Source organism: Hyperoodon ampullatus (assembly GCF_949752795.1).
Source record: "Hyperoodon ampullatus genome assembly, chromosome: 9".
Classification (NCBI taxonomy): Eukaryota; Metazoa; Chordata; class Mammalia; order Artiodactyla; family Ziphiidae; genus Hyperoodon; species Hyperoodon ampullatus.
Window position 1 is genome coordinate 85,729,764 of NC_136922.1, and position 576,716 is coordinate 86,306,479.

Sequence of the window (576,716 nt, forward strand, 5' to 3'; positions counted from 1 at the left end):
AAACTGTAGCCACAGACTGGGAGCTGGAATGAATCTTCTTGTTAAGAGCAGAGCTCCCTGGGAGAGCTTCTGTAACAAGGGGCTGGGAGAGGCAGGGTAAGGGAATAATGGGTCGTGGCTCAAAGGCCATAGACTCTCATCATTCTTCCTAAAATGTGGGTTTCTTGTATATTTCTGTTTGCTCTATGCTCTTGGAACCATTTCAAGTGATTTTTAAATGATAGCGGGTGTTTTGTCTTACAGTTTTTACCAGTTAAGTTGTGTTTTGCTGGGGAGAGGATCCACCTAACTCCTTGCCCTGCCATTCTGAAAGTTCCACCCTCTATGTGTTATATTTAGAACAGTGCCCACCAGGGTAAGTGCTCGACAAATGATAACTGTTATATTTTGTTTCTCGCCATTTATCTTCAAGATTCAGTGTTTTCCATTCTCAGTGAAGCCTTCCTTAGGGTGCAAAGCCTGTGACAGCAAGCCAGCCTCTGAATCCAGTAGCATTTATTATGTTCGGCTTTGCCCAGTTACTTACCTTCTGTGTATGGGTGCTGCCTCCTTGGCTGGGGCATGAGATGCTCTTCTGCTTTTTTATATTCCCAACACATCTGAGGCTCAGTAAATATTGTTAAATGATATGAAACACAGAGTACTATAAATAATAGAGGAACAGTTTGTACCTGACAACTACATAAATAATCCGATTGACACATCCACTCAATAGGCTATTTTTTAAAATAACACTTTTATCATAATTCTCATACCATACAATTCACCCATTTAAAGTGTCCAAGTCAATGGTTTTTAGTATATTCACAGTTTCACAACCATCAGTGCAGTTTTAGAACAGTTTCATCTCCCCCATTAGCAGTCATTCCCCATTTCCCTTCAATCTCCCATCCCTAGGCAAATCTACTGTCTCCATTGATTTGCCTATTCTAGACATTTCATAGAAATGGAATCACACAATATGTGATCCTTTGTGTCTTGCTTCTTTCACTTGAATACTTGAATAAAGTATTCAAGATTCATCCAATTTGTAGTGTTTCAGTACTTCATTTCTTTTTATTGCTGAATAATATTTCACTGTATGGATATATCATATTTTGTTTATCCATTCATCAGCTGATGGACGTTTGAGCTGTTTCTATCTTTTAGCTATTATGAATAGTGCTGCTAAACATTCATGTGCAAATGTTTGTGTGGACATGTTCTCATTTCTCTTGGGTATATACTGAGGAGTGGAATTGCCGGGTCATATGGTAACCCCATGTTCAACCTTTTGGGGAACTGCCACACTATTTTCCAAAGCAACTTGTACCATTTTACATTCCCACCAGCAGTATATGAGGGTTCCAATTTCTCGACATCCTCACTAACACTTGTTATTATTTGTTTTTGTGATACAGCCAACCTAGTGAGTGTGAAGTAGTATCTTGTTGTGGTTTTGATTTGCATTTCTCTGTTGAGCATCCTTTCGTGTGCTTATTGGCCATTTGTATGCCTCCTTTGCAGAAATGCCTATTCAAATCTTTTGCCCATTTTTAACTTGGGTTTTTCTGTCTTTTTATTATTCAATTGTGAGATTTTAAAATATATTCTAAGGTACTAGTCCCTCATCAGGTCTGGAATTTGCAAAAAATTTCTCTCCCATTCTGTGGATTATCTTTTCACTTTCTTGATGATGTCCTTTGAAGCACAAAAGTTTTAAATTTTGATAATGTACAATTTATCTATTTTTTCTTTTTGTTGCTTGTTGCTATTGTTTATCCTTAAAAATTATGGACATGAACTTAATTAATATTTTTTTGGATATGTCTACTCAGGCAAGGGAAACAAAAGCAAAAATAAATAAACAGAATGCATCAAACTAAAAAGTTTTGCCCTGTGAAGGAAACTATTGACAAAACGAAAAGGCCACCTACTGAATGGGAGAAGATATTTGCAAACAATATACCCAGTAAGGGGTTAATATCCAAAATATACAAAGAACTCATACAACTCCACATCAAAAACATACACCACCTGATTAAAAAATCGGCAGAGGATGTGAATGGACATTTTTCCAAAGAAGACTTACAGATGGCCAACAGGCATGTGAAAAGACACTCAGAATCACTAATTAGGGAATGATTAGTGCAAATCAAAACCACGAGACATCACCTTACACCTGTCAGAACTGCTATTATCAAAAGGACAACAAATAACAAGGCAAGGATGTGGAGAAAAAGAAACACTTGTGTACTGTTGGTGGGAATGTAAATTGGTGCAACCACTACAGAAAACAGTATGGAGATTCCTCAAAAAATAAAAAATAGAGCTACCATATGATCCACCAATTGCACTTCTGAGTACAAAAAAAGATATATGCACCCGTGTTCATTGCAGCATTATTTACAATAGCCAAGATATGAAAGCAACCTAAGTGCCCATCCATACATGAATGGATAAAGAAGATGTGTATATGTGAGTGTGTATATACACATATATATACATACATACATACATATACACATTGGAATATTACTCAGCCATTAAAAATAATGAAATTTTGCCATTTGCGACAACACGGATGGACCTAGAGGGTATTAATAAGTGAAATAAGTCAGAGAAAGATGAATGAACAAACATAATAAATGAGAAACAGGGTTATAGAAACAGAGAACAAAACGTAGTTGCCAGAGGGGAGGGAGGTGGGGGGAGAAAATAAATAGGTGAGGAAGATTAAGAGATACAAATATCAGGTGCAAAATAAATGAGTTATGGGCATGAAATATACAGTGTGGAGAATATAGTCAATAACTATGTAATATCTTTGGATGGTGACATTGTAACTAGACTTATCATGGTCATCTTTTTGAAATGTATAGAAATATGGAACCACTATGTTGTGTAACAGTAACTAACATTGTGTCGTAGGTTAATTATACTTCAAAGACAAACAAACAAGCAAATAAACAAATTCATAGAAAAGAGATCAGATCTGTAGTTACCAGAGGTGGGGAGTGGAAGGGGAGGGGGGAATTGGATGAAGGCAGTCAAAAGGTACAAACTCTCAGTTATAAAATAAATAAGTACTAGGGATGTAATGTATGATATGATAATATAATTAACACTGCTGTTAATGTTAATTATGTTATATATGAAAATTGTTAAGAGTGTAAATCCTAAGAGTTCTCATCACAAGGAAAAAAATATATTTTTTCTTATCTTTTTAATTTTATATTTATATGAGATGATGGATGCTCACTAAACCTATTGTGATAATCATTTCATCATGAATGCAAGTCAAATTATTCTGTTGTACACCTTAAACTTATACAGTGCTGTATGTCAATTATATCTCAATAAAACTGGAAGAAAAGTTATGGTCATGAAGACTGTACAGAGAAAGAAAAATGCTTATGATGAATTGCTAATTTGTTGACACATGACATCTACCCAATTCAAATAAATTTTAGCAGACAGGAAATTTATTGGTCATGAACTTTGAGAAAGGTCAAACAATTAAATCATAGGAAGGCCAGGGTTATGGATCAACCTCAGAAAGAGCTACATCCAGAATTCCTAATAGCACCCGGGCTCTCTCTACAGTTCAGCCAATTCACATTTTAACAGCCATCCCCATAATAACTGAATAGATAATTAAAAGGGAGACATTATTTCCCTTATGGGAGGAAAGAGATTCCTGGCTAAAAATAATTCTTTAAAACATCATAAGCTGCTGAGTGTGTGGGGGAGAGAGCGGCGGGCGGGCGCCAGAGGGAGGGAGGGAGGGAGCGAGCGAGCGAGCGAGCGAGCGAGCGAGCGAACAAGCAAGCTACACGGGCCGCCCCTGCCGCCCCCGCTGCTGCTGCCGCTGCCGCCGCCGCCGCCGCCGCCCTAGCGGCCTGCTCCCCTCCCCTCCCTCCGGTCGCCCTGCCGCGGGGAGGGGCTCGCGTCGCCGTCTCCAGCCGCTCCCGATGAAGCAGCTGCCGACGCAGGGAAGCACGTCTCGTTCTACACCTGACAGAGATTCTAGAACTAGTTCATCCTAATCTGTCACAATCCCATTATTATGACTCTGATGGTCGTTACCATAGGCACTCCCCTTATAGAGAGAGGGCACGCTATTCTCGGCCATATACAGATAACAGGGCAAGAGAAAGTTCTGATTCACTAGATGAGTATGAGAAGACATATTCAAGGCGCACATCATCTCATTCTTACTTAGAGACTAAGTAAGAGAGTCCTCTTACTTAGAGATGGAGAAGAGAAGAAAGTATTCTTCAAAATTAGAAAGAGAATCCAAAAGGACTTCAGAAAATGGAGCAATGAAAAGATGTTCTCCTCCCACTAATCAACTGGGATTCCGACGGGGGCCATCATATTCCAAGCATGGTAACACTGCTTCCCGTTATAAATCTGCCCCTTCAAAATCTGCACCTAAGTCTGATCAATTTAAAAATTCTTTCTGTTGTACAGAATTGAATGAGGAAATCAAACAGTCTCATTCTTTCAGTTTACAGACTCCTTGTTCAAAAGGTAGTGAATTAAGAATGATTAGTAAAGTTCCTGAAAGAGAGAAGATTGGGTCTCCATCTCCAACAAATCGATTAAATGATTCACCTACTTTTAAAAAGCTAGATGAATCACATGTTTTTAAGTCTGAATTTATAGGACATGATAGCCATGATAGTATTAAGGAATTAGACTCTTTATGTAAAGTGAAGAATGATCAATTAAGAAGTTATTGTCCCACAGAATTTAATATAAACGGATCTCCTGGGGCAGGATCTGATTTGGCAACATTTTGCACTTCTAAACGTGACAGTTTTTTTTTTTTTTTTACATCTTTATTGGAGTATAATTGCTTAACAGTGGTGTGTTAGTTTCTGCTTTGTAACAAAATGAATCAGTTATACACACACATATGTTCCCATATCCCCTCCCTCTTGCGTCTCCCTCCCACCCTCCCTATCCCACCCTTCTAGGTGGTCACAAAGCACTGAGCTGATCTCCCTGTGCTATGCGGCTGCTTCCCACTAGCTATCTACCTTACATTTGGTAGTGTATATATGTCCATGCCTCTCTTTCGCTTTGTCACAGCTTATCCTTCCCCCTCCCCATATCCTCAAGTCCATTCTCTAGTAGGTCTGTGTCTTTATTACTGTCTTACCCCTAGGTTCTTCATGACATTTTTTTCCTCTTAAATTCCATATATTTGTGTTAGCATACGGTATTTCTCTTTCTCTTTCTGACTTACTTCACTCTGGATGACAGACCCTAGGTCTATCCACCTCATTACAAATAGCTCAATTTCATTTCTTTTTATGGCTGAGTAATATTCCATTGCATGTATGTGCCACATCTTCTTTATCCATTCATCCGATGATGGACATTTAGGTTGCTTCCATCTCCGGGCTATTGTAAATAGGGCTGCTATGAACATTTTGGTACATGACTCTTTTTGAATTATGGTTTTCTCAGGGTATATGCCCAGTAGTGGGATTGCTGGGTCATATGGTAGTTCTATTTTTAGTTTTTTAAGGAACCTCCATACTGTTCTCCATAGTGCCTGTACCAATTCACATTCCCACCAGCAGTGCAAGAGTGTTCCCTTTTTCCCACACCCTCTCCAGCATTTATTGTTTCTAGATTTTTTGATGATGGCCATTCTGACTGGTGAGATGATATCTCATTGTAGTCTTGATTTGCATTTCTCTAATGATTAAAGATGTTGAGCATTCTTTCATGTGTTTGTTGGAAGTCTGTATATCTTCTGTGGAGAAATGTCTATTTAGGTCTTCTGCCCATTTTTGGATTGGGTTGTTTTTTTGTTATTGAGCTGCATGAGCTGCTTATAAATTTTGGAGATTAATCCTTTGTCAGTTGCTTCATTTGCAAATATTTTCTCCCATTCTGTGGGTTGTCTTTTCGTCTTGTTTATGGTTTCCTTTGCTGTGCAAAAGCTTTTAAGTTTCATTAGGTCCCATGTGTTTATTTTTGTCTTTATTTCCATTTCTCTAGGAGGTGGGTCCAAAAGGATCTTGCTGTGGTTTATGTCATAGAGTGTTCTGCCTATGTTTTCCTCTAAGAGTTTGATAGTTTCTGGCCTTACATTTAGGTCTTTAATCCATTTTGAGCTTATTTTTGTGTATGGTGTTAGGGAGTGATCTAAGCTCATACTTTTACATGTCCCTGACTGCCGTAGTCCAGCTCCAGCGAGTCCAGGGATAACCGAGGGATGGATAGCGTCGGCGAACGAAATAATTCTATTACACTTCTTAAAGTATCAGCATTGCATGTTTCTCTTTCTGAAGTCTTTATTCTTCATTCTTCTTCTATTGTTTACAATCACAGGTTTATATATTGTAGTTGATTACATTACCAGGTACGTGGCCAAACAATCTTAGCACAATCAAACCTCAAAATGTTCTATAAAGATTTTAAAAAAAAAAATCCCCTAGTTTCTAGATGTCCTATTAAAATATTTCCCCAAGTTTCCATTAATCACAGGTTGTTTCTTAGTAACCAAGCCAAGCAGTTATATGATTATTTCAATTGTAAAAGCTGGAGCTACTTGCTCCTATTTCTCTTCTTGCATGGGCAACCTTTTACAATGGTTCCATGAAAATATTTACAATGTACCTGCATGCTCTTTCTCGTTGTTTCCTTCAACTGAGACAGTGTTTTCTCCCTATCCTGGCAACCAATTCTGCTCTAGTCATTTGCTTTTCTATAATTCATCTTCCTTTATAATAGAACCATAAATTTCCTATGTCATCAGGAACTCCGGCCCATGGCCATAACTCCATACTAGAGGGTGTTTTTCATAAAAACATCCCCTTAGTTCCAGGCTCTTAATTCTTTACCCATTTCCCCGGGGCTTTAGTGGGTACTTCCCATTCTGTGGTAGTTTCAGGAGGGGGAGTCCTAGAGGAATTTTTCTTTCACGTGGAGCAACATCCCACCAAAATTGCCCCTGTATGTAAATTTATTATCATAAAACATAACAACGGAGCTGTAGTCCACCTTCCTGGCACGGCGCTGCCTTGCAGTTTCGCCTTCCGTTGCTCATGACTTTGTCATGGTGCAATGGCTCCAAGATGGCTTCTGACATCTCCCACTTTTTTATTTTTTAAAAGTGCAGTATGGGGCTTCCCTGGTGGCGCAGTGGTTGAGAGACCGCCTGCCGATGCAGGGAACACGGGTTCGTGCCCCGGTCTGGGATGATCCCACATGCTGCGGAGTAGCTGGGCCCGTGAGCCATGGCCACTGAGCCTGCGCATCCGGAGCCTGTGCTTCGCAACGGGAGAGGCCACAACAGTGAGAGGCCCACGTACCGCACCAAAAAAAAAAAAAAAAAAAAAAAGTGCAGTATGTAGCTCCACGGAAAGTTGTTTGATGCTTTTAATAATTATTCTGATGATGACAGGAAGTAAAAATATCAGAATTAGTACAACTACTGCAATGATTCCTCCATTAATGAGCATTGAGAATAAGGTTTTATGTGACACAAATCACTTAATACTTTCAAAAAAATTCTGAGCAAACTGTGCCGGAGATAAATCTAAGTTTGTATTTCCTATGTCATGAATCTCTTGATGTAATTTAGTAAGGTCTAAACTAACATCTGTTTGGTTCCAAACTCCCATAATATGAGTCTGAATTTGTTTCCAAGGATATAATGATTCATTCACTTTTAAGGGAGTAACACAAATCCATCTATATTTTTTATGACACCTCAAAGCTAATCTTACTTTGAGCGCTGTTAATTCCTGCCCTATTGTAAAATTGCTTCTTCTAAGGCATCCATCCACCTTTGCTTCTAACTTTCTGTCTATAAGTTCCTGAGTAGCCAGAGCTAAAGATACATTTTTTGAAAGATCATTTACATGTTAAGCTGTATGTACTTGTTAAGCTAAGGAACTTATTGAAAGAGAAAATGATGCTATTACAGCTATAAATGTAGATATTCCTAGAATTAAAGCTGCAACAAATCTCTTTGAACATAATAAAACTTCAGTTTCATGCAAAACTTGTAAGCCATAATCATCATACCAGGCAGAGGATAATTTTACAGGCAACATAATGTATGGTGGTCGTTTAAGAATCATTAAAACTTGTACATTCATAGAGGGATTTATACAACTTGTCAAAATACAATCATAGCAATGTGTCCAAAAAGTAGAATCAGAAGTATTATGATAAATATTTAGATCCACATATTTTGGGGCTACCAGGGATACATAAGGTGCTGACACACAAGCCTGCATAGAATAAATGCCCATATTTTTAGGTCTATGAAGAATAACTGGTGATGGTGCAGCAACAGCTTTCCAAAGCTGGGTCTGTGCATAATACATATTATCTTAAGCCATAGTTAGGATAGGAGGCACCCATCCTCCAGTGTGCCATCTATTAACACGCATAGAAGCAGGAATGAATGAATTATTCCAATCATAATGTGCATGATGTTGTAAATAAGATCTATAATCCTTAGATGGATCAGGATTACTCCAGTCATGCACATTTTTTGTGGTATCCTGTATGGGAATATCTATTCTTGAAGAATATATACAATAATTCCATGTAGGAAATCCTGTATTGGCATCTACAGCATCCCAGTTACTATCCAATTGGTCTTCCAGAGATTGTAATATAGATGATTGTATTCCTGTACGAATACCATAAGGAGGATTACAAGGAGGAAATTTTAAAGGATGAGAGGAAGGTTGATTATAAGTTGGATCTTCTCCGGGTGCTAGATAAATCAAAGACCAAAGAAGTCTCTTATTAGATTGACTCGAAGGAGAAGCAGTAAGCTGTCCTTTAAGAAAAACCGGTATACATCCATTCTTACGAGAGGCTACAGAATTATTAATTGATGGAAATATAAAACATACAGGATGGAACCCTGATTTTCCATGAAAAGTAAAATTATTATTTGTTTTAAATTTATTATATGGATAGGAGCTTATGGCTCCTCCCATTAACCTGGGCATAGTAGTAGATACTGGTATATCCTCATTATCACAGGCTACAGTTTATAAAATTGGTGGATCAGGGAGATAAGTCCAATAAGAATTACCCAAAGCATTTCCCCTAGTTACCTGGCAGGCCAATATAGCAAGCATAGCAACAAAAAGATTTCCAGGTGTTAAGGTAGCTCCCTGGTCTTTTACCACTTTCTCGGCGTCGTCAGCAAGTCATTTAATCTGACCCCAAGTTGGTGGATTCGAAGTTCTCGTAGAGACGGCTTGTCTCTTGCGAGGTCTCGGGCGCGGACGCGGCAGACAAAGAATTGGTCTCTCTCCGATGGTGAGGTTTTGTATCTGCTGCAGCAGCAGTTCTTTAGCTGATGGTGATTCATCAGCTGACGTCTCCGGCTGTGGTGGCTTGTGCCTGATTGGAAAGTGGTAAGGCGGGGGCGGAGGGCCCGACATGTCTGATGAGACGGTCAGGCACCCACAACGGCGAGTCGGCGCCCTGTGGAAATACACAAGCATACCCTCTGCCACTGGTTAGTAAAATATCAGGTCCTTTCCATTGACCAGTGAGCAGATCCTTCCATTTCACCCTAGGTTTAGGTTTATTAATATCGGGATTCCAATGCCTCATCATGGCAGTATTACCTTGTGAATCAGTATTCAAATTATTTAATACAAATAGTGCGTGTTGAAGAATGTGATGTGGAGAACTGTACTTGAATTCCCCTTGCTGTAATTTTGTAATTTGAACTTTTAAAGTATGATGGGCTCTTTCCACTATTGCTTGACCCTGAGGATTACAGGGGATTCCCGTAGAATGGGAAATATTAAATTTTTCACAAAAGTCTTTAAAAGCCTTTGAAACACAGGCAGGAGCATTATCCGTTTTTAGAGCTTTTGGAATGCCTAGAAAGGCAAAACAGAAAAATAAGTGTTACATAACATCCTTAAAAGCTTCTCTGGTTCTTGCTGAGGCAAGAATTACATGAGAATAAGTATCCACTGAAACACGTACATAAGACAGCTTTCCAAAAGTTGGCACATGAGTTACATCCATTTGCCATAACACATTAGGTAATAATCCTCTAGGGTTGACCCCCATGGGCAAACTGGATGAATAAGTTGGACAATGTGGACAATTTTTAACTATAGATCTGGCTATCTCCCGAGGCAGTTGAAATTGATATCGCAGAGCTGCGGAATTTTGATGATGCAAATTATGCGAAGCTAGTGCCTCCTCAATACAAGGGAAAGCTACAATTCGTGTCAAAAGGTCAGCTTCGCGATTACCTTCACATATGCTTCCAGGCAAGTTAGAATGTGACCTTACATGACCGACATAATAAGGTAAAGAACGTGCCCAAACTTGTTTTTGTAAACAATTTAAAAGATCAAAAATTGTAGTTTTATGCTCTGGCAAGACTGCGGTTTCTATATGAGGAAATAGCTTAACCACATACTGTGAGTCTGAATATAAATTGAAAGTCTGGTTCTGCAGCTCAGCGAAAGCATGTATTATTGCAATTAATTCTGCTTTTTGAGCAGAAGTTTCCTGAGTTTGAATTACCTTTGGAACATTATTAATAAGTAAAGCAGCTTTTCCATTAGATGATCCATCTGTAAAAACTAAAGCTGCATCTTCTATTGGCTGATCAACATAGCATTTAGGAAATATAACTGGATGTGTAGCAAAAAATTGTAATAGCGGATGTTTTGGCAAATGAAACAGAATTTGTCCAGTATAAGAACTAAGAGCTATTTGCCAGTCTTCATCATTCTGTAATAAAATTTGTAGTTGATATTTATTATAAGGGATAATTATATTAGTTACATCTTTTCCAAACAATTCCTTACTTCTTTTTCTTCCTTTAGCTATTAAAGTTGCTGTTAACATAGGATAGGAACTATTTTCTTTGAAGTAGCTGGTAAATGGATCCATTCCAAAGGACCTTCCTGCCAAAGTATACCCGTAGGTGTGACTGGAATGGGCAAGATTAGCAAACACCATTCTTTTGTGTAATCTATTCTTTGTAAGAAGCAGTTGTTTAAAGCAGATTCAATAGACTGTAAAGCCTTTTCTGCTTCAGGAGTCATATTTCTAGATGAGGTTGGATCTGAACTTCCTTGTAATATGTTAAATAAAGGCTTCAATTCTGCTGTAGTTATTTTTAAATAAGGTCTAATCCAATTAATATCTCCCAATAGTTTTTGATAGTCATTTAATGTTCGTAAATTATCTTTCCGAAGTTGTAATGGTTGATGTGTCACAGTTTGTGTATGTATTATTCTCCCTAAATAAGTCATAGGTGGTTCAGTTTGAATCTTTTCTGGAGCTATTTGGAGTCCATTTTTTTGTAATGCCTCTGTTAAATGCTGTAAGACTTCTTGTAAATATCCTCTACCTGAATGCGCCAACAATATATCATCCATATAGTGTATCATATATACTTCCGGATTATTAATTCTTATTTCTGTTATAGCCTTATCCACAAATTTTTGACATAAGGTTGGACTATTTTTCATTCCCTGAGGTAATACCTTCCATTGATATCTTTGATAAGGTTGTTTAAAGTTAGTAGAGGGTACACTAAAAGCAAATCTTTTTCTATCTTGAGGGTCCAAAGGAATAGTAAAAAAGCAATCTTGTAAATCTATAATAATTATATTATAATTTATTGGAACAGCAACAGGAGAGGGCAATCCAGGCTGTAAAGCTCCCATATCTTCCATAGTATTATTAATTGCCCTTAGATCTTGTAAGAGTCTCCATTTTCCTGATCTTTTCTTTATTACAAAAATTGGTGTATTCCATGGACTGTTAGAACTTTCAATATGTCCTGCTTCTAATTGCTGTTGTACCAATTGTCTTGCTGCTGACAATTTTTCCATAGTTAATGGCCATTGTTCTACCCATACAGGAAGATCTGATTTCCAAGAAATGGGGTCAGCAGCTCGAGCAATGGCCATATTTATAAATTTGGATAACCCAAACCTTGCCTAAATTTATGTTGTTCAGTTAGTATGGGCAACATATCACCTTGTTGTTCCTTACCTAATCCCTTATTGGGATCATATCTCATATTTAACATTTGAGAAGTAACCTTTTCATCTGGGCTATATAATAGCATTCTCATTTGTGCCAATATATCTCTTCCCCAAAGGGTAAATGGCAAAGAAGGTATTATATAAGGATAAAATGTACCTGATTGACCTTCCTCATTGGTCCAATGCAATATTTGCGAACTTTTTGCTACAGATGGAGCTTTCCCCAAACCTGTAAGCTCATTATGAGTACTTTTAGTTGGCCAGGCTGGAGGCCAATCCTTACCAGCCACACAGGACACATCTGCTCCAGTATCCAATAATCCTATAATCTCTTTTCCATTAACCCTTAGTGCTTTTGTAGGTCTAGACTGGGTAATTTCCTGTACCCAAAAAGCCATATCACTAGATCCAAAACCTCCTTCATTTCTAGGTTTATCAATTACAGATTGTCCCGTCTGATAGTATGGGAACAAAAGCAATTGAGCTATTCTTTGACCTTTAAATATTTGTCGCGTTTTTGTAGGGGGAGCCACCATAATTTGTAGTTCTCCTGTATAGTCAGAATCTGTAACACCTGGCAAAACTGTTAATCCTGCAAGAGATGATGAACTTCTTCCCAATATGAGACCCAATACACCTTCTGGCAATGGCCCTTTGATTCCAGTAGGAATTTTTATTGGAGGAGCATCAGGAGTTAGTATTGTTGAGGTGGTGGAACACAAGTCCAATCCTGCACTGCCTGGGGTTGCTCTGAAGAGTTCTGAGATGGAACGAAAGGAAGGAAGGGGTTCAGATGTTGGGATGTATTTATTTGTGTTGCCCCTATCATTTTTGGGGCCTGAGGCAGGCCCCCCTGGAAGTTTCCCGAATTCCCTGTGTCAGAATTAGGTGGTCAAAGTTGTCCATTCTTATGAAATTTAGATCTACATTCTTTTGCCCAATGATAACCCTTCTGACACCGTGGACATAAAGTCTTTGGAAGATTGACTTTTGAATTTATAGGTGAAGGAACCGATAGTGGAGGCATGTTAGGTGCTTCTTGTTGGTTATCTGCATTCTTATAAGGACATGCTCTACTAAAATGACCTGGCTTACCACAGGCATAACAATAATTTCCGGGAGTACCCCCAGCCATAATGACAGGAGCTCCTTTTTTCTTTATTATATTTTGTACATATTGTGGATACATTTCCCCTTTTAATGCAGCTGCTATAGCAATGCCCTGTATAAAGGCAGGTCCTACGTCTGCACATTGTTTAATAAAATCAGTTATATTTCCAGTTTTCCTAATAGGTCTCAATAATGCTTGACAGGTACTGTTTGCATTTTCAAATGCCAATTGCTTAACAAGCATATCAGCTGCCTCTTGATTGGTAATTACTCTCTGTACTGCCTGTGTTAATCCTGACACAAAGTCTTCATATGCTTCATCAGCCCTTTGCTTAATTTCCCCCAAGGTAGTTGCTTTCCCAGCCACCAAAGGAAGAGATTTCCAGGCATTAACAGCACAACTAGTGACCTGCATCAAGACTTCCTTATCTAGGTACATTTGACTTTGTGCAGTATCATAATCTCCCTCACCTATTAACATATCCAACAAGATATCAGCTTTCCTTTGTCTTTCATTAATTGCAGTTTGTTTTTTAGCTAAGTCTTCATATTCTGTTTTCCACAACAGATATTGCCCACCTGAGAGACAGACTCGAGCCACTTGGACACAATCATATGGTGTCATCCATCTGTTAGCAAAGTGAGTGTATAGGGAGCTAGTGGTCCATAATCAGCACGTGCAGCCTTTAATTCTTTGAGAATCTTATAAGGCAGAAGTTCCCATATCACCCCATCATCAAAGGCTCCTTCAAAACCTACAGGGAAACAAGCAGCAAATTATGGATCATCAGAGACCTGCATTCTTCTGGAATGCATCTTTGGCTTAATATTAAATGTATTTTTAATCATTTTGTTAGTTGGAGGAGGTGGAGGTGGTCTCAAAGGCATCTCTTGTTTATAATCTGGTAATGCAGGATAACTAATTTTTGGCAAAGGTGTTTTTGTCTCAGAATTAATAACAGGAAAATCCCAAGGATTTGGCTCTCTATGATAAGCAGCAGCAGCCTCCTCCAGGTCTTTTCGGTCCCGAGGGGACAACGCATCATCATCATCATCATCTATTATACATTTTTCAAATGTAGCTGCCAATACTTTCTTGGGAGGTGGTTTTGGAGGTATTAAGGGAGTACTTTCATCTGGAGTTCCCATATAAGGTATTCTCTGTCTGTCTTGTACTGGATCTAAGGTATCTCTAATGAGATACCATAGAGCAAAAGTATCTACAGGAACTTATTCAGGACCATGAAGTGAATAATATGTTTTTAATTGATCCCCTACCTTAGCCCATGTATCCAAATTAACTGTACCTTCCTCTGGGAACCATGGACATTGTTCTTGAATAAAGTTAAAAAAGTTAGCTAATTGACTAGTAGTTACCTTAATACCTCCTCCAGATAACATATGTTTAATAATATCAATAAATAATTTTCTCTCTTTAGATTCCTTATGACCCATAGTTAACTTACCTTTTATATAACTTATTAGATTATCCACCCTTCACTTACCTTGCCTATACTCGGCAAGGGGGTCTGCAGCACCCTAGGTGGAAGCCTAGCTATCCCGAACTCACTCTATTTACACTCACCCTTCAGGTCCCTGTTCGGGCGCCACTTGCCGTAGTCCAGCTCCAGCGAGTCCAGGGATAACCGAGGGATGGATAGCGTCGGCGAACGAAATAATTCTATTACACTTCTTAAAGTATCAGCATTGCATGTTTCTCCTTCTCAAGTCTTTATTCTTCATTCTTCTTCTATTGTTTACAATCACAGGTTTATATATTGTAGTTGATTAAATTACCAGGTACGTGGCCAATCTTCGCACAATCAAACCTCAAAATGTTCTATAAAGATTTTTTACAAAAAATATCCCCTAGTTTCTAGATGTCCTATTAAAATATTTCCCCAAGTTCCCATTAATCACAGGTTGTTTCTTAGTAACCAAGCCAAGCAGTTATATGATTATTTCAATTGTAAAAGCTGGAGCTACTTGCTCCTATTTCTCTTCTTGCATGGGCAACCTTTTACAATGGTTCCATGAAAATATTTACAATGTACCTGCATGCTCTTTCTCGTTGTTTCCTTCAACTGAGACAGTGTTTTCTCCCTATCCTGGCAACCAATTCTGCTCTAGTCATTTGCTTTTCTATAATTCATCTTCCTTTATAATAGAACCATAAATTTCCTATGTCATCAGGAACTCCGGCCCATGGCCATAACTCCATACTAGAGGGTGTTTTTCATAAAAACATCCCCTTAGTTCCAGGCTCTTAATTCTTTACCCATTTCCCCGGGGCTTTAGTGGGTACTTCCCATTCTGTGGTAGTTTCAGGAGGGGGAGTCCTAGAGGAATTTTTCTTTCACGTGGAGCAACATCCCACCAAAATTGCCCCGTATGTAAATTTATTATCATAAAACATAACAACGGAGCTGTAGTCCACCTTCCTGGCACGGCGCTGCCTTGCAGTTTCGCCTTCCGTTGCTCATGACTTTGTCATGGTGCAATGGCTCCAGGATGGCTTTCAATACCTGACCAGTTTTCCCAGCACCACTTATTGAAGAGGCTGTCCTTTCTCCACTGTATATTCCTGCCTCCTTTATCAAAGATAAGGTTACCATATGTGCGTGGGTTTATCTCTGGGCTTTCTATCCTGTTCCATTGATCTATCTTTCTGTTTTTGTGCCACTACCATACTGTCTTGATTACTGTAGCTTTGTAGTATAGTCTGAAGTCAGGGCGACTGATTCCTCAAGCTCCATTTTTCGTTCTCAAGATTGCTTTGGCTATTCGGGGTCTTTTGTGTTTCCATACAAATTGTGAAATTTTTTGTTCCTGTTCTGTGAAAAATGCCAGTGGTAGTTTGATAGGGATTGCATTGAATCTGTAGATTGCTTTGGGTAGTAGAGTCAATTTCACAATGTTGATTCTTCCAATCCAAGAACAGGGTATATCTCTCCATCTATTTGTATCATCTTTAATTTCTTTCATCAGTGTCTTATAATTTTCTGCATACAGGTCTTTTGTCTCCTTAGGTAGGTTTATTCCTAGATATTTTATTCTTTTTGTTGCAATGGTAAGTGGGAGTGTTTTCTTGATTTCACTTTCAGATTTTTCATCATTAGTATATAGGAATGCCAGAGATTTCTGTGCATGAATTTTCTATCCTGCTACTTTACCAAATTCATTGATTAGCTCTAGTAGTTTTCTGGTAGCATCTTTAGGATTATCTATGTATAGTATCACGTCATCTGCAAACAGTGAGAGCTTTACTTCTTCTTTGCCGATTTGGATTCCTTTTATTTCCTTTTCTTCTCTGATTGCTGTGGTTAAAACTTCCAAAACTATGTTGAATAAGAGTGGTGAGAGTGGGCAACCTTGTCTTGTTCCTGATCTTAGTGGAAATGCTTTCAGTTTTTCACCATTGAGGACGATGTTGGCTGTGGGTCTGTCATATATGGCCCTTATTTTCTTGAGGAAAGTTCCCTCTACGCCTACTTTCTGCAGGGTTTTTATCATAAATGGGTGTTGAATTTTGTCGAAAGCTTTCTCTGCATCTATTGAGATGATCATATGGTTTTTCTCCTTCAATTTGTTAATATGAGGTTAATATCACGTTGACTGATTTGCATATATTGAAGAATCCTTGCATTCCTGGAATAAACCCCACTTGATCATGGTGTATGATCCTTTTAATGTGCTGTTGGATTCTGTTTGCTAGTATTTTGTTGAGGATTTTTGCATCGATGTTCATCAGTGATATTGGCCTGTAGTTTTCTTTCTTTGTGTCATCCTTGTCTGGTTTTGGTATCAAGGAGATGGTGGCCTCGTAGAATGAGTTTGGGAGTGTTCCTCCCTCTGCTATATTTTGGAAGAGTTTGAGAAGGATAGGTGTTAGCTCTTCTCTGAATGTTTGATAGAATTTGCCTGTGAAGCCATCTGGTCCTGGGTTTTCATTGTTGGAAGGTTTTTTGATCACAGTTTCAATTTCAGTGCTTGTGATTGGTCTCTTCATATTTTCTATTTCTTCCTGATTCAGTCTTGGCAGTTTGTGCATTTCTAAGAATTTGTCCATTTCTTCCAGGTTGTCCATTTTATTGGCATAGAGTTGCTTGTAGTAATCTCTCATGATCTTTTGTATTTCTGCAGTGTCAGTTGTTACTTCTCCTTTTTCATTTCTAATTCTATTGATTTGAGTCTTCTCCCTTTTTTTCTTGATGAGTCTGGCTAATGGTTTATCAATTTTGTTTATCTTCTCAAAGAACCAGCTTTTAGTTTTATTGATCTTTGCTATCGTTTCCTTCATTTCTTTTTCATTTATTTCTGATCTGATTTTTATGATTTCTTTCCTTCTGCTAACTTTGGGGTGTTTTTGTTCTTCTTTCTCTAATTGCTTTAGGTGCAAGGTTAGGTTGTTTATTCGAGATGTTTCCTGTTTCTTAAGGTGGCATTGTATTGCTATAAACTTCCCTCTTAGAACTGCTTTTGCTGCATCCCATAGGTTTTGGGTCGTCGTGTCTCCATTGTCATTTGTTTCTAGGTATTTTTTGATTTCCTCTTTGATTTCTTCAGTGATCACTTCGTTATTAAGTAGTGTATTGTTTAGCCTCCATGTGTTTGTATTTTATACAGATCTCTTCCTGTAATTGATATCTAGTCTCATAGCATTGTGGTCGGAAAAGATACTTGATACAATTTCAATTTTCTTAAATTTACCAAGGCTTGATTTGTGACCCAAGATACGATCTATCCTGGAGAATGTACCATGAGCACTTGAGAAAAATGTGTATTCTGTTGTTTTTGGATGGAATGTCCTATAAATATCAATTAAGTCCATCTTGTTTAATGTATCATTTAAAGCTTGTGTTTCCTTATTTATTTTCATTTTGGATGATCTGTCCACTGGTGAAAGTGGGGTGTTAAAGTCCCCTACTATGAATGTGTTACTGTCAATTTCCCCTTTTATGGCTGTTAGTATTTGCCTTATGTATTGAGGTGCTCCTATGTTGAGTGCATACATATTTGCAATTGTTATATCTTCTTCTTGGATCGATCCCTTGATCATTATGTAGTGTCCTTCTTTGTCTCTTTTAGTAGTCTTTATTTTAAAGTTTATTTTGTCTGATATGAGAATTGCTACTCCAGCTTTCTTTTGGTTTCCATTTGCATGGAATATCTTTTTCCATCCCCTTACTTTCAATCTGTATGTGTCTCTAGGTCTGAAGTGGGTCTCTTGTAGACAGCATATATATGGGTCTTGTTTTTGTATCCATTCAGCCAATCTGTGTCTTTTGGTGGGAGCATTTAGTCAATTTACATTTAAGGCAATTATCGATATGTATGTTCCTATTCCCATTTTCTTAATTGTTTTGGGTTCGTTATTGTAGGTCTTTTCCTTCTGTTGTGTTTCTTGCCTAGAGAAGTTCCTTTAGCATTTGTTGTAAAGTTGGTTTGGTGGTGCTGAACTCTCTCAGCTTTTGCTTGTCTGTAAACGTTTTAATTTCTCCATCAAATCTGAGTGAGATCCTTGCTGGGTAGAGTAATCTTGGTTGCAGGTTTTTCTCCTTCATCACTTTAAATATGTCCTGCCACTCCCTTCTGGCTTGCAGAGTTTCTGATGAAAGATCAACTGTTAACCTGATGGGGATTCCCTTGTGTGTTATTTGTTGTTTTTCCCTTGCTGCTTTTAATATGTTTTCTTTGTATTTAATTTTTGACAGCTGGATTAATATGTGTCTTGGCGTATTTCTCCTTGGATTTATCCTGTATGGGACTCTCTGTGCCTCCTGGACTTGACTGACTATTTCCTTTGCCATATTAGGGACGTTTTCAACTATAATCTCTTCAAATATTTTCTCAGTCCTTTCTTTTTCTCTTCTTCTTCTGGAAACCCTATAATTCGAATGTTGGTGCATTTAATGTTGTCCCAGAGGGCTCTGAGACTATCCTCAGTTCCTTTCATTCTTTTTTCTTTCTTCTGCTCTGCAGTAGTTATTTCCACTATTTTATCTTCCACGTCACTTATCCGTTCTTCTGCCTCAGTTATACGGCTATTGATCCCATCTAGAGTATTTTTAATTTCATTTATTGTGTTTCTAATCATTGCTTGATTCACCTTTAGTTCTTCTAGGTCCTTGTTAACTGTTTCTTGCATTTTGTCTATTCTATTTCCAAGATTTTGGATATCTTTACTATCATTATTCTGAATTCTTTTTCAGCCTGTCCTCAAACTGAGAAGTTCTTCTTTCATAAAGCAACAGAGAAGAATTCAGAAATTTCTTTTACACAGCTCAACCAAAAACAGACAGATAATCACCTGTCTGAAATTGCTCATCCTCAGAGTGATGGGGTTGATAGTACAAGTCATACAGACAGAAAATCTGACCCTCTAGGTCATCCAAATTCTGAGGAAGCAGTGAAAGCCAAAATAATTTCTAGGCAGCAAGAAGAGCTGCCAGTTTATTCTTCTGATGATTGTGAAGATGTTTCAAGTAAGTCTCGGCAACAGACCAGTTTCCCTCTCAGGCCAGAGAGGAGACTGGGAAAAACAGAGTCAAATTTTTCTTCTTGTGAGATCTCCCGAGTGGATGGTTTCCCTTCATCAGAAGAGCTCAGAAATCTAGGGTGGGACTTCTCTCAACAAGAAAAGCCTACTACCACATATCAGCAACCTGACAGCAGCTATGGAGCCTGTGGTGGACACAAGTATCAGCAAAGTGCCGAACAGTACAGTGGGACACCTAATTACTGGCAAGGCAATGGCTACTGGGATCCAAGATCAGCAGGCAGACCGCCTGAAACTGGGGTTGTGTATGATCGAATTCAAGGGCAGGTACCAGATTGCTTAACACATGACCGTGAAGAGGAGGAGAATTGGGATCAACGTGGAGGATCTCACATTTCAAGTCAGTCCGATAAATTTTTTCTGTCCCTTCAGAAGGACAAGGCGTCAGTGCAAGCACCTGTAATAAGCAGCAATTCCATTAAGGACTCTTTAGCTGTGAATGAGAAGAAAGATCTTTCGAAAAACTTAGAAAAAAATGATATGAAAGATAGAGGGCCTCTTAAAAACAGGAGACAGGAATTGGAGAGTGATTCTGAAAGTGATGGTGAGCTTCAGGACACAAAGAAAGTTAGAGTGGAGGTAGAGCAGGGAGAGACAGCAGTGCCTCTAGGCTCAGCATTGGTTGGGCCTTCGTGTGTCATGGAGGACTTCAGGGACCCACAGCGGTGGAAGGAACGTGCCAAACAAGGGAAGATGCCTTGTTACTTTGATCTGATTGAAGAAAATGTTTATTTAACAGAAAGAAAGAAGAATAAATCCCATCGGGATTTTAAGCGAATGCAATGTGAGTGTACACCTCTTTCTAAAGATGAAAGAGCTCAAGGTGAAATAGCATGTGGGGAAGATTGTCTTAATCGTCTCCTCATGATTGAATGTTCTTCTCGGTGTCCAAATGGGGATTATTGTTCCAATAGACGGTTTCAAAGAAAACAGCATGCAGATGTGGAAGTCATACTCACAGAAAAGAAAGGCTGGGGCTTGAGAGCTGCTAAAGACCTTCCTTCGAACACCTTTGTCCTGGAATATTGTGGAGAGGTACTTGATCATAAAGAGTTTAAAGCCCGGGTAAAGGAGTATGCACGAAACAAAAACACCCACCACTATTTCATGGCCCTGAAGAATGATGAGATAATAGATGCCACTCAGAAAGGAAACTGCTCCCGGTTCATGAATCACAGCTGTGAACCAAACTGTGAGGCTCAAAAATGGATTGTGAACGGACAACTGAGAGTTGGGTTTTTTACCACCAAACTGGTTCCTTCAGGCTCAGAGCTAACATTTGGCTATCAGAAAGAAGTGCAGAAATGTTTCTGTGGGTCGGCTAATTGCCGGGGTTACCTGGGAGGAGAGAACAGAGTCAGCATCAGAGCAGCAGGAGGGAAAATGAAGAAAGAACGATCTCGGAAGAAGGATTCGGTGGATGGAGAGCTAGAAGCTCTGATGAAGAATGGTGAGGGTCTCTTTGATAAAAGCCAGGTGCTCAGCTTATCCTGGCTAATGGTTACAATTGAAACTTTGGAACAGAAACTTACCTGTCTCAAGCTCATACAGAACACACATTCACAGTCTTGCCTGAAGTCCTTTCTGGAACATCATGGGCTGTCTTTGCTGTGGATCTGGATGGCAGAACTAGGTGATGGCCGGGAAAGTAACCAGAAGCTTCAGGAAGAGATTATAAAGACTTTGGAACATTTACCCATTCCTACTAAAAATATGTTGGTGGAAAGCAAAGTACTTCCTATTATTCAACGTTGGTCTCAAACCAAGACTGCTGTCCCTCAGCTGAGTGAAGGAGATGGGTATTCTAGCGAGAATACATCACGTGCTCACATACCACTCAACACACCTGATCCTTCCGCCAAGCTGAGCATAGAAGCTGACACAGACACTCCCAAGAAGCTAATGTTTCACAGACTTAAAATTATAAGTGAAAATAGCATGGACAGTGCGATCTCTGAGGCTACCAGCAAGCTAGAAGGCAACGATGGCAAAGAGGACACTGACCAGTTAGAAAACGTCCCTGTAGAAGAAGAGGAAGAGTTACAGTCACAACAGCTACTCATACAACAGCTGCCTGAATCTAAAGTTGATAGTGAAATTGCTGTGGAGGCCATTAAGCTACCCACATCTGAACCAGAGGCTGACACTGAAATAGAGCCTAAAGAGAGCAATGGCACAAAACTAGACGAACCTATTGCTGAGCAAACACCATCCCAAGATGAAGAGGAGGGTGTATCTGATATGGAGAGTAAGAGGAGCCAGGAACAGCCAGATAAAACAGTAGATATAAGTGATTTGGCCACCAAGCTCCTGGACAGTTGGAAAGACCTAAAGGAGGTATATCGAATTCCAAAGAAAAGTCAAACTGAAAAGGAGAGCACAATAACTGAACGAGGAAGGGATGCTGTTGGCTTCAGAGATCAAACAGTTGCCCCAAAGACTCCTAACAGGTCAAGAGAGACAGACCCAGACAAACAAACTCAAAATAAAGAGAAAAGGCAACGAAGGGGCTCCCTCTCACCACCTTCTTCTCCCTATGAGCGGGCAACAAAAAGGCCAGGTGACAGATATGATACACCAACTTCCAAAAAGAAAGTACGAATTAAAGATCGCAATAAACTTTCTACAGAGGAGCGTCAAAAGTTGTTTGAGCAGGAGGTAGCTCAGCGGGAGGCTCAACAACAACAGCAGCAGATGCAGAACCTGGGAATGACGTCTCCACTGCCCTATGACTCTCTTGGCTACAATGCCCCTCATCACCCCTTTGCTGGCTACCCACCAGGTTATCCCATGCAGGCCTATGTGGATCCCAGCAATCCTAATGCTGGAAAGGTGCTCCTCCCCACACCCAGCATGGATCCTGTGTGTTCTCCTGCTCCTTATGATCATTCTCAGCCCTTGGTGGGACATTCTACAGAATCCCTTGCTGTCCCTCCACCTGTGCCAGTGGTGCCACATGTGGCAGCCCCTGTGGAAGCTTCCAGTTCACAGTATGTGGCCCAAAGTGATGGTGTGGTACACCAAGACTCCAGAGTCACCGTCTTGCCAGTGCCAGCCCCAGGCCCAGTCCAGGGACAGAATTATGGGGTTTGGGATTCCGTGAGTGTACAGCAGCAGTACTCTCCTGCACAGTCTCAAGTAACCATAGATTATCAAGGACAGGCTTGTCCAACTGTCTATGGTGTGACATCACCCTATTCACAGACAGCTCCACCAATTGTACAGAGTTATGCCCAGCCAAGTCTTCAGTACATCCAGGGACAACAGCTTTTCACAAGTCACCCACAAGGAGTGGTGGTACAGCCAGCCACAGCCATGACTACAGTAGCTGTACCAGGGCAGCCTCAGCCCTTACAGCCACCTGCAATGGTTGTGACAAATAATCTCCTGGATTTACCATCCCCACCTCCTCCCAAACCAAAAACCATTGTTTTACCTCCCAACTGGAAGACAGCCCGAGACCCAGAAGGGAAGATTTACTACTACCATGTGATCACAAGGCAGATTCAGTGGGATCCTCCTACTTGGGAAAGCCCAGGAGATGATGCCAGCCTTGAGCATGAAGCTGAGATGGGCCTGGGAACCCCAGCATATGATGAAGATCCCATGAAGACCTCAAAAAAGCCTAACACAGCAGAAGCACACACCTCCAGTGAGCTGGCTAAGAAAAGCAAAGAAGTATTCAGAAAAGAGATGTCCCAGTTCATCGTCCAGTGCCTGAACCCTTACTGGAAACCTGACGGCAAAGTGGGAAGAATGACCACAACTGAAGATTTCAAACACCTAGCTCGCAAGCTGACTCACGGCGTTATGAATAAGGAGCTCAAGTACTGTAAGAGCCCCGAGGACCTGGAGTGCAATGAGAATGTGAAATGCAAAACCAAGGAGTACATTAAGAAGTACATGCAGAAGTTTGGGGCTGTTTACAGACCCAAACAGGTCACTGAATTAGAGTGACCTTCAGGGCCAGGGTGGGAGGGCGGGCAAGCTGGTAGGAGAGACTCTGGGGAGAAGAAATCCCGTGGGCCGTCTCTCCCCACCCCACTGTCAGGGCTCTGCTACTGATGACACATCACCCTGGGGAATTCAAACCTGCAGATTTCCAGATTTCAACTGAAAGCCACAAAAATGAGCTCCATCTACAACAAGCAGTCCCTGGTTGTGAGCTGTTGGGAGAGGCCATCTCATGCAAAGGTTTAGGCCCTTGAGACCTTCCCTTCTGTGACCCTGGCCAGGCCGGACCCCATTCTCAAGCCTGGGTCTCCTCCTTGGCGGTGCTGTCAGCGCACAGACTCATGCACATCCCCACCCACGACCCCTTAGCCTGACGATCTGTATTATATTTTAATGTATATGTGAATATATTGAAAATAATTTGTAAAAAAAACAAAAAACATCATAAGCTATTCAAATTCCAGGAGAAATACTCAAACACTCTTATCTTCAAGACAATGTTGGAAGATGGTAGTGCCCATATGCATTACTCTATCTTGATCTCAATGAAAGGAATCAGTAAGACCAAATGACTACAGCACTGCACGCTGGGGTCTCCTGAGTTTCTGATGAAATCCCAGTATTTCTGGGACAAGCATTTTCAAACAATCCTGTGTCATAATGGCCTCTATCAAATAAACTTTAGCTCAAATCTGTAGCTGTTGCTCACACATAATATGATACTGAGAAATTTGGCCAAAACTTTTCCTCAACAATTGTAAAGAATCCCTATCCAAATTAAAAACCCTCAGCCACCTATGCATGTGAATATTAACCTCAAGAACGGCCCTGAAAAAAGATAAATCTGGATCCATAAGGTCAGCTTGGGTTTGGAGTGACTGAAGCATGCATTCCTTGATAATCAATTCACTGTGGGCCTTACTAATTATATTAGGCAGCCCTGCTTTAGAAGTAGAAAATGCCAAGCTTGAAACCATTTCATTTGAAGCAAATGGGTAGCCCATGTGAAGGCTTCCTGAAAGCCAAAATATAGGAAATGGATTTCCTTTAATCACCGGTCTCGATTCCTGCCTATCTGAGCAAGTTTTATAACAATTTGTATAAACCTGAAGAATGAGAGTACTATCAGACATACTAAGCATACACTAACACAATGCTGAAGATTCAAGCTTCTTAATTGTATAGAAATATGAGATGTCTGGCTTAAGGTTTAATAAAAAATGCATTATAGTGTTAGAAAACTCTGAGTGCTTATGTAAAAACATGTATCTTTTTAAGACTAGTTCTAAGTGTATTCTTCTGCTTTAGGGCCATCTGTATAAATAGTATTAACTATGGCTGAGACAGAAAATACAAGTAAACAGTTAAGACGGAGAAAAACTGAAGAGTGCAGTGGGCTTGAAAAAAAAAAGTAAAAAATATAATGTAAACTCTGTTAACAGAAAATTTCTTACCAAAAGAAAAAAAAATACAAATTTCATAATATTTTCATTTTGGGAAGTCTAACCAGAAAGAAGAAAATTAAATCGGTACTTTCAAAAGGGTCCTGCGTGCCAAACACTACAAAATTATCCCCGTTAGCAGTACTGTGAACTTCCAGTAAAGAGAAATAAAGCTTCTCTCTGGAACTTCACCTACATAACAGTACAACACTCTCTGGTAATATTTCAGTACCAGGGTACAAGCTAGGGAAACACAGGAGAGGTAATCTGAGCAAGCGCAACTTTCTAAGAATTAAATGTTTTTAAGTTCAACAGAGCTTATGGGACTTCTCTGGCGGTCCACTGGTTAAGACTCCGCGCTTCCACTGTAGGAGGCACAGATTCGATCCAGGTCGGGGACTAAGATCCCGCATGCCACATAGCTCGGCCAAAACAAAACAAAACAAAACAACAAAAACAAGAGCTTAAAATTCTGTAAGATCTAGAAAATAGTATGTCAGTTCCTCAAAAAAAACATAGAATTACCATATGATCCAGCAAGTCCCCTTCTGGTGATCTACTCAAAAGAACTGAAAGCAGGGACTCCAACAGATATTTGTACACCTGGGCTCATAACAGTATTCACAATAGCCAAAACGTGGAAGCTACCCAAGTGTGTATCAACAGATGAATAGGTAAACAAAATGTGGTACACACAATATTATTCAGCCTTAAAAAGGGATGACATTCTGACACATTCTACAACATGGATGAACCCTGAGGACATTATGTTCGGTGAAAAAAGCCAGTCACAAAAGGACAAATACTGTATGATTCTACTTATATGAGGTACCTAGAGTAGTCAAGTTCATGGAGACAAAAAGCAGAATGGTGGTTGCCAGGGGCTGTAGGGAGAGAGAAATGGGGAGTTAGTTAACTGTGTTTAATGGGTACAGATTTTCATTTTTACGAGACGAAAAAAGTTCTGGAGATGCATGATGATGATGGTTGCACAACAATGGGAATGTACTTAAAGCCACTGAACTACACACTTAAAAATGGTTCAAGTGGTAAATTGTATGCTATGTGTATTTCACCATAATTTTTAAAAAGGAATGAAATTCTGACATAGTCTACAACATGATGAACCTTGAAGATATTATGCTAAGTGAAATAAGCCAGACACAAAAAGGACAAATATTGTATCATTCTACTCATAAGGTAATTGGAGTAGTCAAATTCCTAGAGGAAAAAAAAAGTAGAATGGTGGTTACCAGGGGCTGAAGAGAGGAGGGGATGGAGAATTATTCTTTAATAGGTACAGAGTTTTAGTTTGGGAAGACAAAAAAGTTCTAGAGATGGGGGGTGGTGATGATTGCACAACATGAATGTACTTAATGCCACTGAACTGCACGCCTAAAAATGGTTAAAATGGCAACTTAGAAAATGTAGCAGTATCCAGATCATTTTATATCCTGTTTCAAACCATTGACTCTGGTCCAAGGCCTGGGAACATGAGAAATAAACTAATCCAAATACAAATGAGTGCCACCAGATAACAGACTATCATGCCAACAGAATTACCGTCACAAATTCTCATTCATAAGCTCCAATACAACAAGGACATGAAATGACTATATTTGCACTGTCCAAGACTTGGAATGTGGCAGTGCAACTAAGGAATGGATCTTAACTTCATTTTAATTAACTTCAATTTAAACAGCCACAATAGCCATGTGGGTAATGGCAATCATATTAGACAATATAGCCAGAGTGGTATACTATTCAGTTGAAAGGCCTTTGGTTTTTATCATTTACTTACACACTCCCATTTTCCAGCAATGCAAAGTATACAGTATTCCTATGTTCACTGAACTCACTGGCCCCAAAGAAGTTGTACACGAACATTTTCTATTTTCTAGAAGGCTTGCCTTTCAAAAACATGTTTATGGGGTTTTTTGTTGTTGTTGTTTTTTGCGGTACACGGGCCTCACACTGCTGTGGCCTCTCCCGTTGCGGAGCACAGGCTCCGGACGCGCAGGCTCAGCAGCCACGGCTCACGGGCCCAGCCGCTCCGCGGCATGTGGGATCTTCCCGGACCGGGGCACTAACCCGTGTCCCCTGCATCGGCAGGCGGACTCTCAACCACTGCGCCACCAGGGAGGCCCACATGTTTATGTCTTAAGAGTCACTTGACTGGAGGATGAGAGCAGAAACATTAAAAGATGTCTAGATTTTCAGGTAAATCAAATCAATGACTGCATTACTAGAGCAAAAACAAAGACTCTAGGTTTTAGAACTAGGCTAAAGAATCAAGAAACTCCAAAGAGAAAAATTACTAGGAAAGAAGTCTGAAGCTGATACTCCATGACCCACGACCTTCCCGAGATATTTAGAATAAGAAAATTCTCAAGGATATGTCATAAACCAAACACTACAATGCCATCGATTCCAGCTGATTTATACTTTTTTTTTTCTTTTCATCTTTCCTTTTCAGTGTACAGACTGAACTACGAAACTTTTGAGATAACCTCTAACCCACAGATGGTCTCTGTGAAAGTAGTCCCCTTCTTATAATTTAAATTACAAACTTAGAACAAATGAGTAGCACAATTAATTAGCCCTATAAAGAGGTGGTCTTCCCTTCCATTGGTTTCTGCATTGTCTACTAATTTTGGTTACTATAGGTGGACAAAGAAAACTACTGAGTATTCAGAGTAGTCCACTGTTAAACAGGCGTCCTTTAAGATCTGTCTCAAAATAATTTTTTCTTTTAAAACACTTGGAAGACATCAGAGATATCTGCCTATCCCATAAAACAAAACCATGGCTGTAGGCTGTTTCCAAGAATTTTGGTGGAAAAAAAGTTTAATGAACGTAGATTCTTCAGAAAATGGCTGTTTTATACAAATACCAGAGAAAGAGAAAAGATGCTAACTCATAGCATGGGCTGAACCATGTCCAAATTATCCCGTTATACCAAATCTATTGTCACCAGGATCATTATAACTATACTAAATGACTCTAAGATTAATAAGTATGGGGAAGAGGGAAGTAAGGATAATAGTTTTTCAAAACGTATATTATTCAAAGTGGTTTTGAAACAAACCAGGCAAATTCTGTTCCTTACCAATTTCATTTTTTTGTTAATTTTCTTAGGGACTGTACAGTTTTGGATGCTACTTTATTTTTTATTTATTTATTTTTTTTTTGCGGTACGTGGGCCTCTCACTGCTTTGGCCTCTCCCGTTGTGCAGCACAGGCTCTGGATGCGCAGGCTCATGGGCCATGGCTCAGGAGCCCAGCCGCTCTGCGGCATGTGGGATCTTCCCGGACTGGGGCACGAACCCGTGTCCCCTGCATCGGCAGGCGGACTCTCAACCACTGCGTCACCAGGGAAACCCCCTGGATGCTACTTTATATGGCATAATTTTAGTTACTACATTTTCTGTTTTCAACTAAAGTAGATTTTTTTTTTTCCCCAGCCACGGTGTGCGGCTTGTGGGATCTTAATTTCCCAACCAGGGACTGAACCCGGGGCCCTCTGCAGTGAAAGCACAGAGTCCTAACCACTGGACCACCAGGGAATTCTTTACCAATTTCAAATTGAAAATTAAAACACTATGCTACTACACTGCATGTCTGGTGACTACTCTAAAACAGATTTTTGGTTTAAAATGTCACTTAGTGACCACTTCAAGAAAGGCTTATTGTGTCAAAAAGTTCCTCTCCTTTTCTGTACTCAAGTTGTTCAAAGCATAAAAGGAGGGTAATAAAAACTTATCTCATAAAGACTGCTTTTTAAAAAAGATTGGAAAGACTGAAAATAGAGCATCATAGGAGGCTGAATAATATTGTTTATTTTCAATCATCCATGGATATGTTAGAGAGAAGCAGCAAAAATAACTGAAATTCATAGAAAAAGACAAATCTGAGTCATCCAACTGCCCCTTTGGAGGTGCTACAAGCAGCTATGCATTCAGGAACATTTTTAAGAAACTGTGCGTCTACAGACTGCCAACAAACACACGAAAGAATGCTCAACATCACTAATCATTAGAGAAATGCAAATCAAAACTACAATGAGGTATCACCTCACACCAGTCAGAATGGCCATCATCAAAAAATCTACAAACAATAAATGCTGGAGACGGTGTGGAGAAAAGGGAACCCTCTTGCACTGTTGGTGGGAATGTAAACTGATACAGCCACTATGGAGAACAGTATGGAGGTTCCTTAAAAAACTAAAAATAGAACTACCATAAGACCCAGCAATCCCAATACTGGGCATATACCCTGAGAAAACCATAATTCAAAAAGACTCATGTACCACAATGTTCATTGCAGCTCTATTTACAATAGCCAGGACGTGGAAGCAACCTAAGTGTCCGTCGACATATGAATGGATAAAGAAGATGTGGCACATATATACAATGGAATATTACTCAGCCATAAAAAGAAATGAAACTGAGTTCTTTGTAGTGAGGTGGATGGACCCAGAGTCAGTCATACAGAGTGAAGTAAGTCAGAAAGAGAAAAACAAATACCGTATGCTAACACATATATATGGAATCTGAAAAAAAAAATGTTCTGAAGAACCTAGGGCCAGGACAGGAATAAAGATGCAGACGTAGAGAATGGACTTGAGGACACGGGGAGGGGGAAGGGTAAGCTGGGATGAAGTGAAAGAGTGGCATGGACTCATATATACTACCAAATGTAAAATAGATAGCTAGTGGGAAGCAGCCGCATAGCACAGGGAGATCAGCTCGGTGCTTTGTGTCCACCTAGAGGGGTGGGATAGGGAGGGTGGGAGGGAGACGCAAGAGGGAGGAGATATGGGGATATATCTATATGGATAGCTGATTCACTTTGTTATAAAGTAGAAACTAACACACCCTTGTAAAGCAATTATACTCCAATAAGATGTTCAAAAAAAAAGAGAAATTCTCAGACATCTTCATCATTTCTTAATAATCATGGTTTATTCCTTCAACTGTGGGTATCAGATTATATAAACATCTGAAAGGATCCTACCGTCTATTGGGGGAGACAAAACAAATTTTCAAAAAGGTTAAAAAAATGATAAATGCAATTAAAGTGCTTTCAGTGTTGGGGCAGGGGCAGAAATGACTTTCAGCGGAAGAGAATCTGTTAAGACTTTAAGGAGAAAGAATTTAAGCTAGGCTTTGAAAAGATGGGCTAGTTTCTTCATTTGAAGACAGGATTGGGAAAAAGTAATAGTAAAAGTCCAAAGGTAAGAAAAAAATTAAAAAATCATAAAACCAGACAAAGGCTGCATCCCCTCCCCACAAAAAACCATTTGCTTATTCTGGGAGATACTACAGCTGTGTGAATGCTGATGGGAAGGATCCAGTAAAGAGGGAGTTTTAGGATACCAGTGAGACACAGGATAACCAAAAGATCAAGGTTCCTGAGAATTCAGATAATAAGATGCAGAGCACTGAAATCGGACAGGAGAAGCAGCTGGATACACACGCTCAAGTTCTACCACATCAGAGGTGAAGGGTAGGAAAGGGAGGAGAGCGACAGCCCCTGGAAAAAGACAAGACCTAACAAAGAAACAGGGCCAGTCAATGGAATACGGTTTTGATGAAATTCAAGAACTAAGACTTCTGTTTAACACAATTTAACTGATTGAAACATCTGTTTGCCCTCAAGTTCCCTCCAAAATCAGAGTAAAAAGATTTTTTTCCCCCAAGGATGAGGGAACCCACAAGGACAGAAAATGGAAACACGAATGATATAAACAAAACTGTGAAAAGGAGAAAGCTGCTGGGTGAGTGTTAACTCTCGGAGAAGGTCTGAGAAAGCTGAAATTTGTCTGGCAGCAGGGAGGGGGAAGGGATAAGAGTGGGGGAAGCCAAGAGGCAAACTAATTCATTTGCAAAATCCCAGTAAGGCTCAAGAATTAGAAGTACTGAGATACACCTGAAGACAGATGCACAGATAGAACAAAAAACAAAGGAATGGCTTCAAAATCTGTGTAAGCGGTTTAGTTTCCTAGATTTTCTCCCTGACTCTGAGGGGCCAGGCTACTATACTATCCTCCTACCATCACAGAAAACTCAAGGTTTACTTTGCAGAGACTGAAGTAAAGGGACTCTGGACTCTTGGACAACAGACTCACCTAAGGACAGGAGTATCATACTGAAAACAGATTATATAAACTAAAGTCTACATACTTAGCGTTTAGATTCCTCCTCCAGTTCATTCTCCTACCTGCCACTGGCAGCCTAGTTCATAACCTCCAGGCAGAAGACTACAGAACTCTCAGGGTAAAAGTGGTCCAAGAAAAAAGACCAACAATGAGAGAGAAGAGATGAAGGTTCCCCTCTCAATTATCTGTCAAATGAGCGAGTAATTCAAGAAAAGATCGTGGGAGCCAGGATTCAGCACATCCAATACAAGAAAGAAAAAGGAATTCCCTAGGACAGTGAGATCCCAGGATAATAATTATGCAAGAGACCTGGAGAACAACCAGGCCAGATTGGAGCAGGGAGACAGAGGGCTCTCAGGAGAGGTTTCCTTCCACCAAAAAAGGAAACAGATTACCAGTGTGAACGTACTAAGAGGATATTTACACCTACTAACAGAGAGTTTGCGATGAATTACTGTAGATATAGAGAAAAGAAGGCAAACGTGAAAAAAAGAAAAAGGTAATGATTACCACCAAAAAAAAGGTTGCACAAAAAAGAAATTATCAGGGTATACACACTTCATGATTCACAATGTGTAATGATTTAACCAGAAATGTGGTATACCTATGTTAACCAAAAATGTGGCATACCATAGGTATACCTATGAGTGATGGGGTGTGAGGAAGCGGAGGAAGCCTAAATCCTCATTTTTCATAGGAGAAACTATGAAACTGCTCTTTTTTCTTCCTAAATCTTGTCAAACTATTCCCATTTTATAACTTTAGAAAGTTTTTAAAGTTTGGCTTAAATCTTTATAAAATTTTAACAATAATAACTTTTATTACTAAATTAACAATAAATTAATGTTTTTCCTTTTGATAAAATTAAAATTATGTAAGATTTCAAAAAAGTAAAAACTATTACATGACGTTACTTGAGATTCCTGAGCCAGCAAACTAGAAGAATTTCACTTGGTTGTGTCATCAGAGCTCAGTGCGTGAGTTAGTGATTTAGGGGGGGTTGGTGACTTTTTAGCAATGACAAGATCCAAGATGTGACTGTGTGACCAGGTGGCTTAGAAAAAAGTAAAGGAATTAAGAAGCCAAAGTGTTAGCTGAATTGTCCATCCAGATGCTGAAGTTGCCTAAAAATGATGATGTGTGACTGTGCTATTTTCCAGGTCCACTTTTCCACTCTGCTCTACCATGTTTTCTGCCCCAGTATGCTGACCTCTATGGAACAGATCAACAGGTTCCTGAGTCCCCTAGCTTAGGGTTAGGTTTGCCCATTGGGAAATCCCAGGTGGAAGTTAGGAGAATAAGGTGTAGGTATTTATTCTTCCAGCTTCCTCCCTGCAGAATCACCTCATGCTGGCTATGTCCCTTCAACTGAAAACTACAATTCCTCTCAAGGCAGCCAACTCCATACTTCTCCTGAGAGTCCAAGAAGTAACCACTCTCTCTCTTACCTCTTCTGGCTTAGGGCTGTTAACAGTTTGGCTACAGGGTACTACACTATCTTTTGTGGTACCCCATTATATCCACATCTTTATAAACAGTACCTTTATAAAACAAACACTCCTCAAATTAGTCTATTTCAAGTGTGCCATCTGTTCCTGTTGGGACCTGACTGTAAATAGTGATGATGATGATGGTGATGATGTAAGGCTGTAACAGAGACTAGTGGAAACTAACTGACTAATATTTAAATAACAATTATTAACATATTTTGAGTTCTAGGTTCCAAGAACTTTGTTAAGCTCTTTGTAGGTATTAACTCGTTTAAACATCACAAATATCCTGTGCCAAGCAAAGATTTTTTTTGTCTGGTTCATTTCCATATACCAACACCTAGCAGTTGCTGGTACCTGGTAAGCACTAAAATACTGATTTAAAATACATACAGCAGGGGGCTTCCCTGGTGGCGCAGTGGATGAGAGTCCGCCTGCCGATGCAGGGGACACGGGTTCGTGCCTCGGTCCGGGAAAATCCCACATGCTGCGGAGTGGCTGGGCCCGTGAGCCATGGCCGCTGAACCTGCGCGTCTGGAGCCTGTGCTCCGCAACGGGAGAGGCCACAACAGTGAGAGGCCCGCGTACCGCAATAAATAAATAAATAAATCAAATCAAATCAAATAAAATACATACAGCAATAAGCAGGTTTAGTAGGGAAGGCTGACTTTCGGTATGGTGTAGCATTTCTCCTTTCTCATTTTTACTTTGCAAACTTTAAGATCAGGGACGTGTGGCTCCCCAGATCACAAAAACTAACTAAACACTAAGATAGACCACATATGAATGATTTTCTTGTGTAGCCAACACTGAGTCTTATTCCCTTCTCTTCCCATGAGGTCACCCAGGACTTGGGTTCACGATTTTTTTTTTTAAGTGTAATATTCAAAGTTGCAATTTTAAAAATACTTATTATGCACTCACAGCCTAGGAGCTGATTCAAAAGGGCAGAGCATCTTTAAGTACTAGTTATGAGTTTAAAAGAAGAAATGGAAGGGGAGGGAGAAAATTTTAAAACATACTTAGGCGTATAAAATGCAGAAATAAGAAAGGGAGAGTCAGCAATATCACCAAGTACACATAATCACACTGAATTAAAGCACTGCAAGGGCAAGTAGGAAAATTAGAGGAGGAAGCATAATACACGAGATTCAAAGAACGCAGAAATACAATAAGTATAATAGGCTGCAATTAACCCCCTCATTGGATGCTGACACAATTATCTGTAATAATCAAGGCAGCTACGATACCCGTATCTTATAAAGAAGCTAAAAATCAGGGGAAACAGAAGGTTAGAAAACCAATATGCAGCAAAATGAGAACTGCAAAGATTTTCTGAAACGAGGTTTGATTTTTTTTCTTTACGTTATGTTGCACTCCAAAACACGGGGAAAACTCACGTGTATAAGGATCTAGAAACCTGAGAAGTTTCGAGAATAATGTACTCAAACTAGAGTGAAAAGCAGCAAGAAACAGTGAGATGTAAGGCTATGAGTGGGAAGGAAGTGCCGGAGTAACACCTGGACACCGAAGAGAGATGGATAAAACATCCTTAAGTGGAAGACAGAGAAAGACTGGGATTGGATTTGGTTGAAGAAAGACAAAACGGAAAAGCAAGGCCTAAGAAACAAACAGTAGCAAGGGTGAAACTTAAGAGGACCAGATCGAAGCCACGAGCGAGAAGTACAGGACCTACAAGCCAGATTCTACGGGGTGGGAAAAGGGCCACTTCGCGACCGGCCAGCTGCAACTAGTTTCCGAAAAGCCGCGTAGATGTAGCTTCGCAGCCCCACCCCGCGGCAGCAGCTCCTCCCCAAGGAGGACCTCAGGAGGCCAACGGCCGGGCGCCGGCTCCAGCCGAGGTCCCACCCAGCCCTTGCCCCGCGGCGCAGAATGGCCTCTCTCGGCCCCTCACCGAACGCTGCAGCTCCCCAAGCCAAAACGAAGCGCGCTCCTTTCCGCTGGGATCTGGGTCGTGGTACAGCGCCTGCACTGCCTGGTACACGAGCTGCAATGTCGCCTTTGCCCCTTCCATGGTGGTAGCGGTGGTGGCGGCAGCGATGGCTCTGGTGTTTTCTCCCGAGGCTTCTCCGGCTGCTCCGCCTTCGCGCTTCCTCACTTTGTCGGCCACGGCCGCTCCCTGACTGGCGCCATCTCCTCTTTGGCCGTTACCAGGGCAGAGGGGTTCTCCGTTGAAGTTACCCCCTCGGAAACAGAGGTTAGATCGTATTCAAGTTCCTGGTTGTTTTTCCGATCTTACCACTAGACTCTAGACTTCTGAGTCTACACGCCGGTGCTCGCCTCTTGACCCGCTGACTTGCCCTCAGAAAGCTGTCCCAGCCCGACACAGACCACGCAGCATACCTCAGCAGCCTTTACCCGGACCGGAAGCGGCAGCACCAAAACCTTTGGCACACTTCCGCCTGGTGCGGCGTCAACTGCCTCCTTCCCCGCATGCCTCCTCTTGTCTCGCCGCCCCCTCCCGGAAGTGAGAAGGAAAGAAGTGGTTCTCTACTTCCTTGCGTCGGACTGAAGCTCTAGGACCCTCGTGGCTCCCACACCTGTGCAGCTCTCCTCTCCTTGGCAATGGATCCGAGGTCTTTCCTCCTCCTTCCGACTTCTCCATTCCTCTACATAGAGTCCTTTTGGACCCCCGTGGACAAGGCGCATCAATTCAACCATCTGTGGAGTGTCCACTGTACTGCAAATTCAAAGATGATTTAAGACAAGATTTGTATGCAGACCCTAATGGAGGAGACAGACACGTAATCAAATAACTATTGTACAAACCTGAAAAATGTGCCACTGAAATAAATACAAAATGCATAGAATTCCCTTTCCACTAAATTCTGACACCCGAAAAGGTATTTCATTCTATTGCCCAGGATGCTCTGACTCCAGAGTATTTACGCAAACACACTGAATTGTGTTTTTGTGTATGCCTTTCTTCCCGAATCAAACATCGATGGTATAACAATTCACAATTCACAAAAGAAAATATAAATCTTGGAATCTGTACTATGGAGAAAATTTCCAAACGTTGCTGCTTCTCTTTGCACTAATAAGTAACTACTACTGGGACTTCCCTAGTGGCACAGTGGTTAAGAATCTGCCTGCCAATGCAGGGGACACGGGTTCCATCCCTGGTCCGGGAAGATCCCATGTGCTGCCGAGCAACTAAGCCCATGTGCCACAACTACTGAGCCTGCAAGCCACAACTACTGAAGCCCACACGCCTAGAGCCTGTGCTCTGCAACAAGAGAAGCCACCACAATGAGAAGCCCGTGCAATGCAACGAAGAGTAGCTCCCGCTCACCGCAACTACAGAAAGCCCATGTGCAGCAACAAAGACCCAATGCAGCCAAAAATTAATTAATTAATTGACTGCCACCGTTTGATGAATGCTTACAATGTGTAAAGCACTGTAGTTATGAGGTCTTATTTAATCCTTTTAACAATTATATAAAGTAAATCCCCATTTTAACAAATAAGAAATAGGTAATTAATCTGCCCAAGGTTACACATTTCTTAAATGAAAATCAGGATTTGAATCCAAATGTTTTGCTCCAAAGGCTGTTAAGTTGTACAGTCCCTATCATCCTGTATATTGGTTTGTTTCTGAATTGTTATTGTCAAAAGATTTTAACTACCAATATCACAATGAAAACACTGTTACTGTACACAGTTGATATAATTTCTGACAAAAGGAAAGAAACTTGATATTTTGGTTGCCTAATTCATCCATTCATTAAAAATTTAGTAAGACCACCTTGGTCTCTGCCCTCATGGAGTTTACAGACCAAATGCAAAGAAAGACAACTCAGTACAGTTGAAAAGGTCTATGAATATCCACAAGCAAAAGAATGATATTGGACCTACCTTGCACCATATACCAAAAATAAAAAAGAACCTAAATGTAAGAGCTAAAACTATGAAACTCTTAAAAGAAAACTCTTAAAAGAGTGTATCTTCATGACCTTGGATTAGACAATGGTTTCTTAGATATGGCACCAAAAGCACAATTAACAAAAGGGAAAATAGATAGTCCGATTTATCTATTTTAGTTCATCAGTTTAGTTAATCAAAACTAAAAACTTTTGTGTGTCAAAGAACACTATTAAGAAAGTGAAATGACAACCCACAAAATGAGAGAAAATGTTTGCAAATCAAATATCTGATAAGGGATCAGTATCCAGAACATATAAAGAACTCATAATTCAACAATGAAAAGACAAGATAGGGGTTGGTCACTTGAAAGACTACGCGTGTGATTAGAGAGTTGCAACTTTGGACCAGATTAAGTGCAATCACTTAACACTGATATAATCATCTGTGCCTAGTAATGAAACCCTGATCAAAACTCTGGACATTGAAGCTCAGTAGAGCTTTCTGGTTAATGAACAGGTTAATATGCCACATGGGTGATATACCCTGACTCCACCAAGAGAGGGCATGGGAGTTCTGTCTTCTTCCCAGACCTCCTGCTATGTATAGCCTTTTAAATAAATCTTTATTTATATGTGTAGCACTTAACTGAGTTCTGTGAGTTGTTCTAGCAGATTATCAAACCTGTGGGGGTAGTGGGAACCCCTGAATTTGTAGCCAGTTGGTCAGTAGTGCAGGTGGCCCGGGGACCCCTGAAGTAAGGCTGACGTTTGAAGTGAAGGCAGTCTTGAGGGGGACTGAGCCCTTAAGCCTGTGGAGTCTGATACTAACTCCAGGTAGTGTCAGAATTGACTTGGCCTTCACCCCACTGGTGTAGAAACAGAACAGGTAAGATGTTCACGAAGTCTGTAATTTAGTTTAACAGACATAAGCCCTGCCCTCCCAAAAATAGATGAAACAAATATGTTAACAATTATTAAATGTAGGAGACAGGTAATTGTGGTCACAATACCATTCTCTCTACTTCTCTGTTTGAAATTTTCCAAATTAAAAAAAAGTCAAAACTGGAAAAAAATTATGTCAATTTTTATTTATGACATGAAAAGATGTCAGAAAATATTATTGGAAAAAGAAACAGGTTATGACTCAGCATGTGAAAATGCTCATTGACATGAAATTATATCTATGTTTCTATATAGGTAGAGAGGTGTCTAGAAGGATTTTCAACAAAATGTTAACAAAGGTTATCGCCAGGGATGGGATTTTGAGTGGTTTCTACTTTCTTTTTTGTCTGTGTTTCTTCATAACATTAATCACCCCTTGACATATTCCATATTTGTATTATTTTTTGGCTACTCTCTCCATTAACATGTAGTCTCTAGGTCACTGTCATATCCCCAGTGCTTTGAATGGTGCCTGACATATGGCAGGGACACAATAAATATTTGTTAAATGCATTAATAAAGCTTCTAGGATTTGAATTTTTCTTTCTAATGCTTATTTTCACTTTTAAAACAACACAGGTGTTTTTATTCCAAACAGTGACACTATAAACTTGAAGTCATAGTTGTCAGGAGCCAGTGTTGACTGAATCTTAGTGGCTGTTTGCCAAAAGGCTGTACAGCACAGACCTCTCCTGGCCCAACTTCAATCCATAGGGCACATATTCTATACCATATTCCTCCAGCTGCACAACCTGAGACGGCCATAAACCCAGCACTGGACAAACCTCTTTCCTTAATTTAAACCCACATTCAGGGCTCACGTGCTGAGGATATCACCTGCCTTTGTCTGGTTCTTCAGCTCAGAACTGCCCTCAGTCGTGGCCAGCTTTTCCCCCAGTTTCACTTGCAAAGCAAATTCAAACTGGTGAGAGGGGCTGGGAGAGAAGGATGGTGAATAGAGATCATGAATTTCTATGGAATACGGAGAGCACAAATGAACTGTCCACAGTCAAAAGGAGCCTTTAAAGTTTAAAGACGGATGTCCTGAGGGACAGTTCTGATAAACAGGGATGGGAAAACAGAATAGGTTTGAATTTTTCTGAACATTAACAAAGTGAAATTCATTTCAGAAAAATAAAAAAAATACTGTACAGAGAACCCAAGGGCAATGGTAGAGCAAAAACATACACAGTTCAGTCAAGGTCCAAGCTGCCCCGATTCCTTCTCCTTGATTCCTCACAAAGTCTTCCTTCACTCGTTGAACTCTTCTCTTTGGAAGCCAGACACAGAGGAGGGGAAAAGTAGCTTTCTCCCAACAAGCTTAATTTCTATAAGTCATATTATATCCATAGGTTTTTGACTTTTAGTGCAGTTTTACTTCAGGGTATTAACCAATACATTGGAGCTGGTATGATATGGGTCAAACTGTAACCCACCCAGGCTGACAGATTACACTTCCCTCACAAATGCAGAAGACTCCATTTGGCTGTAGGGAGAAAAAAAATAACTCTCTCTTGTACGGCATGGTGGAAAGTGGGCTATCCTAAAAATTAGACCCCCTGGTGCCAGTCCCAGCACCACCACTTTATGGCCATATGACTCTAGCCAAGTAACTACCTTCATAAGCTGGAAAAAGGGGCATGATACCTGCCCATCCAACACACAAGGAGGACCAAGTAAGATCACGTGAAAGTGCTTTGGAACTGGCTCCTTGTAAACAACTGTGAAGTAATTACCGTTGTACAAAAATATGGAGTCAAACTGTCACTTCTGGTCTTATTGAGATCCTTAGAAATCTCAAGTTTTTACCCCCAAACCAACAGGCTTTTCAAATACGCGAGGAACGGTAGCTTAATGAGCTACCCAGGCTGTAAACAAGCCAAAGGCTTGGCTACTCCACCAGCCAAGCACCAGTAAACACTGTCACACCTGTCACAGTGCCTGCATCTCCCTGATTCCTGGGGTCAAAGTGTTTACCAGCTGGCTCTTGCCTCTGGAAGAATTTAGATATTTACATCCACCTTCCCTCCCACTCTACTCTTAGTAGGCACTGAGCACGCACCTGCTCTGGCTCCATGCTACTGGATCCAGGCTCCAGGACCTCCTTCCATGAACAAACCCAACACCCTCCTCATTGTCCTCCAGCCTTCTAGATCTCTCTACAGCCTCAGACAGCTCAACTTCCCTGTTCCCCCTGTGCCCCAACACTTCATTTCCCAAGACTTCAACTTCCACAGCTCAGCCCTCCCTGATGTCACTTTGATTCTCAATGGTGCCTATCAACCCAGCTGCATATTAAAATCACCTGGGCGGAGGGAGGGGGAACTTCCTTGGTGGTCCAGTGGGTAAGACTCAGTGCTTCCAATGCAGTGGGCCCGGGTTTGATCCCTGGTCGGGGAACTAGATCCCCTAAGAAGTCTGCATGCCGCAAAAAATACCCCACATGCTGAAACGAATATCCTGCACAGCCACCCCAAAAAAAGAAAAAAGAAAAAAAATCACCTGGGGTGGTGATGCCTGGGTACCTCTCTAGACCAGTTAAATCAGAAATCCTGGGGCTAGGTCTGGGGCTCCAATCTTGGTACCTTAAAGCTCCAGGTGATTCTAATGTGCAGCTAGGTTGCTGGTCATGCCTTCATTTTGTCACGGAAGGGTTTCTCAACAGGAGAGCTACTGGCATTTGGGGCAGGACGATTCTTCCTTGTGCAAGTCTGACTCAAGCATTGTGGAGTGTCGGTAGCATACCCCCGTCATGGCGACAACCAAAAATGCACCAACATCTCTAAATGCCCTCACTTGAGAATCTTACAAGCTCCTTCTCTTCCTTCTGTGCCCACCCCCAAGTGAAAGCCCCTCCCTTCCCTCCCCACCCTTCAATTCTCAGGTGACCAGTTGTTCTAGTTTGCTCAGGACCCAGGGTTTTCCCAGGACATGAGGCTTTCAGTGCTAAAACTAGGAAAGTCCCAGGCAAACGACAATGGTTAGTCATCCTAGATTTTCTTCTCTTGCCTCCCATGAGGGATACCCATTGTTTTTTCTGCTTCCCTCACCTCTTTTCTGGGAACTGGCCCTTCCCGATCCCAACCTTCCTCCATTCAAAGGTTACACTGGGAACAGCCTTGAACAGGTTGCTTACACAAACTGGGCCCCCTGAGTTCCTCCCCCAGAATTTGCAATTGGAAGTGGATGCTAGTCACAATTTGGCTAGTGCTCCAAAAGAGATTTAAATTCGGGAATGGTTGGCGGCCATTTCCTATCATGAAGACTGCTGTGAGGTGTGGGATAGGATGGGCAGTGCAGAAAATCCGTCTGTAACAACAGAAGATACATGTGCCCTGAAAGAAACACATACCGAGGTGAAGTAGAAGCTTCCTGGCTTCTACACAGTGCTCAAGTGATTCTCAAACTTGAGCCTGCATCAGCATCCCTCATGTAGAGGCGTCCTTAAAACGCTGTTTTCTGGGTCCCGCCCCCAGAGCATGTAATTCGGTAGGTCTGCATGTGGCCCAAGGATCTGCTTTTCTAAGGCACTCCCGGGTGGTGTTGATGCTGTAAATTACGGATTATGTGAGGACCCCTGCTCTGGGCCAGAGTTGCGGGGCCTCTGAGGGCCCAGCAGGTTCAGCCCCACCCTAGGGTTACATGAGCCTGTGTCTTTCTAATAAATCCCCCCCTTTTTTTCTTAAACAGCTTTATGGAGATATAATTCATATAGGGTATAATTCACCCACTTAAAGTGTCCAATTCAATGATTTTTAGGAGATTCACAAATATGTACAGCTATCACCAATTTTAGAACAATTTTCATCACCTCAAAAGAAACCCCATCTCCTTTAGCTATCACTCCTCTCCCCATGCCCTTCTCTCCCCACCCTTGCCCTAAGCAACCACTAATCTATGTTCTCTACATAACCATTTTGCTGTTGTGCACATCTCATATGAATGGAATTATATATTATGTAGCCTTTTTTGACTGGCTTCTTTCACTTGGCATGATGTTTTCAAGATTTATCTACGCTATAGTATGGATCAATACTTCATTCCTATTCAGACGCTTTGCTCATTTTAAATTGGGTTATCTTTTTTATTATTGAGTTATAACAGTGTTTTATATGTACTGGATACAAGTCTCTTATCCAATATGATTTGTAAATATTTTCTCCCATTCTGTAGGTTGTCTTTTCATTTTCTCGATCGTGGGAGCTGAATGTTTGTGCTCCCCTTGAAATTCATATGTTGAAACTCATATGTTGAAACTGTAATGCCCAATTTGATGGTATTAGGATATGGGGCCATTGGGAGGTGCTTAGGTCATGAGAGTGGAGCCCTCATGAATGGAATTATGCTCTTATAAAAGAGACCCCACAGAGCTCCGTAGCCCCTTGTGCCATGTGAGGACACAATGAGAAGTCTGCAACCCAGAGGAGGGTCATCTCCCAGCCATGCTGGCACGCTGATCTCAGATTGCCAGCCTCAAGAACAGTGAGAAACAATTTTCTGTTGTTTATAGCTGCTCAGTCTGTGGTATTTTGTTATAGCAGCTCTAATGGACTAAGACAGTGTCCTCTGAAGTACAAAATTTGTAAATGTTGATAAAGTCCAATTTATCTATTTGTTGTTTTTGCTCCTCATGCTTTTGGTGTCATTTCTAGGAATCCTTTGCCAAATCCAAGGTCATGAAGATTTACCCCATGTTCTCTTCAAAGAGTTTTATAGTTTTATATCGTATATCCTGTATGATCAGGCTACCCAAGATGGCTGTTCTCTTGCTCTCTGTACATCCCCTGCTCGACCAGTCCCTGCCTCACCTACACCCTGCTTACATGACTGACCCTCCCTCTTAATCATAGAGCCTAATCAGTAAATGCCTATGTACTTGCTCCTGGCCCCAGCTAGTGATTGTTCTAATCTTTAGATCAGAAATATCGCCACTATGTTAGTTTATCAAAGCAGCGGTGAGGGGCGCGCCCCTCGGCTGGTTGCCCTGGCAACTGATGAGCCAACCTGACATCAATTCCCCCTATAACTAGTAATCTCTGTCTTCCCCTGGTAGTGAAGATCACTGCCATGTCCCACCTGCCATCTGCTGGGCATGGTGGGGTGTCACTCCAGGACCTTGCTTCAGACATGTTAGCTCCCTGCTCCATTAAACCCCTGATGTCTCTTGTCACTGACTCCTGGCTCTTTCTTCTTCAGTCTTGAAGCTGCAAGACAGGGCTTGCAGCACTGCGGGGTGCAGCCCAACACATCCATTGTGAGTTAATTTTTGTATGTGTGTGCGAACTTCATTCTTTTGCATGTGAATATATAGTTTTTCCAGCACCATTTGTTGAAAAGACGATTCTTTCTCCATTAAGTGGTCTTGGCACTCTTGTTGAAAATCCGTTGCCCATAGATGTATGGGTTTATTTCTGGACTGTCAATTCTATTCCTTGGATCTATATGTCTGTCCTTGTGCCAGTACCACACTGTCTTGATCACCATTGCCTTATTTTATCTTATTCCTTTTTATTTTGTTATTTATTTATCTTTTGGCCGTGCTCTATGGCTTGTGGGATCTTAGCTCCCTGACCAGGCATTGCACTTGCGCCCTCAGCAGTGAAAGTACACAGTCCTAGCCACTGGACAACCAGGGAATTCCCACCATTGCCTTATTTTAAATTTTGAAATTGGGAAGTGTGACTTCTCCTACTTTCTTCTTTTTTAAGATAATTGTGGCTATTCTGGGTACCTTAAAATTCAATATAAATTTTAGAATCAGCTTGTCAATTTCTACAAAGAACTCAGCTGGGACACTATAGAGATTACACTGATTCAGTAGATCAGTTTGAGGAGTATTGCCATCTTTTTTTTTTTTTTTTTGCGGTACACGGGCTTCTCACTGTTGTGGCCTCTCCCGTTGTGGAGCACAGGCTCCGGACGTGCAGGCTCAGCGGCCATGGCTCACGGGCCCAGCCGCTCCACGGTATGTGGGATCTTCCCAGACCGGGGCACGAACCTGCGTCCCCTGCATCGGCAGGCGGACTCTCAACCACTGTGCCACCAGGGAAGCCCAGAGTATTGCCATCTTAACAATGTTGTCTTCCAATCCATGAAAATGGGATGTTCTTCCAATTAGTTAGATTTTTAATTTCTTTCAACAGTGTTTGTAGTTTTCAGAGGATAAGTTTTGCACTTCTTTTGTTAAGTTTATTCCTATTTTTATAAATAAAATTGTTTTTTAATTTTATTTTTGGATTGTTCACTGTAAGTATATAGAAATACAATTGATTTTGTATATCGATCTTGTATCCTGCAAACTTGCTAAATTCATGTATTAGTTCTAAAAGTTTTTTAGTGTATTTTTTAGGACTTTCTATATACAAGATCATATCATCTGCAGATAGAGATAGTTTTACTTCTTCCTTCCCAATTGGGATGCTTTTATTTCTTTGTCTGGCATCTATGCCAATGTAACGAATAAATGGCAAGGATCTAAAAGAGCCCATTTCTCACCTGGATGAAAGAAAGGAAAGACTCAGCACTAAATCTATGTATTAATTAGGAAAACCCAAAAGAGTTTAGTTTTGGAGGATGGAGGGAACAAAAAGTGCCCACCGAACTGAGAAGTTATCCTGAGACGGAAAAATGATGCACGTAGCTCCATATAATCAATGAATCAGTTTCTCATATGGTAACTTACTCACAGGGTGGGATTGGCCAGATAACGATCCAGAAGCATTCACAGCTGCACTCGGCACCACCAAGATGCCACTGGGACAATTTCATAATTAACCTAGGGTTAGGGGGTATACAGTTGGAAACAAGAAGTGCATTCCTAAGCCAAGATTTATGAATAGGTAACTAGTCTCTTCGGTGCTGGGAATATAGCAGTGAAGGTTTTCATCACTGTTTGGGGACGAATAGAGCATAAAGGCCACCTAGACCTAACGATCATTAAACTATATCTATTACTACAAAGCCCTTGATGACAGAGAAGAGCTTACTATACAGGTCAGCCCCAGGTAGAGCCAGTGGAAGAATAGGAGGAATTGAATGGGCCCAAGATGGCATCAGTTATATTAACAGCCACACAGTTTAGAGATGGGTACATAAACAGTACGTGATTCCTTCAAACTTTCTGTTACAATTTAATTCAAAGTTCTTCTGGGGACACAGTATTAATGCAAGTACTGAATTTACATTCCTGATCCTGATGAAAGCCTTTTTAAATCCACTTGTCCTGAAATAGTACTTTTCAAACTTTCCACTAAAGATGCCCTAAAGGGAGAGAAGAGGAAAAATATGAGGAGTAATCCTATACAGCTTATGATAACATGAAATAACTTTGAAGTGTTACGTTTTATCTTAAAAATTCATGCAGTTTTTATTTTCTATTCCAAGATAAAGTCAGTTCATTTTAACATTAAAATAATGTTTTTTTTCCAAGATAAGAAAGGAAGCCTTTACCATATGATCCAACAATTCCATTTCTGGGTATATAATTTAAAAACCCCTGAAAGCAGGAAGCCTGAAAACTTATTTGTACACTCACGTTCATAGCAGCACTATTCATAACAACCAAGGGATGGAAGCAATCCAAATGTCCATTAACAGATGATTGGGTAAACAAGATGTGGTGTACACATACAATGGAATATTATTCAGTCTTAAAGAAGAGTGAAAGCGACACATGATACAACATGGATGAATTCTGAGGACATTAAGCTAAGTGAATTAAGCCAGTCACAAAAGATAAATACTGTATGATTCCACTTATATGAGTATCTAGGGTAGTCATATTCATAAAAACAGAAAGTAGAATGGTGGTTGCCAGGAGCTGGGCAGAATGGGGAATTGTTTAATGGACACAGAGATTGGCTGCACAGCAATGTAAATATAGTTAATAGTACTGATCTGTAACTTAAAAATGGTTAAGATGGTAAATTTTATGTCGTGCATTTCTTACCACAATTAAAAAAATAATTTAGAAATTTTTTAAAGTTTTCAAAGAAGGCCTTATAATTTGGTCAGAGGAAGCCAATTAGTATCGAGATTCAGCTAGAACTAAGTACACTGCCTTGGTTTAATTTACGGAACTATTTATATGGTCACCTTTTCATTATCCTGTAGGGACCTCTCTGCTCAGAGAATCATCCTAGTCCCCAGGCCAACAATAAACAGGAACTGAGACAAAGGAATAGCTGTATGACTCTCAGTGTGTTTCTGTCATGCCATGGGAGCCTTTCTGGGTCATCACCTATTGTCTTCCAGGATTTAGAATGCATTCTAGAATATCACTCAGCATAGGTGAAGGATTAAGCTTTATTAGGTAAAGGGAAGCCTTACAAGGCTGGGTCAACAAACAAAGAGAAAACAGGGCTCCCCCAAGGAGAGGTGTGCTAGGGTCAGTGTGCTCTGCTGGATCCACAGAATAAGTCTGTGTTCTGCTCTCTGTTCTACCTGTTCTCATAGTGCTGATGAATCAAGGAGTGAGTTACCAAATTTCTGACCAAAAAAGACGACTGGTAAAAACAGATTTTGGAGTATACCCCTCCCTTCCCCAGGTTCACATAACAAATGTTCAAAGGCTTAGAGCTCATTTCAATTCCATGCGATAATCTTGCCCCGTGCTACCTTTGTGTATCCCCTTAATAACAGGTTCACCATGCCCTCAATGTCTATAGGTACCATGGAGGGAAATACACAACAAAGAAAAATCACCAATCAGAATTTCTAACAAGAGAAGGGCCAGCAGCAATAGACCCTACCACAAAGAGAAAACCATGATGAAGCTACTTCCCAAACATCCTGAAAATTCTTTCGACCCAGAAATAGCTGCCCACCAAATTTTTGGCAAATCTCCATCCTTATTCCAAGAATAAATAATAGCAAAGCCTTACCTATGCTTACCACGTGCCAGGGACTGATCTAAGCATCTTACATACATTAATTCATTTAATCATCACACCAACCCTATGAGGTGAGCACTCAATTTATGCCCATTTTATATAGGGGGAAACTAAGGCATAAAACAATTAATGAACTTGCTTAAGGTCAGGATAGAAAAACCAGGATTGGAACCCAAGCAGTCTGTCTCAGAGTCTGTGCTTTTAACCACCACGTTAAACAGAACTGAGACACTGGGCTAAATTCTGAGAGGGCCTTAAGTATATATTGTCCTGGGACCTGGGAAGCCTTAGGGAGAGAAGCACCAATAAATGTGACAGGAAATAGGGTGTGTCCAGGAATAGAGCCAGGTGGGATGGGAGATGTTGCAGAACATTGGTGAGGGTAGAAGAGCAAAATAAATCGGGGGGAGTACAGTTGGGAGGGAGTTTTTCAGGGTGAAAAAATAGTAACATGACAAACATGAAGCAACAGAGGATTGTAAAGTCCCTTGGACTCTTTTAAAATAGCTTTATTGAGGTTAATTGACATTCAATAAACTGCACATTTAAAGTGTGTAATTTGATAAGTTTTATGTATACACCCATGAAACCATCACCACAGTCAAGATAATGAAAATAGACATTACCCCCAAAAGTTTCTTTGTGCCCTTTTGTAGACCCTCCCTCCCTGCACCTCCCTCCAAACTCTCCCTCTGCTTGTCCATGATCTGTTTGCTGTAACTATAGATTATTTCACATTTTCTAGAATTTTACATAGTCTACACTATTTACACTTTTTTGTCTGGTTTCTTTCACTTGGAGTAATTTTTTTTTTTCCCGTGCTGCACAACTTGTGGGACTTTAGGCCCTCGACAGTGAAAGTACAAGAGTCCTAACAACTGGACTGCCAAGGAATTCCCTTTGTGTAATTATTTGGAGATCCATCTGTGTTGTTGGGTGTATTAATAATTTATTCCTCTGATAAGGGACTTATATCTACACTATGTAAAGAACCCTTACAACTCAACAATAAAAGACAAACAATCCAATTTTGCAAATGAGCAAAGGATCTGAATAGACATTTCTCCAAAGAAGATACACAAATGTACATGGAAAGATGCTTACCATCATTAGTCATCAGGGAAATGCAAATCAAAACGACAATGAGGGGCTTCCCTGGTGGCGCAGTGGTTGAGAGTCCACCTGCCGATGCAGGGGACACGGGTTTGTGCCCCGGTCCGGGAAGATCCCACATGCCGCGGAGCGGCTGGCCCCGTGAGCCATGGCCACTGGGCCTGTGCGTCCGGAGCCTGTGCTCCGCAACGGGAGAGGCCACAACACTGAGAGGCCCGCGTACCGCAAAAAAAAAAAAAAAACAAAAAAACGACAGTGAGATACCACTTCACACCCACTAGGATGGCTATAGTTAAAAAGTCAGATAATAGCAAGTATTGGTGAGTATGTAGAAAAATCATAACTCGCATACACTGCTTATAGGAATGTAAAATGGTACAACCACATTGGAAAACAGTCTGGCCGTTCCTCAAAAAGTTAAACAGAGATTTACCATTTGACCCAACAATTCCAATCCTACATTTATTCCCAAAAGAAATGAAAACATATGTGTGTACAACTTGTACACAAATGTTTATAGCAGCATTATTCATAACAGTCAATATGTGGAGACAACCCAAATGCCCACCATGTGATGAATGAATAAATCGAATGTGATATATTCATGCAATGGAATATTGTTTAGCCATAAAAAGAAATGAGCGACTTCCCTGGTGGTGCAGTGGTTAAGAATCCGCCTGCCAATGCAGGGGACACGGGTTCGAGCCCTGTTCCAGGAAGATCCCACATACCGCGGAGCAACTAAGCCCATGAGCCACAAGTACTGAAGCCCGCGCACCTAGAGCCCACGCTCCTCAATAAGAGAAACCACCGCAATAAGAAGCCCGCGCACCACAACGAAGAGTAGTCCCCGCTCGCCACAACTAGAGAAAGCCCAGGTGCAGAAACGAAGACCCAACACAGCCAAATAAATAAAAATTTAAAAAAAAGAAATGAGGTACTGATACACGCTACAGCATGGCTGAACCTTGACAACATTATGCTAAGTGAAAGAAGCCAGCCACACAGACACAGACAAACACATATTGCATGATTCTTTTTTTTTTTTTTTTGCGAAACGCGGGCCTCTCACTGTTGTGGCCTCTCCCGTTGCGGAGCACAGGCTCCGGAGGCACAGGCTCAGCGGCCATGGCTCACGGGCCCAGCCGCTCCGCAGCATGTGGGATCCTCCAGGACCGGGGCACGAACCCGTGTCCCCTGCATCGGCAGGCGGGCTCTCAACCACTGCGCCACCAGGGATGAAGGCTTCCCTTTTTTACTATAAAGCTTTTCCACTCCCCTGCCTGCCTTTGAATCTGCCAAATACACATGATGGTGGCTGAGTCCCTAGCTACAGCAAAGCTGTGAGTAAATAGCTTCTGTTTCTTCTCATTTGGGTGATCTTTATTTCCACAGTGCTTAACACTGTGTTTGTGGAGTTTAATGAGTGCCCAGTAAATTTCATATAGAGCAGCAGAATTGTTTTGTCAAATGAAATTTTACACAGAATCCCAACATATAAAACAGATCAAAGTGGCATTAAATAGTTTTATTTAAGCCAGTTAGTACTAGCAGTGGGACTTTTTTTTTTTTTTTTTTTTAATTTTTGGCCGCATTGGGTCTTTGTTGCTGCGCGCGGGTTTTCTCTAGTTACAGTGAGCGGGGGCTACTCTTCGTTGCGGTGCGCGGGCTTCTCGGTGGTGGCTTCTCTTGTTGCGGAGCGCGGGCTCCAGGCGCACAGTCTTCAGTAGTTGTGGCGCCCAGGCTTCAGAGCGCAGGGTCAGTAGTTGTGATGCATGGGCTTAGCTGCACGGCATGTGGGATCTTCCCAGACCAGGGATCAAACCCCTGTCCCCTACATTGGCAGGAGAATTCTGTTGAGTGCTTGCACTGCGCCACCAAGGAAGTCCCTAACACTGGGACTTTTGTGGTGATCTCAGTAATATTATATGGGAATAAAGGATACAATTGCTAACATGATTTTTTTTTCTACATCTTTATTGGAGTACAATTGCTCTACAATGGTGCATTAGCTTCTGCTGTATAACAAGGTGAATCAGCCACACGTATACACATATCCCCATATCCCCTCCCTCTTGCGTCTCCCTCCCGCCCTCCCCATCCCACCCCTCTAGGTGGTCACAAAGCAACGAGCTGATCTCCCTGTGCTATGCGGCTGCTTCCCACCAGCCATCCATTCTACATTTGGCAGTGTATATATGTGCATGCCACTCTCTCACCTTGTCCCAGCTTACCCTTCCCCCTCCCCGGGTCCTCAAGTCCACTCTCCACGTGTCTGACTTTATTCTTGTCCTGCCCCTAAGTTCTTCAGAACCACTTTTTTTTTAGACATGATATTTTTTAAAATCCTGATTCACACTATAAGAAGTCGCCAATGATAACAGGTTTTTGTTTTTGTTTTTTTCTTTTAAGCAGGTTACCTTACAATCAAATATTTGTTGAACCCCCATGGAACCTCTTCAAAACTCTAGAGCTCTCAGAAAAATGGAGCAAAGGCTACTAGTGTGAGGTCAGGGTTCAGGGTCTTAATTTAAGTTGTAGGGATGATGCAAACCAGCTGGGTAACCTTGGGCAAGTCCCTTGACCTTTGTCTGAGTTTTGTTTCTTCCTCTGCAAATTGAGGAGAGAGAACTAAATAAGAATTTCTCAAAATTTAGTGTCCACCACCACCTGCGTGTAGTGGAGGGGGCACCGGTGCGTGTGCCTGTTTTAAAAATGCAGGTTTCTGGCCCAACCAGTGGTTCTAACTCAGTAAATCTCGGGTAGGGTCCGATCTAATTTTTTTTTTTTTTTTTTTGGTACGCGGGCCTCTCACTGTTTTGGCCTCTCCCATTGCGTAGCACAGGCTCTGGACACGCAGGCTCAGCAGCCATGGCTCACGGGCCAGCTGCTCCGGGGCCTGTGGGATCTTCCCGGACTGGGGCACGAACCCGTGTCCCCTGCATTGGCAGGCGGACTCTCAACCACTGCGCCAACAGGGAAGCCCCCTATCTAATTTTTAACAAGCACCTAGCTGATTTTGATGGTGGCGATCCTTGTGCATAATTTGAGAATCACATGAGTAAATGATCATTTAGGCTCCTTTCGGCTCTGGTGTACGTAATTTAGGTGGAGTTGGAGAGAAGTCACAGGGCTGGAGCGTTGGGGAGGGTAAAATCGCTCAACAGGGAAAAGGTTGATGGGCAGTCTTTTGTATCAATATTCTGCTTTTGAAAGCCCCCACGAATCTAGTCCAGAGAGACTTGCGTTCTGCGAGGAGTTCTTGCAAAGGCTATTCTATTCTCCACTAGCCGGCATCAAAAAGCACTCCTGAACTTCCCAGTCCCATGCCCTGCGTTTGAATACACCAGAGATGACATACGACGTGCAAAATGCTTCCTTGCCCTCCAACTCCACAATTTCCCCACGACTCGCTTGGGGTAGGACGGGACAAAGGAGGATTTGCCCAGTTTGTGGTCTTGTCCTCAAAACCGGATTAAACCCAGGCCACTCCCTCAGCGCTCACGGTAAAATCCTCTTAATTCTGCAGTTGAGACCCCAGCTCAGTGTAGCAATACCGCCCTCTCGCGGCGGAGAATGGGACTCCACCTGGCGAGGTGAACAAACGCCAGGGTCGGATACAGCCCCCAAAGACTCAAAGTTCACCTGGATCCGAGGGAGGGGGAAGAGAAGGAGGAAAATAAAAATACCACCAGAGCGCTTCGCTGTCTCTTTCTAATTTACCAGTCCTTTCTGCCTCCCAAAGCCAGTCCTCCCACTTACCCTTGCCCTCTATTAATAACCTTTTTCCTAATGCTTCCCAGTGTAAAAGGTGTTTTCGTGTGATACATTCTCACTTCTTTTCACATCACCCGCCCCGCCTTCCACAATGAGAAGGAACAACTGAAAACTAACAACCTATGTAAATGCCTTTCTTGTATTTTGCATAAGGGTGGACCTGACATCCCCTTATTCTTGGATTGCAGGACCTTGAAGCTGACTTTGACCCCTGTAGGAGCCTATTAAATTTGTTCTGCTGTGTGGTCACAAATGGAAACTTCAACATGCCAGGGCTTGGTCACAAGGAGAAAAAGCAAAGCATATGGCCAAAGCAGCACAAGCCTAGGTTCACACTATTTTTTTCTTTCATCAACTCTTTAAAATTAATGAAATTAAAATAAACATACAGGAGACCTTCAAAATGGCAGAGGAGTAAGACGTGGAGATCACCTTCCTCCCCACAAATACATCAGAAATACATCTACATGTGGGACAGCTCCTACAGAACACCTACTGAACGCTGGCAGAAGACCTCAGACTTCCCAAAACGCAAGAAACTCCCCAAGTACATGGCCGTGTGGCTGACAGGGTCTTGGTGCTCCGGCTGGGTGTCAGGCTTGTGCCTCTGAGGTGGGAGAGCCGAGTTCAGGACATTGGTCCACCAGAGACCTCCCGGCTCCACGTAATGTCAATTGGCGAGAGCTCTCCCAGAGATCTCCATCTCAATGCTAAGACCCAGCTCCACTCGATGACAAGCATGCTACAGTGCCAAACAACTAACAAGACTGGAACACAACCCCACCCATTAGCAGAGAGGCTGCCTAAAATCATAAGGTCACAGACACCCCAAAACACACCACCAGACGTGGTCCTGCCCACCAGAAAGACAAGATCCAGCCTCATCCACCAGAACACAGCACTAGTCCCCTCCACCAGGAAGCCTACACAACCCACTGAACCAACCTTACCCACTGAGGGTAGACACCAAAAACAACAGGAACTATGAACCTGCAGCCTGCAAAAAGGAGGCCCCACACACAGTAAGTTAAGCAAAATGAGAAGACAGAGAAACACACAGCAGATGAATGAGCAAGGCAAAAACGCACCAGACCTAACAAATGAAGAGGAAATAGGCAGTCTACCTGAAAAAGAATTCAGAGTAATGATAGTAAAGATATCCAAAATCTTGGAAATAGAATGGAGAAAATACAAGAAACGTTCAACAAGGAACTGGAAGAGCTAAAGAGCAAACAAACAATGATGAACAACACAATAAAAGAAATTAAAAATTCTCTAGATGGAATCAATAGCAGAATAACTGAGGCAGAAGAACGGATAAGTGACCTGGAAGATGAAATAGTGGAAATAACTACCGCAGAGCAGAAGAAAGAAAAAAGAATTGAGGACAGTCTCAGAGACCTCTGGGACAACATTAAATGCACCAACATTCAAATTATAGGGGTCCCAGAAGAGGAAGAGGAAAAGAAAGGGACTGAGAAAATATTTGAAGAGATTATATTTGAAAACTTCCCTAATATGGGAAAGGAAATAGTCAATCAAGTCCAGGAAGTGCAGACTCCCATACAGGATAAATCCAAGGAGAAACACGCCAAGACGCATATTGGTCAAACTATCAAAAATTAAATACAAAGAAAAAATATTAAAAACAGCAAGGGAAAAAACAACAAATAACACACAAGGGAATCCCCATAAGGTTAACAGCTGATCTTTCAGCAGAAACTCTGCAAGCCAGAAGGGAGTGGCAGGACATATTTAAAGTGATGCAAGGGAGAAACCTACAACCAAGATTACTCTACCCAGCAAAGATGTCATTCAGATTCGACGGAGAAATTAAAACCTTTACAGACAAGCAAAAGCTAAGAGAATTCAGCACCACCAAACCAGCTTTACAACAAATGCTAAAGGAACTTCTCTATGCAGGAAACACAACAGAAGGAAAAGACCTACAATAACAAACCCAAAACAATTAGGAAAATGGTAATAGGAACATACATATCGATAATTACCTTAAATGTAAATGGATTAAATGCTCCAACCAAAAGACATAGACTGGCTTAATGGATACAAAAACAAGACCCGTATATATGCTGTCTATAAGAGACTCACTTCAGACCTAGGGACACATACAGACTGAAAGTGAAGGGATGGAAAAAGATATTCCATGCAAATGGAGATCAAAAGAAAGCTGGAGTAGCAATACTCATATCAGATAAAATAGACTTTAAAATAAAGACTGTTACAAGAGACAAGGAAGGACACTGCATAATGATCAAGGGATCAATCCAAGAAGAAGATATAACAATTAAAAATATATATGCACCCAACATAGGAGCACCTCAATACGTAAGGCAACTGCTAACAGCTATAAAAGAGGAAATCGACAGTAACCCAGTACTAGTGGGGGACTTTAGCACCTCACTTACACCAAAGGACAGATCATCCAAAAGGAAAATAAATAAGGAAACAGAAGCTTTAAATGACACAATAGACCAGATAGATTTAATTGATATTTATAGGACATTCCATCCAAAAACAGCAGATTACACTTTCTTCTCAAGTGCATATGGAACATTATCCAGGATAGATCACATCTTGGGTCACAAATCAAGCCTCAGTAAATTTCAGAAAATTGAAATCATAGCAAGCATCTTTTCTGACCACAATGCTATGAGATTAGAAATGAATTACAGGGAAATAAACGTAAAAAACACAAACACACGGAGGCTAAACAATAGGCTACTAAATAACCAAGAGATCACTGAAGAAATCAAAGAGGAAATCAAAAGATACCTAGAGACAAATGACAATGAAAACACGATGATCCAAAACATATGGGATGCAGCGAAAGAAGTCCTAAGAGGGAAGCTTATAGCTATTCAAGCCTACCTCAAGAAACAAGAAAAATCTCAAATAAACAATCTAAACTTACACCTAAAGGAACTAGAGAAAGAAGAACAAACAAAGCTGAAAGTTAGCAGAAGGAAAGAAATCATAAAGATCAGAGCAGAAAGAAATGAAATAGAAACAAAGAAAACAATAGCAAAGATCAATAAAACTAAAAGCTGGTTCTTTGAGAAGATAAACAAAATTGATAAACCATTAGCCAGACTCATCAAGAAAAAGAGGGAGAGGACTCAAATCAATAAAATTAGAAATGAAAAAGGAGAAGTTACAACAGACACCACAGAAATACAAAGCATCCTAAGAGACTACTACAAGCAACTCTATGCCAATAAAATGGACAACCTGGAAGAAATGGACAAATTCTTAGAAAGGTATAACCTTCCAAGACTGAACCAGGAAGAAATAGAAAATATGAACAGACCAATCACAAGTAATGAAATTGACACTGTGATTAAAAATCTTCCAACAAACAAAAGTTGAGGACCAGATGGCTTCACAGGTGAATTCTATCAAACATTTAGAGAAGAGCTAACACCCATCCTTCTCAAACTCTTCCAAAAATTTGCGGACGAAGCAACACTCCCAAAGTCATTCTATGAGACCACCGTCACCCTGATACCAAAACCAGACAAAGATACTACAAAAAAAGAAAATTACAGACCAATATCACTGATGAATATAGATGCAAAAATCCTCAACAAAATACTAGCAAACAGAATCCAACGACACATTAAAGGATCGTACACCATGATCAAGTGGGATTTATCCCAGGGATGCAAGGATTCTTCAATATATGCTAACCAATCAATGTGATACACCATATTAACAGATTGAAGAATAAAAACAATATGATCATCTCAATAGATGCAGAAAAAGCTTTTGACAAAATTCAACACCAATTTATGATAAAAGCTCTCCAGAAAGTGGGCATAGAGGGAACCTACCTCAACATAATAAAGGCCATATACGACAAACCCACAGCAAACATCATTCTCAATGGTGAAAAACTGAAAGCATTTCCTCTAAGATCAGGAACAAGACAAGGATGTCCACTCTCACCAGTATTATTCAACATAGTTTTGGAAGTCCTAGCCACGGCAATCAGAGAAGAAAAAGAAATGAAAGGAATACAAATTGGAAAAGAACAAGTAACACTGTCACTGTTTGCAGATGACATGATACTATACATAGAGAATCCTAAAAATGCCAGCAGAAAACCACTAGAGCTAATCAATGGATTTGATAAAGTTGCAGGATACAAAATTAATGCACAGAAATCTCTTGCATTCCTGTACATTATTGATGAAAAATCTGAAAGAGAAATTAAGGAAACACTCCCATTTACCATTGCAACTAAAAGAATAAAATACCTAGGAATACACCTACCTAAGGACACAAAAGACCTGTATGCAGAAAACTATAAGACACTGATGAAAGAAACTAAAGATGATACAAACAGATGGAGAGATATGCCATGTTCTTGGATTGGAAGAATCAACATAGTGAAAATGACTCTACTACCCAAAGCAATCTACAGATTCAATGCAATCCCTATCAAACTACCAATGGCATTTTTCACAGAACTAGAACAAAAAATCTCACAATTTGTATGGAAACAGAAAAGACCCCGAAGAGCCAAAGCAGTCTTGAGAAAGAAAAATGGAACTAGAGGAATCAGGCTCCCTGACTTCACACTACACTACAAAGCTACAGTAACCAAGACAGTATGGTACTGGCACAAAAACAGAAATATAGATCAATGGAATGGTATAGAAAGCGCAGAGATAAACCCACGCACATGTGGCCAACTTATTTTTTTTATTTAATATTTATTTTATTTATTTATTTATTTATTTTTAGCTGTGTTGGGTCTTCGTTTCTGTGCGAGGGCTTTCTCTAGTTGCGGCAAGCGGGGGCCACTCTTCATCGCGGTGCACGGGCCTCTCACTATCGCGGCCTCTCTTGTTGCGGAGCACAGGCTCCAGACGCGCAGGCTCAGTAGTTGTGGCTCACGGGCCTAGTTGCTCCGCAGCATATGGGATCTTCCCAGACCAGGGCTCGAACCCATGTCCCCTGCATCGGCAGGCAGATTCTCTACCACTGCGCCACCAGGGAAGTTCCTGGTCACCTTATTTTGGATAAAGGAGGCAAGAATATACAATGGAGAAAAGACAGCCTGTGCAATAAGTGGTGATGGGAAAACTGGACAGCTACATGTAAAAGAATGAAATTAGAGCACTTCCTAACACCATACACAAAAATAAACTCAAAGTGAAGTAAAGACCTAAATGTAAGGCCAGAAACTATCAAACTCTTAGAGGAAAACATAGGCAGAACTCTCTATGACCTAAATCACAGCAAGATCCTTTTTGACCCACCTCCTAGAGAAATGGAAATAAAAACAAAAATAAACAAATGGGACTTAATGAAACTTAAAAGCTTTGGCACAGCAAAGGAAACCATAAACAAGATGAAAAGACAACCCTCAGAAAGGGAGAAAATATATGCAAATAAAGCAACTGACAAAGGATTAATCTCAAAAATTTACAAGCTGCTGATGCAGCTCAATATCAAAAAAACAAACAAAGCAATTCAAAAATGGGCAGAGGGCTTCCCTGGTGGCACAGTGGTTGAGAGTCCGCCTGCCAAATGCAGGAGACACAGGTTCGAGCCCTGGTCCGGGAAGATCCCACATGCCATGGAGCAACTAAGCCTGTGCACTACAACTACTAGGCCTGCGCTCTAGAGCCCGTGAGCCACAACTACTGAGCCCATGTGCCACAACTACTGAAGCCCGCACGCCTACAGCCCCTGCTCCACAACAAGAGAAGCCACCGCAATGAGAAGCCTGGGCACCACAACAAAGAGTAGCTCCGCTCACCGCAACTAGAGAAAGCCCGCACGCACCAACGATGACCCAGCGCAGTCAAAAATAAATTAATTAATTAAATAAATACCCAAAAAATGGGCAGAAGACCTAAATAGACATTTCTCCAAAGAAGATATACAGACTGCCAACAAACACATGAAACAATGCTCAACATCATTAATCATTAGAGAAATGCAAATCAAAACTACAATGAGATATCGTCTCACACCAGTCAGAATCGCCATCATCAAAAAATCTACAAACAATAAATGCTGGAGAGGGTGTGGAGAAAAGAGAACCCTCTTGCACTGTTGTTGGGAATGTAAACTGATACAGCCACTACGGAGAACAGTATGGAGGCTTCTTAGAAAACTAAAAATAGAACTACCATATGACCCAGCAATCCCACTACAGGGCATATACCCTGAGAAAACCATAATTCAAAAAGAGTCATGTACCACAATGTTCATTGCAGCTCTATTTACAATAGCCAGGACATGGAAGGAGCCTGAGTGTCCGTCGACAGATGAATGGATAAAGAAGATGTGGCACATATATACAATGGAATATTACTCAGCCATAAAAAGAAATGAAATTGAGTTATTTGTAGTGAGGTGGATGGACCTAGAGTCTGTCATACAGAGTCAAGTAAGTCAGAAAGAGAAAAACAAATACCGTATGCTAACATATATATATGGAATCTAAAAAAAAAAATGTTCTGAGGAACCTAGGGGCAGGACAGGAAAAAAGACACAGACGTAGAGAATGGATTTGAGGACACAGGGAGGGGGAAGGGTAAACTGGGACAAAGTGAGAGAGTGGCATGGACATATATACACTACCAAATGTAAAACAGATAGCTAGTGGGAAGCAGCTGCATAGCACAGGGAGATCAGCTCAGTGCCTTGTGAACACCTAGGGCGGTGGGATAGGGAGGGTGGGAGGTAGACGTAAGAGGGAGGGGATATGGGGTTATATGTATATGTATAGCTGATTCACTCTGTTATAAAGCAGAAACTAACACACCATTGTAAAGCAATTATACTCCAATATGGATTTTGAAAAAAGGAAAAAGAATAAACATAGAAAAATGCACAAATCATAAATGTACAGTTCAAACAATATTCACAAGGTGAGCACACCGTTGTAACCAGCTCCCAGATCAAGAAACAGAACATTATTAACATTTCCCTAATGCTCCCGTCCAATCACATCTCACCCCCCAGTTAACCACTATTCTGACTTTATTTTTTGGCCGGGCAGCATGTTAGATCTTAGTTCCGCAACCAGGGATCAAACCCGTGCCCCCTGTAATGGAAGCGCGGAGTCTAAACCATTGGACCACCGGGGAAGTTCCATGCCGTTCTGACTTTTAACATCATAGGTTAATTTTCTCTGCTTTTGGATCTCATATAAAAGGAATCAAACAGTATGTACTCGTGTATATGACTTTTGCTGAAAGTTGTGAAATTAATCTATGTTGTTGCATATGGTTCACTCTCATTGCTTTTATATATATAAACATAGATATGTATAAGTGAACCACTTTGCTGTTCACCAGAAACGAACACAACATTGTAAATCAACTATACTTCAATTTTTGAAAAAAGAATGCTTCTATGAACATTCTTCTACATAACTTCTACATAGCTTTTGGGAAATATAAGTACACATTTCTGGGTACTTCTTCTGGCTTTATAACTAAAAGTCGAATTGCCAGTTTGTAGGGTTGTTTTCACTGAGACTGCAAACAGATTTCCAAAGTGTTGTAGGTACTAATTTACATTCCCATCAGCAATGTATGAGAGCTTCTGTTGCTTCATGTTCTTGGCAACGTTGGTATATTGTTTTGCATTTTAGTCATCCTGGTGGGTGGGTAATGGTATTGCCTTGTAGTTTTAATTTACATTTCCGTGATGACTAATGACGTTGAGCACCTTTTCATGAGCTTATCAGCCATATGGTTTGGACATCTTCTTTGTCAAGTGCCTATTCAATGCTTTTAGGCAAACAATTTAAGCCTAAATTTACTTACCCTGAGTGATAAGAGCATTGTTCAGTATTCAATTTAATTTCCAAAAAACATGTTCTATTCACGGGCTACACTGAGAGATGATCCTTATACCTGTGTGCTACTTACATGATGTCATTTGGTTAATACAAGCCCTCTGAAAAGTAGAAGGCTGAGGTTATGCTTGTTTTACAGAAGAGGAAGCAGTCTCTGGGAGATTGTGACATGCTCAAAATAAGTGGCAGGACCAAGATCCTCGATAAAGGTTTTGCTGTTTCCTGGCCTAGTGCTCACTCCACTCTAGTGGTTTAATCTCCCCACCTATTATAACAAATATTTTGTATCACCGCCCCCCTTTACTACAATGAAATTAAACCTACACATAATTTCAAAAGATAATCAGTCTGTTGCCCCCATGGTATAAAAGAGAAATAAAAGAATAATGGTTTATAGTAAAGAATTACTATAATTACAAATAAAATAAGAATCTAATAATAGTATAATTGCAAATGAAACAAATGCTCAAGTACCACTATACTAGAACATGTAATGAAATAATAGATGCTTAGAGCAGACTCACTATAAATTCAAAGAGCCACAAATAAAGACAAACACAACTGGTTGTACTGACAACTCTAATCCCATACATTGCTGTCCCTGACATGATTTTCCAGATCGGTGAACAACTTCAGACAAAATTCTGAACAAAACAAAATACCATCATCCCTTAACTTACATAGTTGTTGTATTCCTGAGAAATTCACTGTACTTTTTTTTTTTTTTTTTTTTTTTTGCAGTACGCGGGCCTCTCACTGTTGTGGCCTCTCCCGTTGCGGAGCACAGGCTCCGGACGCGCAGGCTCAGCGGCCATGGCTCACGGGCCCAGCCGCTCCGCGGCATGTGGGATCTTCCCAGACCGGGGCACGAACCTGTGTCCCCTGCATCAGCAGGTGGACTCTCAACCACTGTGCCACCAGGGAAGCCCTATTCGCTGTGTTTTTAAGCCATGTAAAAAATATTTTGTGTTTATATACAAAAGAGAGTTAGGCTTTAGACTTAGATACCTTTGGACCGCTTTTCAGCTGCGTGAGTACTGATACATTCAAAAGTTGGACAGGATGCAGGACACTTCTTCATCTTGCGGGATTGTCACGTTCATTGCAGGATAACTTAGCGGCCCTGGCCTTGCCCTCTAAATGGCAGTAGTGTCCCCCAACCATTGTGACAACCTGAAACTTCTTGGAGCAGTACTGCTCGTACTGAGGGCATTATACTACACGCTCTGTACGGCACAGCCCCGGCCTGAAATACGGAGTGTGACCAAAAAGCTGGGCTTTGGACTGGGAAAGATCCGAGTTCAGTGGTCAGCCATTCATTCTCTGTAAAACCCTGAGCAAAGCCACTTAACATCTCTGAGCCTCGAGTCTCCAGCTATGGGGCTGGTCTCTGCCCCCCACGGCAGGAGCAGCAGTTGCTATGTCTCCCTTGAGCACAGCTGTGGCAGGCTGTGTGGAGAAGGCTTCCATCCCTCACACCCCATCACTCAGCCCTCCAGTCCACCCACCACCCCGCATTGCAAGGTTGACCAGTTACTTCTGCATGTCGTTCTTTTTTTTTTTTGGCCATGCCGTGTGGCCTGCAGGACATTAGCGCAGAGTCCTAACCACTGGACCACCAAGGAATTCCTATGCATATACTGCTTTTGATCTTCCCGGTCCCTGTTGATAAATGCATTCAGCAGTAGATGCTATGGAAGATATTAGCATGTCTCTCAAAAAGAAATATCAAAATACATATCTATTGCCTAAGTAGAAAATACTCCTTAAGGCTTTAGCTAGGAAAAAATACACTGTTTGACACTTTCCCAAGTCTAATGAGTTACCTCATCCTGGTCAAAATCTTGGTAACCCCTTCCCATGGAGATCCCAACCGCAGCCCTTGCTAACACATGCCTTTTTGAAATTGGTGATAATTGGCCTACTTGAAAAATAGACATCAGATTAGTGAGGGATATCACAGTGGATTCAAAAGTATTACTAGAGGGCTTCCCTGGTGACGCAGTGGTTGAGAGTCCGCCTGCCAATTCAGGGGACAGGGGTTTGTGCCTCGGTCCGGGAATATCCCACATGCCACGGAGCGGCTGGGCCCGTGAGCCATGGCCGCTGAGCCTGCGCGTCCGGAGCCTGTGCTCCGCAACGGGAGAGGCCACCACAGTGAGAGGCCTGCGTACCGCAAAAAAAAAAAAAAAAAAAAGTATTACTAGAGCTTAAATTCAAAGGCACAAGGTACAGCATATGAACATAATATGAATGTATATGAATTACACTGGAGTATAGATTTTTAAAAAATTTAATAACATGGACTTATGCAAATATAAAATTAACATGTCAAAGACTTTATTCAACTTATTGATGAATGAAAAAAACCAATAGGATGTTAAAATTCAAATGAGAATTTAACACAGCAGACAGCATATTTTTACAGCTCTATGAACAGAAATCATTTGTATAACTATGGACAGGTAGCATTTGTATTTCTCTCAATTTTCTACAATTTAACTTCTACCTCTACAGGTTGTAGAACCAATGAAACAAACAAACAAACAAACAAAAATACAAAACCAACCCTGGTGTTAATTTTCTGCTGCTGCTGTAACTAATTACCAAAAACTTGGTAGCTTAAAACAACACAAATTATCTTACAGTTTAGTTGGAGTATCTTACAGTTGCAGGGCAGAAGTCCAAAATGGGTTTCACGTGGCTAAAATCAAGGTGTCAGCAAAGCTATGTTCTTTCTGGAGGCTCTAGGTGGGAATCCGTTTCTTTGCTTTCTCCACCTTCTAGAGGCCAACCCAACTCTTTGGCTTCTGGTCCTCTTCCTTCATCTTCAAGGCAGTAATGGTTGGTTGAGTCTTTTTCACTCTGCAGCACCCCAGGTTCTCTGATTACACTGTCACATCTTCTTCTTTGACTCTGACTCTCCTGTCTCCCTCTTTCACTTTTAAGGACCCTGGGGATTATACTAGGCCCACCTGGATAATACAGGATAGTCTCCCCATCCCGAGATCCATCAACGGTGCTAACTCCTTGGAGAATCAGATGATCCCTGAAGAGTCCACAAGAGACCACACCCTGTGGTCCACTGGAAGGATGCAGTTCACTGAAAGGACACAGTCCACTGAAAGGATGCCCAATAATCTCTTAGCACTTTTCCCAGTCTTGGAAAATTTTTCCTGATGATGCCAAGGCCCATAACAAGGGTGACTATGCAAAACACAAAATCAGGCAACCCTGGAATCATGTCTCTGAGCAGGGAAGCAGCTGCCCCTTTAATCAGGCCATGGTCACTGTTCTTGCCCAGCTGATTTAGCTTGTTTCCCTTGGCCTCTGCTAGCGTTTGAGTTTTCCAATCCTGGTTACTGATTGATCAAATTTCCTTTCCTCAGCCCTGGAACAGAGCAGAAACATTTAGTCCATAAACTGGGAAAAAGTTAGAAGGGGACAAAGAGAGAAAAGAGGCATATAGGTAGGGCACAAACAAAGCCAAACCTTAACCGCTTTATGGTTTTGTGTCGACCTGCATTGTCCTAGGGCTGGGACAGGGAGTGGGCGCAATAGAGAGTGGGGTAGAGATGTCTCTCCACACTGCCCTCCTCCTCCCACCCATTTGGCTCTCATGGAATAAGGGCGAGCCAAGAACTCCCCTGTAGTAAGTCCAAGATGTCTTCATGCTATTAACTAAATGGTCACAGTGAACAGGAAGTAGCCGGCCACTCTTGATCAATCCAACAATTTTCAAACTACTCTTTTTTTTTTTTTTTTTTTTGTGGTACACGGGCCTCTCTCTGTTGTGGCCCCTCCCGTTGTGGAGCACAGGCTCCGGACGCGCAGGCTCAGTGGCCATGGCTCACGGGCACAGCCGCTCCATGACATGTGGGATCTTCCCAGACCGGGGCACGAACCCGTGTCCCCTGCATCGGCAGGCAGACTCTCAACCACTGTGCCGCCAGGGAAGCCCCAAACTACTCTTGATCAAACTCCGGCTTAACAATGAATTTTCGCATTGCTCAGTTAGTTATTCATCTTCTCTCTCTAAAGAAAATCCTCTTAAATAAATGGCAATCAACCAAGACAGAATGAGAAGCTGCCTGATGGAGGCCAGAAGGTCACTGCATTTAAAGCCAAAGTAACTCATTCCTTCCCTGAGCAAAATCTGATTGAGACTTTGCTGAGTGCAAGGTCCCGGGTCAGGCTTTGCTGCGAGTACAGATAAGTCCTGCCTTCAAGGAGCTTCCAGTCCAGGGGGTGGAGAGGTAAGGGTGAAGTCGCATGTCCAAAAGCATAAAAAGGGAAGAAAAGGATTCCAGAGAGAGGGGACAGCAGCAGGGAAAGCACGAAGATGTGGTCACAGCGGACGCGTTCTTGGCTGGGAACTTCAGATAGAAAGAAGTTCAACCCATTCGCTCAAGCTCAGGAGGAACGGAACAATGCCATGAGAGATGAGACTGAAGAAAGGGAGGAGGATCAGATTATTGCTTGTGTACCCTCAGTCTTGGGTTGAGTCCTTCATTCACTAGATATTTATTTAGCACTTTCTATGCTCCCAACACCAAGTCAAGCACTTCTAATGGCTCTACCTTCAATAAGCCACAGTCTAGGGAGGGGAAAGAGCTATGCAAATAAATACTCTCAGTAGAGCGAGATACATGCAAAAAAGAGGTGTGCTTTAAGTGCTGAGCAAGAGACCCCCGAACTCTGCCCACAGGATTGGGAAGAGGAAGGAAGGCCACTCAGAAGATTTTGCAAAGGCTATATAATTAGTAATATACTTCCTGGGTAACAAGCAGAAGATGAAGACTCATGGAATGACTGCTCCAAGGCTCCGTGCTCATAGTCATTCTAAAGCCACAGAACTCATCTCGTCCAGTCGGATTGGGTCCTTGATGGCTCCGTTCCTATTGCGTCAAGACAGTCGAAGCCAGATTTAAATCCTGCACAAATTCACTTCTCTCCTGCTCCATTCACCTGCCTCCTGCAACATTCCTTGGACTGGTTTCTCTCTGCCCTGTAGCTCGGCAATTTAGCCCAGAATTTGGTTTCCTCCAGTTTTTGACCTTGGACTCACTGTCCGCCTGCAGCTCTTTAAATTGCTGATTCTATGAAAGGCCTTAGGGTCACATCAACTGCCTCTATCAGTTACTCAGTAACTAACTTCCAAACTCTGAGATTCGCAGTCAGGCGAGAAGGAAAAGCTTACAGGCACTCTGCATTCGCTCCGCTTGGCTAACTCGGCATTATAAAGAAAGTTTCTCCTTCCAGAGGTGAATTCCACCTTTCACAGCCAGTGGAGCCCACAGTTCTGAGCCCGTAAGCGCCATTGCCAGCCTTGCCCAGTGCTGGCCGTGTCCAGGGTGTTTTCCCCTTACCTCCCCAGCTACACCAAAGACCCTGCAGTTTCGTGGCATTCTGCTGTAGCTGCCTAATTTTTTTGACCCTCCAGGCCCCATGTTTTTTGGGTAAGGATCATCAGAAGTATTTCTGTTTTCCTGCCTTACTGGGAAACTCTGAAATGGCAGAGTGCAGCCAGAAAGACCCTGTACGGAATCCACTTTGCTGGATTCCTCATGGGACGATTTGGAATAAAAAATACCCTAGCAGGCATTGGCCGATGACCACTGCAGCTAACAAAGGAGTTAGTGAGCCTGTCTTTCATGGAATCTGCTTCCTAGCTCTGGATTTGACCTGTGTGCAAATTTCCAGGAAGGACTGAACATAATGATGCTATAAGCCAGCTTGGATGCTGAAGTAGGTGGCCTTACAGAAATGGTGGCCCTGAAGGTAAGGCCCAGAAAGGTAAGCTGGCTAACTGCCTACAGCTGCTCACCAGTCTGGCCAAGCCCAGAATCTGGCTTGGGCCTGTCCACAGCACAGAGTTCCAGGGGGATGATTTTAACTATGTGCACATAACCGTAGAGACAGATGTCATTGATACTGCAATTGGGACTTGCTGCGTGCCTCTCCCCAAATAACCTGCCAGTTCCAAACCTGTTTATACCCTCCTGCTTTTCTTCATGCCTCATTATTTATCTACAGGAAATTATCCATGGTTCAAGCTTCACAAGTTTCTAGGTATTGAGTCACCTTATCCAACAGAGCCAGTCCACTCGGTCCAGATACCAACACACCCAGACTTCTGATTTTGGTGAATGTCAATTCCATATGTGCTCTACTAGGGATGAGAGGTGCAAAAGGGGTTCGTCACACATGAGAACTCCTGACAGCTAACCGTGGAACTTGGGAAGCCACTGACATTTTTATCATCCACTTGTCATGATGATATCAGCACTTACCTGTTTTAAGATCCTAGGGTCATGCCCTGAGACCTCAGGTGGCGGCCACTCTGAGCTACCTGCTGCTTGTCAGCGCTGCCTGCAGGCTTTGTAGTCGAGTGCACGACCGCCCTCCCAGTCCCACCTCACTTCCTGATCCCTGCTCTCATCTGACCCATCCCAGACCGCTGGCCAAACACATAAGGAGTAAATAACGCCTCACGGGACAGTGACTGTCTGTGTCATCACCCTTATGCCCACTGCTGCTTATATTTATACATACTGTCCAGCACAAAGGAAAGCACTGTGTAGGCTCTATATAAACACTATGTATTTTCATTACCGTTATGCTATGTGATGATCCCTAAACAGACAGTCTTTTAATTCTGGGACCATCTTTCTTCTCTCAGCCGCACATTCCTAATGTCTTGCCATGACTTCGAACTCAGCATGATTAACATATTCCTTCCAAATCAGGTGTTTCCTTCCAACTCCTCTATTTCTGTTAACATTCTCTCGGTCTTTGGGACTAAAAACCTGAGTCCCCCCTCCAAATCCTCCCTAACAATCACATCTCATATTTTACCTGTTACCTGATATTTCAGATTCCTTTCGAATGCTTCCCTAACCCAGCAGTTGTCAACCCTGCTCATGCATTAGAATTATTAGAGGAACAGTCTTAAAATAACAGATGTGGGTCCTGCCTGGGGTCACCTCCCTCATACGGTTGTGCAGATCATTCGGTGTAGAAGGGTGGGTGGTTGGCTGAGCCAGTTCATGTTCTGCTTGCTAAGCCATTGACCCTGGCATGGAGCTGCATTTGATGAGTGGAAGAGGAGCCTTTGAACTCACTCAAAGGCACAGTATAGACCAAGAAAGCTCTGGCCATCCTCTGAAATTCTGATTCAGCAGACCTAGAGATTTATATTTTAAATAGCTCCAGTGAAATATGGAGACTTTATTCCTAAATAACTGCATCCCCTTCTCTCTCTTTTTTGTTTTATTATTGTTACATCTATGTATGTTATAAACCCAATAATACATTGTTATAATTATTACTTTTAAAGGGACTTAGAGAAGAAGAGCAAGTATATATTACAGAGTTTGTTCTACTAACCTTCTGTTCTACTATGTCTACTATATAGATATAGTAGAATATCAGAACAAACTGATATTCCTGTTTCTCTTTATTTCTTCCTATGGATTTGAGTTTCCATCTGGTGTCATTTCCTCACTCCAATATAGCTTTGCACCCACCAGCTTCCTTCACTCTGTTATTGTCAAACATGTTACATTTTTACATGTTTTGGCCCCAACAATACAATTCTATACATATTATTGTATTCCAATATTTTTTTTTCTTTTTTTGCAGCACATGGACCTCTCACTGTTGTGGCCTCTCCCATTGCGGAGCACAGGCTCCAGACGTGCAGGCTCAGCGGCCATGGCTCACGGGCCCATCCGCTCCGCGGCACGTGGGATCTTCCTGGATCGGGGCACGAACCCGTGTCCCCTGCATTGGCAGGCAGACTCTCAACCACTGCGCTACCAGGGAAGCTCCTAAAAGTGGACATTTTTGATAATAGATTGTAGCAACTATGGATGCTGATTTCCCATCCCAGAGGGTTGTAGCTACTGTTCGCTTCATCATTTGTTTATTTGTTTAATGGCTTGGCTGAACTAATTTTGCCAAGTCTATTTCCCCTGTGGTGTGCAGTCTCTGATGTCCCTGCTCAGACAGTTTCCCCTTGTTTTTATCTTTTACCCTGGCTAGCTGGGGTTGCCCAGGGTTGGCCTCAGGTACTTATCGGTCACAGGTTGTACTTAAGGCCCCTTATGGCCAGTTATATTTTAACCCTTTATCATTGGATATGTGTTTGGCTTGGAGGCTGCTGTCACATTTAGGGGGTTTACTTTTTTGCTCCATGTTTGTCCAGCACCTAGCAGCTTAGATGTTCCCTCTCTGATCACTCCTGATAGGGTGCAGCCTCAGACATGCCCACAGTCATCCCAACTGCCAGGGATGAGTGTGATTTTACCTTTAAGACTAATTTCCTAGGAGCTGCCCCTGGTCAGAGTAGCTTATTGTTCAGTCAGTGTTTGGTCAGAGGTTGTGTTTAAGCCCATTGTGTGATAAGGGGCCCTGTGTTAACAGCCAGTGTGTGGCTTGGGGAAGTTTTCAAGTCTGCCCCATCCCATGCCGTGATTGCCCCTGAGTGGGAGCAGCCAGGCACGTGTGCTCAGGCTGCTTGATCCCTAGTGTGGAAAGGGCTTCCAGGAAGGCTCTTATGGGCTTCCTCTTTCCCTGGGTCTCTATTAACTTTCTAGCCACTCTGCCATTTTGCTTGTATCATGGAGCAACCAGCTCCTCTTAATTGCTCTACATCAAGATCTCTGTTGTTTTCCACAGCACCATTAGGCAGAGTTTTCTCCAGGCTCTGTTCCAATACAGTCTCAAGCGGAGTTCTGAAGCTCTTTGTCCTCATGAGTTGCTTTTCCTCCTTGGCAGAACCTGTGTGCCACTGCATCAGAGCTGGGGGTGGGGCCCCATTTTTCCTGGAGCAACATCCTGCTCTGTGAGGGGGTGGGTTGGGGGATGGAAGCTACTCATCTTCTCTGCCTGTTCCTCCTGGTTTAGAACCCCACTGTATAAACTGGCTTGGGGGAGGGATGGAGTGATGGGGCCCCAGTATTCCAGCCTGCCATGCCTGTAATAGAGTTTCCACAACAGAAAACTAGGGGCATGGAAGTTCTGACAGTCTGCTTCTCCCAGGGTGAAACTGTAGCCACAGACTGGGAGCTGGGATGAATCTTCTTGTTAAGAGCAGAGCTCCCTGGGAGATCTTCTGTAACAAGGGGCTGGGAGAGGCAGGCTAAGGGAATAATGGGTCATGGCTCAAAGGCCATAGACTCTCATCATTCTTCCTAAAATGTGGGTTTCTTGTATAATATATTTCTGTTTGCTCTATGCTCTTGGAACCATTTCAAGTGATTTTTAAATGATAGCGTGTGTTTTGTCTTACAGTTTTTACCAGTTAAGTTGTGTTTTGCTGGGGAGAGGATCCACCTAACTCCTTGCCCTGCCATTCTGAAAGTTCCACCCTCTATGTGTTATATTTAGAACAGTGCCCACCAGGGTAAGTGCTCGACAAATGATAACTATTATATTTTGTTCCTCGCCATTTATCTTCAAGATTCAGTGTTTTCCATTCTCAGTGAAGCCTTCCTTAGGGTGCAAAGCCTGTGACAGCAAGCCTGCCTCTGAATCCAGTAGCATTTATTATGTTCGGCTTTGCCCAGTTACTTACCTTCTGTGTATGGGTGCTGCCTCCTTGGCTGGGGCATGAGATGCTCTTCTGCTTTTTTATATTCCCAACACATCTGAGGCTCAGTAAATATTTGTTAAATGATATGAAACACAGAGTACTATAAATAATAGAAGAACAGTTTGTACCTGACAACTACGTAAATAATCCCATTGACACATCCACTCAATAGGCTATTTTTTAAAATAACACTTTTATCATAATGCTCATACCATACAATTCACCCATTTAAAGTGTCCAAGTCAATGGTTTTTAGTATATTCACAGAGTTTCACAACCATCAGTGCAGTTTTAGAACAGTTTCATCACCCCCATTAGCAGTCATTCCCCATTTCCCTTCAATCTCCCATCCCTAGGCAAATCTACTGTCTCCATTGATTTGCCTATTCTAGACATTTCATACAAATGGAACCACACAATATGTGATCCTTTGTGTCTTGCTTCTTTCACTTGAATACTTGAATAACGTATTCAAGGTTCATCCAATTTGTAGTGTTTCAGTACTTCATTTCTTTTTATTGCTGAATAATATTTCACTGTATGGATATATCATATTTTGTTTATCCATTCATCAGCTGATGGACGTTTGAGTTGTTTCTATCTTTTAGCTATTATGAATAGTGCTGCTAAACATTCATGTGCAAATGTTTGTGTGGACATGTTCTCATTTCTCTTGGGTATGTACTGAGGAGTGGAATTGCCGGGTCATATGGTAACTCCATGTTCAACCTTTTGGGGAACTGCCACACTATTTTCCAAAGCAACTTGTACCATTTTACATTCCCACCAGCAGTATATGAGGGTTCCAATTTCTCGACATCCTCACTAACACTTGTTATTATTTGTTTTTGTGATACAGCCATCCTAGTGAGTGTGAAGTAGTATCTTGTTGTGGTTTTGATTTGCATTTCTCTGTTGAGCATCTTTTCGTGTGCTTATTGGCCATTTGTATGCCTCCTTTGCAGAAATGCCTATTCAAATCTTTTGCCATTTTTAACTTGGGTTTTTCTGTCTTTTTATTATTCAATTGTGAGATTTTAAAATATATTCTAAGGTACAAGTCCCTTATCACGTCTGGGATTTGCAAAAAATTCCTCTCCCACTCTGTGGATTATCTTTTCACTTTCTTGATGATGTCCTTTGAAGCACAAAAGTTTTAAATTTTGATAATGTACAATTTATGTATTTTTTCCTTTTGTTGCTTGTTGCTATTGTTTATCCTTAAAAATTATAGACATGAACTTAATTAATTTTTTTTGGATATGTCTACTCAGGCAAGGGAAACAAAAGCAAAAATAAATAAACAGAATGCATCAAACTAAAAAGTTTGGCACAGTGAAGAAAACTATCGACAAAACGAAAAGGCCACCTACAGAATGGCAGAAGATATTTGCAAACAATATACCTAGTAAAGTGTTAGTATCCAAAATATACAAAGAACTCATACAACTCCACATCAAAAAAATACACCACCTGATTAAAAAATCGGCAGAGGATGTGAATGGACATTTTTCCAAAGAAGACTTACAGATGGCCAACAGGCATGTGAAAAGACACTCAGAATCACTAATTAGGGAATGATTAGTGCAAATCAAAACCACGAGACATCACCTTACACCTGTCAGAACTGCTATTATCAAAAGGACAACAAATAACAAGGCAAGGATGTGGAGAAAAAGAAACACTTGTGTACTGTTGGTGGGAATGTAAATTGGTGCAACCACTACAGAAAACAGTATGGAGATTCCTCAAAAAATCAAAAATAGAGCTACCATATGATCCACCAATTGCACTTCTGAGTGCAAAAAAAGATATATGCACCCGTGTTCATTGCAGCATTATTTACAATAGCCAAGATATGAAAGCAACCTAAGTGCCCATCCATACATGAATGGATAAAGATGTGTATATGTGAGTGTGTATATACACATATATATATATACATACATACATACATATACACATTGGAATATTACTCAGCCATAAAAAATAATGAAATTTTGCCATTTGCGACAACACGGATGGACCTAGAGGGTATTATATTAAGTGAAATAAGTCAGAGAAAGATGAATGAACAAACATAATAAAAGAGAAACAAGGTTATAGATACGGAGAACAAAACGTAGTTGCCAGAGGGGAGGGAGGTGGGGGGAGAAAATAAATAGGTGAGGAAGATTAAGAGATACAAATATCAGGTGCAAAATAAATGAGTTATGGGCATGAAATATACAGTGTGGAGAATATAGTCAATAACTATGTAATATCTTTGGATGGTGACATTGTAACTAGACTTATCATGGTCATCTTTTTGAAATGTATAGAAATATGGAACCACTATGTTGTGTAACAGTAACTAACATTGTGTCGTAGGTCAATTATACTTCAAAGACAAACAAACAAGCAAATAAACAAACTCATAGAAAAGAGATCAGATCTGTAGTTACCAGAGGTGGGGAGTGGAAGGGGAGGGGGGAATTGGATGAAGGCAGTCAAAAGGTACAAACTCTCAGTTATAAAATAAATAAGTACTAGGGATGTAATGTATGATATGGTAATATAATTAACACTGCTGTTAATGTTAATTATAATGTTATATATGAAAATTGTTAAGAGTGTAAATCCTAAGAGTTCTCATCACAAGGAAAAAAATATATTTTTTCTTATCTCTTTAATTTTGTATTTGTATGAGATGATGGATGCTCACTAAACCTATTGTGATAATCATTTCATCATGTATGCAAGTCAAATTATTCTGTTGTACACCTTAAACTTATACAGTGCTGTATGTCAATTATATCTCAATAAAACTGGAAGAAAAGTTATGGTCATGAAGATTGTACAGAGAAAGAAAAATGCTTATGATGAATTGCTAATTTGTTGACACATGACATCTACCCAATGCAAATAAATTTTAGCAGACAGGAAATTTATTGGTCATGAACTTTGAGAAAGGTCAAACAATTAAATCATAGGAAGGCCAGGGTCATCGATCAACCTCAGAAAGAGCTACATCCAGAATTCCTAATAGCACCCGGGCTCTCTCTACAGTTCTTTTTGTCTCTTATTTTAATTATATGTCCAGAAACACCATCCCTTGGAGCTCCCAAATTTTACATGTTATAATTCTGACACCTAGGAGGGGCTGCTCACATGGTTCAGGTGTCCGTACTCCAAATAGGAGCAAATCTACTGCTTACCCCTCACCTCGCACAGCACATGCCAACCCAGCCACGCACCCTATATAAAAAGCTATTTTCTGAAAAGATATATGAGTTGACAGTGCTCACTGGGGATAACGCTGGAGGAGAGAGATTGTTACTTTTTACTTTACATTTTTTATCATGTACCTGAAGTACTTTTTTTTCAAATTTAAAACAAAACAATCCTTTTAATGTTTAGAAGGGAAAATGTGTATAGGAGAAAAGATAAGAAAGAAAATCTCTAAATGCTAGCATGGGATAGATGCATTAAGAGGATGGGGGGTCATGTAGGATTGTTTCCTTTTTTCAGTTTTTTCCCAAGTTTTTGTAAAGTGATTATATAATTTTATACCAATGATAATCTTTTAAAAAAAAAAAACAGAACCACACAGGGAACTGTATTCAATATCCTGTGATAAATCATAATGGAAGAGAATATGAAAAAGAATATATATATGTATAACTGAGTCATGTTGCTGGACAGAAGAAATGAACACAACATTGTAAATCAACTATACGTCAATAAAATAAAAGAAAAACAACAACAACAACCAAAAAACCCAGAACCATAGAAAAGCTGAAGAAACACTTCAGAGTGTTTCTTTGAAGAAACACTTCAAAGCATTTATTTGCTTTTGTAAATAAATAAATAAATAAATAATAACAAATACATAATCACCTCCCAAATTAATCATCTGAGGAAAAAATCTGGATTTCTATATTTTATTTTTGCATGAAGCAAAGCTGACCCAGAGTCACTCTGCTCTTTTGGTGCTGGCAGTCATAGACTGTTGCTGGCAAGCGTGTGAGTCAAAGAACTGAGAGAAGAATCTTTTCCACAGCCCACGTTAGCCCAAGGCTGGTTCTGGGATAATAAGCTGGGAAAGAGTGGTGAGGTTTTGGAAGCCTAGAGATGATGATAAAGCTCCTTTCGTATAAAATAAGTGGGGTTAGGAAGAAAGTCGGTTTGGCTGCTCCAGTTTTATTGCTGGGCAAGGTCTGCCTGGATCCACCCAGGTGCAAGAATCTACTTCAACCACAGACACAGCCGAGGGATGACCTTTCTCAGGTGATGATTGCACTTCACTGGTTGGTAGATTTCCTTCAGCCTCAGCCCTAGCCTTCCCTCTTTCTCCTTTCTTTTCAGTAATATCTCCTTTTACATGGACCCCATAAGTTTCTTCATCACTAATCGTTAATGAGGCTAATCACTAATCTCTACATTGTGACCTAACAAAGATCTGTGGTGCTTCTCCTCTCCAGAGGGCTCACCATGGCTTTTACTGTGTCATCCACTAAATCAACATCAGGAAGAAGAGAGGGCAAGATGAATGAACAGGAGATAACTGAAGTGACCACATTTCTAACCGGCGAGTTTAGGCATGGGCCATGCAGATCCAGGCAGGATGAATCAGGGACTGGAAGAGAACTGGCTCTTTCCCTTCTCCTTGGCTCCAAGACTCACCCCCCAGGCTGTGGAAGTGGGAAAGGACAGTGGATGGGCTGGTATTGGTTTTCCCATGGGACTCTGTGTTATTTTAGAATTCTAAACTTAAGAGACATTTTAACCTTCCTTATATTTGTTTATTTGCATTATTACTTTAGCTTAGCCACCATATTTTATACATCAGTGCAAACTCCTTCATAGTTTGCCTATGTTTGTATATTAACACCAAAACAGGCCAGCAAAACTCAGAGCATCTGATCACTTAAGGATGTCCCCGAGCTGGGTCTGACCCTTCTAACCCTTCCCCTCAAAGAATCAAGCTGACTTCCAAGTTGAGGGAACTGGCCAGCTCATGTTCACAGGGACATTCTCAACCTTGTTATGGGGAGTGGGGTGGGACAGGGGTGAGTGGCAGAGAGTACTGGCCTGGAACCAAAACTCAGAGTTGGCAAACAACTGGGATAGAAAGTTGTCCCTTTGTAATGCAGAACTGGAACCTCTGGCAACTCAGCTGGTCTCCTGGGATTAATACAAATTTGGTTTTACTTAATGGGATCATGGTCTCTTTCTCTGGTCCCGTTTTAAGTTCAGGCCATGATGTCCTGGCATTAGGGAAGCAGGAGAGTCTATAAAGGGCACAGGATTGGTGTGTGGAGGGGCACAGGGCAGAGGAATCTGAGGAGCTCTCAGAGGATGCCAAGACTCCACATCCCAGCATCAGGAAGTACAGCCCATACAGAGCCAGGGGCATCTGAGGCTGGGCCAGGATTTAAGGAGAAAGACGGAAGATCCCAGAAACAACAAAATAACATTATGAAATGCAGGGAGGCTGGCAAAGGCAATGTGGCAGATTTTGTTCTGGGTATTAAAATTGCAGGTCTGATTATGTATGGGATGACACTGCTGGCTCAGGGCAAGTCCTGACTGACCAGGCTGCCCTCCAACAGCTCTGACCTCACAGTACCCAGCCTCCTTTCGGTAATTGGAAGGACTGAAAACGCCCTTCCTCAAGGACAAAAGTATCTCCCATCATAGGTCTGATGCTGGACCCTGAAACAAGTTGTTCCTTTAATGGAATTGTTTCTGACAAATTGGATCCAATGTCCCTGTTAAAATGCAAATACATATTTGGAGCAGTGACAGGGAGTGGGTAAGTAATAAGCCTTGGCAGCTCTCAGCACTTTAGCTTGAAAATTAGTTTGGGAACAAAGAAAATTTTCCTGAGGACGAGATACAGAGTGGGATGGTTAGGGGTTTTGCTGTTGTTCGTAGCGGTGGTAGCTGTTTGTCTCGTTTTGTCTTTTTGCTGGGGGTGGGGGACAGGCTGCAGGCAGGCTTAGAGCCAAAGCCGCGCCGAGTAATGGCGGAGACACTCTGATGTACTGCAGTCCTTGCTCTCAAAGGACGCATAATTCAGGCACGGGGGAGATAAATCACGGACATCCCAGTCTCTCAAAGCCGTCATTGGAAAAGGAAGGATAAGCCAGGGTATATCAGAGAGCAGAGTCATGCCGCAGGGCCCACGGGGGTGAGGGATCCATTCACCTCCCCAATGGGCAGAGTAGTGTTTGCTGGAGCAAAGGGTTGTAAAGAGAAGGTTGAACTCAGCAAGAAAAATTCTTGGGCTGGTCTCTGTTTGCTAAGTAGGGCCTACCACCCTGGCCGGCCAAGCCCTACACAGGCCACGTCTCTAGGAAAATACCAGGGCTCCACTTCCTTTCTGTTCTAAGAATCATACTGACATCTGTGGCTCCACAGGCCACAGGGTTTCCTGATCAATCAGGAGGCCAGCACTTTGTGAGTGGTAGTCAGGTGCTCACCCTTCATTTAACCAACTAACCACCACCAACCAACCACCACCATCAGAGGCTGTTGTGAGGGAGGCCTTGGGGGTCTCTGGGGACTCAGCTCTGTCAGCTCTATGTCATACTGTGCTATGGGTCCTAGCACCTTGGATAGGGGCTTTCTTCTGCACATCCCAGAAGAGCAGCTGGCCTTGTTAAAATGTGCCAACTTGCTTATAAATTAGTCCCTTTAGGCTCTTCTATTCCTCAAGAGCTATGTATGCTCAGAGTCTTCAGGAAATATCAAGGCCAACCTCCCCAGAAAGGCTTAATACCACCATTTTACAAAGGAAGAAACTGAAGCCCAGAGAGATTAAGGGGCTTGGTTAAGTCACACAGCTCCTTAGTGGCAGATTTGGAACTAGAACCCAGGTTTCAACTCCCACTCGGTGTTCTTTCCTCTAGAATCTAGCCTCTGCCCTCTTGTTATTTTTGGCATGAGAGAAAAGGATTATATTTGCGGCTCTAGGAAAGCTTTGATCTTGGATTAAATTCTGATTTTCTCCTCTCAAGGCTCACTGAAAGCCACATACAGAATTTCTCCACTGGATTTGAGTTTTAAAAAAATGACTCTAAAGGAAAAAATAGCAAATCTGGTGTCCTAATGAGATAATGAATGCACAAGTACTTTGCAAGAGGTACAGCACTTCAGGGCTTTTCAAATATACGGCATTATCGTGCTCTTGAAAGAAATGCATAGCCCTTACTGGTGTAGGGGTGGGAGTGGGGGCCTGGTAGAGATTGTGAATCACAGACTGTGGGAAGGAGGGTTTTCTACAGAAAGCTGACTCATTTCTTGGTTGTCCCAAACTTAGAGAGCCAAGCTTCTCGGGGTTATTTCTCACCTCAGTAAGGAACTGGTGGTGGGTTCTTTCTGGCGTCTAGCACTGCAGGAAAGCTGCCCTCAGTACAGGGGTGGGTCATCTGCCTCTGGACTGCCCAGGCCAACTTTGGTTACCACAGTTAACTGTGGTTAGCTGTTGGCATAATCAGCCTTTGGAATCTACCTTTTAAGGAGCCCCGCTGTGCTTCTCTCTGCTGGAGCTGCTGAAAGAAGGTCATCAGGCAATTGGTGGAGTTAAAGAAGTCAATGGCTAAGCTATAAAGACAGGCATCCTAGATCTGGCTACATCATGGCGATTTTTTTTTTAATAGTTATTTATTTATTTATGTATTTGGATGCACCGGGTCTTACTTGTGGCACTCAGGATCTTTAGTTGTGGCATGCGGGGTCTATTCCCTGACCAGGGATTAGACACGGCCCCCCTGCCTTGGGAGCGTGGGGTCTCAACCACTTACCCACCAGGGAAGTCCCCGTCTTGAGGGATGTTGCATATGGGATGGATTCCTAAGAAAAGGTGAACATTTTTAATATCCACAGTACACAACAGGGTGGAATGCTGGGCCACTCAGTTCTTGTCTTTGTCCATTTGGCTGCTGTAACAAAATACCACAGACTGGGTAGCTTACAAACAACAGAAATTTCTTTCTCACAGGGGAAAACAAGATCAAGGCACCTAGCAGATTTGGTGTCTGGTGAGAATCTGCTTCCTGGTTCCTAGATGGCAGTTTTCTCCCTGTGTCCTCAAAGGGCTGAAGCAAGGAGCTTAGCTCTCTGGGTGGTTCCCTAGGTCGGGTGACCTAATCACCTCACAAAGATACCACCTCATAAAACCATCACAATGGTCATTATGTTTCAACATATGAATGGTGGCAGGCCACAGATATTCATTCTATAGCAACTCTTTTTCAGTTGCAAACTGACTGGAAATCCATTTCAATCTGACTTAAGCAAAACAAATTAATTTACTGACTCACCTAATTGAAAAGTCTAAGAATAGGGCTAATTTCAGGCACTATTAGATCTTGGGACTCAAACAATGTTATCTGGACTTAGTTTCACCCCATCTCTCAGCTCTGCCTCCCCTCAGTGTTACCTATAATCCGTGTGGTGGCCCTTGGTGGCAGCAGTTCACCTGGAATGCTAGGGGTTCCACCAAAAGAGAGAGGAAAGCTCTTTCAGTAATGTTCCTCTCCTCCATCAAATTCATTCTGATTGGACTAACTTGAGTCACACCCACCCCTGTGTTCATATGGGCCAGAACAGGGTCATATGCTCCAACTCCAGGGCCCAAGAGTAGATGTCCCCCTTAGACACTTAGTCTGAGAGGGAGGGGAGGGTAATTTCCCAGAGGAAATCTAGAATGCTGTAACAGTAGGGGGAATGGACACTGGGCTTGGAAAAATAATGGACAGAGATTTAGTTCTACTCACATAAGTGTCTGAAACAGTTTCTCCCCCATGTCATTGTGACCAAATTTCAAACTCCAGAGATTCTATCTGAGTGCAGTTATTCTCTGATTTCTGGATGGTTGAATGGAAGGTATACAGAATAAATGTTTTCAAAACTGTATGCCATCAGGGCATCCCCTGGCGGTCCAGTGGTTAGGACTCCACGCTCTCACTGCCAAGGGCCCTGGTTCAGTCCCTGGCTGGGGAACTAAGATCCCACAAGCCACACAGTGGAGCCAAATATATATATATTGCTTGTTTCTTTGTTTGTTTAATGTATGACATCTATGGTATGAAGTGCAGATATCGGGCTGTGTGTCCTTCCCAGGAATATTTGCATTTAATAGGCGATTCAACACCTTAATCTAAAATAAGATGAAATTATGATTGGATTAGAGAGCGGTGGGAATTTCAGGCAAGCTGCTAAGAGTGAGAAGTAGGGGAAGAGAACCTCTCAACTGACACAAAAATGAACAGTGCCCTACCCCTATATGAGAGTAAGGCTGCTCCTGATAGGAAATGTCCCTATTGCCTTGTCTGCAGTCCACAGCCTCAGTCCCCTCAGTCCCAACTCCCGAATCATTAGGCCTTGAGGGTATTGCTCCTTCTCAATACCATCTGTTCTGGTTTTCAAGGTCTCCCTCTTTCTCTGGCTCTTCCTTCCTCCAAAGGCACACACAGTCTCACCTCTTCACCTTTGCACGGAGGCTCCTTCGTGCTGCCTCACTGAGTTCTATGTTGTCTCTCCTTCTCTCTCTGTGATCTAGAAGGATGACACTGTCAGTGGAAATTGAGTACAACTGGAATTTTGCACTGAATTTTAACAGACCTCAGTGCTTTTGACTTTTTGAGTGAACACAAAAGAACCTGAAACTTCTCCATTCATTTGCTGGTTTACAGTCTGTCTGCTTCAAAAAGAGCTCCAAAATCTCCCAGGATCTTTTGCCAATTCACATGTTCATTAGGATCATCTTTTTATCATTCCTACAATACGTTAGAGTTTTTAGATTCCCCTACAACATGTTCCTGTCTTGCAAACCTTACCTCTAGCTAGTTCTATCTCCGTTACCAACGTGCCCCTAATTCTTTGAATCATTCTTTGTTGGCTACTCATTGGCTGTATTATTCTAGCAGTACAGATTCTCTGTTTCTCTGTCTCTCTCTCCTAGGGCTAGAGAGGTAATACAATTTTTGAAGCTGGCTGAATGTATAATTAGGAGTGGTGGAGACTGTGGCTAATTGGAGAGGGTAAGCCCAAGCTAAAGGCATTTAAATTTTTTTAAAAATTTAAGAAACTGTGGGACAAAGAAAACTAACCTGTTTTCCAGAGAGGCTAATGTGCAAACAACTGTTTAGACTTGTCTGGAAGTTGTTCTGTTCTGCAGGACTCTTCCTGAGCAGTGCATTTCCTTCTTACCTGGTGAAGTTAGAACATATTGTTTAAGACTCCTGCAGGAAATGGCAGTAATTGGAAACGGAGGCCGAGGAGGTGGTTGATGCAAATATTAGAATATAATTTCTTTACCATTTTTCATTAGCAATGTATCTGTAATTATGAGTGAGCTATATGAAGACTTCAGCACAACCTGGAAATATTACATATTTAATATCAGCCTCCTTTCCCTTCCTCAGAATCAGGAATCCTATATGGACTCAGTCAGTGCCAAGTCACTACTTCTTCAGAACTTTTTCTGTAAAAGGCAGTAAGGTTCAGTGGTTATGAGCACGGATCTAGAGGTAGTCTAGGTGGGTTTAAACCCAGACTCTACAGCTTCTTGGCTGTGTCTGTGTCTATAACATTGGGCAAGTTAGGCAACTTCTCTTTGCCTCAATTTCTTCATTTGTGAAATAAGGATAATAACACCTACTTCATGTCATCGTTGAAAGGATTAAATGAATTAACAATTACAAAGTTCAAGGTATTTGAAAAATCGAGAAACATAGGATAAATTTGTTTTTAAACATTATATTAGCTTTTCAAATAACATCATCACTATCTTTTCTTCAACTTTTGGACAGCCCCAGTTTAAAGCAACAGGTTCAATTTTAATCTATAAAAAGTACAATAAATACACTAAAGAGTATCTAAAAATTCTAGAAATATAGGGAAAATTATATATACAGTATATATATGTAATAGGCACGGCTGTTAGCGAGTGATCCTTAGCGGTCTCTCTCAGCCATTGGTTGGCATCCCAGCGGCCCCTCCCCTTCCCCTTCCTCTGTATAAAAGGAGCCTGAATTCAGACTGAGGGAAGATGGTATTTTTGAGGCACTAGTCTGCCATCTTCTTGGTCTGCTGGCTTTCCGATTAAAGTCGTTATTCCTTGCCCCAGCAACTCGTCTCCTGATTTACTGGCCTGTCATGTGGCGGGCAGAGCAAGCTTGGGCTCGGTAACATATACATATGAAATAAACTTTTTTTTCACATTAGCAAATGTATCCATTGCTTCAAAGTTAGAGACATTTCACTGAAAAGATGTCTTGGAATTTTAAAAAATTGAACATATTATTTGAAAAGCTAAATAACGTACATTTTAAAAATCAACTTATCCTACGTTTCCTAACTTGTCAGACACGCTGCACGTAGAACAGTGACTGGAATGTAGTAAGTTATAAATGTCATTTTCCTCTGGTTAAGTCCCATTACCTTCACAGGGAGGGTCCCCTCCTCAGGCTGAACCATTCTGGTCCTACATCCCCACTCTAGAAACTCTTAAAGTAGCATGTTTCCAAAGAGCTTGGTCTACCTACACTATTCCTTGCTGTTCCTAGAGGGAGAAGTGATATGTATAGAAAGAATATTATAGACACAGCCAAAGAGAGTAAATGAGCAAGCCATACTAGAAACCACTGATTTGATAAATAACCAGAAAGCTTAATTGTAGCAGATGCTGACCACTTTTTTTTTCAATCATTTACTGTATTTATTTTGTACATAGGAAATTCAGTCTCATGATTCAGAGCCAAAAGATGCAAAAGGATGTGCAGTGAAAATATGCCTTCTACACCTGCCCTCCAGCTTGTTTACTTCCTTGTGTGTGTGTGCAGGGGGAGCGTGGTTTTGACTCACTGCTTGTGTCTTCTTCTGGAGATAGTCTATACACACCTAGATCCACAGTCCCTCATCCCAAATCCTTAGGGACAAATGGGTTTCAGAAGCCAGAACTTCTCAGATTTTAGACTGTAATAAGTGTGTACAACACAGATTCTGTTACCTTCAGGCTCTGTCTAGGATGACCAGTCATCCCAGTTTGCCCTGGACTGTCCTGATTGTAGCACTAAGTCCCATACCCAGGGAATCCCCTCAGCCCCAGGCAAACCTGACCACGTTTTAATTTTTAACCAAGTTTTTATAAATGGCTTCTTTGCCTTTGCTGCTTCTTAGCATAAATTCAAGATTATTTTAAGGTCACTTTACTTTTCCTTTTCCCTTGGTTTTCAGATTCCACCTCTCTTTCAAACCACCAGGCAAAATGCTGTGACAAACATACCAAATTCCACATAAACAATTTTAGCACTCACTAAGAATTAACCTCAAAATAGCTATATAAGTAAAATTAGCAGGATTACCAGGGGACAGTTCAAAAGGCAATTACAGAATTCTTTCCCCTGTTCTTTAAAAATTCTAGGTATTCTCCTGATGTTGTCTAGGTCTCTGGAAAACATTAAATATCAGACTTACTTTTGTGAAAAATGTCTGTTTGTGTTATGTGTATGCATGTGCCCAAAGAAAACTCTGGAAGACAGTGGGCTTACAGATGATTTTTATTTTCTTCTTTTTTATTGTTTGTATTTTTTATAATGAATGTGTCTTAATTGTGTAGCAGTTTGAAGTATTTTTTTTCTTTTGAAAGAGGTACTAGTATGTTGTTTCCAGAATTATCTTGATTCTTTTCAAATTTATTTTCTGTAATCATTAGTAAAGCAGAGCCAAATTCTGTTTCAAATCTGAACAAGTTAGCTGAGTTTGCAGCTAGATTGTGTGCTCCTAAAATTTTGCCTAAGGTTGTATTTTTTTCATATTTGTACCCCAGCAATCAGCACGATGTTTGATGTATAATGAGTGCCCATAGCATGTTTGCTATACTGTGTCTGAGCACTCCTATAAGCATAACTTCATTCTGGATACAAGGATGCAAATTCTTTTCACAGGTCAAATAGTTTAAACCTATTATCACAGATTTTTATCCATGGTGAGTACTCACAAAAAGTACAGTATCCTATTACACATACATCTCCTTGAAAAGGTGAGTCACAATTCTCCTTTAATCAAGGTGACAGAAAATCTAAGACTAATAGTAGTATAAACTGCCAGCAGTGATCTCTACCTGAGCAATTGCTGTCACAAATACGTGGATTTCAAAATAGAATGAATGATGAATGTAGTCTATGAAACCCAATTTATATCCAACCTCTCTTTCAAAAAGAGACAAATGCCATCTGTTTTAATGTAATGTAATGTAATGAAACCAAGCCTGGAAAGTGATAACACTTGAAATGCAAAGTTCAATTATACTTCAATATTTTAATTTATTTTTTCGATATCGTTCCATTAAGATTTTGTGACAGACTCCCCTTGCTTGAGGAACTCATATGGCCTTCTTGCAACGACTGCAGGTCCTCCTAAGACCCATCCCCATTAATTCTCACTGCTTTTAGACCTATAAGATTTAAGTTACAGCATACTGGGCTTCCCCAGTGGCGCAGGGGTTAAGAATCCAACTGCCAGTGCAGGGTCATGGGTTCGATCCCTGGCCCAGGAAGATCTTACATGCCGTGGAGCAACTAAGCCCATGCACACAACTACTGAGCCTGAGCTCTAGAGCCCCTGAGCCACAACTACTGAGCCTGCGTGCCACAACTACTGAAGCCTGCGCGCCTAGAGCCAGTGCTCCGCAACAAGAGAAGCCACAGCAAAAGAAGCCCGTGCACCACAATGAAGAATATCCCCTGCTCGCCGCAACTAGAGAAAAGCCTGTGTGCAGCAACGAAGACTCAACGCAGCCAAAAATATATATATAATGAAATACATTTTTTTAAAAGTTACATTATGTCCCAGAGGATGAGGTAGAGAGAATAACCTGAAGAAGTGAGATACATACTAAAGAATTACATTATTTTACCAATTTATATCAACCAATTCCCAAACTGGAGAAAGTTCACAGACCCAGAGCCTCTTGGATGGATTTACCAATTTATATCAACCCAGGAAATACATGTAGGAATAAATCCCAAGAGTATGGGATCAGGGCGAAAGAAATATAAATTTGAACCAGGCCAAACTTATAGATATGGGCTCCCTAAGTAGAGATTCTGATTTAATATGTTAGCTCAAGATGCTGGAAATGGCTCTTGTAGTTTGTTTGGTTACTTAACGGAAATCTGGACCTAAAGATGGCCTAGGCTGAATTAATTTTTCTTAGCATACTATAGAGCAGGGCTTCTCGACCTTAGCAGTATTAACATTTTGGGCTGAGGAATTCTGTTTCGTGGAGGGCTGCCTTGTACATCGTAGGATGTGTAGGAGCAGAGCCAAGACCAGGGTGAAGTGAGGGAGGCAGCTAGTTCTGTGCCCTGGGAGCATCATTCACCTCATCTTAGTCCTGGCCCTGTTTAGCAGTATTCCTGGTCCCTATCCACTAGATACCAGTAGCTTCCTCCTAGTTGTGACAACCAAAATTGTCTCCAGACATTGCCGAATGTCTCTTGGGGGCAAAATTGCCCCCAGTTGAGAACCACAGCTGTAGAGGAAAGTTTCCAAAGGCTTAGGGAAAATTGGAAGGCTAAAGTAGATTTATCATGTAAGGTGTGCTCACCTACCCTTGACTGTGTCCTCCCGGACAATGAGAAATATATTTGTATGGAGAGGTCCAGCTTCCTTAAAGAACTCTATGGTGGGGACTTCCCTGGTGGTGCAGTGGTTAAGAATCCGCCTGCCAGCGCAGGGGACATGGGTTCGAGCCCTGGTCCGGGAAGATCCCACATGCCGCAGAGCAACTAAGCCCATGTGCCACAACTACTGAGCCTGAGCTCTAGAGCCTGTGAGCCACAACTACAGAGCCCATGTGCCACAACTACTGAAGCCCGTGCGCCTAGAGCCGGTGCTCCACAACAAGAGAAGCCACCGCAATGAGAAGCCCACGCACCTCAACGAAGAGTAGCCCCCGCTCACCGCCACTGGAGAAAGCCCTCGCACAGCAGCGAAGACCCAATGCAGCCAAAAACAAAATAAATTAAAAAAAAAAAAAGAACTCTATGGTGGCTCTTCTCTGCAGGCCAGGTTGTCACTAAACTGGGTTCCCTGAATTCGGTGGGCATGATGGGATCCCCAGGGTGGCAAGGGCCAGTTGGTAGCACCTAATTGTCGAAGATAATGTGGTTGATGTAATGGACAGCAGAACCAAAGTAATAATCAGAACAGCCTGACCCTCAGAGATCCTTGGCGTTGGCCAGTTGATCATAGTGTTCCTAGAACTGAAATTGGTGGGCAGCCTACTAGTCTACTTTATTTGTGCAAGTGGGAAAGCTTTGGATCTGGTGAACAGAATTCTGACATGAATGACCACAATAGAGAATCTTAGCCCTTCAACCAATTCCCAGACTGAAACAAGCTCATAAACCCAGAACCCCTTGCATGAAGGGGAATCCAGGTCCCTTTGAAAAAGGAACCTGTTACACAATCAAAATTTTTTTACTGTAAATTTTCTTCCTAGCCTTCTCTAATAGGAACTGCAGCCATTTTCCTGGATGACTGTATATTGGGAAAGGGGAAATACATGTCTTAGAGAAAACTGGACACTGGCTCTGACTGATACTAATTCCTGAAGACCCAAAGTGTCACTGTGGTCCAATAGTCAGAATATGGGCTTATGGTTTTCAAGCGATCAATAGAGTTTTGCCTCTGGTTTATCTCTTGGTGGGCCCGGTGAGTTCCCACAACTACCCTCTAGTTATTTTCCCAGTTCTCTAATGTAAAGTTGTCAGAGGCACCCTCAGCAACTGGCAGAATCCCCACATTGGTTTCTTAATTCATGGAGTAAGGGCTAATTATGGTAGGAAAGGCCAAGTGGAAGCTTTTAGAACTACTTCTACCTACCAATATAGTAAACAAAAGCAACACCACATCCCTAAGATTAGTGCCACTATCAAAGACTTGAGCAGTGCAATGTCTTATGTATGTATTAGTGTCCTGATATATCCCCATTCAACTTGCTTATTGGGCCTATGAAGACAAGTGAATCTTCGAGAATGGAAGTAGGTTCATGTAAACTTAATCATGTGGTGACTTTAATTGTGGCTGCTGTTCCAGCTGCGGTTTCTTTGCTGAAGCAAATCAACTGATCCCCTGCACCTGCTAGGCAGATACTGACCTGGCCAATGCTTTTTCCTCTATGCCTGTTAGTAAAAGCCATCAGAAGCGGTGTGTTGTCAGGCAACAGGACCAGTATACACCTTCACTGTCCTACCTCAGGGCTGTATCAGTTGTCCAGCACTATGTCATGATCTAGACTGCAGGGATCTTGATCACCTTTTCATTCCACAGAACATCATGCAGGTCCATTACATTAATGATATCATGTTAATTGGACACAATGAGCAGGAAGTAGCAACTACGTAGACACATTGGTAATATACATGTGTGCCAAAGGGTTGGAAATAAATCCAACAAAAATTCTGGAGCCCTCCAAAGTAAAATTTATGGGGGTCTAGTGGTTTGGAGCATTTGAGACAACACTTTCAAGATAATGAACAGGTTGTCTCACCTGGTCCCTCTTATCTCCAAGAATGTAACAATGCCTAGTGTACCTCTTTAGATTTTGGAGGCAACATATACCTCATTTGAGAGTGCTACTCTGGCCCATTTATTGAGTGACCTAAAAAAGCTGTTAGTGTTGAGTGGCACTCAGAACAAGAGAAGGCCCTGCAGTAGGTCCAGGCTGCCATGCAAGCTGCTCTGCTACTTGTCATAAGATCTAGCAACTATGATGGTGTTGGAAGTGTCTGTGGGCAGATAGAAATACTGCATGAAGCCTTTGGCAGATCCCTATAGGCAAAACACAGCATAGACCTTTAGGATTTTGGAGCAAAGCTATGCTATCCTCTGCAGATAACAACTCTCCTTTTAAGAAACAGCTCTGACTTGCTGCTGGGCCTTAGTAAAGATTGAATGTTTGGTCATGATCCATCTGATCTGTCCTGAGCTGTCCATTCAGTGCATCCTATAGTTTTCTGGTGTGTTAATAAGGATTATTTGGTTGAAAGAAAGGGTAACTTAAACTAGCTTAATAAAGGGAATTCCCTGGCAGTCCAGTGGTTAGGACTCAGTGCTTTCACTGCCGCAAACATCCAAATTAATACATACAGACATAGTCTAATAGACATTCAAACACACAATAAACACTTTTGACAGATATTTTTCTAGTTTTCTCCATATTCTTTCTCCCCTTCTTTCCTTCTTTTCTTTTTTCTTTTTTCTTTTTTGGCTGCACTGCATGGTGGCTTGCAGGATCTCAATTCCCTGACCTGGGATTGAATCTGGGCCACAGCAGTGAAAGTGCCGAGTCCTAACCACTGGACCACCAGGGAACTCCCTCCCTTTCTTTCTTAAAAATAGAGCTTTGTTTTCCCCCCACCTTGGGGAAGTAGTACATTATTTAATAATACTGTATTCCCAGACCCTTTGCAGCAAAGGTGGCAATGTCACCCAGTTCTGGCCAATAGATACTAGTAGAAATTGCTGGTAGACCATCTGTGAACATTTTGTGAAGGGGACAGGTGTGTCTGGGTTGCACCTTAACCTAAATATGTAATCAAGGAGGGCCCAACCTCCTGAAAGGGGGATAAACTGTCAAGCTTCAATAAGAATATACAATTTCCTTTATGGTCTTCAGAAAATATTCTGCTTTCTTCATTAAATTTGTTTTAACTAAAATTGCTAACACTGCCAATCATATTCCCATTTCATATATGCAGTTGTACTCAGTCATATTTCAACTGTCTAATAAATTTGAAAGGAACATAATCCAAAATAAATCCGATTTAATATTCCCTTTGTTTAGGCATTCTTGAGTTATTAATTCTTCTTAGGCTCAGAATAATCTTATCCAATTTTGTCCTTCTTATTGTACTAAAAGTTCTTACATGAAAAACATAGGTAGACAATTTTTTAAACTGCAAATCTTGAGTTCATGTATGATCACAGGTCATTTACTATGTAACAAGAGATATCTGACCAATTTTAGACCCTCTAAACCATTCTGGACCCTATCTTTTGGAATCTCGTTTCTTAAAGCACCCCAAAGTACAATCTCCTTAGTAGTCATCATGCCATCCTCAACTCATTCCTGACTCCTCATCTTTGCTTACGCTGTTTCCGCCTTTAATTTAGCCAAGCCCTACCTCCTTTATAAAGCCACTTCAATTCCTCCAACTCATTCAGCTAGCCCTCTTTCAATTCTTATTCTACTTACCATGATTACCAGCAAATTTTCTCAACCTTCCCAAAGGAGATTTTAGCATGTTAGTATCCAACCAAAACTCCTTCAATAAAGCCACGTTTTCAACAATGAATACATTCTGAGCATCCCACAAGGAACGCTCTGCTGTATGCCAGGGAGACACAGCCACTGTCCTACAGGCGTTGTGGACTAATGGCTTATTCACACCTGGGGCTCAGTAGAATTCTCAAGTGGTCTACAGAGTAAATTGTAAACAATTTCGAGGCCCCGCATGATCAGTGTCCAATTTATTTTGCTAATTCTATCCCCCATTATTCCTTTTCTTTTGGTTAAAATAAACTGGGCTACTTGCCCAGTCTGTACTAAAACTGATCTCTGGGTGATCATCTAATAGAAACAATCAGCAGCTTGGTCTTTTTCTCAGTCCTCACCTCTCTAACATCTGAAAATGGGTATCCACCCTTCACTTACCCATTCACTCTTTAACCTCGTGTAAAATGGCTTCTTCCCACAACACCCCCTTCATACTAAAACTGATTTCCAAGTGGTCACCTTGACCTGTTAATGGCCAATCTTCCAGTAACCTGGCCTTGACTCACTTTTTTGAACCCCACCCCTGGTGCTCCTATCACCCCTATACCCCACCATAGCCTAGTCTTAGAGATTTTATCTTCCCTGTGGCTTCACTTCTATCCTTTCCCATCAGTTCTGTCCATTACCCCTAAATCAGATCCTAATATCTGATTATCTAGACTATTAACAGTGATCTTCTAACAAACCTTCCTCTGTGCAGTCTCTTTCTCACTCTAACTGAAAAAAAAAAAGCAGATCTTACATTATTCCCTTTTCCAAACACTTATTTCCAAATCAATTAAACACTAACTCCCCAATCTGATATTCAAGTATTTCCAAGATTTTAACTCAGTTCAGCATGAATGGGCATCAGTCAACGTAAACTTCCACTGCTATACTCAGCATACCCTATGCTCCAGCCAAACCAGTCTGCTTATTTTTCACTAAACACACAGTGTGCTTTTGCATCTCCAGGCTCCGGTTCACCTGAGTTCACCTGGACTACCCTTCCCCTCCATCTCTGCTATTCTAAGTCTTATCCTCCCCTAATTTCACTTACCATGATATCTTTACTAACTCTCCACCAAATGTGTTATAGTTATTTGTGCAGTTATCATATTTCCTGACTGGATTGTAAATTCTGTTCAAACGAAATACTGCTTTGAGTGAGCCCTTCTAGGTGCCAACCTGTGCTAAGTGACTTGCATGCATTATCTCATTTAATCCTCACATCAATGTTGTTAGGCTAGCACCCTTCGCATTTAACATTAAAGAAAATGAGGCTCAAGGAGATTAGGTAGTTTGACCAAGTCATGCAGCTGATGAGGTTGAAATCATTGTTTTAGTCCATTCAGGCTATAACAAAAATGCCATAAACCGAGTAGCTAACAACAGAAATGCATTTCTCAACAGTTCTGAAGGCTGGGAAGTCGAAGATCAAGGCACCCACAGATTTAGTGTCTGGTGAGGACCCACTTCCTGGTTCTTAAGCAGCTGTCTTTTCATTGTGTCTTCACAGGGCAGACAGGATGAGGGAGCTCGCTGGGGTCTCTTTTATAGGGGTACTAATGCCATTCATAAAGGCTCTATTCTTATGACTTAGGCGTCTCCCAAAGGCTCCATCTCCTAATACCATCACCTTGGGGTTTAGGATTTCAACATATGAATTTGGGAAGAGAACCGATTCAAACATTGTCTACAGCATTCATGTTTGTGTTACATAGGCAGCACAGTGTCCATCACCTGCACTGCTCTCGACCTGTGTGGGTAGGATAAGCGTGTTAAAAACTCTGTCTTCATGTAGATCAAGACTTAAATAGGGAGGTGGGGACTGAAACAGTAATAAATTAGGATGGCAGGATTCTTGGTGATGTTTCCAAATTTCCACTATTGGGTTATAGTGTTTTTGAAATAAGCATTTAAAATATATAGTTGCTAAACAGGATTGCAGCTACTCAAATATTCTCAATTGTTATGTGTAGGTTAGTTTTATCTCTCTGATTTTATTGTCATCAACCCCCCCCCCCCACACACACACACACACAGCCAGGGATATGTCTATTCTTTTGCATTCCCACAGTTTCAGCGCATTGCTCAACATACAGAGTACGTACTTGTTGATTTTATGTGTGTTTGCATACGTGCACAGCAACTGGGTAGAGGACGTGGGTGCGTGATGCAGTGTGCATTCCTCCTCATCCTTTTTCCCTTGAGTAGCTGCAGCCTGGATGCTTTCCTTCTCGGGGGGAGGAGGTAGAACCGCTGACCCTTTAACAAGTTGTGCCTCAAAGAACAGGTGTCTCCCCCGCCTCTTGGAAAAGAGGGATGGTTGGACACTTAGTGACATCAGAGACCGACTAATGAGAAATCAGGCTTCGGCAGACGAGCCAATGGGAGGTCGAGGGCGGGCCCGGTTTCCTGGGAGCCCGGCGGGCCGGGCTAGTCCTCCAGCCACAGCGGAGTCTCTACCGTTCACGCTGCCCGCGGCAGCTCCCGCGACTCCTAGCGGCTCCAGTAGCGGCGTCGTTCCCCTGCCCGCGCTTCTCCCCGAGGCACGCGCGGGCACCTCCCGCCGCAGAGCAGTTCCCCCGCCGCTCGGGCTCCGGCCGTGGCACGGCTCATGCCTCCGGGCGCGGAGCGCTCAGGTGGGCCGGCCGTCGCGGGGAGATAGGCCCCCGGGGGCGGCGGCGGCTGGACCATGGCCCGGAGACCCGGGGCGCCGGCCGCCTACGGGGAGGACTTCTCCTTCGTCAGTCCGCTGGTGAAATACCTGCTCTTCTTCTTCAACATGCTCTTCTGGGTGAGGCTTGGGGGTCGTGGGGGCACCTGGGCTGCAGGGCACCCCCTGGAGGGTTGAGTGGGCTGCCCGCGCTGAGCAGAGGTCGTCCCCGGATGCCCGGTTCAAGGCGAACGTGGTGAGCGGCACTGCCGAGTTTTCTGAGAAGACCGTACTTTGGGGTAATTTATCCTAGGCAGAGACACCACAGTGGCTCCTTGTGTGCAGAGCGTGTTAGGGTGGGGGATATGCAGGGGATTCAGTGCAGACTTCTGGGTATTCTCCTCTCGGCATCGGATGAGGGTCTGTGTCAGGCCAAAAAGGTGGTTTTGAGCCTCAGGAGCGGGCTTTCCTGTTGGCCCAAGGCAGACCCACTGATACACTCATGATTAGGGGATTTTTCAGGCCTGGGGGCTGAGAGGCCCTGCTGGCAAAGAAGAAAGAGGAAGGAGGGAAACCCAAACCTTCCCTCTCCCTTACCTCCGAGAGAATGAGTTAAGGGGCTTTCATCTCTTCCTTTTGCAGGCCTCTGCTGCCCTTTCTCCCTCCAAAGGCTGAGAAAGAACAGGAAGAGCCTCCAGGTGTAGATGTCTTTCCCAGAACTGTCCCAAACTTTGCCCCACCTTTCTCAGGACCAGGTTCCGTCCCCGGGAGTTTGACAGTCTTCAACTTCTTTAAATAGACCCTATGTTGGGCTGGAAGGCCAGGGGTCCTTTCAGAATCTTCTGTTTGGGGCTGGAAAAGTAGAAAAAATATTGGACCGGGGCTGCCTAGATTCTCATCCCCACTCTGCCATTAATTGTTGACTTGACTAACCTGGGCAATATGTTCACTTCTGTAGACCTTAGTCTCCTCCTCCATAAAAATCCAGCATGATCAAGGATGCCAGAAATACTCTGCTGGAGCTGAGAATGCAGCTGGACCAGATCATGAAATGCTAGCTCAATCCTGTTTCAGGTCTAGAGAGTCCCTGAGCCTCTCTGGGTTTGAGAACATTGGGAGATCCACCCCTTTTCCCCAATTTCTCTTCCAGCACCAACTACACCAGAGCTGCTGCTCTAAGAGCCCGTTATGCTTGCCCACCTCTGCCTGAGACCTAAAGTTCAGACTTGCCGGAGGGAGGAGTCTAAAATACGTTTCCTAGGAGAGGGAGCAGACTAGGCAGCTAAGCCAGTTGCTGGAAAGGTTTCACAGGGGCCGTGGTGTGAACAGACACAAAGTACATAAGGGCTAGCCCGTTGGGAAAAATGAGAGAAATCCCAGAGGGTGGTGATGACAGCTCATTCTCAGCAATTGTACTGGGAGAAATGAAGTTTGAACTCCTAACAAATTCTCAGTTTTAGAACTGGAAAAAAAAATTGGAAGACATCTTGTCCAGTACTTGCATCTTATATATGAGAAAGCCAAAGCATAGAGATGTTGTTTTATCCTAGGTCCAACAGCTTGTTAGTGGGCTTGATCTGGTGATTTTTTTCTACTGAACCACAGTGCCTCTAGGGGAAGTCCTTGGTCCAGATGGCTGCTACTGTGGCTGGGGTGTTAGCAGTATTAGTAGTTAACTAGTCAACACAAGTTCCATGGTGTACGTTCTGTTTCAGCTGGAGGTCAGGCAAGAATGGAAGAAAATCTCACCACCACTCTGCCAGGCTGGGGGATGTCCTAAGGGGAACCCCCCACCTAAAAGCAAGTTCCTGAGAGCCCTCTTACATGCTCACTGAGTGTCCCAGGCCAATGCACGCCATCCTCAGAGCCAGCACTAGCATCCCAGGGACCTCAGGTCCTCACTCTAGCTTCCTCTATCAACCAAGGCTTTGCATGCATCTTCTTTGGAGCCTTTGGCACTTCACCCTTATCTGTGCTCCCCAGCTACAACATCTGGGTGCATCTGTTACACTTGTGTTCTCAGTAATTTTTCTGGACTTCCCCACTCTACCCCACCGGCCTTTTGCCAGATAAATGACTTTGGGAGGTCACAGCAAGGGAGAGAGTTTGGCTCCATAGACCCGTTTAACTTGGTACAAATGCTTCATTCAAGGTCAGAGGACCTGGCTAACCAAGCTGGCACCATCCCAAATTAGAGGAGAGCCCCTTCTTGGCCCTACTTTAGACTCATAAGAAGTCATTGGCACTAGAAATGGCACACTGAAGGACAAGAGGCCCAGTTTCTTTCTGGCACCCACTTACTGTGTGACCCCAAGCCAATATATCTGTCTCTCTGTCCTTAAGCTTTCTCCTCTAAAGGAGACATTTTTTTCTGCCTCTGTGAACTGTTTAAAGATGAATGCATCACTTTGGGGACTGTTTTCTTTCTTCAAGAGCTGAAGCTAGATCTAAGGATGCATCTTTTTTGTGTCCCAGTATCCTTGGGACATTGACCTTACCAGGGGGCAGTACTCTTTCGGCATTACTGAGTGCCACTTCTCCCCCAGGTCCAGAGCGGCGGAGTTCATTCCACACAAGGCCAGCTGGAGATGAAGAGCTGCTTGCCCAGACCAGGGGTCATTTGTCTTCCCATCCCCCCTTTAGGGACTGGTTAGTGTGGTTTATTTTTTGCAGGCTTCCACCATCCCAGTCAGATTCCTCTCTTCTACTCAGGAGGCACCTGAGTGCCATGGCTGGGACTGTCAGCCCACTCCTTTTCCAGACAGAGTGCGCATTCTGGCCAGGTGCTGGGGAGCTGTGTATGGATGGTGTTTGTGTCTGGTCCTGGATCACCTTGGGATGGTAGCCAGCATTGTCTGGGCTCATACTCAGTGGTGGCAGTGGCCATCCCTGCTACTTCTCTTGGAGCCCTGATCCTTGGGGCATTTGGTGTCTGACTCAGAAAGCTCCTGGCTCCTTTGGGACCAGGACCTATTCCACCTGTTCATGTTTCAAATCTCACTTCCCCTTTTGCCCAGGAGTTCTGATTTTCTCCCCAGAATTGTGCTGCTGGGTTCCTGATTGTTAGGATCCCACGGCTTGGAGAGTTGCCTCAAGATCACAAAAGTTGTATTTTAGTCTTTGAGTTAAGAAGTCGCTGACTTTCTTTACCTCCCTATATTGGACAGCTCTGTGCAGAGGGAAGAAAGTGGGCTAGTACATGCTTTATCATCTTGGGCATATGTTGGCAGGAACATTATCAGTGCTGCCTACAGCAACCATCTCCTTCCTTGCTGGTCCTTTTCCCACCCAGGGCAGCAGTTGGGGTGGCTTTTGAGTCAGGCAAAGCCCAGAAGCTCAGATCTCCTGCCCCTGTGTCTCAGCTGAGGCTTCCTTAGTGGCGATGCCTCAGGGCTCCCATGGCACCTCGTACATATTTTGATTGTCAGATCTTTCTTTACCTGTGCTGCAATTATGTGTTTCTATTTTTCTCCCCCTCTAGACTTCAGGCTCCCAAGGGTAGAGACTGCTTTATTCACTTCCGGATTCTCAGTGCTCAGCTGTGTTTGGCAGAGAGTGGGTACTTATTGAATGTTTACTGAGTGGGGAATGAGAGAGCAGAGCCTACAGGGTGGAGGCATCATGCCCTTCCTCCCTCTCTCATGGACACTAGGCTTTCAGGATGCAGCACAACGTTAAGTCCTCCAGCATTCTTGGTTGGAGTATTGTCCTGTGTTCTTTTCTGCAGTGGGCCTGGCACCCCTCCCTCAAGCCAGGTCAGAAAACATGGCAGCCATCCCCTCCAGCATCTCCCTTAAGGCCTAATTACCACACACAGCACACGTGGACCCCCTTCCAGATCTTCCCTAGGCGGATCCAGGCCTCTGGTGAGGTATCTTCTTCAACAAATTCACTTTCCTGCCTAGGACCGCTGTACTGGAGTCCCCAAAGCACTCAGGATGCCCCAAACCACCTGCAGCACTATCTGTTGTAACCTGGCTCAGAAGCCATGAGGATATGATGAGGCATCAAGCCTGGCAAAAGCCCCTCCTGAGTGACGGGGTCCCTTATGCCCCCATCCCCCCACCACAAACACACACACACACACACACGCACACACACACACAAAACTACTTAAATATGCTAGGAGGCAGAGCCTATTTCCTCCTCCATTTTCCCCCTCCTTTCCCTATAGACTAACCAGGCTGCAATAAATGAATTATAACATTATTTTTTTAATATATATATAAAATTATTTATTTATTTATTTTTAGCTGCATTGGGTCTTTGTTGCTACACACGGGCTTTCTCTAGTTGCAGCGAGTGGGGGCTACTCTTCGTTGCAGTGCGTAGGCTTCTCTTGTTGTGAGCACGGGCTCTAGGCGTGCGGACTTCAGTAGTTGTGGCACACAGGCTTAGTTGGTCCGCGGCATGTGGGATCTTCCCAGACCAGGGCTCGAACCCATGTACCCTGCATTGGCACCCGGATTCTTAACCACTGCGCCACCAGGGAAGTGCCTATCACATTATTTTTATAAAAACAACAACAACAACAACAATACCAAGAATGAAGACAAGAAGCACACTCTTTGCTGTCAAGTCACATGCCTGCCTTCTTAACTCCCCAGATAGCTCTGTTTGCCTTGTACCAAGTAGAAAACCGTAAACTTCAAGCAGCCTTTAAAAAGAATAAAAGAAAAGCATCTCTTAGAGTCTCCATAGCAGGCTGTGTGTCAGGCTGGTAACTCCAGGCCGTGAGTTTGCGTGTTTATACTACTTTGAGCACTTGTGAACTTTCCTTCCTCGTTTATACCCTTGGAAAACCAAAACCAGCCATGGCCTAAGGAAGGAGCTAAAGGCTTGGCCCAGACATTGGAGAGGAAAGAGCCCTACGGACTCCTCTACTCCAGCAGGACAATTCCATCCTATCCAGAGGGAGAAAGCCAAGAGCCAGTTTCACACAGATAGTTGCCACTTCAGAAACCCAGGAACAACGGTGGTGCCAGGATGACCACTGTAGGACCGGTGTTTGCAGATCCTGGGCAGTGAGAGAGGAGGCCCTACTTTAGGGCTAGCAGGATGTGATTTCTTTGACTTCATCCAGAAGTGAGGATAGAAAGGACTGAGAAGCTGGAGGTACAGACCCCTCCCTCCCAGTGTCCCTCTGGGAAGGGACAGTGTTTTGATTCCCATGCAGGGAATCACTCGACTCTCAGCTGTCCCGCACCGCCACCTTCAAAAGAAGAGGAAAAAGATTTATTCCAAAGAAGAGGTGAGGACTCTGAGACAGATCCACCCAGTTCATGCAGACTGGACTTTAGAATGTGGAAGGCAGACAGGCCGGGCTTTCTCTCGGTGGCTGGCGGGCCCTGGGTGGTGATGCCCTGTCTGCCCCTTTCAGGAGCCGTTCCAGGGACTTCCCTCTGGGTCCTGCAGGGCCCTCCTGATGTTGTTTTACTTCCCCCTGCCTGAGCCCCGCCCAGTCTGGTGATTACCCACTGCTCACCCAAGATAACTGCAGGCAGCTCCTTCCCACCTCACATGATGCCTGGAAGTGAATACACATGTCCTGGTAGGAGACAGAGAGGGAGGCAGCCATGTGACCGAGGTCATAGCGCCCTGGAGCCATGTGGACCTACATTCCAGTCCCTCTTTAGCCACTCTCACTCACTGAGTGCATTCGCCCAACATCAGTTCTGTAGAGTGGAGATCCTAACACCCTCTTGGGGTTGTGGTCATAGTATACATACAGTGGTTAGTCCAGTGCCTGGCCCTTAGCACTCAACAAAAGGTAGCTGTTACATTGTTGTTAGAATTGGCTCCTAGAGCCAATTCACCTTTTGGGGATGGACTTGGAGAGCTAGGATGAGTGCTCCTCCTGACGAGTGGCAACTAGGTGGGGATTGAGTCTAGGTAAGGGCCAACCCTGAGCCTGACTTCCTTCAGCCTTGAACACCCTTGCTCACATTCCTACTGTTAGCCAGAGGGAGATGACAATTAATGGCATCTTTATATTTTATAGTTTACAAAGAAGTTTCATATATATCATAGGAACAGAGACTCCACTATTGTCTTTAAGGACCTTCCCTAGGTCCACTCAGAGCTTTTCACACCACATTGGTCTTAAGGTACAGTCCAGTGGAAATGGATTCCAAGAGCTAATTTGCCTGTAATTATCGGCATTTCAGCATTAGAGCCAGGAGAAGAACTCTTGTTCAGGACCTCAACTTGGGGCCCTATAACCACTTATCTCTTAGTATTGATGGCTGTGAAGTAGTGTCCTAGGGGCTAGAATAAGGGTTTTCCTCACATCAAATCATAACTGTCTTTTCCTGATTTACAGAAAAAAAAGTCAAGATAACGGAAAGACTTTTCTCCATTTTCTGTTTTCTCCCATCTTCTCTCCAAGATAACAGCTGCTTATCTTCCACCAAGTGCAAGCAGAAGGCAAAGGGAAGAGGACAAGTAGCAACAAACATTATGGAAAACTAGGAAACTATTTAGAGTATTGCAGTATTATTTTATGAGATGCAGAGACATACGTCTAACAGCTGAATCATCTGTTAGTAAAATTGTTCCTAATTTCTATGATAGAAATTAGTATGCCATGCTTCCTCACATGACACATTGAGAAGGACACATTATCTGTGTAATATTCCTGTCAAAAATATGTTGTCTGAATCTAATTGGGGAGAAACAATCTGACATCCAAATTGAGGGACATTAAGCCAAACAACTGGCCTGGACTTACCAAAAAAAAATTCAATGTCAAAAGAAAAAATATCAGAACATGTGTTGGCAAGGGTATGGAGAAATTGGAACCCCGTACATTGCTGGTGGGAATGTGGAATGGTTCGGTTGCTGTGGAAAAAGTTTGTCAACTCCTTAAAAAATTAAACGTAGAATTACCATATGACCTGGCAGTTCCACTCCTGGGTCTATACCCAAGAGAACTGAAAACAGGTATTCAAACAAAAACTTGTACATGAATATTCATAGCAACACTATTCACAATAGCCAAAAGGTGGAAACAACCCAAATGTCCATCAGTGGATGAATGGATAAACAAATTGGGTTCTATCCATACCATGGGATATTATTAGGCCATAAAAGGTATTGAAGTACTCTTACATGCTACAACATGGATGAATCTTGAAAACATTATGCTAAGTGAAAGAAGGCAGACACAAAGAGCCACATATTATGTATTCCATTTATAGAAAATGTGCAGAATAGGCAAAACCATAGAGACAGAAAGTGGTTGCCAGGGGTTGGAGGAGTGGAGGGAATGGGAGTGACCATTTAATGGGTACAGCGTTTATATTTGGGGTGATGAAAATGTCCTGGAACCTGATAGTGGTGGTGGTTGCATAGCAATATGCATTTACTTAAGGCCACTGAACTGTACACTTTAAAATGGGTAATTTTGTGGTATATGTATTTTACCACGATTTTTTAGAAGTCAGTGTCTTGAAAAACCAAAAACGAAGAAAAGAAAAAAAGCTGTGAAACTGTTCCAGGCTAAAGGAGACTTGATCACTAAATGCATGATCCTTGACTGGACCCTGAACCAGAAAAAAGGGGGAAAAAAAAAACAGTTATAAAGGACATTATTGGGATAATTGGGGAAAGTTAAATATGACTGTAAATTAGATAGCAGTAGTAGCATATTAAAGCTTCAAAAAGAATCTGATATGTCAAGATCGTATAGAGTACACCAACAGAGCACTGTTAGTGCCTTGTCATCTGAACAGTTTTAAGATCCACTGCCATAGGTTTTGGTGTAAGCAGAAATCACCCTGATTAAAGGTTGTAAAATTGCATGCAAGTGAATCCCAGTTTAAGAAAATATGATATTAAAAAGTGTGGATTTACAAGACTAACAAATTGAGGGTGACTATTTTTTAAATAGATTTCATTTTTTAGAACAGTGTTAGTTTTGCAGAAACTTTTGAGAAGATGGTACAGCAACTTCCCATATATCCCACATCGTGTCTCTTATTATTAACATCTTACATGAGTATGATATAATTGTTACAATTAATGGCATTATCATTAAGGTCCATACTTTATTCAGATTTCCTTAGTTTTTACTTAATGCCCTTTTAGTGTTCCAGGATCCCATCCAGGATATTGAATTTCATTTAGTTGTCATGTCTCCTTAGGTTTTTGTTGGCTGTGGCAGTTTCTCAGAATTTCCTTGTTTTTGATGACTTTGATAGTTTTCGGGAGTACTGGTCAGACATTTTGTAAAATGTCCCTCTATTGGAACTCGCCTGATGTTTTCTCATGGTTATACTGGGGTTATGGGTTTGGGGAAGGAAGAGCACAGAAGGGAAGTGCCATTTTCATCACATAATCTCATATATCAATGACCTCTGTTGATGTTGCCCTTGATCACCTGGCTGAGGTAGTCAGGCTTCTCCACTGTAAAGTTAATCTTTTCCCCCCTTTTCTCTTTGGAAGGAAGTTACTATGTGCCACCCACACTTGGAAATGGGGAGTTAGGCTCCACCTTCTTGACAGTGCAGTACCTCCATAAAATATTTGGGATTCTTCTGCGTGGGGGTTTTGTCTTTTCTCCCCCATTTATTTATTTATTAAGTCATTTATATCAGTATGGACTCATGGGTATTTATTTTATATTTGGGGTAGCAATTCCATACTCTTTTATTTTGATGTCTCTTTGGCATAGCCACACGAATGTGGGGTTTTGTTTTTGTTTTTTGTTTTTGAGCATTTCCTTACCTTCTGGCACCACAAGATGCTCCAGACTTATCTATTTCCCATCCTAGTCCTAGGATCAGCCATTTCTCCAAGGAGCCCAGGGGATGGCTATTTTCTTTATAAGGTGATTACTCACCTTACATAAGGATAAAGGTACTGCTGCATGCAAATTATTTTATATAATTTGATTGACAACTCTTCAAGAACATGCCTTTGGCTGGACTCAGCTATTTTGAAAACTGTCTAGCTTTTGAAAGTTTCCAGCAAGGCTTCATTCTAGCCAGAATATGAAAAGCTATTCTAGGAAGTGAAGTGTCTTTATCTCCATTCTCATCATGAAAGGAGATCACTGGTGATATTGTAGGGTGTCCTAAGATTTTGTAGCAAAGACTAATATATTGTAGACAGTACCCGACTGAGACTGGAAATGGGGTTTAGTCCAGATATTGCCACTGCACCCATGTGCACTTGGTCAAATATCACTTCCCTCTTTTGGCCTCATCTGTAAAAAATGGTGAGTGGCTGAGTTCGTTTCTAAGCTTCTATTCAGCTCTAAAATGTTATGCTACTAACAGCAGCAGCACTAACTTTGGAATGGCAGCAGCTTTGAGGAATTCAGGGTGGGAGATGTGGGCAGGAATAGAAGTGTGAAAGGGCAGGCTTGACTGCAGGATAAAGAGGCAGATCGATGACAGAAATGCAGAATTTTAGAGTTAGCTAGTGAGTTCCAGGTAAGCAGTATCATTAATGATCATATTAAATATTAATGATAATATTAATGTCTTAATCTTGTTTTTCACATAGCCAGCACCTACTGCTCTAGATCCCTGGCTGAGTGTGCTTTAGGCTTGTGGTTCTCGAACTTGACTGCATGTTGGAATCACCTGGTATGCATTCAGAAACACTGTTGCCTGGGTTCTAATGCCAGAAATTCTGATATACTGGGTTTGGGGTGCAGCCTAGGCATCAGGAGTTTTTAAGTTCTCCTCCGTGCCCCCCATTCTAATGGCAGCCAAGGTTAAGAAGCACTGCATTAGGCTCTAGATGCTCTTTCCCCCTCCCATGTAACAGATACATTTCCTTAAGGGCAGGGACCACATCTTGCTCATCTTTGCAGTCCTCAGAGTGTCTCCTACATAACAGCTGATGAATTGGATTTGGATAGTATATTAGTTTCCTATTACTGCTGTAACAAATTGCCACAAACTTAATGGTTTAATATAAAACAAATTAGTTTTCTCATAGTTCTGGAGGTCAGAAGTCCAAAACAGGTCTCACTGGGCAAAAATCAAGATGTCAGCAGGAATAGTTCCTTCTGGAGGCTCTAGGTAAGAATCTATTTGCTTGCCTTCTCCAGCTTTTTTAGAGGCTGTTCACGTTCTTCAGCTTATGGCACATACTCCAACCTCTGCTTCTGTTGTCACACATATCTCCTCCTCTGACTCTGACCCTCTTGCCTCCCCCTTATAAGGCCCCTTGTGATTATATTGGGCCAACTGGGATAATCTCTTGCAAGGTCCTTAACTTAATCACATTGGCAAAGCCCCTCTGGCCATGTAAGGTTACATATTCACAGGTTCTGGGAATTAGGAATGGACATCTTTGGGAGGACACTGTTCTACCTACCGCAGATAGAGACAGAACAACTGCTATAATTACAAGCCCACCCATGGAATGAAGTTACCCTGTGACACACGGCATCTGTTTACTTTTCCTTTCTTGTTTTAGCTGTGTTAGGATTTAATCAGAGACCGTCTTTGTGGAAAGTTATACACCTTAGTGAAAACTTAACATGTGACAAAACAGTGAGGAGCATGGGAGCAACAGAAATAAAGAGCAGATACATATTTTTTAATGATTCAGTAAAGTGATATTCAGAACCGTAATTGGCTGTGGTGAGTTTTAAAGGGCAGACAGAGATGCCCGATCACTCTGGCAAAGGGTTTGTGCTTCCAGGCCTGTGGGGTAACCGGGGTCTCCATTGTGTGGTTTCCTTGCCTCCCACCAACTCCCCCTTGCTCCCTGAGCCTGGCTGTGCTGTGGGACAAGAAGCCAGCTGGCACCTGCAGCCCCTCACACAGCTCTTTCTGCAAGCAGATCCGTCTCTCCTGGACGAAGAGTGTGAGGGCCAGCACATCACACATCTGGCCCCGAGTCAGAGGCGGCGTCAAATGATTGGGGACCAAGGAGAAGGGGCTGTATGTACAAGCCGAGAAGAGTCCTGAAAGGCGCGGTTTTAGACAAGGGTTTCCCATTTCCTGCTGAATGCACCAGCTGGTAGAGTTTCCCAAGGAAAATGTCTCTCTACTGAGGGGCTAGTCTGACCCTATTACCTGCTATAGGTGCTCAATTCCCTTCTCCCACCAAAGCCCCAAGATGGTTTCTTCCCAGCTGGTCTCTGTCTCGCAGGACAGTGGAGTGCAGCCAGCCCTCTCCTTCACCACTGAGTTGGTCAAGTCCCTGATGCTGAGAACTCCCTCCAGCCAGAGCTTGGCCCCCGCTGTTGCCGTGGTGATAGCCAGCTGCTTCTTAGCACCAGCCTGGGAACTGGGCACAAAAGAAGGGTGACCGAAGGATGTGCACACTGGGCCACCCTGCACTCCTGGAGGCATAGAGCGGGACACAGAGAAGGCCCCTTTAGGGAGCGCTGGTGGTCTCGGATGGGTTTGTTCTCTGACGGAGAAGCCAGGAAGTTTGAAAGGTCTAAACTTCTCTGTTCCACACTGGAATCAGGGTTTAAAAAGTTTCCTTTGCAAGGTAGTTCTGCTATTTTACACCCACGCATTCATGTGCAAGCATTCTTTCACACTGGTTTGGACTTTCATTCTTGCATTTGACACCATATTGACCTCCAAGAGGGTTAGAGACCTGGGAGCATCTACTCAGGCCTGCTTCAGCTTTAAGACCTCCCCTTTGATGTAGCTGGATTCAAATTCAGAACTTCATAGTTTCTATGTGACCCTGGGCAAGTTAATCCTTAGTAATGATAGATAATATTTATTATCAGGCATCGTGTTAAATGCTTTCCATGCATTCTTTTATTTCATTTTCACAGTAATCTTATTAAATGTAGTTGTTTTAAATTACCATCTTCAGATACAGAAACTGAGGCTCAGAGAGTTGTCCAGCACAGTCCCAGGTTCAACTCACTCCGAAGCTCATGTTTTTAACTGCTATTCTGTTTTAACCTTGCATTGCCTTAATTTCCTCATCTGTAAAATGGGGATAATAGCTGCCTCACAAGATAACTGTGTTGTGAGGATTAAATGAGATAATCTTGGTATAAGCTGTTCATGGAGGTAAAGCACTGACAGATTCTCTCAATAGTATCACCAGGAAGGAAAAAGATGCTCATTTCTGGGTCCAGGAAGAGTCGTCCTCCTTCTACTCTGCTTTAAGGTTACTCACAGCTGTCAGGGCTCCCTGATTTCCAAAACCTCAGAGTGTGGCTCCTTCCCTGTCTCCACAGGTGATTTCCATGGTGATGGTTGCCGTGGGAGTCTATGCTCGGCTGATGAAGCATGCAGGTGAGCTGTAGGTCCCCATCCATCTCCCCACGACTCTTCTCTGCCTCTTTCAGCCCTGGTCTTTCAGCCCTCCTTCCCACATAAGCTATGGAGCTATAGGGGGCAGCCACCCTCTAGCCAGATCCTAGAGGCTTACTCCATCAGGCCATCCAAGCCAGTTCACCTGGATTTCCCTGAGCTCCCACGAGTCTTCTGAGATCTGCCTGCATTTTAGACTTAGGAAGTGTCTAAGGAAGAAGGTAGGCTTCTGGGTGCAAAGAGTAACCAGGGGCTGTAGCCCTTCCTTCGCTCTGTTCTGGAGTAACTCAACCTCCATTCCTACTCCTCTGCACAAAGTCTCCAGGAGACGGAATCTGCAAAGCCAATGAGCCTAATGCCATTCTAATTCTTTTCTGGAGCGAAAGTGGTCCCTCCTCTCTTAAGCCCGGGAATAAAGGCTCTTACTTTTTGTTAGTTTCTCAAATAAAATGCCACAAGCCCTTCTGGGTCCTTTGTTTTCTCCCCATGGGAGGGCAGTACTGCTTCCTGTAACCTTCCCCCAGCCACACTGGAGAATCCTCCACCAGGGGAGGAGGACAGTTTTGGGGGCACCCACCCCCTCCCTGGTACCCCCCTCAGTCGGCACCAGACTCAGACTGAGAGACAGCCCCTTCCCCCAGAAGCAGCGCTGGCCTGCCTGGCTGTGGACCCTGCCATCCTGCTGATCGTGGTGGGCGTCCTCATGTTCCTGCTCACCTTCTGCGGCTGCATCGGCTCTCTCCGGGAGAACATCTGCCTCCTGCAGACGGTGAGTGGTCAGGGGCACCCCCATAAATGCCCTGGCCTCTCTCCTCCACGTGCCTCTCATTCCTGAAACCTTTCAGTTTCCTTTGTCCCTCAATGCCCCCAAGGTCTGTGCTGTCCACTCCTCACTGTAGAGCTCAGCCCAGGTGACCCAGCACAGGGTGACCACCCCGAGGACAGTGTCCCAGAGGCAGCTGCCTTTCCTGTGTGTGGGGCACCTAGGAGAAAGTGCCCCGTGGCCCCCCAGTGCTCGCCGTGGCCCTACTGCCCAGCCTGGTAACAGACTGCCTCCTTTTTCCGCCTGCTCCCCACAGTTCTCCCTCTGTCTCACCATCGTGTTCCTGCTACAGCTGGCAGCCGGGGTCCTGGGCTTCGTCTTCTCAGACAAGGTAACACTGGGAGTCACGGGGCCTCCTCAGATGTGAACCAGAGGGAGGAAGGGAAGGTTCCTGCCCGTGCTTAGCCTGACTAATTAACCACGGTGGTCCTTCCCCTGAGAAGCATCTGTCTCTGAAAGATTATCCTTAGGGATGAATGAATGGCCTTTAAAGTTGCCATATTTAAAGAGGATTTCAAGATTGTAAGGTGTTTTCCTTTGACAGTCTGAGAGGCCAACAGGGAAGTAAATTCTATGAACCGAAAGTTAAAATAGTCTGTAAACTTTAACGGCAAATGATTGAGTAAAATTCACTTATCAAGTGGACCACAGACAACGTGAAGAGCCTTTTATTTCTTTTAAAAATTATTTATTGGGATAAACAAAAGTAAGAAAAGGGGGAAGTCAACAACACTTTGAACAGCTCTTACCATATCTGGGAGTGGTCTGCCATTCAGTGACAGCCCTTTTAATTAAGAACCAGAATATCTTTCCCAAAGGGCAAATGATTACCAGGGGCAGAGTATAGGACTATGGATAGGAAACTTTGAGAAGAGTAATGAAGCAGGAAGGAAGAGACCGTGGTAGAACCATGAATTTGAGAGCCACTGAGTTAACTCAGATTGTCCTAGTCCTTCGGGCTCAGTAAAATCCTAATATGATACAGATCTGTTTTGAGTCTAAAGAGATGCAATTCTCTTATGTCCACTAGAGGTCAGTGCCTTAGCTCAGTAAGTCCTTTTCTACTAAACCCCCCACCCCCGGACACACACATACACACACACACACACACACACACACACACACACACACACACACACACACACACACACACACACAGTAGTTTCACTGCTTTGCATCAGTCAACAAGTATTTTGTGTAATAGTATTCAGAGATAGATTAATATTGGATTATCTTGAAATGTGGCTCTGAGAAGAGGCAATAGCAGGACCAGCATTTTTCTTGCCCACAGGTACCTGAGGGCCCAGGGATGCACAGGCTTTGGAATTGGCCATCTTCCATCACTAGGACTTGGTTCTGATTTCCAGGCTGACTTAAATAAAGAAGGATGACCACTGTCTATTGCTATTTCTTCAGGGAGGAGCAGGTTAGGGCTTAGTCCTGTGTTCTGATTCCCTCCTCGTGTTTCTGGCAGGCGCGGGGGAAAGTGAGTGAGATCATCAATAACGCCATTGTGCACTACCGAGATGACTTGGACCTGCAGAACCTCATTGATTTTGGCCAGAAGAAGGTATGGGCTAAGAGGGGGGGTCGTCTAGTGGTCCGGGAAGCTGTGGACAAAAGTTAACGCCATCCCAAGAGACACCTCACCCTCATCACCTGCCGGGTAATGGATTCTGGGAAGGGGTCTGGCAAAAAAACCACACGTAGCTTTAAAAGTACTTTTAAGGGCTTCCCTGGTGGCGTGGTGGTTGGGAGTCCGCCTGCCGATGCGGGGATACGGGTTCGTGCTCCGGTCCGGGAGGATACCACATGCCGCGGAGCGGCTGGGCCCGTGAGCCATGGCCGCTAGGCCTGCGCATCCGGAGCCTGTGCTCCACAATGGGAGAAGCCACGGCAGTGAGAGGCCCGCGTACCGCAAAAAACAAACAAAAGTACTTTTAAGGGCAAAGAACAGTATATATAGTAATCTACCAATTGTGTAAAAAAAGAGAGGAAAGAATATTCATGTTTGCAAAAGGAATCTGGAAGGATATGAAGGAAACCATTATAAGTGGTTACTTATAGTGGGAGGGGGAACTGGGCAGATTTTTTAATATTACCAATTCAAAGTCAGATTTTTTAAATTGTGGTAAAATATACATAATATCAAATTTACCATTTTTAAGTGTACAGATCTGTAGCACTAAGTACATTCACATTGTTGTACAACCCTCATCACCGTCCATCTCCAAAACTTTCTCCCCACACTGAAACTCTGTACCCCATTAAACACTAACTCTCCATTTTCCCCCTCCCCCTAGCTCCTGGCAACCACCATTCTATGTTCTATCTCTATGAATTTCTGTCTCTATGAATACCGTATTTGTCCTTTTGTGACTGGCTTGTTTCACTTAGCATGTCTTCAGGATTCATCCATGTTGTGGGATGTGCCAAAACTCCTTCCTTTATAAGGCTGAATAATATTCCATCATATGTATATACCACACTTTGTTGATTCATTTATCTTTTGATGCACACTTGGGTCACTTCTACCTTTTGCCTATTGTGAATAATGCTGCTATGAGTCAGAACTTAAATTTGAAACAAAAGTGCTTTTGAGACCAGTGCTGAGTTCCCCTTCGCTTGGTGCAACACTCTTGACTTGGATCCTGTTTACTTTCATGGTGTAATTATGGGCCCACAATATTGAAGAGTCTCCTCCTGTGCTTTCTCTATATTAAGGCAAATGTTTGTAGCACTGATCCTTTATTTCAGCCAGTATTTTTGGAACATATACTTTTGCCAAGCTCTATGCTATACAGGACTGCAAAATCAGAAACTGCCCTCAAGGAGCGCATAGTTGAGTGTGTAAAACAAAATATATATACAACAAGTTATAACAAGACATATAAAATGATAGAAATTAAGAAGAGAAAACTTCTTCAGGGGAAGATCACTGAGAAGCTTGAGCTCCAGGTTCCAGGTTGTGTTTCAACACAACGTGAACTTACAAGTGCAAGCTTGCCATAGACTTTTGGTTGCTCTGAGAGTTCCCCTTGTCACCTCAGTGTGGGGATGGGGGTGGTAATTTTAACCCCTGTGGTGAGCTTTGTTGCAGTTCGGCTGCTGTGGAGGGATTTCCTACAAGGACTGGTCCCTGAACATGTACTTCAACTGTTCGGAAGACAACCCCAGCCGTGAGCGCTGCTCTGTGCCTTACTCCTGTTGCTTGCCTACCCCCAACCAGGTGAGCACACATCCCACCTCATTTCCTCCTGCAGTGATCTGAGTTACTTTCCGATTAGGGCAGCTGCTATTGGGAATCTCCATCCCCTGGTTTAGCCAGTCAATTTTGTAGGACAGCTGTCAGATGTTTTTCTTCACTCCAATCTGATGGCTCTGTTATCTTGTACTCCTGCAGCCCACTTTGGGGTTCAGAAGGCACAGGTCTCTAAGGCAAGGAGAACTGGACTCAGACGTCTCAGAGGAAGGGAAGTCTGCATTTAGCAACTTCCAACGTAGCATCCTCCACATATATTCTCTAACAATTTAGGAGTTTAGGAAGGGTGGGGAAGCCCATCAGCTAGGGCCCCTAAGAAAAAGTTATTGGAATGGGAGTCCCACTTGGCTTTTCAACTCTCTCCCCAGGCAGTGATCAACACCATGTGCGGCCAAGGTATGCAGGCCCTTGACTACTTGGAAGCTAGTAAAGTCATCTACACCAATGGCTGTATTGACAGATTGGTCAACTGGATACACAGCAACCTCTTCGTACTTGGTGGTGTGGCACTGGGCCTGGCCATCCCCCAGGTAACTTACCCTGTAAAACTGTGGTCCCACAATTCTGTAAAGACTCCTTTGTTTGGGGGAGGGCACCTGGGGCTCAGCTAGGGTGTCAGGCACTAAGGTTGCTGAAGGGTAGGAGATGTGATGGTGCCGACTGCACTGGGAAGATGGAGTCAGAGAAAACAAAGGCATCACTCATTGCTGAGGACCCAATTCCTTCTCACCTTTCCCAGCTGGTGGGAATCCTGCTGTCCATGATCCTCATGAGTCAGATCAAAGATCAGATCAAACTACAGCTCTACAACCAGCAGCACCGGGCTGACCCATGGTACTGAGAATCCATCCTGCACCTCCTCGTTAGGGCAACAGGCGAGCCTCATCAACCAACGGCAGTGGTTACAGCTCTCAGCACCAAATGGAGATTTGGGTTCCAGCCCCACAAGCGACGGCCCAGTGGCAAGAAGCAAACTCCAGATGTCAGAAGGCAGGGTACACAGGTGGCTCAAGTCTCCTCTCCCCATCCTAGCTCTCAGCATTGTTATTCTGTATTCTTTCTACCCTCCACCATTTGGGTTTCTGTTCTTGTTTTGTCTGAGCAGAGATGCTTGAGCAGCAGCAGTCGCACAGAGTTGTGGGGGCAACAGGCTTTCCACCGAAGCCCTGCAACTGACAGACCTGCTGGGGCTGCCGCTGAGCTTGCAGCACGTACTCGCATTCTGGCTGTTGCCAGTGCGCCCTGCCTGGAGTCCGGTTGGCATGATGTTGGCTCCAGAAGGGAAGGGAGTGGAGCAGGCAATGAGCGTGGGGGTCGGCTGGGGACAGTCGTATGTGCTGGGGAGGAATGGAAGACCATGTGTTTACTGACTGCCTGTGCTGCCATCCTCCCAGGTAGTCAGAGTGAGCTACATCCTGCCCAGCCCTCATTTCCATGGAAACGTGGCAGCAACTGCAAGGGGTACAACAAGCAGCCAAATTCACCCCGTCTCCCCTCCTTTAAAAAACGTCTGGAACCATGGTCTCTATCTTCTGCAGCCAGCAGAGGTGGGACTGAGCCATACGTCCCCTTGAACTGCACCCCTGTATGGCCCTCCCTCTCCAGTAAGTGGGTTTCTTTCTTTTAACCTTGGCAGTGTGCAGAGAAAGAGAGGTAACACCCCCCGCCCCCCATTCCTCTGCACCAGAGCTCAGTATTTCTACAGTGTAAGCAGGGATCTTGCTGGGGCTGGGGGAGCCAGAAATGGCAATAAAAGTTTGTTGACCTGGGCTAACCTGGACTCCATGAATTTTCCATTCTGGCAACTGGGAAGGGAGGGGTAGAAGGGCCCGGCCGGCGCTACCGTACTTCCCCGGCCCCACCACTCACCCCAGCTCCCTCTAGCAGATGCACCATTCCCCTCCCACAACCCCGCCCCCTCCAGTCTAAATTAGATAAAGAGATTCCCCATTCGCATTTGGGAACGGCATAATTTTATCCCCAAACCTGACGTTAATTTTTTTTTCCGAACTAAAATAATTTGCTACCCAAAACTTTCCGGATGGGTTAGGGAAGGATACGTCTGTAAATCACTGTGTAGCCCTCTCGCCGGGAAGGGAGGGGGGAGGAGTGAGGAGGAGGAAGGCCATCTCTTCACTCCCAGTCGAGACCCTCTAGCCCTCTCCTCCACCTTTATCTGAAAGAGCTGGGTACCGCGGCCCATCTTGCTTTAGTGAAGACCCAGAAAAAAACTTCCAGGCGTGCGCAGAGCTTCCTCGCGCGGAGAAGAGCGGGCGAGCGCGGAGAGCAGGGAGGCCCGGCTGGCGCGTCGGGGGGCGTGGCCGGGGCGGGGCCCCGTGGCGCCTTGGGTGGTCCCCACCCCCGCGGCGGCTGGGCCGAGCCTCCCCCACCCCGCCCGCGAGGAGGGGAAGGGCTGCGTGACCCCAGTCCCCGGTGAGTGTCCACCAAGTCTCCTAAACTAGCCTAGCTCTGCAGTCGGGAAGCTCAGACTAGGGCCTTGGCCTGGCCGGGGAAAGATGGGAGAAGCCCTACCGCGCTGGGCAGAGCCTAGAGTTCTCTCCCCGCCCCCAGTTTCCCCTAAACCAGCCTTCTGCTCCTGGGAGGGCGCCTTTCCAGCAGCCACCTGGGGCCCCAGCCAATGTTTAGCTCCAGCTAGTAACAGAACGGAAAGAAAAAATAAAATCTTTTTTTTTTTTTTTTAAGTAAAGGGCCTTTTATTCTGGGAGAGAAGAGTAAAAAAGCGCGCTTTCTTAGTGCCAGAGAGTGGCATTTTATGCTCCTTCATTTGGTGATGCGGACCAGCAACTCGGTGTTAGGGAGACGGGGTGATGCACCTTCCCGGTTCACCGATTTTGAGGAGCTTACCTGGTAGGGGGCTGTTTAAGGCCTTTTGGAGGAAAAGACCAGGAACGCTAGTCTGCAGAACCAGGATTCAAATCCAGATTTTTTGAACTCCCAACTACACTTAAGTCTCTACTGTCTCTCACTATCTAGCCTTCTGGGCTTGTATTGATACAAAAGGAGTCGGGAATTTCCCACCAAGTCCCAGGCCTTAAAAGGCCCTGAGCTTTAATTGTTCAGGAGCTTATAGTGCAGTTCAATGTTTTTACCTAGATTCGTTTCTCAGTGTCTTTTTAGCTTTCTTTCTCTTTGGCCTGATGCTGGGAGAGAAAATGCCCAGTTTTTTAAAGGTTTCTCATCATTATTTCACGTTTCAATTTAATTTGCTCCCTGAATTTCTATCAGTTTAAAAACCCTAGTCTCAAGCATGTGGGGTTAACACCAGTATCTTAGAACAGCTATCAAATCTAGGCCTCGAAGGTGGGTGAATGGAAGTAGATTCTTGGGGCAGTGGAAATCAGGCTGGATGAGCAGAAGTGGACAGAAAGGGCCTGAAAGAGGGTGAAAATTTGTCTGGCATGACATGGCAAGAAAGGTACCCCTACAGACTGTGGGCCTCAAACCCTACAATTTAAACAAGGACTTGAGTCCAGGAGTGCAAATTTTGCAGAATGTTCAATGAAATTCTAATTTCCTCTGTATTTGTTTTCTATTGCTGATGTAACAAATTACCATAAACTGGGTGGCTTAATTCAACACAGATTTGTTATTTTACAATTTTGGAGGTCAGAAATCTGAAATGGGTCTCACTGAGCTAAAACCAAGGTGTGAGCAGGGCTAAGTTCCTTCTGGGGGCTCTAGAGAATCCACTTTCCAGCTTCTAGAGGCCACTTGGGTTCCTTGGTGCCTGGCCCCTTTTTCCATCTTTAAAGCACATCACTCCAACCTCTGCTTCTGTGGTCACATCTCCTTTTTCTCTGACTTTGACTCTCCTATGTCCCTCCTATAGGACTCTTGTGATTAATTTGGGCCCACCTAGGTTATCCAGATTATCTGCCATTTTAAGATTCTTTTTTTTTAATTTTTAACTTTTTATTTTATATTGGAGTATTGTTGATTAACAATATTATGTTAGTTTCAGGTGTACAACAAAATTATTCAGTTATACATATGCATGTATCTGTTCTTTTTCAAATTCTTTTTAATTTAACCATATCTATAAAGTCCCTTTTACAATGTAAGGTATATACACAGAATTTCTGGGATTAGGACATAGACATTTTGGGGTGGCTCTTATTCAGCCTGTCACATCCCCTTCCCACTACATGCATGACTTAAAGGTGGGGGAGATGTAGAAATGGACTGTTGTTGGATATTGGCAAGAGTTTGATGTAGGTGTTGTCTGGCCTTCATTCTAGTAATTACCTAACATTTATTGTGTGCTTTCTGTGTGCCAGGTACATATTTATTACAAAGTTTGGTATGTGGGTCCTTTACTGTTTTCTAACTTGTTCTCATCCCAAAGACCAGATATGTTAACAGGGCCAGGGACCAATTCCAAGAAAGGGGAACAGCGCAGCTTCTTCCACCAGAAGAGTTCTTCTGGTCCATTACTCTAAAAAGGTCAAGAACATTTTGTAAACCCACTCCCCGCCCCCCAAAAAAGTTAAGAGTAACTAGATATTCCAAATTGCCATAGATAAAACACTCAGAGATGGGTAACCACACTGTAGAACTGAGGTTGGAAGTTAAGCTCTAGAGTCCTCACTACCATGCCAGGGACCTGGTCAAGCAATCAGATGAATGGAATAGCATAGAGATTCCAGAAAAGTTTTTAATCATCAGTACTCACTGACTAGTAAACAAGAAGCAACACAATGATGAGAGGAATCACTAATAAAAGTTGTTAGGACAAATGGATTACATTACGGAAGAGAAGTAACTCAGATTCATATCTCATATCATACATTGCAGTTCATTCCAGAAGGTAAAAGGATATTATAAAGCAAAATGAACAACAAAAATGAAAATCAGAATATTTTCTGTGTCCTAGCTGTCGAGAACTAGAGTGGGCAGCTTTTCAGTGCATCTGCCCAGCTCACAGGGATTCTTCCTTCTTTGGAAACTGGCCCCCTACTGCCAAGCCATAAGGGTGAGTCTTGAGAAGCCATATGTGTGCTATAAGACCTGGTTTCCTGGACAGAACTGACTGGATCAGGCTTGGGCACTGTATTAGTATCCTAGGGCTGCTATAACAAAGTATAGTTGACCCTTGAACAACGCAGGGGTTAGGGGCACCAACACCCCATGTAGTCGAAAATCCTGAGAACTTTACAGTTGGCCTTCTGTATTCACAGTTCCGCGTCTGTGGATCCAACCAACCCTGATCATGCAGTACTGTAGTACATAGTTATTGAAAAAAATCCATGTATAAGTGGACCAGTGCAGTTCAAACCCATGTTGTTCAAGAGTCAACTGTACCACAAACTGGGTAGCTTAAAACAGAACTTATTGTCTCACAGTTCTGGAAGCCAGAAGTTTGAAATCAAAGTGTTGGCAGGGCTGTGCTCCCTCTGGCCTCTAGGACAGGATTCTTCCTTGCCTCTTTCAACTGCTGGTAGCCCCAGGCATTCCTTGGCTTGTGGCAGCATAACTGCAACTTTTGCCTCCATCTTCACGTGGTGATCTTCCCGCTGTGTCCGTGTCCCAATTTCTTCTTCTTATAAAGACACCAGTCATATAGGAATAAGGGCCCACCCTACTGCTGTATGACCTCATCTTAACTAATTACATCTGCAACCACCCTATTTCCAAATAAGGCCACATTCTGAAGTACTGGAGGGTTAAGGAGTCAACATATCTTTTTTGGGGGAACACAATTCAACCCATAACAGGCATCTAACCTACACTGTGCCAAACGGAGTTCCCTCTGTGGGCCTTCGGAATTGAAAATGAGATTCTAGTCACAGCCTGGCCTGACTGGTCTGGTGGAGAAAGAAGAAAAAAGGAATCTGAGGCTCAGCTTCTTATACCTTATGGACTAAGTAGCAGAGAAAGTCTATTTACAGAAAGAGCAGAATGAAATACATTGGGGGTGGGGCAGAGAGGCAGAGAAAAGGGAGCCGAGGAAGGATACTCCTGGAAGCAGCTTTCACTGTGGTCCTACAACGTTTCTGCAGCTCCACGGCTGTCCTCCCTTGGATTCCCTGAGACACTGTGTGCTTACAGAAAAGCCTGCTTTGTTTGCTTAAGGAAGCTCAACTTGGTTTCTGTTGCTTACAAGCAAAGCTAATAGCAAAGCTATAATCACAGTAAGATGCTATATTAGTTTTCTATTGCCGCTATAACACCTCACCACAAACTTAGTGCGTAAAACAGCACACACTCATTATCATGCAGTTCTGTAGGTCAGAGTCTGATATGGGTCTCATCGGGCTAAAATCAAGATGCTGGCAGGGCTGCATTTCTTCAGGAGTTTCCAAGGGAGGATCTCTTTCCTTGCCTTTTCCAGCTTCTTGAAGTTCCCTTCTCCCATCTTCAAAGCCAGAAACAGCAGATTAAGTCCTTCTCACCACGCTCTCTCTCTTGTTTTCTGCAGCTGGGGAAGGTTCTCGGCTTTTAAGAACCCATGTGAATAGATTGGGTCCACCTCCATGATCCAGGCTAATCTCCCCACCTCAAATCCTTAACCTTAATCACATCCATCTGCAAAGTCCCTTTTACCATGTGAGGCATCGTATTCACAGGTTCTGAGGATTAGGATGTGGACTTTTTTTTTTTTTGGTCTGCATTGGGTCTTCGTTGCTGTGTGTGGGCTTTCTCTAGTTGCGGCTAGCGGGGGCTACTCTTCGTTGCGATGCGAGGGCTTCTCATTGCAGTGGCTTCTCTTGTTGCAGAGCATGGGCTCTAGGCTTGTGGGCTTCAGTAGCTGTGGCACGTGGGCTTCAGTAGTTGTGGCTCACGGGCTCCAGAGTGCAGGCTCAGTAGTTGTGGCACACCGGCTTGGTTGCTCGGCGGCATGTGGGATCTTCCCAAACCAGGGCTCGAACCCGTGTCCCCTGCATTGGCAGGTGGATTCTTAACCACTGCACCACCAGGGAAGACCCAGGATGTGGACATCTTTAGGACCCATTATTTTGCCTACCACAGATGCACAATAAAATACATTATGACCAGTTGTAACAAGATAGATGGCTGAGAGCTTAATGATCTTTCTTAGTATGGTTTCTTTTTCCTATAAAATTTCTTCATTTTATGTATTTGAACAACTCTGTCTGAAGCCTTGACCTCCTGAAGCTTTTTATGAGGAACACAGGGTCAATTCTGTCCAGATTCAAGGACCTTTATTTAGCTGCCTTCTCATAGCTGAAGCTTTAACTATCCCAGAAAGACACTAAATGAAGATATATTCCCAGAAGTCCGGATTGGAGCAGGGAAGGAATGAACAGAATGGGATCAAATGCTTATTTCCCACTAGAGAATTGCATGTATTAAAATATTATTACTGAAAAAGGCAATTGAAATTCCTCTAAATAGAGAGTCTGGGTGGATACCTTGATAAAGGTGTTTTCTGGCAGGAGGCTGTAAGGGCCAATTTGTGTTTAGACACAATAAACAAAATGTATACCTATAGGAAGGCAGGTAAACGCATGCATTCATTCAACAAAGATAATGTGCCAGGTGCCATTTTAGCAGCAGGCACACAATGGAGAACACAACAAGTTCCTGCCTTCTTAAGTCTACTGGAGAAGACAAATTTATACAAAATATGTTATATCTTATACATTACATATACTATGATGTCAGGTAGCGATATAGGCTAGGAAGAAAAAGCAGGCTCTGAGGGTAGAGACTGATGGAAGAGGTGCTCTTTTGGATGAGGCAGTTAAAAATGCTTTCAGTTTTTTTGGCCGAGCCATGTGGCTTGCAGGATCTTAGTTCCCCAACCAAGGATTGAACCCGGGCCCTTGGCAGAGAAAGTGCAGAGTCCTGGGACTTCCCTGGTGGCTCAGTGGTTAAGAATCTGCCTGCTGACCCAGCAATCCCACTACTGGGCATATACCCAGAGAAAACCATAATTCAAATAGACACATGCACACCAATGTTCATTGCAGCACTATTTACAATAGCCAGGTCATGGAAGCAACCTAAATGCCCATTGACAGATGAATGGATGAAGAAGATTTGGTACATATGTACAATGAAATATTACTCAGCCATAAAAAGGAACGAAATTGGGTCATTTGTAGAGACGTGGATGGACCTAGAGACTGTCATACAGAGTGAAGTAAGTCAGAAAGAGAAAAACAAATATCGTATATTAACGCATATATGTGGAATCTAGAAAAATGCTACAGATGAACCAGTTTGCAAGGCAGAAATAGAGACAGATGTAGAGAACAAACATATGGACACCAAGGGGGGAAAGTGGGGGGCAGGGTGGTGGAATGAATTGGGAGATTGGGATTGACATATATACACTAATATGTATAAAATAGATAACTACTAAGAACCTGCTGTGTAATAAAGAAAGAAAGAATCCTCCTGCCAATGCAGGGGACACGGGTTCCATCCCTGGTCTGGGGAAGATCCCACATTCCGCGGAGCAACTAAGCCTGTGCACCACAACTACTGAGCCTGCACGCTGCAACTACTGAAGCCCACATACTCTAGGGCCTGTGCTCCGCAACAAGAGAAGCCAGCACAATGAGAAGCCTGCTCACCACAATGAAGTGTAGCCCCTGCTCGTTGCAACTAGACAAAGCCCGTGCGCAGCAACGAATACCCAACACAGCCAAAAACGAAAAATAAAAATAAAAAATAAAAAAAGAATAAAGCTACTGAAAAAAGAATAAAGCTACTTAAAAAAAAAAAAGCTCAGAGCCCTACCACTGGACTGTCATGGAATTGCAAAAAATGCCTTCAATTTTAAAAAATGATTTTATTCTGAAATAATTATAGACTTACAAGAGGTTGCAAGGAAATGTACAGGGAAGCCACATGCATTTTCCCTAACCTCATCCAATGTTGACATCTCATGCAATTATAGTATGATATCAAAACCAAGGAATTGACATTAGTGCAATCCATAGAGCTTATTCAGATTTCACCAGTTATACATACAGGAGTATGTGTGCATAGTTCTATGTAATTTTATCATATGTGTAGCCTTGAGTAATCATCACTACAATCAAGGTACTGAACTGCATATATGAATTATATCTCAATAAAGCTGTTACCAAAAAATACTCAATTGTGCCATCATCACAAGACATGTGGTTGGTGTTACCTCTTCATAACAACACCCATCCCTCCCCACCATCACTAACCCCCAGCAGCCAGTAATTCATTTTCCATCTCTATAATTATGTTATTTCATGAATGTTACATAAGTGAAATCATGCAGTAGATATCCTTTGAGATTGGCTTTTTTCACTCAGCATAATTCCCTTGAGATCTGTCCAAGTTGTTATGTGTATCAGTAGTTCATTCCTCTTTATTGCTGACTAGTGTTCCATGGTAATGGATGTACCACAGTTTGTTTAACCATTCACCCATTAAAAGACATTTGGTTAGTTTTCCAGGTATGAGCTATTACAGATAAAACTGCTATGAACATTGATGTACAAGTTCCTGCGTGGAAACAAGTCTCCATTTCTTTTGGCTAAACGCCCAGATGTGTGATTGTTTGGGTTGTATGGTAAGTGTATGTATGGTTTTTTCAGAAACTGACAAACCGTTTTCCAGAGGGGCTGTATCATTTTATGTTCCCCAGCAATGTATGAGTGATCCAGTTTCTCCCCAGCCTTGCCAACACTTGGTGTTAATCATGTTTTTCATTTTAGCCATTTTAATAAGTGTGTCGTGATTATCTCATTGTGGTTTAATTTGCATTTCTCTAATGACTAATGATGTTGAATATCTTTCCATGTACTATTTGCCACCTCTATATTCTCTTCAGTGAGAATGTATTTTGCCCATTTTCTAATGAGATTGGTTTTTTTTTTTTTTTTTTTTTTTTGCAGTACGCGGGCCTCTCACTGTTGTGGCCTCTCCCGTTGTGGAGCACAGGCTCCGGATGCGCAGGCTCAGCGGCCATGGCTCACGGGCCCAGCCGCTCCGCGGCATATGGGATCCTCCTGGACCGGGGCACGAACCCATATCCCCTGCATCGGCAGGCGGACTCTCAACCACTGCGCCACCAGGGAGGCCCCGATTGTTTGTTTTTTTAATGCTGAGTCTTGAGAGTTCTTTATATATTCCAGATTCTAGATCTTTATCAGATATGTGATTTGCAAATATTTTCTCCCAGTCTATAATTTTTCTTTTCATTCTCTTAACAGTGTCTTCTGCAGAGCTAAACTTTTAAAAATTCTGATAAGGTCTAATTTATCTATTTTTTTTCTTATGGGTCATTCTTTTGGTATCAAATCTAAGAACTCTTTGCCTAGTCATTAAGTCCTGAAAATTTTCTCCTATGTTCTTTCCTAGAAGTTTTATAGCTTTACATTTACATGATTCATTTTGAATTAATTTTTGTATAAGCTGTAAAGTTTAGGTTGAGTTTCATATTTTTGCTTATGGATGTCTAATTTCTCCAGCACCATTTATTGAAAAGGTTATCCTTCTTCCATTGAATTTCTTTTGCTACTTTAAAAAAAATTAACTGGGCATATTTGGGGGCATATTTATGAATTCTCTATTCTTTTCCATTGATCAGTGTATCTGTCTTTCTGTCAGTACCACACTGTCTTGATTACTATAGCTTTATAGTAAGCTTTAATATCAAATTATTCCTCCCACTTTATTCTTCTTTTCCAAAAGCTATTTTGGCTATACTAGGGCCTTTCACTTTCCATATAACTTTTAGAATAAGCTTGTCTATGTCTACAGAGAAACTTGCTGAGATTTAGATAGGATTGAGGTTTAGGGGAATCAATTTAGGAAAAATTGGCATCTTTACTACGTTGAATCTTCTAATCTATGAACACAGTGTGTCTCTCCAAGGATTTAGGTTGTCTTTTCATTCCTTTAATCAGCATTGCGTAATTTTCACCATACAGGTCTTGTACATATTTTTGGTAGTTTTATACTTATGTATTTCATCTCCTTTGGAGCAATTATAAAGAATGCCTTCTTTTTTTAAAAAAAAATTTATTTATTTTTGGCTGTGTTGGGTCTTCGTTTCTGTGTGAGGGCTTTCTCTAGTTACGGGAGCCACTCTTCATCGCGGTGCGTGGGCCTCTCACTCGCGGGCTCTCGTTGCGGAGCACAGGCTCCAGACGCGCAGGCTCACGGGCCTAGTTGCTCCGCGGCATGTGGGATCTTCCCAGACCAGAGCTCGAACCCGTGTCCCCTGCATTGTCAGGCAGACTGTGCCACGAGGGAAGCCCCAGGAATGCCTTGTTGAGGAGGGTTAGTTGAACAGAGACTCGAATAAAGTGAGAACATGAGAGCAAACAAGAGTGCAAGGGTCCTAAGGCAGGCGTTTGCTTGGTGTGTGTAAGGACCAGCAAAAAGAACAGCATGTTTGAGATGGAGTGAACTAGAAAAAGAGTAGCAGCAAGTGAGATCCAGGAGGTTGCCAGGGGTCGACAGGGCCTCGGTGAAGTCATGATGAGATCTTGGAATTTACCCTGAGTGTGATGAGATGCCATTAGAGAGTTCTGAGCACAGGAATGATAAGATCTGACTTAACGTTTTAGAAGGATCACCCTGGCACCTGACTGGAGAATCGGCTGTAGAAGGGTACGGGGAAAGAGAGGGCTCTGTTAGGAAATTCTTGGAGTGGCCCAGGAGATAGATGATGGAAGCTCCAACCTGGCTGGCAGCTGTGGAGGTGATGAAGAGTAGTTGGAGTCTAGACATATTTTGAAGGTGTAGCTGACAGGATATGCTGATGGATTGGGTGTGGGATGTTAGAAAAAAAGAAGAGTCAAGGATGAGTCAAAGGTTCTTGGCCTGGGTGCAGCTGGGTAAATGGTGGTGCCATTTATTGAGAAGAGGAAAATTACATTCGTTTTTGGTTTGTTTTTCTTTCTTTTTTTTTAAATTGAAGTATAGTTGATTTACAATGTTGTGTTAATTTCTGCTGTACAGCAAAGTGATTCAGTTATACATATATACATTCTTTTTTAATATTCTTTTCCCTTATGGTTTATCATAGGATATTGAATAGTTCTCTGTGCTATACAGTAGGACCTTGTTTATCCATTCTATATACAAAAGCTTACATCTGCTAACCCCAACTTCCCACTCCATCCCACCCCTCCCCCTTGCAACTACCAGTCTGTTCTCTATGTCTGTGATTCTGAAAAACTATATTCTTTAGTGTAAAAGCAGAACTGTTACCACCCAGAGAAGACCTAAAACCTGAAATCACAGTGTACAGTCACAGACTGAAATGGGGCAAGATTACCCTTTCCCAAACCAGCCCCATTTCTACACTGTTGGCTACCAGTTGGACTTACAGGAATCACTGAAATGGCACATAGTTTGGATGTTGGAGATGAAAAAAGGAAAGTGAAACCAAAAGTTATTAAGTACTTAAGGACCAAGCTTTCCACTATTACATCATATTAATCTTCATTAGATTTCTAATAGCTAAGTAGTTGCTTACTTTTTCTTTTTAAAAGTTATGGTAAAGTATATATAACCTAATAGTTATAATTTTAACCATTTGTAAGTTTACAATTCAGTGGCATTAAATATACTTACAATGTTGTATAATCATCACCACTATCTCACCCCAAGACTTTTTCATCATCCCCAACAAAAACTGTACCCATTAAACAATAACTCCCCTTTCCTCCCTCCCCTCCAACCCCTAGTAAACAATATTCTATTTTCTGTCTCTATGAATTTGCCTTTTCTAGGTAGCTCATATAAGTGTAATCATTCAATCTTTGTCTGTTTATGTCTGGCTTATTTCTATTTTTTTTTAAATTTTATTTATTTATTTTTGGCTGCGTTGGGTCTTCGTTGCTGTGCATGGGCTTTCTCTAGTTGCAGAGAGTGGGGGCTACTCTTTGTTACAGTTCGCGGGCTTCTCTTGTTGTGGAGCGTGGACCCTAGGCGCACGGGCTTCAATAACTGTGGTACGTGGGCTCAGTAGTTTTGGCTCGCAGGCTCTAGAGCGCAGTCTCAGTAGTTGTGGCGCACGGGCTTAGTTGCTCCGCGGCATGTGGGATCTTCCCAGACCAGGGCTCGAACCTGTGTCACCTGCATTGGCAGGCGGATTCTTAACCACTGCACCACCAGGGAAGCCCTATCATAATGTTTTAATTGCTGCAGCTTTGTAGTGAGTTTTTAAATTGTGAAGTTTAAGTCCTCTAATTTTATTAATCTTTTTTTCAAGATTGTTTTGGCCATTCAGGGCCCCTTGTAATTCTATATGTATTTCAGGATCAATCCATTTTTCCATTTCTGTGAAAAAAGGCTGTTGGAATTTTCATAGGGATTATGTTAAATCTATAGATTGTTTTGGGTAGTATTAACATCTTAACATTGCTAAGTCTTCGTATCCATGAACACAGAATGTCTTTCCATTTATTTAGGTCTTCTTTAATTTCTTTCAGCAACCTTTTGTAGTTTTCAGTGTACAAGTCTTTCACCTCCTAGGTTAGATTTATTCTTAAATACTTAATTCTTTTAGATACTTTGTAAATGGAATTGCCATCTTAATTTCCTTTTCAGAACATTCATTTCTGATGTATTGAAATACAACTGATAATATCTCATTTTTATAAAGAAAGAAATAGGGACTTAGACTAAGTTGTTCAGAGGTCCTTGGCTAGTCAGGTCTCTAACTCCAAATTGATTGTACTCCTTCTCTGAGGATGTAGCTTATCTAGCTCCTTTCTCATTTTGTCCTTTCCCTCTGACTGATGCTCTTCACTGTAAAATAAGAAACACGGGAAAAGAGAAAGAACTGGAGCACTGCAATAATTATGCTCCAAATTCTGGCCAGTGTGACAACTGAACCATAAGGAAGCAACTAAGGTCTCAAGGATACCCAGGGATAGCCCACAGATACTTTCATGTTCATTCTTTTCAAGTGGAGGGCCCAGAGGCAAATAACAAAGAGTCAACATTGAATGTGTGACCTCAAAATGCCAAAATATTTGGTGAGAATGACTCAGAAATTAAGAAGCTACTTGTAGCAAATAAACTACTGTAATACATTGTCACACAGGATAGCTTCTCTTGAACCTGACAAAAGGACTGTGTTACGACATGTATACAGGGTTAAGACTCTGGAGGAACTGGGTGGGGGTGGCTCAGGCTCAGGAGAGGAGCAGTTCTCACCCTGCTACCATGAGGTTGGAGAACAGGAGTGTGTCAGACCACTCAGAGGAGTCTCTAAAAGACACTGGCGGTCTTGGTATGCCTGAAGCAGGGGATGGATTGGGCTTTCTCCAGGACCTTGAATGCCATTCAGGAGCCACCAAGAAATCCTCTCTTCCCCAGTCTCCAATGAACATTTTCCATCCTCTCCTGAACCTGCTGTCTGACAGGATCCTGAATCTCCACTTCCTGGAGAGTGAGTCTCAGGGAGTTGAGAAATTAGCACATCTTCTCCCTCCTCCTGAAGGGAAGAACATTCTGGATGGAAGACAACACTGTAGGGTCTTCTCAATCTCTAGAATAAAGGTTCTATATTACAGTGATGTGATTCTTCCACAAAAGATTCTTCTGCTTCCCAAGAAATTCCAGACAAGGGATGGTACAGCCTTCATACTTGAAGAATTGCTAACATTTTTAGGCAGAAAGGTAAGGGGCTGCCTGAGCATATGCATAGGTTTCTCCCTAATGCATGGACTACGGAGAAAATCCCACAAGGCTTCAAAGCTGCCACAGTAACAACCAGATAGAAAACAAGTGGAGAAAGTTCCTAAAGCAAAGCAACGGTGTGGTATCAGGCAACCTTCTCTGTGGCTCAAACTTTAGACATAACAGCCATTTCATTTATATCACAGAAAAAAAAATGAGGTAGGTCATAATGTTTTTAATTATTTTTCCAGTAGGAATATTACACCCTGATGACATAGACTATTCCCACTTCTTCCACAAATCACCAGCGACTTCCCTCGAAATGGTCCCTTGTCTCCAGACTCTTGCCCTTCATACCATCCTCACACTGACTGATTAATGTTCTTAAACATATCACTCCTCTGATCAAAATTTTTCACTGTTTCCTATTGCCAGTAGAAGAAACCTTAATTCCTCTGTATGTCATTTGCGGTTTCTTACCAGTCAGTTTCCCTGCTTACCCCCTACTATGTCCTGATTGCCAGGCTGGTCATGCTCTGAGCTATAGTCATAGTTTCCTCCACTTGTAATGCCAGCTGGGCTTCTCTCTACTTTTCTAACTCTTCCTACTCACTTTTCAGGGCTGGATTCAAATCCCACCTCCTCCACTGCTACCCACACTGACCTTTTCCTGCTATAAATTCCTATAGTACACTCACTGTACACCTCATTTTGGCAGCTTATTTATCGAGTGGTTAATATTGCATGCCTGACTGCACTGGATGCTTTGTGGATACGGAGAATAGAATAAGGTCCTTGCCCTAGAGGAGGAGACTTTGCTGCTTTGTCGTAGTATATTACTGTTTCTTGAGGGCAAGCCTCGGCTCCACAGTAAAAATCCAAGTTCTCAAGTTCTACAAGTATGTCATGCCTATCACAGTGCTACATACATCCCAGGATTTCAGAAAAAGACTTGCTAAATTGAATTAAATCCTCCCCCCCCACCCCGCTGTCTCTAGGGCTTATGTAACACTTGAGGATGGTAGCTGAAGTGCAATAGCTAATTTGCTCTAAAATGGCCAAACCTAACAGAACTAGTTCACTTGGGCTAGGCTGAAGGGGGAGGGCCAGCAGTAAGAAAGGAAAAGCCACCCTCGTGTGCTGCCCCATCAGCAACACGGAAAAGTTGCTCAACGCAAGTCCACTCTCCGGCTGGACCCCTGGTTACTAAGAGGCGGAAACCGCTGCAGGGTGACATCAAATTCCATGACTGAAAGCATGACAAGCAAAGGAGTGAGAAAAGGCAAAATCAGCAGAGTAGGGAAGGAGAGCAACATAAACCTCCTTGGCCAGACTGAGCAGCAAAGGGCCATCAAAGAGGGACTGGCCTCCTTTGGACATAACTAAAGACACGCCAGGCCAGCTGTTGACAACCGCAGTTCAGGGCTTCACATGTTTGTAGCAATAAAGGCTTGATGTTGGCACTTTTGGTTTCCAGACACCTGCTCCCCGAGGTAACAGCAGTGGGGGGCAGCTGCCCTGAGTGACTCTTTGAGGTAGACTCTCACACAGGTCCTGAGCTGGAAGGACTTGGACGAGTGGGAACCCCAAACCCCGGTCTTCTCCATGGGGCCCTAGGACAAGTTGAAAGATCTAACGCAAAGCAGAAAAGCCTGGCGGGTTGGGGAGCAAGGCGGGATGTAACAGAGGCTTCGGGCACCCCCTGTCTCTCCCACCGTAAACCGGAGGAGTCCTCTCCCTGCAGGCAGCCGGGCTGAACGATCCTCAGGCCAATCAAGGTGCCTGCTGAGTCTTGTGGCAACTACTGGCCACGATTTGCACCCATCTCTTGACCCGAGACAGTGGCAGGGTCACCAGAGCCCCTGGTTCGGGCCTCTCCGGGCGCCCGGGACGCTGAAGCTCGAGCTCCTCCTCTTCCCTCCCTCGGCCAGTCCCTCCCCCAGCCGTAGAAGAGGGGGGGCCGGGCTTGGCCCGGCGAGGCCCGTGCATTCCAGAGAGCCGAGCGAGCTAGAGCAACAAAGGAGCCGGGTAGTTGGCGGGGAGAGTCCCGGGGCTGCGGCACAGTGCAGCCAAGTGGGCGTCTGGGCCGCAGGCTGGCGCGAGGGTGGAGCCGGGAACCTAGTCCAGCACCCCCGGCCCGCGCCTGGCCTCCATCGCGGGGCCGGGAGGTGGTTTTAATGGTGGGAGAAGGAATGGGGCTAGAGATTGGGGGCCCAGGGGGCTCCCGCAGCTGAAGATAACTAGGATTGCCAGGGGAAGGGGTAGAGAGTTGTGCATCCCGGCCCGAGCCTCCACCGCCCAACATGGGCCCCGGGTTCCAAAGTTTGCGAAGTTGGGCGCCTAGGGCCCGCGGCGCGCAGAGCGTCCGGGGGGGCCTGGCACCGGACTCGCGGGGCGCACTGGTCGCCTGAGCTGCCCCCGAGGCCCCAAGGGTTGCGCGTGTGGCCTGGGGGCTCCGGAGAGCGGGCGGGGGCGCCAGGGCTTCTGCTGAGTTGGCGGGTTTGGCCATGGCCGCTGCCCGCCTCGCACGGGGGCCGGCGCTCCTGCTCCTGGGGCTGTTGCTGCTGCTGCTGCTGGGGGGCCCGGGCCGGGGGGCGGCCTTGAGCGGGAACGCGACCCGGCCTGGGCCGCGGAGCGCGGGCGGGAGCGCGAGAAGGAGCGCGGCCGTGACCGGCCCTCCGCCGCTGCTGAGCCACTGCGGCCGGGCCGCCCCCTGCGAGCCGCTGCGCTACAACGTGTGCCTGGGCTCGGCGCTGCCCTACGGGGCCACCTCCACTCTGCTGGCCGGGGACTCGGAATCCCAGGAGGAAGCGCACGGCAAGCTGGTGCTCTGGTCGGGTAAGCGCGTGGGAGCCGGAGCCGGGGGCTGTGGTGATGGGATGCGGGGATTCTCGGAAAGAATAGGCTCAAGCCTGAGCTTTTGAGAGGGCGGGAGCAGCGCCCGGGAGAGTTGCAAGAACAGAGTCTGAAACTTTAGGGGCAGGCTGTATGCAGGATGGGACCGTCGGTGATGAGGCGGGAGGGCGAGGAAGTTGAGGAAGCGGATCACAAAGGCCTGAGCAGGGTGGGTTAGCAAAGGAAAAGGGGGAATGAGGGGCCCAAGAGCGAGGGGGATGGTGGCTCTGAGCCACAGGAAAGGACCTTTTTTTTTTTTTTTTTTTTAAGAAAAGGAGATGCTCCACGTAGGTGCCACTATGGAAGCGGGGTCCTCGGGAATTCAAGGAGGTGTTTAGACCTTGGAGAAGAAACTGGGAAATCGAATTGGCAGGAAAAAGGGAAGATGGGGGTAGAAGATTTAGGCATTGAGGGAGAGGGTGGGGGGAAAGAACTGAGTGAAATTTGTGAAGGGTAAGAAACCCCTGGTGATGAGTATTTAAAAGGTAACCAGAAAGTTCCAGAAATATTGTTTTGGGAGACAGAAGTCCAGTGATCATGTCTTGCTTTGACAGGAGATTTCAGTTTCCTCATCTGAAAAATGGGGACCCGGTTCCTTATCTGAGGTTGTGAAGGAATGAGACTATTCTAACGATCATTTGTGGGTTCCTTGGAAGTTTGACCCTCAGGCTGGTCTGGGCTGAGGAAGGACACTTAAGTGTGGGATGTCTAGACCCCCCTGGATACTTCCATGGTGGTCTGAGGTCCCAGAACCCTCACCTCATGGTGGGATTATGACCCAGCCTGAAAAACTGCAGACTGAACCCAAGCAGGTCCTTTAGCAGTGTGGAGTGGATTAGCTCCCCACCTGTCACTCTTCTGGGCTGGGGACCTAAAGAGAAGGGGAGGGAACTGGCCTTGCCACCCCTTTCTTGTAGCTAGGGTGACTCCAAAATTGTCCTTGAAGAAACAGGACATAAAATCAAAAGGCAGGAGCAGACCTGGCAGCCCTCAGTCTTTTGATAGGCCTTGGATGCCGCACATGTCAGTTCTGCCCCAGGGACGGGTAAGGATCCTGATAGGGGAGTGTTTGTAGGCTGCCTGTCATTGTCAGGTTGGCCACTAGAGTTCTCAGAGTCTTTGCCGAATGTTGGACAAAGTCATGTCATTCCTGGCTTGGTACAGATGCCAGAGGAAGAACCTGGAGGATGGTACCCATGGTGGAGCCGCATCCTTTGTGGGTATCAGGTTCTAAAGTCAACATGTAGGCAGAAACCATGTGTAATCAACAGTAGCTTTGAAAAATCCATAAATGGCCACAACATAAGGTCTATGTGATTTTGCATACATACTCTTTTATGGTAACATGTTTGTATGAATGTGCAACATATAGTAATGTACAGTATATAAGAAGGTGCATACATAGAAAATATAATTTTAGTTTTTAAAATTACATAAATGCAAAAGAGCAGAAGAGGGAAAGGATTTTTAAAAATACACAAAAGAAAGGTATAAATAAGGTTTCTTTGAGTTTAGGAGCCAGCTGTATGGAAAATCTAAATGTCTCAGCACTAGGACTTCCCTGGTGGTGCAGTGGTTAAGAAATCCGCCTGCCAATGCACGGGACACGGGTTCGAGCCCTGGTCTGGGAAGATCCCACATGCCGCGGAGCAACTAAGCCCATGTGCCACAACTACCCACAACTACTGAGTCTGTGCTCTAGAGCCCGTGAACCACAACTGCTGAGCCCGTGTGCCACAACTACTGAAGCCCGCGCACCTAGAGCCCATACTCCGCCACAAGAGAAGACACCTCAAATGAGAAGCCTGCGCACTGCAGCAAAGAGTAGCCCCTGCTCGCCGCAACTAGAGAAACCCTGCGTGCAGCAACGAAGACCCAACGCAGCCAAAAAATGAATAAATAAATGTTCCTTTAAAAAAAAAAAAAAAGTCTCGGCACTAGAACCTCACCCAGTTCTGAGTTACTCACACTATGAGAGAATATGTGTTCATTCTCTCTCTCTCTTTTTATTTATTTATTTTGCAGGGGCCCATGGTCGAATTCTCCTAAATTAAGTGCATGTGTGATGCTGCCCTTCTGTAGTTTCCATCAAATCAGGCAGAAAGGGTATGAACCTCTCTCCAGCCCATAGTCCTGAGAGCAGCTGCTGAGCAGGCAGAAGTGGTTTTGGCAGGAAAGTTGAGGAGTCAGAACCATCCGCTGGCTGTGTAGGTTCGAACCTCACTAGCTGTGGCTCTGGTGGGGCAGGGTCCTGCAGGGGTGCCGGCACTGAACCCTGGTCCTTAGTTCATTCTGAGCTCTTCTCTGCTGCCATGTTGCCTCAGCTGAGCTGAGCTGCCTCAGCTCAGTCCCATTCCCATATGTGTTCTTTTTCTGTGTCTGGTCTTTCTGCTGGATGTTTTATATGAAGTAGGGCCAGAAGCAGGAGTTGGTGCCAGCTGGGTCAGTGGGTGGGTAGTGAACTGGAGCCGAGTGTGAGAATCACAGACAAGCCTTCTGCTGGGGGTTCTGGCTAGTGATTTGTCCTGTCCTGAGCTGGTGGTCTTGATTTGGCTTTGGACGTGGTCAGTGTCATATGGCTCTTGGAGGTGTTTTTGTGGGTGAAGATGATTTAGGTTGTCTTCATCTGTAAACTTTTGAAAGTAGAGACTTCATTACTTTTTTAAAAGTCTCAGAGTTCTGAGTACACAGCTATCCACTCATTCATTCAGTTAGGTGTCGGGTGCTTGCTATATGTCATTCTGGATCAGGTTCTGGGGCAGATAAAGGCAAAGAATACCAAAAAAAAAAAAAATAGACAAAGAATTCAGACAGGATCCGAAGTCAGATAATTAAACAGGCTTTAGCAACACCTCTGAGAGGTATTGTGACCGGGTGGGGTGCTGAATGAACACAAAGGACTCTGGGGTGCAAGGGAAGACCCCCAGAGGAACTGACATTTAACCCACAACCTGAGAAATAAGTAGGGATTACTGGGGCCAAGGAAGATTTGGGTGGGAAGGATAGGAAGAGGGTATAGCATGCACAAAGGTGTAGAGGTGAGAGGGCTTGGTACTTTTAAGGAAGTATAAAAATTTCAGTAGAGCTGGATCAAAGCATTTGAGGGATAGGATTATATGAGATAAGACCTAGAGAATTAGAAAATAAAGGGATTCATACCCCATATTAAGAAATTTGGTTGTTTTCCAGAAGATAGTATGGAGCCACTGAAGGCTTTTAAGCAAGAGAGAGATGTAATCATGTTTGCATTTTAGACCGATCTCTGAGTACTGTGTGAAGAAGCCACAGGAGGAGGGAAATCCTGGAGCCTGTTTGCTTGTTTAGCGGATGGTTGAAGTAGTCCAGCTGAGAGATGATGGCGGTCAGGACTGGAGTAACAGCTTGGAGGAAGTGGATAGATCCCGGAGTTTCAGAGGTAGAACCAATGGGACTTGCTGATGAGAGAGCAGGAGGACCCAGGTTTTAGGCTTGGATGGAAGGTGGTATCATTCCCTTTCGCTAAGCTGGAGAATGCTAGAGAAGGAGGAGGTTTAGGAAGAAAGTATGGGCCATGTGAATTAGAGGCCTTCATTGGACGTCTATATGGAGATTCCCAGCAGATCTGGAATAAGAGTTGCTGAAGAGAGGTACCCACTATGAGCTTCCTCAGCCTAGATTGCTGAGCCTTTGGAAGCATGCCATCAAGTGAGGAAGTTTGCAGCTGAGGTTGGGCCAATTTCTAGGTTTATATAGAACTCAGGTCTGTCTCTCCTATATCTTTCCACTCTCTCGACTTACGCTTCTTCAGGCACTCAGCATCTTTCCCCAGGATAGCTTGAAATGTCTCCTCTCAGGCATTCCAAGCTGCCCAGACAAACATACTATCCAGGCCATGGTCCACCTTCAGCCAAATCTGGTTGGTTTGGTAAATGGGGCAAGAAAGCAGAGAGACCTGCGGCTGGCGAGAGAAACAGGTCCCTGAGAGCCAGCACGTAGCCTCTTTGACCACTGCTGTGCTGTGTGTGCGCACAGGGGCGTACGGCCCTGTCACCCAGCCGAGGGCAGCCAGTGGGAAAGAGCTGGAGAAGCTGGGAGGAGTTTCTCATTTGCCTCCCAGACACTTAGTTGAGAGACTGAGAGGAGGTCTGTTGTTGGTGATGGTAGGTTGTTTGCAGGGGCAGATCAGGAAGAATTTCCTTAGAGCTGTTCTCAAACCTGGCTGATGATCAGAATCATTCTAGAAATATACCTTTTTAGAAAGTATAAAAATACAGAGAAATACCCACGGGCCCAAGTTTTCATTTTTGCGTCAGATTGTTAAGTTTTAAATTGTGAAATGTAGCATGTATACAGAAGGTGAATAAGACACAGAGGTACTAAATAACAAATAATTATAAAGTGACACCTGAGTCAAGTGATGGTGGGGGGCCCCCCAGGAGCTCCCTCTTTGTTTTTTCCAATCACATCCCCCTCCCTCCTCTTCTAGAAGTAACCATTGCCCTGATGTTTTTGATAATTGTTTCCTCTTTCCTCCATAGTTTTACCATCTAGTTTTGGAATCCCTAAACAGTGTATTTCAGTTTTGCATGTTTTTGAACTTTATACAAATGGAATCATGCTGTGTGTATTCTTTTATGTCATTTCTTTTGCTCTACATTATTTTGTAAAATTCATGCATGTTGTTGCAGCTTATTTTTCATTGCTGAATAGTATTCCATTGTAGAATACATTACAATTTATTTATCTATTTTGTTGTTCTTAAACATTTTTTAAAAATATTTGTTCATTTATTTAGGCTGTGCCAGGTCTTAGTTGTGGCACACAGGATCTCTTAATTGCGGCACGCAGGATCTCTTAATTGTGGCATGCATGTGGGATCTAGTTCCCTGACCAGGGCTCGAACCCAGGCCCCCTGCATTGGGAGTGTGGATTCTTACCCACTGGACCATCCGGGAAGCCCTACCACTTCTAGTTAACAATGTCCTGGAGGTGTCTACTGAGCCCATGCACCTAGAGCCCATGCTCCACAACAAGAGAAGCCACCGCAGTGAGAAGCCTGTGTACCACAATGAAGAGTAGCCCCTGCTTGCTGCAACTAGAGAAACCCCACGCGCAGCAACGAAGACCCAACGCAGCCAAAAATAAAATAATATGACCATTAAAAAAAAAAAAAAAGAAGTGGTAATAGTAGCAGCACTGGGACCTCCTTGGAGGTCCAATGGTTAAGACTTCACCTTCCAGTGCAGGGGATGTGAGTTCAATCCCTGGTTGGAGAGCTAAGATCCCACATGCCTCGTGGCCAAAAAACCAAAAACATAAAACAGAAGCAATATTGTAACAAATTCAATAAAGACTTAAAAAAAATTGTCCACATCAAAAAAAAATTTTTTTAAATAGTAGCATCTTTCATCCTTGACTTTTTCTTCATTCTAAAGAGAAAGCTTTTCTACCCTTCACCATTAAATATGATGGTTGGTGTAGGTCTCTTGTAGTTATAAATATTTTATCAGATTAAGGAAATTTTCTTCTATTCCTAATTTGCCAATTATTATTTTTATCATGGATGGACATTGAATTTTATCAACTACTTTTTCTGTATCTATTGAGATGATCATATGATTTTTTTCTTCATTTATCTGTTAACATGGTAAATTGCATTGATGAAATTTTCTCTTTTTTAAAAATTTATTTATTCATTTATTTATTTTTGGCTGTGTTGGGTCTTCGTTGCTACGCACGGGCTTTCTCTAGTTGTGAGTGGAGGCTACTCTTTACTGGGGTGTGTGGGCTTCTCATTGTGATGGCTTCACTTGTGGAGCACGGGCTCTAGGCGCATGGACTTCAGTAGTTGTGGCACGTGGGTTCAGTAGTTGTGGCTCACAGGCTCTAGAGCGCAGGCTCAGTAGTTGCGATGCACAGGCCTAGTTGCTCCGTGGCATGTGGGATCTTCCTGGAACAGGGCTCGAACCCATGTACCCTGAACTGGCAGGTGGATTCTTAACCACTGTGCCACCAAGGAGGTCCTGATGAAATTTTCTGTTGCTAAACCATTCTTGGAACAACGATTTTCAACTTGACTGATCATCAGAATCACACATAAAAAAATTCGTTTTTAAAGTTTAAATTGTGGCAAATGTTATTTTTAAAGTGTATAAATATAGAAAAATGCAGAGACTAATATAACACCTGTGTCTGTATTTTTTCTTTTTGTTTCATATTTTATTAAAGAAATAAAACAAGGGAAATCCCTGGCGGTCCAGTGGTTAAGACTTGCAGCTCCCCCCCCCCCCCAAAAAAAAGACAGAAAAAGAAAAAGAAAGAAAACAAAACAGATAAAGCTGATGTCCCCTTTCTTCTTGTTTCCAGTTTCATTCCCTTTTCTTCACTGGGGAGCTTCCTGCATCCCAGTAACTTGCATATTTATTTTTTAAGCTTAATTACTTTAATAAAATAGGTAGTATATGAACATAGTACAAAATTCGAAAGTAGCAAAAGTTAAATCCTTCCACTTCTGTTTCCAGCTACCCATTTCCCTTCCCACAGGCAACCACCAACACTGGTTTGTGTGTATTCTTTTATTGATATCTAACATATGTACAGATGTAGATGTGTCCTTATTCTTTTTTCCTCCCATAACCAGTAGCAGCTCTCCAGGCTGTTCTCCACTCAGCTGCACCCATTAAACAAGACATATTGGAGATTGTTCCATTTCATTGCAAATAGTTCAACCCTGGATAGTGTGCTATTATATTGATGTGTGATATTTTATTTAGTGGGTCTACTATTGATGGCTAAATATTAAGGACATTTCTACTCTTGTTATTACAAACAGTACTGCAATGAATAATCTTATATACGATTTTTGTGAACGTGTGAAGTGGAATTGTTAGTATAACATTTTACAGCTAATGTCAAATAGTCTCCACAAATGTTAACTAATTTTTAGTCCTACTAAAAATATACAAAAGTGCCAGTTTCCCCCCGACTCTTGCCAGTACAGCATTTTCAAATGTTTTGATCTTTATCCTTCTAAAGGTTAAAAAGTTATATGTCATCGTAGTTTTATTTCACATTTAATGAGTGAGACTGAACATCTCTTTATGTTTTTAAAGGCCATTTGTATTTTCTGTTGTTTGTCTTTTGCCCATTTTTCTATAGGATTATGAATTTCTTATTGATTTGGAAGAGCTTTATGCATGTAAGGAAAGTAATTCTTTACCTGTGATATGTATTAGAAATATATTTTCTCAGTGTGTTGCTTTTCTTATGATCATGTTTGCTTTTTACCCTACTGAATTTATCTATTTTTCTGAAGTCTTTTCTTTAAATCTTTTATTTCAAAACTTCTGAGTTTTGTGTCATACTTCAAAATGCATTCTCCACTCAAAGATTTAAAACATTTTCCACTTTTTCTTCTAGTACTCTGATTTCTTAAAATAATGTAGTTATTTTTGATTCATCTGGAATTTATTTTTATGTAAGAAATGGGGTAAGGATTCAACTTATTTTTTCCTTAGATGCCTCCTCAATTGTCTTTTAATATTTATTTAATAATCTGTTTTTTCCTCGGGTAATTTATTTTTAAAGTACAAAACAATATTTAAGGCTTCCCTGGTGGCTCAGTGGTTGAGAGTCTGCCTGCCGATGCAGGGGACACGGGTTCATGCCCCGGTCTGGGAAGATCCCACATGCCGCAGAGTGGCTGGGCCCATGATCCATGGCCGCAGAGCCTGCACATCCGGAGCCTGTGCTCCGTAACGGGAGAGGCCACAACAGTGAGAGGCCCGCGTACCACAAAAAAGAAGAAAAAAAAAAAATATTTAAAATGAGATAAAAAGAAAAACAAATTACACGTTTAAAAAACTGATAATTATCACAAATATCACAAATTCCAGAAAAATAACACAATATTGTTTATGTGTGAGTGTGTATGTGGGTTCTGGTTATTTATTGCTATATTACTGACCACTTCAAATCTTGGTGGCTTAAAACAAGAACCATTCCTTTTGCTCATGAATCTGCAGTCTGGACAGCACTCAGCAGGGATGGCTTGTTTTTGTTCCCTGATATCTGTGGCTTTCACTGGGATAACTGGAAAAGCTGGGAACTTGAAAAACCCAGCATTTCTTTCTCTTTCTTTTTTTGGCCCCAGGGCCTCTCTATGTGGTTTCTCCACCAGGCCTCTCCAGCAGGATAGCCTCGGGTTAGTTGGTCTTATTTCATGGCAAATGGGATCCAAGAACAAGTGTTCCAAGAGAGACCCAGGCAAAAGCCAAATGGCTTATTATTATTATCCAGGCTTGAGAGTCTGAGAACATCACTTCCACCACATTTTATTGGTCGAGAAAGTCACTAAGGCCAGCCCATATTCCACAGTATTTTTAAAAAATATTTATTTTTAAATTAATTTATTTTATTTTATTTTTGGCCGTGTTGGGTCTTAGTTGCAGCACGCGGGATCTCTAGTTGAGGCGATCAGGCTTAGTTGCCCCGCGGCATGTGGGATCTTAGTTCCCTGACCAGGGATCAAACCTGTGTCCTCTGCATTGGAAGGCAGATTCTTTTTTTTTTAAAATAAATTTATTTATTTGTTTGTTTATTTATTTTTGGCTGTGCTGGGTCTTCACTGCTGCACGTGGACTTTCTCTAGTTGCAGCGAGCGGGGGCTACTCTTTGTTGTGGTATGCGGGCTTCTCATTGCAGTGGCTTCTCTTGTTGTGGAGCACGGGCTCTAGGCACGTGGGCTTCAGCAGTTGTGGTACGTGGGCTCAGTAGTTGTGGCTCACAGGCTCTAGAGCGCAGGCTGAGTAGTTGTGGCGCACGGGCTTAGTTGCCCCGCGGCATGTGGGATCTTCCAGGACCAGGGGTGGAACCCGTGTCCCCTGTATTGACAGGCGGATTCTTAACCACTGTGCCACCAGGGAAGTCCCAGAAGGCGGATTCTTAACCACTGGACCATCAGGGAAGTCCCCACAGTATTTTTATTAAGCATCTGCCTGTTGCTCCTCTAAAATACATATTACTCTAGGGAGCCCCTCCACATTTAAAATATATTGCTTAATAAACATCCAGTAAAATTCATTTTTCCTTTTTGTCACAGTTCTATGAGTTTAGACAAACGCATAGAGTTCTGGATGCAGCCACTACATTCAAGATAGAGAACAGTCCCATCACCCCCAAATGTTCCCTCGTGTTGCCCCTTAGTAGGCAGAGCCCTCTCCTACCCTAGCCCCTGGCAACCACTGCTGTGTCCTCCACCCACACCCTCTCAGCCAAAATCTTTGAGACTGGGTTCTCCATCTAGAGTGATAAAGGTCCTCCAGGTGATTCTGATTTGAGTCAGGCCTGAGAACCGTTGCCCAAGGACATTGCTTCTTAAGTGACAGGAACTTGCTCTGCACCCTTGGAATAGGTTTTGTCTAGTGAGAGCTGTGAATGGTCAGAGGCCTCAGATTACTAATAGTAACAGCTAATATCTCTTGAGTGCTTAGTACATGACAGGTAAGCACATTTGATGCATTATCTCACTCTACACCACAGTTCCACAAGGTAAGTCTATTCAATATTATCTCCATTTCACAGATGAGGAAACTGAGGCTAGAGATAAAGTAATTTGTCTAAGATCACACAGCCAGGAAATGACAGAGCCACGAATTGGACCCAGGCAGGCTAATTGCAGTGGCCATGCTCCTTATCCCTCTGCTATATTACCTTCCTCCCAAAAAGAGCAGTTACCTGCTCACACCACCCCCAGCCTGGGCAGTCACCCACGCTGGCTCTCACATCCTCAGAAGCTTCTCCTAATACAACTTCTTGTTTGGGAAATAGGCGTTCCTGAAGCAGGGGTGATTCAGGAGGGGCGAAGGGGGTCGAATGCTGAGTGAGCCCAGCCACAGGGAGAGCAGGGTAGAGGCCTGGGCTGGGGTAGGGGTGCTGGGAGACCTCCACCTGTTTCTTTCTGGCTGACAACACCTTTCCTCCCCGTGCACTGGACACAGCCTCCTCTGTTTCTCTCCATCTGATTTCCTGTTTCCTCCTCTGGCTTTGGAGTACCTGGCTCCCCTGACTACCTCTTCTTAAGCTCCAACCTGTTCTCTGTCTCACCTCGGCTTGGTAAGAGGAACAAGGGTCCTGGGGTCTGGGAAAGGGGAAGCAACTCCTGGTTCTGGTGCACGGGCCCTGTGAGGGTGGGTCCCACAACACTCCTTCCCTGTGGGCTGTAGAAGGTTTTAACAATGTCCCTGAAAAAGTAAAAGGTAAATTGACCTGGGGTTCTCAGCCAGAGGTGCTAACGTTCCGTCAACGGGGCATTTGGAAATAAGAACTTTGATTGAATTGTAATATACACAGAGAAAAGTGCACAGTTTGATTTTCACAAAGTAAATCACCCATGAAACCAGAACCAGATCAAGAAATAGAACATCACCAGCGTCCCAGACGTTCCTCTTCAGGCTTCTTCCAATCCCCACCCTGGAGTGGGAGGGGTGAGGAGAATATTTTGGCTGTCACCAGGACTTAGGGGTTCTCTTGGCATTTAGTGGGCAGGGTCTAGGGATGCCAAATGTCCTGCGGTACCTGGGACACTCCTGCAGCACAAAGAACGGTCAAGCCTAAATGCCCTGCTGAGAAACGCCGTGCCTGACCATCCTGAGCAGTCATGGCCTGCAGTGTGGCAAAGAGGGATGCCTTAGGCCCGGGGAACAGTGGTGCAGCTATGTCTGTCTGTGGGTCAGAGTGATGAGGGGTCTTCACTGCAATGTGTCCACACTGTCGCTACCCCCAGGCCTCCGGAACGCCCCCCGCTGCTGGGCAGTGATCCAGCCCCTGCTGTGTGCTGTGTACATGCCAAAGTGTGAGAACAACCGGGTGGAACTGCCCAGCCGCACCCTCTGCCAGGCCACCCGTGGCCCCTGTGCCATCGTGGAGAGGGAGCGGGGCTGGCCCGACTTCCTGCGCTGCACCCCCGACCACTTCCCCGAGGGCTGCCCGGTAAGTGCTCTGTGGGGCAGGGTCTGGGCTGGGCAGGACCAGGCACAGGACAGGGCCCAGCAGGGGCAGAGGAGCTCAGCGCCTTCTCTTCTGGGAGATCCCAAGTCTACAGCCACAGGCTGGAGCCACAGGCCCAAACTGAAGCTCTCCAAGCTGAGCCAGTCTATCAGGATTATCTATTTATGAAAAGATTTTTGAGCACCCACTCTGTTAGGTGATAGGGAGTTACAGGAGTCATGAATGACCAACCCATGCTCAGGAAGTTTATTGTGTATTTAGGGAGTCAAGGCTTGCACGTGTAAAACAGCTAAGAGACACCAAGACGGGGATGTGATCTAGTTCTGGGTGATGAAGGACAGCACGTTAATAATAATAATGATGATGGTAGTAATACTAATTATTATTATTTATTACCTTCCAAATACTATTATAAACATCTTACATTTATTTATTCATTTAACCCTTAGACCACACCATGAAGTAAGTATTGCTATCCTATAGATCAGGAAACTGAGCTAACAGAGAGGTCAAATAATTTGCCCCAAGCTATGCAGTCATGAGTGGCAAGGCTAGGATTCAAATGCTGGAAGGTTGTCTGCAGCGCCTGTGCTCTTGACCTCTCTGCCATGCTACCTTCGCGCCTCTTATTAAACCAGAGGTCCCCCGAGCCTGCTGCTCCCATGTGCACTTTCTCCTCTTCTCTCATTGCCAGAATGAGGTGCAGAACATCAAGTTCAACAGTTCGGGCCAATGTGAGGCTCCCTTGGTTCGGACTGACAACCCCAAGAGCTGGTATGAGGACGTGGAGGGCTGTGGGATCCAGTGCCAGAACCCGCTCTTCACCGAGGCCGAGCACCAGGACATGCACAGCTATATCGCGGCCTTCGGGGCCGTCACGGGCCTCTGCACGCTCTTCACCCTGGTCAGCGGAAGGCAGGCCCGTGGGTGGAGGGTCAGGGCAGCGGCAGGGCCCAGGACCCTCAAGCAGCCTATAAAGTAGGAAGGGAGCCGATTGTCACTGAGAGAGGCTGGGCTCTGGGAGAGAGGGGAGGAGGACTTGGCAGGGGTCCTCGGGGAAGGGTGGCGATAAGAGGGGTCCGGGGGTTCAGATAAGGGCAGCAGGATAACCCTAACCTCACAGAATGGGCCCCACTTCTCTCTTCTAGGCCACATTTGTGGCTGACTGGCGGAATTCCAATCGTTACCCTGCTGTCATTCTCTTCTACGTCAACGCGTGTTTCTTCGTGGGCAGCATTGGCTGGCTGGCCCAGTTCATGGACGGTGCCCGCCGGGAGATCGTCTGCCGTGCTGATGGCACCATGAGGCTTGGGGAGCCCACGTAGGTGTCTTGCGGACCCAGAGGCGAGGGTGAGGGGAAGAGGCTGATGTGCGTTTTCCACAAAAGGGGCAGGTAGGGGAGGGCCTCCCTGGTGGCGCAGTGGTTGGGAGTCCGCCTGCCGACGCAGGGGATACGGGTTCGTGCCCCGGTCCGGGAGGATCCCATATGCCGCGGAGCGGCTGGGCCCGTGAGCCGTGGCCGCTGAGCCTGCGCGTCCGGAGCCTATGCTCCGCAACGGGAGAGGCCACAACAGCGAGAGGCCCGCGTACCGCAAAAAAAAAAAAAAAAAAAAAGGGGCAGGTAGGTCTTGAAACGGAGAGTTCAGCGTGGGATTCAGCTTTGCCTTGTTGCACCCAAGGTCTCCAGCATTAGAGCCTGGACTGTTTGCATCTGTTCAAAGGGGCATCTTCTGTATCCTCTTCACTTCTGACCTGAGCCTGGTCTCCGAGCCCTGACTGCTAGGGAACCTTCAGACCTTAGAAGCCAGGGGACTGGGGACAGGGTGGAGAGACTTCGTAGAGGGAGTACAGAACGACTGCCCCAAATGACGCTCCACATGTCTGTGCAGCTCCAACGAGACCCTGTCCTGTGTCATCATCTTCGTCATCGTGTACTATGCCCTGATGGCCGGTGTCGTCTGGTTTGTGGTCCTCACCTATGCCTGGCACACCTCCTTCAAAGCCCTGGGGACCACCTACCAGCCTCTCTCGGGCAAGACCTCCTACTTCCACCTCCTCACCTGGTCGCTCCCCTTTGTCCTCACCGTGGCAATCCTCGCCGTGGCCCAGGTATAGTGACTGGTAGGGGGTGGGGATCTGAGTGGGGCGCACTTGGGTGAGGGAGGCAGTGACTGACTCTGTCCCCCCACCCCTTCCTGCTCTAGGTGGATGGGGACTCTGTGAGCGGCATCTGTTTTGTGGGCTATAAGAACTACCGATACCGTGCTGGCTTCGTGCTGGCCCCAATCGGCCTGGTGCTCATTGTGGGAGGTTACTTCCTCATCCGAGGTGAGTGAAGACCGGGCCAGGACTGGTCGGGCAGCAAAATGTGCTGAGCATCTGCTCTGTGTAAGTAGGAGCCAGGAGCTGCCAGCTCTGCTGCCTTCGAGGTGGGACCTCAGCTGCCTCATGCAGGACCTTGGTGCAAAGGGGAAGGTGCCCACGGGCAGACTCAGCACCACGGCACTTGGTGCAGGCAGCACCTTTTTGCAGGTCAGAAAAATGCTCCCCTTACTCCAGCTTTGTGCCAGGGCTCATGGCTTGTTGAGTGGAGCTTGGGCTGGATTCCAGCCCCTGGTCAGCCCTGGCCAGATGCCCTTGTGTGGTGAACACCCTGAGTAACCACCCTGTCTGCGTGGGTCAACTGGGAGCCTTCAATCACGTGCGTGCACCCTGAATTTATATACATGCTCAGTCTTTGGAGCTTCATTTCTCCTTTCTGCTCATAGTACGAGTGCGCACGCACACACACACAGAGTTTTCACAACATGCGCAGATTCTCTGTTTCCTCATTTCCCTGTCTCAATCTGCCACCTCCGCAATAAGCCTCCGTATCTTAGCTCATTTTCGTTGAGTGTTCTTTGTAAACTTCAGTTTCCTCCCCCAGCACTATCAGTCTTCTGTTCAGCCCACCTCGTTTCCCTCTCTTTGGCAGTGGCTGAGCCTCTGATTCATATTTTGTATCTGTGTGATCCTGTGTGGCTAGTGTGAGCCACTAGCCACGTGTGTTGAAACTAATCCAGACTGAGATGTGTCATAAGTATAAAATACACACTGCACTTCAAAGACTCAGCACATACAGAAGTAAACTATCTCATTAACAATTTGTTATATGGATTACATGTTGAAATGATAATGTCATAAACAATGATGTATTGTTTATAAAATATATTGAAGTTAGCTTCATTTGTGTCCCTTTATTTTTTGAAGGTGGCTTCTAGGAAATTTGAGATTATGAATGTGGCTCACATTATATTTCTCTTGGACAGCACTGTCCTGGAGTCTCTTCTTAGGCCTTTTCCATCATAATAGCTTTGACCTGCTGCCTTACTTGGGGAGGCCGGACCAGGACTGAGGCATCTTTCGTCTCCACTGACTGTCTGTGCCCTGCCCGAGTCTTTCCAGACCATGGCACATCTGCCACCAGCTGTGCTCCAGTGTCTCCAGTTCCCCAAGCTTTAAATCAGCCCAGAAGTCATCAGACCTGGGACTCTAGGACCATGGGGCCCTTCCCCGCCATGCACCTATTCCTCCCAGGAGAGTGGCCTGGCCTCCACTAATGTCTGCCATCTCCCTTCTGTTCAGGAGTCATGACCCTGTTCTCCATCAAGAGCAACCACCCTGGGCTGCTGAGCGAGAAGGCAGCCAGCAAGATCAACGAGACCATGCTGCGCCTGGGTGAGTGTGCCATCCCAACGCTACACTCTCTGGGGAAGAGTCTTGCAGGCTGAAGTACATTGTGGGGCAAGTTAGCAGCCAGGAAGGCAAGATAAGGCTGTGTGTGTGTGTGTGTGTGTGTGTGTGTGTGTGTGTGTGTGTGTGTGTGTGTGTGTGTTGGTGCTGATGGTGGTGGTGGTAGCAGCTGAAAAGAGAAGGTAGCAAAAAAAAAAAAAAAGAGAGAAGGTAGCTCCTTTCTCAGTTGGAAGAATTCAAGTTCATGTCAAGACTGCTTCCTCATGTCTACTTCCCTCCTGCTGGGACCCTCCCAGAGTGGCCTTAAGCACCTCCAAAATCTTGTCTTATTTTGGAGAAAACAGTTCTTTTAAAAATTTTTTTATTGGAGTATACTTGAATTATAATGTTGTGTTAATTTCTGGTATACAGCAAAGTGATTCAGATATAGATATAGACATATTCTTTTCCATTATTGTTTAACACAGGATTTTTTTTAGGTTTTCATGTAATCTTTTTTTAAAAATTTCTTATTTAATTTATTTTTTTATTTTTGGCTGCATTGGGTCTTCGTTGTGGTGCGTGGGCTTCTTATTGCGGAGCAGGGACTCTAGGCTTCAGTAGTTGTGGCACTTGGGCTCAGTAGTTGTGACTTGCAGGCTCCAGAGCGCAGGCTCAGTACTTGTGGTACATGGGCTTAGTTGCTCTGCAGCGTGTGGGATCTTCCCAGACCAGGGATCGAACCCATGTCCCCTGCATTGGCAGGTGGATTCTCAACCACTGCGCCACCAGGGAAGCCCCTATCATAGGATATTGATTATGGTTCCCTGTGCTATACAGTAGGACCACGTTGTTTATGTATTTTATATATAGTAGTTTCTATCTGCTAATCCCAAACTCCTAATTTATCCCTCTCCCACTTTCCCCTTTGGTAACCATACGTTTGTAGAGAAAACAGCTCTTAAACTGAGCCCAGCACGAATTCACCCCAGACTCAGCTGTCTTTCAGGCCCACTGCTGCCTCCATACCTGGGATTGGTGACGCCCTGTCCCACCCCTGTCCCTCCGCAGGCATTTTTGGCTTCCTGGCCTTTGGCTTTGTGCTCATTACCTTCAGCTGCCACTTCTACGACTTCTTCAACCAGGCTGAGTGGGAGCGCAGCTTCCGGGACTACGTGCTGTGAGTGGGGGGCTGGAGGCTTGGGGGCAGCAGTGGTGGGAGCTGGAGACCCTCCTCTGCTGTCCAGCAGGGGTCTGCCAGGTCCCTGCCTCAGATGACAAGAGAAACTGCCCATCTTGCTCTGGGCGCTTAAGCTGATAGTTGTTCTGTAATTTGCAAACACGGCAGACAGCCCTCTGGGTCCCTGCCCAGCTCCACCCTTCCCTTTCACCCCCAAGGCTCTCTGGCTGGTATGTTTGTAACTGTTAAGCCATCGTGTGTTTTGGCTTCTCCAACTGACTCTTGCATTGGCCACAGAAGTTGCTTGTTATTTCTCATAGACTATTTACAGAGCTTATTGCAAATCCCTGCACAGAAGTAGTTACCTCTCTACCATAGGTTAACAACCCATTAATGTTTTCTGGTTTTGCCTGTGCTTTTTTGTGTTACAATGAGGATGAATCTGAGAAGGTAACACATCTCAGCTGCTTAAAAAGTGCAGTACCTACCGATACCAAGAATAGCAGTTAAAATGCTCATTAAAATCTGACTGCTTCAGACTCTTCCTTAAAGGCTCCAGCTTCCAGCGTGGGAAGCTTTACACCACACCGATGCCTACGTCCCTCCCCTAGAGATTTGATTTAATTGTCTGGGGTGTGGCCCAGACATCAGGAGTCCTTAAAAGCTCCCAGGTGACTCTAATGATCACCCAGGATTGCAACTCAGGGCTGTGGGCTTCCCTCTTTCTAAAGTGTTTGGATTGATTGTCTGGGCACCCACCCAGGAGACTTAGAAAGCTTCAACTGTGTACTACCCCTCACCACAGGTGCCAGGCCAATGTGACCATCGGGCTGCCCACCAAGAAACCCATCCCCGACTGTGAGATCAAGAATCGCCCTAGCCTCCTGGTGGAGAAGATCAACCTATTTGCCATGTTTGGGACTGGCATTGCCATGAGCACCTGGGTCTGGACCAAGGCCACGCTGCTCATCTGGAGGCGCACCTGGTGCAGGTGGGGTCAGCAGCAGCCTGTCCTGACCCTGCTGCCTTGTCCTCTCAGCCTCGGCGTCTGTTAGGCTTTGTCTGGTCTCACGTGTCCCAGCACAGCCCTGAGCAGGTGTGATTTCTAAGGGCCTGCCCTGAGCCGCCGAAAGCGGCCTTTTCTGCGGCTCACCACTGCCCCCTGGTGACGCCTCCTGTCCTTGGGAGGATGGGCCAAGGGCTGAGCCAGCTGCCGGTGTCTTCTAAGAGTGGAGTGATTTGAGAACGGAGCGCAGGAGCCCTGCATTCTAGGCCCCCTTTTTGGCACAGAAGGCCTCTACCCCTCAGGGTCCTTGAGGCCGTCTGGAGGCTCCTTTCCTGGATGGAACGGATCCGCTGATCTTTTGCAAGGTTTGAGGGGAAGCAGCTGCCCCTCCATGCCCCTTCCCCCACCCTTTCTGCCCTCAGGTTGACGGGGCAGAGTGACGATGAGCCTAAACGGATCAAGAAGAGCAAGATGATCGCCAAGGCCTTCTCCAAGCGGCGCGAGCTGCTGCAGAACCCAGGCCAGGAGCTCTCCTTCAGCATGCACACTGTCTCCCACGACGGGCCTGTGGGTGAGCTTCCACCCCATTCCCAGTTTCCTTCTAGGCTGGTGTGGCCTCATGGACTGTTGGGAAGGCTGTGAGGAATGGCTCCCTCCTCTGTCTCACACACTGGTTCTCCTCCAGTCCCCACCCTGCCCCCATCCCAGGCCACTCTCCCCTCTCTGTTCCTGCCCCTGGATCTTGCTTGCTGGTGCTTTGGTTCCAAAGGACTCATCTCCCTCGCCTTCAACCGTCTTCTCCAGCTGTTCTCTCCCTGGGCTACGGGAAGTCAGGTTCCATTTCTGGCCTCTCGTGAGGCCCGTCTCTTCAGACTGGGGATGGGTAGAGATTGTTGTGTTCACTAGGGCGGGCTTTCTGTGCTAAGTCGAGTGGGAGCCATGGGTTGGGGGATGGTGAATGGTGCTAAATAAGGGAGGAGCGGTCATTGTGGGGGCCTGGGCGGTCATGGTACCTTATCCTTTCCTTCCATCCCCACAGCGGGTTTGGCCTTTGACCTCAATGAGCCCTCGGCCGATGTGTCCTCTGCCTGGGCCCAGCATGTCACCAAGATGGTGGCCCGGAGAGGAGCCATACTGCCCCAGGATGTGTCTGTCACCCCTGTGGCAACTCCAGGTATGGGGTTCCAGCTTCTGTAGGAAGGTGGGCGACGTAGAGGCTGGAGGTTCCTGGGACTGGAGTGCCAGGGGCTGCCAGCAGGGGAGGGGAGGGAAAAGCCTTGGAGGATCTAAAGTGTGGGTTCCTGAGCTAAAAGAGTAGGGCCCCGAGGAGAGAAGGCATGATGTGGACAGAGTTAACGTCCCAGGCTCCCGTTCTCTCTCCCACTGTCAGTCCCCCCGGAGGAAAAAGCCAACCTGTGGCTGGTGGAGGCAGAGATCTCCCCAGAGCTGGAGAAGCGCCTGGGCCGGAGGAAGAAGCGGAGGAAGAGGAAGAAGGAGGTGTGCCCGCTGGTGTCGCCCCCTGAGCTCCACCACCCCGCCCCGGGCCCTGCCCCTGCCTCCAGTGCTGTCCCTCGACTGCCCCAGCTGCCCCGGCAGAAGTGCCTGGTGGCCGCAGGTGCCTGGGGAGCTGGGGAATCCTACCGACAGGGAGCCTGGACCCTGGTCTCCAACCCCTTCTGCCCAGAGCCCAGCGCCACAGCCCCCATGGCCTGGGCGCAGGGCCGACGGCCGGGGCTGGGGCCCATTCACTCCCGCACCAACCTGATGGACGCAGAACTTATGGACGCAGACTCGGACTTCTGAGCCTGGAGAGCAGGACCTGGGACAAGAAGGAGGAACAAATACTGTTCGGAGGCTCTTCTTCCTGCCTGAGAGTGCTTCTCCAGGGTCTCCTCTTCCTGAGAACCTGAGGGCCCAGTGCCCTCCCAGGAGAGTTCAGTATGTCTGGCTCACGGCAGCAGGACTGTGGGAAAGAGCCCTGACATCTCCACGGACAGGCCTTACCCGGGGCGGGGCCCTGGAGCTCAGGGTCCTTGTTTCTACCCCACCTGGCTGGCAGCGTCAGTCTCCAGTGGGGGTCATGGGGTATGCAGAGCTCGTGGTGGGCAGTAAAGGTGCAGGCAGGGGTGACAGTACTCAGAGTGGGCTGTGGTGACCAGCAAGGCAGGCTGCCCTTTTGGGTGCCAGGGGGTGCCCTTCCCTGGCACTCTCAGACCAAAAGTGTTGCTTGTGTCGTTAGCCCTTTGTCCATGGGAGGACAGAGCTCCTTTCCCCCTCTTCAGGGTGGTTGCGGGGCTGGGAGTGCTTACTCCCAAAGGGCCTGTAACCTTTCTTTATGAAGTGTCCAGCTGGCTCTACTGCAGGCCACTAAGCCACCCTGGGTTTTCCTGCACCCTTCTTCCCCTTCCCCATTTCAGTTCAACCAGGCCAACCTCTTCCCGTTTCCTGTTTGTTGATTAGGACCCAGCATCGCAGCATTGTCTGTCCTGCCCCCAAACCCCACCCCTTTGCTGCTGGGCTCCATCTCCAGGTGAGAGATTGGTTCAGCTATGGAGCCTGGCGTGGCCTAGAAGCAGTGAGTGACGGGGAGCCTCTGGGCCTCCAAGAGATGCATGTTATCTTTTCCTGTATCTGTCCAGTGGGGGATGGATCCTCTGACTTGAGGGGCTCCCCTGGGAAGCTACTGACACTTCAGCCAGGCAGAAAAGCTTCCTTCAACTTCCACAACTAGTGGGTGAAGAAGTTCCCACCTCCCATAACCCCCATCCGAGGACCCAGTTTCAAGAACCAGACAGCAGGAAGCCTTAGCAGCTGGCTGGGTTCCAGATCAGGGGGTAGGGATAGGGAGACAAAATATAAACAGTAAATAAAAGGTTTTTGTATAAACTCTTGATGTGCTTCTTTCCATAGGCCCCGTCTTGACCTGTTTACCTGGTGCTGATCTAATTTGTCTTCCACTTCCTCTGAAAGCTATTCTGAAAGGCCAAGAGCTTGGTGCTAATGAGTCCACAGCTGACAGATGTCAGGCTGATGTCAGCTTCATGTGCTGGCTGTCCTTCCTGGCCAGTTGGTTCTATATAAGGACAAAAGCTCTGGCCACAGCTGCCTCACTGGGCATTGATCATAAGACGAATGAGCAAGAACATGCAGCTTGTCCCTGGCGTGATGATTGGAAGCAAGTGTCCCCCTGCTGGGGAGTGGCGATGGGCATGGCTCCTCATAGCAATCCTGGGCCCCCCTCTGGGGACCTCTAGCCTCAACAAGGGATGTCTGTGGGACCCGGTGCATTTGGATCCACAGATTCCTCCTTCAGGCAGTCAAAGGAATCTGGCTTCCCTGAGAGAAGGCTGCTAGCCTCACTTCCTCCAAAAAGATGTCAGTAGAAAACTGGAAACTAGGCTCAGGATCCTGTGGAAAGGAGATCTGCGTAGGAAAGGGGATGGTACCCACAGACAACTCAGAGGGTATTGTGGAGTATTAACCATGCTTGTTTGGGGGTGTAGCTCAAGTGATGGGGACACAAGCAATTTGCCCAGAGCCAAATTCCAGGGGAAGAGGAAAGGGAACTAACACTGATCATCTTCTAGGTACTTTACATGTATATAATGGTAATAATAATACTACTAATAACGGCTAATTCTTATTCAATGCTTGCTAGCTCTCTTCTAAGCACTTCATATACCTAAGTGTATGAAGTGCATAAGGTATATACATATACCTAAGTATATACCTTAGCGCAACAGACCTAAGAGGCACTGTTAACACCCCGAAGATACTGAGGCACAGAATGGTTCAATAGTTTGCCCAAGGGACTTCCCTGGTGGCACGGCGGTTAAGAATCCGCCTGCCAATGCAGGGGACACAGGTTCCAGCCCTGATCCGGGAAGATCCCACATGCCGTGGAGCACCTAAGCCCGTGCACCACAACTACTGAGCCTGTGCTCTAGAGCCCGTGAGCCACAACTACTGAGCCCATGTGCCACAGCTACTGAAGCCCGTGCGCCTAGAGCCTCTGCTCCGCAGCAAGAGAAGCCACTGCGATGAGAAGTCTGCGCACCGCAATGCAGAGTAGCCCCTACTCGCCGCAACTAGAGAAAGCCTGCGTGCAGCAACGAAGACCCAACGCAGCCAAAAATAAATAAAATAAAAATAAGTAAATTTTTTAAACCTACAAAAAAAAAAAAAATAGTTTGCCTGAGGCCACAGAGTAAGTGATAATGCTGGGATTCCATCAGAGCCATCTGGCTCCAGAGCGACCTGGCTCTTGGCCACTGCAGTCTACTGCCTCTTGTTTAATTTAGAAGGATCAGAGGAACTAGTTTTCTGGAGCAACAAACTCAGTGAAGCAAAATGACTTGCCCACAACCTCATAGGTAGTAAGTGACAGACTCTGGGTCCAGGGCCTTCCTGACTCTGCAGTCCAGACTCTTTCCACTCTCAGTTCTGACCTTTGGTTTTTCCTCCTGTCCAGGTTTCCCCTGCTGTGTTCCCTCTGGCCACCCTGTATCCCCTTGTGCTTGCTCATCTTGCTCATTCTTGACATCACTGCTCCTCTCAACAGTAGTACAGCTAATTTTTTTCTTTTAAAATTGAAGTATAGTTGATTTACAATGTTGTGTTAGTTTCAGGTGTGCAGAGTGATTCAGTTGTATATATATATTTCTTTTTCAGATTCTTGTCCATTATAGGTTATTACAAGATATTGAATATAGTTACCTGTGCTATACAGTAGGTCCTTATTGTTTATTCTGCATATGGTAGTGTGTATCTGTTAATCCCAAACTCCTAATATATCCCTCCCCCGCCTTTCCCCTTTGGTAATCATAAGTTTGTTTGTCTGTGAGTCTATTTCTGTTTTGTAAATAAGTTCATTTGTATCATTTTTTTAGATTCCACATATAAGTGATATCTTTTGATATTTGTCTTTCTCTGTCTTACTTCACTTAGTATGATAATCTCTAGGTCCATCCATGTAGCTGCAAATGGCATTATTTCATTCTTTTTGATGGCTGAGTAATAGTCCATAGTGTGTGTGTATATATATGTACCACATCCTCTTTATCCATTCATCTGTCGATGGACATTTAGATTGCTTCCATGTCTGGCTACTGTAAATAGTGCTGCTATGAACATTGGGGTGCATGTATCTTTTTGAATTAGAATTTCATCTCTTACAGATATATGCCCAGGAGTGGGATTGCTGGATCATATGGTAATTCTATTTTTTGTTTTTTAAGGAACCTCCATACTGTTCTCCATAGTGGCTGCACCAATTTACATTCGCCCCCAACAGTATAGGAGGGTTCCCTTTTCTCCACACCCTCTCCAGCATTTGTTTATAAACATCCGGGGAGGGGCAGTGCCACGCAGCTTGCATGATCTTAGTTCCCCAACCAGGGATCCAACCCAGGCTCTGGCAGTGAAAGTCCTAACCACTGGACCGCCAAGGAATTCCCTATTTGTGGACTTTTTAATGATGGCCATTCTGACTGGGGTGAGGTGATACTTTATTGTAGTTTTTATTTTCATTTCTCTAATAATTAGCGATGTTGAGCATCTTTTCTTTTGCCTGTAGGCCATCTGTATATCTTCAGTAGTAGAGCTATTTTTAAACCTTTATCAACAGCAGTATGCAAAACAATAAAAATGATCAGTGTTGTCTAATGATCTTTTCTGAAACAAGGGGAAATGTTAACAATTTTCTTTCTTCTTTTTATCTCCATGTACATTCCCTCCATCTCTTCTTTCTTTAGTAGTATTACTTATATAAAGGATGGCGAATGGGGTATTGGGGGAGTTTATTCTGGGCTTTGAAAAGCTGAGAAATGTTACCCTTCAGTTTGACTGTGGAGGCTGATAGATTCTGTGACCACTAGAGGGCACTGTGAGCCCACCTTTTGTGAATGCAGACCGGCAGCTGTTGGAAATCCGTGACTGTGGACACTCCCACAAACCAGTTGTGCATTGCAGTATTTTTATAGGAACGCCAGATCTTGGGACTGAGCAATAGTGGCCACTTTCCTACCAAAACTCCTGAATTAGACCCCTGGAAGAAACTCCTCAGGGTCCAAGAGGAGCTTGGTTTGGGGGACTCCCTGTGGCTGTGCTGCTGCCCTGAGGTCTCCGTGCTTTCAGCCCTCCAGCAGGCTCTGCCCTCAGCTGCTCCATTGGGCCCCCCTTACACTCAAACTCTGTCATCCATCTTCCCAGCTTGTGAGGCCTGCCCCTTTTGGTACCAGATTCTTTTAAGTAGTATGTCCACTGCCCCAACCCTTCCTCTGCTTGTGTAAGTCATTTTGTAATCTAAGAAATTGAAAAGATAGAGAAGCACGAAAAACAACCTAATAATAAACACCCACATTCCCACTACTCAGAAATAACTTTTAAAAAACCATTTTATCATATTTGCTTCCAGCCTACTTTTTAAAAAGAAATATAGTATAACAGATTTAGCTATAAAGTCCCCTTTGACCAACACTCCTGTCCCATTTTTCCTCCCACTTTCCCCGTCCTCCACAGAAAAACAACTGTCTGAATTTAGTGGGTTTCCTTCCAGTCCATTTTTATATTTTCATATGTGCAAATGAAGCTATGCATCCATAAACTAAGTATTACTTTTGTCTGCTTTTATTTTTTTAATTTTTTATTGAAGTATAGTTGATTTACAATATATTAGTTTCAGGTGTACAGCACAGTGATTCAGTATTTTTATAGATTATACCCCATTAAAAGTTATTACAAAATAATGTATATAATTCCCTGTTCTGTACAATACAGTTTTGCCTGCTCTTAAAGTTTTTTTTTAATTAATTAATTTTGTTTTATTTATTTTTGGCTATGTTGTGTCTTCGTTGCTGAGTGTGGGCTTTCTCTAGTTGCAGCGAGCGGGAGCTACTCTTCTTTGCGGTGTGCAGGCTTCTCATTGTGGTGGCTTCTTTTGTTGTGGAGCATGGCTCTAGGCACACGGGCTTCAGTAGTTGTGGCACACGGGCTTAGTTGCTCCGCGGCATGTGGGATCTTCCTGGACCAGGGATTGAACCTGTGTCCCCAGCATTGACAGGCGGATTCTTAACCACTGTGCCACCCGGGAAGTCCCTGCTCTTAAAGTTTTAATTTTCATCTCAATTATGCATGATATAGTTTGAAAAGTCAAATAGTTCTACAGGTCTTGTTGATTAAAGCAGCTATCTCAGTACCCCATAATTTCCTGTTCCTGGGAGCCAACCACTTTATTTTAGATGATCCTTATGATACTTACTTCCATATGTCTGAATAACATGATAATGCCATCTCTTGAATGTTCATTTTAGGTGTTATCATTTGACCTCCCAATATAGAGAATATGGATTTAGCTCTTTTTCACTCTGCCTACAAGGAGGGAAAAAGAGATGGAGGGGGGAGGAGTCAATAGTGACAGTTTTGAAAGCTGGAAAGCAAATGAGTGGCAATTTGGCAGTCTTGAAAAAGCTAAAATAAAGTTTTAGCCAGCACTAGGGAAAACTTATATTGAAGCACCCCTAAAAGGCTCTGAATTGCAGGCAGCAGGTACTTTAGAAGGTAGAAATGAAAGCAGAAGGACTGGTTTCTGATTCCCTACCTAACTCTGAACAGTGAGATGACTACCCTTCCCAACTTTGTCTGGTTGTCAGTTCATTCTCTGGAGAAGGCAAACAGAGGGTCTGTAGTATTTGAAGACATTATCTTCTGGCTTCCAGAAGTTCATTTTAAGAAGTTCAGTATCTTTCTGACTCTTGAACTGTTGTAAAAATGTTCCTTGATCCACTCCAGACATTTGAAGGATTATCTCTTTGTCCCCAGAGTTTTGAAGTTTAATAGTGATGTATATTAATGTAGGTTTATTTTCATCTATTGGGCTGGCACCTAGTGGCCCCTTTCATTATGGAAATTCTCCTTTTTCAGTTTTGGGAAATTTTTTGAGTTATTTATTTGAATTCCCCCCTCCCACACCCCCAATTTTCCTTGTCACTTTTCTGGCACTCCTATTATTTGGGTGTTGGTCTTCTTGGACTGACCCTCTAAGTCATTTTCTTTTCTTTCTTTTTTCTTTTTTTTTTTGTGAACGGTATTTTTTTAAATTTATTTTAGTTTTAGTGCTGCGCACGGGTTTTCTCTAGTTGCAGTGAGTGGGGGCTACTCTTCGTTGTTGTGTGTGGGCTTCTCATTGTGGTGGCTTCTCTCGTTGCGGAGCACGGGCTCTAGGCATGCAGGCTTCAGTAGTTGTGGTGCATGGGCTTCAGTAGTTGTGGCTCACGGGCTGTAGAGCGCAGGCTCAGTAGTTGTGGCGCACGGGCTTAGTTGCTCCGTGGCATGTGGGATCTTCCTGGACCAGGGATCAAACCCGTGTCCCCTGCATTGGCAGGCGGATTCTTAACCATTGTGCCACCAGGGAAGCCCTTTTTTTTTTTTTTTTAATTAGAGAAAAAACATGTATTGAAGATCTGAAAAACAATTCCTAAGAGATCAGCTTTTCCAGAAAACTGTGGCTACCCAATGCATTGTACCTATCATGTTAAGATGTGCACTGGACACAAATGAAAAAACCACGACTAACACAAAATTGTAAATCCACTATACTTCAATTAAAAAAAATAAAAACCATGAAATAAGCCACCATTACTCAACAATCTGAGCAAAGATAAACTGCATCTTTCTTATTTTTAATTTCTTCCTTTTTTTTTTTTTTTTTTGGCAGTGCCGTGTGGCTTGTGGGATCTTAGTTCCCTGACCAGGGATTGAACCCAGGCCCTTGGCAGTGAGAGCGCAGAGCCCTAACCACTGGACAACCAGGGAACTCCCAATTTCTTTCTCTTTTTATTTATTGAGTTTTTAAAAATTTCTGCTAGTATGCTTTCATTTTAAAGGTCTCATGTTTGTTTTCTGAATGTTCACTTCTTGAAACAGCATGTTCTTTCACAAATAAAATATCTTAAGTCTCTGAGGATATTGATGATTTTGGGGGGGGTCTTGATTTCTTCTTGATGCATAGCCTCTGTTTCCTCCCAGTTGTTATTTTCTGCTTGCTTATGTTGATCTCTGTCTTCCATATTAAAGGTTTTCTTGTATAACTTGTGACTTTACCTACTCATACTTAAGAGTGTAGCACTAAGTAGTTCTCTGGAAACTCTGCAAACATGGGTGTGGTCTTCACCGAGGGTGATCTGGCTGGCCTATTTCCTTGGGGAACTCTCAATGTTATATCTTCAAGTTTTCTCTCTTGGACTGGTCAGATTATCTTAGAGAAGTTCTTCCAGTCTCCTACATGGAAGATACATTTCTGCCTTCCAGTGTCTGGAAGCTGAATGAGCCAGGTGAGGGAAGAGGACCTGTAGTCTAAATATTTCATAAACTAAATAGTTCATAAACTTATGCTTAATTATCCTGTTTCCATTACGGTATTTCCATCTTCAACTGTGCCTTGTGTCCCTCAGTAACAAAGATGGCAGAAGCAGCAGGTGTGTAGGATAGAGTTGAGAATGGGTGAGGAATGTGCCCTGATGTTTGGCCTCAATCAGTGGATGGTGCCTGGATAAATAAACGATGAATATCAGTTTCTTTCCAGTGCTCCAACTCCTTATGTTTTGTAACCACATCCCATTGAAGAATTAGTTCATCCCCTCAGTAATCAAGTCTAGTGGTCGTCCAGGTAGGCAGCTGCTGCCTATGAGCTTCAACACAGGCCAGGTGGCTGTACCACAGCTCCCTTGTGCATTAGGGGGAAGAAAGAAATCAGTTATAGAGCTGCTAATCTCTTCTCTGACAGCTGGAGGATGAAGCTCTAAGCTGGTTCTTTATAATAGGAAGGAAATTCTGAAAGACAGAGTGTGAAGAGAAAGCTTAAGAAGCCCTTGTGTCTGGTGGACTTGTGGGCTTTGTGGAAATGGAAGTGCTCAGATGCCTTCCAACTCACAGTGTTAGGCACAAATTTTTGAAGGCCAGGATACAAAAGATTCCATTCAGTGTAGGACAGCTCCACAAATGAACAGATTTCCAAGATAGCAGTAGCACAGGGAAGGAGATCAAGGCAGGTGATTTCTCCCTCTCCTTCTTGCCAGGGGAAAAATAGTTGATCCAAAGACTAGATGTCCAGTGGCCTTCTGGGGTTGTCAGGGCAATCACTTACTCTCTGAGCAACCATAAACTGTAAGATCCCCTTTGCCTCAGTTTCTCTGAGAACAGAGAAGAAATGACCTACCCCATAATCTGTCACCCAGAGTCAATTGTATTTTAATGTATTGCTTTTTTCAAGTATTATTTACATAGTTAAAATCTAATAGAATGTGCAATTCTGTTTCCTGTTTTTTAGCTTATTATTTTATCATAAGCATTTATTTCCCTTCATCATTAAAAAAAGTTCTTGGCCAACTTAATTTTAAAGGTTGTAACCATTCCTCTGTTGTTGGACATTAGTATCAGACAACCTTTCATAATTAAAAATAAAACTGCCATACATGTCTTTGGGTTTACACCTTTTAAAATAAATTTAAAAATTTAAAATAATACAGAAAACTACAAAGTAAAAAAAAAAAAAAACTCACCCCAAATCCCATCACTTAAAGAAATCACTATTCATATTTTAGTTAATATTCCTCTCTGCTGATACACTTACCTGAATTTCATATTATCTCCCTGAAACCGAGCAAGAGTCTGCGGTGCCCTCTCAGGTGCTCTTCCGTGTCCCCTGTTTCTTGTTTGTAGTAAAGAAAAAAAAAAGGCTTTAATCTCCTAGGTCTTCCCCAAATTCCAAAGAGCAGGCTCAAGCATTAATAGGACAATAGAGTCACAGGACATAGTTCTAGTTCCTCCTGAAGGGATATAGATAACAATCTGATAGGTATCTTTGAGTTCTACAGAAACTAAGACCCCTATCCATGTGGAGGATAGTGACTACATGCATGTGACCACAAGCATGGGTACCCTAGACTGGTTGGAACCAGAAGGTTGAGATTCTGGAGACATCATCCTGTTACTTCACCACCGACCAATCAGAATTAAGTCACACATCCTGCAGCCCTAAATTTTGTCTATCAGGGAGGTCAGGCTTTTCGAACACTAGCTGCCTGTTCTGCTTGGCACCCTGCAATAAACTTTTCTCTGCTCCAAACTTTGACATTTTGGTTTACTTGACTTCATTGTGCCACTGGCACACGAACTTGGGTTGGACATCTATTAGAATTAACAGGGCAGGAATTCCCTTGCCCTCCGGTGGTTAGGACTCCGTGCTTTCACTGCCAAGGGTTCACTCCCTGATCGGGGAACTAAGACGCCGCAAGCTGTGTGGAGGGGCAAAAAATAATAATAATAATAAAAAGAGGGAATTAATTAACAGGGCAAAAGAATTGGCCTTGTTTAAGGCAACATGTAATTTTTTTTTTTTTTTTTTTTTTGCGGTACGCGGGCCTCTCACTGTTGTGGCCTCTCCCGTTGCGGAGCGCAGGCTCCCGACGCGCAGGCTCAGTGGCCATGGCTCACAGGCCCAGCCGCTCCGCGGCACGTGGGATCTTCCCGGACCGGGGCACGAACCCGCGTCCCCTGCATCGGCAGGCGGACTCTCAACCACTGCACCACCAGGGAAGCCCAACATGTAATTTTTAAAAAATTTAATTCAATTTATTTAGGCTGCGTTGGGTCTTCGTTGCTGCGCGTGAGCTTTCACTCGTTGGGGCGAGCAAGGGCTCTAGGTGCTCAGGCTTCAGTAGTTGTGGCTCTCCGGCTGTAGAGCGCAGGCTCAGTGGTTGTGGCCCACGGGCTTAGTCGCTCCACAGCATGTGGTATCTTCCCGGACCAGGGGTCGAACCCATGTCCCTTACACTGGCAGGCGGATTCTTAACCACTGTGCCACTAGGGAAGTCCCCAACGTATAATTCTTTAGCCTTGAAATTTTGACCTAGTGATACCTAACTTCTTTTTTTGGACTGATGTTAAATTCCAAGCTCAGAATGTTCTAGAAATCACCACAGCAGGCAAGGTCCTAATGTATTCCTTCTAAAAACAGAGCCATTAAAGTTCGGAAAGCTGTTAGGGTCCCGATTTCATTGATGCAGAAAAATCAAGTCACTTTAAGCCGTAAATCGGCGCTATCCCCACGTGACACCGCTTTTCCTTTAAATGCCTGCTCACGTGATCGTAGACTTGCACACTCGGAGGCAATTTACAATGTTAGGGTAGAAAGTCATTCCTCCCCCACCTTCCCAACCCTAAGGTTTCTAGCGTTCGTTCCCCGGAAGCCGCAACTCCTCTGGAGACTTTCTCTTCCTCATGTCGTGTCACCCGTTGTCACTCCTTTCCGTTAGTCACCGGCACTAGAGCTCCATCTCTACTACAGAATCCCGCTTGCTGGAGGAAGAGGGATTGGGACTACAACTCCCAGGGGGCATCGTGCGCCCAGCCCTTGGCGGCGCGCGGTGGTGGTCGGGGGCTGAGGTCCCACTGTCTTTTCGCCTCGTGCGGCCCAGAGCAAGCGCACTACAGGTTCCGTGGCTCCACGCGCGCGAGCGAGCCAGGTCGGGGCGGGGCGGGGCGGGGCGGGGCGGGGCGGGGCGGTGGGGGAGAGGCCGGGGCTGGCTGGCGGGCGGGCAGAGGAAGGGGGTGGGAGCGGAGGCGATGGAGGGGAGGAGTGGGGGAATGGGGGAGGGATGGGGAAGGGAGGCGGGAGGCGGGGCCGAGCAGGAGCTGGAGTCTGAGTCGGCGGTTGCAGTGGAGGCGGTGATGTCGGTGCAGGTCGTGTCAGCAGCGGCTGCCGCGAAGGTGCCTGAGGTGGAGCTGAAGGACCTGAGCCCCTCCGAGGCGGAGCCGCGGCTGGGACTGAGCACGGCGGCCGTGAGTGCCATGGCCCCCCCAGCGGGCGGCGGGGACCCTGAAGCTCCAGCTCCCGCGGCGGAGCGACCCCCGGCCCCAGGTCCGGGATCGGGGCCCGCTGCGGCTCTCAGCCCCGCCGCTGGGAAAGTGCCTCAGGCGTCGGCCATGAAGCGGAGCGACCCTCATCACCAGCATCAGAGGCACCGCGACGGCGGCGAGGCCCTGGTCAGCCCCGACGGCACCGTCACCGAGGCGCCGCGCACGGTCAAGAAGGTATTGGGGCCGGGCTGCCTCTTTCGGAGAGCGAGGGTGGGAGGGGGAACCGCAGATCCTCTCGGCGCTGCGGCACCACCCTCCGGGCCCTCCCTTCTGATCGTAGGAGCAGAGAGATCCCTTTTCCCCTTAAACCCGCTCTCTCAGAGATGTTCCCACCCGGGCCCCAGTGCTGGGGAGCGAAGACTCCCGGTGGTACGGCTGTACTTAGCTGGGAATAACATGGAGGTAGCGCTCTCCCCTGCTCCTTGGAATAGTATTACCCCTCTCTGTACTCCCAACATACTCCCGTGTGTATTTTCCAGACTATCGGGGAGAAGACCCCGATGGTGTAGAAAAAGCTTACTGCTTATGAGAGTTCATCCAGCAATAAGGGTGGAAAGAGCTTTTCTATTTGGAGATCTTTTCTATAAGGAGTAGTTACCTCGCACTGAGATCCTCAGTTGTCTGGTTTCTGTACAGATGATGATTTTCTGCCTTTCTGTGGCCAAGCGCTTCCATCGAGCAGTATTGATGCCGTGCCCTTCATTCCAGATACTGCAATATCCTTACATCTTCTCTGAATGTAGAAGGGTAATGGAGAGATTCTTTTCACTGTTTTCTCTTCAGAGGTTTGTCCTCTCTGCTCAGTAGTTGGTCACCAGGATTATTAGACTGTGTATGAAGACAATGATTGTTTTATTGGTTCTTTTATTATGATCTGAAAGTGTTAGGAAGAAATGCTTCTACTTTTGGGAAAGGCGATCACTGTGGGGTTTTCCATCTCAGCTGTCAGCTTCTTTCAGATATAGTTTTGAAGAGGCCGTAGCCTCAGAACACCAAGGAGTAGGTGTGCCTAGATGTTTGATATTCCCAGTATTACACAATGGCTATCTGTGGTGTGTCTGTCCTCTCATAAAGCAAATCAGCACGGAAGAAAAAGGGCAAATATTGCAAAAACAGAGATGTGGATCGTATGAAAAGGGATTATCATTTTAATTTCCGAGGTGTAATGTGAACACAGTAATTTATGGGGTTTTTTTACTTTGTGAATGACTTTTTAAAATCTATTTATTTAATTTATTTATTTTTGGCTGTGTTGGTCTTTGTCGCTGTACGCGGGCTTTCTCTAGTTACGGCAACCGGGGGCTACTCTTCATTGCGGTGCGCGGGCTTCTCATTGCGGTGGCTTCTTTTGTTGCAGAGCACGGGCTTCAGTAGTTGTGGCTCGTGGGCTCTAGAGCGTAGGCTCAGTAGTTGTGGTGCACGGGTTTAGTTGCTCCTGGGCATGTGGGATCTTCCCGGACCAGGGCTCGAACCCATGTTCCCTGCCTTGGCAGGCGGATTCTTAACCACTGGCCACCAGGGAAGTCCCCTTGTGAATTAGTTTTAATTGCTTTATCAGAACAGCAAGGAAATGACGTGAAGTCTGCATTGATTTCACTGTGCAGGATTCAGCTGAGTTGGAACCTTGTATCCAGCCTAACTTTGGTTGTAATAGCCTCATTATTAAGGTATGAAGCAGAGAACCCTTCCATTTTAATTACCCAAATATAGGTGATAACATCAGAGGCAAGACTGAAGGAATTTGTTTAATGATGCTTTAGGACAGTGTCTTTCTCATTTGCATTATGAAACTTCTCTGGGAGGAATTATAGGAGGAAAGAGAGGCAGCACAGGCACCAGTGCTGGTACTACCTAGATTTGAGTCTGGAAATCTGAAATGTATTTGTAACTAGTTGAGGTGCTTTATAACTTTGGCCAAATCCAGTGATTAAGGGTCTTTTTGTGTAAAAATCTGTATTTTGATTAGGTCTCTTGAGGGTAAGAGCGTTTAACAAATTGCCTTTATTTATTTTTTTGGCCTTGTCATGATGCTTGCGGGATCTTAGTTCCCTGACCAGGAATTGAACCTGGGGCCACAGCAGTGAAAGCGCGAAGTCCTAACCACTGGACCGCCAGGGAACTCCCCAAGAAATTGCCTTTTTTTTTTTTTTTTAGTATTTATTTTTATTTATTTGGCTGCATTGGGTCTTAGTTGCGGCACGTGGGATCTTCGTTGCAGCATGTGCTGTCTTTTTGTGTGGCCCGTGGGCTCAAATTGCCTTTAGAACATGGGATTTACAGTCAAGCAGACCTGGGTTTGAATCCTAGTACCCCCACTAACTAGCTTTTGGGTAATTTCCAAATTCTCTAAATCTTAGTTTTCTCTTTTATAAAGTGAGGTTACTAATACGATTGAGGATTAGAAATATTTGTAGAGGGCTTAGCATTGAACTTGGCACACATAGTGAGGGCTTAAGAAATTACAGCAATTATTAAGAATTGATTTTATTTTTTTCTTCCTTCTATTGTGGCTTAAGTGCACCACTACGGCTTCCTTTAAATGGTGCATACTATTCAATATATTCTATATAAAGCAGTGAGAAAATCATAGGCCAGCATCAGTCTGTTTTTCCTAATTCTAGATGTGTTTCTTGACCATTTTCCTTGTTGCTGAACCACCTTCTTCCTGTTTTTCCAGCATCAAAATGTAGGTCTCATGATTCTAGATTTACTCAGCAGCCTCAAGGCTATGGAAGACAGGGCTGAGCTTGCCTTACAATGTTAATTGCAACCAAAAAACAACTTCTGTACTGGAAGTTAAGCAGGCAAAGCTCCGGGCGAGAATGCAGCTGTATGACACAACTACAGGCATTGCTGAGCTACTTTTGGGGGGCAGAATCTTGAACTTTCTTGACATAGAATTAGCTAAATTAAAACAAGTGCATGAGACTGACCTTCTTTCTTCAAGTTGAAAGTCACTTCCCCAAGGGACTGCAGTGTGATATTTTGATTTGTTAAGCCTTTCTTGATTTTTAATTTATTTAAATAATCATTCTGAACTTGACTCCCTTCTGCTTTTATTTTAGTGTAGGGAGGGACTGGAGGTACTTAGGATTGAGATAGCTACCTTTGGCTATGTAATTGGTAATCATTGCTTTTATTTTGTAACTGTCACATACAAGCTTGTTTATCTTAAGCATATTTCCATTGATGGTTTCCCTTACTCCATTTGTGTATCTGTCATCAGTTTTCTTAGTACTGTTACTCTGTTCAGTCACACAAGGGAAATAAGCTTTTCATAAGAGCCAGACTTTCCAAGTGCAGCATTTAATAAGAATGAACATATGGTGTGCAGGTTACTCAGTCCCATCTTATCTTTGGCATCTACCTCCATCCTGTAATTTGTGGTACTCTGGGGACCAGATCTTGTCACCGTGGCTATCGTATATTTGTATATAATGTTTTTCTTCATAAGTGAACTCAACAAACCAAAAATTTCTGTAAGAAGTGATTTGTGAAATAGGAAGATAAAGTCCGCAGTGAATGCAGTTGCAATAGTTGAGAGGATTTCTTCCCTGTGTTCTTGAAAATGGGGTAATAGGAATGTCACAGCACAGCAGGGAAAACAAGGCAGGAGAGGATTTATTTCAGAAAAGTTAAAACTTTCTGACAATAAGGCTGTGAGCCTAAGAACCACAACTAGTTTGTGCTTACGTCAGTATCAGTAATGACCATGTTCAAGCAGATTCCTTTATTTTTTTGGCAGATGAATCCACCTTGTGCTGGCTTTGTTGCTGTCAGCAGAGAATGAGTTGAGCCATGCTAGTGCTTTCTTGCCCTGAATTCTTTAAGCTCTTTATTTGGTTAATTATGGGCTACTAAAATGGAACCCTTTGGATATAGTCATGGGAATGAGGGAGGAGTATTACTCCTTTTGCCTGTTAGGAAAGTACAGCCTTGCAAAATGTTCAGTAAGGCACTTGGCAGATTGACCGTAATAACAGTTACCATTAATCGGCCCTTTATATGTTATTGGCATTTTTCTAATCCTGACAGCTACACAATGAGATATAAGTGGCATTATCTCCATTTCACAGATAAGGAAATGAGGTCCAGAGAAGGTAAAGTGCCTTGACCAAGGTTATACATCTAGAAAGGTAGGACTTAAAACCCCTGTTTTAAACCTTGGTCTGTTTCCGAAGCCTGTGTCCTTTTTATTATGCCACACTGATTCTAACTTCTTAGTTGCTGGGTTCTGGCTTTCTCCCAGAAGTCTGTCAGAATACTCAGTGAACTCTAAGTTATGTCTTTCTGGTTTAAGACTTAGGTCATCCCAAATCCAAAGTAAGGAGGGTCTGAGTCAGGGCTTTAGGAAGAGGACAGGAAGAGGACAGGAAAAAATTGTACAAATGTAGAATCTCAGAGAATTGTAAAATTATGAGAGAGGGAGAAGAGGATCTTATATGTATATAAAAAAGCATTTCAGGATCAATGATGCATTTCACATTAGTAATTTAGTGATAATTTGAATAATTTGAATATTCTTATTTTTGAAATTATAAATAAATCGGGAGTACCTGTTCAGTTTTCCTTGTTCTTTAAGACCCACCTTCTCTTATGAATCAATCTCTAGTTAAACATTTTGAAAATTAGAAGGGGAAGCATATTGTTATGTATTCCTGCTGTGTCCCAGGCATTGTATTAGAGCTTTACATATACTATTTTATTTAAGCCTTTTAAGAGCTCTCAGAAATAGGTAGTGTTATCCTTGTTTTATTGAGGAAACCGAGGGTTGGAGAGATTAAGGAATTTGTCTCAAGGTTACATGTGTGATGTGAGCTAACAGAACTCTAACCTGTTTGACTCTCATGCACAAACTCCATTGCTTTTCTTTCTTTTTTTTTGGCCCAGCGGCATGTGGGATCTTAGTTCCCTGACCAGGGATCGAACCTGCACCCCTTACATTGGAAGTGTGGAGTCTTAACCACTGGACCGCCAGGGAAGTCCCTCCATTGCTTTTCTTTCTTTTTTTAAAAAATTTAGGGCTTCCCTGGTGGCGCAGTGGTTGAGAGTCCGCCTGCCGATGCAGGGGACACGGGTTCGTGCCCCGGTCCGGGAAGATCCCACATGCCGCGGAGCGGCTGGGCCCGTGAGCCATGGCTGCTGGGCCTGCGCGTCCGGAGTCTGTGCTCCGCAACGGGAGAGGCCACAACAATGAGAGGCCCACGTACCACCAAAAAAAAAAAAAAAAAAAAAAAATTAAATATTTATTTATTTGGCTGCGCTGGGTCTTAGTTACAGCACGCAGGATCTTCACTGTGGCATGTGGGATCTTTAGTTGCGTCATGCGGGATCTAGTTCCCTGACCAGGGATCAAACCTGGGCTCCCTGAATTGAGAATGCAGAGTCTTACCCACTGGACCACCAGGGAAGTCCCTCCATTGCTTTTCAACTGAAGTATTTCTCTGTTCAAAGCTTAGCCTTTCAAATCTTACTTAATCTGTATATTTTTGTGGATGTTTCTGTTATTTCACTAACAGGTGGTTTTTTATTTATTGAGCTTATTTAATGGTCTTACCATTTATTTATGTGAACATTTATGAATTTTCTGAGAAGGCAGCCCTTATTTTGTATAATTTCTGAATTCTCTTCTTCCTGGGAAAGATTGAACATTAAGAGCTGTTTTAGGAGGTTGCTCAGAGCTGAAGTTGCAGTTGTGTATTTATTGTCCTGAGGAAGACGACTTTGGTCCTTAGTGTCCAGTTAATAGAAGAAAGGGATAGTTCATGAAAAGGGAGAGTGAGTTTCTTTATTATATCATTTCCTTGAAAGTGTTCTCCTCCCCCACAGTAAAAGAAAAAAAGAAGGAAGAGATTTGTTGGGCTCTTCATTCAGACTTCATTCTTTCTTGGTGGTCCTTGTTTAAATAATTCAGAGAGGTACAACTGAGGTGGATGGGGGAAGAGTAAATCTTGGCAGCTGCCCCGATCCACCCGCCTGCCGTCGTGTTCAGGTGGTATGCACAATTAGAGGAGCTGAAATTCCACTCCTCCAATAAGAGGTTTAGTTAGATTGATCAGGTTCCTATGGAATTTGGAGGAGCTTTTTATAGTCTGAACGACCTATGGCCCGAGATTTGGTGAGAGCTGAGCAGAGGAGAAAGCAGTGGAGTGAAATTTCTTCTGTAATGGTTCCAAGTAAAACTACTTTGATTAAATTAAATAACTTAAGCCATATGATGTGTATGATTTTCAGTTCCCTCTTCCCCATCTATATTGTGCAGCAATTCAGTTAGCCATTTTCCCTCTTGGACACTGCGTTAATAGCTGGTGATTTCCTATTCTTTTTTTTTTTAGGGGTCTTTCAATAGAAATGGATTGGTTTGGGGCACCTCCTTCTTTTTATCTCAGAACTTATATTAAGGAAGGGTATAGAGGTTCTAGAGCTGCTAGCTGAGTTTCTCTAAGTCAGGCTTTTCCTTAAAGCCTTTCTGAATACTGCAAAGCTGTCATTGAAAGTTAAACAAGCTGAGACTTAAACTGGCTTCATCTTCCCTACAGATTTATCTCCTGCAGTGCTCCAATGTGAACCCTTCTGATCATTCTAAAAGATTTGATTTGATATTGACTACCTTTTCTTGGAAACTCTTTTCTCGGCTTCAGTTATAACTTCATTTATGGCTACCATTTACTGAATACTTACTCTCTTCTAGGCATCTATCTATCTCATCTCATTTAATCCTCATAGCAACTTTATCAGATGAATATTATTATCTTTATTTTATAGATTAGAAAATATAGGCCCTGGGCTTCCCTGGTGGCTCAGTGGTTGAGAGTCCGCCTGCCGATGCAGGGGACACAGGTTCGTGCCCCAGTCTGGGAAGATCCCACATGCTGCAGAGCGGCTGGGCCCGTGAGCCATGGCCGCTGAGCCTGCGCGTCTGGAGCCTGTGCGCCGCAACGGGAGAGGCCACAACAGTGAGAAGCCCGCGTATCGGAAAAAAAAAAAAAAAAAGAAAAAAGAAAATATAGGCCCAAAGAGAGTAATTAACTTGCCCAAGGCTTTGCCAGTCTTTGATGTCTTTGGGATCAGTGAGATGAAACACTGCCCACAGCAATAGTGAGAGGCTTTGCCACACTGCCAACCCCTTACTTTTCTGATTAAACGCCCATGTGAAATTTGCTTAAGTTATTGCACCTAGGCTGCTGAGACTATTCTGCAGCCTTTTGGATCCCAGGATCTACCCTCTTCCAAGGGGAGGCCTCACATCCCTGTTTACCTCAGTCACTACCTGACGCCTAGTCAACCATTGTCTTCCTAATACTCATTCCCTTAACACTCTCCTCATCCTCTCAGCCAGTCCAATCTTCCCAAACCTTTCCACTGTGTTCTCTACAACTTGCCTCTTCATTATCAGTAAATCTTCTTGTAGCATCAGCCTCTAGCAGCAAGATCAAGTTACAGTGGCAACAGTGGCACCTGGCACCCGGTATCCTGAACTATAATGGTGCAGCCCAAGCTGCAGCATCTCCTGCTTGGCATAAGCAAACATGACATCTTTTCCAAGCCCATTCTGTGGTGGTGTTTTTAACTGTGTAGCCCTGAAAGCTACCTCATGTCCTTTCCGTAAATTCTTTTTCTGTCCAACTCAGCCAGAGTTGACTTCTGCTGTTTATGGAACTCTGAGTGACGCACTGGTTGAACCTAACCGTCTGCCTTTTTAGTTGCCTGCATCTATGGAGCTGAGAGTTGCTAAAGAAAATCAGAAAACCAGATAGATCGATGTCACTATAAATTCATAGTCGTCAACCTCATATGCTTGATCATCGCTGCCTCGTAATGTTATACATTTTCTAGTAAGGTTACTTTCACACTCACTGCAAATGATTATTTCATACTGTATCTTTTTACTTCTAATTTCACATGTGTTCTTTTTAAACTAGTGATATGCCTTATACTTGTTATAAAAACAGAAACCACCAAAAGGGAATTCCTTCATCTTTGTACCTCCCAAATCTACAAACCTACCTCCATCGGGGGTTCATCTTTTTCTCTTTCCCTCATGTTATGATAGGGGAAGATGTGTCCTTCATTTTGTCAAAGGCCAGTCCCTCCACAAGTGTTCTAATCACATTCTCCAGTCTTCTTTTTTTTTTTTTTTTTTGCGGTATGCGGGCCTCTCACTGTTGTGGCCTCTCCTGTGGCGGAGCACAGGCTCCGGACGCGCAGGCTCAGCGGCCATGGCTCACGGGCCCAGCCGCTCCGCGGCATATGGGATCCTCCCGGACCGGGGCATGAACCCGTATCCCCTGCATCGGCAGGCGGACTCTCAACCACTGCGCCACCAGGGAGGCCCTTCTTTTTTTTTTTTAAGATTTAATGTTATTTATTTTTGGCTGCGTTGGGTCTTTGTTGATGCTTGTGGGCTTTCTCTAGTTGTGGTGAGCAGGGGCTACTCTTCATTGTGGTGCGAGGGCTTCTCCTTGCGGTGGCTTCTCTTGTTGTGGAGCATGGGCTCTAGGTGTGCGGGCTAAGTAGTTGTGGTGCGTGGGCTTAGTTGCTCTGCGGCATGTGGGATCTTCCCAGACCAGGGATAGAACCCATGTCCCCTGCATTGGCAGGTGGATTCTTATCCACTGTGCCACCAGGGAAGTCCCTCCAGTCTTCTTAAAGAACTTCTTCCTTTGGTTATTTCCTCTTTCTATTAGAGCCTATGTGAGCTCTATAGAGCCCATTTTGAAAACCCTGTCCTCTAACCTCCATATCTCCTTTCTGCTACTGTCCTATCTTTCTACTCCCTTGTGCTGCTAAGTTTCGTAAAGGAGTTTTCAGTGTATGCTATATATACCTTTTGTCTTCCCACACTCTTTAACCCACTCCTACTCTAATACTCTGACCCACACGATGCCCTCTTGCTGAAGCTGGTAATGTCCATCAGATTCTCGCATGGCTATCTGTTTTTTCATCCCTCATCATATCAGACCTCTTGGCAGCATTTGACACCAATTTCTTACCAAAACACTCTCCTCTCTTGGCTTCCATTACCCTTCTCTTTACTAGTTTTCCTCTTATTTCCCCAGCTGCTCCTTCTCAGTCTTTCTCCTTGATCCTGGGTGCTCTGCTCTTTCCATTGTGTTTTCTCCCTAAATCATCCACAGCATTCCTGTGCCTTTGGGTATCATCTACTTACCAACAACTCCCCAGATTATTTCTTTAGCCAGGACCCCTCTTCTGAATGCCAATCTTGTGTGTGTACAACTCCCTACTTACAGTTGGACTTCAGAACTAATGTCGAAAATGGAATTTTTGTCTCCTGTCTAATCCTCAAAATATATTCTTCTTGTTTTCTTCATATCAGTAAAATGGTATTTACATTATTTTTTCCCTTTTTTTAAAAAAAGTTGTTTTTAATTACACAAGTAATGCTTGAATGTATTCTTGTGAAATAATTCAATCTAATGAAGGAAACTCCTTCCTTGGCCCTCAGCCAGTCTTGTTCCCCTCCCCAGAGACCTCTGCTATCAACTTATCTTTTTTAACTTTACCTTCATATTGTACATAGAGAAACTGGTAGTTTTATAATAACTTGTACATAAAGAAAAGCACATTATATGTATATATATATATATATACATACATTGTTTTGCAGGTTGCTTTTTCCACTTAACAGAATGTCTTGGAGCTTTTTACATATCATTACATATATATGTATCTCATACTTTTTGACTGCTGAGTTGATTTCCAAAGTCTATACCATTGTTGTTTATTAAACTATTCTGTTGATGCACATTTAACTTAGTTTTTATATGCTATAGTAGCTATCTGTATGCATTCTTTTTGTGTACATGTGTAAGTGTTTCTCTAGGATAGATACCTAAAGGTAGAATTTTGGAGTTGAAAGATATCCACATTTTAAACTTAATACATAATATCATGTTGCCTTCAAAAGTGTAGTACCATTTTATACATCAACTAACTATATACAAGATAACCCTTTTACTACACCTTCACCAATACTGGATATTTTTACATCTTTTATAAGAAAAAAAGACATAAAGATGTAAAGATGCCTTTTTTAAGGCATTTACTATTGTTTTTATTAGTATTTTTTCTGCTTATAGTGAGGCTGAGAATATTTTCATGAATAGATTGGAATTTATATTCTTTTTCTTGTAATTATCTGTTCGTATTTATTCATTAACAAATATTTATTGAGGGATTACTATGTGCCAAGTGCTGGGTGTTCAGCAAAATAGATGAAGATCTCTGCCCTCCTATTGACTTGCCTTTTTCATGTTGGCTCGTAGGAATTCTTTATATTTTCTGGATATTAATTCTTTCGTTGTTGTTGTTGGCCACGCCACACAGCATGCTGGATCTTAGTCCCCAACTAGGGATCGAACCCACGCCCCCTACAGTGGAAGCACGGAATCTTAACCACTGGACCCCCAGGGAAGTCCCTGGGTATTAATTCTTTGTTTATATGTTGCAAATATTTTTTCTACTCTATTTCTTGTTGACTTGTAAGTTTGTTTATATTAAAAGTTTTTATGTAGTCAGATTGGCCATTTTTTTCTTTTATGGCTTAAACATTTTGTGTCTCAGAATGGCCTTTCCTACCCCAGGTTTATAAACAAGTTCTTTTATATTTTCTTCAGCTGTTTTCATGGTTGTGTTTATTATCTTTTGGTCTTCAGTCCATCTGGAATTTATTTTTGTTTGTAATATAAGATGATAGGGACTATTTGGAATGTAAGATAGCTCCATTTGGCCCCAAATAAAATTTAATATTATGCTTGCTCAGGTTTGTTCTCTTTTTTTTTTCCTCTTTAACTTGTGCTTCTTAACAGTTTTTTAAAGGAATTTTTGCTACATTCATGTCTGTTGTTTCTGTGAGAGAGAAAAGATTATCTTTCCGGATGCTTGTTTAATAATCTCCCCCAGTACATTCTGAGCTTCTTTTGTGCAAAAACCACCTATGTGTTGTGTGCTGAACACTGCTAAGTGGTAGGGTTATTAAATCAAAATAACATTCTTGCCCTCAATAAGAGGGTAGGGAATGTGGATAGGAAAATAAATAAGTACAATCTAGTTTAGTATGAGCACCACTGGAAGCAGGAATTGTTGCAGTTTGTGGAGGTCAGCATTGAAATGGAGGTATATCACCGTAGGAAAATGAGTTGGTTGTCCACCCAGGAAGCTTCACAGTGTAGCAGAACCTTTGTGAGGTTTCCATGTTCCAGCTTTACAAATCCAGAAATTCATATTTTTAGTACACTTAGAGTTCACTCACCTCTTAGGACTGGTTAATTCAAACCAAACTCACAAGAGACTCATTTAAAACAAAATGATATCTTCTAATTTATGGTCAGAACAGAACTTTCAAGCTAATCTGAAATACATGTCTGTCAGGAGACTTTGGAAAGTCTACATGGGAAGTCTAATCATAAAGACAGTTTCTTAAGTTTGGAATCTTTTAGGTCCTTGCTACTCAAACCAGTCTATGGTCAGAAGCATTGGCATCACCTTTGATCTTGTTAGAAATGCACAGTCTCAGGCAATTGGTTCTGTACTAGTGCATACCCACCAGAACCTTAAATTTTTACTCATTGTTGAATAATGTTGGCTTAGCAGTTGGCTTATTTCATGTTTCTCTTTTATGAAATCTCAGAGTAGAGAGGCAAGAAAATCATTTTAGGGTTTTGTGGAAGGGTAGAAATTTATAATAAAACATTATAAGACTTGTAATGAAATATCTGATAGACACAGAGACAGAAGCATAGACGGGCACAGATATACAAAGACAGACATACACAGAGATTACCCCACGTACACAGAACCCCTCAAGAGCCCTCCACTCAGACACTGCCCCCCCACCCCCCGCCAGACACAGACACACACACACCCACAGAGAGCGTCTCCACAGAGTCCTGGACTTATACCCACAGAGACACCCCACCCAGACTCACATGCACCCTGAGGCCCGGTCCTATACAGAGATACACACACACACACACACACACACACACACACACAACAGGTAATGTGTAAAACTCAGATTTTCATAGGACTTGAGTAGTGTTCTCCATAGCTATTTTGAGGAGAAGGGATGAGTATACTCTCTAAGGTACTTTTATCTGAGCCAGAAAATGAAGCAAAAATAGATGGGCTGCCACCAGGTCTGCAGAACAGTGAATACTATAAAGTTTTATTTGAATTCCTATTTCTGGAACTGCTTGTTCCTGGGCATCATTTTCAGCTTGATGTACTCATCATGCTTGGATGGAAAGTTATTCTCTTTCTCTCAGGAGCTTGTATGCTAGATTGTTGGTTAAGCAGAGTTCCATGCTCAGTGCCCCTGGATGCTATCTGAGTCACATAAATCTGCCCAGAATTGGAAGATCTAGAAACACTGTACCTATGTAGAAGACTCACACTGAGTCCTCTGTGGGTGTGTGGGATTGAAGAATGTAGAGTGGAGAGGGAAAATTATGTTAAAACTAGAAAGAGATGTAATTTGGGGGTGTTTAACCTGTTGGATCATTCATGGTATAGGTTTGCATAAAGATCTGTGATGAAGCTTAAGAGTGACTCGGGAATAATTTAGTTGTAAGTTAAAGGATTTAAAAACTATATGGATGTGGGCTGGGGGTTGCACACTGTGTTGGTTGATAGATCATTGGTATCCACGTACCCAGGGATTTGGCTTGGGTAGCATCTTGGAGAGAAGTATCTTGTTAGGGAAAAAGAGACTTGACTGTATAGCATGTTTGTGCCTAAATACTTAAAAGTTTCTATCACACTGAGGGAGTAAGGCACCAGAGAGACATTAGTAGAATAGTTTTATAAATGTAGGTTCCAAAAGGAGGTAAATATTTTTCTCTTGCTCCCTGGTACATGTATATGTATTCATTTGACCAAAAGCCTGTTAAAAAAATTGTTTTTCCCAAGCATATGGAAGAGTGCAGAGAAAATTGTAGTCACTGCCCAATTTAACATATGTTAGCATTTTGCAAAATTTTCTGTAGATTTTTTTTTTAATTTATTTATTTTATTTTTGGCTGCATTGGGTCTTCGTTACTTCGCGCGGGCTTTCTCTAGTTGCGGTTAGCGGGGGCTACTCTTTGTTGCGGTGCACAGGCTTCTCATTGCGGTGACTTCTCTTGTTGAGGAGCACGGGCTCTAGGTGCACAGGCTTCAGTAGTTGTGGCTTGCAGGTTCTAGAGTGCAGGCTCAGTAGTTGTGGCACACAGGCTTAGTTGCTCCACGGCATGTGGGATCTTCCTGGACCAGGGCTTGAACCCGTGTCCCCTGCATTGGCAGGCGATTCTTAACCACTGTGCCACCAGGGAAGCCCTGTAGATGTTTTTTAAGATATAAAACATTGTAAATAAAATGGAAAACTCTTTGTACCCCTTCTCTGTTTATTTCCTTTCTTTCTTTCCTTCTCTTTCTCCCAACACAGAGGTAACTGCTCTTCAAACTTTACTGTTTATAATTCCCCTTCATGTTTTAATACTTTTGCTACATATTGTTTACCAGTATCAATTATATATCAGTAAACAATAAATAGCATTGTTTTGCATGTTTATAAACTTAATATAAGTGGTTTTATAGAGCAGATATTATTCTGCAACCTACTTTTTTCACTCAACTTGGAGTTTTAACTAGTCTGAAACGTATAGATTTTCTGTTGATTAATTTTAACTACTGTGTAGTACTTCATTGTATGAATATACCACTTTTTACCCATTTCCCTCTAATGTTTCCTTTTCTCTTTTTTCTGGAGTGAACATCCTTAATCGTGTTTCCTTATGCACAGTTCCTTTTGAGCGTTTCTATAGGATATACCCCTATAAGCAAAATTGCTTAAGGTATGTCAGCTTTACCAGATACTCCCAAATTGCTTTCTAAATTGGTTTTATTAATTCCTATTTTCTGAATCCTTACTAATATGTGCAATTGTCAGGCACTGAACTTTTGTTCAATTGAACTACCAAGGTCTGGTAGTTGTGAAATGGTATCTCTGCTGTTTTAATTTGTATTTCCTTGGATAAAGTGAGATTGAGCATCTTTTAATATGTTTGTAGTCCATTTGGATTTCCTTTTTTGGAAATTGTGGTCTGTATTCATATCCTTTCCCATTTTTCTTTTGGGATCTCATTGGCTTTTATTATTGATTTGTAAAAGTTATTTATTTATTTTAAAAATATTTATTTATTTATTTGGCTGCACCGAGTCTTAGTTGCTGCACGCGGGATCTTTGTTGTGGCATGCGAACTCTCTGTTGCGGCACGTGGGATGTAGTTCCCTGACCAGAGATCGAACCCAGGCCCCCTGCATTGGGAGCTCAGAGCCTCAGCCATTGGACCACCAGGGAAGTCCCTGTAAAAGTTCTTTAAATATATTCATTCTAATCCTTTATCAGATATATGTGTTGCAAATATCTTCCAGTCTGTGTCTTGCTTTTTTTTTAACTTATGACTTTCATATAGAAGTTAAATTTTTTAATGTAAAGTCGATCAGTTTTTTTTTCCCTCTGTGTAGTTTGTCCTTTTTGAGTCTTGTTTTAGAAACTTTTCCCTATCTTGAGGTCATATACTCTTCTATATAGTCTTCTAACATGTTTAATTTTGTTTTTTCACAATTTAGTCCTTAATCTGTCTGGAATTTATTTTTGTTTATGGTGTGAGATAGTGATCTATTTTATTTTATTTTTCCATATGGATAACCAATTGTCCCAGCCCTGTTTGTTGACTAAGTCTATCCTTTCCCCATTGATATATGTTGCCACTTTCTGTCATATGCTCTGTATCCATTCTGTTCTGGGTGGTCTCTTTGTTGATCTCTTTACCAGTACCACACTTTTTTTTAATTACTAGAACTTTATAGTAACTCTTGATGTTTGCTTGGATAAGTTCCTCCTAATGTATTCTTTAAAATTTTTAACAGCTTTATTGAGGCAAAATTTACATAGGGTAAAATTCACCCATTGTATATTCAGTTCAATGACTATTAATAAATACATCTGTAGAGTTTTTTTTTTCACTATGGCAAAAGATATGTAAAACATAAAATTTACCACTTTAATCATTTTAAATTTATATAGTTCAGCAGCATTAAGTGTATTCATATTGTTGTGAAGCTATCACCACCGCTCACTTCCAGGACTTTTTTCATCTTCCCAAACTGAAACTTCATTATGCCCATTAAAGAATAACTCCCCGTTCCCCTCTCCTGCCAGTCTGTAGCAACCACCATTCCACTTTGTCTTTATGAATTTGACTATTCTAGGTACCTTATATAAGTGGAATCATATAGTATTTGCCCTTTTGTGTCTGGCTAATTCACTTAGTGTAACGTCTTCAAGGTTCATCCACATTGAAGCTTGTGTCATAATTTTATTCTTTTTTAAGGTTGAATAATATTCCAGTGTATGTATATACCACATTTTGTTTAACCATTCATTCATTGATGAACACTGGGTTGCTTCTACCTTTTGGCTGTTGTGAATAATGCTGTTATAAACATTGGTGTACAAATACCTTTATGAGTCCTTGTATTCAATTCTTTGGGTATATACCTAGAAGTAGAATTGCTGGATCATGTCTTAATTCTATTTCTAATTTTTTGAGGAACTGCCATACTGTTTTCCATAGCAGCTACACCATTTTACACTCCTACCAGCAATGTACAAAGGTTCTAATTTTTTAACATCCTCAATATCATTTATTTATTTACTTACTTATTTAGTTATTATAATAGCTACCCTAATGGGTATGAAATGTCTTAAAAAGTTGCCATCACATTCTAGTTTAAGAGCAGTTTTGTTTCCCCCCAAAATCCCTTTTACTCATTTGCAGTCAATCCTTGCTTCCACTCTCCACCCCAGGTAATCATTCATTTGCTTTCTTTGTCCATAGATTTGCCTCTACTGGAAATTTCATGTAAATGAATCATGCAGTATATGGTCTTGTATCTAGCTTTTTCACTTAGCATAAAGTTTTTGAGGTTCAATTATATATCAGTAGTTTACCTTTTTATTGCTGAATGGCATTCCATTGTATGGCTATGCCACATTTTATTTATCATTTTACTCATTGATGGACATTTGGATTGTTTCCAAGTTTTGGCTGTTTTGAATAATGCTGCTGTGAACAATCGTGGAGAAGTCTGTGTGGACTATTTTAATTTCTCTTAGGCGGCTATCTAAGAGTAGAATTGATGGGTTATGTGTTAAGTTTAACTTTTTAAGAAAATGGTAACTTTTCCGAAGTGTTTGTATGATGTTACGTTCCCACCAACAATGTATGTGTTTTGGTTTCTCTACATCCTTTTTTTTTTTTTTAATTTTTTTGAAGTATAGTTGATTTACAATGTTGGGTTAATTTCTTCTGTACAGCAAAGTGACTCAGTTATACATATATATGTATATTCTTTTTCATATTCTTTTCCATTATGGTTTGTCACAGAATGTTGAATATAGTTCCCTGTGCTATACAGTATGACCTTGTTGTTCTACATCCTTTCTAACACTTGGCATTATCAGTCTTTTTGATTATAGCCATTTTAGTGGTCATGTAGTGCTATCTCGTTATGGTTTGAGTTTGCATTTCTCCATGGCTAGTGACATTGAGCATCTTTTCATGTCCTTCTTAACCATTTGTATATCTACTTTGATGAAATCTATTCAGATCGTTTGCCCATTTTTAAATTGGGAGAATTCTTTCTATATTCTGAATACAAGTCCTTTATCAGGTACAAGATTTGTAAATATTTTCTCCTAGTCTGTGGCTTGTCTTTTCATTTTCCTAGTGATTTGTTTTGAAGAGCTAATGTTTTTAATTTTGATGGAGTCCAATTTAATCCTTTTTTAAGAAATGTGCTTTTGGTGTTATGTCTAAGAAATCAGTAACTCAAGGTCACAAAAATATTTTGTTTTCTTCTAATGGTTTTATAGTTTTAGATTTTATATTTAGGTCTGTGATCCATTCTGGGTTGATTTTATTGTATGGGATGAGATATGGGCCTAATCATTTTTCCTTCATATGGATATACAGTTGTCCCAGATCCATTTGTTGAAAAGACTGTGCTTTTCCTGTTGAATTGTCTTGACACCATTGTTGAAAATTAGTTGTTTGTAGATATGTGGGCCTATTTCTGGACTCTATATTCTGTTCCAATGATTTGCTTATTTATCTTGATGCCAGTACTATACTTTGTTGATTACTGTAGCTTTATAGTAAGTACTGGAATTGGGTAGTATAAATACTCCTATTTTGTTCTTCTTTTTCAAAATTATTTTGGCTTTTGTAGGTCCTTTAAATTTTCATTTAAGTTTTAGGATAAGCTTGTCATTTTCTATGAAAAAGCTTGCCAGGATTTCGATAGGGATTGTGTTGAATCTATAAGTCATTTTTGGGAGAATTCTCATCGTAATGATATTGAGCCTTTCAACCCATAAACGTGAAACATCTCTCCATTTTTTTTAGCTATTCGCTAATTGCTCTTAGGAACGTTTTGTACTTTACAGTGTACAGGCTTAGCACTTCTTTTGTTAAATTTATGTATAAGTATTTTTTTAAGATGCCATTATGAGTGAAATCATTTTATTTTATTTCAGATTGTTTATTACTAGTATATAGAAATACATTGACTTCTTTTTTTACTATGGTAAAATATACACATTTATCATTTTAACCAATTTATTTTTTAATATTTATTTATTTTTGGATGCGCAGCGCTCAGCTCTTGCAATTGTAGTTCCCTGAGCAGGGACTGAACCCGGGGCCACGGCAGTGAAAGTGTCAAGTCCTAACCATTGAACCACCAGGGAATTCCCTCATTTTAACCATTTTAAAGTGTCCAATTCATTGGCATTAAGTACATTCACAATGTTCTATAACTGTCCCCACTATCTATACCCCAAACTTTATCATCCCCAAGAAAAACTCTATACCCTTAAATAACTCCCCTTTCCCTCCTCCCCCTAGCCCCTGTCTCTATGAATTTTCCTTTGGGTACTTCATATAAGTGGAGTAATGCAGTATTTATGCTTTAGTATCTAGCTTATTTCACTTGGTATAATGTTTTTCAGATCCATCCATGTTGTATCATATATCAGAATTTCATTCTTTTTTTTTAACATTGTCATTCTTTTTTTAATTTTTAATTTTATTTATTCTTTATTTTTTTGGCTGCACCACGCGGCTTACAGGATCTTAGTTCCCCGACCAGGGATTGAACCCATGCCCTCGGCAGTGAAAGCGCGGAGTCCTAACCACTGGACTGCCAGGGAATTACCTTCATTCCTTTTTAATGCTGAGCAATATTCCATTGTATCTATATACCACATTTTGTTTATCTTTCCTCTGTTGATGGGCATTAGTGCTGTTTCTCCCTTTTGGCTATTATGATTAATATTGCTATGAACATGTTTATATAAAGATCTATTTGAATCCCTGTTTTCAATTTCGTATATATCCAACTGAAATTTGGATATATACCTGCTAGTGGAATTGATATTTGTATGTCAATCTTGTATCCTGCAGCCTTGCTAAACTTGTTTATTACTCTAGTTGGTTTTTGGAGATTCTTTAAATTTTCTACATACAGGATCATGTAATCTACAAGTGACCTCTTTACTTCTTTTCCAATGTGTATGCCTTTAATTTCTTATTCTTGCCAATTGCACTTCGTAGAGCCTCTAGTAGAAATGGTGAGAGCTGACATCTTTGCCTTGTTCCCAATCTTAAAGGAAAAGTATTTAGTCTTTTACTATTAAGTATGATGTTAGCTGGTGGTTGGTAGGTTCTTGGATGTTGACTGGAAAAAAAATGTATGACCTAAAAGTTGAGAATTACATTTTATTCAAGAGACTTTATGAGGACTTCAAGCCCAGAAGACAGTCTCTCAGATAGCTCTGAGGGACTGCTCTGAAGAAGACGTAAGGGAGGAGCCAGGATACGGAGGGGTTTTTGCAACAAAGACCAGGTAGTCGGAACATCAAAAGATTACCATTAATTAAAGGAAACCAGTTACCTCAAGTTAATGAATTTAGCATTTTTCTATGTATGGGAAGATGCAAGAGTCTGAGCTCACTGAAATCATTCCTTTGATATGCACCTTAGCTATCTAGGGCCAGTATCTTGTTCTTTCCTGTCCTGAGTCCTTTCAGGGTGCACCACTGGGGGTGGCGGTAGTGGCTGAGGGCTTGGTGAGGGGGTATTGTCTCCATCCTGAGTTCCCTCAGGGCTCACTTTTGGGTGTGGGGGGGTGGCTGTTGTGGCTTGATGGCTGCAACATCTTTTGTTTACTGATTTGGCAGGCAACATTTGTCATTCACATGGGCCTGGCAGGAAGTGACCTTCCTTACTTACCTGTGAGCCTGAGAAATCTGTGTGCCAGGTACCAGCCTGGGTTTTCCAAGAGGGCTTTGTAAGCATTGGCGCCATAAAGTCAGCCTTAGTTTCATGAAGCTGTCTAATCGTATCTGATATTATGCATCTTGTGTCCTGTTACAAGGAGAACAGATTCTTATTTAACTTATTAAAATAACTATATTGCCATGAAAATAAGAACACTTAAAAGTGTTCCAAATTCGGAGGAATCAGGTAGGAGAAAATATAAATGTTAGATTTTAGTTTACCAAGGTATAATCTATTAGATTGCTGTAAGTTATAGATAGTTTAAGAGAAAAGAGAAAGGAGTTCCTTATATCTGGAAAGTAGAACATTAAAGAGCCAGCAAAATTTCAAACAAGAAGGCCATAAAAAGTCAAAATCCTTCTTTATCAGTTCGTTCAGTCCCAGGCGATTAATTTGTGTTTTGCTTGATCTTGGATTAGCAGTTTCAAACATTTTCAGAGAAGAATCTGAGTAAAACTCTCTGTGCATAACGAAAAAATTAAAATCATTGAGGTTAAAGATTTGATGAAAGTTCATTTGATAAGGAAATCTGGATATTTCTATGACCTACAATATTTTGGCATAATAATAAGACAATGAAGATATTGACAGATTTCTATGAACTTCATGCAATTTCTGGAAGAGCTATATTATTAACATTTACCCATAAAAAATATAACCTAGGTAAGCTTAAGCATCCCTTTTTATTTGACAGCATTTTCCATGCAACATAATGTATCAAATAAATGAAATTATTTTTAGTTTTTAACATTTCTTTTTACAAGGTAAAAGAACAAATCCTTTGATTTTCCAGGAACCTTCGGGGCTCTAGTTTGAGATTAAAAAGACTTCATTTAGAATTTGATTTTAGGAAGTTTGTCAAAAATCTCAAAAGGTTTGAATATTTGATTATATAGGGTCCAAGGCCAGTATGATACAATACTTAGTTATCCATTTAACCAAAGTGATAATAAAAGATTTTAAAGGCAAATATAGGAAGTAATATAGCTGTAAAAGAAAAGAAAAAATTTTAGCTCATTCAGTACTGTGAAGACTTTTTTTTGAGTAATCAAAGACCTGATAAAGATAACATGAAATACAGGACATTATCTTGATAAGATATAAAATCTTTGTTTCTTAGGCAGATTACTTAAAAGGTAAAGAAAAACCTTACAGTTTCTTAATAAGAGCAGACAGTAATCCACTAAAACTTTGTCATTCTAGTTATGCATTAGTATACTTTTGATATTAAGGCTCATCTTTTATTTTTAACTTGTAAATAAGTCCTTTCAATCTTAGCAGTTTGAGCACACATAAAATTCCTTTTCCACAAGCGTTCTACACATTTTAAAGTGTTCATTTAGTTTTTTAGTTCATTTTTCTTATTCTGGAACAACCAGTCATTCTAGTTTCAGACAAAACTCTCTTTTCCCCTAGCAAAAACACATCCTTCATACCTCATACTTTTCCTTATCAAAAACACGTCTTGGGCTTACCTGGTGGTGCAGTGGTTAAGAATCCACCTGCCAATGCAGAGGACCCGGGTTTGATCCCTGGTTGGGGAAGATCCCACATGCCATGGAGTAACTGAACCTGTATACCACAACTACTGAGCCTATACTCTAGAGCCCGTGAGTCACAACTACTGAAGCCCGTGTGCCCTGGAGCCCGTGCTCCACAGCGGGAGAAGCCACCGCAATGAGAAGCCTGAGCACCGTAGCTAAAGAAGGCCTGCGTGCAGCCCAAAAAAAAAAAAAAATTAAAAACACATCTTACTTTTCTTGCATATTTTGCATAGAGTTTTTTAAACTCATTATTTCTAGTAGTTTCATTTACGTATATTCATTATAATTTTTAACCATTAGTAACCTTTCTTTTACTGAGAAAACTAGGAAGTAGATAATGAATTGACTGTCACATACCAGCATTCTGTAGCAGATTAGCAAATTTTATTAATATACCATATCTCACATTTTTTATAGGTGTATTCTGTTTCCTCATAGTACAGTGTTTCAGTGTGATAAAGGACACGTTTACTAACAGAACCAAATATGTTTTTATCTTTCTGTAAAAATCAAGCCAGAAGTAGATTAACTTGTATTTAGCAATTAATATTTCAGCATTTTACCTTATTTGGAGCTGGTCCTAAATATTCAATGAATATCTGTCATTTAACTTAGTATATATAGCTTTAAGGTTTCAAGTTACCAAAAAGATTTTAGAAACTGTTTTTAAGTAAACATGTTATAAAACATATTTAGTGTTAAAAGGTTCCTTTATAAATTTTTATCCCACTTAGAATTATTTAATTTACTCGTTTTTATTTTATTTTTATAAATTTATTTATTTATTTTTGGCTGCCTTGGGTCTTCATTGCTGCGCGCAGGCTTTCTCTAGTTTGCGATGAGCCGGGGCTACTCATCGTTGTGTTGCGCGGGCTTCTCATTGCAGTGGCTTCTCTTGCTGCGGAGAACAGACTCTAGGCGCATGGGCTTCAGTAGTTGTGGCACTTGGTCTCAGTAGTTGTGGCTCGCGAGTTCTAGAGCTCAGGCTCAGTGGTTGTGGTGCACGGGCTTAGTTGCTCCGTGGCATATGGGATCTTCCCGGACCAGGGCTTGAACCCATGTCCCCTGCATTGGCAGGTGGATTCTTAACCACTGCGCCACCAGGGAAGTCCTATGTACTTGCTTTTAACAATTATCCTTACTTATTTTAATAATTTAAAAATTATGAATTTTTTAAACATAATTCCATGAGATGTGAAAGCTAGCCATCATTGTAAGTTATTTTTTTCTTCTTTTTTTGTGTGTGTGTTTTTTTTTTTTTTTTTTGCGGTACGCGGGCCTCTCACTGTTGTGGCCTCTTCCGTTGCGGAGCACAGGCTCTGGACGCGCAGGCTCAGCGGCCATGGCTCATGGGCCTAGCCGCTCCACGGCATGTGGGATCTTCCCAGACCGGGGCACGAACCCGTGTCCTCTGCATCGACAGGCGGACTCTCAACCACTGCGCCACCAGGGAAACTCTATTTTTTTCTTCTTGAATCAGGCAAATATCAAAAAAAAAAATCACAGAAGCAAGGGGAATTCCCTGGCAGTCCAGCGGTTAGGACTACACGCTCTCACTGCTGAGGACCTGCGTTCAATCCCTGGTCAGGGAACTAAAATCCTGCAAACCTCATGACGTGGCCATAAAATAAAACAAAACAAAACAACAACAAAAAAACAAAAGCAAGGAATCTGAAAAGTAAAACATAGCTTTTTTATTTCTGCCATGCTTGACATACATCAAGAAATTCACTTTGGGACTTCCCTGGTGGTCTAGTGGGTAAGACTCCACGCTCCCAATGCAGGGCACCCAGGTCCGATCCCTAGTCAGGGAACTAGATCCCGCATGCTGCACCTAAGGCCCGGCACAGCCAAAATAAATAAATAAATAAAATTTTAAAAATTCACTTTTATTGTACATTTTGCTTTTAGGTTGGATTTATAGTCTTATAACCCTAAACATCTAGTAGGGATAGGATTAGCTTCTTGACTAGTAAGCTTTTTCCTAGGTAGGAAAAATTGTGTATCTATCTGTATTTTAATACTGACAACTCTGAAAATATACATGTTTTTATTAAACCCCAAATTTTAAATTAGCCTTTTTTTTTTAACCAAAGATTATCTCAGATCACATTAATTTGAAAAGAGCATTTTGATTACTTTCTATATTTTTGAGAGTTTTGGAATCTCTAGGCCAGTTTGAATAGAACTCCTTTGGATTTTATAAATTGGTAATACAATCTGGAGGTAGAAAAATATGTATACATTACACACATGTAAACATATAAAAACTTACAGACAGATGTAAGCAGAGACCTTATAACTTTCATTCTAAAGCTTAGCCATGAGTTAAGTGTATAAATACACAAACACACAATTCACTCATTTATTTAAGAGTTGATTCTTATCTTTACTTTATTATTTTTTCTAATCCAAGTATATTTCTGGAAGATGAAATAAGTTAGGTTACCTGCTTAATGATTGCTAAAGCTTTTTATTTTTTAAATAAATATTTGTGGACAAGACCTTTAGGATTTTCCTTCGTCCTTGATAAATAATCTTATGCAGGCTGTGGACTAAATTTTGGGTAAGGGATTCTGTGAAAACAAGTAAATTTTCTCTATGAAGAATTTCAGGGGTATATTTGCTTCTAGTCAGAATTCTGTGGTAATCATTATTTGTTTCTCTCTCTTTTTTAAAAAGTTCAATGAATTCTTTGCAGTGGGAGTCCAAAATATATTTGCAAGGGGCTTAGCATGGCAAGGCCTATACATTTTCTAGGCCTTTGCCAACTGTTTCCTGGCTATCAGTGTTAACAAAATCTCAAGCCTGGTCTTGAGATTTATGTTAAGACCAGGATCATGTTAAGATTTATGTTAACCTTTCCTCCTAATCTTTTTTTTTTTTTGCGGTACGCGGGCCTCTCACTGTTGTGGCCTCTCCCGCTGCGGAGCACAGGCTCTGGACGCGCAGGCCCAGTGGCCATGGCTCACGGGCCCAGCTGCTCCGCGGCATGTGGGATCCTCCTGGACCGGGCCACGAACCTGTGTCCCCTGCATCGGCAGGCGGACTCTCAACCACTGCGCCACCAGGGAAGCCCCCTCCTAATCTTGTTAAGGGAATTTTTTTATCTCCCTTCAGACCAGCCAAGACATTCTCTTGTGTATTTTCTTTTTTTTTTTCCCTTCTTTTTTTTTTTTAAATCTGATCTTCCCATAGGTACCAAAAGGGCATTTGTTTAGGATGAATGCTCTTTAAAAAATCCTTTTAGATATAAAAATCCAAATTGTTAATAGTATACCTATTTCAATGTGATTTAAAGCCAATAAGCCTTTTTATATCTTAACTATGGATTTAAGAGGCATCCCCAAAGAGGGTGCAAAAGATGCAGACCCCTTCTCCCCAACCCCCCCAAGATCCAGAGTTACTCCCAAAGATAGCCTAAGAAAGTAAAGACCTGTTATATTTGCAGGTGGTATAAAGAACCTCCTTATGACAAAGGACACAAAAGACAGAGATACAGGAAAACAATGACTATTTCTGGGATCAATAACCAATGGATATGCAAAACCCAATTCACAAGAGTCACAGTCTGAAGAATTAATTCTTAGAAATGTTTTCCTCCTGCTAATCTGACAAGGAGGAGTTTACATTCTCTGAACTGCAAGAATTCTTGCCTTTCATTGGCTTTTTCAGTTGTCCCAGGTTTTTAGCTATATCCTCTGTGGTGAGTGGGGGTGTCCTGGCCGTCCCTTCATGATTGCCAAAACTGTAGGGGAGGAAAAGTTTTTATTTTTACTACCTTCCTTGGCTCTTTGGCTGTGGCTGCATAAATTGCACTGATTAAAGACAGATTAACAAGAGAAAAGCATATGAAGTTATTTAATATGTTTTTTGTTTTGTTTTTTTGGCCATGCCCTGTGGCATGTGGGATCTTAGTTCCCTGATCAGGGATCAAACCTGTGCCCAGTGCAAAGGAAGCATGGAGTCTTAACCACTGGACCACCAGGGAAGTCCCTAATATGCTTTACATGAGACGAGAGCCTTCATTAGGAAATGAAAACCCAAAGAAATGGTTGCTGACTTAAAAACCAATACATAACTTGAGAGTTGTGAGTTAAGTTTTATATGGGGTAAAATGAGGACTATAGCCCAGGAGACAGCATCTCAGCTCTGAGAAACTGCTCCAAAGAGGTAGGGGGGAAGGTCAGTATATATGTGATTTTGGTGCAGGGGCAGTACATGCAATCAAGCACACATTTTTTGCAGAAGGTTTCTGCTAGTCTCGTGAAGGTTACTGCTAGTCACGTGAAGGTTACTGCTAGTCACGAGGAGTAGACGTCACCATGAAGGATTTTCGTGTTTTTCTAGGTACGAGGAGATACAAGAATTGGGCTCATAAAATCGGCTCCTGAAAATATCTAACTATCTGAAGACCTGTTCTGCCAGTTTTTCCCAGAGCACAGAGTACCTCATTTATGCTCTCCACCCTGAACTCTTTTCAGGGGGTGTTGAAAGTCAGCAGCTGCACCAGCACATGATTTAAATCCTTGTAGAGGTAGATGGCAAGTGCCAATGGCAAGTGCCGATTTGTAGTTGACATGGTTAAACTTGAATGTTTTAATACTAGTTTTGATGAAGAATGGAAAGTCGTAGCAAAACATGATAAGACAAAAGGGTATGAGCTAAGAGTAGTAAACTAGGGGAAAGTTAGCAAGGCCTTAAATATTCAATATGCCAAGGTGCCATATTTTGAGGTAACATGTTCTGAATCCCATCAATAATGATGATAACTCACATAGCTTGATAATGATGATACCCAAAAATAATTATTTCCAGTTTGAATATACCCATTAATTAACCCAGCTAATCCTAAATTCTTTTTCTGCCACTGCCTTCTGAGTTATCATAGTGGCTTATACATTTTATGGTCTTTAGGATCTTTTGCCTATCTCAGAAATCACTGAGGGCTTCCCTGGTGGCACAGTGGTTAAGAATCTGCCTGCCAGTGCAGGGGCCATGGGTTCGAGCCCTGATCTGGGAAGTTCCCACATGCCGGGGAGCAACTAAGCCCGTGCGCCACAACTACTGAGCCTGCGCTCTAGAGCCCACGAGCCACACTACTGAGCCCACATGCCACAGCTACTAAAGCCCATGCGCCCTGGAGCCTGGAGTCCGGACTCCTCAACAAGAGAAGCCACCTCAGTGAGAAGCCCTCATACCACAACGAAGAGTAACCCCCGCTCGCCACAACTACAGAAAGCCCGCATGCAGCAACAAAGACCCAATGCAGCCCAAAATAAATAAATTTATTTAAAAAAAAAAAAGAAATCATTGATATTTTTTTTTCCTTACCGTGGGGTAGTAGCATCTTTTAATCTCTTCTGTTTGGTTAGCTGATCCACTTTTTGTTCATTAGTATTTGTCTTGCTATTGGTGGATTTTTCACAATTTAATGGTAACATATAATAGGTGTTTAATAAATGTTTGTGATTATAGAGCTGAGCCCCAGTCATGGACTGCTGATTTATAACATTTATTACCAGTTTATTTCCTGACAAACTGAATGAATTTAACCCCTGATGCAGTCACACACATGAAAGCTTCAGTATTAACTTTTCAGCTTTTGTATATAATATTCTTGGTTAGATTCTCTGTCAGATGGCAGTGACAATTAAGCCTTTGGGAAGAGCCCAAGGATTTTCAGGCTCTCTGGCTAGACAGTAACAAAAACAGTGTGTAGTATATATTGACATGATGATACTTGACAATTCTAAAGCAACACTGGTTTTATTCAAGAGCATCATGTTAAACCAGTTAAGACCCCTTTGAATTAAAACCTACTTTGTAGATCTTAGTTTTATCTACTCTTTTTCTCCAAAACTGTTCCTTAACAGAGATCATGGTAGATATGTATTTCCACTTGAAGACTGAGAGACTTAGCAGGAGGGCTGTTGGCTTAAAGGAAGCAAAGGTGATGGATATTTTGGGACTCACAGTTAGACTCCTGAAGCCTCTGTCCCAGTCTTGGGAAGAAAAGGAAGGGCACCCTAGGAAGTTTGGGTCCTTGCCAAATGTAGCAGAGTATCAAAGAATACTCTCTTTAAAGCACTTATAAATATGAATTAGTTCTTATAATAGCACTGTGGTAAGCAACTATAGTTTACTAATGGGAAGGCCGAATAAAATAAAATAAAATTAATGTTTGTTAAATGCCATTAAGCACTCTACTTAGTGCTTGTCCAAGGCTCCAGAGCAGACAGCTATAAATGCAAAAAACAAACACTGCATTTTGCCAGGGCAGAATCTCAGTTTCTATATCTGAAAATATAATTCCAGAGTTATAAGATAATAAAGAAATATTCTTGAGCAGAGATTAGAATGTGTTTCAAAACATGCTTGTTTGGGTCTTTATGTATCATGAATTTTCAAAGGGGTAAAAAGTCAAAATTAGAAAAACAGGAAACAAACTTAGTTTATAGTCGTATCTTTTCTGCTGAAATATTATGATTTAGTCAATTCAAACACAATGTAAAAAAGTGAACTTGAGTTTTTATTCTATAATACTTTAACCAAATGCTTATTTGACTAACATGTGAGTGCTTGGTTAAAGCAATACAGAATAAGAACTTAAGTTCAGCTTTTTACCTTTTGTTTGAAATATTTACCTTGTGTTTGCAACATCTAAATGAAAATGTCTTGTAGATAGCAAGAACTGAGTTCAGAGTGGAAATGGGTGGGAGTCAAGATATAGCTTTGGAAGTTGTTATAAAGGTCCTTATCATAATGGTAGCTATATTTAGAAGGATTGTAGGGAGAACAAAGATGGCTAATGAGAGAACCTTGGGTACAAAGCACTATTAAATGGACAGGAAGAAGAATAAGTATTGGCAAAATTACATTATTATCCTACAGTAACAATTTTACCTTTATATAGCTCTTTATACCTTTTAATCCAGTTAAATCCATAATTTTACTTGATACTGAGAGTTTAAAATAAACTAAGTGACTTCTTAATATAACATGTTAATTTTAGGGAAACTATTACTATTTTTTCTAAACGCTATGATTAAAAACTAGATATTGGGGCTTCCCTGGTGGTGCAGTGGTTGAGAATCTGCCTGCTAATGCAGGGGACATGGGTTCGATCCCTGGTCTGGGAGGATCCCACATGCCGCGGAGCAACTAGGCCCGTGAGCCACAATTACTGAGCCTGCGCGTCTGGAGCCTGTGCTCCGCAACAAGAGAGGCCACGATAGTGAGAGGCCCGCGCACCGCGATGAGGAGTGGCCCCCGCTTGCCACAACTAGAGAAAGCCCTCGCACAGAAACGAAGACCCAACACAGCATAAATAAATAAATAAATAAGGAACAATATTAAAAAAAAAAAAAACTAGATATTTTACATTGGATTATTTTGTACTTGATTGGTACATTGTTAATATTTTTAAAAGAAAGAGCAATTTTATTGAAACTAGAGCCCAGGTGTCTTAATTTTCCATCTGGGTCTCTTTGTTGCACCATACATACTGCTGTAAAACCGTCAGTTTTCATTAAGTTGTGGGTCACTTTTTATTTAACCTACCAAAACAATGTTATCTGCAAACTTTATTTCAAAGAAGATACAATTTTATAAATAAACCTAAAGGCAACATTATAACTACGCTTCTATTTTCTCTGAGGCTAGGTGACAGGCTGAGGAGTGGAAAAGGAAAAGGGCTCAGAAGTTTAACTAAAATGGTGACATTTTGGAATACTTTTTTTTTTGTGGAATGTGAGCAAGTGAATTAATCCGAAGTGTAGTAGGGTTTCTGAATTAATCAGAAAGTAGAGTAGAATTAAATTTTCTGGTAGCCACATTTAAAAAAGTTAAAAGAAACAAGTAAAAGTAATTTTCGGGGCTTCCCTGGTGGCGCAGTGGTTGAGAGTCCGCCTGCCAATGCAGGGGACATGGGTTCGTGCCCCGGTCCGGGAAGATCCCACATGCCGTGAAGCGGCTAGGCCCGTGAGCCATGGCCGCTGAGCCCTTGCGTCCAGAGCCTGTGCTCTGCAACGGGAGAGGCCACAACAGTGAGAGGCCCGCGTATCGCAAAAAAAAAAAAAAAAGTAATTTTCAATAATATATTGTATTTAATCCTATAAATACAAAATGTTACAATTTCAACATGTAATCCATATAAAAATTGAGGTATTTTACTTTTTTTTAGTACTAAGTCTGAAATCTGGTGTGTATTATGTATTGACAGCACATTTGAATTTGGACTAGCCACATTTCAAGTGTTCACTAGCCCCATATGGCTAATGGCTATCCATTGAATAGGGAGGTTCAAAAGTAATTAAAAGTAAGTACACTTCGGGTGGATTTCCTGGCGGTCCAGTGGTTAGGACAGTGCCTTCACTGCCCGAGGGCTTGGGTTCAATCCCTGGTCAGGAAACTAAGATCCTGTAAGCCTCGAGGCCAAAAAAAAAAAAGTAAATACATTTTGAGCTTCATCAACACTGTTATCTGTTATTTGTATGGAGGATATATTCTTTCTTTCTAGCAGTTCTTAGGGATGAGGCAATTCATTTGATAGACCTGGCTTGATGAACAGGAAGGAAGTTGATATGGATAAAAACTAAGGTGAGATCCAGTTAGAAGACAGTTCATCCTAAAGGAGGTGGCAGTGCCAAGACTAACTTTAATACTATCACCCTGTATAGACACACCACGTGGCCGAATGAAAGCTGGCTTCTTGTTACCCTTCAGCTGCTTTCTTTTTCTGAACACTTGAAAGAAATACTATTTGATTGGAAGTCAGTATGTTAAAATCAGAATGTGAGGGCTAGAAGAAACTTTAGAAGATAATGTAGGTTTTTAAAGTGATAAATAAGTTAAAAATTTTAATAGATTATGTATGTAATGGTATAAAATTCAAAAGATATAAAAAGATTATATTGCACAAATAAAGCTCTTGTCCTCTAGCCACTTGATTGCCCTTTTTAGAGGCAACCAGAATGTTTAGTTTTTTATGTGTCCTTCAAGAGTTGATTTCAGGGGCCTCCCTGGTGGCGCAGTGGTTGAGAGTCCGCCTGCCGATGCAGGGGATACGGGTTCGTGCCCCGGTCTGGGAGGATCCCATATGCCGCGGAGCGGCTGGGCCCGTGAGCCATGGCTGCTGAGCCTGTGCATCCGGAGCCTGTGCTCCGCAACGGGAGAGGCCACAACAGTGAGAGGCCCGCGTACCACAAAAAAAAAAAAAAAAAAAAAAAAAAAAAAAAGAGTTGATTTCAATATATTTTGCCTTTACAAACAAAGCTATAATGAATATATTTGTATATAGGTGTTGAACACATATGTGAATGTCTATAGAATAAATTCTTACAAGTGAAATTTCTGATTCAAAAGGTATGTATATGGTTTTTATTTTGTGAGTATTGCCAGATGCAATAGAGGTTATACAAGTTAATACTCCCAACTAGTTATGTGTGAATAAATCTTTTCTTATTGAGCCAATTTTCCAGACTGAACCTTTTAATCTATACATTTTTTAATCTATAAATTTTGTTTTACAGAAAACAAAAATTATAGAAAACAAAATTTATAAATTAAAAAAATTTTTATATTGCTGTTCTAATTGAAGAGGCGTAGGTAACCCGTTTTTGTCTTGACATGATCCTCTTGAGTCCTCAGAGTTCCAGAGAATAGATTGAAAACACTGATTGCAATCCAGCTCCCCTTATTCTATGGATGAAGAATTCCAAATAAATGGAGCTATTCCTCCAAGGCTTCCCAAAAAGGAGTAAGAAGATGGACTATAGAAAGAATCCTCAGAGAAAAATAGGAATGGCTCTGAAATGTATACAAAAGGAATTTCTTAGTGTTCTGTGTAACGGTTAAACCTCAATTAATGACTTTTTGAGAATTAAACCTTGTTAAAATAACATTTGCTGTTTGATTTTGTTTTCATAAGTTTCATGGTTAGTGGAGGCCTTGGGAGCCCAAGGCATCGTTGGAATCAATAGGGAACTTAATGGTCAGGAAGGAGTAAGGGAGGAAATCCTTACCTTCATAGTTTTGATGTGATGACAGCTGATAGCAAAGGAGCAAAGACTAGCTGAAGAGGATGAGGTTTATAGGAGAAAAAGGATCTGGAGTGCCTAGTCCAGTGCCTGGTTAGTGGCTGCTCAGTTACCCTAGTTCCTTGTTGGTGGAATGGTTAGACTGGTCTAACCATTTTGGAAGGTAGTACTTAATCAGATTATGCATTTTGCATTCCCTGTGATCCAGAAGTTCTTTTCCTAGGTATATATCTGAAAGAAATTCTCACACAGGTCCATAAGTGGTTGGTTGTTCATTACATTGTTATTTGTGCCCATGGAAAACAATCTTGTTGTCCATACTCTTTTCCCAATGTTGAGTAAATTGTGATAGATTTATACCACAGGGTACTATCTAGCAGTCTGAAGCAGTGAACTAGATGTGCATGTGACAACATGATGGATCTTTTTTTTTAATAAATTTATTTATTTATTTTTGGCTGCGTTGGGTCTTCGTTGCTACATGTGGGCTTTCTCTAGTTGCGGCAAGCGGGGGCTACTCTTTGTTGTGGTGCATGGGCTTCTCATTGCAGTGGCTTCTCTTGTTGTGGAGCACGGGCTGTAGGTGTGCGGGCTTCAGTAGTTGTGGCGTGCGGGCTTCAGTAGTTGTGGGTTGCGGGCTCTTGAGCGCAGGCTCAGTAGTTGTGGCACAAGGGCCTAGTTGCTCCGTGGCATGTGGGATCTTCCCAGACTAGGGCTCGAACCTGCATCCCCTGCACTGGCAGGTGGATTCTTAACCACTGCGCCACCAGGGAAGCCCAACATGATGGACCTTAAGAACATAGTGCTGATTAAAAACGGAAAGAGGGGCTTCCCTGGTGGCGCAGTGGTTGAGAGTCTGCCTGCTGATGCAGGGGACACGGGTTCGTGCCCCGGTTCTGGAAGATCCCACATGCCGCGGAGCGGCTGGGCCCGTGAGCCATGGCCACTGGGCCTGCGTGTCCGGAGCCTGTGCTCCGCAACGGGAGAGGCCACAACAGTGAGAGGCCCGCATATCACAAAAAAAAAAAATAAAAAAAAAATAAATAAAAAAAATAAAAACGGAAAGAAACAGACTGAGGTATGTAACAATAGCATTTATATAAATTTTAAAAAGGTACGTAAGTAAAACACATTATGCAGTTTGTAAGAAAACATCTAAACATATTAAGTACATTGCAATGATTGCCTAAGTCGAGGGGATGATGAGAATGGGGATAAAAGAATAAACAATAAAAATATGTAAATGTGGAACTTCATTTCTCCTGTGGGTGATCTTTGAAGCATCTGATGGCTGACTAGGAGGATATCTACAGACCACTATCCCTGTGTCTTTCATTGTTGCTATCTGTGGGAGTAATATTTCTCATAACAAATTATCATTGGACCATATTTGTTTTGTTAATTTAACTGTACTTAAAGTGAATATTTCGAGTTCGTGGTTCTGAAATCTTGCTCTTTTTTTTGGTCTTCACCTCTTTCTTCACTTTTTTCTTCCCTTTTTCTGTTACTATATGTTCTGTTTGGTTGTTGCTTTAATACAGAATATACTAGCCTCATTATTTATGTCTGGTTTAGGTACTACTTGTATAGCCAGCACTATATTAGAAGATAATAGTTAGTGATGAGTCATATGAGAGACTTTTCAAATGTCTTTTTAGATAATGGCCTTTATTTGATTAAAGTAAGGGGAAAAATACTGGTAATAAAGTAATCACTTTATTGATCCATTACTCTTTATTAAATTTATGTTATTTGTCTTGCTTTTCCTACAAGAATCTCTGGTTAGGGCAGGTAAAAATATTGACTCCTAGAGAGTTCCCTGAGGTAGCAGTAAGATCTTGGGTAGAATAAGTACAGGAAACAAAGAGCCCTACCCTTTTGTGGGTTATGAACTTTTGAGTAGCCTGAGTTTTGAGTTGGCCTCAATTGGGGTTTTTTGGTTAATGCGTACCATCCAGTGTACCACCCAGGCTGGAGCTCCAGATTAGCAATTGGAGAAAGAAGCTGTGATGGAATTAAGGTAACCTTGGCAACCATTATAATGTAAATGAGTCTCCTTGGGAAGGAAGTAGAAAGCCTGGGCACTTGTAAGGGCACTCCTTTAGAGATTTTACTACTAGAAATGACTAGCAGTTTGCTATTTTTTTTTTTTTTTTTTTTGCGTTATGCAGGCCTCTCACTGCTGTGGCCTCTCCCGTTGTGGAGCACAGGCTCCGGACGCGCAGGCTCAGCGGCCATGGCTCACGGGCCCAGCCGCTCCGCGGCATGTGGGATCTTCCCGGACCCGGGCATGAACCTGTGTCCCCTGCATCGGCAGGCGGACTCGCAACCACTGCGCCACCAGGGAAGCCCCAGTTTGCTATTTTAATAACCTGTTATAACTCCTCCTTGGACACCACCAAGTCTTGTGCCACTCCAGCCTTCTTTTAGTTTTTTGAGAAGTTAACACCATGTTTTAATATGTATATAAAACAAAATGGATCTCTCATGTGCTTATCTTCTTCATATATATGAACACCTCTTTTTCCTCTACTAAAGTTAAAGGTTTTCACACTGTCTTCTGGCACTAACATTGCTGCAGCTCTTCGGTGCACAAAGGAAGCCACTTAGGTTTCTAGAAAAACAGTGTGGTGTGTGCCTAGCATACCCTGTTGGCCAAGATTTGCTTATGGTAGAACTGATGGTGCCATGGCTACTCCTTAAGCAGCATGAAAGATACAAATCTTTGGTTTCAAATCTCAGTTTTTTGTTTTAGCATTTAAGCTTTAAGAAATAAAAATTTCTATATCTTTTATAGTTTTATTGCAGGCTTACTCTGTGGATTTAGAGATTGCATGACTGGAGGGAGTAATAAAAGTGAAACCAAAGTATTACCAAATCGGGGTTGAGTTGCTAAGTTAAGTACTGTACTTGTTTACTACATACCTAATGAGTCCAGTGGTTTTAACAAGGAGGTTGTGGGTAAAAAGCTTAGAGTTCTGATTCAAGTTTAATCCTTGTCATGTGGTTTGGTGCCAAGCAAATAGCTTCTGTCAGCCTCAATTTTCTCTCTGTAAAGGAAGAGTGAAAAAATGACTATAGTAGGGAAATATTTACAAGAGGAACTGAAATATAACTAGTGGTATGGTCAAGAATATCATCTAATAGAAGACAGAAGTTCTAACTTTCACGGTAATGTGCCTCAGATATCCTATGCAGCTTGCTTCAGTTAAGGCTTTTTACTTTGGTTTTTAAGTTTTTTTCCTCCAGCCTTATCCTTTTGTTGAACTGTCATTGAGATCACATCAGATACTCCTGTGTAACAACTGTCTTTGTTGGTTTAGCCATCAACAGGTGAGTTGATTTTTGCACTTCAAATATCTGAGCATTTATTATATGCAAAGTTTGGAACTGTGTGCGTGGGGAATAAGTACAAAATGTATAAAACATAATTCCTGCTATTCAAAATAGCAGTCATTCGAAGAACTTGGAAACAGTTCTTTTTTTAAAAATTAATTAATTACTTAATTTGGCTGCGTTGGGTCTTAGTTGCAGCACGCGGGATCTTCGTTGCAGCATGCGGAATCTTTTGTTGCCACACATGGGCTTCTTTCTAGTCGTGGTGCATGGGCTCAGTAGTTGTGGCGTGTGGGCTCAGTAGTTGCAATGCATGGGCTCAGGAGTTGTGGCACGCAGACTTAGGTGCCCCATGGCATGGGAGATCTTAGTTCCCCAACCAGGGATCGAACCTGCATCCCCTGCATTGGAAGGCCGATTCTTAACCACTCGACCACCAGGGAAGTCCCCCAGAACCAGTTCTGATTTACTTTTCTACCTCAGATCTCATCTCTGTGGAAATCATTCCTGATTCTCTTAGTTCTTTTCTTCATATGATTTAGTTTGCCAGCCCCATTACCCCAATCCTGGTTATCCTCTTCTGAATCTGTTATATGTGGTCAGTTATCACTTGTAAGAGGTCATATTCTAAATTATAATTCTCAGGAAGTTGGCTGACCTGTAGTGATTTTCTTCTCTGTTCAGGTCACTATACTGTTATTTTATTAACTGAATTTGTGTAAGGTTTATAAGCTGACACTTTCACACTGAAGATTCGTCTTGAGCTTACCGTCAAATAAACTCTCAACTAATTATCAACTAATGTTAAAATTGACTTCTTACTAGTAGCATACTTTTGTTTAGATAATGCATTTACATTTATCCTTGATAAATTTTATTTTGCATTTTCACCCCATTGTTTCTATCTATCTGTTCAGATATTTTTGATTTTTGATTATGACTTTCGTGGTATCATCTAATCTTCCCAGGTTTATATCACTAGGAAAATTTATAAGCTACTGTTTAAATCTCCCAGGTGTTTATAAACATTGAATAAAGTAAGGCCAAATACAGAGCCCTGAGACAACATGAGAGCCTTCCATTCAGATTGATATCAAGCCATTGATTAATAATCAACCTATTCTCAATCTGTCACCTGATGAACATAAGTAACTTTGTTTTGATTTCAGCGAGATGTATTTGACCTACTCTGTTATTTCTCTGATCTCTCAGTCTAGTCGTTTTTAAATTAGGTTAGCATGATTTTTTTCTTATCGAACACATTCTGGCTTCTGGTGCTGTCTTTACCCCTTCCCTATTTTGCCATAGGCTGACATATAATATTGCTGGGAATCCTTGTTAAACTCTTCTTTTTTTTTTCTTCCAGTTTTATTTGGATATAATTGACATACAGCACTGTATAAGTTTAAGGTGTACAGCATAATGATTTGGCTTACATACATCATGAAATGATTATCACAATAAGTTTAGTGGACATCCAGCACTCATATGGATACAAAATTAAAGAAATAGAAAAAAAATTTTTTTCCTTGTGATGAGAACTCTTAGGATTTATCTCTTGACAACTTTCTTATATAATGTTTGGCAATGTTAATTATTTTTATCAAGTTGTACATGCCTAGTACTTGTTTATCTTGTAACTGGAAGTTTGTACCTTTTTCCTGCCTTCTTCCAGTTCCCCCTCTCTCCACTCCTTTCCTCTGGTAAGTACAAATCTGATCTCGTCTATGAATTTGTTTGTTTGTATGTATTTGAAGTATAATTGACCCACAACACTATGTTATTTTTTGGTACACAACGTGGTGACTTCATATTTTTATACATTTCAAAATGATCGCCATGCCAAGTTTAGTTACCGTCTGCTCTGTCATCATCATACAAAGATATAACATAATTATGACTATATTCCCCACATTGTACATTTCATACCCGTGACTCATTTATTTTGTTACTGAAAGTTTCTATCTCTTAATCTGCCTCACCTATTTCTCTCCTTTCCCCACCCCTCCTGCCCTCTGGCAACCATCTGTTTTATGTATGTGTGACTGTTCCTGTTTAGTTATGTGTGTTTGTTTTGTTTTTTAGACTTCACATATAAGTGAAATTATACAATATTTGTCTTTCTCTGACTTATTTCACTTAGCGTAATACTTACTAGGTCCATCTATGTTGTCGCAAATGGGAAGATTTCATTCTTTTTTATGGATAAGAAATATTCCATTGTATGTATATACCACATCTTCTTTATCCATTCATCTGTTGGACACTTAGGTTGCTCCCATATCTTGGCTATTGTAAATAATGTTGCAGTGAACATAGGGGTGCATATATGTTTTTGAAATAGTGTTTTGTTTTCCTTGGATAAATACCCAGCAATGGAATTGCTGGATCATATGGTAGTTTTATTTGTAAATGTTTGAGGAGTCTCCATACTGTTTTCCATAGTGGTTGCACCAATTTACATTCCCACCAACAGTGCATGAGGGTTCTGTTTTCTCTATATCCTCACCAACACTTGTTATTTATTGTCTTTGATATTGGCCTTCTGACAGGTGTAAGATGGTATCTCATTGTGGTTTAGATTTGCATTTCCCTGCTGATTAGTGATGTTGAGCATCTTTTCATGTGCCTGTTAGCTATCTGTATGTCTTCTTTGTAAAAATGTCATTCAGGGGGCTTCCCTGGTGGCGCAGTGGTTGAGAGTCCGCCTGCCGATGCAGGGGACACGGGTTCGTGCCCCGGGCCGGGAGGATCTCATATGCCGCGGGGCGGTTGGGCCCGTGAGCCATGGCCGCTGAGCCTGGGCGTCCGGAGCCTGTGCTCCGCAACGGGAGAGGCCACAACAGTGAGAGACCCGTGTACTGCAAAAAAAAAAAAAAAAAAAAAAAAAGCATCATTGTTTCAAATCTTTTGCAGCATTTATGGTATTTATACATTCTGAGTAAGTTATATACATGATTTATTAATTCTACTCAACTGTAACCTTCAGAATGTATGTACTATATTTAATTTATAAAAAAATACAGAGATAAGCATTATAAGGTTGGTGTGGTAGCTCCCCAAAGATTAGGGACCCAGACTCTTAGGGCCCCAACTCATTTTGTTCAGTCATTCTTCGTATGCTGCTTCCATCCTTAGGGACACTTCTATGGTTCAAGATGACTGTTGGAGCACAAGGCATGCTTTCTAAATTATAACCAGAAAGAAGGAGGTAGGGCAAAAGCAAAAAAAAAAAACACCTCTTTTCCAGAAGTCCCACCCAACAACTTCCACTTACCTGTTATCTAATAAACCCAGATGAGTGGTGGAATTTAGGATGACTAGAATGAGAGAGAGGAATTTAGTAGATGGCAGTAACTAGGAAGGGAAGAGATGATACAGTTGAATGGCATGACCTTAAAGGAGCTGCTTTTTATTGATATAAGAGAGTGAAGAAGTAATGTTCTGGCAGAGTATGGCAAGTGCAGAGCTTCTGAGGGGGGTGTCTACCAGGCAATTTTAAGGAATAGCAAAGAGGCCAGTGTGGCTGGAGTAGAGAAAGAGAGGGGGAGTTGTAGAGATGAGACTAGCAGATAAGGAAGAAAGATCATATGGTCTTAATATGTCATATTAAGGATTTTAGGCTTTGGCTTTTGATCTAAGTGAGATAGGAAACCATTGGAAAGTCTTGAGCAGAGGGACATGATCTGACCTAAGTTTTAACAAGATCATTCTGGTTGCAAAGTTGAGAATAGACTAAAGGGGGTCTCGGGTAGTAGCAAGGAGACCAGTTGGGAGGTCATTGCAATAACCAAATGAGAGATGGTGATAGTTTGGACCAGATGATACCTGTGAAGATGGGAGAAGTGGTTAGATTCTGCATATATATCGAAGGTAGAGCAAACAGGAAATGTGAATGCATTTAATGAGTGTTTGAAAGAAAGTGAGGCGTTAAGAATGACTTCAAAGCCACTGGCCAGAACAACTATAAGGATGGGAGCAATAGTGAAAAGTTGTCCAAAATGAGGCTAATTGTATTGGTATGGTGAGCTCCTGTAGGTGTAGTGAGTATCTTCCTGTTTCAGTATATCCCTGTATCCTTTTCTTCCTTCTCAGTGCGCATTTAACTGGCTTTCAGTATGTTCATTCACTGTTTTGCTCAACAAACAAATGTCTGTTGAGCAATTACAAAGTGTTCCAGCCTTTATCAGTTAGGTTTCTTTGGTTGCAAATTGACTTAAGCAAAAAAGGAAAGGGGTGGGTGGGGAGAGGATATTATAAAGATAATAGGGGTAACTCTCAGAATCACAGGAAATGCTAAGGAACCATACCTTGGAAGAGCCCTGAACTAAAGTATCATCTCACAGAGATCTAGATAGCATAATGGACATAATGTTTTTGTTTGTTTGTTTGTTTGTTTTTTCGGTATGCGGGCCTCTCACCGCTGCGGCCTCTCCCACCACGGAGCACAGGCTCCGGACGCGCAGGCTCAGCAGCCATGGCTCACGGGCCCAGCCGCTCCACGGCATGTGGGATCCCCCCGGACCGGGGCACGAACCTGCGTCCCCTGAATCGGCAGGCGGACTCCCAACCACTGTGCCACCAGGGAAGCCCAGACATAATGTTTTTATCAGGGTAACTCTATCTGGACATATCACTCATACAATTGAGTATCTAATTTAAGTATGATACTGAGTTAGATGCTGGGGTAGAAATTGTTGGGGAGAGGCATCCAAAGCTGAATAAGATATAGTACATACATTCAGAGGGTTATAATAGAGTAGAATTAATAAATCACATAATAACTTCTCAAATTAGAATGTAATAAATACTATAAATGCTATAAAACGTGAAACAAAGATGATTTATATTAACAAGAATAGCATAGTTTTAATTTTAGATATAAATAGGTTTTCAAGGAAAGAGAAGCAAAAGAAAATGTTGAAGAGAAACTTTTTTTTTCTTTTTCTTTTATTTGGGGGGTGGGGTGGGGCATGCAGTGTGGCTTGCAGGATCTCAGTTCCCAACCAGGAATTGAACCCGGGCCACAGCAGTGAAAGCGCCAAGTTCTAAGCACTAGGTCACCAGGGAACTCCTGAAGAGAAACTTTTTTGTTCACTAGTATAGCATGAAAATATTATTTATGTTATGAAGACATAGTAAAATATAGTATATCCATAGAATAATATTAATATTCTATGTAATAATATTCAGCCATCAGAAACTATGTTGCACAAGTATACTTAATAAAAAAGGTAAATGACCATTATGTTTTAAGTGAAAACAAAAAATGGGTTATAAAATGACATGAACAGAAAATAATAATTTAATTTAAAATATCAATTTAGTTTAGGGCTACCCTGGTCGCACAGTGGTTAACAATCCACCTGACAATGCAGGGGACACCAGTTAGAGCCCTGGTCTGGGAAGATCCCACGTGCTGCGGAACAACTAAGCCCGGGTGCCACAACTACTGAGCCCACTCTCCTAGAGCCCCATGCTCCACAGCAAGAGAAGCCACCACAGTGAGAAGCCCACGCGCCACAACAAAGAGCAGCCCCCACTCGCCACAACTAGAGAAAGCCCACGCACAGCAACGAAGACCCAACGCAGCCAAAAATAAATAAATGAATTTATAATAAATAAATAACTAAATAACTAAATAAAATATCAATTTAGTTTAAAGGGAGGGAAGGAGAGTGGGAGGGAGACAGAGAGAGAATGTGTGTGTGTGTGCGCATGCACAAGCAAGCAAGCCCTCCGGTTTATTGAGTTCACTTCCGTCTTATTAGATTTGCACGGTAGTATGGATAATACATTGGAGGTGCGGGTGAGGCTAGTATTAAAGGCAAAGAGAACTGTCAGGCTGTTGTGGTTATCTAAGTAAGAGAGGATAAGGACCTGACCTAAGACAGGATATAGAGAAGAGGAACTGTAATAAGAGAAATAGTAAGATGATAGAAGTGATGGAATTTGGTGACATTTGTGTGTTGAGGTGGATGCTCTGTGTTATGAGAGGAAGATAAGTTTTTAGTCTTGTATGATTGGATGAATGGTAGTACCGCTTCCTATTTATTTCACAGTCCTTACAGCATGGGAGAAAAACCACTGAAAGTATCAAATTATCTATTTTAAGAAAAAATTGATGAGGGGAAATGTCTAGAGAGAGTGAAAGTGAAAATAATTTTTTTTTTGAGACTTGGGGTCTTTCTTAAGCTATTGCTTTTATTTTTTAAATTTTTATTTATTTACTTATTTGTCTGCGTTGGGTCTTCATTGCTGTGCGCGGGGGCTACTCTTTGTTGTGGTGCACAGGCTTCTCATTGCGGTGGCTTCTTTTGCAGTGGAGGACGGGCTCTAGGTGCGCAGGCTTCAGTAGCTGTGGCTTGTGGACTCAGTAGTTGTGGCTCGAGGGCTCCAGAGCTCAGGTTTAGTAGTTGTGGCGCATGGGCCCAGTAGCTCCGTGGCATATGGGATCTTCCCAGACCAGGGCTTGAACCCGTGTTCCCTGCACCGGCAGGCAGACTGACTGTCAACCACTGCATCACCAGGGAAAGCCGAGAATAATTTCCTCTGAAGACTTTTTAGACAAACTTGCTATTTCAATCTACTCCCCTTTTACTCTAAGTTCTAATTTAAATTAGTAATTTCCAAGTCTGAATTTTGGCAGTTGTGGGATGATTTTTAAATCCCTATGCTATCTTGAGGATCTTGTTTTTATCAACTAGACCCGAAAGAAGTTCATCTTGACAGAGTATTGTGGTATAACCAGGTGGGAAAAAATCTATGTATTAAAAATCTGTAACTTTGAAGGAGGCATTAGGGAGCTTTTTTTTTTTTTTTTTTTTTTTTTTTTTTTTTTTTTTGCGGTACGCGGGCCTCTCACTGTTGCAGCCTCTCCCGTTGCGGAGCACAGGCTCCAGACGCGCAGGCTCAGTGGCTATGGCTCACGGGCCCAGCTACTCCGCGCCATGTGTGATCTTCCCGGACTGGGGCACGAACCCGTGTCCCGTGCATCAGTAGGCGGACTCTCAACCACTGCGCCACCAGGGAAGCCTATCATTAGGGAGTTTTGATAGGGTTTATTCTTCTTTGGAGACAGCATTAATGCTGGGCTTCAATCTTTCATTTATTTAAATAGACAGACAAATAAAAAAGGGCTTGAATATTGCTTGGAGGACTGAATTTCTCTTTTGGTAGGATGTTCTAGCTTTTCGAAAATAGATAGACCTCTCTTTTTTAATAGCTTTATTGAGGTAAGATTTTATACCATAAAGTTCATTGATTTAAGATATACAATTCAGTGTTTTTTGTATATTTACAGAGTTGTGTGACCATCACCATAATCTACTTTTAGAACATTTTCTGTATCCCCAAAAGAAACCTTGCAGTAGTCATTCCCTCCTCCTCCCACTCCACCCCCCATGCCATCTCCAGGCAACCTCTAATCTATTTTCTGTCTCTATAGATTTGCCAATTCTGGACACTTCATATAAATGGGATCATACAATACAAGTATACTTCTTAACTTTTAAAGGTTTTCCCTTCCTAAATGATTTCTTTTTGTGTTTCCATATTTTTAGAGGTCACTTTAAAGTTTATAAAGTTTATAGCTCTGTCTTGTGAGATAAATTTGCTTGATTCTTAATTCATATTTTTATCCTATCATTTAATACAATGCTTTGTACATAGTATATATCAAATAAATAATTCATAATATTACATAGATTTCTTTATGGATATTAGAAGATATTCTTTGTTGATATTGTCCTAGTGTCTGAATTTCATTTACTGTTTCTTATTTCCGTTTTCTCCCCTGACTACTCACTTCCTAACTGAATAGTGTTTTTACTTACACTACTGATGGAAAGTTTTTTACTGGGGCCCTCTTTATTCCTGCAGACTCATGTAATTATACAGTACTTGGTAGAAGCCAAAGTTTACTGAAAAGAAGATGAAGCCCATTAGGAGACTATTAGGTATATCTTAATACTTCATTTTTCAGTTCCCTTAGACCTTTCCTCAGTGTATGATCACCTTGATTGAAGGATTATGCCTTCCAAATGTAATGTCAGTTGTGTTTAGAACTGCCTTGGAATACCTGCTTGACTGGTGTCCTCTTCGATTAACCACTAGAGCACAAAGAGATTCAGACAGGATAATAAAGTATACACATTCCTTTAGTTAGAATCTTCTTGGTGCAGATAACCTCGGATCTGTGAGCGCTCTGTCCTGTCCTGTGATAAAAGGCAGACATTTTTTTTATTCTGTTTTTGAATTTTGCTTCCTGTGGCCTTTTTGTTTTCCCTGTCATATGCTTTACATTTCATAGAACGTGAAAAGGGCACTGAAGATTCCTAGTCACATGCCAGATAGAATATAATAAACATTATTTTAAATCCAATAGCTGAGCTTGTGGGGAAAAAAAGTAAGGAAAATCCTCAGGGGAAAAAGTGAAGAGGGTATTTAAAACTAAAGTGGTAGGTACGGACTAACCTGGTGGCGCAGTGGTTAAGAATCCTCCTGCCAATGCAGAGGACACGGGTTCGAGCCCTGGTTTGGGAAGATGCCACATGCCACAGAGCAGCTAAGCCCGTGAGCCACAACTACTGAGCCTGTGCTCTAGGGCCATCAAGCCACAACTACTGAGCCCACGTGCCACAACTACTGAAGCCTGTGTGCCTAGAGCCTGTGCTCTGCAACAAGAGAAGCCACCGCAATGAGAAGCCTGCGCACTGCAACAAAGAGGAGCCCCAGCTCACCACAACTAGAGAAAGCCTGCACACAGCAACGAAGACCCAACACAGCCATAAATCAATCAATCAATAAATGAAAAAAAAAAGTGGTAGGTACATAAGCTAAAGCTATGGCTGCCCTAGGTAAATAAGAGGTTTCAGTTTTAAGAGCCATAGAGGAACAGGGGACTTTCCTGCCTCCCCCCATAAAGCTAGTTCCTCAAAACGTTGCCATATCATTGAAAAGTTGATGTAGAAAAACATCTCTCTAGTGACATAGATATCAAGGAAGTTTATCCACACTGCATGAACTCTAGGTAAAAAAGTTTTTTCTGAGAATTTGTTACCATGAACTTCTCCTATTGTAACTTGGGTTTAGAGTGTCCCTCTTTCTCTGCAGTTCAGGGAACCTAAAGCCAAGAAATTAACATATGAAGTAGTTCTGAATTAGTGACAGTCCCTTGGCATCAGGATGAAGCAAATGAAAACCTTCTCTATAGGAATATCTTCAATGTAAGCCACACAGGATCCCCACAGCTAAAGGGGTCCTAAAGACTTTTTTTGAAAAATGGAACTTTAAAAAATATAGTCATTGAAATTTAAAATTCAATGGACAATGTCAATGGTAGAATGGATAAATTGTGGTATATTCATGCAATGGAATACTGTAAAGCAATGGAAATGAATAAATTGCTGGTATGCACAAGATCATGGTTGAATAATGATAATGCTGAATGAAGGAAGCCAGATACAAAAGAGTATATACTATATGATTTCATTTATATAAAGCTAAAACCCCTAACATATGGTATTAGAAGTCATGATAGTAATCTTTGAGGAAGAGGTAAGGGATAGTGATTAGGCAGTGGGCAAAGGGGCGGTTTCTAGGGTGGTGGTAACATTACATTCCTTGACCTTGGTGGTAGTTACATGGTTGTTTCACTTTGTGATAATTTATTAAGCTTATGATTTGTATACTTGTTCAATGTAAAAGAAAGCAGGGATCAAAAATGTGATAAATATAGTAGAAAAGATAGGATAAATAAAAAACACAGTAAAAGATGGTAGAAATAAATCCAAATGCATCAGTAATCATACTAAAGTAAATGAATTACACTTACCAGTTAAGACTGTTATATCATGTTTCCAAGATGGCTGACATGTGTGCCATCCTCCCACATACCGGTGGAGTTTATTCTTCCATTCGTCTTGAATCTGGGCTGGCTTTAGTGACTTGTATGACCAATAGAATGTAGCAGAAGTGACATTCTGGGACTTTCAAGGCTAGGTCATGAGAAGTTTTGCAGCTTCCATCTAGCCTTTTTGAACATTCTTTTCTGGAATATTCTCCCATGGAACACTCAATCTGGGGACCTAGCTGTCATGTGTGAAAAGCCCAAGCCAGATGGAAAGGCCTAGCTGAACTCCCAGCCAACAGCCAGCATCAGCTGCCATCCATGTGAGTGAGTGAAGGAATCATCTTGGACATTCCAGTCCCAGCAGACATCATATGGAGAAAAACCCAGACGCCAGGCATACGGACCCAATCTAGCCATCATCAGCCATTAGAGCCACCCTACCTGAGGCCCCAGATGTGGAGCAGATACAGACCATCCCTACTGTACCTTGTCTGAATTCCTGACCCCCAGAATTATGAGCATAATAAAATAGTTGTAGTTTTATGCCAGTAAGCTTTGGGGTAGTTTGTTTATAGCAATAGATAATTGAAATAGAATTTGGTACCTGGATGTGAGGTGCTGCTGTAACCTAAAATGTGGATTGGCTTTGGGACTTGGCAGTGGGTAGAAGCTGGCGGGACCTTGAGGAGACTGTTAGTGAAGGCTTGAAACACAGAAAAGTATTACAGGAGCCTGGATAAAAGGGAACCTTTGTTATGTGGTGTTGGTGGTACAAGGTTTGCTAACACTGTCACATGTGGTAACATGGAAGATAGAAAATGTATCTAATGAATTCATTTTATCTAAAGAGTTTTCTAGGCAGAATGCTGAAAAGTGTTACCTAGCTACTTCTATCTGCCTATGATAAGGTAAAAATACAGAGATGAATGAGCTAAAAAATGAACTAGTCAGTTTTTAAGCAGAACTTAGAGGGGAAATATTTCTAACCCAGGATCTGTTATGTTAGGAAATAAAACTTTTTCTCATCCCTAGTTGCTCCAGATAGCCAATTACTTCTAAAGAAATGGCTTCAGAGCAAAGATAAAATTCAACATGCTGCCAATGAAACGTGACCTCAAAGTAAAGATCTCAAGAATGCAACTGTAAATCCCTTTGTTAAGACTTTGGAAAGATTTAAGGCAGTGCCTCATAGAACCTTTCAGCTAGATAAAAAGATGTCTAAAGATCTTAAGGGAATACCTCCTAGACCCTCTTAATTAAACAATAGGGCTTCTAAGGATTTTAAGGGTGTTTTCTTACAGTAGCTTACACAGAAATTGAAAGAGAGAAAGTGGGTATGGCTCTGTCTACTGGAGTGAACTTCCTATAAGATTCATAGGAAATCTGCAAGATTTTTAATAAATTGTGTATACTAATTGCAGCAGCTTCAGCATGGAGCAAAAGGAACAGAGACAATTAAAAGTAAAAATAGGCCTTTGGACTTGCCAACCATATACAGGCAGGAAGCAGGCTGAGAAGGCTACTCCCCTGCAAATATTAACCATCTTTTATGTAAAAGGAAGGATAACTCAGGGTGGAGCCAAGAGTTTTGAAGAATCACTCTCAGGGAGTAGGGCTGAGCTGTAACCAAGAAACTGGTGATATTTGTCTGATTAAATTACAGAATTGCTGTGGAAAAAAAACTGCTATGTGTCTCCTGTTCCTTCCCCCTTTTTTTCATATTTTGAATGAGAGTGTCTATTGTGGTTATCCTGAGTCAGTCTCACTATTGTACATTTGTATGTTGAGTGTGTGGGAGCAGATAATTTGTCTCTTTATTCAGATCAAGAGGAATTATACTCCAGTAGCTGTACCTGAGGAACTGCATCTGAGGAACCTCAATCACACCTGGACCTGAATTAGATATCAAGATTCTGGACATCAAGCTGATGCCATAATCAGATGAGACTTTTGGAGGTCTTAGGAGAGGGTGAGTGTATTTTGCATGTGGGAGGGACTTTTTGGGGCCAGAGGGTGGTTTATGGTAGCTTTGTCTCCAAAGTGGCCATTGTCAATTTCTTCCCTTCTTGCCATTCAGAGGTGGAGTCTATTTCTCTCCTCCCCTTGAATCTGGGCTGTCTTTAGTGGCTTGCTTGGCCAATTGAATGGGACTTCTGAGGCTAGGTCATAAGAAGTCCTGCAGCTTCTGCCTATGTATGCCTCTTGGAATACTTGCTCTCAGAACGCAGCCATCATGCTGTGAGAAGCCCAAGCGAAGTGGAGAGGACACATGTAGGCCCTGGTTGATAGCCCCAGTGAGCTACCAGCAAACAGCCAGCATCAGCTGTCAGCTATGTGAGTGTGAAGGAACCATGTTGGACAGTCCATCCCTAGCTACCATCATCTGGAGAGAAGAACTGAGGTCCCAGACAAATAGCTCCTCTTGAGACATCCCAACCATCTTCATCCATTCAAGTCATCCATCCCGTCTGAGGTCCCAGACATTGCGGATCAGAGACACGCTGTCTCAGCTGTGCCCTACTAGAATTTCTGGCCCACAGAATCATGAGAATAATAAATGATCATTGTTTACCACTGTTTGGGGGTAGTTTCTTTTTTATGCAGTAATAGATAATTGGAACACTGTCAGATTGAATAGAAAATAATCTAGCTCTATGCTGTTTATAAAAGACATACCTAATAAAACATAAGGAATCAGAGAGGTTGAAAGGAAAGGTATGGAAAAACATATTCCAAAAGAAAGCTGGTATAGCAGGGTAATAGTAGGCAAAATTAACTTGAAGGTAAAAATTATTATTATAGTTAAGAATCATGACAAAATATATAAATGGAATAATTAACCGGGAAACTATAATAATTCCAAATCAGTATGCATTTGATACTATGGCCTCAAAATATATATAGATAGAATACAGATAGACTACAAAGTATATAGAGAGAATACAGGAAGAAAATATATAGATACAATTATAAGAAAAAGATAAATCTACAAAGCAGGAAATTTTAATATCTTTTTCAATAATTGATGGTCTAACAGACAATAAGTTTGAGAAGAGTTGAACAAACAACTAACAAGTTTGATTTGGTGGGCCTGTACAGAGCCCCACAAGTAATACATGAGAATATACTTTCTTTTTAAGTAGTTTTTTAAAAAATTGAATGCATACTGAATTCATAAAGCAAGTTTCAACAAAACCAGTGAATGGTGTTATGCAGACTATGTTCTCTTATTCATTTCAGTTAAGATTGAAATTAAACCAAACGATGATCAAAGTAATTTTATTTATTTGGAAATTTAAAAGCATGCTCTAAGTAACTCATAGGTCAAAGAAGAAATAATAATAGAAATTAGAAATAAAACTAACTTACCAAAACTGACTCAGGAAGGAATAAAAACCTGAATAAACCTATAATCATTAAACATATTCAATTATAAATAAAAATCTGCCCAATAGAAAAGAGGCACAGATGGAATTTTTTTAAGTTTGATAAGAGTATAATTGACATACAATAAACTGCATATACTTAAAGTGTACAATTTGAAAAACTTTGACGTAGGTAATCAACCATGAAACTGTCATCACAATTAAGATAAAGAATATATCCATCACCCCTAAAGTCTTCTGCCCCTTCCCACCACCTAACCTCATCCCTAGGCAATCACTGATCTGTTTTATTTTACAGTAGACGAGTTTGCATTTTCTAGAAGTTTATATAAATGTAATCATGCAGTATATGCTCTTTTTTGAGGGTGGGGGACATTATGCTTCATTTACTAAGCATCATTATTTTGAGATTCATTCATATTGTTAGTGGTCAAAGGCTCATTCCTTTTCATTGCTTAGTAGTATTCCATTTTATGGCTAGACCACACTTTGTTTTTCACCTATTGACAGACAATTAGGTTATTTCCAGCTTGGGGCTATTATAAATAGTGCTTCTGTGAACATTTCTGTAGAAGTGTTTGTAGACATATGCTTTCATTCCCCTTTGTTAAATATCTAGGAGTGTAATAGTTGGATCATTTAAGTGTATGTTTAAGAAACTGCCAAACTGTTTTGCAAAGTGGTTTTGCCATTTTTCAATCTTACTGGCAGTATAGGAGATTTTGAATTCCTCCACATCCTTGTCAACATTTGGTATCACAAGTCTTTATTTTTAGCCATTCTAATAAGTGTATATAGCATATAGTTGAGATTTGCTTTGCTAATTCATTTGACAATCTGTTTTTCAGTTGACTTTTTTGAACCATTTATATTTAAAGTGATTTTTGATATAGTTAGATTTAAACCTACCATCTTGCTATTTGTTTTCTATTTGTCCCATCTGTTCTAGTTCCAATTTTTTCTTTCTGTCTTATCTTGGATTAATTAATTATTTTTTATCATTCTCTTTTATTCCTTTGTTGGCTACTTTTTGTTTTGTTTTGTTTTAATGGCTGCTTTAAATCTGACTTGTAGTATACATCTTCAACTTATCACAGTTTGCCTTTAAATGATGTTATACCACCTCACCTACAGTATAAAAAGTTTACAATAAACTAAAAAAAAAAGTTTACAATAGTTCTTAGACAACAGAAGAAATACTCCCCTTTCTTTCCGTTCAGCCTTTGTGCTATTTTTGTCATACATTTTCTCCTTTTATTATGAACCCCATGCCATTTCATATCAACAGTAAGCTATCTCAGAAAGAGTTTAAATAATAAGAAAAAACCTTATATAAGTATTCATGTAGTTATTCTTTCTGGTACCCTTCATTCCTTTGTGCAGATTGAGATTTTCATCTGGTATAGTCTTTCTCCTTAAAGAAATATTCTACATATTTCTACGTAGTTTTTTGAATATAGAATACATGTATAATAACTATTTTAATCCCTTGTCTGCTAATTCTAACATTTGTGTCAATTCTGTGTTGGTTTCAGCTGACTGATTTTTCTCCTTTTATGGGTCATATCTTCCTGATTCTTTACATGTCTGGTAAACTTGCTTAGATTCCAGACATTTTTCCAGAGTTTTACCTTGTTGGATACTGAGTCTTTTTCTTTTTCTTTGTTTTGTATCACAGTTAAGTTATTGATACAGTTTGACCCTTCCTGGTCTTGCGTTTAAGATTTGTTAAGTGGAGGGCTTCCCTGGTGGCGCAGTGGTTGGGAGTCTGCCTGCCGATGCAGGGGACGCGGGTTCGTGCCCCGGTCCGGGAGGATCCCACATGCCGTGGAGCGGCTGGGCCCGTGAGCCATGGCCGCTGAGCCTGCGTGTCCGTAGCCTGTGCTCCGCAACGGGAGAGGCCACAACAGTGAGAGGCCCGCGTACCACAAAAAAAAAAAAAAAAGATTTGTTAAGTGGAGCCAGAGCAGTTTTCCATCTAGGGTAATTATTTCTCCAAGACCCTTCTGAGCACTCTACCCAGTGCTCTGTAAATTATGGGGTTTTCCATTCTGGTTCGTAGGAACAGGCATTATTCCTATTCTGTTTGAGTGCCAGTTAGTGTTCCTTCTAACTCCTTTGAATGGTTCCTTACATGCATTGACTGAGCAGTACTCTGCTGAATTCTTTTTTTTTTTTTTTTTTTTTGCGGTACACGGGCCTCTCACTGTTGTGGCCTCTCCCGTTGTGGAGCACAGGCTCCGGACGCGCAGGCTCAGCGGCCATGGCTCACGGGCCCAGCCGCTCCGCGGCATGTGGGATCTTCCCGGACCAGGGCACGAACCCGTGTCTCCTGCATCGGCAGGCGGACTCTCAACCACTGCGCCACCAGGGAAGCCCCTCTGCTGAATTCTTGAGGGTATACTGAACACCTGTCTCCAGAGTGTTCTCTCTGTACAGCCCTCTCTTCTCCAGCACTCTGTCCTGCCAAGTCTCAGCTCCATCTCCTCAACTAAGATAGTCTGCTGGGCTCTATCTGGGTTCCTGCTCCCTGACCTATGCCCTGAAAACAGTCTCAAGGCAGTAAGTTGAGGTATTCATAGAACTCACCTCACTTGTTTCCTGTCTCTTGGGCATCACTGTCCTTCATTCATAGTCTAATGAGCAGTGTCTTCAAAACCGTTGTTTCATATATTTTGTCTGTTCTTTTGTTTGTTTTTTGAGGCAGGTACATAAGTCCTTTACATGTTACCCCATATTGGCTGGAAATAGAAGTCCCCTATTTTCTATACTTTTTAGTGTACTTAAAATGTTCTGTGATAAATACATAAACCAAGCAGGTATATTTGTCAAAGGTAAGGTAGCGATTAGAATTTTCCAGACTTGGGTTAAACTTCACCTTCTTCTCAAACATTTTGGGAGACTAAAGTTTTATATTTCAGGTGTTTTTTAGGTAATTCCTTTTGCTTTCACTGGTTATCTTTCACTGTAGCATTCACTGGTTATCTTTAAAACAAAAAGATTTATTTTCTGTGATTTTATGAATAGAGCAATACTTCTTGTACTACAGGCCCTGAGACCTGAATTCATATCACTATCTTGTTTCATATTAGCTTCCAAATAGCATCAGGTGGTCATTTTTTACTTTAAAACCAGTCTACTAATCTGGTCTAATTTGATCTTGTGACCTCAAGGAAGAAACCTCCCACAAATAGAATAAAGAGACATCCTGAGGCTTTAAAAAACAAAACAGAGATCCAAATATTAAAACCATTTAAATATCTTTAAACCTTTCCACAATGGAGTCATTAAAAAAAAAAAAGAAGAAGCACTGTCCTCTAGCCTAGTTAATGAATTATTTAACTTGAGTACTATTTTATTATAAATAATTTATTTTCAAGATTTCCTGCGGTAGGAAGACTGTGTTCTAGTTGAATAGTTTAAGGAAATTGATAAGGACATGAATTCTGTTGGTGGACGTAATAAAGGAAAGAAAAATAAGGAGTTGGGGTTGATTTTGAGTAGAGAGTGAATCTGAATTTAAGATGAGAGAGCTTACCAGTCTTCTCAGCGAGGAAGTAGGGTCATCTGACAAAAGTGAGGAATAGGAACATTCAACCTCTAGTTGGGATAGAAAAAGCTTGGAATATCTGTATGGAGACTTGTTCTGTAGCAGTGTGATTCTCACCTTTCTGAGGATGAGGATAGGGTTCTAGGTTATCACTTTAACTCTTGCTTTTTTTTTCCCCCTCTATGTTCAATGTACAATTGTTGATTCATTGAAAAGGAGTGGGAATGAAAAAAATTTTTTAAAGAAATTTTTTCATAGCAGGAAAGTATATCATGAAATAGAAATTTCAGGGAGTTCCCTGGTGATCCAATGGTTAGGACTCCATGTTTTCACTGCCGAGGGCCTGGGTTCATTCCCTGGTCGGGGAACTAAGATCCCACAAGCTGTGCGGCATGACCAAAAAAAAAAAGAAAGAAAAAGGAAAAGAAAATTCAAATCATTCGTTTCTGGAGTGTTTTTTTTCTTCTTCTTCTTCAAATTGGAGTAGTGCAGTTTTTATTGTATCAATTTAGAGAATTATAGCTCTAGGAAAGTGGACAAATTTCAGATTTCTTCCACAATATTTTTTTATTTTATTTTATTTATTTATTTTTTTTGCGGTACGCGGGCCTCTCACTGTTGTGGCCTCTCCCGCTGCGGAGCACAGGCTCTGGACGCGCAGGCTCAGCGGCCATGGCTCACGGGCCTAGCCGCTCCGCGGCATGTGGGATCCTCCCAGACCGGGGCACGAACCCGTATCCCCTGCATCGGCAGGCGGACTCTCAACCACTGCGCCACCAGGGAGGCCCCACAATATTTTTATAAAGGTGAAATCCAGTTAAAATGCCTTGAAGTATAAAAGATTAGAAGACATGATTTCGAGGAGTCCAGTGCTGCTCAAGGGTTAGTGAGAGGATGGGACAGCCAACTCTAGGTATTTGCATTTATACGTATGTTTGTAAGTACGTATTTATAGCCAGCATCAGCTCTTTAGGGCTACCATCTTTTCTTTCTCTCCTATCTGTGTCCTCCCTGATACATTTATGTATATAGCCTTCTTCATGCATGTATTGTATGTCTGTATGTATTTACAGCTAACATCAGCTATGTTTAAGGCTGCATTCTTTTCTTTCTTTCCCATCTGTGGTTTCCTTGAGTCATTTCTTCAAGAGCTCACCCAACTTTGTTAAACTGAATTAAACTTCAGGTTTTTGTTAGAAGAATTGAGCAGAGATCAGTGCATAGAGTTCCTAATGGAGAATCCACAAGGCAAGGAAATGAACAGCTCTCTGTGTCCTGAGATGACCAGCTTTCCTACCCTGACCAGGAAGCATTGTTTTGCCAAAGTCTTACCATGGTGTCAGGGAACTGGGATTGAGGACTCTAACTTTGGCAAGTCTTAATGAAAAGGAAAAAAGACTACAAAAGAAAGAGTTTAGGTTCTTGGACTAAGTGCTAATCTCCCTCCAAAGGGAAATGTTCTTCCTGACCTTGTAGAATCCAAGTGATTCTTAGGATTCTTCATATCTTTTTATAACTGTGAGCAGTAATCCTCTCTCTCTTTAAACCAGGACACCTCCCCCCCATAAATCTTAAATTTTAGGTATATCAAACCAACTAGTTTTAGAGCAGTGTCCTTTGTAGGGTGGAAATGAGAGAACTGAGGCTATGCAGCATAAAATGGAATGTAAGGTGATGTAGTGACAGACATAATTAGAGTTCTATGTATTCTAGTGCAGTAGTTCTCAAACTTTTAGGTCTCAGGCACCCTTTATACTTTTTTTTTTAAACATCTTTATTGGAGTATAATTGCTTTACAGTGTTGTATTAGTTTCTGCTGTATAACAAAGTGAATCAGTTATATGTATACATATATCCCCATATCCCCTCCCTCTTGCATCTCCCTCCCACCCTCCCTATCCCACCCCGCTAGGTGGTCACAAAGCACTGAGCTGATCTCCCTGTGCTATGCGGCTGCTTCCCACTAGCTATCTATTTTACATTTGGTAATATATACATGTCCAAGCAACTATCTCACTTTGTTCCAGCTTACCCTTCCCCCTCCCCGTGTCCTCAAGTCCATTCTCTACATCTGCGTCTTTATTCCTGTCCTGGCCCTAGGTTCTTCAGAACCTTTTTTTTTTTTTTTTTTTTAGATTCCATATATATGTGTTAGCATACGGTATTTGTTTTTCTCTTTCTGACTTACTTCATTCTGTATGACAGACTCTAGGTCCATCCCCCTCACTACAAATAACTCAATTTTGTTTCTTATGGCTGAGTAATATTCCATTGTGTATATGTGCCACATCTTCTTTAACCATTCATCTGTCGATGGGCACTTAGGTTGCTTCCATGTCCTGGCTATTGTAAATAGTGCTGCAATGAACATTGTGGTACATGTCTCTTTTTGAATTATGGTTTTCTCAGGGTATATGCACAGTAGTGGTGTTGCTGGGTCATATGGTACTCTTAAAATGTGAGGATCCCAAAGAGCTTTTGTGTAAGAGGGTTATATCCATCACGATCTACTATATTAGGAATTGAAGCTGAGAATTTAAATTTATTTATTTATTTAATATAGCAATAATAAATACATCATGTTACTATTTATTTAAAACTGAGAAATTAAAAAAATATTTATATATTTTATTTGAAAAATAATCAGCCCATTACATGTTAACATAAATAACATTTTCATGAAGAAGACTTCCCTGGAGGTCCAGTGGTTAAGACTCCACACTTCTACTGCAGGGGGTTAATCCCTGGTGCCATGTGGCATGGCTGGAAAAAAAAAAAAAAAAAAAAAAAGAATATATTTTCCAAAACAAGAAAACATTTAGTGGGAAAAAAGCATTGTTTTATATTTTTGCAAATCTCTTTGATATCTGACTTCATTAAAAAACAGCTTGAATTTTATATCTGCTTTTGCATTTGGTCTGGTGTATTTCCACACGTCATGTATCCTCTGGAAAACCCCGCCACTGTACACTTACAAGATGAGAGTAAAAAAGGAAAATATCATCTTAGTATTACCACAAAAATACTCTGGATCTCAGGCACCTCCTGAAAGTGCCTCACTATCTCCATGGGGTTCTGGACCACTCTTCCCAAACTGTTTATGTGTAGGATAAAAGAAGCATAGGAGTTATCACCATTGGATAAAGCAAAATTTTCCGTGTGTTTAACCAGTACTGGCTGTTTAACCTAGTATTTAAGCAGTATAACAGCCAGACTCCAGACTTGAGGTGAGTGGGATAGCCAAAACCTCCAAGCATTGAACTGGGAGTCAGTTCCAGTTCATGTGCTTTTTAAAAGTAGTTGTTGTTCAGTGTTTTTGTGTGATATTGTTAACCAGTGGGAGAAGAAAATTGAGCCGTATCCCTGGGGAAGAACCAAAGAATTTGAGAGATAAAAATGACCTTTAAAAATAATCTAGTCATAACATTTTAGACTTTTCAGAATTGAAAAGTACCTGAGAGGTCATCTAATCCAATCCTTAAGCTTTATAATAATTATAAGTAGTACTTGTGATGTACAGCCTAAGTGCTTTACATACAGTCAGCCTCTCTCTTTCTCGTGTTATTTTGATCTTTACTGTTTCTTTTTAATGTTTTTTATAGTAGACAATGTCAAATATGTATGCCGTCACCCACCTAGTACTACCCCTACGCACTCCAGCCTCCTCCCTAGATTATTGGATGCAAATTCTAGACATTTTATAATATAATCTACAAACATATCCATATACATCTCTAAAAGATAAGGGCTTTGAATAAATAACCATAATTCCATTCTTACACTTAAAAATTTAACGATAATGCTTTAATAGCATCAAAACCCAGTGAGTGTTTGCGTTTCCCCAATTGTGTCATACATACATATATTTTTTCTAGTGTGTTTGAATTGGGATGCATATAAATTTGTACAGTACAGTTGGTTGATTTATCTTTTAAGACCGTCCATCTCTTTCTTTCTCTTTTTTTCTTTCGCAATTTTTTCTTGTAAAAACTGAGTCATTTGCCGTGTAGAGTTTCCTTGAGTCTGAATTTTGCTGATAACATCTCTGTGGTGCCTTTTAGCATGTTCCTTTCCCTTCTGCATTTCCTTTAAATTGGTACTTAAATTTAGAAGTTTGCTCAGACTTCTTCAAGAGTGGTAAGTACTTCTATCAGGAGGTACTGACTCTCTTTTTGTGATGTCAGTAGCTATTAATGATCTTTGCTTAGATCCATTAAATCATTAAGAGCTCCAAAATAGTGATATTCTAATCTGTTATTCTTCATTTATTAGATGGAATACTTCTATAAAGAGAAACTCTCCCTTATCTACTATGTGATTACCCAGTGGTATAGTTCATATAAGAAAGTCAGGATGAATGCTTGATTCTTTCTTTTGATTCATCAATTTTCAGAATAATGAATTGGTTCACTAGCATTCGCCAGTGGTGACTGGTTAGGGTTTTTTGTTTTGCTTTGTTTTTGGTATCATTATGAATGCCTAGATTTAAACATTTTTTAATATGCTTCAATCCATTGCTGTTATCATTGTACGTTATTCCTTACCTAGTAATTTTACATGTTTGTTCTTCTAATGGACTAAGCTTGAAGATGAGGACATGTCTTAGTCATCTTTGTGTCCCTGGTGCCTAGCACATGGCTTTCAATAAATGTTTGTTGGGCTTCCCTGGTGGCGCAGTGGTTGAGAGTCCACCTGCCGATGCAGGGGACACGGGTTCGTGCCCCGGTCCGGGAAGATCCCACATGCCGCGGAGTGGCTGGGCCCGTGAGCCATGGCCGCTGAGCCTGTGCGTCCGGAGCCTGTGCTCCACAACGGGAGAGGCCACAACAGTGAGAGGCCCGCGTACCACACACAAAAAAATAAATTATAAATAAATAAATAAATAAATAAATAAATGTTTGTTAAATGAATGAATGAATGTTCTGAGCAGCATTTTAAACTATCAGTTCATCTTAGAGACATGACAGACAGTGTCAAGTATGGCTTCCCTGCTTGATCTGAGAAAAGATAATACAACTGTGAAAAATATTCTAATGAATGTGAAAGAAAAAGGAGTTTTTAAAAAGTAAGTGTTATTTAATTGCTATTTGTTAGAAGGCATGGAGTTGTTTACCCCATTATTTCCAGTGAGTCTTTTCATTGTATATTTGATCAAAGGAATAAATCAGAATCTTTGTTTTTACTTCTTTGCTATAAGATAAATAACATTTAAAAACATCTTCTCCCACCCGCAACCCGTTCTTTTCTCCCTTAATATAAATGCCAAAGAACATTTACATCATCATCAAGCATACATTCCCCAGAGTTTATCCATTTATTTTACAAAACCCTAAAAAAAAATTTGCAGGACAGTAATGCAAAACTAACTTTAAGTACCCACCATATGGTAGGCACTGTTCTGAGCGCTTTTACGTGGAATATATATAATTTATTAGCACAACCTTATTAAGTAGGTAGGATTATTATCATCCTCCTATTTTATAGATGAAGTAATAGAAGCACAGAGATTAAGTAACTTGCCCAAGGTTACACAACTAGTGAATGTTAGAGCCAGGATTCAAATCATGTACTCTTTCTCCAGAGCCTGTGCTGTTAAATTACCTTTAGTGACCTAACCACAGACTTTTGCAGGATGGGAGGGTGCTCATAAAAGAATTTTATGGTCATGTGGTAAATTATTCATTTAGTGTCACAAAATCTGTCTTTTTTTTTTTTTTTTTTTTTTGTGCGGTACACGGGCCTCTCACTGCTGTGGCCTCTCCCATTGCGGAGCACAGGCTCCGGACGCGCAGGCTCAGCGGCCATGGCTCACGGGCCCAGCCGCTCTACGGCATGTGGGATCTTCCTGGACCGGGGCACGAACCTGTGTCGCCTGCATCGGCAGGCGGACTCTCAACCACTGCGCCACCAGGGAAGCCCATCTGTCATGTTTTAATGATAAATAATTATGGCTAAGCCAGTTTTTTTTTAATAAAACTTTATTCCTAGAAAAGTCAATCTTAATTTTTTTCCCTAGGTCATCATTTCATAGATGGTATTAAAGCAAATAAGTATGAACAAATTCTTATTATCCTCTATTTTATTATAAAACAATTAGATTCATAGAATTTGGAAATCTTAAACATTTTTAGGAGGAACAGTACTTGTAACATTTGTTTGCCATCACTTTCCCTTTGATTAGGGCAAGTGATTTTGTTTTGTGTGGTTACTAACGTGTTCATAGCATGCTACTTGAGCCCTGAAGAGGCAGTTGTCCTAGTTTCTTCATCTCTCCTTGCTTCCATCATTACTATGCATTTATGCATGAGAAAAAGAAAATAACTCACAGGCACTATAATAATCTGTAATTGTCACAACTAAGGCTGTAACATGTATAATTGAGTCCACAGGTTGTGCAAAATTCCTGGCTGACTGGCTGTATGTCACTTATTTCTCTCCCACTCAGTAAAATTGGATGTAATATGAGAATGAAAGTGGCATTAATCGAGAAAACTTTGAACTTAATTTATTTATAAAAGTATTAAGTATTATTACAAATAAGTTATCTGGATCACAGCTTTACAACTTTTTAAAATATTTATTTATTTATTTATTTAATTTTTTGGCTGCATCTGGTCTTAGTTGTGGCACATGGGATCTTTGTTGCGGCATGCGGAATCTTTTGTTGCGGTGTGTGGGCTCTTTGTTGCAGCACATGGGCTTCTCTCTCTAGTTGTGGCATGCAGCCTCAGTAGTTGCGGTGCACAGGCTTTCTAGTTGTGGCGTGTGTGCTCCGTTGCAGCACGTGGGCTTAGATTCCCCAAGGCATGTGGGATCCTAGTTCCCCGACCAGGGATTGAACATGTGTCCCCTGCATTGGAAAGCAGATTCTTAACCACTGGAACACCAGGGAAGTCCCCACAGCTTTACAGCTTGACTTCTAGATTGAGAAACATTACCTCTTTTTTTTTTTTTTCATGGTGTATGATCCTTTTAAAGTATTGTTGAATTTGTTTTGCTAATATTTTGTTGAGGATTTTTGCATCTATGCTCATCAGTGATATTGGCCTGTAATTTTCTTTTTTTGTGATATCTTTGTTTTGTTTTGGTATCAGGGTATGCTGGTCTTGTAGAATGAGTTCAGAAGCATTCCTTCCTCTACAATTTTTGGGAATAATTTGAGAAGGATAGTGTTAACTCTTCTCTAAATGTTTGGTAGAATTTACCTGTGAAGCTGTCTGGTCCTGGACTTTTGTTTTTTGTGAGGTTTTTTTTTATTACTGATTCAGTGTCATTAGTGGTAATTAGTCTGTTCATGTTTTCTGTTTCTTCCTTGATTCAGTCTTGGGAGAGTGTACATTTCTAGAAATTTGTCCATTTCCTCTAGGTTGTCCATTTTATTGGTGTATAATTGTTCGTAGTAATCCCTTTTGTTTTTCTGTGGTGTTGGTTGTAACTTCTTTTTCATTTCTGATTTATTTGGGCTTTCTTTTTTTCCTGGTGAGTCTGACTAAAGTTTTATCAATTTGTTTATCTTTTCAAAGAACCAGCTCTTAGTTTCACTGATCTTTTCTATTGGTTTTTTTTAGTCTCTATTTCATTTATTTCTGCTCTGAGCTTTTTGATTTCTTTCCTTCTACTAACTATGGTTTTTGTTCATTGTTCTTTCTTTCTTTTTTCTTTTTTTGGCTGTGCGACTTGCAGGATCTCAGTTTCTCTGATCAGGGATTGAACCCGGGGCCATGTCAGAGAAAGCCTGGAATCCTAACCACTAGGCCACCAGGGAAATCCCTATTTTTCTTTTTCTAGTTGTTTTAGGTGAAAGGTTAAAGTTGTTTATTTGAGATTTTTCTTGTTTCCTAAGGTAGGCTTCTCTTGCTATATACTTCCCTCTTAGAACTTATTTTTCTGTGTCTTATAGATTTTGAATTGTTTTCATTTGCCTCCAGTTTTGTTTTGTTTTTTTGATTTCTTCTTTGATTTCTCCAGTGACCCACTGGTTATTTTTGTTTGTTTGTTTGTTTTTCACTTTTGGCTGCATCAGGTCTTTGTTGCTGTGCATGGGCTTTCTCTAGTTGCGGCGAGCGGGGGCTACTCTTCATTGCGGTGTGTAGGCTTCTCATTGCGGTGCCGTCTCTTGTTGCAGAGCATGGGCTCTAGACACGTGGGCTTCAGTTGTCATGGCACATGGGCTCAGTAGTTGTGGCTCGCGGGCTCTAGAGCACAGGCCCAGTAGTTGTGGCACACGGGCTTAGTTGCTCCATGGCATGTGGGATCTTCCCAGACCAGGGATCGAACTCACGTCCCCTGCATTGGCAGGCAGATTCTTATCCACTGTGCCACTAGGGAAGTCCCCCATTGGTTGTTTAGTAGCATATTGTTTAGCCTCCAAGTATCTGTGTTTTTTGCAGTTTTTTTTCTTGCAGTTGATTTCTAGTCTCATAGTGTCGTCAGAAAGATCTTGATGTGATTTCAGTCTTCTTAAATTTGCTGAGACTTGCTTTGTGGCTTAGCATGTGATCTGTCCTGTAGAATGTTCCTTGTGTACTTGAGAAAAGATTGTGTATTCAGCTGCTTTTGGATGGAATGTTCTGTGTATTTTTATTGAGTCCATCTGATCTAACATGTTGGAGAAACATTACCTTTGAAGCATATTGCTTAACCACCTTTCTTCAAATTGATACAGCAGAGACATCTAGTAGCATTCTTTTCTTTCTATCTTTGAAACTTTTGTTTGGGAAGCTCAGGTTTTTTTTGTTTTTTGTTGTTTTTTTGGCAGCTCAGTTTTAATGGTTGAGGAAAAGGAAGTTTTAGAAAAGGAAACCAAGAATAACAATGCTAAATTTATTTTAATAAGTAATATGTTACTGATTTCCTATATCTGAGAGAGAAGAAATATTTTTGCAGCACATAAAAGTTATTTGCAAATATATTTATGCCCCTTCAACTAAAATCAGTGTCTGAGTATGGCCTTGAATATGTTCTAGTAGAAACCACGAAGTGATTATGACCACAGAATAAAATTTATCTGAGGGAACCCAACACACATCCAACTTTTTTCAAACAAAAACAATAAAAACAGCAACAACAAATATGGGTTCTTATATGTGAGGGGCTTAACATGTTGAAGTCTTTGAAATATTTATTGGAGTTATTTTTTAACTATTTATTAAAATATAGTGGGCTTCCCTGGTGACGCAGTGGTTGGGACTCCGCCTGCCGATGCAGGGGACACGGGTTCGTGCCCCGTTCTGGGAAGATCCCACATGCTGCGGAGTGGCTGGGCCTGTGAGCCATGGCCGCTGGGCCTGCGCGTCCGGAGCCTGTGCTCCGCAACGGGAGAGGCCACAACAGTGAGAGGCCCGCGTATAGCACAATAAATAAATAAATAAATAAATAAATAAAATAAAATATAGTATATAGTAAATTCAGGGAAAGAGATGGCTTAGTATGAATTTATGTGTTGTATTGAGAATAAGACTCAGATGTGATTTGTTCTAAACTAAGAAATTCATTTGAGAGACTGTTAATTCACTTTTAGGGACTTATTTCATAGTCAATGTGATTATTCATTTATTGGTTGTGAAAAGTGCTTCATCCCATTTGGCTTATTTGGTCATAGTGGAGAAGGATTATTTAGATTAATGTTCATATTATTTCTTTGTGTATGGATCAACCAGTTATTTTGTAGGAAACGTAACATTAATTCAGCTCTTTATTGGGAGGCTGAATGGTGTTTTCTAGCTGCCATCCAAATATATGTTTACTTGGTAGAACAATTACTTTGTGTACCCATGATAAATGTTATTTATTTGGACACATATGCCTTTTTCTATTTTTTCTTAATTGGTTTGACTGCATCTCTAAAAGCTGCTCATTAGACTGACAGCCAAAAAACCCCATGTCTGAGGGAAGTGCCAAGAAAGTGTTAATGTTCCAATCTCCCTAATCCTCATCACTTAATTTTTAGAGGTTGCTGAAATCAGACAAGTTAGACTCTCTCATGGGCTGGTGATCTGTTTAGGACTGTTCCAGGGAAGGGAATTAACATTTGATTTCCTTTTATGTATCAGGTGCTTAACATGTGTTAACTCATTTAATTTCACTTAGAGTTTTGTGAGGTAGATGGTATGCCGATTTTACAGATAAAGAAATTAAGGCTAGTTACCAATTTACCCTAAGTCATATATCTTAAGTGGCAATACTTTGAACCCATCTCAGTCTCCAAAGACCACTTTTTCTACTACACCACACGAATCTGTACTACACTAACATGACTGAACATGCTGTCTTCTGTTAGTAAATGCTTCAATAAGTTGGGGCAGATAATAAGATTAGTAGACATACTAAAGAGATTGCAGAGATATGTAATGTGAGGAATTGCAGGACTATAGGAAAACAACATATTAGATCCAACATTTAGATTCAGCACCTAACACTGGACAAGTGATATACTGCCTTTGTTACATTTTCCCAGTGTTTAAAATGAGGATAATATCTGTTCTACATCCCCAGTGGGGTGTTGAGAGAGAGAGAATGAGAGAGAGAGAGAGAGAGAGAGAGAGTGTGTGTGTGTGTGTATGTGTAAGCTTTGAAAATTATAAAACTTTTACAAATGTAAAGTATTATGTATTATGATTATAGAGAGTTGTGTAGCTTGGTGGATTGGTGTCATTCTTTTAACTAAGGAACAATTAGTTGATCTTGGCAGTAGGCCACTGGAACTCAAAGAAATAGCATCTGTCAATCACAGTAATTTCTTGGAAGGAAGAATTGAAAAATAGCACAGCAGTTATTCTCCTTGACCTCTTTCTCTGAAAGGGAATTTTATTAGGCAAGCTGGTTTCATAATAGCGTAGAGCCTCTCCCTTCTCTCTAGGGAATTGAAGCTGAGCAGCCAGACTTTTTTTGTGAAGCTAGAACAATCTGGTTTTAAAGGATTTAACTAAATTTATTGTGATACAGGTTTTATGAGGGATGTCCACCACAGAGCAACAGCTTTAAAAATGTTACATATAAGTTGGTCTATGTCCCTAGGGTGAGAACAGTAAACTGCAACTAGTTTAAGCTCAGGGAATGGTCCTCAATAGCATATTGAAAACAAGCTTAGATTCTGAAAGCAGAAAAATAGGCAGTAGGGGGACCAATTGTGTGGACTGTAGAATTGAGTCCCCATCTAGGCATTATTTGATATTTCTCCAGACCTTTGTTAGTGAGTTGATTCATGGACTTTTCCATTATATAGAGAAGAAAATTAAAACACAACAATCAACAAATAGTAGGCACACAGTAAGTAAATGTATGAATGTTTAGTAAAAACAATTATAGAATTATGCTTATTTATTGTCTTAAGGTGAAGGCAGTGAATGGCCAGAGAAACGACAGGCATCCCTGGAAGGTTGCTCAATCCTTTATTCTCCCAGCAGTTGCTGGTATTGCTGGGGGTTTATATGAACATACATGAAGTTAAAGACATTGATTTAGGTAATTTGGCCAAAGTCAGGATGAAAATAGATTAGTCAGTTTTTCTAAAGGTTCTCTGCATTTGAACTGTTGTCTTTATTTGCTATATATATTGGATAAATATATAGGTAATTTTAGACCCTGGAATCTTAGTACCTTATGCCAGCCTCTTGGCTCTGTTGCTCCCACCTTTACCTCCAGTTACTTAAAGAAACTGATTGGAGACTTGGAAATGTGGTTAGTACAAGATTCTTATTTTGGGGGAATCTTAAGATTTCTCAAAACATATATTTGGTTGAAAGTAATCAAGGAACTAATAGGAGGAGTAGAGGAGAGGCTACATAAAGGAGCCAGTGAAGAACCACTGGACCCTTAATATACCATCAACCACAGACCTTCCTTCCAGTTAGGTACTTGATCAAAAGATCAGAAACATCCAGGGAAGAAAGGTAAAATTTTCTGGTGCTGTGTTGACTTTTATTAGATTTAAATATTTTGGCTTCCTAGGGGGATCCATGAAATTGATAGAGAGTAAATGCCTGGGGTTTATTAAAATGGAAAGGTTAAGATGCTTATACCTATATTCCACATAACCTGAAAGGTAAAATGAAAATTTCAGAACCTTATGATACTAGGTGGTTTAGAGCTGATACTAGGTACTGAGTGCCTGGGATTACAATGCTTTTGCTTAATGCCTAATAGAACCAGCTTCCTTACTCCTGTCTACTGCTAGAAAAATTGCCTTGTAACTCTGGACCAGTGGCCCAATAATTAGAACCACAATTCTGTTCCTGTGGTTTTACACAGGTGTTTATGCACAATTTGCAGTATATAATATTTTTTTTTCTTGTCTATAAAATAAGAAAAATCTTTGAGAAGGGTATTTTTTGTTAGTGAAGGTAAATAGTATTTAATAAGCTGATTTAGATCTGTTTATCAAATTACTACCTGCTGAATAGCAAGTTATTCCCAATTTATGTAAAGAAGCAGCTTGAGAGTAGTACAAAAGAGGGCCTGAGGTTTGATTTGAGAGGAAAGATGCTAACCTCGCTGAGAGTAAATGATTGGGAAATATTCCTTTTTTATTAGCGAGAGAAAAAGATTTTGGATTCTGGTCTATAAAGTAGGTTCATATTCTATAGGGAATGGAGTGTTCAACAACCAGCCTTTCTATTTCTGATCCCTTAATGAAATCTGATTTAAGAAATATGAGTTAGTCTGGTTTTAGTGCTGAACTAGGAAAAAAATCACTTTGTCCCATCTAGTTAACTAAATATTTCAAGGTTAGGATCTAAAGATAGTTTAAATTTCCACTACAACTTGAAATCAAAATTTGCTTCTCGGGCTTCCCTAGTGGCACAGTGGTTGAGAGTCCTTCTGCCGATGCAGGGGACACGGGTTCGTGCCCTGGTCGGGGAAGATCCCACATGCCGCGGCGCGGCTGGGCCCGTGAGCCATGGCCGCTGAGCCTGCGCGTCCGGAGCCTGTGCTCCACAACGGGAGAGGCCACAACAGTAAATTTGCTTCTCTAGTTTGGTGAGAAACTGTCTCCATCTACTGGCCATAATTCAGCTGACATTTCATGAGGATACGCTTTTTTGTTTTGTTTTGTTTTCCTGAAACATGGAAATATAACAGCTATGGAAGGTGCCTAGGTAGGGTTGCAGTGACAAAATACTATACCCTTATGTGGCTTTCCCTAAAACTCCTAGGGGAGATTCGGAGAGTTCTTACAAAAGGTTGCTTGGGGGATAATTGAAGAAAAGCAGGGTAAGGGCTTATAGGACCTAAACCAAAGAGATGAATTCTTTTAAGTGGCACATATGCAATAGTATGTTTGATACCTGCCATTCTACCGATTTAATTAGGACTAATTTACTTATTAAACTATTTAAGCTTTGTTAACTCTAATCGACTAAGGTCATCATTTTCCAAATTGCTGTTGGTTCAAGCTCTTATGCCCATTTGGAAATAACTCACTGTCATCACCAAAATATACAATAAAATAAGACTTTTGGGGGGGTTATGGGTCAGCAAACTTTGTAAGGTGTCAGACAGTAAGGATTTTAGGCTTCTCAGGCCACACACTCTTGTTGCAACTACTCAGCTGTGCTGTTGTAGCACAAAAGTAGCCATATACAACGTGTAAACAAATGAATGTGGCTATGTTCCAATAAAACTTTATTTCTGAAATCTAAAGTTTAAATTTCATGTAATTTCCATGTGCCATGATATATTATTTGTTTCAAGATTTTAAAAAATTATTTTAAAATGTAGAAACCATTCTTAAAGACCTATACAAAGGTAGTGCAGTGGATTGGAATCTGCCTGCCAATGCAGGGGAGACAGGTTCGATCCCTCGTCCAGGAGGATCCCACATGCCGTGGAGCAGCTGAGCCCGTGCGCCACAACTGCTGAGCCTGCGCTCTAGAACCCGTGAGCCAGAACTACTGAAACCCGCATGCCACAACTGCTGAAGCCCGCGTGCCTGGAGCCCGTGCTCCGCAGCGGGAAAGGCCACCACAGTTAGAAGCCTGTGCACCGCAACAAAGAGTAGCCCCTGCTTGCCACAACTAGAGAAAGCCCATGCGCAGCAACGAAGACCCAACACAACCAAAAATAAATTAATTAATTAATTAAAACTTAAAAATTTAGGGCTTCCCTGGTGGCGCAGTGGTTGAGAGTCTGCCTGCCGATGCAGGGGACATGGGTTCCTGCCCCAGTCCGGGAAGATCCCACATGCTGCAGAGCGGCTGGGCCCGTGAGCCATGGCCGCTGAGCCTGCGCGTCCGGAGCCTGTGCTCCGCAACGGGAGAGGCCACAACAGTGAGAGGCCCCCGTACCGCAAAAAAAAAAAAAAGACTTATACAAAGATAGGCAGTGTGCCAAATTTTTTCTGTGGGCCATAGTTTGCTGACTGCTGCTTTATATTCAGACACATTAAAAAAATCCACTAATAAGTTTTCATATCCCATGGAGGTGATAGTCTAGATGAGAATTTCCCAACTTTTAGGAATATTTTCATGCTCTTATGACTTGTCAAGAGGGTGTTGTACCTGTTCACCATTATCACCAACCATATAGTGTAGAAGTACACAACTTGGTATATATAGAAGATGACTCTTTATCCACACGTTTGGGAACTGATCTGTTCTGGCTTTATTGTATTTCTATAGTTTAGATAATTTAAATCCGAAACACCAGAATGACTTTTCTAAAGGATGTTTTAGCACATAATTGAATATATAGGAGAAGATTTCTTTTTTTTTGGCTGAGTGGCATGCGGGATCTTAGTTCCCCAACTAGGGATGGAACCTGTGCCCGCTGCAGTGGAAGCACAGGGTCTTAACCGCTGGACCACCAGGGAAGTCCCTAGGAGAAGATTCTTCATGTGAGTTTAAAAGCCAGAAACATTCAGATAATGAAATTATTCTAAAGTGATTTCAAAAAAATAAACCATTATTTTAATGAATAATAATTTACTGTGATAAGGGGCATGTGGTATTGGTGCTGAGGCACATGGGCCACATGGTATGGGCAGGCTAGTGTGGATCATTACAGACAATTTCAGTGATGTTCTATGGTCATGCAGTGGTTCTCAGTCTGCTACATTTGGGAATATAAGTATTTTAAAGCACTGAATTATAAATACTGATAATTACAAATGGTTTGTCATTTCAGTTAGTCACCTGTAAATACCTTCAGCCCCCTTGACTCTTATCCTCTATCCGTCCCCAAATTCCTGAATTACTCCTGTGGTTTGCCTTCTCTGTTCCTGTCTGTGCTATGACGTTATAGAATTGCTGCCTCTCTAAATTCGTGTCTCTAAATTCTAATCTCAGTTTTTGCTAAAAGGTAAGAGCTAACAGATTGGGATAGTATAAAAGGGTCAAGTTTCCAGAGGTGTAGTTGAGGTCAAAGAGATATAATGGAAAACACAGAGTGAGAGACTGATAAAAGGACTAGCAGTTGCCATCAGAATTAAGATACCATAGTTATTGATTTTAGGAGTATTTTTTTTCACCTTAATATCTCTGAAGTTGAGATGTCAGTTTAATTGGTAATACTTTTTTCTTATTGGTATGTGAAATAATGGTGAATCTTCCAATTGAGCATCTTAGATTCGATGAAATGTGGTATTTAAATTCTAGATTCCAAAAGTGTAGTAGTTATATGTACTGAAAGGTTTACCAGCCAAAGGGAGCAGACATTTTACTAAATTTGACTCTTTTTGGTGGTAGGTTTATTTGTTGCATTTTTTTTTTTTTTTTGTGGTACGTGGGCCTCTCACTGTTGTGGCCTCTCCCGTTGTGGAGCACAGGCTCCGGATGCGCAGGCTCAGCAGCCATGGCTCACGGGCCCAGCCGCTCCGCGGCATATGGGATCCTCCCAGACCGGGGCACGAACCCGTATCCCCTGCATCGGCAGGCGGACTCTCAACCACTGCGCCACCAGGGAGGCCCTATTTGTTGCATTTTTGAACTTTGTTTTCTCTGAGTCTCAGTTCCTTCATGTGTTAGATTAAGATGCTAGAATCGGGACTTGCCTGGTTGTGCAGTGGTTAAGAATCTGCCTGCCAATGCAGGGGACATAGGTTCGAGTCCCGGTCTGGGAAGACCCCACATGCCGGGGAGCAACTAAGCCCGTGCGCCACGACTACTAAGCCTGCGTGCCGCAACTACTGAAGCCTGCGTGCCTAGAGCCCATGCTCCGCAACAAGAGAAGCCACCACAATGAGAAGCCCTCGCACCGCAACGAAGAGTAGCCCCCGCTTGCCGCAACTAGGCAGCAACGAAGACCCAACGCAGCCAAAAATAAATAAATTAAAAAACAAAAAAGACGCTAGTATCTACCTGACAGGGTTATGGTAACCATTAAATGGGATAAAATACAGGAATCTTATAATATAGCACCTTCCACATAGTTGATGCTCAGTAAACGTTAAGCTGATAACCATCTTGATTTTTTTCCTTCTGGACATTTTCAAATTTAAAGCGCTTACATCTCACCTGGACTATTACAGCTGACACCTGACAGATTTTCTTGCCTCTGTACCCCCTCCTTCCATTCTCTTCTCTGCACTTGTGTTCAGTGATTCTTCTAGAACATTGGTCACGTACCTTCCTTTTTTATATTTCTTTAACCTCTGCTCATTGCTTACATGATTAAGTCCAAACTCCTTAGCTTGAGCTTCAAGGCACTTCAGGGTCTACTACCTTGGTTCTTTTCTAATTCCCTACCTTTATCTCCTGCCATTTTCCCCATGCCTGCCCTTTATGCTCCAGTATAACACCATGCTACTTGTTTTCCAAGCATTCCACACTATTCAACATTCTTTGCCTTTGTTTTGGAATTTCTGTATGACTGGAATGTCCTCTCCTTCCTCCAGGGCTGATAGATTCCTATTCTTTCTTAAAGTTATCACCTTTCCTGATCTTTGTAGTTTCTGTAAAATCTTCCATTATTGTGTTATTACACTGTATTATAAATATATATGTATGTGTCTTTCTTTAAAACAAGATTGCGAACTGTTTGAGGGCAAAAGTGGTATATTCGTCTTTATCCACAACACCTGCATCTAGTAGGTGCTTAGTAAAAGTTTATTGAATTAAATGAACTATGGAGAGTATACAACCTATTTTGTTTTAACTAAAATAGTTACTAGAAGGAGGATATAGGTTTGAGTGAAGATTAAACAAAGAAAGATCTTAAGTAGGAATCCAACAGGGGGGAAAATGTCAGTTATGAACATTATCGATAAGCAATTTCTAGTACTAATAGGCCAAAATATGAACAATATTCATTTGTCTGGGAAATTAGCATTAGGGCACAATTCTGCTCTTGTTTCAGAGGCTGAAGAGGAGATACAAGTGATCTGACAGGGAAAAAATAGAAAGAAACCCCAGAGGGCAAGAGAGACTTGACAGTAATGGCAGATAACAAACTTGGTTTGGGCTTGAAATGTGATCTGGCAGTCAAAGGAAAGCTAGTGCTATTCTAGGCAGTGAACAAAGAAGAATTGTGCCACAGCGTAGGGAGTTGGCAAGAGCCCACTGGGAGTATTACATTTAGCACAGTGTCAGCATAATAGAAACAGAAGGTGGTGAGTTCTGAGAGCAACTGTAGTGCTGAAAGGGATAAATAAATGAATTTATGAAGATCATTTAAAGATTTTATGCATGCAGAGTTGACTGAAATCTGGCAACTACAAGATCCAGGAGAGAGACACTCCCAAATATCTGACAGAGCAAGAGAGGAATTATTTAGCCTAGACTAGGAAACTTAGTAAGAAGGTGAAACTAAGGGCAGGCGAATTTATACCTTTCTAAAAGTAATGTCCTGATGTAGTTTTGGGGTAATGGTGTCACCCTCATCCCTCAGAACTTCTTATAGTATGAAGCGGTAAGGCCAAAATGTAAGATTTAAGAAGCTCTTTCCCTTGAAACACTGCCGTGGAATATTTTGGTCTTATGATTAAAGAGAGTTTTTGTCCTAGAAGGCAGGTTATGGAGGATTGGTTTAGCATTTATTAGACATGCCCTCTACGTCGAGCAGTATACACAATAAGGCCACATGATTCTTGAGGTTCTAAAGTAAAACCACTGATTATTATAGGCTTTATGCATTCTCAGTTTGTTTCAATAATTTAGAAACTTTGGCAAATTTCATAAGACTATCCCTTTGGAACAGAATGATGGTAGAAGTAAGCCAAAGGTAAACTTTAGAAAAAATGCAGATGAAATCCTATCTAAATGAGTGTTGCCTGTTACAAGATGGCATAACATCTATTCCTGGGGTGAGATTTGAGATTTTCCTTAGGGATGGGGACAAAGAAGCCTTGGGCTGATAACATATTTGTTGTTCAGGACATTTTAAATGTGAGAGGGTGGTGCAGTTACCTTCAGTGCTTACCAGATCTCTGAGTTATTTCTCAGTTCGAGACAGGACAAGTATGGTGATTCACTTAGAGACATCTTTGTTTCCTGAGGCAAATGTATTTGAGTGTTCAAGTGAAATAGCTAAAAGAGCCCACAGTATGCTGAGATTAAAAAAACTTGTTTCTCTTCCCTCGTGTCTGGGCTCCGTGGCTTCTAACTGCTTATCAAGAGAAACCATCCATGTTGCAGCTTTAAACATAATGTTGGGTATGAAGAATGTGGAGTCAGGACCAATTTAAACAGGTAGCTGATTCTTTCCTCAATTAAATTATCTTATATTCCCCATGTCAGTGTGGATCTTCCAAGATGCAGATGTCAAGACAGCCTTAGAGGTGCAAGATTTATTGGAGGAAGCACCTGTGAACTATAGAGGGAAGGGAGCCAGGAGAGGCAGGGAGAGCCCTCAGAACGTGATACAGGTCGAACAGCTGTGAAGGAAGGATTGGGTGGGAAGAACTTCAGACCACAGCACAATTGAGGAAATCTCAGCAGATGTGGAGTCCCCAAGCAAAAGTTACCTGCTAGGGTAATTCTGTATGGGGCAGAATGACATTCCAGCTTATTGTACTCTTAGAAACCCACCCAAGAAAAATGGAAGCATATGTACATATAAAGACTTGTATGTAATGCTTTTCTGCACCTATTGAGATGATCGTATAGTTTTTCTTTTTTCGTTTATTAATATGGTAAATTACATCAATTGATTTTCATATTGCAAACCAACCTTCCATTATGGGATAAACTCCACTTTGTTGTGATGTATTATTCTATTCATATATTGTTGGAATCGATTTTCTAAAAATTTGTTAAGAACATTTGTATCTGTGTTAGTGAGAAAAATTAGTCTCTAGGTATCTTCTCTTACTATGTCTTTGTAGAGTTTGTGTAGAAATTGTATCATTTCTTCTTTAAATATTTGGTGGAATTTACCAGTTAAGCCATCTGAGCCTGTTTTTTGTGTTTGAGGGGGAAGGTTTTTAACCACAAATTCATTTTTTCTAATAGATACAGGGCTATTCAGATTTATTCATTTCTTCTTGAGTGAGCTTTGTGTCTTTCAAGAAATTTGTTGACTCCGTTAGAAAAAGTTACTCATAATATTTTCTTGTATTCCTTTTTGTGTCTATAGAATTATAATGATGTCACCTCTCTCATTCTCAATATTGTTAATTTGGATCTTCTCTCTTTTTTTTCCCTCATCAATCTGACTAAAGGTTTATCTGCTTCATTCATCTCAAAGTACTAGCTTTTGGTTTCAAAGATTTTCTCTATTACATAGTTTCTAGTTTGTATTTTATTGATTTCTGTTCTGATCTTTATTATTCCTTTCTTCTGTTTACTTTGGGTTTTATTAGCTCTCCTTTTTCCAGTTTCTTAAGGTGGAAGCTGAGATTTTTCACTTAAGACCTTTCTTTTTTTGTAGTAGAAGTGTTTAGTGTTATATATTTCTAAGTGCTGTTTAGCTGTATCCTACAAATTTTGATACGCTATGTTTTTAGTCAGCTTAAAATATGTTCTAATTTCCTTTTTGTTTTTTTTTTTCTTTTAATTTCCAAATGTTTGGGGGATTTTCCAGATATCTTTCTGTTACTGTTTTCTAGTTCAATTTCATTGTGGTCAGAGAATGTACATTGTTGACTTGAATTCTTTTAAATTTATTTGGACTTGTCTTTTGGCCCAGAATGTTTTATCTTGTTAAATGTTCTATGTGCACTTGAAAAGAATGTATTTTCTGCTCTTCTTGGGTTGAGTGTTTGATAAATGTCAGTTAGGTCAAGTTGGTTGACAGTTTTGTTTAAGTCTTCTATAATCCTTTCTAGTTGGCTGTTCTATCAATTAAGAGAGAGGTATTGAAATCTCTGGCTAGAATTGTGGATTTATCTATTTCTCTTGGCAGTTCCATCAGCGTTTGTCTCATTTATTTTGAAGCTTAGTTATCAGATATAGAACCACTTAGGATTATGTCCTCTTGATGAACTGACCCCTTTCTGATTAAGAAATGATATCCTTTATTCCTGGTAATACTCGTTGCTCTGAAATATACTTTACTTGATATTAACATAGCCATTTCAACTTTTTTTTTTTTTTTAGTTTTTGATTGTTTGTTTGTTTGTTTTGCCAAGCCGTGCACCTTGTGGGATCTTGGTTCCCTGACCAAGGATCGAACCCGTGCCCCCTGCAGTGGAAGTGCGGAGCCCTAACCACTCAACGACCAGGGAATTCCCAGCCATTTCAACCTTTAAAAAAAGAAACCATATTTCAATTTTTAAAATATGCACACTTTTTTTAAAAAGTCACAAAACAGAGTATTTTGAAACAATCATTTGGTTAAATTTACTGAGGGAGGGGTGTTCTAGTTTCTGTATTTAATGAAAACAGGTTAAAATACATAGACTTATAAAAAGAATTTGCAACTCTGGGATTTTTTCCCCCAAGAATAATTGCCTGAAGAAGGGTGGGGGACACAGTGCATGGATGTCTTTATCGCTTAAGTTTGCTGTTTTCAGGAATTATGCACCACTAGCGTGCGAGACTGAGAGGCATCCATTTATATACTAGCTTTAAATGTTGGTAAATCATAAACAAAAGACATAATTTATGTAGGGGAAAATGCATTCAACATTTTTGCCTGAGTAAAGTGTGCAGAAAATCTGCTTAAATGGAGCATGTAATTTTTAATGACTCAGGCCTTTAATCCTCAGAAATGAATTAGGTATGATTAATAAGATGGAAGCTGGTGAATATTGAGTGTCTCATGATCAGACAATCAGATTTGAAATCACCTGAGAATGTGTATAAAGGTAGTCATTTCAGCTTTCTTTTAGTTAGTATTAGCATATATATTTTCCACTCTTTTTCTTTTACTGTGTTTGTATCTTTATGTTTATTTAAGTGTATTTCTTGTAGGCAGCACATAGGTGGGTCTTGCTTTTATCCAATCTGACAATCTCTGCCTTTTAATTAGGGTGTTTAGACCATTGACATTTGATGTGATTCTTTTGTTTTGTTTTTTTATTTTTATTTATTTTTTTGGCTGCATTGGGTCTTCGTTGCTGCACACGGGCTTTCTCTAGTTGCAGCAAGCGGGGGCTACTCTTTGTGTGGTGCACAGGCTTCTTATGGCAGTGGCTTCTCTTGTTGTGGAGCACAGGCTCTAGGCGCATGGACTTCAGTAGTTGTGGCACGTGGGCTCAGTAGTTGTGGCTCGTGGGCTCTAGAGCGCAGGCTCAGTAGTTGTGGCACGCAGGCTCAGTTGCTCCTCGGCATGTGGGGTCTTCCCGGACTAGGGATCAAACCCGTGTCCCCCGCATTAGCAGGCGGATCCTTAACCACTGCGCCACCAGGGAAGTCCCTGATATGATTGTTAATATGGTTGAGTGTAAATCTACCATGTTGCTATATGTTTTCTGTTTTTCCCATCTACCCTTTGCTCCCCTTCTCCTATTTCTTTTTTACTAATTAAATAAATATATTTTAATCATTTAGTTTTATCCCCCAATTGGCTTATTAGCTATAATTCTTTCTTTTCTTTTCTTCAGTGGTTGTTTTAGGCACATCTTTAACTTACCAGAGACTACATTTATGTGATATTATGGTACTTCATATATAGTATTAATCTTATAATAGTATACTTCTATATCTCCCCACCCATCCTTTGTATTATTGCTGTCATCCACTTTATTTTTGCATATAACTCAACAGTACCTTTTAATTTTATTTTATTTATTTGTTTGTTGTAAACTATTTTTATAGAAGCATCTTACATTCATTTTTTTAATTGAAATGTATTTGACATATGACATTATGTAGGTTTAATATATACATGTTGATTTGATACATTTATATATTGCAATATGATTACCATTCTCATATTAGCTCCTCTATCATGTCACATAATTATCTTTTATTTTTTGTGGTAGAAATAATTAAGATCTAGGCTCTTAGCAAGTGTGATGTTTATAATACAATATTATTGTTTATAATCACTGTGCTGTACGTGAGGTCTCCAGGTCTTATTTATCTACTAGTTGCAAGCTTAGACCCTTAAACAGCCTCTATCATATTCCCCCACCTCCCAGCCTCTAGTAACCACCATTTATTTACTCTCTGATTTAATGAGTTTGGCTTTTTTAGATTCCACATATAAGTTATATTGAACAGTATTTGTCTTTCTCTGTCTCACTTATCTCACTTAGCATAATGTCCTTAAGGTCCATTCATGTTGTCACAAATGGCAGGATTTCCTTCTTCATGGCTGAAAAATATTCTATTGTATATACATATATATCACATCTTCATTATCCATTCATCTGTTGATGGGCACTTAAGTTGTTTCCATATCTTGGCTGTTGTGAATAATGCTGCAGTAAATGTGGGACTGCATATATCTCTCTGATATCCTGTTTTCATTTCCTTTGGTATGTACTCAGAAGTGGGATTACTGTATCATATATAGCTCTATTTTTAATATTTTGAGGAACCTCCATCTTGTTTTCCATAGTGGCTAAACCAACTTATATTCCTACCAATAGTGTACAAGACTTTGTTGAAAGAAATTGAGGAAGACACAAACAAATGGAAAGACATCCAATGTTCATGGGTCAGAAAGAATTAATATTGTTAAAATGTCCATACTACTCTAAGCCATCTATAGATTTAACACAATCTCTATCAAAATTCCAATGGCATTTTTCACAGAAAAAAAAAATCCTAAAATTTGTATAGAACCACAAAAGACCCTGAATAGCCAAAGCAGTCATGAGAAAGAAGAACAGAGCCAGAGGCATTACTCTTCCTGATTCCAAACTATAGTACAAAGCTATAGTAATTAAAACTGAATGATACTGCTATAAAAATAGACACATAGGGCTTCCCTGGTGGCGCAGTGGTTGAGAGTCCGCCAGCCAGTGCAGGGGACACGGGTTCATGCCCCGGTCTGGGAGAATCCCACATGCCGCGGAGCGGCTGGGCCAGTGAGCCATGGCCGCTGAGCCTGTGCGTCCGGAGCCTGTGCTCCACAACGGGAGAGGCCACAACAGTGAGAGGCCTGCGTACCGCTAAAAAAAAAAAAAAAAAAAAAAAATAGACACATAGACCAATGAGGCATAATAGAGAGCCCAGAATAAACCCCCTCATGTACAGTCAAAAAATACTCAATAAGAGAGCCAAGAACACCAATGGGGAAAGGATAGTCTCTTCAACAGATGGTACTGGGAAAACTGTATAAAGACATGAAGAAAAAAGAAATTATACTCTTATCTTACACCACTCACAGAAATTAACTCAAAATGGATCAAAGACTTAAACATAAGACCTGATATCATAAAACTCCTAGAAGAAAACATAGGGAAGGAACTCCTCAACATTGATCTTGGCAATGATTTTTTGAATATGACATCAAAGCACAAACAGTGAAAGCAAAACTGGAGTGGGACTGCATCAAACTTAAAAGCTTCTAACAGCAAAAGAAACAATCAACAAGATGAAAAAGTAACTTACAGAATGGGAGAAAATATTTACAAACCATATATTGGATAAGGGGTTAATAGCCAATATATATAAAGAACTCATACAGCTCAGTAACAACAAGGAAAACCAAATAATTCATTTAAAAATGAGCAGAGGAACTAAATAGACATTTTTCCAAGGAAAACATCCAAATGGCCAACAGGTATGAAAAGATGTTCAACATCACTAATATCAGGGAACGGCAAATCAAAACCACAATGAGGGGCCTCCCTGGTGGCGCAGTGGTTGAGAGTCCGCCTGCCGATGCAGGGGATACGGGTTCGTGCCCCGGTCTGGGAGGATCCCATATGCCGCGGAGCGGCTGGGCCCGTGAGCCATGGCTGCTGAGCCTGCGCGTCCGGAGCCTGTGCTCCGCAACGGGAGAGGCCGCAACAGTGAGAGGCCCGCATACCACAAAAAAAAAAAAAAAAAAAAAAAAAAACCCACAATGAGATATCACCTCATATCTGTTAGAATGGCTGTCATCAAGAAAACAGGAGAGAAAAAGTATTGGCAAGGGTGTGCAGACTATAAACGTTTAGAGATCTAAATAATAAGAAAAAAATCTTGCATTTATCCACATAGTTACCATTTTTGGTGTTCTTCATTTTTTTGTGTAGATTTTCTTTGTGCCTGAAGGACTTCCTTTAACATTTCTTGTACTGCTGTATACCTATTTTTCTTCTATTTTGTGACATCCCTAGTTAATAGTTCATCTTGAATGTTTATCCTCATATTTTGCTTAGTTCATTTTTCTCCTTTAACTTATCTTTTTTTTTTTAATACATGGAGATGGTCTTTTGTTGTGCTTCTTATAGTGTCTCTCAAACTGATTTGAATATGGACTTTTTAAAAAATAAGATATCTGCCTGGAATACCCTTTGGAAAACCTAGGCCAGAGGATTGGGTTTCAGTGATGACCAAAGGCTCATTGTCAACCCAGTGAGAATACCTTGCAGGAATTAGTCCTGGATCTACTATTAATGTTTTTCTATTGATTTCTTAGATAATAGCATAGAGATCATGATAATCATGTATGTGGACATGTATTGAAGTATGGCAGGAATGAAGGCAATTTTGATTTGTTGAAAAGAGAATGGGGCTTTGGAATCTATAGATCTGGGTTAAAATCCTAAATTTAGCCTTTGTTAGACTGAGTAGCCTTTGGAGAGCCCTTAATCTGTCATCAGTTTCTTCATTTGTAAAATGGGTGGGATGACCCCCACTTGTATAGTTTTTTTTGTGAAGATCTAATTAAGATGTGTAAGGTATCTTACACGTCTTTACTCACTTTTATTGTTGTTCTGTATCATTTTAGACAAAAAGGAACAGAATTTGTTATAATGTTAGTAAATTGGGGAAAGGGCAAAGCAAACAGGGAAATTCAATGAGGATAGTTCTGAGTAAATACAGATATAGTATGTAGGATCAATGAGTTATAAACATTTTTTCCCTTGGATGTTCAGTCTTTCGGGGATAGGAAAGCAGTTCTTAAATAAGACTCAATATCCAGGTAAAAAACGTTTATACAAAAAAGGATGCTATAAACAATGCTGAAAATTAAGCTATAGACTGGGAGGGGATGTTTGTAATATATATGATAAAAATGAATATCCATGTTATATACAATATTTCTACACATCAATAAGAAATAGACACACCATCCAATAGAAAGATGGGCAAAAGATATAAACTAGAATTACACAGATGAGGAATTACAAATGGCTATTAAAAATATGAAAAGATGCCCATCTTCACTAGTAATTAGAGAAATACAAATTAAACTGAGAGACCATTTCTGTCTCTCAGACCATGATATTGGAAAATTTTTAAAGATTAGTAATATTCAGTCTTGGCAAGGGTATTTAGAAATGGGTACATTCATACACAGATGATAGAAGAAAATTTTCTGCACCCTCTTTGGAAGATACTTTGGTAGTAGCTATTAAAATTAGAAATACTCTGACTCACCAATTCCATTTTTTAGTATTTATCTTAGAGAAGTACCCACATAATCCACAAGGGCACTGGTACAAGAATTTTTTTACTGCAGCATTGTTTGTAATAGTGAAAAGTTGGAAACAACAGAGTAACAGAGGAATGATTAAGTGATACTTAATCATTGTATCATCAATGATACAATCATTGATGATAGTACACTCATTCAATGGAATATTACCCAGTGTTTAAAAAGAATGACGTACTGGGGCTTCCCTGGTGGCGCAGTGGTTAAGAATTCGCCTGCCAATGCAGGGGACATGGGTTCGAGCCCTGGCCCGGGAGAATCCCACGTGCCATGGAGCAACTAAGGCCGTGCGCCACAGCTAGTGAGCCCGTGCGCCTAGAGCCCGTGTTCTGCAACAAGAGAAGCCACCACAGTGAGAAGCCCGCACACCGCAACGGTAGCCCCCGCTCGATGCAACTAGAGAAAGCCCGTGCACAGCAACGAAGACCCAACGCAGCTAAAACTAAAAACAAATAAATAAATTATTTTAAAAAAGAATGATGTATCAGTAGATCTACATATTCAGTCATGGAAAGACATCCAGGATACTCTGGTAACTTAAAAAAAAAGTCAGCAGGGGCTTCCCTGGTGGCGCAGTGGTTGAGAGTCCGCCTGCCGATGCAGGGGACACGGGTTCGTGCCCCGGTCCGGGAAGATCCCACATGCCGCGGAGCGGCTGGGTCCGTGAGCCATGGCCGCTGAGCCTGCGCGTCCGGAGCCTGTGCTCCGCAACCGGAGAGGCAACAGCAGTGAGAGGCCCGCGTGCCGCAAAGGAAAAAAAAAAAAAAAAGTCAGCAAGCTGCTTTTTGTAGTATGATGATATATGACCATATTTATATCAAACAAAAATAAACTGTGAATTTATCTGTTTGTAAATTCATAGGTAAAGGTCTGGAAGGATGAACTTTAATAATCACAGTCACTGCTGGGAAAGAATGAAGGGTGAATTTCACTTTTCATTCTTTATATTTATGTATTATTTGAATTTTTAATAAACATTCATGAGTAACTTCTACAGTTTAAGCATATATAAATAAAAGTGAGATTATAAAAGTACTGAAGGAAGCCATCAGTGATTATTTTCTAACTGACATAAAACCCAGAATTCACAAGAGCAATACATTTGACTACATAAAAATTGACCTCCAAATAGGGAAAGAACTGGAGGAAGGGAAACTTTCATCTCCAATGGTTCTGAAATGATGGAATTTTCTGTCAGAATCCTGTATTTTTAATTCTAAAACATAGATTATAAAAAGATATGTGTGATATTTTAAAAATATTTTAAAATCTCTATGTGTATGGAGGAGTGAGATGACATTTTTATATATGCAGATGGGATTATAAACTGGTACAACTTCTCTGGAGGGCACTTTGGCAATAGAGAACATGTTATTCCCTTTGACTTATAATTTTACTTCTAGGAATTTAAAGAAAAAAATCACAAACATGTAAAAATTTAGATTTAGTGTTTGTTGCATTGTTATTGATATTTATAATATTATAAATTTAGAAACAACTCTATTTTGACAATAGGGGTTTTTTAATAAACTAGGATACATTTATTCCATGGAAGACTAGCTACTTTAATAAAATGTTGTAGAAATACAAAATGTATGCAACGTATGTTATGTTGTTGAGTGCTTACTATGTACTAGATTTATTCTATCTATCTCTTATCTATTATTATTTAATACTTAGAATAAGCCTGTGAGGTAAGCAGTTTGTTTCCATTTTATATATTAGGAAACTCAGGCATTGAGAGAGGTTAAATAACTTATCTAAAATCGCATAATAAGTAGGAGAGCCGGGACCCAGTTATGTTTGTCTGACTTCAAAACCCATGCTCTCACAGTATTTAATGATTTTATAGACATGAAATATTTAATAATATATTACATGAAAAATGGTTATAACATGATCTCATTTTTTGCCTATAAAAATTTACCAGAAGGATACATTCTAAAATGTCAGCAATGATAATAATTGAGTGTTGGGACTATGATTGATTTTTGTCTCTTCTTTTGTTGTTTTCCACAGTGAACATGAGTGACTTTTATAATTGAAGTTTTAAAAAAGATATTCATTTCATAGCATAGGGGTGGGGTGGATTAAAAAAAAATAATCATTCCCTTTTCCTTCCGTTTGTGAAGAGAGATATGTTTCTGAGTTTGGGTGTATCCACTCTTGATGTTGTCTGTAATTTCCTCTTGGCACTAGTTTATACAAGCTGGAAGGTTGAAATGGCAGTGTTATTCTGAGATCCTAAGATGTGAACAGATGAAAGGTCTTTAAATAATAACATTGTAACCATAGCTCAGTTTGTTCTCTAGATCTGGGACCATGGCCACTAGTAACAGGATTCAGAAACCAGAAGCACAGTACCTAGAAATTTACCAGTTAGCAATTCCCTGGGCCCATCTCTTAGCTTTTCACTAGAAAATCCTCCTTCACCTATCTTTTCTCCCAATTCTTTTTTGTTAGTTTGAGGGTCTTTTTACCTGGGTGAAAAGAATTTGAACCAATCAAAAACAAATAGCTGTCTTTTGTGCCTGACTTTGTGTGTGTTTCTGTTGCCATGTAAATCAAATAAAGCTAGCTATGAGTAAACCAGCTGCTGCCTGAGCCTCGCTCCCTAGAGGAAGGGACGGAAAGGGTGGTGAAGGTAATAGGGAAGGACTAGAAGAAAGGGTAGAAATTGAGGGAGGAGAATATTGTGTTTACATTCTTGGTCTTGATTCTTGTCTCTTTGAGATTAGAATATGTTACCTATAGCTATTTGTGTTGGCCCTTTTTTCCCAGCAGCTGAGAGATGTTGCTAATAACTTTTTCTCTGTTTGCATGTTGGAAACTGTCACTATTGGAGTTCATAGACTCTAAACTGTCTTTCAGGACTGGAAAACCTAGGAAAAGGTTTATGGCATGACATAAAGTTAAGGATTTTTGGTTATATAGGGTTACACTTTGGGGATTGGCATAAAAAAGTAGTTCCAGAGTGTCTAATTAAATGTGCACTGGAGGCACTATGCAAAGATACGTGTAGCTAGCTGGTCAATCAATAACTTACAAGCATTTACAATTACAACTGGAAGGACAAGAACAGCTGAAGCCTAAAACATTTGGCACAGAAACTAGGTAAGTACTTAGAATCAGATAGTAAGATATTAATTTAAATTGTAAATATTGAATAGGGGTAATGGAGGTAAACATAGGGTGATACATTATTGGGGGAAGAGAAAGAAAGCACATTACAGTTACTCATTTAATCCAGATATGGAGAAAAAATCATGTTTTATCTGATCTGAGGAGACTTTGGAAACCGATCAGCATCAGACCCTATTGTGCCAACCAGCACTAAAATTAAACATTCTCATCCAGATGGTCCAGTTCATTCTTAAGCTAGAAGAGAGCAAAAGTTAAATAAAAAGTGTCATTATAATGACCTTAAGTCTCTAACTGGGCAGGAAGGTTGATAATGAACTTACATGTATTGATAGCCAAAAATTTTTTTTCATGGCCTAGTCATCATTTCTTATTGTTTCCTTATGCAAATATAAGTAATACATATATTTATCCTTATCCCCCTTTCTTACACCAAGGGTCACATAATATGAACCTTCGTATGTGTACAAAAAAGCTTCCTCTTTTTTTTTTTTAACAGATATATCAAAACTCTGTTAATGGACATTTGAGTGGTTTCATATAGTTTTAAGCTGAAATTTTAGTAACTTTAAGTCCCTTTTATTAACAATCCTACTTTGGGACCAGGCTACAGAAATTAATACATAGAAATCAGTTGAATATAAATGAAAAACTACAAATCCTGCTGTAGTTCTAATCTGGGCTAGGGAAAGATATCTGTATAACTTCATAGTTTTGCTCCCTTTATGCACTCTCACCCTACTTTGTTTTTCTTTCTTTATTACCATCTGTTTTTCTGGTGCCATTTGGTTTATTTTCTGTTTTTAAATTTTCTTTTCTTGGTTCCTTCCTGACCCTATGTGATACACCAGCCTGTCTAACTGCTAGTTAGATCTTTGTTAGGAAGTTGTTAGACTTGCAGGTAACTTTTACATTTTACAGTTGCCAAAAGATAGCAGTTTTCAGTCCAGGTGAGATTGGGATTCTTGCTGTCTTACTTACTGGAAGTTCTGTAAGTCTTATTACTCAGATAATGCCCTCCTGTCATTGTTCCCCTGTTACCCAGGTACACTTAGTAGCAAATTTGCATTCTGTTGGTGATAATCTATACACACTTACCAACTGGCCCAGGAGGCTGGCACCATGCATTGCTGGAGGCTCAGCGGGAGTAGAGACAAGCAGGACTGGGAAATGCGCTTTAAATCCTTGAATTGGAAATAGGTCTGGGCTCTTTGGAGGGAAGCATAAAAAGCTGGTTGATTGATATTATTTTGGCTGCCCTTCTGCCACGAAGAAAGAGTGGAATAAAGAAAGGAAGGAGAAGATACAAAGAGGTTTTGGTTACGGACAAAAAACACTACATTGAGAATCAAGAAGCATGGATTTTGATCTGTGTACTACTACTAGTTTGATCTGTAATTTGTTCTGTGATTTCACTTCTCTGGACATAAGTTTCTACACCTATGAAATGAGTGGTTTGGAATTTTAACAAAAATATCTCTGAAATTCTAAGGCAAGGAAAAAAAAGTAGAAAAAAAAGAAGTGAAGCAGAATATCTTCAAGATTCTATATTGACTTCAAATAATATAAAGTGGAGAGCTTGTCTACAACTATGTAACATCTATTATAGTTAGTATTGTTGCGTAATAAATTACTGCCAGAATTTAGAGGTTTAAATTTTATTTATTTTATTTTTGGCTGCGTTGGGTCTTCATTGCTGCGCGCGGGCTTTCTCTAATTGCGCGGCGAGCGGGGGCTACTCTTTGTTAAGGTGTGCGGGCTTCTCACTGTGGTGGCTTCTCTTGTTGCGGAGCACGGGCTCTAGGCGCACGGGCTTCAGTAGTTGTGGCACGCGGGCTTAGTAGTTATGGCTCACGGGCTCTAGAGCACGGGCTCAGTAGTTGTGGTGCATGGGTTTAGTTGCTCCGCGGCATGTGAGATCTTCCTGTACCAGGGATCGAACCCATGTCTCCTGCATTGGCAGGCAGATTCTTAGCCACCGCGCCACCAGGGAAGTCTGAAAAGTACTTTTAATTTATTATTTCTCTACTTTTGCATGTTTGAGAATGTTGGAGGTTAATGTAGCTATGTATCCTGTGGGACTTAAGAGTTAATTAATTATAACCAACTGTTGGAACTATTCTCAAGAAAGTATTTCTTGCCACCTATTTGGGGGGCTCATAGGTAAGTATGTAGAATTCCATTTCACTGTTTCAAAACGATTGACCTACATTTTAAAAAGGGTTTATTATATATATTTAAAATATATAAATGTATAAACTTCTTGTGCTCCATTCCAGAAAATGTGTTGTGTGTGTGCCTAATACTATACATTATTATGTCTTGCATTGTATACAAGTATATATTAACATATATATCTTGACAGTGTGGGGTTTTTTTTGTTTGTTTGGTTTGGTTTTTTTGCGGTACGCGGGCCTCTCACTGTTGTGGCCTCTCCCGTTGCGGAGCACAGGCTCCGGACGCGCAGGCTCAGCGGCCATGGCTCACGGGCCCAGCCGCTCCGCGGCATGTGGGATCTTCTGGGACCGGGGCACGAACCCGCATCCCCTGCATCGGCAGGTGGACTCTCAACCACTGTGCCACCAGGGAAGCCCTTGACAGTGTATTTAAACTACATGTCTTGAAACCGTTTAGTTTACATCCTTGCTCAATCAATTATGTAAAATCCTTTCTCTTTTTCTCTGACCTCTGGTCCCCATTTCCTTTGTATAGGGAAGTACACTGTGGGAATACAAATTTCAAACATCTGTTTTGTTTTTTCTAACCAATTTTCTATTTCACTGAATGCACATTGGATTAAAATAGCTTAAGATAGCAAAACATTTTCCTTTTTACCAAAAAAATAATTTTGTTATAAAGAGAGTGAGGAGAATAAATGAAAATATTAATCACATTTGTTGGTATTCAGTATTCCTCTGAATGGTGTTTTGTTCGCCCATTTCTGTTTGTTATATCCCTGCAGTTTTTCCCCACTAGAGGGCACTAGGATATTGTTTGTTTTTAGTGGACTGTTCATAGTGAACTTGGAATTAAAACTTCCATATTTTTCTTATTTGTTCTACATTTTGTATGAATAAAATCGTTATCCTGAGGTCAGTCTATATTTGATGTACATGGACGATTATAGTACCTTCTGTGCTAGCAATTTTGACTTTGAAGACTATTTTGTGCTAAGTGCTTAAAGAAGAAAAAGAGAAGGAGGACTTGGAGAGATGGGAAAGAATTGGAATTTTTTGGACTCCAGTTATTACCTTTTCTCACTCCACAGAAGGTACTGACACTAAAGGAAAAAGGATAGGTACATGTAGGTCAGTGCAACAGAATAGCGAGTCCAGAAATAGATACACATGTAGACAATGAATTGAGTTTTGACAGAGAAGCCAGAGGAAATCAGTGGGGAAAGGATCTTTTTTTAATCAAATGGTACTTGAACAATTAGATATCCATTTGGGAGAAAAGTGACCTTTTACCTTTATTTCATTCCATATGTAACACTTAACTCAAAATGGATCATAGACTGTAGAAGAAAACAAAGGAAAAAAACCTTCATGACCTTGGGGCAAGCAAAAATTCCTTATTTCTTTCTATTTCTTTTAAAGTACACAGTTAAGTAAATAAAAAGGGTAGCCACTGAATGGGAGAAAATATTCACAATACATATACCAGACAAAGGACTGGTATCTAGAATACATAAAGAACTCTTAAAACTCAATAATAAGATACACAATTTAGTCTTTTAAATGGACAAATGATTTGAACAGACATGCCTCAATAGATGCTAAACAAATGCCAGTAAGCATGTAAGTTGCTCAACATGATGAGTCATTAGAGAAATGCAAATTAAAACCATAGTGAGATACTATATACACCACTAGAATGGCTAAAATTCAAAAGACTGACAATACCTAGTATTGATGTGGATATGGGTCTGTTGCGATGCTCATACATTACTGGTGAATAACAGTTTTCCAGTTTGTCATGAATTTAATATATACTTACCAAATGACTCAGCAGTTCTACCCCTACCTTTGTCTTTACCGAAGAAAATGAAATCCTATGTTCACACAAAGACTAGTACACTGATGTTGATAGCAGTTTAATTCATAATGGCCCCAAACTGGAAAAACACCAAATATCCATCAACAAGTAAATGGATAAACTAAAGTACATCCATGTAAAGGAATACTACTTAGCAATAAAAGAGAATGAACTACACATGGAACAATGTGGATGAATCTCAAAAATATTATGCTAAGTGAAATAACCTAGACACAAAAGAGTATATATATTTATGATTTCATTTATATAACATTCTATAAAAGGCAAATCTCTCTATAGTGACAGAAAACACATCAGTGTTTGTCTAGGGCCATCGTGGTGGTTGTGGTGAGTCAACTGCACAGGAGAAATAGACAAACAACTGAGTTAACCAAAAAATTGCAAATTATGAAGGAAAGAAGGCATAGGGAGCAAAGGCCCTAATTTGGAAAAGAAGGTTGGTTTTTAGTGGAGTATTTTTAGGCAGAGGCTAAATGATGGGAGATGGGGTTGGAAAGATAAGTAAGGGCCAGATCATGTGGAAAGAGTCAAGTCCTCAAGAACTTGAGATGGAATGGACTGTAGAGCACAGTAAAAGTGGGGAAGAAGGTGAAGCTGGGGCAAATGAGCTAGGCCTGGTGATGGGAATGTAAGTTTATATCAGATATTTTCCTCCTCTTCTTTTTTTTTGCGGTACATGGGCCTCTCACTATTGTGGCCTCTCCCTTTGCGGAGCACAAGCTCCGGACGCGCAGGCTCAGCGGCCATGGCTTACGGTCCCAGCCGCTCCACGGCATGTGGGATCTTCTGGGACCGGGGCACGAACCCGTGTCCCCTGCATCGGCAGGCAGACTCTCAACCACTGCACCACCAGGGAAGCCCCCTCCTCTTCTTTTTATTCTCTTTTATCTATATAAGATAAGGCTGTCACTTGAAAGTGAGGGTAGAAGTTTGAGGGGACAAACATGAACTATTCTTCCTGGAAGGGGACAGAGGGAGTACTTACCACTAAAGAAACTTCGTAAGATGACTGAGGTGCTATTGATGCTCATTTGAGTTTGGGGAAGGTGAATTTAAAGTGAAACCAGTCAGCTTGGTCATGTGGTTTTTCTCTTGCAAAATTTAGCAGGTTGGGGCCAAACATGAAGTAGATAGATTAGTAGGGGTCATCAGGACTGAGGTTTTTGCCTGGCAAAAATAATGAAGGGAGAGAGGGAATGAAGTTATTTATGAGTCATTTTCAAGATGGGCTAGGGAATCTAGGCTAGACAAGGAGGGAAGTGAAACTAAAAAAGGGGTTGATGAATTATGAGAAAATTATGTCATTGGACAAAGGACAGAATTTTATGAATTGGGGCTACTTCTGCAAATGAAATGGCAGGTTAAGAGAAAGTGGTCTTAGGGTGACTTTGGGGTTTCTGAAATGGAGGTCCATTTATTGGGATAGAGAATTTGGGAGGAAGAGGAACAGTTTTGGTTAAATGATGAATCCAGTTTTGGACAGGCTATGTTTGAGGAACCCATGGGGTGTATAAGTGGAGATGTCCAAAAGGCATTTGGATATACAGATCTGAGAGATTTGGGCTTTCAGTAGAGATTTAGGAGTTATTAGCACATAGAGGATAACTGAAACATGGTGATGGAAGAGATTATCAGGGGGAATTTGTGAGGTAAGAGAAGGGGAGGGTGTGTGGTTTCCTTTTTTCAGAACCAGAATGGTTGTGGTGGTGGTTGGTGTTTTGCTTTGTTTTTTCCTTCAGTATTCTGTCTCCTTTTCCAAGTGAGTCCTAGCAAATACAACATGGAATGGTGGTAATAACAGAGTTTAGGTCCTGGCTTTGCCACTTCCTACTGTACGCGTTGATCAGGTTTCTGAGTTATAATTTTCTGGTCTATTAAAAATAACTGCATCAAGAAAATAAGAAGACAAGCCACAGACTGGGAGAAACTATTTGCAAAAGGCCTATCTGATAAAGGACTGTTACTCAAAATACTCAAAGACCTCTTAGACTCAACGATAAGAAAACAAACAACCCAATTAAAAAATGGGCAAAAAACCTTAACAAAACCTCACCAAAGAAGATATACAGATAGCAAATAAGCATATAAAAAGATGTCCTGCATCATTGTCATCAGGGAAATGCAAATTAAAACAATGAGATCCCACTCTATAGCAATTAGAATGGCCAAAACCAAGAACACTGCCCACACCGGATGTCAGTAAGGATATAGAGCAACAGGAACTCTCATTCATTGCTGGTGGAAATACAAAATGGAACAGCCAGTTTGGAAGATAATTTGGCAACTTATTACAAAACTAAATGTACTCTTACCATACAATCCAGCAGTTGTCCTCCTTGGTATTTATCCAAATGAGCTGAAAACTTATGTCCACACACTGATGTTTATAGCAGCTTTACTCATAATTGCCAAAACTTGGAAGCAACCAGGATGTCCTTCAGTAAGTGAATGGATAAATTATGGTACATCTAGACAGTGGACAATTATTCAGCACTAAGAAGAAATGAGTCATCAAGCCATGAAAAGACACAGAAGAACCTTAAATGAATATTACCAAGTGAAAGAAACCAATATGAAAAGGCTACATACTGTATGATTCTAACTATATGACATTCTGTAAAAGGAAAAACTGGAGACAGTAAAAAGATCAGTGGTTGCAGGAGTGGAGGGTTGAGGAGATGAGTAGGCAGAGCATAGAAGATTTTTAGACCAGTGAAACTATTCTGTATGATAGTATAATGGTGGTAGATACATGTCATTATACATCTATCAAATCTATAGAATACACAACCCCAAGAATGAACCCTAATGTAAAGTTTGGACTTCAGGTGATAATGATGTGTCAACATAGGTTCATCCATCATAACAAACGTACCACTCTGGGACTAGATGTTGATAGTGGAGGAGGCTGTGTGTGTTAGAGGGGAGGGGATACATAAGAACTATCTATATATGCAATTTTGCTGTGAACCTAAAATTGCTCTAGAAAATAAAGTCTATTTTTTCAAAAACTAGCTGTAATAAGAAATTGCATGGAGATATGGTAAATAACTCAGGACTACTGGTCTAAACTTGAAATCACTTAGTAAATACTGTAGGATTCATTGGTCTTTATTTTCAGTTATTTGCTGCTGCTTAATGGGAAGGTTTTGCTTCCCTTCCTCAACTTTCACCACTCTGTCAAGTTTTTTTACAATGATAGTGAACAATTACACTCCTTGGAAAGATTTAATTATAGCCTAATGAGTGTATAGATATAAATGTCTGGATTTTTATATTGCTGGGGGAGAAATGATGATGGAAAACATCCAACACCAATAATTAAAAGAAATTTATTTCACTAAATAAGGAATATTTGAATCTTCTTTCAGTTGTTTTTTTTTTTTTTTTAATTTATTTTGGCTGTGTTGGGTCTTTGTTGCTGCGTGTGGGCTTTCTCTAGTTGCGGCGAGCTGGGGCTACTCTTCGTTGCGGTGCATGGGCTTCTTATTGCGGTGGCTTCTGTTGCGGAGCCTGGGCTCTAGGTGTGTGAGCTTCAGTAGTTGCAGCGCGTGAGCTCAGTAGTTGTGGCTCCGCGACACGTGGGATCTTCCTGGACCAGGGCTCAAACCCATGTCCCCTGCATTGGCGGGCAGATTCTTAACCATTGCGCCACCAGGGAAGTCCCTCAGTTGTATTTTTTACCCTGTTTACTTTTACATCCAAGTACCATTTTATACTTCAGAGCTTTTCAAATAAATACTATACATTAATCTACTTTGAGTACCAGGGCCTCCCTCCCCTATGGATTACAACACAACTTCTGAAAAGATGGAAAAGGGGTATTGAGTTATACCCATGTATACAAGTAAGCCTGAAAAACTAAGGTGAAGTAATTGGCTAGTTTCTGGCTGGTAGACACACTCCTCTCCTTCCTTACTGCATCCAGATTTTGGGGTGGGGTGAGTGGCAAAAGTCATTTTTTTCCAAAAAAGAGAATAATAACTTATACTTCCAGACATTTATCCTATAGATATTCTCACATATGTATGAAATACCATATAAAGATGAATATTCATTATAGTATTATCATGGTGATATGCAAATAGGAAAAGGTAGGAAATGATCTAAATGTCCATTGTTAGGGGACTGGTAAATAAATATTGGTACACGTATAGAATAGAATAATGTTCAGGAGTTTTTTGAATGAGGCAGCTCTATAAATACTGATATGGAACAATCTTCAAGGTAATGTTGGCGGGGGAAGGTTTATGTACGACATGCTACATTTTTTTTTTTTTTTTTGGCCGCACTGTGCAGCATGCAGGATCTTAGTTCCTGGACCAGGGATTGAACCCACAACCCCTGCAATGGAAGCAGGGCTTCCTAAATGCTGCACCGCCAAGGAATTCCTGACATGCTACTATTTGTGTAGAAAAAGAAACAAAGATACACACAGGGACTTCCCTGGTGACGCAGTGGTTAAGAATCCACCTGCCAATGCAGGGGACATAGGTTCGAGCCCTGGTCTGGGAAGATCCCACATGCCACAGAGCAGCTACGTCCGTGTGCCAGAACTGCTGAGCCTGCGCTCTAGAGCCCGCGAGCCACACTACTGAGCCTGCGTGCCACATCTACTGAAGCCCACGTGCCTAGAGCCAGTGCTCCGCAACAAGAGAAGCCACCGCAATGAGAAGCCTGCACAGCGCAAGGAAGAGTAGACCCCGCTCGCCGCAGCTAGAGATAAGCCCACGTGCAGCAACGGAGACCCAATGCAGCCAAAATAAATAAATAAATTAATTAATTAAAAATACTCACACAAACATATATGTACCTAGATTTACGTCTTAGCTCTGCCTCTTATAAGTGTAATAATCTTGAGTCAGTTACTTAACCTATTTGCTTATATGCAAAAGATGGCTCTAAGAATGTGCAAGTAGGAGAATTTCCCTCTAGAGTGGATAATCTGGTGCTGAAGGAAAGGGACAGAAAGAGAGACTTACTTTTCACAATATAATCTTTATGTCTCTTGAAGTTTGTGCCATGAACCTTTGTTACCTAGTGAAAAACAAATGAACAAATCAAAAAATAAAATCTAGATTTAAAAAAACCTATCTTTCGGACCGTCCTGAGGATTAAATGAGTCATGTATATAATCTCTTGCAGTGCTGCTTGGCATATAGTAAATGTATATACAATAAATGATAGACTTTGTTCTTCTTTTTTTCCCTCCAGTTCCATAATTACTGTTTGGAGGATTTATTGTCTTCACCTAGGCCTAAGTGAATTCAGATTGTCAATCTGAATAGATCTGTGAACTCTTTGAAATTGTATACCAAATTTTGTGTAAGCAGACACCAAACACTGTAGATTCTAGAGAGAGGGTATGTGACTTTCATCATATTTTCTAAGGAGGGTCTCATGGCCCTAAAAAAATTAAGACACGTGATCTAAGCCATTTTGCTATTTTATGTTTCCTTCCACCAGAAAATACTCTGCTGTCAGTTTTCTCTTTATAACTAGTATCTTTTTTGTTGTTGTTGCTATTAAAAACATGAAGACATAAAGCACCGTGACAGTTTGGAGACTTACAGAGTTATGTATAACTTATTATTTCTTCAAGTCCCAAATCTAATATTATTTCCTCAGTGAAGCCTTCACAGATCTCACAGGTGTTGAGCTGTGTTCCTGCAGCTCTTTGGTTGTTATTGTAATCTCTCTTGCTACTGAACTTTAGGCCTTCCGAGGTAGAGGCCATATATTTTCAATAAATATATATTGAATGCCTGTATGTATCAGATATTATGCTAGGTGAACAATACAGATAAGGTCCCTGCCCTCTTAAAGCTTAAATTCCAGAATGGGGAGGAGAAAAAAAAAGTAATTTCAGATAGTGATAACTGAAGAAAATAAAATAAGGTAGTGATTCAGAGTGATGGGGGCAGGGCCAGATAGGATGATCAGGGAAGGCCTTGAAGAGGTGACATTTGAGCTGAGACCTAAAGGATGAACTTGGATTGTGTATAAAATGTTTTATACAACTCCACGCACTTACAATCTTGATTGTGTTCTTTGTCATTTTCTTCAGGTTACCTTAGAATGGTAATTGCTAATTGAATTTAGTTTGCACACACATTCTGTATTTATTTGTGTTCAGCTATAGTTCTTCTGCTTTCCCTTTCTTTCCTTAAGAGTGAGCTCTTGAGCTGACTTTTTTGAATCTAGGAAGAACTTTATTCTTTGTCTGTCTGTGTTTTAACTTGATACCCAGGATTTTATAAACAGAGTACCACCATCCCTAGACATTACTCCTTGGGTATATGTGCTGTGTATTACTTCATTTCACTCCCTCGGTAATACGTTTGAAGCAAGTCTCATTGTAAGTACTAGGGATATGTTAGTCACCATAATAGATGATCTGGGAGTTCTAAACAGTAGTCAGTTTAGAGATTTCCCAAATATTTTGACAAAAGTAAAAATTTTTACCATAGAGAATCTAGTCCTCCCAAAGTTAGGTTGCACCTGGAAAAATGTCATGCACTCTTTTTGCCCTGTGTTGGGTAGCACAATGATGACCTTCAAATCACTCTTCTTTTGAGAGCTAATATGGTCTTGTTATCCCACAATCAGAATATCCTTGATGGTCATTTTCCTACATTGGGCTGGTAGGCTTCTGTTATCACACAGGTGACGTCCCTTCATCCCATGTTTTTAATACTTTTACACCTGGAGATCTTCACCTTTCTCTAAGCTCTTCTACCTAGCTTCTTAAGCCTGGACTTTTCCTACCATCTATCTAGCTCTTTGGTTTTCTCCCTCTCCTTCAATTCAACAACATGAGTGTGGACCCAGCTTATCCCCAAAGCCTGTGTGGCCCCGAAGCATCCAATTCTAGAGAATCTTCACCAATGCCTGAGATTTATGGGCCTGAAGAAAATTATGTGTCCTTGCAAATGTCATCTGCTGAGACCCACGACATGGAGACTGGACAGTCCTGATTCTTCCACAAGCCCCAGAGTAAAACTACTGACCACGGCTGCAGACAAGAGCAAAGAGAAGAAGGAAGAGAAGGTCCTGGTCAAGAAGCAGAAGACCAGAACCGTGTTCTCTCAGACGCAGCTGTGTGTGCTCAATGACAGATTTCAGAGGCAGAAATACCTCAGCCTCCAGCAAATGCAAGAACTTTCCAACATCCTGAACCTTAGCTACAAACAGGTTAAGACCTGGTTCCAGAACCAGAGAATGAAATGTAAGAGGTGGCAGAAAAACAACTGGCCGAGGAAGAGCAACACTGTGACTCAGGGCCCAGCAACTACAGAATACCCGGGCTTCTATTCCTCCCACCAAGAATGCCTGGCGAACTCTTCCGGAAACCTGCCCATGTGGAGTAACCAGACCTGGAATAACCCAACTTGGAGCAACCAGAGCTGGAACAGTCAGTCCTGGAGCAACCAGAGCTGGAACAGTCAGTCCTGGAGCAACCAGAGCTGAAACAGTCAGTCCTGGAGCAACCAGAGCTGGAACAGTCAGACCTGGAGGAACCAGAGCTGGAACAGTCAGACCTGGAGGAACCAGAGCTGGAACAGTCAGACCTGGTGCCCCCAAGCCTGGAATAACCAGACTTGGAACAATCAATTCAACAACTATGTTGAGGAATTCCTGCAGCCCCAGATCCAGTCCCAGCAAAATTCTCCTGTCAGTGATTTGGAGGCCACCTTGGAAACTGCTGGGGAAAGCTATAACATAATACAGCAAACTGCTAAGTATTTAAATTCCCAACAGCAAATCATGGATTTATTCCCCAATAACTCTCTGAACATACAGCCTGAAGATTTGTAACGATGGCTGTATTATTCAATCTCAATTTGAACCGTGACTGTATTACTTCCCTAGAATTTTTCTTTTACAATTACGTCTCTCTCTGCCTTGATAAGCTGCTTTTCATTGTGCCTTTTGTGTCAGTTTGGGGGTGTATGATTGGTGTCTAATCAAAGAGGTTTCAGAAGCATTGGCTTCTACGGACAACATGATAAAAGATGACTGGCGGCTATAGATAACTAGGTTATAATACTATTTTTTGGATATCTTTAGGATCTAGAACCTAACCTCAAGAATAGAGAGCAAAAGTACAAAGATGTGTGATGAAGGATTATTCATATTTTCTGGGATAGGGAGGCTTTACTTGTTAAGAACCTCAGTTGTTAAGGTGAAGGGTTAAGCTACAATGTGCTTCATTGATTTTCTCTACTCCTTTTTGCTATTTTACTACAACCCCTAATTTTTTCCACCACTCTAGTATTTGTAGAAAGATGTCTTGATTTTTCCACATCATAATACTACCAGTTGGCTGGTTCGTTTATAAGTACCAATAAATTAAAAAATTACCCATTTTGCATTTAAAAAAAAAAAAGAATATCCTTGATAATTTTGATGACTACCTTAAGAAAATGGCCCTCTGTTGCACTGGTTAGTCAGAGAGGTAGGTTTCAGTTTCTTGAATTAAAGGGCCTCATTGAATGGGTGGGTCAGAGTATATTTTCCTATAAAAAGACTAAGTTCCCTGGATTCTACACTGAACTGTGGGACAAGTAGATAAGTAGTTGAGTAGAGTTGTTGACTATCAGAATTTAGAACCAGTTTTCTCCTAAGATTACTTTGTTGCATAAATCCCTTAGCAAGGATCTCTTTATGAATGCCCATGCCTCTATGTTCTTGACAAAAAAAGAGAGAAAAAAAAAAGCAGAACAGCTCAGAATCAGGTATCAATCATTGGATCTCTGGGCTTTCAGATTGCACTGGCTGCCCTGTTTCCTGATAGGTTTGGGATTTCCACCATGAAGGTCATGTAGATTTTTTTCTTTCTCTCCTTGTCAGGTACCTATCTGAATTAGAATTAAAGGAGAGTCTTATTATTTTTAGAAGAACAGCAGGCCCCATTACTGTCTACTAATTATTTCAACAAAATTTATAACTCCTGAGTAGACTCTACCTCTAATCCTAAAGGTTTGTCTTTCTGTTTTATTCAGTTTTTCATTTGTGGTTTTTCTGGAAGAGTTTGATGCCAGAATATTGGCTCTCTGTACACCGATGCTAAAATGAGATACAGAGACAGAGTTTTGGAAGAGAAAGGAAGAGTAGCTTTATTCTTTGCCAGACAAAGAAGAAACAGTGCAGGCTAATGCCCTAAGAACTGGGTCCCTCTCCCTGGGAAATAGGGAGAGGTTTTATAGACAGGGCTCGTGGTCATGGGTAGGTGATAAGGATCAAGGCAGTAATGGGCTTGCATTCTTCTGATGGATTGGTGGTGAGGTAGGTAGGAGTCAGCATCATCAACCTTCAGGGTCCAGCTGGTCTGGGGTCTAGGTGCTTGTGGGCAGCATACCATCATTTATCGTTAATCATCAACTTCTCCCACCTGGAGGGGGTTTCAGTATCTTCAAAACAGCTCAAAAGTATCTTTGTGTGTATCCATTGATGGGGAACCAGGACCTTGCCCCAAGGCTGCACTATTGTTTCTCTTGACAGTTTGTTTCTCCATTGTCTTGCATCCCCCTCCCTTCCCTAATTAACAACTGCTTGAATCTGCCCGTTGGAAGTTGGGGAAGGTCATGGAAGCTAAATGAAGGCTATTTCCTGCGATCAAAGAAATGGGGGACACAGAAAGACTTTGTGCCCAGGAGCCCCACAGAGCCCTGCTCAGTATCAATCTCCCCTTTTCTTTGAAACTCCCCAATCTTGAGGAGAACAGGTGTTGGACAAGGAAGGAATAATCATTTTGGATAGGAATGTTAATCATAAACTCAGCAGAGGAGCTCGGTTTTAAGGGGACTCAGTTTTAATCCCCATTTCAGTTTTATCTTTCCCAAGATCTTTTAGGGAAAGAGCGATAAACATGCTAACTACTTCCTGCTGAGATGGGGCATGGTCCTGCCTAAATTTGGGGGAAGAGATAATAAATTAGAAATATTTGAGTTCCAAGTCCTGGATTGGAGTCTTACATGATTAAGATCTCAATCCCTTGTTCTACCATTTTGGTGCAGCAAAACCAGTTAGAGATAAGAGGAGTGATAACTAGAACTTTAGTAGAAAGAATAGATCTCATTTCCTTAGGAATTCAGGAGCATAAGTCTGAAGCCCAGTCTAGAACCAGCACTTCAGAGAGACTTAATCTTAGCCAGTTGTTTTCAAACCATTCCCTGTATGGGGAAAACCCATCAAGGCAATCCTGAAGACCCAGAAATAGGAAGCTGACCACATATCTAGCAGTTAGAATTATTGAAAGAATCAGCATATGAATCTATAGGTAGAAGGTATGAGAAAGAAGAAAACAGAACTTTCATTACACTTGTTGGAACAAATACTTAAAGTTTCCCAAAGGGTGAGATGTCTGCTTCTCAGGAGTACACTTACTGGCTGTAGGCAGGCTTGGCTGGTCAGTCTCTGGTAATCTTCTTACTCTGGTATGATGTACCCACGGTTATACTCCATCCAGTTTTAGAGAGGCGTGAGTAGTAAGAAGAGCTTCAGAGGATCCCTTCCATTTTTCTTCAAGCTGTTGCTCAGGTCATTGCTCTTTTTCACACTTTCAGCAGCACCTGGTCTCCTGCTTTGAAGGGATGTAAGGTAGCTTCCAGGTGAGGGGGAGACCTGTGGAACACAAACTCACACGTAGCGGTTCAGAATTGTCCAGTCTGTTGAACATACTGTTTAATTTTTACCTCCTGAGTTAGAAATGTTCTTCTTTTTACTCTTAGGAGCTAAGAGTGGTCTCCTGTGTATAATTTCATAAGGGCTCAATCCTAGCCCGCTTCTAGGGGCCACCAGTATACAGAGGAGAGCAACTGGAAAGACCTTGTCCCATTTTAGATGAGTTTTTTTCATAGCTTGGCGAGAGTTTTCTTAATAATGTCCTTAAGAAGGGTTTTTGTCACTTCTGATGCTTTTTCCATTTTGGCTGGAAAGGCCTCTATTCAACCTTGATCCAGGTGTAATCCTCTCAAGTCTTTACCCAAAATCTCTTTGAAGAATATAGGGGAATTTTTAAATCCTCGTGGAGTCTGACATAGCTCAGAAAATTCAAGTTTGCAGCAATACAGGAATGAATGCATCTGAAATCACATCCACCTAGTTTTACCATCATTACTCCATTTTGACTTTCAAATGCATTTCCCTCCTCAATGTTAAAGCAGATGTCACTGTTAATGATTTCACTGCTTTTCTAGATATGGGAAAATGCAAGAATTTGAGCTCATAAAATCTTCTCCTGAAAGAATCTAACTATCTGAAGGCCTGTTCTGTCAGTTTTTCCCAGAGCACAGAGTGCCTCGTTTATCTCCATCCTGAACTCCTTTCAGAGGGTGCTGAAAGTCAGCAGCTGTAACAGCACATGATTTAATCTTTGTAGAGGTAGATGGCAAGTGCCAGTTTCCAGTCTGCAGGGCCCCTTCATGGTCATAAATTCGACCATGGTTTTGGGGCATTTCATGACCACTTTGTCCCACAGTACTAGGAATGCTCATTCCCAGGTCTGGCAAAGATTTTGCTGATAGACCACTCAATGTGCTATTACTGGACTAGGCCTTGTGAGTAGCAAAAAGTCTCTGGACCACCTGTCTTACTAGTCTCTTGTGGTCCAGGAAAATATTCTCTCTTGTTGCTTCTTCGCATATCTAGAGTTACACTATTACAATCATTGCTCTTATATGGAACTATATATCATCATTTTCTCAGAGGCTCAGTCACACATTGGTAATGTAAGAAACAACAATTTTGTAAAACAGGTGAAATACAACTAAAATAGCTAGCAGTATTAGTAAAGTCATAAGTAAGAAGCCAAGAACTTCCATTAGGTGTGGCCCAGTATGTCCAGGTTGTCTGACTTAGTGTGTTCTGTACCAATCCTTATCTTTAAGGGAAGTTATATGTTGGCACTGTCCATAAGGCACCCAGCTTAATTTCCTAATGTTGCTAGACTGATTATCCTTAATATGATTTAATTGTTCTCAACATAGAGGAGCATTTAAATTTAAATTACCATAGTTTGGTGTTAACTACATAAATCCATCCCATAATTGTGCGAGGTTTTATTCCTTGGCTGAAATTTTGCTTGTTGCTCTGAACTTGAGTAATAGAGGAAAATTCATATTTATGGCCAGGGTCAGAGCAGGCATTATTACTTGGCCAGGTGAGGGTATTCCATCTAGTAATATCAATAGTGGCCTGAACATGACTATAACTTTTCTTTTAAAATAAATTTCCTGGGACTTCCCTGGTGGCACAGTGGTTAAGAATCTGCCTGCCAATACAGGGGACACGGGTTCGATCCCTGGTCCGGGAAGATTCCACATGCGGCGGAGCAACTAAGCCTGTGTGCCACAACTATTGAGCCTGCACTCTAGAGCCCATGAGCCACAACTACTGAGCCGGCATGCCACATCATCTACTGAAGCCTGCGTACCTAGAGCCTGTGCTCCGCAACAAGAGAAGCCCCTGCAATGAGAAGCCCGTGCACTACAACAAAGAGTAGCCCCCGCTCACCGCAACTAGAGAAAGCCCGCGCGCAGCAATGAAGACCCAACGCAGCCAAAAATAAAAATTAATTAATTAATTAATTTTTAAAAAGAAACAAAAATAAATAAACAAATTTCCTAAGAGCCAACCAATTAGAGCCTTGGAGTGGAGAAATCCATCCCAGTAACCCAGAAGTACTAGACACAGGTAATTGGCCACAAAATCAACAATTGGATTGATTTTTAAAACTAGCATAGGATCATGCCTATGACAGAAAAACATTTGATTCATATGCAGAGGTCCAAGAAGTCAAGAAAACATTATAAATGATCATACGAGTCAGGTTGAGAATCTTAGGCAAGCTGTCTACTCCTGATGTCGTCTTCTAGCCCTGGTATAAGTGTAGTTTCTCCTCTGTTTGAGCATTGTTTTAAGGTGATTTTGAGGTCAGCTGTCCTCTCTATAGGCCAGTCCAGTGCAGGGACCGAGCAGGGCCCTTTGTGAGTGGAAATTAATCCAAGAGTCAATTCCTTTCAGTTTCACTGTGCGTGAGCTAGTTAAGAGTACCTGATAAGGGTCCTTCCGTCCAGGTTTGAGATAGTCCTTTAAATTATGTCTTTTCCAGTACGCATAATCCCCTGATTGCAGGTCTTGGGGTATCTGATCTTCATCCAAAGGTAGATTACTGAGATAAGCTGCAGTAACAAACTTAGAAAGTGTCCTTTAATAATTCAATTAAAGTTTACATTAATACAACATAACAGCAAGGAACTATCTGGGAGGTGAGTCTTAGTAAATACAGACCTCCATTATCAAAACTGGGATTTAACATTCATTGAAACATCTTTTTCTCTCTAAAATTACCCTCATTTCTACCAAATATAACCAAATTAAGACTAATTTGTTTGCAAAATAAGTCTGGTCTCAAACACTTGGCCTGATTTACATCAGTGGTCCCCGGCCTTTTTGGCACCAGGGACCGGTTTCGTGGAAGACAATTTTTCCATGGACCAGGGAGGCAGGGGGAGGGTTTCAGGATAACTCAGGCGCATTACATTTATTGTGCACTTTATTTCTATTATTATTACATTATAATATATAATGAAATAATTACACAACTCACCATAATGCTAACAGGCGGAGCTTAGGTGGTAAGGCGAGCGATGGGGAGAGGCTGTAAATACAGATGGAGCTTCGCTTGCTTGCCCGCCACTCACCTCCTGCTGTGCAGCCTCGTTCCTAACAGGCCACGGACCAGTACCTGTCTGTGGCCCAGGGGTTGGGGACCCCTGCTTTACATGATCTACTTAGTGCCACTTATTTTTGTGCTTTTTCTTGGTGATTTCACTGTTTAAAATGTCCCCCAAATGTAGTGCTAAAGTGCTGTCTAGTGTTCCTAAGCACAAAAAAGGCTGTGATGTGTTTTATAGAGAAAAATGTGCATTAGATAAGCTTCATGCAGCCATGAGTTATAGTGCTGTTGGCTGTGAGTTCAGTGTTAATGAATCAACAACATATGTTAAGTAAGGTGTCTTTAAACAGAAACATATAAAGCAAGGTTATCTGTTGATCATTTGACAAAAATGTGATCAGAGACTCATAGGAGCCTAACCCTGTATTTCCCATAGGACCAATGCTTCAGTGTTGGCTAATTCAGTGTTTGTGGTGACTTTATTAGAATATAACTACTGTGAATCGTGAGAATCTACTGTATTTTATATATTCTTTACTTCAACGACATTAAAGTGTCTTACAGACATTAGCTCAGTCATCAACACAACTTTCAAAAACTGGCTGCTAGACAGTAATTTATTTGTTATATGGAGGATGGTGGGGGGCAATCCACATAGTAGGTTTTCTTTAATGTTCAGATCCTAGGACAATTTTTGCTTCTTATAAGGAATCTCTTAAATATATTATATCCTGACCCTGGATGTAAAAAGATCTGTTTCCTAATCATAATTATGCTTGATTGATTTTGCTTTGAAACTCATCAGAATATTCCCTATTTGGCTTTCATGGGAAAAAGTGAAAAGATGAAAGAATTTTGGAAAGCAATTAGAACTTTTTGTCAGTAAATTGTCAGGTAGGGAAAAATAATCATAGTGGTTATTATCACAAACATAAAAGCGGTAATGATGTAAGTTGCTGAGTGCATAGAATTTGAATGTACTATGTTGAACATGGCTCCTCATATACATATATATTATAGGAACATCTCTCTCCTTCAACTCTGGATTCAGATCTTTGTCTAGATCTTGCTAGTTCTTCCTTTATGTAATTTCTCAAATTTTTCCTTTCTTTTTCATTCATGTAATAGTAACCTGGAAATACAGACTTTAACCATCTTCAAGTTGACCTTAAAGTTGCTCTCATTTCTTTCAGCCACATTCTCCCTTGAATGTATCTTACTTTAGCATATTTTTATCACATCATTCTGCAGAGATATTACTGCCCTACTTAGAAACTTTCAGTGGCTGCTAGTTGTCTGTTTTTTTCTTTTTTAAATTTTCCAAATGTAGATTTTCAGTGGATTTATTTATTTATTTATTTTGATAAATTTATTTACTTTATTTTTCACTCTGTTGGGTCTTTGTGGCTGTACACGGGCTTTCTCTACTTGTGGCGCTTCTCATTGCGTTGGCTTCTCTTATTGAGGAGCATGGGCTCTAGGTGCACGGGCTGCAGTAGTTGTGGCTCACGGGCTCTAGAGCGCAGGCTCAGTAGTTGTGGCGACGCACCTAGTTGCTCCGCGGCATGTGGGATCTTCACGGACCAGGGCTCAAACCTGTGTCCCCTGCATTGGCAGGTGGACTCAACCACTGCACCACCAGGGAAGCCCTATTTATTTATTTTAAAATATTTATTTATTTTATTTATTTGTCTTTCTTATTTATTTTGTTTTGGCTGCAGCACACAGGATCTTTGTTGAGGCAGGCGGGATCTTTTTCATTACAGCGTGCAGTCTGCTCGGGTTTCTCTGTAGTTGCAGTGTGGCGCATGGGCTTCTCTCTAGTTGTGGCATGTGGGTTTTCTCTCTCTAGTTGTGGCGCACAGGCTCCAGGGTACATGGGCTCTGTAGTTTGTGGCACCTGGGCTCTCTCGTTGAGGCGCACGAGCTCAGTTGCCCTGCAGCGTGTGGGATCTTAGTTCCCTGACCAGGGATCGAACCCACATCCCCTGCATTGAAGGTGGATTCTTTACCACTGGACCACCAGGGAAGTCCCAAGTTGTCTGTTTTTAAATTACTATAAACCAATTGTCTCTTAATGCTTTTCAGTTCTCCTACAGCTGTTCCTCCCCATCTACCTTTTTTTTTTTTTAATTTTGGCCGTGCTGTGCAGCTTGCAGGATCTTAGTTCCCCAAACCCGGGCTATGGCAGTGAAAGCACGGAATCCAAACCACTAGACCACTAGGGAACTACCCCCCCAACACCTCCCTTAATTGATGTTATGTCATGACTCATTGTTGGGGGGCAGGAACCTCTTAGATGTGAATTCCCTCATCTTATTACCATCATCTGTAAATTTGCTACATCTATTCTTCTTTTTTCTTTCTATAACAGAGGAAGAAGTACTTGTGCCCTGGATCCCATTCTCTCTTTTCTTCTGAGACTTTTCTTCTTGATTTACCCCTAAGGTTGTTAAACTTGGCAAAAACAACAACACATTGCACAGTTAAGTTTGAAATTCAGATAACCACAAATAGGTTTTAGTATAAGCATGTCCCACGCAATATTTGGGACACGTTTATGCTGAAAAATTATTTGTTGTTTATCTGAAATTCAAATATAACTGGATGTCTTGAATTTTATCTGGCAACCCTATTTACCCCTCTCTTTACTTTATTTACACTTCTAAACGCACACACATTCATACACACACACAGACGCACACATTTTTATCCTCTCCCTCTGTTGGGTCATTCCTTTCAGAGTTCGGTCAAGCTTTAGTAAACATCTTGTGAACAAAAACACACACAGACACACACACACACAAAACTTCCTTTGACTTGTAATCCCTCTTTAGTTATTAATGTACCTCTGCTCTGCTTCACAGCCCAGTTTTTCAAAAGACTTGTCTATTCAAACCATCTCTCCTTCTTAACCTCCCAGTCATTCTTCAGTTTTCCCTAATCCTGCTTTCACCACCATTACTCCCTCAAGTCATCAAAACCTCCATGTTGCCAAGTCCTACAGACTATTTTCAGCTGTCATCTTGTTAAACTTCTCAGCAGGTATTTGAAATACCTGACCATACTTTCCTTCTTCAAAGAATCTCCTTTCTTGATTTCAGTGACACCATTCTCTTTGGATTTTTCCTCTTACTTTTCTGGTGGCTGCTTCTTAAATTTCAGTTGCTGGCTTTTCTTCTTCTATCCTGTATGGTAGATCATGGATCAGGGCTCAGACTTGAATTCTGTTTGTTTGTTTGCTTTTTTCTCCTCTCTAGGCAATTTTTATCCATTCCCATGGTTTTATATATCTGTCTATAAATGGGATTTAAATTATAGAAACGGAAGAAATCATAACTCCCAATTTTATGTTTCCAGCCTAGGCTTTGCTCTGAGCTCCAGACTCTGTATTCAAACTTAACATGGCGAAAATTAAAGTCTTGATATTCTTCCCACATCTATTTTCCCCCTATTCTTCCACATTTTAACAATGGCATCCCTATTTAACCAGTTGCTTGAGCCAGAAACCTGTTGGTTATTCTTTTTTTTTTTTTTTTTTTTTGCGGTATGTGGGCCTCTCACTGTTGTGGCCTCTCCCGTTGCGGAGCACAGGCTCCGGACACACAGGCCCAGCGGCCATGGCTCACGGGCCCAGCCGCTCCGCGGCATGTGGGATCTTCCCAGACCGGGGCACGAACCCGTTTCCCCTGCATCGGCAGGCGGACTCTCAACCACTGCGCCACCAGGGAAGCCCCTGTTGGTTATTCTTGACATCTTCCTTACCTTTCACATTGTCTGCTACCAAGTCCAGTTGAGTCAACCACCAACCTATATGTCTTAAATCCATTCACTGCTGTCATCATCATCCAGGCTACCATCATCTTTCATATGTTTTAATGACCTTCTAACTATTCTTCTCATTTCCATTCATGTTCATTTAGTTTTTCTCTTTTTACACAGCCATGGTGATCTTTTAAAAACATAAATCCCTAGTAGCCTCCTATCATTCTTAGAATACAAGTAAAACTTTTCTGTGACCTGCAAACCCTATGTCGCCAGTCAGTCCCTGCCTACCTCTCCAGTCACATCTTAACACTGTCTCTCACTGACAGTGTTCTTATACAAAATAAGGATTTGGTAAAAATGGAATCTTATTCCCAAGCACTTTTTAAAATGTTAGTCATTGTAATGTGCAGAATTTAAAAAGTTATGAAAATATTGCTAGCCAAACTGAGCATTCATGGGTAGTTAGTTGAAAATGAGATATTTAAGACCAAACAGCTAATCTCTCCCTCTCCCCCTTAAAATTTCAGAGCCTATGGCTTAAATATAATACAAATGTATTTAATTATAATTCTAGAAGTCAGAAGTCCAAAATGGGTCTCAGTGGACTAAAATCAAAATGTCAACAGGGCTATATTCCATCTAGAGGCTCTAGAGGAGAATCTACTTCCTTGCGTTTTCCAGCTTCTAGAAGCAGCCAGGATTCCTTGGCTTGTGGCCCCTTCCTCCATTCTCGAAGCCAGCATTATAGCATCTTTAAATATCTCTCTGGCTCTCATTCTTCTGCCTCCCTCTTCCAAGTATAAGGAACCTTTTGATTATATTGGGCCCACTTGGATAATTCAGGATAATCTCCCTATCTCAAGGTCAACGAATTAGCAACCTTACTTCCATCTGCAGCCTCACCCATGCTATGTATTCACAGGCTTTGGAGATTAGAATGTGGACATCTTAGGGGGGGCATTATTCTGTCTACCACACATTTCTTTTCTTTATTTCTATTTTTATAAGAGTAATACATCTTCATTCCAGAAAAATTAGAAAATGAGCAGCAATTCAGGAGCCATTTAGGCCCTGTTGATCTCTTAATGGAAATAGAGCCACTTGGTTCATGTTAAGAAGAGAGGGTCTCCAAACACTTAAGGCACTTAAAGCACCCCAAAAATCTATTAAAAGTCACAAACAAAAATATATCACCTTCCAAATAAAATCAGTGGGGAAAAGGCATAATACTGTAAGACTTTGGATAAGTAATATTTCTAGTTCTTTACTTCTTTATCCTTAAAATAAGGAACTTGAATTAGCTGATCTTTAAAATTGTTTAAACTTTATTACCATATAAAGTTGGTATCTCCATTCTATTAAAAAGTAACCAAAAGAGATGAGCAGATAACATCACAAGAAAAGATATCTGTAACTATGTGGGGTGATAGGTGTTAACTAAATTTACAATGGCAATCACTTTGCAATATATACATATATCAAAACATTATGTTGGGACTTCCCTGGTGGCTCAGTGGTTAAGAATCTGCCTGCCAATGCAGGGGACACGGGTTCGAGCCCTTGTCTGGGAACATCCCACATGCCGCGGAGCAGCTAAGCCTGGGCGCCACAACTACTGAGCCTGCGCTCTAGAGCCAGCAAGCCTCAACTACTGAGCCCGTGTGCCACAACTACTGAAGCCTGTGTGCCTGGCGTCCATGCTCTGCAACAAGAGAAGCCACCGCAATGAGAAGCCCAAGCACCGCAAGGAAGGGTAACCCCTGCTCGCCACAACTAGAGAAAGCCCCCACGCAGCAATGAAGACCCAATGTAGCCAAAAATAAATTAAATAAACAAATAAAACTTTTTAAAAGTTTTTTTAAAAACCCCCAAAACAAAATAAAATATTACGTTGTATACCTTATACTAATACAATATTGTATGTCAATTATATCTCAGTAAAACTGGTGTGGAGACTAAAAATTTAATCAGAAAAGATGAGCAGATGTTTTGTTTTGTTTTAAATCCAATTAATGCATAGCTTTACTTCAGGATTAGTCAACTACTATTGCCAAGGTCATGAAAGACTGAGGAATTATCATAGATTGGAGGAGACTAAGGAGACATGACAACTGAATGTAATGTGGGATCCTGGGTTGGGTCCTAGAACTAAAAAAGGACATTTGGAGAAACTTTTGAATTCCAAATAAAGTCTGTAATTTAGTTAATAGGATTGTTACCAACATTAATTTATTAGTTTTGATAATTACCCTCATTTACAAGTTGTTAACATTAGAGGATCTTGGGTGAAGTGTATATGGGAGCTCTCTGCACTATTTTCTTTTTTTTTTTTTTCTTTTTTTTGCAGTACGCGGGCCTCTCACTGTTGTGGCCTCTTCCGTTGCGGAGCGCAGGCTCCGGACGCACAGGCTCAGCGGCCATGGCTCACGGGCCTAGCCGCTCTGTGGCATGTGGGATCTTCCCGGACCGGGGCACGAAACCGTGCCCCCTGCATCGGCAGGAGGACTCTCAACCACTGCGCCACCAGGGAAGCCCTCTCTGCACTATTTTTACAAATTTCTTTCTAAGTCTATAATTATTTCAAAACAAAGATAAAAAAAACAGAGTGGAAGCCACAGAGTGGAAGATGTTTGCAAAAGACTCATAATCAGAATCTGTAAATGACTTAAACAGATTAATGAGGGAAAGACTGACAACCTGAAAGAAAAATAGGCAGAATACTTGAAAGGCCACTTCACATAAGAGGATATCCAAATGGCCAATAAGCATAAAAATATTCTTGGCAGTGCACAAGAGTTCCAACTTCTCCAAGTTGGAACCCTTGTGCATTGCTGATGGAATGTAAAATGGTGTGGCTTCTGTAGAAAATAGTATGGTAGATACTCAAAAAATTAAACAGGGAACTTAACCACTTGCAGTGGTTAAGAATCTGCCTTCCAATGCAGGGGATGTAGGTTCAATCCCTGGTTGGGGAACTAAGATCCCATATACCACAGGGCAACTAAGCCCACGCACCGCAACTACTGAGCTCAAGCGCTCTGGAGCCCATGCGCCACAACTAGAGAGAAGCCCAAGTGCCACAACAAAGAGCAAAGAAAGATCTTGCATGCCGCAACGAAGATCCTGTGTGCCACAATGAAGACCAGACGCAGCCAAATAAATAGATAAATAAATAAATAAATATATAAATATATATATATATATATATATATATATATAAAGCAGAAATTACTATATGATCCATCAATTGCACTTCTGGGTATATACCCAAAAGAATTGAAAGTAGGGCCTCGAACAGATATTTGTACACCTATGTTTGTAGCAGCACTATTCACAATAACCAAAAGGTGGAAACAACCCAAATGTCCATTGATGGAAGAATAATAGATAAACAAAATGTACTGTATGCATACAATGGAATATTATTGAGCCCTAAAAAGGAATGAAATTCTGATACATGCTATAATATGGATAGACCTTAAAAACATACTAAGTGAAATAAACCAGACAAAAGGACAAATATTGTATGATTCCACTTATATGAGGTACCTAGTCAAATTCAAAGAGAAAGAAAGTAAAATAGTGGTTACCAGGGGCTGGGGAGAAAGGGAATGAGGAGTTATTGTTTAATGGGTATAGAGTTTCAGTTTGGGATAATGAAAGAGTCCCAGGGATGGATGGTGGTGATGGTTGCACAACAATGCAATTATTGCCACTGAATTGTACGCTTTAAAATGGCAAATCTTATATTTTTTCACACACACGCACACACACACACAAAATGTTACAGGCCAATATTCCTGATCAACATAGATGCAAAAATCCTCAACAACCTCAACAAAATATTAGCAAGCCAAATTTAACGATACATAAAAAGGATCATATACCATGATCAGGTGGGATTTATTCCAGAGAGGCAAGGATGGTTCAGTATCTGAAAATCAATCAATGTGATTAACAAAATGAAGGCTAAATATCATGCGACCATCTAAGTAGATGCAGAAAAAGCATTTGGCAGGATTCAACATCCATTCGTGGTAAAAAAAACAAAACAAAACCTCAACGAAGTGGCTATAGAGGAAATGTACCTCTACAAAATAAAGGCCATAAAAAAATGTGCTCAGGTTGTGGTCATGATGGTAGTTGTGGTGGTGAGATGCAGATTAAAATCACAATGTGACACCATTACCTGGAATGCCTAAAATGTAAAAAGACCGACAATACTAAGCACTAGCAAGGATATGAAGCAACTGGAACATTGATATCCTGCTGGTAGGAGTATAAAATGGTACCAACACTTTGGAAAATTGCTTGACATTATCTACCTAGCCGAACATATGCATACCCTATAACCCAGCAATTCTACTCTTATGTACCTATATCCTACAGAAATATTTTCATATGGGTACCACATGACATACACAAGAACATACATAGCCACGTTATTATTTAAGGCCCCCAAACTGAAACCAACTTTCAACAGGAGAATGGCTTCAATAAATTATGAATAGTCATGCAATGGGGTACTTTCAGGCAATACAAATAAATGAACTACTGCTAAATCAACGAACTTGGATAACTCTTAGAAACATTGAGCAGGAAAAAAGCAGGCTCTTAAGAATGCATCTTTTATGGTATTTACATCAGGTTTAAATATAGGCAAAATTGATAAATAGTGATAGGAACCAGAGATTACCTTTAAGGAGGAGTGAAGGTAATGACTGAGAGGGGACATGAGGGAAGACTCTAGGGTGCTGGTGAAGTTCTATTTCCTTATCTGGGTAGTGGTTACATAGCTGTGTTGACTTTTGAAATTTTATCGAACTGTAACTTTCTGACTTATGTACTTTTTCTATAGATACATTATGCCTCAATTTAAAGTTCATTATAAAAAATAATGTAGTGAGAAGTCTACATTCCACATTTATTTAATGGCATTATGCTTCATTATTTCATCCTGCATCCTTCCTACCCTTCCCCTACTTCCCACTCTGTGATAAAATTGAGGGCCCTGAATGCAAATGCTTGTCCACTCTTACTCTAGTTGTTTTCATGTTTAAGAAGAAGCTTTCAAGTTTAAGCTTGATCTCTTTTTGAGGTCAGTTTTAGCTAGAGGTGCTATCTATGCAGCAAATTGAACTCTGACCTAAGTGGAGCTCTATTAGCTGTGTCAGGGAGATTGAGGATTCAAGTCCACATTCCACTCCCAGATTCTAGAGGACTTAGCAGGGAGTGGGAAAGGTGGCTTGGTGCCTGCTTTAGTGTACTATAGTCTCTGTATTGCTTAATTGTAACAGTGACTGGGTTAGTCAGTGGCAAGGAGGTGCATTTAGGGATACTAGGCATAATTTTGTTATGATGCAGTTTCTTTTTATGGTTTTGTCAATACTTACTCATACCTGAGTCCCTTTTCTTTCCTTTTACCCTTCAGGTGCCTGTGGTATATTTTATTCATTTGGGGCTTTACTCTGAGCTAGCTGTTCTTTGATTTAGTCATTTTTAAAAAATTCAGTACATATCCATTGGTTGTTTGCTATGTGCTTGGAATCCAGGAATGAGACATAATATCTGCCCTCAAATTTCTTGCAGTTCTGCTATGTAAACAGATAAATGTTCAATTATACTATCTGCACTGATATGTGCTATAATAGAGATCAGTCTTGGTGATTATTCAGTAAATCATAGAATTGATTCTTTTTTTTTTTTTTTTTTTTTTGGCCTCCCCATGCGGCTTGTGGGATCTTAGTTCCCCGACCAGGGATTGAACCCCGGTCCTCAGCAGTGAGAGCACAGAGTCCTAGCCCCTGGACTGCCAGGGAATTCAGGAGATACACGGAGGCTGTCATGAAGGGTCTTGTGTGTCATGCTGAGGAGTTTGGATTTTATTTCAAAGACAATGGGGAGCTATTGAGGCATTATGAACAAGGAAGTGATGTGTAAAATAATTGTGCCGATGATAATCACATATAAATAAGTTAATTTAATGAACTGAAGTAGGGTATTACAGGGATGGAGTTACCTAGGCCCTGTTAAAGTGTAGTCTCAGCAGTATTGCCATCATCTGAGAGCTGATAGAAATGTAGAATCTTGGGACCTATTCCAGACTTACTAAATCAGAATCAGAATTTTAACAAGATCTCCAAATAATTTGTAGACACATTCAAGTTTAAGAAGCACTGATTTAGATGGATAGGATGATGGTCAGGCTTTAGACAGCTGGTGTGAAGACGATAGGACAGATTGCAAGAGATAATGTGGAGAACATATTCTTCCTCCTATTTGGAATACTCTTCTCATTCCCCCTCCCCACCAAATGCACACCAGGTACCCCCTATTCACCCATTACCTTTCAACTTACCTTGGAGCTTCTCTGATGTGACACTCCCAGTACACATGATTGGTACCCTTGCCATATACTCCCATAGCAGCCTGTACTTACCTTATCATTTTTCACACTTTATTTTTAGTAATTATTGAATTGCCTCTCTCTCTCCTGCACCATGAATGCAGGGACTATCTTTCTATGCTGCCTGGCATATGATAGGCACCCAATAAATATTTGTGGTTCAATTGAATGAATTCACCATGTATAAGAAGAAAAAATGAATTTGGGTGTGTTGGGAGATGTACATGTTATATATATTAATAATAATAGTAAATGTTAAATAGCACTGATAAGTTGCAGGCACTGTTCTAAGCGCTTTATGTATGTTAATTTATTTTATCTTCTCAGCAATCCTATAAGGTAGATATTCTTAATGTCTCCATTTTAAAGATGAGAAAACTGAGGCACAAGGAGGATAAGTAATTTGTCTAAGGTTACACAGTTGGTAAGTGATGAATCAAGATTCAAACCCATCTGGTACTACTCTGCTATGTCTAGTTTTGGACAAAATAGTTCCCTGGCACTGTGCTAAGTGCTTTCTATGTATTAAATGTATTTTTTAATCTTTATAACATCAATCTGAGGAGGGTTTTATTATCCTGTTTTACAGATGAGGAAGCAAAGGCTCAAAAAAGTTATATAGGTTACCAAAAGATACACAGCTAGTAAGTAATGGAGCTAGCCTTAAACCCAAGCCTATCCAACTCTTAAAGCCTGTAGTCTTTACCAGTAATGATGATGCCTCCATGTGGAATATAAAATACCTGTGGGATGAAAGTCTTAAGATCACTGAGGAACTGAGAGATAGGATGCCTAACATTTAAGTTGGTGGGCGGGAGGCGGTAGTAGGACTTAACTTCGGTTGCTCAGGTAGCGTGGGCATTTCAAGTTTGAAGGGGCAAAGGAGATTTAAAGTCTCGCAATTTCAGCCAACCTCATAATTGACCAGATGGAACTCTGAACTCTGCTGGTTAGAAACCTTAGCCTCTACAATTAGCTGTAACTTAGGTGACTAAGGAGTAGTTATTGCTTTCTCTTATGGCCTCAGAGAAACCAGACGGATTAGAAATACCAAATGTCAGAACTGGAAGGAACCAGTTCTAACCTTCCACAGTGCCCTCTTACTCACCTCCCCCTTATTTTATAATAAGGAAACTCAAGAAGGGAGTACTTAGGTGACTTGCCAAAGTCTAATAAAACCATTAGGGACAAGCCAGGAATAGAGGACAGGGTCACATTCTTATATTCTTTGCCCTGTGCCTTATGACTCTCTAGGCTCCAGATTTATTGCCTCCTGTTTAAAACTTTTCTGCCATTGTAGTTACTTCTTCATCACATTGTAATTACTCCTTGTTCTTTTTGACTTTGGCCCCTGGAAATATTAACTTCTTGTCCTTTCCCCTCCAGCCCCAAGCATATATTCACTCCGGCAAGTCATCTGGCTTGCCCTCATTAATTTAATGATGATACTAGTATCAAATCACCACTGGTAGGAACACCACTGGCACATAGAACTTAAAGTCCATCTTCTTCTTGGAGTGAAAATGAGTTTCTTTTGAGCTATTCACATACTTGGTCAATTTTTGTAAAGCTTGAAGGCTGCAGGAGCAGGTGCAGTTTGTGTATCCTTTTGAAGTTGCAAACTCCTAAATGTTCAGGGTGATTATTATAGATAATCATACGCAGGGGTCTCACTCCTGCTCCTGCTATAGGTGTATCTTCTAAGGCACATTATGGTAAAATTAAATTAGAATGAAAACAACTTTATAACTAGTACTTACACCTATACCCTGTGCCTTGTGCAGTCCCACTCAGTTAATAGACCTTCAGTTCTCAATTGTAATAGCTACTGTTTTATTTTTGTTTCAGAGTCATTACAGAAAGGTATAATAAGGCTTCAGTTTTCAAATAAAGTCTATTTTAGTTAAAACCTATTCTAAAAAAAGTCACAACTAAAATGACATTTAGTTTAGCTAAAGTGATATATTTTACTTGTGCTTATTCTTTTATTCCCAACCCTGTCTTCTTTAAAAGTTATCTTCTTCCATGTTTTAGCAATACCATGAGGGCAGTCACCTTCCATTTATTTATTTATTTACTGAAGTATAGTTGATTTACAATGTTGTGTTAGTTTCTGGTGTACAGAAAAGTGATTCAGTTATACACATATATACATATTCTTTTTCATATTCTTTTCCATTATGGTTTATTACAGGATATTGAATATAGTTCCCTGTGCTATACAGCAGGACCTTGTTGTTTATCTATTTTATATATAGTAGTTCGTATCTGCTAATCCCAAACCCCTAATTTATCCCTCCCTCTCCCCATTTATTTAATAACAGACTATGCAGAAAACATCAACAAGAGTACCAAGAATCTAGTACTTTGCTGATCACTGACATATTTTAAGGGTGGGGCTCTACTCTAGCAGTGAAATAGTCCTTTGGCCTTGATTTGTTTCTAAAAGCTTCATTATGATGCAGATCATAATAGATTACAATTGATGCAGATCAAGCAATGGAAAGCAGATTGTATATTCTTACAGAGATAATATTATAATTAAGGGTTAAAACCCTACTAAGGACTCACCACAAATAAGTCATAGCTTTGGTCAGTAGTGTATAACTAAGCCCCTAAAGTGATAAAATAGTGTTCCAAATCCTATAAAATGGACATAAATGTATTTAATACATTGGTTATGCAAGTTGCCCCAGAGTACTATAAGGTATATGTACAGCATACAAAATTTGACAATTTCTTAAGCCCTTACCATATGCCGGACACTATAGGCAAATCAAAGCTGGCTAAGCCCCCGAAGAGCCTGAACTAATGAGGGACAGCACATATATCAGTAACTGTAATATGAGGAAAGGTGAAAATAGTGATGTGACCAAGGAACAGTATTAGAGAAAAGGGAGATTCCTTTGATTTTTAGGTTAGATTCCATGGCAGAACAATCATTTGAGCTGAACCTCGAAGAATTTGTTTTTCGTCTTTGGGGTGTTTTGTTTGTTTGTTTGTTTGTTTTTGGCCATGGTGTGTGGCATGTGGGATCTTAGTTCCCCAACCAGGGATTGAACCTGTGCCCCCTGCAGTGGAAGCACAGAGTCCTAACCACTGGACCTTCAGGGAATTCCTCGAAGTATCTGAATATGTGAAGATGATGGAAGTGAAGGCAGAATGAATGCATTTCAATCTGAGAAAATGGCATGAGCAAAGACATCGAGGTGGGAAAGGAGACGGTATAACAATGACACAAGTAAGAGCTACCGTTTATTCAGTACTCAGTGTATGCAAACTTTTACAATCCTTGCATCAATCCTGTGAGATGGCTATTATTATTTTCACTGTACAGATTAGAAAACTGGATGGTTGGAAAGGTTAATTACATGGCGGCCAGGATACGAACCCAGGTCTGTTTAACTCCAAAACCAGAGCTCTTAGATGCTCTGCTGTACAGTCTTCACATTCAGGAAGTAACAGGTAATACAGCTTACCTGGGGATACAGAATATATAGGGATAAGTAGTGGAAGATCCTATTGGAAAGGATTTATAGAGGGTTTTTAGGAGGCAATGAAAATGGACAAGGAGGGAGAGATGAGATGCTTGGTATCAGAGGACTCAAAAATAATTGGCAACTGATTGTTCTAGAAACTAGGGAAAAAGGAGAAATCAAAGATGACTGAGGTTTTTATATTTGGATGACTGAGGGAACAGTGGTACAAAAGTAAGGAGAAGAAACTATTGTTTGAAGAGTGGGGGAAAGGAAAGATGGAGCAATCATTTTGATTTTAGATATGTTGCATTTAAAGCCCAGACGAAATTCCCTGGTGGTCCAGTGGTTAGGACTCACCACTTTCACTGCCGCAGCCAGGGTTCAGTGCCTGGTTGGGGAACTCAGATCCTGCAAACCGCAGCATGGCCAAAAGAAAAAACATGTCAAATGAAATACATCATTGGAAATTTAGGCAACAAATGTTAACTTCTCATTTTATTAAGAAGTTTGCATTAAAAGGAAGACCAGGGCTTCCCTGGTGGCGCAGTGGTTGGGAGTCTGCCTGCCAATGCAGGAGACGCGCTTCGTGCCCTGGTCTGGGAAGATCCCACATGCCGCGGGGCAACTAGGCCCATCAGCCACAATTACTGAGCCTGCATGTCTGGAGCCTGTGCTCCACAACAAGAGAGGCCACGACAGTGAGAGGCCCGCGCACCGCGATGAAGAGTGGCCCCTGCTCGCCGCAACTAGAGAAAGCCCTCGCACAGAAACGAAGACCCAACACAGCCATAAATAAATAAATAAATAAATAAAATTTTTTTTTTAAAAAAGGGAAGACCAGACAGCGGACAATAACTGGAGGTTGCTGAGAGCTGAAGCTTTATCGAAATTGACAATCTGATTACAGAGGGCTTAATCAAAATTGAAACCCTGACCTCAAATCTCTCCTGCATTTCATCGACCTTCTGTACCTTGCTGTCACTCAAATTGCTTCACTCCATAGCTCCTCTATGACCACAGCTGCCTTTACTTCCACCCCTGCTGTTCTCTTTTCTTATTGCATCTGATCTCTACCTGCCCTTCGATCTCTAATCCTTTGACACCTCTGCATTCACCTGGTCCAACAGTCCCCTTCTGTTTTCAATTGCCTTTCTCTCCAGTCCGGACCTCCAGGTCAGTCAGTTGAATTCTGCCCTTTCTGGCATCTTGCAATAACACCTCTTCCCCTAGAAGTTACCTTCCTCTCCTCCATTCCATATCCAAAGGAATATTCTCTTAACCGACGAAAGCCCAAAAAGGCAATGAACCTATAATCACAATCACAATATTATGACTATCAGCTCCAGAGAAATTATCCTCTGCAATGGGAATTAACACTGTAAGGAGGCCCTGGTTTTGAAGGGGACCAGAGCAGGCATATCTTGTTGGGCTTCGTTTATGCCTGAAATCTATGGTACTCTTATTGGATAATATACTCTAGGAATTAATTAAGAAGGTAAATAGATTAGGTCACCTTTTTTCTAGTTTTGTCTTATTTCCAAATTTCTGAAGTGTATAAGGAGAAGGGAGCTGGTATGGGGACATAAGGAGGAAGCATCTTCTGAGGTCCCTTAAGGTGATAGTGTATAAGACTACTGTGTTGGCATCCTGTTTCTTTCTGAAACCAGACCTGTGAGTAGAAAACAGCATTGGATAGGGACTTCGAGGCAGCATTAGTCTTTTTTTAAAAAATTGAAGTATAGGGAATTCTCTTGTGGTCCAGTGGTTAGGACTCTCACTCTCACAGCTGGGGCCCCTGGTCGGGGAACTAAGATCCCACAAGTCATGCAGCACGACAAAAAAAAAAAAATTGAAGTTAGTTGATTTGCAATATTATATTAGTCTCAGGTGTGCAACATAGTGATTCAATATTTTTATAGATTATAATCAGTTTAAAGTTATTTTAAAATATTGGCTATATTCCCTGTGCTGTACAGTATATCCTTGTAGACTCACAGACGTAGAGATCAAACTAGTGGTTACCAGTGGAGAAAGGGAAAGTGGGGTAGGGGATTAAGAGGCACAAACTACTATGTATAAAATAGACAGCACTAGTCTTGATTGGAAACCCTGGCTCCCCCAAACCTACCTACCTATGCTGTGGTAGCTCCTGACTAGCCTCAGGGAAGCAGGTAATTTACAGTGGACGCCTATCTTTTGGTAGCTGAAGACCCTTAGACTTTCATGTACATAGCACAGGGAGCCAGCAGAGGGAGCTGTGGTCCTAGAACTTTCTTCAGAGCTTCTAAGTTCTGATTTTGCAAGAGATCTTCCCTGGCTCCATCCAAATCTCCTGTGCAATAAGAATTTAACTTGAGATATGCCTGAGTTTGGTGCCAGATCCCTGGTGTGAGCAGATGGGGAGCTTCCGCATAACTGTTTAAACTTGAAAGCCATAAGGAACTCTTGATCGCAAGGAAACGCCTGTTTACTGTGCAGATCCAAATCAAGCAACTCTCAAGAAATGGGTGTGCCTTCTTGACCTCAATCCTTATTGATCTTGGTATCAGTACCTCCAGTGACGCGTCCTCAGGGGCGGGAGAAAGTTAACAAGTGCCTTATGGGGGGGGTGGTTGGAAAAAGAGGAAGCCTGACTGTTGCTGCAGAAAGTCCCCACGGGGGAGGTGGGGATACTGTCTGGGTAGCATTAAACAGGGAGTGCCCTGTAGGAACCTTGGGTGCCTGGGTGCCTAGGTGTAGTGCCTGGGTGTAGAACCTTGCATCGGCTCTGATTTTGAATCAGAAGATTTGCAGCTGGCCAGTAGGGGATTTATCAGACAGTTGACTAATGATCTTGATTTTAATAGGAAGCCTCTGTGAAAGGGGATGCAGCTTCTGCTAGATATTGTGAACTTCTGAATCACTAGGTTTGGCTCTGCTTTTGGGCTCTCAGAAAACCCTGGCATTTCCAAACCACTTTCCCTTTTGCTTCAGGACATAGATTACCCAAGCCTGCACTATGGAGAATGGGGACGGTAATGAGGGCACCTCAGCTTTTCACATGCCTGAGTGGATGGTGAGTTCTTTGGTCACTTTGCTTTTCCTTCTGTTTCTTGATAATGAGGCAGCCATTTCTGACAGGTGATAGGGATCGCTGTGAAAAGTCCCTACCAAGACCTGTGGTTGGGAAAACAGTTATTACTCTAATTTCTGATTAATTCCTATGTCCTGGGTCACCCTTGCAGCTTTCCTTTCTTTTTTCTTAAAAAAAAAATATTTTTTTAAATTATGAGTGAGCTGGAAAGGTCTGAGAGCTGCCTGGCCAGAGTCAGCTTATTGCCTGGTTGTCTGGGCTGGGGTGAGCTTCCCCACTGCTGCTGGTGTACTGCATGGATTGTGTTATACTGTGATTGCTTTGCATTCTATTTGCAAACTAATGCTTAGTTTACTTCTCATGAGGGTAAAGAAAAAGAATAGTGAGGGGAAAAAAAACAAAAACAACTTGTAGAAATGGTGCTCTCTCTCAAGCCTGAGAAGACTTAAGACATTTATCCCCTATCTGCCCATTTTTCTCCCACCAGCCAAAACAGTTCCCCAGATATTCTTTATATGTGTGTTTCTAAAAGGCAGGAAATATATAGCTCTCTTTTTGAATTAATTAATTAATTTAAAAAAAATTTTTGGCCATGCCTCATGGCATGTGGGATCTTACTTCCCCAACCAGGGATTGAACCCGTGCCCCCTACAGTGGAAGAGTGGAGTCTTAACCACTGGACCACCAGGGAAGTCCCTATATGGCTCCCTTGGTACTATTTTTCAAAATATCTTTTTTGCCTGATATTTTTAATATAATTATGATAAGGACTTAATTTGTTGATAAGAACTAGCACATAAAACCTAATATTTTAGATCCAATTTTAACTTTTGATTTAAAAACAGCAACCATCCTTATGTTCCTGTCTGCTTTCTTCCAGGTTTAGCCTGATTTCTTATAGTCTATATACTGCTTATTTTTTTATATATATAATATATATATATATACACACACATATATAATATATATATTAAATGTATATATTTTTCCCTGTTGAAAACTGGTTAGACTGTATACAACATATTCCAAGTTCTTTTCAGTGTTTATGGAATTATGGGCTTAGGGAAATAACCATCAGTAATGAGACTGATATATAGTAGACCTAACAAAGGCCCAACTGACTAGCCCATGTTTCAACTCCCATAACAAATATTATTTTTGTTGCGGTTATTCCTCTTGTTGTTCTTAATGTTGTTCCAGAACCTTGTGCTCAGTTTTAAGACATTTGATCAAAAGAAATCCTACCCATCCACAAGCTTATTTCAAATAACGCAGTGTTTTAGAACTAATGGAAAAATTTCAGATAATAATTCTAGTTGGATTTCTAAGTTTGTTTTTGAATCTCCAGCACTCACTAATAACAAGAAGGGGAAGCAGGAATTCTGGTTTTCTTAGGTGAGGGCCCACATGAAGATATTGACCTTTGGTACTCCTATAAAGGAATATTACAGAAGAATTCCGCAGAACGCTGGTGTGTCAATTCAGTCAACGAAAGTGTCATAGTAACTCTTTTTCTCACAAATAATACATCTCGGCGCTGTCTTATCTGCTGAGCACATCCTCTCAAGAGGAGCTCCTACTGGACTTTTACCTACTCACCTTCTTTTTATTTAAGTGAACAAGATAACTGTCCTAAAGGAGTTAGTGTGACTATTGCTCAAGCGATAACCACCTAAGACTTCCCAGCTTTTAAAAAACATTCTTTAAGAAAGCACAGCTCTGCTTTGTTTTCAATATGGCACCTCTTCTACTTAGGAATTTCCTGGCCCTTCTCTCTCAAAAACCAGCAAAATACCTTTGATCAGTAGATTTTTTTAAGAACAATGAGAAAAAGTAGGGAGGGGCTGGCCTCAATAACTCAGTTTTTTCATCTGTTATCTTTCCCTTGCCAAAGATTAACCTCTTGAGGCTTTGTTTCAGATACCACATAGTTGTTAAGTTCTGACCTGGTCTGAAAGTGCTTCATTAGGCTGCCACCAGTATCCACTTAGCCACCGCAGTGAGCCACTGAGCACCCTCTAGTGTGTTGCCTATAGATTTCCAGACTTTACCTGTGAAATGTTAGAGTGCCTTTTAATCCCCAAGAGGAAACCCTGGAGCCAGTTCCCACAGTGGGTCAAAATTTCCATTTAAGATAGCTTTAACAAATAACTCATGTTCCAGTTTACATATTAATGTAATGAATTTTCCACTGAGACTATCCTTGCCCCCAAAGGAAGTATGACAAGGCTCTCAAACCTTCTTTCAGGGGGAAAATTTAGCAGAGAAGGTGCATGATAATACCTCCCTTCTTGTTAATGATCAGTAGCAAAAAGGGACTGGCATACCCCTCAGAGAATAGGACTCAAGACCACAGACAGCAGTTGACAGTACTCACATCTCTGACTCCCAGCAGGGAAATAAGCCAGGACGAAGTTTGAAGAACCCGTCTTGAGAACTGACAAGGTAGAGCTTCAAGTTAACATTCCATCACTCACTGGAAAACTTCTGCTAGAGCCGCTGCTCCCCAGCTATTTTCATGTGAAAGATTTTCTTAGCTTTGTTCAGGCAGTTTTACTGCTAAAAGGTTGGGGAACTCATCCTTTTAAAGACTGTCTTTATTAATATATTTTCACTTCCCCTGAGAAATCTTTAGTCCCTAGTGGTAGGTGAAAATACCTCCTCTTATGTGCATGGAGATCAGCAGTAACCTTTTTTTAAGTTTCTACATCTTAATATTTCCTCCTCCCACTCAAGCTCTTTGTAGTACTGGGTACTTTTCCATAGGAAATCTAATTCACTTTCTTGAGTACCCAGCCAGCTGGTTACCTGATTTTCTTTCGGCTAGAAGTAATCCCTTTTATAGATGAAGAATTTTTTCCAGCAGCTGATTTGGCTTGGAAGGGAGAGATGTCTCTAAGAATGCTTGAACCATATCTAGTTGGAAGTGAGACAAAAACATTTAAGGTATCTGGTAAATGGCCGTAGAGGTAGCTTCACTATAACTCTGGGTCAGGATTGACACTTAAAGCAAAGACCCGTTTGAGAAACTGATGAAAACTATGGACTCTCTCCCTAGGAAAATATACACATACACAACATTTTGCATTCTGTTTTAGAGCATCTAGACATCCATGGACTCTAGGTGAAGAACTTTTGACCTAAAAAAATAGAAATGTTAATATTTTGTATTTGTGTATCATTATGTTGCCTTTAAAACCTTCTCACATACATTACTGTATTTTCTCAGCACACATTTGAGATAGACAAAGTAGGTATTATTGTTCCTATTTTACAAATGAGGATTACAGATGTTAAGTACTAGAAATGTTAAGAAATGGAGATACAAAAAAGAACATCTGGGCTTCCCTGGTGGCGCAGTGGTTGGGAGTCCACCTGCCGATGCAGGGGATACGGGTTCGTGCCCCGGTCCGGGAGGATCCCACATGCCGCGGAGCGGCTGGGCCCATGAGCCATGGCCGCTGGGCCTGCGCGTCCGGAGCCTGCGCTCCGCAACGGGAGAGACCACAACAGTGAGAGGCCCGCGTACCGCAAAAAAAAAAAAAGAACCTCTGATCACCATCCTTTGTAGTACTACTTTCTGTACTTGAAAAGGAATTAATTTGTTTTTTCTTGGCATGCTCTTCTGTAGGGTAAATAGATCTTCTGTCCTCCCCATGAGTCCTATTTTTCTTAATGTGTTAACCGTCTATTCTTAGCCTTAAATTGTAGAAATCAGAATTAGACCCAGTTCTCTTTATATCCTGTGTTGTGTATAAAGAAAGGATCACCTCATTCCATTCTCTGACCTTTGAAATAACCTTTTCTTTTCTGCCTATGAATATGCCTCCATGGTCATAGCCATAGATAGGATAAAATGGTTGGTTAAGGAGAGAGTTAAGAGAGTTAGGGCGAATTGATTCATGCTTGGAGAGTGTTAGAGCAGTGGTTCTCAAACTGTGGTCCCCAGACCAGCAGCAGCAGCAGCACCTGGAAACTTGATAGAAATGCAAAATTTTGGTCCCCACCCAGATTTACTAAATCAGAAACCCTGGGGTGGGGCCTTGCAATGCATTTTTATAAGCTCACTGGGTGATTTTGATGAACCTAAAATTTGAGAACTACTTTGATAGATAAACTTGTTAAGTGGTAAGGCTTTTCCTGTCAGTCATAGTATCCTAAATTGCCTTCTGGTTGTATTTGATATAGAGCTGCAGCTCAGGCCTAGTGACTTAAGCCATTAGACCAAGGAGTTCCTTTTCACCTGAGTGAAGAAAATGAGGAACCAGCTGAGAGTGTTCTAGGGTGAATATCCTTGGTTAGGAAGAGCAGAAGTTTAGAGACTCATAAAGCAAGCAAAAAGATATTGGTCTGTCTCATTTCATGAAATTGTGAATAAGAGATCAAGATTGTCATGGATGATGGTGAACATCAATATTTGAGTTCAATTAATTTCCGCTTCAATTTTTGGTGGTGGCATTGGGCAAAGTTGCCAATTAAAGTGCTGTTAGATTTCAAATTCGTATATGATTTAGCCATTTCAGACTTGTGGTTTGATCAGAGCCCCAAAATTATCTGCGATGATGTCCTTTCTGAAACCCAATCCAATAAGAAAGTAAATTTAAGGAGCAATTTTAAATTAAATAAATTTAAGATAAATTAAGAGGAATGACATGTATACACTGATGTGTATAAAATTGATGACTAATAAAAAAAAGAGGAATCAGGTGGGGCTGGTACACCCAGGGGAGTTTTTGGTCTTCTGATCAATATCATAAGGTTTGGTGTAGTGGAAAGAGCTTGGACTCCGGCGTAAACACAGGCTCACATTCTAGTCCCACTTACTTGCTGTGAGACCTTAGGCAAATCATTTGTTCTCTCAATACAGTCATTTGTACTTTCCTAATTTGTCAAATGGGGATAATTATGCCAAATTTTTAAGATTCTTATACTGATTAACAGAAGTAACATATACACAGGCCTGTGCGTAGTAGGCTCTTAATAAATATTAGTTCTCCTCCCCTTATTCTGTTCTTCCAGGGACTTTTTCTCTCAAAATGAAGATTATCCTAAAAAAAAGAATCTACCATTTTATGTTCTTTCTTGTGCTCAACAAGTACTCATTTTTTTTAAAAAAATCATATCTGGGATTTTATAGTTAGAGAATTTTAAATGGTATAACTACAAAGAACATGAACAAATCCAAATAATTTCCAAAGCTATTATCTTAACACCATCTATACGGATGACATTGGGGGGAAATACAGAAATGATTCACAACTGAGGGCTGGTTCAGAGGGCTTGTTTTCTAATGGGGAGATCAATATGTAACAATCTATTATGAAGACCAGAGGAAATAAGGTAGAGAGAATGAATTAAAATAGATGTGGAAGGATCTTTGACCTCTGCTGGGATCTAACTAACCTAATTTGATTGCCTGATTCCTGGTCCATGCAGCGGTGATTTTCTGTGGCATTGTCAATATGACACTTTCAAGGGTCACATTCCAATAATGAACCTCTTCTCCATTTGCTGACACATCTGTCGGCATGCAAATGTTAACATCACTAACCCCCTTTCATCTTCTATTCAAATTCAAAAACAACTTACTTGTTCTCTCTAGGGTCAAACTCGCATATCTTGGAGATGAGCAATGATAGTAAATTATTGAAAATAACAAGCGGATAAACAAATAAATTGAAATGGTCTCTGGGGAAATGTGCGACGCATAATTGTCTATTAGATATATAGCCAGTAGTTTGTTCTCCTACCCTTCTCATCTGTTCCATCAGCCTTCCCAGGAGAATATGTCTCTCCAGCTCCTTTCTCCACACTGGTCACTCTTATGCATTCGCCCATAGCATCTTTCCATGATTAATAGAGTCACCTCTGTGCAAGATTTTGTTTTTTATCTTCTGTGGAATATTTGTATGAATTGTAAAGTTATCAGATTTATCATGGCATAAAAGTCTTTACAAACTAGCTCCTGTTTTTTCTTCAGCTACATGCCCTGCTACTTCTAACTTCCTGTATACATGTACTTGGTTCTTTGTCATACTGGGCTCCTGGCAGTTCCGTGTTCCTTTTGCTCTGTGAATATTGCTCTATGTACCTCGAAGGGCCACCCTACTTCACTCATCTTGAAAATTCATTCTCCTGAGTCAAGTATCAGATTAAACTCCTCTTCTAGGAAAGCTTGCCTAACATACCCTGCTGACTTTATGTCACCGTGTTGATGCTGCCACTGAATCTTGAACACATTTCTGTTATAAGTACAGGCTTGTATATCTTTCTGTACCTGTGACTGACTATTCCATGAACTATTTGAGGGCAGGAACTATATGTTTTTTTCTACATTTTTAACTCCTGACACTCTAGGAACCCAATAAGTTTCTGATGCATAAATCAAAGAATCAGGGCTTCCCTGGTGGCGCAGTGGTTGAGAGTCCGCCTGCCGATGCAGGGGACACGGGTTTGTGCCCTGGTCCGGGAAGATCCCACATGCCGTGGAGCGGCTGGGCCCGTGAGCCATGGCCGCTGAGCCTGCGCTCTGCAACGGGAGAGGCCACAACAGTGAGAGGCCCGCGTACCGCAAAAAAAAAAAAAAAAGAAAGAATCAATCAGAGTCTATGCCTCCATTAAGGGAGAAAAGCTGTACACATAAAAACAAATCTTTCATTTATTTATTCATATATATATTTAGTACCTTTCTCCCTGTGCCAAATGTTGTACTTGGCAGGAAGAATAAAAGGATGAGTAAACGTGATGCTTGACCTGGAGGAGCTCACTTTCTCATGGAGTAGCAGACATGTGATCCCTCATTTCAGTGATGCTAAGACATTACTGATCATCACATGTGCCCTTATGTTATGAACAAGCACTCATTTCATTCTAAAGGAAGAATTCAAATCACATTCCCACCCCAATCTCTGTAACATATAGTTGAATGTAGCTTTCCTATTCACTGGGTCCCTTTCAGAAACCAACAAATAAATAATGTGATTCTTTGCCCTTTCATTTGACTCTACTTGATATGCAACAAGGTCATTATGATTCTGGGGGCCCTGAGGAAATAGAAAACTCCCTATGCCAGTCACACCTTCCACAAAACACAGTTTTTGAAAAAAGCAAGCAGATCACTCGACACCTAATCAGCAACAATCTTGAGATGGGACTAGAAACCGAATGTCAAAACCTGCATAAAAAGATGAACAATTAAGATTAAAACAGTGGTCTGGAAAGTTGATTTTCTTAGTGACAGAGCTGAAACCTGTGCTCCCAGTTTGACTAACCCAAGGACACAGAGTGTAGGTTAGGGGCTGCCTGAGCACTTGGCTCCTTTTTTTTTTCTTACCATCTTTATAAATTCCCTCATTGTTTTAGTGGCTCTGTAGTTAATTTTTTTCTAATGAGACTAGGTTAACTAAAGTCATCTGACACGGAAAAGGAGGAGGTATGGTTAAAAAGGAAGCTAATTAGCAAGTTAATTATAGCAGGTAAAAAAGTGTACTGGTTATATAAATAAGCTATTGTTATGCACATGCAAGTTGGGCCTTGTCAAGGGACTTGTTAAGGTTTCGAGGTCAGAGGATCCGTGTAATTAGGTGTTTAGGGAAAAAAAAATAATAATAAAAGCAAAACAGCCACCAGAATTAGGAATGGCTGATGAGCCACTAACAGAAATGCCTTATTAAATTGGGCTCTACTGCTGGAGGGGTCGTTGGAGTGCTTCAGGGTTTCCAGGGAAGGCACCACCACCAAAACAACAAAAAGAAAAGCTAGCTGGAACCAGAGCCAACAGAATTGCTGATGAGGAAAGTTTAAAGGCCTAGCCACAAGGGCCCCTGGACTGGAGAGGTGGCAGTAGGGCTGGTGATGTCACTATGCTGAGCAACAAGAAGAAATACATTGTCAATGGCAACTCTGGGATTAAAGCCCAGGTGAGGCTAAGTTCTTATTTACCAGTCTTGCTGCCGCTATAGCCACTGTTGTAAAAGGCCAGCTGCTTTTGCCCTCCTTTCCTGCTTTCGTCCCTTCTTCTGGCGTAACGTGAGCTGCTCCTCTCCTAATTCTCTTTCCCTTCCTCGCCTTGATGCCTGTTGGAATTAGGCAATTTTCTCTCAAATGGATAAGGAGGGTTCCCTTAAAGGACTCTCTGATTTCAGATAAGGTAGGAAAGTTAGAGGTAGAATCTACCAGAGTATCCCAACCGGGGTGGGAAGATTACTGTTTTACAAGTAGGAGTGAAAAATGTAATGGCACGTAACTATTAAGGGGAGGTGGGCACCAGGGATGGGTTGTCAGTAAAAGATAAACATTTATTTCTTGGGGCAATTGTATAACTTACTCTATATAAGTGATTAGTCTCTTTTTAATATTCTTGTGTCTTAAAGAAACTTGAGTTCAGTGTCTGACAAGTAAACAAGATTTAGAACCCTATGTCTCTGAGTGCAGAAAGCCTACATAGCCTAGTCTTTAGTGCCAAAAGATAGCCTAAACTCGGGAATTCCCTGACGGACAGTGGTTAGGGCTCTGCGCTTCCACTGCAGGGGGTATGGGTTTGATCCCTGGTCCAGGAACTGAGATCCCACAAACTGCACATGCAGCCAGAAAAAAAAAAAAAGATATCCTAAACTTGACTTGGGTAGGAGGAAGTACTGTAAATGGAGGGGACTTTATAGAGAAGAGAGCTCAGTTTAAGGTAACTGGTTTGAAATGATGGCGCAGCTAGATGGCTACATGGTTTGGTATTGTTGGGGTAAATGGGTGTGTGCCCACCCACCCCATCCTACAAATCTAGAGAGGTAGAGTGACTGGCCCCCTCTAGTAGTGTGTGAGTGTGAGGGGGTGGTACATAATCTAAGGCAGGGTTTGTCTGTTACTCTTTTTTAAAAGTAGGCACTACTGACATTAGTGACTCATTGTGGCCTTTGGAAAGTCAATGACTACTGCTTTTCCTATATGGGCCTCTAAAAAAGAATAAAGACATATTATTGTCTTGAACAAGGTTGGTGAAATGGAAGCCAGGGCTTTGAGCTTGACTGCTGCTCCCCTCCCCATCTTCTCACCCACCTTCTTCCACTTCCCCACTTTTTTTTTTTTGCCCTTAAAAATTCTTTTAACTGTAGACTTGGCTTATGGTTACCATATTTACTTAATATTCAATCAAGTACAGACTCTGAAGATAGAGTAAGATTCATCCTTTTGGCACATGGCTGCCTATTATGTGTCAGGTGTTTTCACCTGAGGATATAAAGGTGAATAAGATACATGGCTCCTGCCTTTATGAAGCCTAGTCTGTACAGGATACAGGTAGATAGTTGTATTCACTGTGATAAGAGAAGTACATGAAAGTTCATGTACATCCCATGGAAGTGCCTAAAAGGGCACTTTATCTTTTTGGAATAAATTGCGACTTCAGTAAAATAATTAATTTTGCCATTTTTCATTTTGGGAAATGCTTCTAATCCAAAGAATTTTCTTATTGCTGAAAACAATTTGCAAACTTTAAAGTACTACACAGGCTATATTTGTTGTTATAGCTATGAAAATGCTATAAATTCCCCTAAAAGGCATGCTAAGCTAATTTGATTTGGCATTGGTCCCCTTGTCTGAATACTCAAATGACTCAGTAGTTACCTCTAACTGCAGGAAATGTGGCCAACAGTTGCTGCTTTCATTCTGGTATGCCGTATCTGTGTTCTGCCCATCGAGGAACCATCTTTTTATCATGAAAGGCAGAATCAGTTGTCAGATCTTTGATTTTTCCTGCCTCCGTGCCAACTGGATCCACATCTAAGAAATTATGCAAACATTCAATTAGGGAAAAAGAAATATATTTGTTGAATAATGATATGAGCTTTGATGTGAAGTGTTATAAAGTATCAGCTGAACTTTGAACAGTAGGAAAAAGATAAAATTGCAAAAAAGTCATGATCAGATATTGTCCAAAATGCAACCTCCAAGAGTATTGAGGATTATACATATTCAGTCCAGTTATCCACTCCTACGTCTGTTATAGTTAACAAATTATCAACTTTGTGGCTTTTAGTATTTTGTGATACCAAACATTAAAAATTATAAATTAGGGAATTCCCTGGTGGTCCAGTGGTTAGGACTCTGTGCTTTCACTCCTGTGGCCCGGGTTCATTCTCTGGTTGGGCAACTAAGATCCTGCAAGCTGCAGGGCGTGGCCAAAATTTTTGTAAAAATGTTTTTAAATAATAGATTAATTTTTACTATACTTATTAGTACTGAAAAGCTAATTAATGCATTTTAGAAAGCCTTTAAAAAGCTAGAGTGACTACCTACAAGAGTTATAAGAACAGTGAATTTGTAGGGGTGGGAGTTGGGGAGCCAGGTATTAATTGAATCACCTGCTATGTTTCACGGTTTGCATACATTGTTTCATATAATCCTCTCTAAAACTTTTGAAGTAAGTTCTTTCATCTTTGTTTTATTTATGAGAAGAGGAGGGTCACAAAAACATCTTGATAAACAGCATATAGCTAATAAGTGGCATAACCAGGGTTTAAATGCAGTTCCAGAAAGCTCTGTATGAATAGAAAGCTTTTTTTTTTTTTTTTCTATTATACCATACTATTTCCTGAGAATCTTAAAACCTGAAGGCAGGTCACTTTACCTTTCTGTATCTTGCAGTTTCTCATCTTAGATATATGAAGATTGGAATAGATAGTCTCAAAGATTCTTTCCAGCTTTAATTTTCAGTTAAACTATAGAAAGGATTTCTGAATATGACTCGACTTTCTAAAAATTTATTTTAACCAGTACATCCCCTTCTCCCTTTGATTGCAAGAGGTATATAGTCAGAGAGTGGTTCCAGGATTTAAATTTCATAGAAACAGAGTAGGTAAAGAATGAAAAATCATTCTCTCCAAAGAGTCTTAACATTCCAAATGTGGGTTAGTGCAATCAGATCAGCTATGAGGGAAGGTAAGATCCTATAATGCAAGCCTTGAATTGCTGTCTCAAAATGGAGGTTATTTTCCTTCGTGTAACTAGAGTTCTTTTTCTCAGCAGATCCAATTTGCTGACCAGAAGCAAGAATTCAACAAACGTCCCACCAAAATTGGACGTCGCTCTCTGTCTCGCTCCATTTCTCAGTCATCTACTGACAGCTATAGCTCAGGTGAGGACTGAACGGCTTTGGACCCACTTCTGGAGGCTACTTAAGTATGATCAACGGACCCTCCTGTCTATCCCAGGCTAATTAAGCATGATTAAACCTATGTTTTGGTATAAACATTTTGATTCTCAGTGGAAATTTGGACCAAAATTCTGGATGGAATCTTTGGATTCCTGTTGGGGATTCAGAGTGGAGCTTAATAGAGGCTTCCTCTTCCAATAAAGGCAGAAGAGGGTGATTAAGGAAACTGAGCTCTGACTTATTCAGAGGGTGAGAGTATGTTGCTCACTGATGACCTTCACTGAGCGGCGTGTATGAAAACTTGTGTTTTTTCCATTCTTTGAAAATAAAAGAGGGGTTCCCCATACATCCATCAGGGAAACCTTAATTGCCCCGAGAAACAGTGAAATCATTGTAGCTAGTTCAAGTGAGCCCTTTGCCTTCTCTTCTAAGCTGTGACATTGTATTGTCTGTTACTCCTTCCTTCCTGGCAGTGGCATTAATTCCAGTATATGGGCCCTGGGCTTGAGTTATCATTTAATGCCAGATGAATATTAACATGTGAGACTTTTGTCAGCATTGACCATTTGTTTTTTGTTTGTTTTGTTTTTTTTAACATCTTTATTGGAGTATAATTGCTTTACAATGTTGTGTTAGTTTCTGCTGTATAACAAAGTGAATCAGCTATATGCATACGTATATCTCCATATCCCCTCCCTCTTGCGTCTCCCTCCCACCCTCCCTATCCCACCCCTCTAGGTGCCCACAAAGCACCGAGCTGATCTCCCTGTGCTATGCAGCTGCTTCCCACTAGCTATTGACCATTTGTTCAACAGTGCCCAGTACATGTCTGATCTAATGTGGAGCTATTTTATTTTGCACTTATGTAGGAATGTGGTAGGAAGCTGAGTGTTTATCCTGGTTACCTCTTCACATTATAAATAGAACATTCATTCGAAAATTTTCATCTTGACCTGAAATTTTGTTTTTCACACAAATAGGAAAGTAGTATTTGTTATGTAAAGTTGAAGAAAGCTTGTTTGAGACACTGTAACTTTTAGATTGGGTAGATTGTTATTTACACTTTTTACATTTCTTGTTTTACATTTCCCCCACAATCACATAATGTAAATCCCTAGGGATTTTTGTCTAAAGATACCGAATTTTGGGGCTTCCCTGGTGGCGCAGTGGTTGAGAGTCCGCCTGCTGATGCAGGGGACATGGGTTCGTGCCCCAGTCTGGGAAGATCCCACATGCCGCGGAGCGGCTAGGCCCGTGAGCCATGGCCGCTGAGCCTGCGCGTCCGGAGCCTGTGCTCCGCAACAGGAGAGGCCACAACAGTGAGAGGCCCGCGTACCGCAAAAAAACAAAACAAAACAAAACAAAAACAGACTGTGAATGGAGATGCCTACTGCCTATAGTCTTGGACTGGGAGTTAGGAGAGACCTAGTTTCTAGGCTTTGATCAGTGTGTGATTTGTTGTGGGATCCTGGAAAACTCTGACAGCCTGAAATGCTCATAACAGAGGCAATGGGAAAGTTATATGAGGTAACACAGAAAAAGCTCCATACTCATCAAATGAAAAGCCAGGAATAACAGAATTACAGCTTTCTAAATATGAGAAGATATGCAAATGCATGTCAGTAAGAACTTGGAACCCATTTTCAGCATATGTTATATTTTAATTGACTATAGAAATTAACATTGTTAGAGCCCCAAAGACTGATCCTTGGACTTTTTCCCTTCTGTGTTTATCTCTTCCCAAGGGAACTCATTCAGTCTCATAGTTTTAAATACCATATTGGTGTTTAATTCTCAAATTTTATCTCTAGCCCAAATCTTTCCTCTGCACCCTAGCCCCAGATATTCAACTACCTGCTCAGTCCTTTCACTTGGATGTTTTATAGGCATCTCAGCTCTCCCATGTCTTAAAAACTGAATTGCTGAGTTCCAACCTTGCCCCTCTTCAGTCTATTCTCAATGCTGCAGCCAGATTCATTTTTTAAAATAAGTCAGATCGTATCACTTCTTAGCTCCAAACCCTCCAGTGGCTTCCCAGTCTCACTCTGAGTAGGAGCTAAAGTTCTCACAATGGCCTACAAGACCCTATACCATCCACCCTCACATTATATTTCTAATCACATCTCTAATTTCCCAAACTTTCCTCCTCCCCTGGCTATTTTGTTCACTCCAGCCATGCTATCCTACTAACTGTTATTTTGAAACATGCCATGCATTCTTCTGCCTTAAGGCCTTTGCACTTGCTATTTCCCCTGCCTGGAATGCTCTAGGATACCCTCACTGGGTATCTTGCCTCCTTAGGTTCTTAACCAAAGATCACCTTCTCACTGAGACCTATCCTCTTTTAAAATTGTACAGACACCCCACACCTATCAAATTTTCCTCCTTTATTTTTCTCCATAGCACTTATTATTATATAACATATAATTTATTGTTGTCTTTCTTCCCTTACTTGAATATGAGAGCAGAGATTTTTATCTCTTTGGTATTGCTCTATTCTCACCACTTAGAACTGTGTTTGACACATAAGAGGTGCTCAATAAATACATATTGGGGAAAGGTGTCCAGAGGCATTCTTATTATACGACTTTACACCCCTGTAAAGGAGTATACACCTCTGATACACCCTCTGTATGTGAAGAGTTAGAAGGTTTAAGACATCTTTCAAAAAAAGATACCTTCCTGTCCAAAGTGCTTGTTTTGCTGAAGATACTTAGAGTCTTACTTAGGCTGTGGCGTTCTCTCCCTTCCTAATGATCCTAATACTAAGTTTTGCCATGCTTTTATTTAGGAACCTCTTCTGGCCTTTTCAACCAGGTTCCTCCTGGGAATCACAGAACACAGAAAAGGATGGTTCTTCAAAGGATGGATCATAACTAGTACCCTGCTAGATGCAGAGGAGAGATGTTAATTCATATATTCAGTGGATGCTCCAAGACATTAGGGCTTAATTCTAGTGGAACCCAGACTGAAAGGGGCTACATCAATCCTTGAAATTATTTTATAAAAAACAAACTTCTAAAAACTCTTTCTCTAAGCACAAAACCCTTAAAAACAAATGAATAGAAGAGACTTTTCTTCAAAGTCAGATCATTCTCAGTGATATATTTCTGAAAAAGCTGTCTTTGCAGTGAGTTAATTGGTTAAGGATAAGGAAAGAGGACTAAAGTTCCTTAGTTCATAATTAGTTCTTCTAAAGCTTGAAGTGTTTTCAGAGTTTTCCAAATAACAAAGTTTTGTTTGTCTATATTTTGGTTGCTAACATAGCTTTTCGCATATTTCTAGAGTGTTATCAATGAAATCTGCTGCACATTGACACACAGGCCATTACTGTTATTCCATTACCAAATGAATAGATTGGGTCCAAGAGGAATTGCCTGACTTAAAATAGTCTAATAGGACTAATTCAGCCAGAAGTCTGACTGCTTCTTCTCCTAGCAATAACCCACAATATCACAGCTTCTAGGAGGTAAGGCTTAATCAGGCTTGAGCCATAGAACATATGTATGATAGTTCCATGGGGTAGATTGTGGATTAGTGATTCACCAAATTATGTTTTGATTCTGAGATACCATGAAACAAGAGAACATCCCATGATAGAGTTATTTTGTACTTTGTATTACTTTTCTACCTAGAAATTGAACCCTTTTTTTGTGATTATCTCATTTATTCATAAGATTTTTCTGGTGGGAGTTAGGGGAAAGGGAGAGCATGGGGAGAGAGAGGATCTATTATACTCCCTATTTTATGGTTGGATAAATTGAAAATTGGTCACTTAACCAATTAGAGGTGAAGCTAGAGCTAAGGTCTCAGACCTGTACTTCAGTAGGTGATTGTCTTGATTATTGGTTGTTCATTTTTAACTAAATTATGACTCTGGGCTTCAGAATGTGCTGACAATTACAAACACTTTAGAAACTGTTCAAGCATGTGTACATATATATATATATATATATATATATATATGAAGAATTTTTAATTCTATCTCAACTATTTTCATGAATATGCTACTTTAAATATAGTGAAAGAAATGAGTTATGGATTAAAAAAAATGTTATGTTAGTTCAGGAATAATCTTTCCACTGTGTTTGCAACAATAACATTCTCTTGGTCTAAGTGTGTCAGCCATTTTGCATTCACATATTAGTACAGTCTAGACAACTGATACTTTCTGATCTCACTTGATAACAGGTCTGTATAAAGGGCTCTTTGAAAACAAATCCATTTTGGCTCAAAGAAAAAGATTGGTTGAACTAACTATAACCAGTTGACTACTGTTAAGAAAAGAAAATACTGTTCCTTCCCTTTAGAAATGGCAAGTAGTATAAATAATTTTTTTTCTTTGAGTTGGAAGAAAACCAAAATTTTGAGTACTTCTCTTAAGGAGAATTTTAGGGGGTTTTGTTGTTTGGTTGGCTTTTTTCCCCTGACTCGTCCTTAAAAGCTGAAGAGGCATAGGGAGAGGAGAGCTATTCTGGGTAGAGTTAGGACTCCAGTCTCAACCTTTTTCATCACTGCCAGTCAACCACCTGCTGCTTGGGTAGATTAATAGATGACGGAGGTAGAGAAAAAAAGAAACTGCTAAATAATATTGTATGTATGTCATTCCTCTCCCATTCAAAATCCTAAAGCTAAGTAAGAACCCTTAAAGATGTTATATTTGGTATTGAATTAAAAATATGTACAAAAAAGAGTAATAATACCAGGTATCATTTACTGAGTGCTTAATTACTTTATGCCAGCATTGCACTAAGCACTTTACGTACATTATTTTATTTAATCTTCTCAACAACTTGATTCTGACAAATCATGTCTGCATATTATATAGTCTTCTTCATAGCACATATTACAACCATGTAGAAAGAAAAACTCTAAATAATTAATTCTGTAATTAGTTATTTCATGTCTGACTCACCTACTAGACTGAAAATCCCATGAAGGCAAAGACAATTGATATCCATCCTGTATCCCCAGCACTTAGACTGTGCCTGGTACATAGTAGATGCACAATAAAATTCATTGAATGAACAACTGAATGTGTGAATGACTGAATACATGAATGAATTAACAACCCTATGAAAAAGGTTCTGGTATCACCTCTACTTTATACCCAGAAGCAGAGACTGAGACTTCAACCAAAATCTCTCTGACTCCAGAACACTTAACCACTGTATTTAAATGGCCATTAGGGAGCATAAAAATCATCATGGCTCTGGAAAAGGATTTGAAATTTCAGGATACTCTGAATGTGAAGACTTTCTTCAAAAGCAACTTTTCTATAAATTTGGATCAGGATTAGGATGGCTGTTGTCTTTCTTCTCTCAGGTGATAGAAGCATGGTTCCCCTAAGCCTCCGACTCATAAGCCATTTCTGAGCATTGATTGGTGAAACAGGTGACTGCCCAGGAAACTGTTTCTGGGCTCTGTTGCCAAAGGTACTTTGAGCTCTCACTCACCCTAGGAGGGAGAACCATAGACTTTTTGTACAGATTATCTCCTTTCAAGAACAAAAGTCCCTTTGGGGATTTATTAATTCCCCCACCTCCCCTGGTGCTCATGTTCTTTCTTGTTGCCTCGTGTTAGGACTTTGCTCTAGGGCAGTTTTCCAGCTCCAAGAGAGACACTCGGGCCCCTGCTGCCCAAACATTTTGTAGCACCATGCTTGATTAACTGGGCAAGGTCAGACTTGCCTTTTACAGCCCTCCCAGAGATAGACCCTTTGCTAAGAAATCCCAGAAATGCTTTAATTCTCTGGATATAAGTAGATCAGGAGACCCTAGGAGCTCTGAGCTTTTGCAGCTTTCTCCCCTTAAAAATGATGGAAGTACTTCTTATCTCATTGAGAAATATATAATGCTTTATAGACAGTGCTTTATGTCCCCAACCTTCCTCCCCCCAAAACCTTGAGGACTGCTTAGGAAGAAACTATCCTCAGGAACTTAAACATAAATTAAAGAAGGAGATTACTTCAAATCATCCAGCAAATGATTAGCAACTACAGAATTATATGAAGACTAAAAAGACCTCAGTCAAACATGGGAATGGCAGCAGCAGTAGCTGCCTGTTAGTCACAATCAAAAGTTGTAGACCTTCCACCCTCTAGTGTATGTTGGTTGCTAAATGGATTAGTCATCAGAGCATTTAATTATACTGAAAGAGGATTTATCTGCTTCTTTGGGAATCTAAAATGCCTAATGCAGGACCCACTGAGGCCGGCAAGAAGGGAGAGCACACTGAATACTTCATTGTCAATGTCTAATTGGGTCTGCAGGCATAGTTCAGCCTCATCAGAGCCAGTCTTAAAAAAGAAAGCTCTGTTTTGTCAGACAAACACTTTTTGTGTGGTTCTTAATTACTTTTCCCATGGGTTCCTTGTTTTCTAGGTCTTATCTGTTCAGTTACTGTACTGAAACACAAATTACATCAGGTGTTTAAGCAGCAAGCAGAGAAGGGTAGCTAGGATCCCAGAAACCCATAGGTTAATCACCATGAGCATGCATTAAGAACTTGAACCTATTGCTACCGTGGTATAACCTCTCTCTTTTTTCATTTTCAAGGACTTCTGCATGTTCTGAAGATAAAGTTATCCTTAGATTCCAAGTTAATGCTACCCAGGGGGAATGTCTTTGGCAACATCTCTCAGCTTCCTCTTTCTGGCCTGTGGATAGCACTTTCCATGGGTGATGATTGAGACAGCTCCTTGGTGCCACTTAGGTGCTTACCAAATGTGTAAATTTACAAGGTGCTGGATTACTAGAAAAGCCTCAGTTCACTCCATGGTTTGGAGTTTTAGAGGAAGCCATTTTTTCCCCTAAAGGTATTTTATTCTGTCATTCCAGCTGCTTCATATACAGATAGCTCTGATGATGAGACATCTCCCAGGGACAAGCAGCAAAAGAACTCTAAGGGAAACAGTGACTTCTGTGTCAAGAACATCAAACAGGCGGAGTTTGGACGAAGAGAAATTGAAATTGCTGAACAAGGTAAAGAAAATAAACACCGTTTCCTCTCAAGCTGCCTGTGTCTTTTTGTCCATGTTAATTCCTTTTTACATCCTGGGGTCTAGTAGTTTGTGAAATTTCAGTGTGATTTTGAAGAATACTTATAACAAAAGAAATATGGGCTCAGGAAACACTGTGGGGAGGGAGTAAACTCTAGAGGGTCTAGAAGGAAGAAGGAAGAGGGGGGAGAGACTAGATAAGGGGGACTGGGATATAGGGAATTAAACATTGGACCATTTACCTCTGGAAGTCCCTTATAACAGAAAAATCAAGTTTAATGTTTTGATCCCTTGAGAAACTTAATCTAACAGAGAACCTGATTGGGGAAGGACCTTATCTTAAGAGAGTACATTTTCCTATTATTCTTTACCTCTCATCCCTCCTCTCTAAAATTGCTGCATGTGTATTGGGCCTTTTCAGAAATGCCGGCACTGATGGCTTTGAGGAAGAGAGCTCAAGGAGAGAAACCTTTGGCCGGAGCCAAAATTGTGGGTTGCACACACATCACTGCTCAGACTGCTGTGAGTCCTTTTCCTTTCTCCACATAACAATAGTTAATAACAGCCACCAGCTATTGAGGGCTGGCACCATGCCAAGCATTAATTCGGAGCTTAACAAGTGCTCATTAACCCTCATAATGGCCATGTAAAAGCACATATTCCTGTTTCCATTTTATAAATGAAGAAGCTGAAGCTCAGGGAGTTTACCTAATTTGTCCAAGGTTATACAGCTAGTAAACCACAGAATCGAGATTTAAACTTCAATGTATCTGATTCCCAAGCGTATTCTTTCTCCAGTCTTCTCCACTGCTTCCCCTTATCTTCCCTTCCAGTGTCATTTCTACACAGCACCTCTGTGTTAGGCCGCTTTCAGCTGCAAATAAGAGAAAACCTGATTCAACCTGGATTGTACATAAGGGAATTCATGACATTACATAGCTAGAAGTCCAGAGGTAAGGTGGACTTCAGATGAAGGCTCTCAGGGCTCAGTTTCATCTCTCTGTGATTTTGTGGAGCTGCCTCCTCTCTGTGCTTACTTCATCCTCAGGCTGATAGCAAGGTGGTTACAGCTCTTTAAGCCATCCCAGACTGACACGAAGAGGAAGAAGGACCATTTCTTCCTCTCTCCCAAGAGCAAGGAAACCTTTCCCAGAAGTCCTCCAGGGTACTCTGTCATGTCACTGAGCAGAACTGGATCACATGCTCATGCCCCACCAGTCCTGGCAAAGGAACTGGGGTTACCATGATTGGTTTAGATCCGTAATTTTCACCCTTGTCAGATTCACTGACCCCTTTTGATTAAAAAATATGTTTTGCAATGGCCCAGTATTTTCTTGAAATGAAATTCAGATATAGCATAGCTAGGTACATATAATTTTTTAAAAATAAATGTAAAATCTTACTGAAATATGAAGGAAGAATAAAAGGAAAGCAATTTATAATAAAATAATGTGTATTTCAATATGTAAGTGCTTGGGTACAAGTAGAGTTGAATAGTCAGATATTTGTACTTACTTATAGCATTATTTGAATGTGAGTGCTACAAATGTATATACATAGGGCTTCCCTGGTGGCGCAGTGGTTGAGAATCTGCCTGCCAATGCAGGAGACATGGGTTCGAGCCCTGGTCTGGGAAGATCCCACATGCCGCGGAGCAACTAGGCCCGTGAGACACAATTACTGGGCCTGCATGTCTGGAGCCTGTGCTCCTCAACAAGAGAGGCCGCGATAGTGAGAGGCCCGCACACCGCAATGAAAAGTGGCCCCCGCTCGCTGCAACTAGAGAAAGCCCTTGCACAGAAACGAAGACCCAACACACCCAAAAATAAATAAATAAAATTAAAAAAAAATGTATATACATAGAAATGTGTTACTGGTTCCACAGCATCAGAGAAATATTGCCAAATTATATAATTTTCTGAAATTATAAACAACTTTTTGTAAATTTCTGAATAACAACAATATCAAAAATAGGAGTTTTCTCTTGGTTTATACACTTGTTGCATTCTTGGAAAAACTATTATTGTTTTGTATTAAAACTACAACAATACCTTTGTTGATATGTAAAGTGGAATAAAGTTCTAAACTCAGGTAATTATAAATAGATTTTTCACTCATGTGAACTTTTCATTGGAACACTTGAAAATTGTACCAGATATGGCATGGTTTTTTTGTTCTAGGAGACTGTCCTACACCTTCGAAATGTCAAGATCCCTGGCCCTACCCACTAAATGCTAGTAACGCTCCCCTACCAATTACCGTGACAACCAAAAATGCCCCCACGGTTTTCCAAAGTTCCTCTGCTGAGAACCACTGACTTAGAGTCATCATCATCAAAGATGTGATACATATTAAGTTGCCAACCATAATGAGACCACTACAGGAAATCAGTGTATTAAGAAATTGTCTGGACTCTTTTATGGGATTTATAAGATCCAGGTCATTTGTATGACTAGATCTCTTCCAAAAGATTGTCTTGTAAGCACAACACTATGTGGCCACATTCCTTATTCAGAATAGCAGAGATTCCTCAAGACACAGCTACTGTTAGCATCTTCCCTGTGAGACTTTCCTGGGTTATGTGTTCTCTGAGGAAAAGGATACCTTGGTACCCCAAAATTAGTATAATAAATTGAAAAGCTATCACTTTTTGGAGCTATAGACTAATGAATCAAGGCAGAAACACTCTTGGAACCTTTTTTGGGCTTCCCCAGTCAGGGACATGAGACTTCAGTGTGGTGGCTTAAAATAGTTAGTGCTTCTGTACTGTCTCATGTTGCTAATTACATCTAGTTTCTTTTTTACCCCCTGGCTCATAAACATTACCACTCTTCAAGGTTACTTTATTTTTTTTCCTGAATGGAGTAATCAAAATTAGTTTACCAATTTTAATATTATTTTATTGTTCCCTCCCCACATTTTTCTGTTTCCTTTAAAAGAATAATTACAAAGGAATTTTGCTTTGTTTTTTTAATCTCTATCTTATTTTTCTGATTACAAAAGTAATTCATGTTCATTTTACAATATTCAAGCATTACCACAATCTATAATGTAGAAAGACAAAGTCTGCTATAATCCCATGCTCCAGAAATAGCTATCATAGTTAACAGTTTCCTGTCCATGTTTCTAATAGACTTAGATCTAAATATTTATATTTTTTAGGTGTGTTTCCATAGTTCCTTCCAACCAGATTCCTTAGCTACTCTCTCTAAACAGTAATGATTTAAAGTCGAGTTAAACCAGCTTCTGAGCTCTGTCCTTCTCCCACTTCTACCTGCCTTCACTTCTGCTTGAGCCCTAATAGCCAGCAGTCTTGACTCACAGTTCTTTAAATAGTTCTTATATATTCTTGGTCCCAGTCACTTTTCTACTTAATTTATATTGCTTTGTAGGTAAGTCTCAGTATCATTCTCTTGTTTGGCATGTTGAGGAATCCTAGTTATAGAAATTCAGAAATTCTTTAAGGTGAAAATTAAAACAGGATAGAAAAAAATTGGATTGGATATTGAAAGGTAAAGAAATTAAGATATAAGAGTAGTTCTGCTGTGGCCTTAGACGAATTATGTGAGAGAGTTAGCCTAGTGGAGTTGTTTGCACGTATTTTTTTTTTAATTAGAGCATATTTTTAATTAGAATTTTTATTTTGTATATAAATATTAGAAAATACAAATTTTTTTAAATGAAAATTATCAGTACCCAAAGCTAAGCACTGTCAGGAAATTTTAAAACAAACTTTTTCACCAAAGATTTATCCTTGTTAAAAGAGCTCTTAATCGAAGCAGTAGGGTGGTACATTACCTTCTTTTTTTTTTTTTAATATTTATTCATTTATTTATTTGGCTGCATTGGGTCTTAGTTGCGGTATGCGGGATCTTCGTTGCAGTGTGTGGGATCTTTAGTTGCAGCATGTGGGATCTTTTTAGTTGCAGCATGTGGGATCTTTTTAGTGGTGGCATGTGGGATCTAGTTCCCTGACCGGAGATTGAACCTGGGCCCCCTCCATTGGGCATGCAGTCTTAACCATTGGACAACCAGGGAAGTCCCTATACTACCTTCTTATAAAGAAGCCTATCTCCATCTTACAAACTGAAGTGAAAGCAAGTCAGGATCAAATCAGTGGATTGAATTTATTTTAATAATTAAAAAAAAATTGAAATGCACACAGATTTATAGAAAAGTTGCAAATACAGTACAGATAACTTTTTTTTCTGAACCATTGAAGAGTAAGTTGCCAACCTTATGATGCTCCCACAAATACCTTAGTGTATATTTTCTACAAACAAGAACATTCTCCTGTCCAACCAGTACAACCATTCAAAATTAGGAAATTAACATTGATTCATTATTACCATCTAATCCTCAGGTCCCATTTGAGCTTCACTAATTGTCCCAGTAATACTTTTTTATAACCAAAGGATCCAATCCATAGTTATGTGTCTCATTTAATTGTCATCTCTTTAGTCTCCTGCAGTGGTGGATAGTTCATCAGTCTTTCCTTGACTTTCATGACCTTGACACTTTGAAGATTATAGACAAATTATGCTGTAGTATGTCCTTAGTACGTAGAAAATGATGCTGTGCTTTTTTCATTTAATCCCATTAGATGGCACTTGTTTTCGATTTGTCCCATAACTGATGTTCATTTTGATCCCTTGATGGAGGTGGTTGGTGTCTGCCAGACTTTTCTAGTGTAAAAGTTATTTTTCCCCTTTTGTAATTAATAAGTATTTTGTGAGGTAGTAATACGAAACTGTGTAAATATCCCACTCTTCATCAAACTTTCCAATTATTCATTCATTTATGTATTTTTATTTGTGTGGAGTCATTGTTTCCTAATTTATTTAATGGGTTATAATCCATTACTATCATTATTTATTATGATAAAAATTGTTCCAATTTTGGCCAGGAGGAACCCCTTAAGTCTTGCTTCTGTGCCTTGTCTCTTGACATATCCCTTTCATTCTTTGAGCACTTCCTTGCTTCTGGTACAAGATGATTTAAGCTCATTTTGTACCTTCCCTGTCCTATCCCTGGAATCAGCCATTTCTCCAAGGAGCCCTGGTTCCTTTTCCTTTTAGTGGATCTGTACACTAGTGTGCTCTTTGCTATTGGGATATCATTGTTCCTGGATCCTCTTTCATTAATTTTCAAAAATAATTACCCATTAACTCTTCATATATATCTTTTGCCCTGTTCTCTCCTTCTGTAAATTAGGCCATTGATAGTATCCCATAGATCTTAGATGCTCTCTTCTGATTTTTTCCCCCACTCTTTATTCTTTCTGTATTTCAGTTTGGTGATTTCTATTGATCTATCTTCAAGTTCACTGACTCTATCCCTAGATATGCCCAGTCTGGTGATAAGCCTAATGAAAGAATTCTTAAATCTGATCCTTAAAAAAAAAAAAAAAAAATTCTGACATTTCTATTTGACTTTTTATAGTTTCCATCTCTCTGCTGAAATTCCCTACCTGTTCATGAATGTTGTCCATCTTTTTCACTACACCCCTTAGCATAAATATATTAATCATAGTTAATTGAAAGTTCCTGTCTGATCAAACATCTATCTCATCTCAGAGTCTGGTTCTCTTGAATACTTTCCTGACAATGGGTTGGGGTTTTTTTTCCACTTTTTTTGGCGTGCCTTGCAATTTTACATTGAATGGTAGTATATTATTTTCCATTATTGTCATGAATTGGGCTGGATTTCAATTCTGTTGTTCCATACCAAAGGCTACAAATTCCCCCAGGCTGGAGGGCTCTCGTACTCCTCAGTGTTTGTACTTCACCTTTGGGCTTTCAGCCGCTTCTGCACATGCTTGCCACAGGGGGGCTCTGTCTTCAAGTGCATGTCCCCGCTGCAGCACGCGACTGCTACTCCTTGTTTCCTGGAGCTAGGCTCAAGGTGAGGGCAAGTGGGGTTCTTAGATTTTCTGGTCCAGCCTCGATGTTAGGCAGGCCTCTGTGAAGGTAGGACTTTTTCGGTGTTCCTGCCACTGCTCTCTGTAGCAGCCAAATTTTGCCTTATATTGATGGTAGGTCTTGAGCAGAGATATTTTCCTGTCCCTCCTGGAGAGGTAGCAGATTTTTACTTTGTATCAATGTAGGGTCCTGGGCCCAAGAGGATTTTCTGCTACTCCCCGAGGAGCAGAGAGTTTTTGCTTCCACCCCTCCCCAGAAGCAATGGCTCTTTGCCTGGTCCCTGGTGGCAGGCATAATTCCTGCTCCTCTTGCTACAGTTTAAGGCTTTTGCTTCCTATGAGAGAAGACTGTGGAGAAGTGCCGAGGTTTCATGCTTATCTTTGAGCACAGCCAATCAGCTCCCTGCCCCCAATCTTTCTTGTGAGCCCTGGTTGGAAGCCCCTGGAAAAGAGCTTGCATGTGAGTATGAACTCTCCTTGTGCCTGGGGCTACCAGAAGTTCCAAACTGACATACTTTCCCACACTCAGCCTTTACTAATTCATTAAAATTTTAGCTAATTTTTTCTTACCGTGATGTATGGCAGCCACCTCTTCCTTCTGTGCTCTGACAAGGGTGAAACAGTGTTCCCTCTCTCCTTAAAGGGATTTGTTGCTCTTTGGAGTTCCTTGGTTGCATATGACCTCAGCTCTTTGATGTACTCAAGAAAAGTTATGGTTTTATAGATTATCCAGCTTTTTCTTGTTAAGGTGGAAGCTTCTCTTGCAGCTTTCTACATCCTAAGGAGAAGCAGAGCTATAAATTTGTGGTTTTTAAAAAGATGTTTGGCACTGAAAGCCTTGGTTTAATTAAATCTTACAGGGAGGCCCAATATGTTAAATGAGTAAAAGTATACAGCTCAGCTGGAGCCTTCCCCATGCCTACCCCCAACCCTTGCCCTCTTCTCAAAGTATTGAAGCTCTGTAAAGCACAGTTTGAAAATCAAGGGCATTAGTTATTCCTAATGTACTTTCTCATTGTCAGATATATAAACTTAATCTCCTTGACCAATTGTTTGGCCCATGCTTGCTCATCTCCTGCTTTCTCTTTAATATAGGTGCTTATGGAAACTCTGGGTGCTCTGGGGGCTCAGTGCCGATGGGCTGCCTGCAATATCTATTCCACTCTCAATGAAGTGGCTGCTGCTCTAGCAGAAAATGGTAAGATCTTTTGTGTGTTCTCTTTGTCTTTGACTAAATTTTATGGAAAGTTCCATTGTTTCAATAAATACCTGTAAGGAAAGGTGACATTTAAAGTTGTCTTGAAAGAAATATTTTTTTTTTTTTAGTTGAAGTATAGTTGATGTACAATGTTGTGTTTGTTTCAGGTATACAATAAAGTGATTCACTGTATATGTGTATCTATATCTATATCTATCTATCTATCTATCTATATCTATATATCTATCTATCTTTTTTTCAATTCTTTTCCACTATAGATTATCATAAGATATTGAATGTAGTTCCCTATGTTATACAGTAAATCCTTGTTGTTTACCTATTTTATATATGGTAGTGTGTATCTGTTAATCTCCCCCTTCCCCTTTGGTAACCATAAGTTTGTTTTCTGTGTCTGTGAGTCTTTCTGTTTCATAAATAAGTTCATTTATACTATTTTTTTAGATTCCGCATATAAGTGATATCATGTAATATTTGTCTTTCTCTGACTTACTTCACTTAATATGATAATCTCTAGGTCCATCCATGTTGCTGCAAATGGCATTATTTCATTCTTTTTTGTGGCTGAGTAATATTCCATTGTATGTATACACCACATCTTCTTTATCCATTCATCTGTTGATGGATACTTAGGTTGCTTACATGTCTTGGTGGGTCCCTATTCTTGATGAGTTTGCCCTCTTTCTGGGCTTCTCTTGTTAAATATGATCGAGGTAACTGTGTTGCTTTATAGTCACAAATATCTTCTTATGTCTAATATTCCATTATTAGTTAATGCTTTGCCTTGTCAGAGCACCAGTGAACATTATTCACTGTCTAAGGTCATGGATTAGAAAAGAAAGTGCTTCAGGCATAATTTTGTGGTGTGACTGGTTTTCAGCAGTTAATGTTTGGTGCTCCGCTTCAGCGGTAAACGGGACTTGACCTGGCAGATTAATATTTGATAACAACAGCCACTGACACTTGAAGGACAAAAGAAATAGAGAAGTTTGGACTTTGCCAGTTTCTTGCTTTCACTCTCTGATAGCCCAACACAGATCAGGATACCAAACACTTGCTTCAGAGCTATTGAGAAATTCTGGGAAAGCTCTATAGTGCATGCATACCTCTCTTTTTGCAAGCACTTTGAGCATTTTATTTGTTCTCTCATTTACAGTCATTCATTTGTAAAATTTTTATTAATGTATAAAATATGTATAGAAAGTACACATAGGGCCTCCCTGGTGGCGCAGTGGTTGAGAGTCCGCCTGCCGATGCAGGGGATACGGGTTCGTGCCCCGGTCTGGGAGGATCCCATATGCCACGGAGCGGCTGGGCCCGTGAGCCATGGCCGCTGAGCCTGCGCGTCCGGAGCCTGTGCTCCGCAACGGGAGAGACCACAACAGTGAGAGGCCCGCGTACCGCAAAAAAAAAAAAAAAAAAAAAAAAAAAAAAAAAAAAAAAAAAAAAAAAAAAGTACACATATATAAATATATAGTCCAATTAATTGTACATATACATTCATTTCTCTTTTTTTTTTTCAACAAATGCTTATTGACCTACTTTAAGGACAAATGAGAGTGTCTTTGCCCTCAGAATTTTATATTGTGGTTAAGGAGAAAAGACACATATATAAATAATGATAATACAAGGGCATATATGATAATGCCACAACAGATCATAAACCCACATTTAGTATACCAACAAGGGGCTTATAAAAGTTCAGATTCCATGTGAGGTCACTTTCAGCTGAGTTATAAGGCTTCCTTAGGAACATGATACTTAACTGGGCAATGAAGTGTAACAACATTTGAACAGAGGGAGAAGAGTGTAAGAGTTTTCCTGATGCAGAAGATGGGATGACTAAAGTATAGAAACAAGAAAGATCAAAATGTAGTTGGGAAATGATGAGAATTCCAGTTGGACTGGATGAAGAAGTACATATTTCTGGTTTCTTCATTTTTGCCTTTAGTCATACTTTTAGCATCCGTCATACTCTTGGCCCTTTTGTTTGTCCTCTTTGGTCTAACAAGAGTTAAATGACCACCAAAGACAAAGGCGAGTACAAAAGGACTGGAGACAATACTAATCAGTGAAGAAAGTCAACCCAAGAAGTATAGCAGAACGAGAGAGCTTGGAATTGGGGAAAACCAGCATCTTCTTGCCAAAATTTAGGGTCAGCCCTTTTTTCAGGCTTTAATGGTTTCTCTTTGTTCTTTTTTCTTAGGATTTCCTGTGTTTGCCTGGAAAGGAGAGTCAGAAGATGACTTCTGGTGGTGCATTGATAGATGTGTGAATGTGGAGGGCTGGCAGCCAAACATGGTGGGTTAGGTCTCTGCCAACACAATTCTGTTGGGGCCTGGAGGTATAGAGAGGGAGAGTGTGGTCTGGGAGAGGGTTTCCCAGCAGGAAGGAAGGCAAATGCTTCCTTTTCCGTCTGATGTACCTGGGCTTCCGGCGGAACTAGATGCTTATGCTTAGGGCATCCCAAGAATATTCAACCTCTTTATAGCCTCAAAGTGCTTTTCATTGTCAGTGCTGATCTCAGAAGCACTCATATTCATCAGCAACATTAAAATACTGCTCAGGGTTCACACATGACTGGTTAAAAAGTAAGATTAATGAGTTACCATCCCCTACCACTGCTTACCACTCCCCCACCCCCCACACACCCCGCCCAACAACATCAATGATTAAAGCACACACATGCACACACAGCTCCTATGGTACTTAGCTTTCTTTCTAGAATCAAGTGCTAAATTTATAGTAAACCTGAAGGGATTCCAAGTTCAAATTTCTTCTCTTTATTCATTTCTCTCCTGAAGAAAGATGAATAGGCAAAGTTTTGGGGTTTTAATTTTTGCTTAGTTTTTATTTTTGTTTCATTTTTTAAAAGATCAAGTGCTTGAAGGCTGAGAGCATATTAGATTCACAAGGGGAAGCAAAAAGCTTCACAAAGTACGTTGCACTCCTGCTTTGCAAACCTTTCTGCATATGGGTGAGAGGAGAAATTAGGGAATCAACTGAAACAAGAATCCTTGAAGCTCTAGTCCAACTATTGCTTACTGCTAAAGACTGCAGAGCAGGCTTCATCTGGGACACAGCAGAGAGAAGCAGCCTGTCTTTCTGGATTCTGATCCAGGCCACATTGCACCAAGTGTTGGTTTGAGGAAGCTGGGTTAAAACCTTTGTATCCTGAAAGGGAGGGAGGAGTCGGCTATAAGATGAGTCAGCTCATTCCAGTGGAATTTAACGGTGACAGAAGGGAGTGTGACTGACAGGTGCTAAAGAAGATATGCCAGGGTTCTACTGGAAATAAAACATTAATTTTATAGTCATGAACATAGGGAGGACAGGGGATTGTACATGGCGAGCTTTTATAGACTGTAGAGCCAGCACACACTGCTGGAAAGGTTGACGAAGAGAGTAAGACAAGGATAAGAACCACTGTGACCCCAGAAAACAGGATCCATATCTTTTGGATCCTGTCAAGATCTAGTGCTTTTACTTGCTTGCCAACTTCAGGAAGATTCCCAGGTGACAATAATTTTCTGCAGTAGGACGACAGGGTGAGAATTATGGGCTACATTCATTAAATAAATATTAGGGATAGCAACTACCTGCCTGTATTCGATACCTGTGTTAAAAGGGAAAGGTGGACGAGAATACTGAGACTAAGACACAATCTTTTTTGTCTCTGATCTTTTGTGTGGCTAGGGATCAGAGGCTGCAAGGAAAAACCCCATGAGGGATTTCATACATGTAAAAAGGGAGAGAGAAACTCAGAGGAGCCTTTCCGTTTCTTAGGGAATCTGTTCTGAAGGTTTCTACTGGGAGAAAAGGGAGCACTATCTTATGGTATGGAGCAGGTGTAAGAGTTTTAATAAGAGTCCTGCCTTGGATCCCTGCTCTAAAATAAGGTTTAGTGGAATCAGAGAAAATAGATCAACAACAAGAGCAGAAGTGGGAATTCCCTGGCGGTTCAGTGGTTAGGACTCAGTGCTCTCACTGCCAAGGGCCCGGGTTCAATCCCTGGTCAGGGAACTAAGATCCCACAAGCCGAGTGGTATGGCCAAAAAAAAACCAAACAAACAAAAAAAACAAGAGCAGAAGCAAAAAAGATCAGGTGGTAGACATGAGGTTGGATATTCCAGGGGTCCGGGATGGCATCTTTGGCACTTGTAGTAGAGTTGATAATTGATGGGACTGCAAAATGGGTGCTTGCCAGTGGAGGGCACCTTAGTCCTGTGGGTCTTTCCAGGAGGGTGGGTGTAACAACTTGGAAAGTCCTGCCAAGCGTTTCTAACAGTTAGGTGAAGGGCTGAAATGCCACAGCCTACTGCCTAATAGTATTCTAAGCTGGTCTCTCTTTAGCTTATTTATAATTCAGAAACTTTCCTCTGCTGATGAAAGCTCCAGTGGGCACAGCATTGTGTTTATCTTTAATCCCAACCTGAAATAGTGATGAGCTGTTCAGAGGCATGCTTGCACACCTACATGCTGCACGGTTCCCTAGTTATTTTTAATTTGGTTTATAGAGAGTGAGGTTGTGCTAGGCAAAACCCTACAGTGCTGCCTGATCATTTTGGATAGGAGAGTGCCTGTACTTTGGGAGAAGTAGAGGATTAACGAATACACATTTGTAAGCCATTGTTCTGGGAGGGAGACTAATTATCTGGCTTTATTTAAACTAAGCTTTAACTGATGATATTTAAAGTCCTGACTTCAGCCAATATAAATATGCTAATATCAAGTTTAGGCTTTCTGACTACCAACAGTACAGCCAAGAGCTAATGGTCTAGGTAATCGCTTAAGCTATTAGTCCATAAGAAAATCCTCATTGCGCTGCTGTATATTTTGATCCTAGTGGGTATGTCATTTGGGAAGGTCACTTGGCTGTGAGAATTACAGTTGGCCTTTCATTTCACTGTTTTTTTGTTTGTTTGTTTGTTTGTTTGTTTTTGACTGCATTGGATCTTCATTGCTGTGCACGGGCTTTCTCTAGTTGCAGCGAGTGGAGGCTACTCTTCATTGCGGTGCACGGGCTTCTCATTGCGGTGGCTTCTCTTGTTGCAGAGCACGGGCTCTAGGCATGCGGGCTTCAGTAGTTGTGGCATGTGGGCTCAGTAGTTGTGGCTCGCAGGCTCTGGAGCACAGGCTCAGTAGTTGTGGCGCACGGGCTTAGCTCTTCCCTGGCATGTGGGATCTTCCCGGACCAGGCCTCGGACCCATGTCCCCTGCACTGGCAGGCGGATTCTTAACCAGTGCGCCACCAGGGAAGTCCACTTGTTTTTTTTTCTTCAGTGTAATGACTCTTGGTCATTATACTGACTCTTAAGTTACTTTGCATAACCATTTTGGAAATTTGAAATATGACATTATTGATGCTTATTATTGCAGATCTTGGATGATGGAGGGGATCTTACTCACTGGATTTATAAGAAGTATCCCAACATGTTTAAGAAAATCAAGGGCATAGTGGAAGAGAGTGTTACTGGAGTCCACAGGTAAGATTTGACATGGGTATGCCTGGTTTTATGCAGCCTGGACATATATTCTTTTTTTTTTTTTTACAAATTTTTAATTAATTAATTAATTAATTAATTAATTTATTTATTTATTTATGGCTGCGTTAGACCTTTGTTGCTGTATGCAGGCTTTCTCTAGTTGCAGCGAGTGGGGGCTACTCTTTCATTGTAGTGCACGGGCTTCTCATTGTGGTGGCTTCTCTTGTTGTGGAACACGGGCTCTAGGCGCTCGGGCTTCAGTAGTTGTGGCACGCAGGCTCAGTAGTTGTGGCGCACAGGCTTAATTGCTCTGCAGCATGTGGGATCTTCCCGGACCAGGGCTCGAACCTGTGTCCCCTGCATTGGCAGGCAGATTCTTAATCCCTGCGCCACCAGGGAAGCCCCTGGATATATATTCTTATAATCACATACTTATAGGATACATTATGTTAAAAATTGAAACCTGATCTGAAATGACGAGATCTGAGTCTGCACACTTTTTTTTTTTTTTTTTTTTTTGCTGTACACGGGCCTCTCACTGTTGTGGCCTCTCCCGTTGCGGAGCACAGGCTCCGGACGCGCAGGCTCAGCAGCCATGGCTTACAGGCCCAGCTGCTCCGCGGCATGTGGGATCTTCCCGGACCAGGGCTCGAACCCGTGTCCCCTGCATCGGCAGGTGGACTCTCAACCACTGCGCCACCAGGGAAGCCCTGCACACTTGTTTTTTAAATTAACAACACAAATAGGAAACTTAAAATAGTGAGGGGGGAGTAGCTAGGGGAATAAGTGTGGTCCTCATGTTTTCTAGTCATTGTAATACAATGACTGCTTGTCCTCTTTGGACGAATTCATTTATTCAACAGCTATTTATTGAACTTCTACAGTGTACCAGGAACTACTCTAAGAACCATGCTAGGGATCTAGCAGTGGGGAAAACAGACAAAAGCCTGGGCCCTCATAGAGCTTATGTTCTTCCACAGAGAACAAGGATTTAGGGTTCTGTTTCTCAAATGAGCATTAATTCCCTGAGTAAAATCGTAACCATTTCTGTTTCCTGTTATTTACCCAGAAAGAACTGAAAGTATGAAAGTTTTAGGGAAGTAAATTCTGAATAAGCCACCATCACTGCTTCAATATACTGTGATCTTTTTGAATGTATAAAACTATGGATTGTCCCATATTTTCAAACTTTTAGAAAGGGATGAATTTTGAATAAAACACCTGGTTCTAATTTTTAGTTGACTCAGTTTAAATAAAACCCCTATATACAGGTATACATATTTATAGGTATATGTATTAAAGTTATAAAATTGAGACTATTGGAAAGTTAAACTATTTGAAAGTTAAAATTGTTGCATTCGAGTAGTGGGATTAAAATAGTACTTAAAATTTCTCTTTTTATAATTAAAAAGGGAAATAAAACTAATAAGCAATTAAAAATTTTACATTTTAATGCTTAAAATTTAGTGGTGGGTCAAAGATTTTCCCCATATGCCTTTTGATTAATATCTTTATTTCTAAGCTGTATACAGATTCTGGAAAGGTATTCTTTATTTCTCTGTATACACCTTATAGGGTGAAACTAGTTGTGTCTCAGGCTCTCATGCCTACTCAATTAACTTATTTGTGAAATCTGATATGAAACTGATGGTCGATTGCAATATCTCATTGTTTTATGTTCTTCTTGATTTCCTTCATCCTCAGGCTGTACCAGCTATCCAAAGCTGGGAAGCTATGTGTTCCAGCCATGAATGTCAATGACTCAGTCACCAAACAGAAATTTGACAACCTCTACTGTTGCCGTGAATCAATTCTTGATGGGTAATGTTTTGTTATCTTTGGGATGAACTTGAGTTGTTGAATTGAGGTTCTAAATTTTTTGGTTTTGGTTATTTCTAGAAATGAATTGTGTAGTACCTCTGGATCTATTGCTACATCATACTCAATATTTTGTAACCCGGATCTACCACTGCTGTCACTGTTACATCACACTCAATATTTTATGACCCAGAGATATCATTGCTATCACTGTTTCAAGCAAATCTATTTTACTTAAAAAGTCAGACCAGCCCCTATCTATTGGTGGCAGTTTGTACTTTGTCACCCTATCAGGCCTGGGAGTCAGTAACTAAAGTCATTATAAATAAGTAAATATCTTTGATGGTTTAGAAAAAGGTTCCTGGTATTTCTCTTCCAGGTTATGTTGTCAGTTCTTAAGCTCCAACTATCATACAATTCTCTGGCCATCTGGAAAGTTGTGGTGAGCACAGGGTTACTTCCCAGTGGCATTTGTAGTTTTTCAAATCTGTAAGGACTGCAAGTCTGACAAAATCTACTTAGATATAATATACCAAAAACTGTGTTCTTCCAGTGCCCAGTTCCTGTTTCTACACTTGTGTCCTGAAATTCCTTCATTCTTGCTGGGAAGACTCAGTAATTCCCTATGTGAAATTTGCCGAGCCAAATGGTTTCCATCATGTATTAGTTCATGGAAAAGTGAAGAAAGGGCCTGTGGGCCACATTACTAGTCTGAACCCCAGGCAATTTGCAACACCACAGGCACTGGAGCAAGAAGGACTTTGGTTTAACAATTGGCTCTATCATTTATTAACTCTAAGACTTCAGACTAGTTATTTAACCTCTCTGTGCCTATTTCCTCATGTGTAAAATGGTGACAGTAAGACCTATCTCATAGAGTTATTGTGAGAATTAAATGAGATAAGGTATGAATCCTGGGGATCAATGTTAGTTCCCTTGCCCTTCTTTCTAGAACCCTATATAGTAAGTTTAGGATTGAGTTAGATCTTATAAGAAGACTTTTACTTTGAAATCTTTTTTTTTGTGGGGTGGAGGGGGGTGTTCAATGCAAATTCAAACGATTTTTAATTATTACTCCTATAGATTCAGTAGTATTATCAGATAGATTGGACATTTGAGTGAATCCTCACTCTATCAGTCTGTTTACGGATTGTCCCTAGTTCTGTCCACATATAACTGTTATTGTGATGCACAGCTTTGCACCTGATAATAATGATTTGGATATATACTCATAAAAATATTTACTCATCCACAACTGTTTCTTATAGATTTTTCAGCTCCCAAATCTATGAGCCTAAAATCTGCGTATATTTAGTAAAAGATGCATGCAGGTACCTCTACTAGCTCATAAACATGGACAGAGTCCCTCCTAAGCAGTGTTTACCCTGTGGATAAGAAAGATACTTTAACATCAGAAATGTATGAAAGTGAAAGTAAGATGGAAGCAGTGGAGCTGGAGTTAAAGTTAATAAAGAAATAGGAAAACATCACCCATCTACTGGAAACCTGCTGAGTAGTAGTAAGAGCGTGTTGGCATCTTCAGATGGTGAAAAACTTTCCAACTGGGTCATGGGCAGTTGCTCCTCTCAGAGAAGTTGAGATGTGACTGGACTTATTCAGGGTGGTATGGCCGTAGACTCAGAGGAGTAGGAGAAGTTAAAGAAGAGGCAAAGTATGCTCCAGGGAAGGCTGCAAAATAGAGAGTCCATATGAGGAAGGGATTAGGGATTGAGCTTCTGTAGCTCTGAGCCGGTTGCACACTGCACCATAAGCTATGAGGGAATGGCCCCTTCAGTCCTAGAGGACACTTCTGTAATTGGTCTGCAATGCCAAAAAACAAGGCAGGTGCAGCCTTATGGAGACTGAGGAAGGAAGACTTGGTAGGAAGAAAAAGGATATCCCAGATAGGATTTTTAGATCATAAAACAGATCGTATTTCAGGAACTCTTCTAGAGAGTTCTGGGGCTAGAAGAATTAGAGAGAAGTCAGAGACTTGGCATGACTCTTTTACACCGCCAGACAGCTTACCCTCACATCCCCAAAAGTCCTTTCTTGATAGAGGTCTTTTCTATCCTTTATCCTTGAACCTTGAGGCAGATCTGGGTCCCTCAGATCACAAGGAAATCACTGCCTAACTGGAATCCATCCTGGTCTGTCAGCCTATCATTTGCAGAGTAGCTGTGTTGATGAAGTTTCCCTTCCACCACACAGTCATTTGTAGTCACAAAGAGAGAGTCATCTTCCTTTGGGAAGAGAGTCAGAAAGGCTTGTGGGTAGTCAAAGCAAAGGAGGCTCAGATATATGATTATTGATTTCCTTGCTGTGCTGAGCTAGTCAAGGACCATTCTAAGCCATGGCTTTTGAGTATGGTGGTAGCCCAGCCAGGCTTACCCTCTTCACTCAACAGAAACTGCCTCTGCACTTAATTGATATTTATTGAGTTTCATTGGAGTTCATGGAGTTATACCAGTTCCTAGTGAGTGGAATTGTCAAATCATTAAAAAGATAGGATTTCTACTTTGCCTTTGGGGCATTTATAGACTTTTCAACAGGAGAGGTTAACAGATGAGTAGAAAGACCTACAAATATTTGTCGGAACCGTCTATCTCAGAATGGCAGGTTTTAGTTGAAGTTTCTTCTGCCTAGCCAGGGCTTCCTAGAGAAGGGAGACCAAATGACCCTACAGAGAAACCAGAAACTGCTCCTACAACTTCTTCCAAGAGACCCTGAAAACAGTAAGGGCCTTTATTCTAGCTTCATAGAGAATCAGAGACAAAGAGGTAGAACATGTCTGAGAAGGACTCAGCCCAGAAAACTCACTACCTCATGTAGTCAGTGTTGGTGTGTTTCGAGGCTCTTCTCCACCTCGTTGCCCATTACCCTCCCTGGTGAATTAATGTGGGACCTATTGGCGATTTTGATACTACTAAATGTAGGACTCATTTATCTGCGTTATATTTTATGTGTCTAATTCAATAAGCTACAACGTTCACATTAAACCAGAGCTTTGTCACCTCCTAAATAAAAATTACATTTATGTTTAAAAGTTACTTTGTGGTCTATAGCTTCTTCCCTTCTGTACCACTCCCAAAACAAGGGGAACAAAAAGAAAAAAGGCCTCACATAGAGATGGAATTGATTGGATAGCATGGATAAGAAAATACATATTTTGGGCTTCCCTGGTGGCGCAGTGGTTGAGAGTCTGCCTGCCGATGCAGGGGACACGGGTTCGTGCCCCGGTCCGGGAAGATCCCACATGCCATGGAGCGGCTGGGCCCGTGAGCCATGGCCGCTGAGCCTGTGCGTCCGGAGCCTGTGCTCTGCAATGGGAGAGGCCACAACAGTGAGAGGCCCGCGTACCGAAAAAAAACAAACAAACATATTTTATTGAACTTTTCTTTCTAGTCATTAAATAGTTTCTCTAGGATAGAAACCAGACTTGCTTTCAACATTAAAAAAAAAAAAAACCCAAAACCAAAAAATAAACCCCCAAACATGAACACAAAGGGGCTCAATCTAATCTCAAGCGAGAAACAAGAGATTTTTCTGATTTAATTTTTTTTCCCCCATAGACTTAAAAGAACAACAGACATGATGTTTGGTGGGAAGCAGGTGGTGGTCTGTGGCTATGGAGAGGTAAGGTTTAACCTTTCAGTTATTAAGTGTTTAAAATGTATTTTGCTGAAATATACTAGAATTTTTCACTTGTATGGACATAAAAGTACATTCATTTACCACTTTAAGTAGGAAAAAAGTAACTTCAGAGGCCCTCTGGTTAAAGTACAATCTTTCTTTTTCCCTTTGCATTTTTGCTATTTTTTCTTTAAGTTGATTTTCTGACTGTTCCAGTGCACTGTTTGTGATGTTCTTTTAGCTTGTGTTTTGATTATAAATCATGAGTGTGGGTGTTCTTATGCACATGCATGCGCTAAGCAGGGTTTAGGAGTTTGTTTATGAACTGCATTCATTTTATTTTTTTTCTTATTTTTCCCTAAGCGTGAATCTATTCAGTGAAATTCCTTTTGGTGGTGGAAAGGAGGGTACACTTTACCAGAAGCTTTGAGAAACTGTTTTCTTTGTGACTTTCCTTATTACGTGTACTTTCTCCTCTCTTCAGGTGGGGAAGGGGTGCTGTGCTGCCTTAAAAGCTATGGGCTCAATTGTGTATGTAACTGAGATTGACCCCATCTGTGCTCTTCAAGCCTGGTAAGCATGCAAAAGGAGATTTGCTTTTTCCTCTCACCACTGTCTAACATATTATCTTCTAACTGCCTCCAAAGAATGGCCTAGTTAATGCCACATTTCCTCTTAGAGGGGCCTAGATCCTGAGAAGCTGCCCAGATCCTGAGAGGTTGCTATTAATTGTAAACACCTGTCTTTCAAATATCTAGGAGCTCGGCTCTGAGAGAGCAGAGGCTGTCAGAAGCCACAATTTGAACTCCTGTGGAAATAGTAACAGGGGACGCCTTGAACCAGAGAGCAAGTAGCCCCTTATCAGCTCCACATGCCATCCTTCTCCCTTTGAAAACAATGATCAAAAAAGAAATAGGCTGGCATCAGATCCTTTCTGAAGTGATGCAATGAAAGAGCACTTCTGTCACATTCCTCCCCAAAATGCATAACCTACTGTAATCAGGAGGAAATATCAGACAAATCTAAATGAAGGATAAACTCTACTAACTCTTACTGAAGGGTATACAGGAGTTGTTTGTACTATTCCTATAATTCTTAAGTTTGAAATGATTCCAAAATCAAAAGTTTAAAAAGAAATAATTCCTTTCCCATCTAAAAATGTGGGTAATCTTATCTACTTCAATTGTGAAAGTTCAGAAAATAATGATATAATTATTACATATGATTATACATTATATAATACGTAAAGTATAGAGGTGCTGTCACATAATAAATGCTCACTAAGTGGTAGCTATTATTAAAATTGTCTCTTGCCACCCTCAGCAGGATAAAATACCACTGTCCCTGAAAACTACTGCAAAGTCCCCATGTCTGTAGCCTGAATAACCCACCCAATCTTTACCATTAACCCTCCAGAGGAAGTCACCCAGCATAGATGAGGCATGGCATAAAGATGTTTCCATAACCATTTTCCCCTGTCCTACCACTCCCCACACACCATAGCTATCAACATACAGTTTTCTCCAACAGAGTTGTTGGCTTTGTCTGAGTCAGGGCTCCAGCACACGAAGGGAACTATCACCATTCTAGCGCTTTTTCAGGGTTCATTAGAGAAACCTGAATGTGCTTTAATATTGACTGAGGTACTGATTCAAACTATCTTATAGATGTGAACTGATCACTTATTCTGTGTTAGGTACTGTGCTCTGTGCTGAGGATGAAAGATGAGTAGATGAACGAGACAAGGTCCCTGCTTTTAGAAGCACACAGACAAATAACCTCTGTGCAGTGTAGTAAGTGCTGTGACAGAGATAAACAGCACATGCTTCTGTAGGAGCACAAAGGAGGAATATCTAACTAAAGAGCAGGGTGGTGAGGGTAGAAAGAGGTGTCAATGGAGCTGAGTCTTAAAACTTATTTAAGTGACTTCTTAGTTTGGAAGTAAGTTCCAGGTACAGGCGACATATGCAAGGTCACCTAGGAAGGAGAGAGCACAGCATGTTTATATTTAAGAAGGTGGAAGTGTTTTAATGGAGCTGGCCGATAGGATAAATTTGGGGGAGTGGTAATACCTGCGTAGAAATCATATGTCAGTATAATCATATATCAACATAACTATTTGGGTCTTATCCTGATACCAGACAATGTCACCAAAGTATTTTAAGCAAGGAAATGACATGAGCCAGATGGCATTTCAGGAAACCACTCTGCAAAATGAATTAGAGAGACATAAACCTAGAGGCGATGAGATGGGGCCAGGGGCTACTACAGCAAGAAATGATAAGACCTGAACATCAGGCCTGCACGTATAGAAAAGAGGGGATAGATTAAGAATTAAGATTTTAAGGAATTAAGGAAAAAGACTCAACCAGATTTGGTGACAATTTTAATTAGGGAGAGGCAGTAGGCTAGGACATTCTAGTTTATTTGACTCGTAGAGCTGGGTGAACAGTAATGCTGTTGATTAAGATAGAAAATATAGAAGAAAAGAAACAGGATTGGTGGTGTGGGTAAGATAATGAGTCTATTTTCAAGCACAATAAGTTTGAGGTCCTTGTGGGACATGAGGAGGAGCTATCCAGTAGATAATTTGATCTATGGCTCTGAAGCTTTGGATGTTAATGTGCAAATCAGCGATCTGTGAGGCATCATTTGTAGCCAAGGGAAAGGAATGGATAAGTGCTGAAAGAATAGAGAAAAGAGTACCCTACAGAGTACCAACATTTAAAGGTTGACTGAGATCAAGAAGGAGCAATCAGAAAAGTAAGAAAACCAAGAGAAAACGGTATCATGGACTCCAAGAGTATAGAGCCTTAAGAATGCAAATAATGTTTAATGTAGCAGAGGATATCAAGTAATATTAGAGTCTAAGAAAAAAATTGTTTTTGGCATTCAGGAGATCATTGATGATCTTGGGGAGAGCAATTTCAATGGGGTAGTAGGTTCAGGTAAAATAGCACTTTCTAGAAACTTGATTGGGGTTTCATGGTTAACCCTGCCTCCCTACTGTCAGGAATAATTAGGTCCCAGTGATAGAAAGAACCTTTTATTTCTGTCCTATATGAACTAAGGAAAGAGTTTGAATTTTTCACTAAGAATAGTCCAGCTGTATCAAAAAGTGATGTAGGTACCAAAGCAACTTGGGTAATAGCTTTTGAGGTTGTGTGGCAGAAGACTCCCCAGGTGCTTTTTTAGGTTAATTGATCGTGCTTTATTTCTACAGTATGGATGGATTTCGACTGGTGAAATTAAATGAGGTCATCCGACAAGTGGATATTGTTATTACCTGTACAGGTATGATTATGACATATAAAATGGGGTGGCACTTGGGAACACTTTCATGGAACAAGTGAAAAATGACTGGAAATGTTCTGAACAAAACCAAACTCTAAAAGCCAGAGATAGTAGTCCACAAAACCAATCTTTCACATTCTTCCTACCTCTTTAGAACTCTGACCAAAAGTATACCATTAGCTAATGTCATCCCTAGAGGAAAGTTTCTCTCTAGTCTTTTTAACTGTTCCATATCTCCATCCATCCTCAGCTACCTAGGAGATGGCTACCAGTGAGTTTTATTTGGGAAGCTAGATCTTAAATTTGTACATTTTTAAAAATTTTGCTTCCAAAAGTGATGTGTATTTCTCTCTAGTCCCTGTAATTAAAGCAAGGCTAGAGCAAAATTCTTCGTAGTTAGAGAAAGTGGAAAAGGTAGTTGTGTTAATTCCCAAAGATGTAGATTTTGAGTTTTAGAGAGGAATATGCAGATATGGCTACTTTCCTTGGACTGAGATATTTTATCTTTATGTTAGAACCATAAGCCATTGGAATATTGGGTTTATTTTATAATTCTATTTTAAAGGAGGAAAATCAGAATATTTAAGAATAAAACTATTATTTGTAGTCTCAGGGAGAGCAGGGGGCAAAGAAGAACCATAAGAAACTGTTCTTGGGGCTTCCCTGGTGGCGCAGTGGTTAAGAATCTGCCTACCAATGCAGGGGACGTGGGTTCGATCCCTGGTCTGGGAAGGTCCCACATGCCATGGAGCAACTAACCCCTTGCGCCACAACTACTGAACCTGTGCTCTAGGTCCCACGAGCCACAACTGTTGAGCCCGTGTGCCATAGCTACTGAAGCCTGTGTGCCCTAGAGCCTGTGCTCTGCAACAAAAGAAGCCACCGCAATGAGAAGCCCACACGCCACAACCAAGAGTAGCCCCTGCTCACCGCAACTAGAGAAAGCCTGCCCACAGCAATGAAGACCCAACGCAGCCAAAAATAAATAAATAAAGTTATTTTTTTTAAAAAAAGGAAAAGGAAACTGTTCTTGTTTCACATCAATCCTTCAATCTCTTTTTTTGTAAGTAGCTTTATTGAGATATAATTCACTTACCATATCCATTTTAAGTGTATAATTCAATGTTTTCTAGCAAATTCACAAGGTCATACAACCAAGACAATCTGATTTTTTTACTGAGATGTAATTTACATACAGTAAAAGTCACTCTTTTAAAGTATACAGTTCATACAGTTCTGCAGCCTGTGGAAGGAAAACCACATTCACAGAAAGACAGACAAAATGAAAAGGCAGAGGACTTTCTACCAGATGAAGAAACAAGATAAAACCCCAGAAAAACAACTGAATGAAGTTGAGATAGGCAACCTTCCAGAAAAAGAATTCAGAATAATGATAGTGAAGATGATCCAGGACCTCAGAAAAAGAATGGAGGCAAAGATCAAGAAGATGCAAGAAATGTTTAACAAAGACCTAGAAGAATTAAAGAACAAACAAACAGAGATGAACAATACAATAACTGAAATGAAAACTACACTAGAAGGAATCAATAGCAGAATAACTGAGACAGAAGAACAGATAAATGACCTGGAAGACAGAATGGTGGAATTCACTGCCGCAGAAGAGAATAAAGAAAAAAGAATGAAAAGAAATGAAGACAGCCTAAGAGACCTCTGGGACAACATTAAATGCAACAACATTCGCATTATAGGGGTCCCAGAAGGAGAAGAGACAGAGAAAGGACCCAAGAAAATATTTGAAGAGATTGTAGTCGAAAACTTCCCTAACATGGGAAAGAAAATAGCCACCCAAGTCCAGGAAGCACAGAGAGTCCCAGGCAGGATAAACCCAAGGAGAAACACACCGAGACACATAGTACTCAAATTGACAAAATTAAAGACAAAGAAAAATTATTGAAAGCAACAAGGGAAAAATGACAAATAACATACAAGGGAACTCCCATAAGGTTAACAGCTGATTTCTCAGCAGAAACTCTACAGGCCAGAAGGGAGTGGCATGATATATTTAAAGTGATGAAAGGGAAGAACCTACAACCAAGATTAGTCTACCTGGCAAGGATCTCATTCAGATTCAACAGAGAAATCAAAAGCTTTACAGACAAGGAAAAGCTAACAGAATTCAGCACCACCAAACCAGCTCTACAACAAATACTGAAGGAACTTCTCTAAGTGGGAAACACAAGATAAGAAAAGGATCTACAAAAACAAATCCATAACAATTTAGAAAACAGTAATAGGAACATACATATCAATAATTACCTTAAATGTGAATGGATTAAATGCTTCAACCAAAAGACACAGGCTTGCTGAATGGATACAAAAACAAGACCCATATACATGCTGTCGACAAGAGACCCACTTCAGACCTAGGGACACATACAGACTGAAAGTGAGGGATTGGAAAAAGATATTCCATGCAAATGGAAATCAGAAGAAAGCTGGGGGCTTCCCTGATGGTGCAGTGGTTGAGAGTCTGCCTGCCGATGCAGGGGACATGGGTTTGTGCCCCAGTGCGGAAGGATCCCACATGCCACAGAGCAGCTGGGCCCATGAGCCATGGCTGCTGAGCCTGCGCATCGGGAGCGTGTGCTCCGCAACGGGAGAGGTCACAGCGGTGAGAGGCCCAAGTACCGCAAAAAAAAAAAAAGAAAAAAAAGAAAGCTGGAGTAGCAATGCACTTATCAGATAAAATAGACTTTAAAATAAAGACTGTTACAAGAGACAAGGAAGGACACTACATAATGATCAAGGGATCAATCCAAGAAGAAGATATAACAATTATAAATATATAAGCACCCAACATAGGAGCACCTCAATACATAAGGCAACTGCTAACAGCTATAAAAGAGGAAATCGACAGTAACACAATAATAGTGGGGGACTTTAACACCTCACTTACACCAATGGACAGATCATCCAAACAGAAAATTAATAAGGAAACACAAGCTTTAAATGACACAATAGACCATCTAGATTTAATTGATATTTATAGGACATTCCATCCAAAAACAGCAGATTACACTTTCTTCTCAAGTGTGCATGGAACTTTCTCCAGAATAGATCACATCCTGGGTCAATCAAGCTTCAGTAAACTTAAGAAAATTGAAATCATATCAAGCATCTTTTCTGACCACAACACTATGAGATTAGAAATCAGTTACAGGGGGCCTCCCTGGTGGCGCAGTGGTTGAGAGTCCGCCTGCCGATGCAGGGGATGCGGGTTCGTGCCCCGATCCGGGAGGATCCCATATGCCGCGGAGCGGCTGGGCCCGTGAGCCATGGCCGCTGAGCCTGCGCGTCCGGAGCCTGTGCTCCGCAACGGGAGAGGCCACAGCAGTGAGAGGCCCGCGTACCGCAAAAAAAAAAAAAAAAAAAAAAAAGAAATCAGTTACAGGGAAAAAAATGTAAAAAAGACAAACACATGGAGGCTAAACAGTATGTTACTAAATCACCAAGAGATCACTTAAGAAATCAAAAAATACCTAGAGACAAATGACAACAAAAACACGACAATCCAAAACCTATGGGATGCAGCAAAAGCAGTTCTAAGAGGGAAATTTATAGCAATACAAGCCTACCTCAAGAAACAAGAAAAATCTCAAATAAACAATATAACCTTACACCTAAAGGAACTAGGGAAAGAATAAGAAACAAAACCTATAGTTAGTAGAAGAAATCATAAAGATCAGAGCAGAAATAAATGAAATAGAATCAAAGAAAACAATAGCAAAGGTCAATAAAACTAAAAGCTGGTTCTTTGAGAAGATAAAATTGATAAACCATTAGCCAGACTCATCAAGAAAAAGAGGGAGAGGACTCAAATCAATAAAATTAGAAATGAAAAAGGAGAAGTTACAACAGACACCACAGAAATACAAAGCATCCTAAGAGACTACTACAAGCAACTCTATGCCAATAAAATGGACAACCTGGAAGAAATGGACAAATTCTTAGAAAGGTATAACCTTCCAAGACTGAACCAGGAAGAAATAGAAAATATGAACAGACTAATCACAAGCACTGAAATTGAAACTGTGATTAAAAATCTTCCAACAAACAAAAGTCCAGTACCAGATGGCTTCACTGGTGAATTCTATCAAACATTTAGAGAAGAGCTAACACCCATCCTTCTCAAACTCTTCCAAAAAATTGCGGAGGAAGGAACACTCCCAAACTCATTCTATGAGGCCACCATCACCCTGATACCCAAAACAGACAAAGATACCACAAAAAAAGAAAATTACAGACCAATATCACTGATGAATATAGATGCAAAAATCCTCAACAAACTACTAGCAAACAGAATCCAACAACACATTAAAAAGATCATACACCATGATCAAGTGGTATTTATCCCAGGGATGCAAGGATTCTTCAATATATGTAAATCAATCAATGTGATACACCATATTAACAAATTGAAGAATAAAAACCATATGATCATCTCAATAGATGCAGGAAAAGCTTTTGACAAAATTCAACACCCATTTATGATAAAAATGCTCCAGAAGGTGGGCATAGAGGGAACCTACCTCAACATAATAAAGGCCATATACGACAAACCCACAGCAAACATCATTCTCAATGGTGAAAAACTGAAAGCATTTTCTCTAAGATCAGGAACAAGACAAGGATGTCCACTCTCACCACTATTATTCAACATAGTTTTGGAAGTCCTAGCCATGGCAATCAAGAGAAGAAAAAGAAATAAAAGGAATACAAATTGGAAAAGAAGAAGTAAAACTGTCACTGTTTGCAGATGACATGATACTATACATAGAGAATCCTAAAGATGCCACCAGAAATCTACTAGAGCTAATCAATGAATTTGGTAAAGTTGCAGGATACAAAATTAATGCACAGAAATCTCTTGCATTCCTATACACTAACAATGAAAGATCAGAAAGAGAAATTAAGGAAACAATCCCATTCACCATTGCAACAAAAAGAATAAAATACCTAGGAATAAACCTACCTAAGGAGGTAAAAGACCTGTACTCAGAAAACTGTAAGACACTCATGAAAGAAATCAAAGGTGACACAAGCAGGCGGAGAGATATACCATGTTCTTGGATTGGTAGAATCAATATTGTGTAAATGACTATACTACCCAAAGCAATCTACAAATTCAATGCAATCCCTATCAAATTACCAGTGGCATTTTTTACAGAACTAGAACAAAAAATCTTAAAATTTGTATGGAGACACAAAAGACCCCAAATAGCCAAAGCAGTCTTGAGGGAAAAAAACTGAGCTGGAGGAATCAGACTCCCTGACTTCAGACTATACTACAAAGCTACAGTAATCAAGACAATATGGTACTGGCACAAAAACAGAAATATAGATCAACCGAACAGGATAGAAAGCCCATAGATAAACCCATGCACCTATGGTCAACTAATCTGTGACAAAGGAGGCAAGGATATACAATGGAGAAAAGACAGTCTCTTCAATAAATGGTGCTGGGAAAACTAGACAGCTACATGTAAAAGATGAAATTAGAACACTCCCAACACCATACACAAAAATAAACTCAAAATGGATCAGAGACCTAAATGTAAGACTGGACACTATAAAACTCTTAGAGGAAAACATAGGAAGAACACTCTTTGACATAAGTCACAGCAAGATCTTTTTTATCCACCTCCTAGAGTAATGGAAATACAGTCAAAAATAAACAAATGGGACCTAATGAAACTTAAAAGCTTTTGCAAAGCAAAGGAAACTACAAACAAGATGAAAAGACAACCCTCAGAATGGGAGAAGGTATTTGCAAACAAATCAACAGACAAAGGATTAATCTTCAAAATATATAAACAGCTCATGCAGCTCAATATTAAAAAAACAAACAACCCAATCAAAAAATGGGCAGAAGACCTAAATAGACATTTCTCCAAAGAAGACAGGTAGCCAAGAAGCACATGAAAAGCTGCTCAACATCACTAATTATTAGAGAAATGCAAATCAAAACTACAGTGAGGTGTCACCTCACACCAGTTAGAATGGGCATCATCAGAAAATCTACAAACAACAAATGCTGGAGAGCGTGTGGAGAAAAGGGAACCCTCTTGCACTGTTGATGGGAATGTAAATTGATATAGCCACTATGGAGAACAGTATGGAGGTTCCTTAAAAAACTAAAAATAGAATTACCATATGACCCAAGAATCCCACTCCTGGGCATGCACCCAGAGAAAACTAAATTCAAAAAGGCACATGCACTCCAATGTTCATTGCAGCACTATTTACAATAGCCAGGTCATGGAAGCAACCTAAATGCCCATTGACAGACGAATGGATAAAGAAGTTGTGGTACATATACACAATGGAATATTACTCAGCCATAGAAAAGAACGAAATTGAGTCATTTGTTGAGACATGGATGGATCTAGAGACTGTCATACAGAGTGAAGTAAGTCAGAAAGAGAAAAACAAATATCGTATATTAATGCATGTATGTGGAACCTAGAAAAATGGTACAAATGAACCGGTTTGCAGGGCAGAAATTGAGACACAGATGTAGAGAACAAACGTAAGGACACCAAGGGGGGAAAAGCACGGTGGGGTGGGGATGATGGTGTGCTGAATTGGGCGATTGGGATTGACATGTATACACTGATATGTATAAAATTGATGACTAATAAGAACCTGCAGTACAAACAAACAAACAAACAAAAAAAGACACATGCACTCCAATGTTCATTGCAGCAGTATTTGCAATGGTCAGGTCATGGAAGCAACCTAAATGCCCATCGACAGACGAATGGATAAAGATGTGGTACATATATACAATGGAATATTACTCAGCCATAAAAAGGAACGAAATTGGGTCTTTTGTAGAGACGTGGATGGATCTAGGGACTCTCATATAGAGTGAAGTAAGTCAGAAAGAGAAAAACAAATATCGTATACTAACACATATATGTGGAACCTAGAAAAATGGTACAGATGAACCGGTTTGCAAGGCAGAAACAGAGACACAGATGTAGAGAACAAACGTATGGACACCAAGGGAGGAAAGTGGTGGGGGGCGGGGGGATGGTGGTGGTGTAATGAATTGGGAGATTGGGATTGACATATATACACTAATATATATAGATAACTAATAAGAACCTGCTGTATAAAAAAATAAATAAAATAAAATTCAAAAAAATTAAAAAGTGTACAGTTCAGGGACTTCCCTGGTGGTCCAGTGGTTAACATTTCACCTTCCAATGCAGGGGGGATGGGTTCGATCCCTGGTCAGGGAAGCTAAGATTCCACATGCCTTGGGGCCAAAAAACAAAAACATAAAACAGAAGCAACATTGTAACAAATTCAATAAACACTTTAAAAATGGTCCACATAAAAAAAATCTTTAAAAAATAAAGCGTACAGTTCAGTGATTTTTACTAAAGTTGTACAACATCCCATTATCGAATTCCAGAACATTTTCATCATCCCAAAAATAAACCTACCATTAGCAGTCACTCTTTATTCTACCCTTCACTTCTCCGCAGCCCTAGGCTACCATTAAATTCTCTGTCTCTATAGATTTGCCTATTCCAGATATTTCATATAAACAGAATCATACAATATATGGTCTTTTGTGACTGGCTTTTTTTTACCTAGCATAATATTTTCAGGGTTCATGTATGTTGTAGTGTGTATCAGTATTTCATTCCTTTTGATTGCTGAATAATATTCCATTTTAAGGTTATATCACATTTCAGTGATATCCATTCATCAGTTGATAGACACTTGGGTTGTTTTTACTTTTTGGCTATTATGAATAATGCTGCTATGAACATTGTGCACAAGTTTTTCTGTGAACATGTCTTCAGTTCTCTTGGGTACATACCTACAAGTGGAATTGCTGGATCATATGGTAACTACTTTTAACATTTTGAGAAAATGCCAAACTTTTCCAAAGTAACTACATTATTTTACAATCCTGCCAACAATGCGTGAGAGTTGCAGTTTCTCCACATCCTTGTCAGCACTTGTTATTGTCTGATTTTTGGATTATAGCTATCCTAGTATGTGTGAAATAGTGTGTCACTGTGGTTTTGATTTGCCTTTCCCTAATAATGTTGAGCATCTTTTCATGTGCGTGTTGGCACATCTTTTGTACATTCTCTTTTAAGAATGTGTATTCAGATCCTTTACTCATTTTTAAAATGAACTGTCTTTTTATTATTGATTTGTAAGAGTTCTTTATAAATTTTATTATTGAGTTGTAAGAGTTTTTATCAGATTTATGATTTGCAAATATTTTGTCCCATTGTGTAGGTTGTCTGTTCACTTTCTTAGTGGTATCATTTGCAGCACAAAAGTTTTTAATTTCAGTGTAGTCCAGTTTATTTTGTCTTTGGTTGCTTGTGCTTTAGGTGTTATTTAAGAAACCATTGCCTAACCCAGGTCACAAAGATTTATTCCTATGCTTTGCTAAGAGTTTTATAGTTTTAGCTCTCGTATTTAGGTCTCTGATCCATTTTAAGTTAAGTTTACATATGGTGTGAGGAAGAGGTCCAACTTCATTCCTTTTCATGTGGCTATCTCTTCTGTTTTTAAGGTAACAAGAATGTGGTAACCAGAGAGCACTTAGACCGTATGAAGAATAGCTGCATCGTTTGTAACATGGGACATTCCAACACGGAGATTGACGTGGTAAGTTCAAGTGACTCGTCATTGGGTTTTTTTTTTTTTTTTTTCCTCTCTCCTTCCCAAGAAACATAAACTAGAAGAAGAAAGAGCAGGGTCACCAGCCATCCTAAACATGACTGTACTGGTAGAGCTGTTCACAGTCTGTTCACTCACTAGCCTTATGGCTTGTGCGTATGGATTCTACAAAGCTTCTTTATCTCAACTTAATCATTTCAAATGAATGGTTTTTTTCCACCTAAGCTTGATACCTAGTTGTACTGTAAGACATTTTATCTTTATGATTAGCATTAAGAGCTGGGTAAACTCAAGACTACAAAAAGGATACAATAAATGTGAGTCAGTATGCTAGTCAGTATTTCGGAGAGATTTGATTTTGCTGTAAAGGTGAGATTAGTAGGTTGGTCCAAGGAAACAAGTCAAGGGAGGGAAATCTATGGGCTGGGATGAGAACACTGCTTAAGACTGACTGTGTCTGTCAGATATGGTGGTTTCCCTTTTCTCTCCCTCTTTTATGGGGCTAGGTCTCCCCTTAACATATTTTCCAAACTGTAGTATTCGATCTATAGATGTCACAATCAATTCAGTAGCATGTGTTCCTCAAACCTGGAAAACCTATAGCTTTGGTTCTCTAGTTTTATTATAGTCACCTAAAATTTTCTGATCCAACAGAACACGTGATCCTTTTAAGGTGCCCAAGTAATAGTTAATAGAAGTGTTATTTATTTCTTTTCAGACTTAAAGTATCTCTCAGTGTGACTTTCACTCTGGTTTTAAGTTTTTATGGCATTTTTCTGACACAACTGTATTTCTGTCTGGGTAAATGGCTCAAGCAAAGCATGCTTTCATCTCCACTGAGGGCTGCTCTGATTGAGCTTCAGCATTGCCAGGTAAGGATCAGTTGATATACTGAGAGCCTGTTGGATATCTATTTTAAATGGTTTCTCTTTTTAACTCTGTGCTCTATTCTTCTGTTATTAAAAATAGCTGGAAAAACAACCTACCAAAGCCTGTTTCTACCCTTGAGGTTTTTGAGTGGCATGGCTCCATTACTCTGTCTTACCATGATATTTTGCTTATAATGAGTAATTTATTTAGTTTGTGTTTTTGAGGGATTTTTTGTTGTTGTTGTTGTTTTGGGGGTTTTTTGTTGGTTTTTTTTGTTTGGTTTGGTTTTTTGGTTAAGTTTCACTTTTGTGCCATACTGCCCGTTTACTAAATGGTCAAAGGTATCAATATTTCTAAAACTATCTAGCCTATGATTGTCCTTTTCTGGATTGATCTGCTTGTAGAGCCCCCAGATGGAAAAAGCTTAAAGGGAAGTGGTCATGCTCTGAGCCCTGAAGTGAAATCTTCTGAGTAAGCAAACAGGGAAGGAATTTCCGTTCTAAACCCTCAAGAAGCTCTAAAATAAAGATAATTTCAAATGCAGTCATGTAATTTTTATATTTTTACTTTATCTCATTTCATCCTCTTGACCACCCCATGAGGCAGTATTCTTATTCCTGATTTTCAGTTGGGAAAATAAAAGCTTAAGTACATTGTTCAGTCATAGCCGTTGATTCAAAAATGAAATTGAAGCACAAAATTCAGGTTTTTTGACTTCTAGTTCAGTTTTTTTGTTTTTGTTTTTCTGTATGTTTTTGTTTGTTTGTTTAGTTTTTTAGTTTGGTTTTTTGTTTTGTGGTTTTTTTTTTGGCCATGCTTCACAGTTTGCAGGATCTTAGTTCCCTGACCTGACCAGGGAGTGAACCTGGGCTCAGGCTCAGGCAGTGAAAGCACCGAGTCCTAACACTGGACTACCAGGGAATTCCCTGTTTTTCTGTATGTTATACTATGATCTCCTCATGCTTTTTAGATTACCTTCAAATTGTGGTGGTAATCTCTTCTCCAAAGGCAGCCCAGATATAAGTAATCTCTCAGGATAAAGGCCAGGAGACTGTTTACCTTCAATCATAAATATTTATTGTGTGATTGCTATATGCCAGGTCCTGCTCTACATGCTTGGGATCAGTGCACAAAACAGGCAAAGATTCCTGCCCTCATGGAACTTATATTTTAGTGAGAAAAAGGACAATAAACATAATAAGTAAAATTTATAGTATGTTAGAAGGTGAAAGCACCATAGAAAAAAGAAAAAGCAGAGCATGGTAAGGGGAAATCAAGAGTGCTGGGTTGTAATTTTAGATAGAGGGATCAAGGTATAAGCCTCATTAAGAAGGTGATGGTTGGGCTTCCCTGGTGGCGCAGTGGTTGAGAGTCTGCCTGCCGATGCAGGGGACACGGGTTTGTGCCCCGGTCCAGGAAGATCCCACATGCCGCGGAGCGGCTAGGCCCGTGAGCCATGGCCGCTGAGCCTGCGCGTCCAGAGCCTGTGCTCCGCAACAGGAGAGGCCACAACAGTGAGAGGCCTGCATACCGCAAAAAAAAAAAAAAAAAAAAAGAGGGTGATGGTTGATAAGTGTCCATCATCCGATGAATGGATAAAGAAGATGTGGCACATATATACAATGGAATATTACTCAGCCATAAAAAGAAACAAAATTGAGCTATTTGTAGTGAGGTGGATGGACCTAGCATCTGTCATACAGAGTGAAGTAAGTCAGAAAGAGAAAGACAAATACCGTATGCTAACACATATATATGGAATTTAAGAAAAAAAAAATGTCATGAAGAACCTAGGGGTAAGACAGGAATAAAGACACAGACCTACTACAGAATGGACTTGAGGATATGGGGAGGGGGAAGGGTAAGCTATGACAAAGCGAGAGTGGTGTGGACATATATACACTACCAAATGTAAAATAGGTAGCTAGTGGGAAGCAGCCACATAGCACAGGACAGGGAGATCAGCTCGGTGCTTTGTGACCACCTAGAGGGGTGGGATAGGGAGGGTGGGAGGGAGGGAGACGCAAGAGGGAAGAGATATGGGAACATGTATATATGTATAACTGATTCACTTTGTTATAAAGCAGAAACTAACACACCATTGTAAAGCAATTATACTCCAATAAAGATGTTAAAAAAAAAAAAGGTGATGGTTGAGCATATCTGAAGGAATTAGCCATGTTGACTTTTAGGTGAAGGACATTTCAAGATGAGGGAACAGCCAGAGCAAATGCCCCAATGCGCGAGTTGCCTCATCTGTTTGAGAATCAACAATGAGGCCAGTATGACTGGAGCAGAAGAGCATGGGGTGGGCTTCCCTGGTGGCACAGTGGTTGAGAGTCCGCCTGCCGATGCAGGGGGCACGGGTTCGTGCCCCAATCCGGGAAGATCCCACATGCCGCGGAGCGGCTGGGCCCGTGAGCCATGGCTGCTGAGCCTGTGTGTCCGGAGCCTGTGCTCCGCAACGGGAGAGGCCACAACAGTGAGAGGCCCGCGTACCGCAAAAAAAAAAAAAAAAAAAAGAGCATGGGGCAGGGAAGAGTCGAAAATGAGGTCAGAGAGGTAATGAGCCACATCTTATAAGACCTCAGAGGCCATTGTAAGAACTCCTGATTGTGTACTGAGAGGAATATGGAGCCACTGTAGGATTTATGCCTTCTGTTTTTAAAGGATGATTTTTTATTTTAAAAGTATCACCCTGGCTGCTGCATTGAGACTAGACCTACTTTTGCAGGTATTGCTAGGTAGCCCCAGTATCTGCCACTGACACTAGCCAAGAGCCATCTTTCAACTCTCTTTGTGCTCTTCTTAGCAGAAAGTATATGACTAAACTAAGTGGTCCAGAAAGGGAGATGTTCAGAATGACTTTGGAAAAGTTTAATTATGCAACTTTCAATGGTAGTGTCACAGGGCATGCAAAGTGAAATTTAAGGAAGTAGCAAACTCAACTAAACATTGATTCCAGAATGTTCATTCACTACTTAGCAAATTTGTGTTGAGTACTCGCTCTGCTCTGTGCTAAGTACTAATTGGCTGAAGAAATAACAGTGAACAATATGCCTGCTTTCCTGGAGCTTATATTCTACTGTGGGAAACAATTACTAAATAGACAGTTATGGACTTCCCTGGTGAGACAGTGGTTAAGAATCTGCCTGCCAATGCAGGGGACATGGGTTCAACCCCTGGTCCGGGAGGATCCCACATGCCACGGAGCAACTAAGCCCGTGTGCCACAACTACTGAGCCTGCACTCTAGAGCCCGTGAGCCACAACTGCTGAAGCCCGTGCACCTAGAGCCCGTGCCCTGCAACAAGAGAAGACACCACAATGAGAAGCCCGCACACCACAATGAAGAGTAGCCCCTGCTCGCTGCAACTAGAGAAAGCCCACGTGCAGCAACGAAGACCCAACACAGCCAAAAATAAATAGACAGTTTCTTTCAGTTAGTGCCTAATACTGAAGTAAAACAGAAAGATGAGGACATTGAGGTTGCTATTTAATTAGGGTGATCAAAGAAGGTGTCTTTGAGGAGATAACATTTGAACAAAAACTTGAATGACCATTCTATTCAGAGAGAATGGTGAGTAAAGACCGTGAGGTAGAAACATGCTTGATGTGTTTGAGGAACAGAAAAGGTGCCATTGTGGCAGGAACAGAATGGGCAAGGGGATGAGGATAAGAGGCAGCAAGGAGGTAGCGGGTTATGCAGAGCTTTGTAGGCCATGGTATGGACTTTAGAGTTTATTCTGCATACAAGTGAAGCCATTGGAAGGATTTGAGTGGGTGACTGTTGAAATCTGACGTATGTTTTAAAAAATAACCTTGGCTGGGCTTCCCTGGTGGCGCAGTGGTTGAGAGTCCACCTGCCAATGCAGGACACACGGGTTCGAGCCCTGGTCTGGGAGGATCCCGCATGCCACGGAGCAGCTGGCCCCGTGAGCCTCAATTACTGAGCCTGCGCGTCTGGAGCCTGTGCTCCGCAACAAGAGAGGCCGCGATAGTGAGAGGCCCGCGCACCGCGATGAGGAGTGGCCCCCACTTACCACAACTAGAGAAAGCCCTCGCACAGAAACGAAGACCCAACACAGCCATAAAAAAAAAAAAAAAAAAAAAAAGAGCTGGTGACACGTATGTGCGCCGAGACAGCGCGAATTGGAGGAAAAAAATAAAATAAAATAAATAACCTTGGCTGTTGTATGAAGAAAACACTTCTGGAGCTTGAGTGGTGATAGGGACGATAGCAAACTCTTTCAGTATTTCCAGCAATAGAAGGAGGTAGCTTGGATTAGATGGATAAACAATGGAGGTGATAAGAAGTGATATATTGTGAAGGTAGGACCAGTGAGCTTTGCTACATGGATTGGATGCAGAGTGTGATAAAAAGAGAGGAATCACTGTAAGCTAACTCAACAAAACTGGGAAGGAAAATGACTTGGTAAATTTTTATCCAGAGTTTTTAGTGATCAAAAATGTAAGGATCTTTTTTTGTGGAGGAATTTACAGTTTACCTAACCTTGAGATGTTGACTGCTACATTTTTAGGAAGCAATTGCTCATGGAAAGAGTAGGTCATTTAGAAAGCTGTATTTTTTTTCTGAAAAATAATACCATGAATACTTAGGGGACCTGTGATAGGGATGTGCTCTTAGCTGCCTTTTGTCCAAGTCTTTCTGTCACATACTTCCTTTCTCTTGAAAAGAAACCTGCTTACCTGTATATATCACATAGACAGCCTGTGTGATTGTAAGCTTCACAGTTCAGGTAGTTAAACCATTATGTGCACATGCTTTAAAAGTTTTTGCCAGCCTGGGCTACACTGGTGGCACAGTGGTTAAGAATCCACCTGCCGGGCTTCCCTGGTGGCGCAGTGGTTGGGAGTCTGCCTGCCGATGCAGGGGACGCGGGTTCGTGCCCCGGTCCCAGAGGATCCCACATGCCGCGGAGCGGCTGGGCCCGTGAGCTGTGGCCGCTGGGCCTGCGTGTCCGGAGCCTGTGCTCCGCGGTGGGAGAGGCCACAACAGTGAGAGGCCCGCATACCGCAAAAAAAGAAAAAAAAAAAAAAGAATCCACCTGCCAATGCAGGGGACATGGGTTCGAGCCCGGGTCTGGGAAGATCCCACATGCTGCGAGCGGCTAAGCCCGTGCGCCACAACTACTGAGCCTGCACGCCTAGAGCCCGTGCTCCGCAATAAGAGAAGCCACTGCAGTGAGAAGCCCACGCACTGCAACGAAGAGTAGACCCCGCTCGCCACAACTAGAGGAAGCCTGCGTGCAGCAACAAAGACCCAACGCAGCCAAAAATAATAAATAAATAAAGTAAATAAATTTTTTTAAAAAAAGGTTTTGCCAGCCAAAGAATTACAGCCTGAGACTTGCTACTGACTCCATGCTTCGCAGGACTAGAACCACAGCTGTTCTTGGCTTTACAGTGGGACGTACACCTAGTTTGGGAAGGGAGTGGGCATAGGGGATCTTTTTCCTGGTAGATTGCTTAGTGATTGTAAATCCACAGAAAGGACGTTGGATGTCTTTAAGAGAAATTCTTGTAAAACTGTGCTAGCCATAGGAAACACTTTTCTCAAGGAGTGTAAATGCCAAATAGACTTTAATAGTTTATTGGAACTGCATGGGCAGTGCTGGGGATAACTTAACCAAGTTGCTCTTCAAACCCCATTTTAAACCCTCAGGTCTTTTGCTTGCATCATAGCCATCCCAGTGCTCTAGTAAATTGCCTCTACTAAGCACTGATCATTTTTATGATGTTCCTAAGAAGTTCCCTTTCCTTGATTCCACCACATCTTTTTTCCCAGGGAATACTTCCTAAGACAAGAGACTCTTGTTATCATTGTGTCAGCTCTTTACTTCCAGTCATCAAGATTGATTGTCCAATGGAAGATTAGGAGTATGAAACATTAAGAACTTGAAATACTTTAAAGTCCCATTACCTCAATTAAAAAATCGCTAGTGTTACCGAAGAGTATCTCTTGGCTCTACATGGTTATTGTCCTCCATGGTGATATTTCTAAAGGCTGAGGGATTTACTCTGTATATCCTTAACGTCCCAAAATGGCCTATTTGCTTAAATTCTTTTTAACTCTATTTATAGTGTTTATTTATAAAATTTCTTTTTAAAATCCTAATTTTAAAGTAGTACTTCCTCAATTTAAAATTCAAGCAATATAAATATGTATAAAGTAAAAAGCAGAAAATTTACAAAATTGAGGTTACAGCATATTATTTCTGCAACTTGATTTTTTCACTTAATAATGTATGGTTTTCATGTTAACAAATACAGATCTACTAATTTCTTTTTTTTTTTGAGAATTACATTATATTCCATTGTATGGAATTATCCTGATTTACTTAGCCATTCCCATGTTGATTTACATTTTTTGCTATTACAAATAATGTTGGATTAAACATTCGTGGGCACTTATATTTCTGAACTTGAACAAGTATTTCTATAGGATAGAGCCCTAAAAGTGAATTTGATTGGTCAAAGATTAGGTACATATAAAATTTTGTTAGCTACTGCCAAATTGCCCTCTAGAAAGGTTGAACTAATTTATGAAACTTGACACCTGAAGAGATTTTATATTTCCCATCTACCTAATAAAGAAATGGTCCAGACCATTAATAAAGTCCTGAATATACTGAATATAATTATAATTATATGTCTTTCTTTCCCACTAGATTAGTACAGAAAAGAAGATACAGTCCCTGTCAATAAACAGCTCACAGTCTAGTAGAGGAGTCCACAGTCTTATCTATAATAGTGTTCTTTGCTATAATGCCTAGAATACAGGATGTACTCCAGTAAATGATTGTCGTATAACTGAAGTGTTTCCCTTTATTTGTCTGATGACTACTATTTGGCAGAACTTCTCAATTTTACCAACTTGAGCCAATGGGTAGTCTTAGAGTACAGACTCCCTTTCTATTTTAGGCATTGCCTCTTGGAAGAAGGAAGTTGTCGCCTTAAGTCTAAACCCTGTGACTGTTATTTGTTTACTGCTGTTAATAAACTTAACATTTCTTCTCTTCTCGGAATATACAATATACAGAAATGGAAGGAGGGTGAGCCATTGGGAGCTTTACTCTACCATTAAGCATTGCTCTAAAGGCTACCTCACATTTGCACTTAGGTCACAAAGCTTCTGTAACTTTAGGGTGAACCACCATCATTGAGAAGGTGGAACCTGGGATGTCGGGACATGAGAGCAGAACCTTGGGCCCTGGCATGCTATGTGTAGGACATTCATTCTTCTCTAACTAATCTCACTCAGCTCTGACCCTCCTTTTTTCTGTGTCTCTTCAGCACTTATATATTCAGTTTGCACTGTATTAATTTGCACTTGTTTGCATGTTGCCTCATAAGTATTAAAGACTTTTGTCCCCACACATATGTATTGTTTTGTGTCCCAAACTAAAATATGAGCTTTTTGAAGGCAGAAACCATGTCTTTGGTTTCTTTTGTATTTCCCATAGCACCTTTTACTGTGCTCAGCAGAGAGTGGGCGCACAGTATATGTTGTGGAATGACATCCTGACTGATCTCTCCCTGGCTGGGCCTAAGATTAAATTCCCTGAAATGGAACAGTCCTAACCAACCCAGGACAGGTATTCTCCATCTGGCATGTTGGTTGCTTCTTTCAACTTGCTATTTGAAATGGCTCTCTTCGACATCTTTCCATCCAGAAAGTGGGACTTGGCATGGCTGATGATGTGCTTGCTGTATGTGTTCCAGGCGAGTCTTCGGACACCAGAACTGACCTGGGAGCGAGTGAGATCCCAAGTTGACCATGTAATATGGCCTGATGGCAAGAGGATAGTGTTGCTGGCAGAGGTAAGACCTGAGGCTGGAGAAGTTCACCCCTGACAGGAGAGACTGCAGTACCCATGTCTCCTCCCCCTCATGTTCTCCCATACTTTCAACTCCTCTTAAGAATAAGCTTAACTACTTTACCAGTGGATTTTACATCTAATTTTGAAAGGTCTTTTCATTCAGCAATTAAGAAACTATTTTGGTTCCCCACTTTTCACCAATTATCCTGTCTCTCTATGTCACTCTACAGGTTGAGTCAGACAATGACTTATTACTGTGGAAGGAATTAATGGATAGAACCATTACCACTTTGAGTGATGCTTATAAAGAGATAATGTCATTTGTGGGATGGTTTAATCAGGAAGCACAAAGTAGATATTTCTGACTGTAACTAAGATAATCTTAGGCAAACTCTGAGAAGGTCATGTCTTTGCTAATAGATTCCCTGTTTCTGGGTGTCCATTCCCCTAAACTGAGCCAGACGTGTAGTAGATACCCAGCTATGTATTGGTTGTGTGATTGATATTTCCCTTTCCTGGCTTCTTCTAGCTCAGCCTTACTGTTGACTTTCAGGCCACTTAGACTCCCATGTCAATGTTTGGCCACTTTTCCTTTCTTGACAGCTTCTCTTTCCTATCCTAGATTTCTGACAGCTGTAACAATGCCCCCTGTTTTTACCTTAACACTTTCTCTTCTTCAGGGAAAGATACCAAGATTACAAGGGGGACAATAATACTTTCCTTGAATTTTTATTTTCAGTCTTTTTTTTTAATTAAAGAAACTGAATATGAAAATATAAAACATATACTGTCTTCACCTAGGGGCCTTTAAATTTATTTTTGAGTCTTCTTCCTGTTCTCTTCACCTTTTCTCACCTTATCTCACCTTCTCAAATACTTTAGGGCATCTATAAAGTATGTACAGGAGTGTGTACAGGGAGGGGATCGGCAGGTTGTTAAATATAGACTAATTGCTTTAAAGTCAGCCCACTGTCTGGTGACTTATTTCTAGGTCCCATCTAGTAATTTTGGTGACAAAAGCTAGCACCATAGTTGTTTTTGGCTACAATGGTTGAGCAAAAAACGTGGTCAAGCTTCCTAGGAAATAAAGTAGGAAAGAATGGCATTGGGGGGAAGGTTCTAGTCATTCTAACTCTCTGAATCACCCACTGGAAATACATGACTGCCCTTGAATTCAGGAGAACCAGGTTGAGGAAAAAGCACAGAAACCATCACAGCTTCCTAAGTCAAAAAATATCTCCCATCACAACCTGGAGAGATTGCCCTTGGATTTGACCAGATCATTATTTAGGACAGTTTTTTGAAGGAATATCGATGCCTCAGAAGGAAGATATTCTGTTGTAGAAAGTAGAAAATTCAAGGGAAATATACCCTTCCTTGGCATAAGCCTCAGTATCATGTGACTATCTCTATTCCTTTTTACATAAACGCAGAGATCTTTTATCTTATTATCTTCATCAGATTTTCCAGAATTTCTTAACATTTCACTCAGATGTCACTCAGTTCATTTCCACTGATTGAACACCTCCTTTTTGTCCAGCATGTTAGTTGGGAGGTGTTTGGAAAATGGCTGTCGTGTTCTTCCCTCACTCCTCAAAGCCAGAGACTTCATCTAACCAACCCATTTGTGTGTTAACCTTTGCTTTCTAGGGCCGTCTGCTGAACCTAAGCTGCTCCACAGTGCCTACATTTGTGCTCTCCATCACCGCAACTACTCAGGTAAGGCCTCCAGAGTGGGGAAGCAGTGGGCTGGAGAGAGTCATTAGCCCATCAGGGTTTCACTTGATATGGGGTAGATTGCTGTGAATGGCACGTCAGCATCCATTTCTCTGCTTTTCTAGGCTCTTGCCTTGATAGAACTCTACAATGCTCCTGAGGGTCGCTATAAGCAGGATGTCTACCTGTTGCCCAAGAAAATGGGTAAGCATGAGCTCTTCTATCCCAGTCCTTACCAAGTAGTTCAGAGTCAGAGGCTAAGGGAAGTTTGGGGGCATTATATTTCTTAGGGATAGAAAAAAGATATCTTCATCTTGTAAAGTAGGAGCTAGGATTCTTAGATTTCATCCACAGTTGATTTATCACGTTTTCCAAATAGGTTGTCCTAATGAAGTAAGGACATTTTGCTGTGATTTAGTTTACCTGCCTGTGAATTTTAAGGATTTTCCCAAAGTATCTATTACACAAGAAAAAAATCTCAAAGGAAAAAAACCTCTTCCCCCCACAAGAAAGAGGAATCATCTCCTACCTTGTGACATCTGACTTACTCCAGTTCTAGGCTGCTAAGTAGCTCCTACCAAACTTTTCTCAGACCAAGAAGACTTTCATACTACACCTTCTAACTCTGACCTTGTTGCTTCAGGCCAAAGGAAAGACTCTGAATAGCTTCTGGTAAGAGTTTAGTTATGTGGCCATTTCGTATAGGAGAAACATTAAACTGTCTTAAATTTTTAAAGAACCTGCTTCAAACACCTGAACTGATACCGTATGTTTATAAACTCCCAAGCCAAAGATCAGGGAATAAATCAGCTTCTGGTTTTGTTTTGCTTCAGCATTAGATGCACAGCAACTGTGAGAAGTTGACATATTATCCCTTTAATAGACACTTTGGAAGAATATGAAAAAATAGAACAGTCCATAACTGAATGTATAATGAAGTTAGGGAGACCAAACAAATACATAGGAAATGACTCAAAATTCTGAATCAGCAATTTGTATTCAGGTAAGAGAATGTAAATAGAAACTCTTAAGAACTAAGGGTGTAGTGTCCTTCTCAGTCACTCCTTTCGGAGCTCCCCAAGTGTTAGTTTTTCTGAGTGACCTATAGTATAAAGTTTAAGGCAGAACTAAAGTTGGAGCTTCCTGTTTTTTAGTCCACCCACTGTCCCATCCTTTCTTTTAGACTCTAAGGCCTATTGCTTCTTTCATTTCTCACTTTTCTGGGGAGAAGGAAAGGTTCAAGGCTGAAACAGCTTGTAAGGAAGAAATGTTTTGACTTTGGAAAGCACTGGGCTTAAGCTCAAGCAACCATTCCTTAGAATTGAGGTCCAGTGGGCAAAAGTTAAGCATTTTTCATTCAGCTCCAAGAATTAGAAGGTGTCTTCCAACTTTTTAAGGCTGGAGAGAACAGCCAGACAAGAGGCAAGAATGCTTATACCAGGTCTTTTGTGATCTGTTCCAGATGAGTATGTGGCCAGCCTACACCTGCCCACCTTTGATGCCCACCTGACCGAGTTGACAGATGAACAGGCCAAGTATCTGGGGCTCAACAAGAATGGGCCCTTCAAGCCCAATTACTACAGGTGCCTTGGACTCCCCATAAAATATGCAAGCCTGACTAGTGATGAGCTTCCTGCACTGGAATTGGTCTTTTCATCCATCACCATATTTACATGACCTCAGGAAAATAAACCCACTCCCCCTCACTACCACCCCCAAAGGATTCTTTGAGGCCTTCTCCAGACATTGAATAGTGTTCCCTTTCCTGAATTTGCCATTTCATCTTCTTGACATGACGTTTACCCCTGTATGGAGGAAAACTGGCCTTCTTCATTGATGTGAAAAAGCACCACATTTATCTACCCTCACCATACACTGCAGAAAAGTCCCTGCCTCCCTGTTATACCTTTAGGCAGGCTCTTCATGTCCCAGCATCCCCACAAGCTGATAACATCACAGTCTCATCTTTCTTTTTTCCTGCAGGTATTAAGTTCCTGTAACTCAAGCCAGAAGAAGTTTTAAGGAATAAAACTCCAAGTCTTTTCTCCACTCCTATACAGGAAAGAACCCAGCAAGCTGCTTCTCCAATCAGCTGCCTGCCGTGCTCACCCTATATGTTAGGTTATTTATTTATTAACCTAAATAATAAATGTCGCCTTGGCCCAGAGTGTGGTTGCTGTCCTGAGGGCTGTGAGAGCTGCAGAGGACAGGCTGAGGAAGGAAAGAAATGGGGTTCCCAGTGGATCTTTTGAGTCATTCCCCATTGACTCGGAATCCTCAGCCCTGGTCATTGTTCTCTTGTCCAGGCTCAGGAGTTAGTCCATGGATTCCAGACTCCTCCTTCTCTGAGGTTTTCTGGAATAAATTTTTAGCAGCTGCCTTTCTCATCTTTGGCCCTTCTCCAGGTGAGGCCTTTTGGAAGCCACTGAATTAACATGGCCTGGGTTCCCAGCCTTGACCATCACTATCACTGCCTTCTTTATAAAATGAAAGGAAGGAAGGAGTGTTGTGGCTTTGGCAAGCTACACCAAGAACTCAGCTGTGCCTGTGCTGCCTGGGAGTCTCCTTCCTTACCCAGGACTCCTTTCTTCTCCTTGAATATTTATGTCCATTTTAACAATTTCAGATTCCAAGAGGAATGTGCCTCTATTATTTCCTCAACAGCTCTGATGTTTATCAGACATTTGTTTTGCCCTCTTTCTAACCCAACTAGCCTCTGCTCAGGAAGTGAGGGCCAGCCCCACTGGGGCCCATAATTTTACTTCCTTGTCATTTAACTGGATAGTTTCCCAGGAAGCTCCCTACAGATTGACACTGTCTCAGAAAAGGAGGCTTGTTGTGAAACACTACTTCCTGAAACTTCCTCCTGTGGCCTAAAACTCCTTCTGAAACTGAGCAGGGAAAGGCTTACTTTCCAAGGGATTTGGGAGAGCAGGGCTTCAGAAATGCGACAGATCTTTCAGACCCACAGCTCAACACCCTAAAGAAGCAGAATATATTTATTTGTCTCCTGGGAAGGGCTTTGCAGCTTAACTGGCTAAGCTATACAGAGATGACACCGTAAACTGAATCCAGATGATCAAAGCTAGTTTGACTAGTTTGAACCTCGTCAGACATTCATCCCTTTGGCCATTGCCATTGAATATGAAACTGAGATCTAATGTCTCTGCAATTTGGTCTGTGGTCTTTCTTCTCTGCTGGGATATCTTTTTATGTTCTGGCCATCTTGGGATTCTGTATTCCAGAGGTAGTTTCTTGAGTAACTCCAACATTACAAAAAAATTGTAATGTGAGCAGCCTGAAACTTTGTGTCCCACCTAAGAGTTGGATTCCTTTTAGAGACTGACCTGTTGGTCTTAAGGGGTCCATTGGGACCAGATTGGTTCTAAGAGTTAAAGTCTGGAGTGGTCCTAGGAATCTTGAATGAAATGAGTCCTTTTTCCCCCTGCCAACCCTATTTAACACTCTCAGTTTTGTTTTTCCATTTTTCCCCTATCCTGGTCTGCCTCAAAGTCTCAAGACCAAGGTGACCCCAGGAAACACCAGACCACCCACGATCACCATAACCTTCCCACCCTAATTCTGCTCTCCGATTTCTACCTTCTCCAACTTCTCCTGGTCTTCACATATACCCACAGAGCTAGTCTGGAAGTGACCTTCCCTTTGGAGGTAGGGAGGTAGATCTTAGGTAAATGGTTGTTTGCCTCACTAAATAGTACACAGTCTCAGCCCATAGAATCTAGTTCCTCAGAGGCCGTATGTCTTAGCAAGTACTGGAAAAATGCCACATGCGTGGCTATATTCTTTCATGGAGAAGATCATAAATGCTGAAAATCCCACTAGGCCATTCAGTTCTTCCTTTTGCCCACCCTGTTCTGGCTTTTGTATTAATTAATTGGATCCCCTTAACAGAAGATTCAGAAGATGAAATTTGTGTCTCATCTTATATCCAGAGAAGATTCCATTAGGCAGATATCTAGACTCTAGCTTATTATGTTCTTAAGCCAAAGTCATAACCTGCTGTTTCTCAGCAAAGCCTGGCTGCCTGTGGAGCTTACTATGTGCTGATCCTGACAGAACATACTCTGCCTTGAAAATGTGAAGAGACCCATTCCAAATGAAAAAGAGCCACACCGGGCTTCTAGGTTAGGTGGCCCATGTTGCTACCCATGGTGAGGTATTTGCCTCTGAGTTTCAGGTGACCACTCTTCATTTCTTTCTGGGGACTCTGTGTCATAACCATTAAGGAAAAGGAGGTCCAGGCCTCCTGAGTTTGAGTTCTACCTTGGTGTGGGAATTTGGTCGTTATTCTTACTCCCTGTGTAATCAGAACAAATGCATCTTCTTCCCTCGAGCTCTCACCTTAGATGCATCCTAGGTATCTGGAAGCATGGGAAAGAAGACTAATTAGCTCTTTATATGTGGCCCTGGCCTGTGGGGATCTTACCATTTTCTCTGCAGTGAATTTGTGCTAGTTTTCAAGGTTTTTTGCCTTCTTAATTGAAATACTGTTTTCTTTTTCTCATTAAAAAAAAAAGTATCTGGTCTACCTTTCCTCCGCCCTCCTACCTCCTCATCCTCCCCTCCCATATGAGCACGGCTCCCCATGGCCACATACTCCTGCAAAGCTTTTTTGCTGCTTGGCTTTTCTCTGAACAGATCTGAAATTGCTGCTCCTGTGGTTTTCTCAAAATTAACTTTGTCATGGTTTTAAAAAAGAAATCAAAATGCATTGTTGCATTAAGCTTTTTTAATAAAGGAAAATTACAGGAAAAAAATAGGCAACACCAGCAAATTATATGTGGACAAGTTCTAAACTATATATACATACATATATATGTAAAATCATCTAGTTCTCATTGTCATCTTACTGAAAGGAAATAAAACCTCTAAAGATTGCCATATCTGAGAGGCTCTTGGAAATCTTTATGTCTAAGTGATTGTATTAGATCAGCAATAATGAATATGTAATCTCAAAAGATAAATAAAATATTCTTAAAATGGATTCTTGTACTGAGAGTATTCCTTGCTTCAGTGAACTAGGAATTTAGAGATGAGAGAGGCTTCTGGGCAACAGGCTAGAGAGCCTGCTGTAGCGCAAGGATGTGAAAAGCTGAAGCACTTACCAATAGGCATGTTTAAGTGTCCTTAGCCTTGAGTCCCTTGTTCCATGGTGAGTCATTCCACTCATAAATGTCACCCTTCCCCCACTGCCCACCCCGTTATGTGTATAAAGAACCTGCTTTCGTAAAGCAACCACTCTGGGGGAGTTGAGAAGTATAGGCTTAAGGCAGAGAAACTAAAGCTTGGTTCTTGCAATCCCTCTGTGTGCTGCCATAAGCTGGAGAGCACAGAAAGGCAGCATCCTGTGGTTTGGGACCAAAAGACCCTGACTACAGGACCTGACTATGACATCCAACCAAAGAGAAGAAAGAAATGAATCTAGCAGTAGAAACTACCAGTAGAGTAGCCATTTTTGAGAAATAGCTACTAAAGATAGCCACTTTCTTTAGTTGACAACCTAAACAAGTTCTATATCCTGTATGCAAGGTGTTTTCTTCCCTATCAGAATCTCATGCCACTTTGACTTCTGTTTGTCTAAACTAAGGGCCACAGGGCTGGAATAGCCTGGGCAATTGGTAATGGTTCAAAGGTGGCCCATTCTCAAAGGAGAATGCAGCAGCTAGCATGGAGCCTGTAAGCCAGCTGACAGGATTTGCTCCACTACAGCAAGGTTTGACTCCTCTTTTGTGAAGGATGGAAACTTGAGGGCCTCGGTCTTATTTTCATATTCACAGGGTGATCCCAGGCTGCCCACTGCTGTGCAGTTTCTCAATCACGTGATATTGTAGAAAGAGCTTGGAGTCAGGCTGACTTGACCAGCTCTACCATTTACAAGTTGTGTGACTGGGCCAAATTATATAACTATTCAGAGCCTCAGTTTTCTTGCCTGTGAAATGGATAATGCTTATCTCTAGAGTAAAGATTTAATGACCTGATTTAATTTTTAAAATACTGCTTACAGACCCAGCAAACACTAGGTACTACATAAATATCGATTCCTTGTCTCAGCCTAAGACCCTACAGCCTGAATTGCCTCATTACACCCACATGTGCTCTTTTATAGGGCAAAGAGGATATTCTATCCTTTTTCTATTGTACTATTTTATCCTGGCTGCCCGATACCCTCAAAAACTAGGTATTTTAAGACTTCCTGCAATCTTATTTTTAAGCTTTTTCAATGCCAGGTGTTATCTATATAATCACATATCCAACCTCTGGATTAAAGTGGAGTGCTTATATGGGGAAAGGGGTATGTTTAGTCCTTGTATCTATACCTATTTATACCTCTAGCCCTCTGCCAGCAGCCTCAGAATATCTGAGTTTGGAGACAAGGGAAAGTGGTAGTGTAGGTTTAAAAATAATTCCACACTGGAGCCATCTCTGCAAGATGTGGACCAGTCCCTAATTAGCTCCAAGGTATATTTATGGGTACCTCTGTGGTCAGTGGTGTTGATGGCTGTCACTTCTTTGTTGACAAATAAGCTAAAAGAAATTGAGTGTGTGCCAATTACATGGCCCAGAGTTTCAAAGTTTTCAGTTAATCTGTGGTTTCTTGTTACTTCTTCCAGTAGTTGTTTCCAGATATCTTCCTCCTTATGATAAGCTCTGAAAGTCTGGGCCTCTAATGATCAGATAGATGTCTGATCTTTACTGGCTCCCATTCTACTGCAGTGTGGAAAAGATACTGGATTGAGGTCTCTCCCCATGTTGATTCTTTGCAATCTCCATAGCGCCGCTTTTTTAAACCCCATCTCCCAAAGTGAAGCCAGATGGAGCTCTAGGCTCAGCAAATGGCTTTACATAAAGGCCAGAGGGGACTTGAGAGCTGTTGTCCTCAATTCTACTCCCAACTGAAGATTACACTGCTCCCTTGGCCCTAGGGGTAGGTTGGAAAAAGAACAAAACCTCAAAAGTAGCCACTCCTGTATGTCACCATTGTTGGGGATCCTGATGATTGACTAGGCTCACAAAAGAATATGAAGTTCTGGGCTTGTCAATCCTAGAGCTCTGACTGCTTAGGAGGAGATGTACTGGTAAGAGGGAAGGTAGAAAATTAGTTATTTTATTAAGAAGCCCCAGTGGGCTGTGCTGTGGCAGGTTTACCACACTGAAGCAGTGATGAGCTAGGTGTGGGTTGTGAATTTTAAAGCAGAGCATGAATCCTTAAGAGTTTAACAAAATTATACCCTGAAAAAAATTCCAAAATCAAATAGTTTAGGCCTTGAGCCAGGGACTTTCTTAGAAACTCATATCAATTCACTTCTGTTTAAACGAGTGGGTCTCAACCACAGAAGATTTTGCCCCCCGCAACCCCACCCAGGGATATTTTGCAATATCTGGAAACATTTTTGGTTGTCACAGCTAGGGGGAGGGTACTGCTGGCATCTCGTGAAGAGAGGCCAGGGATTCTGCTAAACAGTCTACAGTGCACAAAACAGCTCCCCACGACAAGACATTTTTCAGTCGATAGTACAGAAGAAACCCTGTGTTAAATGCACAGAAATGAGCAATACCCAGATGAACAAAAGCTACTCTCGGAGAGCTTATATTCAGGTTGAGGTGGGTGGGTGGTGGGAATGGGAGAGGAAAGGGAAAATTGTGGGTGGGTACAGTAAGGAGATGTTGGAGACCAGGGAGAGAAAGGAACTCAGAAATCTCCAAGGAGTGCTCACTCTCAACTCTGCCTTGATCTGTCACCTACTAATTAGCAGAGGAAAGTGTGAGGGAGAGATATGATACAAGAAGGGGGGATAATTCCTTTGGGCCCCTTACTTTGAGGATATAGTAGAAAATATAAGGATTGTGGATCCAGGCAGACTTGGCTGACACCAGCACAGCCTGAGTGGGTTGATGAGGGTCAAAAGAAACGCTTTCTGGAGGAGGAGGTGATAACTAAATAGAATCTTTAAGGAAGAATAGAAGTTAGCCAAGAGAAGAGCAGAGTTTCCTCCAGTGAGAGACACTGAAACAAGATATTAGAATATGATACCTTGGGAACTGCAAGCAAGGAGTAACTAGTCTCTGAGAGTCCCGGTTTCCTTGTCAGTAATATTGGATTAGTGAAAACAACCTGTAGGAGAGATATATCTGGAAAGAGTCTAGTGCAATGCCTGGAACAAAGTGGCAGTTCAACAATCCCCCCCAACTTGTTTAGGGCTTCTATTACTATCCCAGACTGCACACATATTTACTGTAAGACGCTTTTTACGTAAATTCCAAAGTGGGCAAACCACACAGCCTCATTTGCCCCAGGTAACACTGAGCCCTTAGGAAGGATCTTAGAATGAAGGAAAGGACTGGGGAACAGGTGGCGATGGGGATTTGTTCTCCAATCAACTTTTACTCCCTAGCTCACACCATGAGGAAGATGCCCCCCTTCAGCAGAGAAAGGCAGATGGCCAGGAACAGCCCGGAAAGGCACCAGCAATTTCAGTGAAGTAAAAACGGCCCCCTCAACCCCCAGTCTCCCAGTCAAGCCCTCACTCCGAGTGGAATGAGTTCGCCTCTGAAATCTCAGCTTCCAGAGAGGGAGAGTCGCTCGTTTCCTGCGGTGTCCCTGGCCACCCGGCGGTGCCATCCCTCCCCTTCGACTGAAGCGGGATTTGGAAAGTACTCAGGAGCCAGGACTTGGGGGCAGAGGTCTGTGATACTGGGGAAACGAAGACTGCAGTGGAGCAGGAGGCGGAGACTAGAGCTCCCCAAAAAGGTCGCTATTTGGGAGGGGGTGAGGGCTAAGGGACACCTAGTGAGAAGCAGAGCTGACCACCTAGAGCTCAAGGCCCAGGACGTGGGAGGTGGAGCTAAGAGCCGTCCCAGGAGTGTCAGGCTACCAGCGACGCCGCGGGAGTGGGGAAAAAAAATCCCTTGAATGAGCCCCCTCCAAGTCCCGCTCAGAGAGGTCTAACAGCCAATCGCGCTACAGGGTGGGGCTTCGGAGAAAGGTCTCAACCAATAGCTGTGGAGGGGGCGGGGCCTGGCTCCCGGCGCGCGGCGGCTGTGGGGTAACCCCTGGCCGAGAGCGCAGAGCGGCAGAGGGGAGCTGCTAAGGAGAGCCGCATGGAGGACCCTGCGGCACCCGGGTCCGGGAACCCGCCTGTCAATGGCTACGGCAACAGCAACGGCAACGGCAACGGCGGCGGCAAAGGGAAGCCGGCGGCGCCTAAAAGCCGGGAAACGTTCAGAAGCCAGCGGCGGGAGTCGGAGGTGAGGAGCCCGGAGAGCTTTCAGTTGGGGCCGGGAGACGCCCGGGGCGAGAAGCGTTGGCTGAGGTGTTTCGGTCGCATCCCCCTCCGCCGCCGGGAGACCCCTGCGCGCCCCGTGCCGCCTCTCGGAGCGGGCGCCTGCGGGGCCCGCCTCAGCCTGAACTCCGGGCTCTGCAGCCCCTGACCCTCCGTCTCCTGCCGCGGGTCTGGGGCTTTCTAGCCCCCTGGCCTCCCTCTGGGGGCGCGAAGATAGAGCGTGATATCCACCGTCCCGGATACTTTCACATATTTATCTCACTTAATCGCTGTAGCCCCCCGGAGTGGTAATTCGTAAGGCCAATTTACGGAGGAGGAACAGGCGCGGAGAGGTGAAGTGAGTGGCCTGAGGGGTGGGAGGCCGGAGCCCGGCCGCAGTGAAAAGGGGCCGGCGTGGGGGCAGCCGCCCTCCCACCCCGAGGCGCCCCGAGCCGAGCAGAGCAGCCGCGTGACTTGGGCCCTTCCCCTTCCCCCCGTGTGCTGGCGAGCCCTTGAGGGAGCACTTTCCACGGACATCAGGCTCCCTCCCCGTAAGGGTTAATGATACAGGAGTCAGGCGGGGCAGTACCGGAGCGAGTGGATGGACACCCCCACGATACAGACCCACAGAGAGGAGTATGAATGTTCCCTCTTCTTAAACCCTAGCTAGGAGGATGAAAGGAGTGAATTAACATTCACTCCAACCCCCTCATCCAGCCAGCTTCCATCAACTAGCCAAGAGCAGAACCGGATCTGAGCGGGGAATCAGACCACAAAATGTCAGGTGTGGAAGGGTCTGTAGAGGTCACCGGGTTTTAGCCCTTGCTTTGACGGAAGTGGGAGACAGAAGTAGCTTGCCGAAGGTCAAACATCTGGCACAGTGGCCAGGGGTACCAGGCTTTGCGTTCAGTCAGAGCAGGTTTTGAGGTTTTGAGGTTTTGAATCCCAGCCCTACCATTTATTCTTGGTGTGACTTTTGGCAGATTGCCAGCCTCTGAGCTCCAGTTTCTTCCTCTGTAAAATGAGGTTAATACTACCTGCTTCAGAAGGTTGCGATAAAGTCAAAATGAGATAATTGAATGTGAAATGCTTAATTCAGTGCAGGCACGGTGCATGTAGTTGGTTAGCGCACAGTAGCTCTTAGTACTATATTATCATCATCATCAAGGGACAGAACTGGTAGTAGAAGCCAGATCTTAGGCATCCCAGTACACGGTTTACCATTTGAATTGTATTTCAGTTTCAAAGGGATTTCATGTATGCTTTCCATTTTGATACAGGCAAGCAGGAATCCATCCCATTTTATAAAAGAGAGAAGTGGAGGAGGTGAAAAGACTGGCCCAAAATCACACCACCTTTCAGAGGCAAGAGCTCAGCCCTCCTGCCATACTGGATCAGGGTTTTATGCACCATATCAGCTCCCTCCCTGCCTCAGTACGAATCTGGCCTTTTAGGGCACCCTGTTTCTCCTTCCCCCATAGAGACATCGTTCTTGTTCAGATGGTTTTTGGGGGGTGGGGCAGGGGGATGAGTCTTTTATTAATTCAGCAGTTGTTGAGTCCTTTCTATATGCCCAGCACTGTTTTAGGTGCTAGGGATACAGCAGTCTCTCCACAGTCGGGGTGGAGAGACAGTGTGGGAGTGAATAAAATAATTTCGGAATGATATGTTCTGTGGGTGAATTAAAACTCCTCTTGAACCGGGAGGCCCTTTCCCTACCTATCATGTCTTCCTTCAGGAAAAGGCTCTGATAGTTCTAGTCTTGCCAGTGAGTTCAGTATCCAGAGACTCAGAGCTTTCCACCTGCACCACAGTTTACCCAGTTTACCGCCTGATTGTCTGCAGCTGCACTTTTCATGTGGAAATGAAAAACTGCAGTGATCCTCACCATCTGAGCTCATTGCCTGCCCAAAGGTTGGCTGGAAACGTTAGCTTTCCTTCACCTTCCACTGCAGCAGAAGAGCTGCTCTTACCAGTACATCCGCTATCACAACACCCAGGTGCCAGACTCTCTGCTTGACTCTCAGATAGATGACTATCTGCTTTTCCTTCCCTCCCTCCTTTTGCATTCCTGTGGAAAACAGTCCTGGGGAGGATGATTTTCTTTCCTCTCTAGGGCTTCAGGAATTACTGGAAGAGAATTACTGTTGGCACAAGTCAACAGAGCCTCGTACATCACTGTGTTTATAGGGGCACCGTTGACCTACCCTCTCCCAATGGCTTAGTGTATGGATATCCTAACCTTAAAAGGAAGCTAGAGAATGATTGTTTGCTTAATAAAAAGATTCTTAACCTAACCAAAAGATTCACCTCAGACCTCTTACAGCCAGATTTCTTGCTTCAGGTGGTTCCCAAAGTCCTTGACAAAGTTTAACTGGTTTGTAGCAAAATGAGGAAAATTCAAGGCATTGAAGTGAGTTTTTCATAAAATGTAGTTCAATACGTTAAATTTAAAGGATGTATGTAATTTAAAACAATGTTTTTCAAACTGTAGGGAGTAACCTGTGAGTTGAGACCAACATTTTTTTAAGGAAATAGACTAATTGGAAGTACTGGTTTATCACATACAGTAGTGGTAAATATTCTTTTGTTAAACTTCTGTTCCAGTTTTGTGTGTGTTGGGACATGATGTAAAGTTTACTTATACTTTGACTTGCAGTCAAAAAAAGCTTCGCTGCTTTTAATGGCTCTTATTCTGATATTTTGTCTTTTGCATTTTGGGGGTATTAAATGATTTTTTTAAGTTATATATATATATTTAAGAGATTTTTTAAGTTTCTACTTAGCAAATAAAACATCAACAACCTTATGTCATTCTCCACCATCCACCTTTTTTTTTTCTTACTGGTCCCTGTAATCCAGAAGTTTGGAAATCTTTGCTATAGTGGATTTAAACATGAATCACCTTTTTGGCAGTGTAAATTCATAAAGTGGTTTTGGAAAACAACTTGTCATGTACAAAGAGCCATACAAATAGTCATAAGGTTTGATGCATTCATTCCCATTATAAAAATCTGTCAGAGAAGATCCTAAATATGAAAAAATTTATAAGTGTGGTACAGCTTCATGTATATAGTAAAGAAAAATTAAAAACAAATGTTCAACAATAGAGAATTGGTTAAGTAAGCCAATAGATATCTGTCCACTTAGCTGTTTATTTATTTATTTATTTTTAATAAATTTTTTTTTTTTTTTTGGTTGTGCTGTGCAGTTTGTAGGATCTCAGTTCCCCCACCAGGGACTGAACCCAGGCCGTGGCAGTGAAAGCCCAGAATCCTAACCACTAGGCCATCAGGGAACTCTTCACTTAGCTGTTTAAAGTGACAGTTATAATAATATGAGACAGGGACTTCCCTGGTGGTCCAGTGGCTAAGACTCCATACTCCCAATGCAGGGGTCTCTGGTCAGGGAACTAGATCCCACATGCATGCCGCAACTAAAGATTCTGCGTGCCGCAACTAATGATCCAGCAAACTGCAACAAAGATCCTGCATGTGGCAACGAAGATCCTGCGTGCCACAGCTAAGACCCAGCGCAGACTAAATAAATAAATATTAATTTTAAAAAAAGTAAACCTTTATCTTTAAAAAAATAATAATAGTATGAGAAAAATGCCTTTATAATATAATATTAAAATCATAAGTAGAGTAAGTAAAGTTCTTAGAGTAACCGTCCACATAGTGCTACCAGGTGCTGGATTGTGTGCTAAGTGCTTTTCCTCTATTATCTCATTTAGTCCTTACAATGACCCTATGAATTATCCTCGTTTTACAGATGAGAAAACTGAGTACGTCATTTTCCAACAATTCCCTGATACCAATTCAGTTCTGACACTACCCGTAGTTAGCACAGACCCCATAAGTTAAGGGCTCAGTCCTACAAGACTGCCCCCATTTCAGATGTCAGCCACAGTGGAATCCCCAGACTACCTGCACTTCTGCCTGGCCAACTACAGATTCAGGGGTTACCATGACTGTCCCCCTCAGGTTCGATAGATTGCTAGAACAACTCGCAGAACTAAGAAGAGTGCTATATTTATGACTACAATTTTATTATAAAGAATACAACTCAGGAACAAAATGAAGAGAGGCATAGGACAAGGTATGGAGGTGGAGTGGTGGAGAATTTCCATGCCCTCTCTGCGGCATTACCCTCCTAGCACATTGGTGTGCCCAAATCACATTGTTTCAGAGTTTTTTTGTTTGTTTGTTTTTGCGGTACACGGGCCTCTCACTGTTGTGGCCTCTCCCGCTGCGGAGCACAAGCTCTAGACGCGCAGGCTCAGCGGCCATGGCTCACGGGCCCAGCCGCTCCGCAGCATGTGGGATCCTCCCAGACTGGGGCATGAACCCGTATCCCCTACATCAGCAGGCGGACTCTCAACCACTGCACCACCAGGGAAGCCCCAGAGTTTTTATATGGAGTTTCATTACCTAGGCATGGTTGGTCAAACCATTGGCCACTTGATTGAACTCAGTCTCCAGCCTCCTCCCCTCCCTGGAGCCCGTTTTTTGAAACTCTCACTCTAAGTCACCTCATTAGCATAAACTCAAGTATGGTTGACAGGAGCTCCTTATGAATAACAGGCACTCCTACTACTCAGGAAATTCTGAAGGTTTTAAGAGCTCTGTGCCAGGAAGGTGGGTGATGGGGCCAAGACCAAATACATTTTTTATACCACACTGAGGCACAAAGAGGTTAAGTAACTTGTTCAAGATCGCATAGTATGTGACAAGACCTGGGATTCAAATTTTTTAAAATTCATATTTATTAATATATTGGTAGGAGAAATCTATCCCAAAATGCTTAAAGAGGTTCGGGCGTAGGATTATATTAAAAATACTTTAAAAAGGGTATTATAAATTTATACATACAACATCATAGGAAATCTTGCCTTTAATACAATTTGAAGTAGAAATGCTACCTTATTTGACAGTCCTAAAATTGTGGAATATTGGAACTGAAGGACGTCTTTTTATAGATGAGGAACTATGATCCACAGAATGAAATCATACAAAATCATACAGTGGGTTAATGACAGAGCTGAAGTCAGAATCCAGTTTACTTTTTTTTTTTTTTTTGCGGTACGTGGGCCTCTCACTGTCGTGGCCTCTCCCGCTGCGGAGCACAGGCTCCGGACGCGCAGGCTCAGTGGCCATGGCTCACGGGCCCAGCCGCTCCGCGGCATGTGGGATCTTCCCGGACCGGGGCACGAACCCGCGTCCCCTGCATCGGCAGGCGGGCTCTCAACCACTGCGCCACCAGGGAAGCCCCAGTTTACTTCTTTTGTTTTCATCCGTCTTGTTTTTCTAGAGATCAGCTAGATGTTCTTCAGGTCTGTGTTTATGTAGATCAGATATGGGCACAGATTGTAGCTTTCATATCTGTTCATGATCCTGGTCCTTTGCCCAGAGTTTCTGATTCTATATAGGAATCTTCAGCCCAGCCCCACACTGAGCCTCTAATTTTGGCTTGGAGGAGGGTACTTCTTGGATGAAAGGCCCAGATGGAACTCTCCTAGTTGCCTTCTTCCTCTAACTTTGGCCTCCAAGAGAGGTAGAAAATGAAATGAGGGTATGATCTCCTTTTGTCAGCCTTTTTCCCAAGTTACCACAAAGATTTCTCCATTACAGGGCTCTGTGGACTGCCCTACCCTGGAATTTGAGTATGGAGACACAGATGGGCACGCAGCAGAGTTGTCAGGTATGAGATAGATGGGTCTGTAAAGAGTGGAAGGTTGGCCAGGAGGAGAGGGAAGATGCCTGTGCTCTCCCCTGGCAGCTTGTCTGTTCTCAGCAAGTGGCTATAGAACACAGACTGTTCTCCACATTCCCACTTCTCTACACCTTCCAGTGGTCAGTATCTCTTTGTTTGCTTTCACATTTCTTTCTGTGAATGCTTCCTTGGCTATGTATGGTGTTCTCCATTCTTTCATTCTATCCCTGTTTTCTGCTCACCCTTCTTTATTCTCTTTTGGTGCACTCTCAAATCTGTTTTCTCTCCAGCTTCTCCCCATTTCTCCTTTCTTTCTCTTCCCATAGTCACCCATATCTTTTGGGTGCCCCTTTCTGCCACCCACTCCATTGCTTTCCCATTCCATCTCTCTCTCCTTTTCTTTTCTACCTCCATCTCACCCCCTTCCCCTAATACTTGCCCCTTATTAAAGTCTCAGCAATGCCTGAAGAAAAACTGTGTAGACAACTGGCCAGCTGAGCAAAGCTGAACATGTCATCTATATCCATCACAGTGGAGCTCTGCTTGGATGTTTCTGAGCTGGGGTTGAGTGATCCCATTCTTCTTTTTAGCTTGGCTGAACATGATCTCCTTGCATTAAGGGCCTCCATGTTACACGTGCTACAAATGCCAATTATTAATAAATGAGCTTTGGGTGGAAATTATGTGAAAGTTAAATATTCTGTCACATGAAAGTGACACTTTAAGACAGGCTTTTTCAGAGAAAATAGACAAACACTTTTAAAGAAGTTCTTGTGTTCTTGTGAATAAGCATAGGGAATAAATTTTGTGATGAGTGACAGAAATAGAGAGCTAAGTTTAATAACTAACAAAAGATTAGAATCCAGACTATGAATACACACATACACACACACATAGAGAGAGAAAGAAATGAACATCCCAATAGAGACTATAGATAAATGGTCAAAGAATATGAATAGGAATTTACAGAACAGAAAACCATGTGTTCAGTAAATATATGAAAAGATATTCAATTATGTTAGGAAATGGGGGAAAACAAATTAAAATGGTGAGATATTATTCAACAATCATCAGATGCAAAATTTAAAAGCCTGGGGTTGGTGAGGGTAAAGAGAAATGAGTACTTTTTATACATGGCTTGGCATGAGGGAACAAAGTATAAAATTGGAAAGCAGTTTGGTTATATCTAGCAAAGTCGAATTCACACATATTATGACCCAACGATTCTAGATGTACACTTTAAAGAAATTCTTGGGCCCAAGAAAACACTTACAAAGATGTTTATTGTCGCCACTGTGAAAAATTGAAAACAACTTAGTAGGGGAATGGATAAACTGCAGTATATCAATATATTAGGCTACTGTATAGTCATTAAAATAATTGATCTATATCAATATGCTTCAGTGTCAATAAATATTAAAAACATATTAAAGGGGAGAAGAAACAGTGACAAAATAATTTATACATGCATCAAAAACCTGCTTAAACACACAAGTCTAAAAGATGTTTCTAAGAAGTCTAGTTGCACACTTGATTGAGAACCGTGTCAGTTAAGTGAATGGATGTGTTCATCACACTGCTTTTCATGTAAACTATTGAAAGACATAATAAAAAATGCTTCTAAGAAAAAATAATTTATACAATATGATACTGCTTGGATAAAAACTTGAAAAACAGAACAATATCATGTGTTGTTTACAGGCACATAGATATGTACTAAAAGTATAAAAATAGGCATGTGAAGCATACATACCAATTTCATCATAGTGATTATCTCTAGAGAGGAAAATAAGACTGGGAAGGAAGAAGGGACTTTAGCTGTCTGAAGCAAATATGACAAGTGTTAACATTTGTTTAATCTGAGTAGAAGATAAAGACGGTGTCTTTTATGTACTCTGTATGTACCTGTAGTATATGAAAGTTCATGATCTAAACTTTAAAAATAAGACAAAAGCAAAGTTCAGTACCTAAGAGCCTTGCTCCCTGTTTTAACTGGGTTTGTGCTCTACTCTTAAAATATATATATATCTACACTACTCACTAATGACTGAAGAATTTAACAGACAGAGCTGGGGTTTGTTTCTGGTCACTCCAGGATTCTGGAACTCAGGACTCAAAAGCCCTGGCTCCCAGACAAGGTATTCTTTTTTTTTTTTTTTTTTTTTTTTTTTTTTGCGGTACGCGGGCCTCTCACTGTTGTGGCCTCTCCCGTTGCGGAGCACAGGCTCCGGACGTGCAGGCTCAGCGGCCATGGCCCACAGGCCCAGCCGCTCTGCGGCACGTGGGATCTTCCCGGCCCGGGGCACGAACCCGTGTCCCCTGCATCGGCAGGCGGACTCCCAACCACTGCGCCACCAGGGAAGCCCCCAGACAAGGTATTCTTGACCATTAGACAGCTGGCTGGAATATAAGTGAATTTCTCTTGCTTTGTGAATTATCTGTGACCTAGTTAAATTTCCAGCAAGGGTCTTAGTTAGGGAACAGAGTTTTGAGGAAGCACCTATTGGCTTAATGACTTCACTTCTTCATCCACTGTAAGATGAGTGTACTTGTGTAATGTTCTGGAGTGTGTGTGTGTGTGTGTGTGTGTGTGTGTAGGAAAGGGCATTTTTATTTCTCATAAGCTGTCTGCATTTTGTATTGAGAGGCTGCTGTCAGCAAAGTTAGATTTTCCTGGGCACAGGCCGCCCTTTGGCAATCAAAGCTGCTTCTGCATGGTTTGATTCTGCCTCTGCCCGGGTGGCCGTGGGCAGGAACATAAACTTCTGTACCCTTTGAGGAAACTCAGCAGGGAGAGAATGAACTGGCTCCTTGTATAGCACAAGGATCTTGCCTCTAAATTTCAGGAGTTGTGTTGCCCCCTTTTCCCCTAGAGACAGGATTAGTCCCAGTCTGGGTTGACAAGCAGAAGGGGTTGCAGCCCTAAGAACCAGGAGTGATGACATTCAGCCCTCTCTGTTCCAGCCCTCCTCCTGGCCCTCACCAAATGTTGGAGCCTGCCTTCTCTGCTGTAGCAGCCAGCTGGCAGGAGGAGGACAGGTTTGATGGTTTAATCACCCAGGGACACAAGTGGCTATTTTTAACTGCTCCGAAAAGGAGGAAGCTGACTCTGGATTGAATTGGACACAGGAATGTGTTGGAAGCTTTAGCTCTTTCATGCCACCTTCTCCACCCCAGGCCCCTTCTATAAGGATCCGCTGAATGTTTGTGACTCTGTCCTATCTTTCCTGCCACAGAATTGTATAGCTACACTGAACACCCGGAATTCACCACTAACAGGAGGTGCTTTGAAGAAGATTTCAAGACCCAAGGTGATCCCAGATCCTTATTCCTAGAGATATGCTTTTTCTCTCCATGATATTCAAGGCTGATCTAGAAAAAGCCTAAAATAAACTATGATCCTTCTTCATCCTCTCCATAGCCATATAACTTCTCTATTCCTTTTTGCATATGGGACACAGAGTTTCCTATATCTCGAGTGGAGAGGTCACGGAGTGGAAGCAAGAGAAGCCTGAACTGGTTCCCTTTCCCTGATGTCAAGGGCCCAGAGAACAGAGGAATGGGGAGGTGGGGCTGGACTGGTTCCCTGCTGCCTGGTAACCCTGTGCCCAGCCTAGTCTTCGACCTTAGTGTTCAATCCCTATTTCCAATTCTGCCTCACTCCTCATAGCATCTGGTAATAATTTCATGTGCCCACCCTATGATCCACTCAGACCTCCATTTCCTTACTTGGTCAGTGGCAATTCAGTGTTCAACTCAGAAAATGTGTGGTGAGTACCCATTTTGTGCCAGAGATGCAGGAGGCAGGGGTGAAGGTGAATTTACAGTATCTTTAAAGAAATTGTAGTCAGATAGCAGAGGGGAGATGTGTATGTCACAAAACTAGCTGAGGCCAAGAGGAAAATGGGAAGTGTCATTAGAGAAGTAAAAAGTATCATGGGGGACAGAGCTTCTGGCTGGAGCATTAGTGGAAAAGAGGTGATTTTGTATTGAACCTGTAAGGATGAATGGGAATTGGATACATAGGGAGATAGAGGGAACTCCTTGAGGAAAGGCAGAGAGATGGAATCATATAGGCTGGGGAGGGGAAGCGGAAATGGAGGGGATGTGGAGGAAGATGAGGCTCTAGAGTGGGCCAGAACATTTGGGTTTTTTACTTTTCCCAGCCCTTATTCTTTCTCAGCTAAACAAGGAAAGCTTTCAAAGAGAAGAATTTATTGGGGGGCTGAGATCAGAGGTACATATGCTATCAGGAGCCTTTCCAGGAAGGAGAGGCAACAGCTGACACTAGATCTGTATGGCCTTCTGTTCCCAGTGCAGGGTAAGGAGTGGCTGGAGTTGGAGGAAGATGCCCAGAAGGCCTATGTGATGGGACTCCTGGACCGGCTGGAGGTGGTCAGTAGGGAACGGCGACTGAAGGTGGCCCGAGCTGTTCTCTACCTGGCCCAAGGTGAGTGGCCAGCTTTGCCAACTTGAGAGGGGTGGACACTAGAGAGAGAGACGGTGTTAGCAGGACTAGGATGAGGCAAGCCACGCTGGGAAAGCAAGGTTCCTGCCTCTCGAGGACAGATCTTGTCATGTGCTAGAAGTAACCTTGTGCTTATGCGAAAGATGAGGAGATGATGGTAGGTACTGTTCTGGATCCCTTGGAATCGGCCTTTCTCTTCCCAGACATGCCAGGATTTCTTATAGGGTTCTTTTTTTCCTTAGCCTGGGCTATAATCCTATGTGGAGACTAGCAAGAGGGTCATTGTGGCCAGAGCTGACAGTGTACCACCAGCTGAGCATGGAGGTTTCTTTTACCAGCTGTGGCCTGGCTCTGACACTGAGAGGAGGCAGGGAGGGTGCCACCAATTTACACATGGACCCGCTGCATTGTTTCTCATTGGCATTTAGAAGGTCCAAGCCAACATAGCAGGAGGAGTGGATGCTGTGAGTAATTTGGAGAATCAGAACTCAATGAGATTAACTAAGGAAAGCTTCCCAGAAGAGACCTATTAGCCAGGTGTTGGAAAGAAAATTGAGCCTAGCTGGAGTGGTAAAAGAAAGCCCTGAGGTCAGAAATAAGAGGACTGTTGACAGAACCAACTAGTTGGGAGCTAAAAAAACTGTAAAAGAAAAATCATAAATGGAGAGGAAAGAGAGTGGACATCTGGTGAAGGGACGACTGCAGTAAACAAGGCAGTGCTCAAGCCTATCTCTTGGGTCTGGCACTCTGGCCAAGTTCCAGCTGCCAGTACCTTCATCTTTTTGCCTGAGGGCTTTCTGTGCAGCCAGGAAGTGCTAGGGAATTAATGTTCTCCCCTAGTCCAGCAGCATGCCTCAGTGACTGCCAGGGGTTAGTGGATGAGCAGCTTGACCACCTCACCCCTCTTGGGTGGGATGATTCTGAGTTGTTTGTTTTATGTTTTCCAGAGCTTCTCCCCACTTGGGATTGAGCTCTTGGCTGCCTTCTCTTCCCTATCTCACTTCCCCACTTCTCTACCGATGGTTCCTGGGGTCAACTCCCAAATAAACTACTTGCACTTGAATCCTTATCTCTGGATCTGCTTCTCAGGGAACTCAAACTTAAGACAGACCAGTGATGAGCACATTGCACCTAACCCTGGAGACTGCTTCTCCTCTCCCCTGCCTCATTCCAGGAAGTTCTGGGGGGCACTTGTCCTTTGTTAACCTAATTTTTGGGCAGAGTGTTGGGAGATAGTCTTCAGATCATGGGGCAGGGTGGAAAGAACTGGGATAACCCCCTCCCCCTCAACCCCTGTGGCACTGTCTGGTCCTTTAGGCACTTTTGGGGAATGTGATTCAGAAGTCGATGTACTCCACTGGTCCAGGTACAACTGCTTCCTGCTCTATCAGATGGGGACCTTCTCAGCCTTCCTGGAGCTACTCCACGTGGAAATCGAGTGAGAAGCCTTAGGGGAGGGCTGGCGACCCCCTTCCTTGAAGGGTGCCTCATCTCCTGTGCTGGTTCCCTCACTGTAGAGCCCTCTGTGGAAGCTGGGTCTACTCACACCTCCTCCAAAGCTCACTGACAGTCCCCCTCCATCCAGCCATGGTCTCTGATAGTCTGTCCTGCTCCCTAAGCTTGGGCTCATCAGCAGGCTCTGCCCCACTTACAGCTTCAATCCTGGGCTTCAGGGGCCGATCCTGTATTGCTTTTGTATCCAAATACCTTCTTAGCTCAGCCTAACTGTGGACTCCATGAAGGAAGCTGTTCTACCTGAGAACATGACCCAAGACGGACGGGACCAATTCCTGTTGCTGTGCCCAGTTCTTTCCCTCATGGTTACAGCTCTAGAGGTGGCCTTATCTGCTGCTACCACTATAGTGACCCCTCATATTGTCTCATGCCTATCACCCAGGAGTTTTAGTGGAGCGAATTCTGTTTATTATTCACCAAGTGTTGCTTAGCATCTGTTTTGTGTCCAGCACAGTACTAGACACAGCGGAGATTTTAAGAGGAGCAAATATCATAGACCCTGCCCTTGCCTATCTTCACCACAGATAAAGGTTTGTCTAGGTGGCAGGAGAATTCTATGGGCTCCTCTACCTTAGACCAATTTCTTTAACTACATAGCCAGGGAATGGCAGGTACTCATGTTTGTGCATATGATAAGTGTGCAACACGGAGTAAAGAGGCCTTACGGGTTCCTGTTTTCTCCCTCATCCCTGTGGCAGCAACAGCCAGGCCTGTAGCAGTGCTCTTCGGAAACCAGCCATCTCCATTGCTGATAGCACAGAGCTCCGGTGAGTGGGCCTGCCCATGGGATTGGAACAGGGGATCGTTAGCAATGGGTTACCTTTGCCCAAATTTCAGACGCACCCAGGCCACTAGAAGTTGCTAATTCCACTGGGTTGGGCCACCACAGAGACCATCCCTGAGGTCTCAGACTATAGGTTGGAAACTGCCTTGGGAACCTCTTGTGACCCTTCTATAACCTCAGGGTGCTGCTGAGTGTCATGTACCTAATGGTGGAAAATATCCGCCTGGAGCAAGAGACAGACTCCTACGGGTGGAGGACAGCCCGGGAGACCTTCCGCACTGAACTGAGTAAGAAGTGGCACTCGAGGTGCCTGTGGCAGAGGGGAGGCATAGCATCTGCCTAGGAGAGACAGACAGTTCTTCTTTTTTCTTCTTCTTCTTCGTCTTCTTTTTTTTTTTTTTTTTTAGAACTAACATTCCTTCTTTTAGGACAGAGATACTTTGTGGTGGGCTTGAGGGTCTGGTTTGATTGCCCCTGTGTCTATGAGCTAGGCCCAGTCATATGTCTTCTCTATATCTTGGTTTTGGTTTCCTTGGTTATAAATGGGAATAGTCATCCCTCTCCCATTCGATCACAAATCCCACATGAACAAAATGAGTTGACTTACCTTGAAAATATGAGTTGGTATTGTCATCAGTCAGGGATAAGATATGAAGGCCTTTGGGATTTTAAAATATATACTATATTTGTTGATGTGGGAAAGTGAGTTGTGATCTACAAAATGCATTGAGTTCCTCAGCCAGGAAGCATCTTTATTACCGTTGATTATCTTTATTACCGTTACTTCTAGTTTGATATCCACCCCCAAGCTTAGGGAGCTATGCCATTTTAACTCCATGACCTCCCTTATCCTGCCCTCAGGGGGTTCACTCTGGGGGCTCTCTAAACCTCCTTCTAAGGACCAAGTACTCAGATTCTTTGTGGGGAGGTGAGTGCCTTCCTCAGCTTCCAGAAACAGGGTTACAGGGACTGCGTCTCAGCTGCTTCATCCTCACTTTCTCACTTGCCTCTCTCCACAACCCCCAGGCTTCTCCATGCATAATGAGGAGCCTTTTGCCCTTCTGCTTTTCTCTATGGTCACCAAGTTCTGCAGCGGTCTGGCTCCCCACTTCCCCATAAAGAAGGTCCTGCTTCTGCTCTGGAAAGTAGTCATGGTGAGTGACTGATTCACCCCTCTCCCATCTCATCAGATCAGCAGTGCCCTCTGCCACCTCGGTTTCTTCTAGTCTGGTTCCAGGAGGCTGGAGCTAGGCAGAAGAATAGGGCAGCTGTTAGCCAGTGGAGGGGCAATAAGGCTGTCCTAGAGAAATCAGATGTTCTGTTTCAGAGTAGGTTACCTATTTCTGTTGGACTGATGGGAGATGCCACTTTTTGAGTTGGGGTGTCATTGCACCTTCCCCTGATAGAGCTAATGTTTCATGGAAAGAACACTGGCTGAGAGTTGGGAGATCTGGCCTCTGCTGATACTGAGAAACCTCGGGCAGTTCTCTGTGTCTCAGTTTCTCTAGCTGTAAAATGTGGGGTTTAGTGCCTGCTCTCCATCCGGATAAATAGAGGATTTGCTTTTAAAAAATGAAGTCCTCATAAGTGTATGGTTGCAGTTTTGTTACTAATTATTCAACCCTATCCTTCCTCTGACTGGCTGAACAACATACCCTCCAGGGCAGGCCTTGAGTGATTCTGGGGGGTTGTAGTATCTAGATCTGCTCCTTAAAAGGGGGTACATTTTCTTGTTTTTTTCAGTGGAGGCCCCCAGTAGTCCTTTTCCTTATTTCTGGTGATGTTTCCAGCCCTGGGTCAGTAAATAATGCTTTATCCTGACCCCTGAGCTCTGAGGGTTAATAACCACCTCTGAGACTGGGGATGGTGACTATATTTTTTGCCTCCTGCTGTTTTATTACTTCCTAATTAAGGAGGGGGTCTGAGGGGACTGGAGGTTGTGGCTCTTCCTCTACATCCATCCTTCCCTGACCTTGCTCCCTCTGACTTCCCTCCCTTCCTCTCTTCTCTGCCCCTTTCCCGTTTAACCCTTAGTTTACCCTCGGTGGATTTGAGCAGCTGCAGGCTCTCAAAGTACAGAAGCGGGAAGAATTGGGCCTGCCTCCACTGGCTGAGGACAGTATCCAGGTGGTGAAGAGCATGCGTGCTGCCTCCCCGCCCTCTTACACTCTCGACCTGGGGGAGTCTCAGCTGGCACCACCACCCTCCAAACTGCGAGGCCGCCGTGGTTCTCGAAGGGTATGGACTAAAGCAGACAGTAGTGTTGTGACACTAGCTGGCCAAAAATCAAGATTCTAAGCAGCTCTGGATATGGTAGGAAAGAGCAGTAAATGAACCAGCTCTCCTGCCCCTGACTGGCCCTGAGACCAACCTGAAATCTTGGAGTCTATACTTCGGCCTCTATTCCCGAGCCCTGACAGGGCCCTGGGCTGTCAGGATGTAACATTGTGATATCACATCATAGATCCCTGTCTTGCTAAGGATCATTGGCCTAGACCTCAGTGCCTGGAGTTCCCTAGCACCCTGAACAACAGTTGGGGTATAATCCTGGGCATAGGCACCTGGTTGAGGCACTTTATCATTGTCTTCACAGTAAGATTTACTCTGAGCCAGCCATGCTCTTATCTGGCCTTGGAACCAGAGGCTTACACTTACAAGATGACTGGTTAGGGTTCTATAGTCTGCATCCCTAGAAAGGTCACAATGACAAGTTGTGCTGAGAGCTGACCATGCTCCCATGAACTTACCTGCCTGATCTACTTGAGTTCACCAACTACAGGTGACAGGCTCGGACAATCACACTCAGTAATCTAGTCTACATTATCTGCAATGTGATTTTTTTTAACCTTTATTCTTTTGTTTTATAAAGTAATGCTTACTCATTATAGAAAATTTAGAACAAATATAAAAATGTGAAGAAGGGAGAAAAAAAAGTCACCCACAATCTTAACAACCAGAGGCAATCACTGTTAACTTTTTGGCCTATTTCTGTCCAACCTTTTTTTCTTTCTGTGACAAGATTTAAAATTCCAGACTTGCTTCCCTCTGCCTAGCAGCAAGCTTCTGTCCTCCTCTTCCTCAGTCAGCCAGCTGGTGTATGCTCACAGAAGGCAAACTAATTGAATGTTCACCTAAGTAGAGCATAATTAGGAAGGAAAGTGCTGGCAAAAAAAAAAGGCATCAGTGCTTTCTGGAAGCTAAGTAACTGTGACTTTGGGATTATCAGTGCTCTGTTTCCCAGCCTTTGGCGTGGCTGTGGGAGAGCTGCTTGCTTGCAATTGGGCCTGGTGGGGACAGTAGGGTTGAGATGGGAAGGGAAAGGTCTCACTAGAGATGGGTTCTTACTTCCATGTTCCCTGCAGTCTAGCAGCCTGTGGGTTGGGGTGGTCTCAGACAAGGATGCCCAGGGTGAGATCTCTGCACACCTTCCCTCTCTCCTTCCACCCACTCCCCTCCAACCCCCCAGCAACTCCTTACTAAGCAGGACAGCTTGGACATCTACAACGAAAGAGATCTCTTTAAGACTGAGGAACCAGCCACAGAGGAGGAAGAGGAGTCTGCTGGCAATGGAGAGCGTACCTTGGATGGAGAGTTAGACTTGCTAGAGCAGGACCCTCTAGTACCACCTCCACCCTCACAGGCACCCCTCTCTGCTGAGCGGGTGGCCTTTCCCAAGGGCCTACCGTGGACCCCAAAGGTCAGGTAGGTTTGATAACACCAAGCACCCTGAGCTTCGGGGTTTCAGTCACTGGAGGCCCAGGGTGGAGTGGTCTATGTATTCAAGGCTCAATAAGCTGGGCTGGGAGTCAGAACCCCTGGGTTTGAAGTTCCTTGCTGTCTTCCCCTACTGTTCCAGTTCTCCAACTGGAAGAGTAGGAGCCCAGTAAGGGTCCTTCTCTCAAGGTTTGCTTTTCTTCCCTTCTCTGGGATTTGTCTCTCCACCATCCTCTCAGACAGAAGGACATTGAACACTTCTTGGAGATGAGCAGGAACAAGTTCATCGGATTCACTCTGGGGCAGTAAGTGACTGGATGGTCAGAACTGGCTGTAGAGTGGTTTTTAGGGGGCCAGGGGAGCGGGTGGCCTAGAGTGAGAGATGTTGCCTGGTCGTGATTACACAACCCAGAGCCATGGGCAGCTCCCAGTGACTGCTTTGGGTTCTTGCCATGGAGTTTTTTCCTTCCAGTTTCCTAGAACTTTTATGTTCTCATCCAGGTGTAGGACCTTGAGCAACAAGTCATTTCTCTCTTGCACATCAATTTCCTCGTCAGAGTGTTATTTTATGGTCCCTGCAAGCCCTTCCGTAATGGGCCAGAATTCTGTGGAGAAGCGACATGGTTGGAACAGATCTTTCCCCATTCCCCCACCCTCTTGAATCCTCACTGGTTGCTACAAAACCTGAGAAACCATTGTTACTACCATTTCACTGTCAAAAGTGTTGGGCAACATGCCCTTTTAAGTAGGAGCCTGCTCCCAGACAAAGTGAGTCCCCAAAAGACTATACAGAAATCCTAATTTTCAGGGACACTTCTCTGTACCATTATTCTTTTTGTGTCCTGAAGCAACGATGGGGGACCTGGTAGCTTGCAGAGAAAGATCCAGGATACCAGGTGGTGAAAGTGGCATGGTCCACATGACTCCAGGGGGTATTGGTAATTCTCTCTACTTTTGATCCTTATGATCTGGTGTGTCTTGCATTTCACAGGGACACAGATACCTTGGTTGGATTACCCAGGCCCATCCATGAGAGTGTGAAGACCCTCAAGCAGGTGACCAGGGTGGGCTCTCAGTCTTCAGGGATAGGGAGCCATCAAGGCAAGTTGGATGACTAGGGTCCTGGGTCCTGGGTGGTGCTCTTCCACCAGACATGTTCTGAACCTGTTATTCTGTACTTCCTCCGCAGGCATTTTGGCCAAAGAGGTAAAAAATCAGGTCTCTCTGTACCTACTCAGTGTCCTACATTTAGATAGATGAACAAGTTCTCCTTTCTTCCTCTCATTCCTTTTCCCTCCTCCCACCCTTCTCTCTCTTCCCGCTTATTGCTTCCTTTCCTTTCCTTCTCCTTAGAGGCTCACTAACTTCCACAGGCCCAGGATTGAGTAGCAGTCTGCTCTGTATCCAAAGTGTGTGTGTGCACGAATAAGAGTAGTCATTCCTTGCACAGACCTTGATCCCCACCCCACCCCATCGTCATCACTCTGTACACACACGGACACACATACAGGCACATGCAGCAAAACTCTCAGGGCAGTGGTTCAGGGGCAAGGACCTATTCTTGGCTTCCCCTTGCACGTTTTTTTTGTGTGTGTGTTTTTTTAAAGGCTGCGCCATGCAGCATGCAGGATCTTAGTTCCCCAACCAGGGATTGAACCCGTGCGCCCTGTGTTGGGAGCACGGAGACTTAACCACTGGACCGCTAGGGAAGTCCCTCCCCTTGCACTTTGGTTGAAGGTAAACGCTAAGGTATTTGCTGCCCTTCAAACATGGAAATATGGAATAAACACTGTATTGAAGCACTTTGCTGCTGTTCATGATGCAAAGGTATTAAGGCTCCTGCCTTCAAAGGGTGCGTGGTGTATTTGGGCTGACAGACCCATAAACAGGACATTTCCTTGTCACTGGGGAAATGATCGCTGGTACACATGTGATCGAGGCCCTCAGCCCCTTGTTAATGTCTTATGTTTCCCAGCACAAGTACATCTCCATCGCAGACGTTCAGATCAAGAATGAGGAGGAGCTAGAGAAGTGCCCCATGTCTTTGGTGAGTCACGGGGATCCTGCACAGGAGGAAATCTGTCTGCAGTGCTGTCGCAGAACTCGCGTGCATGCTCTCCGACTCTTACTGTACGCTAGGCAAAGCAAGGTCTCTACTTTCACGATACATTAAAGTTGGAGAAAAACGATAAGTAATTAAGGAAAAAAGAAGACTTTCAGAGAATGGTAGATATGGTTAAGAAAATTTAAATAGGGTGACATATCATGTAGTAGACTATTTTAGATTGGGCAATCAGGGTATGTAGACCTCTGAGATGGTGATAATTACCTAAGATCTGAGGTATAAGAAGGAGCTGGCCGTAAGAACATCAGGGGAAAGAGCATTCGAAGCAGAGCGAACAGACTTATTAAGAAGGTGAGAGCAAGCTCAGAATGTTAGAGGTAGTGGATGAAGGCTAGTGTGGCTGGAGCACAGTGGGGAGGGGGAAGCTTGTCTGAGATGGGGTCAGAGAGGTGGCCTGGGGCCACTTTACACAGGACATTTAAGCGAACATAGGGAGCTTGAAGTTGATTCAAGTGACAAAGGGAAGCCTTTGGAGATTTTAAACCGGGGAGTGACATCTATCTTTTTATAATAAAAACCATTGGCTACTTTGTAAAGGCTGGATGAGGAAAGAGTGGAAGCAGGGAGGTTGGGAAGCTCTTAAAATAGTCAAGGTGAGAGATGATGGTGTTTTAGATGGCGGTAGGAAGTGTGGAGATAGGGAGAAGTGGATGAATTTGGTTTATATTTTGGAGGTACAGCTGACAGGAGTTGCAGTTCAATTGGCTGTGGATAGAGAGACATAAAGGGCAATAAAGAATAAGTACCGGGGCTTCCCTGGTGGCGCAGTGGTTGAGAGTCCGCCTGCCGATGCAGGAGACACGGGTTCGTGCCCCGGTCCGGGAAGATCCCACATGCCACGGAGCAACTAAGCCCGTGAGCCATGGCCGCTGAGCCTGCACGTCCGGAGCCTGTACTCCGCAACGGGACAGGCCACAACAGTGAGAGGCCAGCGTACCGCAAAAAAAAAAAAAAAAGAAAAAAAAAGAATAAGTACCATTTGTCAAGATGAGGAGTTCTGTTTTTTGTTTTTTTAATTAATTTATTTATTTTTATTTCTGGCTGTGTTGGGTCTTTGTTGCTGCGCGCAGGCTTTCTCTAGCTGCGGCGAGTGGGGGCTACTCTTCGTTGCGGTGTGTCGGCCTCTCATTGCGGCAGCTTCTCTTGTTGCAGAGCGTGGGCTCAGTAGTTGTGGCACAGGGGCTTAGCTGCTCCACGGCATGTGGGATCTTCCCAGACCAGGGCTCGAACCCGTGTCCCGTGCATTGGCAGGCAGATTCTTAACCACTGCGCCACCAGGGAAGCCCTGTTTTGGGGGGGTTTTTAATGTGTTTTTTTCCCCCTGTTTTTCTTGTTCTTTCATTTCTTTTCTTTTTTGTGGGTGGGGGCACCGTGCTGTGCGGCTTGCAGTATCTTAGTTCCCCAACCAGGGACTGAACCCCGGTCCCACAGCAGTGATAACATGGAGTCCTAACCACTGGACTGCCAGTGAATTCCTAGGAGTTCTGTCTTATCAAGGGTTCTATTTTGGTTGTACTAAGATTTGGATGTCCATTAGACACCCATGCAGAGCAGCCAAGCAATTAGGTATATGGGTCTAGAGTTCTAGAGAGAGGACTGACTTAGGGAAATAAATTTGGGAACTGTTGACTCATGGACAGTGTTAAAAGCCATCGAACTGGCTGAGATAACCTGAGGAGGGAGTAAAGATAGAGAGAGAATGGAACCCAGGACAAAGCCCTGGGGCACACCAATATGTCAAGGATGGGATGATTCAGGAAAGGAGCCAAGAAAAAGAAAAACCTTCAGTGAGGTGGGAGGAAATCCAGGAGATTGTGATGCCATAAAAGCTAAGCAAAGAAAGTCTTTCAAGGCTTCCCTGGTGGCGCAGTGGTTGAGAATCCGCCTGCCAATGCAGGGGACACGGGTTAGATCCCTGGTCCGGGAAGATCCCACGTGCTGCGGAGCAACTAAGCCCACGCGCCACAACTACTGAGCCTGCGCTCTAGAGCCCGTGAGCCACAACTACTGAAGCCCACGTGCTTAGAGCCCACGTTCTGCAACAAGAGGAGCCACCGCAATGAGAAGCCTGTGCACTGCAACGAAGAGTAGCCCCCGCTCACCGCAACTAGAGAAAGCCCGCATGCAGCAACGAAGACCCAACACAGCCAAAAATAAATAAATAAAATAAATAAATTTATTTTAAAAAAAAGTCTTTCAAGAAGAAGGGGGCGATCAGCTATGTTAAATGTTGCTAATAAATAGTGCTTGATAAGACCTGAGGTGCCCATTGACTTTGGCAACATAGAGATAACTGGTGACCTTGATAAGAGCAACCTCAAGTGAAGTGGTGGGGCTGGAACCTAGTTGGAGTGTATTGAAAAGGGAATGTAAAGAAAGGAGGTAGACTTAGTCAACATAGACAAACCACATAGAAGTTCTGTTGTGAAAAGGAAGGTAGAAATGGGATGGTAGCCGAAGGAGGATGTGGGTCAAGGGAACGTTTTATAGCTAGGAGATACTGGAGTGTGTTTATGTCCTAAAAGGTTGATCCAGGAGAAAGGAGATAATTATAGAACTGATGCATTCGATAAAGCAAAAGGGTGTGAGCACCAGCGGAGGGTAGCCTTTGATAGGAGCACGGGTGGTTCATCCTTCATGTCAAGAAGGAAGGTAGAGACTCTCTGATAGATTTGGTGTTGAGAAAATAAGGCTGTGCCTGTCTGATTGCTTCTGTTTTGTCCATGAAGTGAGAGGTAGGGTCAACAACTGCTGAGGGGCTGTGGGATGAGGGGATTGGTTTGAAGAGAGGGGAGAACGTATGAAATAGGCCTTTTAGAGAACAGCAATGCAAACATGCAGGATTGCCAGGGTTATTATCCATTTAAGCAGCAGCCGAGTTGTGTGGGATAGAAGGGGGCTGGTTACTCCTCCTTGCCTCAGGGTCTCATGGCAGTGACCCTTGTCCTGTAATAGAGCGACCTGTGGGGGAGGAAGGACTGCACTGGCCAAAGATGACAGTGGCCTGAGTAGCCTCTTGATAAAGGGCTACTCTGATAAAGGGCTTAAGTGGGGTCATCACAAGGACAGAGCTGTGCATGAGGGGCCTGGTCAGAAAGGAGGAAGGGATGTTGTAGAGGGTAGTGGAGAAGGGAAGAAAATAGTTTCCACCTAAAATTTTCCCTGCTTATACTCCTTCCTGCCTCTCCAGCCCTTTATTAACCCTCTCTATTGAGTCACCTACCTCTCCTTTCTGACTTTGGAGCAGCCCAGAGCTCTCAGATGGCCTCAGATTGACACCATAGGAAGTGCCTCTGTGTGGGGTGTCAGTTCCAGTGTCCCAGGCGTACCTGGGCCTGAGCTAAGCCCAAGTATGTCCAGCAAAGCAGTAGTCTGAGCTAACTCCTTGGTGGGAGTTCTTTTTTTTTTTTTTGGCTGCGTTTTTCGTTGCTGCCTGCGGGCTTTCTCTAGTTGTGGTGAGCGGGGGCTACTGTTCGTTGCAGTGAGCAGGGGCTACTCTTCGTTGCGGTGCACAGGCTTCTGATTGCGGTGGCTTCTCTTGTTGCAGAGCACGGGCTCTAGGCGTACAGGCTCAGTAGTTGTGGCGCACAGGCTGTAGAGCACAGGCTCAGTAGTTGTGTTGCACGGGCATAGCTGCTCCGTGGCATGTGAGATCTTCCCAGTCCAGGGCTCGAACCCGTGTCCCCTGCATTGGCAGGCGGATTCTTAACCACTGCGTTGGTGGGAGTTCTGACTCCTGACCTAGCAAGAGTGACATAGAAACAATTCTGGATTGATTCCAGATGATAGGACAACCAAAATCATAGATTCTCAGGGCTGGAAGAGCCCTCAGAGGTCATCCAGACCAGCCTACTGATCCTAGGAAGAGGAAATTAGGTCTCAGAGAGGGAAAGTAACTTACCCAAGGTCCTACAATGAATCATTAACACAACTAGGTTAGGAATCCTGATCTGACTCCCAGATCTTTTCCTGCCACCCTCCACAACCAAGGAAACATAGGTTTTGGTCAACTGGAAAATGGCCTGGGCAAACTGTATGTTTCTTGCCATAGGGAGAAGAGGTAGTACCAGAGACGCCGTGTGAAATCCTCTACCAGGGCATGCTGTATAGCCTCCCCCAGTACATGGTAAGGAGATGACTGGGCCAGAGTTGCCCTTCTCAGCTGCGAGGAATAGATAGCTGAGAGCCCTCTTAAGTTGAGCCATCTGTCATTTGTGCTTGCTTCCTGAGCCTTCACCCCTCAGGCAAGGCATTCTCTGAGCTTTCCTCAGGGCTCCTCCCAGAGGAAGAAGGACTTGGCTACATTCCCAAGTCCTTCTTTGCGACGGGTGGAGAATGAGGTGGGATCCCTGCAGGATGCATAGGGGGCCCTCCTCCTAAGTAAGTGCCTTAGTCCCCCTGAGGTCTGCCGTGGACTCTGGTGTCCTAGTTGGCCTCAGGCTATGATGGTGAGGACGCTGATGGTCTGAGGTAGAGGAAGGAAAACGGTCGGGGAGGGAGATCTTGCTTATACCTCCCACCTAATTTCTAGGCATTGCCCCTCTCACTCTGCTCCTTCAATCCTCTTTGGAAAGAGCAGTCTTGAAGCAGAACAGCCCATAAGCTCCCTTCTAGCTCCTTAGCCTCACAGGCAGGCCTGTCAGGACAGGGCACCTGTTTGCCCTTCTGGAGGCTGGGCAGATTTGGTTATTGAGGGAAGAACTTAGAGAAAGGCTTTAAAACATTTCTTTTAGGGCTGTTGAATTGTGGAAGAATAACCTTGTTGAATGGGGGGGATTTCCTCATTTTCTACTTCCCAGATTGCTCTACTTAAGATTCTACTGGCTGCAGCCCCTACCTCCAAGGCTAAGACAGACTCTATCAATATCCTGGCAGATGTCCTGCCTGAGGAGATGCCGTGAGTGCTTCAACTGGGGCAGCTGCTAAATATTAGCTACCTTGTCTGCAGGGTCTCTTTAGTCCCCACCTCACCTTGTTAACACTTACAGGGATTGTCTCCAAAGGGATGATCTCTCTGCCACCAGTAGCCCCTTTCCACTGCAGTGCTCTCTGCTGTGCTCTTTTCAGCTCAGAATTGAGAGTCTGGAGGGTAACATCAGTGCCAGTTACTGGCTGCACATGTATGTGGGTGGACATTGCCAAAGGATGAGCTTGCCAAAGGAGAGAGAAACAAAGAGATCAGAGGAGCTTTTCTCCTGACTCATAAGTGGGAACTCTGGAGGTTTCCCTAGCACAGTTCAGGTTTCTGAAGTTCTGGCTCTCTTGTGTTTATTGTATCTGACCCAAATACCTGGGTCCTTGCAGGCCTCGCTCTAAGGTCACCCTCTGCACTGACTCTTCCTTTCCCCGTTGTAGCATCACTGTTCTCCAGAGCATGAAGTTGGGCATTGATGTGAACAGGCACAAGGAGATCGTTGTAAAGAGTATCTCTGCCCTGCTCCTGCTACTCCTCAAACACTTCAAGCTGAATCATATCTACCAGGTGAGCAGCTTAGAGCACTTCTCCACATGTCTCAGGTGTCCTCCAGGTCCTGTCTCCCAAAGGAGGGACGAAAGGGCCTTTGAGGTCCAGCTAAGCATCTTTCAGCCTTTTCTTTGTCTCACGGAATCCAGATACCTGTTGCACAAGCTTGGGGTGGGAAGTGGGGAATTGTCCTAGAAAGTTGCAAATGTCTGTGTCCTTTGAACATTATCCAGCGGTTGTGCATAGGAATCCCTAGCTTCTTGGGAATATGCCCAGCCAGCTTTGAAGCAATGGACGACAGGAGTCAAGCATGCCACAAAAAGGGGAAGTGAGGGAGTGCTGAGCATACTTTTCTATATGTGAAGCACTTTTTAAAAAAAATTTATTTACTTTTTTAATTTTTGTCTGTGTTGGGCATTCGTTGCTGCTCGCAGGCTTTCTCTAGTTGTGGTGAGTGGGGGCTACTCTTCGTTGCTGTGCGTGGGCTTCTCCTGTTGTGGAGCACGGGCTCTAGGCGTGTAGGCTTCAGTAGTTGTGGCTCGCAGGCTCAATAGTTGTGGCGCAAGGGCTTAGTTGCCCTGCGGCATGTGGGATCTTCATGGACCAGAACTTAAACCTGTGTCCCCTGCAATGGCAGGCAGATTTTTAACCACTGCGCCACCAGGGAAGTCCCGTGAAGCACTTCTCTAACATTTGAGATGTAATTCTATATAAGACACACTTCTGGCTGTTAAGGGCTTTGAAGTTTTGTAAAGGATACAGATGTATAAATTAGCCAATTTTGGCATGATAAGTGCTGTTATACAGGTAAACATTGGCTGCTATGGAAACACCTAATCCAACCAGAGGTGGAGAAGATGTGACTTCTAACCTGAGTCCTAAAAAAACAGATGTTAGCCAGGGTACGTGAGTTGTCAGGGAAAGGTAGCAGGAAGCATTTCAAGCAGAAAAGCTAATTTTTGAAAGTCCAGAAGGGAGAGAGCAGAGTACCTTGGAAACTAATTAAATGTTGCTGGAGTTCTGCCTGGAGTGGAGGGAGTGGGGAGGTCTGGTGATACACGAAGCTGGAGGGGATGGCAGGGAGCAGATCATAATACATATGCTAGCACACAGTTCTGAGTACTTACAATGTGGCCAGCACTCTGTTAAGTTCATGTAAGATCTCATTTAATTCTCTCAACCCTACGAGTTGGGTCTTATTTTATTCCACTGAGGCTAAAAAAGGTTAAGAACCTGCTTCCCTATGAAAGCACTGCTTGCCATGCTAAAAAGTTTGGACTTTGTGCTCTGGATGTTGCCAGGATATAGGAGAACATGGGGGCAGTGAATGGATGTTCTCTGTGGTGAGACATGGAGAGGAGAGGGAGCCTTCTCATTCCTGCACAGGGCCTCTGCCTCATTTTCCTCCTAAGGAGTTAGAACCAAGCTTGCTGGTAGAAGAGCAGGACCTCAGAGTGCAGGGAACCCCCTGCAGGGTATGTGTCCATGGAAGGTTTGACTGTACAGCCAGGATATTTCTCCACTTTCGTACATTCAGAGACATCTTTGGGTGTGTTAGGTGCCCTGAGTACTCACACTTCTTCTGCCAATGTTTGCCGAGCAGCAGCAGCGCTGGAAGGAGTAGGAATGGATGAGAAATAGTGCTCCTAGTAGAAAGAGAACTGTGTATGTGTGCTTCTGTCTGCTTCTTTTGGTGGGCAATATGTGGATCAACAGCCAGACAGGTGGGTGGCTTGATGCATCTTGCCCTGGTCCGTGCATCCTGACAAGGCTACAGACATGTCTCAAACTGAAAAATGTTTTCCATCACTTGATAGTAGGTATGCATTGGCTTCTCCATCTGAGGCTTTGGAAAATACTCTGGGTCAGCTGCCAGGGAGAAAGTATTAAGGCAGAAGAGAGAAATGGGCAACACAACCTGACTCCCCACTGCTAACCACACACCTGAGCAAAGGGCAGCTTAGCTTGCTGCCGTGGCTATTTCTCGGTGATCAGGAAGAGCTAAGGGATTTAAAACACTACAATTTTCTGCTTTTTCAACCCAGTTTCTACAATTCCCAGCAGTCTAGGTTCTGGATCTGGAGACAAACTGTGTCTGATGTTCCTTAGTGTATCATGGGCAAAATCCAGGTGACACAACTCCATGACACTGCCCCAATAGGTCTTCCTGGATGCAAACCCCATCCAGATTCAAGAGAGCAAAATGTAACCCTATGTTCTGGTGTTCAGCCCATCAAAAAGATCTTGGACTTATTCTCAGTGCAGTATCTGTTGACTGAAGGACTCTTGTTGATTCATTCATTAAAATACTGATATTCTAAGTATGGGGGCTAATATAGTGAACCAGACTCACGCTGGAGCCCACATTCCAGTGGTTCATTTGCTTACTGTGTGCCGTATCCATCCTGACTGAGTGATGCCAGCAGTTGCTGGGCTGCACCTGTTCCTACTATATCAATCACAGTTGAAACCCTATGAGCCAGAGCTTTGGTATGGAAGACAACTCCCTCAGGGAGCCTTCCTTTCCTGTAGAGCTTAGGAACAAATCTCACAGCAATTCTTTCTGTTTATCTGGAGTGGGATTCTCTTTCTGGCTTGTTTATGTTTTGTGCTTTTGGTCAGGTGCTTGCAACATACACACACTGCAGATTGTCCCCTTCTCTGTAGGATGGGCTGGCTGAAGATGGTTCTTCCCACTTCCCAGACAGGAAGACTGATAACAGAAGTGGACAGTGGATATTCTTAGGAACGGATATTAGAATTGTACTTGCCTCTCTTTTTTTCATACAGACCTTCTATTCTCCCCCAAATAAGCATCCTTTCTGCTTTGATCTTTTAATTCAGTTTGAATATGTATCACAACATTTGGTATTTGCCAACTGCATTCCATTGATCCTGAAGTTCTTCAATCAAAATATCTTGTCCTACATCACTGCCAAAAACAGGTAAGAACTCTGGACAGGTTTATTTCAAAGGGATATTTGGGATGGTTGAGAAGTTACATCGTCTCAGAGCCGACTTTCTGTTCTCCTGGTGTTCCTGGTCCTTTCTATCTTAGAGCTGTCACTGTCAAATTTAATTTCCTTCAAGTGCTACTGGTGGGGTGTATGGTTTGGCCTCTTCACAAAGATATTTGTATTTTAATAGTTTTGAAAACTGAAAATGCCATGACTCAAGGAAATGAAACTGCAACGATGAAATTTCAGCCCTGTGGCAGAAAGATCCAGAAAATATTTTTTGTGAAGTTTCCTACTTGTCTGGTCAACCCTAATTTTAATATAAATCATAAGTTGGATCAATCACACTACTTTGTAAAGTGTTATACAAAATTTGTAACTAAAGATAAATAATAGAACCTTACTTAGATAGATCAATTTGTAGTTTAAAAAAATACAGGATTTTCACAGCCATTATTTCATTTAATCTCCTCAAAGTGCTAAGACATATCACAATAAGTTTTATTCCCATTTCACCAATTAGGAAACAAATTCAGAGAGGTTAATTGACTTACTTAAGGATAACATGCTAGTGAGACCCCTTAAGTAAGCAGCAGAGGCAGGGTTAAAGCATAAATTGCTTTCTGATCACAGTTGCTATGGATTGCTCCAGCCAAGTGGGGACTTGGGGGGTTAACAGAGTAAATCCTTGTTCCTCAGTTTGCTACTTACACAAAAACTAGAAGCATGATAATCAGTAGAGTTGACCAGAAGTGCTTTACCAGAGGCAAAGTTCGTAAAGTAGAAGAAGGCTGACCTGACACTTGAGGTGACTGGAGAGGGGCTAGGAGATACTGCCCCACCAGTCTGTCAGCATGGCCAGAAACTCCACCCTGGAGAGGCAGCCTACTTATATGTAGTTTAAAACACACAAACAGAACCTGAAGTCACGGGACCTGGATTCCTGACCTGGATCTGCCACTTGCTAGCTGTGTCATCTCAAGTGTAAGACACTTTGTTTCTCTGAGACACAGTATTTTCATCTTTAAAATGAGAATAATACCTACTCTGACTATATCATAGAGCTTTTATAAGCATTAGTTAAGATAAACATAGATGAGAGTGCTTTACTTTTCCTGTTTGGAGGAAGCCTTGGAGAATGGGTTTTTCCTAACTGCAGAGACACTTGGGCACCACCCCCCTTAAAAATGGCACTTACAGGAATACCCTGGCCAGTGGTTAGGACTCTGCATTTTCACTCCGAGGGCCCGGGTTTGATCACTGGTCGGGGAACTAAGATCCCACAAGCCGCGTGGCACGGCCAGAAAAAAAAAGACACTTAAGACATACTAGTTGGGTTACCGGGGAAAATGAAAGTGTAGGTCGGGCTGGGTAAGTGTCACAGCTTCATGAAGGTACCTGTGTGTATCAGTCAACCCTCTTAGTGATAAGGAACCAAAAAGAGCTGGACCTGGCTCACACAGAATGGGAATTTTTTAGGAGAAAATGGGCAGTATATCATCTCGAGGAACCTAGGACAGAGATGCAGCTCTGGGCCTCAGAGTTGGTCTGTAGCATAAGGAGCCCAGGAAGCTCTCCACCTCCATCTATGGCCACCAAGCCTCTGTACCTCCACTCCAGTTTTTCCTCTCTCATTGACAGATAGTTTTGTCTGCTTCCTAGGCCACTTAGTGAAATATGCCCACATGAACTAAACATATTCCTGTGCCACTTCAGAGATTGAATTGGCTCTCAATCCCTGTTCCACATTCCCAGGGTTAGAGGCCCACCCTTGGATCAATCAACTGTGACTGGGGAGTGGGGTTCAGGAACTAAATGCCCCCTGTACCATGGGCCTAGAAGCAGGGGGCAGACAATCCAATAGGTGTCCATCAGGTTCAATTTGGAGTTGGAAGAGCGGTAGTGCCAGACTACACCGTTTGCTAAGCTTGGCCTGGATACAGTGGTCCTCTCATGCGTTACCTGTAAACTTTACTGTTGCATGATCTTGAGAACTTGAGCACCTACAGCCCGTTATTGCAGTTGCCTCATGGCTCTTACAATCTAGATATCCTAGAAACTTGCAACTTTGTTTTATGCCCCCTTAGGCTAGAATTCAGTACAATGAGATTGGAACAAATCCATCTTTGATTTCCCACCCTCATTTCCTGGTTGCCAGTACCCACTTTGCCATGGGGCTTTGTCAGTGGGAGGTGGGTAGATAAGTAGATGAGCCAGCCAAGAATGTTTATCCTAATGGAGTAGTGCAGAGCCCTGGGAGAATCCAGTAGGTAGGTCCACTGCCCTCCCCTCTCCTACCTTGGTTCCCTTAGGTTACCTTTGTGGGTTTCTTGGACAAAGGTCAACATTTCATTTCTAGTCAAATAAATTGTTGCGTTTTGCTTGGATAGAAGTTTTGACTTTGAAATGTAGAGACAGGTTGAAGGAACCCCATATTCCTCTTTAGAGCCTATGCTTTGCCAACATCCTTTACCCATTTCCAACTGCTCTAGTTCGGATGGATTGGAGTTTAAAACCTTATGGAATGTTGGAACCAGAAGAGGCATTAGAGATTAGCTAGTCTAAATTCTGCATTGTACCAGTGAAGAAGGGAGAAGAAGAAAGAAAGAGAGCCATCATTTCGAGTGACCATGTCCCTGTCATCATGTGGTGCCTTATTTCCCCTGCTGACTCATGCCTGCTTCCCTGGGCTCACCGCAGAGCCTCTAGCTCCCTTGCAGTTCCCCACTGTCTGTTTTGGGGGCAGATGCTATTACCATTCTTGAGCTACTAGATTGGCCCTGCTGCAGGAAGCTGCCTCTGTCTCAAGCTTCCTCTAGGAGTGGCTTCTGTGATCATTCCCCAGAGCTCCTGAGTTTCAGGAACATCTGGTAAGAGACACAGGAGAGGTCTTCATTTCATTCTCACGTCCACAGATTGTTATTATTGGGATGAGTTTGGGCAGCATCTCTGGGAGCACAATTTTATGTACATGCATAAACACAAGCATACACTTAAATGCAGAAACACAAATGCACACAAGCTTATGTATTCCTTTAAAGAAGGGAGGAGAAAGGTGGCTATACAGAGGCTCTCCTTCTGCTTTCTCTTGCCTCTGCCAGATAGGGGCCAGCCTGAAAGAATTCTGTTGGTTCCTCTCATGGCTATGAGGAGAGGAGACTGGATCTGGAGTTGCCTGGCACCAGAACCCTCAGTTTCAGCTGAAATCACTAAGCAGTTTTGCAAATAGATGCAGCCTGCTGAAGAGAAATACCTCCTGCCCTTTCAGATATAGCCATTTGCTGCCATTGCCATTTACCTAAAGCTTGTCCTTATCTCTGCATCTTGCAGTATCTCGGTCCTGGATTACCCATGCTGTATCATCCAGGATTTGCCAGAGCTTACTACGGAGAGTCTGGTAAGCAAGTGGGGATTTGATACCCTTTGAAATTACCAGGTGGCAGAGGTTGGCATTTGCTCTTCCTTTTCTTCTCTAGCCCCCTAATGCCCTGGTTTGGGAGTCTCAGATCAGTAGAGGCATATTGGCAAGAGCACAGAGGTAGTAGGGGTTTAGAGCTGCTGACCCAGTTGAGAAAGATTTGGAAAAGCTAAGCATAGCATTTTGTAGAGAAAAGGGTCAGTGAAAAACACTAAGGAGGAGAGGAAATTTAGAAAGATAATGGGACTGAAATTGAGTGTGAACATCTGTGATAAATGGCAGGAGAATCTCTTCTGGTCTAGCCTAAATCAATTATCTGTCTTCTTTCTGCTGTGCTACAGAAAATACCCAGGGGTGTGTACTTCAGAAAATACCTTATCTAGGTCTCTCTGAGGCAAAATTCAATATGGCCACAGAAGGATGACCCAGAAAGTTCCTCATGCTGGAAACAGTTCTAGGCAAATCATAGAAGTCCCTCAGTTACTCTGAATCCCATGAAACTGACTGATGAACAGTATGTTGAAATCAAGTGTCTATCTCATCTCTACAGTTCTTTAGATATACCTCAGCCCATACCTTCACCCTGTTGCACTGTAATTGTTTATCTGTATCTTTTTCTCCATTTGACTGAAAGCTCCCTAAAGGAAGAGATAGTATCATCTTCATTTTATAGCCTCAGAGTCTAGCACCATGTTCAGTACACGGAAGGACCTTAATAAATGATCAGATGATGGCACCCGTATGTGCCCCAACCCCTTGTCCCCCAACTTTAATACCTGCAAGATGTCACATCAGAGAAGTTTATTGTGCAAAAGTAGAATGGTACCTTCTGTGGCACAAGTTTTACAGAACCATAGGATTCTTGGCTGGAGGGGACCTGAGAGCCATTTGGCCAAACCCCCTATTTCAAAGATGAGAAACCTGAGGGCCCAGTGGATGAAGTGACTCGTCAGGTCCACTCCTCATGACAGACCCTGAATTAGAGAAGGACCCATGTCCTGAGACACTAAGTCTAGCACCTTTTTAAGCACCAGGGCAGAGATTCCCTTTCTTACTTAGATGTGGTCTCAGCAGCCAAGGAAGCTGGGAGCTTCTTACCTCTGCAGAGAGAGGTGATAAGTTGTCTAACCCTGTTTATGATGTTACTCAATCTTTAAAACAACTGTATGAGGTTGGTATTAGTGTTTTATAGATGGAGAAGTTAAATAGCTGCCAAAACTTTATAGTTGAAAGTAGCAGAGCCAGGGTGGAGACATGCAGCCCTGTCATTCAGAGTTGGAATGAGGAATGCACTTTCTCACAGAAACAGTGGTACAGGGATAGCATTAAAGCTCTACTGTTAGTAGGGTACTTCAAAACATAAAGTCAACTTTTATGACCTGAATCAATTTCTTGATACAATGTGTTCTCTTTTCTCAATCCCATAAGTAGGAAGTGATGGGAACTAAACTTTCTTATCTCTTCTGATTGACCTTTTGGGATATGAACAGAATATTATTGAAATACTTGTTATGCCTCTGAGAAGACTTTATTGTTATCTAAGAGTAGGTAAAAGAATGTATCTATTCTTGGGCTTCCCTGGTGGCGCAGTGGTTGAGAGTCTGCCTGCCAATGCAGGGGACACGGGTTCGAGCCCTGGTCTGGGAAGATCCCACGTGCCACGGAGCAACTAGGCCCGTGAGCCACAACTACTGAGCCTGCGCGTCTGGAGCCTGTGCTCCGCAACAAGAGAGGCCGTGACAGTGAGAGGCCTGCGCACCATGATAAAGAGTGGACCCCGCTCACCGCAACTAGAGAAAGCCCACGCACAGAAAAGAAGACCCAGCACAGCCAAAAATAAATAAATAAATGAAATATTAAAAAAAAAAAAAAGCATGTATCTATTCTTAATGAAAAACAGATTCATGCTAGGGATTCCTGTCCTTTCTGTGAAGCAACAGTGGCGCCTGGTGGTTTCATTTGGTAACCACAGATTTTTTTATTTTTTACTTGCCACATAGATCCTCAGTATAGTGGTTTGTTTATCTAAACTGATGGCTTCTGCACTCAGAAAGGAGTAGTGTTTATATGAGTAAGATTTATGTCTTTTTCAGACTCAGTGAATTAAGTGTAAGCACAGAAAATGTACTGGCATTTTAAGTGTATAGGATTTTCTTTAACATTTCAAATTTTTTTTTCTGACTTTAAAATTGATATATACTATTGCAGAAAATTGGGGAAATACAGAAACATATGGGAAAGAAAATAAACCACTGTTAATATTTTGCTACAGTTAACCATATATATTTATATATTCACTCATATATACACACACACATATTATTTAAGAAAATAAGGACTTTACATATGTTCCAATTCACATAGTAAAATTTAAATGTTCACAATATGATTTTATTAAACATTCTTAGAACATAATTTTTAATAGTGACATATAATATTACACTACTTAATTTTTTAAATGATTGTTTTCTACTATTGTTGGGCATTTATTTCAGTGTTCTTTGTATAAATCCAAAATGAACATCCTTACACATGAATCTTTGACCTCATTTCTGATTATTTCCTTAAGACAGATTCCTAGAAGTGGAATTACTTGGCTAAGGTAGTCTTGATTCATATTTTCTCAGTTTTCTGTATTTGAACTGAGTTCAACTTCATTTGGAATTCCAACTGCACATATAATGGACATGAAATAAAGGCAAAGTTAATGGCACAGTAATTTCTACGGTCTTCTCATCTTGTCAAAATATCTAGCTCTACAATAGGCCATCTTTACTCATGTACTGAAGTGTTTCCTCACCTACCTGGTGCAGGAAGGCTTACAATTTCTAGATCTCCAAAAGTCTGTATTCAAATTCAATCCACTAAACTAGGAAAAAATTAAAATTAAATTCCAAACATAAGAGAAGGATGGTGAATGTATGATTGTGTGGAAGTTAGGTATGGTCTTCAGAAGGAGCTTGCTAGAGAAGGCAGTGGGTATGGCCTCAAGTACTGTAGGATGCTCAACATCTGGGTGGTTTAGAGCAATGGTATGAAAAATATGGTGTGCAACATGATGCTTTAGGGGTGGGATATATTAGATCTTTTATATGTATTAATATCCTTTTTTACTTTATATGTACTTTATAACATATATCATGTTATTACAACAATGCATTTATAATTTCTAACTAACCATACACTGTATTTTGGAGTCATTGAGTATCAGACCGAGAAGTTTCTTAGTCAGTATCTTGCCCAGTCTTACCCTCTACTGATATGGAAGCAGGTGGAGTGGTGAAGTGTTGTCCAAAGCAGAGAGTAAGAATTTGCATGACCTAGCCGTTTGCAAAGAAATATTTGTCATTTCCTTTCAGATCTAGGCAAGTGAAATTATTAAGTTAATTCTTAAAAGGTAGTTCACTGCAAAATTCTTCAAATTTGGGTATGATTTATATTCAGAAATACCTATAAAAATATGTTCATATCACTTAAATTTATATACCTGATCCTTTCATCTATCTTTATTAGTTTTTATAACTTCCTAATCCAGATATTTACAGATATTCCAGAAGATTTTTGTTATTGTTTTGATTTTTATTTTCTTTATGTTCAGGTATTAAGGTCTCTAGCATTCCTTTTAGGCATTATTTAACCAGTGATTTGTGACCTCCTTAAATAAAAGTCTTTGTTTTGACATTCACCATCACTATTTAAAACCAATATCACCATTAGCATTATTGTTTCTCTATCCTAGACAAAGTGTGAACATATCATAAGGTATATATCCATTTTCCATGAGGTATTTATACAGAGGAAGGACCATGGATAAATGGTTTTTTTGCATTTTATCAATTTTCCTGGTTGTCACCCTTTCTGTAATGCGGTGATTTTTTAAACTCACATGCCCAGGTCCCTCCCAGGGCACAAGTAGTTTGCTAAAGCTCCCCAAATGACTTTGAAATTTTCTTTTCTCCTTCCTCCATACCTCCTCACATCACTTTTGAGAATCATAACTTTTATGATACCTAGATCTGGGTCCTTAACCTAGCAGTAACTTAATCAGAAGATGAACAGTAAATAAAGACAAAGTGTTAGAATTCAGTAAATACTGGAAATCTAGGTTCAAGCCCTGGTAGGGGCACTTACCATGTGACCTTGGCCAGACCACCTTCCTCTTTCTGGGCCTCAGGTTTTGCTTCTATGGATAACAGAATTGGACTAGAACAGCTAAGTCTCTTCCAGTGCTCAGATTCTAACCAATCTGATTTCCTCAGTACAAAAGGAAGAAACACTCTGTTCTTCCTTTCCACAGTCATCTGAGTTAATTATCCACTTAATTGTCTTAAGCCTGTTTTTTTTAATGTATTTTCTTTTTCTTTAACATTTTAACTTTATTTATTTATTTGGCTGTGTCGGGTATTAGCTGTGGCACGCGGGATCTTTCGTTGTGGGGCGTGGGTTTTTTGTTGCGGTGCATGGGCTTCTCTCTAGCTGTGGTGTGTGGGTTTTCTCTTCTCTAGTTGTGGCGCGCAGGCTCCAGAGCACATGGGCTCTGTAGTTTGCGGCACGCAGGCTCTCTAATTGAGGCGCCAGAGCTCAGTAGTTGTGGTGCGCGGGCTTAGTTGCCCTGCAGCATCTGGGGTCTTAGTTCCCCGACCAGAGATCGAACCCGTGTCCCCTGCATTGGAAGGCGGATTCTTTACCACTGGACCACCAGGGAAGTCCAGAGCGTGGGTTTTTTTTTTTTGGCTTGGCTCACTCAGCTGAGCTATGGATGGATCTTTGAGAGCAGAATCTTGTAGGGTCTTAGAAATGCTCTGAAAGGGTAGGATGTGGTTGCTAAACTGAATCTTCAGACCAAATGTGTATGCAAACAAATATTTATTTGTGAGAGTGGAACATGGTCAGTTCTTTTTTAATTTTAGCTGGTTGAAAGTGAGTAAAGGTCTTGCTTTGGATACTGCTAAGTACCAGGAACAAGAGAATATAGCCAAGTGCTGCTGTTCACAAAATATATCCCCTTGCAGATGTTTGCATCTTACTTAATATGCTGAGTCCTGAAAAACAAAAAAAACAAAAAAAGAGGAAGGAAGAAGGTAACCTGCTTTATTTAGTTAGTTAGTTTTATAAATTTATTTATTTGTTTTTGGTTGCTTTGGGTCTTCGTTGCTGCACACGAGCTTTCTTTAGTTGCTGTGAGCAGGTGCTACTCTTCATTGTGATGTGCGGGCTTCTCATTGTGGTGGCTTCTCTTATTGTGGAGCATGGGCTCTAGGTACAAGGGCTTCAATAGTTTTGGCACGCGGGCTCTAGAGCACAGGCTCAGTAGCTGTGGCGCACGGGCTTAGTTGCTCCGCGGCATGTGAGATCTTCCCGGACCAGGGCTCGAACCCATATCCCCTGCACTGGCAGGCAGATTCTTAACCACTGCGCCACCGGGGAAGCCCAAACCTGCTTTAAATGAACATAAAAAGAAAAAACTCTCAAGACAGGCAGTTCTGAAAGGACACCCATGGACCTAAAGGCTTTCTGGGAAAAAGATTATTTGTTGGGTTGGAAGAAGGGAGAAGGCTTGAGCAGGGCTCCAGCAAAGAAGACAACAAGCCTGGACTCAGCTCTCCAGGGAGAGCCACTGACCAGCATGTGTGCTTTCAGTGCCCACTCCAGGCAGCATCTGGTGATGCAAGAAGTGGGGCTAGTTATAGACATCAGGGAAGCATTATCAGAGGGAAGGGCCCTGGGCAGGTGAGACTACCTTCAGGAGGGGGCTGGGGCAACTCTTGGGACTCTTGAGACTCAGCTCTGAGAAAAAGGCAGCCACAATCAGCATTCTCTCCCTCAAAACTTTAACTTTTAAGCCAACTGGAGAAAGTAAGCCACAGAATTATTGAATGATCAGAGATAAAAGTATTTTAAAGGTTATCTTAGTTCAGCCTCTTACAGGAAACAGGGAAATTACTTGCCTAAGGTGATACAGCCAGGGCTGACGCCATAACCTGGGTGTCCTGGTGCCTACTCCAGTGCTGCTTCTCCAAGACCATGCCACTACTCCCATATCCCACAAGGGATGCAAGTCTTTTTATGTGGCTACCGTATTAGAAGTCAGGATGAAGAAAGCTCACAGCTGAAATATACTTACTTCTCTCTTATGTTTTTGTTTCCCCTGCTTCTTTTTAAAACATAAACATTTAGAAGTCTGTCTCTTCTGTTAGCCGCACAAAAGGTAACATCTATAAAACCTGATCTGTTTTGCACTAGAGTGGAGGCTCCCATGGAAGTTTCTCTTAGAACAAAACAGATAGCGGGCTTCCCTGGTGGCGCAGTGGTTGGGGGTCCGCCTGCCGATGCAGGGGATGCGGGTTCGTGCCCCGGTCCGGGAGGATCCCGCATGCCGCGGAGCGGCTGGGCCCGTGGGCCTTGGCCGCTGGACCTGCGCTTCCAGAGCCTGTGCTCCGCAACGGGAGAGGCCGCGACAGTGAGAGGCCCGCGTACCACAAAAAAAAAAAAAAAAGAAGAAGAAAAAAAAAACAGCTTTTCTGGGACTAGTTCTAAGCACAGTATTGAACATTTACTAGAGGAAGAATAACATTATTATTATTATTTTTGGCCGTGCCGCACAGCTTGTGAAATCTTAGTTCCCTGACCAGGGATCGAACCTGGGCCCCTGCAGTGAAAGTGCCGAATCCTAAGTGCTGGACCACCAGGGAATTCGCAGGAGAACATTATTTCTAAACAATATTTCTGAAAAGTTTCCCTGCACCTTTTTGATCCTCAGTCTTATTTCTTTCTTAGGAGAGCCTAATATTCTCAAAAGTCTTGGCTGTTCATTCCACAGTTGATGTATGTCTGCCTTGCTTGCTGCAAATTAATTTGGGAGAGGAGGGGGTAATCTTCCACTCACCAGAAAGCAGTTCACTTCTACACATCTCCCGCTCCTACATTCTCTTACATTGTAGACGTGAGAAATTTCCAAGATGTTAGTTTGACCACCAAGTGTGTTAATTGATTTATATAGCTTCTGACACCAGTATATAGGCGCAAGCCCCAAAATCCAGACTCTTATTTTTGTCCCTGAAAGATGTTTCTATGAGTAGTTACCTGTTTCTGATCCGACATCCATCTGTTATCTCTGGTTGGGTGCTCACAAGTTATCAAGAAGAATTCAAGAGAAACACCTGGTTCCAATTAGCTATCTGCCGTTTTTCCTTCCATGCTAGAGAATTAAGCAGTTTACTGCAATATGGTTTGATAAGGAGGGTGGAGGTTGATTTTTTAAAGAATTAATTGTAATGAATAGCAGATCCATACAATATATAGGCTTGGCCAAAAAGTTCGTTCGGGTTTTTCTGTAACAGCTTACAAAACCCGAACGAACTTTTTGGCCAATCCAATAGTTTGAAATCTACCAGAATAACTCTTACCAATTATAAACATAGCTTACTTAAGTGCAGAGTATATGGGGGCAAAATTCTATCATCTCTTTTCTGATGTTAAAGCAGAAAACTACACAAGAAAGCTTGCTTAAATGAAGTTTCTATGTTCATTTACCATCTTTCTAGCCAGTACTTGCTCTAGGTACAGAGTCTTCCAGGATTGGCAGCTGTGTGTTTTCAGATGAAGAATATTGCATGCCTTGACGCCTCACTATGTGAAGAGCGGGATGGAAAGGAGGTAGCATTTCATATGGAAGGCCTCACCTAAATTGACCAACAGTGACTTCCATACTTCTGTGGGAAGGAATGCCTTATAGGTGTTGAGATAATGATGAGTATGCCTTATTACAGGAAGCTGGAGACAACAACCAGTTCTGCTGGAGGAACCTCTTTTCCTGCATCAACCTTCTGAGGCTGCTCAATAAACTGACCAAATGGAAGCATTCCAGAACCATGGTGAGTGGAGCTTCAGATCATGGTGTCCACCTTTTTTTTATCTTTAGTAAATATGGACTTCTCGCTTTGCGAGCTTTATAGATGGACACTGAATGCTCCATAAGACTTAGCATCTCCTAATTCTGGGTACTTATTCTATGCTAATTATTTACTGGTCCATTTCTTTTCAGGGAGCTGAATATGGACCCTCCCTCAGGGCAGCTCTGGTAGGGAAGTTAGCATTGTATTTTGGATTATAGTCACGCATCTCAGATGATACAAGTCTAAGATTATTCACTGCAGCAGTATTTGTAATCATGAAAGATTGGAAAAAACATAAATGCTCATTAATACCAACTGGTTAAATTATTTATGTACATCTTTATAATAGAATATTAATACAATCATTAAAAAGAATGCGACGGTTCTGTACTGCTGTGAAATAATTTTCAAGATATATTAAATAAAAATCAAGGACCTGCTGTATAAAAAATATTTTAAAATAAAAATAAATAAATAAAATTTAAAAAAAATCAAGGTATGGAACAAGGTGAAAGGGTATGTAGTTGCTATCATTTTTGTTAATAAAAGTAACATACACATACATAGAATTATCTCCAGAAGATACACAGGAAACTGGTAACAGTGGAAAGGGGATGTGTGGCTAACAAAATTTTTTTGCACTTTGAATATTAGAAATTTTGAATTGTGAAATATAAATGGAGTGCTTCCTCTGTTCTTAAAGACTAAGTCTAAGTGGAGCTTGGACCATAGATTTTCCAAAGCTCCCCAGGGTAGTCTGAGGTTAGCCAGGTTTGGCTTAATTTTTCTGTGAGTTGGAAATTCCAAGAAACTTTAGATCCTTATCTTTCTTCATTCCTATCCCTGTTTAAATGGGCAGATGCTGGTAGTGTTTAAATCTGCTCCAATCTTAAAGCGGGCCCTCAAGGTCAAACAGGCCATGCTGCAACTTTATGTGCTGAAGCTGCTAAAAATACAGACCAAGTACCTGGGGCGCCAGTGGAGGAAAAGCAACATGAAAACCATGTCAGCCATTTATCAGAAAGTACGCCACCGCATGAATGATGACTGGGCTTATGGGAATGGTGAGTATTCTCAGAGCTTTTGACCTCTGGGAGTTGCCCAGGATTGAAACAAAACTAAACAAGCATCTCTACTCTTTTGGTATGAATTGTTACATATTTTAGATGAGAAAATATATGATTATAGTCAGGTGCTGTTATACAAACGTTAAGGCACTGCCTCAAATTCTAGCACGTACCCTGTTCCATGTAAACTATGAAAATCCATTTTATAAAACAAGTCAATTGAGGGATAATTACCCCTTTTCAAAACATTCCTTTAAGTGACAGGTTTCTCTGAGAGATTTTTTTTTTAACATCTTTATTGGAGTATTATTACTTTACAATGGTGTGTTCATTTCTGCTGTATAACAAAGTGAATCAGCTATATGTATACATCCCCATATCCCCTCCCTCTTGCGTCTCCCTCCCACCCTCCCTATCCCACCCCTCTAGGTGGACACAAAGCACAGAACTGATCTCCCTGTGCTATGCGGTTGCTTACCACTAACTGTTTTACATTTGGTAGTGTATATATGTCCATGCCACTCTCTCACTTCGTCCCAGCTTACCCTTCCCCCTACCCATGTCCTCAGGTCCATTCTCTACGTCTGTGTATTTATTCCTGTCCTGCCCCTAGGTTCTTCAGAACCATTTTTTTTCTTTTTTTAGATTCCATATGTATGTGTTAGCATACGGTATTTGTTTTTCTCTTTCTGACTTATTTCACTCTGTATGACAGTCTCTCTGAGAGATTTTTAAAAATAAAATAACCTTTTATTATTACAAAGCAGTTAGAAAATACAAGGAAGCAAACATTTTACAATATTACCATATTTATGCCATATTTGAACCGTCCAAAGATTGCCACCAAAACCTTATTGTATGTTCATACAGATTTTTTCCTCTACATATACACATACATTTTATTTATTTATTTATTTATTTATTATTATTATTTTTGGTTGCATTGGGTCTTCATGCTGTGCATGGGCTTTCTCTAGTTGTGGTGAGGGGGGGCTACTCTTCGTTGTGGTGTGTGGGCTTCTCATTGTGCTGGCTTCTCGTTGTGGAGCATGGGCTATAGGCGTGTGGGCTTCAGTAGTTGTGGCACGTGGGCTTCAGTAGTTGTGGCACGTGGGCTCAGTAGTTGTGGCTCACAGGCTCTAGAGCACAGGCTCAATATTTGTGGCACACGGGCTTAGTTGCTCTGCGGCATGTTGGATCTTCCCAGACCAGAGCTCGAACCTGTGTCCCCTGCATTGGCAGGCAGATTCTTAACCACTGCGCCACCAGGGAAGCCCTACATTTTATTTAAATGAAAGCAAATTGTGTATGCTATTTTATAATCTTCTCATTTTTTTATTAATTTTAATTGGAGTATAGTTGCTTTACAGTATTGTGTATAATCTTCCCTTTTTAGTTAACATTATTTCTACCTTTCTATATCAGTACATTTTCATTTTATCTAAAAATCAAGTCCATGTTCAGAATTTCCCAGTTGCCCCAAAATATTCTTTAAAGCTATTCTTTTCCAAGTCATAATCCAACCCAGGACCGCAAATTTCATCTGATTGTTATATCCTTTTATTTGTTTTGAATCTAGCAGGGTTCTTTTTCCCCCCCATAACACTGACATAATTGAAGAACTAGGCCAGTTGTTCTGCAGAATATCCACCTTCTGGATTTGTCTGCTTGCTTCTTTTTTTTTGGCTGCGTTGGGTCTTTGTTGCTGTGTACGGGCTTGCTCTAGTTGTGGTTAGCGGGGGCTCCTCTTCGTTGCGGTGTGTGGGCTTCTCATTGCGGTGGCTTCTCTTGTTGCGGAGCATGGGCTCTAGGCGCGTGGGCTCAGTAGTTGTGGCATGCGGGCTCAGTAGTTGTGGCGCACGAGCTTAGTTGCTCTGCATGTGGGATCTTCCCGGGCCAGGGCTCGAACCCGGGTCCCCTGAACTGGCAGGCAGATTCTTAACCACTGCACCACCAGGGAAGCCCCACCTCATAATCTTAACATAAGCTGCATATAGATTTTTTGTGTGCTGGAGAAGGTTCCATTGAATCAGGAAAGTCTTCAGTAACTGGTTCATCTGGTTCTCCTTGTTGTGCCCCTTCCTGCCTCTTACCATTCCTTGAAAACTGTGATTTCATTCAAGTGGGAAACTCCTATTCCTAAGGAAAGTTCAATAAAGGGAACTGAGTTGCTGTTTTGGAAAATATAATACATATAACTAGTAAGAAAGTGAAGTAATGGAAAGGAAATACAATAAAAAGAAGTCTACCTCCCTCGGGGCCCTCATTTCCTTCTCAGTGGTAATCACTGTTAACCAGTTTCTAGACTCTTCCAAAGATAGTTTCTGCATATATAAGCATATGTATGTGGGCATGTGTATATTTTTTAAACCTGACTGGCAGCGTGTTATATACTTACTTTGTACATTGCTTTTTACAAAAAAGGAATTTCTGAGCAGCTGCATTGTTGGTATCCCATAGACCATGCTCTGTGCTAAGAGGAGCGGTGTCCTGAGGTGTATACATCTTTTTCTTTCTAATCTTCCCAACACAGACATCGATGCCAGGCCATGGGACTTCCAAGCAGAAGAATGCACCTTGAGGGCCAACATTGAGGCTTTTAACAGCCGCCGGTATGACAGACCCCAGGACTCTGAGTTTTCACCTGTGGATAACTGCTTGCAGAGTGTGCTGGGGCAGAGGTTGGATCTGCCTGAGGATTTCCACTACTCATATGAGCTCTGGCTGGAGAGAGAGGTTTTTTCACAGCCCATCTGTTGGGAGGAGCTGCTCCAGAATCACTGACTGAGCTCTTGTCAACAAGCATCTGATAGATGGGGGTTGGCTCCAATAAACGGTGCTCTGCCTACCCTGCCCACTCAGCCTTTGTTTCCAGCTCTAGGAGTGCTTGTCCAGGGTAGCGGTGACCCAGCCTTAGGACATCCAGTGTAGTTCAGGACTATTATGGGGGCAGTTAGGCCTGGAGATAATATAAGGCTGGGAGCCTGAGTGATAAAAAATTGATCTAATTGCCCTGGGGTCATTTGGGTGCCCAGTTGCCCTTGAAATCTGCTGGATCAGTCCTGGACAGGCTCTTCTGTGGGACTGCTCCCTACTTTAGTCTTGCCTAGAACTAGGCTAGCCTTTGCTGGCCCCAAAAGTGAGAATAAGTTTACTATGGCATTTGACTCATGGCATTCATCATAGGTAATGGGAAGTGCAGGTCATAAAATAGGGAGAACATTTCCTTCTTGCTCACCCTGGATTACCAGAGGTTTGGCAAACCCAACTTTGAAATTAAGTCTGTATTTTAAGTTTAAAATTCTGACACTCACCTCTTTCTAAAATCATTAGCTCTGAGATGATTTTTAGAGCAACTGCATCTTCTTTGTGAAGGATGATGATTTCCTATTACCTAAATACTGCATGTTATAGAAGGGTATATTGTGTAGTGTTTTTTCTTTATTAAGAGATCTATGTTCAGTGTGAAAACTATTTCCTTGTGTACTCTGTATAGGGCATGGACTGCTCTGCCACAACCAGTACAAAATAGTCAGGCCTCCTCTAAGGATGTTACATGTTTTTCTGAAACTATTTCAGTCTTAAAATGACTATAGTACATTGCAGAAAATTTTTCTTTTCATCCAATTCATTTTTAAATGACAAGTTATCTACAGGAGGTTTTATTTATTGAGATGGCATGTCCATTTGTGCTCGTGATCGATTTATTTTTTAATTGAATAGAACAGCGAGAGCATCACAGGTTACCATTTTTCTTTGTCTCCTATGTTGATTAATGATTTTTTTCCCTTTTTACCGCTAGCAGTTTCAAAGTGTCATGTGGGTATTTAGCAATACTGTTTCTACCTAGAAGTATTACACATTTCTTTGAAAATATAAGGGTTGATGTACCAACCTCTTTAAACTTCTCCCTTTTACAGCAGAATCACAGTCTTCCCAACCGAAACATGGTTTTTAGAAAAGTTTCTGATTCAATCAGGATCATCTTATTTCTCTTCCGTCCTCAAAATTATGGCATCTATACTTTCAAGCTTTTTTACTTTAAATGCCCCCACCCTGCAACATGGACACTACTGAATCTTTTTTATGATAGCACCAGGCCACTTTAATTGGGCCAGGAGGTCTAGTCAAAATCAGCTTATTTACTCCCTCCTTTGTCAACCACAGTCTCTTTTGAAGTCATGATAGATTGCTTATGATTTCCAAAGGAACTATACCAAAATTCTGATTATAGCTTGAATTTCACCTCTTTGTGCTTTACGGGTAGCAGGATTTCTATTTTTATGGTGAGGTCATGAAGAATGTAAGTATGTAATGGATGAAACTTAAAATAGTCTGTAAATTTTGTCTGAGTAGGACAGCAGTCCTCACTGCAATTAAAGTAATTTACTGAGTATATCATTATTGAACACTATTGAACCCTATTAACCTATGATTTTAAGGTGATTTAAGTGAAAAGACAACTTTCAAGGAAAGAACAATTATCAGTCTATTTATTTTGAACAAATAGTATATAGTATTTAATTTTATCAAGAACAGATAAGTTATCCTCTTAAAAATATGCACGTGAATTCTTTCCAAGGCATAGATGTATGCTAAGCTTTAACATTTCATATTTTTTAATAAATCTTCTCTAAGGGAAAATTAATTCTCAGTGCAGATGGAAAAACTGAGGCACCAAGGATAAATGATTAGTTTCAAATTACATCATTTTTCTACTGACTTTCTGGGACTAGCATTCAGGTACTGATAGCCAGCCCCATATGTTACAGTAACTGATTTGAATCTCCCAATTTGAGAATACATGTGTGTGGTTAGGAATAAATCAGAGTAGCCAACCTCCAATGGTGATTACTGTTACAACACAGAAGAACATTATTTGAGTGATTTATAAAGTAGAAGATTTTTATTTGTGAATATTTCAGTAAAGTTTGTGTTGATTGTTGATAACACTGTTTCTCTACTGAAGCACTTTAATAAAAAGAATTGTACTGGAGTTAGAAATTTGGTCTTTAACTTCTTCAACACAAGAGAATCTTAAAGACATTAGATCTAGAAAGGAAGGGTATAATTAAAGAGACGAATATATAAAATCTTGTATTAGTATTCCCTGGGGCTAGACTGATATAAACAGCTGCAAAATCTCAGTGACTTATGACAAACGTTTTTCTCTTGTTCTTGGTTCTGGCAAGCAGCTGCAGCTCTACTCAACTCAATTGACTTGCTAGATTAGCTCTGCTCTGTATGTTATCTCATTCTGGCACTAGGCTGATGGACTAGCCCTTACCTGGGACATACTCTTCTCATAGTGAAGGGCAGGAGCAAAAGACCAAACCATACCACGAAAACACATTTAAAGCTCCTGCTTGGGGACTTCCCTGGTGGTCCAGTGGTTAAGAATCCATCTTGTAATGCAGGGGACTTGGGTTCGATCCCTGGTTGGGGAACTAAGATCCCACAATCTGCAGGGCAACTAAGCCGGCGTGCTGCAGCTACAGAGCCCACACACTCTGGAGCCCGTGCACTGCAACTAAGACCTGACGCAGCCAATAAATAAATATTTTTTTAAAAAAAGAAGAAATTCCAACTGAACAAACACTACTCACAGAAGAATAAATAAATAAATAAAGCTCCTGCTTGGATGTGGCACAAGTTAAATTGCTCATAGTCCACTGGCAAAAAGCAGTTCACATAGGTGAGCCTAACATTGGTCCAGAGAAGCATACTACCTATAGGGAGGCAAGTTGCAACCAGACATATGGGTAGACAGTGAGTCAGAGCAGCTTCCCAGGGAGCTCTTGAGATTGGTGGTGGGACTATCTGAGAGATTCCTTTTTTTTTTTTTTTTTTTTGGTCACACTGCACAGCTTGCAGGATCTCAGTTCCCCCATCAGGGACTGAACCAGGCTAGGGCAGTGAAAGCCTGGAACCCTAACCATTATGCCACCAGGGAACTCCCTAGAGATTCTTCTTGAGAATATCAACAGGTTTCCAGTGAATATTTGAAAACACTCATTTCAGTGCTTTATGCTGATACTTGCAGTGTGGCTTTCTTGACCTTCCTTGCTCATAGATCCCCAGCTCTTCCACCTAACAATTATTAATCATTGTTTATTAAAGACAAGTGCTTTGATGGTTTCTGTTTGTCCCCCAAGTAGTGGTAAGTTAGAATTCATTCCTCTAGTCCTTCTTGAGATGACCCATATTTACAATAAAACTAGCTGAGATTAAGAATGCACCTGTGGGGAAATTCCCTGGCGGTCCAGTGGTTAGGACTCGGTGCTTTCAATGCCGGGCCCTGGGTTCAATCCCTGGTTGGGGAACTAAGACACCACAAGCTGTGCAGCACCGCCCCCCCCAAAAAAAGTTCACCTGCGCTTTTGGAACAAAAATGACACTTGTTCATACAACAATCAAACTCACAACTTTGGTCTCATTGGATGCTATAATTGATGAGCTCTGTAACCACCTAAGTATCCTTAACTTTTTTTTCTAATTAATTTTTTTTTTTTTTGGCTGCATAGGGTCTTCGTTGCTGCATGCCGGCTTTCTCTAGTTGCGGTGAGCGGGGGCTACTCTTCGTTGCGGTGCAAGGGCTTCTCACTGCTGTGGCCTCTCCCGTTGCGGAGCACGGGCTCTAGGACCATGGGCTTCAGTAGTTGTGGTGCGTGGGCTCAGTAGTTGTGGCTTGTGGGCTCCAGAGTGCAGGCTCAGCGGCTGTGGCACGTGAGCTCAGTTGCTCCACAGCATGTGGGATCTTCCCGGACCAGGGCTCGATCCCGTGTCCCCTGCATTGGCAAGAGGCTTCCCAACCACTGCGCCACCAGGGAAGCAATCTAACTATCTTTATCTTTTGCCATATTCACAGGTTTCAGGGTTGAGGACATGGACATATCTTTTGGAGGGCCACCATTCAACCCACTAAAACTCATCAGACACTAACAAATAGCAATATTGATTCATTTACTCTTATCAGTATTAGAGGTTTAAGGCAAGACCCAGGGAAGTTATTTTTATCTAGAAAATACTTGCAGCTATTGATGTAGTCAAAGGAGATTCAAGTAAAGAAAGAGTTTTAGGCTTGGGTAGAGGATATGACATGAGGGAACATGTGTAAAACTGAAGAATACATTTATGTATTGGCAGTTTTGTTAAGAAGATACATGCAAAAAATTCAGATGATTTTCAAAGTACACAAAGAAAAATGTAATCTCCCAACCCAGATCTCTTATCTCATTCCCCAGAAGTAATCACTGCCAATATTTTTTTCTATTTTTTATTCTTTCAGAAAATCCCCATGATAATACCCATCTCCTCCTCATCGACATTTTTATTTTACAATGAGGAGCACAATGTACTGTTCTGTTCTTGCTCTTATCGTTTATCCTGGAGATCTATTTTTCTATATCAATATTCTCTTATATGACTATAAATTTAATATATCAAAAAATTAAATCAGATAATTCTTCCCTAACACTGCTTTCAGACATTTTCTAGCTAGGAAGAAATGTTATATGAAAGGGTATAGATGGGAAGAATAGGGTGTGTGTGTGTGCATCTGCATGTGTGTATGTTGTGGTGGCGGATGAGGTGAAGGGAGATTCACTCAGTTCTCATAGCAATAGGCCAAAGCAATCTGAAATGTAATTTCCTACAAGCAGTTTTTCTGGTCATTCAGACACCCCCAGATCCTGTAAATGGAATAAGATTGGGCCTGAGTGGGCTATGGGGAGATGTTCAGCCTATTTGCTCCTTCAGTAATTAGCCAGATTTAAATTTCAAAAAGGAAGAATTTTAAATTTTTACTTTTATAGAAAAGAAAATAAAGTCTTTCAAAGGAACTGCAAGAGTACAAAAGTCATCCCACCTCTGCTCAAACACCTTTGGTGACTGTGACTTTCTTACTAAATAAGATAGCGCCATCTGTCCCCTTGCCTCCAAATGGAAACATTACTTTGAACATTCTGTAACTTTTTGTTCAAATGCTTAATGGAGCTGTCAGGACAAAGATTCTCCATGTGGATGCCTGTGAAAATATGTCTTTGCTGGAAGATGTGAGATGTTTTACCCAGAAAGGCCTTGCAGCATAAGAGCTCAGACTGACAGTGCTGGACCCAACTTGGTGAGTTATTATACCCAGGCTCTGCCTCCATTAGCTGTGTGATAACTGACTAGTTATTTCATCTCTCTATGTCTCAGATTCCCCATCCATAAATGGGGATAATAACACTACCTACTTTCTAGAGTTGTAAGGATTAAATGTGTCAATATAATAGTGCTTAGAATAATGCTTGTTAAACATGAGTGTTCAAAAATTGCTGGTTATTTCCACCTCATTCCCCTCCCTATTAAAGAATCCCCCAGCAAGAATAATAAATAGCATTTAAATTCTCTAGCTCAGGGATCAGCAAACTATAGCCCATGGGCCAAAACTGGCCCACCAACATTTTTATACAGCCTGTGAGCTAAGAATGTTTTTTTATTACATTCTTAAATGGTTGAGGGGAAAAATCCGTAGACAAAAAATACTTTATGACACATGAAAATTCTATGAAATTCAAATTTTAGTTTCCATAATAGTTTTATTGCAACACAGCCACACTCATTTGTTTATATGTTGTCTATAAATGCTTTCATTCTACATCAGCAGAGTTGAGTAGTTGGAAAAAAGAGGACATGAGAACTGAAAAGTCTAAAATATTTACTGAGTTTGCCAACCCCTGCTCTAGATAGTTTCCTGAGTCTGCCCTGCCTGGTCTTACTGTACCCCAAGGTTCTCACTGCTGGGACCCTAGTAACTGACCAGAGATTATCTGCAAAGAACATTTTATTTTTTCTGTAACCTCCTGTTCAAAATTAGGACTATACTGGGTGAAGTGAACAGTGCTATACTGTTGAACTTAATGAGATAAAAAGAAAAAGAGAAGGAAGGGAAGGAGGAAGGGAGGGAGGAAGAGAGACCACCAGAGTAGAGAGGAAGAAATAGGATTATTTATTTATTTATTTATTTATTTATTTTTGGCTGTGCTGGGTCCTCACCTCTGTGCGAGGGCCCTCTCCAGCTGCTGCGAGCAGGGGCCACTCCTCACTGGGTGCGCCAGCCTCTCACTATCGCAGCCCCTCCCGCTGCGGAGCACAGGCTCCAGACGTGCAGGCTCAGCAGTTGTGGCCCACAGGCCCAGCCGCTCCGCAGCACGTGGGATCCTCCCAGACCAGGGCTCGAACCCACGTCCCCCGCATTGGCAGGCAGACTCCCAACCACTGCACCACCAGGGAAGCCCCAGAAATAGGAATTTTTAAATGTAACTTCTAAGAAAGATAGTGATAGAATATTCTAAGTTTGAATATTCTAAGAATGTGCACTTTAATTCTGGTAATTTTTTTTTAAAGAACAGCACAGTTAATGTTACTATTTATAAAGAAGACATAGGATGTGTACTCATAAACAAAATTAACTAGTACTTTTCCAATGTGAGTTTGAATAGTTATCTAAATTTAACATCATCTTCCAATTTATACAGGAAGATTTGTTCGGTTCTTGTAGAATAAACGGATCTTAAGTGCTAAACATTAAGAGATTCTTAAGTGGACTGGTGTTTAAGAAAAATGCTTATGTTGTCAATGACATTTTCCTTTGATTCTAACAGTAACCTGCGTTCTTTGTTATAAGGAAGTCTGCCTTTCAGCCCCACCCCCCAGCAGCCCTCCTCACCTCCCTTCAGGTCAATGCTAGGGCTTTCTCCAGTGCAAAGGCTGACGACCCATTTGGTCAATGGAAGATGGTGCTGCCATTGAAGCTGTACCAATTGTCACTAGACCGTTCATTTTATGTTTCACCTGTCCACTGACAAATCGTGCTTTCTTGTGCTTTCTATCTTTTTTTTCAGACCTCCAATCTGGAACTCAGGAAAAGCAGGACTAGAACAGCTTTGGGAGTGAGCCCAATAGGGGTTAACCTGAGAGAGTTGTGATGACCCAAAGAAGTGTACACAGGCAGTGTGAGCCACCCCTACCCAGGGAGTAAGGCGCCAGCAGAGGAGAAAGCACAGGCAGAAGGCAGGAGAATTTGCCATGTCAAGGGCCTATGTACTCAAAAAAACTACCAGACAAATTAAAAGCCATTGGAACTTGGGTTTGCTTTGTTGATGATTAGAGAAAGCAAATGCATGAGAACCTGGTACACAAATACTCCCCTTTGGAAGTGAGGTCATCAATCAAAAGAAGGAAAACAAAAAAACACCTTACCCTTGGTTGCAGAGCCTTTCAGGACCCCACCCCTGCTTCTGGGTCCAGTCTTATCCTCCTGCCTTGGGCCTGCAATGTCCTGTCCCCTGACCTTGGCATAGCTGACTCCTCCTTATCACCCAAATCTCAGTTAAACCTCAGAGAGACCTTCCCCATTCACCAGTCTAAAAGAGTAGTCAGCTATCATCGTATCAGTTTAATACACCCAATGTAATACATCCTGTTGCACCCATCATTTTTAATGTCTGCCACGTCCCCCATTTGACACCACCCCCCCAAAAAAAAGAACTTTTCTGCGTTCAGGGCTGAATTCCCAGGGCCCAAAACTGAGTGTCAGGCACACGACAGATGCCTAATAACTTGAATAAAAAGAAATGAGTCATTAAAATGAATGAGGGTCCAGCTTCTAAACTGTATATTCAACTGCGGGGAGGAGGATGTCAGGATGACTTCAAGGTTGGAAGCATAACTGAATCCACTGTATCCTTGTGTAATCCCACGACGGGTATGAGAACCTTTTTCAGGCGCTTTTAAAAAACATTTTGTAATGTTTGTATTATTACAGGCTCTTTTACAAACATTTCCCCATGTTATTTTCATTTCAATCCTCAAAGGCTTTATCTCATTTTGCAAAAAAGGTCATGGAGTCTTCGATAACTTCTCCAACGTCAGCCAGTGAGTGACCTAGCTCTCACGCACAGCCGAGTCCGCCCACTCCAAGGTCAGTACGGTACACGCGGAGCATCGCCCGCCCGGCCGGCTTTGGTCAGGAGCTCGCCTGCGCCCTCCTCGGTCGCCCAAAGCCAGCCTCCCCCGCGCGGAACCCGGGTTCCGGGCGTCTGCAACCTTAGCCGCAGTCGCGCGAGGTGAAATGGCCCAGCCAGGGCAGCGAGGCCAGCAGGGGACGGAGGCTGCTCTCATGAAGGCGGTTGCGGGCGGGCTGGGCGGACTGGGCGGGCCGGGCTCCGTCCAAAGGCTGGGCGCCAGGCCCCGGTGTCCTGGCAACAGGTAAACACTGAGCGGCCCCGCCCCCCGCGGCGCCCGGTGTGTTGCTCACCACCCGCCGGCAACCGCGAGCCCAGCGCCTCAGCCCGCGAGGCGCGGTCGTCCGAGACGCGCAGCCCGCAACCTGGTTGCGGTGGGTGCCCCAGCGTGTAGTGGCGGCGGCCCAGTGGCTGACTGACCCCTCACCCCGCCGGGCTCCCCTGAGCGCCTCGGCCTCCTCGCGCCGCGCCGCGGGAGCGGGCTCCTGGGAAGCGTGGCGAAGTCCCAGGCTTGCGGCGGTTCGTGGGCGAGAGCGGAGGTGGCAGTCCCGTGAGCCGCAGGAATGGGCGCGGGGGCGCCGCCCCCAAGCGACGCGGAGAACTGGGGTCTCTTTCAGGATTAGGAACCCATGCCACACTCACCTGCTCAACTGAGAAAGCATTACCATGGTAATACACGTCTTATTTAAGTGTAAGAGGTTCCCAGGCTCTTGTTAAATTAGTTTAATACTGTTTGCCTCGTAGAGGCACGCTTTACTAAGATTTGCCCGCGCCACGAGATTGGTGCCTTTATCTCCTCGCGTTGGTGGTGGTGTCCAGTCCAGTGATCTGAACGCTTTGGGTCAAGATGAGGTGGGAGAGGGGTTTGCTAGGTGGTCTGCGCCCGCCCAAGGGGACGGCAACCGCAGAGTCAGGCTGAGCCCTTTGTGTGTTTGTGTGAGTTGGTTGGTTGCAGTCCCTTGGTTCTGTTGAGCAATTTTCACACCCAGAAAATGCCCAGGGCGCCAGTATGTGCCAACGGCGACTGGCCAGGCATCTAGCTTCTGCTGCCCCCGCTAGGGTCCCAGGTGGGATTCCTCTCGGTGGATTATGGAATTAGAAAATGAGCCTTGGTGGGACTCGGAGTGCCTGCTGTAGAGAGTGATTCTTCCTTCCAACCTCAGTTTGAGGAAAGGCTTTGGAAGGAGACCTTTTGTGCAGGGAGTTCTTGGGTTTATGCCCAGGAAATCTTGCAACATCCTTACTTCCATCTGAACCCCAAGTCGTTGGCTGACAGAGCTACATCTTAAACCAAACCTCACTGATGCCAAACCTTCATTTCCAACTTCCTGCTGGATCTCTCCATCAGAGAGCCTTTTCAAACTGTGTGCAAAATCCAGCTCTTTTAACCACTACCATCTCTGCACTTCCCAATGGCACGTTCATTCTCCTGGCCGCAAACTCGAAAGCATTCCTGTTCCTGAGTCCTCATCCAGCCTCTTGTGACCTGCCTGCCACTGTTGGTCAGGCCCTCCTTACTACCACCTGCCTGGTTCTGGCAGTAGCCCCCTATCACTGTTCAGGGGCTGTCCATCTCCTCTGTCCTTCCCTGCCAGTTTGATCAACCCATAATGGCTGTGACCAGGTCCTCAGGGACTTTCCACTGTCTGCTGAACTAGGCACTGCTCTGCTTGAGCTTGGCACTGGTAAGCTCTGGAGCCCTTGGTAAGGGGGCCTCAACCTCTTGAGCTTTATCTACCATATTATCTTCTCTGCTTTAAAAAACAAAACCAAAACCACATCCCACATAGACCTGCATTCTTCTGGAAGTCTTCTGCACCTTCCCCACCCCGAATGATCAATCTACTTAAAGACGGACCCACCTCTGAAGTACCTCCTGCTCCCCTGTTGCCTCCTAAGCACCCGTAGCCTTCTGCACCTCACTTACTGTGCTTTGCCTGTTTCTTGGAAAGTCTTACTCCTCACCCCCATTAGACTGTAGTATAGAAATGTGTTTGGTAAACCTGTGTTTCTTCCAGTGTGTTGCGTGTAAAAGCACTAAATAAATATCTCTTGATTTAAATTGAGAGCTATTCCCTGGTTACTTCACGTGGTTGACACTGCCATTTTCTTTCAGAGGCCAGGAAACTGAAGCAGAATGGTTTAATAAGTAAAGCCATTTAAGCTGATGGCTTCTCACTGCTCCTCGGATAAAGGTCAAACCTTGCAAAGGCCAAAGCTTGCAAGGCCTACAGGCCAGAGCTGTACGCTGCCTACTTTTCCAGCCTCAACTCCTCTCACTGCCCCCATGGTTGTTGCTTACAGGCCAGTCACACTGACCTTTTTTTTTTTTTTTTTTTTTTTGGTCCCTTTGACTTGAAAGGTTGTTTGCTCTGCCTGGGAATTCCCTACCCCTCAGCCCACAGGCCATTCTTCAGGAATCCTTCTTCCTTCATGTCCCAGATGAGGTCACTCCCTGCCCATCCCATGTCATCATAATGCCATGTACCCTGGGCTTCCTTCACAGCATAGTTGGTAACTAAATGTGTTTGTGATTTTCCCCCTCACTGGACTGTAAGTTTCTTGAGGGCGGGAGCCCAGATCTGCTTTGCTCTCCATCTAACATGAGGCCTCATGCACAGGAAGTATTTGTTAAAAATTTGTTAAATGAATGAAGGAGGCATCTTAAAATCCAGAGAAGGAGAAATCTACATTTGCTTTCCCTGAGTTGCATTTTATTCACTCAGGATATTTTATTCATCCCTACAATATGCCAGACATTTTTCTAGGTCCTGAAAGTTCAGTGAACTCATAGACAAAACCTCTGGTTAGGGAAACATACAATAAATACGCAAACAAAAAAATATATTATTAAATAGTGAATGCTTAGGGTAAGGAGATGGAAAATGACACTGCTGGGAGGGTTTTGTTTTGTTTTACATTTATTTATTTTATTTATTTAGTTTTGGCTGCATTGGGTCTTCATTGCTGCGCGTGGGCTTTCTCTAGTTGCGGCGAGCGGGGGCTACTCTTCGTTGCGGTACGCGGGCTTCTCATTGCGGTGGCTTCTCTTGTTGTGGAGCACAGGCTGTAGACGCACAGGCTTCAGTAGTTGTGGCGCATGGGCTTGGTTGCTCTGTGGCATGTGGGATCTTCCCAGACCAGGGCTTGAACCCGTGTCCCTGCATTGGCAGGCAGATTCTTAACCACTGCGCCACCAGGGAAGCCCTGGGAGGATTTTAAAGAGGCCATCTGTACCTCCTCCCCCTTTGCCTGGGACAGTGCCAGTTAATGTTTGTTGAAGTGTCTTGTTTTGGGCAATAAATTATATGGTCACCCTAATTATAGATAGAATAGAGGCATGATGTCTGGGAGGTTTTTCTGAAGAGGTGGTTTTTGAGCAGAGGCTAACACAAAGGTAAGAAACAAATTATGCTCTCTGTGAAAATCTGCAGGAAGAGGAGGGATTAGGGAAGAGCTTGGCAAGTTTGGGAATTAGAAAGAAGGAATGGTCTTCATTAAGGAGTTCAGAGAGTTTTAAGTCAGGAGCTCTGTGTTCTGCACCCAGGAATAGTCAAGAGCCATGGAGCTGTATTCAACCAACCAACCAGCTCAGAAACTGAAAACTTTCACTCCCTTACAATAATTTCCTAACAGACTTATTGAGGTATAATTGATGTACAATAGATTGTGCATATTTAAAATGTACAGTTTCAGCTTGGCATAGGCATACACTCATTAAGCCATCACCACATTCAAGACTTATGATTTGCAGATATTTTCTCCCAGTCTGTGGCTTTGTCTATCATTCTTCTAACTATATCTTTTGAAGACCACAAGTTTTAATTTTGATGTTGAATTTATCAATTTGTTCTTTCACAGACATCAATTTGGATATCATACCCAGGAAATCTTTGCCTAACCCAAGGTCACAAAGGTTTTTTTCTATATTTTCTTCTCTAAGTTTTGTAGTTTTGGGTTTTATATTTAGGTCTATGAGCCATTTGAGTTAATTTTTGCATATGGTGCAAATATGGATCGAAGTTCATTTTTTTGCAAACGGATATTCATTGTTCCAGCACCATTTATTGAAAAGATTATCCTTGTTCTGCTGAATTGCTTTGGTGCTTCTGTTGAAAATCAATTGAATCAATTGTTTGTGTATGTGTTGATCTATTTCTGGACTCTTTATTCTATTAATCTTAATACCAATACCATACTGTCTGCATCCTGAAGCTTTATAATAATTCTAGAAATAAGGTATTATTAGTCCTTCAAATTTGTTCTTCTTTTTCAGAGTTCTTTGCATTTCCATATGAATTTTAGAATCATCTACAAAAAGAAGAGAACTTTGAATAAAAATGTCAGACTTTGGTGTGAATCTTAGTTCTCAAACCGTTTTAGAGATTAAAACACACACATTATTGGGGGCAGTTATTCCACGTAAGTCAAGCATGTTTGACATGCAAAAAAGTATAAAATCAGAAAGGAAGCCAAGACTCAAAATCTTTAAGAGCTTATGGCAGTGCACATCCCACACCCCAAGATGATGCTTTATCAGGAGATGCAGTTATCATATGGGACTCCATATTGTTTCTCTTCATTTGGATTTCCTCACAGAAGCTGGGCCACTGTGTTGCAAGATATATCTCATCTTCATTTCTAGGTTTTGAATCTAGGAATGTCCTCCATTTCATTTCACACAGTGTATTTTAGTGTTTTTAACACATTGACTATGTTTCTCTTTTTTTAACTTGGGACATTTTTAAAGTGAGATGCTATGAACAGGACATCTATTTTACACAAACATTTAGCCCTTGCAGTCATTCTTTTTTTTTTTTTTTTTTTTTTTTTAATACGCAGCCCTCTCACTGTTGTGGCCTCTCCCGTTGCGGAGCACAGGCTCCGGACGCTCAGGCTCAGCGGCCATGGCTCACAGGCCCAGCCGCTCCGCGGCATGTGGGATCTTCTTGGACCGGGGCACGAACCCGTGTCCCCTGCATCAGCAGGCGGACTCTCAACCACTGCGCCACCAGGGAAGCCCCCTTGCAGTCATTCTTGATAACTTACACACTCCTCCTTTCCCTTGCCTAGAAGAGACACTTTTTCAATAATGCATTCCCATCATTTATTTTCTGTATGGTTGGGTCATAGGACACAGAGAATTCCATTCAGCTTTGTGCAGCTCTAGCAAAACTTTGGAGATAGTTTATTCTCAGGTTAGGATGGTAGCCATTCCTTTGCCGGGAGGGCATTAACCTGGCAGTGTGCTTGTAGCCAGAGCACAGCCCCTGAGCCTGGTGGATGCTGGTTTGCACTGGGACCTTGCAGAGCCTCTGCATTTCCATTTTTAAGGCGGAAATGATACCTCCTTCCCTTGAAACACAGCTCTGAGGATTAGCAGTGATAAAGGTGATGGCAACATCCTTCACTGAGTGCTTTCTTCGTGTCAGACACTGGCTAAGTGCCTTATGTTCGTGCCTCACTTAATCCTCGTGACTGTTTAATGAGGTAGAGACTATCACATAACAAATGCCAAAATATGTATTTGATCCTAATTATCTGTTTTAATTTAATTTTTATTCGGAAAATTTCCAAACATGCACAAAAATAGAATACTAAAATGAATCCCTATATAGCCGTATCTCAGATTCAGAAATTATAAGCATTTTGCCACATTTGCTTCATCGATACTTTATTTGGGGGGGAGGGGGAGGAGGAAGGTGCAGTATTTTAAAGCAAATCTCAGGCCTTCTTTCATTTCATTCCTACAGATTTTAGTGTGCATCTCTGAAATGTGGGAGCATTTTCTTCCATGACCCAATGCCATTGTCAGACCTAATAGAATTAACAATTACTCGATATTGTCAAATGTCCTCAGTTGCCAAAAAAAAGGTCTTTTCATGGCTTGTTTGTTCTAATCAAAATGCAGAGTCCGGGCTTCCCTGGTGGCGCAGTGGTTGAGAGTCCGCCTGCCGATGCAGGGGACACGGGTTCGTGCCCCAGTCCGGGAAGATCCCACATGCCGCGGAAAGGCTGGGCCCGTGAGCCATGGCCGCCGAGCCTGCGCGTCCGGAAGCCTGTGCTCCGCAACAGGAGAGGCCACAGCGGTGAGAGGCCCGCGTACCGCAAAAAAAAAAAAAAAAAAAAAAATGCAGAGTCCACACATTAGTTGCATTAGGTTGGGTCTTTTTTTTTTTTTTTTAGTTTTCTTGGCGGGGGGTGGTTAGTTTTTGTTTTGTTTTGTTTTGTTTTTGAAAGAAAGGAAACAGGAGAACGCTTCTTCTTTGCTAAAAGAGTGTCTCCTCTGGGGAGGTGTGTGAGAGATGGGGAGCCGTGAACCATGAGAATTACCCTTGGCACCAGCCTTCCCTTCCCCGTACACTCATTCCCCTCGGAGCCCTCTGTCCTTTCGCCTTCTCTCCTCGCCCTGGGTCACCTCATTATAGTTCACCCTCTCGTTGAATGACACAGCCCACAATGTCTAGGTGTTGAGTCGTACCTCAGTTTCTCCGCCTTGCTCTCCCAGTCTCTGGGCGCTTGAATCAGGTTGGGTCTCTTTTAAACTGGGGATCTTAATAGGCATTTGTTGAATCAGACTGCATATGACTTCTTTTCCCACTCCATGCAAGTTTTTTTTGTTGTCACAGTTTTTTCCTTTTAGGAATTTTTTTTCTTAAGTTCGGTAGGAAACGTAGAAATTTATATAATGTCAATGTTATAAAAACTAATCTTTGCCCCGTATATATACCTGTCTTTGAAAGCCAGGTAAAGGGAAAAGAAAAGGCCGAGGCAAGTCCCATGGGAAAAAGCAGAAGAAACCGGAAGTGGACATCTTCAGCCGCGCCGCGATGCTGAACCTCTACTACATCGTCCACAACGTCGCCGGCTGCCTGCACCTGCGCGGCTTCCGCTGGCCAGGCGCTACCAAGTCAAAGAAGGGGAAAAACAAGACTTAAGCCAGACCATTTCCCAGCTTCTCTCTACTACAGAGGACAGAACTTGGGGAAGAGAAATCAGGATAATACCACTGTTGCAAGCAAAATAGACTTTACTGAAGACAATTTGAGATGCAAGCTAAGTGTGCTTTTCAGTGGTAGTTAATGCTAAGTGCATTTTACTTCCTCAGCTAAACCTGGGTATGGTGAGCCACTTTGGTTTTTCAGAAGTTAAGAGGGGGAGAAAAAGTCCGAGTAATTCCCACACGGTGGTGGAATTGATAGGACTTTAAAAAATTATTATAAGTCTGGGTCAGAATTAAACCTCGCTCTCCAAAGGCAGTTCTAGCTTGCATGAGTTGTTTTCTTTTACCAAAGGGGGTCTGTTATTTAGAAAAGACATAGCAAAAAGCACAGAATTTGCTTATGTGTCCCTCTTTTGGGCATAGTTTCCCTTCCTCATCTTTTTCTGGAAAAATAATAAATACTTTGTATCTATAATTTTCTTCTCAGAGGTCTGACTCTTGTCTGATTCGAATTAGCCACAGACAGCGGTAGAGACCAGGGTTGTCAGTCCTGCTCTGAACCTGCTAGTGTGCAGGAACAGCGGCTCAAATGAGCTGACAGCGTCAGTGGTTGGAGCACAGGGAGAAGAGGGCCAGTCAGCCCTCATCCCTCCTTTCTCTTTCACCCGACTCTTCTTCGTCTTTTTCTACACACTTACATCTTCCCACCTTCTGCAGCCTTTCTTTTAAACTTGGCTAACTCTGAGTTTTGGAGTTGGTGCTAGAAATGTGCCTTGGACATTCTTTTTTTATATATATCTAAATTTATTTATTTTATTTTATTTATTTTTGGCTGCGTTGGGTCTTCGTTGCTACGCGCGGGCTTTCTCTAGTTGCGGCAAGTGGGGGCTACTCTTCGTTGCGGTGCACGGGCTTCTCATTGCGGTGGCTTCTCTTGTTGTGGAGCACGGGCTCCAGGCACACAGGCTTCAGTAGTTGTGGCACGCGGCCTCAGTAGTTGTGGCACGCGGGCTTAGTTGCTCCGTGGCCTGTGGGATCTTCCTGGACCAGGGCTCGAACCTGTGTCCCCTGCATTGGCAGGCAGGTTCTTAACCACTGCACCACCAGGGAAGCCTGCCTTGGGCATTCTGCTGATATTCTGGGATCTCCCCAGCCTGTGTGGAGACACTTAAAAGAGAAAACTGCAGTTGGTTCTGCTCAGCCCCAAATGTGAAACTTGGAAGGAAAGGCATTTTTAAGTGTAAGCACCACCTCTAAATCACATAGCCTCCCATCCCTGCCTCCTGCTCTGTCTTCCTGGCACGTCTTGCCACCTCCCCTGGCGCTGACACCTGCACTGTTGTCTCCATTCACAATTCTGAGCTTGAAGCTGATTCCTCTAGGCAGCACCAGTCCAGAGACTATCTAGTTTGTTTGAATTACTTATAACGATGTCACAGGCTGCCTTGTGAGGATCTCAAATGTTCTTGAAGCTTACTAAGGAAGTCTGTAACCCAGGACTCAGGATTTTATAAATATCAGAGAAAAAAAGGCAATCCCGTGAATCTTTGTACCAGAGAAGTGAGGTGCTCGGAACCCACATGAGTTGCTGGGGATGACACTTGTCTAGCTGTACCGTCTGTGCGGAGTCAATGTGAGCCCTTGGCTGGTTGCCAGAGGAGCCCTGGCTCAGCTCAGGTGAAACTCGGTCCTCCTCTTAACCTGAAGGGACCTTTTCCGTTCTGTCTACAGGCCTGGGAAACAGGGCCACCTTCCCACTCTGCTGAGATTGCTGGGCTGGATCCGAGCGGTTTCTGTTTGTGGACACACCACCTTTAGTCCAGTCCTTCTCAAACCTGGGTGTGCACCGTGGTCACACGAGGACTCCTGAAAGCGCAGATTGCTGGGCCCTACCCAGTAGGAAGAGCGGTGTTCAAGAATTTGTGTTTCTGGTAAACTCCCAGGTTGCGCTGCTGCTGGACCAGACTCTTGGAGATACTGCTCTAGTTCATGCTGCCACACCAGATGCTGAAAGACTTGACGAATCTCTGAACGTGTAGGATGTCTAAGGCCCTCCTCTGCCTCACCTGTCTGGGTTCAGGAGCTCATGTCTGAGCAGTTATATTTATGGGAACGTTGGGGAAGTGGCATCTGCATTGCTGCCTTCTGATCTTGTCCACATTAGGATAACATCGCTGAGGGGAGGACAGACATGCCAGTCAGCAGACTTTTACAGGCTTAGGAGATCATCTGGAGGTGGCAATGCCTTCTTCTTTTGCGATGGTTAAATGATGAGCAGAAAGGACTGTAAGCATTGGAATAGAAGAAGTACTGACCTGATTGGATGGGGCGCTGTGCACTCAGGGTCTCCACCCAGGTTTTAGAGTGGCTAAAGACTATTTAGTACTGTCCTCATTGCAACGCTGGGGTTCTGAGAAGCTGTTAGGAATTTTGAATTAAATAACTATGGTGGTGGTATAGTGAGTGTATATGACATGAACTATCACACGCAAGCCATATAAAAGTTGTGGCACATTTTACTTCAAGAGAAATTCAATTTTTTTGGTGAAATATTCCATTTAAAACTTTCTTCAACAAAATTATCTCGTTTTAACAATTTATTGAGTATCTCCTATGCTTGGCATTAGGAGGATAAGACAGGGTTCCTACCCTTCAGGTGCTCCCAGCCTGGTGAAGGGGGCTGACGCCCAGGTTCCATTGTGACAGCAGCTACATTTCTATTTCAACTTCGATAAAGCATCATACAGTTGATGAAGGTGATTAAGAGGAGGGTGGGACCGCCCTTCTAGGACACCTGGAGCGCCTCTGATGATAAAATAGGTCCTTGAACACTGCTATTTTTATTTCGCCAAACTCAAATCGGCCAGGATCCTGATCCTTCCTGTGGATGAGGACTCAAAGGGGAGTGTGGGAAAGGATCCATGATGGGAAAGTCCACACACAGGCCACACGTGGTCTGTGGAGGAAGCATCCTTGCTGTGAGGAAGGCTCTGCTCAAGTGTGGGGGGAGGAGGCAGCACCCCATGAGCAGTGACTACAGGGACAAGCACAATGTCCCCAGAGCAGGAAGGAGGATTTGGCAGTGCCTGTGGAGAGAGGACCAAGAGCCACGCAGCTTGTGGGAATCTTAGCTCCCCGGCCAGGGATTGAACCTGGGCCCTCTGTGCAGTCAAAGCCCAGAATCCTAACCTCTGAACCGCCAGGGAATTCCCAAGAGAGGGCATTTTTTAGAATGGCAGTGCCCCTTGCAAAATTGATGACAATTAAAGAGAAGGACAATAACAAGTGTAGGTGAGGATGTGGAGAAAATGTGACCCTTGTCCGTTTCTGATGGAAATTTAAAATGGTGCAGCTGCTGTAGAAAACACTTAGGCAGTTCCTTAAAATGTTATAGGTAGAGTTACTATAAACCATATACCCAGCAATTCCACTCCTACGTATGTGCCCAAGAGAATTGAAAATATACATTCACACAAAAACTTGTACATAAACATTCATAACAGCATTAGTCATCATAGCCCCAAAGTGAAAACAACCCAAATGTCCATTAACAATGGCTAGACAAAATGCGGTCTGTCCATACAGTGGAATGTTACTTGGCCATTAAAAGGAATGACAGACTTCCCTGGTGGCACAGTGGTTAAGACTCCACGCTCCCAATGCAGGGCGCCCAGGTTTGATCCCTGGTCAGGGAACTAGATCCCACACACATGCCACAGCTAAGAGTTCGCATGGTACAACTAAGAACCCCGCGTGCTGCAACTAAGGAGCCAGTGAGCTGCAACCAAGGAGCCAGGGAGCTGCAACTAAGACCCAGTGCAACCAAATAAATAAATAAATATTTTTAAAAATAAAAAATAAAAGGAATGACATTCTGATACCTGCTTCAACGTGAATGAACCTTGAAATCCTTGTGTTAAGTGAGATATGCCAGACACAAAAGGCCACATCTTGTGTAATTCTTTCCATGTGAACTGTCCCAAATAGGCAAATCCATAGAGTCAGAAAGTAGATAAATGATTGTCAGGGGGAGAGGGAAATAGGAAGTGACTGCTAATGGGTAGGGGTTCCTCTTTGGCTTATGAAAGTGTTCTGGAATTGACAGTGGTGACGGTTGCACAACATTGTGAATATGCTAAAAATTACTGAATTGTACATTTTAAAATAGTGAATTCTATGGTATGTGAATTATATCTCATTTTTAACAAGTTGATGACAGCTAGCTAGCAAAGGTCCAAAAAGCCTGGGAGATAAGGAGGTGAGGGTGGGTACCAGTTGCCAGGACAGGTGCCCAGAACAGTGGCCTTTTCTCCATCCTCTTTTTATTCTTCGTTTCATCCTTCAACAACGTGTTTTCAGCAGCCCCATCTGGCAGGCACTAGACTCGGGGCTAGAAGGGAGACCACAGCTCTAGTCCCAGGCACTTATCCAGCCTCATCCTTCACCTCCTCTTCCCCTTCATGGGGAATCAGAGGCTCTCAGGGCTGAATAGTTCCCTTCAACCTTCTGTCCACCCTCACATAGTCCTCGGGGAAGACTGCATGTTTGGACTTACTTCCACTAGGCTTCTGAATCCCTTCCCTTCCATTTTTGGGTGTAGAGTTTACTTAATTATCCCTTTAATAACGTACACAGGGAACACTCTGCAAGAACAAACATCACAAAGAAGGTAATTAGATTCACCCCAATTAACCCATTTGGAGATAAGCTCTACCAACACTTTGGCATATTTGGTATATTCTTGGGCTTTTTCTTACGTTGTGATGTGAATATATCTCCATATGTGGGAGAGTGTGTATTTTTGTTTTAGGACAAGTCTTCCTCCTGTACTTTCATGCTCTCCCTCTCTGCCAGTTCCTTTCCCTCAGCCTAGAAAAGGAAGGGCTCCCCCACCTTAAAAAGCAGAGATGGGGGCTCACCATAGTCTGGAAACGGGGTTTGAAAGGAGATGCCTGTAACCGTAAGAATGGCACAGTCATCAAATCATTTAATGAATGTTTATGGAGGACCTGCTATGTGCCAGGCACTGGAGTGACAGCAGTCAGACCAACAGACGTGTGATGGGGCTCAGCCTTGAGGTGGACGGGGGTGAATAGTCACTGGTTAGTGCTATGACAATGTGGACCAGCACTGTTTGACAGAATTTTCTGCAATGATGGGAATGTTCTATATTCGTTCTGTCCAGCACTATGGCCACCCACACCTGTGGCTCTTGAGCATGGGAAATATGGCCAGTGCAGACTAAAGAGCTGGATATTTTATTTGATTTACTTGTAATTCATTTCAATTTAAATAGCCTCATGTAATCAGTGGCCATTGGGTTGTACAGCACAGAATTACATATGGAGGGATTTGACCTAGTGGAGGAGGGAGAGAGGGCAAGTAGATGTAACCAAGGAAGTGATGCTAGAGTTGAGACTGGAAGAGGTGGTGTCAGGGAGAGCTGGTGAAGCCCTATTGATCTTGTATTCTGGCTGTTGTTTTTTCTTAAAGAGGGTGCCACAAAACCTGGATCTGTCCTAGGAAGGCGTTAACTAGGACTAAATTAGGCAGGGGGCAGAGCCTCTGCAAAGGCAGCGGGGGAGCATGACAGGTCACAGGAACTGAACAAGGGCACAGAGACCAGGGAGACGTGAGATGAGAACCTGCGGGTCCAGCGGGACCCTCGGGGGCCAGGATTCAGGCAGAGTCAGGGAGCTCAGCAGCTGGCGGTGATCCTCACTCCTGTGCCGCTGTAGTGATTCTACCAGCTGCTGACCTCTGTCCCCCCGTCCCCCACCCCCTCAGTGCTGCACACGTCTTTTCTCAGCTTCTTAGGTCCTGCTTACTCTAGGTTTCTGTTTTTCTACAACCTCAGCTTGTGAGCCCTGTGACTCCAGCTCTACCCCGTGGTCTCTTTCTATGCTTCCTCCAAGCGTTAGCCTCCTAAGTGCCTCGTTTTTGGGGTCTTTACAGGTGAGAGAATCAGAGATCCACCTCGTCTTACCATAGACCAGGCTCTGTGGTAATAGCCAGTGGATGAGCTGTCAGGGGTTGGCGTCTCCCACTGGTCTGACCTCTGTGCCTGAGGATGGTGCAGGTCTGCTGGTCAGGTGCTATAAGCAGGACATGTAGGGTGACTCTTCATGGCGGGACTGGCAGTGTGGTGGACAGGAGTGCCTTCTTTCTTTCCCTCCAGCTGTAATCCATCCCTTTATAGACAAGATCCTGGAAAGAATCTGCTTACACTTTTTTCTTCACTTCCTTGCCTTTCTGTCACATATTCTTCCTCTCTCACTTTTTTTTTTTACATCAACTTTGTATTTTTTTTAAATTGCAAGCTTACCAAAAGGTTGAAAGAAAGTGTAATGACACCCAGGCCCTTTACCTAGACCAGGGTTCTCAACCATGGCACTATTCACATTTTGGGCTGCTGGATAAATCGTTATTGTGGGAGCCTGTCCTGGGCATTGTGGGATATTTAGCAGCATCCCTGGTCTCTACCTACCAGATGCTGGTAGCACCCCCGCAACTGAGACAGACACAAACATCTCCAGACATGGTCAAATCTGGGAGGCAAAGTCATCCCCAGTTGAGAACGATTGACCTAGATTTGGGAACTAAAGTTTTGTCGTGTATGTGTGTGTATACACATATAATAAGTGTATATATTATATATATAATACAAATACATACATACATGTAAACATATGTATATCTACATATATATTTCTTATATACAGATAATCAGAGTAAGTAAATGTGAAAAACTGTTAAGTTGTGGATCTCTACATAAAGCAGCATATACATATAATGTATATGTAGTATATATGCATCTATGTGTATTTTACATGCCTAGCAAATGTGGCAAAATGTTAAAGTATGTAAAAGTGTATATATACATACACATGTACATACACTTTTCTTTCCTGAACTATTTTAAAGTAAGTTGCATACATCATTATCCTTCATTACTAAATAGTTTAGCTCCTGAGAACAAGGACATTCTCATTTATAACAATAGGATTTTCATGGTCAAGAAATTGACATCAATACAGTCCGTTTTCGTTTTTTCCTAATTATCCCAGTTAGCTGGATGAGGTTTTGATCGGTGATCTAATCAAGGATCACATATTGTGTTTAGCTATCGTGTCTCTGTAGTCTCTGTTAATCTAAAACAGTTTCCTCCCTTTTGCGGTGTGGGGGGGTGTCTTTTATGACATTGACTTTTTTGTTGTTTTTTTTTTGGCTGCTCCGATCCACTTGCAGGATCTCAGTTCCTCAACCAGGGACTGAACCCAGGCCATGACAGTGAAAGCCCGGAATCCTAACCACTAGGCCATGGAACTCCTCGATGTTCCCTTTTTTTTGGCTGCGTTGGGTCTTCGTTGCTGCACGTGGGCTTTCTCTAGTTGCGGCGAGCGGGGGCTACTCATGGTTGCAGTGCGTGGGCTTCTCATTGCAGTGGCTTCTCTTGATGTGGAGCACGGGCTTTAGGCACGTGGGCTTCAGTAGTTGTGGCTTGTGGGCTCTAGAGCGTAGGCTCAGTAGTTGTGGCGCATGGGCTTAGTTGCTCCGTGGCATGTGGGATCTTCCCGGAACTGGGCTCGAACCGGTGTCCCCTGCCTTGGCAGGTGGACTCTCAACCACTGCACCACCAGGGAATTCCATTGACCCAGTTGTTTTGTGGAATGTCCTCTTTTCAACCCATTACATCCAGACTTCTGCCTCCACAACTCCAGCTAAATTGCTTGATAAATGTCATTGTTCCATTAATTCTAAAATTCCAAGGATTGCAAACCATGCTATCATTTTCTGTACAACTAAGAACAAGGCAGGGGCGGGGCAGGGCGGGGTGGGGTGGGGTGGGAGACTCACCGCCAGTTGTATGACACATTGTGTTCAAATGTGGGGGTGGGGGTGGGGAAGTGCCTTTGAATGGATGGAATTTGGTAATTGCCAAAGCCTGTTTGCGTCCATTCCCTTCTTCTCAAGACTCTTCTGTCTGGGCTTCTTTGACACTGTCGCTCCTGGCTCTCCTTCTAGCTCTGCCTGTACTTCTATATCTGTTTTACTTCTCCTCTTCCTGTGGTCTCTGTTTGTATGTTGGTTCTCCCCTTGCCTCCCCACGTTGGCTGTGCTCTCTACCTCTTTCGCCCCCTTCCCACCCACTACGTCCCACCCTCCGTGATTGCACCAGGGTTGGTCTCCTGGCTGTAAAACATGAGCTAGGTGAATCAGACCTTCGCCCTGGGGACGTGAGGTGGCGTGGAAAACTCAGGGAGATGCCCTGCAGGCACTCGGGATTTGGGGACCAGGGCTCAGAAGAGAGCGGCTAGCCAGAGGTGTAGGTTTAGACGTTTGCAACTTCAGTGCAAGCGCGTGGTTGGGACCGAGAGCTTGTCAGGATAGTGCGGAGGTAAGAAAGGAGCAGCGAGTTGGGAACCTTGCGGACCGCCTCCTTTGATTTAGCAGCAGAAGGAAGAAGAGGAACGGTTACAGATGGAGTCGGAGAACGAGAAGAGAGAGGAAACCTGGAAGAAAGGGAGTCTGTGGGGCTGCACGCTGCAGAGATGTCAGAGAGGATGGGGAATGGGAACACGGACCATGATCTGTTGGACAAGGGACCCTCTTGGTCTCAGGAGATATACCAAATAGGAGATGAGAGTAAATGTAGAAGGGAGGGACGGGGGCTTCCGTGGCGCACAAACCAAAGCCTGCTGGTGTCAGAATCCCGGTCTGCGCCCCGCCCGACAGGCTGTAGCCCTCGTCTCCTCATCGCCCCCTGGTGGTGGGAGGATGCAGCATGTGTCCCTGAGCCGCGACAGCCCGAGACGCCGCCTGCTTGCAGCAGGGTCACTGCAGTGGCCCGAGGCTCCTGGAGTCTGGGCCCACTTGCAGGTAGAGCCACAGCTGCTGGGTTTGGGGGCTGCATCCGTGTTTTGTCTTGCGGGTCAGGGCCAAGTAGGGATTGATTTTCTCCCCATCTGACATTTCTTACCACACACAAATCCGGTGTTAGCCACTGCTCTTTAAAAATACAATTAAGGGCTTCCCTGGTGGCGCAGTGGTTGAGAGTCCGCCTGCCGATGCAGGGGACGTGGGTTCGTGCCCCGGTCCGAGAAGATCCCACTTGCCGCGGAGCGGCTGGGCCCGTGAGCCATGGCCGTGAGCCTGCGCGTCCGGAGCCTGTGCTCCGCAACGGGAGAGGCCACAGCGGTGAGAGGCCCGCGTGCTGCAAAATAATAATAATAATAATAAATAAAAATAAAAATACAGTTAAGCTCACATTATTCTTCTGCTTCGAACAGTCCCGTGGCTACCCCGTCGCTCGTGGGATAAGACCAAACTTCCCACCGTGGCCCAAAGACCCTGCGTGGCCAGGCCCCTGTCTCCCTGCCTCCCAGCAATTCTCTGGCCTGTTCTCAGCATCCCTGCTGCTCAAGCTCCCTTCTGCCTCAGGGATTTTGCTCCCGCTTTCCTTCTGCCTGGAACACTGTTCTCGCTTTCACCCAGGTAACTCCTGTCAATCTTTAGATCCCAGCCTTATATCCTCCAAGAAAAGTCTCCCTGACCCACCCAGGGCCAAATTAGATCATTTGCTGTACACACTCTTCAGGGCCCTGTACTTCGCCACACTTTTACAATTGAATGGTGAATTGTACAATTCATTATTTAATGGTTATCTTCCCTGCTAGGAAATGGCTCTCTGATAAGCGGGGCTTGGTGGCTTATTGATGGCTTTCTTCGTCCCAGCTATACTGACAGCACCTTGGCACGTACATATTTGTTGAAGGATTTTTCTAACAAGCTAATTATGCTATGGTAACAAACTCCAGGTCTCAGTGGCTTAAAACAGCAAAGGTTTATTTCTTATTAAGGCTGCAGTTCATGGAGGGCTGTTCCAAAAGTTTCTTTCTCCTTCAGGCTCCGTGTCTGTTGAGGGTAAGCTGGGGACCTGTTCTCATCATCTTCACTCAGGGACCCAGGCTTACGCAGCCACCACCACGTGGAGTGTTGCAGGCTGCCGGGCAGCAGCAAGGAAAGAATGATGTGAAAATTGCACACAGGCCCTTAAAGTTCCCACCTTGAAGTGACCCAGGTTGCCTCTCTCATTTTATTGGTCAAAGCAAATCACATGGCCACACGTACTTTTAAGGGAGTGGGGAATAGCAATGCCCAACACGCCCCAGAGGAAAACCAGAAATATTTGCTAGACAGCACTAGTAACTATTGTATTAGTGCGTTACTTTTGTAAGACATAAAAAGGACTCAGAAAACAATTAAAAATGAAATAAGGCTGAGAAGCAAAGAGGTACTGTGAATCTGGTTAAAGAAGAAATGCATCCTCAAGATGCTGCATCTGTGTGCTCAGGTTTTATTTATTGAGGCACCCGTAGAGGTGTCCAAAGCCATAAGGATATCCGAGTAAGCAGTTTTCAGTCTCAAAACTCTTATCTTTGATACCATTTCCTTCTGCACCTCCAGCTCCTAGAGAAACCATTCAAATAAGATGACTCTTCGTCAGTAGTTTATTTTGATTGTTTAAATTTATCAAAGCAAAATCCATAATCCAGCAATTACATTTGTATCGAGACTGTGTGCTTCCTGATTTCCTGTGTAAAAAGGAAAGTGTGTGATTTTTTCAATTGCAAAAAATCCTCCCAGCTCAACCTTCCCATTTGTTCAAAGGCAGAACAACCACAATGAAAGAAGCCCAGGAAGTGGGAGCTGCTGCTCTGTGCTGTCTTCTTCCCTGGCCTTCCAAGTTCATGGAGCCTTAGTGATGACCCATCCCAGGAATCCCCTCTTCCACCTGCCGCCACTGCCCAGGGTGTGGGCACTGCTGCCACAGTGGGCTCCGGCCCTCAGAGCATTGTTCAGCCAAAGTTGGTCTCCTGGTGGGTTTCTCCCAGCCCCCTTCTCCCTCCATGGCTACAGAAAGACCTGTCCACTCTCCCATGTCACAGCCTTTCACATGCCTGGAGACAGCTCCTTGTGGAGAGGAACACCTGTTCTTCTCCAGGCCAAACACCCAGTCCCTTCAATCACTTTTACTTTTTTTTTTGGCCGAGCTGTGCGGCTTGGGGGATCATAGTTCCCCGACCAGGGACTGAACCCAAGCCCTCAGCAGTGAAAGCGAGGAGTCCTAACCACCGGACCGCCAGGGAATTCCCATCAACCACTTTTACTTGACATGACCCCTCTTGGTCACCCTCTCCTGGATGCCACCAGTTCTCCACTGACCCTGTCGTTAAGATGGGGCACCCACATTTCACAGTCCAATGAGGCTGTGGCCTTCCGGAACCTGGACGTTAGACCATGCTTCCAGGCCAAGTGGACATGAGGCTTTTGGAATAGATTCATTTTTCATTTAAATAGCTCAAGGCATGGTGTAGTCACTGTGGAAAAATTTGGCAGTTCCTCAAAAAGTTAAACATAGAATTACCATATGATCCAGCAATTTCATTTCTAGGTATACACCCTAAAGAACTGAAAGCAGGGAGCCAGACAGATACTTGTACACCCGTGTCCATAGCAGCATTATTCACAATAACCAGAAGATGGAAACAACCCAAAGGTCCATCAACAGATGACTGGATCAACAAAATGTGGTCTATACATACAACGGATTATTAGCCTGGAAAAGGAATGAAATTCTGACACATGCTGCAACGTGGATGAATGTTGAAGACATTCTGCTAAGTGAAAGAAGCCAGGCACAAAAGGACAAATATTGTATAATTCACTTACATGAGTTATCTAGAATGGGTAAATTTATAGAGATAGAATGTAGAATAGGGGTTACCAGGGGCTAAGGGGAGGGCAGAATGGGAAGCTGTTGTTTAAGGGGTGTGGAGTTTCTGTTTGAGTTGATGAAGAAGTTCTAATGGATAGTGGTGGTGGTTGTTCAACATTGTGAATTAATTAATTAATTAATTAATCTATTTATCCACGCCAGCTTGCGGGATCTTATTTCCCTGACCAGGGATCGAACTGGTGTCCCCTGAAGCTTGGAGTCCTAACCACTGGACCACCAGGGAAGTCCCATGAATGTATTTAATGCCACTAAAATGTAGCTTTAGAAATGGTTAAAATGATAACTGTTACATATTTTTACCACAATAAAAAACCCCACAAAAATCAAGGATTTTCCCTTTCTGTTGTAGATCTGTGGTAGAGGTGGGAGGGGAGGGCGTATGCAGGGCAGACGCCCCACAAAAGACTTTCTCTTTCCAGCTGGGCATGGTGGGAGCAGGTATGACCCCCCTCCAGGACCGCCCCTCACCCAGCTCACTCACTCTGCGAGCAGCCTTACTTCTCATCTTTTCCTTGTGATATGGAGAGAACGGTGCTCTTTGCGTCCTCCTGCACAGCTCGCTCTCCAGGCCCTGAACCACATTACCTGCCACGGGACCACCCTGCCCTTTACCCTGCATCTACCTCCACCACCTCCCTCAGAAAACTCTCCCCTCTTGCCTTCCCTGGTTTGGAGTCTGCACTTCCTGCCTGCTCATCTGTACCTGGATCTGTTGCTCTGTGAACAGCCTTCCCCAGATATTTCAACCTTGTGTTTTCTCTCCCTGCTTAGGATGTAAAGTGCATTAATGATAAGTGAGGCAGAGACGCTGTGAATGAGAGGTCAGGCTCGAGGCAGTCTCAGCACAAGGAGAGTGCAGACTGAGGGCCGCTGCCCCCATGGGGGTCCCTCAGACCTCGTCTTCTTGGGCCTCCTGGTCCCTGGCTTCTGGGGCAACAGTCACCATTGTACTTGCCACAGATAGGTCAGCAGGAGAGCTATAAACAGCACCGTCTATCCATCTGGGTCCACCCTTTGGCTGTGGGAGTTGAGCTGCCCAGAGCCATTTGGTCTCTTCTCAGTCTCCCTGTGCCCTCCACTTTGAATTCTTAGCAGTCTGTAGGCTTCTGTTCTTCTGAGCTCCATCCACACTGCCAGAGTCAACCTCCAAGAACCCACCAAGGCGACGACGGCAGCCTGTTGCTACGTTGCTACAGTACAGCCAGGCCGTGTATGTGTGTGTGTATGTGTGTGTGTGTGTGTGTACACTACCACCACATGGGCACAGAAGGAAACCACTGTCCAATCATGGAAGGAAGCTATGGAAGGTGAAGGTGTAGCTACTTGTTGACCTTGAGAGACAATGAAAAGAGGGGAAGGAGTTACTATGGGAGCAGTGGTGGGAAGAAGATAGTCTTTGGCCGGCTTTGCTTTGTTTGATGGATCAGCTTAAGTTCTCCTCCGGTTTCAGCCTCTGGTCAAAATGAATGGCTTATTTTTTCTTTTTCTTCTTCTTTTTTTTCTTTTTGGCTGTACCTTACGGCATGCAGGATCTTAGTTCCCCAACCAAGGATCGAACCCGTGTCCCCTGCATTAGGAGCGTGGAGTCTTAACCACTGGACCACCAGGGAAGTCCCTATAGATTTGTTTTGAATAATTTTCTTAGAATAAATTCCCATGAGTGGGAGTATTGGGTCAAAAATTGAAACCCTCTTATGGAGACTTGGTTTTTTAGGGGCCACCTTGTTTCCCAGAAGACCAGGAATTGGTTCACAAGGCAATGATTCTCACACTTGTCGTGGAGCCTAGTTTGCTTCTGCCCAGGCAGGAGTGGCAGAGTGGTAACACAGAAAGACAGAACGCAGGGAACGACCAATTACAACAGGGTCTCTGTGCTGCTGAGTTTGCACAGATGTACAGCTGGCCTTGGATTAAGGATGTCTTTGTAGAACGTAGATTTACTTGGCTTGGTGATCGAGTGCATGGGTTGTGGAGCAAGATGCTTGTCATCAAATCCCAGCTTCACTGGGTAGTTAGTGTGTGTGACGTGGGTCAAGTTATCTAATATCTGTGGCTCTGTTTTCTCATTCGTTAAATGAAAGATTAAAAACAGAATTTACATCATAGGGTATTATGAGGATTAAATGAGATAATACATGTCACGTGTTTCACCATGTGCCTAGCATGTGGTAAGCACAGGATACAAGTTAGTTATATCGATAGGACTAATTAAAGAATGTGTCATTGACACAGCCTGCTATTCAGACTGTGGGGTTGGTTTCTTCCTCCCTTCAAGTTTGTACCCACACACAAATCCTCCGAAATGACTTAAAATTCTCAGCTGAAACTTAATTCTGTACATCAGAATAGAAAGCTTAAAGTCAAATCAATTAACAGATAGGACTGTGCAGAGAGTTCTGAAGAGTCATGTGTTATGTCCTTGAACTCAAAGGGCTTACATTTTCCAAACATTCAGCTATGAAAGAAAGGATAAATGCACAGACCTTGGGTCTGAAATAGCAGGGAACACTTGATCAGTTGACATGGCTCAGGGAATGATTACAATTGTGGGGTGGGAGTGACAAATTTGTCTTCAAGGCTGAGGGTAGGAATATACATTTAAAACCAATCTACTCACTTAAGAGTGATAATTAATAGAGCAGCTGAATCTTAAAAAAAAAACATACACACCTTTTCTTCAAAATACAATTCAGAGAACAAATAAAGTGAACCTCTAGTGGTTTCTAGGATCCACTGACTGAGGATGGCATCCTTCCATCGGTAAACTACCTGAGCTCTGCTGAGGCTGTCCCTGCGGACGAGGGTTTTGTTTTTTATAAGACACAAAGATAAGCACCACAAGATTCGCTGTGTTGGAAACCACTCCTGTTCTCATGGTAACTGATGGTCCATCAGTGCCGAAATATATAAAAGGCACCAGGGCAGCGTGAAGATGTTACTACGACAACTGGAATTTAGAGTATACATTTTTAAAGGAGTGTGGGAGGGTATAATTTCACTTCACTTTCTTCAAGTGAAGTGGGGTAGGATGAGTCAGGCATTTCAGAAAGCAGGGGTGCCCTGGGGCCCCAAGTCTGAGCTTGCTCCATCACAGCTGGGATACGGGGGCCGAGAGCACGTCGGCTCCAGAATTCTTTGAAATCACCTCAGTGAAACTCTCTCTCATCAGAAATTATATGAAGATATTTTTGTGTTGGGAGTAGGCAGGATTAAGGAGTATTAGAGGAGATGAACTCTAGATTTTCACCCTTCGTGGAATTTGTTGAGAAAAGATGACCAGGGAAAATCAGCTTACTTTTTAAAATGTCCTTTCTTAAAGAAATAAATAAGTAAATGGTCCATTCTCCACAGTTTGGAATATACAGGTGCTACCAGGAACTTGAAAAGGATGTGATATTTCCATTTTCCTCTGAGGATGTGGATTTATTTCTCATCCTGGGCCTAACAGAGCTGCAAATGGGTCTTTGTCCTGTGTTCACTGAACACCTGTGACTTCAGTACTGAGGCTCCAGTGGGTCTGTGGACCCAGCCGAGGGGTGCTGGCCCCCTGCGAGTGGCACCAGGGAGAGCTTCTCATGCTCTGTGTCCCGGGGCCTCAGAGCCCAATTCCGGCCTAAGCGATGAGGCTCACCCAGCCTGGCCAAGTCCCCGCCCGCCTGGGGTGAGCTGGCATTGCCGGGGCATCTCCCCCCCGGCTCCCTGAAACCTCTCCCTGACACAGTCACTTCTGGTCTGGCTATCTCTTTACCATGTACTGAGTGTCGCCCAGGCACCGGCCGCAAGAAGGTCTGGGAGGAGCCAGGAAATCTGCGTTTTGTTGCCGGAGGGCTCTCTGAGGCAGGAGTGGTGGAACACACAGAGCCAGAAGCCAAAGTAGAGAAACTTCTGTAAGACGATTCTCTTGGGCACAGAGGGGTGAAGTAATTTCCCCACGGTCACACAGCAGTACCTGAGGACCAGGTGAAATTCAAGTCAGGTCTGTCTGATGCCAGAGCTCTAGTCCACCCCCTACTGTATCCGGTAGAAAAGGGGGAAAGCACAAGTTTCCCCCACTGCAGGCTGAATGGGGTTGTTGATGGAACCTGGACACATCCAACTTTCACATCCCCATTTTGGCTCTCATGCCCTACCCAACTGGGTGGGGAACTCGGAGAGGTTACAGCCCCCGCAAAGACTCACAGATGCTCTGGCATGTTCTTTCATTCTGCTTTTTATGTGCTGTATTTTATGATGTTTTGACACCTTGGGGGTGGGAACTGCCCCTCCCAAGGTTAACTATCTTCTAGAAATGGCGAACAGCTTGCCTGTGAGCACATCTTTGATAACCCCGCCATGCTTCTCCCTTTATCATACTCCTATAGCCAGAGCCCACCCAAATTATCCCAGCCATCCCTCTGTGCCTTACTACTCAGGCAGGTCTGCACCAGCAGGATTGGCATCACTTGGCAGCTTGTTAGAAATAAAGATTCTCGGGTCCTACCTCACACCTACTGAATTCAAATCTACATTTGAATAAGATCCCCAGGTTATAGGTATGTAAAGTAAAAGCTGAGAAGTACTGGGCACTCCGCAGGGGAAACGGTAAGAGGGAGGGTAAGCCATTGGCACATAATACGTCTTGTTCAATATTCCCGTCTTGGAATTCTCTTTATGGGGACAAACCTAGACCAAGAAGGTGTTAGTTCAGGATCTAAGCAGGACCACAGAAACCACTTTAAAATACTTTCAGGAGGGAGAAGTTAACGGCAGGGAATTGACTAGATGTGTGATAGAAGCATTGCGAAGCCAAACAAGGGATGTGAGTTCAAACAAGCCAGAGGTAACAACAGAAGTCACCTCTGCCCCTACGCTGAGGGGGAACAGAGAGGAAGTGGGGTAACTGGAGCCCAAGATTACCCAGCTGGTGTCATGGAAGAAACTCATCTGCTGCTGAGACATCACCTGAGGCAGAGGGAGGAGGAGAAACACGTTGACTCCTCCCTGCTTCCTGTCTTCCCATCTCCCGATAGCAACAGCGTCTCCCATCCGCTAAAAGCCAGAATTCAGCTGACACAGGAGGCCTGGAAACACAGGCTTCAGGGAGCAGCCCTTCTGATTTATGGAGCACAGCAGAAGAGCAAGAAAGACATCCAATGATAAACAGGCCTAGAATGGGCACATAAGCCAAGAGCTCTTTACCAAAATGAGAATGATTACTTGTAAAAAGAGATGTACTCTTGGGACTTTCCTGGTGGCCCAGGGGTTAAGAATCCGCCTGCCAATGCAGGGGATACGGGTTCGAGCCCTAGTCTGGGAAGACCCCACATGCCACGGAGCAACTAAGCCCATGTGCCACAACGACTGAGCCTGTGCTCTAGAGCCCACGAGCCACAACTACTGAGCCTGCGTGCCACAACTACTGAAGCCCACGCGCCTAGAGCCCGTGCTCTGCAACAAGAGAAGCCACTGCAATGAGAAGCCCGTGCACCACAATGAAGCCCCAACACAGCCAAAAATAAATAATAAAATAATAAAAAAAAAAAAAAGAGAGAGAGATGTACTCTTCCCCGGAATGTTAGAGCTTGCCGTGATGACTGCTGGGCTCCAGGAGGTATCCCAGTCTCAGAGCCGTACTTCAGAAATGTTGGACCCACTGGGTCTCATGGGTCATATAACGGAGCTGCTTTCCCCTGCAGCCATCACCACTGTGACCCCCACCTCTGCACAGTGTCACAGCAGCATCCCAGCCAGTCTCTGGGAACAGCACAAGCCCCTTCAGCTGGTGTGGTGCCTGCCTTCCCACCACTCAGCTGTTGAATGCAGAAACTATTAAAGGCACAGTGATCCCCCCATTCCTGGCAAAAGCCATCACTGACCTCCGGGATCGGAAACCTTCCCTTGGGGACCCAGTGCTCTCATCTTCACAGCTTCATTCTGGCCCCATTTCCAAGTCTCACTCTTTTTGCTGGGAGACTCTACCTTCTTTTAGTATCTCTTCCTCCTTTCCCCTCTTGCAATTTAATCAGAAAAGCAAGATGGAGAAAAACCATCTTTTCTCCTCATCTGTCCCCTTGCAGTTAGGAAGTTTTCCTTAGGTGGCTGGGAATCTTAGATCGTCATGCCACCCAGCATGGGTAGCAGCTGTTTGTGTTTTACAACCTGCCGTGCACCTTTGGCAGATCTGCTTAATTTTTTTTCTACAAAAATAATAAGGCACATTTAGAAAGTATAGAAAAGTAAAGCAAAAAAAAAAAAAAAAAAAGAAGAAGAAAAAAAAAAAAACCCACCTCTAATCCTGCCACCCAGAGGCAGTCCCTATTAACATTTTGATATATTTCCTTCCTGGATTTTAAATGCATTTTTCTGTAGCCGAGATCATACAGTATAAATAATTTCATGCTCTAATTTTTTTTACTTGTTACAATATTTTCCCATATCATTAAAAATTGGTTGAGAACATGAAAATTTTTTCTGTATTATTTTTTAATTACAAAAGTAATACACACTCACTGTAAATAATTAAAACAATTTAGAAATATAAAAAGGAAAAAGTAAAATGTTCTCTCCACTCCTACTTTTCCTGTCATGCCTCAGAGGTAAACCACTTTTAACAGTTTAGTTTTTATCCTTGCAGACCTTTCTTTATACTCATACAAAACAGCTCTTTAAAAATGGTCCTACAACTAGCTTTTTTATGTCTTGAAGACATATTCCTTATTCCATAGGAATCCACTTCATTTTAAGAAAGCTGCCACATAGTTCATCTATAGATGTGCCAAAACTTATTTTGCCATTCTCCTGTTAATGGATATTTACAATGTTTCCAACCACTTGTGCAACTGTCTTTATGTATGTGCAGTTTCTCTTGGATGAAAGTGGAACTGTATGACAAATGGTACGTGCGCCTTAACATTGGGATAGATGCTGCAAAATTGCCATCTTTTTAGAAGGTTCTAACCATTATAGTCCCACCTGTAATGTGCATGGCTATGAAACCTTACCATGGTTGTGTGATAGTGGGTTGTCTGGTAACCTAGTGGTTGACAGTTGGTGGTAGGACCTAGCAGTCTTGGGTTCAGATCCCACCCCTGCTACTAACTAGCTGTGTGGTCTTTGGTGAGCGGCTTAATGTCTCTATGCCCCAGTTTTCTCATCTAGAAAATGAAAATGGTGATGACTATAGTCCTCTTCTGTTAGGTTATTTTGAGCACTTAAACAAAATGAAATAATGCATATAAAACACTTAGGTTAGTACCTAATACAGAGTAAAGTGTACAGTAAGTGGTTACTCATTATTACTGTGATTTACTTAATCACTCCCCTATTGTTGGATATTTAAATGGTCGAAATTCTTTTAACAGGCTTTCTTCAAAGGGCTTTATTAGTTTTCCCCTTTAAATTGGACAGTTTTTTAAAATTTAAATGTTTATTTAATATTTAAATAACTTAGTAAATAACACCCTTGACCCCTGTCATCTCAGTACAACACTTCTTATAGCTAAGTACTTCGCCTCCACACATATGCATAGTTTTTATGGTAATATGTACCACCTACGCTTGTATATCAATTGCTTTAGGGACAAGTACATAGGTATTTTGGGGCAAAGATGGAGAAATTATGACAGTTATATCACAGAACAGCCCCCAAAGCCACACAGAATTTGAGAAAGAAATATTCATCTGAACAGATGCCATATTGCTTCTCTGCATTTACGGGAAGTGATCCTAAAGTCTGGAATCTAACACTGATTTCGATCACCTTCAGAGCTCCCTGATGATTTTTTCTTTTTTTTTAAATTTATTTATTTATTTATTTATTTATTTTTGGCTGTGTTTGGGTCTTTGTTGCTGCGCGCGGGCTTCTCATTGCAGTGGCTTCTCTTGTTGCAGAGCATGGGCTCTAGGCGCATGGGCTTCACTAGTTGCAGCATGCAGGCTCACTAGTTGTGGCACACGGGCTTAGTTGCTCTGCGGCGTGTGGGATCTTCCCAGACCAGAGCTTGAACTCGTGTCCCCTGCATTGGCAGGCGGATTCTTAACCACTGTGCTACCAGGGAAGTCCTCCTGATGATTTTCTAAATGGACTGTCCTGGGCTTCACCTCAGAGGAGCTGAGAAAATGCCAGCATCTCCACTTAACACAAGTGGGGGCACACAGGGGATGTCCTGCACTGCAGAGGCCCTTTATGGAGAGTGCAGGATTCCACCCAAGGGGGCGAGGCTGGAAACAGAAAGTCAGCCCTGGCATTCAGCTGGCCCATAATGAGGACTAAACGGTTTGCCAAAGCCATACATGCAAAAATTAAACAAGTTTACAATCACCCAGGTAGCCTGGCCTCTGACTTCTGGACATGCCTTGCCTCAAGCATGTGGATTATAGGAAACCCGCCCACAGATGCTCGGCAGCTGAGCCAGGGCTTCTGGAGTTTACAGAAGGAAAGAGAGGAAGCCTCGTGTCCTGGAAACATGCAATATGGAACCGGTCCAGAGGCTCTACTTAAACATAAAGCTCAAAAAAGCAAAGGGCCTCCCCTCTCCTTGTCACTGTGTTCAGACTGAGGCCTTCTGACCTGCTGCTCTGTGGCTGGTCCAGGCCTCAATAAGATGCCCATGAATTCTGCAGCCAACAGAGCAAGTTGCTGGGGGCTTCTTGCCAGGTGTTCTTTCCTTAGTGGAACAACAAAGATTTCCCGTGAATAATTGTCCCTGTGTATATTATACAATATACCATATGTACAGCTCTGTGTAAGAATCCAGCATGGCTCTGGGCATGGTGAGATGCTCAAAAATGCCTTTTCCAAACCTGAAAGATGCTCAAAAATACCTTCTCTTAAATTATTTCATGTCATCACACTCACAAGAAGCATTCACATTTTTATGGCATGCTCAAGTAAACTGGAAGGGATTTGAGGACATCTGTATGGGGCTTGATAGAAAAAGTAATTATGTTTTCTTTATATTAAAGAATTATAAAAATAAAATATAAAGTAATTAGAGAACATATTAAATACTGCATTTGTATAAAATTTTCCAAATGAAATATTTTCAAATTTTAATGAGAAACTTGAGCTTGTTCCATGAACATAACTTTTAAAACATTTATATAACATAGCTTAACTTAATATAGCCACAATATTATGATTTCAACATGTCATCAATATAAAAATTATTAATGAGACATTTTACATTCTTGTTTTCTTACTAGGTCTTGGAAATCTGTTGTATATTTTCACTTACAGCACATCTCCATTTGAACCAGCCACAGTTCAAGTGCTCGATGACCCCATGTAGCTGTCTGATTGGGTGGCACTGCTCTGCAGTGACGATGGTAAATATAGCACGAACGTAACTCTTTCAAACGTTTTTTATATGCTCGCAATGGCGATAAATAATTGCTAATGAAGATTTTTGAATAATGATTTATTCGAGTTCTTAGTAATCACCATCAGTGAGAAATTTTGCCCAACCAGGAGACAAAAAATTGAAAAGTGTTTTTACCACCCTTCAAAGTTTTACAGCAGTTAAAATTATCTTTAAAGACTTTAACAGCTCTTATGGAAATTTCTTGTGATAAGGCAAAGGATTTCAAACCCATCAAACTTTTCCATACTAACTATTTCAAGATAATGCTGCCGGTCTGGTTAACAGCACATTCACGTGTCCTTAGCACAAGCCTCACGCAGCTGTCTCAGATACACAGCTGGAAGGGCACATCGGTGCAGAAGGACAGATTCCAGCGTGGGTGAAGACATATTTGCGACCCAGCCTGGGGCTGCCCTTCAGCCCGGCCGCCTCCCTGCACCCGCGCTCTCTATTGCCTTAGTTGGATGCCAGGGTCCCAGGGCACCTGCAACATAAACGCCCCTGCAGCTCCTCCGGCCCCTTCTCCACCTTGTGCATGGCTGATTTGCAGCAGCTACTGATGTAGCCAGCCACTCGGTGGAGCATTTTAGGCAGGGGACTTCCTGTGATAGATGGCACTCATTTTTCTCACTCCCATTCCTACCACTGGCTCCCCACACCCACACTGCTAGGGCCACTCTCTGAGGAACTCAGAGGCTACTGCTCACAGCTAGAAGGACTGCCCAGAGGGCTTGCCCACTCCAGAGCCCCCGGGGTCCCCACAGACTCAGGCTGTCAGGGACACTGAGCACCCCAGCGACTGCCACATGCTGGCAGGGGGTTCTGGTGTAGCAGACACTGCAAGCATCCACCACCTGCTTCTTTCTTGCTGACAACAACCTGCCTCCGTGATCTTGGGCAAGTTGTCAGACGTATGTGGACTTTAGTTCTCTCTGTTTTGAAAAAGCTTTGATAACCTTCTACACAGCTGGTCATCACTGTATCTTATATATCTAGACTGGGCAAGGTACCTAATAAAAGCTCTGTATTTTTTATTTAAATAAATAAATAAGAAAAAATCTTTGAGAAAATAATCACCTGCCATAAAAGTACAGTTCTATGGCTTTTAGTATATTCACAAAGTTGTGCAGACCTCTGTTTCTTGTCTGTAAAACAGGATAATTGTATGTAACTTCATAAGATTGCTGTGAGAAAGAAATGAGACGGTGAATATAAAGCGCTTAGTACATTGCCTGGCACGCGGTAAACTCTCCCTAAGTGGTCATTGTTCTTTGGACGATGATGATGACTAGGATGACGGATGAAGAGAGAGTGGCCGGAGTTCCTCCACCGAGGGACACTGAGCAATGGCCACAGCCTGGGAGTTTGTTGCATGGCCACAAATCTGTGGAATTTGGGCAACCCCAGCTCGTCCTGTTCCTCCCACACTGGACACCAAGCCAACAGCCTTCTTAATAGGTGCTCACAGCCACCTCTGTGTGGAACAGGATGTGACAGCTGCTCAACAGCTGCTCAGGCTGCAGCACAATTTAAGGCAGGAAGTGGGGAGAAATGCCATTTCTGAGAGAAAACTGATGGAGAGAGAAATTCAAGTCAGCAGCAAGAAAAATCACTTCCTTGGCTTAAATTTGATCAACAGCTACCTGGTTTCATTTGGCTAGGACTTGTTTTTTTTTTCCAGAAGAGTTTTATGCTCAAGATTATTATAATAAAAATGTTTACTGTTAATTTTTTAGTATAATTGCCTCTCCAGAGGCAGTCTGTATTAAAAGTTTGGACTAGATATTTTTATTTTTTTATTATTTTTTTAAAATATTTATTTATTTATTTATTTATTTTTATTTGGTTGCACCAGGTCTTAGTTGCAGCAGATGGGCTTCTTAGTTGTGGCTCACCAGCTCCTTAGTTGTGGCACAAGAACTCTTAGTTGCAGCATGCATGTGGGATCTAGTTCCCTGACCAAGGATCGAACCCAGGCTCCCTGCATTGTAAGCGCAGAATCCCATCCACTGTGCCACCAGGGAAGTCCCTGGACTAGATATTTTTAGACTACATATATATTTTTAATGTATGTTTATTAAATATAAAAATGGAATAATAAGATAATACAATTTTGCAGCTTGTCTTTTCACCTAAGAATATATCCTGAATATCACTCCACATCAGTAAATAGACTGAGTTTTTAACAACTTCATAGTATTCTTTGGTGTGAATGTACCATTATTGATTTATAAAATCCCCAATACACAGGCATTTAGATTGTTCCATACTTTCTAAAAATTATTATTACCGCAATGTCTGCCATCCACATGGCCCCTTTAGGAGTCAGGTGCTCCTGCCCTCGGCTGCTGGGAGTTTGCCTGCTCTGTCACCATCTGGACCAGTCTTCCGAGGGGCCTGTCGGGCACACAGTGACTGACCGCCAGTATGCATGAGGAGACAGGAGCACAAAGGCCTGGCCCCCTTGCCTCAATGGCCTAACTCCAAAGGGCCATCCTAGTTCCAGAACTTTCTGCAGGATTGGGTGAAGACTTACTGCAATGGCGTTGGCGCTTAACTTCCCCCTCTGTTCAGTCCTGATTCTCCCACTCCTTATAGGAGCACGTCCCAATCAACTTGCTGCACACAAATCTCTGTCTTACCCAGTCTATTTTCTGATGATCCCAAGTGTAACAAGGGTTTTTTTGTTTTTTGCTTTTAACAAATTTTCTTTCTGAACAGTTGTTATTAGAACTCCTCTTCGGAAAGGAGGTGTCTTTTTTTTTTTTTTTTTTTTGCGGTACGCGGGCCTCTCACTGCTGTGGCCTCTCCCGCTGCGGAGCACAGGCTCTGGACGCGCAGGCTCAGCGGCCATGGCTCACGGGCCCAGCCGCTCCGCGGCATGTGAGATCTTCCTGGACTGGGGCACGAACCCGCATCCCCTGCATCGGCAGGCAGACTCTCAACCACTGCACCACCAGGGAAGTCCAGGAGGTGTCTTTTGAGGAAAAGAACCTTGCTGAGTCTCCTGGGGATTTGATGTGACCTGTGGGAATGGAGTTAGCAGGGCGAGGAAGGGAAGAGGTTTGCAAGAGGCCAGGGGGTAATTACTGGCTTTGCTCCTGAACAGGGAGCAGGCTAGTGAAAGGAGAGATGAGTGAGAGGGGCAAGCGGAAGACACGCAGAGGAGCCAGAGAGAGGCCAGAAGCCAGCACAGGTGAGAAAGGCAAAGGACTTTGGAGAAAGGGATGACAGTTGTGTGGTTCCGACGTGAACCTCTCTGGTCTGCCCTCTGAAATCATCAGGAGACTCTGCTACACCAACAGAAGCTCTGGGGAAGTGGTCTGTTTTGTGGAAGTCAAGGAAGGAGCCAAGTTTCAGCCCTGAGACACCCTGGGCCATCGATCGTACATAGGAGGACACAGGTGCCCACGGCAAAGAGGAGGCGTGTGAGTAGAGTCCTGGGTTCCCAGAAGGCTTGGGACTCAACTGAAATGCGGGGCCCAGAGACACCCGGGCCACAGTCTTCTGCTCCAAGCAGGTGTGACTTCAGTGAAGAGCTGTCAGTGCAGGTCCGCAGGCCTCAGGGGAACCAGGAAAGGAAAAGTATTGGGCTGGCCAAAAAATTTGTTCGGGTTTTCCCGTAAGCTGTTTTTGTCCAACTCGATACTGTTTTCTGCCATCTTTCTTCCTTTGGAACCCAGGACAGGAAGGCCCAGATGCTCGAAGTGGCACAGAGTATGATGACAGCTGATGGGGGACAGTTACCTATGAAAGCAGAGAAGAAAATGCCCTGTTCTGGGATTCCCTTAACAATTGTGTTTAGAGAGAACAGTTTCCGCTCATTTCACTTGTGACCCCCTTACTGAATTCACATACTGTAGTCATGACTGGCATTTCCCCACGGCCTCAGGTTTTATGTGATTGTAATCCTGGTGAGTAGCAGTTTTGTGCAATCTTTTTTACCTTCTAGTCTTCAGAGGCAGGATAATGTCATAAGTAAGAGCTTGGGTCCTGAAGTTTGATGGGGTTGGGTTTCAAATCTACTCCAGCTAACCTTCTAAGGCTTCTGAGCCTCAGTCTCCATACCTGTAAAATGGGTTCCTATAAGGACCTCCCTTAAAGCGTTGTTTAAAGATTAAAAGAGGTAATATATGTAAAGCACGCGTGGAGATGGCAAGCACTTAGTAAATAATGGTTATTATTATTATTATCCTTTTTGTCTGCTTAAATTCCATGGCTTTGATATTCCCTATTATCGGACATTTAGGCGGTTTCTAGTTTTTGCTTATTATAAATTGTACTGTCCCACTTTCTCAGGTGGAAATTGGCATATAGGATAATTCAATGCTTTGTAAACTGTGTACTCTTTAGCTAAATTATAATAACCCCATAGTGTGGCTATGAGAATTAAACGAATTAATACAGGTAAAGTGCTTAGAACAGTGCCTGCCACATGGCATGCTTTATAAAAGTGTTTGATGGTATTATTATTGTAAGTATTCTTCACACCTTCACCTGTCCTCCAAAGCCTTCCCTCCTCCAACCCCCACTCTGCCACCTGGATTTTAATGATATGCTGATGCTCTCTTTGCCCTCTGTCAAGTACTTGTCATTTCCTCCAACTCCTGCAGGGAAAGAATTGGATTTGCATCATCTAAAAATTCAGCTAATTCGGAACCTGAAATCAAGTGAAGGGAGCTTCCCGCAGAGTAGCTGAGAAGTCTCAGACCTGCATTATCCCCCGCTGCAGACAGTGCCGGCCCTCGTGGACTTGGCCTTCGTGGGTGAGAAACAGACTGATGGACCCCCCTCCCAGAGCTGCTGAGCGTGAGGGAATGTTAATTACTGAGCCTCACGTGGGCACTTGCTCACCTCTCTAGGGAGGAGTGCCAAGCTGGCAGCCGGCAAAATTGTGAGACTCTAGAGAAAGACCACTATCCCCACCTGGAGCTGATTCCTTCCATTTCATTTGGCATTTACCTTATCACCCGAGACCTCGCAGAGGGCAAAAAGCCACTGGCTTTGAAGCCAGACACACCTAGCTCAGACAGCTACTGCTTGGGTTGTTTGAACAAGTTGCTTAATTTCTTTCTTTTTTTTTTTTTTTTAATAATTTTTATTGAAGTATAGTTGCTTTACAAGTGCTTTATTTCTTGAGTCTCTGTTTCCTCGTCTGAAAACTGGGGGCAATACTTTCCACACAAGGTTTTGTTTCAAATTGTGGTAAAATACACATAACAAAATTTACCATCTTAACCATTTTTTTTAGTTCTTATTTTTATTTAAAAATTTTTTAAAAAAATTTTATACAATTTTGAAAGGTTACTTGCCATGTACAGTTATTACAAAATATTGGCTATATCCCCCATGTTGTACAACACATCCATCTTAACCTTTGTTTGTTTGTTTGTTTGTTTTTTGTGGTACGCGGGCCTCTCACTGTTGTGGCCTCTCCCGTTGCGGAGCACAGGCTCTGGACGTGCAGACTCAGAGGCCATGGCTCACGGGCCCAGCCGCTCCGCGGCATGCGGGATCTTCCCGGACCGGGCACAAAGCCGTGTCTCCTGCATCGGCAGGCGGACTCTCAACCACTGCGCCACCAGGGAAGCCCTTAACCGTTTTTAAGTGTGGCGTTCAGTGGTATTAAACACACCAGGTTGTTTTTGAGGATTAAAAGAAATAACGTACGTAAAGCCTCTAGCACTTAAAACTAGAGCATGGTGAATACTCAGCGAGTGTAGGTTCTCCTCCCTCCAAGCTTCTCCCACTAAACGTGCCCCACAGCATGGCGAAGCTGCGTAGGAATGCCTTGGTCGGTTGGGTTTTAAGTTCAGACCCTGTCCCATGCCTTATCTTAGCGCCCAGCCTGCCCATCTGTGCTGCTGCTTATTGCCTAGTTGAGTTGGTTCTGTGGAAACCATGTCTAGTGAGGAAGAGTGGAAGTAGCTGGGCCGTCCCAAGGTGTCTCCTGACATATCTGCTTCACATACCTGAGGCCCTTCATGGGGAGGAGGGAGGGGCCTTCTCTGGGTCTTTCCAAACAGCTGAACTAGGCCACTGGGTGACAATTACAGGGATCCAGTTTTCAGCTTAATAGAAGGAGATTACCCCTGTCATTGCCTGTGACACTAGGACATGAGAGGTCACTCATTGGTTTTTTGGTGGTTTTTGTTTCCTCTTTTGCTTTTTGTTTTTGTCAGAGCAATGTGGCATATCGTTTTAAAAATTACATTATACTAAAAGCCTTAAAATAATAAACAGTGGTCTCCTTCCCCCTTCCCTTGCCATCCAGCCTGGCTTCTCTCTGGAGGCAACTACTGTCAACTCTTTTAGCTGTTTCTTCTGGTATTTATCTCTATATTTCCAAATAATATGTTAATTCTTATATTGCTTGATTTACCAATTTTAGATGTTATCTATTGACTTTCTGTTATGGTAGATGAGAATTCGACATTTTTTCACAACCTCCATCCTCTTATCCTGAGTTTTAGTTACATCAATATTCAGTGCATACTTTATCACGCTAATGAATCATTCAAGTCTTTGCCACATCCTGCAAAGCACTATAGGATCTGGCCCCGGCTTCCTCTTCTTCCTGCTGTTTCCCTCTCCATCACTTCTCCCCAGCACCAGTGGCCTCCCTGGTTCCTCAAACCTGTGACCACACTGAGTGCATTCCTATCTCAGGGCCTTTGCACTTGCTCTTCCCTCTATCAAAATACACTCCTCCCTGATGTTTGTCTGACCTGCTTCTTTATTTCAGTCATGAATCTACTCAAATATCACCTGACTAGAGAAGTCTCTCCAGCCTGTCTTAGCTAAAATAACACCCTCCCCCTCCATCTGTTTTCCCAGCTTTACTTTTCTTCACAAACTTATCACACATACACCCTGATATTATTTTATGTACTTATTGACTTAAATACTGATTATATATTTGTTGAGGGAAGGGACGCTGTTTACCGCTGTGTCCCCCAGGCCTAGGAACATGCCTGGCATGTAGAGGGCTATCATCAGTAAGCACCTGGAGTGAATGAGTGCTGAGCCTGCTGATTTACTGTGCTTTAATTTCATTGTTTGTACAATGTACAATCTTCCCTCTCCACACACACCTTCTAAGTTAATATTTACCTTGGTTTTTCATTTAATTTGTTTTCTATGAAGCGCACCCTCCAACAGACTTTCAATTGAATTTTTCATACAAACATATTAGATAATCTGCTGTGTTTAGAATTTCCCTCTGTCTGAGTCCATTCAGGCGGCTGTAAAAGAATACAATAGACTGAGTGGTTTATAAGCAGCAGAAATTTATTTGTTACAGTTCTGGAGGCGGAGAAGTTTGAGATCAGGATGCCAGCAGATTTGGTGTCTAGTGAGAGCTTAATTCCTCATTCATAGACAGCCATAATTTTGTGGTGTCCTCACATGGCAGAAGGGGTAAGGGGACTCTCTGGAGTCTCTTTGATAAGGGCACTGATCCTATTCATGAGGGCCCCATCTATTATTATTATTATTATTATTATGGCCTTATTACCTCCCAAAGGCCCTGCTTCTTAATTCCATCACTTTGGGGGTTAGTTTTTGACATATGAATTTGAGGGGGACACACATACATTCAGTCTATAGCACCCTCTGTGTGTAGAAGCAGTGCAGAAATAGAGATAAAATATCAACATTATTAGATAAAGGAGATTGGAGAACGGGACTTAGATCTGTAGCCACACACTTCTTGCTGGGTCCCTCCCGCATATTAGAGTCACCACGTAGAACTGCCCTCTGGAGGGACAGATCATTTTCTGGAGCTGACCACATGGAGGCCAGGGTCGTCTCATCCAGAAGATAACCTCTCTAAAAGGTCCTTCTCCAGCATTGACAATCGATGAGTGTCACCTCCTTCCCTGGGGAAGAGGGAGGGAGTAGTTCATGGGTGGAGATTTCTTAGGGACTTTGGAATGCTAGAACACCAGACACTGGGTGGCTTAAACAACAATTTATTTCTCACGTCCTGGAGGGTGGAAATCTGAGATCAAGTGTCAACCAAAAATTGCAAGAAAAAATAAAATGGAAGAACTTATAGATTAAAAGAAATTAAAGACTTAAAAAGAAATGTAACCCATCATAATATATATTCTTTGTTCAAATCAAGATTTAAACAAAAATGAGAAAAAAATTTTTTTGATTTATTTATTTTATTTTTGGCTGTGTTGGGTCTTTGTTGCTGCGTGTGGGCTTTCTCTAGTTGCGGCAAGCAGGGGCTACTCTTCCTTGCAGTGCACGGGCTTCTCATTGCAGTGGCTTCTCTTGCTGCGGAGCACGGGCTCATGGAGCATGGGCTGTAGGTGCATGGGGTTCAGTAGTTGTGGCACATGGGCTTAGTTGCTCTGCGGCATGTGGGATCTTCCCAGACCAGGGCCCGAACCTGTGTCGCCTGCATTGGCAGGTGGATTCTTAACCACTGTGCCACCAGGGAAGCCCGAGAAAAAATTTTAAAGAGACATCAGGGGAAAATGAACACTGATGGGATATTTAATGATATTAAGAAATTACTGTTACTTTTTTTAGGGTAGGGTAATGCTAGTGTGGTTCTGTCCCTATATTTTATAGATGCATCTGGAAATATTTATAGAGAAATGATATGAAGTGTGGGATTTGCTTTGAAATAGTCCTGCATAGAAAAGATGTGGATGAAATAAGATCCACTATGAACTGAATTGAAGCTGGGTAATGGGAGGATCATTTTTATGTAATAAAAACAATTTTAAGGCTTATGATGCTATTAAAGTGATAAATTTTTTTATTTTTAATTATTTATTTATTATTTATTTTATTTTATTTATTTTTTTTTTTTTGCGGTACGCGGGCCTCTCACTGTTGTGGCCTCTCCCGTTGCGGAGCACAGGCTCCGGACACGCAGGCTCAGCGGCCATGGCTCACGGGCCCAGCTGCTCCGCAGCATGTGGGATCTTCCCGGACCGGGGCATGAACCCGTGTCTCCTGCATCGGCAGGTGGACTCTCAACCACTGCGCCACCAGGGAAGCCCCAATTTTTTTTAATTGATAAATAGTTGTCAAAATTATTTTGGGGCTACAGGGAAGTAAAGAATCATCAATATGAAAAGAAAGGAAAAATGGAGCACAACAAAGAGCTTAAGATTTGGGGTAGGTAACGTATTCCACTTATGGATAAAGTTTTTATTTTTTTACAGTAAGTGGCCATAAAAAATGTTTTTTAAAAATGATAACATGTAATGTGATTACATATATTTTATTGTTTTACTACTCTGCATTATTCCAGATAAACAAGTAACCATGATATGTTAGCAAAGTTCTTCAGAAAGAGGCACCTTCATCCGTTGCTGGGAGAGTATGAGCTGGAACAATCTCTAAGAGAATTTGTCAGCATCTGGTCAAGGAAACTCTTTGACTTAACAATTCCACTTCTAGGAAAGTATCCTGCAATTTTACTCCCTCCCAGGTAAAATGACATTCAGACAAGATTATTCGTTGTAGCATTATTTATAATAGCAAAAGACTAAAACAAACTAAAATGTCCATCACCAGGGTAATTAAATTATGATGCATGTATATAATAGAACACTATGTAGCTATAGAGAAGAATGAAGACCCTCTTTTTGTATTATTATGGAAAAATCTTTATGATATGTTGTTAAGTTTTTTAAAAAAGCAAGGTGCAGAAGAGTGTATAGAGCACACTATCATTGTAAAAAAAAGTGAAAAATATATTTTCATGGTAGTTTATATATGCATTAAAAATATCTGGAAGAAAAATGAGAAACTACTATCAGTAGTTACTTCTTGGGGTGGATGGAAACTAGATAGAAACTTGATCAAGGTGGAAAGAGACTTTTCATTGTATACCTTTATATACGTTTTAATGTTTGAACCACAAGTAATATATCCAAAAACTTAAATCAAATTTAAAAATTAAATGCATGATACTTCCCTGCAAAGATACAAACCAAAGTTGAATTCCACATTTCATATACAAGTACATTTAAACTATGAAATGTATGCTCCTACTGTTGTTGGAATCTAAAAATTATTTGTTTATCAAATGGTTTTTAGGTAAACAAGTCTCTAATAAAGCATGTAATCTTTGTTGAAATAATTTTGAAAGATCATACTCAAAGCTCAGTGCCTTAAACTGTTGGTACAAAGTGCTCCAGTGGGGAATCATTTTGACCTTTGCTCTGTTTGACCTCATCACCCCTTCATCTATAATGGTTTATAGAACTGAAAAAAAAATTAAGTGGTTGACAATTTATGTTGCAGTTTTGAATGTTTGTTTTTAAAAAATAGATAACTTTGAAATTAAAGCAAATAAAATAATAGTAATGATTTTACTATTTACATATATTTATAATGAATGCCCCAACCCGTCCCTTTTTCCCTCCTAAAGTTTTTTTTTTATGAATTAAAAAAATCTGTGAAGTCTAAAGGCACAGAATAGAGAACCCAAATCTGGAAACAGACTCACACATAAACAATCACTTGTGTGATGAGGCGGCAATGCAGAACACAGCAGAAAAGGGCAGTCAATAAACAATGCTGGGTCCAGTGGATATCCTTATGTTTAAAAAAAAGCAGCAGCTTGACCTTTACTTCATACCATTACACAAACATATATTCCATGTAGGTGGTAGAGCTAAATGTGAAAATTAAAATAATATAGTTTCGAGAAGATAATATAGGAAACTCTCTTCAATACCTTAGGGTAGGCAAAGATCTTTTAAACAGGAGACACAAAGCACTAACCATTAAGAAAAAGATTGATTTTGCTTACCAAAATTGACCATGAAGGAGTGAAATGACAATCACAGAGAAGGAGAAGATATTTGCACTCCAAATAACCCACAAAAACTCATATGGTCTCAGAGGTGTTCTCAAATGAACTTCTCTTCCTGTCTCCTTTATTTTTGTTAATGGAGCTACTGTCACCAGCCCCATACTTCAGCATCATCTTTGGGCTTTAGGGTTGTTTCTGTTTAACAATTTTAAGCAATTTTTTCATTAGGTAATACAACCAAATGGTTCAAGATTCAAAAGGTTTGATGGTGAACTGAAAAGATGCTCTCCCACTGAACCCAGCCACCCATTTCCCCTCTCAGTGGCCACTAATGCCATAAGTTTTGTGTGTATTCCTTTAGGGATATATACATATATTTTGTATATGTAAGCAAATATGTTTATTTAGATATTTTTCTCCTTTAAAAATAAAACTGGTAGAATATCATATATATAGTTCTACCCCTTTCATTTTTCATATACATGTCTTGGACACCGTTTCACCAAATGCTTTTTCGTCCTTTGTTAGCTGCATAGTGTTCAACAGCATTTCTGATTTCTCTCTTCCCTTGTCTCCAACATCCAATCAACTGCCAAGTTATATTAATTGTACATTATTTTTCCTACAGTCTGTGCATTCCCCGTGCCAATTCATTTAGACTTTCACCTTTCTGCCTGGATTAACACAATAGCCTCCACTGTTTGCCCCAACCTTAGCCCTTCCTTCAGTTCATGCTATTCTGTTCACTTAATATTCTTAAGTACCACTCTATGTCATTTCCCAGCTTCACAGTCATCACTATTTTCTCAGTGCCTGCAGAATCTGACTCTATGATGCTTCCGTTTTGCTTATTATCCTCTCTTCCTTCATGCTCTGAACACTTAAGTCATACTTAAGAGTCTGATTATCCTAGAGCAGACTTCGTGAGTTCTCATGAGAGTATTTTCTATTATGTTACTTTATCTTGAGGTACATGACCTTGACACTAAGTCCAAATCCTCCCTGCTTCTAGGTTTAGCTAACTAACTTTTCTATGAAGTTCTCCTGACCCTCACTATAAGCCAGAGCCAGGAGTGGGGTGAGCCTAGCAAGGCACCTCAGGTGCAGAATTTAAGGAGGCACTCACTCTTGAGGTTCTACAAGTGCCACACCCCTCTAAACCCCCAAAGAGCTTGCTTCGTACATCTCTAGTGGGCTTTCTCTTCCTACCTGTATCATAGTTATTGATAGCAGAGTTTATCTTCTCCACAGTGCTCAAATTTCCTTGAGTATAGAACCAAGCCTGATCCATGTTGGATCCCTGGTGCCTTGCCCAGAGTCTCATAAACAGCAGATGTATATTCATTAGAACTCTAGGTTGGGAGTGTCTGTCCATTAGAAACTCTACTCAAAGTGCTTTAAGCAAAAAAAGGCAATTTGTTAGGAGAATACTCAGGAACCTATGGAACCCCAGGATGGGGATCCGGTGGGTCCCAGGAAGAGAACCAGAGACTAGAGCACTGTGGGGACCCTGAGAAATTCTATGTAATGTTGGCATCTCTGTGTGTGTCTGCCTCATTCTTCTCTCACTACTGTCTGTTTCCCAGTTCATTTGGCGGAAAATGGCTTCTGTCTCCAGCTCCCAAAGTTAAGTAAGTTGTTGGTCAAGGAGAGAGAGAAAGAGAGAAAGAGAGAGAGAGAGAGATCACAATTTCAATTTCAATATCTCCATGAAAGGATCTGATAGTCCAGCTTTAGTCAGGTACCTGCTTCTGGACTAATCATCTGTGGCCAGAAGGCACAATAGGAATACCGCAGCCTTGAGGGCCTCAGTGGTGTTCATGGACTTTTTATCTGTTAACTCCATCGTTAATGTGACCCAGCTCCAGCACGCTTCCAGTCTCTGTCTCTTAGCCAAACATTCTAAATTTCTAAACTTGGCACAGCGTGGGTCAGATGATTTTATGTCTGCACCCCTCACCAATAGGGATGGGGGGAGGTGTTCCTGAAGTACAGGTGTGACTTCTGGGGGCCATTCTGTAAATGGGAGCAGTTTCCAGAGAAGGTGGAGTCTGTTGAGCTAGTCCCTCCCAAAGTGACACTCAAAGTTGACGGTTACAAGATATTTGTTGAGAGCTTCCCTGGTGGCGCAGTAGTTGAGAGTCCGCCTGCCGATGCAGGGGACGCGGGTTCGTGCCCCGGTCCGGGAGGATCCCACTTGCCACGGAGCGGCTGGGCCCGTGAGCCATGGCCGCTGAGCCTGTGCGTCCGGAGCCTGTGCTCTGCAACGGACGAGGCCACAACAGTGAGAGGCCCGCGTACAAAAAAAAAAAAAAAAAGATATTTGTTGAATAAATTAATGAAATGAGTGAATAATCCCGTTAAAAAGAGCAACTGTCCAAAGCTACTAGGTAAGTCTTAGAGAGTTATTGGATAACTCACTCACTCGTCACTCTCAAAATCTAATCAGTCTCCAAGCCCTGATTAAGCGCTCTTCCCAGGGTCTCTCAAATCCTTCCCTCCCCTCTGTTCCACGGCACCTCCAGCGTGACACCTCCACGCACGGGCGTTTGCACTCAACGCCTGATTGCTCTGCCTCAGCCTCCCCGCCTCCACTCCATGGAGAGTGATCTTCTCACAACACACAGCTTCTCTGTTGCCACCCGTCACTCAATCTGTCTGAAACCAAACACATCCTCTTTCCACCGAAATAGGTTTTCCCTTTAGATGACTGTCAATGACACCACCCTCTTTTCATCATTTAATTCTTCAAACCTTGGAATTACCTCTGACCTTTGCCCTCCTAGTCCTTCAGTATCTCATCAGTTATCAAGCAGTGTTGAATTTTCCTTGATTTCCCTCATTGGTCTTTTTCTTTTCATTTATTTTAGCCATCTCCAGCTTAATTCTGGCCTGTTCAGCTTATCTTTCAGGGACTGATATTAGGATAGTAAGGAGAAGATATTTGGTTGGGGATCTGGGCCTTGGGCAGCCGTCTTCCCTTCCTGTGAGGCCCTGGGGGGACTTACATGTACAGGGAACAATGACACAACCAGGCAAAAGAGAACTTTATTATTAGCTGGGTATTTGGCCTCAAACCACAATGCAGAAGTCAGGAAAGATAGGCTGGACTCTGGTCATCTCTGTCTGCCTGTTCTCCCCCATCAATACCCAAATATGAGTCTTAGACTCTTACTGCCTAGTGGGACAAAAAAACCACTCTCAACAGAGAAAGGGAAGTGAAAGACAAATCCGCAGTCTCTTTGCCCAAAGGCTGGGTCTGTCCCAAGCCTTCAGAGATGGGCAGTAGCCCCAGAGCCTGGTAAGCTCGTGGAAGAGGAAAAGAGAGGATGCTGGCTGGGGTGCCTCCAGCAGGGCAAGGGCAGCCCTTGTTACCACTCAGGATATGTTGAAGATGGGAGAAAGACTGTAGCCACTCGTGCTGAACCTTTTACCCTTTAAAGGCTCTGTCCCTAGAAAATGTAACTTGTCCATATTCTCCAATTTTAGCAAGCTTTTCTTCCTTCATGGGGGTGGGGTGGAGTGGGGTGAAATTTCTTGCTTATCACCCTGACTTCACACTAAAGAGGGTGAAGAAGGGGAGGGTCTTGAGTGCCCTCTAGGGACCAGTGGCTCAACTCATATTCGGATTCTAGTGAATCTACACTATCCTGATCTTGTTAGTGCCTTGCTCAAAATTGTCATAAGGTATCTGTTGCCTACTGAGTTAAGAACCAGTTCCTAAGGAGGCCATTAGGACCCTCTACAGTCTCAACCGACCTTTTTTTTTTTTTTTGTCATTAGAATGATCTTAGGATTATGGCATGCAGAGCAAGAATAGGAAAAGAATGCAAATATAATCATCCAGTAAAGAGGTCAGTTGGATCTAATCAAGAAGGGAGGGAACCTGGGTGGTTACCAGATTTTTTCCAGACCTCATAACCTAATCAATAGGTCCAGAAAGAACTAGGTAAAGCATCATGGGAATCTAATCTGTACAGGAGGGTCTGGGAGAACCCTGTTGACATAGCATCACACAGAAGGGACTTGGCGTGTTCACAGTGGTGGCAGAAGAATATGACACAACTTGGCCAAAAAGCAACCTCAGGCTGCTGAGACAAGACTCCCCATTCTCCTGCAAAGTAAGCCCAGGAGGCCTGACGCAGTACCCTCAATGTGCTCGGGATGGTAAATGTCATTTAATCCTAAGACAGTTTAGAATTAAATACGAGAAAGATGAAATACACCAAATCCATAGTATTCATTTTTGTGTTAACTTTAGTACTATTCTGTGTAATTTGGCATTTTCAATGTTTGTAAGATTTAGGTAATGTATTAATTAGAGAATCTGACAAATTAGCCTGTGATTCCAATGTAAGATATATAACTGAATAATTGATTTTGGACTCGTGTTAGAGATTTTTACTAGTATGCAAATAATATTGAAAGAGAATCTGACGTCCTTTATAAGTTTAATAGATTTATAAGAGTATTCAATTAATAGCTATTTGCTAGATATCTGACTAAGAGCAAGTAACTTGAACTTTTTGCCTTGGTTTTCTCACCTGTAAAATAAGTATGATAACAGTACTTGTTTCATAAGGTTGTTGTGCGGGAATTAATGAATTCATACAAGAGCTTGCAGTACTGTTTGACTTTTAATGAATGCTCGATAAGTTATTGTTATTGTTATTAAGTATATGAGGAGGTTTTGTTTGTTAGATCAGGCATTTAATTACCATATTTAAAAGGCAAAGTGAATATATGATGTATATAAATGCTTGTTAAAATGTTTAGGGAAATTTATTGACAATGTTGTAAGTGAAGTAGTTATTTAAGGGACCTTAGTGTATTCCAACTGAGTTGAAGGAGCATTAATCAGCCTCTTCGCAAGAAAGACAAGGTCCATGTTTCCCATTGTAACCCCAGCACCAAGGCATTTGGTACCTAATAGGTGCTCAATAAATATGTGTTGAATTGAACTGAGAAGTCATGTAAAAAAAAAGATTCTAAGATGTTATAACCCATAGACACTGTGAATTGAGACAGGGACCACAGGAGGAGGAGCTTTGAGGGAAGATATAGGGGGAAGGCTTTAACCTACTGAAATTACGGCGTCTGTATGACATGAGCTCCTGATCACAGTTTGAAGTCTCATGTGTAGGGCAGACCCACGGGAAACAGTTTGGAACAGGAGATATATATCATGGGGGATCATCAGCAGAGCTTGGGTTCAGTGAGAGGACGGCCCTTTGAAAATGATTGTTAAAACTCCTTAGATATATAAATAGATGAGATTAATGAATTAAGCTTAAAGGTGTAAAGAAAGATTGGTTTTAAAAGTTGTTACCTTAATATAGCAAATATTAATTAAAAAAAGAACAAGTAACAATAAATAGCCTTTTCTGTCCCCTCTCCCACAAATCACCCTTAGGTATAAAAGAACTCATCTTGACATTTCTAACCTTGTTACACACTGCTCCCTTACACAAATCCCTTGTCTTGGCATCCCTTGAATGCTCTTCCCAACTTTTTTGGGGAGTCCCTAGGGATAGAAACATGTGTTCAGGAACACTCATTCATCATCATCATCGTCACCATCACAGCAGCCACCACCTATCATACCTGTATTTTGTACCAAGCAATTTACATGATTAATGGTAATGGGGAGAGCTAATCATACCCAGCACTTACTATGTGCTTCCTGGGTGCCAGGTACTGTCCTGAGTCCTTTGTGAGCATTATCTCCTTATTTCCATGTCATGGGTGAAGAAAAGGAAGCTTAAAATGTTAAACCACTTGCCAAAGTCTCACAGGTAGGAAGTGGTACGGCCGGGCTTTAAACCAAGAATTTGACCCCAGCACCCATGTTATGATGCAACATGCCTCCCCAGTAGTGGCCTGTGGCCTCTGAAAGCATGTGCTCTGGCCACTTGGGCTAGCACTCTCTGGAAATGCAGACCCTGCTTGGGCCAGTCCTTGACGTTCCCAAAGAGGCAAAGCTCCCTTGAAGTTGCTCCACGGTGTCAGGTTCCCATCCATCCTTATTGGGCAGGGGCTGTGCACATTCCTAAGCAGAGATGGGGAAGCTGCTGCTGTTTTTGGAACTCCACGCAGTTTATCAGTGGGTCCTGAAGAGTCCCCAGTTGCCCCAACTCATCTCTCTTTGTTTCTATCTCCCCCTAGGAGTTCTCACATAACTTCAATTCTGATTACCTGAGTGCTTACTACCTGTATCACCACTCACTTGGTATTTAGCACACAGTATAATTTTTTATAGGTAACCAGTCAATCAAATGACCATTCCAACTTTGTTAGAATCTAGTTCTTCTTTAATCTCTTACGGTAGATTTGTCTGCATTTTTTCTGAGACTGATTCTAGAATCTCAGGTCATTTTGAGTCTTTTGAATAGAGCAACTGGGGTTCCCAGGCTCACTTGTCTAGGGAAGTACAGTGGTCCTCTGTATCCACAGGTCCCTCATCTTCGGACTCAACCAACAGTAGATCAAAAATATGTGGAGAAAAAATACAAAAAATTCCAAAAAGCAAAACTTGAATTTGCCATGCACTGGCAACTATTTACATTGTATTTACAACTATTTGCATGGCATTTATATTGTATTAGGTATTATAAGTAATCTAGAGATGATTTAAAGTATACAGGAGAAGGGGAAGATGTGGGTGAGTTCTATGCAAATACTACGTGGGCCATCTTATATAAGGGACTTGAGTATCTTGGGATTTTGGTATCTGTGGTGGTCCTAGAACTATACCCCCTCAGATGCTGAGGGCCATAAGCCGAAGTCGTTTGTATTTCTTTTTATTTCTTTATTTATTTTTGTAATTTGTATTTCTGAGGAGGGTAGACACATATGAGTATTGAAGATCTACTGGGACTTCCCTGGCAGTCCAGTGGTTAGGACTCCATGTTCCCAATGCAGGGGGCACGGGTTCGATCCCTGGTTGGGGAACTAAGATCCTGCATGCCGCACAGCATGGCCTAAAAAAATTTAAAAATGATAATAATAAAAAAAATTTTTTTTAAAGATCTACTATGAGACTGGCATTGCACAAGATGCTGGTATATGGTCATGAAACAAAATCCCTGCCCTCCTGCAGCTTCTGGATTGTGGAGGATACATGGTTGGAGAAGTACTGTGTAGAAAGAATAATGCAGTGCTTTCAAACTTTTTTGCAACTGAAATCCAAGAAGAAATGCATTTTATAGCATGATCTAGCACAAATACACACCTATGCACATACATTTATATATCTGAAATGAGTTTCATAGAACAAGAGTCTTACTAAGTTTGATGTTCTCTGATATTTTCTATTTCTTTCATGAAATTTTGGTCATGGCTCACTAAGTTAATTTTGTGCTTCATCAGTGGGTATCCACCTGCAATCTGAAAAAATATGGTAATGGTTAAGAGCACAACTCTGAGGTCAGGCTGATGGCTTTCAGACCTGGTTCCACCTTTTACTGTCTGGGTTTGAGCAAGCAATCTCTATATACCGTTGTTTCTCCATCAGCAAAATGAGATAATAATAATAGTAGTACCTACCTCCTGGACTCCACTTGAGAATTAAATAAGAAAGGAGATAATGTGTGTAAAGGACTTAAAATAGGGCCTGACACAATGTGAGGGCTCAATAAACATAGGTGGTAAATACTGGGTGTGATGATGGAAGGGAGAAATGAGGGAACGTTTCCTGGAGGAGACCTTGAGTAGTAGGAATTATTCAGGGGCAGGTTTAAGCAGATGAATAGAAGGAGAAGACAGAGAAGTTTTGTGCTGAGAGAGCAGCCCTTACAAAAGTTGTGAGGTGGGAGAACTTCCTGTCTTGTATGACCTGAGAGCTTCCCAGTTTGGTTGCAGCCTGAGGGAGAAGTCTTTGACAGATGAGGTTAGAGATGCAGCAGGGGCTGAGATCACGAAAGGCCCTGCAGGCACCTCAAAGAATTGTAGACTTTAACTTATGTGTAATGGGACCTTATTAAGCCTGTTAAGCAGAAAAGTGACATGATTTACTTTTTTGAAAGACCATTCAAGCCGGAGGGTGGAGAATGGATTGGGGACGGCAATTCCTGTGGCAGGGAGACCATGAAGGGTCTATTGCAGTATCTTGATGAGAGATGAGAGTCACCTGGACCAAGGTAAAAATGACGGAACAACTGTTTTAAAAGCTCTAACTGATAATGGCACTTCAGGGAGAAAGGAGTAATGGATCATTCCTAGGTTTCTGGCTTGAACACCTGGGTGGTAGGCGGTGACACTCTCTTAGACACGCTGGACAAAAGAGACATTCTGTGTTTAGTTATGTTGAATTTTGAGGTAAATGGAATCTTCTTGAAAATTAAAGTATCCTGGTTTTGTCAAATTGTTTTTTGACACTCTTTGGGATGTTTAGTAATTCCCTAAAGCAACGGTTCTTAAACTACGGTATGTATGACAATCCCCAGGAGAATGTGTGTATTTGGGGGTGGGGTGGGGCGGGGGGGGTGTTAGAAATGCGGGTTCCTGGGCTAAGAAGCCAAGATCCTGGAGAGACCATTTGGACCCCAGGATTTAAATAATCAGTCTGAATGACTGTGATGCAGGTACTCTTCAGATCACAATTTAAAAAACAAAGAACAACAAAAACTACCTCTTCTGTGTCTCTAACAGTAGTTTTTCTAGTCTCCACCCCTCCCTACTTCTCAGGCACTTGCTTGGGGGGTCCCTATTGCTTCTGACTCCCTCCACTCATCGCTCATGAGAGTAAGGACTTCCTTTTCCAAACAGGTACATCTCCAGCGCGTCCAGAAAAATACTTGGCACCGAATGGGCCCTCTGGAGATGTCTGCCAAATGAATGAATGAGCGAAAACATTTATATATTGCTTTGTACAAAAACTTTAGCTTTTAAATACTTGGGCAGGGTTTGCAATAGGGAAGCAAAGGTCATTTCAAAGAAAGGGTGAGTGAGCGACTGGCAAGGCAGCGCGGAGGAAAAAGTGGGGAAGCCCCTCTCCCATTATCGAGGCACGCTCAGGAGGTCCTATTTCCCGGGGTTGGGGGGCGAGAAATGTGACTATTTACAGATTAGCAACCATCTTGGGTCGCCTGCGTTACTTCCCCGGGGCGTGCACATTTCCCTAATACAGTTGCTTTCGTGATTCCGGCTCCATCCAAACCTCTACAGGGAAATGTGAACGCGGGCCGACCTCGGGGGACGGCCAGGGTCCGAGCCCAAACACCCTCCGGGATGCCCCGCCGCGGCAGTGCCGACCTCCCCATCATGGCGGCGGCCGGGCGGGGAAGCCGAGCCCGTGCGTAGCGTGCGTGCCTCCTCTCCCTCCCCTCCCCCTCCTCGGCGGCGGCGGCGGCGGCGGCGGCTTAGGCGGCAGCGCTCGCCATTGCCGCTGGTGGCAGGAGGCTGCGAGGAGCCGGCGCGGTCGCAGTCTCCACGGCGCAGGCCCACGGTAGCGCAGCCGCTCTGAGGTGAGTGCCCTACCGCGCAATCTCCAGCTATTTCAGCCCCGGCGCAGCCGCAACACGCCGCCCGCCCGCCGGCCGGCCGGCCCGCCCCGCAGCCGGCACCCTGCCGCCCCCGGCTCCAGGCCTGGGCCCCCGCCGGATTCGGCCCGCCTCGGGCGGGGGGCCCCGGCCCGGCCCAGTCAAACCGCCACCCCGAGGATGCGCAGGCCTCACTAGGCCCCAGGCGTCCTGGCGGGCTCGGGAGGGAGGCTCTGCCCTCCCGAGAGCCCCAGGGTTCCGGCCTCCCCCGCTGCCTGAGGCTCTCGGGGCCGCGGCCTCCTCTCCGCCGTGGAACCCGGGGCCCGGGCCCGGCCTTCCCGCGGCTTCGGGAGCAGGAGGCCCGGGAGAGCGCGCCGGCCTGGGAGCGGGAGGTGGGCGGGCTGCGCGGGACGGGAGCCGCGGCTCCCAGCTCGCCTCCTTGGCCCTTCCCGGGTCTGGTCCGCGGGCGGCGCGGCGCGGCGGGCTGGGCCGGGGCGCGGGAGCTGCTGTCTCCTGCGGGAGAGGAGGCTGGCTCTTCGGGCAACCTCCGAAGCTTCCCTCCCGCCGGGGTGGCGTGGGCTTGTTACCCAGGTAGACTGGGGGACGCTGGAATATGGCGCGTTGCCCACCTTCTTGCAAGTTAGGAGGCGGCAGCGGCGGCAGTTCGAGGAGGAGGGCGCAAAGTCCTTTTGTACGCAGAAATAAGGAGCGACATTGTGTTTTCTTCCCTAGCAGAGATGCTGCCCGTGGAGGGGGCTCGGTTCTTCCTGTGCTTGGGGTATTGGTCCCCTGGGTGAGGGACAGGGGGAGTGGCACGACCCCGGGAAGGAACCGAACCTTTGCCACTGGAATGACAGGGGCTCTGGATGGCCTTGTGCATGAGTATTAGCCCACATCCCCAGCCTTTCGGGGAACTCAAGGGTTTGCCCTTTGCGTTATCCACTTAACTGGGCGATGATGTCCACCACCTCTTTCACCTGTTGTGTCGTTGCTGTACGTCCTAAAGTTTCGACAGTCTGTTTGACTGTGCCCATCAGAACTTGAAGTTGTTTAAAAATCTTAATATTTTTAGGGCTTCAAATGATATCCAGCCAGTTGGAGGAGCTGTTGCCTGGTATCCATCCCTTCTTAAACATTAGATTAGCGTATATTAATTGCTTACTTTACAGCTGGTGTCACTTGTGCTTAATTCTTTCTGTGGTCAGAGCAAAATTCACATTTTCTTAAGTGTGTGGAGACAATGTATTGGAAACTCTTAAGGTGAAAGGTAGTGTGAGTGAGACTGTCAGCTCTGCGGGAGAATGGGTATGCACATCTCACACCTTTTGTCGAGGGCATCATCTGTCACAGCTCACAGTGATCCTTTCCCCATTTCACCTTCGCCCAGCCTTTAAAAAAATTCCTTTTCCTTTGGTCTTGAACAGTAAGTTATTGAGTTGTTCCTCACTCAAGGGAGGGGCGACTTTGGAGATGCTGGGGTTTTTTCCTTCCCTTAATTCAGTAGTGGCCTGACTCCCTAAAATTGTGTTTGAAAGTTCTTGATGTGTTATTTCATAGGTAGTGAAAATATGACTAGCTTCATCTGTGCATCCGAGTGTAATTTCCTTATTTTATGAGTGCAAAAGCAAACATACAATTATCAAATGTAAATGTAATGTAGTATACTTATTCTTTTTAGTATACTTATTCTTAACTTGGGTCCAGAATTGTGTGCAGAATTTTTTGTGGGACTTTTTTTTTTTTGACAGGAGTTAGATGTGGCTTTCAACAAGGCCCATCAGAATAAGAATTACTGTTTACTATCTTTTGGTTCATCTTTATTTGAAGTCCTTTGATTTCATCTGCCTGCCTTCCTCCCTCCCCCCATCTCAAACGCAGTATACATGAGGAAAATTACTTTTTGCTTGGGAGTCTTGGTATATTCTCATTTAGGGGGGGAAAAAAGGTTTCTTATCCCCAAGACAGGAGTTTTCTTACCAGGTTTTAAGGAAATTCAGCAGATTTAGGGAAGTAACTATAGGAGCAGGAGATAATGAGGACCCTTGTCCAGATATAGAGGGAATTAAAGGAGAAAGGATTTCAGGTTTCCCTCCCAATTCATGTATACTCCAATGGAACCCAAAATTGTACGGTTTTTTGGTTTTATTAAGTCACAATTATGTATCCATCCCTAATTTTTTAGGGAGCTAAAGACCAACTTCCCATGATTTAAATATCTGAGTTTGCATTGCCTATACATCATAGGTTCAAGCAGACTTACTTCAAGAAGTATTTTATGTGAAATGATAGAAAATGGGTGACTTCTAAGGGAAATTTAAGCTCCTTGTAGTCTGGGGTTAATTTTTTTTTTTTTTTTTTTTTTTGCGGTACGCGGGCCTCTCACTGTTGTGACCTCTCCCGTTGCGGAGCACAGGCTCCGGACGCGCAGGCTCAGTGGCCATGGCTCACGGGCCCAGCCGCTCCGCGGCATGTGGGATCTTCCCGGACCGGGGCACGAACCCGTGTCCCCTGCATCGGCAGGCGGACTCTCAACCACTGCACTACCAGGGAAGCCCCTGGGGTTAAATTTTTTATACCTCTTTCTGTATATGTAATAAGGCATTCAGTAACTGTTTGTTGGGGAATAATAATAATGAACAGTATTGTTGAAATTAAAAATTTTTTCACGAGTATTTGAAAAGGTGTGCTGATTTTTTGGTTTCTGGAAGTTCTGTAAACTGTCAGCCTTTAGAAGCACACCCTCCAGTCTCTGGAGAACAGGAAGTTATTGCATAGGTTCAGCTTCTGTCAGATATCTTTAGGCAAGCCCAGTCCTTCATGCTGCAGTGGGCTTGTTCATCTACTCAGTGCCACTCTGAAAAGTTGGAGGGTAAAGGGGAGCTCTGTGGGTTGTTGAGTCTCAGAAGTGTCTGCTCTAACCTCAAAAGTTTTGGCGTACTCTCTCTGGGGCTGTAATTAATCCAGGAAATTCGATACTTGAATTTCGACATTTATGTATATCTATGTGTGATGCTTAATAATACATATATAAATAGTATTTGGAAAATCAGTCTTACAGGTAAATATCAATCTTTGGTTTTGTAAAAAAACATTTCAGAAAATGTTTTATACTGAAGGAAATTTTCTCTCTGTTCTTTCATGTTTTCCTTGAGAGCTAAAGCTAGTGTTTTCAGCCTGAGCTTACCCAAATATAATTTTCCATGAATGCTTAGTAAAACAGCAATGAAAAAGAAACCCACTTGTTAAGTTTATTTTAGAAACATTTTATTTAGACCAAGTCCAATCAGTATCTTTTTAGGCTCTGGATACATGTTAAATTTTGAGCATTATGTATCATATTGAGCATTATGTATCATATAGTTCCTTCCTTATTAACTAGGGAGTGGATTATCCACTTTCTTGGCTTTTCAGCTAGTGCTTTTATCCATCAGTGTTTTACTAAGGAGAACAGGCTGGAAGAGAAAAAGTAAAGGAGGTGAAACAAATCAATTTCAGGTGTTTCCAGAAGATTATAACCACATTGAGCTATTGGAAACTTTTAATCCTGGAGCAACAAGAATGCTTTGTCTGAAGTTATTTTGATGTAATGAGGACAAAACTTAGAAAATGAACAGAATTTTTGATTGCTCAAGGAAAATAAGTGGATTATATATACCTTGGAATATATATTTTTTTCTGCAGTGCATTTCATAATTACGCTAAAATGTTTTCAACCCCACTCAGTGCAGTTTAGTAACTGAAGCTTCAAAAAGATTTCATCACGTGGTCTTTAGTCCTAAAATGTGAACATTTATATGAACTGAAGAAAAATCAGAAATACAACTTCATAGAGATATTCTAGTATATTTTTACAAGGACCCCCTCCCCCAAAACAAAAACAACCAAAGCAAAACTAGGGGGTGGTTAAGGCAGGCCTACCACGTTTGTGATCCTTGAGGTCAATCTGTATTGTATCATCAGCAGCAGTCACTTAGAAAGTAAACCGACCATAAGGAATCTTCTCCAGAATTCCAGACTTGGTAGCCTTTGTTATCAAACTGCTCCCGAGCCATCAGGTAATTTCTGAGGAAGCCATGTCTAGTAAGGGAGGTGTGTGTGTGTGTGTGTGTTGGGGGAGAGTTGGCGGGGAGGAGAGGGGGAAAGGGTAGATGATACTGGTAAAAGAATCTGATTTTACAGATTGGGATGATCGCTGGAATTTTGAAGATGTATTTTTAAAAGAAGCTAAAAGAGCTACTTTCGTTTGGGTCATCAGTTTGGTGATATACAGTGTCTACCATTTGTAGTGTATTGTTTGGTATATAGGCACAGTATTTAGATTAGTTCATGTATGCTGATTTCTGTGGTTACAAATGTGAAAAGTTTGGCTGACAGTTTAAGTGGACATTTTCTTGAGAACTCTTAAATGGTGCCTGTTGGATAAACTATGACAAGCCTTTCTCAGAATCATGAAGAATGAACTTTGTATGCATAAATGTTTAGACCATTTTAAAAAAAGAGCTTATATTTTACTGTTGGTAGTTGTAAAGTCTTTACTTTTTAGAACTTGAAGAGTCTGTTTTGTTGCTGCCACTGAGTGCTAATGTGGTTAGGCTGGCAGCTAAACCTACAAAGAACAAGAGGAAGTGAGGAAATGTTCCCATGAAACATTGCTTAAAACTAAGCAGTGGGGGCTTCCCTGGTGGCGCAGTGGTTGAGAGTCCGCTTGCCGATGCAGGGGACGCGGGTTCGTGCCCCGGTCCCGGAGGATCCCACATGCCGCGGAGTGGAGAAAACTGAGCAGTGGACTAGCAATGGGGAGTTAGAGACTAGGGGACTTAATTAGTTTTATGTTCAAAAGAGGATGAGGCGTACCCTCCACTGAGAAGTAACCTTAAGTGTGTCCTCACTCTGGAATTTTGCCATTTATTCACCAGACATTGATTAAAGACATACTATATTCCAGTCATGTTCTAGGTGCAAGAGTAACAAATAAACCGTGGGCTTTGTCTATAGCAGAGAAAGATAAGGGTGCAACTAGCTATAATACAGTTTGTTGAGAACTAAAATAAAGAAAGAGTGGTGTGGGATTATAGAAGTAGGGAGGGAATTCTGGGGGAAGGGGTGAGTGATACAGGGAGAGTAAGTGAGGTTAGGGAAGACTTTTCATGTAGTGGATGCTTAAGTAGGACTTTGAAGGATGAGTAGCTGTTTTACTGATGAAAAAGAAGAGGCTAGATGAAGGGAATGATAGTCTGATTTTAGAAAGCAAGCAGATTTTGCTGTACTTGGGGAGTAGTGGAAAATGAAGCTGATGAGGTTGTGGCCTGATTGGGAAGAGCATGGGCGAGTTAAAGATTATAGTTGGTTAATGGATGATGATGATGATGCCTTTAATAAGGTAGGGAATGTATAGGGAGAACAGAATTTGAGGAGGAAGGTAATAGGGTATGATGCTAGGTGTGGGAATCAAGATATGTCAAATAGGTTAGGTACCTGAAGACTTGGACTGGAGCTCAGGGGAAGAGGGGATCTATTAGGAGATTTGTATTCATTGGCATAATGTCATATAGAAACTGCAAAAGAGTGTAATATCAAGAGTGAGGAAACAACTAAGGCAGCCTTGGGTAGCATCTATATCTGAAGGTCAAGTGGAAGAAGAGAGGCCGGTGAAGGAAGTTGAAAAACAATGGCTGAAGAGAGAAGATAAATGGTATAGGGTTGAAGAAGCTGAGGATAGGGATTAATGGAATTTTAACAGAGGATTTAGCAATGTGAAATACTACGGAGCTCACTGGGATAAAAACTGGATTTGGCAATTAAGAAATAAAGTAGGGCTTCCCTGGTGGCGCAGTGGTTGAGAGTCCGCCTGCCGATGCAGGGGACACGGGTTCGTGCCCCGGTCTGGGAGGATCCCACATGCCGCGGAGCGGCTTGGCCCATGAGCCATGGCCATTGAGCCTGCGTGTCCGGAGCCTGTGCTCCGCAACGGGAGAGGCCACAACAGTGAGAGGCCCACATACCGCAAAAAAAAAAAAAAAAAAAAAAAAAAAAAGAAATTAAATTTTCTGAATGTGTTTATGTCTGTGTATGTATGTATTGTTTTGCCGTGAATCATGATAATTAAACACAATAGATTTCTGGAGTCTTATTGAATATAGGGGTAGGGCCTTAAAACACAATTTAATAGATGACCTGTGCTTAGAAATAGGTCCTGTTACTCTCCTTCTCTCATGAGAATTACAACATAAAAACTTTGGGAGATGACTTAAATTTTAACAATTAGAGTTTATGTATTTGAGTATATATAGTATCGTATATTTGAGTTTATAATCTTTAAAGTTTATAATCTCTTTTGAAGTTTTATGATATTTATAGGTTAAGTGCAGGGTTTTTTAACCTGGGTTTTATAGTTCTGGGGTTCATGGATATATTTTGGCTGTGTGATCCTGAATCTTGAAATTGTTTGAAAAATACTGTGTGGGCCTATATAATTTTTCTGGGGAGAGGGTCCTTAACTTTTATGAGATTCTCAAGGGGTTCTTGAGAGACAGAAAAGTCAAGGGCCTTTTGGGTAATGTTAATGATTAAGTCAAATGTTGGTTGTGTTAGTTGGCTGAAATCAGTTATCCTGACTGGGCTAGATCAAGCAAGGGAAAGAAACTTTGAGTAGGTGTCTGGGGTGAGGAACTTTGGGAAGATGTAAGGTACCTTTCGGAGATAGGAGTAGGAGCACCAGAAGGAAGGTGGGAGGAATGCCAAACCAAAGCTTAACCAGCTTCAGAATTTTGTCAAGTCATCTGAATTCCTTGCTTTTTTATATTCCAGAATTCACACTGTATATGACTATTCATGCACTCTATACAATAGGCTTTGTGCGGGGATCAAATTACTATTGTTTTAAAGAGAAAGTGAGTTTTGAAAGAAAACTAAATGGTTCATTAGACTGCACTCAAATTCATTTTTTAAATATTTAATTTTTATATTGGAGTATAGTTGAATCATGCTGTGTTAGTTTCAGGTGTACAGCAAAGTCAAATTCATTTGTAAGGTGGTAGTTGTTTATATGCACTTGGGAAAACTTCTAAAAGGCACATGTACCAATCCAGAGATCTGGGACAACACATTTATTCTCTCCTTGCTTAGTTTTTCTGACCATGAAATGAAAATACCATTGGCCTGTCTTATAGGGTGTGTGTGAAATATGACAATTATGAAATGTTTTGAGGTCTAAAATGATATAATGGTAACAGATTGCTAGTGTTCACATTTCTTAAGCCATTGATAAAACCTGGATTTTAAAAATTATTTATTTATTTATTTATTTATTTTTGGCTGTGTTGTGTCTTCGTTGCTTCTCATGGGCTTTCTCTAGTTGCGGCGAGCGGGGGCTATTCTTCGTTGCGGTGTGCAGGCTTCTCATTGCCATGGCTTCTCTTGTTGTGGATCATGGGCTCTAGGAGTGCAGGCTTCAGTAGTTGCGGTTCGTGGGCTCTAGAGTGCAGGCTCAGTAGTTGTGGCGCACGGGCTTAGTTGCTCCGTGGCATGGGGGGGGGTCTTCCTGGACCAGCGATTGAACCCATGTCCCCTGCATTAGCAGGCGGATTCTTAACCACTGCACCACCAGGGAAGTCCCAAAATCTGGAAATTTAAGCAAATTATTTAGTAATGTTTCATACTAGAACTTATTTGATTCCTAAAATATTTCATATGAAGTTTTAGATAACTGGTCATGTTTACTTTCTTCTAATCTTTGGATCTTTGAAATTGCATTAGGAGACAGTTTTGTCAGCTAGGCCCCGGATTCTGGGCAGTGATCTCCAAATTTTATTGTCACCCTTACAAGTAAATTTTGAGCACACATTCTGAATCACATTTATTTATAAATGGTATTCCTATTATTGTACTAATACATTTATGTACATTATAAAATATGTAGAAGGTAGAAATTTGAAAAGGATCAGATAAAAATGAATATTTTCAAATGTCTTGCTAATTGAGTTAATGATGGTTCAGTAATTTATGAGTTTGATTTGCTTGTTTTTATAAATATATTTGCTCATAATTTATTTTTTTCTGTAATTAATGCCAGTTGACAACTGTATAGGTTACCCTGTAAAAGTATTGGTAAACACAAGAATTACAAAAAAAAATTAAATTTAATTTAATTAAAAAAAAAGAATTACATGAATAAACATATTGGGTAATCTTAAGAAAATTTGTGTTATGCAGCTTGCAATTGGGCTTGTGTTTGTGGATTATGTTTACATTCACTAAATCTGTCCCTAAATAGAACTGGAGTATTTTCTTTGTTCACCTTCTTTTAGTCCTTTGTCTTTCGTTAAACAATTGTGAAATAAAATTTTCAGTAATAGATCTTTTATATAAAAATAATCACAAATTAAAGAATCCACCAGGGTTTGCTACATAAAAACACCATCATAGAACTAGTCTGTTGACCCCAAACTGGCTTTAGGAACTAAGTCTAAAGAAATAATTCCAGTATCACCAATTATGTGATTGAGTGTTAAAATTTTTGTCTTTTTTCCTTAATTTTTATCTTTATATTTTTTAAGTTTTTCTACATTGAAGATGTATTATTTTTGTAGTGAAAATTTTTAGAAAGGAAACAAACAAAAAACTCCCGAAATCAATGGTTATTTTTGGTTGATAAGCATATATGTGATTTTCATTTTCTTTCCTATAGCTTTCATTATTTTTCAGATTTTTTTAATGAAAATGCATTAACTTTCATAATTAGAAAAAATAAACATAAGTATGAATAATATAATTATGGCCATAGGGAGTCAACTATCAGATTTTGGGCAGGCAAGTCACTTATCCTCACTGGGCCTTTTTCCCCATTTGAAAAATGAAGAGGACAGAAATGGTAAAGTTTCTTCTAAATAAAAATTCCTTCTAAAATTAGTTCTGAGTCTCGTATTATGACATGGTAAACAATAAATATATTTTCTTAATGTAAAAAGGTACGTATATGTGTTTATTATAGAAAAGCAAAGAGAAGAAAATTTAAAATAATCGTAAATCAATCATACATATTTAACAATATTTTAATTATATGGTTTTAGATATTTTCCTAAGTGTACATGTATGTACTTGCATGCACACACACACACTGTGCACGGATATACTGTATATGATAATATGAAATAATACTCTGTATACTGTCTTGAACCAAAAATGTCTAAGGGTGTTTGATTTGTCTATTTTTGCCCTGAAACATTCTTAATGGGGCAGTTATAAATCCATTTTAATGAAATATAAAAGATATTAAAGTTTCTATCCAAGTACAAATTAGTCCAGGAAATGCTTACTGTCTGTTTCATGCTCTGTGTGGTTTTGCTGAGGTAAGGGTAACTTGGAGTAAGGGCGGAAGGGCTTGCCTATGAAAGCTTACTTAGTGAAGAATGAGAGCTAAATCCTGGGTTAACCTCAGTTTCATTCACATATTAACTTGCTTTTCCTCCACTCTGCCCTCCCACTTCATGAGCCAAGATTCCTATTTGTAGGATAGTTTCTAAAGCGAACAAGTTTGTCTCAGTATTATTAGTCTTTTATTTTACTCTGGGACCTTCTGTGTTGTTATATTCCCACTGAGAGCAAATTGATATTAGTAGCAGCAATCATAATACAGGAGTGTTAAAAATGCTTGTTTGTTTTTTTAAATCATTATTTGTGGGGAGTTCAAAAGATTTTGTGTACGTAAAATATAAATATATTTATAAATATAAAATGCTATGTAGTCTAGTTCATCCTCTGCCTCAATGAAGTATGTGATATATATAATTCTAGGTTTATGTAAAAAATACTGGCTCTTGGGCTTCCCTGGTGGCACAGTGGTTGAGAGTCCGCCTGCCGATGCAGGGGACACGGGTTCGTGCCCCGGTTCGGGAAGATCCCACATGCCGCGGAGAGGCTGGGCCCATGAGCCATGGCCGCTGAGCCTGCGTGTCCGGAGCCTGTGCTCCGCAACGGGAGAGGCCACAACAGTGAGAGGCCCACATACCGCAAAAAAAAAAAAAAAAGAAGACTGGCGCTTTCTCAAAGATTTTGTGCAGTAGATTCTCTTTAGAAAAATTAGTAATATAATCCAGTTTTCTTGCCTACTCATTTAGTTCTGTCTTTAATCTTTCTGGTAGCTAGTTTGTTTGTTTATACAAAATGGAAACAAATCTAGGGTGAATATTTCCTTAGTTATCACAATATCTAAAGTAGTCTAGTCATTTTTCATCTAAGTATAATACAAAGCCTGCGGAGGTATGTGTTGGAAGAAAAAAAGTCTGATTTGTTTATTCTCTTCCCTTCTACTTTGAAAATTAGAATCTTTTCCAGGAGAAAAACTTTATCATTTATACTTGACAATTAAGATGCTTAAGTCAGTGTCTTTCAGACATAGGGGGAGGTGGACAATCTGGGAATAAAAAGTACAAACTTTTTGCCTCAAACTTTTTTTTCAGTTTTGTGTTTGAAAGATGTGAGAGCAGTCACTAATCCTAACTTGAGAATCCACCAAGATGGATTGTTTTCATTCTGAAGAAATCCATTTTGTAGCTAAATGAGTGGTATATATCTAATGTCCTTTAACTAGGTAATCTTTGGTTAGTATTAATTTAGGGTCTTTGGTAAGGTAGTGATTCTTGTGTTTTAGGCTAGCACAATTTTGAAATTATCTTTATTTAAAGAATAATTATTTTATAACAATAATTGTTTTCCCTTAAAGATAAAAGAATATGCAGCTGTTCCATGTAAATATGTATACTCAGATTTGGCCTGCCAACAGAGTTTAAGAACTCTATATCCAATGGCCTAATTGACACCTCTCAGATGCCTCAGATGCACTTCATCCCAAAATGAGATTCCCTTTTCAAACTTGGCCCTGTTCCATTCTTTCTTACCTCAGTGAAGGGTATCACCGTTTCATCTGTTTTCTCAGAACAGAAACCTTGGTCTTTCCATATTGTCAAATCCTGTTTAAGTTTCTAAATAAGCTCAAATTATCCTCTTCATTTCCAGCATTATCACTTTTGTCTGAGTTGCTATTGTTTCTTTTCTGGACTGTTGAAATAACCTATCACTGGTCCACCTGCATCCACTCTGGCTGAGCACTAAGCCATTCTCCTCATTGCAGGCAGAATTAATTGATCTTTTCTAAATACACAAGTTTGATCATGTCCCACATTTAGGATGAAGACAAAGCTCTTTAATGTGGCTGTACTTACCTTTTGGACTCATTTTGTATCAAACATGCTGCCCTAACCATTAGACCTTTCCTATTGTTCCTTCTGCCTGGAAAGCTTTTTCCTCGCTTTTATCTGGTAAAATCCTGTAAATTTTATTCAACTCTCTACTCAAGCATCATTTCCTCAGGGAAGTTTTATCACATTTCCCTTATTTTAATACTTTTTCTTCATCATTTATGTCTATACATGTCGTTTTACATTTGTTGGTATATTACTTGATATATGTCTGTCCCTCCCACCAGATTGTAAGCTTTATGAAAGTAGACATCATGTTTGTGTCCATCACCAAGCACAGTGCCTGACATATAACTAATAGTATTTATTTGAATACATGATAGTAGAAACCTTGCAAAATTCACTTGTAATATTTTATCTTATTACTAGGTTTTTGTGGTAGCATCTAATATTTTATAATTTTTAGGAACTTGGGAACGGGAAGAGATTCTAAGTCATCTAAGCCAGCTCAACTCCCCAAAGTTGCATGGTCATCAGTCTTCTTGAACACATCCAGTGATAGGAAATCACTTTGGTGGGTACTAACTACTGAAACTCGGTTTGGTCTTTAATACTTTTTTAGATGGTTAGAAAGTTTAATTTCAACTGAAGTTTCTCCCTGTAATTTTTACCTACTGGTCTCACTTTCGCTCTTTAGGACTTCCAAAAATAAGTATAGTTTTTGTGTGTGTTTTTTTAAATAAAGTCCTTTCAGTCATCTCTATTTTAGTTTAAATATCCCGAGATTCTTAAACCTTCTTGGAAAGGTAATGAGATATGCCAGAAGGATAGAGTTTGGGGGCTATGTTAGTTTCCTAGGGCTACTACAACAAGTTACCATAAACTTGGTACCTTAAAACAACAGAAATTTATTCTCATAATTCTGAAGGCCAAACGTCAGTAATCAGGTGTTTGTAGGACCACAGTCGCTCTGGAGGCACTAAGAAAGAATCTGTTGCTTGCCTCTTACAGCTTTTGGTGGCTGCTGGCATTCTTTGACTTGTAGCTACATCACTGCAGTCTCTGCCTTCATGGGCACACTGTCTCCTACTCTTCTGTCAGTAATCTCTGTTGGCCTCACTCTCATAAGAACACTTGTCATTGGATTTAGTACCAACCTGGATAATCCCAGATGATCTCCTCATCTCAAAATCCTTAATTTAGTTACATCTGAAGGAACCTTTTTTCCGAATAAGATAACATTCATAGTTTCCAGGAGTTAGGATGTGGACATATCTTTTTGGGAGCCACCATTCAACCCACTAAAGGGGCTCTTGGGTTTAAATCTTGATAATGCTACCTCCTAGCATTTTGCAACCTTGAGCATGTTACTTAATCTCTCTGAGCCTGAATCTCCTTAATTTTAAGACAAAGATAATAATACTTGTATCACTGATATGAGGAGATTTAAGGAAAATTCAGGTGAAGTACTTGACACATGGTAACTAACTCTGAATGTTGCCTTCCATATTATCAAACTACCCTGACCCTACTGCACTTTGTCAGGGCCCCTAGATACCAAGCGTGGCCTAGAACTCAGCACAAGTGCAGCTGGTCTGATAAGTACAAACTACAGTGGGTCCATTTTTTTCTGTTTTTTGGGGCAGTGTATAGCCACTATGATTAATGTAGTCCAAGTTTGAATTATGTTTATTTGTAGCCACATCATAAGATTGTCTCATTAAATTTAGAATTGATTAAAACCCCATTTCTTTTTCATTACTGTAGCTATTAAACTTCTATTGTGTAGTTAGGTGTTAGAACCAAGTGTACATTTTCACGTTACATTGTATGTTATAAGTGTTACATTATCAAATCATAGTGCCTAGTGCATAATGGGAGCAAAATTTATGCTGAATTTAATGTTGCTGCATGATTTAAAGGAATTTTTTTTTTTTTTTTGGCTGCACTGCGTGGCTGTGGGATCTTAGTTCCCTGACCAGGGATCGAACCCAGGCCCCTAGCAGTGGAAGCACAGAGTTCTAACCACTGGACCGCTAGGGAATTCCCTAAAGGAATCTTTAAACTTACCTACTTTGGTGTTGTTCAGAGAACACTTCTTAAAACAAACGCTGGGGTGAATATAAAAAGGAAGAGAGGGCTTCCCTGGTGGTGCAGTGGTTGAGAGTCCGCCTGCCGATGCAGGGGACACGGGTTCGTGCCCTGGTCTGGGAGGATCCCATGTGCCGCGGAGCAGCTGGGCCTGCATGTCTGGAGCCTGTGCTCCGCAACGGGAGAGGCCACAGCAGTGAGAGGCCCGCGTAACAAAAAAAAAAAAAAAAAGGAAGAGAGTTACCATTGAAGTAGCAACTATATCAATTATATTGGGCAGATGGATGGCATCACTAGATACTCTTTCAGGTAATCAATGGCTGATCACTTCCAGGTTGATGGATGGGTTGCTCTTGATACTTCCATCAGGTATATGAGATATGTGTCCATTGCTTATTTAACAAATATGCATTTAATGATTTCCATATCTACTAGTATTTGGAATTTGCATTTGAGATAAAAGACTGGAGAAATTGATGATGTAGAAATGGTGTTTTTTTTGTTTTTTTTGCGGTACGCGGGGCTCTCACTTTGTGGCCTCTCCCGTTGTGGAGCACAGGCTCCGGACGCGCAGGCTCAGCGGCCATGGCTCACGGGCCCAGCCGCTGCGCGGCATGTGGGATCTTCCTGGACCAGGGCACGACCCTGTGTCCCCTGCATCGGCAGGCGGACTCTCAACCACTGCGCCACCAGGGAAACCCAAGGGAAGAGTATTTTAAGAACCTTTTCAGATTACTGTAGATGATATTCTTTGATATTACGTGAAAACTCAGCAGTGTTAATTTCTTAAAGGTGAATTGCAATGTGGAATTTGAAACCATATCTGTGCTTTGTTATGTTAAAATCTATTAGTTTATCATGCATGATTTTGTAACATCATACATTGGTCATTTGGAAAATATTAGTTTACTGAGTTATGCAGATCTTCTAAATGTTGACACAAAAATCACATTCATTAACACTACCACTGATCTCATCAGAAAAGGCTTTTTTTTTTTTAGAAAAGACTTTTAAGTAATGGAAGGCTATCAAGCTCACTGTGGCAGATGCAAGTTTTCCAAAATTCGAATTATCACTTGAAATACCCAATTTTATCATTGACAACAAATGCTCTCAGTTATTTTCCTTGAAGTGATAGGCTCACTTTGTTAATTTTTGAGAAAATGACTATCAGTTACCCAGGTCTGAATAGCCATATAGTTTGTCAACTACTCTTTCAAGTAAAAATGGTATTCCTTGGGGGAAAATGTGGGTAATTCAGTGTGCGACTCAAAGCATGGTTTATGGGCTTTTTGATACAGCCATCACACTTCGAATGCAGAAGTGCTGTATGTATACTTTCCATTTGATTACACAGAATAGTAAAAAGACATGAATTCAAGGGTGAAGATTTAATAAAATTAATAATTTTTACTCTTTCATCAGCACATTCTTAAATTATGAAATTGACTCTTTCCTTTTACTGTGAGTACATTGAAGGTGAATAATATAATGATGACTAGTACAGTTTGGTGCCATTGCCTTTAATTAATTGTGCTAAGATGCCAGTAGTTTTACCCTACCATTGCTTTTGCATTCTAAGTGCAAATATAAGTACAGTGAAAAAAGGCAAAGAATGTCTTAGTTATTATGAAAATAGTTTTGACCTCACTGATCCCTTGAAGAAATCACAGGGATTCCCAGGGTTATAAGGTTCACTTTGAGAACTGCTGCTGTAAGCTATTTGAGGGTTAAACGAATCACCCCACATATCCCCCTTCAGTTTCTGATCCAGGATTTTTCACAGAAGAGGTGCTCAAAATATATTTGTTTTATGATTAAACAGGACAAAACTTGGTGAGTAAAATTATGTAGCAGCCTACATCCATCCAAGCAATCTTGATCAGGCAGCTTTCCCACAGACATTGGTGAGAAAAAGTTGAGCTAATGGAATATGGATGATAATATACTTGGTAAATGCAAATGATGAAATAACTACAAATAAGGTGATGTGGAAATTAGAACGAACTGATTTCAGGAATGCACAGGAAAAGGATACACATGTACAAGTTCCTACACAGCCAACAATTTCAGCCTTGTTAGGTTTCTGTTAATGAGTCCTCTACTTTTTGGGCCCTTTAATTTGTAGCCGTCTAAGAGAGGAGCCTCAAGTAAGATGGATCTTATCTGAAAAGCAAACATCTCATTTAAATTTCAGTAGGTCATGGGTTGTGCTTAATCTAGTAAAGTCTTTTCAAAAAGAGTTACTGACAGTGAATGTTAAAAACAAATCACTTTTTTTGAAGAATAGTGACTAAAAGTCCTGGGTCTATATAAACTGCAGACCCAGGTAGTCATTTTCCTCTTTAAGGAAACCTGTCCTGTTAGTACCCTACTATGTATTTTGGGGGCAAGAAATTGGGTGATAAGATGGTGTGATATACCCTCTTTTAGTGTGTAAGCCTCAGTTCATCTAGCTACATTTTGATAATCTCAAATTTTGTTAAATAGTACTCCTCTTGTTTTCAAGTGATTTGTTTGTTACAGTCTATTTCTAGTTTAGGGCTAGGATGTAGGAATGGGCAGTAAATTGGGGGTGGAAATGGGAAGGAACAGTATTAGTTCTAAACCATCCCACGCCTTCCTCTACCCCCACCCCCAATCCCAACTTTTAAAAAACTTTTTACTCCTATTTCAAGTAAAGATTGTAAGAGATAAGTTAAGGCATTTCTAACAATCAAAACCACACACTTTTTTTGTTTCATGTTAAAAGTTACTGAGTCTACTTTAAGAAGTTCCTTCAAACATCTTGTGAATTTACCTTTTGTCCTTGAAGGTCATTGCTTCAATTTACAATGGATACTCCCAAAAAGTTGGGTAGGGTAGGCATTACCTAAACTTTGGTCATCATCATACCTATGTAACAGCGTGAGAGGATTCAGCTAGTACAAGGGTGTGTTACTATGTGAGAGCCACTTACTTGTGCTTCTTGTCATAGGTACCTTGTCCTGGTTAGAAACCATTTAAAATCAAACTGGAAAATACCAGTCACCTTTTAAGGATGTCATAAAAATAAGGTTATTTTTATGACATCCTTAAAAGACTAAATACTGTTTTAAAACTGACCAAAGTAAAAACTCTGCTTTCAAACAGAGTTGTAAGTGGAAGTGTAAAATAAGGTCAAATTAAAAATAATTTATCTATTACATTTCCTGAACAGATTTAATTTTGAGCTCTGTGTGCAAGGCACAGATTGGAATGGTTGCTGTAGATATTTTATGGATTATAGGTTTCAGATTGTTATTTGCTTGTAAATATACACATGAAAACCCACTTTCAGGACTCCTACTTTAAATTTTTCAAAGAATTTTATCCTTTGTGGAAGATACATTTGTATCTATTATTCCTCTAGTATCATATCCTAGTTAAGTAGTTTGAGGAGATTAGGGTTAAGTACTACTATTTTGGTATGACTTCTGTAGCTGCCACCTTTAAAAATTTGTTAAATACTTCAGGCATAAATAAGGATATAGAACAATATAATGAACACCGTGTATCTTCTACCCAACCTAAAAAAAAATCACAGATAATAATGCCTCCTGGGCATTCCTTCCTCATCCTTTCCCTTCCCAGCTGTGACCATTGTTCTGAATTTGATGTTTACCTTTCCCCTGCACCAAAAAACAAAAACAAAAACAGAAAAACTATACCTTTATGTGTTGTATCCATAGGAAAGATATCATATTGTTTTGTATGTTTTTAAACTTATATGAGATTAATCTTTATTGATGCATGTAGTTACAGTTTACTCATTTTACATGCTATATAATATTTGATTTAATGGAGTATGAAAGTAATATATGATCTTTGTAGAGAAGTTTGAAAATAAAATAAAGTATGAAGATGAAAAAATTTGTAGCTCTGCCATCCAGAGATACCACAGTTAATTTTTTTCCTTAGATTCCCCCCCCTCCCACTTAAGTTTATGTGTTTTCTGGGTACCTTTTAATATGAATGGGACACAGTTTTATGGATTACATAAAATTGCAAAATAGCCACATAAGGGCTGTAATTGTATTTTAGTTGAAAAAGAAAAGAAAATGAGCTTTCCATATTAGGTATTCCACATATACCTAGTAAATTTACTATCTATATCAAATATTGATGGCATATTTCTTAGTATGGAAACACTGTGTAAATGACATCTGGGAAGAGTTAGGTAGTATTGTTTAACATGTTTTTAAACTTATCTGAGAGATTTTTCTAGTAAACAGAATTATCAGATGAGTGATGCTTATCTATTTAAGCATTAAGTACTTTTTTGGTTTTAACTTTTTGATTAAAAATGAAAAAGATGAAATATTTAGGTATGCATCTAATATATGTACAAGATCTATATGAGGAAAACTGCAAAGCTCAGATGAAAGAAATCAAAGAAGAACTAAAATAGATATTCCATATTCATGGATAGGAAGACTCAATTGTGTTAAGATATCAGTTCTTCCCAACTTAATCTGCACATTCAGTGCAGTCCCAATTAAGATCCCAGCAAGTTATCTTATGGTTATCAACAAACTGATTCTAAAGTTTATATGGAGAGGCAAAAGACCCAGAATAGCTAATACAGTATTAAAGAAAAACAAAGTTGGAGGACTGACACTACTTGACTTCAAGACTCACTATAAAGCTACAGTAATCAAGGCAGTGTGGTATTGGTAAAAGAATAGACAAACAGATCAATGAAACAGAATAGAGAGCCCAGAAATAGATCCCCATAAATATCTTTGACAAAGGAGCAAAGGCAATACAATGGAGCAAAGATAGTCTCTTCGAGCTTCCCTGGTGGCGCAGTGGTTGAGAATCCGCCTGCCGATGCAGGGGATGCGGGTTCGTGCCCCGGTCCAGGAAGGTCCCACATGCCGCGGAGCGGCTGGGCCCGTGAGCCATGGCCGCTGTGCCTGCGCGTCCGGAGGCTGTGCTCTGCAACGGGAGAGGCCACAACAGCGAGAGGCCCGCGTATCGCAAAAAAAAAAAAAGAAAAAGATAGTCTCTTCAACAAATGGTGCTGGAACACCTGGATATCTACCGGCCAAAAAATGAATGTAGACACAGGCTTCATACCCTTTATAAAAATTAACTCAAAATGGATCACAGACCTAAGTGTAAGACGTAAAACTATAAAACAACTAGAAGATAACATAGGAGAAAACTTAGATGACCGTGAGTATGGTGATGACTTTTTAGATACAATACCAAAGGCATGATCCATGAAAGAAAGAATTCATAACTGGTACCTCCATACAATGGGGTATTATTTAGCACTAAAAAGAAGTGAGCTATCAAGCCATGAAAAGACATGGAGGAATCTTAAATGCATATTACTAAATGAAAGAAGCCAACCAGAAAAGGCTACATAGTGTATCATTCCAGCTTTATGAAGTTCTGGGAAAGGCAAAACTGGAGATAGTGAAAGGATCAGTGGTTGCCAGGGTTTGGGAGAAGGGAGAGAGGGAGCATGGGGTTTGGGGGGCAGTAAAACCATTCTGTATGATACTCAAATGGAGGGTACGTCATAATACACCTGTCAAAACCCATAGACTGTATAACATAAAGAGTGGACTCTAATGTAAACTATGGCCTTTAGTTAATATTGGTTCATCAACTGTAACAAGTTTACCACTCTAAAGCAGGATGTTAATAGGAGAGGGAGAATTGGTGAACGGGTTATATGGGAACTCACTGTACTTTCTGCTTCAGCTTTCTATAAACCTAAAACTGCTCTAAAAATAAAATATATTAATGGGAAAAATACATATGTCAAACACCAATGTTCCATGGTAGAGGTGGGGTACAGGGATTTTCAGGTGTAGTCAGGAACTCCTCCAAACTAAATCATCATAGCCTATAGTTAGATAATGCTGAATAGCTTTATAGTTATATAATGTTATGGTATATATATATATATATATATATATATATATATTTTATAATTTACATATAAGTGTAAAAATTAATTTATATATAATATACATAATGTATAGTTAATAGTTACATACTCTTGAATACATTTGAATGTGTAGGATGCATGGTGGTGGGGAAAGACTGAAGAAATCGGGGGTGGGTCAACTTCATCTAATGAAGAGACAGTGTTGCTGGTGGAGCTTTCCTAACACTGTCCCTGGTGAGAGAAATACCTATGAATTTTCCTTCTTCACTTTAAATAATAATTTGATGGAGCTAATGTTTGCCAGCAGTAGCCTATGATGGCACTTGTCTCAAATTTTGTGTCATGCTGTTCCTGTTCCCTTCCTCCCAGTGGAATGGTATGCTAATAAAGGTCTAACTAAAAGTGCACAGGAGTCCAGAGGCACTTAGGTCAAAAGAAATTCCAGTACTGTTCAGTAACCAGTGCTTTCCACCATGACATTTATTTGCCAAGAAAAGATAAAATATAATCAGTACCAAGTATTTTGGTGCAAACGGCATACAAATAGTCATTGTAGGCTTCTTTTTCATTTTTTTAAGACTTCATTTTTCAAGAGCAGTTTTAGATTTACAACAAATTGAGAGGGAGGTACAGAGATTTCCTATATACCCCCTTCCCCTCACACATCATAGTCTCACCCATTATCAACATCACTGACCAGAATGGTGCATTTTTTACAAAGGATAAACCTACATTAACGCATCATAATCACCCAAAGCCTGTAGTTTACTTTAGGGTTTACTCTTGGTGTTGTATATTTCTGTGGATTTGGACAAATGTATTAATATAATGACATATCCATCATTATATCATGAAGAGTATTGGCACTGCCCTCAAAGTCCTCTGTGCTCTGCCTATGCATTTCCCCCATCTCCACCCCCAATCCTGGCAATCACTGCTTTTTCTTGTCTCCATAGTTTTGCCCTTTCCAGAATGTCATATAGTTGGAATCAGAGTATTAGCCTTTTCATTTTCATATTGGCTTCTTTCACTTAGTAATATGCATTTAAGGTTCCTCCCTGTCTTTTCGTGGCTTGATAGCTCATTTCCTTTTAGTGCTGAATAATATTCCATTGTATGGATATACCACATTTTGTTTATCCATTCATCTATTGAAGGACATCTTGATTGCTTCCAAGTTTGGGCTGTTATGAATAAAGCTGGTATAAATATTTGTGTGCAGGTTTTTGCATGTACCTAAGTTTTCAGCTCATTTGGCTAAATACCAAGGAGTGTGTCGGATCATATAGTAAGAGTATGTTTAGTTTTGTAAGAAACTGCCAAACTGGCTTCCAAAGTGACTGACATATGTATTTTTACATTGCTTATGCTTTTTCAAAAGCACATTTGTCAGGTATGTAAAGGAATGAATGCCTGTCCTATGATAGGATGATGCCCTTACAAGCAATTGAGGTCTTAGGACTGGTTGTCCCTTCATAAATAATACCAGCTGTTTGTACTTTGTTTGTTCTTGTCTGCTTTTTCTTTTATTTATTTGTTTTATTTGTTCTCCCTTATTGTTCTTACTCTCTTTATTCTTCCTTACTGCTTCTCCTTGCTTTGGCCTGGGGAATGAGAGAGCTATGCTTGTTAGAATAGTGTACTGATTTATTTTTATTTATTTATTTATTTTAGCATCTTTATTGGAGTATAATTGCTTTACATTGTTGTGTTAGTTGCTGCTCTATAACAAAGTGAATCTGCTATACGTATAGATATATGCCCATATCCCCTCCCTCTTGCGCCGCCCTCCCTCCCTATCCCACCCCTCTAGGTGGTCACAAAGCACAGAGCCGATCTCCCTGTGCTATGTGGCTGCTTCCCACTAGCTATCTATTTTACATTTGGTAGTTAGTGTACTGATTTAAAAGGCAAATAAGACAAAACTAAAACCCTTTCCCAGGGTCCCTTGGCTATGTTATGGATGGTTATGATTGCAGCATTTAGTAAAGTTGTTGCATGATTAGCTTCACTGTACAGATCTTCCAGGATGGGATTAGAGGAGCAGTACATTAATAAAACCTTCTTTGCTTTATAATTTAAAAATAAGGAAACTGATTTAAAATGGTTTAAGTCTATGTGAGCAGAAGAGTTTTGTTTTTTTCCCTACATTTCTCTAGGAAGACCTTTCAGTTTCTGCTGTTACAGTTCTCAAAGAGGACAAAACCTTCAGTTAAAGCTTGTTTTATAGTTTTCTATGTAATTGTTTTTGTGTGTACATTTGTGCATACCCCAAACTGCAGCAGAATTATGTGTCAATAGATTATATTCTCTCAGTAGATGAAGGTCAAGAACTGTATCAAATCTTCTTTGGGGTATGTATCCAGTTCACCTGACAGTCTTCCTGATACACATTTGTGGATCCTGTGGTTCAAAATCTCCTGGTGCAGAATCTTAGAGTTGTTTTGTTTTTTGCTCCCTTACTTTCTGCATGCTGGCTTGTTAGTATATGTGTAAAGCCCACCTCTCCCATGCTCCCAAGTGGTTGTCTTTGCTTTGCATGAAGATACCTGTTGATGGGAGAGCTCACTGCTTCCTGGCAACCTGCTCTGTTTTCACAGCCCTGTTAGAAGAATGATCTATATTGGCCACAATTCTGCCCTGTCTACCCTAACTTCTTGGCTGTTTGTTCTTATTGGGGCCACATGATATTTATAATTCCTCATAATAATTCTTTAATATTTAATAAGAGGTCATTTTCCTAAAGCCCTTTCTTCTCTAGGTTTAGATATATATATATTCTTCCAACTATTCCTTATAATATTGGCTTTTTCACAGTCCCAGTGAAATATAATCTATGTCTTTAAAAAGTACAATGACAACAGGAAATGTCTAGTTCTGAAGTTTGGTCTTGAGGTAATATAAATGCTCCCAAAATGACAATTTAAAAACATAATCCCCAAAAGAATATAATTCCTGGGCTTCCCTGGTGGCGCAGTGGTTGAGAGTCCGCCTGCCGATGCAGGGGACACGGGTTCATGCCCCGGTCCGGGAAGTTCCCGTATGCCGCAGAGCGGCTGGGCCCGGGAGCCATGGCTGCTGACCCTGCGTGTCCGGAGCCTGTGCTCCGCAACGGGAGAGGCCACAACAGTGAGAGGCCCGCGTACCACCAAAAAAATATATATATAATTCCTGACTTAGAGACAGTGGTGAATATTGAGTAGTAAGGGAAGGGAGGGTAAAGTGCAGGTAGAGTATCCTTTCACACCCATATTAAAATTACTGTTCATTTTCTTCTAATCAACAGATAAGAATAAAAAATAAAACATTTTACTCAAAAAAAAAAATGTGTGGTGCCAAGCACTAAATACAGGTGTGATCAGGTTGATGCTTTCATTATCTATATTTTACATATGATGCTTGTCATGGTGCTTATTTCCATACTAAATTTAGTGTGAACCAGCACCCCTTGGGTTTTTGTTTGTTTTGTTTTTTTTTTCTTGTGATGACACAGTCTTCACCATCCTATGTTCTTCTGCAATGGGTTTTTTTAAGCCAGAGTTCAGAATATTATGTTTATGTTTATTAAAATTTATCCTATGATATTTTGCTCATTATTTTAGGCTGCTTGAGTTTTTTGGAATTTGATTTTACCCTCCAAGGGCAGACTTCATTATCCCTTGCATCTCTAGTTATCCACCTGTTTGATTAACATATCTTTTCTGTCTCTTTTCAGTTTCCAAAACAATGTCCCTCCATTGTTGCCTTTTTTTCCACTTGTTTTTCTCAGTGGCAGATGCCAGCTTGTGTTACTTTGATGGATATGTATAGCTAAACAGGAACCTCAGATAATAGAAAAATATGTACAGTTACAGAGCCACTAGGGAGCTGTAGTGTGCTTGAATCATGTTGAAGAGCAAGAAGCTTTATATCTGTTTTTCTTCTTTTTTTTTTTGACATTTATTAATTTTGATTATTCATTCTTTTGGTATTTTGGAGCCAGTTCTTTTGTGTTTTCAGCTTTCTCTAAACTTTTCTGTATGTATTTGAAAAGTTTGCAGGCCCCAAGGACTGTGTCTATAATGCCTAGTATATAAAATAACCCTGGAGCCTGCCTGCAAGGCAGAGATCTTAATAGGAGGCTAATTCTTGGGTCTCAGTTTCCCAGCTGCACGATGGAAGACTTGCATTAATCAGGGAGTTTCCACTTGTGCTCTGTGGAGTCCTGAGTCTCAGAGGGTATTGCAGGAGGTGAGGGGGATGAACGCCTATAGCTATCAGCATTCCCCAGCTCCTTCAATAAGAAGTGTTCCACTTTTATCTTATATTTTGAGGTTCTACATAGGATTCTTTTTAAAGAAAGAGTACCCAGAAGACAGTGGGCAGCTTTGATGGTCTTTATATGAGTCTCTCTGATTCCATGAGCTTAGAGGTCACCCTCAGATTTTTCATTCGGTGAAAGGGTAGAGGGGTTTATCATGCCCTTTGTCTTTTCTTTCCCAGATCTGGGATTAACCACCCCTCCAGTCCCCTCATTACAAAAGTAACTACATGCTTATTGTTTTAAAGGGAGGAAAAAAATCTGTAAAACAAGAAGTCTTCATAATTCCATTATGCACAGAAGAAAAGCATTCTTAACAGTTTCAGTATACCTTTCTAGATTCTTTTGTTCTTCCATAGCCATATCTGTAATTTATTTATTTGTTCGTTTGTTTGTTTGTTTTAATGAGACCACACTTATTCTAGCAGATTTTGTAACCTGGCGTGTTTTGTTTTGTTGTTTGTTTTCCCAGTTTACAGCTGTATATTGTGGACATTTTCTGTGTCAGTACACATCAGTCTACTTCATCCCTTAATACTTATGTAATATTTCTCTGACTAATGATTTGTAACTATACTAAGTCAGTGTGAATGTTCCTTGTTGCACAACACATGGAATCTATTCTAAAGTATGAACCTACTTTTATTTACATATTACTACTGGCATATGCATTTTTTTCAATAGTTTACTCTTTATTCACTCTTTTGGGGGGTTATGATATTTGTTGATTTTTCCAGTTGCTTCTCTTTCCTCTGGTTTGATTACACATCAAGACCTCAGAAGTATTATCCCAGTCAGGCTACAGATGCAGATAACCCTTCTCAATAGCTCTAATTAAATGTCCCCTTTTAATAGTTACAAGACTATTCTTAACAACAGAATCTTGGCAGACAGAATTATACTTTTATCCCAGTATATTACTACTGATGAGAAAGGCAGTTGACTTGTTTTGACCCAAGTGAGCTTAGTTCTAAGTGCCAGGAAGGTGGATGACAGGCAGCTTTTGGTGGTTTGACAGCCAGCTAGTTGCAGGATGTCTATTGTGGTCAGGACTAAGCGGCTGCTGATAAATATTTGTGGTAAATTACATTTGATGGTCCCTTTTCCCCTTCTGATTTTTAGAATTTTATCAACAATCACGTTGAGAAATTGGTAGTGAGAAAAATGTTGTTTATTCTTATAGGATGATTATTATTTTTTCTTTGTGTAGCGCTCTGTAATTTTTCAAATAACTTATTCTAAATGGATGCAACATTTCTGTAGTCATAGGAAAATTTTGGTGATTTTTTTTTTGAACAGGAAATACAGTGTAAATGTTATTTAAGCAGCTTATATTTCATTAGAAACTTAGGATAGCATTTCTTCCTCCCCCCCTTTTTTTTTTTTATTAGTTTCTGCTTTATAACAAAGTGAATCAGTCATACATATATATCTGTTCCCACATCCCTTCCCTCATGCATCTCCCTCCTTCCCACCCTCCCCATCCCACCCCTCCAGGCGGTCACAAAGCACCGAGCTGATCTCTCTGTGTTCTGCGGCTGCTTCCCACTATCTATCTACCTTACGTTTGGTAGTGTATATATGTCCATGCCTCTCTTTCACTTTGTCACAGCTTACCCTTCCCCCTCCCCATATCCTCAAGTCCATTCTCAAGTAGGTCTGTGTCTTTATTCCCGTTTTACCCCTAGGTTCTTCATGACATTTTTTTTTTTTAATTCCATATATATGTGTTAGCATACGGTATTTGTCTTTCTCTTTCTGACTTACTTCACTCTGTATGACAGACTCTAGGTCTATCCACCTCATTACAAATAGCTCAGTTTCGTTTCTTTTTATGGCTGAGTAATATTCCATTGTATATATGTGCCACATCTTCTTTATCCATTCATCCGATGATGGACACTTAGGTTGTTTCCAGCTCCGGGCTATTGTGAATAGAGCTGCAATGAACATTTTGGTACATGTCTCTTTTTGAATTATGGTTTTCTCAGGGTATATGCCTAGTAGTGGGATTGCTGGGTCATATGGTAGTTCTATTTTTAGTTTTTTAAGGAACCTCCATACTGTTCTCCATAGTGGCTGTACCAATTCACATTCCCACCAGCAGTGCAAGAGTGTTCCCTTTTCTCCACACCCTCTCCAGCATTTATTGTTTCTAGATTTCTTGATGATGGCCATTCTGACTGGTGTGAGATGATATCTCATTGTAGTTTTGATTTGCATTTCTCTAATGATTAATGATGTTGAGCATTCTTTCATGTGTTTGTTGGCAGTCTGTATATCTTCTTTGCAGAAATGCCTATTTAAGTCTTCTGCCCATTTTTGGATTGGGTTGTTTGTTTTTTTGCTATTGAGCTGCATGAGCTGTTTATAAATTTTGGAGATTAATCCTTTGTCAGCTGCTTCATTTGCAAATATTTTCTCCCATTCTGAGGGTTGTCTTTTGGTCTTGTTTATGGTTTCCTTTGCTGTGCAAAAGCTTTGAAGTTTCATTAGGTCCCATTTGTTTATCTTTGTTTTTAGTTCCATTTCTCTAGGAGGTGGGTCCAAAAGGATCTTGCTGTGATTTATGTCATAGAGTGTTCTACCTATGTTTTCCTCTAAGAGTTTGATAGTTTCTGGCCTTACATTTAGGTCTTTAATCCATTTTGAGCTTATTTTTGTGTATGGTGTTAGGGAATGATCTAGTCTCAAACTTCTACATGTCCCTGTCCAGTTTTCCCAGCACCACTTATTGAAGAGGCTGTCCTTTCTCCACTGTACATTCCTGCCTCCTTTATCAAAGATAAGTTGGCCATATGTGCGTGGGTTTATCTCTGGGCTTTCTATCCTGATCCACTGATCTTTCTGTTTTTATGCCAGTACCATACTGTCTTAATTACTGTAGCTTTGTAGTATAGTCTGAAGTCAGGGAGCCTGATTCCTCCAGCTCCGTTTTTCGTTCTCAAGATTGCTTTGGCTATTCAGGGTCTTTTGTTTTTCCAAACAAATTTTGAAATTTTTTGTTTTAGTTCTCTGAAAAATGCCAGTGGTAGTTTGATAGGGATTGCATTGAATCTGTAGATTGCTTTGGGTAGTAGAGTCATTTTCACAATATTGATTCTTCCAATCCAAGAACGTGGTATATCTCTCCATCTATTTGTATCATCTTTAATTTCTTTCATCAGTGTCTTATAATTTTCTGCATACAGGTCTTTTGTCTCCTTAGGTAGGTTTATTCCTAGATATTTTATTCTTTTTGTTGCAATGGTAAATGGGAGTGTTTTCTTGATTTCATTTTCAGATTTTTCATCATTAGTGTACAGGAATGCCAGAGATTTCTGTACATTAATTTTGTATCCTGCTACTTTACCAAATTCATTGATTAGCTCTAGTAGTTTTTCGGTAGCATCTTTAGGATTCTCTATGTATAGTATCATGTCATCTGCAAACAGTGACAGCTTTACTTCTTCTTTTCCAATTTGGATTCCTTTTATTTCCTTTTCTTCTCTGATTGCTGTGGCTAAAACTTCCAAAACTATGTTGAATAAGAGTGGTGAGAGTGGGCAGCCTTGTCTTGTTCCTGATCTTAGTGGAAATGGTTTCAGTTTTTCACCATTGAGGACTCTTCCTCCCCCTTTTAAGTTTAGGGAAATCTTGTACAGGTTAAACAAATTCAAAAATGGAAATGTTATTCCCAGTTTTAAGGAATTTTAATTTTATATTCAACCACTTTGTAAATTTTATTCTTGAAACACATGTGCTTTTTACTTTTCTCTAACTTCCTTTCCTTGTCAGGATTCTAAGATAATTTTTCCTTCTTACTACTATGCCTGAAACTTTGATTTTTTGCTATTCTAATTTTAATTTTGGAAGTAATTCAAGATATACTTTGTTTTAATTTACTCACAAAGTAAATATGGGGATTTTAATTTTTGAATAGGTACTATTCAAATTTAGATGTCTGATACTTTCTGAAGTGTTTATGGTAGGGACCATTATTATGCTATTTAGAAAGGTTTATTTATTGTTATTGTTCACATTACAAAATCTCTGAGTACTCTTTGTCTTAAAATGTATTTCATATATTATTGTCCAGCTTAGGAAGTTCTAATTTCTCACTCATTCAATAAACAAATTTGAGTGATTATTGTGAGCCTTGAACAGTTCTAGGTGGTGGGATAAAGCATTGAATAAAACAGAAAAATCTTTGCCCCCATGAGCTTACTTACTGTCTAAAAAGGTAAATAAATATTACATCAGGGGGTAATGAGTGCCATGGGGGAAGTGATGTCTGCTTGAGATTGTCTCCATATCTTTCAGAAGATTAATCCTCAGAAATACCAAGGCTGCAAATGGAAACCTGGGCTGGATATATAATGGACTTCGGATTGACTATTGGTCATTGAGTGGTGTGTAATTTGAACAGATTCCTGTATTTACTGTCTGTTCCCTTTCATACTACTTTCATCTTCACAATTGTGTTGATTCTTAGTGTGGTTCTATTTATTGTTGCTTAAAAATGATACCTTCCACAGTGTTTTACAGTTAAAAAACATTTTCATGTTTCATTTTTTTAAGTGGCTATAACATAATAGTTTTGGTTGAACCATGTGAAATTGCTGATATTTGACTGTTTTGGACCTACAAAAAGCAATTTCACATTGATCATTCTAACACTGTGCTGTACCTACCTTTAAAAACAAAATATGAACATGTTTTATAAACTGTAAATCACTATTATGCACGCTGACAAGACTTAAATTTTGTTTCTGTCACTCATTTCCTGTTTGCTTTAGAGCAGTTACTTAACCTCATTGTGCCTCACTCCGTCATGACAGTGAAGATGTAATAATACCTCTTAGAGTTGTGAGGATTACATTATACATTATAATGTGATTATATATGTAAAGGTACTTCGAAAAGCACCTAGCACATAGTAAAGGCTCAATAAGTGTTACCTATTATTACTATTACTAACCCATGAGGCAGGCATCATCCTTGTTAGTTTTGCAGATGATCAATCAGAAGCTCATAGAGATTTTATGATTTTCCAAGATTATGCAACTAGAAATCAAAACCACGCATTTCTCACTCCAAGTTCTGGCCTCTTTCTGCTTGCACTACAGCTATCAGGGAAAGAAAGAAAAGGAAAAAAAGAAGAAAGAAAGAGTATTCATATAGTAATTAATAGAGCACATCCTTGAATCTCTCCAACGTAGTTACTTTAACTTAGTTATCTTGTTTTCATAGACTGTTTTGACATCCATAAAGAAAAATGTTTGACAGAAATCTGAGATATGATGGATAATTGTGACCTAGTGTTATATTGTTACCTTAGAAAGGGTAATAGTGGCACTTTTATAGCTGATTTGTCCAGAAATGAATGAACCTAAATAATAAATGTTTACCTCAATATTTCTAAGAATATAAGTGCAATTCTTAATTATATTCTTCCAAAAAGGAGCAAAAATAAATGTTAAAAAGCATTTAAAAGCATCTAAAAGCAGTTTTTAAAATAGCGAACTAAAGCCTCCAATTCACAATATCCTACTCACATTTCCACGTGGAGATATATATATATATATAATAGGTATCTCAGTTGTTCCTCTGACATTCATTCCCATCCCAGTAAATGCCTATTAAGTTCTTCCAGTTGCTCAAACCAAAAACCTTGGAGTCATTTTTAGACTTCTCTCTTTCACTCTACCATGCATCCCAATTGTCAGGAAATCCTGGCAGCTGTACCCTTAAAACATGCAGAATCTAACTATTTCTCATCACCTCTGATGCTGCTACCCTGGTCCAAGCCATGTTCTTCTTTTTAAAATTTATTTATTTATTTACTTTTGGCTGCGTTGGGTCTTCGTTGCTGCACATGGGCTTTCTCTAGTTGCAGCGAGAGGGGGCTGCTCTTCATTGCGGTGCATGGGCTTCTCATTGCGATGGCTTCTCTTGTTGTGGAGCACAGGCTGTAGGAGTGCGGGCTTTAGTAGTTGTGGCTCATGGGCTTAGTTGCTCCGTGGCATGTGGGATCTTCCCGGACCAGGGATCGAACCCGCGTCCCCTGCATTGGCAGGTGGATTCTTAACCACTGCGCCACCAGGGAAGTCCCGAAGCCATGTTCGTCTTAAAGTAGCCTTATAATTGGTCTTCCTGTTCCCACCCTTTCCTCCCTTCAGTCTACTCTCATATAGCAGCCCAGGTGGCCCTTTAAAAATGTAAATAAGAAAATCAGTTTACATCTTAACCCCTGCTCAAAACCTTCCAAAGGTTTCCCATCTCATTCAGAGTAAAATCCAAAGGTCTTAAGTAGCCCTCAAGGTCCCACAGGCCTGATCCTGGCTAAACTGTCTGACCTCATCTGCTTCTTCTCCCCTAGCTTAGGGTGCTTCAGGCACATGGGCCATTTTGCTGTTCCTTGATCACACCAAGCATGTTCCTGTCTCAGCATCTTTGCATTTGCTGTTCTTGCTGCCTTGGATACTCTTCCCCCCAAGTATCTCATACTGTCTCCCTCACTTCCTACAGATGTGAACTGAGAGATCTTGTCAGAAAGGCATTTCTTGGCCAGCACCCTCTCTTGTCCACGCCTCTCCTCTCCCTAAAATATTATGTATATATTTGATTAGTTTATCTCCCTCTGGTAGGATGTAAAATCCAAGAAGGGGAGGACTTTTTTTTTATTCATTGCTGTCTCCTGTGTCTACATCAATTCTTGACACACAGTAGGTGATTTTTATGTATGTATTGAATGAATGAATGAATTGAATTTCTTGGCAAGTCGTTATCTCAATTCTTCTTCCACCGGATTTGATATTGTTGACTGTCTTTTCATTTGCCTACCATGACACTTACTATCTCCTGATTCTCATTTTTCCTTTCAACTTCTCATTTGTGTTCACACGTTGTTGTTTTTTTCCTTCCTCTATATGCTTCTTTGAATATCCCTAAGTTTTCTTGCTTCTTTTATCATCCCATTTTACATATTATTCCTGGTCAATTTTATTCATGCTCTGTGCTTTCATTACCATCTCCTTGTTGATGAGTCCCAAACTTACACCTGGATCACAGGCTCCTGCATCACAGCTCCAGATCTGGGTATCTCATTGGACAGTTCATGTAAATATTGTTATGCATTGTCGTCCTCTGCAAATCTGCTCTTTTACTATTCCTTGTCTTGTTTAATGAGCCACTCTTTAACCCAGGCCAGAACATTGGCATCATCCTGGACTTACCTTTCCTTCACTGTTCACAGCCAGTTGTTCACTAAATCCTTTCCATTTTCACCCCCTAAGTATTTCACACGTGCTCTCCATCCCCACTGTCTTAGTTCAGGCCCCCATTAGTGCTCCCTCATGGACCACTGAATTAGTTACCTGACTGGTTTGGGTAACTAGTCAGTCTAGCCTCAGTCCTTCCCAGGCGATTCTTCACACAGCTGGGAGGAGTGTTTGCTCCTTATCACCGTTAGCAATGCTTCATCCTATAACCTAGAACCCTAAGGGTGGCCAGGAGTTATAGCAGTGGGCTTTTGTGACCTGTGGTTATTTGTAGACTGAGTAGATAACACTGTCTCTCAAAAGTATTGCTTACATTTGAGTTTTCAAATAAATTAAGTAATTTATAGTGTACTATTTTCATTATCTGGTTTTCTGAATAAATACAATTATCATGTAGTAGAGGTTCCCCTCCCTCCCTTCCCGCCTTCCCTCCTTCCCTCCCTCCCTCCCTTCCCTTTGTTCGTTTCTTCCTTCCGTTGTTATAAACGGATCTTCATAATATTAAGTACCACTGAGCTATAAGATGAAGTACAGATTACTTTGCACAGCACATAGGCCCCCACCATCTGGTTTCCCCCTAGCTGAACCTCTGGTGTACTCCATGTTTGGTCATGTTCCATATGCCACACTGTTTCCTCTGCTCCGAATACTTCCACCCCACCCTCCTTCCCAGCTCCCAGCGGCACCTCTCAAATAGCTGCTCCCGTAAAATCTTTCCTGATCAGAATAAAATCCAAACTCCTTTCCAAGGCCTACAAAGGCCTTACGTGATTTTTTCCAATCTTGTCTCCCTCCACCGTTTCCCTTTTTACCAGGCTCTTCCTGTGACTGCCTTCTTCTCACCCATTCAGGTCGCAAATCAGATGTGCCTCATCAGAGACCACCCCTCTCCCCAGGCATTTTCTTATCATATTGCCTTAGTTTATCCTCTGCATAGCACGTCAATTCCAGAAATTCTTGTTTATTCCTTTATGTCTTTATTGTCATGGCTCCCTCCTCCAGAATGTAAGTTCTTTGAGGTGGGACTCTGCCTTCTTGCTTACCACTGTGTCTCTTGTCTAGAACCTGGTCCTCAGTAATTAAAAAAAAATTTTTTTTTGGAATATAGTTGATTTGCAATGTTGTGTTAGTTTTAGGTGTCCAGCAAAGTGAAGCAGTTATACATATACATGTATCCACTTTTTTTTAGATTCTTTTCCCATATAGGCCATTACAGAGTACTGAGTAGAGTTCCCTGTGCTATACAGTAGGTCCTTATTAGTTATCTATTTTATATATAGTAGTGTGTATATGTCGATCCCAATCTCCCAATTTATCCCTCCCCGACCCTTACCCCCTGGTAACCATAAGTTTGTTTTCTACATCTGTAACTCTATTTCTGTTTTGTAGGTAAGTTCATTTGTACGCTTTTTTTAGATTCCACATATAAGCAATATCATATGATATTTGTCTTTGTCTGACTTACTTCACTCAGTATGACAATCTCTAGGTCCATCCATGTTGCTGCAAATGGCATTATTTCGTTCTTTTTTTTATGGCTAATATTCCATTGTATATGTGTACCACATCTTCTTTATCCATTCCTCTGTTGATGAACATTTAGGTTGCTTCCATGTGTATTGTAAATAGTGCTGCAGTGAACATCGGGGTGCATGTATCTTTTCGAATTATGGTTTCCTCCTGATATATGCTCAGGAGTGGGATTGCTGGATTATATGGTAGCTCTATTTTTAGTTTTTTAAGGAACCTCCATACTGTTCTCCAATTTACATTCCCACCAACCACTGTAGGAGGGTTTCCTTTTCTCCACACCCTCTCCAGCATTTATCATTTGTGGATTTTTTTTTTATGGCCATTATGATTGGTGTAAGGTGATACTTTACTGTAGTTTTGATTTGCACTTCTCTAACAGTTAGTGATATTGAGCATCTTTTCCTGTGCTTTTTAGCCATCTGTATGCCTTCTTAAATATTTGTTGATTGATTGGATTATCATCCCTCTCCTTTGAGCCCCATTCTCCCTATAATTTTCTTCCTTAGCATTTATACATTACATTGTAGAGTCTTTGTTGCTATTATCTTGTTGATAAGAGCATGTTCTTCTTCCTCTAGCCAGTCAGTTGCCACTCTGAAATGATAATAACAATTAGCATTTATTGGGGGTGTCAGGGCACTCTGCTGAGTCCTTTACTTAATTACTTCATTTCATTTAATCCTCACACTAACACTTTGAGGAAGGTATTAATACATCATCACCAGTTTATAAATAGGGTGACTGAGGCACATAGAGAGGTTGAGTATCACCATACTAGCAAATGACAGAACTGACTCTCCAGCCCAAGCTTTTAACACAGTACTGCTTACTGGTGGCCCCAGATCTTCCTGATTTTTCAAGAGAAGTCAGAAGTCTGGAACTTTTACTCTTATTTCCCTGTCTTAAAATGTTGGCAATTCATTCACATTGCAAAACCAAACAAAAAACACTGCAGACCAGACAAAACAAGTATGAAGGGCTGCTTTGGTTTATATGGTTTTTCTCTGACTAGACCTGGAGCTGCTTATGGTCCAACCCTTAAGATCCTGGTACTCAAATGCTGGATGGATGCAGCAATCATTTCCTCTTCTGCATCACTTTCTTGCTCCACAATAAAATACAGTAAAATAATGCCTTATGTTTCTTTAGCATGTTGCAGTTACAAGGTGCTTTCATATACATTGTTTGACTTTTTTAAAAGCCTCAATTGATGTTGCCACCATCAAACTGTATGTATGTGTCCCTTAGCCCTCAGTTTCACAGTGGATCAGAAGTAAAATGCAGGAAGTAAACCAGGAAGTGATGAGTGTTAGGCTCACTGCTCAGCCTGCTTTTCAATACTAATCTGTATTGCTGTTGCCCTGCTGATCCCATTATGCACAGCTCCATGTGTGTGAAAGCATGCTTTCAAACATTCAGTGTTATTTATTTTAAATTAGTGAGACATACACTGCCCATAAATTGTGCACAATTTATGGAAAAAAGTCAATACTGGGGTTTTGGTTTTTATTTATTTATTTTTAAAATTTATTTATTTATTTATTTTTGGCTGTGTTTGGTCTTCGTTGCTGTGCACGGGCTTTCTCTAGTTGTGGCGAGCAGGGGCTACTCTTTGTTGCGGTGAGTGGGCATCTCATTGCAGTGGCTTCTCTTGTTGCGGAGCACGGGCTCTAGGCACCTGGGCTTCAGTAGTTGTGGCATGTGGGCTTCAGTAGCTGTGGCTCTCAGGCTCTAGAGCACAGGCTCAGTAGTTGTGGCGCACGGGCTTAGTTGCTCCACAGCATGTGGGATCTTCCCGGACCAGGGCCCAAACCCGTGTCCCCTGCATCGGCAGGCGGCTTCTCAACCGATACGCCACCAGGGAAGCCGGGGTTTTGGCTTTTAGATCTTGACTCTTCTGCATATACTTATTTTTTATTGTTTCTAAATTTATGGAAATAATAATCTACACAAATAGTAATTTATATAAATGGACTTTCATACCATTTAAAATTCAATTTAAAATAATTTTTATAAAATGGTATAATGATTACAAGCATTAAAATGTGAACACAGGGCTTCCCTGGTGGTGCAGTGGTTGAGAGTCCGCCTGCCGATGCAGGGGACACGGGTTCATGCCCCGGTCCGGGAAGATCCCACATGCCGCAGGGCGGCTGGGCCCGTGAGCTATGGCCGCTGAGCCTGCACATCCGGAGCCTGTGCTCCGCAATGGGAGAGGCCACAACAGTGAGGCCCGTGTACCGCAAAAAAAAAAAAAAATGTGAACACAGTTCTCCATTTTTCAAAAAAAAGTCAGTCCCTTGTCCTTTTTTTGTTTTTTTTTTAAAAAAGTTCTGTTCCCTTTCCATCTATTGGAAGTGGGAGTGGGTAATTAGCTAAATAAACCCATGTAATATGGGTGAAGAAAAACATGAAATAATTTGACTGCCCTGGTGCTCACAGAAGACAGTAGCTTCAGAAGACATTGTTTTTTGGCAACTTCATGAGTTGCATTTATTCCTGTGTCTGGGAAACATGCTGTCAGGCCTCTCAGTCTGTAGGAACCATTCCTCAAAGCAGCTGTATCCTCTAAGGCAGTGATGGTGAGGGTTGAAGAGTAAAGGGAACAGAAGGCATGTTAGAGGGACTTGGATGGGTGACTGCAGGTGCAGTTTGAAAAATCACTGCAGTTCAGTATGCATGTTATTTTATAATACAAATTCACTGGCCCCTCAGTAAAACCCTTGGGTTGAAGATATACACATGATAGCATGGGATAGAAGTTAACGTGCCCAAGCCATTAATGGCTAGAGACTGTGCTCTGGGACAAAGGGTGGGTCTCTGATGGAGCTGTTGGAGCACTTGATTAGAAGGCAGGGAATGTGGGTTCGAGTTTTGGTTTTGCCGCCAACTAGCTGTGACTTTGGGTAACTCACTTAGTCTTTCTGGGTCTGAAATTAATCTGTAAAATGAGAAAATCAGACTAGGTAGTCTCCAAGGTCTTAGGCATTTTAAGTTTGCCTCTGGTTAAAGGAAAACTCTGTGAGCAGCTGCGTCTGACTGGTTATCAAGGTAAGAAGATATATATAGTTAGGGGATCCAAAGTGAATAATGACAGGTTTTTCAGCCAATTTTATCAGGGTATTCTTTGTGCTTCCTAACATTAAATAGCAGAGGAGAGTTGATGAAAAAAGCATGTCTCCTGCCTTTTCTCTTTCCTTTCCATTCCTAGCCCTACGGTCCAGAGACAACCTTTAAAAACCATTTCACTATTTCTGTTTTTAGCTTCTCTTGGAATTACTTCCATAAGGCTTAATAATATGTGTAAACTTCTGTTTCTTGATTGATCAACTTTACACAGTATCTGTGGACTCTTTTGATACAAAAAATAAGAATTTAAGTTACTTTTTCTACTCCCTCCTTTCTCCATCTCCCATTATTTGATATTTATACTCTTTTTGAAAGTTTTAAAATAATTATCTTTTAATTTTAAATGATAAACTTTAATTTTTTGATCCACCAACTTTCAACTTTCTCAACTTGCCATTTTGTAGAATGGCATTATAAGTGCTCCTGCACTACCCTCTTTTTATATTCCATCTTCTGGGAGCCGTACTCTACTTTTACATCATTAAGGTTAATATTTTTATTTAGTCTTGCATCCCCCAAGTATTATGTGCTTACCTTTATGTTTAGATTACTGTTTTTACCACATTACCTTTCTGTGCCTGCTATAATAGCATGTCCAGAATCATAACTATACGATTACTCTCAAAGTTTTTTTTTTAATTTATTTTATTAACTTATTAATTTATTTTTGGCTGCGTTGGGTCTTCGTTGCTGCGCAGGGCTTTCTCTAGTTGCGAGCGGGGGCTGCTCTTTGTTGCGGTGCACGGGCTTCTTATTGTGGTGGCTTCTCTTGTTGTGGAGCATGGGCTCTAGGCACACGGGCTTCAGAGCGCAGGCTCAGTAGTTGTGGCGCACGGGCTTGGTGACTCCTTGGCATGTGGGATCTTCCCGCACCAGGGCTCAAACCCGTGTCCCCTGCATTGGCAGGCGGATTCTTAACCACTGTGCCACCAGGGAAGCCCTACTGAAAGTTTTATGTCTCTTAAAAACTAAGGAAATAATTGAGTATGTACTTAAAGACTTAACTTTTAGTAAACCATTCATTTACTCATTTATTCAACAGATATTTATTGAATATCAAACTTGTCATCACAGTGGTATTTATAATAGTGAAGTATTGGAAACAACCTAAATGATTTAACTTTAGGGAATTAGTAAAATACCTACTGTACATTTTTATAGGGAATGCTCTGTAAACATTAAAAAATGATGTAAAATGTTAATAACTTGAAAAATTCTGTTCTATATTAAATTTTTAAATATTTCTACAACAGTGTATACACAACAGCCTCACTGTTGTTTAAAAAAAAAAAGCATCTAAGAAACTCAGGGGGAAAATGCTAGAAGCATGTATACCAAATTGTTAATTTGGTAATGTAGCTATCTCAGGTGGTGGTGATTTCTGTTTCTTTTTTGTTTTTTTCTGACTTGTATTTTCTCATTTACCCAAAAAGAACATGTGTCACTTTTATGATAATACATTTTTTAAACTAAAGATAAAAAATTAGAATTGCCAGTCATAGTTTTTCTTGGAATACTAATGTTAAAATAATCTAGGAGCACCTGATAAGAATTCAGTAAATATTTGTGGAATGAATGAGAGAATGATTGAATTGCAGAGATTCCTAGATCCATAGTATTGACACTTAAACATTCATAATATTATCCAGAAACAAGTCCTAGTTCAGTTATCTCAAAAGAAAAATCATGTATTGAAGAATCTAAGAAACAGCTTTAACTGAATGTTGGTTGTGTAAAGGCAAATCCAGCAGGATTGAGGCCCACCACAGAAGCAGCCAGGCAACAATGCTATATTTCACAGTAAGCAGGATCTGAATAAAAGTGTCCTTTGTGCTTGTGAGATTGAGGGGGTGAGTCTTGGGGCGATTTATGTTATTTCTCCTTAATGGAAATTGAGGGAGCCTCTAATCCTGCTGTCACATGACAGCTACTTATTTGATTTTTTGGTAATTTGGGGAGCAGCTGTGGAGAAATGATTTTTCTGCAAAGAGAGCTAGCTGTATTCTTACCCATTTGCAAATGCCTAGGCATTACTAAACTTCCTATCCACCATGTTTCTGATCCAGGGATAGCTTCAGCAACTCACCTGCTTTTTGTTTATATTTGTAGCTGTTAATAAGCACCTGAATATTTGAGAATGCATTTTCTAATCCTTTTTATTATTGTCATCAACATTCATTAGGTACCTTCTCACTCAGGGCACTGTGACAGACACAGGGTTGTAAGCTGTAATGTGGAGACGACTTTCCTCTTTGGCAGGTGGGTCAGCATCAGTGTTCTTAGAATCACTTTATTTTTAGCAGGTTAAATTACAGTGTAAAGAAAGATTCTGGTGTGAAGGCAGCTGAGAGCTGTTCCTTTGGTCCCCAGACTCCTCCCGAGTCTGGGTGTTCATTCATGTCCTCTTGCTGTGCCATGTGCTTTCACAAGCTGTTGCCTCAGTATGCAGTCTCCTTTCATTGTGGCACCCGACGAACTCCTGGCTAAAGACTCTGTCCTCCCTTTCATGGTACCTACTCGATATCCTTATAGTCCTCTCTTCCCAGTGCTCCTTTAGCCCTTGGTGATATTATCACTAGAATATGATTTTTTTATTTTTTAAGGAAAAGCCTTTTTTATTTTATTTTTCAAAATTTATTGGCCATGCCACATGGCATGTGGGATCTTAGTTCCCCGACCAGGGACTGGACCCTCGCCCCCAGCATTAGAAATGCAGAGTCTTAACCAGTGGACTGCCAGTGAAGTTCTGGAAAAGGCTTTTTTAAAGGCAAAAGCCTTCTAAGTTAACTTTATCAATTTGTACTTATTTTTTTTTAAGCTCTTTTAACCCTGGGTCTTTAAGAAATACAGTCAGGGAATTGGGTAGGCAGGGTTTCTATAATGAGTAAAAGAAAGCTTTACTTTTGATTGTGAACACCTGCAGGGTGAGGGAGAGACACGGACAGTCTTTTTTTCTATCTTTGCAGTGTTGAATTTTCACCAAGGGATGGATTTGCTTGAAATATTGTATGAACCTACTCTATTAGAAATTTCTTTAACAACAATTAGAAGCAAGTACTTTCAAAACTTAAAACTAGAATGTAGAAGAACTGCACTGTTCATTGTGATAGTCACAGCCACATGTGGCTATTTATATTAAAATTATTTAAAACTAAGTAAAAATTTAAAATGTAATTCCTTAGTCGCAGTTGTCAGGTTTCATGTCAGTAGCCACATGGGTTGGTGGCTGCTATTTTGCACAGTGCAAATTTAGAACATTTCCATCATCACAGAAATTTCTATTGTACAGTGCTGATCTGGAGCCTATAGAAGAGTTGATGTATTTTGAAGTATTTGGTGAAGTAGATTCACCTAACTATTTTCTGTGGAAGGATGTTTATTCAAGTTGAAGAATTTTAAGCAGCTTGAAATTCCCTGTGCTTTCTTTACCTTTTTCCTTGGTTGTAGCACCCTCTAGTGTTTCAGCTTTGGTATAGCTATACTATCATGAAATAACCTATTTGTGATTTGAGTCCAAGAACGCTGAAGTATTTTGGAAAATTTTGTGTGTATATGCATTTTTCTAGGGAGGAGTTCTGTAGCTTTCACACATCCTCAAAAGGGTCTGTACTTCAGAAAGTAACTATGTTCTGATACAGGTCCTTGTATGGTCAAAACTCCTAGTTTGTGATTTATAAGCATTTTTTCTCCCAATGTATAAATTTTTTTCTCCCAATTTATAAACATTTTTTCTCCCATGTAACTTTCCCTTTGACATTTCTATGCTTTATCTGTCTTTATGTGGAATAGTACTACTACTAGTAATAGGTAACACTTATCTAGCACTTATTGTATACCATGTCCTGTTTTAAGCCCTTTTATATGGTGAAACTAAAGCACAGGAGTCAAGTGGGACTTGTCTAAGGTGGTAGTGAGTGGCAGAGCAAGGATTCGAGTCCAGTACTCTGGCTCCAGAGTTTGCACTCTTAACCACCCTGCTATGGAAGTGAGGATAAGCCTTTAAGCAGGAATGAGGTGGGTTGGAGAGGACACTTTGCATACTCTTGGCATGCTCTGTACTAGATTCTTTGGACCTAGTTGTATAATAAGAAAACAAAACTCTAAATCTCTGCAAGCCACACTGGAAATTATAGTTAGTACCTACTATTGATTTTCAGTAAATATGCATAGATCTCTCCATATAGTCTGCCAAGAACTTAGAGTGGTAGATGAAGGTCAAAGCTGCCATTGCTACCACATTTTCTTTGGTTTGTCCAAATACCAGACCCAGTATATTCATTGAATAATATGACAAATCTTTTTGTGATTGTTTGTCACTATTATTTCCATAAAAAAGCACTTATTTTATTACTGTGATGTTGATTTTGTGGTTTGCTGGAATGTTAGACTTATTAAGTATCTTATTTAAAGAGCAGGTAAGACAGACTCATAAACAGATAAAAGTTTGTGTTTGTAATCTCCTACTTCTTTTTCTGTCTGTACCCCCTTCTCACTTCTGTGTCCCATTTCTCTCTTCCTGAGGCATTTTATACTCTCTAACTTAGCCTCCTTTTAATGATTAATCAAACTCAAGATTTTGTATTCAACTTCCATTGGCATATGGAAACAAACCCTAGTGGTAGCCTTATAAAAATGTCCTTAGAATCACTTTATTGATAGTATAAAAATGTCAGTACATTTTATTGTATTGACTTATATAAATCAATGTAAAGTTTTGCTGCTTACCAGCACTCTATGAGTAATTTCAAGAAAGGTACATATTTTCTTCCCTTTGTATCAGTCAGGGCCTAGTAAACCATGTGAGGTACTTCAGAGAATTTAATTGGTTACACAGGTGTTGGAAGACTAAAAGAGCAAAAGTAATCCAGATTTTAATAACCACCCCTTGGGCTGGGGGAATGGAATTGAAGAACCTAGGAGTTCAGAGGGGCCCCCACACAGCTGGTAATCTCACCTCCACGTGGATGCCAGGCAGCTGGTACTCAACCAGCAGGGGAGAAGAGGCACAGCTGGGGTCGGCACATGAGGCTGTCCTCTCTTGTTGGAGCAACTTTAATAAGAATGAAAACAGCAAGAAAATCCCTTCTCCCCGCCTCTTCCCATCTTAACCTGTTGCCTCCCCTTGGTAAAACCTAATGTGAAGCTGGCAGACAAGTCTGGTAAAAAAGGTTGGCTGACCCAACCCAGAGTTGGCTCTAGACCAGTTCAGAACAAGTATAGGATAGAGGGCTTGGAAGCTGAGAGATGAGATGAATGGCCAGCACAACCTTATAGGAGAATTGTGGAAACTGTAATTGCCTGGGTCTAGCTTTACTAATTATAATGTGCAGCCAGTTACCCACAAGCATTTATTAAGGAACAAATTATGATGGCTGCTGTTCATAGAGACTTTATGTACCCAGACCCTGCCTTCAGTGAACTTATAATATTGTTTTCACAAAACCATCCACTCACACTCAAGTCGTTACGAAGTTGTGTGGTAAAGCTTGTTTTTCTCACATATTGTATAAAAGCATTATTATTAACTGGGTTTCTTGGGTAGTTATTAATATTAATGAACATTTATAAATTTTATCAACATTGGAATGAAAAATATTATGTGACTGCAGTCATAAATTAGTTTTAGATGCTCCAAATCAGGAAGTTAGCCTCACTCAAGGCAAGACTATTTCTAAACTTGAACTGTGCTGTTCTCTTGGTACTTACCATGAGAAAGGGACTTGATTTTTCTAGTGACAGCTTGCTCTAGCATGTCATTTAATTTTAAGTTTCAAAATGATCAGTTTGGAGGCTTTATTACAGTTACTTGTTTTGAAAGTTCATTTTGTTAAAATTCAAAGTAATACATTCATATGATAAAAGTTAAAATAGAAGGATTTATAATAAAAAATCAATGGCCTTTTGCCACACTCTTCCCCTATACCTAGTCCCACTTTTTAGAGACAGTTACTTTAACTGTTTCTGTTTATAGTTTAACTATTTTTTTATAGTATTAGCAAGCAGTATTACCTCCATAACTTTAAGAAATATGTCTATACTACTTTTTCTTGATTTATCAAACTTGGGCATTTTAAACTTCCTTCTGCATAAGTATTCCCTCACAGTACTCCCTTCCTCTCCCCTCTCCTTTTAAGTTGCATTGTAATACTAATTCTTATATCGCTCTTGATCTGACTCCCTCAATGTGTAATGATAGGATATTAGTGCTCCTAGCCATTGCTCCACCTCTCTACCCTCTCCTACCTCCTTATCTCTCTCAGCCTTATCTTTGCCTTTACATTGTTATGGTTCATAACTTTTACATTCTGCTTTGTATCATTTTTAATTTTCTGTATTTTTATCTATATTGGAGTCAAAATGGAAAACAAACTGCATCATGACTATGGCTTCTTTTTTTTCTTTTTTGGTAGATCCCGTGATGTGAGGATTTTTTTTTTCCCTTCTCTGCAAGTCCTATATCACCCTTGGGCTATTTAAAAGAGAATATTCCTAGGAAGGTCAAATGGATTCCTCTTATCTTAAGCTCCATTTATTACTCAGAATTAAAGCACATTTTACCTTGCTTCTATTTTCCCTTTGACTTTCTTGTGCAGTTTTTTTTGTTTTTTATTTTTGGCTGCATTGGGTCTTCATTGCTGCACGCAGGCTTTCTCTAGTTGCGGCGAGCGGGGGCTACTCTTAGTTGCTGTGTGTGGGCTTCTCACTGTGGTGGCTTCTCTTGTTGCGGAGCATGGGCTCTAGGCACCCAGGCTTCAGTAGTTGTGGCTTATGGGCTCCAGAGTGCAGGTTCAGCAGTTGTGGCTCACGGGCTCAGTTGCTCCACGGCATGTGGGATCTTCCCAGACCAGGGCTCGAACCTGTGTCCCCTGCATTGGCAGGCGGATTCCTAACCACTGCACCACCAGGGAAGCCCCTGTGCAGTTGTTTTAAAGTTTTTCCTGCTCTGGTGAAATTTTGACCTGTTACCCTTTGTCTGCCCAAGAATCAAATATTGTCTTTGGCTTTTTTTGGGAAAGGCTGTTGCGTTGAGTAAAATTTCTATCCTAGTTATGAAATTTAGATTCTGGACCTGTCTAGGAATTAAGTTCAGCCTCTTGGTTTTCCTGTCCCTCGTTTTGGCTGTAGACACAGTCTTGCTCTGAGACTTTCCCCTAGGCGGTTCTTGCAGCTTTTCTTTTGATATGGTAATGCTATTGATGAGACTAAGGCTTTCTCTTACTTTTAGTTATACCTTGATTGGATATCCTGAACTGCTCTTCCAACTTTGATTTTTAAAATACTCTACACTTAATCTCATTATGTGTGGATTAGACTAAATTTAGCACCCTTAGACATTTTATCCAAATTCCAGTAGCTCCTTAGATATTGTTGACTATAGCGACCAGCGCCTGACCAGAAAATCTGTTTTTCTGAGTTCTCTTCCATTATCTTTAGTCCCACGCCTGCTGGTCGATAATGGCAAAAGTAGGAACTCCTCTGTACAAAACTGCCCCTCCTCCAATCCCTTATAGATCATATATTAAAGAAGAACCTTTAGATGAAGTATTTGTTGCATCCCAGGTGATGATGATCCAGGCTAAGAAACAGGTTTTAGTAAAATTGCTACCATGTTATGTTATTGTTTGGGGGAATGATTTTTTTTAAGTGGAATGTTGACTAATCTGCTGAATATCACTGGTTCCAGGTAATAGACACATATGCCTTTTTATTTGGATGTGATGTTTAGAATCACAGTTTATTGCTTGTTGCCCGGGCGTTCATCTTGCTTTTCATATCTGTTCAGAGGAATCATTGTCGGGTACATTCTCCATTTTGTGCACTCTCATGAAATTATGTTAGGGGCATTGGTTCCCTATAATTTCCTTATTTTAATGTTTTGGAGAGCAGTATTTGAGCCGTTGGAATTAATAGAATAAAGAAAGGCTTTTTAGATGCCTGACTCAAAATCTTTTGCACGCAATTAAGAAAACCATATCCTCAGAGATGGATGTCTAATTTAAAGATGAGGAAATTGAGGCTCAGTCCTTCAAAAGTGGCTGTACCATTTTGCATTCCCACCAGCAATGAATGAGAATTCTGTTCCTCCACATCCTCATCAGCATTTGCTGGTGTTGGTGTTTTGGATTTTAGTTATTCTTGATAGGTGCAAAGTGTTATCTCATTGTTTTAATTTGCAATTCTCTAATGACATATGATGCTGAACATCTTTTCACATACTTTTCATAGGTGTATCTTCTTTGGTGAGCTGTCTTGTTCAGGTCTTTTGCCATTTTTTAATTGGATTGTTCGTTTTCAATATTGTTTGGTTTTAAGAGTTGTATTTTGGAACATAGTCTTTTATCAGATGTGTCTTTTACAAATATTTTCTCCCAGCCTGTGACTTGTCTTCTCATTCTTTTTATAGTGTCTTTTGTAGAGCAGAAGTTTTTAATTTTAATGAAGTCCAGCTTTTCAGTTCTTTCTTTCATGGATCATGCCTTTGGTGTCATATCTAAAATGTCATCACCATACCCAAGTCATCTAGGTTTTATCCTATGTCATCTTCTTGGAGCTTTATAGTTTTGCGTTTCACACTTAGGTCTATGATCCATTTTGAGTTACTTTTTGTGGAAGGTGTTAAGTCTGTGTTTAGATTCATTTTTTTGGCAGGTGGATGTCCAGTATTCCAGCACCATTTGTTGAAGACACTATCTTTGCTCCATTGTATTGCCTTTGCTCCTTTGTCAAAGATCAGTTGACTGTATTTATGGGGATCTATTTCTGGGCTTGCTATTCTGTTTCATTGATCTGTTTGTCTGTTCTTTTACCAGTACCACACTGCCTTGATTACTGTAGCTTTATAGTGAGTCTTGAAGTCAAGTAGTGTCAGTCTCCCAGCTTTATTCTTCTCCTTCAGTATTGTATTAGGGACTTCCCTGGTGGCACAGTGCTTAAGAATCCGCCTGCCAATGCAGGGCACACGGGTTCGATCCCTGGTCTGGGAAGATCCCACATGCTGCTTGCACCGCAGCTACTGACTCTGTGCTCTGGAGCCCGTGAGCCACAACTACTGAAGCCCATGTACCTAGAGCCCGTGCTTTGCAACGAGAAGCCACTGCAATGAGAAACCCACACACCACAACAAAGAGTAGCCCCCGCTCACTGCAACTAGAGAAAGCCTGCATGCAGCAATGAAGACCCAACACAGCCATAAAGAAAGAAAGAAAGGAAGATAGAAAGATAGATTGTATTAGCTATTTGGGGTCTTTTGCTTCTCCATATAAACTTTAGAACTAATTTGTCAATCTCCATAAAATAACTTTCTGGGATTTTGATTGGGATTGCATTGAATCCATAGATCGTTAGGAAGAACTGACATCTTGACATTATTGAGTCTTCCTATCCATGACCTGGAATATCTGTCTATTTTAGTTCTTTGATTTCTTTCATCAACATTTTATAGTTTTCCTCATGATTTTGTACGTTATGTGAGATTTATACCTACATGTTTCATATTTTTGGTTGATAATGTAAATGGTAATCGTGTTTTTTAAATTTCAAATTCTATTGTTCATTGATGGTATATAGGAAAGCAGTTGGCTTTTGTATGTAAACTTTGTATCCTACAACATTGCTATAATTACTTACTCGTTCCAGGTTTTTTTTTACTTGTTATTGATTCTTTTGGATTCCCTACATAAACAGTCATGTCATTTGTGAACAAAGACAGTTTTATTTCTTTTTCCTGTCTTACTACATTGGCTAGGACTCCCAGTACAGTGTCAAAAAGGAGTGATGAGAGGGGACATCCTTATCTTGTTTCTCATCTTAGCGGGAAGGTTTCTAGTTTCTCACCATTAAGTATGATGCTAGCTGTAGATTTTTTGTAGATTTTTTTCTTATCAGTTCGAGGAAGATCCCCTCTATTCCTAGTTTGCATTTCTTCCTTTTTAAGGCTGAGTAACATTCCATTGTATGTATGTCCACGTTTTGCTTACCAATTCATCTGCTAGTGAAGAGCTGGATTGCTTCCACCTTTTAGCTATTGTGAAAATGCTGCTATGAACATTGGTGTACAAATAGCCCTTTGAGACCCTACTTTCAGTTCTCCCAGCATAGCATCCAGAAGTGTAATTGCTGAATCATATGGTAATTCTTCTTAAAGTTTTTTGAGGACCAGTATGCATAGTTTGATATAAAAGGATGTTCACTTCACTGCTGTTTACAATACCAAAAATTTGGAAGCTGGCTTCCTATATATCAGTAGGTGATTGGTTGCATAATTATTGAACATCGATACAGTGAAGTGTTCTTTGGCTATTTAGAAAGGTCTGGTAGATTTGTATGTTTTGACATGTCAAAATGTCCCGATATATTGTCAAAAGAATAATATATGTATTGTGAACCTCTTTATTTTAAATCATATGTATGTATTTATGCTTCAAAAAAAATTTTAAGGTTAAGATACTTCTCTGTAGGTTAGGGAGGAAGAAGAGGGGACAGATCATAAGTACTGTAGGAGAGCAAACCTTTATCTTACTATTGCATCATTTCAGGGTTTATAAGAAACACAGTTTTATAAGCAGAAAAACCAATTTGAATAATCATGTTAAGTATTTTACTTACTGTTTTTTTTTTTTTTTTTTTTTTTTTTTTGCGGTACGCGGGCCTCTCACTGTTCTGGCCTCTCCTGTTGCGGAGCACAGGCTCTGGACGCGCAGGCTCAGCGGCCATGGCTCACAGGCCCAGCTGCTCTGCGGCATGGGGGTCTTCCCGGACAGGGGCACGAACCTGTGTCCCCTGCATCGGCAGGCGTACTCCTAACCACTGTGCCACCAGGGAGGCCCTTACTTACTGTTTTTATGTCCACAATGTCAAATGCTAGGATCTTTTAAATATCTTTTTTATCATTATATATAATATCAAGGATATTTATTGTTTTGTGACTTGAGGTATAAAATTAGCACAATGAATTTCCATCAAAATAGTTTCACACAAGGAAAATATTCTACTATTTTTATGTCATATTGGAATGATGCTCCCCATTTCCTATGACTTGGTGTGGTGAGGTATGTAGTAAAATCAAAGGCTTGTCAGAGTTCCTCTGCTCTTGAGGAAAATGTCTCTTATTTTAAGCATTGGAATATACAATATTCAATATACACTGAATCCTGTTCTTTGCCTTTTTTCTGACAGTAGATCTTCATGGAGGAACACGGAGTGACCCAAACTGAACACATGGCTACCATAGAAGCCCATGCAGTGGCCCAACAAGTTCAGCAGGTCCATGTGGCTACCTACACTGAACACAGTATGTTGAGTGCTGATGAAGACTCACCTTCTTCTCCTGAGGACACCTCGTATGATGATTCAGACATACTCAACTCCACAGCGGCTGATGAGGTAACAGCCCATCTGGCTGCTGCAGGTAATGTTTGTATTGGGAGCTCTTCATTTTTGGCTTAACTCTGATACTGTGCTTATCTGAAAGAACCTAGAATACAGGCACTCACATTTATTGTCATATCATATCTTCATGATTTCTTTTTAAGCCTTAAATTTATAACCTGTACCTGTATTACACTGAGACTTAAGTTCCAGACTCATGTACTATTAGTGATAAAAACTTGGTTTTGTTTTTTCCTCCATTCCAGCACTCCTCACTTTTTAAAAAAAATTCATTCGTTTATTAATTAATTTTTTTTTTATGGCTGCATTGGGTCTTCATTGCTGCACGCGAGCTTTCTCTGGTTGCCATGAGCGGAGCTACTTTTCGTTGTGGTGCATGAGTTTCTTATTGCAGTGGCTTCTCTTTGTTGCAGAGCACGGGCTCTAGGTGCGTGGGCTTCAGTAGTTGTGGCATGCGGGTTCAGTAGTTGTGGCTCGCAGGCTAGAGTGCAGGCTCAGTAGTTGTGGCGCACGGGCTTAGTTGCTCTGCAGCATGTGGGATCTTCCCAGACCAGGGCTCAAACCTGTGTCTCTTGCATTGGCAGGCAGATTCTTAACCACTGTGCCACCAGGGAAGTCCCCACTCTTCACTTTTAACTCAAGCATTGAGTCCATTTACATTAAATGTAATCACTGATACATTTGGGTTTAAATTTATCATGTTTACTGTGTGCTTTCTCTTTGTCTCACTTGTTCTGTTTACTTTTCCTTCAATTTTCTTTTGGAGTAATTGATAAGTTGGGTTTTTTTTCATTTTTTTTTTGGTTAGTTTGGAAGTTATACATACTTTTGCTATTAGTGGTACACCTAGAAATACACACCCTTCACTTATTTCAGAGTCTTATGTAAGTGGTACTTTTGTCCTCTTTAGGGATAATGCAAGTTTCTTAGAACACTTGAATTTCATTCCCCTGCTTCTGACCTATATGTTGTTGTTGTCCTGTGTGTTAATTCTTTGTATATTTTAAACCCTATACGACATTATTTTTGTTTTATACATAGTCAATGTTAATTTTCCCCCTTATATCCCACTTGCCTTCTGAGAATTTTTCTTCTTCCTAAAGATACCATTTTATTTCCTTCAGCATGGTTCTGCTAGTAGTAAAGTCTCTTAGTTTTTGCTTACCTGAGAATGTCTTTATTTAACCTTCAGTCTTGAAGGATGGTCTCCCTAGGTGTGGAATTCTAGGTTGGCAGTTATTTTCTCTCCTCATATTGAAAATGCTATTCCACTGTCTTCTGGTTTCCATCCTTGCTTTTGAGCATTCAGCTCTTTCATTCTAACAGCTATTCCTTGGAAGGTTATCTCCCACACAGACCCCTCCTCCACTGCTTTTAAGATTTTCTCTGTCTTTAGTTTTTGTGATATATCTGGCTCTGGATTTCTTCTCATTTATTCTGTTTACAGTTCCTTTAACATCTTGAATCTTTGGATTGATGTCTTTCATCAATTCTGGAAAATCTTAGCCATACATTTTGCTTCAGTTTTGCATCCCCTCCATTCCGTCTCTTTTCCTTCTTTGACTGCAATTAAATATGTTAGTCTTCATATTGAAGCCTTTATGTCTCTTTCCTTCTGTATTACTACCCTTTTGTCTCTTCATGCTTCATTCTATGTAGTTTCTGCAGACGGTCTTCCAGTTTATTAATTTTTTTCTTCAGCTGTGTCTAAGGTGATTTTAAGTCTGTCCATTGAGTTATTAGTTTTGGTAATGGTTTTGTTTTCTAGTTTTAGAATTTCTAGTGTTTTTTTTCCTCACTCCCAAATTTGCAGTATTACAGTTTTCAGTTATTATAGAAAAAAATTTTTTTTTTGTTAATATCCATGAGTAAAGTAAGCATTATGATTTTACAGGCAATTTGGTCATTTTACTTTCTGAAGTGCATATGGGCCTGTTCCTGTGGTATGTTACTAGTGCTGTTTCTTGTTCATGTTGGTTTTTCTCTTCACATATTGGTTATATTTGGATGAATGCTGGATGTGTGTGTGTTTGGAAAACCATTTTTAGAAATAATTTGGGAACTAGAATAATATGATCCTCCTCTAGAGAGGATTTTTGTTTGCTTCTACCAAATGCCTGAGGGCACTAGCAATCCTGGATCATCTTAATCCAATTTAAGGTTTTGATGTTTTCTGGGCCTCTAAATGACTTAAAGCTGAGTGATATTTTGTATCATTCTCTTTGCTATTTACATTGTATATTTAGCACTGTGTGGAAGACTACATGTAGACCATGCCTGGATGGGTCTAATATTGTATAAGAAACACTGATGTTAGAAGATATTTAGGAAAAGCTGGACAGGAAATCAATGATCAGAAATGGCCAAAATACTACAATTTTTTTTAGTTTATGCTATGCTGTATTTAAGGTGAAGAAGACAGTTGCAATGAAAATAAACTTACTCCTGTCAGGTGTTATCTACTGTGTATTTCTGGAATGGTGAATTTAAAAATAAGGCTTAGTGACAAAACACACATAAAATGTTTGTGAAATCTTTTTTTGAAATTTTTATACTTCCCAGAAGAGGGCATCCTAACATAATAAATCCAGTTCAACTTCTTTCCTAGGAAGGAAGATGCTTTTGAGGCACAGTTTTGTGACATTACTGTACTGCACTGTCATAGTTTTAAGATTAGCAAAGAACTTTAACCCTTTCATCTGGCGATGTGGAAACTGAAGCCCAACTGGTAGAAATGATTTACCATTGAATCATTCAACAGTTATTGAGGAATTATCAATATTATGTACCTTATATTATTATATGTAGATTCTGTGAACAAAGACTGGCAAGAGCTTGCTCCTAAAGTAGCTTACAGACCAGTGGTGGAGAGAAGGGTACAAATAATAAAGTAAAACAATTTCATAAAGCACTGATGGCTCTGAAGAATATAATGAAGTGTAAGGTAAATGGAGCAGGAAGGGTAGCTGGTTACTGCTTTTTCTAATCCTATTTCCTTCTCTCCCTCTACTGAAGTAACCACTATTCTGAATTTGGTCTTTATCATTCTCTTGCATGTCTTTCATATTTTTTTGTATGTGTATGTATCAGTAAACAATATTTAGCATTGTTTTTGCATGTGTTAAATTGTATATAAATGGTATCACTCTGATATTTTTTGTCTAACAGTGTTTATTTCATTCAGTATTATTTTTCTGAGATTCATTTATGTTGATAATGTGGCTAGATGTTTTCATTTTGACTTATTTAGTATTCCATTCATTATCTAAGTATGTTGTATATTGGGAGAACACTTAGGTTGTTTATAATTTTTTGCTATTTACAATTGCTGCAAATGAAAATTATTTTATATGTTTTCTTGTACACATTGAGAGATCTCTTGGCTTTGGTTTTCAAAGTTCTTTTGACAGTGTCCCACAGTAATACATTGTGATCTAGAATAAACAGATGCACATATAACTAAAATAACAATTTCTCGGGCTTCCCTGGTGGCGCAGTGGTTGAGAGTCCGCCTGCCGATGCAGGGGACACGGGTTCGTGCCCCGGTCCGGGAAGATCCCACATGCCGCTGAGCGGCTGGGCCCGTGAGCCATGGCCGCTGAGCCTGCGCGTCCGGAGCCTGTGCTCCGCAGTGGGAGAGGCCACAACAGTGAGAGGCCCGCGTACTACAAAAAAAATAATAATAATAAATAAAAATAAAAATAAAATAACAATTTCTCATGAAGTAATACTTACTCCTCCTGCAAGTGACACACTCTCATGTGTTCTAATCTCTTTACTTTATTCCATTTTATTAAAAAAACAGAAACAAAAACTACTCATGAGCCACCAACAGGTGGAAATCCGCAGTTTGAAAAGCACTGCTTAAAAAAAACAAAACAATACAAAAACACTGCTTGAGGGTATAACCAGGAGGGGAATATTTCCTTTGTCCATTTTTCAAATGTGTTGTCTTTTTTTTTTTTTTTTTAGGAGTTATTGATATTTTTTAATACTAGTGTTTTCTTGGTAATATGTATTGCAATTATCTCCTAGTTTGTTGCCCACTCCCTCCCCAATTTTTTGTTACTTCTTTTTGTCCATAAAGGTTTTGATTTATATTATTGTGAAATTATTAGTGTTTTACCTTATAGTTTATGCTTTTGGAGTCTTGTTTAAGCAGTTCTTCTTAACCCTGAGTTTATAAATACTTTCCAGTAGTTTATTGTAGAAGTTATAAAGATTATTTTTGTTGTTTTATTGATGTTTTTGTTTTACATTTAGGCCTTTAATCCACCTGGAATTTATTTTCATGTATAGTATGATGTATGAACCTACTTTCATTATTTTTCCATGCAGACGGTCAGTTGCTCTGGCACCATACTTTTAATCGTCCATCCTTTTCCCACCTCTGTCTTCTGACACAGAAGGGTGTTTGTGAACTCTCGAGTCAGTTGTGTTGGTTTATTTGTCTATCTTTCAGTCAGTTCCACTCTGTCTTAAAGACTGTAGCCTTATAGTAACTACTGATACTTGGTAGGATGAGTGCCTCTGCCTCCTTTTTAAAATCTTCAGAAATTGTTTTGGCTATTCTTAGGCCTTTGCACTTCCATTTAAAATTTAGAATAAGTTTATCAAGTTCCACACAAAAAAATGGGGATTTTTATTTAAACTGCATTAATTAATTAATTTAGTTAAGCAGCTTTAGTCATAATACCTAAAACTAGAAATAGCCAAAGTGACCATCAGTAGAATAATGGATAAACTGTGGTTTATTCATACTCCGGAGTATTACTCAGCAATAAAAAAAGGAACAATCTACTGATACATATAACAACATGGACGAATCTTAAAAACATTATTCTAAGTGAAAGAAATCTTACACAAAAGAGTAGATACTGTATGATTCCATTAATTTGAAGCTCTAGAATAGGCAAAACTAACGTAGGGTGAAAAACAATAATTGTGTTCTTATGGTGCGAGGTACAGTGAGAACTGATTGGGAAGGGACATGAGAGAAATTTTGTAGTGATGATACTATTGTATATCTTAGGGGATTGGATTTCATAGTTCTATGCATTTTTCAAAATTTATTGAATGATTTGTACATTTTGTAATATGTAAATTTTACCTCAAAAGAAAAAACTTGTGAATAAATACTGAACTCTAGCTAATGATATTCCTACTGAATTATTTAGGGGGATCATACTGCAGTTTACTTTGAAATGCATTAAAAAAAACCCAATATGGGTTGATGAACGTGTAGAAAGATGGATAGTTACATATACTAAAATGTTAATGGTAGAATCTAGGTGGTAGATACATGAATGTTTACTGTAAAGGTCTTTCAACTTTGCTATATATGTTAAGTTTTTTAATATATTTTAAAGTTTTAATAATAAAATGTTGGACTCCCACAACTCAATAGCATAACAAATAACCTGATTTTAAAATGGACAAAGGACTTGAATAGACATCTCCCTAAAGACATACAAATGGCCAACAAGTAAGTGTATGAAAAGGTGCTCAACATCACTAATCATCAGGGACATATAAATCAAAACCACAGTTGAGATACCACCTCACCCCTGTTAGGATGGCTATTATCAGAAAACCAAAAAATAAGTATTGGCGAGGATGTGGAGAAATTGGAACCCTTGTATGCTATTGGTAGGAATGTAAAATGGTTCAGCCCCTGTGGAAAACAGTATGAAAGTTCCTTAAAAAATTAAAAATAACAGCTGCCATATGATGCAGCAATTCTACCTATGGATGTTTATTCAAAGGAATTGAAATCAGGATCTCGTAGAGATATTTGCATTCCTGTATTCATTGCAGCATTATTCACAGTAGTCAAGATGTGGAAACAACCTAAATGTCCATTGACAGATGAATGCATAAAGGAAATGTGGTATGTATATATGGAATATTATTCAGCCTTAAAGAAAGAGGAAATCCTACTGTATATGACAACATGGATGAACCTTGAGGGCATTATGCTAAGTAAGATACACCAGGTCAGAAGGACAGGTACTGCATAGTTCCACTTATATGAGGTATCATATTCAAACTCTTAGAAGCAGAGAGTAGAATGGTGGCTGCCAGGGGCTGGGGTGTGGAAATGGTGAGTTGCTGTTCAACAGCATAAAGTTTCAGTGCTGCCAGATGAATACGTTTCTAGAGATCTACTATACAACATTGTGCCTATAGTTAACAGTACTGTACTGTACACTTAAATTTTTTTTTTTTTTTTTTGCGGTACGCGGGCCTCTCACTGTTGCAGCCTCTCCCGTTGCGGAGCACAGGCTCCGGACGCACAGGCTCAGCGGCCATGGCTCACGGGCCCAGCCGCTCCGCAGCATGTGGGATCTTCCCAGACCGGGGCACGAACCTGTGTCACCTGCATTGGCAGGTGGACTCTCAACCACTGTGCCACCAGGGAAGCCCTTAAAATTTTGTTAAGGCAGTCGATCTCATGTTAAGTGTTATTACCTCAATTTTTAAAAAATTAAATGTTGGAAAAAATGCATCAATAAGATTTTTTTCCTCTACCAGCTGTTTATGATGGAAAGGAAGGTAAAAGGCATTAATTTATTTTTTAATTACTTTGGGGCTCTTTAGAGGGGTTTATTTAAGTCAGACTGAGTATACTACTAAACAACATGTAGAGAGGCTCATCTAGAGGCCCATATCCTCAAGTCCATTTTCAAGTAGGTCTGTGTCTTTATTCCTGTTTTACCCCTAGGTTCTTCATGACATTTTTTTTGGGAGGCCTATTTTAATTGAGCCACTTATAGAACATATATGCCAGGATAACCTGAGCACTTAAACCTAATTTTCATTTAAGCCTTTTACAGGGTTCACAAATAGGGATGAAGGTGGATTGTCTGCTTTTTTTGTTTTGTTTAAAAAAAGGAATGCCCTTGATATGTTGAGATTGCATGAATCGGAGACTGTAATAATTCCTTAAGGCCTACCCTTTCTTTCAGTTATTAGTTTCAGGGCAAACCAGACCAAATTTTATTAACATTTTTTCCTTAGAGTGGGACAGTTTTCATCTCTTTCCTGCCAGGATGCTTTCATCAACATGACCTTGTGGTCAACAGTTCCATTTAGGGCATAATTCTCAGATATAGAAAAAAAATTTTTTCCAATTAAGATGGTATCCTTCTAGGTATTTCTCTTATATGTGGTGTGGTGGTATTAGAGTTCCAGGTATGAGTGATTTTCTGTGACTTCCTTAACTTGGCAGTTTCTTGGAGTAATGGATAGAGGGACACGGGGATGGAAATGAAATTTGAAATCTGTGACTTTTTTGTTTTGGCAAACTGTTCCTTTCAATGCTGCAATTTCATCTAGCACCTTTGAGAATATTGCCTTAACAGTATGGGTATGCTGACAAAACAAAACAAAAAAACACATTATGTAAAATTCAAGCTGCTGTGTGGTGGGGAAGTATAAGTCATTTACTTTTTAAAAAGATTTGTTGTAAGTTTTAATGGTAAACTAAAAAATGATCCATGTTGAACAGTAGTGAAGTATATTGATATCAGGAGTATCTATATTTATTGATAACATATGAGGAAATAAGTGCTACTTTTCTGTACCTCTGATTGTTTTCTGCCTTGTATAGCTAACAGGCTCTGCCTAATCTCAGCGCATCCCTTCTTATTTCAGGTCCTGTGGGAATGGCTGCTGCTGCTGCTGTGGCAACAGGAAAGAAACGGAAACGGCCTCATGTGTTTGAGTCTAATCCGTCTATCCGGAAGAGACAGCAAACACGTTTGCTTAGGTGAGGGCTTCCTTTCTCATATTGTTGCTGTTCCTCAAATACTTTATGGAGTGGATGACAGAGTTAGACTATACCTTATTAGGTTCATCAAGGGACACCAAGTTAAATTCTTTGATGACAGAATTAGACTTTATAGTACTCTTACAAAATAAATAAATGAAACTAGAAGTATGATTAACAGATGAATAGTATCACATTAATTCATTCAGAGAAAACTTATATGCCTGCTATGTGCTAGGCATTGTTCTAGGCCTTGGGAATATAACAGTTAACAAAATAAATTCCCTTAACGAGCTTATATTCTAGTGGAGGGAAAAAGAAAATAAACAGGTATGTAATACGTCAGATGATGAAAGTGCTATGGGAGAAAACAAAGCAGAGTAAGGAAAATAGAAAGGTTAGGGGATTAGGGGGGATATAGTAGTTTCTCTTTTTCTGTAGGAATGGTCTTCTTTCATAAGCCAACCTTTGAACAGAGACCTGAAGTAAGTATAAGGGCAACCATGTTGATGTCTAGGGGAAGAACTTTTTGGGCAGAGGGAATAGTAAGAGCAAAGGTTCTGAAGTGGGAAGGAATGTGTTAGACATGTTTGAGGAACAACTAGGGAAAGAATGAGAGGAGGCGTGGTCAGAGTAGTAGTGGAGAGCCACGCCATGGCGTCTTCTGGTCCAGTATAAGGGCTTTGACTCTTACTCTTTTTTTTTTTTTTTTTGCGGTAGGCGGGCCTCTCACTGTTGTGGCCTCTCCCCTTGCGGAGCACAGGCTCCGGAGCACAGGCTCAGCGGCCACGGCTCACGGGCCCAGCCGCTCCGCGGCATGTGGGATCCTCCCAGACCGGGGCACGAACCCGCGTCCCCTGCATCGGCAGGCGGACTCTCAACCACTGCGCCACCAGGGAAGCCCTGACTCTTACTCTGAGTGACGTAGGAAGTCAATGAAGACTTTTGGTCAAAGCAATGATATGATCTGGCTTATGTTTTAAAAGTATCACTCAGGCTACTGTGTTGAGAATAGTCTCTGGGGGTACAAGAATGGAAGCAGGGAGACCAATTAGGAGGTTATTGTAGTAATCCATGCCAGAAATGACAGTGTCTTAAAACCAATGTGGCAGTAGCAAAGGCAGTAAGAGGTGGTCAGGTTCTGGATGTATTTCAAAAGTAACCCCAATAAGATTCCTTGATGGATTGGATGTGCTGTGTGAGAGAAAAAAAGGAGTGAAGGGTGACCTCAGGGTTTCTGGTCTGATTCCTGGAAGGATTGAGATGACACTTACTGGAAGAGGAGCAAGTGTGAGAGTGAGGGTAGGGTAGAATCAGGAATTTGGTTTGGATACATTAAGTTTGTGATACCTCTTAACCATTAAGTGGAGATACAGAATAAGCAGTTGGGTATATGAGTCTGTAATTCAAAGGAGAGACCTTAGCTGAGGATATAAGCACATAGGTAGTATTTGAAACTATGAGGCTGGAAGAGATCACCAGATCACCTAGGGAATGAGTGTGGACCGAAGCACTTTACCCCTTAGGGGTTAGAGAAATGAGAGGAATTATCAAAGGAGTCTAAGAAACGACCAGTGAGTCAGGAGGAAAACCAAGAGAGTGGTATCCTGGAAACCAAGTGCAAAAAGTGTTTCAAGAAGGAGGCCATGTGATCAGCACTGTCAAATGCTGCTGACAGGTTGAGTAAGATGCAAATTGACCATTAGATTTAGCAACATGGAGGTCATGATTGAACTTGACAAGAGTGTTTTCAAAGCAGCAGTAAGGATGAAAGGATTGGAGTGTCTTCAAGACAGAATGGGAAGAGAGGAATTGGAGACAGTGAATATATTTTCTATCTTCATTCCTTCAAGGAATGCCTCCAAATTTCTTGTTCGGTATGTGGTCCTTTGCTCAGTTTTATTTCTTCTAAAGAGTTTGTAGGTTGCAAAGAAAGATTATTACACATATGTGGTGCATGGAGGACTTAATATTTTGACAGGTTGCATAACATGTATTCATATATGATAAGAAATTTAGTCTATAAAATGTTCCAGAAGTTTCTTCTCGTAGTGTTTTAAATACTATATCCAAATATTTAAGATGTTTACTGGAATGTTGAATTCAGAGTGCCAGACCATGTAAATGATATGTGACAAAAGCTGGAAAGTATAGTCTATATTAAGAACATAAGTAAGAAACTGAAGGGAAAATCCAGAAAGTACTTAACAGTAGCTTTCAGCAAAGAAGTTATATACCACTAGATGGGCCAAAAAATTTCCTTTCCTTTAATGATAAATTTCATTTCCTTTAATGATAGTACAGGCAGGAGGAATTAGAATGTATTATTTATAGAAATATTTTTTCTATAATGGGCATAGACACAATAGTACATGCTTTTGGAGAAAGATGGAAACCTTTCTTGTGATATGTTGGCTTTGCTTCATTTGAATTGGCATGACTCACCAGTCCCTTGAAAGGGTAGACCAAGTTCCCAGAAGAATTATAGGATGTAGAACTTTAATCTCCCATGATTTCAGAGGGAAAGGACAGTGTTTCTATTTCATCCAATGTTGATGTATTTGAAAAAGCTCTTTTACTCCATCCTCATTTGTAAAATACTTTGGGACTAAGAATTATTGTTTATATCACAATGAAAATCTGCAAATGGCAACATTTTTGAAGTAGTATTTTTGGATAAAATTATGTCAGTAAGACATAAACAATGATTATATCAGTCAAAGAAATTAGAAGCAGGTCATTTAAGGTCCCTTCATTAAACATGGAGTTGATATAATAAAGTCTATAAGAGGACATCTCAGCATTTATCTTTGCGGCAGTAAGAGAAAACCCCTTTGGTATTGATGAGATCAGGAAGTGTGATATTCGCTGTATTCAGCATTGTGTCATGGCTGTGTCCTGAGGTAAACCTGAGGTAGACCCTTATATCAGTGAGCTAATCGTGGGTCTTCAGGACAAAGGTATGTACATATGTCTACTGAACAGGATATTAAACCTCACACACTCCACAATTCAGGTAAAAGAAACATATCTAATCAGAATAAATTGTCCCGAGTCAAAGTAAATCTTGTGTCTGTATTGCTGTAATGTCTATCTTCTTTAACTGTTTTTGTTTCTTTTCATTCTCTGATTCAGGAAACTTCGAGCCACATTAGATGAATATACTACTCGAGTGGGACAGCAAGCTATTGTCCTTTGTATCTCACCCTCCAAACCCAACCCTGTCTTTAAAGTGTTCGGTGCAGCACCTTTGGAGAATGTGGTAAGAAAACTTGAGTTGTGTTCTCAGATACCCTTTGTTTTCTGTGGGTTGTTGTTCACATTTTTTTGATCCTTAGTCTAGCACAATAGTTATTCTGTCTTCCCTTCATCCAGAGGTTGGAGTTGGGACTGGTTTTCAAACTCCTTTATGCAGATCAAAATAAAAAGGATCATTTCTGTTTCTGCTTTCCATAACAGGGTATTTTACCTCATCAGATGCAATGGAAAAAAATGACGTTGTGTTCTTTAAGAAACCAAAGCAAAATTTTGTAAGAATATTACTGATTTATGTCAGAAACAAATGGTGTTTACTCAAGATGTGAACTTCATGAGGCAAACCTGGGAGCATTTTATTGATCACTGATATCTGAGTTGCATATTTTATTTTTTTTTTAACTTAAAATAATTAATTCTTTGGCTGCGTTGGGTCTTCATTGCTGCACTCGAGCTTTCTCTAGTTGCGGCGGGCGGGAGCTACTCTTCGTTGTGGTGCGCAGGCTTCTCATTGCGGTGGCTTCTCTTGTTGCAGAGCACGGGCTCTAGGTGCGTGGGCTTCAGGAGTTGTGGTACCCGGGCTCAGTAGTTGTGGCTTGCAGGCTCTAGAGCACAGGCTTAGTAGTTGTGGTGCATGGGCTTAGTTGCTCCGCAGCATGTGGGATCTCCCCAGACCAGGGATTGAACCCATGTCCCCTGCATTGGCAGGTGGATTCTTAACCACTGCACCACCAGGGAAGTCTGAGTTGCATATTTTAAATCTCTTGTATTTCTTCAAAGAATTGATTTAACACTGCTTCAATTTTGAAATATAGTTGAATATTTTGATTATATATTTATCCATAGCTAACTTTATAAAAATAGTATTTTACCCTTGCATACTTATACTATGTGAACTACTCTTTTTCTGGCTGAAATAACTTTGAATCATTTGTAGAATGTTGATCTGTCCAGATTTAAATTGCATTTTATTTTTACTAGGATAAGATTTATTAGCTTACAATAACATTTATTAGATCTCCCACATTGAACAGACATTTCCAGAGTTCAGAATTAGTAATCAGTTGAGATTTTATTGTATTTTTTTTCACACACACAGATGTTGTGGTTCTTTCTTAACATTTTTGAGTTTTGTTTTGAGTTTTCCTTTAAATTCCTGAGGCCCTAGAATAGGATGCATATTAGGACCTTTCCTTAGAGGAATATGGTAAATGGCTTCTAGTGCAAAATAGTACCTGACAGGCAGCCCTCATGTAGTTGACAAACATGAAATCTGGGTATGTCTTCTTCAGTATTAAAATTTTTAGATAGTATTACTATTACTAATAATAATGTGATCTATGAAAAAGCCTCATCTGGAAGACTCAGAAAAATACCTCTGAAAATTACTCACTGAAAAATTCAAAAGAAAGTGTTAGATAACTGTTGGAGTCCTCCATAGAATACAAAAAGTTACAGACTCTATGAAACAGGAAAATAATGGTCATATGATAGCCTAAACTGAGAAAAAGCAGGAGATATTTTTCTGTTGACTGACACTTGATAAATATAGGCTAAAGAATAAATGCCAGTAGAATTAGAGACAAAATATGTCTTCCAGACCACTAAAGAGGAAAAAAAGTCTATACACAAAAGATAGAAAATAAGGGGAGGAATTTAAAAAAAAACGAAACACAAAGTATAGAACAAAGTAATATAAGTGAGACCAATTAATTCTGTTATAAACCATAAATGTAAATACTATATTTATATTGTTGTTAAAAATAAAGATTTGCTTTTAGATTGGAACAACAGCAACCCAAATCAGAACCCAATTCTATTCAATTTATGTGACATACTTACAGTGACTCACAAATGTTCAAAGTAGATGCAAACTATACCATCAAGAAAATGAAAATACAATCCACAGAATGGGAGAAAATATTTGCAAATTATATATCTGATACAGGATTTGTATCCAGACTATATAAAGAACTCTTATAACTCAACAGTGAAAAGACAGTTAACCTGGAATTCCCTGGTGATTCAGTGGTTAGGACTCCGTGCTTCCACTGCATGGGGCATGAGTTTAATTCCTGGTCATGGAACTAAGATCCCACAAGCCGCGCAGTGTGGCCAAAACAAAAACAAAAACAAAAAACAATTAACCCAATTTAAAATTGCAAAGAATCTGAATAGATATTTCTCCAAAGAAAATATAGAAATGGCCAGGAAGCACATGAGCACTTGATAAATAATCATTAATCATTAGGGAAATGAAAATCAAAACTACAGTGAAATACTTCACACCTACTAGGATGACTATAATAAAAAAGATGGACAATAATAAGTGTTGGAAAAATTATGGACAATAATAAGTGTTGGGATGTCGAGAAATTGGAAGCCCCATACATTGCTGTTGGGAATGTAAAATGATGCAGCTGCTTTGGAAAACTTCGGCAATTTTTCAAAATGTTAAAAACAAAGTTACATATGACCCAGCAATTCTACTCCTAAGTTTACCCAAGAGAACTGAAAACAAAACTTATACACACAGTGTTCATTGCAGCAAAACTTACATACAAAAACATATACATAGTGTTCATAGCAACATTATTCATAATAGCCACAAAGTGGAAATAACCCAAATGTCCATCAGCTGATGAATGGATTAAAAAAACTTGTATTATCTATGCAGTGTAATTTTTTTTTTTTTAGATGTTGCGGGTAGGAGTTTATTAATTAATTAATTAATTTTTGCTGTGTTGGGTCTTCGTTTCTGTGCGAGGGCTTTCTCTAGTTGTGGCAAGCGGGGGCCACTCTTCATCGCGGTGCGCGGGCCTCTCACTATCGCGGCCTCTCTTGTTGAGGAGCACAGGCTCCAGATGCGCAGGCTCAGTACTTGTGGCTCACGGGCCTAGTTGCTCCGCGGCATGTGGGATCCTCCCAGACTAGGGCTCGAACCTGTGTCCCCTGCATTAGCAGGCAGATTCTCAACCACTGCGCCACCAGGGAAGCCCCCTACACAGTGTAATATTACTCAACAATAAAAAGGAATGAAGTACTGATAAATATTACGGCATGGATGATCCTTGAAAACATTGTGCTAAGTGAAATAATCCATTCACAAAAGGCCACATGTTGTATGATTTCATTTATGTGCAGTGTCCAGAATAGTCAAAGCTATAGAGACAGAAAGTAGGTTAGTGGTTGCCAGGTTGGAGAGGGGGGATGAAGGAATGGAGAGTGACAGCTAGTGGGTATGGAGTTTCTTTTAGGGGGAATAGATTATGATAATGCTTATTACATGACCCTACAAATATTTAAAAGAGTGAATTGTACACTTTAAATGGGTGAATTGTATGGTATGTGTGGTAGGCTGATTAATGAATGGCCACCAAAGATATACAGATCCAAATCCCTGGAACCTTTGAGTGTTACTATATGGCAAAAAGGACTTTGCAGTGTGGTTAAGTTAAAGATTTTTGAGATGGGTACATTACCCTGGATTGTTCAGGTAGGCCGTAAATCTAATCAGAGCCTCTTTATATAAGAGGGAGACAAAGGGAGACTGATGTAGAAGTAGGAGATGTGTTGGCAGAAGCAAGAGGATGGGTGCAGGGAAGGGGTCAGGAACGAAGGAATATGTTCTAGACGGCAGCTAGGCAAGATGAGAAAATGGATTCTCCCTTGGAGCCTCCAGAACAACCAGCCCTGCCAACAGCTTGCGCCTGTGAAACTAAGAGAACGAATTTCTGTTGTTTTAAGCCACCAAGTTTGTGATACTTTGTGGCAACCATAGGAAACTAATATGTATGGTATATGAATTATATTTCAGTAAAGCTGTTAAAATTTTAAAAGCAAAATAACAGGCAAAGGTATGTCAGACAAATCCCTACAAAAATAAATCATGGATCACAGCATTAATATCAGACAAAGCCAGATTCTCAAGACAGATGAGTATTAACTGAGAACCATAGGTCTTCTAGTGTTGATAAGCAGTTTATGTCTCAAGTAACATTAAAGCAAAGAATGTAGATCAAAAAGCTTAGAAATGGGAGAAAAAAATAAAAAGAAGCCACAGTGGTAGTAGGAGGCTTTGCTATCTTTGTCAGATCAAGGAAGAAAAATATAAATAAGAACATAGAGGTCTGAATAATAGAACTAGTAAGGTTAATATAAAGAATAGATATATTAACATTGATATCTTACAAATATATTTTTGAATATACCATATTTGAAAAATTACGTGAATGGGTTATAAGAATTGACCATATGTTATTATTAGGCCCCAAAGAAAATCTTAATAAATTGTAAAATGCAGAAAATTACATAGGCCATGTTTTTGACCAAAGTATAGAAAATTTAGAACTTAATATAAAAAAGATTGACAGGAATTTTCAGCCATATGGAAATTTGAAAAAACAATTTGCAGACTATTTAAAAACAATTTTTAAAAAACTTTAAAAATTATGATCTACACTGATGCTCAAAGGAATGTTTATTGCCTTGATTTTTTTTTTTTTTTATACACAAGAAGGAAGGAAAAGAGACTACATCTAAAGCCAGAAGCTGGAAAGGGAACAAGAAAATAGGTCTAAGAAAGAAATAGAGTAAGTAAACATGAGGAAGAAATTAATGATTTTGTAAACAGAAGTAGAGTTGTTACATTCAAGAAATGGTACTATGAAAAATCCAATGAAATAGAAAAACTTCTAGCATGCTAATTGAGAAAAAGGATGAAGAAAAATATACAGTCTTAGAAGTGAGATAAGAATTATAATTGCAGATAAGAATAGATTGAACATTGTAAGGAAATGATATGCATTAATTTTGTTCTTTTAAATTAAAAATCCTAACTAAGTGGATAATTCAATAAGAAAATAAAATAACAAAAATATATCCATACCTCAGTAGGATAATAAACATGTACAAAACTGAAAAAGTAATTAAACCGTATCCTTCAGAGGGACACTACGCTCCTGATTATTTGGGGTGACTTCTGTTAAACCCTCGAAGTACAGAATACTCTTTAATCTTATATATATATACCAGTACACAGGGTGGTATTAAAGAATCAGAGCTCATGTTTACCATAATCAATTATGCAGTGTATTCCACATAATCTCATATTAACAACAGTAAAAGAAATGATTTGGATTATGTAATAATGTCTAATATTTATTGAATGCTGTGTTCTAGGTATAAGTTATAAGCACTTTGCATGTATTATCTCATTAAATATTATTAAAATTTTGGTATTTGCATTTTGTCCTCCTACCTGAAGCCATCATTAATCTTTTTTTTTTTTTTTTTTTTTTTTTGAATTTTTTTTTGAATTTTTTTTTTTTTTATTAGTTTCTGCTTTATAACAAAGTGAATCAGTCATACATATACATCTATTCCCACATCCCCTCCCTCATGCATCTCCCTCCCTCCCACCCTCCCCATCCCACCCCTCCAGGCGGTCACAAAGCACCGAGCTGATCTCCCTGTGCTCTGCGGCTGCTTCCCACTATCTATCTACCTTACGTTTGGTAGTGTATATATGTCCATGCCTCTCTTTCCCTTTGTCACAGCTTACCCTTCCCCTTCCCCATATCCTCAAGTCCATTCTCAAGTAGGTCTGTGTCTTTATTCCCGTTTTACCCCTAGGTTCTTCATGACATTTTTTTTTTTTAAATTCCATATATATGTGTTAGCATACGGTATTTGTCTTTCTCTTTCTGACTTACTTCACTCTGTATGACAGACTCTAGGTCTATCCACCTCATTACAAATAGCTCAGTTTCGTTTCTTTTTATGGCTGAGTAATATTCCATTGTATATATGTGCCACATCTTCTTTATCCATTCATCCGATGATGGACACTTAGGTTGTTTCCAGCTCCGGGCTATTGTGAATAGAGCTGCAATGAACATTTTGGTACATGTCTCTTTTTGAATTATGGTTTTCTCAGGGTATATGCCTAGTAGTGGGATTGCTGGGTCATATGGTAGTTCTATTTTTAGTTTTTTAAGGAACCTCCATACTGTTCTCCATAGTGGCTGTACCAATTCACATTCCCACCAGCAGTGCAAGAGTGTTCCCTTTTCTCCACACCCTCTCCAGCATTTATTGTTTCTAGATTTCTTGATGATGGCCATTCTGACTGGTGTGAGATGATATCTCATTGTAGTTTTGATTTGCATTTCTCTAATGATTAATGATGTTGAGCATTCTTTCATGTGTTTGTTGGCAGTCTGTATATCTTCTTTGCAGAAATGCCTATTTAAGTCTTCTGCCCATTTTTGGATTGGGTTGTTTGTTTTTTTGCTATTGAGCTGCATGAGCTGTTTATAAATTTTGGAGATTAATCCTTTGTCAGTTGCTTCATTTGCAAATATTTTCTCCCATTCTGAGGGTTGTCTTTTGGTCTTGTTTATGGTTTCCTTTGCTGTGCAAAAGCTTTTAAGTTTCATTAGGTCCCATTTGTTTATCTTTGTTTTTATTTCCATTTCTCTAGGAGGTGGGTCCAAAAGGATCTTGCTGTGATTTATGTCATAGAGTGTTCTACCTATGTTTTCCTCTAAGAGTTTGATAGTTTCTGGCCTTACATTTAGGTCTTTAATCCATTTTGAGCTTATTTTTGTGTATGGTGTTAGGGAATGATCTAATCTCATACTTTTACATGTCCCTGTCCAGTTTTCCCAGCACCACTTATTGAAGAGGCTGTCCTTTCTCCACTGTACATTCCTGCCTCCTTTATCAAAGATAAGTTGGCCATATGTGCGTGGGTTTATCTCTGGGCTTTCTATCCTGATCCACTGATCTATCTTTCTGTTTTTATGCCAGTACCACACTGTCTTAATTACTGTAGCTTTGTAGTATAGTCTGAAGTCAGGCAGCCTGATTCCTCCAGCTCCGTTTTTCGTTCTCAAGATTGCTTTGGCTATTCGGGGTCTTTTGTTTTTCCAAACAAATTTTGAAATTTTTTGTTCTACTTCTGTGAAAAATGCCAGTGGTAGTTTGATAGGGATTGCATTGAATCTGTAGATTGCTTTGGGTAGTAGAGTCATTTTCACAATATTGATTCTTCCAATCCAGGAGCATGGTATATCTCTCCATCTATTTATATCATCTTTAATTTCTTTCATCAGTGTCTTATAATTTTCTGCATACAGGTCTTTTGTCTCCTTAGGTAGGTTTATGCCTAGATATTTTATTCTTTTTGTTGCAATGGTAAATGGGAGTGTTTTCTTGATTTCATTTTCAGATTTTTCATCATTAGTGTACAGGAATGCCAGAGATTTCTGTGCATTAATTTTGTATCCTGCTACTTTACCAAATTCATTGATTAGCTCTAGTAGTTTTTTGGTAGCATCTTTAGGATTCTCTATGTATAGTATCATGTCATCTGCAAACAGTGACAGCTTTACTTCTTCTTTTCCAATTTGGATTCCTTTTATTTCCTTTTCTTCTCTGATTGCTGTGGCTAAAACTTCCAAAACTATGTTGAATAAGAGTGGTGAGAGTGGGCAGCCTTGTCTTGTTCCTGATCTTAGTGGAAATGGTTTCAGTTTTTCACCATTGAGGACAATGTTGGCTGTGGGTTTGTCATATATGGCCTTTATTATGTTGAGGAAAGTTCCCTCTATGCCTACTTTCTGCAGGGTTTTTATCATAAATGGGTGTTGAATTTTGTCAAAAGCTTTCTCTGCATCTATTGAGATGATCATATGGTTTTTCTCCTTCAACTTGTTAATATGGTGTATCACATTGATTGATTTGCGTATATTGAAGAATCCTTGCATTCCTGGAATAAACCCCACTTGATCATGGTGTATGATCCTTTTAATGTGCTGTTGGATTCTGTTTGCTAGTATTTTGTTGAGGATTTTTGCATCTATGTTCATCAGTGATATTGGCCTGTAGTTTTCTTTCTTTGTGCCATCCTTGCCTGGTTTTGGTATCAAGGTGATGGTGGCCTCGTAGAATGAGTTTGGGAGTGTTCCTTCCTCTGAAATTGTTTGGAAGAGTTTGAGAAGGATGGGTGTTAGCTCTTCTCTAAATGTTTGATAGAATTCGCCTGTGAAGCCATCTGGTCCTGGGCTTTTGTTTGATGGAAGATTTTTAATCACAGTTTCAATTTCAGTGCTTGTGATTGGTCTATTCATATTTTCTATTTCTTCCTGAGTCAGTCTTGGTAGGTTGTGCATTTCTAAGAATTTGTCCATTTCTTCCAGGTTGTCCATTTTATTGGAATAGAGTTGCTTATAGTAATCTCTCATGATCTTTTGTATTTCTGCAGTGTCAGTTGTTACTTCTCCTTTTTCATTTCTAATTCTGCTGATTTGAGTCTTCTCCCTTCTTTTCTTGATGAGTCTGGCTAATGGTTTGTCAATTTTGTTTATCTTCTCAAAGAACCAGCTTTTAGTTTGGTTGATCTTTGCTATCGTTTCCTTCATTTCTTTTTCATTTATTTCTGATCTGATCTTTATGATTTCTTTCCTTCTGCTAACTTTGGGGGTTTTTTGTTCTTCTTTCTCTAATTGCTTTAGGTGCAGGGTCAGGTTGTTTACTCGAAATGTTTCCTGTTTCTTAAGGTGGGATTGTATTGCTATAAACTTCCCCCTTAGAACTGCTTTTGCTGCGTCCCATAGGTTTTGGGTCGTCGTGTCTCCATTGTCATTTGTTTCTAAGTATTTCTTAATTTCCTCTTTGATTTCTTCAGTGATCACTTCGTTATTGAGTAGTGTATTGTTTAGCCTCCATGTGTTTGTATTTTTTACAGATCTTTTCCTGTAATTGATGTCTAGTCTCATAGCATTGTGGTCGGAAAAGATACTTGATACAATTTCAATTTTCTTAAATTTACCAAGGCTTGATTTGTGACCCAAGATATGATCTATCCTGGAGAATGTTCCATGAGCACTTGAGAAAAATGTGTATTCTGTTGTTTTTGGGTGGAATGTCCTATAAATATCAATTAAGTCCATCTTGTTTAATGTATCATTTAAAGCTTGTGTTTCCTTATTTATTTTCATTTTGGATGATCTGTCCATTGGTGAAAGTGGGGTGTTAAAGTCCCCTACTATGATTGTGTTACTGTCGATTTCCCCTTTTATGGCTGTTAGTATTTGCCTTATGTATTGAGGTGCTCCTATGTTGGGTGCATAAATATTTACAATTGTTATATCTTCTTCTTGGATCGATCCCTTTATCGTTATGTAGTGTCCTTCTTTGTCTCTTCTAATAGTCTTTATTTTAAAGTCTATTTTGTCTGATATAAGAATTGCTACTCCAGCTTTCTTTTGATTTCCATTTGCATGGAATATCTTTTTCCATCCCCTTACTTTCAATCTGTATGTGTCTCTAGGTCTGAAGTGGGTCTCTTGTAAACAGCATATATATGGGTCTTGTTTTTGTATCCATTCAGCCACTCTGTGTCTTTTGGTGGGAGCATTTAGTCCATTTACATTTAAGGTAATTATTGATATGTATGTTCCTATTCCCATTTCTTTAATGGCTTTGGGTTCGTTATTGTAGGTATAGTCCTTCTGTTGTGTTTCTTGCCTAGAGAAGTTCCTTTAGCATTTGTTGTAAAGCTGGTTTGGTGGTGCTGAACTCTCTCAGCTTTTGCTTGTCTGTAAAGGTTTTAATTTCTCCATCAAATCTGAATGAGATCCTTGCTGGGTAGAGTAATCTTGGTTGCAGGTTTCTCTCCTTCATCACTTTAATTATGTCCTGCCACTCCCTTCTGGCTTGTAGAGTTTCTGCTGAGAGATCAGCTGTTAACCTGATGGGGATTCCCTTGTGTGTTATTTGTTGTTTTTCCCTTGCTGCTTTTAATATGATTTCTTTGTGTTTAATTTTTGACAGTTTGATTAATATGTGTCTTGGCGTATTTCTTCTTGGATTTATTCTGTATGGGACTCTCTGTGCCTCCTGGACTTGATTAACTATTTCCTTTCCCATATTAGGGAAGTTTTCAACTATAATCTCTTCAAATATTTTCTCAGTCCCTTTCTTTTTCTCTTCTTCTTCTGGAACCCCTATAATTCGAATGTTGGTGCGTTTAATGTTGTCCCAGAGGTCTCTGAGACTGTCCTCTGTTCTTTTCATTCTTTTTTCTTTATTTTTCTCTGCATCAGTTATTTCCACTATTTTATCTTCCACCTCACTTATCCGTTCTTCTGCCTCAGTTATTCTGCTATTGATCCCATCTAGAGTATTTTTCATTTCATTTATTGTGTTTTTAATCGATGCTTGATTCATCTTTAGTTCTTCTAGGTCCTTGTTAACTGTTTCTTGCATATTGTCTATTCTATTTCCAAGATTTTGGATCTGGGAAATAGAATCTTGGATCAGCTTTACTATCATTATTCTGAATTCTTTTTCAGGTAGACTGCCTATTACCTCTTCATTTGTTAGGTCTGGTACGTTTTTATCTTGCTCCTTCACCTGCTGTGTGTTTTTCTGCTTTCTCATTTTGCTTATGTTACTGTGTTTGGGGTCTCCTTTTTGCAGGCTGCAGATTCGTAGTTCCCGTTGTTTTTGGTGTCTGTCCCCTGTGGCTAAGGTTGTTTCAGTAGGTTGTGTAGGCTTCCTGGTGGGGGGGACTAATGCCTGTGTTCTGGTGGTTGAAGCTCGATCTTGTCTTTCTGGTGGACAGGTCCACGTCTGGTGGTGTGTTTTGGGGTGCCTGTGGCCTTATTATGTTTTTAGGTATCCTCTCTGCTAATGGGTGGGGTTGTGTTCCTGCCTTGCTAGTTGCTTGGCATAGGGTGACCAGCACTGTAGCTTGCTGGTCGTCGACTGAAGCTGGGTGCTGGTGTTGAGATGGAGATCCCTGGGAGATTTTCGCTGCTTGATATTATGTGGAGCTGGGAGGTCTCTTGTGGACCCGTGTCCTGAAGTTGGCTCTCCCACTTCAGAGGCACAGCACTAACTCCTGGCTGCAGCACCAAGAGCCTTTCATCCACCCGGCTCAGAATAACAGTGAGAAAAAGTAGAAAGAAATAATTAGTAGAAGAAAGAAAGAGAGATTGAAAGAAAGGAAGAAGGGAAGTAAGGAAGGAAGGAAGGAAGAAAGAAAGAAAGGAGGGAGGGAGGAAGGATGGAAAGAAAGGAAAGAAAGGAGGGAGGGAGGGAGGAATGAAAGCAAAAGGAAGAGTGAATGGAAGAAGAGAGGGAGGGAGGGAGGGAGGAAGGAAAGAAAGAAAGAAAGACAGGAGGGAGGGAGGGAGGGAGGAAGGAAAGAAAAAGAAAGTGGAAAGAAGAAGGGTGGGAGGGAGGGAGGGATGGAGGAAAGAAAAAGAAAGAAGGAAAGGAGGAGCGGAGGGAGGAAGGGAAGGGAGGAAAAAAAGAAAGAGCAGGTAAAGTAAAATAGAATAAAGTATGAAATATAGTAGCGTTATTAAAATTAAAAAGTAATTATTGAAAAAAAACACGGACCGAAAGAACCCTGGGACATATGGTGGAAGCAAAGCTATACAGAGAGAATCTTACACAGAAGATTACACTTACACATTCACAAAAAGAGAGCAGGGGGAAAAATCAAAAATCTTGCTCTCCAAGTCCACCTCCTCGATTTGGGATAATTCGTTGTAAAAAGAGGAAAAGGGCGAAAAGTCTGAAATCTTGCTAAGTCCACCTCCTTAATTTGATATAATTCGTTGTAAAAAGAGGGAAAAAAAAGGGGGGAAAGTCTTAAATCTTGTCCTCAAGGTCCACTTCCTCAATTTGGGATGATTCGCTGTCCATTCATGCACTCCACAGACGCAGGGCACATCAAATGGACCGTGGAGCTTTAATCCGCTGCCTCGGAGGCTGCACAGAGAGATTTCCGTCTCTGCTCTCACAGCTCCCGGGTCTCAGCCTTGGACCTGGCCCCGCCTCTGCGCGTAGGTCGCCGGAGGGCGTCCGTTCTTCGCTCAGACAGGACGGGTTTAAAGGAGCCGCTGATTCGGGGGCTCTGGCTCACTCAGGCAGAGGGGAGGGAGGGGAATGCCCTCTCCTCGCGCACCAGGCAACAAAAGGGAAAAAAGTCTCTTGCCTCTCCGGTAGCTCCAGACCCTTTCCCCGGACTCCCTCCGGGCTAGCACTAACCCCTTCAGGCTCTCTTCCTGCCGCCAGCCCCAGACCTCTCCCTGCGCTCCGACTGAAAGCCGATACCCGAGCCTCAGCTCCCAGCCCCGCCCGCCCTGGCGGCCGAGCAGACAAGTCTCTCGGGCTGGTGTGTGCCTGAGGGCACCGATCCTCTGTGCCAAAATCTCTCTGCTTTGCCCTCCACACCCCTGTTGCTGTGCTCTCCTCCGCTACTCCGAAGCTTTCCCCCTCCGCCACCTGCAGTGTCCGCCCTCGAAGGGGCTTGTAGTGTGTAGAAACCTTCCCTCCTTCACGGCTCCCTCCCACTGGTGCAGGTCCCGTCCATATCCTATTGTCTCTGTTTATTCTTTTTTTCTTTTGACCTACCCAGGTATGTGGGGAGTTTCTTGCCTTTTGGGGGGTCTGAGGTCTTCTGTCAGCGTTCAGTAGGTGTTCTGTTGGAGTTGTTCCACGTGTAGATGAATTTCTGATGTATCTGTGGGGCGGAAGGTGATCTCCGCGTCTTACTCTTCCGCCATCTTCCTCCGGCTCCTCCATCATTAATCTTCCTTCTTGCTCTTCTTTCTGGAGGCTGCTGGGAACTCTGGAAAATTAAAATTCAATAGGGCCATTCATCTTTGGAATATGGATTTCAGATTCAAGATTGTCAGTTATTTTACAAATTTGTCAAAGGGGGATTGAAAACTTTACTGGGCCTTTTTTTTTTTTTTAACTTATTTATTTATTTGGCTGCGTTGCGTCTTCGTTGCTCTGCACAGGCTTTCTCTAGTTGCGGCGAGCAGGGGCTACTCTTCGCTGTGGTGTGCAGGCTTCTCATTATAGTGGCTCCTCTTGTTGCAGAGCACGGGCTCTAGGGTGTGCGGGCTTCAGTAGTTGTGGCACCCAGGCTTAGTTGCTCCGCGGCATGTGGGATCTTCCCGGACCAGGGATTGAACCTGTGTCCCCTGCATTGGCAGGCGGATTCTTAACCACTCTGCCACCCGGGAAGTCCCTACTGGGTCTTTTAATAGGTGGTGTTGAGGTTTCTCTTATATTTTCCAGGGTTTTACTTATTTCTCCATACTGTGTTCTGCCCATATTACCTCCTTGCCCACAGTTGGGATGTATGGCAAGCCACTGTAAACAAAAACAAAAACAACAAACTGGAAAAAAAAATTTCAAAATAACAACAACTACAATTTACTGAGTGTTTACAGTGTGCCTGTTTCTGCTAAGCACTTTATGATTTTTACTTAATCATTACAGCAACCCTATGATGTATATATATCTGTTATTATCTGTGCTTTACAGATGTAGAAATTGAAGGTTTAAGAGCTTAAGTATTCTGTCCAGGGTCACACAGTAAGGAGTGAACTAATGATTAACATTCTTAGTATATAAAGAGCTCTCAAAAATCAATAAAAATATGAACAGATTAATGAATAAAAAGATCCAAAGATATGTTTGAATATGGGTTAGATATTAGAAGATGATATTAAGGAAGTATGTTATTTTTGCAGGTTGTGATAATTGTATTGTAGTTGTATATGAGAATGCCCTTATTTTTCCAAGATGCATGTTGAAATATTAAGAAGTGTTGGGACTTCCCTGATGGTCCAGTGGTTAAAGGACTCCGAGCTCCCAATGCACGGGGTCCAGGTTCAATCCCTGGTCAGGGAACTAGATCCCGCATGCCTCAACTAAGATCTGGCGCAGCTAAATAAATAAATTATATATATATATATATATTTTTTTTTTTTTTTTTTTTTTTGCGGTACGCAGGCCTCTCACTGCTGTGGCCTCTCCCGTTGCGGAGCACAGGCTCCGGACTCGCAGGCTCAGCGGCCATGGCTCACGGGCCCAGCCACTCTGCAGCATGTGGGATCCTCCCGGACCGGGGCACGAACCCGTGTCCCCTGCATCGGCAGGCGGACTCTCAACCACTGCGCCACCAGGGAAGCCCTAAAATGTATATTTTTAAAAGGTGTTGCAAAGTCTATTCTTTAAGTGGTTAGCCCAAAAAATGTGTGTGTGTATAGATGGCAGATAAAGTAATTATGCCAAAATGTACAACTATTGAATCTAAGTGGTGGATGTACAGACATTTATTTTACTGTTCTTTCCACCTTTCTGTATATTTAAATTTTTTCATTTAAAAATTATATTTTTTAAAATACCCAAAGACAAAAGAGAAAAGAACATAAACAAAAGGAGAAACTACAAATGTTTAACAACCACAGAAATTTTCAAAGAAATGAGAATTAAAACAAAAAGTCATTTTACATGGCTCATGTTGGCAAACATGAAAAAGATATATAACTTGCAGTGTTGGCATATCAAACAGGCAATGTAAGTTGGTGTAATTTTCTGTAGGGCATTTTGGCAACTGGTATAAAAAGTGCCCCCAGTGTACACTTTTTAATCCAGCTTCCTTTTGAAATTTTCTCCTAAGAAAATAATTGATTAAATGAGCAAAGATATCAGTCACTGTACTATTTATAGTATTTATTTATTTATTTATTTATTTATTTTTTTTTGCGGTATGTGGGCCTCTCACTGTTGTGGCCTCTCCCATTGCGGAGCACAGGCTCCGGACGCGCAGGCTCAGCGGCCATGGCTCACGGGCCCAGCCACTCCGCGGCATGTGGGATCCTCCCGGACCGGGGCACGAACCCGTGTCCCCTGCATCAGCAGGCGGACTCTAAACCACTGTACCACCAGGGAAGCCCTATAGTATTTTTTTAAAAATTGAGAATAACCTAAAAGTTCAAAGATAAGGGGTTGGTCAGATAAATCGATGGCTCATCCATAGATAGGACTGCTACACTGCCTTTAAGCATGATGACATAGATCTTTCTAATATTTTCAGATGCTGATGATGAATTATTAAGTGAAGAAAACAGGTTATAGAACCATACATAATTTGATCCTACTTTAAAAGTAAATCTGCATTTTCTACATGTTTATGAAATTGCTGAGTGCAGAGGATTGTTGTAACTAACATTTGTATAGTATAGCAGATTTATATTCTCAGTAGTCCTGACAGGAACCCTGAGATGTAGGTATTTATTTTACAGATGAGAATACTAGCTCAGAGAGGTTAAGTGATTTGCCCAAGATTCCCCAATTTCTGAAGAGTAGAGCCAGGGCCCAACATCTCCCATAGGTTTTATCTAGGATATTGAATATGGAGTGTCAAATTTAATCTCATTTTCTTAGTCTTTCCCCCAAATATACCTTCCAGTTCTTCCCAGTTCTGTGAAAGGTCAGTATGGTTGTTATAAGCAAGCACCCACTATAGCTACTGCTAGCTTCTTTCTGGGGAGGGAAAGAGGCAGTATAACGGTCATTATTCTGGTGCCACTGAACAGCAAAGGTCACTTTCCCTTTCCCTCCTCCTGGTCAGATCTGCAGAACCAAGAGAAGAGGCCAGAGAACCTTGGGGGTGAGTAAGTGATGAGGCGAAAGATAGTAGGAAGTAAGAGAGAGAAACTTCATCTATATGTGCATATGTTTGTATGTAGTTTTTAAGGAAGAAAGTCATTTCCATATATATTGAAGATGCAAATAACACAAAACAGACATTATCAAAAATACTTTCAAAAGACCGACTGAAAGAGAATAGGAAAGAGAAAAATCTCCTCCTGGATATTTTAATAGCATCTCAAGTTCAGCAAAACTAAAGTCTTCTCCTCCCCAACCAAAGAAATTAATGTCTGTTTCCAATATCTGTCCTCCTCCATCCAGTTACGCAAGGCAGAAACCTAGAGCCATTTTGGCACTTCCCTCTCCTCTTCTCCACCCCACATCCCATCTATTACTTTGTTCTCCATTCATTTCCTAAATATCTCTGAAATTGGCCCACTTTCTCTGTTTCCATTGCCACGACCCTAGCTACCAATCTTGGTGTCCATCCAGTTCCCTTTTCGGTGGCAGGAGCCCTCTGCTTGACTCCCACCTGTCTCTAGCCTCATCTTGCCCCATCCCTCAGCTTCTCTCTCTACTCCAGCCACAGTCTTTGTTCACTTCCTTGCTTCATCCCTCCACAAAGCTGTTGTGTATGCTCTTCCCTCTGATTTGCCGTCTCTTACCTCCTTCTTCACCTTATTAACCTTGACTCATATTTAAGAACTCATCTCAGTTGACACTTCCTCTATGAAGCCTTTCTGACCTCCCTGTGCAGATTAAAGCCCCTTGTTCTATCCAAGACTCTCACAGCGCCTCTGAGCACTTATTATAGATGCTTTATTATTTACTGATTTGTGTGATTATTTGATTAATGTCTGTCCCCAGCTAGATTGTGAGCTCTTAAGATGGCAGGGACTGGATTGACTTTATTCTCCGTTATGCTCCCAGTGCCAAGCACTGTGCCTGCCATGAACAGTTGCTCAGTGATATTTGTTGAATGAATGAAGCATCCTAAACGTTTGGCAGCACTCAGAAATTCAGAATGCAGATTTGGCTTCTAAATTCTGATCCTGCATTGGATCGAAATTGAGATCTTGAGAAGTAAAGACCTATTAAGTTAGATTGTGTCATCTTTTATAGTACTTGTCCCAGTTTGTAATTACACATTTGTTTTTGTGATTATTTTTGCGTTTGTCTTCTCCACTAGATTGGAATATATACAACAATGGGGCACTGTGACTGATAACTTTGCTTACCATTTTGTCCCCAGCTCTTTCCTTAGCACAGTGCCTAGCATACAAATGAATAATAAATATTTTTTGGATGGAGAAGCTACTGGTTCAGAGATTACATATGCCATGTCTATATATGTAACATGGGGGTAGTGAAATAACTTAAAATTAGGCAAACTCTCAGAAAGGGCCTTTGATTATGATGGAGAATGAGAGTTCCTTAACCTAGAGACTCAAGATTTCTCTAAGTTGCTTGGGATCTACTACCTTCAGATCTAATGTCCTCTGCAGTTTAAAACTTTTGTCTTTTTAAGCCTCTGCTCTTTGAAACAAAGCAAGTTAAAAGACCTCCAGAATAATTCCATTGAATGTTTTGGTCTTTTTGAGTATCATTCTTAGTGAATGAAGGTGTGGCTCCCATAGTAAAACATAGAGTTGTCAACATTTAGACAGGCTAGTTCAATCCTGCCCATGGGTTGATGTTAACTGGAGTGGGCATATGTAGCTAAAAACTTCCCTTTTGTGAAAACTCTGTTCAGGCTTTGATTTCTTGAGTGGTTTCCCACATTGATTTTTCCTATATGTGGCTCAGTGTCCTCAGGTGTGAAATAAGGATAATAACTTCACTGGGGAGCAGTAGAAATTGATTAAAGTTTATTATCATTCCCCTATATGTAATGTTTACAGAGAACTGGCATGAAAGGCATTGGCAAATGGTAGATTTTAAAGTTGCTGTGCCCTAAGGACATTGTCTTGGTGGCTTACTGCCTTATCACATACTTTTAAGAGCTTTGTAGAATAGGCCTAGAAAAATTTTATTGAGGGACAGAGAGAATTTCCATCTTTTTTCAGATGAACCATGGGAGTTTCTGAAGGTGGAGCGCTTTCCTCAGAGTCAATAATCCATAGCATTTAGATGGGGATACTCTGGGTATGACTAACCAGTTCTAAGGTACAGAAATTAGTCACAGTCACAGAAGCAAGAGGTAGCTCTGGGGTTATCACCAGCTTCTTTGAAGTCATCCTTCTGCCTTTGTTTAATTCCACCTTTCCAATACTCTCATGATTTCTTGTTCTAAGTCATTCACTTATTTAGATAGGTTTTTAAAAAATGGCTTCAAGTTATATGAAATGTGGAAGCATATTTAAAAAGTAGTAAAGGAAAAGCCCTATTGTTTGTTTATTAACTTATTCAACAAATAACTAACACTGTTAGATACAAAGTACGAGATAAGGATTCCATCCATCTAAGTCCTTTGAGGTTTCAAGCTTCAAAACTAGGGATCCAGGAGGCAAGGGGAAAACTTGAGATCTGGACTGAGGCAGGAGAGGGAAGAGGCTGACATTGGGACTGAAGAGAGAATAGAATGAAGCCAACAGATTTCATGGGCCACAGCCTGTGGCCTGGCTCTGTGCCAGGCATGCTTCAGGATCACAGGTCTGAAGGCAGCTTTGCACTTGAGCATCTCTTTGTTATATACCTCAGATGACAATATATTTTTAATCTCAGAGGGGCTCATAGGTAAAAAATTTTTAAAATCTTTTTTGACACCTTCCTGAAGATTCCTCTTTTATCCAGAAAAGCTTTGAGTATGCAAAAGAATTATGATATCTTGTCTGGGACTGTTTTTGCAACCTCACTAAAGGCCCATTGACCTTATGGTTGTAGCAGCCAATTCCTAAATCCTCAACAAGCGCGTTCTATGCCCAGAACTCTAATGGCTCCTGTAAACACCCTAAATGCTCTCATCTCTGTTAATTATGAGGATGTTTGTTAATGTATTATCTGTACATGTCTGAATATGTGAACTGTTTCATAATATATATTTTAAAAATAAACAAAAGGCCTGGTTCCTGTGCTCAGTGATTTCATAACACTAGTTGTGTACAGTGTAGCCTGGAAATAACAATGTAAGTGACACATGATTATTTGAATCTGTAGGAGTTTAAAGGAGTAAGAGAATTATGGCAAGAACACTTGGGAAGTTTTCTCAGAGAAAGTGGAAGTTGAGTTGGGCCTTGAAAGATGGATAATATTTGGATAAGAAGCAGAATTAAAGACCCAGAGACAGAAAAGAACTTGCTAGATGCAAAAGTTAGTGAGGAGGATGGCCAGCTAAAGAGGGAGGATGGTGAGCAAAGCTGCCCAGTAGGACTCTGGGTTATGCGCTGGGAACTGAGGAGGGTGGTATTCACATAGTTCTCAGAGCTGGGCATGCACGGCTGTACGTGGTGGCCCTGGTGGAGAGTATTGGGAAAGTAGGGGATGATCAGAAATGCAAGACTGAGAAGTTGAAATGCAAGGCTGAGAAGTTTGGACTTCATCCTATAAGAAGTGGGGAACTGTAGGAGTATTTTTGAGAAAAAAGATAAATGATAGTGAAGTGGCTGAACATACAGGCTTTGAAGCTATACAAAAATTAGTTTGATTTTCTGCTATATTCCTATATACTAGCTATATAAATTTCTGCTATATTCCTATATACTAGCTATATAATTTGGGGAAATACTATATATGAATAGTATATATTCCTGTATACTAGCTATATAATTTTCTTATCTGCAAAATGGGTATAATAGCAGTTTCTTTATATAATTATGTGAGAATTAATTGAATAATGTATGCAGTGCATGACACATAGCAAGTGTTCAGTAAATGGTATTTGATTATAATTTATCAGTGTTTCAGAAATTTTAAATGGCAGCAGTATAGAGGATGAATTGGGGGAGGAGAGATTGGTAGGCAGACCAGCTGATTTTGTTTTTAAGTGGTTTTTAACTTTAATTGTGAAACGAGTTAGTTGACAGCGACATATTGGTGTGAAGTGACAAAGGCTTTAGCTGTGGTTTTTGGAATAGAAGGTGGAAGTTGGAAAACAAACAAACCTGTATTTCATCATATCTATGATACCATCAATTATAAGATGCACCATTATTTATGTAGCACAAAAAAAAGAAAAAATGACAAACTGACACAATGCTTATTATCACTTAGAATTTTTATTTTATACTTATTGAAAGAGCTCTTTCAGGCTTACTTAGATACAGATTTTAATCATACTGCTTTTGTAAATACATACAAAGGAAAATGTAAGTGAAATAAATTTCTTATTTCTAAATTTTTTTTTTAGCTCTTCCTAAAACTTTTTCATACTCACAGTCCAATTCTTCTGGATTACTTCTTGATTCAGAGTCATCATTGAATGTGTGGTTTCATGTAATATTGTCCTTTGTGCCATCAAGAGCATGGGTGGTGCTTCATTTCCTTAAAAAGAGCTCCACTGTTGTCTCTGAGACTTTTTCCAAGCTGCGACAAGTTTGATGCCGGTGCTTTTTGGTCTTACCAGAAGGATCACTGGGGAAGTTATCAGACAACAGCCAAGACTCACATTCCTTTCTGAAATGGTGCTAAATGGAAAAAAATGTCAGGAAGAACCTAGGGGTAAAACGGGAATAAAGACACAGACCTACTTGAGAATGGACTAGAGGATATGGGGAGGGGGAAGGGTAAGCTGTGACAAAGCGAAAGAGAGGCATGGACATATATACACTACGAAACGTAAGGTAGATAGATAGTGGGAAGCAGCCGCAGAACACAGGGAGATCAGCTCGGTGCTTTGTGACCGCCTGGAGGGGTGGGATGGGGAGGGTGGGAGGGAGGGAGATGCATGAGGGAAGGGATATGGGAACAGATATATATGTATGACTGATTCACTTTGTTATAAAGCAGAAACTAATAAAAAATTTTAAAAATAAATAAATAAATAAATAAAAGGCCAGGGGTTACAGTCATGCCTCCAGGGATAACAGCCATGTTCACATATGTGCAGTCAGTGACTGCTATGCCCCATAACACCTGGTCTAAAGCAATTTTAACATGTATTCCAATTTCAGAGGAATGATAAATGTGGTGGTGGTGGGGTTCATCTCAGGATTGATAATAGATCAGGTAGAATTGAAGCCCTAGCTTTTTAATTCTGGGAAAGTTAGTTAACTTTACTAAGCAGACTTAGAAATATTGTGCTCCAACCTGAAGTTGTAAATTACTCTGAGGGATGCTCTACCAGCTTCTTTTTTTTTTTAATCAAGATTTTTTTAAGGAATTATATAGCACAGGTAAGTTTAGCAAAATGCCTGGATCTGAATTCCTGGACTTCTGCTGACCCATACAAATGGCTGGAATTGTTTGAAACTAGCTAATAATGTAATAATAGTAATAATCTAATGATTTTTTGTCTTTGAATGCCACGTGTTTCTGCACAATGAAATTTACTCTTATATTATTTTCATTCACTCCTACTATGGGAATACATACTAATATAATGATTTAACCTGATACATTAAAGTTCAAAGACCATAAACTAGTCTTACTCAGTTTTTCTGTGAGTTGGTAGTGTAAAAACTCTACTTAGGATATAGAAACCTAGAAATCAGAAAATATGTATCCTTAAAGATGCCATGACAACACAGCTGTTTAGTTACAATAAATATATCAGCAGTAATTTTTGAAACTTTCTCTTTTATTGGAAACCAGGATAAAACTGAATCTCTAGAGATAATAATGATTCTATATGTTTGCACTATTTTTCTTTCATCACTTTTATTGTTGATCTGTTTGGAAAACTCTGTAAATGTTGTACATCGTAGCCAACAATAATTTTTCCTTTTCCATATGCTTGAGGTTGAGTATGGGAATCTTTCTCTTTTAATCTTCATAGTGAGATATTTATAAGGAAGTGTGTGGTGATTGGAGTTCAGTCCACTTAGCAGAAAACCCAGGACTCAAACATTGTCATAACTTCTGGGTAAACCTCATTTTCTCTTAGCCTTTTTTTCTAAGACAATGGCCTGAGCCCTGAAAGCAAGTTAATTTTCTGTCCCATCTTGTCACATTTCTATAATTCCATGGCTTCTTTGTTATCCCCAGAGGTATCCTCATCCCCCTTGTCTATTCTTGTAAGTGAATGAACCCATTATTGGTGGTGGTAGGATCCAGTGTCTGTCTGCCATTTCTGCTCATGATAGAAGAATGTGTACATGTACAATGTGCTGCTGTCAAGTTCTGTTTTTTGAGAGACCTTTCACTGGCAGTGGAAGGAATGGAGTCAGAGTAACAGTATCTGCTTCAGACCTGGGCTTGTCAGAGTTACAAACGCATCATGGGTTTGAAGTTCACCTCTGTCACCAGGGAGTACCAGAAAGGAGGAGGACTTGACCTGTGGTGCTCTCTCTGGCCCTGGGCCTTACTGATAGTGACACCTATGACACCCAGCTTGTTTTTTTTCTCTGATGCCTTTCAGTGCAGCCTCTTGTACACTTGAATCTCCTATTTGTTTGGTAGTCTAGCTTTGCAGGAAAGTAACGGCATAGGAAAGTTTCAAATAGGTTTCTTAGAGTTTCAGAGACATAAGTCCTCAGTGATCTTGAAAATGATTTTGGTAATTAACTGCCACAGCTAGGTTTTATCAAGTGGCCTGGGAAATGCAGAATAATGAATGCCATTCCTGTTAGATCTGGAACAGGTATATTGGGGCCAGCATTTATGGAGAAAAGGTGATTTTAACTGAGGAGCGGTACTTCTGTAAAACTTTTTTCCTCTGGCTTCTTTCTACAATTGTTACCTGTAATTTCATCATCTTTTCATTTAATTCTGTACAATGTGATATCTTTGGGGCCAGCGGGTATTTTTATCTTCTAGTTGTGGACATGTTTGTTCTTAGGGCTCTGCAATGGCTGAGGGAGGCCAGCCCCACCCACTCTCTGGTTGCTTGGCACCAACCCTCCCTGGTTGTTGGACATCTTGTTTACTTCTGCCCTTAATTCCCTGCAGGTGCGTAAGTACAAGAGCATGATCCTGGAAGACCTGGAGTCTGCCCTGGCAGAGCACGCCCCTGCGCCACAGGAGGTTAACTCAGAGCTGCCGCCTCTCACCATCGATGGAATTCCAGTCTCTGTGGACAAAATGACTCAGGTAAGGGGCAGGGAGCGAGGTGGCACAGGTGTGGGCGGGCCTCAGATCACTTTTTTTAGTTTTGTCCTCAGTGATATACCACCAGAGTGAGACATAGGCTGGAGTCTGATAGTGAAACAGTAGCAACCTTGGAAAAGAAAATGTAGTGCCAGGAGAATGCTCCAGCCGAGGGCATGGATATGGTCTTCTACTTCTGTTGGCAGTTTTTTCCTTTCACTTGGGCCCTTGGATTAGATAAAGAAACTTTCAGCTGGAGTTGGTTTGGACAGGAGACTGTCAGGACTTTGATGAATCACAATCAGGGGGACAAGTGAACTTTCAGTCTCTTTTGGGCTGAGCTGCTCCTCTTTCCATGTAAATTCTGAATACCACCACACTATTGCCAAGGAAGGCTCGCTTCTCCGGGGAATAAGAATGGAAAACTCAGAAGGACACCCTCCTGAGTCATTGCTGTCCTCCTCTCCCTTTGAGAGGGGAAGTCAAAATGTACTTAGCCTGATAAATCAACATACCTCAGGGATTTTGCTGAGACTGTCCCTTATAAGTTTTTTAGCTTTAAAAGTGATAGCTTGATCGAGATCAAATGCCTTTTTTATAACATATCTTTCTACCTTATTTCTTTATTAATACTTCTAGCTTTAAATCCAGTTGTGAGTTTTCTTATCTTGTTCAGACTTCCAGCAGCATTTAACATAGTCGATTACTCCTTCCTTCTAAAAATACTTTCTTCTCTTGGTTTCTGTACCCCACCCTCTCCTGAATATCCTCCTACCCCACCGGGTGCTCCCTCTCAGCTCTTGTACTGGCTCCTCTTCCTCTTCTCACCTGATCAATATTGGCAAGTCCCAGGGCTCTATCTGTAGTTTTTCTCCAAGTAATCTCATCCTGTCCTGTGGGCTTTATATCCCATCCGTATGCTATCTGCACCCCAGCTTATACCACTGTTAGATCTCTAGTACCTAACATGCCTGAAACAGAACCTTGGACTGCCCCCACTCTCCACTCCAAATGTGTTCCTCCCCTAGTATTCCTCATGTCAGCTGATGGCACCACGGTCCATCTGGTTGCTCAAGTCCCAGCACAGGAGTAATCCTTGGTTTTGCCCTCACTTCCCCACAAACCTCATCTAATTCATTAGCAAGTCATGTCATTTCATGTCTGAAATGTATTCTGAATCTGACCATTCTTCTCAATTCCCATCACCACCTTTGCCCAAGCCTTTAGCATCTCATGCATGGACTGTTTACATTGATCAGTTCTATTGATCTCCTTTCTGCTGCAGTCCACGCTCTACAGAGCCACCAGAGATTTTTAAAAAAACTTAAATCAGATAATATCACCCTCTTGTTTAAGCCCTTTAATGGCTTTCCACTATTCCTAGAATCAAATTAGACTCTGCCATGGCCTCTGAGACCCTATATTAACCTGGCCTCTTCCAACCTCATTTCTCATTCTCCCCCTCAGTCACTGTGCTCTGGCCACACTCACCCTCTTTCTTCCTGTCAAACACTCCAAGCTCTTTCTTTTACTTTGGCTATTTCCTCTGCCTGAAACATTGTTTTCCCAAATCATTGCATGATTGACCTTATCTTATTCAAAATCTAACTCAGATATCACCTACTGAAACAAGCCTTTCTTGATTATCCCATCTAATGAAGCTTTCTCCTCACCACTGAGTTATAGCCTAATACATCCCCTATTTTATTGTCTTTGTAACACTTACCACTACCTGAAATTATCTTATTCGTTAACATTTATACTTCTGTGTGGTCTGTCTCTTCAGCTAGAATTGAGAGCAAGGGCTTAGTTCTGTTCTTCACTGCTGTCTAGTACAGCTGCCTGGCACAGATAATATCTGTATTCTAAATGCAGTTGTCCCTCCATATCCGTGGGTTCTGCATCTGTGGATTCAACTAGCCTTGGATTAAAAATACTGGGGGGAAAATATTGCAGAAAGTTCCAAAAAGCAAAACTTGAATTTGCAGTGCTGCACCTATTTACATAGCATGTACATTGTATTAGGTATTTTGGTAATATAGAGATAGTGTAAAGTATATGGGAGGATGTGTGTAGGTTATGTGCAAATACTGTGCCTTTTTGTGTGTGTGTGTGTGGTATGCGGGCCTCTCACTGTTGTGGCCTCTCCCGTTGCGGAGCACAGGCTTCAGACGCACAGGCTTAGCGTCCATGGCTCACGGGCCCAGCCGCTCTGCGGCATGTGGGATCTTCCCGGACCGAGGCACGAACCCGTGTCCCCTGCATCGGCAGGCGGACTCTCAACCATTGCGCCACCAGGGAAGCCCTGTGCCATTTTATATAAGGGACTTGAGCATCCTCGGACTTTGGTATCTGTGGTGGGGTCCTGGAACCAATCCCCCGCAGATACCTAGGGGGGACTGTAGTACTCAGTCGATATCTGTTCAGTAAATGGCCTAAGAGGCAGAGCAGAAATGAATCCAGGGTAGTGGGAAACTGGATCACAGGTCTCCTGAGTGGGTCTTCACTCAGTGCAGACATGGACACTGCAGCTCAGGAGATGGCACTTTATTTTTATCTAAGTCTGAACTAACAACTTGGTTTGAAGTAATGCAGTATTTTATAAATATAATGCTGAATTGTAATCTTTTTGTTGTTGTTGTTGTTGTTGTTGTTGTTTGCGGTATGTGGGCCTCTCACTGTTGTGGCCTCTCCCGTTGCGGAGCACAGGCTCCAGACGCGCAGGCTCAGCGGCCATGGCTCACGGGCCCAGCTGCTCCGCGGCATGTGGGATCTTCCCAGACCGGGGCATGAACCCGTGTCCCCTGCATCGGCAGGCGGACTCTCAACCACTGCGCCACCAGGGAAGCCCTGAATTGTAATCTTTTGATTGTTGCATTCACAGATCTTTCTATGGACACTTGAAGTATCTCTGGATAATGGTTCCGAAGAAAAGCATTATCCAAACTTTTTTCCTGTCGTTTCATACCTGCTGTTATTCTATCCCTAGGACCATTCTGACTGGTTAAAGAAAACATAAAGTGAATCTTATGTGATTAATGTACAGAATCTACTCTGTATCCCAGATATAAAGTACATCTAAAGCTAACTAAGCTTCTGATTAAGAAGCTTAATCAGAAGTAAGGAGTCATCATTAAGGAGAAGGAGTGCACTATGTTTAGGTAAACTCCTCTCCTGCGATGGGCATGTTTTGCTTCTTTGTCACATTTGGTGTGTTAGGTTGAAATAATCTGAGGTTTTTATTATATTAAATCATGGCTACTGATAATTAGGAAAATTTGGGAACGGTCACAGAAGTCAGAGCAAGCAGTTTAATTATCACATTGGAGGTAAAACATTTAAAACTGTTGTTTTCCATTTTTATGAAATATGCACTCAGTAGAGCTTGGTGCAGTGGTACATCCAAGGGAAGCTGGTACTAAGTCATGAGTCGGTCTCAGAGGTACTTTGTTGGAAGCATGCATCTTCTTTATCGTTGTACGTCCCCTCCTGACACGTCTCACCACAGATGACGAGTTAAAAATAACGCATAGGCTTCCCTGGTGGCGCAGTGGTTGAGAGTCCGCCTGCCGATGCAGGGGACACGGGTTCTCACCCCGGTCCGGGAAGATCCCACATGCCGCGGAGTGGCTGGGCCCGTGAGCCATGGCCACTGAGCCTGCGCCTCTGGAGCCTGTGCTCCGCAACGGGAGAGGCCACGACAGTGAGAGCCTTGCGTATTGCAAAATAAATAAATAAATAAATAACGCATAACAAATAAAACAAACATGGTGAGGAGGAGTGAGCAGGGTGATGAAGAGCCCAGCTCCCAGCTGAGCGGGAATTTCTGAGGAGTCGGATCCTGCGGTTCCTCCCCCAACAACCTTTTTTTTTTAATTGTGTTTTATTTTGTTTTCCTCAAATATTTTCTTCCTTCTTAATGTTAGCCAAACACCTTTTTTTTTTTTTTAACTTATTGATCCTAAAGCCTTTCACTATTAATGGTAGTAAAAGCAGGGTTCTATTTCAAACCAAACCTAGATAGGCAAGGTTATGGGAATATAAAGCATCATCGATAGAATATACATTGGTACAGTTTTTCCAGAGGGCAGGTTGGCAAAATTTTAAATGTGCATGTCATGCCTTCCAAGTAAGCAAAGATGTATGCTCATGGCATTGTTTACAATAGGAAAGTCTGAGAACAGTGGGATTGAATAAATTATAATAGTGGTGATTAGAATTTACATGGAAAGAAGAGCAGTTTAGCCCAAAAAAGAGACTAGAAGTGACTGTGCAGTGAAATATTAGACACTAAAAATGATGATTTGCTCTCTATTGCAGTAGAATAATACTGTGGTATATTAAATTAAAAACTAGTTATAAAATAGCATTTCTTATGTACTCTAATTTGAGGGGTTTAGGGCTTTATTTTTGTTTGTTTTCTTGTACTTGGGGCGGGGACAGCTAGATTTCCCCCCCCAGGGAATACAAGATTGAGTTAATTGATCTCATTTGTTTAAAACATGCACACGAAACTTGCCTGTATGTGTGTGAGTGTGTGTGAAACTTTAGATGGATATACACCAATATATTAACAGTGATTATATATGTGTGGTGGCATTATGGGTGATTTTCAGTGTCTTTGTCTAATAAGCATGAATTTCTTTTATAGCCATAGAAACCCCAAATTGAATTTTTTTAAGTGTAAGTTTGATGATGTTTCTGCTTTGTTTTGTCCAATGCTTTTTAATGTTCCAGTGGAGATGTCAGCTCTTTTCTCTCTCTCTCTCTCTCTCTCTCTCTCTCTCTCTCTCTCTTATTTTTCTCTTCTGTAGCTACTGTGTATTGGAAGGCACAACACTAAGTTCTTTACGGGAGTATCTCATTTAACCCTTGCTCTCCAGTGTGTGAGAGAGAGAGAGAGTGTGTGTAATTTCTATTATAGTCAAGGAAGAAGAGCTCAGATATGGTCTGTAGCCATAAAGGACAACGTAAGTTTAAGTGGACACCAATTCTAGAGTTGAAACCATATGGATAATTCATGACTTCCTTGAAGTGATAAAATTCCAGAATTATAAAAGTGCACTGGAATAGAGATGGACTTTGGGTTAACCAGACAGCTCTGTTAATCATCTTATCTGCACTGAATGCTATGGAGATGACTAATGTTTATATTGATGACCCTAATTTACAAATATAATTCCATATACAATCCTAAGATGAGTTCTGAATCATCCAAAGAGAGTAAATTATATTCAATATTGTTCTAAAGTTATGTGTCCCATTATTTTAATTCTTTACAAATTAGGAAGTTAGCTGGAAGATCTAGTCTTTAAATCCCCATTCTACTACATAGTAGCCTTGGTTCTCAGTTTCATCTTACAAAAGTGAGAATAATACCTGCCCTCCTACCTTATGGAGTTGGAGGAAGAAAAACTGAGATGTTACATTGGAAAGTACTTTGAAAACTAAAGAATCACACAAAGGTATTATTACTAATTATTAATACTAGTTATATATGTTGCCTATATTAACTTTTGAATAATCTGAACATAACATTTCTCACCCATTTTTCACTTAGAGAAAGTTAATGAACCTAGACTTTTTTTTTTTTTTTTTGCTCAGCAGTGAAGTGGACAATACAGGTCATAATGTATTAAAAAACGGAGGCATAAAGAGAGGAAGCAACCTATGAAGCAAGCTAGTGACAAACAAATAGAACTTAGGGTGGAGTCCACATTGGCAGTGCTTTCTTCTGCCTCTCTGTCTCCTCCTGCCCCCATTACTCTCTCTCCCTCGTTTTTTCAATGAAACTATACTGCCATCATCGCTCAGACTGAGTATCTCTGGTTATCTACACTGGACAGTTACTGTTGTAAAAGAATTTCTTGACTTGCTCCAGCAACTATCAAAATTGTCTTCTGCAACAGGTTGAAGTTACATATAACATAGTATCTTAAATTCTTTGTGAGGTGAATGTCCTGATTCTTTCAGGAAGCGGCTCTGTAGTTGTGATTTTTGTTGTGTTTTGCTTGTTGGTTTTGGTAAAAGTATAATTCTATACGAGTAAATAAAATGTTTACCTGAAAAGCTTCTGTTTTTACTATTATAAATATATCTTGATTCTGAGAAAGTCTTTTTCAGTCTATGTGGTAAAAAACACATAGCTCTGTAGTATTTTTAATGAAAAAATGAAAACTTGAATTTCTAGTCACCTTTAAGAATAGTGGCTAGTGGCTAGAACTTATCCCATTTCTGTCTGCCTCTTTGTGTAAGAATTGAAGGAGGTTGAGAAAAGGCTTAGGAGAAGAAATCATTAATATGGTATAGATTCTGCAGTCCCATTTACAATGAAATAATGAAGTCATCTTTTTCAGAGATTTTGAAAGCCAGGTCAGCAAAATTTTCTTGGATACTTCAGACCAGAGACCAGAGGATGGGCTAAATTGTGCTTCTCAAACTTCAGTATGCATAGGAATCACCTGAGAGTCTTGTTTGTTTAAATGCAGATTGTGAATCAGTAGGACTGGAGTGGGACCTGAGATTCTGCCTCTAACTTGTAGGTGATGCCAATGCTGCTGACTCACAGACCACACTTTTTGGGTTTTTTTTAACATCTCTATTGGAGTATAATTGCTTTACAATGGTGTGTTAGTTTCTGCTTTGTAACAAAGTGAGTCAGCTGTACATATACACATATCCCCATATCCCCTCCCTCTTGCGTCTCCCTCCCACCCTCCCTATCCCACCCCTCTAGGTGGTTACAGAGCACCGAGCTGATCTCCCTGTGCTATGCGGCTGCTTCCCACTAGCTATCTGTTTTACGTTTGGTAGTGTATATACGTCCATGCCACTCTCTCACTTCGTCCCAGCTTACCCTTCCCCCTCCCTGTGTCCTCAAGTCCATTCTCTACGACAGACTACATTTTGAGTTTAAGGACTTGTATTGTTTCTTGTAGAGTCTTTAAGCAATAATTATGATTTTGCTAGTGGAAAATCAGTTATGTTCTTTACCACATTTGAGTCCTATGGGAGTCTCTTGTTCTTGGGAGGTTGTTAATCTTTTTGGACTTTGTGTTAGAAGAGATCCAGGCAAAGAATATAATTATAGAAAAAATATCTCTAGAAAGACCAGTCCGGTATTACTGGTTAAAATGCACTCCTTTCCCCTCTCCCTTTCCTCTCCTCCCTTGAACTTATTGCCCTCCTGTTACTCTCACTGGGGCAATCTTTGTTGCTTTAATATTCCCTTGGAGTGATGATGCAACAGGGTAGAAGTTCTTCACAAGTTTTCAGGGGAAACCTTCAGAAGCACTCAACACAGCGACTGTTTCTTTGAAAGAAATTATTCACAGGGATTGACATGTTTTACTTAGAAAACGTTCATCAGTTACCAGTTTAGGTTTTTTGAGTATTGTTTTGTTTTGAAAAAGCATAGATCTGGCTTCTTCTACCTAAGGAGTAGAAAATTATGCTAAGTGAAATATACCAAGCACAAGGGACAAAAAGTGAGTTATACTAAAATATGTGAATACGTGTGTTTTCTTTCATCACATAAAACTGCCTTTCCAGCATGTATTTATGTAAATGCATAGAATTTGGCCTGTAAGAAAGGATGTTCATCAAATTGATGCCTCTGGACAAGTGACTAGATTGGGGAAGGGTAGATCAAAAAGAGAGCTTTGACTTTATCTGTGTTATTTAAATTTTTATACAAAAGAGTACAACTAGGATAAGGTAGCAGAAACTGACTAATCTGAGACTCCTTCAAAGAGAAGGTAGGGCTTCCCTGGTGGCACAGTGGTTGAGAGTCTGCCTGCCAGTGCAGGGGACACGGGTTCGTGCCCCGGTCCAGGAAGATCCCACATGCCACGGGGCGGCTGGGCCCGTGAGCCATGGCCACTGAGCCTGCGCGTCTGGAGCCTGTGCTCTGCAACGGGAGAGGCCACAACAGTGAGAGGCCCGCGTACCGCAAAAAAAAAAAAAAAAGAGAAGGTAGAATTTTAAGAGCATTTTGATTAATGGGAGGGAGACAGTGTAATGGGTAGATGGGGTATGGAGATAGAGAAGCAGAAGTGTTGGCTTGAGAGAGGAGTGTCTTCATTGGCTGTCCCTTGAATTCTCTAATTTTATCTTTCCTTCCAAACTTGTTCTTCCCATGTTTCTATGGGAATGTGTTTTATGGGAAAATGTGATTAAGAGAAACCAGTGTTTCTGCTAGCGCTACTAGCGAACATGGGGATATAGGGTTGGTGTTTCTAGTAAGGAAAGCCACTTTCATTATCTCTATGAACAGAGGTCAGTGGTACAAATAATTCCCAAAAGTGAGCAAAAAAATCATTTTGCTTTTATTTTCTAATGCCCTTTAAATATCCATTTGAGTATGATTGGGACTGTCAACCTGGAAGTTCATAGTTTTAAATTACAGTGATGAAGCCACTGTCCGAAAATTCTTCACTTTTCATTCCCTGCTACATTGCTGTTTTCCTGTAGGGTATAGAAAACATCACCTTTCAATGTGGTTTGATTTTAGCTACCTTCTCTTTAAATCTGTTACATATTCTCTGATCTCTTCAATAGATATGGAGTTGGCAAACATTTTGCTTTGAAAGGCCTTTTCTTGGTTACTGAACCTAAATGGACATCTGGAGCCTCAAAATTCCTCATCTCGGGTACATGCAGAGCAAAGAGAGAGGAAATAGGAGGAGAAGGGTACTTGGGAATATATAAGGATAAAGCATTGTTGGACAGCAAAGTAACAAAATTTACAAGTGGAAAATTTCTAGCATAGTAAGAAATATTGTTTCATTTTGGCCAGATTAAAACTTTCAGAGTTTTAGAAAATCTCTTTTTTAAACCATCTGTGGTTGCCACGTAATCTTTACTATTGATTGCCACTGGCATGAATTTAATATCTTTTTTCTTTGCTGAGTGTGCCCTGGAAGGAGTGGTATTTTCTACTCTCTGCTGGTTTGAGGTGGGCTTACTGACCACGCCGGGCACTTGAAGCCCATCTAGAGCCCTTAAATTAGAATGAGAGGCCGGGAAAGCTTGTTGCAGCCCAATTAAAGGATAGCCGGAGAGGATAGGCTTTACCTTTGCTGATCCTGTTGATTGTCTCCCCTGCGGATTAAAGACAAACCTTTCTTAACAAGCGCATTGAGTAGCTTGGGTTTCCAAAACTCTCCAGGACCAGTAATTAATCCAACTGGTAATGAGAGCACAGTGCTGAATTCTGGAAAGGAATCATTTAACTCTTTCTATACTGGACAGCTCATTTCCCCTTATTAATATCCCTTTATTAGCACTAGTTATTTGGGACAGTATGAAAATAGTCTGGTGGAAAATTGCTTCTTTCAGTGAAGTCACATTATCTCTGCACTTAAAAGCAAAGATTGTCCTTCATCTCTAAACTGTACAGGCTTGAAAAGTTAACTTTTGTAGTAGAAAGTGCTTTTTGCCTCTTGTTTGGTGTAGGGGCAAATTTTGTACAGTTGATAGTTAGTACTTTAAAACGCTAAGATCTGACTCTGAATTGGAACTTATTAATTTCACTCTGGGCCCATTTTTTAACTTAATGAGGTTTTTCCCTGTGGAAGTAACCTTTCCTTTGTGCTGCTTCCGTTTCTCCTGCCTCTCATATTAGCTTCTACTGTCTTCTTCCTGGGGCTTTGAAACATTTCCCATCCAGAAGTTCTAGCACATAAAACATCTTTTAAAAACTTTCATTTTTTGTAAATTTAGAGATATTTGGCCTTCTTATTTCATTATCTCCTCACTCTGCTGGGCATGGATATAAAGAACTCTCCTTTTGGAGACTGATAATGGGATTCAAAGAAAAGGGAAGACTTATAAAAGTCTGTGGTATGAGTTTATTTTTTTTATGCATCTGAGAAAGCTATAATTTCTTTATATGAAGAAATGTAAATATTGTGTGTGAGGACTAAGCCTTTTCCTTCTCTATATAACTGAGGCTAGAAAAAGACACTCCCAGGAAGCCAGGGTAAAGGGAAAACTGACTTTGAGATGCACTTTCTCAAAATAACTGAAGAAGTGACCTCATGAGCCAGCTGATAGCCTGGGTTTGCAAATGGATACATTTCTATTAGCCTGCTGCTTGATGCCACAGAGCCAAATATATAACGGAGTATATAATACCGTATCCTGCAGGCAGGAGACTGTCTGGGAGATGGGGGGTACTTAGAAAGAGGTGAAATGGCAGGCTTGGGACAAGAGTTAACGACGTGAGTACAGGCAGCAAGAACTACCTTTAGTAGGTAGACATTACTGATTTGGTTTCATGCTTCCCTATTATGTACTAATTTCTGTCATCTTCTGGTAAAGTAGTATTTAAATGAGAACACTTGATATTTAAATAGGCTCTTTAGTACACGTTTTGCTGTACTCATTATCTCATTAATACTTAAGTATTCCCATTTCTATTTTTTTCTTTATTTTACAGCTACGAGCCCATGTCCTTGCGTGTGACTCATGCTAAAATTGTTCTCTCCTTTTGGTCTTAAGAGGCAGTATGAGCGTATCCTTAGATGAAGGTTGCTGCTTATCTCTGGTGTACTATAGACCACCAGGTTCAAAGGGAAGCAGTAGGTCTGAGGAGGAAGATTATAACTTGATAAACTGCTTCTCTTGCCAAAAATCATTGTCAGCAATTGAGAATATTCACAAAGTAGGCTCCCCTTCTCCCCCAGTATACACGCACAGCGTGGTTACCACGCCAGGAGATAAAGAAAGGTAGTTGTCTCTCTGGTTTAACATCTGTCTGATCTGGATTTGATTTGTAAAATAAATTTGAATGAAATTCATTAAGATCAACACATGCTTCATTATGTATATCTATATGTCAGACTCATAGACATTGGACTATCTTACTAGAAACTTTTTAGAGGAGTTTTACGGTTATTTTCCCTTTTTATTAAGTAAAGCCCATTTATTTTCATATATTTTGTGACCAATCATGTTACCAAACCCTCATTGTTTATAGTAGTTTTTTCATTTTATTCTCTGGGGATTTCCAGATACACTGTCGTACCATTTACAAATAGTGGTGATTTTATCTGTTCCTCACCTCTTATTTCTCTCATCTAATTGTTCTGATTACTACCTCCAGAACAACATGTTGAAGACATGTTGACTTTGACACCAAAGTGTCAAAATGCATGGATGTTCTAGAAAGGAAATAAGCTATAGCATCAATAGTACCTTAGGGGGCGGAAATCAAACATGGGGGAAGATATTCTTGATCTTATAGGAACAAGTGTATGAAATACAGCTTAAGATGTTCTTTACCAACATATGTATAATTCTCCATCACCCATGGAGCTATAGTAACCTATGAGAAACAGTCGGTTCTCACAGTCACATTTTGGGACTCCCCATAACCCTCCAGGAAGAATTTCTGTTTTATAATCTTAGAATTTGTTGGGAGGCATAAACACATCCCAGATGTCTTTCATGACTACTGATGACCACACTCTTGTTTTCCAGGCCCAGCTTCGGGCATTTATTCCAGAGATGCTGAAGTACTCCACAGGTCGGGGAAAACCAGGCTGGGGTAAAGAAAGCTGCAAGCCCATCTGGTGGCCTGAAGATATCCCATGGGCAAACGTTCGGAGCGATGTCCGCACAGAAGAGCAAAAGCAGAGGGTGAGGGTTCCTCTGGCCTGAGTTTCCTATTGCTTTTCCATTCTGAATCAACCACCTCATTTTTGTTATTCTACTTCTTATGCTATAAAGTCTAAAAACATTTCTGTAATAGTCAAACCTATCCCCCAAAAGAGGTTTGATATTCTCTGATTTATAGCCTTTCCCATTCATCACTCCATCACTGTAAAGACTTGGGATGGGTCTGTGAATTTACACTTCTCTCTACATAGTTGCCTTTTGGAGCAGTTTTAATTTTATAAGGTGCTTGGAAAAACTAACGAAACTTGAAGTAAAAGGTATTAATCACTTTGAAGACTTGAAATGTCCTTATTTCTTGTTAGCAAGCATCACTGTTGAAAATATAAATATAGAGAGATGTGAAGTTAGTGAAGTCTGCTGATAATGAAACTTATTTTAAAAAAGAAGAAAGACTAAACCAGGTGTCCTCCCTTACTTGTTCTGCATATTCATTTTTTTCAGTTAGCTTTAAAAATCTACTGAGGATCTTAAATAAAGGGACTTCCCTGGTGGTCCAGTGGTTAAGACTCCACACTCCCAATGCAGGGGGCCCGGGTTCGACCCCTGGTCAGGGAACTAGGCCCTCATGCTGCAACTAAGAGCCCACATGCCACAACTGAAGATCCCACATGCTGCAACGAAGATCCCGTGTGCCGCAGCAGCAGACCTGGCACAGCCAAATAAATAAATAAATATTTTTTTAAATCTTAAATAAAATTCTTGACAAAAGAGTAACCTTCTTCTGTGAGAAGTTTAACAGTTGGCCTCAGGAAAACCCAAAAGTTAAACGAGACTTTGATCAGGAAGGAAACCAGTGTGAAATTGTTGGTACTTGGTGCTGAATTTCTTTAGGTCCAAATCGGTCTGTGGGAAATAATCCTGAGAGAGTTACTCCATGCAAGCTTGGTTTGGTTTGATAAATAAGCAGCTGCTTATTCCACAGTAGAACTGAATAACCAACATTCTTTGTGACTTAATGTGCTTTTCTGGTCTTTTGATGACAGGTTTCATGGACCCAGGCACTACGGACCATAGTTAAAAACTGTTATAAACAGCATGGGCGGGAAGACCTTTTGTATGCCTTTGAAGATCAGCAAACACAAACACAGGCCACAACCACACACAGTATAGCCCATCTTGTACCATCACAGACCGTAGTCCAGACCTTTAGTAACCCTGATGGCACTGTCTCGCTTATCCAGGTGAGTAAACCTTCTGGTTACCAGATTGTGATTTCTGAGGCAGATCAGTGGGCACCTCACCTCAGACTGGAGAAAGTTGTCTTTTTTTTTTTTTTTTTTTTTTTTATTTATTTTTGGCTGCGTTGGGTCTTCATTGCTGTGTGCTGGCTTTCTCTAGTTGCAGCAAGTGGAGGCTACTCTTCGTTGTGGTGCATGAGCTTCTCATCGCGGTGGCTTCTTGTTGCGGAGCATGGGCTCTAGGCGCACGGGCTTCAGTAGTTGTGGCACGTGGGCTCAGTAGTCGTGGCTTGCGGGCTCTAGAGCTCAGGCTCAGTAGTTGTGGCGCATGGGCTTAGTTGCTCTGTGGCATATGGGATCTTCCCAGACCGGGTCTCGAACCCGTGTCCCCTGCATTGGCATGCAGATTCTTAACCACTGCGCCGCCAGGGAAGCCCAAGAAAGTTGTCTTTATATAAATTCTTGTATGAATTTTATACAGCTCCCCAAGATCTTCCTACCTGAACTCGATTTTTTGAATAATATTTTAAATTGTTTGCATTTTGCTAAATACAAAGCTGTAGATAGCATTTCTAGACATTTCCAAATCAAAGCACTATAAAAATGGCTTCTTTTTTTTTTTTTTTTACAATTTCACTCTCTCAGTGGCCAGGAAATATTCCTTCTGAATTACCACTTCTGAGGTGAAACACAATTTGTTGGTAGATAGAGGGAGTGTCTAAAATTCAGATTGAGGTGAGAGTAGAAAGTTGGTTGACTGACACTGGGCACCAATGATGAAACATGATGGCTTCTCATAGTGACTTATATGGTTGAAGTAAAGCTCTGAAACTCATGTTAGTGTCTGAGATGTGATATTAGTAATTCATTTCATATTACAAAGTATATTAATCATTACCTCTGCTGAATTTGGGATTATATGATTCTTAACTTCTGAGTAAAGGAGGGGTTGAAGGATCCATCCACTGACACATCACTTTCCATGTTTTTTCTTTAGGTTGGTACAGGGGCAACAGTAGCCACATTGGCTGATGCTTCAGAATTGCCAACCACAGTCACTGTTGCCCAAGTGAATTATTCTGCTGTGGCTGATGGAGAGGTAAGAAAGGATTCTGTCTGTTTCCACTTAAATACTCAAATGTATAGGTGAGGGAGAGGGAGGGTCCAGAAGATGAAGAGACTGTAAGTAGCCTACACGTCTGTAGCATTGTTTTACTTAAACCGTTTAAGACATCACACCATGTCAGTTTTGCGAAGTAGCTTACTCTGTGTATGTTAATGATAACAATCGAAATTTATGGATCCTTATGATTCAGGCATAACTGTCAGGAACTTACAATTGTATATTTGTAACATAGGATTTAGTACTTTTATGCTGTGAATCCCAAAGAATTTAATCTTTGGACTTTATGAAAAAAATTAGATCATTAAAACTAAAGCTGACTAAAACATTCTTTGAAGGGATATATATATATTTGTAAATCAGTAGACATGACTTATTGCATTTTAAATGAGCCTTTCAAAAGACTTCACAAGAAAATCCTTTCCTGGGAATTCCCTGGAGGCCCAGTGGTTAGGACTCAGCCACAGAGCTTTCACTGCTGTGGCCTGAGTTCAATCCCTGGTCAGGGAACTAAGATCCCACAAGCAGCGTGGCACAGCCAGAAAAAAAAAAAAAGAACAAGAAAATCTTTCCCTATCAAAACTGAGATAATTATGGGATGTTAACTTAAAAGAAGGTAGCTAACCTTTATTGACACTCGGTAAACTAAGCACTCCTCAACCCTAGGAAGTATAGGTTCTGTTATCATCTTTGCTTTATACATGATGAAACTGAAAGGTTAGGTGACTTGCCCAAAGGCACAGTGTAAGTGTTGAAGCTGGGTAACGCAATTAGAAAAATGTTGTCTAAGCTCTGAGCCATCAGTGAAGTTCAGGAAAGGGCTCGTTAAGTCACTGTGGACTTTTCACCTAAAGGTTATACTTCTGAAATTTGAAAAATAGCCAACAAATGTCAAAGAGCAATATCAGAAATAAAGCTAAAAATATTATCTCACCCTTGTTCAAAACCATGGAATATTTCCACTCAGAACACCACAAAGTCACTCTTATTTGTGCATCTCAGGAAAGGGAGAGAACTGATACAGGGTCATGGCTAGCAAGGTGAAGAGAAATACAGCAGGCTCCTGTCGGCCAGCATGTGCTGAGCCCCCCCGCTGTGCTGCAGTTGAGGTGTTAGATGTGTAGAGTTGATTTACACTGGAACCCTGCTCTCAGGGAGAGAGAAGCATCTACATAAATGAACTGTGGTTCCTGCTGTCAGAGAGACTGCAAAGTGGTCTGTAGCTTCAGGAGAGAGTGTTTCCAGTGAGGGAGCCTGGGAGGGTTTGGGGCAGGAGCTACCCTTTGCTTTTCCAGTATAGAAAGGTAGAAGTCAACAGATTTACTTTTAAAGGTATATAAACATCATGAAAGAGAATGGATTAGCTGAGGGGAAAATTCGTCAGTCCCCAAACACTAAAACTAGAGGACAGACACTCCTTGAAGTGTGAAAGAGGTAGCAAAGACAGTGGTGGGTACATTTATGGGATTTGTTACTTTGTGACTCAAAGTTATTTACAGTATCTCCCTAGTGAATGTTTCCTGGGTACTCTTTTAAAGAAAGTAACTTTGAGTTGCTTAAACACTTCTCTAGAGACTAATTCTTTGAAACCCATTTTACAGAATAACTTCACACAACCAATGTATCCAAAAGTTCATGGAAAATATGAAGGATACAAAAATCTTAGTCACATATCTATGGCTTTTCCAGCACACTGACATCGTTTTAAAGTCATCTGTGTGGAAGTGTGTGAATGATATATACAAATAACCTGTTGGTAATACCCAGATTCAGTCAGATTAAAAAAATTCTAACCCTTCCCACACTTACAGTGAAACAAAAATATGAAGAAAAGAAGCATAGGTTATCTCAGAAAGTGGCAAAATGTTTTAGAGTCTATAGTTTGCTTCTATGTGCCTTCTGATTAGATGTGGACATGGTTGTCAGCATCTTAGTTTTGAGCCATGAGGACTGTGATTAGTCAGAATATCTCACTGACTTGGGACAGATAAGACCATATTAAGCCAACAAAGCACTGCATCGGGTTACTCAGTAGAAACATCCTACCGCCTGTATGTAACATTGTTTCTCCAAGGAACAGAAAGTTATTTACAAAAATAAACAATACCTATACTTCTGGAAGTTTTAAGGTTATTTTGTTATCCTAGCCTTGCCAGTGAGAGCTCTTACATTAGATCATACTGCATTTAACATCCAGTTAGTTGCAATTGGTTACATTGATAAGAAGGACCTTCGGTGAGCCTGTCTCTTCTGGTAATAAAATGGTCTCCCAACTCTGAGTACTCTGTGTGCTGAGAATATCGAATAATCTAAGTAGTTATAAAGAAACCAAAAGAATCTCTAACCTAATGCAACTTAAAACTAATTAGGGACACAGAACAAATTACATAAACATTTAGAAATGAATAAGGAAAGAACTTCAAAATAATATGAAATAAACTATATATTGATTTCAAAATACACAATTTCCATTTTGATGGCATATTTACAAATACAAATGGATTTGAGAATTTATTCTGTGGTAAGACCACCAGTTGGTATGGGTGATATTAATTGCATTATGTGTCAGAAAAATTGAAATTTGAAACATGATATCTGATAATAGTAGGACATGTGCTTCTGTTAGAAGAAACAGAAGAAACCAAAGTACAGAGACATTAGAGACATGAATTTTAAACTGAACCATCAACACATGTAACAGTTTTGAAGTAGCACAGCTTATTTTAGGTGGGGTTTTTTTTGAATATCAATTTATGAATATCAATTGAATATCAATTTATTTGAAATATAGGTATGCTGAAGAGCAAGTAGGGAAATCTGAATAAAGGAACATGTTCTTCATGTATCCATTAAGTAAATGCTTTCTGAGCCCTGTGCCAGACACTGTGTATACTATAGGTAGAGGAAAGTAAAGACCATTCTTGCTCTTGAGCACATAGGTAGGTGGTAGAGAAAAACACATCAGAGAAAATGGCAATCAGATAAGGATCTAGTAGAAGCAAGCCCAGGGTACTGTGGGACCCAGAGGAGAGGTCCTGAGCCTTGGACTATAGGGAGTTGTCTTTAAATGGAGTTGTCTTGGCTCTAATCTCACCTGAGCTCAGACTAGAGGGGTGAACAGGAAGCAAAGGATGGGAGTTGTGTTCCTCTCAAAGGGAGCATCACATGCAGTGCATCACAGTGTGAAAGTGTGGAAAAGCCAAGGTGGTTCACGGTAGCCAGAGGGACAAGGATAGCCACAGTTTGAAGGGCCTCACTGTAGTGGGTCTCTCTCAGAAAAGCACAGAAGCTAACTGTACATCCTCTGAATATCTTTCCCTTCTAGAGTTTGTGGCCTTTCTCTGGGACATGGTGACATCCAGGCATAGATAACCACACAGTGGCTCCCAAAAGATGGAAAGGGAGCACAGCAAGAGCTCAAGCAAACACAACTCTAAAGCACTGAGACTCAAGAATAGGAAATTCCAAAGAAGCGTTAACACCTAAGCTGATTTATTTATTACCTGTCATTACTCTGAATAGAAATCTCTTCGTCTGCTTCTTCCCACTTCTCCACCCTTTACCGCCATCCATTAATCTTTAGTGCCACAAATTTAACTTCCTTAAAGTATACTGTGTATGGCAACATTCTGATACCATTTTCACTACAAATGTAGCTGTAACCAAATGTATATGTATTAAGTTGCTGCCGTAGAGTATGAGTACTTGGGAGAGCTGCACTAGGCCATACTCAGCAATGGGATGGGCAGAAATATAGAGGGGGAGATCTGGAAAGAGGAAAATGCTACAGGGCTGGCCAGCTTCAGCTGATGTTCTGAGTGGAATCATCGACCATCTATGGATTGGCAGTGTAACTCGCCATCTAAAGTGGCATTGTTTGCAGTGATGCTCATTGGAATAATGAGATCAAAGAGATAATACCTTAAGAAGCAAGAGTTTCGTGAATTCCTGAGTGGGCAACTTTGCAGCTCTACAGGAAGGAAGTAAGGGTATCTCTGGCTCTTAATGTTGGGCCTTGAAGGCTTGCTGGCACAGCCCACTGTCTATAAGAACTCAGGGCAAATACTAATGTAGCCCGAAGGAATGTCTCATTCTCTGGGGAGCTTTTGACCAACATTTGGAGGAGCACTATGATAATCTAAGTATAGCAATAGAGCCAAAGCAGGAGGCATTTTATTTCATTTTATTTTATTTTATTTTAAATTTTGTTTATTTTATTTTTGGCTGTGTTGTGTCTTCATTGCTGTGCATGGGCTTTCTCTAGTTGCGGTGGGCGGAGCCATTCTTCGTTGTGGTGCGCGGGCTTCTCATTACGGTGGCTTCTCTTGCTGTGGAGCACGGGCTCTAGGCACGTGGGCTTCGGTAGTTGTGACATGTGGGCTCAGATTGTGGCTCGCGGGCTCAAGAACGCAGGCTCAGTAGTTGTGGGGCATAGGCTTAGTTGCTCCGCGGCACGTGGGATCTTCCTGCACCAGGGCTCGAACCTGTGTCCCCTGCATTGGCAGGCGGATTCTTAACCATTGCACCACCAGGGAAGTCCCACGGGAGGCATTTTAAATATCTGTGTCTCCTAGAGCTTGTGACACTTTCTTTGGGACACAGTAACATGAAAGCACAAGTTTACCACTCACTGGGCCCCAGAAAGAGCTCCAGTAAACACAGCTAACATCCTGAGACCTGAGTCTGTAGAAATAGTATACCTGAGCTGCTTGATTTATCACCTACCGTATTTTAGAATAAAAACTGCTCTCACTGCCCCTGTTGCTTTTTGGTTTTGGGTGGAGGGGTGGGGGCAGGGGGTGAAGGGATACTTAACCAGTATTATTGAGCAAAATGGACTGAAGTAGCTAGATTCAGGTGTCCAGGACTGAAAAAAAATCTCTAAATGGCAAAGCATTGTGCTAAAATCAGTGGTTCTCAACCCGGGGCAACCCCTATACCCCTCAGAGAGGACATTTGACAATGTCTGGAGATACGTTTGATTATCATGACTGGGGAGGATGTATTAGCATCTACCGGGTAGAAACCAAGGATGCTGCTAAACATCCTACAGTCCACAGGACAGACCTCACAACAAAGAATTATTTAACCCAAAATGTTAATAGTGCTATTGTTGAGAAACCCTGTTCTAGATCTAGAAAAGCTGAATTCTAATCTACTCTATATAACCAGATAGTATGTTATTTTTTGTTTGTTTTGTTGCTTGTTTCGTTTCTTCATAATTCCTCCCCAGTAAAAGAAAAGCAGGTTTTACTACATTAAAAAAACTGTTTACTGAATTTGGCAGTTTCCATCAAAAATAAAAATACAAAATAATTTTGATATATAATTCCACTTCTAGGAATTTACTCAATAAGTAGACTCCCATAAACTATACAAAGTAGTGTATAAGGATATTCATCACAGTACTGTTTGTAATAGCAAAGCACTGGAAACTACCTAAATGCCCACTAAAAGATGTCTGGTTAAGTAAATCATGGTGTATCCATATAATATAATGCTATGCAGCCATTATTATGAATCATGAATGAGTGAAGCAGTTTGATAAGTTCCAAAATAAAATCATTTCAGAGCTGTATTGTTTATGAAAAAAAGCAAGGTACAAAAAGCATGTAGCATGTACTGCCATTTTTCTTGAGTGTGTGTATGTGTATGTGTAAATATGCTCACATATCAAGAGAATATCCCTGCAAAGATGCATGAGAAATAGAGAAATAGGTAACAACAGTGGCCTTTGGGTAAAGGGTCTGGAGTACTGGCATTATATTCCTTTTGGTACAGTTTGAATTTTTTTAGAATTATACTTATGGTTTATTCAGAAACTTTGATTTTAGAATAGGTACTATATTGATATGACTCATATTTCAAAAATTATGTAAAAGGCTGCAGTGAAAAATCTTTCTGCCTTCTATCCAACCTATTCCCACAACTCCTCCCTCTGCACACACTGAGGGAAATATTTTCAGTGGTTTCTTTTGCGTCCTTCCAGAATTTCTTTACGCAAATATAAGCAAATTCAAATATATATTCTAATACCCCCCTTTTTAACACCAAAGATATGCTAAAAACCCTGTTCTATACGTTGTAATTCATGTTAATTTAAAAGTATGTATGTATTTGGCTGAGCACGTAGCAGTTTTTTAGAAAAATGACTTTTAAAAATCATAATCCTTTTGTGAGTTTGATTTTTTAACTATCATGTCCTTTTCTGCCTCAGGTGGAACAAAATTGGGCCACGTTACAAGGAGGTGAGATGACCATCCAGACGACACAAGCATCAGAGGCTACCCAGGCGGTGGCATCATTGGCAGAGGCTGCAGTGGCAGCTTCTCAGGAGATGCAGCAGGGAGCCACGGTCACCATGGCACTCAACAGGTGGAGGCAGGGGTGGGCGATAAAAGAGGAGGACGAATCTGTCCCTGTATACAGATGTAAAGAGAAACGTTGTACCTCACTTTGTCACAATTGGCATTTGGAACTTAATACTCTTAGCCCATAGGATACTGTAAGTTGTTTTATGATCAGCCCTCACCTACTGCCTTCCCATCCTATCCCATCCCCAGCAACCAGTCCAGCCTGACTTCCAGCTCAAGCCTTCTGGTCAAGGGACATGGGTCCCTTTTGCTTTATCCTATTCTGTGCTCCTTAACAGACCAAAAGCAGCGAGATGTAAGTACTTTGTGTTTTTAAAGGGACCAAAGGATGTAATAAAAAATCAAGAAGCTTCAGGATTGATTTTCCTTTTATCCTACTAAGAAACTGCTTTTTGTTATGGGTATTAAATCCATGTTTTAGCTGGTCAGGAGCTGACTTTACTGACTTTTCAGGAAATTTGTTTCCTTCGCTTATTAGTAACTTTGAAATAAAATAAGTTTTGGATTATTGGGAAAAACTGAATTTTTTTCTTCAGATATGTTTAGGAAGGATACTGCAGAATGGAATACTCTAGTAAGAGGTAATTTCCAAAACTAAATTGTTTTGTTTGTGCTTGGTTCCTTCTATTCGTTGTTGACAGAAAAAAATCATCCCCATATTATTATTCTTGTTGTTCATTGCTTACACAATTTTATTTTCAATGGACCTAGACAATTTTTTTTTTTTTTTTTTTGGCGGTACGTGGGCCTCTCACTGTTGTGGCCTCTCCCGTTGCGGAGCACAGGCTCCGGACGTGCAGGCTCAGCAGCCATGGCTCACGGGCCCAGCCACTCCGCGGCATGTGGGATCCTCCCGGACCGGGGCACGAACCCGCGTCCCCTGCATCGGCAGGCAGACTCTCAACCACTGCGCCACCAGGGAAGCCCAGGACCCAGACATTTTAACTAATGGTTGAGAGTGTGTGCTTTGAAGCCAGGCTACTTGGGTTTGAATCCCAGCTCTGTCACTTACTAGCTGTTTGACCTTGGGTGATTTACTTGAGCTCAATGCCAAGGCTTTCCTCTGTGTAAAATGGGGGTAAAAACAGTGCCTACTTTGTAGGGGTGCTGTGAGAATGGGAAAAGTCAATGCATGTGAGATCCTTAGGTCAGTGCCCAGCATATGGTAAGGTTGCTGTTAACATTATGTGCAGCAGCTGTTAGCCTCAAATAGTCTTTGAACTCTTGCGACATGCCAGCACTCTACTAGGTAAGGCTGTAAATAAGGAATGCTCTAAGATACAGTGTCTGCCCTAAAAGAAATCATACTTTGAATGGGGAGATTGATTTAAGTAAAACACTTAGCAAACATATTACTCAGAGTGTAATTTACTGTCCAAATGTATGGTGTAGACCATGAACATAGCAGGAATTCAGAGTAAGGGGATCACTTCCTCCAAAATACAAAAATCAGCTGAAGTTTAGTTTGGCTGTGGTAGACACTAGGAAGCCTTGATAGGCTTATGTACAGAAGATTTCCATCAGGCTGTGTAGTATATAGTGGCTGAGAAGAGGGTTCTGAGGTCGTATAGATTCAGGTTTGAATCCTACCTCTGCCATTTAGTTGCCATTCGATCTTGAGAAATTTAACCCCTGAGCATTAGTCTCATCATCATTATAATAAGGATAATTTTCATCATGTAGAATCATAAGGATTCAATGAAATGATGTATATAAAACTCTCATCAAAGTGTCTGGCCTGTAATTAGCATTTCAGGAATTATACTTATTATCATTTAACTTATATTTTAAATTTTGTCTACTTATAATTGTTTACAGCGAGAAGAGATTAGAAATAGAAGGCCAGTTAAGAAGAGGCAGTCCAGGTATGACTTGTCAAAGGCGTGGAAACTAGTAGTAAGAGTGGAGATAAAGCGACTGATTTTGAAGGAGGTATGGTCAGGACTTGGTGGTTGGTCAAGTATAAAAAACTGAAACATAACACAAACACTTGTCCTTCCAGAGTTACCAGTGAGTCCCTGAGTGACCTGGGCTCGAAACGTTTTTCTTAGCCCATTGAACCATATCACTTTTCAGTAACATGAAAGTCTTATTTGATTCCTTACACTTTGACTCAATCCTACTTGTACCTTTGAGAGAGGACACACAGATGAACTTCCTGAAAGCTATGACTAGAGTGAAACCCTCCTTCCTTTTGGTCCGGTAACCCCTCACTGTAGCGTGGGGTCTAAAAGGCCACCATCAAAGACCAGAAAAACTTCATTTCATCGAGCCAGCACCTTTGCTATTCCAGTGAAGTGGGAGTGTCCTGGGAACCCTGTACATAGTGGAAAACATGAGGCACATTCTGGCTCCCTTTAGTGTAAGGACCAGGGCTTATTTCTAAAGGCAGGGAGGGTAATGGTTTCCCCTGAGGGCTTGTTAACAAACTCAGATGCAGCTGAGGTGGCTACAGTGTTTACTCCAAAGGAAGGAGAATACGGTTCACTGGCATGTAGGAGGAGTAAAGAGATGTTGAAATCTGTTTGCAATCAGATAGTTCAACACCCCGATGAGTGTTGGGGGCTGGTGTGTTGCAGCCTCTGCTGGGGGTGAAGAAACCAAGCCTGGCAGTGAAGACTAGACTATAGCAGGCTACTAGGGGAACATCATGGGCTTCTAATTCCAGGAGCGGTAACCCACTGTCTAACGTCAGGAGGATTGGACTTAAGACACAAGCCCTTTGTGTTTGCTTCTCTATGGGATGAGACCCATTCCCAGCCTCTCCAAAGAATTCGTTGCTGGAAGTCATCTTAGTGAAAAGTATACTGCGAGTCTGGTCTTTGTTCCTGTGGTAACAAAACGATTTCCTAGAGCTGCTCCCTTCCAGCCTCTCTTTTTCAGGCACAGGTGGAACAAGCACGGTTCTCTAACAATCCCCTGCACCTCTGCTGCACTGTAAACAGCAGATGTGGGTGCAGAGCAAAGAGAGAGAGGCAGGCTACATGGAATGGCAGCTGGAGAACAAGAAGGCAGAGGTGTTCTCTCAACTGTTGAGGGGAAAGGGGATCAGGACAGGTGCAGGACAGACCTTTTTTCAACCATGCTGTTGAAAGAATTTTGTATAGCAAATTAGAATGAGGGCCCTGGGCTCAGACAACCTGTAGCCCACCCTCCATACCCAAAAGGGTTATGGAGAAATTGTCATTTAAAAATGGAAGCTAGTTAATTTTAATTATTTTCAAAATACAGAATAAGTTAACACTTTTAAGAAGGAGATGGAGAGAGAATCAAAGTGAACAAATGAAAAGCAGAGTGTCACAGCTCAAAAAAAAAGACCTGTTCACCCTGAACAACCAGACAGGAAAGGAAGTGAAATCATCATTTGCTTGTTGCAATACAGTGATTAATTTGAAGTTTCAGGTTGTTGGTTAAGTTGTCCTAGACTTACATTCCCTCTTAATACAAGTCCTGCAAAGCCAGTACAGTCCTTGCACATAGAGACAGATACATGATAAATATTGGTAGACTGAATCTACATTTGCCCTGGTAGAAATGTATGCGATGTTGTTGACAGGAAGACAGTTTTTACTGAGTGTCTACTGTGTGTAGTGCTGTGACTCAGGGCTGTGGGGAAACAAATGCTCAAGAAAGTTAGAGTTGCTGTTCTTTTGCTGTGAAGAGACTTTGCTTAAAGAAAATAAGTGAATCATATTTTTAAAGAAAAATTTACTCTTACCATTTATTAAAATGGAAATATTGACTTAAAATTAGAGATCTTACTAAAATAAAACATGGCTTTAATATATGAACTTGTATTTATTTGTCCAGTAACATGGGATGGACAACCTAGATCAGAAATCCTCTCTGGAAATAGAGAACAGGGACTCTACAACTGCCTCTTTTTCCTATAGGTGAAGGTTGGACACTTGCAGATAAAACGTTGACAGAAAAAAAAGGTGGGGCGGGGTTGTTAGAAACTTCTCATTTGTAACTCTGGTTTGGAAATGACTTGTCGAAAAATTGCTAAGTGGTAGCTTAGAGACATTTTGATCCCTACTCACCTTTTAAGTGAAGGTAACCTTTTTCTCGCAGTAGAGTTTGATCACTTCCCATGAAGTCTAGTGGTTAGAATAGATTTGGGAATGGCAGTCTGCTGACCACAGGCGTCACCATTGTCTTTTGCATGATGTAAAAGATCCATCCATTGCTGCTTTGCCCCTGGCCCCTGAACAGGGCATGCAGTAACTAACCTCACCGACCTGTGGACCTGTCATCCCTGTCGGACCCCTCATCCCTGGCATCCCAGATTGCTTTAGTTGTTGCTGCTTCACAGCTTTTCTTCCAGCATAACATATTTTAGAAAGGTACTAAAGAAAATGACTTCAAATATTTAGAGCTTCAGACATTATAAAATGGGTATGACTGGATACCGGGACTCTTCTGGGTCAGGGCTTGGGTGGCTGCTCTTTCCCTCATAGCCTGTGAAATTTCACACTGCAAGCATGTGTCCAAGAGTGGCAGGACATCACCTTTGATGGTCATAGAAATAAGATTATTGTAGATTGTGATAAAAACAGTGGGGAAATGAGCAGTTGCTGAGGTAACCTGTAAACACAGCTCCTATTTCCATATAAACAGTTCTCATATACCAGCTTTCTTCTTCAAAATAGCACACAGCTGAAGCATTTTCCAAAGAATATCCTTTTTGGCTTTCCATGAAGTCTCAGGTCAGAGTGTTAAATATTTTTATTGTTAATCCGTGATAGCCGAACACTGCAGAATTGGCTGGTAATATTATTTGACACAAGTTTCTCAGAAAAATATTAAAAGTTAAGGGTCTAGGCACTAAATAATCATTAGTTTTACTATCTCTAATAAATAATTATAAAGCATCCTAAAATTAAAATCTACCTTGTAAAATGTAAAGAATAGCCTTAGTAGTAATTCCAGATCAAGGGTCCACTTGGGCTCTGAATTCATGTTACAGATACTATGGAATGACTGGCTGTGGGTATCAGATCTGAAGTACGTTTTAGCACAGAGATTGATCTTAGCTTTTAAAGGGGCTGCATGGAAACTCTATGATTCTGTTCAGCTTTTTGCTCAACCTCAATTCCATCCCCAAATTTTTTATAAAGGAAGTAAATAAATTTGAAATATGTGATCATGATCTTGAACTAAGTTGAAGGAAGCCTGGAAATTAAAAGTTACTACAGCTGAACAACTAGAAAAGGGGGTGGGGGGAATCAGCAGTTTTACATTTAACTTATTATTTTGAATAAATGTCAAAGAATATTTATATGGGGAAATACCAAGTTAGGTAAGAAAAGCAGGCTATAAAACTGTACAGTATGATCCTGATTATCTGTTTAAAGTTGTGTTTAAGATTAGAAGGAAAATAGCTCTTATCTCTGCATGATATTTAAAATTTTTCTTTTATACTTAAATGAATTTTTACAAGTTTCTACATGCATTTTATTATCAGAGAAAAATAACTTTTTAAACACACACATAACAATTTAAAAAGCAAGGCAAGTTAGCAAGAAGGGGAGAATTTTCTATTTAATGAGATTTTCTGTCCATTGGATTTCTTTCTTTTTTTTTTTTTTTTTTTTTTGCGGTACGCGGGCCTCTCACTCTCGTGGCCTCTCCCGCTGCGGAGCACAGGCTCTGGACGCGCAGGCTCAGCGGCCATGGCTCACAGGCCCAGCCGCTCCGCAGCTTGTGGGATCCTCCCGGACCAGGGCGCGAACCCATATCCCCTGCATCGGCAGGCGGACTCTCAACCACTGCGCCACCAGGGAAGGCCCACTGGATTTCTTAAACTGCTTCCTAACATCCTTATAGTGACCAAGAAGTCTTCCCCAGAAGAATGATTATGTCAGTTGCTTTACTTGTTTGCTGACTCTCTTAGATGAACACTGTTAAGTTTGGTACACATTGCTTTGCCCACAGTCTTGACACGTTTGCCTTAACCAGTCCACAGCCCCCTGCCCCATCCTCCCCTACAGCTTGTTTTTGCGAGATGACTGCCATAGTTGTGGCAAAGTCTGCAGCTTCAGAACAAAGTTGAATCAACTGGCTTATTCGGTGTCAAACCCAGGACTTTGTCCACCTCTGATAAACTAAATGACGCCACCTCCTCTTCTCCATGCCCACTTTTGACACTTCCTCAGTAACTGCGCAGAGTGGTACCTGGTACTTTCCCAGGAGAGGTGATGAATTTATCTGGTGGGTTCTTTTTTTCTTTTCTTCCACATTTTAACATCTCTGAAGTTTGGATGGTAAACTATAACCTTACGATTACAATTGTCAGGAATTTTTTTTTTTTTGTCTGTGCTGTGGGGCTTGGGGATCTTAGTTCCCTGACCAGGGATCAAACCCAGGCCCTGGCAGTGAAAATGCAGAGTCCTAACCACTGGACTACCAGGGAACGCCCAGGAACTTTTCTTTTTTTGCTGGCACATGAAACAGTAATACATTTTATAGTTTGTATCATCATAGAATCAATAAAAGTGGGTATTTATGCATATAGTAAAAGCATACAATAAGGAAAAGAAAAATGGGATACAAACTGCTAGAATAGTGTTTACTATAAATAGATGGCTAATATCTTTCTGTTCTGCAGAGTATTTGGTTTGCAGAGAAGGGAGGTTTATTATTTCATTATGTTTGTAGAGTCAAGGATTTGGGGCTTATAGTGATAATTTAAACTTTTAAGTGTTAATTTAGTGCTGCCTACATGTACATGAAGCAAAAGGAAGGGCTGAACTTTGCAAGATATTAGTCAACCATTACTTTGTATTTGGAATCATGGATGTAAACCAAATTGCTATTATTTGATATATTTTTATGTATCTTTAAAAAAATTTTTATTTTATATTGGAATATAGTTGATTTACAATGTTGTGTTAGTTTCAGGTGCACAGCAAAGTGATTTAGTTATACATATACACATACCTATTCTTTTTCAGATTCTTTTCCCATATAGGTTATTGCAGAGCATTGAGTAGAGTTATTATTTAATATTAATTGAATAGCAAGTCCAGGTTGCTGACTCCTCACATTATCATCCATCCTTAGCTATAAAAAGGCAGTTTCAGATGGTCTGCCTTGTGTTACCGTAAAGAGAAAAGAGAAAAAGAAAACCTTGTGATTGACAACCAAAATGGCTTTTGCACTGTGAATATGGATCAGAGCTTCCACTATGGCTTACAGGCACTCAATTGATCTTGATAAAGAAGGGACTGGGAATGTGTGCCTTCTGTCCTCAAACACCCATTTCCTAGGTTTAAAGAAAATCTCACATTAGCTGTATAAACGTGAAAGACTTGGGATTTCTCTAGCTATTTATTATTATCATTTAAAAATTGCTCTGATTCTGTCAATAGCCCTGGAATCCCTTATGTGCTGGTAGGCTCACAAACATGGAGTCAGTGGAGAGATCCTAGGAAAGGTTGAAAGTTTGGTTTGTCTTGCTGCAGTGCTATACCTTTATTCAACTCATACATCCCTCCTCCTGTTTCTATACCCACAGCGAAGCTGCTGCCCATGCTGTCGCCACCCTGGCCGAGGCCACCTTGCAAGGGGGGGGACAGATAGTCCTGTCTGGGGAAACTGCAGCAGCTGTCGGAGCACTTACTGGAGTCCAAGATGCTAATGGTAAGAGAGCATAAATATTTTATTGAATTTCTTCCCTGTTTCCACTTAAACCTTCATGACATGACTGACAACAAACCCTTCAGAATGAGGTTGAACTTTGATTTGGGTTTTTTTATATTGGTAGGCAATTGATACCTAGGAAAATTCTAGGAGCCTCTGATTCCTTTCACTAGTAGGAGACTTGGGGTTTCCTGGGAGGGAAAAAAAGCCATAATAATGGCTACCTAACTGAATGACTTATTTGAAAAGTGACTATTTGCTGTGACAATACTTGCTGAGAGGGATTTTTAAATTTTCCGTGGGGTACATTTTGTCCATTTTCTCCCGTGGGGTAGGTCAGTGTCCTTTACTATAGCAGAGACTCTCCTGTGGGCGAGTGCATTGTGGTAGCGAGGAATGTTCTGACTATCTCGAGAAAGGCACCACCATCTCACCACAAGGTCAGTCAGCAGGCTGTGATAAAGGCGCTTTTCTGATTGATGCTCTGGGTTCTGCTTCCTGTTAAATGTGGCCTCACCAAGGACCTCTGGATTGAGCCAATAACTTGCCACCACCCTGCCCTTCTTTCCCGGCTCTTTGACTTCCTGGATATTGGTGATATCCTGAATAAACAAGAGGGATAAAGTTCATAGAAATATGATGACAAAAATTTACAGCTCCAGCCCAGCTCTTTGGATCTACTTCAGCAGGCTCTGGGAGTCAGTAACGAAGTCTTGAGCTGCCCAGGAAGTACCTCAAAAGTCTGAGTCAAAGAGGAAGACCAGTCCTGTTCTGTGAGACTCTGTGTGACTGTTTATTAAGCTTTTAAAATATACATATAATTAGGTTAAGTAGGACAAATTAACTACTCTATGGTTTTTGGAGATTTGTAGTTTAAAGTCCTGGAAAGAGGATAGATAATGACATACTTTTATTTAGGCAGACAGTTCCTTAATGGCATTTAGTGGCTGAAGGAAAAGTCCCTGGCACTTTTTTTAGGGTAGATCCCTAAGAACTAAATAACATGTTAGTTGGAAAAGTCTTTGAAGCAAGACACAATGCTGCATCCTCCTTCAAAAGTGGGGAGAAGAAAGCACTTCTGTCTCCCAGAGAAGAATAACAGGAAATGTAAAGAGCCATGTGGCTTCTGAGAATCATTTTCTTAAACAAAAAAAAACAAAAAATCACATATTAAAACTACATCCTACTTTTTCTGTAGGGCTAGGGGCTTCCATGAACTAACCCAAATTGAGATAAAGTTGATCTTAGCCGAACACTGCAAGGTAAAGGGCATCTTATAGCCATGTATGTTCAGGGTGAAATGGACCATAGTTGGAATTAAGGAAAACCTCGCTCTTTAGCTTGAATCCTACCCCTATTTCCTTATCTTTTTCTATTCCTCATTTCAGTCCTCATCTACCTTGAACAGAAGATATCTGACTGTGTCACATTCTTCTGAAGTGCAATTCCTGTTATTCACTATGGAACTACTAAAAATAATTCCCTGTGTGGGTTTGATGGGAGACTTTGTTATCCCATCTAGTGGTCTTGACCTGTCCGGGTGAGGAGAAGAGACTGCTTTATAGTTCTGGCTCCTTCCTAGCCTCACCTTTTCAGGTAGATGAATTTATAGGTAAGTGTAAGGACTCTCTGGGGCTCCCGCCAAGTAGATCTATTCAGCCATGAGATAAAGGTGAACCACACCATTACTGTTGATTCCTGGAAGCTGCTTCTTTTCAGTAGCTTGGGTTGTGTGAATCTGTTGTGTTGACTTCATGTTGTTGGCTGCATTTGTGATAAGAGAAAATTATGATCTACATCCAAAAAGCCAGTGGTTCCCCAAAGCAGACCATTCCCTAGTTTGTGACCTGCCAACATGTGTGAACTCAGACTTGAGAGTTGGATTTACCACTTTCTTGGTGCTATATCAAATCAGACTGTTGAGTTGTGCCTTATCCTAGTAATGTTAGGTGAAGGCACATATCATGTCATCTATCCCTTGGGAATCCAGAGGACGAATCTAATATTGGATATGATCCAGGTAATTCTGATGCTCTTTCTGCCTTCTAGCATTTTTACCCAGAGTGCTATAGGATTTACTCTGGGACTTGGAGCCAAAATATTCTCATTTAACCAACTAGTTTTATCTGTCTGGAATTTCAAGGGTTCTTTTTGCATTATTCTTTCAGATTGTGTCCTATTGGCATTGTTTGTCACTTTTGTGATGACAAGCTTATGGTATCTGCCAGTAGACCAAATTTATTATCAGGAAGAGCTTATTATCAGGAAGATGATAGCAGAACAGGTGCTATTTAGTAACAGACACTACTGGGGAAAAAAATTCATCCCAGATTCCAGAATATGGCTTAAATAAAAATCCTACTAGCAGATGACTCTTCTAAGAACAATGCGGATATTGGCCTGTTCCAACCTGAAGGAGGAGTTTCAGTATCTTCTGGGATGGAACTAGAGGGGATGGAGGACCATTGTGTGTGAAGCTTGATAGAGTACAGTAACCAATGTGAGATGGCTGGGGCAGTGTAGGTCAGTGGTTTTCAAGTTAAGGATAATGACACCTTCATGGCAGAAGTTTAAATTCCAAATTACCAAGGCAGACCTGACAAGAGATCTTGTATCTGAAGACTTCTTTTTTCTGGACCCTATCTCACCCCAACACTAAAGAGACTACTCAAGCACTAGCATTACTCTATTTCATTTATGTTCTCCCTTTTTTAATAGTGGTAAATGAGTCTTTGGTCTTTCATGATGGTGTTTCATGGTTTGGTTCAATTCAAAGATTTTCACAGGTGTCTTTGTCTTTGAAATGCCTAAGTCTGGGAGAGGCCTCTGGTTGAGTTCCTTCCTTTACCTCTTCTTTTCTTTCTTCTTTTTTTTTTCTTTTTAACACAGTTATCCCTTGCTTTTCCCCCCAACACATCTTAAGAGGTTGAACAATTTAAAATTGCCCATTGGTTTCCTTTTACTCTGCCATCCTCTGTACCCTAGAACTCCCTTTGCTAATGGACTCCAGAACCAATGAAGGCAGGCTCACACAGGTTGAAGAACTCTTGAGTGATATTCACCTCTCACCCATCCTTGCCACCCATTGTTAGCAATTCTCTAGGGAACCAGATCCACAGATCTTTCATCTTCCTTCCTATTTCTACAAAAAATAATGAAAAAAGCTAGATGGGGGGAAGACAAAACAAATAATTGAAGTTCATAGTTAATCAGTAAAGGTAATGGGAATCATCTGCTTCAATTATTGTCCATCAAGCTTCATACCAGAGCTGCTGAGAAAGGATCAACATTTTCTAAAATGGCTGACACTTTTTCTAACAACACCACAAGAAAAAAGGGGAGCATAGCATTTCCTGGGGTTGTTTGTTTTGGTTTTGGTTGTTTTGGTCCTGATTATAAAAATCATCTATGATCCCACTACATAGAATGTTAATATTTTGAGGGTTTGTTTTTGTTTTTGTTGAGTTTTTTAAATATGGCCTTTTCCCCCCATTCATAAGGTTTTTTGTTGTTGTTGCTGGGGTTTTTTTGTTTTTTTTGTGTGTGTGGTACGCGGGCCTCTCACTGTGTGGCCTCTCCCGTTGCGGAGCACAGGCTCTGGACGCGCAGGCTCAGCAGCCATGGCTCACGGGCCCAGCCGCTCCGCAGCATGCGGGATCCTCCCGGACCGGGGCACGAACCCGTGTCCCCTGCATCGGCAGGCGGACTCTCAACCACTGCGCCACCAGGGAAGCCCTCATAAGGTTTTTTAACCTAATTAAGATCATGTTGTACTATTTCATAAATTATTTTGAAATATCTTAACCATTTTCATGTGGTTAAATATTTTTTGATACTTGCTAATATATGTTTAATACTTGCTAATATATCATCATATTATCCATCATAATAACCAATTCCCTATCGTTGATAATTTAGGCTATTAATAATATTTTTACAACAAAAATAATACTCTTCATCTTCGTATAAAAACTTGTCCATACCTTTGATTCTTTGCTCTCTACATAGCTCATACTTACTTATACTTACAACAGAACTGTTTAGAACCTGCTTCATTACCCTTCACCAAAATTGGATATTAGCATAATTTGCTTTGTGTGTGTGTGTGCCTATTTGGTAGGCAGTAAGTTGTATTTCATTTTAATTTACATTTTTTAATATTAGTGATAGATAATTTTACTTTTTCCTTCATGATTTTATCTACACATGTTTTTTTGTATTTGTCTGTTTGTGTTCTTCGCCCGTTTTCTGCTGAAGTCTTTAACATATGAAGAGTTTTTCCAAATCAATAAGAGAAAGAGAAAGATGTAATCCCTTTATTGTATATGTTGCAAGCTTTCCCTGTTTATTTTTATTTCACTTCTGTTACTTTCACTTTTTATTTTATTTTATTTTTATTTATCTATTTATTTGGTTGCATTGGGTCTTCGTTGCTGCACATGGGCTTTCTCTAGTTGCATCAAGCAGGGCTACTCTTCGTTGCAGTGAGCGGGCTTCTCATTGCAGTGGTTCCTCTTGTTGCGGAACTCGGGCTTTAGGTGCTCGGGCTTCAGTAGTTGTGGCTCATGGGCTCTAGAGCGCAGGTTCAGTAGTTGTGGCACACAGGCTTAGTTGCTCCACGGCATGTGGGATCTTCCTGGACCAGGGATCGAACCCGTGTCCCCTGCATTGGCAGGCGGATTCTTAACCACTGCGCCACCAGGGAAGTCCCATTTTCACTTTTATTTCCTTAATTATTTCTCTTTTTACCTTTATGTTTACATAGGCCCCAAGTCAGATCAATATCTATATGCCAGTTATTCTATGGACTCAATATTCATTTTAAATACTGTAAAATATGTGGAATTTATTTTGGTATATGGCATTAGGTAGGAATCTGAATCATTTTTTCCCCTACATAATTAATTATTCCAGCATCATTTATCCTATAAAAAAGGTTGAAATCCATCCTTTTAAAACTGTTTTGAAACAGTTTGTCATCTTTATTATGCAGAATTCTTAAATAGACGGTGTAAGGTCTTGTGTGAGGCTCTTTTGTTTCTATTCATCTGTTTGTTCTGTTCTTTATACTGTAATATTTTATTATTGTGATGTTATTCTTAGCAGCTAGTGAAAGGCCTATTTCCAAATTTGAAAAAAATTCAATCAAAATTCCAAAGAGTTTTTTTGCAGAGTGAACTTCACAATAATTTTTAAGTTCATCTGGGAAAATGAAGCCTCATCCTAGAAAAAAATCCTACCAAGCCTGTTAGCAGAACTGCTAAGAAGTTTTAAAATTGACTAATTTAAGGCTTCTCTTCTCCTTCTGCCCCAGTTTTCCCTGGGGCAAGGGACATGGGGAGTGTTCATTTTGACAAAGATGGACCGGCAGTAGGAGACAAGAACTCTGAATACTGCCCCAGTGAATTGAATAATGGGACAGTAATTGTTGCTGGAGAAAACATTGTCCCTGCTGCAACCATGTTCATTCTCTTAAGACCAAACCAGATATATCTTTCTAGACTAAGAAATTGTGGCCATCCATTCTGTTTATGTAGAATTCTATGGAAGCGCAGTTCTTGCACTTTGAAATTTTAATTTCTCTTTTTTTCCCCAACTTCAATTTCAATTTTGTATTAAAGATGATGGTGGGGGCACTACCCACTTATGGTGTACTCCAAGGTAGGACATGGCATTCTTTTCTGCTGTTAGCCTTGCATTCTGTCTCTCAGTCCCATTGTCCCATTAAATTTATTTATTTAACAAACATTTCTATAATGCTTGCTTATGTAAGCACTCTGCTAAGTGTTTTACATGCATTAACTTATCTAAAACTCAGAATATATCTATAAGGTAAACACTATTATCCCCATTTAACATATGGAGAAACTGGGACACAGAAAGTTTTGGTAACTTGACCAGGTTCACACAGAGAGTAGCAGAGTGAAATTTGAATTCAGGCAGTTTGTTTTCAAACCGCTCTGCTCTGCTGCCTCCCTTTGATGGGAACTGTTTCTGCCTGGACTCCACAAATACAGCGTGATGATTGTCTCCCAGTGTTGAACAAATAAGTTTGGAAATGTCAGGACCTTTCTCCCATCTCTGCTGAAGGCCACTTGCCTTTGTCTGGTCTAGCCACAGTGCCCATCTGCCCCAGCTGTTCCTCATGGCTGTAGGGACCCTCTGGTGGTTCTGATGCCAAGTGCTCCCCTGCTAGCATCCCCACCCACTGCACACGCATGCACGCACACGCACACACAGGCTTTCCTTTGCTAGCCTGGAGAAGCCTATAGGTCTGTGTGTTTCTCTGGTTCCAGAAGTCACAGAAGCAGTCAGCAGCTGGCTGTCAGATTTAAGTATTTTCAGTGAGCTGGTTACTTTGCACTTAGTGAACATAAGAGGGATGGCTGGGTGCTGTTTATTTTTTATTTATTTAATTTTTATTTTTGGCACGCACGCACGGCTTGTGGGATCTTAGCTCCCCAACCAGGGATTGAACCCAGGCCCGGCAGTGAAAGCACCAAGTCCTAACCACTGGACCACCAGGGAATTCCCGGGTGGGTGCTGTTTAGAACGAGGGGACACTGTCTGGGGGGGAAGTAGATGATGGTCAGAAGGGAGTAAATGCAGCTGAAGAGTTGTTTTCTCACCTTCTAGAATCCTCTACCCAAGCCCTCCTGCTGCCCTTCAAGTTATGCCAGGGCTCTTTCAGCCTCCCCACCTGTTTCCAGGGAAACAGAGACTGAGGTGTTAGGGTTGGGGAATGTGGGAAAGGGCTCAGGGGAGTTTACATTTCTGCTTAGAGCAAGTTGACTGGCTAATTTGCTTCCCCTGCTACTCACTGAAGCTTTCCCCTTGGCTCTGCCTCCAGCCCTTGATTTCATTCCCCAGAGTGTTCGTAAAGCACATCTTTCTCTATTGTCCAACACCTGGAGACCATCCACTGCCTGCTCTGTCCTGGTTGAGACCTGGGGCCAGCTACCTTCCTCATGCCCTGAATGAAGAGAAGTGGACTAGGGGGCTGGTCTGTTTAAAAATCGAAGCTGGTTACAAGGGCATTCACATTATACTCACAGAAAGAGCAGCCCTTCTCATTTCTCTTCAGTGCCGTACGTCCCTCTCTGTTCTGGCCTGGCCCTGGCAACGGTCCTGCTGCTGAGGTTCCCCCTTAAGGTTCGTAGATATAAAATTTCCTACAACCCAAAGACCCCACTCAGTCTTGCTGCACTGTGTAACACATGTACATTTTACTACCCATTCCAATTGCCAGATCAAACTAAATCAATTTTCAGATTCTTTCAGAAAAAACACTTTATCTTCTTTTCACATTGACCATGTTATCACTTTCACCTCCCTGTTTTTCTCTGACCTTTTTATAAATTTTAAAAATATATATATGTTTTCCCAGTTGAATTTAATCTCAACCATGCTCATTGGAATGCCTTTTTTTAAAAAAAAATTGGCCTTCTTAGCAAGGGGGATAACAGAGTAGATGGATGAGGACAGAAAACATGGAGTTCAGATAAGGGAGCAGGACTTTTGGGTGGGGTCCTTGCATGAGGAACACACATTCCTATCCTGCAAGGCCTCCCAAATGAGACGGGAGGCTGAAAGGTCTGTCCTGTACTTATTATAAAGAGGTAAGCCCAGCTGGACCTGAAGTGGGGGGGGCAACGTGTGTGTTTTAATTTTCTGTGGAAACCTACTTTATGTATATTATACGAATGTTAGGGCATCCTTAACCTGGGTCTGTGGACCCTGAGAAATTCTGCAGAAAAGTTTTATATTTTTCTGGGGTCCACAGCTTTGATCAGATGTGCAAATAGATCAGAGAGAGCTCCCATTTCCCCACCCCCTCCCCAAATTAAGAACCTCTGCTATAGAGAGTGTGGCTAGGGTCATTTCACTTTGTGAGTATCTGGTGTGGCACTGAGAGTAAAAGGAGGGGCAAAGGAGATGGGAGGACCTGCAGACCTAGATGGATACTCTGAAAGCTGCAGCACTACCAAGCTCTGTGTTCTTGGGCAAGCACATTAACCTCTCTAAGCCTTCGTTGTAAAACTAGGATGATGATAGTTCCATGCTCATAAGGGAGTCTTGAGCATTAAACAAAATGAGTCCTGTGAAGTGCTTAGCATAGTGCTTGGCACATAGAGCCGTCGTAAACATGAAATTATTATTAGCTGTCAGCCTCAGTTTCTTCTCCAGCATTCCCCCAAATATGTTAAGTTGTACAGAGTGCATAGTACTGTTATAGACCCTGCTTTCCTGTCTTTAGGACAGATCTAAATGCTTACCTTATGCAGTTGAAGAATTTATGCTCCAGAGATGAATACTGTAAAAATGGGAATAGATCAGAGCCTTTTCTATAACCTTGAGTGAAGGAAATTGAAGGTGATGTTGTTTAATGGCTCCTGCATTTGTTACATCACTCTCCTTGGGCCAGGGCTGCCATTCTCTTCCAGCAGCATTTCAACTTCCATCATGAAGGGTGACTTTTTTTCACTTTTTCCTTATTATCACCACCATCATCCATTATTACTTACAGCATGTCCTTCTGTTCCAGCTCTTCTTTAAAAATAAGAGAGAAAATGCCAGTCTTCATCGTGATAAACTATAAAATACATCTCTCATTCTCCCTTTTCCTCATTCTCTGGACACATCAGTATAAGGACTTGTTCCTAAAGGAGTCAGTGGAGATGTAAATATTAAATTAATTTAGGAAATGTGTCCGCGTCGCTCCCTCCAAAAGATGCTAATATGCTATTCTAGTGCACACGAAATTACTTTTTGCCTCAGTATTTTAATTAAAGTTTAAATAAGTAAAGGTATTAAGTTTTACTGTAAATGTGCATATTCAGTCACCATTAAAGCATGATAATAGCTTGAAAAGAACTGTTGTGTTCTTTGATACTGTACCTTTAATGCAAAGACGGGGAGTTCAGTGCCTCCTGGACTGGAAGCAGGCAGCTCCTGAGTACCAGTGTTTAGTGTGAGCTGAGAGTCCCAGGCTGCAAGCCCCGCACCCTGACAGTCCCTAGAGAGCAGCACCTATGGCGCTCTGGGTTTGCAGGCCACCCTCCTGTAAAGTAAATGGCCCTCTTTTCCACTGACAGGGAGACCTGAAGGGAAGCTAAGATACTAGGATGGTGTCAGTCAGATCAAGCTGAGGCATTGCCTGTTCTGTAAGAAAAAGCACATGAAGGTTCATCTGTAATACAACTGTTCCCCTTCAGAATCATGTCTTTTTTTTTTAAGTGGAGGGGGAGGGGGACATACTCAGAGACCTGAAAAGATTACTTCTTAGAACAAATAAGATAAGGAGAGCTCTGAGCTGTGGCTCAGAAAGAAGAAGGGTAAGGGCTGAGTACACGAACGGGACCTGCATCTGGGGCTGCCTGAGAAGCCGGTGCCACACTGGGGAGCTGCAGTAGCCAGGGCAGCGCTCGGAACAGCATGCTTCGCAGGCTGTCCTCCCCGGGCTGCTCTGGGAAACACACTTTGTTTGCAGACAGGGTTTTCCCCATTTCAGCCAGCTAACTTTTCTCCTGAGATGAAGTTTTCATTCTGGGAAGCATGTTGGTAGATGTCATACCGGGAAAATAACTGTTTAAGTTTTGCTCTTTATTTGCCTTTTGACTGTATGTGTTAAGCATTATTATTTAGGGCCTTCATCTTTTTCTCTTCTTTCTACATTCTTTCCTTTCCTTTTCTTCCTTTCTTGTTTTTTGGGGTTTTTTTTAACCACTACTACTACTACTACTACTACTACTACTACTACTACTACCACTACCACTGCCTTGCAGTTGACTAAGTAAGCAGTCTGCATTGTTCTACCTTCACCCAGTAAGGTGGGGAGAACAGAGCTTATAGCCCTGTTTTGCAGAGGCAGCTAAAGCTAGGATTTGCCCAGGGTCACTCAGCTACTAAATAGTGAAACTGGAAACCAAACCCAGATCTCCAGGACTCTTTCTGCTGCCTCTGTGGGCTCCCTTTTTCTCCCTTCACTCCATCTTGCCAATCCACCCAACCAAGAAAGTAAAGAAGGTATAAAACAAATGAAAATCATCTTTACTGTTTATCTGATTCAACTATTACTTGGTGTGGCTCACTATTTTGCAGGCTTGTTTTGAGGAATGGTCATAGCTGTATTTTGCTCACTTTAGAAGTCAGTGTCATGATGAATCTTAACAGAAGCCAGTAAGTAAATGGCATCAAAACCCCAGATCTAAAGGTGTGTCCTGGGAATTCTCTGACGGTCCAGTGATTAGGACTTGGCGCTTTCACTGCTGGGGCCTGGGTTCAATCCCTGCTCAGGGAACAAAGAGATCCTGCAAGCCACGCCAAAAAATTTTTAAAATAAAATAAAATAAAAGTGTGTCCCATACTGTAGCCACTAGCTATATGTGGCTACTTGAATTTCAATGCAAGTTAATTAAAATTAAATAAAATTTAAAATTCAGTTATTCAGTCACACTAGCCACAGTTCAAGTGCTTAGTAGCCATATGTGGCCTGAGGTACTGAATTTTTTATTTAATTTTAATTTATTCACATTTAAATTTAAATAGCCACATGTAGCTAGTGGCTACTAATAGACCACACAGATACAGAACATCTCCATCATTGCCGAAAGCTCTATTGGACAGCGCTGATCTAAAGACTATGGCAGGAATACTGTAGTCTTCTGGCAAGTTGTGCCCCTCTGCACAGGGGAGGGCAGCAGAAATACGTCATGAGCCTCCCTTCCCAGTGACCTTCTCAGCACAGAGCCAGCCAGCCTTTGCTAAAAAACTGCCACGTGACTACAGTAATCCGCAGCCAGTGGACAGCTGGGCAGAGGGTTGCAAGAAGAACTGGCCTACTTTTGTGCACTGCAGAGTTCCGAGCAGGAAAACCTGAGCCAGGAGGCAGTGGCAACACCTATACCCACTTCCTCGTTGACTTATTCATGACCTAGGCCACTTGCCCATTTCCATTTGGATGCTCCACAAGTGCAAATTTCTCTTCTCAACTACAGCTGTCTTCAGGTCAGGTGCTCTAATGGATTTATCATGACCCCAAAAAGAATTAAATATCCAGAGTCTGGTGGGTTACAGGCTGAAAGAAGCCATTACCATTGGATGAATTCCAGATTTCACAATGAAACATGACTGCTTTTGAGAAATGGGAACATGGAGTTGTGTTATGGGGCTCTTGATTCTAGAACCCAAAGGGGGTTACAGTTCTCTGCCCTATGTATGTTACTCACCCAGCCCTTTCATAGCATAGAAGGTTGTCCTCCTTTCCTACTCCCTTCATTGTGACCTCCTGAAGTCCGAAAGGCCTTCCAAATAGCTCTCATTGTGGGGAATTCCCTGGCAGCCCAGTGGTTAGGACTCCACACTTACTGCCGAGGGCCCAGGTTCAATCCCTGGTCGGGGAACTAAAATCCCACAAGCCACATGGTGCAGCCAAAAAAAAAAAAAAGTGTCATTGTGATGTTTAGATTCATCTTTCTCCTTGCAGAGTCTGCAAGTCCAGAGGGGATGTATTGTCTCCACTACACCATCATAAACCGGGGTGGCCTCAGGCATTCATCATTTTATACCAGGAATTGCTAAATCTAGGCCCTGCAGAGAAAAAGAGGGCCTTTACAATGGAATGACCACTATACTTTGGTCTCTATTCTTAGTACTCATCTGAGCCATGGCCATGTCTTTCAGATGCTTTTAGATGCTTTCCATGTTGAAAGCTGAATGTCTTCAGAGTTGGCTCCTCGGGGCCCCAGAGGGATTAGCACATATGTGAAGCCAGGTTGGTCTGACTGTGTCAGGTATTCTCAGCTTGGGGAAACTTGACAAGCCAGGGATATTCTGGGCAGAGGACTCAGGTCAGGGCTTCAGAGCAGAGATTCCCAAGAAGGTGCCTGCCATCAGGCAGATAGATACCACTGACCATGGTATCCTCTCCATCCCCTGTGTCCTCAAGGCCAAGTTACATGTTTCGTTATCTCATTCTCCTTCCCTTTAGGTCCCCAGATCTTTCTGAGTCTTTGTATTCGAAAGACAGATTCTGGTCTTAGATGATTCCAGCTCCTTGTAACCAAGACAGAATCTTGGTGCCTGTCATTGCAGGTAATATTCTGTAAAGGGATTTTTTTTTTTTTTTTTTGCATACCAAATCCAGAGCCATAATTGGGCAAGTTTAACTGGACTCATTTCTATTCAATATGTGGATGAAAAAATGGTTTTAATTGAGCATGTAAAAAGGGGATTAATCACTGTTCACACAAGAACCAGAATATCATAACAGGAAAAATTCTTACAGAATAAAGTTTTTAAGGTTCTTGGGTAAAGGGAACTTTCCTCTTTTTACTTATGCTTCCATTAGGATTTTGAAGGAATGTCAGCACACTGTTATTAACTCTAATAGCTTGCACAGCTCAGCCAGTATGGTTTGGGGCCCTCTGGCTCTCAGATTACCTGTATAAATACAGGGATTCACTTCCCAGCTCTACCGTTTGCTTCATAAAGAGCAAATGTGCAGAACCCCGCAGCAGCAGCCTAGCAGAGCAGTAAACTGAACAGGATGAACGTGCTTCCTTTTTGTGTGATGCTCTTTCCCCATCCTCCTGCCAAGAGCAGGCTATCAAATGAAAGGGAGGTTGTGGTCGGAGTCAGTAAAGTGAATGTCTAAGTGGCACCTGCTTCATTCAGCAGATCTGCTTTCCCGGCGCCTCCCACTGCGTATCTGCTCCTGACAAAGCCTCTTTTCTCCTCCTCTTGGTCAGACTGAGAGCAAAGGCCCAGCAAGGAGACATATTGGTTTTACTTTGTCAGCACAATTGCCTGTGACATTATAATTATACCAAATCTTCATTATTAGAAAGGCCTCAATTTAGAGATTTTCAGAGCCTAAATGAGGTTTTCGAAAGTAGAATTGGTAAAAACATCTTTTCCGTTGTAAAGCTAGCAAATGGATCTGAGAATCATTGAAGGGGTCTAAATATGGAAACTGAGACACTGCTCTGAGCGAGACTACAAAGACACTGCTATCAGATTGGCTGACTAAAGAGGCGTCCAACAATTCTCTGACTCTTCCCAGCCCAGCCTCTCCCTACTACTTGTAGCGCTATAATGTATAGCTATACTATAGTACTCTCAAATGCTGATAAATTTTCTCACCCACAGGCCTAGGAGGTAGGGTATGTTAAAATAAGTTGATGGGGTAGGGCAGCAAAGGAAAAAACCTGTGATATAAGTAAGAGGAATGCCAGGGAAATATATTTTAGGTCTAAGTGCAGAGCATCCAATTTCAGATTGAGTTTCCATCTAAACAAAGGCAACACTTATGTTCTACAGTGTGTGTGCAACCGAAGCATGCTTATGGTGTGGAGTTGGCTCACTGGAAGCTCTGGGAAGGTTTTAGAGCTGTGCCCTGGCTCTCTAAACTGAAATTAACTAAAATCAAAATGAAAGACTCAGTTCCTCAGTTACACTAGCCACGTTTCAAGTGCTCTACAGCCACCTTACTGTCAGTGCACAAATACAATGTGCCCATCTTCACAGTGAGTTCTTGTGTACAGGACTGTTTTAGAGATTGGTCTGTACCTCCTGAAATGTCTCGACTGCTTAAGTGAGCCTTGGACTTTGAATTTCAGGCTTGCTGGAAGGGGAAAAGGAAATTTGCCTGAATGTTTTTGGAACAACTTCCAGCCATGTTACTTGACTATAAGTTTTGTCTTTTCACCTTAAAATTATTTTTCCTCCAAGAATCTCATGTCCTTTCCCCACCCCCTGCTCACTCCTCACAAAACAATAATAATAATGATAATAATGAATTGTAACCATGAGAAAGGACTTTAATTTTAGGAATGCCCACTTACAGCTGACTTGCTTCCTGGCCTTCCCTTCCTTAAGCTTTCACATCCCTCCCTACTATCTGACTTGAGAGTTCTTTTCTCATTAAACAGAGCTTCTCGTTGACAAGAGGGCATGTGAACACTCAGGGGCCAAGAGCGTGTATATGGATTGTTCATTTTGTGCACGACATGGGGTGTGAACAGCACTCCTGGGAGTGGAGCCCTGAGCTGGTGGCATCTTCCCATTTTCAGCTCCTCTGGGGAGCAAGGGCAGGACCTCTAAGCTTGTTTCTTCTATTTGTCTGCCTCTAGTAGCTACTACACGGTTGATTTGACTCCTGGGAGAAAACCTTTATGAAATAATAATACCTCTTTTCTCAGGAACTTAAATCATATAAATATAATGTTGCTTATCCTCAAAGCAGCCCTATGAGACAGAAATGGCCTGTCGGTTTTATAAATGTAAACATAGTCAATTCTTAGTTGCCACACACAGATTATCTGGTATGCAGATGACCCATGACACATTTTAAATCCTTGGACAGTTTCCCTAAGCAAGCCAGGGTAAGCCTGGCCCATCTCCTTCACCCCCAGCCAGCTGCTGTGTCCTTAAGTAATACAAATTAGTTTTCATATTAGCTTAAAGAAGACATAATTAGAAAGTAAGTCTGATACTCCAATAAAGATGTTTAAAAAAAAAAAAGAAAGTCTGCTACAAGAAAAGCACATCATAAGTTCCAGTTTAACGGCGTGGTGCGGAGGAAATGACCTCTCCTGCCTTTGGCTCAGCTAAGAGCTGACTCTGAGATCTACTTTTAGACACATGTGCATCATCGGCACTCATTGTGCTGGCATGTTTGCCGAAGGATTTGTAAACCTCCACAGGTGGATGTCAGAGACACCTTTGTGGCCCAGGCACCAGGGTGTGGGTGGAGGCAGTCTTCCTGCAGCTGCCTCTCCACACCACTTTCTGGGGGCCCTTCCTGCTCAGTGCTTTTTAAAAGTTCTGTATTCTTGTCAAGCCTCTGTATGGCATATGGCCCATTGCGAGTGGATGCTGACAGAATGCCACAGGGGGGGTTCATCTTTGCGGAAGGAAGGAAGCGGCTAGAGGGTAGAGCAACTAAGAGGCTATACCCTTTCAGGCGCTGCTTCCTGCCTGGGTGGTGGGATTCCTCTGTTCTACACTCTTCATCACCTGATCACCTAATGGTTTTAGTAACCGTTGATGACTTTGTGTAGATCCATTATTTCACCAAGAGTTTCAAAATAGTGATTTCTCTAGTGTTATTATTCCTTCTGCCTTTATTAGCTGGAATTCTTTTATAAAGAACTTGTTCCCATTAACAATTTGGTTATGCTAAATACAGTCCAGGTAGGAAAGGCAGGATAAATAATCGATTAAAATGAAGTTTATAAGATAGATTTCTTTCTTTGTGACCGTCAAACCCCATAACTGTCTATTTCCACTTTCCAGTATGCTGTCTTCAGGTGTCTTACTGCCTAAAGCAAATTTAATTCTGCCCTTTGCATGCTCTTAGAAAGTTCTAGTGATGTTTGTTTGTTTGCTTGCTTTCTAAATGGGGCTCTACAGATTGGGCTAAGTGAGGGGTTGAAGAATCAGGAGAGCATCTTTGGAAGCCTTTTGCCTCTGTTTTTCCCTGTTGAGATAGAGGAGGCAAGGACTGGATGCTGGGCACATGGGGCTGGGGCTGGAGGTCCTTAGACTCGTCTCTCTCCTTTTGTGCCTATTTGAAATTTCCCATAATAAAAAAATTGAAAATAATAACAGAAATCCATTCTTAACTCTGGATAACTCCTGATTGGCCCTCGTATTCATTTCTACACCTGACTATCGCAAACTCTTAAACAGCTTGGTAGCTTTCTCCTGAGGTTTCTGTCATGTGGACTCTATTTCCTGTTTAAAGATATCAGCTCTTCACATATTGCTCACACCCTGTCCACAACATAGACTTTGGGGACTTTGGGTGTTCTCCCTACCTCCCTTCCCAGTGATCTCTGGAAATTTACTGTATAGCTCCTGCCCTTCTCTGTACATCTCTCATCAGATGTCCTCCCTAGCATATACACGTCCCACGGGCTTTAGCTGAACACTTTTCTCTCCTGCCATTTTCAGTTTAAAGCCCTCTTGGTCAGACAACAGGCCTTGGAGTCAGCTTGTTCAATCTCACACTGGGAGTTCAGTCTCCAGGATATAAACCATGGTGATTCTGAACTCTGAAGCACAAAACCCTGATTTCTTTAATGTTCTTGGGCACTTCAGTAATTTCAAGAGGGAATTGTGAAATTATATCTCCAAAATATGTTTTGAAATACATTCACTAATAAAGTAAAAATGAATTCACTTTTAACGTTTGGCTTATGGGATACAGGCAAGAGGATTTTCTTGGTGGTCTGCAAAATCAAGGCTAAGGACACAGTGACACTGTCCTACCCAGAGAGAGTCATTGCTATGGAAGTTATTCCAGAAAGTGGTTTTTCCAAGAGAGCCTTGAGATTGTCTAGCAAGAGGGGAGAGAACTTTGGATGCTGAGAAGTGCCTATTACACCAGGGTACCTGTGAGGTTGCTATTGGCTTCATGAGAATATTCAGTACTTGCCAGATGTAATACATATTTTAATCCATAAATCCCCCAAATGCCCTCAAAAGCCACGGACTTAAAAAACACGGAAAAGGAAGATTAAATGTCCCAGAAGCAGCTAATATAACAGAAACAGAACCACTGGGAGAGAAATGCTTTTTCTGTTTCCCCCTTGTCTTACTATTATGAGGGTTACCTGGAGCCCCTTTTCATTTGATATCGACATTCTTTTCATGACCTTCCTTTTCTTGCCCTCGTCTGTCCTCTTTCCATCTGGTCCGTGTTTGTTATTCTCAGCCTCTTTATCTGCCTGCCACCTGCCTACTGAACTAGCTTCTTTACCTGATTTCCCTTCATATTCTCCCATTTCTACACCATGCCTATTTTTCTTCATATAATAGTGGCTTTCCTTAGATGTCAGGCACTGATGTAAACTTCTTTCCAGACCTGAAGATAAGATTTTTTAAAGGACTTCCCTCCTGCCTGTCACCCCTAAAAACACTTACAGATACCCTCGATGGCTCTTTAAAAACTGCAGAAGTGACTTAGGTAATACAGTACATGGTTTCATTTCTTATTTATTCCGATCCCTTCCAGTCACAGTCTTCTGGTTCCCCATTTAAGCCAGCATTTTTCTAATATTGATACATACAGTTCGCTTTGATGTCCATAAACCACAGAAGGCATTACATTGTGAATTTTTCCTTTGGGCTTTAAGAATTATTGCACTTCCACCAACTATTGTGTTTATTTGATAATTTATTTGTTTAGCTGTTTTCCTCTCACAACTATCAATATTTTTCTTCCAACTAAAGATATTTCCATGACCAACTTGGAAGGCCTTTGGGCTGAAAGATTCAGTTACAGCAAACAACAATTCCCAAAGGTTTCCCAGATTGTGAGGGCAAATGAAAGGCCCATTCTTCCTCAGGCCGTCTGTCCTGCTCTATCTTGTCATGGAGTGGGGTGGGGGGAGGGCAGTCTGTGGTTCTGGGTGACCCTGACTAGGCCTGCAGCTCTGTGCTCTACTGGGCTCTAGCCTGTGTTATTAGTTTTTGGGTTTAGAAGTTTATCAGCATGATGACATCATACTGTCCCTGATCATATATTTAACATTCTTAATACTGATTAATGGTTTAGCCTAGGTTGTTTATTTACTGATGCACTGAATCAGCAGCTATTTCAGATATGTCATGGTGCAGTTCCAGTGCCTGTTCTGACCATAGCTGCATTCAGAAAGGAAGCTGCCTGCCAGCCCATCTGCCCTGATTTCATGGTTTTTATCTCTAATCTTTACATCTTTGAAGGCCTTTGGCGAATGATGTGCTTCCTGGCAGGAGCACATCGCTGCTGAAAGGAGATCTGTGCTGTCTCTGCTTTCCTTTCTGCTTCCTGAGAGCTTTAGTCTAACATCTGTGACCCTAGCCAGACCTCATCAAACCTCTTAGTCAGAGTCATCTTTGAAAGCAGCTGACATTTATTGTACACCTACTGTGTGCCAGGCACTGTGCCAGACTTTATCTGTGTCAGCACATCTAATTCTCAACAACACTGTGAAATTAGTAATGACCATTTTACATATGAGGAAAATGAGGCTCACAAGCCAGTAAGTGAAGGAGCCAGGATTCACGTGTAGGCTTTTCTGACTGGGAACCCTTTAATGGAAATAAAACCTTCTATTTTACCCTCACATAAAATGCACCTGAACTACCTACCATACAGCATTTGGCTGTGCTACCTTAATAATGTTGTGGAGAAAATCCTACTCATTCTGGAGCAGAGTATAAGGCTCTAAGCCTCTTCAGGCTGCAGAGGCCAAGGCTAATGGGAATGTAATCAAGTTTCTGAAAATCATGAAGAACATGATCAATTGTCATATTCAATTATTAACATCTACTATGTTCAGGTTGCTAAGTATTCAAAGACATAGTCCTGCCAACAATCTAAGTAAGCAGATTTGTATAGGGAAAAATTAATTATTTGGAAACAGGTTAGCACAGATCTGGTGCCAAATGAATGGTGAGACAGTAAAATCCCCTGAAGGAGAGAACCTAGTGGGCTGTTGTGTCTGGGGGAACCCCTGAAAGACAGGGAAATTGTTGAAAGAACAGGACCTAGGTTGGCAGGGATAATTCTAGGCCAGAGGAATCTGCCTGAGTAAATACATGTGATGGTTAGGGTATACTGAGAGGACAGATATGGTTGTGATGAAGGGGTAATGTAGAGTATTTATGGAAGAGGCTGGTGTAATCCCTCATCTATTAGCTATTTGGACTTTATTTTTCCCTTAGTAGAGAGCTGCCAAAAAGGCAGGGAGAGGTGGCGGGGTGGCCATTGCCAAACAATATTTCAAGAAGATTTAGCTAACTGTGCTGTATAGATTTATTCATCAAATCTCAGAATACTAAAAGAAGTTAGTCTTGGGAAAAATGAATTAATTCCCCTAAGTAACTTCCAATTATACGCATACGTTTGTGTGTGTGTGTGTGTGCGCGCGCGCGTGCACGCGTGTGAGAGAGAGATCCATTGCATGGTAGGTAAGTGACGAAACTCATTACCTCACGAGGGGTCAGGAATAGAGTAGATCAGCTCATGAATGATAAATCCAGAGTGTGCAAGGCTGTGACACTAACCTTTAATTTACTCTCGTTGGTGCCCATGGTCTACCACAAAGCCTCCCCTGGTGACACCATCAGAGACCACTGCAGAGCCTCACGACCTGTTTTGCAGAAAACAAGGCCAAGCAAATGTCTGAATTTTCAGAATGTGCCCCCATGTCCATCACCTCGTGTGGAAGTTTTAGAAGATCCCTCTGGCTTCTGTGGGGGGCGGAGAACAGGGTGCAGTGGAGCCAGGGCCGAAGCAGGGTGATCACAGGGGAAGCTAATATATGGTCCAGGCAAGAGAGGATAGGAGTTTGTCCAGGGTGGCGGCAGTGGGCGTGGTTGAATTCTGGGTTTATATTTGAAAGGAGAGTTGACAGGATTTGCTGCTGAATTGCACGAGAAGTCAAAGATGGCTTGACTTCCAAGTTTCTGGCCTGAGCAACTGGAAGGTTGTAATCGCCACTCGTTGAGGTGGGAGATGAGTGGGAGGAGTGTGTTTGACCATTTGGGTTCAAGAATGATACCCAGCCGGTAGAAAAACAGAGCAGGGTCAGGTCTCATTTTCTTGTACAGGAGAATGTGGTCCTGGAACCAGCAGTTCCTCCAGGATTTGGGGCTAACTGCTATTTGACAAGGAAATCCTTGTGCTGGAACCTGAAGTTCCTGAGTCTCTTTTGGCCTCTTTTTCCATTTTGGCCAATTCTGTAAACCTTACCAAGAAGCCTGAGAGGAGAGGCAGCAGTGAGCCCAAAGGGGATAGTCCTCTCCCTTCTGGGTCCCTGCTGGACATAGTGTTCGATGGTAAGGGCTTACTAGTGCATGCAAAGGCTCCCAGATGCTTCACTTAATCACAAACTCGGTCATCTTGAGGGGGGGAAAAAGTCACTCAGTCTCTCTCAGTCCGTGTTTTGTTTTGTTTAAGTAAACTTTTTATCTGTTTACTTTTGAATTTAAAGAAAAGGGGGATTAGATTTTCTAAACTGAAGAACTCTAAGGTTTCTTATAGCTTTGAAAGACGGAGGTACTAGAGATTGGGGTACTAAAATCTTCAGGATTTTGTTAAGTACGTGCCTTTATAAGTCTATGGTTCTGCCAAAGGAACTTGCCTATCATTTGTGAAAGGGAAGAATACCTGCCCTGCCTCCTGCTCCAGAGTCTTAGCAGAAATCTAGTGATACGCAGTGGGTGTGAGAGGGCTTTGAAAAGTGCTGTACAAATGCCAGGAGAGTCTTATTACTAGGATTGTGCTAGTCTTATTACTAGGAAGTTCTCTTGAAGGGGAACTTGAAGTCCTTAAAGTAGAATGGGAGGGGCTTCCTGTTGCCTAATCAATCAAAATGACCCCGAATACAAGCTTAGATTAACATACGCCTTCTAGATTAGGGCTAATCAGGGGCAGGCTGAACAGATGCAGGGACAATCCTGGCCTGATTACTGAACCTCAGCATTTAATCATCTCTCTTCCAAGGGCAGCCGGCCGATTTAGTGCACTCGGGGTTTCCAGGCCTCTAGCCCCCTCCCCCTTTCCCTTGCCACAGACATAAAGGCTGCTAGGTCAGAGACACTGCGTCGATTTAATCTAATCCCATGTCAGAATGGCTGTGTGTGTGAGAGAGAGAGATTCTAAAATCCCCACAATGGGATGGTAATGCACTTATTTAAGGTAGAGGTAGACTGAAACTGCATGTAGAAAATAATGGACTTGGGATTTCAAGGCATTCGAGGTTACGAAATGACCCTGTATATGGAATTTCTCCCTCCGAGAAGCTTTTTAGATATGTAGTCGCTGTCACCAGTTACTCACTCTCGAGACAGCTTTGTATGGGAGTCATTTTACCACCCAGTTGTAGAGGTCAAATTTACTCCTTCCCTGACTGTGAGGTGAAGTACAGAAGATGAAATCTTTAAAAATGGTTTTATTTGGATGAGCTCTGAGTGTAGTTGTTTTTGTACTGCTTTCTCTGGACTGAGAGCTCCCATTCTGAAACAGCCTGATCACCTGAAGACTCACCCACTTCACTCATTTAGTCCCTAGGCGAGGACATCTGTGAAATCTCAGAAGGCAGGTTTCATTCATGAGTGTAGAAAACACTTACTGAGCACCTGCTGGATCGCTAGGGACTCAAGTATGGAGACTCCATCTCTCCCTTAAGGAATTTACAGTCTCCTTGGAGATAAGACATGCAAACAGTGATAAAGAATATGACCATTGCCTCCATGGATGCCAGTGCAAAGTGCTGTGGGCCCTTGGGGAAAGAAGAGCTAAGATAGAGGAGGAGAGATTGGAGCTGACTATTGAAGGAAGAATAGAAGCCCGTTCAAGGAACAAGCCAGGGACAGTCATTCCAGGCAGAAGTCACAGTGTGTGCACACCATGGAGGTGTGTGTGGAGAGAACCTCAATCAAACAGTTCACCTGCCTGGAATGTACAGTGGGTGGGGATTCATGGATCACCAGGCTGAACTGAGCAACAGGGGCTGATGTGAAGGGTTGAAATACCCGAAAAGGGATCTGGACTTTACATCACACAGGCCATTGGAAACCACTGAAGAATTGTAAAAGAGGGCAACAAGATCCGTTTGTGTTCAAAAGATCATTCTGGTTGTAGCAGTGTCAGCCAAGTTGTATTTTTGCATTTGAACCTTTCTCCATTTTATTTTGGGGCAAATCTTCCATGATACTAAAAAGTGTTTTAACAGCAGTGTTGGGCATGGACCCGTACCTTGGTAACCCAAACACATCATAAGCCAGGGTGGGAGAGATTTAAGTCTCACAGTTCTTCAAGGTTCTCTCCACCCCATCACTAACCCAGGACGGTCGCTCATAGGGAGGAAGAAGCTCCCTGCCCATCGTATTCACTGTATTTGTAAAAGTATGTAACTTGTTCCCCAAGCTTGGAGCTTTTGGAACTGAATCAAGCCCAGAAGCAACAGCAGTGAAATGAGACTGATCTTTGCTTCTGGTTTTGGTTGCTGTTTACTAACATGTGGGTTCTTTGGAGGGGTCCTGGTTTTGCCATAGGGCATTTTGGGTTATTTCACTAACTTTTTCTGTTTTGACCAGAAGAGAGGATGAAAGTGAAGATGATCAAGATACACTGGGGTGATGGAAGGGGGTCATTAGGTCTTCAGATACACTCAGGCCCATGCCTGAAGTCTAGACACTGGGGAGTAGAGCCCAGCTGCACGTTGGTTGAGGTCAACAATAGAGTTCCTTGGCCTGCTGCCCTTGAGGCCGTGTTGATGCCAGTGTTTGGCACACCTTGTACCTTATACTGTGGGGAATAGAACATGGACCAGAGCCAAGCCTGGCCTTGAAGGAGCCTTCAGTCTAGTGGGAAGGCCTATCTACATGCATTAACTGGGCCAAGCCAGATTATACCCCACTGTCGAGCGCTTATTGAGAACCCCAAGGAGGCTGCTGTCAGTATTGACTAGGGCTGGGATAGGCTTCCAAGAGGAGGGTTTTAAAGGGGAAGGAGTGAGTGGGCAGTAAGGGAATTCTGGGTAGTGAACAACTTGAGCAAAGGCCCAGAGAAAGGAATGTGACCAATACGTTGGGGAACTGAGAATAGTCCAGGGTGATACCCAGAGCACAGGGAGTAAGGGAAATGAGACTGGACAGATCACAAGAGGTTCTGAATACCATACCCAACATTTGAACTTTATTATAGGCTTTGGGAACCTTCTTAACATCAGGGGATTTGAAAATTTGAGGTTGGGGAATGATGAGTTATAGAAAGCTAACAGGTGACAGGAAGGGGTGAACGGAAAGAGGAATTGACTAGAGACATGTAAGAGCCATTTGCAAAGGTCTAGGTGAAAGAAATTGAACCCGACAGCCTTCTGAAGCCAATGCGTGGCCCCTCAGCCTGCTTCCTCCCAGCGTCGCTTGCGAGTGTGAGCTGGCCTCCTCCTTCCTCTTTTTAGGTCCCAGCATCTCAAGTGTGAGGATGGTGGGCCATGCCTTGCATTTCCATTAACACACACCAGGGTGAGCCTGGATTCCCAAAAATGTCGACAAAGCAGAACCTCAAGCCCCATTTCAGGTTGCATCATCGAATACTTATTTCTAAACTGGCAACACTTAACCCTAGAAAACAATGAGATACAATTTGACATTGTAAAATAACATTTTATTTTATGTTTGATTTTTTTTGCATTAGGAAATATTCTGTTAAAACATCCCTTTTTAAAATAAATTTTTATTTCATCAAAGTGATATATAGTTTTAAATGACAAAAAGGAATAAAAGCCTTTTTAAAAAAAATATTTGTACCCCAAGGGCAGCACTTCATGCTCTTTTTTCTGGTATGTATCTTTATTGCTCTAAACAGTAGTCTTGAGTTGAGACGTTATTTGTTATCAATTTTTGATAACTCAGTTTCTATGTTTATATTGTTAGAAACATAAAATTTTATAAACGTAAAAATTGTTCACTGCCAAGACGAGTGGGTATGGTTAATCCTTGCTTTTTTTTTCTTCTACTTTTTAAGGACTAATCACCGGTTCTACCCAATTCTGGAAGACCCCTCGAGGTACTTTATCCCACGAGCTCATGCCACTTCCCCTCCGTCCTCTCAGACGTGCTGCACAGCCCCCTTCCTGGGCCCTCCTGCTGCCCCCAAGCTCCCTACAGTGGATTCTCTGTCTCCTAGACCCCACGGCCACTTATTTCTTAAGTTTTCTCTCTCGTTTCTGTAGGGCACATCCTTCAGAGCTTCCAAAGAAAGTGTGCGTGGCGGGCCAGTTTTTAGAGCCCGTACAAGTCTGCAGATGTGTTTATTCTGCCCCCACGCTTAACTGACCTTGGTGTCGCTTCATAGTCTGGAGAGAGAATTCTAGGCTGAAAGCATTTTCTCTCAGACATTTGAAAACATTGCTCCATCATCTTCTAGCCTCCAGGCTTGCTTTTGAGAAGTCCAAAAATATTATGATTTCCAGTTCTTTGTATATGACGATTTTTTTTTTTTCCTTTCTCAAATCTTTTGAGAGCTTTGCTTTATCCCTGGTGTTCAGAAATTTTGCAAAGCCGTGTCTTAGCGTCTGGATCTTTTTTCATCTGTCCTGCTGGGCACCTAGTGGGCCTTTTCAATCTGAAACTCATATTTTTCAGTTCTCGAAATTTACTTAACAATGTGTCTGATAATTTCCTACCTTCTGTTTTTTCTAGTCTCTGGAATTCTCTTTTATCAGAGATTGAACCTCTTAAGGTCTCCTACTTTCCATCTTTTAATCTTTCCTACTCTCTAGAAGATTTCCTTGACTTTACCTTCTGATCTTTCTGTGGCATGGATTTCATCTGTTTGATTTTTAAAGAATTTTTTTCTTATTCCTTTTTAATAAAGCTATCCACTTTTATGATACAAACCTTTTCTCTCTCTGAAGATATTAGAGTTTGGGGGCATTCGTTTTTGTTTTTTCTGCTCCCCACATCGTCTCTGTTCCCTCTGTGTTCCCTAAGAGTGAGACACTGAAACACTGATAGTTGGGGTGTGCAGGGCAGAGCTGGGTGGCCTGTAGGCCTTGGGGTGGTAAATATTAGGGCCGCAAGCCAGGTTTTTCATTGTCTCCGCACCCCCCTCCCCTAACCTCCCCACCCACCAGATGTCACCGTAGGTCTTCTCTGCAGCCTCCCCGGGTCAGTTTCTCAATACGGTGGGTGAACTTCAGATGTCTTGTCAACAAAGGTCTGGGTGTTGGGGTTGGTGGGACCCACTGGTCCAGTCAGTTGAATACGAGTTGTCAGCTAATGCCTGTTTTTGGCTTCTTCCTCTCGTTCTGCAGTGGCTGAGCCTCCATGTCCTGAGCTCTCTGGGACACAGGAGTTGCAGCTTCCCCTTCTCTGATAAGTCAGAACCCCTTTACGTTTGCTTTGCATCTTCCAGGAATATGTTGACATCCCTCATTTATATCTTCTTCCCTCCTTCACTATAATTTTTATTTTAGAAGGAAGAGGAATTGTATATGTGCATTTATTCTGTCTTATTTAATTGGAAATCTTTTTTTAATATGTTATATAAAATTGTCAACTTTCCTTTCTTAGGGAGGACTGCCCTTTGCTGAAATTATTTGCTTCCTCCTTTCTTTCTGTTAAACCCTCCTTTCTAAAATAATAGTGATATTAGGAGGTAGTTGGGGGTCTTTTTTTTTTAAGTTGACCCCAGAACGTATTTAAAAATTTTACTGGTCTGTGAAATCTAATATCAGAAAACTAATTACTTAGGCTTTTTTTTTTTTTTCTTTTTTAAATAAGCTGACTCTTAGGAGAGGGATAATGGCCAGAAGACAGGATAGGATTGAGGGAGAAGTTTTTTCAAGCTGAGAGAAACTTGAGCATAGGCAGCCAGAGGGTTGAAGAAGTCAGTGTAGCAGAATATCAAAGAAAATTAATGGTGGCCTTTCCTGGAGAAGAAGGCAGTCAGAGGAGATGGACTTGTTGAGAGGAGAATTCACACCTGATGGGCCTGTGTATGCTTCCTAAAGTTGAAGGTAGACCAGCAGGCAGGGTCATCTCTTGGCAAGTTGGGGAGGCCCTGTTCTGAGGCATGTTTCTACAGTTTCTCCAAATTTTCTTTCCTGATAGTCTGTTTTAAAGAATTAAAATGGGGTGAGAAAAGGGTTGTATTTGTGCCTGGACAGTGGGTGTGCAATTACCTGAGGCTGCAGACAGTGATACTCTGAGGGCTGGAGCTCATTGCCCTGTCCAGCCAGCATCTGGGAAGCTGCACCCAATCCCCACCAACGGTCTCCCCTTGTCTCCCCAGGACTGGTCCAGATCCCTGTGAGCATGTACCAGACTGTGGTAACCAGCCTCGCCCAGGGCAATGGGCCGGTGCAGGTGGCCATGGCCCCTGTGACCACCAGGATATCGGACAGCGCAGTCACCATGGATGGCCAGGCTGTGGAGGTGGTGACGTTGGAACAGTGACATGCAGCCATATCATGGCATCGTTTTCTAGTCTACTTCAAAATTTTTTACACGTTTGCAGAGGTGCAATCAAATGGAATTAAGTCTCTCGACTTTGGAAGAAAAGTTTTGTTAACCTTTTTTTTAAAAAGGAAGAAAGGCAGCGGATTTTGGAATTGCATTTTTTTAAAGCACCACTCTTGATTTTCTGGGATTAGTGGAACAAGATACTGCATTGTCAATTTCACTGTCCCAAAAAAGCCAAATTGTGGCAAGGACTTCTTTCTGCAAAAACGTGTGTATACTTCTGTGTGTGTATGTGTGAGTGTGAATATATGTATATGTGTACATATGGATATACACATTTACATATATATATATATATAGTATATATGTGTGTGTATGTATATGTGTGTGTGTGTATATATATATGTATATATATATATACATATATATATATGTATGTGTGTATGTATGTATGAAACCCACATGGAATTATCTGTATGAGATCAAGGTGAGCTGTGGAAAAAATAATTCACCCAGTTTAGTGGGTGTTGGGTACGTGGCCAGACACAGCCACCGGTTTTTGTTCATACCAGGGTCATGCGTTGAGCTACTGACAAACTCAGGCAGAGGTGACCATGCCCTTCACCAAAGCTGCCTCCCAGTGGCCACCCAGAACTCTCCCTGCTGGACTTGCCTGAGGAGGGATGTTCCAGAATGGGGTGAGGTCCAGAAATTGTGCTTGCAGGGTCCAGGGCTTCGTGGTCTGGCAGCTGGGACGCTCCTCGGGCTGGCCCAGGTGCTGACCTTGCCACAGGCAAGTGAATGTTCTTAAAACTCCCAGGCAGGGATGAGAGGGTTTTCCTCAGCCTCCCATCTCCTCCCCTCCCCAGGAAATCTTCTTGATCTCATGACTATTAACATGTCGCTTTGGTTTTAAGGTCAGTCCTGAATTGGTCGTGTATATGAACTGAAGGTAACAGAAGTATTAAGGGTTTGAGGAGTGCGTGCGTGTTAAGTGTGCTTGTGGGTGTGTGCGTGGTGGGGAGAGAATGGGGGGGTGGGAGGGGTTGGAAGGGGAAAGGAAGGAGGGAGAGAAAAATCTTCAAAGACCAGGTTACACCAATGGGAGCAATTTTTTTCCTTTCCTGTAACTTTCTGTAGCTTAACAGAGGAGACTGGAACTGACGGGGGCACCTGGCACGAGGAAGGTTGGCCATCACGCTGGGGGACGTTAGAGAGAGAGGGCTTAGGATGCTTCCTGCACTCCTGGATCAGGCCCTGTTTCAGAAGGAACCCTGCAGTTTTCCCAGGTGCATCCTGCTGGGCCCGGGCCCCCACACAGCTTCCTTCTCACAGGTGTTGATTGGTCTGGGTGTTCTCGTAACTAAATTCTGTGATTTCTCAACTGCAAGCCCCAAGTCTCCAGCGGCTAAATTCACCTGACTTTTTGACAGGCCAAATCTCTGCTCCTTGAGTACAGGGACAACTCTTCCTCCCTCCTCCCGGGCCCCCAATGTGTGATAGTGTATTTAATGTGTTTTTTTTCTTTTAATGCGACATTAAAAGATTCTTCACATCTTGCTCAGCCTTTGAGAAAAGTTTCAGATTCTTGTATTTGCTTGTTTTATATAAAACTATCCAATGTTCTTTGTATGTTTTTTTCTGTACGTAATGGCGGGAGGGAGGGGAAATTTACATAAAACAGTCCTAGTTCTACAATTTGTTATTTTTTTAATTATTATTTTTTATCGTCGTTGTGAAACTGTCCAGGGGCTTTAAAGTCCGTGTTCCTTTGTGGTGAAATAACCTCCTAATAGTTTGAGAAATTGCCAAGAAGAAGAAGAATAAAAGCAAGACCCCAGTAGCAGAGCATGGATTCTGTGTCGTTTTCCATTCTGTCTATTACTGCCTCATTCAATAAATAGTTAAAGTGGCAACAGGAAGTGGAACTGTTCATCTCTGTAGGAACACTTAGCCTCTTAGGAATTCTCTTTTGGGGTGGCTTGTTCTGCTTTGTAAAAGGAAAAGGTGCTTTTACTCAAGCTCAGTGATCTTTGAACTGTGCTCCTTGGCGCTGTGGAGCCCTGTAGGGGGAGTGCTAGGGTGGGGCTGGGGCCTCCTGTCCGTCCCCCATCACCAGAGCAGCTCTGTTGAATCGGTTTTGTAAAATGCTGTCCTGGGGGATTAGGGGGATCTAGTTTGAAAACCTCTATTCCGGAGTCCCCTTTATAGGGGTTAATTGCATCCCACATTAAACATCAGGGTGGGTGGTGGTGCCTGTCCATCTGTGTCCTCCCCACATGAATGCTGTTCACTACTGCAGTGGCTTGTTCTTCTTGAAGCAGGGGCCCCAAGCCATTAGCTGTTTCTTTAGGCCCTCACCCCCTGGGCTCGCGCACAGCTCTCGCTACTTTAATGTGGCAGCTGCCCTTCTTGCGCCCGTGCCTCCTGCCCCAGCCCCAGCTTCAGGCCTTCCCAAGCCCCTTGAGTCTGCCCCTCCGCGTTGTGCCCCTTGTGCCCACCGCAAGCCTCAGCCTGGAGTGACACGCTCCTTGCCGCCTCCGCCACCCCTTTCTTTCCTTTTGTCCTTGGATGTTTGGGTCGGTTTCCCGGGGATAATGATTAGAACAGTTGCATGTGGAGGCCAGAAGTGTTTTCCTTGCTGACTGATGGTGGCTCGATAAAGCCAGTGCCACCTTTTCCCTCTCTTCTTGAACAAATGGCACGTCGTCACCTGTTGTCACCAGAGAGGGTGGACCAGAGGAAGGATTGATAGCAGCCAGGTGAAGCAAACGTCACTGCCGTTGGCCACCCAGGGAACAGCTGGGTTGTCTAGAGTGCCTCTGTGGGGATGGCGTCTCTCCAAAGGCATAGTACGTTCTGTTTGCCTGGCAAGACCCAGATGCTGCCTTTCCAGCAAGCATGTATCGAAACCTTCTTTGGTGGGGCAGGTGGAGACCTTTGCTTCCATTATTGCCCAAACCACCAGCAGGAGCTGCAAACTCAGCTGCCTACAGGGACCAGGCAGGTGGAATCAATGTGTAAAGTGGAAGCCATTCAGTTGTGAGAGGAGGAGGAGTGATGGAGACGGACAGAGTGGAGAGCATCTGTCTAAAGGGAGCAGCCTCTCCTGAGCGCTAGCAGATCGTCTCCAAGCGGGAGGAACATGGGCCCTGAAGCCCCATCTTTTAAATTTTCCAGAGAAACTGGGCAGTCCAGGTTTGTGTATGAATCTCCTCATTTCAACAACAAATCAAAACTCCTTTACATACTCTGCGGCAAAATAAAACCCACCTGTAGACCAGCTCTGGCCTGTGGGTCAGTTTTGTTTAACTTGATGAATGCCTACCACTGCCAGGTGAATAAATCATGGCAGTTGCCTGAGAAACAGAAGGAGATGAGGAGATATTCGTGTGAACAGATCGTGGCAGCCCGGTGTGATAAGGTGCCATCTGGACAGAGTGCTGTGGCAGGGTGAGTTATATTATCTCATTTTATCTCCTTAAGGGTCCTCTGCATTAAGTAGTTTATCATCCAGGCTGCAGACAAGGATCTGGTGCTCAGCAAAACCAAGATACTGGGCTAGCAATTCTTGGCTTTAAGTCCTGCATTTGAGAAGATCTATTGACGAGGCTGGTGACCACTGGAGTCTTCCAAACTCAGATAAGTGAGCCGAGGAGAACCAGAAGGGCAGGGAAGAGAAGGGACTGTTGGCTCTGTAAGAAGAGTTCAGGCTGCCAATGTGCTCTGGCCTCACTTAGACCCAGGCAAGGCTCGTCTCCAGCCGCTTCTCAGGTGGAAGAGGGCCTGCTCCTGCATTCGCCTTCCTCCCTACCTGCCGCCATTCCTCTCCCTCCTCTATCGTGCCCCCAAAGCCTTAGCTCTGGATGGAGTTGTACTAGGCCCTTGGTGGCTCCCTTTGGTGTCAGCACCAAAACCAATCGGGAAACTTCAAAGCTTATTTGGGGCAGAGGCTACGTGGGGTGAGGAAGACAAGCCCACATTTCCACTCTCACCTCCATCTCAGTGGGCTGTGGGCTGCCCAGGTCATCAGCCCAAGCCAGCCTGTGGCCTCAGCACAGCTCCTGCTCAGATGCCAGAGTCAGGGGTACCCGTCAGTGCATTCCCACCTGGCCTCTGCTGGTTGCTCCAGGTTGGCAGCTCTTGGAGAAGATCCACTCAGGACGGTGGAGGCAGCACAGAGGAAGGAGGTGCACAGAGCGGGGAGATATCGCGTAAGGACTGGACTCTGAAATAGCTGGAGAACGTAGGCTTTTCTCCACCTGCCGTTCAGCTCCTGGTGCTGCTGGGCCCCTGAATGAGTCCCCAACCCACTCTGAATTTGTTTCTCCCTCCTGAAAACCGCTGACCTGTTAGCAAATATTTGTTGAGTACTGGAGTGTATTTCTGCAGAGTTGGGAGAGGAAAGGCAAAGGAACAGGGATAATGTTCATCTGCAGAGGGGGGAACGAGGATCCCCCGAGAACCCGGGCCTTACCCAGCGCCAACTTATAAGGCAAGGACAGGCCTGTGCCCCCAGCCCTGTTCAGAGGCGTTCCTAGCTTTAGTTTATGAGAACTATGGCTTATCTGCAATTAAGAGTGTTTATACGGTAGCAATAATAATAGTTAACATTTATACAGCCCTTACAATGTGCCTTGTTCTAAGAGATTTGCCTATAAACTTACTTACTAGTTTTTACAAAGTACTGTTATTATCACTACAGATGAGCAAACTGAACCACAGAGAGGTTAAGAGGTAGCTTATTTAACATTTGGGGAAGAAAGCTAGAAAGAGTGCCCCAAATTTAATGCACTTGTAAATAAAATTGTTGGTGTAACTTAAATTAACTGGGTCTCAACTCAAAGTTCTTCTGAACTTACCCTTTAAGAAACTAATAGTTATAATTACCAGTTACTAAACGGCTACTCTGCATAGGACCCTATGCAAAATGTTTTACACCTTTATTTCTAATCCTTTCCACAACCTCCGATGGAGGTTAGATTCCATTTTATAGGTGTGGGAACTGAGACTCGGCAACTTCCCAAGGTAAATGCAGAACTAGTAAATGAGGACTGGGGTCAGACTCTGATATGTCTGCCTTTAGAAGCTTTGCCCTTGGTGCCAACCACCCGGGGCAGGTGACAGAAAACGGGCTGCACATCCGGATTCTCTCTTTCTTTTTTTTTTTAATTTATTTATTTATGGCTGTGTTGGGTCTTCGTTTCTGTGCGAGGGCTTTTCACTAGTTGCGGCGAGCGGGGGCCACTCTTCATCGCGGTGCGCGGGCCTCTCGCTATCGCGGCCTCTCGTTGCGGAGCACAGGCTCCAGACGCACAGGCTTAGTAGTTGTGGCTCACGGGCCTAGATGCTCCGCGGCATGTGGGATCTTCCCAGACCAGGGCTCGAACCCGTGTCTCCTGCATTGGCAGGCAGAGTCTCAACCACTGCGCCACCAGGGAAGCCCTCTTTTTTTCTTTTTAATATTTATTTATTTGGTCTTAGTTGCGGCAGGTGGGCTCCTTAGTTGTGGCATGTGAACTCTTACTTACAGCATGCATGTGAGATCTAGTTCCCTAACCAGGGATCGATCCCGGGCGCCCTGCAGTGGAAGCGCAGAGTCTCAACCAACCACTACGCCACCAGGGAAGTCCCTGGATTCTCATTTTTAAAGTAACCTCTAGCTGAGTCCTGAGCTCAGCCCATGTGCAGCCTATCCCAGTGGTCCGTGTTTTCTGAGCAGGTCCTAAGGGACAGGCTGTGGTCCTTGCCCAGGGCTTGCCACACCTAGAGCAGCCTCCCAGTGGCTGGGCCTTTTCATCACATGCATGCACACACGCAAACACACACAGGAACTTGTATACAGCAGGCACCCAGTACATCCCATCGAATGAGAGACCTTAGTTTCTTGGTGATTCCTTAATCAGAAAATCCACGGAACCCAAAACATCCATTCCCACACATCCTCATTACTCAAAATATTTCTGCAAAAATCCAGTGTTAAGTGTTTTAACACTGTTTGATGTAAAATAATGTTGATTTTATTCCTAAGAAAAACTGGCCCTGTGAGATTGTCCCAAGGGTGAAAGGCAGTGAAGTTGCTGGTGCTTGAACACATTCTTGGGCATGAGCAGTCACATTATGCTTTTTTCTTTTTTTTTTTAAGCATTGTCTCGATACGATTCTAGCACGAAGCCCACTCTTGGAAAGGTATGGCTCTCATTACAACTTTTTTTTTTTTAATGTTTATTTATTTATTTGGCTGCGCTGGGTCTTAGTTGGCACTCAGGATCTTCGTTTTGGCATGTGGGATCTTTATTTGCAGCATGTGGGATCTAATTCCCTGACTAGGGATTGAACCTGGGCCCCCTGCATTGGGAGCACAGAGTCTTGACCGCTGGACCACCAGAGAAGTCCCCAGAACTTTTTTTTTTTTTTTAATCCTTCTGGGATTTTTTTTTTTTTTTTTTTTTTTTTTGGCGGTGTCGGGTCTTAGTTTAGTTGCAGGATCTTCCTTGCGGCATGCGAGATCTTTCGTTGCGGTGCGCAGGCTCTTACTTGGCGGCGCACGGGCTTAGTTGCTCCACGGCATATGGGATCTTAGTTCCCTGCCCAAGGATTGAACCCACATCCCCTGCATTGGAAGGCAAATTCTTAACTGCTGGACCACCAGGGAAGCCCCCCCAGAACTATTTTTATAGAGAGCGGTTTTTTTTTTTTTCTTTTTTTTTAATTCACGAGAAAAGTTAAGGGAGACTAATCACACAATAGGATTCTTTATCCTGGCCCACAGTTGTCATCTATACAAAACATTGGTTAAACTCCGTGGACAATGAACATTTCTGGGGACCCTATCACCAACAAAAAGTGGAGTCCCTTGCTTCTCCCAATGAAGTAGCTGAGTCTAGTGTCACTCCTGTTCCACAGATGAGTCACGTGAGCTGGGTTGGTCCAGGTGGAGTATCCCGGCTGTGAGTCCTGGACTCAGTGTGCTGTCCATGCTCTGGCACTGCCCTGCCCACCTGCGCAGACTGAATGAGATGATTCCGGAAAGCTCCTGGTGCCCACTAGTGATCAAAACCTTTCCAGTTGTGAACAGCAGAAATCCCAGAGGTGCCTGACAAAGACAGACCGGTATCCTCGGAGCCCAAGTTCGCACCCTGCAACAGGGAGCTGTGGTCTCAGGGAGGAGGGCACAGCTGATTGGCCGGCTGAGGTCACATGTCTGTCTCCGGGCTAATCACTGATGGGGCAGGGTACCCAAACCCGGCTGGGGGAAATGGGCGGTGGGAGCCTATACCACAGGTAGAGAAGCCCTCATAGGGGCTGGAATATGGGTCCACCGAATGGGAGTTGCCGTCATTTCCACTGAAGTTGCAGCAACCAGGGAACAGTGAAGCTGGGGTCATAACAGCTTTCCCACTGCCCCTCATTGCCTCTCCCAAAGATCCTCCTGAGTCTGAATGTCTTGAGTCCGAAAATTAGGGATCATTGGGTAACTGTGTGCCCATCTCCCCACTCCCACTAGCCCCAATAACCTCGAGGTTTTTAAAAACAGCTTTAATTATATAATTTACATACTATTAAGTGCACAAGTCAAGGGTCTAAAGTGTATTTACAATATTGTACAACCATCGCTACAATCAAATTTCAGAGCGTTATCGTCATCCCCAAAGGAAAGGGGTTCTTTTTAACACTTTTCTCCAAAAATAATTTGAAGCAGTTTACATGAAGGATGTATACAGTAAAATAAGAAAAAAGAATAACTCAAGACCAAATAAAAGGAGGCCACACATTTGCCAACTGTGGAGTCAGCACAGTGATATGCTGAAAATCACCAATCACAGGAGCCA

At 41.6% G+C, this 576,716-nt stretch overlaps 7 protein-coding genes and 2 pseudogenes across 14 annotated transcripts; all 9 read left to right on the forward strand.

Annotated features, from left to right (window-relative positions):
- Window positions 1–3,953: 3,953 nt before the first annotated feature.
- LOC307058397 (histone-lysine N-methyltransferase SETD2-like) lies at window positions 3,954–8,667 on the forward strand (annotated as a pseudogene). The gene is made up of 2 exons: window positions 3,954–4,797; window positions 8,594–8,667. The product of its transcript is annotated as a histone-lysine N-methyltransferase SETD2-like (transcript).
- A 750-nt stretch (window positions 8,668–9,417) lies between these two features.
- Window positions 9,418–23,634, forward strand: LOC307058398 (histone-lysine N-methyltransferase SETD2-like; the record flags this gene model as incomplete). Its single annotated transcript, XM_079711851.1, has 3 exons — window positions 9,418–9,496; window positions 10,138–10,271; window positions 19,243–23,634. 3 exons carry the CDS (start codon window positions 9,418–9,420, stop codon window positions 23,632–23,634), a joined length of 4,605 nt encoding a protein of 1,534 aa, XP_079567977.1.
- Window positions 23,635–89,788: 66,154 nt separating this feature from the next.
- TSPAN33 (tetraspanin 33) lies at window positions 89,789–106,926 on the forward strand (the record flags this gene model as incomplete). 2 transcript variants are annotated; one of them, XM_079711453.1, is made up of 8 exons in its annotated part: window positions 89,789–89,890; window positions 101,925–101,982; window positions 102,642–102,769; window positions 103,080–103,154; window positions 104,298–104,393; window positions 105,924–106,052; window positions 106,454–106,615; window positions 106,825–106,926. In XM_079711453.1, 8 exons carry the CDS (start codon window positions 89,789–89,791, stop codon window positions 106,924–106,926), a joined length of 852 nt encoding a protein of 283 aa, XP_079567579.1. The 2 variants fall into 2 exon arrangements, with proteins under 2 accessions (XP_079567579.1, XP_079567580.1); XM_079711454.1 differs by having other exon boundaries at window positions 102,645–102,769.
- Window positions 106,927–123,205: 16,279 nt separating this feature from the next.
- Window positions 123,206–142,404, forward strand: SMO (smoothened, frizzled class receptor; the record flags this gene model as incomplete). Its single annotated transcript, XM_079711358.1, has 12 exons — window positions 123,206–123,536; window positions 134,356–134,561; window positions 135,274–135,483; window positions 135,728–135,900; window positions 136,469–136,688; window positions 136,784–136,907; window positions 138,204–138,296; window positions 139,362–139,470; window positions 140,276–140,461; window positions 140,899–141,047; window positions 141,516–141,650; window positions 141,867–142,404. 12 exons carry the CDS (start codon window positions 123,206–123,208, stop codon window positions 142,277–142,279), a joined length of 2,349 nt encoding a protein of 782 aa, XP_079567484.1. The 3' UTR covers window positions 142,280–142,404.
- A 10,798-nt stretch (window positions 142,405–153,202) lies between these two features.
- Window positions 153,203–335,717, forward strand: AHCYL2 (adenosylhomocysteinase like 2; the record flags this gene model as incomplete). Its single annotated transcript, XM_079711852.1, has 18 exons — window positions 153,203–153,565; window positions 279,047–279,155; window positions 286,013–286,156; window positions 286,595–286,695; window positions 293,189–293,291; window positions 295,516–295,610; window positions 298,689–298,795; window positions 300,500–300,616; window positions 304,186–304,249; window positions 304,731–304,819; window positions 307,470–307,540; window positions 316,113–316,207; window positions 324,835–324,933; window positions 326,583–326,651; window positions 326,774–326,852; window positions 328,111–328,231; window positions 335,230–335,351; window positions 335,635–335,717. 18 exons carry the CDS (start codon window positions 153,203–153,205, stop codon window positions 335,715–335,717), a joined length of 2,031 nt encoding a protein of 676 aa, XP_079567978.1.
- On the forward strand, window positions 244,436–245,438 carry LOC307057938 (homeobox protein NANOG-like; annotated as a pseudogene). Its single transcript has 2 exons — window positions 244,436–245,084; window positions 245,220–245,438. The product of its transcript is annotated as a homeobox protein NANOG-like (transcript).
- A 51-nt stretch (window positions 335,718–335,768) lies between the features above and the next one.
- Window positions 335,769–377,835, forward strand: STRIP2 (striatin interacting protein 2; the record flags this gene model as incomplete). 2 transcript variants are annotated; one of them, XM_079711471.1, is made up of 21 exons in its annotated part: window positions 335,769–335,915; window positions 341,563–341,632; window positions 344,881–344,955; window positions 345,960–346,094; window positions 347,430–347,550; window positions 348,326–348,394; window positions 348,592–348,698; window positions 349,438–349,565; window positions 350,446–350,649; window positions 351,878–352,113; window positions 352,365–352,430; window positions 353,117–353,180; window positions 354,101–354,172; window positions 358,302–358,376; window positions 359,050–359,147; window positions 359,606–359,732; window positions 362,559–362,659; window positions 366,002–366,068; window positions 373,859–373,963; window positions 374,844–375,048; window positions 377,585–377,835. In XM_079711471.1, the coding sequence occupies 21 exons, from the start codon at window positions 335,769–335,771 to the stop codon at window positions 377,833–377,835; spliced, it is 2,523 nt and encodes an 840-aa protein (XP_079567597.1). The 2 variants fall into 2 exon arrangements, with proteins under 2 accessions (XP_079567597.1, XP_079567598.1); XM_079711472.1 differs by having other exon boundaries at window positions 374,928–375,048.
- Window positions 377,836–386,609: 8,774 nt separating this feature from the next.
- Window positions 386,610–393,463, forward strand: SMKR1 (small lysine rich protein 1). Its single transcript, XM_079711074.1, has 2 exons — window positions 386,610–386,729; window positions 392,804–393,463. Exons 1-2 carry the CDS (start codon window positions 386,727–386,729, stop codon window positions 392,996–392,998), a joined length of 198 nt encoding a protein of 65 aa, XP_079567200.1. The 5' UTR covers window positions 386,610–386,726; the 3' UTR covers window positions 392,999–393,463.
- An 87,569-nt stretch (window positions 393,464–481,032) lies between these two features.
- NRF1 (nuclear respiratory factor 1) lies at window positions 481,033–568,878 on the forward strand (the record flags this gene model as incomplete). 4 transcript variants are annotated; one of them, XM_079711946.1, is made up of 13 exons in its annotated part: window positions 481,033–481,255; window positions 488,893–489,007; window positions 492,143–492,269; window positions 514,781–514,921; window positions 526,403–526,561; window positions 527,584–527,781; window positions 528,776–528,877; window positions 535,119–535,276; window positions 535,465–535,570; window positions 537,082–537,140; window positions 542,795–542,919; window positions 566,444–566,485; window positions 568,715–568,878. In XM_079711946.1, 13 exons carry the CDS (start codon window positions 481,033–481,035, stop codon window positions 568,876–568,878), a joined length of 1,719 nt encoding a protein of 572 aa, XP_079568072.1. The 4 variants fall into 4 exon arrangements, with proteins under 4 accessions (XP_079568072.1, XP_079568074.1, XP_079568073.1 ...); XM_079711948.1 differs by lacking the exons at window positions 535,465–535,570; window positions 537,082–537,140; XM_079711947.1 differs by lacking the exons at window positions 535,465–535,570; window positions 537,082–537,140; window positions 566,444–566,485 and having other exon boundaries at window positions 481,033–481,260; window positions 488,856–489,007.
- Between the last annotated feature and the right edge of the window lie 7,838 nt (window positions 568,879–576,716).